This window comes from Leguminivora glycinivorella, unplaced genomic scaffold (genome assembly GCF_023078275.1).
Source record: "Leguminivora glycinivorella isolate SPB_JAAS2020 unplaced genomic scaffold, LegGlyc_1.1 Scaffold12, whole genome shotgun sequence".
In the NCBI taxonomy this organism is placed as follows: Eukaryota; Metazoa; Arthropoda; class Insecta; order Lepidoptera; family Tortricidae; genus Leguminivora; species Leguminivora glycinivorella.
This window is the reverse complement of record NW_025952837.1, coordinates 63,858-608,174: the sequence shown is the minus strand read 5'-3', so window position 1 is coordinate 608,174 and position 544,317 is coordinate 63,858. Positions and strand designations below refer to the sequence as shown.

At 36.9% G+C, this 544,317-nt stretch overlaps 16 protein-coding genes and 1 long non-coding RNA gene across 18 annotated transcripts in view; 9 read left to right on the top strand and 8 right to left on the bottom strand.

Annotated features, from left to right (window-relative positions):
- Nucleotides 1-2,439: 2,439 nt before the first annotated feature.
- On the top strand, nt 2,440-6,579 carry LOC125242204 (pyruvate kinase-like). The gene is made up of 9 exons (XM_048150921.1): nt 2,440-2,527; nt 2,856-2,988; nt 3,294-3,517; nt 3,841-4,170; nt 4,469-4,615; nt 4,699-4,800; nt 5,232-5,477; nt 5,597-5,819; nt 6,240-6,579. The coding sequence occupies exons 1-9, from the start codon at nt 2,489-2,491 to the stop codon at nt 6,413-6,415; spliced, it is 1,620 nt and encodes a 539-aa protein (XP_048006878.1). The 5' UTR covers nt 2,440-2,488; the 3' UTR covers nt 6,416-6,579.
- Nucleotides 6,580-41,131: 34,552 nt separating this feature from the next.
- Nucleotides 41,132-44,089, bottom strand: LOC125242195 (dynactin subunit 6-like). Its single transcript, XM_048150911.1, has 4 exons — nt 44,039-44,089; nt 43,783-43,953; nt 43,116-43,288; nt 41,132-42,417 (listed from the first exon to the last, which is right to left on the bottom strand). The coding sequence occupies exons 1-4, from the start codon at nt 44,047-44,049 to the stop codon at nt 42,194-42,196; spliced, it is 579 nt and encodes a 192-aa protein (XP_048006868.1). The 5' UTR covers nt 44,050-44,089; the 3' UTR covers nt 41,132-42,193.
- A 573-nt stretch (nt 44,090-44,662) lies between these two features.
- Nucleotides 44,663-50,116, top strand: LOC125242194. The gene is made up of 6 exons (XM_048150909.1): nt 44,663-44,789; nt 45,058-45,183; nt 45,390-47,315; nt 47,510-47,679; nt 48,118-48,309; nt 49,387-50,116. Exons 2-6 carry the CDS (start codon nt 45,093-45,095, stop codon nt 49,630-49,632), a joined length of 2,625 nt encoding a protein of 874 aa, XP_048006866.1. The 5' UTR covers nt 44,663-44,789; nt 45,058-45,092; the 3' UTR covers nt 49,633-50,116.
- A 1,728-nt stretch (nt 50,117-51,844) lies between these two features.
- LOC125242192 (ATP-dependent DNA helicase DDX11-like) lies at nt 51,845-65,893 on the top strand. The gene is made up of 15 exons (XM_048150907.1): nt 51,845-52,137; nt 52,213-52,333; nt 52,764-53,080; nt 54,371-54,537; nt 55,722-55,962; nt 56,760-56,908; nt 57,536-57,654; nt 58,957-59,264; nt 60,453-60,632; nt 61,347-61,541; nt 62,178-62,366; nt 64,267-64,373; nt 64,714-64,871; nt 65,453-65,553; nt 65,761-65,893. The coding sequence occupies exons 1-15, from the start codon at nt 52,018-52,020 to the stop codon at nt 65,842-65,844; spliced, it is 2,556 nt and encodes an 851-aa protein (XP_048006864.1). The 5' UTR covers nt 51,845-52,017; the 3' UTR covers nt 65,845-65,893.
- Nucleotides 65,894-66,395: 502 nt separating this feature from the next.
- Nucleotides 66,396-70,625, bottom strand: LOC125242193 (NAD-dependent protein deacylase sirtuin-5, mitochondrial-like). Its single transcript, XM_048150908.1, has 4 exons — nt 70,279-70,625; nt 69,368-69,559; nt 68,524-68,683; nt 66,396-66,947 (listed from the first exon to the last, which is right to left on the bottom strand). Exons 1-4 carry the CDS (start codon nt 70,591-70,593, stop codon nt 66,742-66,744), a joined length of 873 nt encoding a protein of 290 aa, XP_048006865.1. The 5' UTR covers nt 70,594-70,625; the 3' UTR covers nt 66,396-66,741.
- Nucleotides 70,626-77,193: 6,568 nt separating this feature from the next.
- LOC125242197 lies at nt 77,194-78,097 on the top strand. Its single transcript, XM_048150914.1, has 2 exons — nt 77,194-77,855; nt 78,037-78,097. The coding sequence occupies exons 1-2, from the start codon at nt 77,538-77,540 to the stop codon at nt 78,067-78,069; spliced, it is 351 nt and encodes a 116-aa protein (XP_048006871.1). The 5' UTR covers nt 77,194-77,537; the 3' UTR covers nt 78,070-78,097.
- A 4,561-nt stretch (nt 78,098-82,658) lies between these two features.
- LOC125242188 lies at nt 82,659-87,205 on the bottom strand. The gene is made up of 2 exons (XM_048150905.1): nt 84,237-87,205; nt 82,659-82,758 (listed from the first exon to the last, which is right to left on the bottom strand). Exons 1-2 carry the CDS (start codon nt 87,203-87,205, stop codon nt 82,659-82,661), a joined length of 3,069 nt encoding a protein of 1,022 aa, XP_048006862.1.
- A 17,864-nt stretch (nt 87,206-105,069) lies between these two features.
- LOC125242201 lies at nt 105,070-324,197 on the top strand. Its single transcript, XM_048150917.1, has 14 exons — nt 105,070-105,190; nt 148,418-148,504; nt 224,087-224,109; nt 244,558-244,594; nt 251,582-251,632; nt 256,953-257,158; nt 257,594-257,710; nt 261,825-261,950; nt 263,608-263,754; nt 297,085-297,268; nt 319,750-319,883; nt 320,401-320,530; nt 320,648-320,738; nt 322,279-324,197. The coding sequence occupies exons 2-14, from the start codon at nt 148,423-148,425 to the stop codon at nt 322,400-322,402; spliced, it is 1,452 nt and encodes a 483-aa protein (XP_048006874.1). The 5' UTR covers nt 105,070-105,190; nt 148,418-148,422; the 3' UTR covers nt 322,403-324,197.
- Nucleotides 125,783-130,137, bottom strand: LOC125242187. The gene is made up of 3 exons (XM_048150904.1): nt 129,618-130,137; nt 127,577-128,073; nt 125,783-125,803 (listed from the first exon to the last, which is right to left on the bottom strand). The coding sequence occupies exons 1-3, from the start codon at nt 130,135-130,137 to the stop codon at nt 125,783-125,785; spliced, it is 1,038 nt and encodes a 345-aa protein (XP_048006861.1).
- Nucleotides 153,893-154,773, bottom strand: LOC125242203. Its single transcript, XM_048150919.1, has 2 exons — nt 154,753-154,773; nt 153,893-154,446 (listed from the first exon to the last, which is right to left on the bottom strand). The coding sequence occupies exon 2, from the start codon at nt 154,345-154,347 to the stop codon at nt 153,928-153,930; it is 420 nt and encodes a 139-aa protein (XP_048006876.1). The 5' UTR covers nt 154,348-154,446; nt 154,753-154,773; the 3' UTR covers nt 153,893-153,927.
- Nucleotides 324,198-326,466, bottom strand: LOC125242202 (PCI domain-containing protein 2 homolog). The gene is made up of 3 exons (XM_048150918.1): nt 326,147-326,466; nt 325,542-325,710; nt 324,198-325,069 (listed from the first exon to the last, which is right to left on the bottom strand). Exons 1-3 carry the CDS (start codon nt 326,360-326,362, stop codon nt 324,261-324,263), a joined length of 1,194 nt encoding a protein of 397 aa, XP_048006875.1. The 5' UTR covers nt 326,363-326,466; the 3' UTR covers nt 324,198-324,260.
- Nucleotides 326,467-327,516: 1,050 nt separating this feature from the next.
- Nucleotides 327,517-337,516, top strand: LOC125242186 (MKI67 FHA domain-interacting nucleolar phosphoprotein-like). The gene is made up of 8 exons (XM_048150903.1): nt 327,517-327,696; nt 327,779-327,913; nt 328,202-328,447; nt 333,092-333,153; nt 333,344-333,527; nt 333,733-334,064; nt 335,247-335,491; nt 337,380-337,516. Exons 1-8 carry the CDS (start codon nt 327,616-327,618, stop codon nt 337,457-337,459), a joined length of 1,365 nt encoding a protein of 454 aa, XP_048006860.1. The 5' UTR covers nt 327,517-327,615; the 3' UTR covers nt 337,460-337,516.
- LOC125242196 (protein AAR2 homolog) lies at nt 337,512-342,876 on the bottom strand. 2 transcript variants are annotated; one of them, XM_048150913.1, is made up of 6 exons: nt 342,855-342,876; nt 342,535-342,749; nt 341,881-342,083; nt 340,441-340,689; nt 339,682-339,808; nt 337,512-339,330 (listed from the first exon to the last, which is right to left on the bottom strand). In XM_048150913.1, the coding sequence occupies exons 2-6, from the start codon at nt 342,735-342,737 to the stop codon at nt 338,907-338,909; spliced, it is 1,206 nt and encodes a 401-aa protein (XP_048006870.1). In that variant the 5' UTR covers nt 342,738-342,749; nt 342,855-342,876; the 3' UTR covers nt 337,512-338,906. The 2 variants fall into 2 exon arrangements, with proteins under 2 accessions (XP_048006870.1, XP_048006869.1); XM_048150912.1 differs by lacking the exon at nt 342,855-342,876 and having other exon boundaries at nt 342,535-342,837.
- A 2,471-nt stretch (nt 342,877-345,347) lies between these two features.
- LOC125242199 (bolA-like protein DDB_G0274169) lies at nt 345,348-346,934 on the bottom strand. Its single transcript, XM_048150916.1, has 3 exons — nt 346,798-346,934; nt 346,522-346,715; nt 345,348-345,578 (listed from the first exon to the last, which is right to left on the bottom strand). Exons 1-3 carry the CDS (start codon nt 346,847-346,849, stop codon nt 345,429-345,431), a joined length of 396 nt encoding a protein of 131 aa, XP_048006873.1. The 5' UTR covers nt 346,850-346,934; the 3' UTR covers nt 345,348-345,428.
- Nucleotides 346,935-399,994: 53,060 nt separating this feature from the next.
- On the top strand, nt 399,995-408,903 carry LOC125242190. The gene is made up of 3 exons (XR_007178837.1): nt 399,995-400,116; nt 408,462-408,596; nt 408,748-408,903. It is a non-coding gene; the product is annotated as an uncharacterized LOC125242190 (long non-coding RNA).
- A 96,949-nt stretch (nt 408,904-505,852) lies between these two features.
- On the top strand, nt 505,853-509,122 carry LOC125242185 (centrosomal protein 20-like). Its single transcript, XM_048150902.1, has 3 exons — nt 505,853-505,948; nt 507,792-507,945; nt 508,941-509,122. Exons 1-3 carry the CDS (start codon nt 505,853-505,855, stop codon nt 509,120-509,122), a joined length of 432 nt encoding a protein of 143 aa, XP_048006859.1.
- An 11,599-nt stretch (nt 509,123-520,721) lies between these two features.
- The window catches only part of LOC125242198 (sphingomyelinase phosphodiesterase C-like), a gene marked incomplete at its 3' end in the record, with an annotated part of 80,945 nt that continues 57,349 nt past the window's right edge, over nt 520,722-544,317 (top strand). The window contains exon 1 of the mRNA XM_048150915.1: nt 520,722-520,843. The remainder of the gene's footprint in view (nt 520,844-544,317) is intronic.

The following is a 544,317-nucleotide window of genomic DNA, read 5'->3' as shown; positions in this document are numbered from 1 at the left end:
TGTTGAAGTACTTTCGAGTGTCTTAGGTGCTACAAATCGTAAGATATTTACATTTTTAACTTTCTCAAAACGTGTGGACTGAGTGAGCACTTACAAAAATTTATTATAAAAAAACCTGACACGTTAGTGGTTCGTTTTGTATTTTACAAATTCCCATTTCACTTTTACTAAACTATACACATATAATAGCGGTCTAAATCTTATGTTTTTCATCAAAATTCGGCTTTTCAAAAGTGTGTGGATTGAGTGAGCATAAGAAACTATTTGTAAAAAATTTAATACGTCACTAGGTGATCTAATATTTATAGAGGTAGGTTGGCCTATTTTTTACTAAATGTTAGTATATAAATATTATATGTTAAATGAATATATTCACTGTTTTCGTTGGTAGTTTGTGAGAACTGAGTGAGCACCTGTTAATGGCTGTATCTTTTGATTTATCTTTTTACAAATTCAGAGATTCGTTTTACAATTGTTTTAGAACTTTTACTAAATGATCAGCATATTTTTTTTTATTTTCGGAAGGTGCTCACTCAATCCACACACACACGATAAAGATTGGCATTACGTGACGCCCCATTACTATTGTGAAACGCTTCCCAACATTTTTCGTAGGTAATAGCCTTGTATAGGTAAGATCACAGAATAGCAGTATGCCGAACGATATTAGTCGGCCAAATTGGTTACCTGTGAGCCCTGTTACAAACTTCAAGGTTTCCCTTTTTAAGTATATTTAATTGGTTACTTCGCGTTGGTCGACTGTTAGAAAACCAATCGTAACAGCAGGCCTGCATGACTCCGACCGCAGGTCGTTGGGGAATACAATTGAAACTGAGATATTTTATCAGAATTTTTTGAAATCTGATTATATTTTCACGAAAAGAAATATTTGTTGCCGACAAGTCGACAACCATACCCCAGCGGGCTTCAAAATAATATTCATTGCTACTAGCCTAATTCAAGCGTACATAGTTTGGATAAAATAAAATCAAATCACGCATTATTGTAAACATAACAACATAGAATTTACTATCAGCTGGAAAAGTCCATGGAGAAATTATGAATGAATTCATCCGCAGCTGATAGTACCACCCCTCACATTTGAGATACTAAAAGCTTTTTTACAAAGCTGTAAAGTTTACAATTTACAAAAAACAGAGCGAGACAGTTAGGTAAGCATGTTTGTTCGCAAATCAAAACACTGCTACTTTTGAATTAAATATTGCATCGTTAGCTTGCCCTCATCCCAGTAATTTGGGGTCAGCTTACCATGTTTTTCTCTTCCATACCTCTCTATCACCTGTGATCTCATTAAGCATTTGCTTTCGTTTAGTATAATATTTTCCCACATAATCCATCCACCATTTCCTTACTTTTCCTCTCCCGTTACTTAATATGCAATACATTTAAAACGGTGTCGTATCTCAATTCCAAAATTTAACACAAGACTCTTCTCCCCAGCGTCCCATTTTCATTTTCATCTCTCGCGAACTCTGACGCGAACGTCGTTTTGATCCCCCAATGGTTTTCCCACAAATAAGGCTTGTCCTTGTTTATTTTGGGCTGTATTTATTTTTCTTGCGTTGTTACCGACAGCTTTACTGTTTAGAAGTAAAACGACGTAAATAACATGAGTTTCTGGTGTTATTTCAGCCTTTCAGTTCAGAGTTTCATCTTTGTTTATCGCCCCGCTTACCTGAAGACCGGGATTCTTTGGTACGCGCTAATTTACCACTGACTTCTCTAAACAGAAACGGTTTATCCGCTTAAACCGAAGGCCAACAAAGGTTTTTTTTTACAATTTCCGAATTGATGAGTGTACAGTGTACACGTTTTTATCTTTTTCAATTTTCTATCGAGTACAAGTACTTCTTTATGGGACGACAGGATTAATTCACCAGCTCATACGGTCGGTCCACGTTTTGAGTTAGGGCTATTTTTCTTATAAATTTTAGTTTAGCAAAGAGATTATAGATATTATAGATATTATTATAGGATCGAGTATTATAGAGAGTTACTGTCAAAGTAAAAATTGTGTATTCACAGTGCATAGACTGCCATCGCTCGACACAAGCTTAGAACTTTTGAACCTCAGTTTTGACAATTTGGCCTATACCTATTCTTAGCTTGATATGTATTAAAATGTCAAATATTAATTTATTAACGCCATCTAGCCGAGCGTTCCCCAAAGGTGTAACGCCATCTAGGCCACCGTACCTTTTTCTGTATGGCTTTGAGATACGTTTTTTTCTTAGACTTTATCCGTCTATACGGAGTTACATTATGTCTTTGGTTACAAAGAGTAGGTACGTTTGAAAGTTTTGATAATGGTATACATCCTTATTTCAAAAACGAACACACGTCATAAGCTGTCATAAGTCATAACACTGTTGACATGCTTTTGGCAGTTGACAAGTTAATTTCATAAGAATATACGAATACATATAATTATTTTTGAATATAATTTATTTTGAATAGTGTTAGCAACATGGTGTGGCCTACAATCCATGACGTTGCGTTAAGCGAAGTAAGTAAAATATATAAATAATGAATGGGCAATAAGTTAAATCTGAAATGGCAATACAAAGTTCATTCTACTTAAGTAAACTGATAGGTCATAAAATAAGTTTCATGTATTTTTGGTATATAAAGTAACTTCGGTTCAGACGTTAGGTTTTCTACTTAGATTTGGGTTGATATTTTATTTTTTATTTTGACCAGCAGTGATCCAATCGCTGATGTAAAATTCATAAGTAGGATTCTCACTATCTTCTAAGACAAATTGTCATCCTAGTAAAATATTCAAGTTAATCGAGAATTATTAGCATAAATTGATCTAATTTTTTTAAATGTAGTATGATGCTATGGAGCTGCCGGGACAGCAGTTGCTTTCAGCGAATGCAACTACGCCGCTAGACCACCAACTGAACCTCGACGTCAAGGCACCTCCTGGATGCCAGCGTCTCACTGGAATCATCGCCTCTATGGGTAACTAAACTAGAGTCTATATATATATAGGAGTATTCCATTCCTCATTCCTCCACGACTCTTCTCTTTCCGAACAGACAATTGTAAACTGCATCAAATTACTCCGACGTTTTCATATGTCTAATCTCGTTAAGCTCAAGCATGGTATGGAGTTGGACTATCATATGGATTTCATCTATTAGTTAGTGTTTCTTAAGATCGGTCTGTGAAACCCATGCTTATCCAGATATTTCATCCGCTTTTTCTTTTCTACCGGTCTTATTAAGATTGCCGTGTTTTAATGTTTAGTTATTATTGGTTTTCAGGTAAATCCACAACCGATGTTGAAGTTGTAGAACAAATGATAGCAGCCGGGATGAACATAGCCTTGCTAAACTTTTCATTTGGTAGTGTCGAAGAGCACATTGAAATGATCAAAACTATAAGACAGGCTGCCAAGAACTACAGTGTCAAAGTGGAGAAACTGTATCCACTCGCTATTGCTGGTCGTCTGACCGGTAAAAAAATTAGAACTGGACGGATAGCTGACGTAAGATTACACATAGACTTTTTTTTGTTTGGATACTTTTGGACCAAAATTAATCTTAGAAATATTAATTATCTAACCCATATAGGGTTAGATTACCCATATCTGACCCCTACTGAAGGTTTTTTGTATAAGATATGGTGCGATGTTTTCCCGCTGTAGAACGCCAAGCTGATCCGTTGTGTGAATAACGATGAAACAGCTTGTTCATTAAATCTGATCATTCTTGTTTATTAAAACTTTGATGACGATTCAATCTTCTGACAATTCATATCACAGAGGCTTTTTGTATAAATATTGTTACTACACAATTATTATTCTTCTAGACTTATGGCGATACCGTTGACCTAAAAACTGGTGAAACAGTAAGACTAACGTCTGACGAAACATATAAAGATAGATGTTCCACTTACACCATCTTTGTAGACTTTATGTACTTGGCAGATCAAGTTAAAAAAGGGAATAACATCTTGTTAGACAACGAAAAAATTTCTTTGATAGTAGAAGTCATCTCTTCTACAACAATAACGTGCAAGATTGATCGGGGCGGCCTTTTAGGTTCATATAAAGATGTTTTTATACCTAATGTGCTGTTAAATATGCCGAATTTTTCTGAAAAAGACAGGATGGACATCGAAATGGCTAAGTCCCATCAGGTAAATACAAACACTATTAGTAATAGTTAATGTGCATATAAGAGGATGTGGAAGTCTTCACTCAAAACACTTAGTTTAAGCAGTTGGAACATGTAGATTCTATTCACTTTTGGATTATTTATGTTTGAGCTTTCTTTTAGCGGTACATCAGGATCACTTGTCTTGATCTACTTTATCTTGCATACAATGCAGGGGGGGTCTACTTTTCTCTGCAGCTGACTGTACTTGCATCAACTAATTGTGGTATGAATAACAACTATTACTCGTAGTTGAACACAAAATTTGTTTTTTTTTTCAGTTGGATATATTAATCGCTCCTTTTGTAAGCAGTGCCGAGGCCGTTAGAGAGTTAAAACAGATTTTGGGCGAAAAGGGTAAAAAGATTGCAATCGTATCTCAAATCCAAACTATCCAAGGATATTACAACTTTGATGATATACTCGCTGTAAGATCACACTATAGTTATGTTTCATCCTGTACATATCCTAAATATACATTACAAACGAAATTTTATATACACTATTACAGGTGACTAATGGAATAATAATTTCGAGACAAGAATTGGGTTCAGACATTACTCCTAAAAAGTTGATATTAGTTCAAAAGAACATGGTAGCTCGTGCTAATAAGGTAATATGAATTTATTGTCATCGGCACTACAGAAAATATTCTCATACATTTCAGTTACAAAAGGCATCATATTTTTCTGTACGGTAAAAGCTGCAAAGTCTAAACCATTACCTATTGCTTGATCACAACTCATAGATTATCTACCTATATGACTATTTGCCCTCAGTAAGGTAGAATCATCATCAAGAATAACGTTTAGATGGCGCCACGCCGTTGGTAGGAAGTTTGATACGTACTCGGTTAGATATGGCAAAATGATTAAATTTAACAATTTTGATATATTTTTAGTTAATGTATATCGGTCAAATTGTCAAAACTGAGGTTCTAAAATTTTTAATCCAGTATCGAGAGATGGCAGTAAGTGCACTGTGACCACAAAATTTAATTTATTATGACAATAAGCTTCTCCGATCTAGTTGTTTTGTTTCAAGTCTAACATCCCAATCGGCATCAGTACCCAACTCCTAAGCAGTATGAGGTACCACTCACAGCCGCTAAGGTCCGAGCTGCTAGACGTAGCGAACTGCGTGTTAGACGGAGCTGACGCGCTGGTGCTGACCGCTGAGACGGCTGTTGGCCAGTTCCCGGCGGAGACCATCGCCTGCCTGGCCAAGACCTGCAAGGAGGCGGAGGCCTGCGTGTGGACGAGGCAGCTGTTCATGGATATGATTACTTCGGTATGTACAAGATCCGTTATAAATTAAAATTCTAAATCTGTGCAAAACTTACGCTAAGATCCTGCTGGACATAGTAAACTGCGAACGTGCTAAACATATGTCACATTTTCTGTCTTCAGAGCCTATGCCCTTGCAGCAAAGCCGTTGCCATCGGCCTGGCAACGGTCCTAGCGGCACAGCGAACCCTCGCTGCAGCTATAATCGTGGTCACGTCGACTGGACACTCGGCCCATATTGTGTCCGGCTTCAAACCTCGCTGTCCCATCGTGGCTGTTACAAGATACCCGATTATCGCCAAGCAGCTTCATATGTGGAGGGGCATTATACCATTGGTGTACGAAGGTGCGGATTTGTCTTTATACTTATCACAGCTAAAATCGACAACTTCCGAATTCGATTCGGTGGCAAAGGTTTTCGCTTGGTGACCAACTTGTGCTTCCCTCATTTCTCCCTCGTAAGGCGTAATCTTGAGTAAACCTAGTTCCAACTGCCGCCTCTAGCAAATGTTTGACAATCAGCACTACCCCTTCACGCGTGTTCCAATAGCATTATCATATAGTTTCCTGTAAATCCTATATTAGTTAGGATAACAATGATTAGGACGATTTTTCTGGCCACTCCTTACAAAGCAGAAGAAAAAAAGAAGCTAATAAAGAATCCATAAAGAATAAGACGATATATTTTACATAATCTAACAACATGACGCTTTGTTAAGAGTGGCCAATATCTATGGCAAGACCAATGACTATATCAATATTTTAGACCAGCCCGACCCTGATTGGTTGGTGGACGTGAACCAGCGTGTCGGCTTCGCGCGCAAGTTCGTGATGGAGCGCGCGTTCGTCAGAGTTGGAGACCCTTTGGTGATAGTGACGGGCTGGCGTGAGGGTTCCGAGTTCACGGAGACTATGCGGGTCGTGTATGCTACTGCTGATTGAACTTACCTGGTAAATAGATGTAACAGAAATATTTATTTTTATTGCGTATTTACTTCTTCTAATTAAAATGAATCTGTGACTCACACTTACCCATTTGTGCAAATGAAAGAGACCGCGCGTTCAATATCTTCTCGTGCTGTTGAGGGTCGGCGTGAGAGTCAAGAGTTCAGGGAGACTATGTGAATCATGGTAAATATATGTTTTATAACATTTTATTGCGCACTTTTTTCTTTTTAAATCTCATCTACACATTTGTGCAAGTGGGTGTTCGTCTGACCCTATCGTGGTAATGGGCTAGCGCAAGTGATCAGGCGTTCACGCAAGCTTTGCGAGTAGTGTAGGTACGAGTATGCTAAAGCTAAACTCTGATCAAACTTTTTTATAATTAAGTAAAGCTAAGATTTGCATAGTATCAGTATCATATCAGAGTGATTCCCAAATGTTCCATAGGACAGTGACGTCATAGAACTAAGTGATGATTTTATTTGCAATTGTTCCATAGAATATATAGGATTGCCAAATATCATTTGTTCTATAGAACTATAATACGATGGAATAAACTGATATGGCAGAATTGCAAGGTTGTTCCATAGAACACATGGCAAACGTGATTTTTGAAATTGTTCCATGGAACTGACACAACTAAATAGCAAATAAAATTCTTTACGATTATTCTAATAAAGACTCTTTACCTTATCACCACTCATTGGCCACTTGATAAAACAGTGGCATTTGTTGATTAGTCTTTGTGACTCTAAGAACAAATTAAATTACTTTCATAGAAAATATTTTAACTTGTTATTTTTAAGTAGTAACACTACTACGCCGAGTGGTTCTGGCATTCGCCCGGTAAGCGGAGTACGCTGGTTCGTTTCCAGCTCGGAGCACTGGAGGCTTTGGTCACTTTTTCTTTGTATATGACATTTATTTAATGTTTAGTCTTTGTGATTTTGATTAGTCTGGAACATGACACGTGGTAGTCAGTAGTCAAATAATCATTTTGCAAAATGGACTCGCAACAAGAAGAACCAATTCTCAATTATGAGGAGATAGTTATAGAAAAAATTAAATCCTTTAAAAAGTGTGAGCTAGTGAGTTGAAATAAAATAATTTGAATCCTGGTTATTGTAAACAAATGTACAAAATATGTACTTAATTTGTACTTAGGTACTTAAAAAAAGTACTCTTAAGGCTTTGGAGATTTTGAAAAAAATTAGTGGCGTGGGCAGAAAGTGTGGTTCCTTGGCACGCCACCTAAAATAGGGCAGTAGGACTGCTGATAATTAATAGAATAAGAATAATAAAATAATAAAAAAAAAAATTATGGTGGTAAATAATTGTACGAAAATTGTACTTTCTAAAAATAAACAATCCGCCGTCCTACCGTCCGTCCGTTTGTCACCACTCTGTATCTCATAAACGGTAATAGCTAGAGAGTTGAAACTTAGTGTGGTACTATACAGTACGACCACGGAGGGTTATGAATTTATTATTGCAGTACATATTCACGAAAATAAATGTACTTTTGTCTTATTCATTTTAAAAATTGTACTTCTGTTTTGTGTTTGTTTTGACGGTACGGTTATACGGCTCGTCGTCGTGACCATACTATACAAGCGACTCTAAGCATAATTTAGATGGTAAATAATACGTCAAATAATTGTACTTAATTTGTACAGCACGAAGCAGACAACACTAAAATACAGTAATCAATAAAAGTGACTAATGGCAGTGTTTGAAACGTATTACTGCGTTTGGTAATAATTGACCGCATACTAAGCGTAACAAGTAAACAACCATAGCTGGGCATTAACTCGTTAATCGTTAATTAACGAAGTTAACATTTCGATTAACGGATTAACTTTTAAGTTAACTTGAAAAAATGTTAACGGACTCGTTAACTTCCGTTAAATTTCTCCGAGTCCGTTAATCGTTAATCTAGTAGGGCACAGGCGCCATCTGCGCTGCGAAAAACACGTTCTGAACGCTACTATAAAAGCCCGAAGTACGGCAAATCCTATGATTTGCCGGTAAATCCTAGGTTTTACCGATGTCGATTGCTAAAAGTCCGAAATATTACCTAAAAAAGTATTCTTCACGTGAATTTGCTTTTATTAACTATGATTCGGTGAATCCTAAGCTTTACCATGGCGACTGTTGTAGTGGAAGGGCAGCAAATTCGAGCCCTATTTACGACCACATTCGCTTCCCTAGCCTCTACCGCCCAAAGTGCCACAACAGTCCCGTCACCGCCAGCATCTCTCCTGACACAGCTCTTGGCAGTAGCTCAGGCGATCACTGCCTTCCACGTGCAGCCTAGAGTTCAATAGGCTAGCTGTACTTCGGCCTTTTACAGAAATATAATACGTTATAGTGGATACTGATGCAACTAAATATTTAAAGAAAAGCTCTTTTTTTTTCACGTGTTAACGGATTAACGATTAACTTTAACTTACGTTAAATTTGTCGAAATGTATCGCTTTATCGATTAACGAAGTTAACTTTTTTAGTAACGGATTAGCGATTAACGAAGTTAACTATTTGATTAACGGTGCCCAGCTATGTAAACAACAGAGATATACCTATACTTTGTACCTATACCTTACCTGTGTTCACGAATAAACGTTTATTCTATTCTATTCTATTCTATTCTATTCTATATTATACTATCTCGTACTACCTTTAAAAAAGTGTACCTTACTTAAAGTTATCCTAACGAAATCATATTTTACCCGTCACTCTGACAGTCAGACATCATTGAATAAATTTGTACCCAAATTGTACTGTACAGTACTACTACTATTAAACGGGTACTGTACTAAACAGTACAATTTGGGTAGAAATTCGTGGAGTACTTTTTCAACCTATTCAATGATGTCTGACTGTCAGAGTGACAGGTAAAACATGATTTCTTTAGGTCAGGTGGCGTTTCAAAGTCGAAAGAAACAACGTGAATTTTCGCCATTTTCATCGCTACTACTATAGTACTAAGACTTCGCTGTCTGTCTGTCCGTATGCACTGTTTGCCAAGTATTGGCTAAAAATTGAGTATCTACCAAAACTACCACTCATATAGTTCTATGGGACAACTAGGAAATGTAATTACTATTTTTTCCCATGATGGGACAAAGTAACAAAAAACAGTTTTATTTTGTTCTATTACGTCACTGACAAGAAAACCAGAATAAAAAGCTAGTATGTAGTTCCATGGAACATAATGGGACAAAAAATGCCGTTTTATACCATGACGTCACTGTCCTATGGAACATTTGGGAATCACTCTCATATCATTAATATTAGCCTCATGCTTGACACTGTGAAATGGCGATCAATTTAAAAATAAATTGAAAAATACCTACCCAGAGAAATAAAATTTAAACTGTCGAGTAATTGCGTAAACCGCCTTCGATATTACGTAGCCGTACTGTAACATCCTATCTATCCCCGCTTCCTAGAATATATCTCTATCCAACTACGTCACACAGTCGAAAACTAATGGGATAGATCTCCCGTCAAATCCCGAAACCACGATGCATTTACGGTCCCGATCGTCACGCGTCCCGTCAAAGAGCGCCCGCGCTGGTCGCGCCAATTTGCGCCACTCTGAGGTGCCCGAATTGAATTTATGTAACCTAGGATTTGGCGCTCATGGTCTTTGAGGGTTGCCAACTATGGCGTGGCGCTCTTAGTTAAGCAGTAACTTTTGTAGCTTTCAATTGAAAACATTGTAATAATCTACTTATATAAAAACGAAAAACCAGAAAGGGATAAAAAACGAGGGAAGAAACGAGATGGCGCCTTACAAATTTTAAGAACTTTTGGACCACGTTTCTCGGATACAACGCAAGTATCGTAATAGAAAACTATTTAAATCTATTGTCTAAATATAGGAATAGAAAATGTATATGAAAACTGCCGCTTACGCTGCGTATTTATTTTACAATTAGCTAACGAAAATTTCATAAACTTCACCATTTCAAGACTTCGGCTATATTCGGGATCCAATCGGCACTTACTCGGTCTTTCGTTTCGCGAGTACCTAAGTTCAAGTGGTTCAAGTTGATGAAAGTTTATTATGAAATGAAATGAAATGAATGAAATGAAATGAAATGAAATATTTATTTTCCAAGTAGGCATATTACAATGCGCTTATGAACGTCAAATAAAACTACGCCGGCTCTAACCCTACGCCTCAGCCTCGAGAAGATTTCAGTCCCCCCTCAGTTGGAGGAGGGTATCCACTATGGGACCGGCAAGAAACTCGGCGGGCCACTTCTTTTCAAAACATTACATCTTATATTTAACATGCATTAAAAAAAAACAAGATACAATTTAATAAGCAAAAGTATTCATAAAAAAAATATTAACACAAGAAATTATACAAAGTACAAAGCTATTATGATTATTAATAAGAGATGTTAGAGATGTATAGAGTCTCTAAGTGTCAAAGTACATCTAAAAAAATTATACATGAAGAAAAAAACCGAATAACTAAAATAACTTTAGAGTTGTAAAAGACTCTTGTTGTCTTAAGCAAAGGAAAAAAAAATATATGTATACTTAATCTACTTTTTTCCTTGGAGATGTATATGGTCTCCAAGAGTCAGAAAGAAAAATAAACAAACAAGGACCGAACAGAGTGCCTCAACGTAATCTCATTCAAAATTAATGTTACATAGAATAGCATAGCCCCTATTAGCTGAAACAGACCGGTCTTCACAAACAGCACCCGTTCACGAATATGGCGCGCATCTCAGCCATCGCCTCCTCAACCTTCATTCGGGAAGGTGGCGACCCGATCAACGACGTCACCGTAAGCAAAGACTTTTTAGCGAGCATGACATGTTCAAGCTGTCCGGGCTGTATTAAATATTCCAATAATAAGTGAATACGGTATACCTAGATGTAAGACACAACATTCCGTGCTTGTATGTTACATAGTTTAAATTGACTTAATTGAAAACAAGATCTTGGGAGATGTAAAAGGTCCCCACAGTCAATTATAATTAATAGGATATAATAAAAAATAAAAATTTGGAGGTGTAAAGGTTCTCCAAGTGTCAAAAGAACTAGAAATAGAAAAAAAAATGCGTATGAAATACAAATTTCACGTCAAGAGACTGTTAAGCTAGCAATCTCCAACTAATTCTACAGAATACATAACTAGTATGTACTCAACAAGTCAATATATATATATACCAAATTATAATTATACAATAATAAGGATCAATAATTTAAACAGCCAGTAGCAACAGCGCCTTAAGCATGACACAATGTCTCCCCGGGACACTGCTAGCAAAACTATGACAGATTTTGAGCCTGGATAGTCGGCCATGGTGTAGTATCTCCCAGGTAATCATCAATTTTGTAGTACCCCTTTTTGAGAAGTGCACTTTTTATGTACTTCTTGAATGAAGTAAAGGGCAGATCCCATGCCTCTAAGGGTACCTTATTATAAAATGTTACACAGTTTCCCAGGAACGATTTCTTCACTTTCTGTAGACGAAACTTGGAAACCGCTAGCTTATGTTTGTTCCGTGTATTATAACTATGAATATCTGACAGTTTCTTAAAGGACTCTATATTCTTATGAGTATACATTATCACATCTAGTATGTATTGTGAAGCTACTGTAAGGATGTCTATCTCCTTAAAGCGTTCCTTCAGTGAGTCACGTGACGCCATGTTGTAGATAGATCGTATTGCCCGTTTCTGGAGAACGAAGATGGTTTGAATATCTGCTGCTTTTCCCCATTATGTTTTGTGAGTTTGTTATGTTGGTACACCTGCAGTAGTATAGCTGTTTATTTTGTTCGAAGTGACAGGAAATAAAAGGCCTATTTTGTTCTGTCGTGTCGTTACTGTCAAGTCAAGTGTCAACTGTGGAATAAACCCGTGGAATAAACATGGCTATAAAGCTGCAAATTTATGTGACGAATTTTGGTTTAGCGATGCCTAGAATTATAAGTAGATAAATCACGTTCACGGTTCTTAACTGAAAAGTGTACCCTAATACTGTTATGGGTAAAATAGGCATTGAAATTAGGGCATGTAAACAGGTAATAATTGTATGGGAATTACCGAGACACCGGTAAATAACAAGTTATTTTCGTACAAACTATTTACCGATTGCATTCCCTAATTGAAATTGAGGATAATCGTGATTCCACATTGGGTGCAAGGACAGTGAAAGTGTTAGGCCCTGGTTTCTCTGACCACCCGCCGCCGGCGGCCGGCAACCGACGCGGGTAGGCGACCGACGACGTTCGAATGTATTGTTCGGAAATGTTTGAGGGTGGTTTCTCTGAAACGTCGCCGGCGGCGGGTAGGTCGACGGGCGAAGGTCACACGCCGCACGCGACGGTCTGTATTCGATTTGTAGAATAGCAACGGACGGTAGGTGGCGTCTTGATATGGAAAATGAAATAATTTCACTAAAGATAATAATGAATTGTACTTTTGTGAAGTGTTTTCGACATAATCGAATATAAGTACGATGTAAATTTTTTTTACTGCACTGCAAGTGTTTAAGCACCAAGTTAAAAAATTGCACATTCTTTCTGCCGATTTTATACAAATATCGTTCGACTGTCTCTTTTTTTGGATAATATCAATAGGTACTTACGTACCTATTTCATGAACAATGAACATCTTCTAAGAATGTAAGTATTTTTGTATTCATTTTGCTCAGAGCACAACACAACAGTTCAAAAAGCAGTCTACCAGAGCTTCTGAGTTCCGTCGCCGGCGACGGGTAACTAAGGCTCAGAAAACCCACGCATTCGCGACCGACAGCATGTGGCACAGCGTGCGGCGCACATCCAGACGCCGCCGGTCGCGTGTGACGGTGACGGGCCAGAGAAACCAGGGCCTTATTAGGAAATCGATGACTTGCGCGAGCGAAGCCGCGCGGGCACGTCTAGTATATTATATAAAATAACTGTTCATGCATCGGAACTTAGGGTTGGTTCTCTTTTAACAGATTAAATAAGTAGTTTGAAATACTACATACTTATAAGTGGCCACAGCTGTGGCTGTAAGTGGTCGGAAACCAAAATATAACTCTAAAAAAATTCTCACTTTAAGTCAGCTGACTTTTTATTTCCATTTTAGCTGCTCGCTGTATGTGCCTTAGTATAGTCACTAGGGACCGTAATGTGTAGGAAATTCACGTCACCAGGGTGAACAACATGATGATTTGTTTTATGTTCCAATCGCCAGTACAGTGTGTATAAAGTGTGATCCGAGAGAAACGGCCAATATTGGCACACGTAGGTTGTGGCCGATAGCCTTCGCTCACGGCTTTGCTTGCGAATTCTCTTTGCGATCATGTTTTTTAAATTTTCAATTTGGAAATACAGCTCTTGCTCGCTTAAGCGATTGGACATTAAGGTCGATTGAAACGCTTGCTCGCTGAAAGTATATCGTCGTTGTCGAGCATGGATCAGAATATTAAAATTGCTTGGATTTTTTAAACAGTTTGTTAACTTTTCTGTCTAGGAGAAAAGGGCAACCTAACTACCCTTAGACTATCGAGAACCTCTAAATATTCAATAGATAACTTTTATGTTTCTTTGTTAAGCATTGTATCGCCTGTTCATAAATAAAACGTTATTACGTTTTTTATCATGTCTATATCATTTGATCTTATGAAGATTAGCAATTTTTTTTTACTCAAAGCATACTGGATGCAGCCGATTTATTTATAAAATACATGTATATTTATAAGGTGTAACTCTCGAGATCACTTGCGTTAAATAATTTCAACTACGTATTTCACGGGCAGTAACATTTAGTTTGGTGGTGGATGCACCATTGCCGTTTAGGCCAAAAGGTTCTTGGGCGGTGTCCGGATATTTCATGAACTATTTTGTATTAGAAAACCGAAAATGTACAATTGTACACGTTACCTGATAATTCTTGTGGGTATCATTAATCCGATAAGCGAGAACTATTGTGTGAGCAGCACAATATCTCGAAAGTACGGCTTTAGACCGGATCAAGTCCCACATCGATAGCGTCCCGCCGGTCGCAAATTGCCGTGTTCCTTCACTTTGACGGCGTTGTCCGGTAATTGCATCCTGCAGGCTGCGTTATCATTTATACGAAGGTATTGAAGGTGTTAGACAATCGTTTTTAACCTTTGCTAGGTTCAATCTGGCCTAAAATTTTGAAAATGTGACATTTTTATCCTTTGTTTTAGTATTCTGTAGCATACTTAGTTTCGCCATGTCCGTCTATGACTTTGCTCCGCGATATTTACATCAAAAGACGTATCAATACTATCAATTACGCCGAGAAAATGGTAAAATAAAAAGCCTATGACGTCGGGTATCGGTGAACTTGCAAAAGGTGTTCGAAAACTATTTCTCATCCCGTCTGTCGAAAATTACCGTGTTCCTCCACTTTGACGGCGCTGTCCGGTAATTGCATCCGCTGCAGACTGTTCCGTTATCATTTACATGAAGGTGCTAAGAGACAATCGTGTTTAAAAACCTTTCCTAGGCGCAAGATAAAGAAAAACGTAGCCATTTGCTACATTTACATAGGTACACGTAGATCTGAAGTGTAATATAAACAAAGTGTAGAAATGCTGTTTTAAGATCGATTGATGTATGTAAAAATTATAGTTCCGGCATGACTTTACTCCTCGATCTTTAAGTCTAAAATACTGCTCTTAGGCAACTGATATGTACGTCAGTTATTCCGAGAAAATCGTAAAATAAAAACCCTACTACATAACCTGTCTTTGGTCTTTCAAAAAGTTTTCAAAAAATATTTTTCTCCTCTTTGACGGCGCTGTCCGGTAATTGCATCCTGCAGACTCTCTCGCTATCATTTACATGCAAGAGCTAGAGTAGAATTCTGTGTGTCTCTATACTAGGTGCAATCAGGGCCGAAATTGAAAAATATGACGAGCTTGTCAATTCCTGTTAGGATCTGTATTCAACTGAACTCTATTTAATGGTGCTCCCACACTGTTTGTTATAACATGGTGTGACATTTATACAGGGTGTTACAATGAACGTAATACAAAATCAGCGATTCCGGCTTTATTAACGATGAAGAATATATTGCGCGTATTCAGGTCTTAAAATTTTACTGGATTAAATTTTGCTAATTTTCTATGTATAATATAACATTTATAACAGCCTAGTGTGGGAGCACTATAAGTACAGATCTACAGAATAGTGCGAAAGTAGTGTGGTTTCTTTCGGAAACGTTCTTATTTGTCATGTTAGTTCAGTTAATATCAGTAGATCTTGTACTGACACTGACTGAAATAGCATGACACGTTCGTACGTTTCCGTAACAATACGAAGGCAAATCTTTTCGCACTACATATGTACCACTTATACACCCGTGTGCGTAGCCGAATGCACAAACGCTCACGAAACGCTCACTATAATATCGCTTTCGTAGCTATCTATCTCTATCGCTCTTGCATATTGGCGCGATAGAGCTAGATTACCTTTCTGTTTCTGCGGCGTTTCGATTTCGTTTCGCGTTGCAGAAATGCCATTCGGTTACGAGGCCAGGGTGGCTAGCCGAATGGCACAATCGCTCACGAAACGCTCACGAAACGAAGCGCTAGTAGATATCTATCTCTATCGCGCTTGCGTATTGGCGCGACAGAGCCAGCGGCGTATCGCTTTCGTTTGGCGTCGGAGAAATGCCATTCGGTTACGGGGCCTGTAATGCTTGTCATTTTCCAAGTTGTTCGTCCATTTTCATTACATGCCTAATGAAATACTAGGCGTTTATAAAAACGCTGAAACAAATACAACTAAAAACATTAGTATTACTAACCGATTAAAGTATAAAATCATTGCAAGTAGATTTTCAACGAGAGCCTAAAATAATAAAGTTGGAAAAAAGATATTGACATTTACCTAATGGAATACCTAAGCAACTTACCTTTCTCCCATTTAAATTTATAAACTTTAGTCTTTATATTACAAACAAGAAAAAGTTAGGCATTTGATTAAAATTCAGTGAAAGGGATCACCTTGGATTAGAAACAAAGTTTTTTAAAATTTGCATATTTGTAACTGAATATTCAGTAAAGGACAGGTGTTACAAAGTCAGTTTAAAGTTTACTTAAAAACTAAAAACTTTTAAGATGCTGTTTGACTTTCCAACATTTCATTTAGCTTAAAGGAAAGCGAGATAAAACTTTCATAAAGTCTGTCTCAAATAATAATAAGTACATAAAGGTCTCTATTTCGCAGTAGAAGGTGTGAGGCGTAGCAACATATGTAGTTTATACGAACACAGCATCTACCTGTATTCTCGGTCCGTCTGACAACTGCCGTACGAGATCTTGCAACAGAAACAGATAAACATTTTGCATCGGACATTATTAATGTATTATGTATTGTCCTCTTTATCCAAGAACCATTTTATCAGAATTTATATTTCTGGTAAGGTACAGCGGGGCAAATCTCGACTGGGGGACAAATGTAACTGGTCCATTTTTTCCATGTTTGCATTATTAAATAGAGTGTCCACCGGTTATATATAGGCGTGTTAAGTGGACACAAGTAGAACTCAACATCATAGTAATAATAGAAAAAATGGATCAGTTACAATTGCCCCCCAGTCGAGATTTGCCCCGCTGTACCTTACAGCAAGAATTTTTGTCATGTACGGAATCTACGGGAACCCTTGGACCACGAATCTCACTCGCACTAGACCAGTTTTTGTTCTAATCTATACTTTGGGTTTTGGCGGAATCTTTCTCAAAGAATAGGGATGACGACTACATAAAAAAATGGCATTCTGTTTAGTCGGTCACTTAGATCGTCCAAAAATACTGAATACATATTTTTCGCTTTTTCTAATTTATGAAAAAATACAAAGATATTGAGCATCAAAGTTCCGGAGTGGGGGCTTGTGGCGTCACTTCTAAGTAAAAATTGTACCTAGGCGTGACGTCACGCGAAACTTCAACGCACCGTCGTCATTTTTCGTTTACGAGAAAAAGGAAAAAATACGTGTCTAAAATTCTTTGATAATCTAACTGACGGACTGATTAGTTTTTTTTAGTCGTCTCGCCTATTGGAAAGTGAGAGGGCAGGCATTTGTCGAACAGTGGGACATACAATAAGTCTCCTAAAAACGAAATTGGGTGCAAGTCCACCATTCTCCATTAAAGCATCATACCTTAGATACCACGTTCGAACGTTGATATCACTGACAAAACAAATAGAGACTCGAATGTAAAACCACATGGGAAATTAGGATGTAAATTTCCATTCGCCGCTCACGCGAACCTATATTCACGGATTCTTTGTTTTCATCGAAAATTTAAGGATGCGAAGTCTCAAAGGACGTACAGCTTCCAGCAAAATATGCCATGGAAAAAAATTCTGTGTTCAAATTGAGAACAACATTCAATACAGAGACAGTCAAGTGTAAAAATATAGGCGTACAAAAGTTACCTATTCAAAAATATGTCTCATAACTCTTCGTCGACATAAAAGCTATGGGACATATTTTTGAGCACGTACTTAAATATCCAAATGATGAAATGATTATTTCCAAAAGTAGGTACATATTTAATTTTAGTGTCAGTACGGAAAGAGAGAAACATATCGTCACTACATTTAAAAAAAAACTTGTATCTTCGTCTGTCAATGAAAAGAAAATTGTAGTAAATAAGTATGTATGGAATGCATATAGACTTACTGCGTTTTAACTTTGAGGAGCAGCGTGAGATACGAGATTTTTTCAAAGTAGTGACGATATCTAGGTTCTATTTTTGACAACCATGAAGTTACTACTGTGCGTTTTCACATTATCTGATCCGATATCAGATGTAGGACCGATATCCCATCATTACAGGCGCAATCTTAGATTTTTTCCATTGAAATCCTTCCGACATCCGATATCGGATCGGATAATGTGAAAACGGACTAATCACTGTCAAACTTCGGATTTCTTCGGACTTCTTCGAACTGTAGGAAGTGTCTTGTACGATATTATCTACTTATTATTGATTTTATTACATCATCTAAAAAAACCTATCTAAAATGGCACCCGACATCACAACCACAGTCCTAACCTAAGACCACTGCCCTAACGAGGCCATACTTTAACTTTTTCAGTCCTCTCAAAGACCAAGCCGCAAAAAATACCCAATTAGTGCTTCACAAACGTTCTTACTAATTAACTTGATCAAGTTTCTTTATTTCAGTCCCTTTACATTCGCTTCGCGTATATTGTCTGCCGCTGTGGCCTTAAACAAGCAAAACGTTTAGAAAACTTTAAACAGGTACCTACACTGTTTATAGTTTTTTTTTTTTATAAAAAAAATACTTTGCGTCACGCATCGCAGGAGGAATCGAAATGATAGGTATTCGATGGATTCGAAACATTTTAATTTGTTTACATACTTTAAATGAAATATTTCTAAAGCTCGACCGTGTTCTGTCCTTTTAACCCACTCCTACGCACTCAATGATCACTGAGCCTTCACTTGTTTCAAATGTGATTCAGAGCACTTTCGGTTGTACCTAGTGTGCAAATCTGAGACAATTTGGAAATTTTAATGTCCACTTTACCCAAGGAACCCATATTAACACGTATAAAATCTTACAACATAATGATATTTAGTAATTTACGTAGGTACCTACTTTCATATCTATATCATACAGAACACAAATCTAATTGTAAGTCGGCAGAGTGGGCAGACTAAGGACGGAATAAGAGTTAATCGATCTAAAATCCTTTAGAACCGCGGACGCGTTCCGTCCTTAACCTACTCCCTGTGTAAGGTAGGTACTCTAGGTACTCAATGATCACTAAATGAGTACTACCCTGAAGTAACCCCCTCCCTGCGCACTCAATGATCACCGAGCCTTCACTTGTTTCGAATGTGTTACAAAGCGAACACCCGCTTTCGGTTGTAGTGTGCAAATCTAAAACAGAATTGGAAAACGGAATGTTTGTTTTTGGGTTGGATCCCGGCCGCATGCAATCGCGGTTCGCGGGCAGATTCAATTTTCTCGCACCGATAACAGGAACAATAACCGGTGCCGATGTAGGATTACGGACAAGGAAGACGACGGAGGAATCTAGAAATTTATATCTGGAAATGTTGTACCACTTTCTTGTGAAATTTGTAATCGGTTATGGATAAAACAAGGATGATTCGAACCAGCTTTCCTCAAAATTTTGAAGTGTGTTGATGTTATTATCACATAAGAACATTTAAGTACTTCATTTAACTTTAAAATGTCTATGGAACTTGTAGATACAGGTCACCTCAACTTCTAGACGGAGCATTCAAGCCAACTCCAAGTCACCAGTTTCACCACACATCAGTTCTCCCTTAGTACGAAGCGCTTTGCTTCTTCTTTTCTTATGCGCACTGCCAAATAGTGGAATTCCTTGCCGGCGACTATATTTCCGAGCTCACCCGGCAACCTTCAAATCAAGGGTGAACTGAACAGGCATCTTCTGGGCGAGCTCACTCCATCGTAGGCCACGTCTTTGCTTTCGCTTGTCTGTGGTCAAGAGGAGAGAGCCCGTTCATAATTTTTCTCAAACACGGTATGAAATATTGATGTTATGTGCCTTATAATTGGCAGCGAAGTATGACGTTGCAGGTGCGGCTAGGACGATTGATAGATAATGGAATTTCATACAAACCTTGCAGGCCAAGGCCGGCAAAGTCTTCTTTTTTAATTTCCAAACACAGATAATTGTGACATAACATCCAGGTATTTAGCCAATTAAAAAAAAAACTATAAGGGCTTTATAGACGTGCCGACTGCAACTGGTACGGGCCCTAGACAATATTTGATTTTGGGTGCGTTTTCCATTGAGTAAGTATTACTTCGTATAATTACTCAAAGGCGTTTTCATACAAAGAAACTTTTTTTCGTTTTTTTTTAATTTTTTGTTTTTTTATAGGCGTATACGGGGTATTAAAGGGGAAGGAAAATTCGATTATTTTTGCGCTACGACGCACCGTTTAGGATATACAGCCATCCAAAGTTACTATTTTCAGTAGACTTTATTTATTTCATACCATGTTTGAGAAAAGCACTATACATACATCGGCGGGAAATGGGGTTGCCGGCCGAAGACATATAGACGGCCGAGCGAAGCGAGCGATTTTTCCCGGCCTCTGTAGTAATGTACTATAAAAAAAAGTAATTTAGAACGCAACTGCTTTATCCAGCTGTGTCAAAATATATGACCAGCACTCAACAAATTAGTTTTAATTTTGAAATTGGGCTGGTACGTTGTGTAATGGGGTAAGATGCTCAATTCCTATTATTGGTATTTTTTTCTGTGAAATATGTCTGGTGACCACGCGCTCTTTCGGTTTGTACCTACTTAAACGCTTCATAATGCGGTGTCTATGCTAGTAGCACTTGTAGCGGTCTGTTTTGCATACTCCATTTATTCTTTCTTTTTATCTCCTTAACTTAAAGCGAAACTCGGAGACTATCAAAATGGCCGCTCTCGCGCGTAAATGGTTTACTGCGGGCAACGCGGGCTCTTAGCAAGTTTTAATTACTTCAAGTCTACAGGAGTGGAGGTCCGTGGGCACGTGCCGGGGTGTATTCGTGATGTACTGCATTTGCGGACAATACCTCTTGAAGAACTTAAAATAACTGTACGTCCACAGCTTAGCGGGACGTTTTGGAACAAGTTTCCATAATAACCTAACCACAAAATAAAATTTTGAAAAAACCCCCGACCGCGACATAGTGGACCGATTTTCATGAAACATGGCTAAGAACACACCCGACTAATTCAGCTTTCAAACAAAAAAGAACTAAATCTACATCGGTTCATCCGTTCGAGAGCCACAGACAGACACACACACAGACAGACAGACAGACAAACAGACAGACACGTCAAACTTTTAACACCCCGTCGTTTTTGCGTCGGGGGTTAAAAATAAAAAGAAATAAAATATTATGGTATGTACATCCCATCCCATCCACTCGACAGTAACTCTCAAAATTTCAGCACACCAATCAAATATCCCGATGTATCGTATGCTTGTTCTCGCACCGTGTAAACGGCCCTTAAATGAGCCTTAAACCAAATGTTTTGAGAGCAGTCGAAAAACTCGGAATACGCCCGTTGTCTGATTATATAGACTTGGAAATTAATTAACTTCAGTTAGTGGTTTTACTTTGATTGCGGTTTCAAGGCTCTCCGAAGTGCGAAATTAAATTATGTGGCAAATAAACAAAGGGAACTATTAAATAATTAACACTGTTGTACTTTGAGAACTAATAATGTATTGTTTGGCGGTTTAATTCATTAATTTTCGCGGTTATCTTTATAATTACTTCTTTGAAGTTTGGTGTTTAAACATGTAATTAAGTTTGTTTTTATTATTTTACAACACGTCCGTAGCACTAGCACCCCAGAACATTGTCCGTCTAACCTTAACACTTTCGAAACCGGGCTCTACGCGGCGCTACGACATTTTCGCTACATACGGGGAAACCCATGTAATCGGCTACGCTTCTACGAGCGGTGTGCCCGACAGTCGGGTTCTTGGTAGCGAAAGTGTTAAGCCTTCGCCGTAGCCTATGAACGCTTGCAAGTTGCAACACCAGCATGCGTAGCCGAATGCACAAACGCTCACGAAACGAATCGCTCGTAGAAGTCGTAGGTATCGATCTCTATCGCTCTTGCGTATTGGCGCGACAGAGTTAGACTACCTTTCGCGGCGTTTCATTTTTGTTTAGCTTCATAGAAATGCCATTCGGCTACGGGGCCAAAGTGTTGCCTGATGCGTGATGCCGACCATATTAATGGAAAAATATATACCATTCAAATAAAAGCTAATTAAGCCGTCCTACAATTTTTCGCTTAGCTTAGCTAATTTCATCATTTCCCTGTGAAGAGAAAACGTTTAAATACATTTGTATTTCAGCATTAGCCGTATAAGTACAGCACTCAGAATTCATTCTAGCGAAAATAATCGTATCATATTGTCGCTATTGGGAATTGGCGTAAAAGTACTCATATTGTATAGGATTAGCCGTATTACAGCATAATCTCGGGAAATAACATTCATTATATGGAAAAGAGAACAGCGGCCCGGAATTTCCGTTGAAAACTTATTGTAGATTTGGGTACCTAATTTAAAGTGACATTCACCCCTTGTAGCAACTACTGTTTCTCTAGGAGCAATTACAATAGACGTATAACTCCCTCAGTTACGTACAGCCTAGCCGAAGTGACAACCGTTGACGCTACGTAGCTATCGAAACACAGTCTGGCTCTGTCGCACCACTAAGAAGACACAGAAGAGCAATAAGGAGATCTAACTACGAAGCGCAAGCGATTGTGACGTGAACTAGAAACTCTGACGAACACCGAACTTGCGTCAGCAGAGTTGGGCAAACTTTTAATAGCGTTCCCTCCCGACGACACACACTGTCCAACTTATTACACGTACAACACAAACACTTACCTGGGGACGTGAAATTAATAGGGCTTGAGAGCACTAACTTCCTCGGAGTTGCAGTTCCGAAGATGTATTGAGTACCTTTCAATAAGTATTGGCTCTCTTACGTGAAGTTACAGGCAGGTATTTCCGATAGGAAGCCACTAAAACTACGTGCATGTTTGATTTTTGAGCAACTCCTAAAATACTGTATACCTAACCTATGTAAATGGTGGTGGAGCGTAACGAAAGATTTGAGTAACAGTGCCGCATAATATTTATATTTATTGACATGTTATTGTTGCCGAAAGATTCGTAATTATATTACATTCTGGAACGCATCAATTCATTTACATCCTTAAAATAAAGTTAATATCATTGAAATATAGCTAAAGTAGGTATGCTGAACATGAAATGTTTCTTGACGAAGTATCTTTTGAAAAGAAAATAATACACTATTCTAAGATTTCTAAGGTAGGTAGGTAGTTAAATAATAAGAAATCAGCTTGCATGCTCAAGCTTGTACCTATTTTCATAAGAAAATACAGAGTTTAATAAACATTTGTTGAAAAACCGAAGAGTGACTCTTTACTTCTTTCAAAGTCTATGCTTAAATTATCTTTTGATATATTTCCACTAAAAATACAATCTCCAGCAGGGTTAGCACATGATTGCCGCGAGAGTATGTGGCCGCGAGAAAGACTACCCGTCCTTATATCATTAATACAGTTAGAAGAAGACATGTGTCATCTATCTCGCTGCGACATACTCTCGCAGCAATCATGTGCTAGGCCTACTCAGTGTATTCTATTATGCGGTAAATTTATTTCCATTGAAATAAACTTGCACACATCTTCCAAATATTCGCTGTTTATTATATTTAACCCCTTACAAATATTACATAATATTTACAAAAGCGAATATAATAATGTAAGCATAATTTTCCACTTTTCTTTACCTACATTCCTAAACTTGCTCCTAAGTAAAGAGTTTTTTTTAACTACTTATAACATATAAAATCTGTGGCACTTAATGAATCTTATTCCTTCGTACTACAGTCATAGTTCTTAAGGGTGCATTTTTCCAAGTACAGTCAGCAGCAAAAGTTTCCAGCAGCAGTGATTTGTATTATAAAGAAGCAAGAGTGTGTATAAGATTGGTTAACGTAGCAACGTTATATGATGACTGTCAGCTTAGCCAAAATGACAATCATTGACGCTACACGTGGCGAACGAAACTCAGTCTGGTTCTGTCGTGCCACTACAAAAGAGCTAGGGAGAGCTAGTAACGATACGCTTACGAAGCCTAAGAGATTGTGACGTTGGCTAGACCCTGTTCGCGCTGACTAACGACCGCAGGTTCCGATGCGAGGAATGAATGTTCCATATAACGCGCCTCATTAGGCGGGCTCGATTCACGCACGATACAAAAAAATAAGGCAAAAGCTTTACTTACCACTAAAACAATATGTAGATAATAGTAATAAATAAACTAATAATATTTTTTTCCCCTCACTAGCTCGGAAACCCGTGTTTTGTCCTTTAATACCAGCGGGTAAAAACGCATTTTATCCACTAGTGGGTAAAGTCATTTGACCTTGAATAAAGTCAAAATAACTGCTTTAAAATTGATAAAAGTAGGTGAATCTAGTAATAAAGATGATTTACCACCTGTGGAACTACTGGAAGCAGTGATAAACGCATTTTTTGCGTTGTAGTTTCCTCGCTACAGTGAGGGGAAAAGTTTTGTTTTACATTTACACTCGGGTGCAAATGTATTTTACTTCTCGTGTGTTGAAAAACTCGCAAGTTCAGGATTCTATTCTCGAACCGCTCGCTTCGCTCGTGGTTCAACTACAGAATCCTTTCACTTGCTCGTTTTTCAATTCCACACTCCGCGTTAAAATACAACTTTGCCCCCTTGTATAACAAATAACTATTTTCTGCTTTGCTTTAAGATACAAATGCGTAAAGGGAATTAGAAAGGAGTGGCATAAATTAAAACGCGACCGAATTTCTTCTTTTCACGTGGATCTTGTAATGTACCTACTTGCTGCTTTTCGAAAAACCATATGTACTGTGAAATATAATTTTCTTAATACCATGGGCAACACTGTTAGCTGTACATTTGTAATCCCTATTACAATGTCATAGTCGCAAACGATGGTCAGTTAAGAGTGTTCGCTGTTTCTACCACTGACTTCATGAATTCACCGTTCCTACCCCCACCATTTTTGCGCTTATCATCTGTCTTGAGATCACACGATGTGAGTTTTACATACATACATAGAGACGATATGGCAGACTTTCAGATGTACTCTCTGAGTAATCACTGGTCAAACTATATACAGATATACAGACTTTATTGGTAAATATAAAATATACATATTACACGTCATAGCCTTAAGAGGGCTTTCGTGTTAAAAATAGTGAAATCGCAACCGAGCGCTCGATCATACCGTGTGTGGTATTAAATTAAAGGGCTTTGCGAGCAGTTTATAAATATATATCACATTATAGGACTTTTTCTACTTGGTCTAACAAAATATGAGAAAATGTCCAAAAGTGGTAATAATTGTACCGGTGAAGGCTCGTTTTCAAAAAATTGGCAAAAATCAATAATAGCAATTTATAATCAGTAAAGCATAACAGCAATTTAAGTAAACGTTGCAGATTAATTTAGTACAAAACTTACTTCGATGTGATGTAGATTTTCAAAGAAATTGTCACTTAATTTTAGGTAATTTCTGAAAAAATTGAATTCGCCTTAGGCTAGTTTACTCTAGATTTTTCAAAAACTTAAAATAAAAATCTAGTCTGAAATGATTGTGGTACAGGATATACGAATTATAAATTTACCCGTTTTAATATTCAAAATTGTCCAAATTTTACAAATAAGATCGACTGATTCAGCTCTATACGTGCGTTTTTCTAAACGTGCATTAGAGAAAAATTCATAATTAATTTAGTGAGTTAGTTTTCAAAAATCCAGTCTTATAAAAATCAAGACAATAAGATGCTCTAACTGGAACTTAAATTAAATAAATCTATTGGATAACGGAAAGTGTAGTATTTCACCGACTAAAACTATAAATTTTACATTCTTTTGACGTTTTTTTTGAAAGCAGCCTTAAAACTAGTTAAAACTATTACACTGAATTCGTCCATTTTAAATGAATTAAAACAAATTTAGGACATTATACATTAGGTTCACAGAACTAAATTATTTATAAATAAACCTGGGAAAAGTGTAGGTAGTTACTAGAAAAAATATACAATGTGAAAGCAACTATTAGAGAACATCGATTTCTAGAAGATTTCTACTCAAGCTTATTCCTAAAGTCAAGGACTTATATGTTCATTCAAACCCCAAACGTAAAATAAACATTACGCTTATATTATGACTGAAACTAAACGCACACATTCGTTTTTCATTAGTTTAATCCGTGCGCCGCGCCGGTGTGACTGCATCTTTAATACTCTCTCGCCTCACACAAATAAATTTTGCGCTTTTCGCAGCGAAAATTAGATGTGGTTTTCTCACTAAAAACAACGTTGGTTTTTAATTTTCTCGGTTTTGGTAACAATAGAGAAGTAGTTATTTTCGCCGGCAGCTGAGCTGGATTAGTTCATGCTATTAATTGTAATATTGAGAAACCTCAACATTCGTGTTAATTTGTTCTACTTATAATTACCCTCACTTATAATTAACCCCCGACGCAAAAACGAAGGGGTGTCATAAGTTTGACGTGTCTTTCTGTGTGTGTGTGTGTGTGTGTGCGTGTGCGTGTGCGTGTGCGTGTGCGTGTGTGTGTGTGTGTGTGTGTGTCTGTCTGTCTGTGGCATCGTAGCTCCCGAACGGATGAACCGATTTGGATTTACTTTTTTTTTGTCTGAAAGCTGAGTACCTAAGTCGGGAGTGTTCTTAGCCATGTTTCATGAAAATCGGCCTACTATGTCGCGGTCGGGGGTTTTTTCAAAATTTTTATTTGTGGTTATTCATAGCCAATAATGTACGTGTATATGTTACTGTAATACGGTAAAACTTACCGGTAAATCCTAGGGTTTACCGGTGCCGATTGGTAAAAGCGCTAAGCGAGAAATATTTTTTGTTTACTTCGGGCTTTTATCGACGGTTTGATAAAACCTAGGTCTTACCACGTCGGTCGGTATGTTGTTTCAGCCAGAAGTTTTGTTGAAGTTCTATGACAAACTTGTGCCGTTTTAACAAAACAAAAAAAATATACAAACGAGTCGCCAAAGATGCACCTGAAACCGTAAGACTTAAGAAAATCCCAATATGCAGAAACTGTACGAAATGCTCAGCTTCGCACGAGAGCCCTTGAGCGGCGATGATAGGGCACATCCCTCTGTGGCGCGCTTACTTCACTCGTTATTCCCTTTTGTGCCTTTAGCACCTGCGGTATGTTCAAGCGTCTAACTTCAGGGCGCTTTCGAGTGACATAATGCAAATTATATACGCCTTTTTTAAAGTTTGCCGACCCGAGATGGTTCTCGAGGTTCAAAAATTATTGTTTTAGATAGGGATAAATTTAGAATATTAGAGTCATAAGTAGGTACCATACAAAGCTATGGGGACAGTGTTTTGACAGCCCCACCGGTGGATGTATCTCAGTATTATTTTAATCATTACTTAAACCATTAAGTTTCGGTACTTAGGCGAGAATCGCTGTCAACTTAGTGTGACTAAGTATTGCTTAATTGCTATAATTCATGTGCTACGAGAATGTGACTTCATATCACCACCACACATACAAACTTTACCTATAGGTGCCAAGATTTCCATTTTTGCGATTGAAGCTTACTTCAGTAGGTATCGGAAGAGCGCTTTACAGACAGCTAATCTTCGATGCAAGCTCTCTACTCTACTCACTTAACACATCAAAAGGCCCGATCTGTGCATAATGCCGGGTCTAGTTCTGACAGACAAAGGTGCCAAATGTACCACTGGGGAGCTCGATATCATTCCTCGTTTAGTATTAGATTTAGATGTAAGCCAATTCCATCGGGGCTACTTGTACGCTTAGATAATTTTCAACTGGTACTACTTCACATATGAAAATTTTAAAACTTTAAATTTGTTAAAAATGAATGTTTTGAATTGATTTTCACCCCATTCATTATAAAACACTGGCTCAACTAAAGGTATAATTCTTAACACGTTACTAGATTATAATTACAAACATAACGGAAAATGTTATTCAACATCGGTGAACATACATACATACATACAATCACGCCTGTGTCCCATGAAGGGGTAGGCAGTGCACATGAAACTACTCAGGTTTCAGTGCCACTCTTGGCAAATAAGGGGTTGAAAGAAAACGAAACTGTGACATTGCAGTGACAGGTTGCCAGCCTCTCGCCTACGCCACAATTTAACCCAATCGGTGAACAAGCCCCAAAAACTCATGGTGCCTACGATTTTGACAGTGATATATTCGTTAGCGGCGTTTGCGTTAGTTATATCATGGTTTTAAAAGCCTTTTATAGTATTTTATACAATCGTGATATAATACAAAGCTTTTCAGTCGAGTACCATGTTTAGGCCACGAAGCTTGCTGAGTGGCCTAATAGTACGGTACAAGAGTGAAAAGCTTAATTATTTATCACTATCGTATACAGTACTTTTTCTACGAGTCATCATCTTCATCATGGGTGCGTATTGATCGATATAACTTTTTTTGATATATTTTTAGTCGTTATAACGATCATTTGATATAATTATTGAATCATATAACAACAAATAATATACTAACAAATTGTATAATTCTTATTTAATATAATGATCATTTTTTCGAATAACATTTATTATAACATACTTTGTGTATAGGTAATGCTTATTTCCGATAATAAATAAATTGTATAACACAAATTCTTTCTAAAGCACAGTTAAAATAAAAAACAATTGTACAATAAATTAGAGCCATCATTTACTCTGGTAAGTAGATTACGTTAGAACTGTGACCCCTACACACAACGCGCTGCTACCAGAAAAATAGGTTAGGTTAGGTTAGAACTTTGACCCTTAAACATATGTACTGCTATCAGAAAAGTAGGTTAGGTTAGAACTGTGATCCCTTCAAAAAAAGAATAAAATTAATTCATGAAATGTTTTATACTGTTGGCTAGTTATATTATACTAGTCGTATATCAATAGATAGTTATACCATATAACGGTTATTATAAATAAGTGTTATACGAAATAATGATTATACAAAATACAAGTAGATATTTTGTGGTTATACCAAATGTTAATTATGTCAAATGAGTGATTATATCCTTTAAATATATACGAAATGTTGTTATATCAAATGTATTTTGTATAAATATGTATGTTATATAAATACCAAAAAAAGTTATACCAATCATTACACACCCCTTCATCATCAATGGACGGAAATATCATCATTCATGCAAGTTAAAATGTTAATAGAGTCGTACACCGTTGTATCAACATCGAATTCCCTAGCAACCAATTGTTTGTAATAACCGTCTCTGAATGGCCGATAACGCGACTGATAAAAAAAAATGGGTTTCAGATGCAGGAAAATTTGCCAGGTATCGCAAATTAGTATAGAAATTGTATGAAGTTCTATTTTTGAAATCTTATTATAATTGAGTCGAAACTGCCATAGAGTATCCAACACTGAAAAGTTAGCACTTATAGTTTAGTCTGTGGTGGCCTAATTGACAGATTACAGTCGACAAGTAGAAAAAAGTATTTACGACTACGACAAGTAGTGTAATTATTTCTAAAATACCTGAAACCTGCCTAACAAAATTCCAAACCGCCGAAGGTTCGACATTGTAAAAGTCTACTTTACCCCAATTATCTACGTCTCGCTTTTGAGGCTAATTAATTTAACAAAGCCGTTCAAAGGACGCGTTTCATTTCAACCTACATTTCATTATTAATAGCAGGGAATTTTGACAAACCTGAACTTTTGAAAAGGAATGTATTTTTAGCAAAAGACACGTATTTTTACCCCAGTCTTTAAATAATTGAGACTATACACCCCCACAGGCTTCTTCTCATGCACGAGAGGGCTTAGGCTATAGTCCCCACTCTAGCCCAATGCGCGGATTGGAGAACTCACATAGGTATATACATCTTTGAATTTCCTCTCTGATATACATGAACGATTTCGTTACGAAGTGGTACCTAGAGGTAAATATTAAGGTATAATTTTACATAACTTCTAATAAACTCATTGGTTTACGCCGGGCGTCATCCATTCGTCTACCACCGCTTACATACGCGGCCACAAATCAATATTTAAATTTAAAGTTCGATTGCGCCTCCAGAAAAGTTGAAACCTGCTAAAACTTTTATCCAAACGCGGCACTAAACGAGCACCGCGCAAACAAAAAACGGACGAAATAAAAATTCGCAGGAGAAAGCAAATGGCACTTTTGGAAACATCAAGTCGCAATGGGCGCCTAAATTGTAATGTTTACAAGTTAAATTAGGTGAGGCGGTAGAAGTTATTCATAATGGGGGAAACTCACCTTTTTGCGGCACCAGGTTATTACGCACAATTTGAGCATGGTTATTCAAAAATTTCACTTCAATTACCAGCATATTTCTGATCTCTGACTAAGGGTAGTTGTCACGAAACTATGGGCCAGATTATACCAGGCAGGATCTCTGTCGAATACAGTATAACATTGAATAGGTAGACGGATACTCTGCCGTGTCATACCTATGTCATGTAACTTGAGTTACATGATATACGCGTAACAAGTTTAATTCGTGTTTTTATGAAAGTCTTTACCTACCAAGTGAAAAAAAAATCATAAATCTCTTACCAATTCCTCATACGAGCTTGTCACTAAACTCGTGTAACTCCGTTTTTGCCCTAGTGAGCTGTGGCTATCTCCCGTAACTAACAGTTACAGTAGATAGCCACGACACGCCTTTTACGCATCGAGCAATTTGGAACTCAGTTACAGTACTTAGGCACGACAGACTTAGTCTTATATTATAGGCAGTCATAGAAGACTTTGCCTTATATTATAGGCAGACATAGAAGTTTTTGTGGCAAAATAAAGTGATTGAAAAAATTAAATATTGACAAATATATTATCGATATGATAAGAAGCTAGCTACCGTAAACGGCACGCGGTCTTAGTCTCAGTGTAGTTAATAATCTAACCACAAAATTAAAATTTTGAAAAACCCCCGACCGCGACCTAGTGGACCGATTTTCATGAAACATGGCTAAGAACACTCCCGACTAACTCAGCTTTCAGACAAAAAAAAAAAACTAAATCAAAATCGGTTCATCCGTTCGAGCGCTACGATGCCACAGACAGACACACACACAGACAAACAGACAGACAGACAGACAGACAGACAGACATACATTAGTTTTTGCGTCGGGGGTTAAAAAGCAACTATCATGATAGTAATAAGGTTCAAATCCATAAAAAGTCATTTCGGAGATAACACGTTTTGTCATCATCTTCGAAAAAAGTTACCTGCATACTGCGAACTGTTCCATAAATTTGAACCTTATTGCTATACGGTAGTTTTTTTTTAACTACACTGAGACTTTAGCGCCTGCCGTTTAAAAGGGACTTAGCCACGTGAATAATAGAAACAAAGGCTTTTGTTTAACAGATTACGGCAAAAACCAAAACAGCATCTCAAAAAAAATCATACTATACCAGAACATGCAAACAAAAACTGGAACAGGACAAAAAACGCAACAGCTTACAAGTCATTGCTCCTTTCTTTATTATCTATCCATCCCATTGTATTGTTGAATGTGGGTTACTAGGCCAGTAGTAATAAGGAGGTCACTGACCCATATTTCACTAAACAATAGTACGGATAGATAACAAAAGATTTGGGTCAACCTGCTAACAAAAAAGGTGCATTGTTTATCTACAATTTAGTTCAGTAGTACAATCCCTTGTCAAGTTTATGCCGTAATTTATAAGAACGTAATAAATATAAATTTAACATCATATTAAGGCTAGATCTAGATGTGATCTAGATTACATACCTATATAGTTATCTGATCAAACATTCAAATACAATATACAACGTGCTTTTATTGAATTCCGACAACTTTAAGGGAAGGTTTGTTTATTAGGTCAAATACATTTTTTTAAGAAACAGCTGTGTTAAACTCTTATTAAAAAAGAAAAAAATACTGAACACACGTGGTTCAACATTTACCACTTTCTAATGTTATTTGTTTTGACATGTGCCGTCAGACAATTAACACGAATTAATTAATTTATTATGTATGAAAACGAAAAAGAATTTATTTTTTTATATACTGCGTGTTTTCTGTTAATGGGCCTAACTATGTGTTGAATTTAACGGGAAACGAAAAAAACACGATGTATAATTATTAATTGATTGAATCACAACATTACTACAACAATAAACTTGTATCTAAGCCAACTGAGAAAAATATTTTAGTTAACGTGTCGTGCCCAACTACTGTAACTTGAGTTACAAGACGTCGCAAAACAGACTTTGTATGGGGACCCTGTCGTGCCTAACTACTATATAGCCTATAATTTTAAATATATCCAAAAAATATGTTTTTTTTGTGCATCTACATCAGCATTACACTTACTACAATGTAACTGTGTAGTTTTTTCTTTATATTTCCACACCAGTATTGAATGCAGATCGAATTACCAAAAAAAACTTTAAACTGATTTTACTCAAAACTATGTTTTTCGAGTTACATGAGATAGGCGTGACACGGCAGTACTCAGGCTAACGCGGCCGTAGGCCTATTTTGTTGTATTTAATTTGATTTGCGCCTCTAGACGCCGCGGCGTGGAATAATTGCCAATTTTGCGTAAATTTCTTCATCCAACTCAAAAATCGGAGTGCAAAGTAAAGATACTTAAACAAAAATACACCTAATTCCCCGCTCTTGGATTTGTGGACCGAGAGTCCATTGACATTGCGTTTTTATATATCATGAGAAATTTTAAAAGGCCTCATTGAAGTTATGTTAAAGTTTCCAGCTTATTATGATTCCAAATAGCAGCTACAAACTCCTAGTATCTAATACGGCCAGATTGTTAGGAAGCTCATCGTCTTAGAATAGTAATTGAGTTGGTCTTAGTTCCCACATACCTACTCAAAAGCTTGGTCGTGTATTCCTATTGCTTTAGCAGATGCGGGTAAATCAAGTTTTTAGGCAAGTCAGGAGAACTTGAATTTCATTTTTTTTAGATATATCAGGACATAATAGTACCATCTATAAAATGTATAATGTTGAACACCGGACTGAGACAGTTATTTTAATCAATTACGACAGTTACCTACCTACTAATATTCGAACAAAACCTCAAAATCCTTTCTGTCCAAGAAACGTTTTCAATAATAGCAATTGGCTTAAATGGGTTGGATTCGCTTAGCCTCCAATTACGAAATTCATCCTAACCGTTATCAGAACAACCCAGTCTACCTACTGCCAATTTATTAAAGGATCTGCGGGCTAATAAATTAATGATTCTTCTTAATGTTTCTCAGAAACGAAGCAAGTTATTACGTATTTCATATAAGCTTAATAATAATTAAGACGTGAGTAATGAGTATGTTTAATTATTACTGAGAACTGTTTGTCTTGTGTTTCTAAATAAAGAACACATTCATTAAGTACAAGCAAATATCTAGATTAGTAGATTGTATCACAAGGTAACCTTCATATCAAGAGTGAACAGGAACGGGCATCTTCTGGGCGAGCTCACTCCATCGTAGGCCACGTGGTCTATTTGTATGGCCAACCAGAGGTGGGCATTAACTCGTTAATCCGTTATAATCGTTAATTAACGATGTTAACATTTCGATTAACGGATTAACTTTTAAGTTAACTTTAAAAAATGTTAACGGATTCGTTAACTTCCGTTAATTTTTTCCGAGTCCGTTTATTCGTTAATCCAGCATCATGACCCCCATGACACAACCCCCCCTGGGTCGCGCATGTTGTCTATGTGAGGTGTGCAATAAAGAGTATTGTATTGTAGGTAGTTTGTATATAGGTAGGTAATTCATATTTATGTAGCAGAAAAACAATAGTATAAACAAATATTTTATTTTCAGTACCTAGTTATGAATAATTTTTGTAGCTCATTTCTTTTTAAAGTGGCCATAAAAAGAGATAACAAAACCACCTACTCTGACCCATATTTTATGAAACGCAAACTTTGCAAAACGTTCTTATTGCGAATTTATGAATAAGGTTGCATAACATTTTATTTAAAATGCAAACTCTAATAAATTAAGTATTTATAAACTAATGGCACTGTGCTATTAAAATATTATTTTTCAAGGATTTAGAGAAAGTGTAATAATAATGAAAGTAGAACCAGGGGCGGCTCACTCCGCGATTCTATCGTTGCCCTACAAGTACATGCGCCGGCCGCGAGTTCGCGGCCCATTCAGTGGTGACGACCTTCGCGCGGCGCATTAGAATTCAATGTCGAGTGCACGCGTGCGGCCCGTTTGTTAATGTAAGTAAGAATTTAGAATAGCTGCATTTTGTGAACATCAAAGGAGTGAGCCTTCTGTACTCTGTGCTATTATATATTCTGTGCTGGTAGAACCTAAACTACGTACTTACACTAGTACCTACCAGTGGCGGGGCGTAAAAATTTTCGTTGGTAAAGCCGGAGGGGTTTTTGGAATCTGTTTTGTATGGACTTCTACCGATACTAGAGAATTTTAGGGAACCCGTTGGGAATCGCGTTGTATCGACGCTCCGCCACTGGTACCTACAGTCATCACCAAACTTATTCTGACAACGAAAGTTACATTCTTACGGTACCAACATTTTGATTAAGATATATTTAGCGCTTTGGCTGTCACAGTATATTTAGTCGAAGCTAAGCTTGCCTCAAAACCTAACCACAAAATTAAAATTTAGAAAAAACCCCCGACCGCGACATAGTAGACCGATTTTCATGAAACACGGCTAAGAACACTCCCGACTTACTCAGCTTTCAGACAAAAAAAACTAAATCCAAATCGTTCACCCATTCGGGAGCTACGATGCCACAGACAGACACACACACAGACAGACACGTCAAACTTATAACACCCCGTCGTTTTATGCGTCGGGGGTTAAAAACACAAACATTGTTTCCCAAAAATCATTGTTTTTTAAAACTTTTACTGTAAGTATTTTCACCAAATCGTCACAGGTAACTAATTAAGGACTGTATCGTTAATTATAGGGACAAAACAATCCTCGTCTAAATGTTGACATGTGCATAATTTTGTATTATTATGGTCCGAGAGTATGATCTGAAGGTATTGGTAGGTACTTTTTGATATAAGAAGGTCTGATATTTTTTTTATTTTAGGGACTTTATGGTACTTTCATTGAGGTCTAGCAAATAAATTTCGGACAACCCCTAATCTGGCTTAATTTGAGAATATCTCAAAGAGTCTTTGTACGATTTCGACAAACAAAGGTTAATATGCTGCCAAAATATATTTTTTAAGAGTCCTCTTCATGGTTGTTCAATTGGGTACTTGCAGAATAAATGCGGTGAATTTATAATTTAAAAAAAAAAACGCATTTTTGAGCAACGTTCCGGGTTGCCGTAAATTTTTGATACAAGCAGGATGAGAGAAATAGATAAAAAAATTAGGCATAGGCCATGTCTAATAGACATTCATGGTGTTTGAACAGTGCCTAAACCAGATCGATATAAACAGTGTATGATAGTTAAATTCGACATCAAAGTCGGAGTTAGCGTAAGCGCCATGCCACATTTTCTAAATGGCCGCCATACACAGATAATGAACTTTATTCTTGACGTTGAGGTTCGCACTGTGCAATTTTTTTTCGCAATTGTGTCGTCTTGTACGCACTTTGTGAATTTTCTAGTAGCATTTGTCCGAAATCGTAATTGGTACTCGGGAGGATTAAGTCAATGCTGTCTAAACCACATGCTTTACGTCGAGTTTCTAGGACAAAATGCGTACCTTATTATGTGCCTTATTAAGCCCATGTCTTGTTATAAGAACAAAATATAATAGCAAATAAATACGGCTACTCAAAGTTGTCTCCATATTTAACGATACAGTCTTTAGCGTGTAACATTATCAAGGCATTACAAAGCCGCTTGATAGTTAAGTGCAAAGTGCAGTTAAAGAAGAATCCAATTTTGCATCTACTCGAGTCTCTCTTTCTTCCAAGCTATGAATCCCACATGATGGTGGGGTCAGCTTTCTTCTTCGGTCACTTTGCACTCAGCCATATCTTTCTATCGTTAACTCTCTTTATCGCCTCATAGTTTTCTCTCTCTATCGCTCGTATTTATCGGCTTGACAGAGCCATTTGGAAATGTGACAAGAGCCCTGCTCTTAAATTGAATTAAGAAAGGATTCTACAAATTAACCACGAGCAAAGCCAGTGGTTCTAGAATAGAATCCTGAACTTAGCGAGTTTTTCAACCCACGAGAAGTAAAATACATTTGCACCCGTGTGTAACACAAAACTTTTCCCCTCACTACAGCGAGGAAAGTACAAGCAAAAAACGCGTTTGTCACTGCTTCCAGTCGTTCCACAGCAGGGGGCCGATTTTTGAGTCTCACGGCGTTCGAATTCAGAAAATTGTCACTGAAAATAATAGGCAATTCACCATTTTCAACCGGTATTTTAGTGACAGTGAGACTCAAAAATCGGCCCCCAGGTGGTAAATATTCTTCATCACTAGATTCACCCACTTTTCTCAATTTTAAAGCAAACAATTTTACTATATTCAAGGACAAACTAATACTTTATCCACTAGTGGATAGAAGGCGTTTTTACCCCCTGCTATTGAAGGATAAAACACGTGTTTTCGAGCTAGTGAGGGGAACAATCATTTTTACCCATAACAGAAACTAAGCAGATAGAATGAACTTCTTTAGAACTCTAAGCAGACTGTACCAAATAATACGAGTAGGTACATGCTTAGATTGTACCTATTTTGCGTTGAACGAAAATGGCTTAGGTCAATTTCAGCCACATTTAAGGTAGGTATTTTAGGTGGTAGAACGGCGTACGCCTAAAATATAATAATGCTTGCTCCTAAATTCTGTATCTAGAGCGGAACAGAGTTCGTACCTATCCGGAAAGTTTTTCGACCGATTTGCAAGCAAAAAGGGGGCTTTACTATGAACTTAGAATTTTGAAATTCTCTGTCTGTAATTCCAATGATGCACGACTCACTGAATGAAGAATATCTACCTATTGCATTGCAATAGGTCGCAAGTTGTTAGGTAGAAGTAGGAAGGAAGTAAAAACATTTATTGATTGAGTAGGGTTTCGCGTAAATTAGTCTAAAATTTTCCCCAACATGTTAGGTATATTTGATTGTATTTGTTTTGACTACTTTTTTATCGAGAATATGTTAAGTACATTAGCAATAGCATAATTACTACAAAGGTACTTACACCTACCTGTGATGCCATAGGTAAATTAGGTAGTTACTACTTATGCAGTTGGTGTCGGACTATATGACCACAAATCACAAGGAGCCACCTAAACATCAACTTTAGTGTGAACCACTTTGTGAATCGATGAGTAGCTGACACTGGTATATTCCATGGATTTCAGTTCTTAGATTTCTGATGAGAACTTCGTTTGGTATTTCTATCGGATATTGGGCATTGAAAACGGGTTACCTGCAAAGTAATAATGTAATTTAAACCAGAGGCTAATTTAGAGCAGGGACTTTATACTTAACAAAGTAAGTAGAGTTCATTCACATCTACCTACACACTTACACTAATAAAAATATCTGGGGCCCATTTCTCAAAACTGAAAGTTACAAGCGGACATATCTTTCCAGCTTGTCATATTAGATATTGACAACCACTTGGAAATTGTAACTTGTAGCTTCGAGAAATAGGTCATTGATCGCAACTCTAGTACTTACCTATTTAATTACAAGCGACCCGCCCCGGCTTCGCACGGGTACTATACCTACATTTAAACCTTCCTATACAATCACTCTATCTAGTAAAAAAAAACGCATCAAATCCGTTGCGTAGTTTTAAAGATTTAAGCATACATAGGGACAGAGAAAGCGACTTTGTTTTATACTATGTAGTGATAAGAATGCTCTGATTTTTTATTCAGCAAAGTGATTAGATGACGTAGATATAAGTAGATACTTATATGAATTCGACTGTACAAATAAACTGCCCATGAAAAATTATCTGACTCTAAAGAAGTAGCAACATCAGCGGTTATTTTTTACAGAATTGCGCTCCTAACTAACCTAATGTAGTGTCAATATCTGTAGCTTAATTTCTCTCAGCAGAGTGGCGCCGAAATCCTATTCAGAAACGTGCGATGCTAAATGCTCTCCATTATCCGCTAGTGCCATAATCACACTAGAGCACAATCCTCCAGACGGCATACAGCAGTTTATAGTTGTATTCAGAGCCCACTAATTGCGAGCGACAGCTAAACTAAAGCTACCGCGATTGCCGACGCCTAGTGGTGCTCGAGACGGGGAATTCGTCACCTGTTGAAAAATAATTAGGCAAAAAAATCTGTGCTAAAACAAAAATTCAGGTGCGGCTCAACCTCCTGTGTACCCCACTTGACTCGAGCGTGGAGTTTTTAGACGGATTCTGGCGGGAATATTCGAACTATTTCGAAATCCGAACGAGAGCTCGCCTGACGAATTCGCGAGTGGAAAACAAACCCCTTCAGCTCGTCGGTTTTTCTATCGAGTTATGTGGCGTCGACCTTTGCGGAGTGAAAAGTTTGATCGTTTGTAGTTTACCTATGCATTGATTACATTATCTATTACATAATTTGGTAATAAACTGCCGATTACCTACTCGTAACTTACCTACACTTGTTCTGAGAAAATCGTACAATAACGCGAGCTATTTAGGTACATAAATAGATAAATACCTACTACCTAAGTTGCTAATAATTCACAGATCTATGTAACTACCTATATCTGCTGTATGCTAAAATGCTCTAAAAACGGTTTATCGATAGATTTCGTCTCCTACAAGTATTTACTGCTTTTCGTTAGTTAGACGTTTGTATTTACTTATTAGTCACAGTTTTACACTTTTACACTTTGTCACTGCAAAGTCAGATCTAGATTTTTAGTACTCACACTCTTTGTGAGGTAACATTTCAGATGGTTTCAGTCAGAAAAATCCGAACACGCAAATATTTGATCGGCCACGTCGAAATGCCCAAGTAAACATCCGGCTAAAGAACGGATGGCTACGCCATGCATGGCTGCCTCAAACTGTTCGAAAGAGGCAACGGAAAATACAAATAAATGACGGTCAAATGTCGTATTGCCGTAGATATGGGCAGAAAAACTCAGAGGGGATGAAGGACCCAATACATTTTGGCACTTTCCGTAATAAAAGCTCTAAATGCGTGTGTGATTCCACACATTCGTTATTAAGTCGTTGAGCCCAGCCCTACAGGTCCGTTGCGTCTCGTCGTTTGTAAAATAGGTACCTCGACGCTGCAACATGTCAGATGTAACAACTCAAACAATGCGACGCAATGCAACATATATGGACCTGGGTACGTACTACCAAAGACATATTTAACTCCGTATAGACAGATAAAGTCTAAGAAAATAACGTACCTCAGTACCATACAGAAAAAGGTACGGTGGCCTAGATGGCGTTACACCGTTGGGGTACGCTCGGCTAGATGACGTTAATATTAATATTTGACATTTTTACACATATCAAGCTAAGAATATGGGCCAAATTGTCAAAACTGAGGTTCAAAAGTTTTAAGCCTGTCTCAAGAGATAGCAGTCTATGCACTGTGATTACACATTTTACCTCGACAGTAACTCTCTATAATACTCGATCCTCTTTGGTACTACGTAACCAAATGCACAAACACTCACTATAATCACAGAATATATAATAGTACAAGTACAGAAGGCTCACTGCTTTGATGTTCACGACATGACGCCTTTATAAATGCCTACAACATTCTTACAAAGAAACGAGCCGCACGTGCGCGGCGTCCGGCGATAGGGTTGTCTATGTTGATTAAAACGAATTAATACTCAGATAAAATGTTATACTATAATATTCAGGTCTTGAGTACTTTCTAGGTAATATATAATATCTGGGCAACCGAGCTTCGCTCGGTTCTGTTTCGTATCCTTGACATGTGTCGCCATCTAGTTCAAAAATGAATAGTACCTACATCGAGCGAAAGAATTCTCAGCCTTAACAACACAACTACTCCACACGAGATGGCGCGCATTTCGCCACAAAAACTCAAATAGTGTATTTTCTATTCGTTTTAGCCTTGACCTGTGTCGCCATCTAGTGTTTGCAATAAATAGTACTTACATCGACCGAAAGAATTCTGTCTTAACAGTACAACTACTGCACACGAGATGGCGCGCGAAGAAAAACGCATGAAAACTCGAAAATTCGCGTTTTCCGGGACCTAAGGATAAGTTAGACCGATTTTTCACCCCCAAAAACCCCCACATAACAAATTTCTGCGAAATCGTTAGAGCGGTTTCCGAGATCGTCAGTGTAAATAAATATATATATAAATAAATAAATAAATATACAAGAATTGCTCGTTTAAAAGTATAAGATATAGTATTTATACATTTTTGTTTAAATTCCAACATCACAAGACTTATTGAACCTTTCCGGGGGACTTAATCAATAGTAGATCTGTGTAAAAATGTCCATGGTATATATATTATTCATGATATTCATTTAACTAAACATTATTAGCCATTACACACGCGGACACTAACCTTAAAAAAACTCGCGACGTAAAGTAACAATAGAAAGTGCGAACGTGCGTTCCGTGAGAATGCGCGCTACCCCTGATTAGGCCGCGAACTCGCGGCCGCCGGCATGTACTTGTAGCGCGTCGATAGAATCGCGGAGTGAGCCGCCCCTGCTATAATATCTGTCTAGAAACTATCTATCTCTTTCGCTCTTGCGTATTGGCGCGACAGAGCCAAACTGCTGTTCTGTCGGCGTCTGGCGTCGACGATTGCCATTCGGCTACGCCAGACGGGCCATTGTATTGCTACAGTCAACCAATTGGAACCCTAGGCCACACACCATGTCTACAACCATGTCAAAATGACAAGCAGTAAGCGATTTCTTACAATCTGATTTAAAACGTCACTGTGACATAGTTCTACAGTGGCCTAGGGTTCAAATTGGTTGACTGTAGGTACATGTCCTAAAAGTGGAACCTTTATCGATATTAGGACTGGGGAGTAATTGTGATCAAAAGCCATAAATTTTGTGATAATTTATAAATATTTTTAAGCATTAAATATACCTATAAATATAAATATAGCTTAATTATTTTTTGTTAAACATAATTTAACTCTTTTCTTACATATAGGTCACTCTATAACGGTACCAATGAACAGGGACATCTAAAGAACACAGGGCTTCGTAACAAGTCATGCCCACAGCCATGGCCTTGACAACTATAGACGGTCCAGCAAAAGGGCGTGAAATTCAAATTTTATATGGAACAATGAACATTCGCCCATACATTTTTCAATATTTTTCAATATTTGTTCCTGAGTCATGGATGTTTTCAATGTATATAAGTATTTGTATATTATATACGAGCCATCTTGAGCTTAATGTGGGACTCAGTCAATCTGTGTAAGAATGTCCTATATTTATTTATAAGTAGGAGTTAGTTTCTATCTATCTATCTATCTATTTAGCCTTTTCTTCTGAACGTGGTCTAGTGTTTTTGATTGTTTGTTTAGATGAAGTCGCGTAGTTCAGTGTGCCTGTTGGCATAGGCCTCCTCCAGCTCTTTCCAGTATTTCCTCTGCCTGGCCAGTCTAGTCCAGAAAGGCCCTACAGTGGTTATAATTTCGTCCTCCCATCGTTTGAGTGGTGGGCGTTGAGCTCTTGAACCATCTCTGGGGTGCCACATGACGACTTTTTGGCTCCATTTTTCGGTCTTACATCTTACAGTGTGGCCGGCCCACCTCCATTTTTGCATGTCTATGTGTGTGAGGATGTCTCTAACTTTGGTTCTTTCCCTTATGTCGATGTCCTTCAGTTTTACACCCAACATAAAGCATTCAAATGGTAATTGTAAACCCGTAATTGAGCGCGTAGTGACCCTGCCTGCTACGCCGCGGTCCCGGGTTCGAATCCCGGTAAGGGCATTTATTTGTGTTGAGCACATATATTTGGAGTCATGGATGTTTTCAATGTATATAAGTATTTGTATATTATATACGAGCCATCTTGAGCTTAATGTGGGACTCAGTCAATCTGTGTAAGAATGTCGTATATTTATTTATAAGTAGTAATTAGTTTACCATACATTATAGTTTAGGCGAAGTCTCCTGTGATTGCCTAGAAGACGGTGCCCGCTTATGAATGTTAGGTTTCCTCAGCCTGTGGTAGTTCGGCATCACTTTCCCTAGGAAGTCTAGTTGTAATAGTTGAGACGGCTGCTTTTCTAGTGCTTCTCTGATGTGGTGCTCGGAGCCCCAGATCACTGTATTGTCTGCTAGTGTTTGTGGTGCTGTCAGTTGACATGCTGCTCCTGGATAATAAAAAACCTTATTTGAACTTATTGTTTTTATAGTTGAAAATGTTCAACATAAATCTATTTACTATATAGCACTAATTATCAGTGTTTTTTTTTAATGTTTGTGAGTTTTGCGGAACTTATGTGCGAAATGTAATTTGATATTTGCCAGTCGCTTTTCGGTGAAGGAAAACATCGTGAGGAAACAGGACTAATCCCAATAAGGCCAAGTTACCCTTTGGATTGGAAGGTCAGATGGCAGTCGCTTTTGTAAAAACTAGTGCCTGCGCCAAATCTTGGGATTAGTTGTCACAGCGGACCAGTGGCGGGGCGTGAACATTTTCGTTGGTAAAGCCGGAGGGGTGCTTGGAATCTCTGTTTTGTATGGACTTCTACAGATACTACAAAACTTTAGGGAACCCGTTGGGAATCGAGTTGTATCGATGCTCCGCCACTGCAGCGGACCCCAGGCTTCCATGAGCCGTGGCGTATGCTGGGATAATGCAAAGAACATGATGACTAATTATCAGTTTTACACATCTCCTAGGTCCACTATGCCATTCTTAAATGAAATATGCTGTCTAATGCTGGAAATCTTGTATGGTTGATAAAAAGTTGAGTTGAGACTTCTTTTCATTCTGTGGTATCTGCTTCGCATCATTATTAGGACATACCCTGGTTTGCTAATATGATGTTATGAAAAAATACATTACCTATGACACAACCGCTGCCAACTTTAACGTCCACTCCCACAAAGGACTTGCATTCAAACACATTGCTCTCGCCAACATGCCCACAATAGGACTCCAGTTTGCAGCCAACTTCAAAAGCGTTGTGGGCGCCGATGAAGAGAGGTTTTGGTGGATCCTCTTGATTGTCGCTTTTTCTGGAATTTGAATCAAGATTTTAAAGGGTGTTGTGCATACATATTAAAATATTATTGTAATTAAAAGAAAATAGAGAGACATATGGACATATGGTCGCCGACCTCCTGGACGGAGATGGCACATGAAGAAGAAGAAGAATTAAAAGATGTAACTAACAAATTTTATGGGCCCATGGCCTGAAATAAATGTATATTTAATTAGTGGCATGTGATTTCCTTCTAGATTTCTTAAACCTAGAAAACGAACCAATTATGTCAATGGAAAAAATAAGACCAAATTTTTAGCAACATTGAGATAAATACATAATGTTTTTTTTTTAAGATGGAGAAACAAACAGACACACACTTTCCCATTTATAATATTAGTATGGATTTTTGTATTGTCTCTAAATACAAGTTGACAGAGAAATTGTTTCTTTCAAGTCATTATCAAAAGCCCAAAAATAATCGTCAATTATTCTGAAATTATGGCAAAATACCAAACAAAATCTTACTTGTGTATGATGGTGGTATACTCCTCAATGATACAGTATTCAGCTATTATAATGGGGCCGCCTTCAGCAATGATGGTGACTCTCGGGTGGATGACGGTACCTCCGCCGATGGTGATGTCACCCTCCAGTGTGCAGTCCTCGCATACCGTGGCTCCAGGGAGTATCTTAACGCTAGAACATAAATTCATGTTACCATTGGAATTATTCATTGATACTAGACAAGTTTAATGGATTACCAGTGACAGGGTAAACTTACTTATTGGACATATTAATAAGTGTAATATTGAAAGTATTTATATACTTTAAATCAATTTTTAAATCAATACAAATTTCTCTACAGTTTGACAACTTTGACATAAGTTTGACAATGACAGTTCTTAATGTTGCAAGCAGATAAGAAAAAATCTACCCAAAACTTTGTTTAGAATTATGTTTAGCTATTATTTTCTCAATATGGCAGACGAAACAAACACTACGCTATCACAAACAACTAATTGAATATTGGACAGTGTCTTGTGGTGCATACAATTTTAATTTTTGCCAAGTTTCATCATGAATTTTTAGTTTCACTTCCCGAGAAGGATGGAGAAATATTAAGGACTATATGGCAATAAAATGAACTATGGGTCCTAATCGGACCAAGTTCTTCTAATGTAAAAGTAGTATTTCAAAACGAATATTTCTGGTAAACATTTTACGCTTCTGTATTAAAACTCTACTATTATTATTTTTAACCATATATTATACAAATGTACTTACTTCTTGATACTTTAATAAGTTTATTTAAAATACGCAAATGAAAAAATGATTTTAAGACACAAATAATTTGCACTTACAATTCGGAAACAACTGGATAATGAACTTCACTTCTAGTACTTCATTGATGGCAGAAGAGAATACATTGAATACATGTGGATTAACAAAATTTTTGAAAAATTGATACATAAAAGTTAGTAAATCCGGTATTTGATACCATACATTGCTTGAGTCAAGTTCTGTTACTAATTGTAAGTAACCACTTTCAATATTTTTGGGTGAGAACTTTCTATCTAAAAAAAGTAAAACGCAGTTATTGCCGGCAACTGTGATTAAACAATAATATTTCTATCACTATCCAAAGTAGTCATTGTCGCTATTGTTTTGTAATTTGATCTAATATGAAAATAACATTTTTGTTTATTACAGATATTTGAAGTGGAGGATAGTTTTCTACTCTAAATAGGTAACATATATTTTAGTGATTCTATGTATTGCTAACATCTATTTATTTTGCAGGCTGATGTTGAACTTAATATACATGTAGACAGACCATGGACCATATTCAAGACCTATCAGCCTTCCAAGGGGCGATTTTATCAGCAGATAATTTCCATTCCTTTTCAAAGTTGATTTCAAGAGGAGGTAAGACTTTCTTTATACTCTTAATTTAGATGATTGTTCTTACTGAAGATAAATTATTTTCATTTCAGAACTTATGACCCCCACAATACCATTAAATTGTATTGCCTCATTGCAATCTATTATTGAAATCCCTAAACAAACATGTTTCCATTATTATATTCAAAGTCACAAAATATGTTATAATATAAAGTTATTACATGTTTTAGGTAATGAAGAAAAAGTAAAATATGTTCTTGAGAAACTTTCCAAATTCTTGAATGAGAAAAACTATATCAATGAAAATGGAGTGGTCCAAGAAAGACTGGATGAATATAGGAAACTGGCATTGTACATTGCTTTAAATGCCGACCTGCCCATTCTTGAAGAGATGACAGAAATGGAAGGCATGCAGATGGTTATTTGGATGATCCCCACTGTGCCCAAGTATCTTTTATATGAGATATTCTTTAATCTCCACATGCAGCAATTTCTGTATGAGATAATATCATTTTGCAACCCTCATCTGGCCTTGCAAGTAGCAGATGCATTTATTGTCAACATGAAATACTTGAATCCCGTGGATCAACTTGATAGGGTCCGTATAGTAGCAGCGGCTCTGTACAGGCTGATCTGTAGACTGCACTTTTACCATGACGGTAGTGATGGAGAATTGCTGACAGATGCCTTAAATAACTTCCAGCTGTGTATCAATAAGTTTACAAACCCTCCTAATGCAGATAAGGTTCTGAACTTGCCCAAAGATGATCAATACAAGTACCTAGGAAGAAGCCTTAGTATCATGCTAAACTTGATTGAGGAATGTATGCTGCACTTCACAAGTACGCAAGAGTTTGTGACTGAAGGGTTTAATGAGATTTATTTGGGCACACACAATCCTGAAAGTATTTCAACAAAAACATTGAACTTCAAAATCTGTGATAGTCCAAATGATGCAATACTGCAGTGTCTAAATAAATGCCACATGTTATTGCTGGATGACTGCACCACTCAAGTTATGAGCGTCAGTGTTGATATTTTCTGTGCTTGGAGTGAATATGAAGAGAACGGGAAAAGCATACAGCAGAGTATTGGAGAGCTCTGCTTTAAACTCCGCTCAATACTTCAGGGCATTCCTGACATTTGTGAACACACTCTTGTTGGTATGCTAAAACAGATATCCAGAGAACCTTTGAATCACAAAGACATTATCAATGAAACAGATATTGAAGTTATTGTAGAGAAAATCAATGCTCACAATGAAGAAAGCCCTTCATGGCTCAGTGCCTTGCTGCATAAAGATGATTTGTGTCAAAATTTAACACTGCTGCTTCTTCTTGAATCAAACATAGCACTGTTAAAACAGGAACAAAGTCACACATTATTTGAAAAGATCATTGATCATTTGCATGATGACCAGGAAAACAGTGAATATTTGAAAGTTCTAGCTATAAAAGCATTCCATCAGTGCAATAATGCTGTTAAAGACGAAATCATCACAAACCAATTCAGTGACAACCTCCATGATAAAATGGAAAATGGTGATTACACAACCATGATGACAGAGATATTCAACAAGCTCACTGTCTCTGATGATGCTGATCCGTCAGATATCTTGACAGTGTTCCTTCAGAATCCTAAGCAAACATTTATGAAAACATTTAAATTAGCAGCAGAAAATGAGAAACAGACTGATATTATGCTAAGAGTTATGGAAAGCTTAGAGAAGTATAGCAATTTTTACTACAGGCAAGACACAGAACCATGTATCATTAAAGTCTGTAATATTGTATTGGAGAGTTCTTTAGACACGGATGTAAAGCAGAGTAATTTTGTAAATTTTATCAGTAAGCTCAAACAGCGGAATATTATTCCAGGGAATAAGTTATTAATGTTAATAATAATGCCAAATTTGCACAAAGGGTTAATAAACAAGAATGTTATTGGTGTGAATGTCCAAATTAAATTATTGATGGCAGCTTATACTATTGAGGAGTTACTGGAATTCAGAGCACCAATGTTGGCGATGTTGGCTCAAGTCTTAGAAATAGTGAGGTGGAAGTTCACTTCCTTCGAAGCAGCAATGCCGCCTACATTGGAGTTGGCTTTGAAGTTGCAGCAAGAGATATTTAATACTTATGAAGCTGAAATACCTGGTAAGTATTACTTAATATACTATCCAGAAAATTGTGGGTCACAACACAACTGGAACAGGACCGGGAAAAGTGGCATACTAGAAGAGTGGCCTGTACTCAGTAGTTGGGTTGGCTTTTTTGTAATTAAATAAGTACTTAACCCAATGTTCTTGTAGAATTGTTTTTATCCACTCCAATTTTTTTTTTTTTTTCAGAAAAAGAACTGAAATGGCTAAAAAGCAAACTGAAGAATCTGCAGCCTCTGAATATGTACTACTATCGCAAGCTCTGGGACCCTCCTGGCAGCACTTTCATTGAGGTCATCACTGGACTTCGCATCCGGAAGGAGATGGATGTAGATCAAATCACATCCATGTTGTTACAAGTATGTGCATTCTATTAATATAAAAGGGTTCATTGCACGATTATTTTCGACAACAACATAAGTATAAAAGTAGTAAAACTACTGATTTCACTGACTTGGGTGAAATTTGAACTCATGACTTTTGGATTGCTAGCCCAGTGCTCTACATTCTGAGCTATCAAGACCTCAAATAGGCCTAAAGGCAGAATCTGAACTGAAAATAAATCTATTCTTTATAAAACTAACTTTAACACATTTTTATCTGTTTGTACTTAATTTAAATCAACATAGATTCATTGAAGTTGCTTCTTTAGCCTGAAGTATTTTAGGTCCCGGTCTAATGTTTTATGCTACTCTAAAATTATTGCACACTGAGGACTCTATAGGATTTGAGTCTATAGACTGAGGCAAAGAGGAACCAAGACTCATAGAAATTTCATGAACTAACCTATGTTTCAGGTATTATGCTCCATGACCTATCAGGAGATGTCAGAAATATATGACGGCTTGTCAGAATTCGGTGATGACACCACCCTGGAAATTCTGCAAGATGCTGTGTTGCTTGTCACAGTTGCAGAGAAGTCAAACAGGACGGATATTTCATGGGCTTGTCTGCTCAATTGCTATAGGAACTTCATTATTACTATAAAGGTTGGTATACAAGGCATAGGGATCTATAAGATCTTAAGTTGTCCCAAGCCTATGGGACATGAAGGGAAAGTACCTTTATATATCGTAGATAGGATATTTTGCTGAAAGAAGACTTTCTGCATTCAAAATCAAAATAATTTATTCAGCAAATAGGCTACAGGGGCACTTTTACACGTCACATGTACATATTTAGAAAATATTTAAAAATGAGTTGAAATTACAATTGATACTATTATATACTAATTCTAAGTTCTAACTAAAGTTAACTCTATACAATTAATTAGAGATGTAGAAGGTCTCTAAATGTCGAATTACAACCAAGAATTACACTAAATATAAAAAGTACAAATACAAAAAAAAAAGTCTAAAATTACTTTAGAGGTGCAAATGACTCTAAATGTCACAACTAAAGATAAAATGTATATCTGGGTGAATCAACTTTTTCTTGCCTGTTATTGCCATGGTTACGGTCCCCTGAGTCACGCTGGTTTTATGCAAAATTATGCTACTTAAACGATGCAAACATATATTTAAAATATTCACTAAAAGAAAGGAAACAAACGACAACCGAACAAAGTGTCCTAATTTAATAAAAATTATAATTAAAGTTACTAAGTTATAACAGCCCCAGTAAGCTTAAACAGACCGGTCTTCACAGACGGCACCCGTTCACGAGTATGACGCGTATCTCAGCTTTTCAGCATTCAAAGATTTTCTAAGAATACTTAGTTGACTTCTGCAGTTTCAAAGTGTTATATGGAACTACCCCGTTTCACTGTGGTCATAGTTTAACTTTACATACAACTTTAAGCGCTTATTTTGTATCTTACTCACAAGTTTAGTATACAGTACCAAACGAAAATACTACAGTGCTTACTTGGCAAAAAAGAGTAGAAACTAAAAAGCATCAACATCGTATAGTGTCCATTTGTCGGTTGTTCTCGTCCATTGAAATGTTGCCACTTTTTAATTTCTTATTATTTTTACCACAATTTTTACAAATAAACCATAACACTGTTGTGTAAAAATTAAGTATAAGTTGTCCCGCCTTTTTTTAACATATTCCATTTTTTCCAGAACAAATATTTCAAGGAACCTCTCGCCAACGACCAAGTAATGAACGTCGTGCGAAAACTAGTGAGGATCGTCAATATAGTCGAGGAAAAATATGTTAACGAATTCGCTGCTATATTAATGCCACTGCTGTCATACATTGCTGAGAAAAGAAGTGATTACTCCACAGAAATTGCCAATTACATACAAGAGAAAGTGAAAAAGACACAGTTTTCTACAATACTCAATCAAGTTTTCAACACTGCATAATGTTTACGCAAATTCTTGGGTCAGCCATTGTCAACCTTAGGGGCTATGAAGATGGTATTTTGATCGATCCCTGAAGCGCAAAGGCGAAGTTGGCAAGGTTATTATTATCTATATCAAAACCAAGAAACAGAAACGCCCATTGGGCCGAAATTAAGTATCGCTGCCTTAGGCTAAGTTGATGATTGTTCTCTGATCTATGATATGTTACTCATTTTCATTTTTACGCTTTGTTTATTTGAAAGAACAAGTCTTAAAAATGTGTTATGTTTTGTTAAGTTTGATTCTTGTTTAGAAGTGAAAACTTTATGCTTGAGTGCATAGTATATATACTATGTTATGTGTATAATTCACTTTAGATTGTATTTCTATGTAGACAAGACAAAGTTTTTTTTTTGTTTTTATACCTTTCGTAAAATTTGGAAAACATTGTATTGCCGAAATGCCTAGAATCTCAGATACTATTCAAACTATTCATACCTTGTGATTTGACTTACACATATGTATATATACCACTCATTATTGATGAGCCGGGTCCACACAGCGCGGTTCGTCGCGAGGCCATATGCTCGCGCGGCAAACGTCCAATGCAGACGTGCCTCAGCCTAGACAAGTTGCTCGGCCGAGCAAAACGCGCACACTGCCTCGGTCGTGGCACGCCTGCGGCAATTATCTCGCTATGTGTGGACCCCCTCTAGCACAACTTGCCTTGTCGCGCGCGAGTCCTTACTTAAAGTCGCGCTTGATGTATGGGCTCGCGTGTGACAAGGCAAGTTGTGCTAAAGAGTTGGATGGCTAATAGGAGACATTAATTTAAGAGCGACATGTGTATTGAACAGGAAAGAACCCTATAGATTAGTATATATAAATAATATTAGTCTAATAGTCAAGTCGAGGACCCCTGATATGATGAGTATGTCCTTTTTGTATGCGCCAGCATAGAGGAATAAGTAAGGGGAGAGTTGTAACCATACATCAGTAAAGGTTATTTGTAGTGACATCTAGCGACAATCACGCGTCAAATAGCGTAAATTATTAGTACCACTACTCGATACTAGGTGTCAACAATGTCTCATCTGCCAAAAATTAATATTAGAACAGTTTACAACTTATATTACAAGCAGAAGGAATTGAACACAGAATACTGATTAATACTATTGTAATATTAGCTAAAAATTGGTGAGCATTAGACTCTTCGTTTGTCGCGACATCTATTGACAAGTAGCAGTACTGATAATTTACGCTATTTGACGCGTGATTGTCGCTAGATGTCACTACAAATAACCCGCATTTACTGATGTGTTGAGTCACAACTCTTCCCTTACTTATTCCTCTATGACGCCAGTCAAAATTTTGTCATTTATTTATCAATGGTAAAGTTGAAACCATATGAAGCAGATTTGCTACTAAGCACACGAGAGAGGTTAAAATGATTAGATGTGAATAAATCTTGAAAAAAAAAAATTTTATTCAATCACTTAGTACCTTCCCTATTTTATATTTATCAATCTAAACGTCCAATAGGCTTGCGTGGGTAAGCTTGATTGATAACCTGTAACTCACCTGTAACAATTCCTAACCAGATTTTGGCGGACACCAAAAAGAAGAATGCTTCCTATACATACATACAAATACATATAACGATTATAAATTATAGCCCATCAAAAAACTTGCAGCCCCGAAGTATACCTACTACTCTAATATACAAAATTTGGCAGGAACCGAAAGGGCTAAACAGAATAATAATAAAATATAATACTTACTAAACGTCCTGTTCTGTTTTTTTGGGATGATGAAGTTTTTCAAATTGTGTCTGACATGATTGTAGTATGGTATGATTATAACTTTATAAGTGATAACCCTGATAACCGGTCAAGCAACTTTGTCACTACAAATCAAAGAATATAATCTACAAATACAAAATGGCGCAAAGATAAAATTTTAAATGACATGATTAAAATTTGCGCTCACATTTTTATTTATATCTTTTCTGCTTTGCCCAAAGGTTGCCTGGTAGAGAATGCCTCATGGCATCAAGTTCGCCTTTTATATATACAATCATGGAATAAGTAATAAAATGGCTTGACAGATCTTTGTATAAATCAAATATAAATTCTGTTGATTGATAATATATACAGCTTAAAGAGCTTGCATCCGGGCCATAGTTGTAAAAAAATGTTCCTGACCTGACATTGACAGTTAATGCACTGCTTCAACTGCTTGCATTTGTTGACGTTTTCCGGCGGGAAATGGAACAATTATTGTTATTTTGTTAATTCATCACATCTATCTATCAATTCGCTATAAATTTGTGTATCTTTCGTGCTAGTTATTAGTTTTTAAAACATCCATATTTATTAGTGGCAGCGAGACAAGTGATTATTGAAAATGGGTGTTCAATTTCCATTTCCTTTTGAACCATACGAAATTCAAAGGAAATTTATGCGGGAATTGTATTTCACTATTGAAAAAAACAATCTTGGCATATTTGAAAGTCCTACAGGAACCGTAAGTCATTTTAATGAATACAATTTCCGAGTAACATGGTTAAAAACACAGGTTATGTTAATAAACTTGTTTCAGGGCAAATCGTTAAGTATTTGCTGTGGAGCGCTGCAATGGCAGAAAGATAGTTATAAAAAATGTCTAGAATCCTTACAGACGGAGATATCTGAATTAAAACAAAAAATGTCAAGTATAGAAAGTAAGTATGATCCACGGTTTTGTATCTGTATTTACTTAAAGATATAACAATACTTATAATAGTGAGTGATTTATTTTGCTGATATTTGAAATTTGGTGTTACTGATCCAGTTTCCATCCAGTGCTTGTTTGTGTCCAGGTGGTGAAATTTTATACAATGTACACTTATTGGAATCCTTATTTTAAGAAAATATCTATTTACTTAAAAATAATATTTTTCAAGTAGCATTTTACAAATTTAACAAATTATTTGCTATTTTATATGTGGACGAAAACTAGCATATGAGGGAGGGAGGGGACAAGCATAGCTACCATATGTGTATCAAGGGGTTCTATTCACTTGTAATAGAGTATGTAACAGGATCTAGCATTCTTATTGAATATGATATTATTCCTCTTGAACAAAATGAACATTACAATTCAATTTGCAGCTACTGACAATTGGCTAGAAGAGAAATTTGAAGAAATAACAATAAAAAGAAGTCTCATAGCATTAGAGTTAAAACTAGCAAACCATAAAAAGAGGATAGACTCATTCAATGAAATGAAACAAAGAGTGAAGAAGAAAGAGAAACATGATGTTAAGAAAGCTATAGATTATAAAAATAAGAATACAGACGATCTGGAAATAGATAATAAGGAAAATGAAGCAGATAAAGATGTGGATTTAATTTTGGAAGAATGTGAAAAAGACAGTGAATCTGAAGATGAAGTTGAAACTGAGGAAAATGAAAATAATGATAGTAAGGTAAGCTCTGGATATTTTTTTAAATTTTTTTTATGCTACGTCGGTGGCAAACAAGTATACGGCCCGCCTGATGTAAAGCGGTCACCGTAACCTATGGACGCCTGCAACTCAAACAGTGTCACATGCGCGTTGCCACCCCATTAGAAACTTGTACATTCCCTTTTGCTGTGTTAAGTACACAGCAAAAAGGAGTGTACAAGTTCCAAGGAGGGTTCGGGTTGCCGACGACTCAAAGGACAATAAACGGAACAAGTTAGTTCCGTAAGTCCTCCTGTCATCAGCACACCGCACCCTCGTTGAGCTCCGGCAACCTTACTCACCGACAGGAACACAACACTATGACAGGGTCTAGTGCTATTTGACTGCGGTCTTCTGTAAGGCGGAGGTACTACCCCAGTTGGGCTCTGCTCTAGATTCGAACGAGACGATATCCGCTGTGCTGTGCCCTACCACACAAAGCGGAATATCATTCGCTATGCCCTACCTCCTACAGGCTTAATATAGTAAACTTGGAACACTTACCAACCAAATGACAAAGTCAAGACTCAGGACAATGGTATACTCTTTTGTTGGAGGCCTTTTTATTTCTGTTATGCGACTTTCCAATTTCAACTAAGGCAATGAGATGGATTGAAACTAAGGCTTGGAAATAAGGCTATGTGCCATGACAATGTGTGCAGAAAAGAAGGCAAATTAAAAAAAATAGTACTTCTTTTTCCTCATGACAAACCAGGTTTGCCAGAGCATATTATTTCCACACATTAAATGCTCCAATAAAACTTAAAATTACAATATTTCTTGTTAACATTAAAGTCAAAATCAACAGTATTATAAGATTATATCTATGAGTACTGTCACCAACAATAACATGATACTTTTCGAAGACCACAAAACTATGTGATGTGACACACTCTTAAGACCCTATAGGTACATTAGATATTTTATAGGTGTTCAAATAGTATCATGTTATTTCTGCTGATTGTACTAATTAACACACTAAGGGCCACTTGCACCAACGAAAATGGAGGGTTAACCCGACGGTTAACCCACCATTTTATATGGAATTTGACAGATGACAGCCCACTAACCCTGAGTTAAGTGGTTGGTGCAAGTGGGCCTAAGGGGCACTTGCACCAACGACAATGGAGGGTTAACCCACCATTTTATATGGAATTTGACAGTTGACAGCCCACTAACCCTGAGTTAAGTGGTTGGCGCAAGTGGGCCTAAGAAATGTAGGTACACCAGTATCAGTGGTCCATGGGTCATAAGCTTCCTTGTCCTTTGCAGATATACATTAGCAGTAGGACTCACAGTCAGCTGTCCCAGTTCATTGGTGAAATAAAGAGGACAGTGTTCAGAGAAGACACGAGAGTCGTCACCCTGGCTTCCAGGCAACACTACTGTATCAATAGCGAGGTGGCTAAGCTGAAAAATGTTAATTTAATTAATGAAAGGTTAGTATTGTACACACATGTATGTATGTAGACACAAACACACACACACACATACACACACACAGAATCGAACCCGGAGTCGCCAGAAGTGGGACACACTAGACTCATATACATAAATAAATGGCTCCTCAACAACTGCATAATATTCATTTTTGGCCTACGTAAATACGATCATATTTCCTTTTACCGTCGACAGCTCAATTGGCTCTCCATTCGCCGTCGTAGGACCCTTCGGATACTCTGCACACTATTCTCCATCCTGTTTGAGCCTTCTGCTCCTATATATCTCACAAGCGCGGATCCAGTCCAGCTTCGTGCCCAGGGGGGGGTCACGTGGTAAAGGCCTGGGGCCCCAGGGGGGGTCACGTGGTCTATTTGTATGGCCAACTTAGGCTCCATGACCCCCATGCCCCCCCCCCCCCCCTGGATCCGCGCGTGATATCTCAAAAATAAATTTCTTTTTGACACCCTTCGGCCAGGCGGTGAGCTGCGTACATCTCGTATTCTTAAGCTCTATCCCTGCTCACCGCACTGGGTTTATGACTAACTCTTTTGCCGTCTCTGGAATTCGCTCCCTCTCAGTATTAGACAAGCCCCAAGCAAGTTAGCTTTCAAGCGGGTACTACATCAGTATCTGCTGATACAAGAGTTCGAGTAGTAGCATCCATCAATATATATATCAATTATATAGTAAGTATATTTATTTATAATTATGTATTATACATATTAGGGATGTTACGAATATTTGCATTCGCATATGCGAAAGATTCGTATTCTTTTAAACATTTGCATTGACATTCGCATTCGCTTCAAACGATGCGAATGTTTTGCGAATGCGAATATGTGCAAGTCGCAGTTTGTTCCTCGCCCGCGCCGGCCGCTCCAATTGCTACTTGTCGACTGTCGACTCGCGCATGCGCAGATAGCTCAAATTCGTACGGCGTGAAGTTCGTACTCGGCATTTTGACCAATAGTAAGCATTTTTACCTAGCGGGTTGTTGGTGATTGTTTGGTTTTTATTTTGGTTTTTTATGAAATTCAGCGATATTCGCATTCGCACATTCACATTCTGAATATTCGCATTCGCATTCGCATACGCGAATGTGACACATGCGACATTCGTGACATCCCATCCATAAATAAATAGTACAACAATATAAATTACAAGTTTTCTATCATTTCAGATGCCTAGACATGCAGAAATCCAAAAACAAATCAACATCAGTAGACGAAGACGGGAAAGTCCTCAAGAAAACTAAAACGAAATCCTGCACTTCCTGTCCTTATTACAACCATAGCAACATAGCGCGGTTGAAAGAGACGATGCTAGTCGAAATGATGGACATTGAGGATTTGGTCAAATGCGGGAAAACGCTTAAGGCTTGTCCGTACTACGCGTCGAGGATGGCGCTTGAAGATGCTGAGGTGAGAATAATAAGAAAATACACAAATCACTCAATCTTCTTCTTCTTCCTCGGTTCCTCATGGCTCAGGGTCGCGACCACATGAGGTCGTTATTTTTCGCACCAAAGCCCTCCACTCCGCACGGTCTTCTGCAGTCCTCGTAATAGGCGCCTGTGTTAATCCCTGGCAGGCCTTCTTAACGCTGTCCACCCAGCGGGTCGGTGGATGGCCACTTCCCCGTCCTCCATCCACCATCAATAAAGGCCTATAATCACTCAATAAAGGCCTATAATTGAAGGCCTACCTTGGTAACTCGAGCGTTGCGAGGGTTCAAGGCACGAAGGTTAAACAAACTTTGCCACCGAGTGAAACACAAAATTTTTCACTACACCAACACGAACAAAATCCTAACTATAAAACGTCAAATTAAATCTAATCCATCAATTTATTCAATATTTAAGATTCAAAATCATCATTTATAGGTAAATTCTACCAGCTAGCTTAAGACATCAAGTTAGTTTGTATGAAATTACTTTGCACTCTTGTGGATAAAATGCAATTTTGCTATCTGTTTTCGACTTCGAATAGCAAAGTACGCCTTTAACAGTTGGTGTGGTGAAAAATTATTTCCACCTTGACGTCAACACTTGAATCCTTCACTACGCTAAGGATTCCCTCGCTGCGCTCAGGGTTCAATAGAATCCTTAGTTTCGTTCAGGATTCAATTTACGCCCTCGCTGAAAATATGTAATTTTGCACCCTTGTAACACAATCTACTATTTATGATGACGTAAAACAACAATCTCTTTTCATTTCAGGTGGTGTTAGTAAGCCATGCAGGCATGGTTAGCGCTGGAGCCCGATCCGGGTTTTCTCTCAAACTACATAATAATGTGTTGATACTAGATGAAGCGCACGGTCTTACAACTGCTTTGGAGAGTGCGCATTCAGCCCCTGTCTCGACCAAGTAAGTGACTTCAGTCCTTCGTTTTAGGCTGCAAATGCGTAACATTTTGTACACAAGATGCTTACATGCAAGATGCAAGGTACTTACGTGGTTACATAGCAAAAATACCATTATATTGCTGGGTCCACACTGACCGCGCAGCCTCCCGGGCAAAAGCCTCACCCGCTCAGACCGACATCCCTCTATGTAGAGGATGCCTGTCGGCCGAAGAAACGGTCGCCCACGTCATCCTGGAATGCGAGGGAGTGAACACACAACGGGCTCTAATCCTCAAAACGACGAGGTCACTCCGAGAAGCCTGTGGAGACACGGAGGATCCTGCGTTTCTGGGCGGAGTCTGGCTAGACCCCTAGCCGGCAAACACAGCACGCACAATGGCCTCTCTCTATGAGGCTAAGTGCAGAAATCGGAGCCCATAAACATAACCATAAGCCTCACCCGAGCCAATTTGCCTGGCAAGATGGCGGCCCTCAGTCACCTGCTCAAAATAGTATACAGTCAGCTGTTCAAATCAGTTTGATTGCAGTCGTATTGGCCTTAAGCTATCTTATTATATGGGGTCAGTTCCCCTATTCTACCTTTTCCGTTGTCTATCTAATAAAATAATTATTATTCCTATATTCGCAGGCAACTGACAGCGGTGAAAACCTTCCTGAAGTTCTACATTGACAAGTATAGAGCTAGATTGAGCAGTAAGAACCTGTTGACCCTGAACCAAATGAATTTCGTTGTCGGGAAGCTTGTTGGTAAGTTTATGAACGAGATTTTCATTTATTGGCAGACCTATGTCTACGAAGGTTTTTCCATTATGATACAACCGGCTGACGATTGTTTTTGTTCATATAATATCTTCTAAACTATTGTCTGACGAAGTACGAAACGTAGGGGGCCGTATTTTTTAATTTTCCTTCGAAATTATTATTTTTTCTTCAAAAAAAATTATAAAAAATAGTTTTGACATGGAAAATTTGAGCTTTTTCTAAAAATGAATGAAAATTAAAGGTCCTGTGTTTTAAAAATATTATTTTCGGACTCGTCCGGTGAAAAGATGCGATTACGCCAAATGTCCGGGTTTTTTAAATCTTTGTCCGGGTTTGACAAAATTCGAGATGGCAGCCCTACCCCTGACTGACCCGTCATCAAATGTACAATGACGCCTTTCAATACAAATAGTATTTTATGCAACTGGTGGTTAAAAGAGGTCAAAAAAGGTGAGTGGCGTGGGTAACAATTTGAGGCGAAGCCGAAAATTGTTAATAAAGACGCCACGAGCATTTTTTGACTCAGTTAAACACCGTTGCATACAATACTTTTTCTACGACCAAGCACTTATTTTGAAAGAAAATTATAAATCAACAAATACCTACTTTCAGTCATCTTAGTTATCTAGTGGACCGCCTACCATTTTGAATATGCAGTTTGAGTGCAAACATGAAAATAAAACTGTCTATGGTATGGTTCTTTGAAGCCTGGCCACTAAGACGAATCGAGCCGAGTTGAATCGAGTTCTCATACATTTGAATGCGATTCGACGCGTCGCCAATGAACGCAGCAGAAAACGAAGGAGTCTCGACTCTGCGAATTGGTTTGTTAAGTTGGTAGCAATGTATTTACTGAACTGTAACAGCTATATCGTGCTACTTCTACTAAATGTTTTCAGGGTATAGACTAGATAGACTTGTCCTGACATCTTTTATGTAGGGTTTTTAAGTTCTATGCACGACCTTGTAACTCACGAATAACAGTACGGGAGTAGAAAAACACTTTTTAACATGTGTAGGTACATTCTTAACTAATCGTAGTAGCGTAGGTAAGTATCAAAGTTTCAATTGAAATAAAAATGACTAAATTTACATTTTCTTTACTTGTTTCCGTGGCTGTCATTCTTGGACCGACCGACGAAATGGCAGCTGACTTTCACGAAGGTTCAATATTCATGGCGGTCAACAATTCTACGCAGTATCGCACGGATGATCATCACCCATATTTTTGCCTGGCCCGCTGTCTATTTGTTTGCGAAAAATGTACCTTATTTTACTCTATTTTAGGTATGATAAAACCCAAATCTACAGCTGAAAAACAAGAAGACACAACGATAATGACACTTGAAGACTTCGTTATAAAGGCTGAAATCGATCACATGAATTTAAGGCCTTTAGTAGAATTCTGCAGAAAAACTCGCCTGGCTCCTAAACTACACGGGTTTTCTATGCGGTACAGTCAGCAAGCATTGGAGGAGGAAAATAAACGTACAGTCGAGAAAAAAAGTTCGTTTAAAGATTTCTTGAGCAATATTTCTAAGAAGAAAACTGAGGTTGAAGAAACCGTGAAAGAAGAAGTAAAACCGGCGATACAGGTACTTATATTTCATCTTGTTTCAAATTATAAAGTGTCTCAAGGCATTGTGTTTAAGTTCAGTATCGTATAAGCAAGGGATCCGGTACAGGTGTGCAGTGCAGGGGTCACCAATTGGCGGTACAGATTCGGCTCCAGAAACAACTCATTCGAAATTGCTGATCCCCGGTATTATGTATGCATATTTGCTTAAATAGAAGTACATTTTCTCTTGTTTAAGCCAGTCAGTAAATTGTTAGGTACTTAAAAAACTTTTTTTCCTTGTTCTTCGTCGAACCTGATTTTTACAAGCTTTTATTCAACTTGCCTTGTATGTATGTTAGTGTGCGTCAAAACCTAGAAGCTAAATTTGACCCACTTCCCGGTTTCCGATTGAGCTGAATTTTTTTCACACATATATAAATCACGTGACAATGCAATATTATGGTATCATGGAGCTTATCTGATGATGAAGCAGGAAGGTGGTCATAGGAACTCTGTCATGAAACCGTATCCCCATCGAGTAAGGGGTTTTTAGAAACGTCTCGGAGAGCAGTAGATGACTGTTGAAAGAAAGGTACAGTCGGCGATAAAAGCTTGTGCCAAAAATGACATTTTTGCAAAAAAGTTATTGTTAAGTCAAATAGTAAATAAGAAGACGAATCTTTCCTAAGGCATTTAAAACGCCTCACACTAAGTTATCGCACTCTGTGTTCTCATCAAGCAAAATATAACCTGGGGCCTATTGCATAAAAAGTTACAACTCATATTACAAGCGGTAGTCCCCCTCCAATTCATTTTATAAGAAAGAGAGTTCCACTTGTAATACAAGTTGTAAATTGTTATGCAATAGGCCCCTGGTTGCAAATACTACTCGCATTATTATAAAAAACACTTTTTCTCAAACATGCAATGAAATATTGTCTTTACGTTCCTTAAAATGGGCTGGGAAGTATCGCTTTTTGGGCGCAACAACTCGAGAGGACTGTAAAGGGATTTCATATTATTTTTTAGGCCTAGGCCTGCAAAGTAACTTTTTTTTATAAAATATTGTCCTTTAGAGCATTTATTTTATTTTATTGTATGTTTGAGAAAAGCACTATACATGCCTCGGCGTGAAAACGGATTCCCGGCCTCGTATCCCTATCCCCACTTGGCCGGAAATCCTCATTTTCCCGGCCTCTGATGTAATGTACTATTCCTTTTGCAGGCTCCCACGGAGACCTCAGCCGGCAGCGGTCTCTACGCCATCCTGGACTTTCTGGACAGACTCTGCGATCGCAGCGTGAACGGGCGAATCCTAGTGCAAAGCGGCGAGAGTGGTCTATTGAAATACTTGCTGTTGAACCCCGCGGACCACTTCTCTGATGTCGTCAAACAGTGTCGCTCTGTGAGTGTTTTCTTTAAAGGATCAATAGACTGGCGTACCAGACCTCCTCCCATCTAACTTGGTCCGGATAGCATTATAATTTGCACATAACTTTATTCTCAATAGGCATTTGGTGAATCTTCCAAGGTCTCAGACCGTACATAAGTAGCGGTAAGCGTGATTAAGGATAGGGTGGTCCAGTCTTCGTGAAAATGTAAATTATTATCTATAGTTTTCTAAGATATACGGTTTTCGGTTTATTAATAAATATAAATAACAAGCTAAAAGGAACTAGATAAATAAACTATAAAGCCTCCGCCACACATGAGCGTTTTGAGAGCGTGGCGTGAGCGGGGCGCGATGAGAGCGTACCGCCAGCGCCGCGCCCCGCTCACGCCACGCTCTCAAAACGCTCATGTGTGGCGGAGGCTTAAAGTAAATGACGTGACACCCTTTTTGAATTCCTTTTGTCTCCTGATAAACCTGAAAGTAAACAAAACCTGCTTGAATGCTTTCGTAGTGAGCTATATTGAGATATAGACTTTATCGCTGACGTGAATTAAGAGTTGGATACAAGATTTTTTCTTTGCAAATTAAATTTGAAAAAGAGGCGGCATCTGCTGGCCTCGGCTGGGCGGAGCTGGAGGAATGGAAGTCCCTTCTGAGAGCCCTATCTCCCTGATGAGGGATAACAGGATATCATCATCATCATCATCAAACTAAAATTATTTTCAGGTGATTCTAGCAGGAGGAACTATGGAGCCTATCAGCGAATTCAAAGACCTACTAAAGAGCGATGGCAAGGAGGTTAACGTGGTAAAATGCGGCCATGTGGTGCCTCCGGACAATGTACTGGGAGTGTGCCTGTCTAAGGGACCATCTAACGTTAGTCTTAACTTCTCGTATGAGAACAGGATGAGTAAAGAATTGGTAAGTTTTGTAAAGTAACGTAGTCAGTGTCCATTGAAAGGTAAAACCGTCGCAGTGTGCATCAGTTCAAACTGTGCAGTGTGCATTTCTCCAGGCTATCTTTCTGACTCAGCATATTACGGAATGATGATAGACCATGCCATAATAATTTGCGGTGCTTCCGGACCTATACGCCCTTCAAGAAGAGCGTGTTCCCGCCTTAAATACTGGCAACACACTAACAACACTCCTCGGATACTGGCGATCAAACATGAAGGAGGCGCGTTCCTAACACACAGTCTAAGCTCGTGTAGGTGAACGCGTACTATGCTTGTATGAGTGAGATATGACAGGTCGACTGTTCGCGTTTTTGACAGGCGGTAACTGTGAGGTAACCGAGAGGGGGTGGGCGGCACTTTCAGCGGGGAGCGGGAGTAGCCATACTGTACGATAGTACCTACTCTTTATTATGCTGTGCTAACAACTCCTCTGATGGTAGTCGGTAATCGCTACTATTACCTAACAAATAGCCTAATGGTTGAGGCGTTTCGTCTGCTCCTAGCATTAATAAAACTGGTCCGCAATAATAGTAGTTGCGTAGCGTAGGAGAATGTCAAAAGTATTCGTACCATTTTCTAACAGCTAATTTTTTTGCAGTTGAAAGAAGTAAGCAGTATCTTACGAAACGTCTGCAGCATCGTACCAGGCGGCGTGGTCTGTTTCCTACCATCGTATTCTTACGAAAAAACTGTATACGAACACTTACATGCGAACAAAGTCATCGAAAATATCTGTAAAAAGAAATCCGTCTTCCGCGAACCGAAATCTTCAGCAGAAGTTGATCAGGTAATATATATATATATATATAACGGCCGAAAGGAGGACTATATAATATACGGTTAATTTATTCTTAAACTAGCTTTTACCCGCGGCTTCGCCCGCGTAATAAAAGTATTCATTAAGATTTTCATTTGGATCCGTAGGGACCGTAGGTTTCTCTGTAGGTATATTTATCTGCGATTATTTCGATTGCACATAATACTTTTGCTTGCAATGATTGTAGAAATATTACACATCGACCACAGCGTAGGTAATTCTATATACGCTGGGGAAACCTTTATGGAAACCTTTATTCGGTGGGTAAAAAGTACTTTTTTCTATTATCCCTTACAATTTTTTACATTTTGCTTATACTTATCGCAAACGTAATCTTCAAGCAAGCAAACAACGATCGTCTTAGAGCACATTGATTGTAAGAGACCGCCGACCGATTATCCGTATCCCGCTAACGATACCCATATTATCCGTATCCGTATCGCTATCGCTATCGCTATCCCTATCGCTATCCCTATCGCTATCCCTATCGCTTTCCCTATCGCTATCCCTATCGATATCCCTATCCCTATCCCTTATCAAGATGTTTAATGATATAACACTTTAAGTTCTCGCGCTTTGTACACATATTTAAAGTCACATACAGGTCGAACGCGATTAATTAACATTATTTTTACCTTTTTTCCCAACGTTTCGGCCAGGTTGCACTGGCCGTGGTCGCGGAAGACTGACGTCCCAGCAAAATGTCACCGGAGATGTAAACAACACAAAACTACCCGATATTAATTTATATAAATGTTCGGGGTAGACAAATAAATATAATCTACCCGCTTTTAGTTAATGTTTATTTCCCACCATGTTTATTTTAAAGGTAAAAATAATGTTAATTAATCGCGTTCGACCTGTATGTGACTTTAAATATATGTTTAATGATTTCTTATCAAGTGCTAAAATATAAAGTTTCATGGTTTTATCATTTAAAATTAAGAAATCCCATACAAACTTTCAACCTCTTTTTCAACCCCTTCATCCCTTTTTTTCGAAATAAAAAGTAGCCTATGTTCTGTCTCAGGGTCTAAAGATTGTCTGTTCCAAATTTCATCAAAATCGGTTGCGTGGTTTAAGCGGGAAAGCGTAACAGACAGACAGACAGACAGACAGACAGACAGACAGAGTTACTTTCGCATTTGGTAACTATTATAATATACAGGATGTAACATTAATGCTGGTGATCCATTTAAGAGCATAACCGGTATCGAATAGCGGTTACGAATACCACTTCCTTTTTTTAAAATAAACACCATGAAAATTAAAGGTACTATAGAAGGTAATGTATAAGCCGTAGGATTTATCTTCGGCAATTATGTTACATAGTGTATTACGCATTTAAAGGTATTGGTGGCTGTATATGCTACTATGTGATACCCAGTGTGCTAACATATTTTGTCACTTTCCTTTTGAATTGTACTGATGTATCGTTAAATATATCAACTCCCGCTGAGCTTCGGATATGGTTATATAATTTAGCCATTCTTAAAAGAGCAGAATTGCGACTCAAGTTTGTTTTTCCAAATGGAATGCTAAATGTTTTGGACCGATATGACTTCTGAAGGCCGGCAACGGCTCCAACCCTTTAACTGTTTCTGCTTGTCGCGCGCGAGTCCATACATCAAGCGCGACTCTAAGTATGGACTCGCGCGCGACAAGGCAAGTTGTGCTAGAGGGGCTGGTGTCCCAGGGCGGCGGTGATAACATACAGTGCGGGGCAAACCTTTAGACCATTAGGCGCGGTGGTGGGGACAAGTTCGCGCATCGTACACATACGAGCAAAAAACTAATAAGGAAAATCGCTTCTGCTTTATTGTAATGTGATCAAGTTGATTATCATTCAGGTTCATCATTTTGGTTACAGGTTTTGAATAAGTTTGCTGCAGCTGTAAAAAGTAAAGAAGGAAATCGAAATGGTGCGTTGATGTTAAGTGTTGTTGGTGGGAAACTAAGCGAAGGACTGAATTTTAGGTATGCATTCTGAACGTAATGTACATTTTGTAAAAAAATGTAAAGTTTTCGGAAAACTGACACGGTCCTGGCAGATGGCAGACTCATTTGTTGTAAATATGTAGTATTAGTGCAGTGTTCTGCCACCAGAGTGCAGCACTAGTACATATCAGAGTAACTTAGGTATATCTTGTGCTGTCTTGTACATAATTTAACACGTTCGCTGTCCCGCTGTGAATGTAACAAGGCTGGCTGTGACCCATACAAAGTATATGGATAACTGTTTGATGTTTAAATTTTACGTTTTCTACTTTCTTCATAGTGGCAGAAAGATTAACTGAACTTTTAACGTTTTTTGCAGTGACGACCTAGGCCGCTGCATCATTGTAGTCGGTATGCCGTACCCTAATGTAAAGTCCCCCGAACTGCAAGAGAAAATGAACTACCTCAACCGAACTAATGGCTCAGGGAGTGCGTACTATGAGAACCTTTGTATGAAGGCGGTCAACCAATGCATAGGTAAGGAAGCAGCCAATGATATATCTATACCCATAACAAAGTCGCCCGCCGAATGTCTGTGTGTGTGTTCGCGATAAATTCAAAAACGATTGAACGGATTCTCATGCGGTTTTCTCCTGTTGTTATTTATTTATTTATTCTTAATTTGTTTTTAAATTGATTGTAATATGACGATATTGTTTATTCAAGTAGCTAAAAATGGAGCTACTCAAGGGCTTTATTCGAATATGCTGCCCGATTGAGATAAAATATAACAACGTAAGGTGGAATTGTACCTCTTATCATATTCATGTCATACTCGTCAATAATTGGCTTCAGGTTATCCCGGCATTTTACCACGGGCTCATGGGAACCTGGCCCCGTAGCCGAATGGCATTTCTGCGACGTGAAACGCTGCAGAAATGTAGTCTTGCTCTGTCGCGCCAATACGCAAGAGCGATAGATAGCTACGAAAGAGATATTATCGTATCGATTCGTGGGCTTTTGTGCATTCGGCTACGCATACTGAGGTCTACTTTGGCAAGTAATCCCAAGATTCGAGAGATCACAATAAGATTGTATTATTTGTTTTATATTTCTAGGACGCGCTGTTCGTCATGCTAACGACTACGCGTGCGTACTTCTGGTCGATGATAGATATTCGAGGCCCCACACTATGGCGGCTCTGCCTTCTTTTGTACAAGTAAGTTGTTCATTTCTAATGATAGTTTTTCGGAAGTGTTCAGATTTACAGTTGTAGTGCGAAATGTTTTTCTTTCGTATTTTCACGGAAACTATCGAATTTGTCGGTCTCAGTACAAAAAGTGTTTTCTGAAACTTTCCTTCTTAAAAAATGCAGTTTATTTATGAATTTTAATGTAAGTAAACAAAAGTTTTTCTTTTGTTCCAGAAATCTTTGATGTCTAACTGCAATTTTGGTCCAACCGTTGGGAGCATGGCGAAATTTTTTGCAAAGCATAAAAACTCGTCTTAAAAATACTTATTTATTCCTGAAAATTAAATAAATGATTAGCACAAATTTATTCACAGATTTCACGCTTATTTACTAGACTTAAATCATTTTAGAATATCACAAAATACCTGAAATCGGTATAGGTCAATTCAAGAGCTGGCACGAATGGAACGAATGAGATAATGACTACCAGTCCTATGTCTATGTGTGTGACAGATTAACCAATAAAATAATGGCTCTTGACAGTTACGACTGTATACCGATGCAGGCAGGCAATTGCGCATTTTCGCGAAAAAAGATTTAAAAACTTATTTTTCTAAAACAGGTGTTTTTCCTACTCAGAATTGTGAGCCCTTTCCATCCTACTAGGCGGAAAAAAGCGTCCCAAATTAAATTTCTCCACTTCGTTACTATTTTTCGAATATTTTGTACAGCGGTTACAAAGTGGAAAGTATGCAAAATAAAAATAAAAATTAGGACCAGGTTTTTGTCCTAGATCGAAAGGGCTCGTGATTCTGATTAGGAAAAACATAAAATGTACCTACCTTAGAAAATATATTTTTGGTGATTCTTCTCGCGAAAATGCCCAATTATGGTCGCGCGATAGATGATAAAATATCTGGCAAACAGATGTTTTATCATTTATCGCGTGACCATAATTGCCTGCCAGGTGTAACTTACACAATAAAAGTTTCGTTCATTCCATTCATGCCAGCTTTCGTAAATCGATCTATATAATGGTGTAAACTCATCTGTGGCTGCCCCAGGCACAAAATATTAATGGGAATAATTCATCGTTCCTGACTGAAGCACGTCACTGTAACAGCCTTGATCCAAACACTATATACTGTGTCGTTTATCCTTGGCCCTTGGCTATCATTTTAGCATATACTTTTGTCATACAAAGTTGTAAGGTCGTTAATCAGCCAAAGCTGTAGGTAGCGTCTCCCCACACGGTCCCTGGAAGTAGTAGCTAAAGGCGTGAGTAGCAGGCGTCGGCTCCAGGTTGAATTCTGCCACCGTGGCGCCGCGCGCCGCCGCGGCCGGCGCGAACATCGCCGCCGGGTACACTACAGACGATGTGCCTACTACTAGGCACACGTCGCAGGACGCCATTGCTGACTCTGGAATACGTTTAATAATAACCGTAAAACGGCGTATCTTCGACTAGGATACAGATTACACAGATACACATATGTAAACTGACATGTGTTACTAACTGTTACTAGTAATACCACAATTTGAGCAGCGCAGTGTCACTAGGTCTAGTAAAATAATCAAACTGTTTCAACCAACGGCAAAGAATTACTATGGACGAAGAACAAAAAGATATTTGATTCCTAAAATTTATAATGATTACCCACTTTTACTCGAATCACCAAAACTCGGTATAGGCAGCTTGAAAACCAAATTTAAGCGGCTGTTACTGAAAAAAAAACCTTGTAAAGCCTGCTGATCATTCGTGAACCTTATTGAAATGCGATAGCATTCACGAATGGTCAGTTGAGCCTATTGCTGTAGTATAAACCTACCAACTATAACGGGTTTTAAGCCCCATGTTGTACACTCAATAATTTATCTACCTTCATAAAAAAGTTTCTGTTATCGTAGACTGACAATTGCTATATACTTACTTCAATGTTGTTATCTTAATCTTAGTGTAAAGTACCTAATCTAATGTAGTTTAAAGTTTAATTGAGCGCTACGCCAACAAACTGTCTCACAGTTTGGCGAAAATTTAATTTAAGGTACTATGTAACTGTGTTTTTTTCTTTAAATAAATTAAAAAAAAAAAAAAGTTGAGTAGAATCTACAACAACTTTCGTCTAATAGTTGAGGTGGTCTGTGGCCTAAGATAAATACTCGAATCATTGCTCGGTTTGATAAAAGCTGGAAACTCCTGTCTAGTTTTTATTAGTGCAATTTTTATAAAAAAAACTACAAAAAACTAGGTAGTCATTTCAGCTGTTACAAGTAGGCGAAGAGACGGGATTTTACGGTACATATTCAATTTATATACATGAGCAAGTCGCTGAAAAGGGTCTCGAAAATTGCACTTTAATTTTCGAGAACCTTAATTCTTTGAATATTTTATATCCTATGTAAAAACGTAAGAAGTTTCAAAGATTATTACAAGTGGTAATTTCGCAATTTTGAATAAGTTGATCATACTTTATTATAACAGTACTGGCATTGGTACATATTAGAGATGGGCCGAATATTCGGTAAATATTCGGTATTCGGCATATTCGGCAAGTTTTTCAATGTTCGTATTCGGCCGAATAATTCGGTTGCATTGCCGAATATTTACCGAATAAACAAAGTAAAGAACTAATGAAGATCTTACGTATTCCATTGAATAATAAGTTCCTATTTTAGTAGCTTTCTAAGGAACTACTAAAAATGCGTCAAAATATAAACACAATTGTTTTGTAAAAAAGTTAAAAAACCGTAGTTTTAGAGTTGAGAAGAGTTCAGAGTTGTTTTAACTAAGTTTTAGTTATCCACTAAATCATAAGAACATAGTTGTAGTGTGTATAACAATTATAAATCATTTCATAGTTTTAATCTTAACATTCGGTTTAAAAATATGGCGTAACCGAATGTTCGGCCGAATATTCGTATTCGGCAAAGTCCATATTCGGCCCATCTCTAGTACATATATCAACTTGTCCATAATCTATGGGACAATATATTTACCTGTCTTCTCAAGTACAGCGGGTTCTAGATTTTCCCCAAACCACACAATGTGGGGCCGAAGCAGTCCTTTGCACTCTGGTTTCTTACAGTGTGGCAGGTCTCTTACTGGGATGTCAGACCCTACTTGATGTACTTCAGGTGCTCCTCGGTTTTCTAAAGCCTATAAATACAATAAGTACTGTAAGAATAAGTGAGATTAAAGCTAGGAACATACTACGCGGACGTCCGTCGTAAATCGACCGCGACCGCGACCGATCAGTGTGCACGGAACAAAACATCCAGCGAGCCAGATTTCGATCGGACGTCCATGCGCTCAAGGCCACGTCCACGTCCGTCGACCGATAGTTTGCACGGTTATGTGTAATTTCATTGTCCAGATTCCCGTCCGCGGTCGATTTACGACGGACGTCCGCGTAGTATGTTCCTAGCTTAATACACCCCGATATAGACCAAAAACAGAGTTACAGTATGTGTTAAATTAGGTATACACTTCATCATCCTCCTTGCGTTATCTCGGCATTTGCCACGGCTCATGGGAGCCTGGGGTCCGCTTTGACAACTAATCATAAGATTTGGCGTAGGCACTTTACGAAAGCAACTGCCATCTGACCTTCCGACCCGAAGGGTAACTAGGCCTTATTGGAGTTAGTCCGGTTTTCTCACGATGTTCTCCTTCACCAAAAAGCGACTGGCAAATGTCAAATGATATTTCTCATATAAGTTCAGACAAACTCATAGGGCACCAGAGCTCAATCATCGATCTGTGTTTAATTAGGTATACACTTGTACAGTATAATAACTACTGATAATATTAAACCTAAATGACTAACTACAAATAAAATACCTTACAAATTGGGCTGTCAGTGTTGACCAACACTTCCTTGCACTTGGTACACCGAGTCTTGTACAAGCTGCCATGGAGTTCCAGTAAGGTCTTTGTTCCCGCTCTAGCATGTAGTCCATCCACATTCTGTGTGATCACTGTCACTGACTTTTCTGGGTGTCTTGCTTCATACTGTGCTATGGCTAAGTGACCCTGTGAAAAAGAAGAGTAATCGATGGAATCAGGCATTACTGGAAATCCATGTTAATCGTAAACTAGAACATTCCTTTGCTAATCCGCGAATTAAATAATTAATTATAATTTAATTTGCGGATTAGCAAAGGAATGTTCTAGTTTACGATTAAAAAGAGGAGTATAAATATAAATTGAAACTAGAGTTAATGTGGAATATAATAGAATAGATTGAAATTTAAATTGGGAAGCCATGGCTATACCAGAGATAAACAAAGATAAATATGATGTGCCTTTCATTTGCGTTTCCACTATTAAATTGATCTCATCCATCCAGGGTTAAAACATTTATAATATGGGGTTAAATCAAAATCATTAACAAATTTTAATTATCTGAAGTGGAAGAAAAGATCAAAGGAACTGAGAATCAAGTAAGCTGGTCTTCTACATCTACTTTGTAGTCCAATGTATGTAGTAAACTCTTGTTGAATGTATTATTTTCTCAAAACTCAATCAGTTTTAATGTGACTATATAAGTAACCTTTTTTTTTTTTATAAAATGTGCTTACTCTTGGCCACAGACTAGCCAAAGGCAAAGACGTGGCCTACGATGGAGTGAGCTCGCCCAGAAGATGCCTGTTCACTCTTAACTGTGTTGCATCCTTCAGCAGTTGTGAACTCAGCCCCTATGAATAATGTACCTACTCCTGCCTACAATTTAGATCTGATTTGTCCATTACCGCATTAGGTTGAGCTTTAGCCGCCACCTCTCGTCTGTAATGATAGAACTCCCACACCAACGCCGGCGTGGTCCCAAACGCCTCGGGCGTCGCCAGACTCGCCGACTGGTACTTCCTCCACATACCACCAGCCCCACGAAACGTTGGTATACCAGATTCCGCACTTATTCCAGCCCCGGACAGAAACACTATGTTCTTAGCGGATTTCAAAGTTTCCTTGAACTTTGCCATGTCACTGGATTGTCGTGCAGCCATGATTGCAGGAGCGTGAGTAAGTAGTTTCCTTTTGACTGTGGTTAACAAATTTATGCACATATTTTGTTAATGTGTTTGTTTTGCAGTGTCGATTTATTACAACACTGATAGTAAATGTCAATGTCACTGTCAGCTGATTCCATCAACTGTCAGTGTCATCGATTTTTTTATTCAGTTTACCACTCACAAATGCAAACCCCTTCAGGTGGCGAAATCCGGGAGCCGACCGCACGTAAAGTGGCAGGTAACCGGGAGCCGGACTTGAAATAAAAAGCTGTTAAGTGGCAAGGATACCGCTAAAATGACAGAAAAAGTTTACCCTTGAGTGGCGGGGCCCTCACGGGTGGTCATCGCGAATGTTACTTTACTTATGTTACAAAAATTATAATTACTCAAAAAATGTAGGGATGTTGTGCATAAACCATATATCACTGGATTCATTATGAAACGGCTAAAATCAAGAATATTATATACCATGGATATTGCTTGCCGAACATTACGTTGAAGCCAGAAAATTTGACCTTGAATTACGTCACGCCGGTCTTGCATCTCTTTCTTTAGGGTGTCCATGATTAAGCATACATTAGGGATATCCCGCGGAATTTGACGTATTACGTTTATACGACTGATTAATTTTGTAACTTATTAAATTCAAATCCGATCAATCGTTTTATCACGAAAGTGAACATCCATCCTCACAAACTCAAAAAGTAAGGTACATTAGGGCAATTCCGAAAGTCGTCTAATTAGGAAAGTCGCATAGAAATCACCATTATTTCCGTCATATTAAGATTCCCCTTTCGGAATTATCTGAACATTTCTGTCATTCGGAATTACTCTAATGCACCTTACTAATTTGTCAACCGCCAATAAGGTCCATTTCTATACCACTCTGCAGTTACTTTGCCTTACGCCACAAAATACGGTACAGTTTTTACCAGTGGTAAACTACTGGGATTTTTTTTTCAGAACCGTTCCAGAATAAGAGCGTGGTGAGTGTTGCAACACGAGGCTTAAAATATAACTTTTCTTTTACTGACACCTGTATTTATTAAAAAATGTTTCAGTCACTTTAAACTATCACAATAATATTTTGGTAGTAACTACTGGGAAAACTAATCCCAGTAGCTATCAACCCCGGTGTGGTAATTAACAATGTGGGGAAAATCCCAGTAGTTAGGACAGGTAAAAACTTGGTGGTAACTAGTGGGAATAGCCACAAAAATATAAGGGAAGTATTTGTCAATGGGGAAATAATGAAATACTAGGACGTTTTAAAACAGTATCTTTATTTTTAAGCGCCGCCCCAAATCTCAAGGAAGGTGGTTCTCAATTCGTACGTATTTCAATTCTCTTCGCATATATATATATATATATATATGTATCTCAATTTAATGTTTATGCCACGATATCTCCGTCGTTACTGGACCGATTTTTAAAATTTCTTTCTGTGTCATAATCTTCAGGCTTAAAGTGCAAATCTGCAAATTGTCGAACGATCTGAAACATTTCCTTTTATCGGTACAATCGACAGCCAACGCTGCCTCCTTCCTTCATCTTTTGGAACACTGAAAAGTTTAATATTATTCATGTTAATTGTAAAGACATAAACAATAAAGTTGGTATTATTATACTGTGATATGAACTATGAACATAGAAACCGTACCAAGTTGATAGATTTAGCTCCATTCAATAAGAGTAAATACCATGCAAGAAAAAAGATTGGTCACCCTAGTCGTAAAACCACACATAGCATTATTTTTCTTTAAAGGTCATATTTATCGTTCTAAACCTATTCGTGGGAATTTTGATATAATTTGAGACAATGAAACCAATATAATGATAAGAACTAACCAAGATTACAAGCAAAATAGCAGAAAATTTATTGCCAGCGAGGTTTATGAACATTTTGGTAAAATAAGTACTTACTTGTGAAATTTTACGTCGGATTTCGGTTTCCATTTACTTCCACAATGGTTCACTATGCAATACATAGCGCAGAACTTAAGTAAATCGTCGAAAAACGTTTATTTCGCAAAATAAATATCTGAATCGGTGAATGACTTTTGACAATTCTGACATATCGGGCATATTTTTTTATTATTAGTGTTCCCATAGTACGCAGGAGGTAAATACCGGAGAAATAAGGTTTTTGATTGAGTTTTTTTTCGTATAATACAAAGAAAAGTAAGTCAATTTGATTGAAGAATGTTTTATACGTTTTTTTTAGTAACTAATCTGGCAATACATCACAGTGTCGGAAAGAGATAGAACATAGGAGTAAAGGTGAATGAACCTGGCTTCAACTCATTGGTCGGCACGCAAAATCCATGGTATATAATATTCTTGGCTAAAATCATTCCATAGAAAAAAAATACATTCCATTTATGTAAATTTTGCTAGACTCGATCAGATATTAGATGGCTACATTTTCCACTTCCATTTATTAAAGTAACTTTATTTAGGCAAAAAAACAGTAAATTGGAGAAAAAAGTAATTCAGGGACTTAAATATACATTTATTTACACGTATATCTCTTTTTTTAATATATTACAGTACAATTTTTGCGAAAAAGACGGTTTTTAAACACGTGTCTCAAACATGGCAGGCGGATGGTCCAATCAAATTGGGTCATATTTCAAGTTGTTTTGAAGTTGAAGGTGTTGAACCTTTACTGAATGCCGTCCTTGTTTAGTGACGAATGGTTCGTGCAAGTATGAGGAAGCTAGATATAGTTTTAGATGGTTTTATTTATATATTTAGGTATATCGTCGCACGGGGTCCGGGAGCCGGTCCCTGCCACTTAACAGCTTGTTTTTCCCAGAGTCCGGCTCCCGGCGCCTGCCACTTAACGGAATGTTTTATAAAATGACCGCGCCACTTCACCCCTATGCAACTTGTAGCTCTGCCACCTGAGGGGGTATATTTGCCGAAGAATGGTTTTCGGCAAAGATTTTTTTTTTACTACTTATATGACCTTACCTATGTTATTCCTATTTAGGTACGTCACCTTTTTGCCAGTTGACGTGAGTTGACGTTGCAATTACTGACTTAAAGTATAGAATTTGATCAAAAATAAGTTGCTAGAGTGTGGCTAATGAAATATTGCCCCAACTTTTGGCGGGAAATTCAAAAAATCTAGGGCTGGCCACACTTGGTATAGTAGGAGATATAGTTTTGATACTAGAAAATATTTTTGTTTTCTGTGCACACTTATATTGAAAATCAATAGAAATTGCTAATATATGTACAGAAATTTGACAAAATCTGTTAGCATTTGACGTATTAACCTAAAAGTTTTACGATGGTTATTGGCATTTAAATATTAATAATTACAAGCAGTAATGGGGAATGCACTATCGACATTTTTGCCGCTCATGTATAGACATGTTTCACCAAGATAGTTTTATATATATTTTATATTTTTATTGCCATATAAGCAGTGGTGGCCGAGTGGATATGACGCCCGACTTTCAATCCGGAGGTCGCGGGTTCAAATCCTGGCTCGTACCAATGAGTTTTTGGGAACTTACGTACGAAATATCATTTAATATGTACCACTAGCTTTACGGTGAAGGAAAACATCGTGAAATTCAAAGATTTATGTGACTCCAACCCGCATTGGGCTAGCGTGGAGACTATATAGCCCGAACCGTCTCAGACATGAGAGGAGGCCTGTGCCCAGCAGTGGAACGTATATAGGCTAAATTATATTATTTATTTTATTTTTTATATTTTTATATCAAATTACTACTGACCAGTCACTTCACTGATTTCTTCTAAATATTGGTTTTTCGTAAGTCGTTACGTTCCAATATTTTTATTTTATTAATGCTTTCCAGAGCTTCGAGTTTCTCCTTGTCTTTACACTCTTTTCCTGTTTATGAGATTTAAGTTTTATTATATTCACATACTTAATCAAAGTTATAGGCAAATGTTAGAACTAGTACTTAAAGTATCAAAATAATAATAGAGCACCAACCTACTATATTGTTTACGACTTGTAAACATTGCGGTTTTTCATTATATGCCGCTTCACGTCGACTTCGCTCTTGGTTGTAATTATTTATTAGCTTAAACAGCAAATTGCGGACCTCGCTTGGTATCGTCATTGTTATAATATTTAAGATTTACCCTTAATAACCCGCGAACAATTTGAATAAGTGACATAAATTGACAGCAGACTTTTAGCCTTTTTTTTAAACCATAGACAATTGGTGATACCACAAGGAAATATCTGTCAACAATATTTGGCTAGCCAGACTCTATTTAGCAGAAGCCTATTTTCACATTGATTTTCACAAATAAAGTCGCTGTTTCCCGTAATAACACTATTTCAATGTTATTCCACTGGAAAAGAAACTGTGGGCCATGGTGTGATGAGTCTATATAGACAAGATCAGGACAAGTAAGCTTGTATTCTATTAAAAAAGCTACCTCAATTCTACTTGTCGGGAGAGCAGGTTAAACATAATAGGTGCTATTCGACGTTCCAACTCAGTATTAATAATTGGAATTTTTTCCTATTTTTTTATGGCGTAGGCAGCTAACGAGCAGACGAGCTGCCCGATGGGAAGCAGTCATCGCCGTCCATGGACATAAGCAATATCAAGGGTTGTTTCAAACTCTGGGGAATAAGTTTGGAACAAAGAGAATTAAACATTGCCTGAATTCATCTCCAAAGGTTATATCTGCTATAAGACTATTATTATGAATCTCTCGGTATGAACGTCAGTCAAGTAAACGATTGATTCATACCTGTGTTTGGCAGTAGCTACACGGCATATGTGGAGAGCTGTCAGAGCCCTCCTCTAACCGTTGTCTCCGCTGATGATACGCCAGGTCAGCGTTGTTGATATGTCAAGTCCTGTATAAAAAGGGTAACTATGACTTACAAGTCACTAAGATATCTCTTCACTATAACATCTAGTATTGTTTAAGAATTATTACAAGTTTAATCTCATGCTGTATTCTTTCTAATACAGGGTTTCAAACTCAACTCATATGTTCAGAGCAGATTATTGATATGAACATAATTCTATATTCTCCTTTTTACCCTCATCATATTCGTTCCTTTTACATTATATAAATATTATATTAAATAGGCATGTCAAGTATCTCAAGGATACTACTTCATAATATATCTTCATATTGGGATGAATAGTAACATTAGTAACTCATCACATCAGTGATTACTCTCATAAGGAGAAGAAGACGAGAGGGCGCTAGTAGTAGCCGAGTAAACATTGACTCCGTGAAGAATATTTAATTAAAAAAAGAAAGTGTTACTAATAATCGAACTAAGTGCTATTAAAGATAGTTACAATTATGTTTGTCGTGCACAAGTGGTATCCGCTCAAGATTCGGACTACGTAAGCGAATATCAATAAATAAAAATCTACCCATAATCTACTCATAATCATTCGCGTACGAGGCAAAAACTTAGTGAAAAGTGATCTTGTGGTACGGAATCATAGTGAAATCAACCATTTAGTGATAAAAACAATATCTCCAGTTATCAAACTCTGTGTAACATCAAACTATAAATAATATATTTTGAGATCAAAATTGCAACTCATCGATATACTGAGTATTGAGACCAGCGCCATCTGTTATCATAGTGACGAACCAACAACTAAGTAAGCGCATTAACCTCAAGTAGTCTCATCCTAGTTCTGAACAAAACCGCAAGATGGCGCTAATATGTGAAGGTTGTCGTGTGGAAATAGGAGAGAAGAGATACCTAACGTGCTCATCTTGTCGCTTGTGCTATGATCTGGACTGTGTCAGGGTCCCAGTTAAATTATTCGATAACGTCATGTCTCCTGAACGGAAACGAAATTGGAAATGTCCACAATGCCGATCGAAGGAGCCTAAGGGAAATAACGCAAATACTCCAGTGCGAATGAACTTACAGCAGAACGAGTTCTCTTCAACATACGCCGACGAACCTGCTATAGCAGATAACTCTAACGTTACTATAAGGAAAAGACCGGTCCCCCAAAATAAACCAGAATCTCTAAGCGACAGTGACTCTACTCTGTCCCCCCAGGGGCATACATTCCGGCAGGAATCTCTACAAGGTTCCAAATACTCATATACATTGACACCCTCCAGCGAAGATAAGCAACCTGATGACCAAATATCACTAACAAAATTTAGACTTATGATGGAGGAAAACAATAAACACCTCGTATCAATATTACAGACGTCTATACGAACACAAATGCAAATTGCCATATCTGATATAAAATCAAACTTTGAGTTGAACTTTAAAAAGATATCTACGGAACAGACAGAACTTAAACAAAATATAATCGACATAAATTGTAAAATTGAAACACTGAACCAAAAATGTTATGCGCTACAAACTGAAAATGAAACCCTACGAACCCAGATTCAGGAATTAAACAAAATTACAAGTAATGAGAAAACTATGAACTCATCTGAAAAGGTGTTAGTCTTACACGGCCTAGCAGAAAACTACTGGGAAAGCGAAAATGACATCATAGAAAAAATTTCCAACATTTGCTACGACCTCTTATACTTTAACGTAGCGGGATATATAGATACAATATAATTTATCGGCAAAAAAGGAAGAACTAGACCAGTCAAAATTGAATTTATATGTAAAAGGGTAAAAAAATATATATTGGAAAACAGTGAAACCTTCAAAGAAGCGGGCCTTAGCGTAACTGAATTCCTCAGCCCTGCGGACCTGAAGAAAAAGCAGGAACTACGACGAATCCTACAAAAAGCAAGAAGAGAAGGCTGTCACGCAACAATTAGAAATGACCGTTTATTTATAAATGGAAAACCGTACATTGAAGAAACCGGAAGCACCCACGTCATGAAGCAACCCGCCGAGGACACCGTAACCTGCTCACAAGTGCACAAAATGAACGACCGACAAAAAGTACCCGAGCTACAGTCGCTACAGACAATACCTACTCACTCATCGGCTCCGCTGGCATCGACGTCAAGTACGACAACTCAACCTCCAAATGAAGACGCTACAAGAAAAACATTTTTTCGAGCCTAACTTCGGCATTTTGTACCAAAATATGCAAAGCGTATGGAATAAAATTCATATATTAGAGGCATTTACAGAAGATTATCCACAAACCCACGTCATATGTGTTTCTGAGTCATGGTTAAATAAAATAAAAAAAGACTTAGTAAACATTACTAACTATAACATATGCTCGTTCTTTTGCCGCGAACATCATGAAGGCGGCGGTGTATTCATAATGTTAAAGCGTGGTATTGAATATTTTGAGAGGCCTGATATTACATCATTATCTTTAGAAATGATTTTCGAGGTGTGTGCAGTTGAATTGCCAAAACACAATCTGCTAATAATTAATATTTACTGGCCAAATTGTAAACGGGAAACAGAAACTTTCTTTACTCGCCTAAATCAATTATTAAGTATAATTGCATGTAAAGACAAGAAAAAACGTGTAATAATTGGAGGTGACCTAAATATAAATTTTCTTTCAGATAGTAGTGAAAAACATAGAATATGTAACTTGATGCTATCGCATAATTTCCACCAAAGAGTTCAGGATCCCACAAGGGTAACGCATTCAAGCTCTACTTGTATAGATTTATTGTTTACAAATTTTAAAACTACGGGCTGGAAAGTGAATGTAAACGAATTAGGCTTCTCAGACCACAAGGGTGTCTTGATAAGTACACCAACAGTTTCATTAAGTACACAACCTTGGGTTATACGGAAAAGATTATTTAATGATAAAAATATAAGTAATTTTAAAAACGAACTTCAACAAATTAAATGGGATACAATTATTAATATAAATAAAACCGTAAATGATAATTATAATTCATTCGAAAACACTTTGAAAGATCTCCTTGATAAATGCATTCCAAAAATTGTCATAACATTAAAACCAAAAAAATCTTATCTAACACCGGGATTAAAAATATCTTGCCGTAACAAAAGGCTACTAAAAAAACTAGTACAACAGTCAGAAAATACTATATTAAGAAATTACTATAAATTATATTGCAAAATACTGAAAAAAGCAATACATAAATCAAAAAAACTGCACAACAAGAGCCAGTTCTATAACTCCCAAAATAAAACTAAAACTATGTGGCACATAATAAATAATGAGACAAATAAAAACACATCACAAAATCAAATAAACTTTAAAATCAAAACACCTGACCAAAACTCAATTAACGATCCCCAAAAAATAGCCAACATATTTAATGGTTTTTTCTCCTCCATTGGAAACGATTGCTCTACCCCAGTAAACAGGCAACCTCTAATAAACTCAATAAACAACTCATTCTTCCTCCGGCCTGCTCAACCTGAAGAAGTATTCAAAATTCTAAAAAATCTCAAAAATAAATCGACCTTCGGCATAGATGAGATCCCCCCAGTTCTATTAAAATCATGCGCAGAATCTTTATGCAGCCCCTACACTTTTCTATTAAATCAATCCTTTTCTCAAGGTATTTTTCCCGATGCGTTAAAAATCTCATTAATAAAACCCATCCACAAAAAGGGAGATACCTCAGAGATAAACAACTACCGACCAATCTCTCTATTACCCACGTCGTCGAAAATTTTTGAAACCGCTATGGTAAAGCGCCTTTACGCCTTTTGTGAAAAATTCAAAATCTTTAGTGAAAACCAAAATGGCTTTAGGAAAAATCATTCGACGACCTTAGCAATCTATAAATATGCCTTAGAGATATTTAATATTATAAATGATAAACAATACGCTGTGGGTCTCTTACTCGACATGAGTAAGGCTTACGATAGAGTCCGTTATGAAATCCTTTTAGATAAATTATATAACATAGGTGTTAGAGGTATTGCGCTGGACTGGTTTAAGTCTTATTTGAGTAATCGTTCCCAGTATGTAGAAATAGAGTATAGGGACTTCGATAGAGCAACAATACAACACATCAGATCTGATAAAGTCCCCGTTAGAGGGTCTATCCCTCAAGGCAGCGTCTTAGGTTGTATTCTATTTATCATCTACATAAATGATCTTCCTAAGATACTGGACCAACATAGCACGCTTTTCGCAGATGATATGTCTATAATGTTCTCATGTGCTACTACTATAGAAGTTGAGAATAAATTACAGTCAACCTTAGATAAAATTACAAATTGGCTACATTCCCATAACCTAGAGCTCAATATAAATAAAACAAAAATCATCGAATTTAAACCTCATCAAAAATCATCACTGGCAATAGACTTTCAATATAAAAATTCTAAATTAGATACAGTGAGCTCTGCCACCCTATTAGGAATAGAATTAGACTCTAATATGAGCTGGAAAGAACATATTATAAAATTGTCAAAAAAATTATCATCCTTTATATTCGCTCTTCAGCATCTAAAGCGAGTCTCGGATCTACAGACATCCCTTGCAGCATATTACGCATATGCATATTCACGTATATCGTATGGCCTGGTTCTTTGGGGAAATAGCTGCGATATTGAAAAAGTATTCATTCTGCAAAAAAAATGCATCAGAACTCTAGTAAACATAGATCAGATGGAATCATGTAAACCTTATTTTATTAAACTTGAAATATTGACCGTTGCGTGTATGTATATATTCGAATCATGTAAATTCGTTAGGAAACACCTAGATTTGTACTCATACCAAGATACAACCCAAATTAAAAGAAATAACCGTAATGTTAACCAACTAAAATTGCCTTTTTCTAAACTAAAACTTGTCACAAGTAGCCCACATTTTATGACTATAAAAATCTACAATCACCTTCCGAACTCTATTAAAGAACTGCAAAACATTAATCAATTTAAAAAACATCTGAAACAGTTTTTAGTTAACGAGTGTTTCTATAATATGAACGAATATTTTAGTCAGTAAGTGAAAATACAATAGTGCTTTATTTTTTGTAAGGAAATAATGTAATAGTATTAGTAAGACCAAATGATAATTATTGAATGTATGTTAATGTAACGAAATGTGTAAAATAATGTATATAATCATATTTTAATCTAAGTAATTACCTACTTGTAGCCCTCTATATTGCTGTGCCCTTACAGGGTGTCACATGTATACCTATATGTTCCACTCCACCCAATGCCTGTAATGTGATATGCAATAAATAATTCTAATTCTAATTCTAATTCATAAACATGACTTTAGTTAACATATTAAACTCATAGGGAAATAAGGTAATTCTTTCATCAAGTATATAACCATATTCAACTTTGATAAATCATACATTTCTTAGTCATAATATACAATTTTAAAACTATACATATACACAGCGTCACAACGCTCCACACCAGTGGCTAACGTTTGACAAATAATTGTTGGACCCAAAATGTGTATGAAGGTTCGTCAACCTTCCAGAAAAGCGCTAATCTGTACACATGCCCGACAGCCCTTACAGGGTTCACCATCTTGGGGGGTCCTCCCAGAGGATGCGCGAACCCCTGGCCGACAGGCGTCAGCGACCGGATCCTCACAAAACCACCGGCACTTACCAAGGCTGGGGGCATACGTCCATCCCCAGCCAACTTGTAATTTTCTCATATTAAATCAACAGCATAATTACCAAGGCTGGACCACGCCCCCAGCCTCTGGTTGCGGTCATACCAGCATCAGAGTTACCCGATGCCTGGTCCCAAACTCATTGGGGCCGCGCTGACTTAAAAACGCCATGATTGCCTTTTATACGCATTCAACATACGCCATTTTGTGTTGCAATCACGCTAAGTAAATTATCTTTCATAAACATGTAATAAACTCCATTCCACACTCAATTCAATATGTGATCAACAAAGAAACACCATCATCATAAACTTCGTAATAATGCATGGCAATAATATTTAATAATGAAAGGTTAATTTTTAGGTTAGATGAACGAGAAAAGTTTGGGAGAATAACTCCTCTTTTAACACAGAGATATAAAACACCACTTAGCTTTCCCTGATGACTCAGCCTTCGATGAGCACTGACTCAAATATTATTTACATAATTAAATTCAACACGCCATAAAGTGACTTAAGTGACAAACAGATTCTTACCGCGTTTCAAACGGAAGTAGATCCGTTTAGTTGGTAGTGTTGCCAGGTAACTCGCGAACGTCGCGACACACCCGGCGAAGGAAGTTCAATGAAGAGAAGTTAGTGTGAGCAACAGGTGGCGAGACCATTGTTTGATCTTCTCCATCGCTTGGACCGCTGCTGCTCTCTTTTGTCTCTCGTCACCAGGTATCTCCGACACCATGCCATCTTCTGTATTCTGTACTTCCTTATTGATGTCACCTTGTGCTTGTGCTGGTAATAACTCAGACATTTCTTCCGAGGTATCCATGATTTCTATTTCCTTAGAACCTTCTACTTCTAAACCCATATCCACATTATCCCGTATCTGACCATTTAATATATTATTATTCACTATTTCTTCCGTCGATCTATCTTCTCTTTGTTTCATATTTTCTCTATGAACAGGTATATTTACATCTACATATATCGAGATCCATCGCTTCTTCGTCCTTGGAACATTGACCAATTAATATATCCTTTGCTGGATCCACTGACACCGTGGAATCTTCTGCCTCTAAAGGATACAAATGTGCGAGAGATCTTATAAAGATAGTGTTGCCTACTTTTACCTTAGCCACTCTACACTGCCCATCTATTCCTTTTATTAATTCTGATATTCGACCTACTTTCCAAGTACCTCTATTCTTTTGATCTCCCTTTATTTGAACTATGTCCCCAACCCGTGGCGCATCTTTAGCTTGAACTCTCGCTTGTTTAGGAGATTGCTTATATCGCTCTCTCAAGCTCAATAAGTATTGATTGACGAACATGTCTTTATATTCCTTTAATATCATCTCTCCTCTTTTCCAACCCTCTATTAATATCTGTTTGGTGGAAGTACTAGATGATGAAATGTTATCAGTAATATTGTCAATATTGATACATTTTCCGGGAGACAAAAAATCTGCAGGCTTTAAGACATGTTCTAAATCATTTCCCACATACGTCAAAGGCCTAGTGTTAACAATAGCTGTGACTTCTCTTATTACTGTTATCAATTGATTATCTCCTAGTAGGTGTTTCTCGAGAGTTCGTTTAAGACAATGCTTTACCACAGCCACCAGTCTTTCGTAAACGCCTCCGTGCCAGGGGTGCAAGCTGAGGTATAAATTTCCATTGTATGGGTAAGTTTCCTTCCTTTATCACTTCTGAAAGTAATTTGAACTGAAGAGCATTATCTGATATGATTAACGAAGGCGTACCTCTATCCGCTATAAATCTTCGAAAAGCAAGAGCGCATTCTTCAGTGGACATATCTTTCACTACCTCTAGGTGTATCGCTCGAACCACTAAACAGGTGAGTAAACAGATCCATCTCTTTTCTTTATTATTTCCCATTTTTACAAACATTGGTCCAAAATAGTCCACTCCAACATAGGTAAAGGGTGTTTCATAATTTATTCTCTCTGGAGGTAACGCAGGAGTCTTTGGTAAGGTGTATGGTCCACCTCCGTATTTAACACATTGTGGACATTTATTAATAATTTTTTGAACTTGAGCTCTACCTTGCGGAATCCAAAATTTTTGTCTTATTTTGCTTAATGTGTGTGGAACTCCCACATGGTAATTTTCTTCATGTGTCTGTTTTATTATTCTATTAGTAAATTCACAATTCTTAGGTAAGAGGATTGGGTGTTTCGTTTCATATGATAAGTCTGTATGGGACAATCTTCCTTCAGATCTGATCACCCCGTCCACATCAGTAAATAATCTTAAGTTATGACCCAAGTGAGTTTTCTTCCCATTGTACTCTTCTGGAAAATGTTGTTTTTGAAGTCTTATTATTTCTTGAATTTCTGATTCTATTCTATTATCTGCTCCTGAAGACTTTATTTGTGACTGGTCGTTATCTGAAATCTCTTTATGTATATTATTTTTACTTATAGTAACTTGCTCTTGTTCATCAATTATATTATCTGGGCCTCTCTCTGCGTTACTCGAGAGACCCTCCCGCGCTAAAAAAGAACTGTCATTGATCTGTTTACTTGGCCATTTGGTTGGACTTTGTAGTAGGAACTCCGGACCGTTTAGCCAAAAATGTAACTCTTCCTTATCTTTTAATGGTCTTGTTGCCATATCAGCCGGATTTAATTCAGAGGGTATATATCGCAAGTCCAAGTCTTTATTCTTTTTTATTTCTTCTATTCTCCTCGCAACAAATGGTGCTAGTAATTTATTTGACTGCCACCAGTGGATAACTATCTGACTATCGCACCATAATGTTTGTTTAGTCACTTTAATTGGGAGGTATCTTATTACATATTGTATCAGTCTGTTTCCTATTATGGCACCTAACAATTCTAAACGGGCTATTTTTAAGTTGTCTTGATCTTTTATGGGAGTCAATCTTGTTTTTCCTATGATAAATTTCAAGTTATTCTTTTGCAATATATATACCACCGCAGAATATGCTTTGACTGATGCATCCGTGAAACAATGTATTTGACACGTTTCTTCATTAGATATGTTTCTCGGTACACATATTTCTTTTATTACTTCTAAATCCTTTAATATATTTGTCCAGTCTGTAATAATTTCTTTTGATAAGGGAGAGTCCCATTTAACATTTTTTATCCATAAGGATTGTAAGAGCAATTTAGCTGGCAAAACGACAGGCGCTGCCAACCCACACGGATCATAAATAGAAGCTATGGCTTTCAGTATTCCTCTTTTGGTAAAAGTATTGTTTGCTGGTTTTGTTCTTAATTTAAGTGTATCTTCACACAAGTTCCAGTCCAATCCCAATGTTTTTACTGTTCCTTTGTTGTTTATTTCTGGTATGGCCTTTCCTAATTCTTTACAGTTTGAATTCCATTCCCGTATATTCATGGAGATTTGCTTAAATGTCGTTTTACAATCATTATATAGTTGAGTGGCTTCTTTGATGTTGTTTACTCCCGTTAACAAATTATCTACATATATGTCGTTGGCTAGATTCTTGATCTGTTCGGATGTGGATCTGGATAGATGGTGTTTTATTGTAGCGTTGAGCAAATAAGGCGAAGAAATGATACCAAATGGTACTCGTGTGAACCTATATGCAATTAAATTATCCATAGAAACCGGTTTGTTGATGTCCTTCAACCATAAAAATCTAGTCACGTCCCTGTCGTTTTCATTTAGTCCAATTTGTAAGAAAGCCTTTTCTACGTCAGCTGTTAAAGCTATTTGGTGACATCTGAACTTGATCAAGAGTCCAGTGAGATCTTCTAGCATTATAGGACCTCGATATAAACACTCATTCAGGCTTTTACTTTCTTTTCCCTTCGCAGACGCGTCATATACAATTCTCATAGCCTTTTCACTAGATGAAATCCCATGGTGAGCCAAGAAATGCACTGGATGGTCTACCTGTCTGTCATTTGGAACGACCTCTATAATCTCTTTGTCCAATTGGTCTTGTAAGGTTCGTTCGTAAAGGAGTAGTGCGTCTCTTTCTAGCCTTTTCACTAGACTCACTAGGCGACCATAGGCTAAACCGAAATTTGTAGGTAACTTTGGAGGGTATTCGTTCCATGGCCAACTAACTACATAACGGTTGTCCATAATGGTGGTGGTTTCGTTGAATTTCTTAATAGCTTCTTCATCTCTGTCGGTATTAGGAGCATCTGTGATACCAATGGATTCGAGTTCCCATAAAACCTTTACATTTCCTACATCTAGAGGAGGGTCAGGATTTGTTAATTTATTCTCACAAGAAGTCTGAAAGTAGGTCAAAACCGTCAGGTCATTTTCAGTTACATGATCAGGTTTCCCTGATAAGATCCAGCCGAACTCTGACTCGACCAGATATAAATTTTCTTGAAGTTCAATTTTCTTAGTATTCATAAAAGAATAATAATAATCGTTCCCTATAAGTATGTCAATACGGTCTGATAACGAATTGTCGTCTGCTAGAATGAGATTTTTATCATAATCGTTCACATATCTAAGTAGTTCTTCCTTGGGACATGATACCCCTTGAGTGATGACTGGTACTACATTAGCATATAATAATTTTAATTTATCTTCTTTGGTCTTCAAACAAATTCTAACAAGATTACTTTTAATTTCTTTTGGTTGTTCAGTTCCAAATGTGAAAACAAATAGGTGATTTTCTTCCTCTGTGCTCAAATTTAATTCCTTTTCTATCCTTTGTGTCACGTAACTTCTTTGGGAACCACTGTCCATCAATAAGCGACATTTCTTAACAATTCCATTTCTTCCTATGGCTGATATTACAGCTGTTTGTAAAACAGTGGTTCCTTCTCCATGTACATGTAGGGTGTTGACAGGTTTTATTTTACTGTCTGAAGGTAGTAACTTTGGGCACAAGGCTCTGTTATGTGTTCCTACGGCATTGCAGTGAGCGCATTTAATCTGTCGACGACAATCCATAGCTTTATGTCCTATCCTAAGACAGATAAAGCAAGTATTTGTTAATTTTCTTTTACGATTTACTAATGTCTTATAAGTAGGACAGCGATCATTAAAGTGGCCTCCTCCACAGAATATACAAGATAATTTCTTCATTTTCTGTTCAGGTTGATAGTCTATATTTTCCTGTTTGGTATCATAGGGTCTCTTACGGTTTACAAAGGTATTAGTAAAGGTGGTCATGCTAACTTTAGGTTTTAAGAACCTTCTATTAGTATGAGAGAATTTATTCTTCTTGACTGTCTTTACTTTTCTCTCATCTCTGGTATGTAGAACTTCGGTGCTAAATGGCACTTCCTCCGTTGTGTTGAATTCCCTATGACCCTTTGCTTCTTCTCTCGCGTTAATAATAATGTCCAGCTGTGTTCTGAGCTCCTGTATGGATTCAGATTTGCTCTTAAGTTTTACCTCGTATATTACATCCTCTGGAAACTTTTCAGTAATGATAAACCTTAAATGGTGATGATCAATATTCTCCCCCAGCGAATGCAAAACTCTAAGATGTCTTTCAATTTCGTCTAAAGTCCTACGGCATTCTTCGAACTTAGTTGCCCTTTTTATCTTATATAAGGTGGCATAATGCCTATCTATTATCTGTTCGGGTTTTCCATACCTATTCCTAAGTACATCAACGGCAATTTGATAACTGAGGTTGGTTGTCTCCAGACCATCTATTAAATTTTTAGGTTCCCCTTCTAAAGAGGCTTTTAAATAGAGTAGTTTATCAACATCACATAGATCCCGCTGACCAATGCTGGACTGAAACTGGTCCCAGAAGGGGTACCAGTCAAGTACTGTTCCTTTAAATTTATGGAGAGTTAGTTCAGGTAATTTGCTTCGCTTATTGAAATGTTGTCCATTCTGTTGTTCGTTAGGTGTCTGTTTGTTAAACTGTTGAATGAGGGTATTTAATTCTGCTAATGCTTCTTCCCCTTCAAGCTGTGAGGTAGTTAACTTGGAAATATCATCTGCACTTGGTTCTTTAACTAATTTGAAATACTGATAAAGGTCAGTATTGAACCGGTTTATTACGGTATGTAATTTAGCTGAAGTGATGGCACTCTGTTCCGACTTGGTTTTGTCCCATGGTATTTGCGTGCATAGTAACTTGGCGTCAATGGTCAGTTTCTCTATATTGTTAACAAACGTGGATAATCGGGTAAGTAGAATTTCGTCCATATTGCTATAAAATGGTAGATTCCAATAAGAAATACTTTGATGGCGTTAATTATGTAGTTATTTTTCAGAGTACTGATTATTCTTGGATATCTCCTATCCTAAGAAATGATAAAGAAAATGAACATGTAATTAAATTGTAAATGATGAATCATATCAGTATTTTGATTTTATATGACGTCAACCAGAGCGATTCATGATAATAACGTATAGTGATGTGTATCCTTAATTCGTAGAGATAATTTCGAGATGGACATATTCGTGCAATACGAATTTTCGTGAGATTGTATTATTTGTTAAAAGACTCAAACCAAACATGTACAAGACGCCATTAACCTATCCCCTCGATTTCTTGCTTAAACGTAGTTAAAAGCTTTTGTACACACTCACCGAGTTTCGTTGACAATTTCCACACAATATTTTTACGTAATTAACAAGAGATTTCACTATTTCGTTGATATAAACACACGTTTTGCCGGTCGCTTGTAAATATTTCCGACGTCATAGACACAGAGAAGATATATGTGACGTAGTCTAGAAGTTTCGAAATCGATTGTTTTCTATACTCGTTTATCGATTGAATCGATTTTATCATTTTGTTTTTTAAGAACGAATAATTGCATACAGCAATTATTTGTCCCTTTTATTTTGTATTTTGTTTATTTTATTAATGTTTAATGTATTTATTAATTCTATTATGTTATATATATTTTTTCCTTTTCAGAAAAGAACGATGTGCTAACAAACCTCGTAAACTTGTACCGACGGTACCAACCTTTAATGTCTCATGATGTGTCATTGCTTTATCGAACAACTTCTTTTTATTATATTTCATATACATTCACACATTGGTATTAAAGGGAATCACAATAAATAGAGTATACCATTTACACTTGAATAAAAGAACGATATCTCTTTATTATAACACATATGACACAAATGTGTAAGCCCACCTCTTGGGCCTCGTGCTGGGGATCTCAGGTGTTGTTCACAATACAAACTCGTTGATCTTCTCACAGGTTTTAATTAATAAAACGATAATTGTTTTACAACAGAGCTTCCTCGCTTACGATAATAATGACCGAGCTAAAAATAGAACTTGGCCACAGATAACATATGAATGCCTTTCCCGCCAAAATGGCGGCTTTACACGAACTATCATTATTGTTAGGTTGGTATGATTGATCAATCATACAATTTTATGGCCAATGAGATTATGATTAAGGTGTTACAAATCAAACCCAGGTTCTATACAGAATAAAGACGGACCAGAGAAATACGGAAAATATAAAAGCTAACACTCGGCTAATCCTGACATGAAACGCGACTCTGCGTTTCCAGGGTATTAAATAGAAACACAACATCTACATTATACATAGTAAGTACTTAACAAGAAATGGATCACTTTTTTTTTTTTTTTTACTTAATTGACTACATACTACATCGCTCCAGGCATGACTCCACTGCCTGCAACGACTCGCTCTTACAAACTACATCAATGCATGTGCCCACATACATTGACTCACTATTACTTATAAACTACATCATTGCAGCTATTCGCGTACAATGACTCACTGTTACTTATGGACTACATCATTGCAACTCTTCTACAATGACTCACTGTGTTCAGTGTATGTAACATTTTACATAACTCGCTCTTATTTTCATCATTACATTACTTCTGTAATGACTCACTGTTTTTTAAGTTTATGAAATAATCAAGTACTCTTTAGCATTCACTTAAACTTAAAAAGATAATAATTATAATTTCTTTATCACTAAATTCTCTGATTCATCACTACATGACTTATGTAATGATTCACTGTTTCAAATTTATCAAATACTCTTTATATATTCACTTAACCTTTTAAGTTACAACAATTCTAGTATACTTTTCACTATAAATTCTCTGGTTCATCACTACATTTGTGATAACTCTCTATGTATATGTAATATCAAATAATCAAATACTCTCAATTTCACAGTTATATGAACAACAGGCTTATGTATTACAATTTCTGTTTTCACTAAATTCTCTGGGTCAGTCATCTTACTTTTATAATTGCTCACTCTTCCATATCAAATAAAAGTAATAAACATCCAAAAACAAATTCTTCAATATTCACTTCACTTAAACTTCTTTGTTACAAAAAATTATACCATACTTTTTATTTTAAATTTACTGGTTCACATTATTATATTTTTAACATTTTTCTCACTAGGTTAGTATCACAATTTGCTTGCTAACGACTACTTAAATCTATAGCAATAATGAATTTGGTTCACCATCTGAACCTATTTATGACATTTTTCTCTAATCAATCACATTACTCAAAAGTAATAATTGAATAAAGTTATTAACAGTACAAATTACAACTTTTATATCAGTCTCATGTCTCATTATCACATATTTATATTTAAGTTACAATCTTTACAAAACTATTAACATTTTCACATGTATCATTTTTCTCTATTATTTGTCACATCTGTTATCAATCTCTGTATGTTAGTTTTATTTGCCTTCACTCTGAATCACTAGAAATTACGTCGTTACTAAATACTAACCAAGGGTGCAACTTATCTACCGCATAAGTTCCCTTGTACGCCTTAGTACCTTCTTTACGTGTGATAGGAGTATCTTCCACTTCGTATCGGTCGTTACCCAATACCTTACAAATTCTATACGGACCAGCACATTTTTGGACTAACTTTTTACTTTGTCCTGGTTCACCACGGGCTTCTCTCTCTACGCGTACTAAATCGCCTACTTTATAAATTTCAGGGTCTTTCCGGGACTTATCAAAGCGCTCTTTTTGCTGCCTTTGACTTTTCTCTATATTTTGGGTGACTTCTTCTCTTATCTTGTCGATATCTTGGGGCTGCTCAAACTCTGCCACTACCGTATTCATAACTCCATCTGAACACCCAGTAGGTCTCAAACTAAATAGCACTTCAGCAGGCGTGCGACCCGTCGTCTCGTCTTATTAACAGTATTGTTTATTGCCCATTGGACTTGAGGTACAGCTAAATCCCACAAATTATCCGGTTTATCATGATTAACTGCTGTTAACGCGTCTACAATTGTTCTATTATACCTCTCTATTTGTCCATTCGCGCGAGGACTAGCGACGGCATTTAACACATGCTCCACGACACCTCTTTGTTTCAAAAACTCTGCAAATTTTTTACTAGTAAAGCTAGTTCCTCGGTCTGAGACAATTCGTCGTGGTACGGCATACAGATAAAAATATTCATTGAATACCTTTATGGTAGTACTGGTCTTAACGTCTTTCACCGCCTTAATGTAAATAAACTTAGTGAATGCGTCGATTATACATAGAATGTAACAATTTTTGGATTTGCTCATGGGGAATGGGCCACAGTGGTCAGTATGTAAAGTATCGAACGGTTTATTCACCTTGGGTATCGGATGAAGATACCCTTCTTTAGGCCCAGCTGGTACCTTATTATGAGCACAGTTGAGACACGCCTTGCAATATTTCTTGATAAACCGTCTCATTTTTGGGAACCAATACACGCGATTAACCCTTTCAAACGTTTTGTCAAACCCAACATGTCCTAAATCATCGTGGTTCATACGAACTATTTGCCATCTTACTGTTTTTGGGACTACCCATTTAAGACTTATTTCTTCGTTCTTATTTATTATTCGGTATAAGCGTCCGTTTTTCAAAGTAAAATTTTTATGAACTTCGACAATATCTTTAGTATCTGGGTCGCTCAATATATTTATTATACGTTGTAATTCCGAGTCCTGCTGTTGAACTGTCTGAAGCCATGCGTCATCATCAATTGATAAAATATCTACTATATCCGTAGTGTCTTGTGATAGTTGTGTTTCAGACTGTATTGGATTGCGCGATAAAGCGTCTACGTGTAGCATTTTAGTACCCTCCCTATGCTCTATAACCAGATCGTATTCTTGCATAAGGATATACCACCGCGCCACTCTCGGTATCAAATCACGTTTGGTCATAGTACTGCGAATGGCAATACAGTCTGTAATTACCTTAAAAGTCTTACCGAGTACATAAACTCTAAACCGTTCCAAAGCACAGACTACAGCGAGTGTTTCAAGTTCATAGGAATGTAACTTACTCTCATCAGGAGTCGTCTGGCGACTATAATACGAGATAGGTTGCAAACCAGCTGTAGGATGCTTTTGCATGAGTATGGCTCCAATTCCTAACTTACTAGCGTCTGTATGAATTTCTAATTCAGCATTTTGGTCATACAATGCTAATACTGGACGACTTGTCAACTTCTGTTTAAGCTCCGCAAATGCATTCATTTGTGATTCACCAAAATTCCATTCCGTGTCTTTTCTTGTAAGGGACGTCAATGGCCTGGCTATGACTGAAAAGTTTTTAATAAAGCGCCGGAAATAACTAGTTAGCCCAATGAATTGGCGAACCTCGTGTACATTTGTCGGTACTGGAAAGTCGTGTACAACTTTGATTTTACCTAAACCCGGTCGTATTCCCTCTGAGCTAATCTCGTATCCCAGATAGTCAATACTGGTCTGAAAAAAATGGCACTTATTCAGATTCAAAGTGAGTTTAGCAGATCGTATCAATTGAAACACTTTTTCCAACTTATCTAAGCCTTCACTTATCGTCCTGGACGCAACTAGTAAGTCATCCATATAGGCCAAGGCCAAATTTTGACCAAAACCTCTCAGCATAGCATTAATGGTCCTCTGGAATACACTCGGGGCGTTCGCTAACCCGAACGGCATCCTATTAAACTCGTATAATCCGTCTGGGGTAACGAACGCTGTGAGATGTCTACTCTCTTCATCCACTGGGACTTGATAATACCCCGACGCTAAGTCGAGACTACAGAAATAGGCGTTACCTCCTAATCTGTCTAACTGGTCCTCGATTCGAGGTAGCGGGTATTTGTCCTTCAAAGTTTTCCTATTTAAGGCTCTGTAGTCGATACACAGACGTTTCTCGCCATTTTTCTTTTTCACCAATATTACAGGGCTTGAATAGGATGATGTACTTTCCCGTATAATGTCGTTTGATAACAGGTCTTCAATTATCTTTGACAACTGTTCACGTTCAAGTTGTGACATTCTGTATGGATTATGTACAACAGGTACATTGTCATTTAGAGTTATGTGCATTTCTGTTAAGTCAGTCCTGCCTAGCTCCTTTAGATTCAATGCGAAACAATCCCTATATTTTTCTAGTAAACGATAGAATGCACACTTATCAGTTTCCGTCAAGTCTGTACCTAATTTCACTTGGTCTGTTGGCAACGGCAGGTAATCTCCAGTTTGACTTGTGGTACACATGCCTACATATTCACTGGCGACTTCTTTATACCGATATCCTCTAGTGAGCAGCTCATCAACTTTAAAATTTAAAGTACTATTTGACAAGTTACTTATCATCACATACCCTTTACCTTTTTCAAATTGATATACTCCTGGAAGCACCATGTAGTCACATTTACCTACTTTTTGTCGATGACTATAATGTATGAACAGTCCACCTGTATAGTCACCTTCCACTTTGACATCCATTGGGGAGGTAGAATGTGGCAAGACAGTGTTATTGTTTTGACTGAATAACCGCAATTTTTCATTGCCTCCTACAACTTCAGGTTTTTGTAAAAATATCAACTCATCATTTGTTTTAAAGGCCATGACATGAGGCTGTTCAGTAAACGTCTGTCCGACTAATATAGGTGCTAACAAATACTGATCAGGTACAATCAGAATTTTTACCTCCCCTCTCACATTGTCTATATCTAAAGTCACTGCTTTTCTGCCTAAAGGCTTCACTAGCGAATCTCCAAATCCCTTCAATAAAGGTAAGTCACTATGGTCCCAATCCATAAGCAATTTTTGAGCATTAGTTTCTCTCATCAAAGTGCAACGGCTACCAAAATCAACATATGCCTCACATTGTACCCCATTGACATAAATGGGTTTAAAATATTTGTCATTTCCATCTGAAGAGTTATCAAAATTATCAATGCACAATACTGTTTTTTCTATGTTTGAATTCTGCCTGTCTTTATCACTGCTACTACTTGCACCAGCCTTTTTACGACAGTCTTTTGTTTCATGGCCTAACTTAAAACAGTAAGTACACTTTCTCAGCGGTTTAGTACACTTAATGCTAATGTGCCCTACTTCATTACAATTAAAGCATCTTAGAGACTGTGCATTTGAATCATTGGATTTATTTTGACTATGTGTAGTTTTATTCAATTGCATGTTCTTATTGCGCAAAAGATTGTTTGTGTCATTTAAAGAAACTGTACGCAGATAATTTAGTAACTGTTCAGGTTTCTCAAACATACATGCACCGGCACTCATCCGGACAAATTTGTCATCAATGCCATGAATTACACATCCAACTGCCTTCAGGTCAGATATCTCACATTTATTAACTAGCGCCATTTTGTCATAATAATAATTTTCTAATGGCTGTCCAATTTTGCAACGAAGTTTTAACATATTTGTCAAAAGGTCCCCATAATTTTCATTAATTAGAAAAGCTGTTTTTAATTTTTCGGTCCATTCAGCCCATGTAAATAGCACTGACGGCAGACCTTGATACCACTTTTTGGCTAAGCCACTTAACTTTGGAATGGCATAATGACAAATTTGACGATCATCCCAACGATATATTTGTGCACATTCATTCACTTTAGTCAACCAGGTAAGTATAGTTTGGCTATTGTCACTAGGATCAAATTCAGGCACAACACTATGCGAGACTGGAAAATTATTAGAACCGAAGGAGAATGGTATTGGTGGTGTTCTGGTTTTATTTCGGTTTGACTCCCAGCTCCAATAATTTGGCGTTTCATTATAACTGTGTGAGCGAGAGCGAGACCGCTGACCATGGCGACGCTCTCTATTCTTACGTTTACGCTTGTGAGACCTATCATGTGACCTACTCATACTTCTATAGTATGACTCTGTACTAGTACTTGACTTCCTTTTACCTCTTCGACCCCGCTTTTTGCTTCTACTACGAGACCTTCCCATTTTACACGTTTACCGTTAGAGTTACACAATAGACATCAAGAAAACAATTAAAATTGAGTGTTAATGTGTAGTAATTCAGAGTGAAGCCCAAAGCAAACAATTATAATTAAACTGAAAGGTTCCAAAAATAATGAAATAAATCACTATATGACTATCTGTGATAAATGAACTAAAACAACAATTTTCTTATCCCTTGTAGCCAAATATTTTCAAAATTAAATTAAAACAGTCAATTCACCGACAAGATGCGCACTAAACACTATTAAACACTTGTTATTATTCACTGGCAATGTTTCAGCTATTGTAGTTACTGTAGGCACCCAGATTTCAAACAAAACAAAAAAAAATGCACTTGCCGACACTCCAAACACCATAAAACATGCTATTTTCAGTCTGTTGACGGCACAAAACAGACACCAATGTCGTATTATATGAGAAATAGCATGAAAACTCATTTAGGATAGTGTAAATATAGGTTAGTTTTCTTCAGTCAAACATCCCTTGATCATCTCAGAGTTCAGTTAGTAAAGCAGTTGCTCTGTTAATCGTCACAACACCGTGATATATAGATGCAAATAAATGGAATTTTCTGACCTTAAGATCCGATTTACGGCAATCTCTCACTTCACAGCTTGACGGGCGTTGGTTACCAGAAACAAGTTGCTCCGGTTCATCCCGGCTTCTGATTTGTAAGCCCACCTCTTGGGCCTCGTGCTGGGGATCTCAGGTGTTGTTCACAATACAAACTCGTTGATCTTCTCACAGGTTTTAATTAATAAAACGATAATTGTTTTACAACAGAGCTTCCTCGCTTACGATAATAATGACCGAGCTAAAAATAGAACTTGGCCACAGATAACATATGAATGCCTTTCCCGCCAAAATGGCGGCTTTACACGAACTATCATTATTGTTAGGTTGGTATGATTGATCAATCATACAATTTTATGGCCAATGAGATTATGATTAAGGTGTTACAAATCAAACCCAGGTTCTATACAGAATAAAGACGGACCAGAGAAATACGGAAAATATAAAAGCTAACAAATGCAGCGCTGTTCTTTCGGTGTCCAACTCGCTGTCTTGCTCGTTCAACTCGACCTTGTATTTTCATATTTACCTCTACTCGACGCTAGATGCCACTAGTTGTTTCGAATCAGCTCCGCTGAGTACCTAATATGTTTATTTTTCTTCATGAAATTTATGAATTTAGAACGTAAATAGATAACAATCATTATTTATTAATTATTTTAAAGTGATATGAACCACGCATTCCCTGAACTGACGTCTTCGTTATATTATGCAATTTCTCAAATACCATAATAGAATTTTAACAAATGAAATGTACTTTTAATTTTATTCTTTCTGTGATTTTAGCAGCGTCTCCCCAGCCACTACCAAATATCCCAGACTAACTCAACCAATTTTGTTTCAAACTCTGGGGAATAAGTTTGGAACAAAGAGAATTAAACATTGCCTGAATTCATCTCCAAAGGTTATATCTGCTATAAGACTATTATTATGAATCTCTCGGTATGAACGTCAGTCAAGTAAACGATTGATTCATACCTGTGTTTGGCAGTAGCTACACGGCATATGTGGAGAGCTGTCAGAGCCCTCCTCTAACCGTTGTCTCCGCTGATGATACGCCAGGTCAGCGTTGTTGATATGTCAAGTCCTGTATAAAAAGGGTAACTATGACTTACAAGTCACTAAGATATCTCTTCACTATAACATCTAGTATTGTTTAAGAATTATTACAAGTTTAATCTCATGCTGTATTCTTTCTAATACAGGGTTTCAAACTCAACTCATATGTTCAGAGCAGATTATTGATATGAACATAATTCTATATTCTCCTTTTTACCCTCATCATATTCGTTCCTTTTACATTATATAAATATTATATTAAATAGGCATGTCAAGTATCTCAAGGATACTACTTCATAATATATCTTCATATTGGGATGAATAGTAACATTAGTAACTCATCACATCAGTGATTACTCTCATAAACATGACTTTAGTTAACATATTAAACTCATAGGGAAATAAGGTAATTCTTTCATCAAGTATATAACCATATTCAACTTTGATAAATCATACATTTCTTAGTCATAATATACAATTTTAAAACTATACATATACACAGCGTCACAACGCTCCACACCAGTGGCTAACGTTTGACAAATAATTGTTGGACCCAAAATGTGTATGAAGGTTCGTCAACCTTCCAGAAAAGCGCTAATCTGTACACATGCCCGACAGCCCTTACAGGGTTCACCATCTTGGGGGTCCTCCCAGAGGATGCGCGAACCCCTGGCCGACAGGCGTCAGCGACCGGATCCTCACAAAACCACCGGCACTTACCAAGGCTGGGGGCATACGTCCATCCCCAGCCAACTTGTAATTTTCTCATATTAAATCAACAGCATAATTACCAAGGCTGGACCACGCCCCCAGCCTCTGGTTGCGGTCATACCAGCATCAGAGTTACCCGATGCCTGGTCCCAAACTCATTGGGGCCGCGCTGACTTAAAAACGCCATGATTGCCTTTTATACGCATTCAACATACGCCATTTTGTGTTGCAATCACGCTAAGTAAATTATCTTTCATAAACATGTAATAAACTCCATTCCACACTCAATTCAATATGTGATCAACAAAGAAACACCATCATCATAAACTTCGTAATAATGCATGGCAATAATATTTAATAATGAAAGGTTAATTTTTAGGTTAGATGAACGAGAAAAGTTTGGGAGAATAACTCCTCTTTTAACACAGAGATATAAAACACCACTTAGCTTTCCCTGATGACTCAGCCTTCGATGAGCACTGACTCAAATATTATTTACATAATTAAATTCAACACGCCATAAAGTGACTTAAGTGACAAACAGATTCTTACCGCGTTTCAAACGGAAGTAGATCCGTTTAGTTGGTAGTGTTGCCAGGTAACTCGCGTGTTTAGTTTTTAATACCATAAGTAGTTTCGGAACGCATCCTAAATTGTTTACATTTATCATGTCTCGCTCTCACATCATTTTATCATATATATTTATCTCGTATGGGGAAATTACGGGCATGCGCAAAAGGCGTTATCTTTAGAACAAGATTTAAACAATATGACATGAAAGAAGAAAAAGAATATGTCAGAAGATGAAAAAAAAAATTGTTGACGTTCACGGCGGTGGTGAACTGCGGAAAGAAATCTTGTGAAATCACGTTACGGCGAGCGGAAAAGCCGTGGATTTCTAAACCAATAGATATAACAATAAGCGGCCAAAGGCCTACACGTCAAAGCGCGGGTGAGTGTAGGGCTTTATTTTATCTATTTTTCTTTTAAGTTCTCCCCATTTGTTCGCATTCCGAAAACGGGTGGAATCTTCCCAAGGCGTCGATTTCCGGACTGAACCAGCGCCCTTTTGTCCAAGAACCCAAACTCACGCCAATCGGGTGGCGGGGAGGCTCTTGGTACATTTGGTCTTCGAGCCGGATTTGCGGAAATTCGAGCTCGATTCTTTCGGCGCCTTGGAATATTTTCACCCGTTTCATTTCATCATAATTATATTTCGAGCGGTCGAAATATAATACTCATTTCATACAATTGGGGGGACATTTGTTTTTGAGTTCTCATTTTTTAATATTTTTATGTTTTGACTGGGGATTTTATTTATTACATTCTTCGTTCATATCTCACATTTACAATTTCGTCTTTTGGATTTACATTTGCGGCTACCTACTAGGGTATTTTTTGGAAACTAATGTTTCAACATTGAAATTTATTACATAAATTCATTATAAATTCAATTTCTGTTAAATTTATTTTATCGTTGACATTTCAAATTAAAACAGTTTGGTTGCTAGGTTACCATATACTCCATATAGGAAACTATAGGATTATTTCGGCTAGGTAACCTAGTGCTTGATTAGCCTTGCGGTTCTAAGAGTGGTTTTAGAAGCTGAAGGTTGGAGGTTCGAACCTCAGCTCAGGTGTGGCTTTTTGTGTTTTTCTAAACATTTATATTTCTTACAAAAGTGGTATAGAGCATTATTTATCGGTATTTGATGCTATTTCGATACAAAATAAAATTTCAGGGGTCTTAAACATTTTCTTAAAAGTTTAAAAAATAAACATTTTATAATATATTAAGGTTAGCGGTAAAATCTTAATGTATTATTTGCGGCTTGCGGGTTATATTTAACTTAAAATTTCAAGATTTATTGCGGTGATTTACTAGTGCGGAACTTTTAATTAAAAATAATGTGTAATTGTTACGTGTAGTTTTCATGTTGTGGTTTGTGTTAGGGTTTGGGATTCTATTGATTATATTGATTTGGGTTACGTATTCAAATACTACCAACGGAAAGATGGCGGCAGCTAGGCGGATACAGTTGTTGCAAATGAAACATCATACAGCGTGTCGTAGTATTGACGTATTGGATGCGTTGGCTCGGAATCCTGAATTGTCTCCAGAACAAGAAAGTGATTTCATAGTGCGGTTTCAAGACTTAGAAAAGGTTTATGAGACATTTACGGAAATGTTTTATGAACTTCAGCTCTCTGCTGCGGATATAGAGAGCTTTGATTTGGAAAGTCATCTTCAGGAGTATGACGCGTATAACAAAAAATACTATTTTATTAAACAACGGCATTTAGGGTTGACAAATTTAAACGCTTCAGCTAATGCGGATAATAGCTGTAGCAGCGGTAACAATAATGACAATCCTAAGAGCGCGCGGAATAGGGCAGTTCTCCCTAAAGTGAAACTTCCTACCTTTGCGGGACAGGTGGAAGAGTTTGTTCCTTTTATGGAATTATTCCAGTCGTTGGTGGGCAATGATGCCACCTTATCGGATACTGAGAAGATGTATTATTTAGCGGGGTCGCTTTTAGGCGAACCAAAGACTTTGACTCAGCATCTATCAGTCACAGGAGATAATTTTTCGGTCGCGATTGATTTATTGAATGCGCGGTATAACAACAAAAGGTTGTTAGCGGATCGTTTGTTGCACAACTTATTGAGTGCACCTCATGTAACCTCTAAGGGGGTAACTGGTTTAAAAATGTTTTTGAACACATTAATTGAAAACACAAAAGCGTTGGAAAAGATGGAATTTCCGGTGGATTCGTGGTGTTATTTGCTATTCTACATCAACTTCCAAAAGTTAGACGGTAACTTGAAAAAACACTTTGAAGACAAGCACGCCGATAAAGAATTACCCACATTCGCGGACCTCATTAAGTTTTTGGAAACTGAAATACGGATTTTGGAATCCAGTGCGGAACCACAGGCCAGTACGTCGGCGGGAAGGCGTATTGGTGGTGGGCAGAGCCAGGCGGTAAAGGCTCATGCGGCATTTCAAGGTGCGGGTTCGGCGTCGGCGTCGTCGTGTCGGTTATGCGGAAAAAGCGGACACTTTATTGCGAAGTGTGAGAAATTCCTGGAGATGAAGCCTGCAGCTAGGAAGCGTCAGGTCGTTTCACTTAGATTGTGCTTCAAGTGTTTGAACGGTCACAACATTGATAAATGCACTTATAACAAGAATTGTTACAAGTGTAATTCGGCTAAACACCATTATTTATTGCATTTTGATATTCCGGCAAGTGGTTCAGATCGTGAACAACGTTTGACGTCAAACGTGGCTACAAATGGGAAATCTCACAATGCTGCCTCGTCCTCTTCAAGTGTTCCTGTTGTCAGTGCGCCCTTAACCAGCGGCAATCCAGAAGGTGCGGTTCCTGGAGTCTCTGGATTGATGGCATCACAGGCAAAGAAACCAAAGGTGTTACTTGCGACGGCAATAATAAGAGTTCTGGATAGCAGCGGACGCTACCAGGAGGCGCGGGCCTTACTGGACGGAGGGAGCGAGAGCACATTCATATCGGAGTCTTGTGTGCAGAGGTTAGGCTTAGAGCGGTTTAAGCCTGACGACCCAATCACAGGACTGGGCTGTACTCCTATAACCGGTTGTAGGGGAGCAGTTAATCTGACCATGACACCTAGGCTGACGGATCAGCCAGTGCTGGTGACCACGGCTAATGTCTTAAATAAAATCAGTTATAACCTGCCTGGATATTCGTTGCCGGCTCAGTTGGCGGATAATTATCGGGGACTGGATCTTGCGGATGAACAGTTCTTTGTGAGTCGAGAGATTGATATTTTATTAGGTGAGGATTTACTTTGTGACATTGTACTCAGCGGACGCATCAAAATCCATGATAACATTCCACGGGTGACAAAAACGGTGTTCGGACACGTTTTGTCAGGTCCTGTCAATATTGGAGTTTCCCTTCGAGTTCCTTGTGCGTCTCAGGCCTTTTTCTGTAGCACAAGCACAGATCGGATCTTAGAACGGTTCTGGGAGGTTGAAGACATCCCGTTTAAGGCGGAAAACCCTAAAGATCTTGAATGCGAGACCATTTTTAGAGATACCCATTCACGGACTGAAGAGGGTAGATACTCAGCACGGTTGCCTTTTATATCGGACGCCCCTGAACTCGGTAACACTGTACCCATAGCTATGAAGCGGTTTTTAGCCATGGAGAGGCGGCTCCTTGCAAAAGGCAACGAGGTCTTCAGGGAGAAATACACGGAGTTTATGCGGGAGTACGCCGAAACAGGACATATGTCACTGTGTGAAGGGGAACCAAACGACTACGCCAGTGGTAGTTACATTATACCTCATCATGGAATTTTTAAAAAGGATTGTGATAAGATTCGCGTAGTTTTTGACGCTAGTTGCGCATCTACTAATGGTGTTGCGCTAAATGATTGTTTGCATGCGGGTCCAAAACTACAGCGGGATATCGCGGAAATTATATGTAGGTTTAGGCTACATCGTTACGTGTTTACAACGGACATCAGGATGATGTTTAGACAGATTTTGATTGCTGAGGAGGATCGGCGTTTCCAGCTCATTTTCTGGCGGGAGTCCCCAGACTTACCTTTGCGTGTGTATCGGCTAAATACCGTAACATACGGAATGAAGTCAAGCCCATACCTTGCGATTCGGACGCTAAGGCAGTTGGCAGATGACGAAGAGATGCAGTTTCCTGCTGCGGCACAACTTCTGCGGTCTTCGGTGTATATGGATGACATTTTAGGTGGAGCCGATTCCATAGAAGACGCAAGCAAGTTGAAGCAGGAACTGACGGATTTACTACGCTCTGGCGGTTTTGAGCTTAGTAAATGGACGTCAAGCAGTAAGGAAGTCTTACAGGACATAGCAGAGGAGCATTTAGAAAAACCTCGCAAAATATTTGACAATGCGGATGGGCCTAGTTTCTATAAAATCCTAGGCGTTCAATGGGATTCTAGCAGTGACTGTTTCTCATATCGTACGAAGCTGGATGACACTAGCGGATGTACTAAACGGTCAATCTTGTCAACTTTAGCTAGGGCATTTGATCCTTTGGGGTGGATCTGCCCAGTAATCTTTCAGGGCAAGGTCCTCATGCAGCAACTCTGGCTGAAAAATATGTCATGGGATGCGAAAGCTCCTGATGACGTAGTTGCGGAATGGCAAGGCATTTTAAAAGATATGCCTCTTATTTCAAATCTGCGGTTGGAACGCTTTGTCTTATTAGACGTCAAATCGTGTTCTCTGCATGGTTTCTCAGATGCATCAGAACTTGGGTATGGTGCAGCGGTTTATCTGAGGACTGTGGGACATGACGGAAGGGTCAAGGTTAGTTTGATGATGGCAAAATCGCGAGTCTCGCCGGTTAAATCGAAACTAACTATACCGAAACTTGAATTAAGCGGTGCGGCGTTGCTAGTCAGACTTTTGAAATACGTTGTTGCTGCAATCAGTGATGACCTGACGATAGACGGAATCTTCGGATGGTGTGACAGCACTATCGTTCTCTCGTGGTTGAAGACATCGCCACATTTGTTGCAGACTTTTGAGGGAAATCGAGTTTCTCAGATTCTAAATTGCGGTTTAAACATAGCCTGGAGACACTTACCTTCAGAAATGAACCCTGCTGATGTCGCGAGTCGCGGTTGTCGCGCGTCAGTACTATTGGAGCATCCTTTATGGTGGGGACCTCCTTGGTTATCAGGTGATGCGGAGACCTGGCCCAGGAATATAATGGACAAAGCGGAAGATCCATTACCTGGATTGCGGAAAGTGAAGGTAAATGTTCAGGCCCTGGTCGGGATTGTTGACAAAGATAATATTTTTACGCGGTTTAGTTGTTTAAATATGCTATTGACGGTCGTAGCATATTGTTTCCGGTTTGTCAACAATGCCAGGCCTTTGTCCGAGAAACTTAGGGGGGTATTATCAGTCCCAGAGCGACGGTTCGCTTTGCAGCGGTTAATCAAATTGGTTCAGCAGGAGGAGTTTGCGGATGATATCCACTGCTTAGACCAGAATAAACAATGTTCCAAGCGGCTACGTCGGCTTTTGCCGTTTATTGCGGATGACGGTTTATTGCGCGTTGGAGGTCGTCTGGAGCATTCAAGTTTGTCTTTTCCACGAAAGCATCCGGTGATTTTACCAAAATCACATGCTCTAACGGTTTTGATCGTGGATCATTTTCATGTGACCTATTGCCACGCGGGGGCAACGGTTTTGATGTCGGTATTACAGCGGCAATTTTGGATTCTTTCTGCGGGACAAGTGATTCGTACACGAATTTTCAAGTGTATGAAATGTTTTAAAACCAAAGCCAGACCAACAGCGCCGATTATGTCAGCGCTGCCATGGGATCGAGTTAATGCGACTGGTGTGTTTCACACAGTGCAAACTGATTTTGCTGGTCCATTCAGCATTAAGCAGTCTCGTTTGCGGAACGCAAAAATCCTAAAGGCATATCTTTGCGTATTTATCTGCTCTGCATCCAAAGGGGTTCATTTGGAGTGTGTCACTGACCTTTCGACAGAAGGGTTTCTTGCGGCTTTGACACGGTTCACATCTCGACGCGGCATGCCGAGTGTGATACGTTCAGATTGCGGAACCAATTATACAGGTGCCAACAGATACTTGGATGATGTGCGGAAATATTTGGCTTCTGAGGAAGCACAACAAGGGCTTAGCGACGGCGCGGCCAAACAGTCTATAACGTGGCGGTTTAATTCGCCAGCGGCGCCACATTTCGGTGGTCTTTTTGAGGCGACCGTAAAGTCGGCTAAGACACTATTGCGGCGCGTCATAGGTGAACAGGTTTTAACGTTTGACGAATTGGTAACGGTATTTACCAGGGTGGAGGCAGTCCTTAATTGTCGTCCTCTATGCCCATTGACCCAAGATCCTAATGAATTGGAGGTTTTGACGCCTGCTCATTTACTTATTGGAAGACCTTTGCTTTCGGTTCCGGAGTACAATTTCGAGGACATTCCGAACTCACGGTTGAATCGGTTTAATTTAATTCAAGCTATGTCTCAACGGTTGTGGAGAAAATGGAGTGAACAATACCTCCATTCTCTTCAAATGCGTAGAAAATGGACATCTCCAACTGATCCGCCTCAGCTGGGTGATCTTGTCCTGATAAAGGAGGAGAATTTACCTCCTCTAAAATGGAAGTTAGGTAGGATAGAAGAACTGCTACCCGGCAAAGACGGTGTTGTTAGGGTAGTACGTCTTAAAACTTCTACAGGTAGCCTCACGCGGCCTGTTGTTAAAATTTGTAGGCTTCCTTTGGACGACTAAGCGGAGTTAGCGTTACCAAATTGTTTTAATTTAGTGTTTTATTTTCTTTGTTTATTGTTGATAAAGGCTTTAGCCTTTCTCGGGCGGGGGAATGTTTAGTTTTTAATACCATAAGTAGTTTCGGAACGCATCCTAAATTGTTTACATTTATCATGTCTCGCTCTCACATCATTTTATCATATATATTTATCTCGTATGGGGAAATTACGGGCATGCGCAAAAGGCGTTATCTTTAGAACAAGATTTAAACAATATGACATGAAAGAAGAAAAAGAATATGTCAGAAGATGAAAAAGAAAATCGTTGACGTTCACGGCGGTGGTGAACTGCGGAAAGAAATCTTGTGAAATCACGTTACGGCGAGCGGAAAAGCCGTGGATTTCTAAACCAATAGATATAACAATAAGCGGCCAAAGGCCTACACGTCAAAGCGCGGGTGAGTGTAGGGCTTTATTTTATCTATTTTTCTTTTAAGTTCTCCCCATTTGTTCGCATTCCGAAAACGGGTGGAATCTTCCCAAGGCGTCGATTTCCGGACTGAACCAGCGCCCTTTTGTCCAAGAACCCAAACTCACGCCAATCGGGTGGCGGGGAGGCTCTTGGTACAGTATATGAAAACGCACTAACCTAAAATAACATTGTAACTATTTAAATCGTTTAGGCGTGCCAAACAGTTTTATTCATACAGCCTACATTTAAAGCTTATCCTTCTCCACATTATCCTGTAAACCGATATTGAACTATGGAATTCAATAGAATATTCCTGATAAAGCTTAATGCATAACAAAACACACACCGATAACTCGTTGGACACTTATTTAAAGCTTTTGATCGCTTATGAAAAAGTGAATACAATCTAATGTAAACACCGCATTACGGCTAAGCAGATAAAGTCATATCTATACACGCGTCAAAGATAAGCATAAGAGTGTGTTCACAACTCCAACTTCGCTGCAGGCTTACGGCTGCGGTGTCTCTCATAATATAATAAACACCTGTATGCTTTGTGAACGAGCCATTGACGTCAGCACCTCGTCCTGATTTAAAAACCTCGTAAGCCAACCGCCTACACTCTCAAAAACATACCTAAACGCAATTGAGTAAAGTTGGTACTGAATTTATGTTATCTGTGGTTTTAGGTCTTTTCTTATTGGTCGACACGCCGAAGGGTTGCACATGCGTGGTAGAGGACGACGCCAGTGATTGTCAGAACGCGGTACTCTGTCACAGAGGGTGGTCGTGTTACGCGTCGCTCGCGAACTTAGCATCGCGCGGAAATCGTATTAACCGGTAAGTGAGACATTTAAATAATTATCTATTTGTGCAATTACAGGGCGTCGCGTGGAATTCTATTTGGAATTTCTTTTATATTATTGGATGGCGCGAGGAAAGCGGTAAATTGTTTTTTTGCTTGTTATTTACGCCGATTGAAAGAAACATTGAGACTGTTTTATTTAAGAATTAGTTATGGGTTCTTTGAAGTTGTATGTAGCAAGTCTCTAATATTTTTGTTTTTTGTAACTTGTGTGTATAGTTCACACTAAGAACCACCATAGTGTTGGAAGGGATTCCAAGGAATCCAATTAGCTTTAAGCGGAACATACGCACGTCTGGAAAACTTTTTCCTTTTTTTAGATAGAATCTTTGAATAAAATATCATTTAGACAAAATACGTATACGATTATGTCGACTATTTACATTTTTTTACACAAATAATCACTATACTAGTTGTTTAGTTGTGTGGTTTATTCACTCGCTGATTCGAACTAGGTACCTATATCAAACATACTTGACTAAATTAAATTAATAACTTGCTGTTACATACCTGCTCCGTTTTTAATAGCGTGCACTGACATTGGAACGGTATTTAAACAAATTTAAGTATGTATTAAGTTATCGTGTGTCTTCCCTGCGCCAACGCGCGAAATGCATAATATAGGTAGGTACCTATGAATAAGATGTACCTATATTGTCTTTGAATTGGTATTACACATAGTGATTTGACGTTCCAAAACTAAATGCATAAGTAGGTATGCATACAGGTAATCCTATAATTGAAATCCACATAATTAATTATGTTTAAATTAAAGCGAAGCTTGCTACGCGTCTACGCTTGCTACGGCGTAGCATTATGTGCGTAGAACAATAGCCAAAGGGGGCTACGAGCTACGTGATTTCGTACGTAGCAGGCCTACGTCATTCGCTCGCGGTCGCGCGTTAAGTACCTACCCGCTAGCAGTTGCCTCGAGGTAACAAGTGGCCGACAGGCGCCACGTGCCCGCCTGTGTAGTCGCGTGGCACGTATACCTACCTACTATTTATTCTTCTGAGTTTTACGTAGTAAGTTATTAGTATTAGTGAAATAAAGCGTAGTTATTTGTCGTTTTGCAGGAAGTGGAAGGGCAGTGAAGGATCTGTTACATTAGTAACTTATTAATAAACTACGACGCGTTAGGTTCGTAGGCAAACAGGTTGTTCTGATTTGTAGCGAAAACCGCCTATAATCAGAAAAACCTCCAAGCAGAAACAGTTCGCCGATAGAACGAATTTAAAATATAATTTGGGTTTCATGAAAAAAAATAAATGACTGTTTAGCGCAATGAACTACTACTACTCATGAAAATAAAATTATGTACAGATGTAGTGCAAAAAGGATTTCTTTCGTATTTTTACAGAAACGTTCGTATTTGTCATGCTAGTTCAGATAGTGTCAGTACGTCTTGTCCTGAGCGTGACTATAAATGGCAAGAAAAATCGGGATGTCTTATATGACTGTATATTTATATAGAGCGACTTTTTTTTCTTTAAATAACTGTTTTATTATTAAACGATATGTGTATACACCGGATCTACCTCACTGGATCCTAAACAAGATAATGTTAAACAAGGTAAGTTAATGTTTACTAGTATAAATATTATGATCATAAAAGCTTGTACGTACAGTAAGATATTACACAGCATGTAAATTAACGAAAACCATAATTTACTGAAAGAATATATTTAGGTTACACTGAGCAACTTTTGTTATGGTATCAATCCTGAAAATTTAATCTCCCAGTAGCAAATACCAACTAAGCCTCCGCCACACGGGCGCGTTTCGAGAGCGTTGCGTCAGCTTAGCGGCGCGCGAGCTGAACGCGCGCTGTTTCTGCGCGTTGGCAGAGCGCTCCGCCGGCGTCGCGCCGGCGCATCGCGAGCGGTCCGCCCTCGGAACGCTTGTGCAGTCACACATAACACAGCGCGCGTTGCGATCGGACGGATTTGCGGCATCATGAATTCGAACGTAGAAAGATAAATGCGAAAGTAACTCTGTCTGTCTGTCTGTTTGTCTGTCTGTCTGTCTGTCTGTCTGTCTGTCTGTCTGTTACACTTTCCCGCTTAAACCACGCAACCGATTTTGATGAAATTTGGAACAATCTTTAGACCCTGAGACAGAACATAGGCTAATTTTTATTTCGGAAAAAAGGGATGAAGGGGTTGAAAAAGAGAGATAGGGATAGCGATAGGGATAGCGATAGCGATAGCGATAGCGATAGCGATAGCGATAGCGCACAGTGTGGGATCAGACCTCATTTTTGACCATGGTCTTTTTATTGTAAAAACCGGTAGTCTAGACTAAAACAATGCTACGACTAAAACTCCCGAATGTCAAATATGACTAGTTTACGAGAAATTATTTTTTGAAATTTAGGGCAAATGTACCCGAAAATTGACTAAAACTCAAAATATCCTGAGAACGGTATCGATTATCAAAAAACACTTTTAAGAGAACTTATAGAACTACCAATATACTATCGTATGAAATAATCAGCACGGTCCTAACATCATTCATATCGGTATTAGAACCAAATTAGTTATTTTCTATTTTGATTTTTTTTCTCGAAAGTTCCTGTATATTAGCATTTCTTTTATTTTTTTACTGAAAGGTGATTAGCTTCCCTATATGCTATAATTTTTGCATTAAGCAATTCCATAGGATCTAGAAATTATGGTGTGTTTAAACGTCCCATATAAAATCCCCATAGAGTAATTAAGCACACCATAATTTCTAGATCCTATGGAATTGCTTAGTGCAAAAATTATAGCATATAGGGAAGCTAATCACCTTTCAGTAAAAAAATAAAAGAAATGCTAATATACAGGAACTTTCGAGAAAAAAAATCAAAATCGAAAATTAATAATTTGGTTCTAATACCGATATGAATGATGCTATCACCGTGCTGATTATTCCATACGATAGTATATTGGTAGTTCTATAAGTTTTCTTAAAAGTGTTTTTTGATAATCGATACCGTTCTCAGGATATTTTGAGTTTTAGTCAATTTTCGGGTACATTTACCCTAAATTTCAAAAAATAATTTCTCGTTAACTAGTCATATTTGACATTCTATCGCTATCGCTGTCGCTGTCGCTGTCGCTGTCGCTGTCGCTATCGCTGTCGCTGTCGCTGTCGCTGTCGCTGTCGCTGTCGCTGTCGCTGTCGCTGTCGCTGTCGCTGTCGCTGTCGCTGTCGCTGTCGCTGTCGCTATCGCTATCGCTATCGCTATCCCTATCGCTCAGATCATGAGCGGATTGCGCGCGCATCGCGCGCTTCCCGCCAGCGTCCGGCGGGCGACACGCCGGCCGCCTGCCGGCGTCACGCCGGCCGCCTGCGGGCGTCACACCGGCGTGTCGCTCCGCTGACGCGACGCCGACGCTCTCGAAATGCGCCCGTGTGGCGGAGGCTTTAACTAGCTCTGAAAGTGTCAGATATTTTCGGGATTTCGTTGTTGATTCTATAGTAAAAGTTGCTTAATACACTAAGCGGTTACAATAGGAAAGCGGTTTTCGTTCATTTACATACTGTAAAAATATTTCAAAACGACTCTCTTCAAACATTTTTTCCCCTCACTAGCTCGGAAACACGTGTTTTGTCCTTTAATACCAGCGGGTAAAAACGCATTTTATCCAATAGTGGGTAAAGTAATTTGACCTTGAATAAAGTCAAATTAACTGCTTTAAAATTTATAAAAGTTGGTGAATCTAGTAATAAAGATGATTTACCACCTGTGGAACTACTGGAAGCAGTGATAAACACATTTTTTGCGTTGTAGTTTCCTCGCTATAGTGAGGGGAAAAGTTTTGTGTTACACTCGGGTGCAAATGTATTTTACTTCTCGTGTGTTATAAAACTTATAAAACTCACAAGTTCAGGATTCTATTCTCGAACCACTCGCTTCGCTCGTGGTTCAACTATAGAATCCTTTCACTTGCTCGTTTTTCAATTCCACACTCGGCGTTAAAATACAACTTTGCCCCCTTGTATAACAAATAACTATTCTTCGCTTAAAAGTGTAGAGGTGGCTGAACTGAACGAACGATGAAAATTCCGAAAATACGCGCAAATAATGTACATAATTTTGTCAAGTTAAACAATGACATTAACTCGTCGTGACTTCGCCTAAAAGCGTAACCGCAACGTTCCGTTAAAATAATGTAAAATAAAATAGCATTTGCCTTCACATTAAATGCCTTCAGGTGAGGGGAAATTGAAAACGTATTTTTTTTTGTATGCCACATAATTTAGAAGATTTAAGAACTCTTTAGAAAAAAAAATGCCTTAGGAAATTATATACCATGGAGGAAAAGTAACGTCGAATTTATTAGTAGGTAATAAGGTATTTATAGGTAATATTTAAGTTTCACTTCACATCAAGATTCGTTTCGGTTTTCATTAAGATTTTACTTTATACTCCGATCGGCTAGAGAGGTCCTAGATATACATTTTAAATCGACGAAAGCTGCCAAAACCTGCAGAAACCACTAAAAATTCAGACGACTAAAGCGTAGGTATTCAACGAGGATTCTAATTTGTGCTACGTTACCAATGGGTCGGAAAAAATACAGATGCATGATATATGAACAATTGAACAGATTTTTAATATTGGTAGGTAGTAGGAGGTGGTAAGCAAAACATTCTTAGAAATAAGAATATGAAAGTTCATTTAGAAAAACTTATAAAGGCAGTGAAATTGTTTTTTTTTTGCATTTAGGTACTGCAATTCATCAAAGAAGCCAATTAGTCTAATTACGAATTTACAACTGCTTTAAATTAAAGAAAGTTGAAAAACTTTTGAAGTGACTTTAGAAAAAGGCTAATTAAAAGTTATTGGGTAATTTTTCATGTATATATTTTATTAATTTTAAATGTAAAATATAGTTATACGTTATAACTTAAATTAAACCTGTAAGCGGTGTAAGCTATTACCTACTTTTTTGTCATTCTGAAACATAGGTGTTCCAGAGATTTGGTATGAATGCACATGCGACGGCCGCCATTTTAAAAATTGAAACTTATGACATCGGCACTACGCAACGCACGGCGTGAAAATGTAAGATACTGGGTGCGTAGCCGAATGGTACAAACGCTCACGAAACGCTCACGAAACGAAACGCTAGTAGATATCTATCTCTATCGCGCTTGCGTATTGGCGCGACAGAGCCAGCGGCGTTTCGCTTTCGTTTTGCGTCGGAGAAATGCCATTCGGCTACGGGGCCTGTTCTGCCGGTCGAGGTTTGTTTCGCGATGCGGATTTTAACCTAATTAAAATTGTGAAGTCCCTTAAAACTTAGAAGGTTAACGAGTGACAGTTGACCTTTTGACAGTAAATTCCATTCCTATTCGGACGGAATTGCACTAAAAAAAAAAACACAAATATGAAAAAATATTTAAATATATAAAAGAAGAAAGTCACTGACTGACTCACTGACTGACATATCAACCCACAGCCGAAACCGCTGGTCGTAGAGATTCCAAATCTGGCACGTAGGTTCCTTATAAGGTGTAGAGTTAAAACCGTAACCTATTACGAAACACGATTGAGTATTTTTATTTTTGAAGCTTATTGTGAATAATATAAAATAGACGGTTACGTGATGAGTAGTTGTACTTACTTTGTCTGAAAGCATTTCGGTTTGGTAACAGTTCTAAATTGAACAATATCCAAGTCTATTATAAGATAAAAGAGATGTTATCCATTGAGATAGAAGTTGTCGGTTCCTTAAAGGAGACTAATTTGAATTCTAAAGCAAAAGGTTGGATTGATTGGAATTTCTTCACATTAAATAATTCATAAAAGTATGCATTCGTATAGATAGAGGTATATCAATGATTTTAATAAGCATTTTAAACAATAACCGAAACATAATCAAATATCCATACTAATATTATAAATGGGAAAGTGTGTGTGTCTGTTTGTTTGTCCGTCTTTCATAGGAAAACGGAGCGATTAATTTACTTGATTTTTAGGTGGAGAGAGTTGAAGGGATGGAGAGTGACACAGGCTACATTTTGTCTCTTTCTAACGCGAGCGAAGCCGCGGGCAAAAGCTAGTTTAAACATATAGGCGGATGGGCAGTGCACGGAGTCTAACTGCCCGCGAGCACTCATGCCTGATAATGGGTTTGTATATGACTCGAAACATATCGGCAATCGCAATATATTAACGTGAGTGAGAACATCTGTATATATAAATATTTAAAATAACTCTTGTATCGGCGCTATCGGCGGGGCTGTCAATATCGCTTCCAACGTCTCTTGGTATGATTCCACCATTTATTTGATTTTAATACACGTGAATGGAAAGTACTCGTACTCGTTGTAGCATTTATATTGAATTCTAAACGTTTATCTAAAAATAGATCCTTTTGTCTGCAGACAACTGGGAATTTACTTCCATCTTAAGATTCTTTAGCGAAACACTGAGTGTTCCTTTTAATTATACTTTTACCGTTTTATTAAGATGGAAAACTTCATTAAGATAAGAAAAATAATTTCTACTAACGACGTTCTTTCATCATAAAATTAAAAAGTTAAGTTAGTATGTTAGTGGGGTTTTCAGTGAAATAAAACATTTAAATGTTTTATTTCTCCAATAACGTAATTCAATTTTTCAGTGGTGTCCAACAAGTACACAATTTGTATATAACATATCCACCCATAACATATTAAGTAATCGTCTGGGGGCACTTTCTCCATACAATGATTTCATTTTATTTATTTATTTAATCTGTATTGCACAACAAAATAAGGTAAAAATGGCGGACTTAATGCCTCAAGGCATTCTCTACCAGTCAACCAATGGGCTTAACCAGAAAGATAAGGTAGGTGCTGTGTCTTAATAAAAAGACACTTAAACACACTTTTAGTGTATTTTCCGTGACGTTTACGTTCAAAACGTCGAAAACTCAAGCCTATACGGCTCTATACGTATAGCAGATAAGTTAACCAAGCGCGGGTACTCAAACTGGATTCAATTTACGCCGAGATTTGAAAGGCAAATCACCGGCAGTCCGGCATCGATGCCAAGATTTCCACAATAAGGTTTCAAGGCTTTTGGAGTTTATGTTTTGGTCCTTCCGGGCTTTGGAACGGCTTCTATACTACACTGAGAGAAATTTGCATTATGTATTTAACAAGTTCGACTTGTTGCGGGTTTATCCGATTGAAAAAAAAAGTATTTTAGTAAGCAGAATAAAGCACAATATTGATGATATAAGTCGAATTTGTTCGAACAACAAGGTCAAAATTGTTAAAAGATATTTGATTGAATCAGCCAAACATAATTATGTTTAAAAGAATATGTGTCATGTTGCTTTTATAAAATGGACTTGTTGATTCAAATATATTTTTGATTCAATTGACGAGCTACTTGTAGAATGTATTAGGTACACTTAACAAAATCTAACTTGTTGTTTGAACCAAAGAGCACATAGGCGCTATTTTAACCAAAAAACTTGTTGAACGAACATGAAAACTGGATGTTTTTTCTCTCAGTGTAGGTATATAACACTTTAAATTCTAGCGTTTTTTACACATTTTTTAATTCACGTGTCGAACGCGATATATTTAAGCGAAAAAAGGTAAAATAATTTTATTTCACCGCGTTTGATCTGTGACTGACTTTATAAATAACTGACTAAGTATGTTGATGATACATTTGCCAAAATGCCGCTTCCATACAATAGAACATTTTAGAATGGCCATGTTAGTAAACATAAAAAGGGGGGCAGATTTCGGAGTATTCGTTTAAATGACTTTATCCAACAAATACTTATTTAAGAAGACATTCTTCAAAATCCTCTTTAATACAAAAAGCTGGTTAGATCTCATTCAGCTACGTCCTACAACTTCTAGTCATTCATCTGGAAAATTGATGTACTCAAACTGTTGAGAGTTGCTCAGGAGCGTCTACTTTGAAATAACTTCGCAGTTGCCTTATATTCGTGAGTTTGCCCTCGACGTCTCAAAGTTTCACTTCGAGACAAGGACGACATTTTACTGTTATTATAACCAATTTTATTTACACTTAAGACTATTTTGGTAGGTAACTGTTATATGGTGCAGTTATTTGTAATTGTTATACGATATTTTATTGATTGCAATTGATGGAAAACTCACCTGCCACACACTAAGATTAGGAACTTGTGTAAAATTAAAAATTAAATTTAAGGTACAGCGGTTCAAATCTCGACTGGGGGGGAAATTATAACTAATCCATTTTTTCCATTATTAAACTATGATGTTGAGTTCTACATGTATCCACTGAACACGCCTACCATATATTTATGTATAACCGGTGGACACTCTGTTTAATAATGCAAACATTGTAAAACATGGAAAAAATGGACCAGTTACATTTGACCCCCAGTCGAGATTTGCCCTGCTGTACCTTAGCTTTATTTAAAATGCATCGAATCTATAAGTAAATTACTATCATTTAATAATGCATAATATTTAATCATTTACCAACCATATGGTGTACCCATATAATAGTTATTTGTTATACAAGGGGGCAAAGTTGTATTTTAACGCCGAGTGTGGAATTGAAAAACGAGAAAGTGAAAGGATTCTATAGTTGAACCACGAGCGAAGCGAGTGGTTCGAGAATAGAATCCTGAACTTGCGAGTTTTTTAACACACGAGAAGTAAAATACATTTGCACCCGAGTGTAACACAAAACTTTTCCCCTCACTATAGCGAGGAAACTACAACGCAAAAAATGCGTTTATCACTGCTTCCAGTAGTTCTACAGGTGGTAAATCATCTTTATTACTAGATTCACCTACTTTTATCAATTTCAAAGCAGTTAATTTGACTTTATTCAAGGTCAAATTACTTTACCCACTAGTGGATAAAATGCGTTTTTACCCGCTGGTATTAAAGGACAAAACACGTGTTTCCGAGCTGGTGAGGGGAAAAGTAATTTACAGTAGGTACGTTTTCGATTTTTAATAACTTTTAGGTAATACCTACTTATGTAACGTATATAAGTACCGTAACTAATCGAACATGATACATTATGGACCCGTGTACATATAACTTTCATAATATCAGTTAAAGCGAAGTTATTATATTTGATAACAACAAAATTACCTCTTGAAACCGTGAATAAAACCAGCTCCGCGTGAAATTCGTGCCCATACAATAGAGAGCAAGGTTCGACAACATTTTCGTGAATTATTTTCTTATTTTCCGCCTTCATTCTTTTGAAACCTTCGGCGCGCGTGAACTGATCGTCTAAAATTCCATTAGTTTCATAGATAATTTTCCTTGTGGATTCCCTTAGGAATACTTAAATAAACATGCTGTTGTGTTATTAAATAACATGAACTTGTATCTACACCGTGTTTTATTGTTTACCGTTAAATTTGACATGTCGTTAGGTTCGTTATCAGGAAGCACCCTGTATGTTACTTAAACAACCTGTATAAAAAAAAATCATCGTTGTCATACAAAATAAATGAATTAATTAGTGTGAGAGACCCTTAAGAATAATATTCAAGTTAGTGTCAAGTGATTGACGGCACATGTCAAAACAAATAACATAGGGAAGTGGTAAAGGTTGTCACACACGTATTCAGTAATTATTTTTATTTTTTTAATAACTCGGACACCGTAACAGTTAAGACGCTAGTTTCTTAGAGAAATTAATTGTATTTGATCTAAAGAACCATCCTGCATCCCTTAAAGTTAACGGAATTCAATAAAAACAGGGTATATAAATAGACTATAAGATTTCGTTTCACTTCGACCTATTCGACAGCTTGACCCGCGTCTTGTCTACGAGAAATCCTATTTATATATTTCTTTAGACATAAAACTATTTTCCGAAGTGACAAAATTTCATCTAAATTATACATTCGGGCAATTTCAGAATTTGGGACCCCCCAATTAGCGTAAGTTGTTAACAAAAATAACTCACTGTCAGTTTTGTGACAATAATTAAGCGTGAAATTTCAATAAAAATATTGTTGTTGTGTTAATTACATAAACTGTAAGCGATAATCTACATTCAGAATGTGAAAAAAGTAAATTTTTAGACAGATTTTATGCTTAATTGTCGTCACAAAACTGACAGCGAGTTAATTTTTGTTAACAACTTACGCTAATTGTGGGGACCCAAATTCTGAAAATGCCCATTTGCATTTAAAATGAGAAGTAAACTTTCACGTACAGTGGATTCGTACAGATAAACTGTCATTATTGTAATTCATGAACATAGAAAGAAATATAGATTGAAAGTATTAAGCAGGAACTAAAAAACCTTATGTAATGCTACTAATGCTTACACCGATGAAGTTTAATCATATTATGTATCGGTACTGCAAGAGGTAGAAATAGCAACTCTACTTGATCTTTAATCAGCGCTGTGTTATCGCTTTTTCTCAACTTTATAAAAATATGAATATTTGGTGGGCCTCTGGCTATCAATTAATATTATCATAAAAGTGGTGCCATGATGATATCACAAAACCGTGGTCTAGGGGTTTCTATAGGTATAATCTATATTTTTTATTCCACATGAACGGTTTTGTACACTTTAAATAACTATCTCGTCTGAATTCAAATTTATCTTGACAAATTGCTGTCTCGCTAGATGTAATGTAAGTGGTGAGCGTCGTTGGGTGCAATGCCATTTGTAACTCAATTACGAGGAGGAAGAGGCCAATGAGTCTCAATAACATAGTCTAGGTCATTTGTAACACCTATCACGTGAATAATTGAATGTATTATTCGAGTAAAAATAGGAACTAGGCCTAGTAGAGTGTAGAAAGAAAAGAAGAAACATTTTTTATGTATGAGAAGTGCACATATTAAACTATAAATAAGTGGCGCTGCAAACCCCTCGTGGGATAATTTCAAATCCCTGACAGTATATTTCACTCCGTCAATAACGTCTATCATTTCCTTGGTGCCATCGCATCGGAAAGATATATGGAACTACAACTTAAAGCTGACAGCTGAACACTTTTGCGACTATTCTCTCTTTATTTCTACACTTCATAGCCAAGCAGTAGTTAAGTTGCCTGAAAAACAGATCTTATAAATATTTGAAACAAAGCCTGTAACTTATGAAAATAAATAAATATTGGGGACACCTTACACGGATCAACTTAGCCCCAAACCAAGCAAAGCTTGTACTATGGGTGCTAAGCGACGATATACATACTTAAATAGATAAATACATACTTAAATACATAGAAAACATCCATGACTCAGGAAAAAATATCTGTGTTCATCACACAAATAAATGCCCTTACCGGGATTCGAACCCAGGACCGCAGCTTAGCAGGCAGCGTCACTACCGACTGAGCCAGACCGGTCGTCAAATAATAAGCCAGATTAAATTACGCTCGTGCGAGTATAATGTTAAACACGATATTATTAAAGGAAAACAACAACAGGAAACTCTCTTTTGTTGACTTAAGTCGAACAGTCAAGGAAAATTGGATAAATCGGTATTTATACGTTCAGCCACTGGTTCAGCGATAACTTATTTATAAACTGAAATGGATATCAGATACGGAAGAAAAAGTGACTAAGTCCCACTGGGAGGGCAAGCCGCTTAGGTAAGCTGAAGACCCAGGTTCGATCCTCGGTCGGATATGTATGAATTGTATGATATTAATTTCAGTTTGTAATATAAGATATACTAGCTTTTGCCCGCGTCTTCGCTCGCGTTAAATTCGAAAATTGCGGCTCGGGAGGTGGGGGGATTAGAAACAGACAAAAAGTAGCCTATGTCACTCTCCATCCCTTGAACTATCTCCACTTAAGAAATCACGTCAAGTCGTTCCTCCGTTTTGCCGTGAAAGACGGAAAAACAAACAGACACACACACTTTCTCATTTATAATATTAGTATCGATTAGTATGGATATATAGTATAGTAAGTAATGAGACTGCATGAAAACAAGAAATCAAAAAATATTTTTTAAAATAATTTGATTTGCTTCCTAGTTGGACATTCCTATTTGGGCATTTTTGTTAAAGTATGATTCCACTTTATGTTATTCGGAAAAAGAGCAAATATTTGCCTAAATATGGCCAAAGGATAAGCGGACAATACTTTTGTTGTCCTCTAGGTTGTCCTTAGCTAAGTTGACTCACTTGTAGTATACCTAGTGTTTGCAAAATAAACTATGTTTACCTCGGGTAACGCTGTATCTTCTTTATACTGACGTTTTAGGGTCGTGGCCTCCACAGAAAGTGTTAAACGATACCTTGAACATATTAAAGGGTTAGAGGTAAAACCCGATAAACAGAGATTAATTTTCATTGAAATAAGAACGTTGTGGAAATTGCATATAAATTTCAAAAACGATTTTGTTTAACTTATCGGGTTTGACCGCTAATCCCTTGCCGATTCTGTTATTGACGAAGTTGTGTTGCATGAGTTGCAGAATGTTAGCTTGACTTTTATCCATGAAATAAAACGATGGAAACGGATTATATCGCGTATAATGAATTTACAATTTATCCCGACGTTTCGAACACTTTGCAGCGTTCGTGGTCAACGGGTGACTGAGGAAAAATTACAATGTGTTAAAATTACCCACATACAAGAAATATTAATAAACCATAAGTAATATAGATTTTAAAGGTGGTTCACACACTGTTAATACAGATAGTTATACAATATTCAAAACATTTTACATTTATTATGTTTAAAAACAATTAATTAATTAATCTACACAAAATTGACAAAACCAAACTGCAAATGTCCAACACCATACAACACAAATGCCTCACAGTCTTCGGCGTGCTTGTTCCATTATCACTTTTATTCTTATTAATCGATGGAATCAAGCGTTGCTTTGTGAAAATCCATGTCAGTCAACATCTAAAAGTCTAGAACATTGCTTTGTTAATCCGCGGAGAGATAATAACGTGCCGCATAACCATTTAAGTCAATCAAAAATTGGTCTGAAATACAGAAAGTAGGCTGTTACATCGTAATCGTAATGTCGTTGCATGACGTGAAATGATCCAAGGAAATCGTTCATTTTGGATGATGGAAGAAATTTGACTTTTTGTTATCACCCGTTAGTTACTTGTTAATAATGACATGTACTAACAAGACATTGGCCCCTGCACCAATATAAATACGTATCCCTATAAACAAAGTTCTCGAACTCATCATCAAAGTCATAATAATCAATATGTCGAGTCCGTCGGAGATCGTGCTTGGAATAAATCATCTGACAACGCCAGGCTGCGTTGCAAACTTATCTCATCTTAGGTTGGCAAAGTCGATCTATAAGATGATTTTATTTTTTATGCCCCAGTTTCATGGTCTGTTAAGAAGTGATTTTAATTATAAAAATAAATAACAGGTTTGTGATATTTCATACACGAAACCGCAGACATACCTACAGTGTTGAGTTTTCCAAATTTCCACCCATACAAAACAATAAGTTACAGCGGGGCAAATCTCGACTGGGGGACAAAAATATAACTGGTCCATTTTTTCCATGTTTTACAATGTTTGCAATATTAAATAGAGTGTCCACCGGTTATATATGGTAGGCGTGTTCAGTGGATACATGTAGAACTCAACATCATAGTGTAATAATGGGATAAATTGATTAGTTACATTTGACCCCAGTCGAGATTTGCCCCGCTGTACCTTATTTCGGAAATTTGTTCGTGTAACAAGACAATGAAAGAAAACTTTTCATTTATTTAACGTGTCCTTGTACAATTTACAATTTGTGACAAAATTCCCCGCTGGGGCAAATTTGGGCCCTTAAACCCTTTGTTTTACAGTTATCATTAACTTTTGCGACGGGGTAACTTCTCAGCGGTAAATGTAGAAGATGACAAAAACTTTTGAAATACTTTCTTAAATTTAATTAAACCTTGTTCGAGGCCCTTGCTCTACCTTGGTTTCGATTCGAGAAAATTAGAACAATGCTTCTAAAGAAAGTATTTCTGTTCTTTTTCTGCAAGTATTTAATATATACACGGTGTAACATGAGGAAACCGAAAGATTTTAAGTACGCATTTCTGAGGGCAATATAAAGATAAAAGGTTATTTATGACGTCAAGCAAATTTCGCCAAAGAACATTTTTTTTGTGTATTTTTTTTAGTTTTTTTGGATGTATTTTCACATAGTAAATGTTATTCGTAAAACTGGCACTTAAAATAAAAATTTACAATTTTTTTCTAAAAAAATACTTTTTTGCAACGAACCACTAGCTACTTTTTGATATCTAACAACGAGGATAGTTAGATTATGTCCGATAATGGCGTCATCGCCATCAAAACAGCGTTTTGTTCTGAGAAATAAATAGTTGTTAGTTTTTTAAATGCTTATATCTCTGAAAGTAGGTGAAATCCGGAAAAGTTTATATGACATTTTACTCTTCTAATATGATGAGGAATACGCTGTTAAAATTATTCAGTTTCCTCATGATACACCGTGTATAATCGTGGGTTTTGCCGACAGCATCTTATGACCCATTCGACCTCAAGAAAAGAACGTAACTCGCACCTTAAAGGCCAGCAATGCACCTACAACCAATCTGATGTTTCCTGTGTCCAGCCCCGCTAGCACAACTTGCCTTGTCGCGCGCGAGTCCATACTTGAAGTCGCGCTTGAAGTATGGACTCGCGCGCGACAAGGCAAGTTGTGCTAAAGGGTCAGGTGGTACAGGGTGACGGCAATAGCGTACTACCAGGCAATCCGTTTGCTCGTTTGCCTCCCATTTAATAAATAAACTCAGATTGCAGTGTTGGTTTTGTAACCTACTATTCTAAGTTTATTAAAATTTGAAATGATTTTATTCTTTTTAATGGAACTCAGGACTTAGGAGAGGATAGGCATAGTTATATAGTACCGTTTTAAAAGAGTAGGAGGTTATTTATGGTAATGACTGTAGTCAGGTAAGAATAAGACAGTTGACCTTTCCCTGTCATTAAATTTTATACCACTAACATCGGCTAATAGCTATGTACTAAAAGGTCATAGGGTCATTGAGATTTAAGTACTTCCATATAGCCTAGTTGTGGTCCTTATTATCAAACATGTATGCGATTTTAAGCAATATGTATAATTTTATATAATATTTTAAATATTTTATTTAATAGGAGATAAATCGCCTTCCCAGAATAAATAAAGGTTAAATTTTCATTCGGGACCGTATTCGTTAACTATATTAATATTCAACCAGCTTAAAATGTTAATATAATTTGCAATGTGCTCTCGATTCAGATTTTATCCAAAAATACCAACATTGAGGTAAATTATTTGCGCATGTTCGTCTGATTGCGATATTTGGGTCACCTATTTCGGTATAGATTTACCCACTTACTCATAAACGTTTATTAATAGTTATTTGTTATACAAGGGGGCAAAGTTGTATTTTAACGCCGAGTGTGGAATTGAAAAACGAGCAAGTGAAAGGATTCTATAGTTGAACCACGAGCGAAGCGAGTGGTTCGAGAATAGAATCCTGAACTTGCGAGTTTTTTAACACACGAGAAGTAAAATACATTTGCACCCGAGTGTAACACAAAACTTTTCCCCTGACTATAGCGAGGAAACTACAACGCACAAAATGCGTTTATCACTGCTTCCAGTAGTTCCACAGGTGGTAAATCATCTTTATTTCTAGATTCACCTACTTTTATCAATTTTAAAGCAGTAAATTTGACTTTATTCAAGGTCAAATTACTTTACCACACCTGTGGATAAAATGCGTTTTTACCCGCTGGTATTAAAGGACAAAACACGTGTTTCCGAGCTAGTGAGGGGAAAAGTTAATAAACCGCTTATGATCGTTTGTCCCTTTCCGATGTGTTGCTATGACGGAAGAAGACAAACGCATTATTAAAGGCTTGTCGACTTAAGTAAACGTTTATGATTTAGTGGGTTAATTTGTACTTAGGCTTATTTGAGGTTGTTAACGGTAGCACACCTCGGATACTGGCGATCAAATATATGAAGGAGGCGCGTTCCTAGCACACATTCGATGCTCGTGTAGGTAAACGCGTACCATGCTTGTATGAGTGAGATATGACAGGTCAACTGTTCGCGTTTTTGACAGGCGGTAACTGTGAGGTAACCGAGAGGGGGTGGGAGTCCCTTTCAGCGGGGAGCGCGAATGGCCATACTGTACGAAAGTACTCTTTATTAATATACTGTGACGGTAGTCTGGACCCGGTTAAATCGGTCTAACATGTCATTTATTTTTTGATTTACCACTTTCATAACGCTTGCCTTAAAACTGTCAAGGATTAACTCCAATTCCTCTTTCATCGATGCCCCCACGCAGGCCACGTCAACTGGGTCCGGCTTGCTCTCGCTGGTATTGAACTTTTTTCTAAACTTAATGTTGGCGGGGCTTGAGCTGTCACCCTGAGTGTAAAAATAGAGAGAACTGGACATGTTTCTGATGGGAGTGTTACTGTTGTCCGTCTTGGGTTGCTCGCTGAGGCAAGTAGGGCAAGTCCATGTCGATTTAAATATTTCACTCAGCTCCTCGAAGGGTGTCACAGTCTTGATGACAGTTATGCAGTTGTAGTGAAAGTTTCTGTGGCACGTTTGACATAACAAAATATCGGTAGCCTCTGTTTGACTGGGGCAGCATCCATAGTCAAAAGACAACGTCATTCTATTGTTCTGTTACACCAAATAACAAATTCACAAACTCTGAATATTAAATAATCACTGTCAATTATTAACACTGACGTACAGTGGGTAGATTCGACACTCGCGAATGTAGTCCGCACTTATTTCGCTTGTAAGGCACTTGAAATCTTTATATAAGTAACATGCCCCAATAACAATGTCCAAGACTAGTTATGGATAACTCTCTATAAATAATAATAAATGACCACTGACTCTTAACAGCCACTGGGCAGAAAGCGGTGTACACCTCTCGACACCCTTGAGTTCTCACACCGGGGTTGCCCTTGAGCCATCTTGGATGTCGCTTTTTGTGGGGGCCCATCTTGTGGGGACGAGTCACCGTCTGCCGGAAATAAAATTGGATACCGTTTTATTAGGCAGGCGTCCGGTTTTTTATCCATAGCCCAGTATTTAGTCCATCACTTTCATCAAAATAGACCAGTTCATTTTAGATTCCATTAACTCTCAAATAGTCCTTACACCCTGGCGGGTGTTGCCGCTGCGTGTGTCCCATGATACGGGCAAGGGCAACATCCGCTCGGTGTACCCCTTACATTTCATTAAAGTGTCGAAAGGGCCTCTACGTGTTGGCTTCGGCCCCGCGCACGCCTCCCAAAGGTCCGGAATACCATTGTTCCGTGATGGGAAAGACATACAAATGACCACTTAAATATTTCAATCTAAATTAATAGACGGCGTAAATTCGGCACTCAATGTTTACGCCGCGCCCGCCTACCCGCAATGAGGTATATTTGATATCAAACTGAACAACAACAACTGGTTAATAATTTAATGTTCTTGCTTCAGCAATTTTTCGTAGCCGGAACAAACTTTGAGAAACACAAGAAAGGTATTTTGGTATATCAAAGTAATGAAAGTCCCAATAGGTACTTGAGCACCCTAGAAAGTATTTTAAGAAATTACAAAACATGCTAAAGTTGATTGCGAAACTTCTTCGAATAAGGCTTTTGTATAGAATGGAACAAAAAGTACAAAGTTTCTGTAACCGATGCCAAGTAATTGGAAATAAGTCTTCATGGTTAAATATTTACAAACTACGAAACAAGCTCTCTCAATCTGTAATATACATACATATATCGACAGAAGCCTGTATTTTCATAAGGGGTAGACAGAGCACATGAAACTGCTCAAGTTTCAGAGCCACTCTTAGCAATTAAGGGGTTGAACCAATATCCCACGGCCGCATTCTACGAGGGGGTGGTGACATTCTTATCCCGTCACCACATACACCGTACACCGTAATCTCAAATATCGTCACTACTTTTAAAAAACTTGTATCTGCGGCTGTCAATGAAAAGAAAATTGTAGTAAGTATGTATGGAATACATATAGACTTACTGCGTTTTAACTTTGAGGAGCAGCGTGAGATACGAGATTTTTTCAAAGTAGTGACGATATGTCTTTATTATATTTGAATCGGATTCCAATTCATACAAAATCCAATTCGTTCACAGGTTCTGTCAACTACCTAATCCTTTCCAAATTGGTTTGGCACACAATCTGCCGCTGCGCACTCAATTTGATTTATTATATTTTCGCAAACAATGACATATAAGCATGAGCTGCACCAACACAGTAGTCCTTTTGTAGATCTTTTATTAAATATTTTGGTCTGGCGTTTAACGTGTTAATTACAATATTTGATCGAATATAGTTGAATCAACTTGAATAGTAATATTGGTGATTAGTTTCCGTTAAATTGGAACTGACAAATAATGAATGGTTTTGATTTATTTATTAGTACATTACGAATATTTTAGGCAAGAACATTCGAGTACTCAGTTGCTTAAATTACTAAAGAAATAATAATTAAAATAATGCAGGGTTATTTAAGTTTATCAATTGATCTTGGTAAGACGTATTCATAACCACAATCACACTGAGAGAAAAAAACAACTAGATTTCATGTTCGTTAAACTTTTTTTTTGGTGCGCCTACGTGCTCTTTGGTTCAAACTACAAGTTCGATTTTGTTAAGTGTAAGTAGTACATTCTACAAGTTTTATTTTATTTGATTCAACAAGTCGATTTTATAAAAGCAACATGCCACATATTGTTTTAAACATATGTTTGGCTGATTCAATCAAATATCTTTTAACAAGTTTGACCTTGTTGATTGTACAAATTCGACTTGTAACATTGTGATTTATTCCGTTTACTAAAATACTTTTGTTTCAAACGGATAAACACGCAACAAGTCAAACTTATTAAATTCACAAGCCTAATTTTTCTCAGTGCAGGTTCCTGACTAAAGAACTTTTTTATCATTAAAGAAACTGAAAGAAATTGGAAACGGAAGACGAAACTGAACCAATTTGTGGACCACGTGTTGTCTCTACTTTTATTTCCCCCATTCCGTATCCCTTATCCCACACATTTATTATGCGTATGCCGGTTATCGATGTCGATCGCCATCTTGGCTATCCCACCAAGACGCAAGTACTCAACTCGGGACTAATTAAAGTAACCCGATTTGAGCCGGCAGCGAGCACTATCCCCGGGTGCAGCGGGTCGTAGGCCCAAAACTAGGTCACCGGGCCAGTTACCTACTAACACGGATACGGTTAAAATCTATAACCAGCGACTCAACAGGTTATCTGACGGTTGAGGGTTTGTTTATGTTGATTCACGTGGCCGTTTGAAAGATGGGTATTAGCAAGGATAAATCCTACGAAAAAAATGTACCTCGGAACCATCAAGATATTTGCATTCAGCTGTACCCAAGTCATGCTATTCCAAAAAATGTGGTCGTAATGGCCCCAAGAATATTCAATAAAATACCACAAAATATTCAATTATTACATCTTAACAAGTTTAAAAATGCCTTAAAATTGTTGTTAGCCCAAAAGAGTTACTACTCTATAAAATAATTCTTAGATGATAAAGATTTGTGAATATTTAGAATATAATTATGTAGGTAATTATTAATTTATATTTTGACATGCATGCTCTCAAATTTGTATGCCGTAAGGCGACACATAGTGAAACTGAACTGAAATGTAATGTAACAACTTGTGTACCTACACCTATGTTGGACAAATAAATGATTCTGTATTCTGTAAGAGAAATGTATGGTGGCATAGCATAGATGGTGTTACACCCGTCTGTTATCGAAATTAGTGTTCGTTAATTTCTTTGTATGCGAATTTGCATAAGACTGCTGCTTGACGTTGATGCAACTGGCCGTGGCCCTAACTTTTTACCTGAATAAATCTGTCTGTGAAGCCGATGGCTCTGGCACACCTCGGACACTGGCGATCAAATATATGAAAGAGGCGCGTTCCTAGCACACAGTCTCAGCTCGTGTAGGTGAACGCGTACTATGCTTGTATGAGTGAAATATGACCGGCCGACTGTTCGCGTGTTTGACAGTTGGTAACTGTGAGGTAACCGAGAGGGGGTGGGCGGCACTTCTAGCGGGGAGAGGGAGTGGCCATATTGTACGATAGTACTCTTTATTATGCTGTGGCTCTGGGTTCGAATCCAGCTTTATTAGTGTGTTGAACACAAATAGTCAAATACACAGAAAAAAATGGTTTTTTGAAACAAGAACCAGATGTGTTTCACCTAATATTTCTTGATCTCAAATATATATATCTTGAAATAAGATAATCTCACTAACGTTTCAAAAATTTAAAATTCTTCATATTCAAGATCGAAAATCTTGGATGAAAGCAAATATTATTTGAGTCAAAATTTATATCTCAAATCAAAACTAATTTATTTCTCACCTTAAGAATGATTAAGCAGAATTGATTTAAGAATTAATTCTTGTGCCAATATAGAGTCAAACTTAGCTCAAGATTACATTCAAATCTCAAATGAACAACTGAAAAGTATTCAAGCAAGTAATATGTTACTTGATAGGAGATATTATTTAGTTCACCCAAGAATTATTGAAATATTCAGCCAAGAATGTAGACATTCTAAAAGCAAGTAATATATTTCTTGGTAAAAGATATTACTAGTTTCATTCAAGATCTAGTTAAATTTACAATCAAGAATTTAAAAAATCTTAAAGCAAGTAATATATTTCTCGGTAAAAGATATTACTAGTTTCATTCAAGATTCTGTTAAATTAACAATCAAGAATTAAGACAATCTAAAAGCAAGTAATATATTTCTTGGTAAAAGATATTACTAGTTTCATTCAAGATCCAGTTAAATTTACATTCAAGAATTTAAAAAATCTTAAAGCAAGTAATATATTTCTCGGTAAAAGATATTACTAGTTTCATTCAAGATTCGGTTAAATTAACAATCAAGAATTAAGACAATCTAAAAGCAAGTAATATATTTCTCGGTAGAAGATATTACTAGTTTCATTCAAGATTCAGTTAAATTAATAACCAAGAATTAAGACAATCTAAAAGAAAGTAATATATTTCTCGGTATTAAAAGATATTACTAATTTCATTCAAGATTCAATTAAATTAACAAACAAGAATTTAGACATTCTAAAAGCAAGTAATATATTTCTCGGTAGAAGATATTACTAGTTTTATTCAAGATTCACTTAAATTAACAATCAAGAATTAAGACAATCTCAAAACAAATAATATACTTCTCGGTAAAAGATATTACTAGTTTTATTCAAGATTCAGTTAAATTAACAATCAAGAATTTAGACATTTTAAAAGGAAATAATAAATTTCTCGGTGGAAGATATTACTATTTCAATCAAGATTTGGCTAAATTAACAATCAAGAATCAGAAATCCTAAAAGCAAGTACCTAATATATTTCTCGGTAGAAGATATTACTAGTTTCACTCAAGATTCAGTTAAATTAACAATGAAGAATGTAATAATATATAATATGACTAAGGACTATAAATACTACTATAGACAACAACACCCACACTACAATATTACTATAGACTATAAATTTGTATGATAAGAAGCAAGCAAAGCATTTGTCACGGGTTTTAGTAATGTTTGCTGGAAAAACAATTAGTACCTAGGTACTGAAAAGTATCGAAGTAGCGGGAATTCCCGGTACGACGCAGGTACCGGAAATTTTAGTCTGGTACTGAAGATTGTACCGGCACCGCAATCTATATACCTAAATATTGGCTTATATGCGTTGTACAAACCATAGCGAGGATTAAATACTTCGTTTGTTTGCATGTAATTGTATTGTATACCTATATATACTTACCTATGTTACGGAAAAAATCGTTTTTGTCTCAAGACAGTCGAAATATTTGAATCTTAAATCAAGACCTTCGAAAGCAAAAGCATTATTGCTCCAAGATATTATTTCTTGCTAGCTCTTGCAACAAAATTTACAAATCTTGTCTCAAGAAGTTGCATTTTTTGCTATGAGCAGTGTTGCTGTATTCATTTTTTACCCGATAATCTTGGAGAATGGTTTAGCGAACAATCTTCACACAATCTACCACGCTTTTGATATGTTTTTGAAATAATTGTTTTTTTTTTTTTTTTACTAGCCTATAATTGTGTCCCACTGCTGGGCAAAGGCCTCCCCTTTCTTCCGCCACTCATCCCGATTTGCCGCCTGCTCCGGCCAGTCGCCGCAAAATGCGTCGAGGTCATCCCGCCATCTTTTCTTTGGCCTACCTCTGCCCCGGCTAATCTGTGGTGTCCAGTCGGTAGCCAATTTGGCCCACCGATCTGGATGCATTCGGCAGACATGTCCTGCCCAATCCCACTTGAGCCTTGCAGACTTAACACCCACATCTACAATACCAGTTTTGGAGCGCAGTTCGGTGTTCCTAACCCGATCGGTTCTGCGGACTCCGAGTATGCTGCGCTCCATTGCTCGCTGGCAAATCTTGAGTCGGGACTTTTGGGCTTCCGTCAATGACCAAGTTTGGGCGCCGTATGTTAGGATAGGCAGGATACACATGTCGACGAGTTTGCGCTTTAGTGTCAGTGGAAGGTTGCCCTTCATTAGCGTCTTCATGGACCAGAAGCTCTTCCAGGCGTTCTCGATGCGTCGATCGATTTCTTTGCACTGCCTGTTTTCGAAGGATGCTATCTGGCCCAAATAGATGTATTCGTCGACATATTGGATATCCTGTCCATCAACCGTGACCGTATCTTTCCCCCTGTTGGTCATCAACTTGGTTTTGGCCATGTTCATTGTGAGTCCGACTTCAAGACTTGCCGTGCTAAGGTCTTGTAGCATTTGTTGTAGATGGGGTGCAGTGTGGGAGAACAAAACGATGTCGTCTGCAAATCGCAAGTTAGTTAGTTTCTTGTTGCCGATATCAATGCCCATTGTTTCCCACTTAGTCGCAAACTTTTGGAAAATATGCTGTAGGCTTGAGGTGAATAATTTTGGGGACAGCGGGTCGCCTTGCTTGACTCCCTTTTCTATGCGAAATTTAGGGCCAGGATCGTGCAATTTAATGCTTGCGGTGCTTTGCTGATAAATGTTTCCAACGAGTTCAATATAAGCATTTTCTATATTTTGTTCACGCATTGCGGAGAATACAGCAGAATGTTTGACACTGTCAAACGCTTTGCTGTAATCTACGAACGCTAGGTATAGTGGTATTTTAAACTCGTTGGATTTTTCCATTATTTGGTTGATACTGTGAAGGTGATCTGTAGTGGAGAAGCTTGGACGGAAGCCGGCTTGTTCGGGGGCTGGTGTTTGTCGAGCAGAGGGGCTATTCTATTTTCTACGACTTTAATAAATAGTTTATAAATGTGAGATATTAAACTGATTGGTCTATAATTTCCGATATCTGTCTTGTCGCCTTTTTTGTGAAGAAGAATTATATTTGAGTGACAGAAATTTTGGGGCAATTTACCAGAGCGCAAGATGGAGTTGAACAGGCTCGTTAAGTGAGGCAACAAGGTAGTTTTTCCTGCTTTCAGGGCTTCCGTCGTCACCCCATCTTCCCCAGGACTTTTCTGGTATTTCATGCTTTTTATTGCGGTATTGACCTCTTGACATGTAATAGGAGAGATGGTGTCGGGACAGGGAGAATTATAGGTAATAGAAGACGCGGACGGGTCCGAATATAGGGATGAATAGAACCTCGTGCAAATGTCGGTTATTTTATCTCGATTGCTATATTTCTTTCCATCCGCGTCTCGCAAGCTCGTAATCCATGCCTTTTCTTGTTTAGCTCCTTGTTTTGCTGCCCTGAGAGAAGTGTGTGTCTTTATAGCTATTTCTATTAGTTTGGTGTTGAAGTTCCTAATGTCGCGTCGTATTGCACGTTTTACTTTTTTATCTATAATCGAATATTGCTCTCTGTTGTGTTTGATTTGGCTTCTATGTTCTATTAAATTTATTGTATTTAGCGTTAGTTTGTTGGTGTTTGGTTTTTGCTGTTTAATTTTGCTGCTTGCTATTTTAATGCTATTAGTTATACTGTTGAACTGTGTCTGAACATCTGGACATACGTCCAGACTGAGAAGGCTAAATTGGTTTCTTAATTCTAAGTTAAATTGATCATGGTTCATTATTAAGGTATCCTTGTTGAGGCGCTTAATTTTCCTTGCAAAAACTAGCTGTCTATGAATCTTTATGTTGAATTTAAGTTTTGCTCTTAATGGTCTGTGGTCGGAGTTAAAATTAATTCGGTTCAGTGCAGATACGTCTTTTACTATATATTTGTCGGATGATAGGATATAGTCTATTTCATTTTTGATATTACCACCAGGTGAGTTCCAAGTCCAACGGCGATGTTGTTTTTTGTAAAATAATGTATTCGAAATACTAAGGGTTTGACCAAAAGCAAACTGGATAAGGCGAGTACCTCGCTCGTTTCGGATACCAAGTCCATGTGGTCCAATTACGTCGCAGTTATCCAGTTCTGCCCTAATGCCAACCTTTGCGTTGAAATCGCCAAGGACGATGTTCCATGTTCCTCGATTTTCTTCACAAGCTTTGTTGAGGAGATCGTAAAAACGTTCTACCTCGTCATCGCTATGTGAAGATGTGGGGGCGTAAACTTGGATGATGGTTAGTGTGTGTTTCTTATCTATGAGAAATTTTAACACCGCTATTCTCTCAGAGTAGCCTGTGAATTCGATAATGTTGCTTTTCCACTTCTTATGTACTAGGAAACCAACTCCATACAGCCCGCCTGCTGTTCCGAAGTGGTAAAAGACATTATCGATTCTCTCGACGGTCTGCTCTCCCTCCCTGCGTACTTCTGATAAACCAATCACGTCCCATTTAATATCCTTAAGAGCGTGTTCCAGTTCAATGAGACGTTCTTCTTGCATCAATGTGCGGACGTTGTATGTTAAAACGTTTAGCAAATCGGTGTCCATTTTCTTAGCCTGAGTCTGAGTTGTATTTTGGGAAGTCGCCGCCCGGGGATTCTTAGCACCCCTTAAGCCGGGCACTCGGGGCCGTGACGGGGAGTTGCTCATTCATGGAAGGGGGTTTGGACCTTAAGCCCACCACGCTGGTCCAGTGCGGGTTGGTGGGTCGCCAGAGCCTCGTTCGTTGTTCAGCAGGGTATACCACGAGCAGGAGAGGTTGACTTGGAGCCCGAAAGGTGTTAGTTGGGCCCCCATTATACCCCATTATACCCCATTATACCCCATATATAAATAATTGTAAAAGGCATAAAAAAATAAACCGTTTCATAAAACAACAAAGGCATAGAGCTACTTAGCGTGTTGCTACTTAGTTTTGCATAGGTACTTATACATTTCGAAAATTCCTTTCTAGTGTTTATCAAAATAATGAAATACGCATTATTTTTAAGTTTGATTAAAATCATGCACCAGTTACTTTTAGAAGTTTTTTTATTATTGTTTAATAGGAGGCAAACGAGATGTAAATAAAAAAATGTTTATTTCTTAGTATAGACAGTCAAGCAAAAAGTGAGAATAAAAAATGGCGGCAAATTTGAAAACTGCAAGGGCGCGGGTTTTACGTCCCATGGAAAATTTTAATTTCGCTTGTTTTTTTACTCTCACGATTTGCTTGATCGTCTATAATTTATTGTATTTTTCGCATAATTTAAAACATACAGTTTTAAAAATAACCATACAACGAACAATTGACATTTAGATATAAAAAAGTTAAGCCTTAACGCGTGGCATTTTCAAGTGTAGGTATGTACCTACCAAGAAAGACACGTTACAAACCATACAAGTGCAATCACATAGATTACATACTGATTATATATCATGAAGTTACGTATGTTTACTCATAAAACGTACTATTTCTAAATTAAACGTTTTTGGAATTTGCTTACAGGTTAAAAATGTCGTTTTTTTTATAGAAATGTCGATCATTTGTCGTACCTGCACTTTATTACTTAAGAAGAAAAATATTTTTTTCAATGATCTTTGCCTTCCTTAAAAATAGGCCCCCCTCCAGAAGTAACTGGTGCATGATTTTATACTTTTGACAAGTAGGAAAATAAAGCCCAATAGGTTAGAAGGCGGGATCGCCCAAGATTTTCTTGAAATAAGGTACCTATTTTATGGTTGCATATAAAACAAAAACAGATTTTATTAAATTTTGCCTCAAATACGCATTATTTTGAAAAATACTACATGACAACTTTTATTTCTTACATAATTTGCCGTCGGGTAGCATTTTTAAAAATAGTTTATCCAAAAAACACCGAATGTTCCCCGTTTCGATCCACTGTGCGACGTATCGCGCCGTGCAATAGCATTAAGACGGAAAGAGACTAAACTTCGGGCCTCTTTCCCATGTGACAGCTTGGCAAAAAAGAGTAGAAATTGAACTATTTTTTTTATCATGGCTACACTTACTGTTTTCATACAAAAGAGACGTCAAAGTGATTCAATAGTTGCCATATGCAAGACGTTTTACATAGACAGTGGTGCCCCTATTATTTTCTACTCTTTTTTGCCAGACTGTATATAGACGGTCAAGCAAATCGTGAGAACAAAATTCAAATTTTCTATGGGACGACAATGTATGAGCACATTATTCAAATTTGCCGCCATTTTTTACTCTCATGCTTTGCTTAACCATCTATAGTTACATTATCTAGGTTGGACTTGTGATTACTGGTGTATTTATTGGGTAAAAAAAAACTGATACTGGCAACATTCTCAAGTTGTCATCCAACAAACCAAGCTAACGGCCGAATGTGATCTGCTCGTGTACTGTTCTGTGCTCTTTTCGCTCGTTTTTTTGCGTCGTTGTCATTGCTGTGAAAGTGTTATGGTGGTAAAATTAACTTGGTGATTGCAATCGCAAGTATACCTACTAAAATAATGGAAGAAGACACAGAAAACAAATTGGTATCCTGGGATTTGCCGTCAGTAGTCGTCGAGAACTTTAAAAGTAAGTTGTGTATTTTCTAGAATATCGCTGGCAGATCAAAAGGTATGGCAGATAAAATAGTTTCTCTTTAAAGCGTAAAGTAAGCATTTTTGTTTTACCAAGATACATATTAAATGTTAGGTTAAACAAAATTACCTAAGTACATCATTTACATTTTTACTCATTTGCTAGATATATTTGTATGTTACTAAACTATTAAGAACTTAAGTATTATCTTATCAAAACGAGACAATGGGCATTTTGACACGTGGATGTAAATAAAACAAGTTATATTAATACTCGAAGTCCCATTTTGTTCAAATAATGTGTGAAAATCGTGAAATTTTAAATCAAAATAACGAAAGCTTCTTAATCATTTATTTTGCAACTGCCATACATCTCCGGGGTCGATCAAGATGTTCATTTGTCTTCTGAAGTTTTTAAATTTCAAATATATTTTGTCACCATGTCGCAGTGGAAGACTTTGATCCAGCCTGTCTCCAACCGCAAGACTTAATGATATTGTGGTTTTGTGCTATTTTTAGTTATTACAGATATTTATTCGTTTTTGATCCACATATTTCGTTCATTTCCCATTTCAATATACATAGGAGAGTTCCGCGATAGCTATCAAATATGCTTCAATATAAGATATTCATCATTGATATCCAATTATTTAAGTTATTTTTTTTTACAGAAAATGATATAAGCAAGGAACAGTTCAAATATTTGGTTTTAAATGATACTTGAAAGAGCTTTGCAAACACATTGTGCACCGAATTAAACTAAAAAGTAAACTACAAGATTACTTAGACTCAGTTACTGATACTGAAACTGCATACTTCTTCAATGAAGATTTAATGGTTATTAAAGCGAAAACAAACTGTATAGAAGTGATGCAAGTTGATCAAGATCAGTCAGTTATTCTGATAGACATTACTTTGGATTTGGATTCCTACTTAAGTGTACCAAGTAGGCTTTCACTGCCATAATTTGAATTGAAGAGTATCCGCCAATGTACTCCACAAGTAAATAGTGTTCTAAATTATTATCAAAAATACAAACAATTGAACTCGCAAAAAAGAAGCATCATTGTTGATGTTTTGGTGAAATATCACTACACATTTATTGTTAACAAGTAAGTACTTAGCTAATGGATTATAGGAGACCAGACAGCAGTAGTTTCAGGCTTGGTACAGTCACCTGCAATAATGTCTTACACAACGAAGGCCTCAAAAATATCTTACACACTCTTACAATGTCTCATAAGGTATTAGTGGCAGATATTTTTGCAGCCTTTATTGCGTAAGATATTATTACAGGTTATACAGGTGACTGTACTTGCATGTCAATCCAGATGGATTGACGACTAGTGCGAGTTAGATATTCTTTCACAAGGGAGCAAAATTATGCATTTACGTCAAGGGTAGTTGTGATGGTTTTCTGTCTGGTTTCTATAATAAAATTAGTATTAATACTTAAATATGAATGAAGATTATTCAAAATATTTTTTTCCTCAGCAACATCAAACCAGAAGAATTCAATTTGCTAGCTGCAAAAATAGTTTCACTTTTCCCAACTGAAAGTATATATACCTACTATATGAAAGCTGTGCCAACATGCAAATCTGCTTCAAGAAAATATGTGCCCGCCAAAGGCAAATTAGTGGACAAGGTTCGAAATCTCCTGTACATATCAGGAGAAAAGTGCAGGGGCTTAAACCCACTTGCTCTAATAGGGATTCGGATACAGATGTAGAGTCTGTGGAAAATAATCAAGGTAAAATCCATACTTATATTCGTACCTACTAATAATATAAATGCAATAGTAACTCTGTCTGTCTGTTGTCTTTTTTCCTTTTGATTTCACAAAGTATAGCGAAGTTTCGATAATTTTTTTTTTGTTTTATTTCAGGGACTGCTTCAAATGACGACGCTATTTGGCTGAAATATAATGAGCTATGGGACCAAGTTTGTGAAAGGTGGAATAACACCTTTGAATTAAGACACAAACAATTGAAACTGTACATGATTTTCTTGAAACCTGGGCCATTTGAAAAGACAGCAAAGTAGATACTCTGGTAAGACATTCCTCAAAATAACTAGCCACCTCAATTCTATTTATATATGTATACAATTTATATTAATGCTTTTTATGACATCTCAGAATATTATAATAATAATGCAATTTAATGTTCAATACGATCACATACTATTATTATTATTTTTTGTAATTATTGTTCAACATCTATTTCTTTTTTAAATTAATTATTGAATTTATTTGAGAGTATTTTCTATTTTTAAAATGTAATATTGTATTGTACTGCCTGTGTGGTGACGGATTAAGAATTTCACCACCCCCTTTCTTCCCGTGGGTGTCGTAGAAGGCGACTGTGGGATATGGGTTAAATTGTGGCGTAGGCGAGAGGCTGGCAACCTGTCACTGCAATGTCAGTTTCGTTTTCTTTCAACCCCTTATTTGCCAAGAGTGGCACTGAAGCTTTAGTAGTTTCATGTGTTCTGCCTACCCCTATATGGGATACAGGCGTGATTGTATGTATGTATGTATATTGTATTGTACCCTAATTATGATAATTTAACTTTAACTTTGACATGTAAAATTGTTAATTTTATGAATAAATGAATATGAATATATGAATATGAATATTACAGATAAATTCCATACATATATAAATAGAATTGATTTTAGCATAAGATTTTTATTACTGGCCATGTTATACTAAAATGAATTCTGTGACCTATGAACAAAGCTTATTTCATAGGTCACAGAACTTATTACACCAAAAATGATTTTGGTGTAAGGTGGCCAGTTACTACACTAAATACATTAAAAATAAACGCCATATTTCCTTTAGAACACTTCTCTTAATCAGAGCGTCTTATATTTATTTTAGTAGGTATACTTGCCATCGCAATCACCAATTTATTTTTCACAGCAATGACAACGACGCAAAAAAACGAACGAAAAGAAAAAGAGCACACAAGCAGATCACATTCAGCCATTAGCATTCAGTTTGTTGGATGACAACTTGAAAATGTTCAAATTCAAATGGGATTCAAGTTCAACCCAGGACCTTGTACTTCATAGGCAGAGTCACTACCCACGAAGAAAGATACAGAGGCCGTTAAAACGTAATTAATTACAATGCATTCATAATTGATCATTTTATGAAAATATGTGTGAGTCTAATGTCTCATATAATTTTTTTTTAATTTCAGACAAAATAATTCCGGTGCAGATTTACCTGCTATATTTTTTAATACCACCCAAAGGCCGGAAATCTAGGAAAGTCAAATTCTCAACCACTGAATCAATCCAGGGCTTATTAGTTCAGATAGATGTAAGTATTAGATGCATCCAATCCAAATTTAAGGGTTTTATTCTATTTATTTTATTATTAATATACATTTATATTATTAACTATAAAAGTTGTGTAACTGTTCAGTTAATGTTTTACTATTTTACTCTTCGAGTCAAGCGAGTTCAATATATTTCATTTTGGTAAATATGTTCCCAGAACATAATAAAGTAGTATTCCATTTAATATTTCCCACTCATTTTTTATGAAAATCATTACTAGTGAGTGTGCACGGGACAACGTCCCACTTTGTCGATTGCTATAAAGCCGCTTTGTCAGTTTATTCATATAAAGATACAAGTAAACCTCGCCTTACGGCCTAGCCACGACAATGGTCTAAGGCGTCTTGCGGCAGCGGCAAGCGGTAAGTCACAAAAACAAAAACGCAGCGCGCGCGAGGCATGCCACGACCTTGCCGCTGTTCGAAATCGCGCGCGGGTTTTTACGGGCCTACCCGCGGGAGCGGCGCGCGGGGCGGCGCGCGACTCAAACAACTGTAACGCGCCGCGCGGGCGGTGCCACGACATTACAGCGGCGCGACCGGCCTAGGCGGCTAGATGGGGCTAGCGATTCCGCGCGAAACAAAACATTTTGTTTTTATTATGAGCGTCTTGAACCCGAAACCTTTATTTAATGAAAATTGAATTGTACTTTCGCGTATGTAGTATGTAATAATGTTTTCAAACATATTTTTGTATAGTATTTATTCGTATTTACTCTTAATTTTTTTCTAAGTGTTTATTTATATTAAGTATCATTTAACTAGCCATAAAATAAATTCCATGTACTTAGTCATCACACATATTCTCTTGTACAAGATGTAATTGACTAATTAAAGCATTCTATGCACTTTAGAGTCATATTCGACAGTAAAAAACATGTTTTTAAATATGAAAACGTTCTGGCCGCTCCTAGGCCCTGCCGCCGCTTCTAAAAGTACGTGGCATGGCTAGCGCCCGCGCGCGTTTCCCGCGCAGCCCAGCCGCCCCGCTCGCCGCCTTAGACCATTGTCGTGGCTAGGCCGTTAATGGTAACCGACAAAGTGGGACGTTTTACTAAACACACTCTACGTGTGTAAACTGTAAGGCATGCAAAGTTGCCATAGAGCCACCATAATGAAGTCATATTTTACTTACCATGTTTTGGTATTTGTTACTTCTTTATTTAATTACAATAATTAAGGGAAAAATTAAAAACTTTTCACCACACCAACTGGTAAAGGCTTACTTTGCTATTCAAAAACAGATAGCAAAATTGCATTTTATCACAAAATTTCACTTCATATCTTTAATTTTAGCTTCCTGGTGGAAATTACCGAAATATATATGACTATTTTGAATCATAATTATTGAATAAATTGATAGTTTTGATTTAGTTTGATGTTTTATAGTCAGTGTTTTCTTCGTGTTGGTGTGGTGAACATTTTTGTGTTTCACTCGGCGGCAAAGTTTGTTTAACCTTCGTCCCTTGAAACCCTCGCAAGTCTCGCAACGCACAAGATTCCACTTTTCGAACCACTCGCTACGCTCGCGAGTGGTTCAATATTGGAATCTTTCGGTTGCTCAGGTTTCAATATTGGCACGTGCGGTTAAACAACAACTTTGCCCCCTTGTAAAACAACTAACTATTGTGTACCTTAAAATTCCATTTTCTATATGACTAAGTCTCTGCTGTACATATTTTAATGAAGAAAAAAGAACTTATATTTTTGTAGTGGAGCCTCTGCTGAGCAGTGGGATATTCCTGGGAACTATGGCATTACTTTTAAATTATGTTTTTAATGCAGGACGCCGGAGATATCGACAGCGTAATCGCAGCCCAGAAAGCTAAGGCTGCAGCCCGGAAGGATACCGTGCAACCCTCCGTGCTCATACAACGACCGCTACAAAACTTCGCCCAGATATACATCGTTATTCATGATATCAAATACCACGTGCATTCAGCTGCAAAGGCGTTCGACTTGTTGTTTAAGATTTACCACGTTTTTCACGCCAAGTATCCCCAAGTGTGTGAGCACCTCCGCGTAATTATTCAAAAAAAGTGTATCAAATCCATACGGCGTATGATACAGTAGGTACCACCGTATATAGTTGACGTTTTAAACTTAGACGTTTTAATTTTATTATAGTATAGGATCCGTACTAAGCTCGATCTTCACCAACGTGTTAACCAGATGAAAATAAGTTTCTGAACATGTCTCCTCAATAAAAATGAATGGTCAAGATTATTTTTTAAAAATCTTTGAATTTTTTTTTTATGTAATCTTGACCATTTTTATTGAGGTTACCATAGTAAGACATGTTCAGAAACTTATTTTACTTAATAAAATATTATTTTCACCTGGTTAACACGTCGGTGAAGATCGAGCTTGGTACGGATCTTAGACTATAAAGTTCTTGAAATGTAAAAATATACTAAGCTACAGAAATTGTATCTATGACATTTTGGTCTTATGTACCTACTTAAGTATTTGCACCATCTATTTACAATTGACGTGATTTATTCTAAGTTTGACTTGTAGAGAATCTTGGTACTTTGTAGCTCTAATCAATCTTGGTAGCTCATACATTTATGTACCTATATGCTTACCTATAAGTCAAAATGTTTTCCGTTCTAAATTCAATTTTAATACTGTATAGTGATACTGATAGGTTCTGAATTTGTAATTACTTTCTTTAACTGATGCATAAAATAAATGAGAAACTTACATTTCACTTTCATTCCATTATTTCCGAATAGGTATAAATGTGTTTCAAAACTAATTTGGCTTGTATAAATTATACTGGAATACTGTCAAAACTCATTCATACTTAAAACGGCACAAGTCTTTTTGTAAAAAGTTAAAGCTTGAGTTGATTAGCACTTCTGTGGGTTAAGATAATTCTTCTTGTAACATGTTCATTCTAGTTGTAAAATAGAACGTATTCTAATTACATACTTACATTAAGCTTTTCTTTTAAGTTTGTATTTCTGGTTCTTGTTGTAAAGGGACACGCACTCCATCAAAATTTAAACCTCTTCTTTAAAAGTGGAAATTTGTGTATTTATCCTAGTTACAAAATATACCATTTTATTATTGTTTTATTAAGGTAGGTAATTTAATCAAGTCATAATTGTCGCAAAGTCTATAGTGATGAAATGACCATAATTATTATAAAGGTAGGCAAACAAAACTAAAGATGTTAAATAGGTAAAAAAATACATCATAAGTATTTCATTTGAGACATTAAAATGATAAGAATAAAACAAAAATAAAATGGTAAATTTTGTAAACGCGCCAAATACACAAACGTCCGTATGAAAAGTGTTGTAGCTCATGTTGTGCCGTTCTCGAGAATGTTCTCCATTTTGTATAGGAAACGTTCTCGCTCAAAGCCCATAGTAAACGGAGAACATTCTCGAGAACGGCACACCTTATAGTCGTGATTAAGAAGAGATTTACCTAATTTGAATGGAATACGTTCCATTTTACGACAAGAATGACACTTTTTATAAAAATAATTAAACACTCTTAAAATAAGAGCTTTACTTCATTTGATTGGAATACGTTCCATTTTACGACAAGAATGACACTTTCTATAAGAAGAATTAAACACTCTTAAAAGAAGAGCTTCACTTCATTTGATTGGAATACGTTCCATTTTACGACAAGAATGACACTTTTTATAAGAAGAATTAAACACTCTTAAAAGAAGAGCTTTACTTCATTTGATTGGAATACGTTCCATTTTACGACAAGAATGACACTTTTTATAAGAAGAATTAAACACTCTTAAAAGAAGAGCTTTACTTCATTTGATTGGAATACGTTCCATTTTACGACAAGAATGACACTTTTTATAAGAAGAATTAAACACTCTTAAAAGAAGAGCTTTACCTCATTTGATTCGAATAAGTTCCATTTTACAACAAGAAAAGAACTATTTTGCAAGAACAATTAATGCTTTTGAGTAAATTATCTCGGTTACTTAGAACAAGATATTTTCGTTCTTGGGTCAAACAATTTAGCTTTTAAAAAAAGAGCTTTACATCATTTGACCGGAATATGGGCCATTTGACAACAAGAACAAAACGCTCTTGAGTAAATTAATCAGCTATTTAGATCAAGATATTTTCGTTCTTGGGTCAAACAATTTAGCTTTTAAAAAAAGAGCCTTACATCATTTGAAGAGAATGATGTACGGCTCTTTTTAAAAGCTAAATTGTTTGACCCAAGAACGAAAATATCTTGTTTTAAATATTTTCGTTCTTGGGTTAAACAATTTAGCTTTTGAAAAAAGAGCCTTACATCATTTGAAGAGAATATGTGCTATTTTACAATAAGAACTAACGCTTTTGAGCCAATTTTTAATACTATTATAAACAAAATACATTCAATCTTCGTTAAAGAGCCTTTCAATGTTAAATTAAGAAAAGGAATAATTATGTCAAAATGCTTTCTCTCTTGAAACAACAGTTATTAGCTTTTAGTGGAAGAGATATTTCAAATGTTGATACAAAAAAGTAGTTCTTGGTCTAAGAACTATAATGCGAAACATTTTATATCTCAATCTAAGTAATTCTCCATTTTCCTTATATCGAAATCCCAAAAGATCTTGACTCAAATAATATTACTTGCTTCAAGTAATTTTTTTTTTCTGTGTACCTACATGTTTTTTAGTCTTATGTGTTTTTTTTGTATATGTATGTAAACATGAATACATTTTCACGAATATTTTAATGAGTATTCGAATGTTTTATTCCTATCTTATATTAGATACCTACAATTATGATTATAACTCTATTTAAACTAAATTAAAACTATAATAACTCTAAAAACCTAATTATTTTGTTGTGTCTAAAATGTAAAATTAATTCCATTTGGTAGTGACACTATTTCCAAAAGAACACAATGAGACATTTAGCCGAAAAAATGAGAAACATATTAAACGAAATTCATTGTTTTAATACTTTTTTATGCTTCTCCTGAGTCTGGTTTAATGGAAGATTTTATTGTAATTGGAACAACATTTTACGGTTGCATTCTCTTTGAAGATTCTTGGAGACGTTATAGTTAAAGTTAGATTACAAGATTGGGCTATAAATTTTACCAAAAAAGAAAAGTAATGAAAGTAATATTATTTTCTTCAAAGCTATGAATCCTCCTACCTTTCGCATATTAGTGGTTTACATTCTTTCTGCAAATTGATCAGAGTGTAAAATGTATTTGTGTAATGTAGCGATTTTGAATAATTAATTTATTAGCTATAAACTGTCCTCAAATATAAAAGAATATCCTCTTATGTTTAGTAATAATTAATGTACCTATTAAAGTACTTAAAATTAATTTTAATAACGATTTAGATAGTTGTACCTAATGTATTCTTATCAATCATAAACGTTTTGCTAAATAATTTAACAAAGATTTCTTACAATGAAACATTTTTTTACAAAAATGTTAAGTTTTAAGTGTCATAAATAAGGGGAGTCTGTAAGCATCGCGGTATTTCAAAAGCAATTTGCTTTCACGCGTTACCAAAGCGGGATGATCCGTAAAAGTAATCACTTAATCAGCTTTACGGTGGTCTTATACGTACACGTAGGTGGCTACATGTCTGAATCCTGAGAGTTTAACCAATCCTAAAATAATTGCCTTTAGGGTGTTATATTTTGGCGCAGTATGCAGGATTTTTTAAAATATTTTTTTCAACGAGATATCGGAAATTTAACGCAGTACTGCAGTACGCAGTATTAACATCAGTTAACGATTCGGGTTTTATATCTATGTTGCTTGCACTCAAGCGATCCCGATAAGAGCCGAACCCGAAGGGTAAAATTCGAGTCGTTAACTAATTGTAATCGCACTGTATTTATTTTTACCTTGTAACTATTACTTTCTGAAATATATATTTAAAAACTTTACGGAACTTCAATCCCCTGTTATAATTGACTCGATCGAAGCTAAGCCTTAGGTTTTTTTTCTAACACCACCTTCATGTGAAGAGGCAAAAATAAATGCAAATTAGAAATTAAATCGCTGTAAGTATCAGACTTAATATTATTCTAATTAATTCGGCGTTGATACTTCCATGAACTCTGCTTGAGCTAAAAACTCGTATAGTCCTTGTTACTTTTAGCACTTAGAGCTGACTTAGACGGTATTAGAACTCTGACGCGAGTTTCACTACAATGTGGCGCTTGACCGGCCGGCTGAATTGAATCTTACAATCGGCGAGTATGTTTTTTTTTTATTGTTTTAATCAAAATTTTCAATTTAATGTGGGTCCCTTAAATTAATGTTTCTCCAAATTGCGGAGCAGTTTGTTGGCGTTGCTAGCTAGGTAGGTACACTATTTGTCCACCTTATGTTAAGTAATGACATATTGTAATTATTACATTTAAAATATGCTTTCATATCTTAAAAAAATATAAATCTAATGTAAAATTACGTGTGAGTTCGAGAGTTCGCACGCCATATAAACTAAATGAGCCTTTCGTCGTATTACTTGTTTCTTTTCTATATTTAATTTACCTAGCCTGCTAAGTATGGGATAGGTTTATTTGCTGGTGTTAAGATAATGAGAGGCAATTGTTTATTCTTTACTCGTACTAGGGTACAATTTATTTTCAAACTACATTAAAACTAATCGAAAAAAACTTAAAAATAACTATACAAAACTAAAATATAACTAATTGAACTAACTTAAAAAAAAACTTATAATAAATAAAAATATATACTAAAGGTTAAATAATAGGTACTAAAAAGAAGAGAAAAAAAAGCATACTACTTGAAGTACCTATTTTAATCGTAGCCTCTCAATTAGATTTTTTGAATTAGTATATAAGGTGCATTAGGGTAATTCCGAATGACTGAAATGCTCTCGAAATTCCGAATGGGGAATCTTGATATGATGGAAATAAAGGCGATTTTTATGCAATTTTCGTAATAAGACGACTTTCGGAATTACCCTAATGCACCTTACTCGTAGCATTTGAAATATGTATGATTTTTTACTGCGAGTATAATTAAAGTACAAACTGTGTATAAATATTTTCAATTAAGTATATCCAGTGGGAAAAACTAAGACTAACGTTTGTAAGAAATACCGGTTTCGTTAAATCATAAATTAAATATAACAAGATCATACCATCCCATACATTAAAATGCGACCGGCTAAGACCGCGCTTACACTCCACCACACATAGATGGCGCCACAAAAAAAATGACTTGTAGCTTTCGATTATACATGTAGATGGCGTTAAGTGTCACTTTTGACATAGATTTACGGCTCGGAATTGACACTTTATGCCAATCTACAAATAATCGGTGGCAACAAGGCATTTTTTTGTGGCGCCATCTATGTGTGGTGGAGTGTAAGCGCGTTCGTAGGTGGTCGCATTTTAATGTATGGGATGGTATGATCTTGTTATATTTAATTTATGGTTAAATTGACAAATTCATAATTATCATAATGTGATAAATGTGATAATGAGCCTAAAAAGTTCGTGCAGACTGTTAATGTTTGTTCTTCAGTTTGTCTTGATTAAAGTATGTACGAGTTTAAAGCAAAAGTAATTTTAACAATTTATTCGAAACATATAAATCTTGGTTAAAAGCAAAAATTTTAAATACGATACCTACCTGATGGAAATGTTACTCTCTCTCTTACTTTATAATTATGCAAAATATTCTTACATCGCCGTCATCAGTTTAATTAGTTAGAAAGGAAATGTTATGTTTTGAAGATTCCCAATCACTATCACATAGGTGATAGAAATATGGATCGTTTTCATCTTCTAATTTCAGGCCTCATCGGTGATTTTTTTTATATATCCTAAACCTGAAAAATAGAAATAACAGCTACGAACGAAAGGTAATCCTTGTAAGTACTGAAGGTACATTATATACTTTGAGCTGGTTCTACGATGAAACTGATATGTTATTTATTTTAGGTGTAGATGACTAAACTATACCAACTAACATTGCCACAAGATCTGAGAAGTTTATCTGCAATTCTACACTATCGATCTAAATACCTGCTTAAAAAAAGCAGTTGTGCAGTTGCGGTGCAATTACCCAGCCTCGCCACAACAGAACATATTCGAGTATAACAGCTCTCCAGCCATTAGAAACTGTATATAGGTACAAAGCGAAGGCAGCAGTTGCGACCAGCACGGGAAGCATGGTCGCATGATAGACGATAAAATACCAGGCCGTCCCTATCGCACTTACAAATAGTGCGATAGGGACGGCCTGCTATTTTATCGTGTATCGCGCGACCATGCTTCCCGTGCAGTGCAGGTCCTACAGACAGGCCAGTTAAATGTATATAAACTGACGTTATCGTGCGTCTCGCTCGCGCCAATACAGAAAGAAAGAAAGAAAATATTTTTATTCAGGACGTTAACAATATTCCTTACGTCTATGATACACATTAATAGGCATTATATTAACGTCACTGAAAAGGTCTCCCCTCAGCATTTTGTCAAGTTACACTGGTCTTCCGTGGAGACCTGTCCAAGCGATCGCGTCAGTACATATTTATAACAAAGATTAAACTTACGAGATCTGGAAAGAGAATATAAATATTAAAACTAGATTATATGACCTATACATTAACATTGAGCATTAATTTATTTTTTTAATATAACCTATGTCTGAGACTAATTTTGAGTGCGCTTAGGAAGTTTAGTAAAACGTCCGCGAGACAAGCATAAGCGAAATGTACGATATTTGAATGATAATCCTTTAGATTTCATAATGATATCATTGTAGGTTCGAATTGGCCAGTCAGTCGCTACTCGGATCGCGCTAAAATTTTAATCCTGCCTGACCTTCGCTGCTGTGCGTTCAAATTGTCAATCAACTTCCAAATTAACTTTATGTTGGAATCCAGCGATGTGCGTGGCGTAGATACATGTATAAGTATATATAACAATATATGTATTTATATTGAGATCGTCTTGAGCAAACATGGTATTTTATTTGTTATGTCGTATTTTATTACAGAGGTAACCAATCAGGGTAATGTTGAATACATATATGTCAATAAAAGGCTGATATCTGTTACAAAGGGATTCAGGTTTTATTATTGCGGTAGCTTTGTGACTTGAATTACGATATCACAATCTGTACTTTCTATACTTTTACATATACCTATTAATGATTTCTAAGCGTTTATCAGGCTCAGGTTTCACTGGGCGTGGTCATGTCAAACTTTAGTTTTCGTTATACAAATTATAAGTTTGTCATAATTTCGCTACTGACCCACTTTCTCATGTGGTGGTGTTTATTTTCAACCCCTTAATTACGTTAAGAGTAGCACTGTAACTTGAGTAGTTTTATGTGCTCTGCCTACCCCTTTATAAAGACCCGCTTTAAGCTTTGATTTTAGATAGATAGAATACTCTTTATTGGCACACCTCAGCAAACGGTACAGAAAAAAGATACAGTAGAGACAAAAGAAAATGATTATAAATAGAGGCAGACAACAGGCGGTCTTATCGCTAAAGAGCGATATCTACAAGACTACCTTTGGGTAGCGGAAATAAAAAAAAACATTTTTTTTTTATACTACGTCGGTGGCAAACAAGCTTACGGCCCGCCTGATGTAAAGCGGTCACCGTAACCTATGGACGCCTGCAACTCAAACAGTGTCACATGCGCGTTGCCACCCCATTAGAAACTTGTACATTCCCTTTTGCTGTGTTAAGTACACAGCAAAAAGGAGTGTACAGTTCCAAGGAGGGTTCGGGTTGCCGACGACTCAAAGGACAATTAATAGACGGAACAAGTTAGTTCCGTAAGTCCTCCTGTCATCAGCACACCGCACCCTCGTTGAGCTCTGGCAGCCTTACTCACCGACAGGAACACAACACTATGAGTAGGGTCTAGTGCTATTTGGCTGCGGTCTTCTGTAAGACGGAGGTACTACCCCAGTTGGGCTCTGCTCTAGATTCGAGCGACATAATCAAAATATACATATTTTATTCCAAATTGTTAATATACTAAGTTATACAACGCTTTTGTTTATATAAGTAAACCGAGAGCAGAGGCGAGATCAAATATCAGCGCAAGCCACGTGATCCGATCACTCGGCCAATCAAAGTTATGCTCGTTTCTCAGTTATTGTTGCCTAACGAGCGAATAACCAACAAAACAAAAACGGTGATGATAAATGTGTAGCACAAGTCTTCAGCATTTTTATTATAGATTAAAATAAACAATTAAGGAAAAGTACCAGTACCACAGTACCAGTACTCTACATGCTTATGCCCATCGATGACACAGAAAGTGACGTCTACTGATACACAGTCGATAACTGGTACATTTACCGTATTCTATATAGACCGTACCTACTTATACCTGAAGCAGTTTACCTTCGAAACAATAAAATTCTGTTTAGCAACAAACCTCAAGAAAGCGCTTTATAAGAATCGATACAAGAGCACTTCCCTGCACTTACACGGTTTCGCTCTGATTCCGTCAGGGTTGTCACTTCTTATTGTTTATATAATAGGGAACTTGACCATGCACGAAATAAAGCATAAAGATAAATATAAAAAAGCATGGATAGAAGTTATTTTTAAATTCTATTTCTATTTAACAAGTCAGGTATAAATATATAAAGTAACTGAGTTGACTGTGACGTCACTCAATTCGATTTCATATTAATTCCATATTAGCAAGGACGTTTCCCTTCTATTAATATTTTACAATTTTATCACATATCAAGTTAAGAATATATGCCAAATTGTCGTCCAAAATCCTCAATAGACCAAAGCTGAGGTTCAAAAGTTTTAATCCTGTGTCGAGAGAGCCTATGTACTGTGATTTTACTTTGACAGTAATTTTATATTATGTATATTGAATTAAGCGAGAACATGTCACTCGATTTAGGTTCAGTTCTAAAATAAATATGTATACGCGGTGAAATTTAATCGGTAATCAGGAGTTGAAAAAATAATAATTATTAACATAAATAGAGTTAAATGCTTGAGCTCTCATGCAATTTACTTCACCATCTAATTAAATAAAGTTAATTTATCATTAAAATTAATAGCCACTGAATAAGATGGATACCCTACATTTATTAAAGGGAATTAGTGTATGTCAAGAGCCATCGCGTTGGCGGTGAATTTGACAGACCAAGTTACGTAGCCAAATGCACAAACGCTTACGATAATATTGCTATCTCTATCACTTTTCTGTATTGACGCGACAGAGCCAGACTGCGTTTGGATCGGCGCGGGGTTTTGCGTCAACGATTCTCATTTCGGCTAGGCCGACGTGTCAGCTTTATGAAGTTGACAATGACAAATTGACAGCTTATTTCCATTAGTCTATGGAATTTTTAGCTATGGTTTACTTGTGAAAGAGGTTTTGAACTCTTTAAAACTACACCACTGGTAGGGTGACAATAAGTTTAATACATATTTTTAAAATATGTATAATAAAAACTTAATTCCTTATAAGTACCACATAGATATTGATCGCCATCGATTACTGGAGAAGAAACATTGATTCCTGCTTACCGATTTTCCACCGCTTAGAGTAGGTATACACGGTGTAGGTATATATTCTCTTTGATATGAGTCATTAATTTACTTCGTACCTGAATTACCTGAAAAACAACCGTATGCCTACTACTACTAGAACTAACTAAATGTTGATTCCTACACTACGTATTGTGTGAAATGAAACTTTGCGTTATTCACTGATGTCAAGGTGAATTTACACGCATGGGTAGTTCTCTTACTCCCACGTGAATTGTAATTTAGACAATGTTTCAAGCTAATATTATAATGGTTATAAATTGGCCACGTTTTGAATATACCATAAATAATTGGTATATTTACCTAATTGTAAATGATGTCATTTGAAATTGTGTTTGTAATTTGGCGCCATTTTAAAATTCCGAGTTGGCTTTGTTGTGATATGGAAGATCCGAGTTATCACACACAATAAAATACTTATATTTTTATTAGGAGACTTTTTGTATCAATATTCTAAATTCAAGGCGTACCTACTCCAAGTTTTATACGTTTATACGTTGCTACAAAATCACAAAATAGTACATTACGATACAAGTGCGGAAAAAAGGAAGTTCGAAACGAGTGACGATAAATTAAAAAACCGGCCAAGAGCGTGTCGGGCCACGCTCAGTGTAGGGTTCCGTAGTTTTTCGTATTTTTCTCAAAAACTACTAAACCCATCAAGTTCAAAACAATTTTCCTAGAAAGTCTTTATAAAGTTCTACTTTTGTGATTTTTTTCATATTTTTTAAACATATGGTTCAAAAGTTAGAGGGGGGGGGACGCACTTTTTTTTCCTTTAGGAGCGATTATTTCCGAAAATATTAATATCATCAAAAAACGATCTTAGTAAACCCTTATTCATTTTTCAATACCTATCCAACAATATATCACACGTTGGGGTTGGAATTTAAAAAAATATCAGCCCCCACTTTACATGTAGGGGGGGTACCCTAATAAAACATTTTTTTCCATTTTTTATTTTTGCACTTTGTTGGCGTGATTGATGTACATATTGGTACCAAATTTCAGCTTTCTAGTGCTAACGGTTACTGAGATTATCCGCGGACGGACGGACGGACGGACGGACGGACAGACAGACATGGCGAAACTATAAGGGTTCCTAGTTGACTACGGAACCCTAAAAACGACCGAAGGGAGTGCACTTGTATCGTACGACGTTTTTCAGTACAGATGGCCCTCCGAAGTTTCGACCTGGCATATAATGAACCACTTCTGGCACTGCGTAAAAAAACACCAGCTTAATAAATAAAATTAAAATTAAAATACGCCACTGCGGCTATTATTTAAGTTAACTCGCAATTAAGATTTTTGTATTTTACTTATTTTACTATGATCTTAAAACTCATCATTATTAATGTCACTTTTGTTTTTGACAGGTAAAATGGCGGCGTCGTGGATTTTAGCTGTGGCGCTGCTAGCCATAACTTCACCGGCGATGTCGGCTCCCGCTGCTCAACACGCAGGTTGGTTCTGTTTATTGAATTGTCCGTCGCCTGCGTAGGTTGATCGCAGGTTGACAGGCACGGGGACGCTTGCCATGCGTTACAAAAGCGGTCCCTGAAAGGTCAACCGTACTGGATACGGTCCAATAGTACAGGAGGCTATGAAGGGCCTCCGGAGGTGGTGCTCTGCAAAGCGGACTAGTGCTTGCTGGTGGTGCTGTACAATAACCCAAAGCGCGAACATCGCCTGCAGCCCATGCACATCTACGGCACAAAGACGGCAGGCGGGTGGGTTGTTTAGGGTAGTGAATTGTACGGTCATTTTATACTGGACCAGTCTTAGGTTAACTACCTATGGTTAACTATGAAATGTCTAGTATAAAATGAGCTAGCAGTGGATCAACAATCAAAGTCCGTGACTGTACATGTATCATGAGCTGCACGAGTTTCTAATACGTTACTCGATATCGTAAAAGTTGCGAAAAATAACTAAGTATCACTGTCTAGAGAAAGTGAGCGATATTCCCAAACGGTTACATACCAAATATTACATATATTTTCCCCTTGTTCCTCGTAGATAACCAAATTTGATAACTGGCTTTGTATGAGGAAAAAATATTCTTCTTTGCTTACCCGGTTTGGAAACAAGAATTTATTTTTCCTCGTGGAAAACCTTTATTTTTTGCAGTTTTCTACGAAGAATTTATTTTCTTCTTTGCTTACCCGGTTTGGAAACAAGAATTTATTTTTCCTCGTAGAAAACCATTATTTTATGTAGTTTTCTATGGATTTTTTTTTCTTCTTAGCTTACCCGGTTATTAAATGGGATTTTTTTTTCCTCATACAAAACTATTATTGTACGAAGAATTTTTTTTCTTCTTAGCTTACCTGGTTATGGAATGGATGGGTTTATTTTTCCTCATTGATAACCACTACCTACATATTTCATGCAGTTTTCTAAAGAGAAAATTCTTTTTCACCACACCGACTTGGTTATCTACGAGGAACAAGGGACATTTTCCGTGACGCTTAGGCTATCGAGCAGCTTATTCTAAAGTAGCTAACAAACGATCGCACTGAGTCCTTGGATTTTTTTAAGTGTGAGCGAGAAAGAGTATTTTTTCTCGCTCACACTCGCATGAAGAAAATCCAAGGACGCTGTGCGGTACGGTCATGTGTTAGCTACATATAACGTCAAAAACTCTTGTAGAAGTTCATATCGCTGATTATAAAGGTTTACCGAAGTTCTTTTAAGTTAAGTATAAGGTACAGCGTGGCAAATCCCGACTGGGGGACAAATGTAACTGATCCATTTTTTCCATGTTTTGCAATGTTTGCATTATTAAATAGAGTGTCCACCGGTTATATATGGTAGGCGTGTTTAGTGGATACATGTAGAACTCAACATCATAGTGTAATAATGGAAAAAATGGATCAGTTACAATTGCCCCCCAGTCGAGATTTGCTCGCTGTACCTTAGATAAACGCAACGTTGAAGGCATACGTGTGATCTCACACTTACTTTAATTTAGAAAATTAAACAATACGAGATTAACAACTTTGAAAATTGACAAAGCATGATCCAAGAATTCAAACCCCATGAGTTTTAAGTTTTGATTGGTTTAAGATCCTAGTTGACGATTCTGTTGTAGCGATTTCAAATCTCCCGGTTTACAGAGACAACGTTGTTGACATTTGAGAAACGTGACCAGACTTCTAATGTTATTATATTTATTTATAGGCTTAGTTCCGAGTTCTAGTTAGTTCAGTAAATCTGTCTATGCATAATTGATGAGATGTCACTATGATTTTAATATGCTCTGTTTAGTTATTTAGCTAGTTAATTCTGAAGAGTTATTTCATCCTGTCGCTTCCTGTCATTAAACTAGGTGAAGTGTGGGGTGCTTCGGGTGTAATGATAACTCAAAAGTCAAGTCAATACTCTTTATTTATTCAATAAAAATCGTGCTTATATACTATCCTGGTCACGGTCAATAGTCATTCCCATCTGTTTTTAACATTACATTTTATTGTATATTTTATGACCAATAATCATTACTTTAATTATACCATAAACTTTATGATTATTTATAATTACATCGTAAAACTCTATGATCCATAACACACAGCTGCATGAGCATAGGGTTGTCACTCTGTATGAGATGAGTTATATATCATCAGGGTTGTCACACTACACTACAGCTTTCCCCTTTTTTTTGAGTCAAAAATAGTTGGATTATACATGACAACTGTTTTTGGCTTTTTACTTCTTCTTTTTTTTTTTTTTTTTTTTTACTTATTTCTACTGGGATACATTAGTTGGTCCTTATGTGGTAAAGGATATAAATTGTTCTTATTGCTAAATAATCTAGATGCTATCTTGTGCAATTGGAGATTGTTTTTTTTTTTTTAGCAATTCCTTACTTGGATGGTGTCATCCGATCATAATATGTTTCAATTTTACTAATGACATTATTCATAAACACTTTACAATCTTCCATTAGATCTGTTTGCCTGTCATATTGACTTCTGTATTTATTTGAAAAGGGATAAAAACAATTTTAACCTTATTTTTGTGTGCAGACTAAATGCATCACAAACGGTAAGGGTACACAACGCATTTTCATTTATGGCTATTACTCAGCTCAATAGTTCAATACATATTTATTTGCTCAGGATACAAGAAAAAAAAATTATCGCTCACACTGGCAATTACAACATACTCGTATTATATAATATTTCATATATTGTGGCATCACTTTTAAAGCATCACACAATTTCACTAATAATTTCGTGTTTGTTTCGCGTTATGCTTTAGGTATTTTTTTGAAGTATTTTCTATTCATTTTTTTTTGTCTAACTGCGTTGTGTTTGTGATTTTAGTTTTACTACTACACGCTATAAAAGAAAGGATGTAGTTGCGTAAAATTACACTTTCGGTTTTGGGTATTTATATTGTGGTGAAAATAGTTCGACTTCTAATTTTTTTTTTTTTGAATTTTTGATACCGATTAATTTGAAATTTATTGTTGGCTGCTTTTTACTTGTATTAAGTTGGTTGTTTTTTTTGTTAACGTGTTTGTACGTGAGTTGTACTCGAGTTATGTATATTTTTGTCATTTTATTTTAGTAAGGTCTGATTATTTGTGGTATTTTTATAGATGATTTAAACTATTTTGTATAGCGTAATCACGCTATAGTATTTTTTTTTAACAAGAAAATGCCAAGAGATGTTAATTTATTTGGTAGTTCAGATTTTTTTTTTTTTTTTTTTTGCTCGAGATAAAATATAATAAATTAGTTTATTTGAACTTTCTAATTTTGAGGTTATAATATATATTATATGATATTTGTATTCTAGTTACTTTTGTGAGTTGTGTATGCAGTAATTCTGACTTGTGATTTGAGTTAAAAAAAAAATTGTTGTACGTATAGCGATTGATGTAGTGAGTATTGTGGTTATTTTTATTTTTCATATTCTTATCCCCTCTTTTTTTTTTAAGGTGTTTTTTTTTTTTAGATTTGTATTTCTATTTTAATAAATTTTTATACCTATGTCGTTTTGTGATATCAATTTTGTTTGGGGTAAAAGTATTTGTTTTTAGTACCTACACCTCTTTTCCGCAGATAAAACCTGCTTACTAAACTTGTTAGAGGAGTTTTTTTTTTTTTTTTTTACTACTGGGGATTACAATTATACTTTTAGTATTGTTCATACATTCAGGCATTGCTTTTAAGCATCACACTATTTTGTGTGTCCAAGAGTCTCCACGATTGATTCTCGATCGAATCATGGTCAGCCGTCAAGGATTTCATACCTGCTTGTATTACATAGAAATCAATTCCCATGAGCCATAGTACCTTAATGTCTGCATTGGGAAATAATGTAAGCTTCTTCGTGATACATGAAGTTCACTTTTCTTTTAAAGAGTACACTGCGCATTTTAGCGCATCCGGTCGGCCGACCCTACATTACAATACATAAATATTAAAGATACAAAAAATATATTTATTATAGCGCGCTGATACATACTCAATAAATGTAGTATGTTTTTCCAGACATATGCTTTCACACATTAGAACGCAATAGCTTTGCGTGTGCCCAAGGACCTTCACAATTGAGAGCTCGCTCGAATTGGTTTTGGTTTCAAGGGGTCTGTGTCTGGTTTGTATCCTGGTGTACTCTGCTTACATTATAATTTACTAGCTATACCCAGTATTGTTAATAATGTCGGTTTGAAAACATAAAAGCATTTAAGAGTCACAATAACTTTTAGGTTATCAGGCTAATCGTTGGTTGCGACACTTAACTGATTTTGCTTTCCCGACAAGACGTTTTTCTTATGTTTTTTTTTTCCTGTTACTTGTAAACATACTTATGTAATTATTTAATTTTTTATTTTTTTATTTAAGTTTATACAATTTATATTATCCTCTTTTTACTGTCATTAAATAATATTAATTTTACATATCAGCAGTTTAAAATTCGTTTTTTTATATATATATATACTTGTCCTTAGTACCTTACAGCCTGAGATCTGTCCGGTCTCGCTACTACTGAGAGAGAGAAAATAAATTATATCTATACATCACTTTTTTATTTTACGAATATTAAGTGATTACTGGATTTAGGCTATGTCAGTTTTTTTTTTAACTGCCTGCCTGATTATTAAATAATAATAAATACGTTTGATAAGGTGTTTTTTTTTTTTCTATTAATATTTACGACCGGAAACGTACAATAAATTGGAAAGAATAAGATTAATTATATTTGATAAAAATCAGTCAATTTCAATAGCACGACTTTTATTTTGTATTCGATTACTTTAATTTTTATTATAGTACATATAGTACAACAACAAAACAGAATTATAGAAAAAAAAAAGAAGTTTTTTTTTTTTCATACCAATGGCATGGGACCATTTCTCGATTTTCGAATTTCTTTTGGGTCCCATATAAGCTTTTGATCTTGTACAGTAATGGGATATTTGAATGCAACAAGTTGTATGTTGAATAGATACTTTATATCTATATATATATATTTTTTTTATCATGGAACATGAGTTCTGATTAATTTATTATAAGATGTCCTGACAGAGTTGTTTCACCTTTTATAGGTAGTTATTAATTATGTAAAACTTGATAGTTTCGTATGAATTTTCCGCGATCTACTATTTAACTTTTAGAAATTTTTATTTGTTTATTGAGTCTGTTTGTCTTTTCTTTTGTTATTTTGAAGTATTGTAATTTATGAACTAATCGATTTCTGGAGTCTGATAGACTCAAATAGTGTTAAAAAAAAATCTGGTGCTTTTTATAACTCTCTATAAACATTTTTTTTTTATACCTACAAGAACTTTAATATACTTATTTTTATATATATAAAAAAAATTAAAACTTATTATGGAAACATAATAGCGATTAGTGTGAATATGTAATGGATTTTATATTTTACCCTGTTCCGCTGTTTGTGCGCTGGGCTGGGGCGGGTGTGGCACGCGGTGCCACCAAGTGCGTCGTGGTGCTGCGGTGCGAACCTGTGGCGTTGCGGAGGGACCGCGGTGCTGCGAAGGGGCCGTGGCGCTGCGGTGCGGAGTAGCTGGTGGACGATGTTGCGCTGGGCTGGCTCCGACGGCGCTCGGCTTACTCATGGCCACTTCAATATATTGCCGCTCGATCTTCTTATTGTCCATCTTTGTGGTGGTAGTGGTTGTGATGGTTATTTTTAGATTTTTGAACGCGTCTTCGCATTGTTCAGTCCAATTGAATGGCGACGATGACGGTTGCGGCTGGTAATTACATGCGCGGTTGTGGCGAGGACGTGCTTGGCTGTGGCGATGGTTTCTGTGGTGGTGGTGGTCCATACTTGGCTATAGCGATGGTGGTCGTGGTGTTGGCGGCGTTGGTGTTCGCGGTGGGTCACACATAGGTTGCGTCGAGCTGCCCAACTGGTAAGGTGACGACTGAGTTGATGTGAGCGACAAAAGCGGCGCGGATTAGTTACGGCGGCGGAGGGTCGCACTCGGGCTGCCTCGAGTAGCACGACTGGCTAGGGTCGCCATGAAGTGTGGGGTGCTTCGGGTGTAATGATAACTCAAAAGTCAAGTCAATACTCTTTATTTATTCAATAAAAATCGTGCTTATATACTATCCTGGTCACGGTCAATAGTCATTCCCATCTGTTTTTAACATTACATTTTATTGTATATTTTATGACCAATAATCATTACTTTAATTATACCATAAACTTTATGATTATTTATAATTACATCGTAAAACTCTATGATCCATAACACACAGCTGCATGAGCATAGGGTTGTCACTCTGTATGAGATGAGTTATATATCATCAGGGTTGTCACACTACACTACAAGGGAACAAATCAAATTTTATTGAATGTTTTTTGATTTGTTCTTTTTCAATAACAAGAGATAACATTCACTAGAGAAGTAAGCGTAAGCTGAAGACTTGGGTTCGATTCCCGGCTCGGCCACCAGTGGGCCTTGTCGTTTTTTCTTTCGTGTATGACATCTATTTCAATTTATGACACTGTCATTGTTAAGTTTGGATTTGGACTTTCTTTGTAAGTACGGAAAAGCGATGTTAACTAATCTAAATCCGAATTGATCTGTGGGGCACAAACCCAGCGAACAATAGGCTACTTGACCCTTTTTAGGGTTCCGTAGTCAACTAGGAACCCTTATAGTTTCGCCATGTCTGTCTGTCCGTCCGTCCGTCCGTCCGTCCGCGGATAATCTCAGTAACCGTTAGCACTAGAAAGCTGAAATTTGGTACCAATATGTATTTCAATCACGCCGACAAAGTGCAAAAATAAAAAATGGAAAAAAATGTTTTATTAGGGTACCCCCCCCTATATGTAAAGTGGGGGCTGATATTTTTTTTTCATTCCAACCCCAACGTGTGATATATTGTTGGATAGGTATTAAAAAATGAATAAGGGTTTACTAAGATGGTTTTTTGATAATATTAGTATTTTCGAAAATAATCGCTCCTAAAGGAAAAAAAAGTGCGTCCCCCCCCTCTAACTTTTGAACCGTATGTTTAAAAAATATGAAAAAAATCACAAAAGTAGAACTTTATAAAGACTTTCTAGGAAAATTGTTTTGAACTTTATAGGTTCAGTAGTTTTTGAGAAAAATACGGAAAACTACGGAACCCTACACTGAGCGTGGCCCGACACTAGGGTTGCCAACTTTTTTTTAGGGAAATATAGTATTTTAGAAAATTCCATCAAAAAAATATAGTACACCGAAATAAAATATAGTACGGTACACATAATCGATAACCAAGTCGTAGAGATCGTTCTTTCTGTCCACTCTAAGGGGCTCCATTCAGTTTTCATCGATTTTTGACAAGTTTTGTGTTGCATTGGTTCTCTTATTTAAGTATCGTCGAAAGTTGTGTGGCCGAATATCACTTCCCAACTCACGTTTCGCGCAATTTTATTCCGCCGAATGTTCATTTCCCAACTTATTGTTTTATTTGCCAAGCTCACATTTACCAACTTAACATTTGACCTTTTTTAAAAAAGCAAACTTTCATGTTGTCGAATGTTTTACTTAGCGTAATATATAACTAGTTCATTTATTGTATACTGTAATGTACCAAATGTTTTATTGAACACCAATGTATATGGCGTATTTCGAAAAATATGCAATATTGAGTCTTCTATCACTTTCTAAATGTATTGACAGGTGTGCAATTTTTACTTACGTACCTATTAATATTCTTTTAATTTCAATAGTGACCTACTTACTTTTTTTACAAGACCCATATTTAAAAAAAATACCCATATTATAAGTACTTATATTTTTTATAAAATTTGACATTGTTTTAAAAACATTTTTACTTCAATGAAATCTAGACTTTTATAAAAATGCAAAAGCGATTTTAATTTTAAACTAATTAAGGCAAAAATTTTGACCAAAGAACCAGTTTCGGTCCTAAAATAGTTCAACTTTGATGCTAAATATCACAGAATCAATGAGCTGTGAAGTAGGTACCTTATTATGGGATGCTAGTTTGTTTAAAGACGATTCTGTTAATATGATATGCTTTAGAATAATATTCATAATACCAATGGATTCAAATCGAAGCTCATCGGAGTAGAGAATCCCCTTAAGAAATGTCGTTATTTAATATAATCATGGAAAAAATACAAATGTTTGCAAACAACGGTGGCTTTATACGTAACTGCAATATTTGCAGGACAGAACGAAGTAATGAAATGTACAGTGAAGGTTAAATATGAATAAAAGCGCGAGCGGAGCGAGCGCGAAATTTTTTCATTATCAAAACGCCGCTCCTGGCGGTTTGACCCTAGTGTAAATTCGCCACTGGCATGGACCCCAAAAATATAGTACTTTTGCGTACTATATATGCTTCATATAGAATATAGTACGCTGGGCCAAAATATAGTACAGTACTATATTATATAGTACGGTTGGCAACCCTACCCGACACGCTCTTGGCCGGTTTTTTTAAGTCAATTTTATATTATTGATTACTGTCCAATTAACCGAAAAAAATACTACCATATTTTATTACGACTTGAAAACCACAAAAAAACATTTATAAAGTTTACTTTAACTCAATTAGGCAAAAACATCATTAGCCATGTTAATCTGTAGATTTTTTGCGCATGACGTAAATCGAATTGAACTCAAAATTTTCTGACATTTAAGTTATGAGGCATAAAGTTCATCATGTCAGTGATTGACTCGACATTAAGTTAAGTTAGGTTCTATGACGTCACTACACGTCTGACAGCGTTTTCGGTGGCCAAAGTTAAAAAAATATTACACACATTTTTAATCGAAAATACGTAGCCACCATACACTTTTAATACCCAAAATTTATACCGCTGTTGCGCTTTAAGACCGCCTGTTGTTTACCTTTGTTCGTGTTTCTTCCTTGTTTTGTATTGTTGTAATTTATCAAGGTGTGCAATAAAGAGTATTGTATTGTATTGTATTTATAAAAATTGGTTTCTTATGTCAAATACTACAGGAAACAATAATTTCTTGTGCCAAATTCGATAAGAGTCTAAAAGCCTATTAAAAGCGTATGAAAATAAGAACCAACCGAATTATGAGAACTTATCTTTCAAACAAATCAACTTTGTGACGATTACGATTGTCTTGCGTGGGATGCAGAAGAGTAGAAGATTAACTACCTACGTATTGGAACTAGGTCAATTAGTTTCTGAAACTGACTGGAAAATGACTGGAGTTAATTTGCTCCTTCTGAAGTTGAAGAAGGTTTAACTTTTACAATTAATGTCCCTTTAGCGGTATTTTTAGAAAAGCCTTAAGTATTCTATGAACATATTTTATAAAGATTAAGTTATAAGACTTATATTAAGTGTTATAACAATGTAACGTTCAATTAGGCAACAATATTCTATTTGTGTGTAACTATTTTTTGGCGGTCGAGTGGTCTAGTGGCACAGAATAATAAAAAGTACTATCATAGAGTATGGCCACTCCCACTCCGCGCTGAAAGTGCCGTCCACCCCCTCTCGGTTACCTCACAGTTACCGCCTATCAAAAACGCGAACAGTCGACCTGTCATATCTGACTCATACAAGCATGGTACGCGTTCACCTACACGAGCTTGGAATGTGTGCTAATGGTGTGCTAGGAACGCGCCTCTTTCATATATTTGATCACCAGTGTCCAAGATGTGCTAGTGGTTAGGACTAGCTAGACTATAATTATTACGAGATAAATATTTTTCTATCATTTAATGCTTAACAGGAATGAACCTACTTAGTATAACTTTTTAAGATTAATCATAGAAAAGATCACAAAATCATGGCACCCACATATACGTATAGGAAGTAGTATTTCTACATACTCGTAAGTGTGAGTGTGCACGGGAAAACGTTCGACTTTGTCGATTGCTATAAAACCACTTTCTAGGGCGTTAATATAAAAATACAAGAAAATCGCGCCTTAATGGTAACCGACGTTTTACTAAACACAATCACATATTTATGCTCTGAGGTAGCACCAATAGTCATGGTTTAATTTCGTCTCGTGTGAGATGATACACCATCGTTTATAATAATTATTATTCCTAGGTTTCATTACTGATTTGCTGTATTTGTATAACAGAATATTGCATAACTAAATAACCATTCAATAGATCTTGTAAAATGTAAATGTTATTATAAGTGTTATTGACGTTGCGTAAACCGCGACGCAATTTTTTCCCCTCGTTCTGCTCTTGACATTGGAATCTTTTTTATTTTCAAGTTTATTTTATTCAAGTAAATTTTCGAAACTTTTTTTCTTAATTTTTTTTTAAACTCGCATAGTGACGCAGGGGAAAAGACCGCCAGGCTGAAGTGGGACTGGGCAGATCATGTCTGCCGCATGCATCAGGATAGGTGGGCTAATATAACCACCAAGTGGATGACAACAAAGAGACGGGGACGTGGCAGGCCTAGGCGAAGATGGCGGGACGACTTGGACACTTTTATGAGTGACTGGCCGCACCAGAGGGAGTTGTAGAAATCAAGGGGAGAGGTCTTTGTCCAGCTGTGGGACACTAACACGGGCTAATAAAAAAAAAACAATACAGAAAGTTGTGTAGAGCTTTCATATGTAATTATTTTTCTCTGATTTCTCTGCGAAATATCGTTAGATTAGTGAGTGAGTGAAGATATGAGTAGGTATATTTATACATAATTATGTGCTTATTGAAGATTCCCTATTAAAAAGTATAGAACTTTGACTGGCCAATGTTATTCAGTAAATTGTGCTCCAGAGGTATAAAACAAAAACTTTCACATGTACCTTTCTGGACCAAATCAAAGGTTCAGGCACTTTCAAGACCAACTGTCGATACCTAAGCTGATTTGTGTGGCTACTATCGACCTGCGGCCGTATTCAGAGTATTTGGCAAAAATATACAATAGAAGCATTGTATATTTTTGCCAAATACTGCAGCATTGTATATTATACTGTTGCTTATAATTTAAGGACAGACTGCTCCGGACATAGTTTTAGGACATACTAGACTTCATTTATTTTTGACAAAGGTATTTAAAAAAAAAAAATAAGGCCTTAACTTCTCAAATGTGCGAAATGTAGTCTGCTCCACAGAGATTTGATCTCGTTGCTTCCACTTTGCTGGCTCACTGGAGCTGTTATTGTGACCTCAGTAAGCTTTATTGGCATCACATGTGAAAATTAAACGAAACCTTATAGATATACAGACAGGGAGTGGAAGAATCCATTTATACGAGTACCTACGTTATTAAATTTGAAATAAGTACTTCGTACTTTATATAAAACATCATCATGACCACCCCTTTTCCTTCCGTGGGTGTAGTAGAAGTCGACTGTGGGATATGGGTTCAATTGCGCTGTTGGCGATGAACTAGCAACCTGTCACTGCAATATCGCAATTTCATTTTTTTTGCTTGCTATATTGCTAAGAGTGTCACTGAAACATGAGTAGTGTACCCCTCTTCGGAAATATAGGCATGAGTTATGTATTTATATATGCCCAACTTGACTTTTATTGACACATCGACCAGAACTTAATATGTGCCACATAAAAGTTCGTATATAAAATGTACCTATCAATAGCTGAGCTGTGTATCACATTTCGTATTACTTTTTACCCATTAAAGTAAAAGAATACACATATTACATTTACTCTGCTATAGAAACATAATTGCCGCTCTTTCCAAGTCTAACGAGATGCCTTTGACATGTAATATGAAAAGAAAACTCAAAGGGTTTAAACATTTCGAGTTTCAAGTACTTAAATAAAGTAGGGCAAAGTAGAAGTCAGTTTTGCTCAAATACAAAAGCTGTGCCACTTTTGAAGTTATAGAATACCTACTTTACTCGATACTATCTACTAAATAATTGATTGGTGGAGCTTTTCACTTCCTCTATACAATGATTTTCATTTTTGATATTTTAGTAAATATTGAATAATTTGTATTATGTATAAACTCACGGTAAACTACACTCACATACAGAGTTTTGTATTAATGTGTTCTGCAATATACTTGTATATTTACACATGTCAAAATATGATAGCTATATCAAAACTGTTAAATTATAGCGTCTTACAGAATATCCGCTAAGAAAGGGTAAACAAAATTAGGTTAAAGCACCATCTCAATCCTCAAATTGAGCGTTAATTGGGAACAAGAAAGATTACCTCAATTAAGGTAATGTTTCAAGAGTATCCTGTAGTGTTTGCAGATATCATTGACCTCTTAAGGTTGTTACCCTGCATGGACCCTCTCAACTCGATGGGATACCGCCAGGATGGCTGAAAAAGTAACTTGATAAATGAGCGGGTTTTCACGGCTATTTCTGTCATGTTATGGGCTTTCATCAAATGGGGTTGGGCAAAAATAAACTGAGGATTTCCTTCCTTTCTTTTATATTTTGATAAACGAGGCGTACTTTATTCAGTAAAGTTATTGTAATATGAAAATAAACGAGTAGGTAATAGGTATACTTAAAATACAGACTGTATTGAAATGTTACAAGTTTGTCGTAGTAGTAGTAAAACACTTTATTGTATTTAAGTACTATAGAAAATAATACAACACACAAGAAAAAGAGCTTATCATTAGTAGAAAGGCGAACTTATCCCTTGAAGGGATCTCTTCCAGTTAACCTTTGAGCAATTATAAACTAACGGTTTTTACAATTTGATGGTGACAATTGCAAAGCTGCAAGAATAATACATATACCGGTCTGGCTCAGTCGGTAGTGACCCTGCCTGCTAAGCCACGGTCCTGTGTTCGAATCTCGGTAAAGACATTTATTTGTGTGATGAGCACAGATATTTGTTCCTGGGCCATGGACGTTTTCTATGTTATAAGTATTTGTCTATTATATATATCGTTGTCTGAGTACCCACAATACAAGCCTTCTTGAGCTTACCGTGGGGCTCAGTCAATCTGTGTAAGAATGTCCTATAATATTTATTTTTCTACTCCCGTACTGTTATTCGTGAGTTACAAGGTCGTGCATAGAACTTTAAAACCCTACATAAAAGATGTCAGGACAAGTCTATCTAGTCTATACCCTGAAAACATTTAGTAGCAGTCGCACGATATAGCTGTTTTACAGTTCAGTAAATACATTGGTACCAACTTAACAAACCAATTCGCAGAGTCGAGACTCCTTCGTTTTCTGCTGCGTTCATTGACGACGCGTCGAATCGCATTCAAATGTATAGAACTCGATTCAACTCGGCTCGATTCGTCTTAGTGGCCAGGCTTCAAAGAACCATACCATAGACAGTTTTACTTTCATGTTTGCACTCAAACTGCATATTCAAAATGGTAGGCGGTCCACCTAGATAACTAAGATGACTGAAAGTAGGTATTTGTTGAATTTATAATTTTCTTTCAAAATAAGTGCTTGGTCGTAGAAAAAGTATTGTATGCAACGGTGTTTAACTGAGTCAAAAAATGCTCGTGGCGTCTTTATTAACAATTTTCGGCTTCGCCTCAAATTGTTACCCACGCCACTCACCTTTTTTGACCTCTTTTAACCACCAGTTGCATAAAATACTATTATTTTATTTATTGCTGACAACGTTATATCTAAACTCTATAAATACAATACAATATCATTATAGCGTAACTTAATCGTAAATAGTTAATAGTTAATACTTGCATGATATAATAAATAATTGTAACCTTGTATTAGTGACAGTAAATGACTTTTTATTTTTAACCGCCTTCCAAATCTCAAGTGAAGGGGTTCTCAATTCGTCTGTTTTTTTTTAATGTTTGTTCCTCGATATCTCCGTCGTTACTGGACCGATCTTGAAAATTTTTTTTTGATTGTATGTTATATGAATACAGATTGGTCCCATTTTTCTCAGAACCCAGTTCTGATGATGGGATCCTGGAGAAATCGAGGGAACTCCTCAAATCTGAAAGGCATACATATGGTGATTTTTGTGTTTTTAAAGGAACAGCATGCATTTACGTACGGAACAGTGACATTTGGTGCAGTGGAACTCCTGATGATGGTCAGAATGGAACTCCTCAAATCTGAACGGCACACTTATAGTGACTTTGGTATTTTTATAAGAACAGCATACACTTACGTCCAGAACAGTGACATTTGGTGCAGTGGAACTGCTGATGATGGTCAGAACGGAACTCCTCAAATCTGAACGGCACACTTATAGTGACTTTGGTATTTTTATAAGAACAGCATGCACTTACGTCCAGAACAGCGACATTTGGTAAAGTGGAACTGCTGATGAAGAGTGAGCCGCCCCTGGTTAGAGTTCCGTTCTGATAATCATTCTCATCTGTAAGTACTTCAGAATCATCCAAATTTCAAAATTGGTTCAGAAATGACGAAGATATCGAATAACGAACATTAAAAAATATACAGACGAATTGATAACATAATCCAACATTTGAAACCCCAAAGGAAGGCGGTTTTTTTTTTCTTAAAAAATATTTATTATACTACCTACTATGTCTCACAGTTAGTTTTGATTGGATGATTGCTTTAGAAATTCAGCTTTAAATTTCCTGGACCTTTAGTAAGCAGTGGATGCTTACCTCTAAAAAGGTTTTAAATCAGCTGAGTTGTGGTTAAATTTCAACCGTAGGCATCTAAATGTGGCTGAAACTCCTTTGTGAATTGTCTGAGTAGTAAAACTGTGGTTAGTGCACAAAAACATTGGCTGTCAGTCCATTGAGTCCATTACATGGAAGAGCACTTCTCACGAAGTGGATATACCTTGTTGCTTGTGGAATTTATTCACTGTTAAGATTACCACAGACAAAATAAAACACACCTTAAACTTGTTTTATTATAGACACTCCTATACTCCTAGTAATTATGAAACAATTTTTAAATTTCTTTGTTGTAAAAAATTGCGAATCTGCGAATGGAAATAAAAACAAATTTAAATATGTTTCATTGAATTTCTTGCATTTTCAATATTATCGTAGATTAAAATATAAGAAGACTAGCTTTTGCCCGCTGCTTTGCTTGCGTTAGAAAGAGACAAAAAGTAGCCTATGTCACTCTCCATCCCTTCAACTATCTCCACTTAAAAATCACGTCAATTCGTTGCTCCGTTTAGCCGTGAAAGACGGACAAACAAACAGACACACAAACTTTCCCATTTATCATTTATGATATTAGTATGGATTATACCATCCCATGCATTAAAATGCGACCGCCTAAGAACGCGCACACACTTCACCACACACAGATGGCGCCACAAAAAATGCTTTGTTGCCATCGATTATACGCACAAATTTATGTCAAAAGTGACACTTAACGCCATCTACAAGTATAATCGAAAGTTACAAGACATTTTTTTGTGGCGCCGTCTTCTATGTGTAGTGTAGTGTATGCGCGTTCTTAGGGACCGGCCACACTTAAGAGACGCATGTCCTGGGTGGCTAGCCGAATGGCACAATCGCTCACGAAACGCTCACGAAACGAAGCGCTAGTAGATATCTATCTCTATCGCGCTTGCGTATTGGCGCGACAGAGCCAGCGGCGTATCGCTTTCGTTTGGCGTCGGAGAAATGCCATGGGCCTGAGGTGCGGAACGGACGTCCGCGCTACGCCGCCTGAATGTAATTCAAAAAACGTCGCGCTACGCCGCCGCCACGCCACCTGGGGCGCGTCTTACGTCCTTCCTATACAAAATGTACTGAGAAGACGTTTTTTGAATTTACATTCAGGCGGCGTGGCGGAGACGTCCGTTGAGCGCCGCAAGACACGCGACGCCTAAGTGGGGTCGGTCCCTTAGGTGGTCGCATTTTAATAAAATAAAATAAATAAAATAAAATAAAATAAAATAAAATTCATTTATTTCGGACAATTAAAATCCATATCGTATTACATTAAATATTAAATAAAATTAAATTTACAATTAACAATTAACAATTTACAATACATTACATTATATAATATTAAATAATGTACCTGTGAGGTGGTTTGATCTTCTTATATTTAATCTATGATAGTATTAATCATTAAAGACAAGCGGTAACTGATATGGAATTTACTGATAACTGGATGCTGATACGCTATAATGTGTTATCCCACATGCATTTTGCAATAAAATGTCAACTTTAATCGTCAAATTTTTCAATTGACATCGTAAACATTAAATAAATGTCATATACAAAGAAAAAGTGACCAAGGCCTCCAGTGCTCCGAGCTGGAATCGAACCAGCGTACTCCGCTTACCGGGCGAATGCCTGAACCACTCGGCTATCAGTGCACGAAGGCAAGGGTCGAAATTTCCAAGTATATGACATTCCCGAAGGCTCGTGGCGCCCTCAGTGTTACTACTTAAAAATACAAGTTAAAATATTTTCTATGAAAATAATTTAATTTGTTCTTAGAATTGACATCGTATTGCAAAATGCATGAGGGATGACACATTATTGCGTATCAGCATCCCTAGCGTTCAGAAATAGGTTAATTTCGTAGATAACTACTCCCTTTTCTTTACCGCTTATAACTATTATTATACGCTTGCTAGGAAGCGTTTAGATATGTTAAAACCCATTACGATGTGTTAATGCCTGATGTTCTAAACTAATTTAAATGTCAGTTGGTGTGAAACCCCATTAGGCCCTTCATTAACTTTATGAGCACCAGTGTGCGTAGGCGAATGCACAAACGTTCACAAAACGCTCACGATAAAATCTCTTTCAGTTCAGTTCAGTTCAGTTTCTTTATTGGTAAAAATTAAACATTTTAAACTTTCGTAGCTATCTATCTCTATCGCTCTTGCGTATTGGCGCGACAAAGCCAGACTACCGTTCGCGGCGTTTCGTTTTCGTTTCGCGTCGTAGAAATCAATCTATCTCTATCGCTCTTGCGTGTTGGCGCGACAGAGCCAGACTGCATTTCTGCGGCGTTTGGCTGAAAATAAATACCATTCACCTACGGGGCCAGGGCGGGTGTGTAATGATTGGTATAACTTTTTTTGGTATAGTAACATTTGATATAACAACATTTGTTATATATTTAAAGGCTATAATCACTCATGACATAATTAACATTTGGTATAACCACAAAATATCTACTTTTATTCTGTATAATCATTATTTCGCATAACGCTAATTTATAATAACCGTTATATGGTATAACTATCTATTGATATACGACTAGTATAATATAACTAACAAACAGTATAAAACATTTCATGAATTCATTTTATTATTTTTTGAAGGGATCATAGTTCTAACCTAACCTAACCTACTTTTCTGATAGCAGTACGTATGTTTAAGGGTCACAGTTCTAACCTGACCTAACCTATTTTTCTGGTAGCAACGCGTTATGTGTAGGGGTCACAGTTCTAACCTAATCTACTTTTCTGGTATATGATGGATCTAATTTATTGTACATTTTTTTTTCATTCTAACTGTGCTTTAGAAAGAATTTGTGTTATACAATTTATTTATTATCGGAAATAAGCATTATACTCAAAGTATGTTATAATAAATGTTATTCGAAAAAATGATCATTATACTAAATAAGAATTATACAATTTGTTAGTATATTATTTGTTGTTATATAATTCAATAATTATATCAAATGATCGTTATAACGACTAAATTTATATCAAAATAAAACCGGTCAAGTGCGAGTCGGACTCGCTCACCGAGGGTTCCGTACCTACAAACTTTCATAGAACTCTACAGATTTTACTAAATCCCTCAAGACTCAATTTCCCACATAACAAGTAATATTTTAATATACAATTTTATTGGAAGACAACGTCGAAATAAAATCAAGACTATTAGGCTTCAATAGTTTACGACTTACGACATGTCGCAACGACGCTCCTGAACCGACCTCATTATATCAGAAAAAACGCGATGTAGGAAATGAGCGTTCAACGTACAGCGACATCTATCGGCAAATTGAGTAAACTAATGCGCGCGAGCTAGTATGGAAGATGATTTTTATGGAATAATTGTTTATTGCGTGAACCGATTTTAACCATTTTGCCTCTATTTGAAAGCAGGTAATTTCATTGTTATTTTGTTAAAAAATACAGGTACAATAAACACCCGCAAGGGTGTTGAAATTGAAAATGTAAATCTGAAAGGTTTTTTATAAATAAATAAAAAAGTTTTCAAGATACGTGTACGATTTTATTTTTCCTGTAATATTCATTATAATACCCATGTTTGGTGAAAATTTCATACATTTATGTTGGTAAACTTCGGAGATAAGGGGGGAACGGTATTTTTTTTTACATTTTCCTTCAAAAAACATTTTTTTTTCCACAACCAAAAAATTATAAAAAATAGTTTTGATATGTACAATTTGAGCTCTTTCTAACGATACCCCACTTGACCTAGTTACTTGAAATTTTCAGTTTGCCCCCCTTTCATTTTGGCCATTTTCTATCATTTATATTAATTAATTAAAAAAAATATACTTTCAACTTGTAGAGGTTCACAATGTTTATAACTATTCCAAATTTCATATCGATAGCATAAGTAGTTCTCGAGATATTTAACAATGTGACAGACGGACAGACAGACGGACAGAGTCGCACCATAAGGGTTCCTGTTGTACCTTTTTGGTACGGAACCCTAAAAAGTTATATCGATCGATACGCACCCGGCCAGGGCACAGCCAAGCGCACAATCGTTGACGTAATTATCTTTCTTAATCGTTTTTCCGTACTAGGTAGATGTAGATGTAGTGTAGGGACGCCCGGCCGGAAGTAGGCGTGTTCATTCAGCCCAGTTCCCTGGAGTTGGAGCTTCAGGTTACTGGTTCCGGAACAGAACCGCTAAGTGTTCCGGATAAAGAGTACTATCGTACAGTATGGCCACTCCCGCTCCCCGCTGAAAATGCAACCCACCCCCTCTCGGTTACCTCAGTTACCGCCTGTCAAAAACGCGAACAGTCGATCTGTCATATCTCACTCATACAAGCATGGTACGCGTTCAACTATAGGAGCTTAGAATGTGTGCTAGGAACGCGCCTCTTTCATATATTTGATCGCCAGTGTCCGAGATGTGGTTCCGGCAGCATTGCCACACTTCCCTCTTCGAATCTTCTTGTTTTCTTGCAGAAGGACATCTTTTCCGTACTGGGTCAACGTCACAATCGCTATTATCGTTTTTATAGCTCTCTCTATCGCTCTTCTTAGAGCTATGTCGTGGTACTCTTGGTGATAGAAACGCAATCTGGCCCTGTCGCTTAACTTCGGGAGCAATAGGGAGAGCTGAAAGAAAGAAGAAAGAAAGAAACGTTTATTAAAATAACAAAGTGTTACATGTTATTCTGGTCCCCACACTAGGCACAGCCTGTCCTGTGGTGGACATTAAACATAAACAGAGTTTATAATTGAAAAAAAAAAACAAGATTCTTACAGGTAAAAATAAAGAAAGAACAGAAACAATTAAGTGTTTTGCGTAGATAAATAAACGAAATTGTAAGTAATTCAGATTCAGCTAGTTACAATACGTTTTTTTTCTTTATTGGGGAAAACAGACATAGAAAGGTCATAGAGATAAGAAGATATTGAAATACACAATAATAGGTACAACCTACATCCTGAGACAATTCCCACTAAGATTTATAGACAGGGGGGGTTGAGTGGCATTGTCATAGGGCGATGGTATACAATGATAGATCTTAATAGGCACTAAACTAAGATACACTAACAATATGATACTTAATGTTACTCAAAGATAATGTTAATACGAGCATAGTAAAAGTTGAGTTAATACTCACAGTTAAAAGACGAGGCAACGAAGGATAAGCGATTGATATGTTGGCTAGGTACCCTGATGTGAGCGTTAACGATAGTACCCTTGGCTACAGGCCCAGAGATGTAAAGAGAAATACATAATTTATCTCTCATTCCGTAACCTGCGAGGTGTCAGCAAGTATAATTGCTTACACTTGTGACGTAATATCATATTAATAGGTTTGTCTGTGACTAACATTCAGTTAAGAGACAATAATAAGGATATCACTGCAGTTGAGTAGGTATTTATCGGCAGATATATAAATTATAAATTCATTCATTGGTAGAATTAGTACATTACGATACCAGGGTGGCTAGCCGAATGGCACAATCGCTCACGAAACGCTCACGAAACGAAGCGCTAGTAGATATCTATCTCTATCGCGCTTGCGTATTGGCGCGACAGAGCCAGCGGCGTATCGCTTTCGTTTGGCGTCGGAGAAATGCCATTCGGCTACGGGGCCAGGTGCCGAAGTCGAATGGCATTTCTGCGAACGAAAACGAAAGCGAAAGAAAGTCTGGCTCAACAACTCTGGCGCCAAAGCGATAAAGCTCTTTAATAAAGATTAAAAAAAAAAAACTCTGGCGCCACTACGCAAGAGCGATAGAGATATCTACGAGCATTTCGTTTTGTCACAAAATATACAATAGTACAAGTGTTTTGTGAGCGTTTGTACCCAGTGCGGTAAATGAGAAATTCGAAAGGAGTGGCGATAAACTAAAGCACGATCGAAGGGAGTCTCGATTTTCCTCTTCGCACGTGTATTGAACGAACGTTTTACAGTACAACATACGGGTCTTTGAAGTTAGAAATAGGCACATAAAGTAGGTAGGTACTACATATTTACGCACTGCGAAAAAGTAGAAGGTATTTGTATATCTATTACGATAGAAAAGTGCACTTTTATCGTAATAGATATACAAATACCAAAAGATGAAGCGAATTCTTTCTTCGTTCGTGTATCGTACCGTACGACGTTTTATACGGCATTTTAAAGTTTTGACATGCACAGAGAGAAATTTGCATAGTGAATTTAACAAGTTCGACTTGTTGCGGGTTTATCCGTTTGAAACAAAAGTATTTTAGTAAACGGATAAATCCCAATATTGATGATACAAGTCGAATTTGTTCGAACAACAAGGTCAAACTTGTGAAAAGATATTTGATTGATTGAATCAGCCAAACATATGTTTAAAACAATGTGTGTCATGTTGCTTTTATAAAATCGACTTGTTGATTCAAATTTATTGTTGATTCAAATGACGAGTAACTTGTAGAATGTACTAGTTACACTTAACAAAATCTAACTTGTTGTTTGAACCAAAGAGCACGTAGGCGTTATTTTAACCAAAAAACTTGTTGGACGAACACGAGACCTGGTTGTTTTTTCTCTTAGTCTGAGGCACATACTACTTTGTGCACTAGTGTGATCAAATAGCTCCATGTGTAAAAAAACATGTATGTATATCCTTTCTTTGTCCGCTTGTCGATAGGTATATTTGTAGCCGAACAAAATGAGGATGAATGCTCCTCGTTTCGCGTAGGCGTACCATCAATAATGTAGCTTCAGGTCGCCTAGCCAACGTCACGATCGCTTACGCTTCATAGCTAACCCTCCCTATCTCTTCTCAAGTGGCGCGACAGAGCCAAACTGAGTTTCGATCGCCACATAACGTCAGTTGACAATCAGTTCGGCTAGGCAGGCATGGCGCCAAACCGCAAACCAGAAGGTAACATAACCCATTCTTGGAAAACACAGGGTTATCAACACAACGCCCCGAATCATTATGGTTTAAGCACGTAGCAAAGTCGCGAATTCGTGGGCGTCCGTAGACGCCTACGCTATTATGAGGACGGTATAATTTAGTTAGAAATGCATTTTTTTCGGCAACTGTTAATTGGAGATACGGTGGAACTTAATTTATATTGTCTATCTTGTTTAATATAAATTCAAAGGGACTAAATTTAGCTTAAATATTTAGGTGTGTGGGTACAGTTAGGAGCAGAAGTCGCTAAGTGACTATCATGCTTAATATGAATTTAAAGTCACAAAATTTGGCTTCAACATTTAAATAGAGGTGTTCAAAATGTTGTTTTGCGAAAGTGGCTTTCCATTATAGAACGGTTGTCACGGTCACGTGCAAAAACGAATTCTTTTTCAGAATTTCTGGATTCATTCACATGAGTCATAAGAACCTCCTACACGTATATGTCGGTAAACCACAATTTTCAGTTAATTTTACGAATACGGTGGTGTTCGTTTTTCAAACCTAATTTTACTAAGGATTACGAGATTGCTGTTATAAAAAATAAATATTGACGAAACTTTGGACCCAGAAGCTCCTCCAGCGCTCAGTTTATTTTCTTTTTTCAATTTGTTTAATACAGCCGGGGCCGGTTGAAAAACTTCCTCTTTCATTTCAAATCCAGATGTGAAATTATCAGCATGAAATGAAAGAGCCCGATAAAGCGAGCTATTCACTCGCAGCAGTCTAGTGATGTGTTGTGTTACCAATCATTTTACGATATTGCTGGAATTTTCGCCATTTGGGATCGGTTTTTCGTTTACATTTAGCTAAATTTGTTAAATAATATTTTAGAATAAATAAAAGATAATTAAAAAATAAAAGCTAGGAGCGAAGTTCATGTTCCAAATGCCAAAGGAAGACGGTTACGAAAAATGAATGAACCGAAATCAGAAAAAGACAAACGAAACAAAATTAGAAAAAACAACAAAATAGTGACGAAAGCAGAATACGATGAACATGACAAAAAACGAATGGGACGATCGAAGACGATATTAAATATACCTAATTTTAGGCTAGCAATATTGCCTAAAACTTTTTGGCTGACGTTGCCGTTTTTAGTTATATTGCAAAAATGTTACAGGAACAGTCACAACACTAGACACAACGAGCTTCACAAAAGTACTTACCTCTATAGAGGAAGGTCGAAGGGAGTCCATAATAGGGCTCTGGATACACGTGATTCACGCCGAACCGTAGCTACGTGATCTTAACACCGGCGGTACTAAGATCACGAATTTCACGAACACGGCAAGGTACGTACCTCGTACGCACGTACGTACGTACTTGCCTTAGCGCCCGGATTCACGTGACACGCCGCGGGCCGTGACACGCCGCCGTCCGAACTACGTTCGTGTGCAGAGCTTCGGGTGGCGGTTCCGTTGGGTACTTATCGTACGTTTTGTAGATTCAACGCGCCCGGGAGAAAACCAAATCATGACTATTATTGAATTATCACTTAATACTGGACGAAAGTTTTTTTTAACATATGAATTAAACTTATATTTATGTTTTGCTTCAATTTTTAGGGTTCCGTACCTCAAAGAGGAAAAACGGAACCCTTATAGGATCACTCGCGTGTCTGTCTGTCCCTCTGTCACAGCCGATTTCTCCGAAACTACTGAACCGATTTACTTGAAATTTGGCACACGTATGTAAACCTGTGGCCCAAAGACGGACATGTAATTTAATGAAATGAAATTTAATCACAGGGGTCACTTTTGGGGGGTAAAATTGAAAATTAAAAATAAAAAGTTATTAAAACTATATTGTGTTACATATAAAATGAAAGAGCATTTTATTAGCACCTGAAATATATTTTTTTTATATTTTTTATTTTGGTAATTTAGAAGTAATTTAAGAAAATAAGCAAAAAATGACCATTCCCCCCCTTATCTCCGAAACTACTTAGCGTAAAATTTTCAAAAAAATACACGAGATAGCCCTCTACCTGTAGATTACAGGAAAACCTATTAGAAATCTACAGTCAAGCGTAAGTCGGACTTAAGAGAAAAAAACTCAGATTACGAATTTCACTCACTGCCGCTGCAAGTAGTTACTAAACGTCTTAAAATTGTGTAAGGGCGTTGGACAGGTATAAAGAAATCAATTTTTGTTTCGTTTTGCTTTAGAAATTGTTAAAAAAAAAATCATTTTCCAAAATGACTTAAGTTCCTATTAAAAAGGAGGCACTTAAGACCGTTTAGAACTTCACTGACCATAATATTGCCCACATAGGTCCAAAAAAAGGTGTATATATACGAAAACAAAAAAATTGTGCCACCGACAACCAAAATCTGAAGTCTATTTGCTCTATCTCTTATAGTTTTCAAAATATACGCAAAATCTTTAAAGTACGAAATTTAGTGTACGTTGCCATTACATTTCGTCAGGCGCTCATGACCTTTTTGTATGGAAATGTCGAAATCCGACTCGCACTTGACCAATTTTCTTAGAAAGTTGTGTTTTATTATAGTTTTGAAGGAGGTTTCTTGTTTTTAACCACCAACGCAAAAACGACGAAGTGTTATAATAATAATAGGTTTGACGCTTGACATGTCTGTATGTCTGTGGCTATGAAGCTCCCGAACGAATCAATCGATTTTGATTTAGTTTTTAATGTTTAAGGTGAATTCGTCGAGAGTTTTTTTTGTACCACGTAGGTGGCAAACAGGCATACGGTCCGCCTGATGGAAAGCGGTCACTGTAACCTATGGACGCCTCCCACTCAAGGAGTGGCACATATGCGTTGCCGACTCGACTCATTAGAAACTTGTACAAATATGTACTTAGAAGGGGCCTGGGTGCCGACGACTCAAAGGACAATCTATTGTCCTAATTACTTCCGTTGTCAGCATACCGCACCCTCGTTGAGCTCTGGCTGCCTTACTCACCGGCAGGAACACAACAATGAGTAAGGTCTAGTGCTACTTGACTGCGGTCTTTTGTAAAGCGGAGGTATACTTCCCCAGTTAGACTCTGCTCTACCTTAGGCCGTTTTCACATTATCCGATCCGATATCGGATGTAGGAAGGACGTAAAATGTAAGATTTATGCGCTTCCAGGTCTTCATTTATGTATTTAATACATCATTATTACTAAAAAACGATATAAAACGCAAAAATTGCGGATTTAATGCCGATGGCACTCTCCTACAACAGTTTTTGTCCGAAGCACCATCGAACTGCCGATATCGGCAGGACGCTTCCAACTATTTTTGGCATGCCGGACCCCCCGCCAGTTGTCGGCCGATAATATTTGTTTGTGTGCGTCATTGAGGTATAATGTACTAGAGAGGACACGGCGAACAAAAAGTTTGCGCCACGAACATAAGTCCAGTGGACTTATGTTGCCTCAGTCAGTCTCTGCGCGTGGTGGGAGGAGGTTGTATCTGACTACACACAAATAAAATGAAAAAATGCCTTCCTGTGCTATAAGATACTGTTGCAGCTATACGAGAAAATCTAATAACAGTGACGGTGTCACATTTCATCGGTTAGTAGACAAGTTATTTTGATCTGACTTAATTTAAGTAATTATTATAATGAAGGGACGGGCTCCTTAAACGCGGTGCTATGGCCGCCATTTTGACAACTGGAATCATAGATGAATCGCGCAGACATGACATGTTACCTAAGGTATAATAATTGTGATCATATTCTGTGTTCAATATATAATATAAAAATATTTATTTCAATTTATAGTTTTGAATATTACTCGGTTCTAATACAAATTTTAGTCGATAATATTATACAATAAGCATGATTTTGAATTATTTCTGAATTATAATTCTCATTATTGACGAAAAATAGTGACACCAAAACTGAAATAGTATTTAATGCAACCGGTGTTTAAGGGAGGTAAAACAAGGTGAATGGCGCGATTATTATTCTGAGCGACAGAAACTTACAAAACTAATTTTATTCAAAGGAAATTAAAATTTATGAAAAAAACAATTACTTATTTTTATTTCACTGAGTGGAAATTAAATATAACACAATGTATAATAGTGCTAAAAGTAAACTACTTAGTATTTCACACACAAAGTATAAAACAAAGGTCTACACTAAAAGTGTCGCGTCTAGGTGGTCAAGTCTTACTCTATGACACGGTTCGCTTCACGCGCATGCGCCTCGCGCTGCCGCCGCTGCTGGTCGGCGCACAGAATATGTTCGAGTTGTCATTTCTAGTACGTAGTACATAGTAGTTCAATGGTGTGCGTATATAATGTAGGTATACGTATGTAGTAGTGTGCGTGACAAAAATGGCGTCTATTAAACAGCTGTTAATTGATCGAAATTCAAATTAGTTGACAATTTCCATTGAAAAAAAAAAGGTTGTAATGCATCGGTCCGAATTGCGGATACTAGTTTTTTCATCTTTTAGTAGATATATTTACTTATTTATTTATTTAAACTTTATTGCACAATTGGAAAAAAGTACAAATGGCGGACTTAATGCCTTAAGGCATTCTCTACCAGTCAACCATAGGGCCAAACAGAAATTCGCGAATGTGGGTGCAGTGAGAAAAATAAATTTAGAAAGCATGACAACTATTGACAAGTATAGCAATATTATTTACAATATATAATATTGAATATATATATAACAATATATATATTTATATAGTTGAATGTAAAATTATTTATTTTGCCTGACACTCTGTAGGATGTCGGTTCGACATCCGATATCGGATCGGATAATGTGAAAACGGCCTTAGAGTATATTCAATTTAGTATTAGAGTTATGTCAGTGTACATGTCAGCGGCCGCGAGTTCGCGGCCCATTCATTAGCGACGACCTTCGCGCGGCGCAATAAAATTCAATGTTGGCTGCTCGCGTGCGGTCCGTTTGTTAATGTAGGTAAGAATTTAGAATGGCGGCATTTTGTGAACATCAAAGGAGTGAGCCTTCTGTACTTGTACTATTATATATTCTGTGACAAAACGAACAACATGTGCCGTCTATTTAATTAGTTATTTGTTATACAAGGGTGCAAAGTTGTATTTTAACGGCGAGTGTGGAATTGGAAAACGATCAAGTGAAAGGATTCTATAGTTGAATCACGAGCGAAGCGAGTGGTTCGAGAATAGAATCCTGAATTATTTTTAAATCGGGACTTAATCGCGTATAACTACATATTAAACTGACCTCCAACGTTTCAAGGACGGCGTTGTCCCCGTGGTCTCGGAGAAGACTGGCTTGAAATGACATCAACACCTTCTGACAGCCGCGCGAGTTTTCAATCGGGACGAAGGTTTTAGGATCTCATCCACATGGAATCCTGTCATTAATAAGTGTAAGCCGAAAATAATATCGACAGTCGTTAAATCGAATATCGTCAGTGTTGTATGTCGACAGAGTAACATCCCTAGTGCGCAAACAGTTCAAGTTGATAATCAAAACCATGTGCGGGACAACGCCGTCCTTGAAACGTTGGAGGTCAGTTTAATATGTAGTTATACGCGATTAAGTCCCGATTTAAAAATAATTATGTGTAATAATCGTGAAAGTTTAAATCAGTGTAGAATCCTGAACTTGCGAGTTTTTTAACACACGAGAAGTAAAATACATTTGCACCCGAGTGTAACACAAAACTTTTCCCCTCACTATAGCGAGGAAAGTACAACGCAAAAAGCGCGTTTATCACTGCTTCCAGTAGTTCCACGGGTGGTAAATCATCGTCATCACTAGATTCACTCACTTTTATTAATTTTAAAGCATAAAAAAATGACTATATTCAAGGTCTAATTACTTTATCCACTAGTGGATGAAATGCGTTTTTACCCGCTGGTATTGAAGGACAAAACACGTGTTTCCGAGCTAGTGAGGGGAAAAATAAATTGCCGCAATATGTGGTTGAAGCGCCTAGTGTGTCGAACTTTAAGTATCGCTTAAAAATTGGGCTGGTCGAGCACCCGTTCTACACTTATGACAATTTTTTTATTACCTAATTAGAAAAATATTTTTGTGCATTTGTTATGTGAATATTGCCTAACTTTTTGTAATTTCAATCTTCTGTCTATTTATTCTCTAAGTATTATTTTTGTATGAATAATATAATTATTTTTTTAAATCAAATCTTGACGTGTAAAATGGCGTTACAAATAAATGAATATGAGTGTGAGTAATAATTATTTTTACAATTGAAAGTTTGTACGGAACCCTCGGTGGGCGAGTCCGACTCGCTCTTGGCCGGTTTTTATACAATACATATAACTAGCGGCCCTCCCCGGCTACGCACGGGGATTATGATAAAAATTGTTATAATAAGTTATCCGTAAAAGATAGACATACGCCATCGCGGACTTTTTAGTAGACCTATTAGAGATACACAATTTTTCAGTACATTATTTTAATACAGCTCAAACGGTTTCGGCAGCGTTTTCGATTAAAGCTCTCAGCCAGCGGGATTTTGTCCAACTCGATTAGAAAATATCGTCATATTTCAACCAATTCAAACAAAACTTTAACAAATTATATACCTAAACTTTCCTCAAGAATTACTCTATTCATAAGTGAAAACCATATGAAAACCCGTTCAGTAGTTTTTGAGTTTATCACGAACACACAGACAGACGCGGCTGGGAAGTTTATTTTATAAGAGAAGATTAAGTGATTTATGGCGTTATTCTGTTTCCGATTTTATTGAAATTAAAACTAGCAAACTGTCCGATGCCTTACACTATATACCTGTATGGTAAATGTCAACCTGTGTTACGTTACGTCCTAATATTGTTTATTTTTTGACATGTGCCGTCAGAATCCTCAAATACTCGACACTAACTTAAAACTGTATGTGGTGACAGTTTAGTATAGTATGGAGTAAATATTGTCCCGGAGGTGTAAGAAGTGTAAGAACCTCTTTTTCACACATGACAGCGTCCACAAAACCTAAAATCCTGTAATAATGGTTAAAAAAATCAAGTACTTAAAATAGTATTTTATACAATCGCGATATAATACAAAGCTTTTCAGTCGAGTACCATGTTTAGGCCACGAAGCTTTGCTGTGGCCTAATAGTACGGTACGAGAGTGAAAAGTTTAATTATATCACTATTGTATACAATACTTTTTCTACGAGTCATCATCTTCATCATCAATGGACGGAAATATCATCATTCTTGCAAGTTTAAATTAATGTTAATAGCGTCGTTCACCGTTGTATCAACATCGAATTACCTATCAACCAATTGTTTGTAACAACCGTCTCTGATTGGCCGATAACGCGACAAATAAAAAAATGTATTTCAGATGCAGAAAAATTTGCCAGGTATCGCAAATTAGTATATAAATTGTATGATCTTTTATTTTTGAAATTATTACAGTTAACTTAAAGTCAACTATAATGAGATTACATATATTATTATAATTGAGTCGGAACTGCCATAGAGTATCCAACACTGAAAAGTTAGCACTTATAAGTTTAGTCTGTGGTGTCCTAATTGATAGATTACAGTCGACGAGTAGAAAAATAATATTTCGCTTACTTTAAACCAAAAAGCATTGAATCACTACGTTTTACTTTAAACATAATCTAAAACATGTTACATTTTTGCGGATCTTCGTTAGTAATTATTTTACGATATTAATTTATAACGCAAGATGAAAAACAAGAGTTAGTAAACAAGACAAACAGCAGTGTAGGTGAACAAAAGAGCAAGTTTATGATGACTATTATACTCCAGGCAAAAAAATATGCACACACATGTGCGCGGGGCCACGGCTAAGACAAAAAAAACGACAGCTGCAGTTCTTATCAGTTTCGGTACATTCAATAATACTTTTAGATAGTATATTCCTTTAAAGCACTGTATTGTTTGACGAACGAGCTCAGCTATCTTACTGTGGTGATATTTTGTAAATAATAAGTGCAGTTCCACCACGTGGTAATAAAGACAGTAAAATTTACGAGCAGCCCTTTGTACGTGAAGCTGAGTGAAGTGAGCGATGTGTTATTTTTACATTTTAGGATTTTTTTTATTTTAATCTGGATGGGGCAGTTTAGCATTTTAGTTTATTTCAATTAGTCACTTGTAAGATCCCAGTTGATCAACACTTGAAGGCCTTGACATTTTACTTTAGCGGTGAATTTCAAAGTTATTGTCGTTGTTGTTTTGTTAAGTTTTTGTATTGTTACTGTTAATGTTTGAAACTCTTAACAACGAAGAAAAGTTTGGTGTGGAGATGGAGATATGCCACCAGAGTCGGAGATTCAACTTTATGTAGTCTCTGCAAGGATCGGACAAACAATGAGTTTCCGTGTCGTCATGGTACTACAGGATCTATCGCGAGGCATTTGACGTCAGTTCATTTGAAATCTGCTGTTACTGTTACGACATCAAACGAGTAAGTTAAATAAAAATATTTTTTAAATAGGTGTAATCCATAATAAGTAAATGAAAGCAGCAAAGGTCTAAGTTTAAATACCATGAAAAAATAATTTTAAAGTTATTGCATGTAAATAGTATAACGAAGCTCACTTTATTAAGCAATGCCTATTAAGCAATCAGTAATAAATGGCTTAGTTATTATATTAATTATTATTTTTGAAACAATATATCAGTCATAAAATAGTGTTTACATTTTAATAAAATGATAATCCTGCGCCTTGAACACTCTTAAAGTAGACTTTTTTACTACCATCAATCTTATTACTATATAACGTAATTACCTAATTAAATAGTGGCTATAACAGTTAAGTAAGTTGGCGTAAAATGTATAACATAATTATTAACTAGGTATGTGTTAAAATTACGTTTCCGTGGATGTCATCCTATCGTCACATTCTTAATTTTTATACTAAATTGACAAATTTCTTACTCCGTGCATCAATAATTGAATGGTACCGTGGATACTTATCTACCTATTAAATCTTATTAATCAGAGGGTAACTAGAGAGTTTTTGTCAACGAATATTGCAGACACATAATAAGCAGATTCAAGGGTATCACGGTGCACGGTTAAGCCCATCCCATATTACCACGTTAACGCATGGTATTTTTCAGCCACAACCACTCAACAGATAAGCTTAACAAAGGATAAGGTATAGTCATGGTATAGTGCCATTTTACTAAACATAAAATAAAAGTAATATTTTAGTGAAAGTATAAGCATTTTTTGAATTTGTACTCGAAGCGTCGGTTGTAGCGTAGAGACAATGCTAACAGTGGTTATTCAATAATAAGTCGAATTTAGAATTACAACTGTTGAAAACCTTTGGATAGAGTAAAAAACTCAAATGACTGGAAGGAAACTTTATCTGAAACGGTTACCAAATCTAGCAGTTACCCTTACAAAAGGTTACCTACCCATATCGTTGGTATTTTAATAACCACTTCTAAATTAAGCCTATCGGAAACCCCGGATCGTTTATTTGGTTAAATTTATTTATTACTTACATATTAATATTTGAAAAACCAGTAGTGAATATAAATTTTAATTCAAAAGTAATTAATATATAACCTCACGATACCTACATTTTTATTCATAACTTATAGAGACTGCATCCGATCTTATCTTCTCTCATGAAACGCCGCTGGCGATGGCGGACCGAACGGGCGTGTCACGTGAATTCGTACGTACGTACGTACGGATCTACGAACGTACGTACTCTAATTTCACGTGATTTATTTTCACGTGACGAACGAACCAGAAATCCGTTGCCGTGTATCACGGCAACGTGCGTACGGCTACGTGTTCACGATACACGGTCACGACCGGGAGCCCTAGTCCATAATTACGCTTCATTGTTTTCTTTAATCGTTACAGAGGACTCTATTATTTAAACAATAGCGTTCACCAGATAAGGCAACGACAAAAACATCAGGCATCATCCCTTTCGCACTATTTGTAAGTGCGATAGGGACGGCCGGATGTTGTATCGTTTATCGCGCGACCATGCTATCGATGCAGATCTAAAGGTTACTTAGATTTGGGTGATGATCGTTTGCGCTCCGACATCGAAACGCTTTGTCTCTAGAGTCAGGCCAAGATAGGTTTAGATTGACAACAATTTTGATAGACCGCCAACGGTTGAGCGAACGCTAGTCCTAGGCTGTCATAATTGTTGCACACTTATTTCGGACTGACTATAGATTCTATTCCATATTAGTGTGATGTCTGATATCGCACTATTTAATACTCATCGTTCACTACGAATCGATTCATTCAAGGACTCGCGGGGAAAAGCAGTTAAAATACAAGAAAGCTAATTTTAGCTTTGAACTTCATCTATTTCTGGATCCCACCATTGATATTGATTTCAAATGAACCTCATGACAGTGAGTAGTTGGTATAATTATAGTAGACTACCTAAACTAAATTACAAGAAATAGTTGACACGAAATAAGTAAGGAAACAATACTATTTCTAAAGACCGTTTAGGTAAGTACCTGTGTAGCAGTACATTTCGTTTATTATTACGAAATTGATTACGTTATTGAAAAGGAAACTGTTAGCTACTTTTATAACAAAATTGATGTTAAGATAGGTTACGCAAGCTAAAGGAAAATTAAAGTCATTGTTAGGCATTCTATTATAAAATGGAGAATTTCTCAAGTAAACATCTGTTATAGATTGGTTTCAATAATTGATATTCCGACATAGTAAACCTATTACAACTTGTCCGATTTCGATGTCGGTCGAACTGACCTTTGACTTAATCAAAGTTTGCGTCAATAAAGCTTTTGTATTACTTTGTCTGGGTACTAAGCCAAATGCAAAAACGCTTCCGATAATATTGTTATCCTGCTCTGACGGCATTGAGGCCACAGAGCCAAAATGCGTTTCGAGCGGCGGCGACTAGCTTCAATGATTGGCATTTACGCTAGGCCGGCTGATAAGCAGAAATATATTTTTTTAATTTTGTTTTTGATGACAAGAGCTACTATGAATTTTTGACGTTTCTAATCTAAATAATAATATAATTTAGTAAATAATTAGTGTAGGTATAATTGCCATACCTACCGGGGTGCCATGCGACCGACTTTGTATTGTAACATCTGTAAATGTACCATGGTTTGCAATAAACGATTGATTGATAGTGTTATCTCTGAAAACGTGATACATACATGTACCTATAGGAAATTCTACGTATAAATAAGGTTTAAGGGCAAACAACTTTATTCTCTCTACAAAGTAGCGGGCAGGGCTTAGTGGATAAATAATTTCCTCTCAGCGTGAGCGTTAATAGTGTTATTAATTAGATCAGACCACGGCAGGCTGGTGAGCCGTCCGTTCGGACGTAACACACTTTGATCTCCACTCTCACTTACAAAGGTCCCTACCCGACGGGTCTTGCGTTATCTTAGGTTTAAGGTATCATTTACCACACAGGTGGGTATACCTATGCGTTGATGTAGCGTTCACATTACTAGCTTAGTTTAATTTTATTTGAATAGACAAGCGATTTTGTCAGGCTTATAAAACCCGATTTACAACATATTTTTTCCTATGACAGAATTCCGATTTCGAGGCTTATTTATTTGCTGTACAATATTTCCAGGAGAACATAATGATAAATTAAAACTTACTTTTTTAATTTAAATATTCTAAAACTATTTAAAAAATGTTTGAGTAACATACATAGAATATGAGTAAATTGGGTAAGTACGTAAAACTTACTTTTACTCAGAAGCAAACGGATATCAATCGCGCTGAATTCCATCACACGTTTGATAAATTCTTCCAAACGTTTCATAAAAGCTTTTGGTATTAGCTCTTAGGAAAATAAAATATTAGATTTTTCGCCAGTCTTACAATTCGACATTTTTGTCGAAGTAATATAAATTATCGTGATTGCCAAATAATGAACGATCGACGGCAACAATTATTGAAGGTCAAATACAGTATTAGGAACTTATTTCACTAGAAATAGATATTGTTAATGTAGAATATATCTATTAGACATTATAAAAAATAAATTAACTTAAACGTGTGGTGACGGGTTAAGAATTTCACCACCCCCTTTCTTCCCGTGGGTGTCGTAGAAGTCGACTGAGGGATATGGGTTAAATTGTGGCGTAGGCGAGAGGCTGGCAACCTGTCACTGCAATGTCACAATTTCGTTTTTTTCAACCCCTTTTTGCCAAGAGTGGCACTGAAACTTGAGTAGTTCAAGTGCTCTGCCTACCCCTTTATGGAATACAGGCGTGATTGTATGTATGTATGTAAATTAACTTAAAGTTAATTTTCCTACTGTGCACCTACTGAAACTGTAATGCTTCATGTTCAAATATGTTATTTTGTATGAAAAAATAAACTTAAAAAATGTTAAAAGAAAGAATGTAGAAATCTTTAAAAGGGAAGTAGACGGGTAAGCTCGTTTTCCCTAAAATTTCCGAACCAGAGACGTTATCCCATCATTTACGTAACATTTATGTTTCGAAGTGAGGTTTCCTCCAAGTAAAAAAATTGAGGTTTAATTAAAAGTCATGTGACAAATAATAATATATTTCAGTTGAAGTCCCACGAGAAACACACGCTTCTTGCGTGAGAAGCATTTCGCAACTTTGATCGACTACATAATAGTTATTTGTTATACAAGGGGGCAAAGTTGTATTTTAACGCCGAGTGTGGAATTGAAAAACGAGCAAGTGTAAGGATTCTATAGTTGAACCACGAGCGAAGCGAGTGGTTCCAGAACAGAATCCTGAACTTGCGAGTTTTTTAACACACGAGAAGTAAAATACATTTGCACCCGAGTGTAACACAAAACTTTTCCCCTCACTATAGCGAGGAAACTACAACGCAAAAAATGCGTTTATCACTGCTATCAGTAGTTCCACAGGTGGTAAATCATCTTTATTACTAGATTCACATACTTTTATCAATTTTAAAGCAGGTAATTTGACTTTATTCAAGGTCAAATTACTTTACCCACTAGTGGATAAAATGCGTTTTTACCCGCTGCTATTAAAGGACAAAACACGTGTTTCCGAGCTAGTGAGGGGAAAAATATTAATTTGTGGCCAGTATTTGTTTGCTTTAAATTAATGCAATAACAAACCTTTTTTTAGAAATACGGTTACAAAATACTTACCCAAATGTCTCAAACAGTTATTTTTAATAAGCAAATCCTCAAATGATTTGAACACTTAGGTAGAGTTTTCTGCTAAGAAAAGCTGTAGAAATATGTTTGGTGCATGAAAAACACTAAAAATGTTGTTTTGAATTTACGACCAATGCAATCCGAAACTACTCGTTGAAAGTTATTAAACCGAGACAGCAGGAAAATACTTGTGTTGACTGAGTTGGATGGAAATATGAGGATGGAATAATTTTCCAAGTTCAAATTTATATTAGTTATAAAACTTTGTACATATAACTCCATCATTTCTGTAGTACTGATATTCACAGTTAGAAAACATGAGTTTTGAAGTATTTGACACTGGTAAAGTAATCGTTTGGGATCGCAGTTCTCTTTCTCCATATAACAATTTTCATTGACGTTTCCCATATCTAATAACGTTTGAAAAACTCATGGTACACAATCACAACTGGAGATGTAACCTAAATGCTCGCATTTTTTTATGTACAACTGCACAATAAACTAAACGAGCTCAATTTATTATTCGTTTGCATTTCATCTGCATTTTTCTCTTTGTACTTTTTGTTCTCGGTGTAGGTTGTAAGGCTAACCCGACCTCATTCAATTTACCATTTCCCGGATTATTATCTGGAAGTTTTTCAATTTTCTTCTTCTAATTATTTTATAATTGGATAATCGATGGAAAGAGGCGTTACTTTCCGGTATGATCCATGATAATGAAAACCTAGAAAATTACTTTTCACCACACCAACTGTTAAAGGCTTACTTTGCTATTCTTTTATACTACGTCGGTGGCAAACAAGTATACGGCCCGCCTGATGTAAAGCGGTCACCGTAACCTATGGACGCCTGCAACTCAAACAGTGTCACATGCGCGTTGCCACCCCATTAGAAAACATTCAATACACAATATTCGAAAACAGATAGCAAAATTGCATTTTATCCACAAGAGTGCAAAGTAATTTCATACAAATTTTAACTTGATGTCTTAAGCTGGCTGGTAGAATTAACCTATAAATGATGATTATGAATCATAAATATTAAATAAATTGATGGATTTGATTTAATTTGATGTTTTATAGTTAGTATTTTGTTCGGGTTGGTGTGGTGAAAAATTTTATGTTTCACTCGGTGGCAAAGTTTGTTTAACCTTCGTGCCTTGAAACCCTCGCAACGCTCAAGATTTCACTTTTTTGAACCACTCGCTACGCTCGCGGTTCAATATTGGAATCTTTCGCTTGCTCGGGTATCAATATTGGCACGTGCGGCTAAACAATTACTTTGCCCCCTTGTAAAACAAATAACTATTTCTAATCCGCTAATACATAGATAACGTATTAGTCAATCAGTGCTAACCCGTTATACAGAACATTCACACTAATGATAATGCAGACGTGTAAACGATACTACTTCACTTTGTGGGCTGTACCGTAGCTAAAAATAGCAACCGTCTTCCTCGCAACATATCACGGCTCAAAGCTTTACGAGTTCTGCGGTTGCGTCATACAATATGTATGTAATACACCCCTGTTCGGATTGCAGGATAAATATTTTGATATGACCCCGCCTAGACGACGCCGGCTTTGCCATGTGTCAGTGTTGAGTGATAACATTCAAATATCCCAACTAAACATACTTCAGTTAATCCCCTTAAATACTTTATTACATAATAATTTCAAGGGACCATTCAGAAATGGTTACTAATGTTGTTGAAATAGTCATAATATGGTGGTTGTTAGGCCTATAATATGTTATGCGTAGTTATGAGGTGTTATTACGAGTTACTAGTTGTATTTACAACTGTACTTAAAACCCCAGGCTTTTGTCTCTGCTAAGAGTATAAAGACGGCCATGTTCATAAATGGCCTCTTACAAGCTCTGTAAGATATGACGATTTTTTTTATGAAATAGGCAGCAAACGAGCAGACGAGCCGCCTGATGGTAAGCAGTCATCGCCGCCCATGGACATAAGCAACATCAGGGGAGCCACTTATGCGTTGCCGACCTTTGAGAACCCTAAATACCTGCTTCTTGAAGAACCCCATGTCATAGCGCAAGGGAAACACCTCAGAAGGTAGCTCATTCCACAACTTGCACGTTCTGGGCAAAAACGAGCGGGAGGCCCGTTTGCTCTTGGTTTGCCATGGTGTGTTTAATTTGACAGACGTTTATGAAATGCCGTGACAGGATAACATAAGTATCAAGAACTGATTACAAATGTCTACCATGATTGGATTGCAGGGACTGGAACGTTTGGTACCTTACAGAAAACAAGAGCCAAATAATAATCTAACCACAAAATTTAAATAAAAAAAAAAAACAGACATAGTGAACCGATTTTCATGAAACATGGCTAAGAACACTCCCGACTAATTCAGCTTTCAAACAAAACAAAAACTAAATAAAAATCGGTTCATCCGTTCGCGAGCTACGATGCCACAGACAAACAGACAGACACGTCAAACTTATAACACCCCGTCGTTTTTGCGTCGGGGGTTAAAAATAGATTTTGCACATAACGTGTCAGCTAGCGGTTAAGGCCATTAAGGCCAGAGTTAAACTAAAGTGGTGGGTTTTTGTGTATTAAGATCGGCAACGCGCGTGAAACACCTTTGTGGGCCTAGCCGAAGTGAGACTGACAGCTAGTTATGTCGGGCCAACACGGATAGGAAGAGCGATAGAGAAAGCTAGCTACGATTCAGCAAACAGTGACTGTTTTAATTAAACAAGCCGACAATTTAGTATTTTTGTAAAGCTCGTGACATTTATTTGTAAAGAGTTAAGTCCCCCAGCTTATCGAGATCGTAACCTCTTGATTAATAAGATCAGCAATGCGCGCAACAGGTAGGAGTCGTTAAGTTCTATTAACTCATAGTGATTGAGTGAATGGGGCAGGCGTGAACCAGCCTTGTTACTTTTATGTAAGAAAAGAACTGAACTTTGGTGGGTGTAATAATGAAAGTCATCAATTAATTCGTAGGTTGCGAGTGAAATAACTGTGTAATGAAAATACACATTCCTTCCGTCAAATAGAAAATAACAATGGGTAGAAAGGAATTAAGTCGGTTTTTCCGCTGTCATGCATTTCAAACAAAGCGTCAAAAGAATCAAAGATTAAACACCTTTAAAATATTTATTTTACTTCCTACTGGACTTTTAATGCGTCAGGATCTGGAAGCCAAACCAAATTGGTGTTAATTTACGTTTCCAACTTACACGAAGGGTCAGCACGAAGGACAGAATCACTTTATTTTGTGGGTTAACAATGTTAACATATTACGAGTATGAACAAGCAATGATATTTCATTACCTACACATTTCCCTAAAAGCCTTCCCAGGTCCATATACCGAGTGGCGCGACTATTAGGCATACCACTCGTAACTATAGAAGAGTGTGAACACTTCCCTAAATGGAACGCAGCGTAGGGTTGTCACGGTCAAATTGTTTGATTGATTATTTTCATATTAGGTATATCGGTCATATTTATAAAAATAGCATGTTAAAATAGTATCTTTTATCTTTGTGTGTGACATTCCTTTAATAATCGATTTGTATTTTGATTTGTAAGTATTTACATACTTATGTTAATTTGAATTTGTATTATTATTAATTTGTTTTTATTGTAAAATTTTGTAAAATGACGATCCTTATTGGGTGACACAATATGATGATTTATAATATTATTCCTGTTATCCCTAAGTTTTTAATTTTATGAGGATCATGATGGGAATTCTTATATTTTTGTACAGAAACGCAAACTTATATTGTATTTTTTTTCCTGAAATAAATTATCTAATCTAATCTAAACGTTATAATTTTCATTCAAACGGTTTAGCAAACGATTTTCTCGCTCAGTAGCTTTCTTAGCCGGAGTTTTTGGTCCCATACAAGTTTTTAATAGGAATGATGACCTTTTCCTTCCACAGCACGCTGCATGTTTATTACCCAAAATATATTCGTCAGTCTTCATTAATTTAAAATCGAGGGAATGCCTTCTAAGACCGATCTGGTAGTGGCCTCACTGATCCACTTTTCTTTTAATATTAAATTAAGATACTTAGTACTAAGACATGCTTTTTGTAGAAATGAAAAAACATCGAATAATCTAATGATATTCTTTTTGTTATAGGTACGTCATGCGTCCTGATGGATACTTGTCCCGATATCATGTAACCATAAGCAATAATGTAAAGGTATGGAAAAAGCCCTTGTACTAAATATGTTTGCAGTGAAAAGTAAATATTTGATATTTTCCGCAACCCTACACTAACCAAACGTTTGGGCAACCTGTGGACTTTTACGCAGTGGCTTATCTATCAAGTACAGGACACGTGTCAAAAATGACGTGGGTCTCGTGACGACGCATTTCGCGAATGAGACACAGATCGGTGTGACACGGTTATCAAAAGTGCTGTTGTGGAAAAAATAATACCTAATAGTAATAATAATACATGATGTTTCTGGTCGAAAGAATATTTTTAGTTCTCCGGTAACGGCCTGTCAATTATAATTAAAAAGTGACAGCACCGAATAACAGACAGGCCGGCCGTTACCGTACGAACCACAGACATCTAATTTCCCTTATGCTGAAGTGTGCGAAAGAGAAACTGTCTCGTATGTGAAGATCCCATGAGTGCAAAAGAGGCAAACTACAAATCAGAAAACGTGACCATTTATGAGCTCAATAGCGGCCGCTTGCGTCCATCTAAATGTAAGTTTAACAGATCATCTGACTTTTCAGTACAAAATGTTTCATTTAGATAGTTGATGACAGTTGATGTTGCTGTATGTTGTACAGTAAGTAGGTGATTTACATTTCAATTAATCAGAAAAACAAACTATTCACGTAATCTTAAATAAATTCTGAATTTTAGTATAATTTTGTCATGTAGTATGTATAATCTTAATAACTTTTGTGGAAGAGCGGTCTCTTAATACATTCTTGTATACTTAGTTTGCAAAGAGTAGCCAGCATGTTTATGTAAAATATGTTATATTTAGTTATTTACTATTTTTTTTTAGTATTCTCAATGACACTTGAAATAGTTCAAGGTTTGGTCGCACTTATGATATTTGATAGTAGTAGTTCCTCTTTGAGTTCCTTCTTCTATGGTCTGAATTGATAGTCAACGGGCCCCTTTAGAATCAGAATACGCTTCCCGACCGATCCGTATATAAATTAATATTTATCGTAAGAGAGGTAATCCTCTCTTATTTTTTAGTGAATTTCCTCATTAGGGTTCCGTAGTCAACTAGGAACCCTTATAGTTTAGCCATGTCTGTCCGTCCGTCCGCGGATAATCTCAGTGACCGTTAGCACTAGAAAGCTGAAATTAGGTACCAATATGTATATCAATCACGCCGACAAAATGGTAAAATAAAACGTGTGATATATTGTTGGATAGGTATTTAAAAATGAATAATATTTTTGGAAATAATCGCTCCTAAAGGAAAAAAAAGTGTGCCCCCCCCCTCTAACTATTGAACCATATGTTTAAAAAATATGAAAATCACGAAAGTAGAACTTTATAAAAAAATTCTAGGAAAATTGTTTTGAACTTGATAGGTTCAGTGGTTTTTGAGAAAAATACGGGAAACTACGGAACCCTACACCGAGCGTGGCCCGACAAGCTCTTGGCCGGTTTTTTTAAGTCAATTTTATATTATTGATTACTGTCCAATTAACCGAAAAAATAAGTATCTTTTTTTTTAAATAAGTATCTTCTCTTTGCATTAAACTCTAATAAAAGTTGGAATTCAAAATGAATTACAAAGATTCAATCGCAGCACTTTGCTTTTTTGATAAATATTTGTATTGAAAGCGTGTGACCTAGATAATACGAGTACCCGTATTTTTATTACTGTCGTGAATTTTATCACTCACGTTGGTCTATCCACGTGTTAAAAATCAATTACTATAATGCGACTGCATAGTTAAGTAGCGTTCATATTTTAAAATGTTATTTCAGATAGTCACATAATTGTTACAAAGGAGCTCTTATGCCAAAATGGAAAAACCATAGAAAGAAATAACTACGATAAGCTACAGTGCATGAACGATTGAACTCGTGGCTATGGAAGTTCCACCAGGGTACGTAAACAATACACAAACGAATAATAAAACTATCGTGAGACACTGACATATTAAACATGTAAAATTGGGTAACTCACGTAAAATTGTCGAAGGTCGCTCGACATGTTACAGAGCGAAACATGTCGAGCGACCTTCGACAATATTACGTGAGTTACCCGATTTTACATGTTTAATACACAAACTCTTACGATAATATCGTCGTAGCTATCTCTATTGCAGTTGCGTTTTGGTGCGACAGAGCTAGACTGCGTTTCAAGTCTTCGCGTTTCATCTAGGCCGGCAGTTAGCAAAAGTAGAGTTTTCGCGCGAGTCACCCGAAACTCACAAGTATTAGGTAGGTTGCATCAAAGTCATCAAACCGTCTGTCACCGTAAAGAGGGCTTTCATGTGAAAAATAGTGAAATCGCAAACGAGCGCTTAGTATTATAAATTTACCTGTTTCAGTATTCAAAATTGTCCAAATTTTACAAATAAGATCGACTAATTCAACGCTATACGCGGGTTTTCCTAAACGTGCATCAGAAAAAAAATCATAAATAATTTAGTGAGTTAGTTTTCGAAAATCCCGTCTGATAAGAATCAAGATAATAAGATTCTCTAATTGAAACTTTAATTAAATATGTCTTATTAGATAACGGAAAGTGTAGTATTTCACCGACTAAAACTATCAATTTTACATCATTTTGACGTTTTTCTTGAAAGCAGCCTTAAATTTTATTGTATAGGAAGTTCCGTAGACATCTGCTGCGTGACGATGTGTCTGTCAAATGTGGTTGATGCAGCTGGCCCTTAGTCTAATAAACTATTCTCCAATCTATTGTCAACACTTTTTACAACTCTTTAGTCAACTAGGAACCCTTTCATTTATATAACTGTAAAACGAATTTATGATTCTGCTCCAATGATTAGTGACGAGAATCTCGCGCGCTCGCGACCTATTTTTCTAACGATATGCCCTACTTTCCTAAGCTGACTGCACTAAAACATCCTACTCTATTAAGTCTATTAGGACAAAGGTCGTATAACCACGCACGTGGTCCTTAACGAGCAATCCGTGGCTTATCCCTAGCTTATGCGCTTGACCGAACCATCACAATCCACACTGATTCTGTGTAGGAAACACGCGGGAATTAATAGTTTCAAATAGGTAGTTGAGTCAGCATGGGGAGTATGGAAATACTATTTTTTTTTTATTGTGGACTGATCGGCGATTGACCCTAGTCACACCCTGATGGAAACTTAAGACAGAGTCTAAGATGGAGCTCACCATTCAGTAATAGCCTATTCACTCTATAATATTATCTAACGTAACGTCTGACACCGGCAGGATTCGTATATATGTATGTACAGTCAACCAATTAGAATACTAGGCCACTCTAGAACCCTGTCGTATTGACACCGTGGTTTATTTTGCTGCATAAGTCAATTTGAATCTTATTGTGTAAGGGTTCTACAGTGGCCTAGGATTCAGATGAGTTGAATATACAACCTTCCTTTTGGGAATACAGGTGTGAGGTTATGTATGTACATTTATTTGCATGATATTAGAATATAATAATAGTGGACTAATTGAACAACGACGCAATTTAGGATTAAAGGAGATTTAAATCTCAATGAAAGGGTACCTAGTACCCGGCACAAATTGCTTTTAGTGAACAACACTGCGCAAACACTATATTGTTCTCACATATTACGAACTAAAGTTGACATGGTAAAATGAAATTTGAATAAATATTAACAACAATTTAAACATTGTTAAACAAAGTATGTAAATTAAACTTTATTTGAAACATCTCTCAATCCTGGTATTTTGTAAATATAGCACGAGTAGGTATCTACTAAATAATATTAATTGTTTACATCGATTAAAATTTGTCAAAGTTGTGTTTGTATTCTAACATTTCTAACACAAAGCGTAACATTGACGTAAATATCGAAACAAAAAAAGAGCTAAAAACATGTAAACAACTAAAGATGTTTGGCATTTTGTTCCTATCGGTATTCAACACCTGTGTAGCTGCCACGAGTTCTTTCTTAATAAATATCGAGAACCTCACGAAAAATGACATTTATTGTACAGTCAACCAATCTCAATCCTAGGCCACTGTAGAACCCTTTCACAGTAAAAGTCAAACTGACTTCTACAGAAAATAAAGCAAGGTGTCAATACGACGGGGTTCTATAGTGACCTAGGATTCTAATTAGTTGACTGTACATAAAGAGAAATTGGAGAAAGTGAACTGCGCCCCCAAAAAGTGTCTTATCAAAAAATAGTACATTACATCAGAGGCCGGGAAAATGAGGATTTCCGGCCAAGTGGGTATATACGGCCGAGCGAGCGTGCGAGCGAGGCCAGATAGGGATACGAGGCCGGGAATCCGTTTTCTCGCCGAGGCATGTATAGTGCTTTTCTTAAACATACAATGAAATAAAAAAAAATGCTCTAAAGGACAATATTTTATAAAAAAAAAGTTACTTTGCAGGCCTAGGCCTAAAAAATAATATGAAATCCCTTTACAGTCCTCTCGAGTTGTTGCGCCCAAAAAGCGATACTTCCCAGCCCATTTTAAGGAACGTAAAGACAATATTTAAGTCTGTAAGTGTTATGTTACAATGCGAATGTATGATTAACCCATTCGCTGACACTACGTCGACAGCCGGACTACTGCCGCAGAAAGGACATACCCGTATTTATGTATTTTCAGTGACAGTACGTCACCAGGCGGAGAACTGTCAGCGAAAGGGTTAACGATATAAAAAACGAAAGATACTAAAGTGGCCATATTCTCATGTTGCAATACCAAATTGATGTTTACACAACACTTTCAGGCCTCTCTCCGTTAAAAACGAACTCAGTTGCTGACCTAAATAAGTAATGAGACGAGTGACACTTTTCGCCAGTCGCCTCGTATCTGTCTCTCGAACTCAAATATAATTACAAATGTCTCCGGAGTATAGCAAGATTCGCGATTCCCGGAAAAATTTATTTCAGCAGTTAATTTTTCTCTGATGTTAATATTTATTAAAATATAAGTAACGATTTGACAGTATTAGGCCCACTTGCACCATTTAACTCGGGATTAGTGGGCTGTCATCTGTCAAATTCCATATAAAATGATGGGTTAACCCTCGAGTTAATCTTCCATTTTCGTTGGTGCAAGTGGCCCTTAGTGATATATTTCATGGAGTCTGGTAGCATAGCGTAGGTACTCTGTCTAATTAAAATGAGTCAATTTTAACTCTCGAGTTACTAGGTACCTACATACATAACACTTTTGCCTCGTCAATTTTTTTGCGTCAAAATTAACATCATTTTCCGTGACATTTACGCTACAGAGTTTAAATTGTTATAATCTTATTTCTATTTACTAAAACTTTTGTACTTTGTACAGCAACGTCCACCAATATCACGAACTTTACATAATGGAATGCATAAATTGTAGTTGTAGGTAAACGACAGCTTTATATGTTAAAGTACCTACTTATTTAAAAAAACATGTCATAAATATTTGCTGCAAACTGGTTGTTTGGTTCAGCTCTCCCTTGTAGCTATCTATCCCAGTTTAGTCCACAATCCCGGACACGAATCAAATAACTGACTTCAACCGCAAACCGCATGCATTCAAACGTTTACGAGTATACGTTCCGAAATGTATTGTGTATTGCATACCCTGACCCAATTCATGGATGATCCAAATATTTGCTGCAATAATAACAGGCAATGGAGTTACCATTGAACAGCAGCTTGTTTAATGTTAACATCAGCAATAATTTAATGTGAATAAAAAGCGCTCACTGTTTTTTTTTTAAATAGGTACCAAACGATAAACGACCCGCCTGGTGGTAAGCAGTCACTATAGTCTATGGTGCTGCAAAAGTGGGTGACAGGGTTAAAAAGGGGATGAAAGTTTGTTTGTTTGTTCAAGAAAATGCATGGCCTTCTATAACTAAAACTTAATGAATTAATAATGAATGATAATATTTATAATATATTAGAAGCAAATTTCATAGGTTAATTGTTTAGTTATATTGTTTCTGTAAATTTGTTATTTATTTATTTGACGATTTGAAAGAGGTTGTAAAATCCTACTTGAATAAACGATATCTTATCTAATGGTGATCAATTTTTATTGATTTTTCTAATTACATACAGGGAAAGTAATTCATTCTGGGAAATAAATCCACGGGATTGAAGTCAGCAACAGCTATGCCTATGTTTCTGATTTATACTATTGTCATTTACTTTGTTCCAATCCTCTTTAGTGTAGATGAAGTATTGTCACATTTGGGAATAGCCGCCACCCGCCTTTCAGTTGTTTTCCCTAGATAATTCTGAGAGACTGAAGCGACTTTCACCGGCATATATTCGGGAAAGAAAATTACGGGTGTATATTGCTCTTATGTTTTTATTTACTTCGGTACAGTTATCAAAAATAAAATGTCTTCAAACTGATCAGTGTAATAGCTACACTAGCTACCGATAGCGTACGTCACGAAAAATTTGAACTAGAATTAAACTAAAGAACAGTCTAATACGGTTACGTTCTAGAACCATCGAGTAACGTATTCTGTGTCATGGTATCCACACAAAATGTATGCCTAGCCAAGATCCCACATGTTTATGCTCCGTAGCCGTAGCCGGCAGCCGTAAACAAATATTAAAATGATCCGTGAGCAGTGAACGATTGGTATGTTGGCTATGACAACAGATTTTTCTCAGGAGTCATAATAAATTAATTGGAAGGGCAAATTATAAATGTCACCAACAAATGTCCATGATTCTTTTTCGTTGCTATGAAACAAGTCTGACTTCTACGATGAGTTATTTTAAGTTCCAGTGTTTGCATTGTATAATGCCGCAGACGCTCAAATTATGTGTAACTTTAATTTATGTTTTAGATAGCGTCTTCTCGTGTAATTTAAATTTATGTTAGACAGGTTGAACGCAATACGCAGGTAAGATGATATTAGAAATAAACGAAATAAATAAAGTTTATAAACTGTACACAGAGCATGTAATATACGGCCTGATTCACGTATTTTAATATAATAGTCGGCTAATAAGTTCTGTCATAATATTTATGACTAATAAAATAGAATGCAATAGTTTTACAATACAATACAAACATACTTATCTAAAAATAAATGGGGTTTTGACTACTTTTGACGCAACGATATTAATACGTTTTAAGTTTTTAAGACGCAGATTGAAATGAGTACCTACGCCGAACTTTCAAACTTACTCTAAAACATGAATAGATGTAAACAAACGTTTTTATCTCTCTTTTTGCGTTAAACTATCAGATGGTCATAGTTTTCTGTGACAAAACAAATGGATCCTTTAAACGACAAACCTCCATTTAGATTAATGGAATAATTTGTCTAAAAGGGTCGTCTCAGTCCTGTTTTGTGTTCTTACCGACATACCTAAGTAACGAGGAATTTTCGTCAGGTTTAACTATTTATAGAAACCCTCAGGCCAATTTTAACTTACACTTAGATCGTTAGAACATTCTGAAGGATATCATTCGAATATCGCGTATTCCGCTCGCGCTTGCCCGTACCTGTATTGGCGCGAACGAGATGCATGATGGCTGAATGATGTCTTTCGGATTACATTTGGCTGTCGGTATCCACGTTTGAATTGACCTATTTGTGAACTCCCACGCTGCAGCCTGAATGGTACTTAAATAATAAATAAATAAATAATTAAATATTGATGACACCTTACACAGATCAACTTAGTCCCAAACTAAGCAAAGCTAGTTACTTACGAGTGTCTTATGGAAAAATGTGACGCATTCCGTACGAATTGAGCTCTCAAGATAAAATTACACCTATCGTAAAGAGTTGCGATGAACGCGGAAAATATTGAATCCTAACAGTTAAACAAAATATTATGCTCGTCGCATAAATAAATGCCCTCTGAATTCGAACACAGCATCGGATTAGAAGGCAGGGTACTACCCACTATGCCAGGTAACTGCCTGCAGTATTAAGTAGACCTACTCGTCATCAGGAGATCGTCAGGCTAATACTCATTACAATAAAAAGGCAAAAGGCTTCCACTTTTACAAATAAATAGGTAATACATGGGAGCGCTAAAAATAATAATGCGCTGTGTTGAAAGTGTTGAAACCCATAAAACCCCGTATTCAGATATGGTTGAAGTAAGTTCGCCGCGCTATTGTACAAAATGGTCGTGTATTGCCGTCTAGACCGCTCTCTGGTGTCCTAAATCCTAAATGGAATACGCTCAGACGGTTGCAATCTTTAGCACCAGTAGTGTTTATACACTCGCGAATACGAGTATGCTGTTTAGATCCAATGGGACTTGTGAAACAGTTTATCCTGTGATAATACTCGTAAAATTAAACAAAGATATTTTCCGTTAGAGTAAACTTCAGGATGATTGAAAACGTAAGAAACAAAAGACTTCAAAACAGTCTAAATTAACTGAAATACGCTTATAAGCATTAACTGAAAAACAAATAGATGAATCTTGAAATGATACGACTCCTTGTTAACGTTAAAGAGGTTAAGTATCTCTAACTAATGATTTGCAAATTGCGTTAACTTTCCAAAAATAAATTAATAGTTCTTGAAATTTTTTGCAAGAAATTAAATTTATGCATCGGAAAATTTATAGAAGTTTTCCTTAAAAATGTCATAATTTTGAAAATTTTCGCGCCGTCGGCACATCATCAGTGTCTCTCACCATCATAAAAGACCCATAAATAACAGATATAACAATGTGTTTATATTCTAAAAGATAAATTAAATGAGTTATGTTAAGTAAACTAAACGGAAGATGATCAAAACGCAAATTCGTGATTCCATTAACGAGAGAATCTACGATTCTTGAATTAAACATACGAATACACGATTAAACTTCCGTACCTACATACATAAGTTTAAGTAACCTAACTCTGACGGAAATGAAGAAACATGAAGAAGTTTTGAGTAGATACGAGATAAGTTTAAGTACCAGTGCAGTGTCCCAGTAGATACACTGTCACTTTCAATGTTCAGTCATTGCCAATCAATGCGACAGAAGGTTGTCATTTACTGGGCATTGACGTGTCGAACACAAATACATGTGATCGTGAGGTTATGGGTTGTTAGCGACTATATTCCCCTAGGATGTATTGTATCCTAAGACTGTCGATGTTCAGTGCACAGTGAACCGAGGCAAGAACTCTCTGGGAGTTTGCAGAAACGTGAACGTCGTGAACTGAAATTGAATGAGTTCCGGCCCACAGGCTCGTAAGTGATGGATGCTGTTAGCAACTCGTGCGAGTTCGGCAACAAATGAGCATACGTGCTGCTGGCTGTGAATAAATTGGCACTCTCCTACGTTTGGTACTTTCACTTTGTGTTACAGCCATGAGTTTTTAATACGTTCATGTCCACCGTACTTTGTTTACTACCCTTATTCATAGAAGTACCATCAGCATCATGTATTGTCAGCTCTTTATCGCCCACTGCTGAGCATAGGCCTCTCTTCTTTTCTAGTAGTACTTCTCCCGGTCTTGGGCTAGCCTCATCCAGTTGTGACCCGCAATTTTCGGGATGTCGTCGAGCCAAAGGATGACATAAAAGTACCTATACAATACAAGCCTGAAATAGGAGGGGTTATTTATGAGAACCAAAGTATATATATTATATTTTCAGTGGCGTGTACGCTATCGAGTATAATATTTACGTATTCAATATAGCCAAGCATGCAAGTAGAAAAGTGGGAAACTGCTATCAAATTAGTTGTTAAATATTTGATCACTTATGCAAGCAAAAGTCTTATATTGTGTCTACCTATTTAGGTACTATTTTATGCTGACTGGCAAGAACGCTAGATTAAAACTCACAGAGAATTCAATTTCTAGTTCTTTAAACTCAAAGCGCTCCACGTGAACTCCTGACGGCGTCCAATATTAGCCAGCACTTATCTTAGTGCAAACAGCTCTTATGTACACTCAAATCATAATGCTACCTGCTTCACCTCAAGCTCTAGAGCCGTCGTGCTAGGTAATGTGTTATTAATGCTTACACAGCGCGGGAGCGTTGAAATTTACAGTATAAAAATCCAGTAGAAATGTGACCTTGATGTCCATTTGTCCATAGTAATCATGTGCTATTAATGCTATTATATAAGGTCCTAATTTATTAGTTGCAGATATTTTAACACAAATGATACTTTACATTAAAATAATTAACTTTAAATATAAATTAAGAAATCTTTTCATGTAACTTTTTTGATTTAATTTTCCTAACAAAAAAAATAATTATAATTTCATCTAAAAAAAATCATCATGTGCATTATCACATGTCACAATAACACTGTCTGTCATGTCAACAATTGTTTGTTGTAAATGTCGTAAAGGTTCGGCGGGAAAACTGCACATGTCATTGAAGTGGCCAGTTACAGTTAAGTGGTACGTAAAAGAGGTACTAGAATCTGTTCAATGAGTTTTCATTTAATAATCACATAAACAGGGTGTTTTTACGTAGCAAATTTGTCTTTCCGTTTTCTCCAAAAAAACATCGTAAAAGCTATAATGTTTCACGGTTTAATATACTCCAGAGACCGAGTACTATCAGCTGTAAAAATATCAGCATCTAATAAATTAGGACCTTATATATATTATGTACATATACAGAGATTGCCAAATAATGAACGATCGACGGCTACAATTATTGAAATGAAATGAAATGAAACATTGCACAAAAAGACTGTAAAATATTTCTGCGGCCTCCGTTTTATGCCATGTTATTGCCGGTGTCCAGTCATATTTTTATATGCATAATCGTTAACGTTCACTAAAGAACTAACTGCATCTTTCGCACCATTGCGAGCGAGCGATAGAGAGAGGTAACTACGATATGTTATGGATGAACGATTTGCTACTGTGTACGCACCCTGTCCTGTAAGCGATGGGATTACATTCCTGCACAATATTGCCTTGCGAGTTTAGAAAGGGTATAAGCGTAGTTCTCATTATGGGTTGCCAACGTCATCTAGTTTCAATGCTCAGTTTGAAAGCTTTTAAGCTCTCGTGTCGCAGCGCGATATATCACGCCAGTCATATCCGGCTCGAAGGACCGTTACTTTGAAAAGGGTTGTGGTAATTTAGGAAGAGAGAGGCGTTAGATACAACAGACAGTGGTTACGGTGAGTTTTTATTTTGGTCTTTTAAAGCTTATCAGTGTAATTTTATGCGTGATTAAGGTACTAGTCCACATAATCAATTGTTTGTTTTTCGGCAAATCGTTGCTTGTTTTTTTACAATCCTAAAGAGTCGAAAGGGATAGTTCGATTTGTAGGAAGTGTTCTCCCTGTACGGTGTATTGCGTTTTTTTGTGATTATGTTCACGACTAACTGAGAATAGCATCTGCTGCAGGATTAGCACATGATTGCCGCGAGAGTATGTTGCCGCGAGATAGACTATCCGTCCTTATGTCATTAATACAGTTAGGAGAAGATGTGTCATCTATCTCGCGGCGACATACTCTCGCGGCAATCATGTGCTAGGCCTGCTGAACCTATACTTAATGGTTAAAAACCCAGCGGTCCCAGCCACATTCACAACGATTATTGGTTAACCACCAAAATGTTTCACTACTTTCAACTTTGATCACATATTTCTTCATATAAATTCGCATGTAAGTACCCATTCGTAGCGTTTTACGATCTTTATGCCTCCCAAGGGGCTGGCGGAGGTAAGCCGGTGAACGGCATGGGATCGTGTGAAACTGTTAATGAGGCACGTGCTTTATTTCATTCATTTAAATATCCGAGAGTAAGGTAAAATAATCAGTTCTCGACAGTGTCGTAGTAAATGCTACTAGCAATCTTAAGTAATTGTCAATAAATGTGACAGAAGGGTATCATTTATTGGACAGTAGCATGTTAGGCGTTGGTAGGTACTTTTATCTTACACTGTAGATGTTGATTTTTTTTGATATAAGTATTGTTGATAATATAAACAACCAAAATGAAATAGATCATTTTTTACCATTGTTTTGTAAAATAATAAAATAAAATTGGGTATTATTAGAGATATGTATATCGCCAAAAAATAGGGATGCAATCAATAAAAAAAAAACATTCAGTCGAATTGAGAACCTCCTCCTTTTTTTTGAAGTCGGTTAAAAATAGGTACCCAAATGCAAGTTTTGCGCAGTATAGGTACATCATATATTATGTTCTTTTCTTTTTTAGGGTTCCGTACCTCAAAGAGGAAAAACGGAACCCTTATAGGATCACTCACGTGTCTGTCTGTCCCTCTGTCACAGCCGATTTCTCCGAAACTACTGGACCGATTTACTTGAAATTTGGCACACGTATGTAAACCTGTGGCCCAAAGACGGATATGTAATTTAATTAAATGAAATTTAATCACAGGGGTCACTTTTGGGGGGTAAAATTGAAAATTAAAAATCAAAGTTATTAAAACTATATTGTGTTACATATCAAATGAAAGAGCATTTTATCAGCATCTGAAATATATATTTTTTATATTTTTTGTTTTGGTAATTTAGAAGTAATTTAAGAAAATAAGCAAAAAATGACCATTCCCCCCCCTTATCTCCGAAACTACTTAGCGTAAAATTTTCAAAAAAATACACGAGATAGCCCTCTCCCTGTAGATTACAGGAAAACCTATTAGAAATCCACAGTCAAGCGTAAGTCGGACTTAAGAGAAAAAAACTCAGATTACGAATTTCACTCACTGCCGCTGCAAGTAGTTACTAAACGTCTTAAAATTGTGTAAGCGCGTTGGACAGGTATAAAGAAATTCATTTCTGTCTTTTTCTTTTTAGAACTTGTTCAATTTTTTTTTCATTTGTACAAAATGACTTAAGTTCCTACTAAAAAGGAGGCGCTTAAGACTATTTATAAATTGGCTGAGCAAAATTTTATTCAAATCGGTCCAAAAAAAGGTCTCTGTTGACGAAAACATAGAATTTGTGCCACCGAAAGCCCAAATCTGAAGTCCATTTTGCTCTATCTCTTATCGTTTCCGAGATATATACGTAAAGTCTTGAAAGTGCGAAACGTTAACTTTGCCATCATAGTCGTTCAGGCGCTCATGAGTTCTTTGTATGGAAAAGTCGAAAACCGACTCGCACTTGACCAATGTTCATAGAACGTTGTGGTTTTTTTTTATTAGCAAAAATGACTTAAGCGCCTTCAGAAGTGCAGGTGCTTAAGACCGTTTGTAAGTTAAAGTTAGCTGTGATGGCTCAACGAAGAAAAGATTTCAATATCCTACTTATACATATTTCATTAATTTAACTATACAGTTTTTATTACTCAAGCCAAGCGTTACGTTAGCTATTGCTATTGAAAGGAAAACTTGTGTAGGTATAAAGCTTGAAACAAATTATGGGACGCGTCTGACGGACGCGGCTGACGACCGCGACTGATAAGCCGATGGCTTGCGTGGGCGACGGTCGCGCGATGGTCGCGCGACGGCGATGCGGCGCATACGAAATCAAACCTTATCGATATGAAAGTAGACGATGCGATGAGACGTGACGGCGACGGTCGCGCGCGACCACGCAAGACACGGCGTAAGTGTGCACAGTCTTAAAACATTCAGCGCCTCAGATTGCGGTACACAGACCAACCCCAAAGGAGGTTCTCTGTGTTTCTAAAGTACATAATGGTTTCAATGGAATTTTAACTCTCATGTAAACAAATAAAATATTATTTCTTTTGTTTCTAAAATTTTTCGAATAACTGAAATTGAATTCAATCTCAAGTACAATAAGAATCAAAATTCCCTAGCAAAAATTTTGTACGGTGGGCGCCACGAGGCTATAGGGAAGTTTAAATCGATGTTATCGCATCGATCTACTGAGGGGGGCGGTGCCTACAGCAGTTGTAGTTGTATGCATACCTAGCTCACGCACACAGACGCGTCCACTGGCGCCGCGCCGGTGTCCGCGTGCGCTCTCTGCAATGTCTCTGCAAATTCTATGCACAGCGCAGAATATGCAGAAACCACATGGTGGTCTGTGGCAGAAACTCAATAGACATTTTTACGTGAAGTAACATGGTAAATTAAAAATTATCATTAGATACTTATTTGCGGAGGTGTAAACAATTTCCTTCGTTTTGCCATATATCAATAATTACCTATCTATTGGTACTACAAGGTCCAAGGCAAAATACAACAATAGATAATGTATTCTAAATAATATTTATTTAGTAATTTCCCGCTAGAAACTTGCGTTATACTACTTGTACTATTATATATTCTGTGGTTATACATACGTATACTTTTTCAGCTACCATAACCAAATTTGGATTAGATTAAAAAAACCTTTAAGTAAAACTTAGAACCTTTCAGATTGTTTTACTCACCCTTTTTTGATGTTTACCATACTTACTTACCCCGTTATTCATAAACGTACACTAAAGTTATCAAGCCGATAAATTTCGTTTGTCCCTTTCCGACGTATTGGTGTGATAGAAAGGGACAAACGAACTTTATCGGCTGGATACTTTAGTGTACGTTTATGAATAAGGGTGTTAAAATTTATAGCTACGAAATTTTACATAAAAAACCTACTTTAAAATAAAATAAAAAATGTTGAATTTGGTTAACATTATAAAAGACCTCACGCAAGCTGTGCTAATTAGTTCGCGAATTCGTCGAGAGGTGACGCTAAACACAATTATGCTCATTAGAGAACCTATACTTCTAGCCTAGCCCAGTCTTTAGAATTATGTGAGTAACGTAAAAGTTTTGTAGGTACGGAACCCTCGGTGGGCGAGTCCGACTCGCACTTGGCCGGTTTTTCTAATTTATCTACTTTTGAATTCGAATGGACCTCCTCGACCAAGTTTCAATAAGCGTCCGATATTGCGTAGTCATCCATTTCATATGCCGCATCTGGCTCGACCTTTTTCTTTCCTAAATGTTTCCAGGAAACTTTGGATATGAAATATTTTCGTCATCTAAATATAGATTTGTTTGTGACATATATCACAGGAATTTACACGTGTAGATTGTTTGAGTAAAGCTATATGATTCTTCAGTTCGAGGAATACCCACTGAAATAATATAAAATCTGTAGATTTTTGCTACCGGTAGAAATTATGTTTTAGGGAAGACCCACATATTTGAGATGCGAAATTCCCATTTTTTGTATTAAGGTGCACAATAATATTGAAATCATATAAGTATTCTTTTTCCGAAAAAATTTAAATAAAAACGATCAAGCTTTTGGTAAAAGCTGCCCATTTTTAACCGCCGCCCTTAAATCTCAAGGAAGGTAGTTCTCAATTCGTCTGTATTTTTTTTATGTTCGTTCCACGATATCTCCGCCGTTACTGGACATATTTTGAAATTTTTTTTTTATTGAATGTATTATGCATACAGATTGGTCCCATTTTTATCAGAACCCAGTTCTGATGATGGGATCCTGGAGAAATCGAGGGAACTCCTCAAATCTGAAAGGCATACATATAGTGCAATGGAACAGCAGGCATTTACATCCGGAACAGTGACTTTGGTATTTTTATAAGAACAGCATTCACTTACGTCCGGAACAGTGACATTTGGTGCAGTGGAACTGCTGATGATGGTCAGAACGGAACTCCTCAAATCTGAACGGCACACTAATAGTGACTTTGGTATTTTTATAAGAACAGCATGCACTTTCGCCCAGAACAGTGACATTTGGTGCAGTGGAACTGCTGATGAAGATCAAAACGGAACTCCTCAAATCTGAACGGCACACTTATAGGGACTTTGGTATTTTTATAAGAACAGCATGCACTTACGTCCAGAACAGTGACATTTGGTGCAGTGGAACTGCTCATGAAGATCAGAACGGAACTCTTTAAATCTGAACGGCGCGCTTATAATGACTTTGGTATTTTTATAAGAACAGCTTTCGTTTACGTTCAGAACAGTGACATTTGGTGCAGTGGAACTTCTGATGATGATCAGAACGGAACTCCTCAAATCTGAACGGCACACTTATAGTGACTTTCGTATTTTTATAGGAACAGCATGCATTTAAGTTCAGAACAGTCACATTTATTTGTTAGGGGATTTGTCTCTTTGTTATGCTTACATATTGAGTTTTCAAATTTTGTCAAGCTCAATTTCTTATAATCGGATATCGGATTCATGAGGAATTGAGGAAACTCTTCAAACCTTAACGGTATACATATATTCATTTGTGTTTTCATGAAATAATCAAAGATTTACATTAAAAGCAGTTTTAAAAAATACCTACTCATTTCTACATAATCCAACATTCGCAAACTAGTACCTTTCACCAGAACCCCAAAAGCGGCAGTTTTTTTTTTCTTAAAAATTATCTTTGAAATGTTCTACTTAGTACGTAGTTATTTCTGAAAGGTAGTCAAACACGCAGCTAAAATAAAGCTAATCTTGTCACTCGCATGACGAAAAGAAAGAGCTTGCAATCAGCTTATCGTGTCCCGCGGGATCTCATAACCGTATTATTTTGACATATTTACGCTCCATACTTTTTGTTATTTCTATTTTCTTCACATTGTCCTGTATTCAGAGGCCTTATTTGACATGTACAACTTTCAGATTTCACATCCACGTCAGATAAACACTCGATTTAATCTAATGTTGATTCTATTAAATATAAGAATATTTAATAGAATCAGTTGATAAGAATCAACTGTTGATTTCGTACAACCAAAACTCATCAACTAAGTTTTATTACTAATATTCGATTTATAACAGCTCTGAATTTGGTTCGGTTTGATTTGTTTATCTCCTAACTTTAATTGTTGATCCACTCCTAGCTCATTTTATCCCGGACACGTCATAGAAGTGTGAGTGTCCTTGACTGTACAGTGTAAATTTCAGCAGCTGGTTTGTTCATAGTTTTTATTAATAGCAGTTCAAAGGTTTTTATGATCATTTTAAGGTAGAAAGCTTCGTTAAATCGTTTTGCACCGTTCAACCCTTTCAGAGTTCACTCGACTATAATATTCTCTTAGACGGCCGGATGGTACACTTGACAACAATAAAACGCACGTTTTACGATATTTTTATACACTGAGGTCGGTATCACTAGAAATAGGGATTGCTAAGTATAGAGAGAGAGACTCGAATTGTACTGAATTTTTCAATTTTCTGATAAAGCAACGTCTTTATGCAGCCCCACAGGTACTGAGACACTAATTTACATTTATTTTGAGACAAATATACAGTATTTGAGTATATGTATTACGTTGGAGTTCTTAATACGTTGCTCAATTGCGTATTTAAAAGTCACAAAAGATGTATGTGAATTTTGGTACTACTAGTAAGCGTTCGAGGCGCTGGCCCCGTAGCCGAATGGCATTTCTACGACGCGACACGAAACACCGCGAAAGGTAGTCTGCCTCTGTCACGCCAATACGCAAGAGCGATAGAGATAGATATCTACGAGCGTTTCGTTTCGTGAGCGTTTTGTGAGCGTTTGTGCCATTCGGCTACGTACCCTGTTTAGAGTCTACTTTCTCGATATTATTAATGTAATTTTCCGCGTCTTTTAGGTACAGTCGCCATCAAATAAGTATATCGGAGCTGCCAAAACACTCACAAGTATCGTCACTCTAACGTCTTGAGGCTTGTTCCGATATTTTTCGAAAGTTCGATTATATTGTATTTTTATTAATTGTACTTTTATGTAATTATTTTAAATATCATTTAATTATAATTGTATCGCCTATTAGTATCAATCTATTATTTTATTACCATTACTGAGTAACGCGCTAAAAAGTCATGGTATCCGTAATTGAGGATTGTAAAGTTTTATGAATAAAAAGGTTAAGGTAGATATAGTACGGTTGACGTGGACTCGTAAAAGGTTCTGATTGTCATATAAAAGTAATTGAATTACTTAAATACAATTTTCTTTGCTTTTCCCCCGGAGGGGCGATGGAAAGGACTATTACATTTTCTCGACGCATTTTGAAACAATGACTGTCAGATTTCTTAGATACGTTTATTTCAATTTCGATTTCAATACGTTTTACAATAAATCTGATTTTAGATAATAAAGTGATAGCTGATAAATTAAATAAGACAGTTATATAAAAGTTCTTAAAGTAATTTTATAAATCGTTTTTTTTTTGCAATGACAATTTTTGAACTATCTCGACAAAGAAAAAAATCGTGCCGGTTTTTTTATTTTCTTTCTAATAAAATGGATAAGTTGAAGTTGAAATATTGTCAGTTGTTTCGGAAAATTTTAGGCATTCACAAAACTCCTACCCCTATAGGGTATTGATGCAAAAGTAATTAAAGTAAAAAAATACTAATCTCATATTGTGCATACCTACGTTAGGAGTGTACAAGTTTCTACGGGTTGGCAACGCGCATGTGACACTCCTTGAGTTGCAGGCGTCCATAGGTTACGGTGACCGCTTTCCATCAGGCGGACCGTGTGCTTGTTTGCCACCGACGTAGTCATCATCTTCCTTGCGTTATCCCAACATTTTCCACGGCTCATGGGGGCCTGGGGTCCGCTTTGACAACTAATCCCAAGATTTGGCACTAGTTTTACGAAAGCGACTGCCATCTGACCTTCCAACCCGAAGGGTAACTAGGCCTTATTGGAATTAGTCCGGTTAGTTTCCTCACTATGTTTTCCTTCACCGAAAAGCGACTGGCAAATGTCAAATGGCATTTCGCACTTAAGTTCAGAAAAGCTCATTGGTACGAGCCGGGTTCGCGACCTCCGGATCGAAAGTCGCACGTTCTTACGGCTATAGGCCACCAGCGACGTAGTATAAAAAGAAATTGGGCGTCACGTTCGTGGCCCTATTATTTCTAAATGTACACTGCCATTACTTTTGATGACTTTTTAACCGACTTCAAAAAAGGAGGAGGTTCTCAATTCGACTGAATGTTTTTTTTTTGTATGTATGTTACTCGATATCTCCGAGAATCGTGGACCGATTTTCAAAATTTTTTTTTTGATCGAACGGGTATAACCCCGGGATGGTCCCATTGGCACCAAGGAAGAACTCTTCAAATGTTATAGGCACATGTAAGGTTTTTAGTGTATTTTTCAAAGGTACACCAGTATTTACGCCTGACGGTAGTAATTTTATGTGGCTGAGCTGATGTTGGAAGGTCAACTCCTCAATGGTTAGGAGTTAAAGGATAATTCTTTCACTACTGTACATATATTCAGACTGATACATATAATATCACTAGGAACCACTAAAAATCAACAAATAAATAAACTTTTTAACAAAAAATAAAACCGCCTTCAAAAATAAGCGCGTCACAAAACACGGAGAAACTAAAAAGCCAAAAATAATAAACCTTTGAATTCAGATTTCTTATCGTATTGCAATAATCTTAACATCCAAATTATAAATAAATCAATTATTTTTGAAGGCGGGGCCAGCCTGCGCATGGTTGGGAGGGGCAAACAGGTCTGGTACCGACTTCAAAAATAATTGATTTGTTTATAATTTGGATGTTAAGATTATTGCAATACGATAAGAAATCTGAATTCAAAGGTTTATTATTTTTGGCTTTTTAGTTTCTCCGTGTTTTGTGACGCGCTTATTTTTGAAGGCGGTTTTATTTTTTGTTAATGTGGCTGAGCTGATGATGGAAGGTCAACTCCTCAACGGTTAGGAGTTAAAGGATAATTCTTTCACTACTGTACATATATTCGGACTGATACATATAATATCACTAGGAACCACTAAAAATCAACAAATAAATTAACTTTTTAACAAAAAATAAAACCGCCTTCAAAAAAAGCGTGTTACAAAACACGGAGAAACTAAAAAGCCAAAAATAATAAACCTTCGAATTCAGATTTCTTATCGGATTGCAATAATCTGAACATCCAAATTATAAACAAATCAATTATTTTTGGAGTCGGGGCCAGTCTGCGTATGGTTGGGTGGGGCAAACAGGAAATAGCAAGGCGACGAACAGGTCTGGAACCGACTACAAAAATAATTGATTATAAAAATTTGGATGTTCAGATTATTGCAATCCGATAAGAAATCTGAATTCGAAGGTTTATTATTTTTGGCTTTTTAGTTTCTCCGTGTTTTGTAACACGCTTTTTTTGAAGGCGGTTTTATTGCTACTCAATACCGAGTAATCTCCATTTTCCCTGAAACCTTTTCCATCCATCAGACTCCTTATTTCAAATCAAAAAATGTATTGCTCATTTTACGTATAAGTAAAAGTAATTGATAAACCTGATGAATTGATCATCTACATGGAAAACCGAACGCAATAATAGATATCCGAGTTCTTTGTTCTTGCGGATGGATGGATACAAGCTGATACGAAATACCTCGGTAGGTAGGTATTGTATAATATTACAAAATGGTAACCAAGAGTATTCGCGCAAGACTAGTGCTGCCCTCATTTTGTGGGCTTTTCCATATTGAGGGGACTTCCACCATGAGATTTTGAATAGGTGCCGTTACTCGAGAGTGAACTGGGAAAGAAATCGAACAGGTCCTCCAAACTGTTATTTACTATGTACTTAAGTATAACCAACGATTTACGTACATTACCTGTCATATTTACGCTTTCGATTAGTTTTCTAAAACGTCAAATACTCATGGCAGAGGCTATTAGATGGTGATCGGTTTTAGGTATCACAAGTGTTCTCTTGATCTCTTCTTCTTCTTCCTCGTTCCCTCAATGCTGAGAATCGTGACCACAAGTAGCGTGTCTCCACTGAATGCGGTCATAACCACTCGATTTGTGTACCTTTTCACAATCACATCTTGTTTGAAATGTCATACGAAGTTGTCAAATGATTAAAAGTGACAAGGTGCTGAAATCATCACTTATTTTTGCCGGCAACTGTACCTACAGGCCGCACACATATGTTGTTGACCTTCAAAAAAACTGCATTATTTTTATTCATCTCTTATACATCATCAAATATAATTTTTAAGAAAAAAAAACCGTCGCCTTTCGGGTTCTGGTGAAAGTTACTTGCGAATGTTGGATTATGTAGAAATGTGTAGGTATTTTTTAAAACTGCTTTTAATGCTTTAATTATTAGATGGCAACATAAATGAATATACGTATAACGTTAAGGTTTGAGGAGTTTCCTCAATTCCTCATGAATCCGATATTATATTATAAGAAATCGAAGCTTGACAAACTTTGACTTGAAAACTCAATATGCTTAACAAACATAACTAAATAAATAAATGTCACTGTTCTGAACTTAAATGCATGCTTTTCTTGCAAAAATACCAAAGTCACTTATGAGTGTGCCGTTCAGATTTGAGGAGTACGGTTTTGACTATCATCAGCAGTTCCACTGCACCAAAAGTCACTGTTCTGGACGCAAGTGCATGCTGTTCTTATAAAAATACCAAAGTCACTATAAGCGTGCCGTTCAGATTTGAGGAGTTCGGTTCTGACCATCAGCAGTTCCACTGTACCAAATGTCACTGTTCTAGACGCAAGCGCATGCTGTTCTTATAAAAATGGCAAAGTCACTATAAGCGTGCCGTTCAGATTTGAGGAGTTCGGTTCTGACCATCATCAGCAATTCCGCTGCACCAAATGTCACTGTTCTGGATGAAAGTGCATGCTGTTGAAGAGTTCTATTCTGGCCATCATCAGCAGTTCCACTGCACCAAATGTCACTGTTCCGTACCTAAATGCATGATGTTCCTTTAAAAACACAAAAATCACTATATGTATGCCTTTCAGATTCGAGGAGTTCCCTCGATTTCTCCAGGATCCCATCATCAGAACTGGGTTCTGAGAAAAATGGGACCAATCTGTATGCATATACATTCAATTAAAAAAAAAATTTCAAAATCGGTCCAGTAACGACGGAGATATCGAGGAACAAACATTAAAAAAAATAAAAAAAAAAACATACAGACGACTTGATAACCGTCCTTCTTGAGATATGAGGTGACGGTTAATAAAAGAAAGAAGAAGGAGGAAGTACAAAAGCCGAACTTATCCCTAAGCACACATTGTCAATAATATTACAGCATAGTAGATAAGTAAAAGTTACCAACATTGTTAAATTTAGCTAATGAACATCATACTGCATTCCCCTGGGAAAACTACTGCGGTTGGGTTGCCAGAATAAAAGTGGCGAGTAAATTACCTCGCTGTCATACATAACTCAGAATACTGTCGCCTTACGTTCATAAAGGACGAACAGAAAACCAACGAAATATAATAGAAAAGCTACAATTATGTTATTTATAAATGCATTAAAAGCTGCTACTTTTAGTAGGTAATCGTTTCTTTTACTTAGTCTGTCATTTGGTTCATTGTTTTTTTTAGAAACTGCTAAAACATTATTAATTGAGGCTATTAAAGTAATTTTTTATAAAGGTTGATTGAAGATATGACGTATGATATAACTATGGTATGACTATGTTATGGCGGCGCACTATAAACGTAAACGTACGTAAATTTTCAGGATTCCGTACCTCCAAATGAAAAACAGAACCTTTACAGGATAACTGTTTGTCCGTCCGCCTCTCCTCCTATCTATAACTATACAATTTTTGTGAAATAATATCTTCTTTTACTACACAAACAGGAAGACATCTAAGGGTCCGCCACATCTAGCGTCTCGCGAGCGTCGCGTCGGGCCAACTGTATGGGCAAAGCCTGACGCCGCGTCGACGCGGCGTCTTTTTCCATACAGTTGGCCCGAGGCGACGCTCGCGAGACGCTAGATGTGGGGGGACCCTAATACTATAATTTTTGAAAAATATAACCAATAAAAACAGTCTTTATACAGAACTCTCGGCGTGCGAGTCCGACTCGCAATTGGCAGATTTTCCTTAAATTGAATGCGCAGCGACGTCACAACAACATGACAGTAATTTCCTCCTTCGACACACAGCCGATGGTAAACCGGAAGTCCTTTCCCTTGCCACGCCGGAAATGGCAGGCGAATGGCTGTCGGCTGATTACCGAGCTCACTTCCGGCGCGAGCTTTGCTCATTACAAACTCGACGTTTTTGGTGATGTCGGTATGTGGCGTTCTGGTCCTAATGCTTCTAAGGCCTGTACCGAAAAGTTTTTTTACATACCGTAATTATGATATTAATGAAACTATGATGACCAGCAAAGATATTTTATTTTAGTTATATTATGGATAGTGTCTATTTACAAAAAATATATACATTTTATATTTTTTGAGTTTTGCGGCTGAATAAGCGGATTTTTCTCTTCAAGCCTGCCATTAAGTTTTGCACGGTGGTTTCGGTGACTTTCTTGGCGTGTTTTTTCCACTTCTTTTTAAAATCTGCTTCTGATGTTGCTGGTGAACAGTTCTTACGCAGCTCTGCTTTTACTAATGCCCAATAACGCTCGATGGGCCGTAGTTGGGGGCAGTTCGGGGGTTCATATCTTTGGCCACACATTGCACGTTATTTGAAGCCAGACACTCTTGTGTGGCTCGGGCATAGTGTGCAGTAGCCAGGTCGGGCCAAAACAACACATCCCCTTCATGTTGCCGTATAAATGGTAAAATAAATCTTTTTATACATTTCTGGACATAAATATCTGCATTTATCGTACCTTTTGTAATAAATGACCCAGTGCGTTTCCCGCAGGAGCATATTGCTTGCCATATTAAATATTTTTCTCCAAACTTCTCCATAAAAATATATTTATTTTGATCGCTGATATTCGCCTTAGATTCGGTTGTAAAGAATTGATCACCTGGCAAAGTCGAAAAATCTTTTTTCACATACGTCTCATCGTCCATGAGCACGCATGCTCCGTTCAAATCGCAAAGCAGCTTGTACAATTTTCTCGATCTTGTAACGGAACTATTGAATTGTGTTATCGACTGTTTTGGGGCTTTTACTTTTTTATAAGACTTTAAATTTTGACGTACTTTCGCTCTCTGGACCATAGAAGTACTAGTTTTTAATTTTTTTGCCACGTCCCGCACCGATAAACTACAATTTTTCTTATAAGCAGTCACTATTTTCTTTTCTAAAATTTTATTTGACGGACCTATGGGGCGTCCACTTCGAGCTTTGTCTTGAATTCTGTATTCATTGAAGTAACGATTAACTATATTTCGCACCGTTGCACGACTTACATTTACCATTTTTCCGACCGCCGCAAAAGATGAACCGGGATTTTCCAGATACGTTCGCAAAACATTTTCTCTCCGAGTTAATTTATCGTCTTGCATTTTGAATAAAAACAATGCCCAGCCTAAATTAACAATGTCAATTGATACATTAAAATGACATAAGCTGAAAACTATAAACAGAAAAAAAAAACTTTTACCAGCCAGTATTTTAGTAATATGCAAACTTTGTAAAAAAACTTTTCGGTACGGGCCTTACATACATACAATCACGCCGGTATCCCATAAAGGGGTAGGCAGAGCACATGAAACTACTTCAGTTTCAGTGCCATTCTTGGCAAATAAGGGGTTGAATGAAAACAAAGCTGTGACATTGCTGTGACTAATGCTTTTAGAAGTGTAAAAATATATTACAAGATTTGCTCAGAAAAAAATATCTGCCACAGATCTTATGAGGAGGAAATGAGCTATGTATGGGACATATTGTTGAGCAACATTTGTACACCCTTTTTTAATTATTGTGAACTTGACTATGCCGAGGACATTTATCTGAAATTCCAACAGTAAATCGTCCTTTCTTCGTATAAACGGGCCCTTTGGGCATAGAATAACACATACTTATGTCAGTCAGTGTTTAAGATATAAAGGAAATGCAAAGAGTATGCAGGCGTATGCTTTGCTCTGGAATCACTTAAATTGATATTTCATTGTAAACAAACGTTACTATAACAATATGTATATGCGATAATATAATCTTTAAAGATACATATTTTGTTGCTAAGTAAACTATAAACTAAGTATATTAGTAAGTAAACTGTAAAGTAAATGTACTTAATAAGAATATTTGCAGGGTACTTCTTTCAAATTTTAAATGTTGCTTTGAACATTTTCAAAGAGAAAATATGCGCTTAACTATGGAGGAAAATCAAAGTTTACGATAGTTTCCTTCCTGCGAGATCTTTGCTCTTGTTTGCACCTCAAGAATATTAAATAAGAGTTTGCTGTTTTCTTTCGTATAAGTTAGACTCGAACTATAATGTACTGAATAGCAAACTTTTGCTTTAAGAGCTACAATTTTAGAAAACCATCGAAGTGAAAACAGCTTTGCAAAGCACCTTGGATGTATTTAAAACAGTATACGCTTGACTTAGTTCCAATCAGGATGCTATTGCAAGATCGACGTCTTAGAAGAAAACTTTAAAATTCAAATCGCACTCTCAAGAGTCCTCAGTTTGTATAAGTTGTTGTAAGCCAAATATTGTCAATAATTCTCACTCGGTAGGTGTATCGTCGATCAATCGATCATATATTATGTGCAATGTGCATACAGTCAGTCATTTAGATAATAGGCGAGACGACTAAAAAAAACTAATTATTCCGTCAGATTTTCAAACAATTTTTGACACGTATTTTTTCTTTTTTCTCGTAAACGAAAAATGACGACGGTACAGTACGTTGAAGTTTCGCGTGACGGTACAATTTTTACTTAGACGTGACGTCGCAATCTCCCACTCCGGAACTTTAAATAAATAAATAAATAAATATTATAGGACATTGTTACACAGATTGACTGAGTCCCACGGTAAGCCCAAGAAGGCTTGTGTTGCGGGTAGGTACTCAGACCACGATACATATAATATACAATGTAAATACTTATATACATAGAAAACATCCATGACTCAGGAACAAATATCTGCGCTCATCACACAAATAAATACCCTTACCGGGATTCGAACCCAGGACCGCGGCTTAGCAGGCAGGGTCACTACGCGTTAGGCCAGCCCGGTCGTCTTTGATGCTCTATATCTTTGTATTGCGAAAAATATTTGTTTAGTATTTTTGGACGATCTAACTGACGGACTGCCATTTTTAGGGTTCCGTAGTCAACTAGGAACCCTTATAGTTTCGCCATGTCTGTCTGTCTGTCCGTCCGTCCGTCCGTCCGTCCGTCCGTCCGTCCGTCCGTCCGTCCGTCCGTCCGTCCGTCCGTCCGTCCGTCCGCGGATAATCTCAGTAACCGTAAGCACTACAAAGCTGAAATTTGGTACCAATATGCATATCAATCACGCCAACAAATTGCAAAAATAAAAAATGGAAAAAAATGTTTTATTAGGGTACCCCCCCTACATGTAAAGTGGGGGCTGATATTTTTTTTCATTTCAACCCCAACGTATGATATATTGTTGGATAGGTATTAAAAAATGAATAAGGGTTTGATAAGATCGTTTTTTGATAATATTAATATTTTCGGAAATAATCGCTCCTAAAGGAAAAAAAGTGCGTCCCCCCCCCCTCTAACTTTTGAACCATATGTTTAAAAAATATGAAAAAAATCACAAAAGTAGAACTTTATAAAGACTTTCTAGGAAAATTGTTTTGAACTTGATAGGTTTAGTAGTTTTTGAGAAAAATAAGGAAAACTACGGAACCCTACACTGAGCGTGGCCCGACACGCTCTTGGCCGGTTTTTTATGTAGTCGTCATCCCTATTACAGTCGTTGACGCTAGATGCCGATCGAAATACAATCTGGCTCTGTAACGCCAATATTTAAGAGCGAGAGATAGCTAGCGATAACGATATTATCGTAAGCTTTGTGCATTTGTTTATGTGTCGTGTGTACAGTCAACCAATTGGAACCCTAGACCACTCTACAACCATGTCAAAATGACAAACAGTAAGAGAGTTCTTACAATCTGATTTATAAAGTCACTATGACATAGTTCTACAGTGGCCTAATAGGGTTCCAATTGGTTGACTGTACAGTAGGTAACTAAAATACATCACATGAATTGCATTTCTGCTTAGCATTTCTCCACAAATGCTCTAAGTTCTTAAATTTCAGTCCCAGAATTTCCATTTTATGCAAACATGCTGTCACAAGGATTCCTCGGATGAATTGTTTCACGTGTTTAAATTTCCAATGGGATGTTTTTTAAATACTTTGTTTTGCTTGCGGATGAAAAAACTTCATACTGCACAGTAAAGTCACGTAACGTGGGCTGAGCTATTAAAAATTGTACTTAGTTTTTGTGAAATAGACGACGTAACAAAGAGTGAAAAATATTTCGAGCTAAAAGGTTGTACAGTATGTTGGTTGTAAAGGATGTACATTGTACAGTCAGCATCAAAAGTACCATTCTGTAACCGCTAAACAAAAAGAGATGTGTGTCTAAACGTCGAAATAATATTTAAGTTTTAATAATTCTGACCGCGAATTGTACAGATTTATCTACATTTAGAAAAGTTATTCATGATGTGAAATACTTCTGATGCATTGTTATATTCACAACTATTGATCCTGACTGTATACTCCGTTTCTGTTAAGATTAGAATTATCTGTCAAACGGGTAAACGAAGAAGCAGTGGTCGTAAACCTTTCTTCTTCGATTTCGGTTCGGCCGATACCACTGATTTCTCGGAACTTATGTAGATAGTGTAGCTAGTGTGTAGATAGTGACAGTGATGTTTAAAATACATAGATTATAGTGTGAGAACTCTGCCTCTTAAGGTGTTTTAATGTAGGTACAACCTTTCCATGAAAAATTGCAAACACAATTTATTAAAATTCTTAGCTTTTCATCTTAGAATATATTTAAATTAAGCAAAGTTATGTTTCTTATCAGGGTGGCTAGCCGAATGGCACAATCGCTCACGAAACGCTCACGAAACGAAGCGCTAGTAGATATCTATCTCTATCGCGCTTGCGTATTGGCGCGACAGAGCCAGCGGCGTATCGCTTTCGTTTGGCGTCGGAGAAATGCCATTCGGCTACGGGGCCTGTTCACAACGATATTTATTAACTCGTATTCACTGTTCGATCCGCAGAATGTGCTCGATAACAAACCTTATATCTCGTTCTTGACAGGTCTCTCTAATAAGAGTTTTGAATGATTCACGGTTATTTTCATTAGACTTATATTGACCCACCCGCCTTCGTCAGTTTTCCGTGATCATGATGCATGCAACTGCGTCGAAATATCGGGAGCTCGACAAAAATCAAAAAGGTAATCACGGTCTATATCCCGGTCAATATAAGTCTAAGGTCTCTCTAATGCTAAAAAAAAACGAAGTATAGTAAAAATCTAATAATGTAAATAAAAAAACCGGCCAAGAGCGTGTCGGGCCACGCTCAGTGTAGGGTTCCGTAGTTTTCCGTATTTTTCTCAAAAACTACTGAACCTATCAAGTTCAAAACAATTTTCCTAGAAAGTCTTTATAAAGTTCTACTTTTGTGATTTTTTTCATATTTTTTAAACATATGGTTCAAAAGTTAGAGGGGGGGGGACGCACTTTTTTTCCTTTAGAAGCGATTATTTCCGAAAATATTAATATTATCAAAAAATGATCTTAATAAACCCTTATTAATTTTTAAATACCTATCCAACAATATATCACACGTTAGGTTTGGAATGAAAAAAAAATATCAGCCCCCACTTTACATGTAGGAGGGGTACCCTAATAAAACATTTTGTTCCATTTTTTATTTTTGCAATTTGTTGGCGTGATTGGTATACATATTGGTACTAAATTTCAGCTTTGTAGTGCTTACGGTTACTGAGATTATCCGCGGACGGACGGACGGACGGACGGACGGACGGACGGACGGACGGACGGACGGACGGACGGATGGACGGATGGACGGACGGACAGACAGACAGACATGGCGAAACTATAAGGGTTCCTAGTTGACTACGGAACCCTAAAAATCATTACATGTTCCACAATTATGATTAACGCCTATAAATAATCTTGACGTCAAAACAAGTCTAAAAGTAATCAAACACGAAATTATCCTCTAAGAAGTATAGCGTAAAATCCCTCGTTGACATTTATTGTCTTGTCATAATTTGTACCATAATTCTTCGAGGCGCTGCCGCTGTTTGGAGACACGTGCCTGCCATTCATAACAAAAATTATGGAACTATCTTACTGTAATAAAAAGTGGATCAAATACATACTATACATACTAATATTATAAATGGGAAAGTATGTGTGTCTGTTTGTTTGACCGTCTTTCACGGCAAAACGGAGCGACGAATTGACGTGATTTTTTAAGTGGATATAGTTGAAGGGATGGAAAGTGACATAGGATACTATTTGTCTCTTTCTAACCCCCCACTTGCTTGAAATGGGGGGTGGAAGTTTGTATGGAGCATTCCGCGATTTTCGAATTTAACGCGAGCGAAGCCGCGGGAAAAAGCTAGTATATTATATTTATAGAAATGGTTAAGTACGTGATGTTAGTATATAGAATATGTGGCTTTTTTTAGTTAAGGGTTCTTATAAACATTGTACACCACACAAGACACAAGCTACTTGAATGTCCAACACCTAGAATCAAATTAGAAGCTTATTGTGTATAAAATGTTAAAGTTACTTATATATTTTCTTAGGATTGTTCCAATCGATAATATTGGCTAAATAAATTATATACCCACAACGTGTATAGAATACCACTAATCTATTAATTTTCATGTTAAATTAAAAATATCATTAAAATTTTTCATTGTAGAATAATTTAATTAAGCACGCTATGTGTTACTCATCCTCGTACTTTGTTGTTTAAGCTTGAATTAACATTTTTTTATGCAGTGTCACTGTGCTTCATACATTAGCCTACCGGTCGATAATTATGTTTTCTCAAACATGCAATGAAATATTGTCTTTACGTTCCTTAAAATGGGCTGCGAAGTATCGCTTTTTGGGTGCAACAACTCGAGAGGACTGTAAAGGGATTTCATATTATATTTCAGGCCTTTTTTTATAAAATATTGTCCTTTAGAGCATTTTTTTTTATTTCATTGTATGTTTGAGAAAAGCACTATACATGCCTCGGCGTGAAAACGGATTCCCGGCCTCGTATCCCTATCTGGCCTCGCTCGCACGCTCGCTCGGCCGTATATACCCACTTGGCCGGAAATCCTCATTTTCCCGGCCTCTGATGTAATGTACTATTCTTTCACACTTTTTCACTTTTTACAACAGCCTTTTTCGGCCCAGGTACTTGAAATGTCTCATTTTAATTTGCGGTTCTATCAATGGTTTGTCTTACAAGGGGGCAAAGTTGTTGTTTTACCGCACGTGTCAATATTTATACCGAGATACCCGAGCAAGCGAAAGATTACAATATTGAACCACAAGCGTAGCGAGGAAAAAACTGACTATAAAACATCAAACTACTTAAATCAAATCCATCAATCTATTCAATCGAAATAATCATTCATAGGTTAATTCTACAAGCCAGCTTAAGACATCAAGTTAAAAATTTTGTATGAAATTACTTTGCACTCTTGTGGATAAAATATAATTTTGCTGTCTCTTTTCGAGTAAGCCTTTAACAGTCGGTGCGGTACTATAAGTACCTACCAAACAATATAATAACATGCTAATCCATCTTAGTTCTAAAAATAAACTTTCTGGACGTATTTCGAGTTGTTAAGTAAGTATCTAATCCATTTGAAAATACTTTGTTATTAAATACTTTGTCTTACAAAATCATGTTCTTAATTAATCAGACTTAATATAACGTCAAGAAATCCCTTAGGGACTTAGTTGTTCGTCAAAATAATTTGATTTCAGTTCGTAATTCGATTTCTATTTTATCGAATCACCAATTTAAGGGGGAAGACTCTTCAGTGATATTTCTCGACACCAATATTTCGATTGCGAAAAAGTAAAGGAATTTATTTATGTCGGCGATTTTTGAGCAAATTTTAGGATCTGCGAGTGTCATTTGGTGGTAATTGAATTAGCTGTGGTATGGATAGATAACTATTGCAGGCTGTTTTTGCGGAAATTCAATAATCATTGGAGCATAATGTATATAGTGCGTAAATTCTTGACGTAAGTTTTGTCGATGTCTGACTTATCAGTATTTATGGGTATTAATACTAGTATTCTAATGAATTAAGTAGGTGGATAGTTATTGAAGCCTTAAGTTACGTAATTCTAAGAATACTTAATCAACAACCTGTATGTACTTTAGCCGTTGGAGTATTTGTGTGTATTGCACATTTTGATTGTTTATAATAACATTTAGTTATTTTAATTCTTACAAAATGTAATTTAATGGATGACTGTTATTGGCCTTCTTATACGTAAGCAGTAGTATACATGTCTTAGTTATATTTACGGCTGTTGTTATCCTGAATACCAATAACATAAAAAATAAATAAATACATGTACATCAAGTCCATCAATTAATAAAATTCTAAAAATGATAAGTGTAGAAGAAGTTAAAGTGGCAATATTGTAGACTCGTAATGTTTTCTTAGGACCTTAGGCAGCAGAATATGGAAATTCCCATGCCAAAATGTTAAGAACACTAAATTCGGTAACGCCCGGACGGTTTGGTGCAACCGACCCTAACTCGCTTCGCTTTTACCCACCTCATTACACATGCAAATCTCGTGCCCTCGTTGCTGCATCAATTTCAACGCAAACACGTCAGTTTGCCAAAATTAGTTTTCACCGAATATATAGCATAGTGTGAGGCTTTGTGTCGCTGACAGTGGCTAGATTTTGGCTGGCGTGACCCGCATACTCACGTACTCCCACGCAAAGATTTATTGAAAAATTCCGTTCGGCGTCCGTGCTGTGATCTCACGCTTGGCAGGGTCCACTTTTAGACGCTTTTTAGCTACACTATTCGAAATTGCAGAGAACTTGATATAATAAATTTTAGTGTGTAATTTTTTAGCTTTTTCGATTTTATTAATTTTACATACCTAAAACAATTATTGTGAAGAAAATACATATTGCTTATAAAATAATTTTGTTTCAAGGTCACACATTGAAATAAGATACAGTACACTTCAGAGCTTTCATGAATTTTATTACAATTATTGACCACACTACGTAAGGAATTATAATATTATCAAGAACATCTAGAAACTTTGAAACTATGTATACGTGTCCATTTTAGAGTACGCAGGGTACTCAAATACACAAACGCTTACGAGAATCGTTATGGATGTATCTCTACACTGAGAGAAAATACAACAACCAGTTTTCATGTTCATTCAACAAGTTTTTTGGTTAAAATAGCGCCTACGTGCTCTTTGGTTCAAACAACAAGCTACTTGTCATTTGAATCGGCAATATATTTGAATCAACAAGTCGATTTTATAAAAACAACCTGACACATATTGTTTTAAACATACGTTTGGCTGATTCAAACGGATAAACCGCAACAAGTCGAACTTGTTAAATTCACAATGCAAATTTCTCTCAGTGTATCGCTCTTCTGTATTGGCGCGATTCGATTGCGACTGCGAATTGCATTTCGATTGGCGTCTAGCGTCAACGAATGTCATTTCGATAATGCCGGCAGATACGTGTACTTATTACCATCTGTTACCTATTACAACTTACCTACACGTATAAGACAAAGTTCCCTGTCGCATCTAACCGTCTGTATTATTCGCGCACCTGTTGCACAGTCACCGGCATAAATAAGTGATGATTTTTGTACCTTGTCATTTTAACGTCGTGTCTGAAATGTCATACGCAACTGTCAAACGATTTAAAGCGACAAAGTACAAAAATCATCACTTATTTATGCCGGTGTCTGCACTGCACCTCCTCATGAATTACATAATTAGGAGACCGGATCATAATCTGAACATCCTCTTATTCTCCAGTCGAGTACTGACGACCTTTCCTGCCGCGTTCTATTTAACTTTTTCCATAATCCATTCATTACTCCGAAGCGTGGGCTCTGAGCAATTATACTTTACAGGGAAAATATGTTCTACAAAGAACTTGTTATGCGAGGTTAGTGCTATATTTTTTGCGTGTTGGCTAGAGTATAATTACGTTTTTCCTGTAAAGCAATTACCTTGTTATAAACGTGGTTTACAATGTTACAATGAAAATCTTTAACATTGTTTATTTATACTGAATTTTGCGCAAACCAACCCCAAATTTCTATATGTTAAGTAAATTCACTCCATTTATTCAATCGTCTGAGATATAAATATAATACATTGCCCTCAAAAGCAATGTTCTCGATAGAAAAACTGAATTGAAACCACAAATCGGATTAACATTTATCCTGCTTTCCAACAAAATATTTTCTACGCAAAAAGAAAAAACGTGTTATTGAAATTGAAACTTTTTGTCCTCTGTGGACAACAGATTTCGGACTTGAATTTATATGGCCTTGTACAAAGGACGCAATCCCCCAGTTTTCCTCTAATCAACTCTGTGTCCTGCGTATGCAAATAGCTCGTTATTCCAAACACAGAGAGAGTACAGGCGAGAGTTTGATCGTACAGGACCACCATAAATAGAACCTCAAAAATAAAACAGAAGCGAGTGAACAGTTGTTGGTTGGACTAAGGATATGGAACTAACGAGCCTGTCCTGTCCTCCGCCTACACAAGCCTGGTTAATAAAACCGAATCAAAAATAAGTAAATTTATTAAAATATATAAAGTAAGGATTTGGTGACTGTTCTGGCCTAGTGGGTCGACCCTGCCTGCAAAGCCGATGGTCTTGGTTCGAATCTCGGCATCATTTAAGTACTCGTATATGTGTGAGGTGATGAGCACAAATATTTTGTTCTTGAATTATGGATGTATATAGTTGTCTAGGTAACCACAACATAAATATTATGAGCAATTCTAGAGCTTACCGTGACTAGTTAATTAACATAATAATGTCCCTATGATGTTTTTGGTCAATTTGAAGTAGCACTAGAAGATTGGAAAAAGAGGGGGAAGCCTTTGCACATCAGCGGAACACAGAAGGCTCTGAATAATGATAATAATAATCATCTTGGACACAGCGCGGATAGTCCGGCGGTTCCTCTCTCTGCAGCCCTAACCACCGGCAGCTTGTGCCCTGCCCCGCTGCTGGCGGCATCCTAGGTTAGGTTTTTTATAGTGTGTTTATATGTTTTTTATATTGTTTTGTATGTGTTTTTTGCATTTTACTTTTATATTAATATTATAGACAACCTAACTTAAGACTTAAAATAAATAAAGGAAATAATAATTGGTTTAAATTACCATGAAAAGAGTATTCGGAATAGGGGCGTATTATGTTCATAATCTAACGGGCTGCAGTACCTCATTCCGCTCTCTGTTAGTAACGAAACAAGATATAGGTACTACGCCATACACGCGGGTCACTAATTAAATGATCTCGTGGCTCACCGCGAACTTTAGTGCGTTTTCAGTTTCACATTATCCGATCCGATATCGGATGTCGGAAGGATTTCAAAGGTAAAAATCAAAGATGGCGGCTTAAATGAATGGGATATATCGGTCCTACATTCGACGTCGGATCGTATAATGTGAAAACGCACTTACTCTCAAGGACGAAATGAAACACTGACTAAATAAATATGCAGAATTTAAAGTATATCTTACTTCAAGTTTGAAAATCGAACAAAACAAAACAAATGCAAATCTGTTCCAATTTGATATGATTTAAATTTTATCGAATTAGGCCATAGAAGGATAAGTCCGGTAGTCTCAAACTGTATCATTATAGTTTTGTATACATTGTTCTCTAAGTTATTTTCATTATTTTATTTAGTAACAAAACCCACTTTAAAAGTCTGAGCTTGATCCGCTCGGGTGCTGTTAGTTCATTTTATCATCAAGTCGTAAAAGTACTAAATTAAATTCGCTACTTTATTAGTCCAGTAAATTGCTTCCACCCTTTATTCCGCTATTTCAAGTGAGGGAGTAACTTGCCATATAAATGGGTTAATCTATTTGTTCTCGTCTCCTGTTGCTATGACTAAGCTTTCACGGACAACTTTTGAAACAGGCTGGTTTTAATGTCACGCAGACCGGCCGCTCGGAGCGATCCGCACCGGACCAATATGTAAAGTGCAGGGAGCGTTTTAAGCTAGGAACATACTACGCGGACGTCCGCCGTCGCGCGACCGCGGACGCGGATCTAGACAATGAATATACACTTAACCGCACGTCCGAGCGCACGTCCGTCTGATCGAAATCTGGCTCGCTGGATGTTTTGGTCAGCCGAAGTCACGTCCCGAAGACCGTGCACACTGATCGGTCGCGGTCGCGGATGCGCGACCGCGGACGTCCGCGTAGTATGTTCCTAGCTTTAGGGTGGCGCGGACGACAACATAAACTTCATACCAATTGGTCGTGCGGATCGGTCCGCGCGGACGGTCCGTGTGACACTGAAATCAGCCATGTACGTAATGTCGGCTTTTGATATCCAAGGGAAATGATAAACAGGTCAATCACAAGTTACAGTGTTATCAGTATTCTTAAGGAAGTAATTCGGCTTTTGTGCAGTTCGCTCTTGCTTGCTGTATTTGTGCGAGAGAGACACGCGATGATTGAATGAAACCATACGGATATCTTTATGACGTCAGTACACATGTACGTTCACCGGCATAAATAAGTGATGATTTCTGTACCTTGTCACTTTAACGTCGTGTCTGAAATGTCATACGAAACTGTCAAACGATTTAAAGCGACAAAGTACAAAAATCATCACTTACTTGACTGTACGTTTGAGTTGGTCTGAAAGACGGCGATAATGTGTGCGATTGTGTGTGTGTGGGTGGGGTTGTGAAGCATTAAAGCGTCAGCTGACTTGTGCCGGTTAACTTTGTAATTTCTACATCTGGTGCCGTAGCCAAATTTCTGCGACGCGAAACGAAAACGAAACACCGCGAAAGGTAGTCTGGCTCTGTCGCGCCAATACGTAAGAGCGATAGAGATAGATATCTACGAGCGTTTCGTTTCGTGGGCGGTTCATGAGCGTTTGTGCCATTCGGCTACGTACCGTCTGACTGTACGTTCTATTAAAATAACCCTCTTTCTCACTCAGACGGGAAAAATTAAAAGCTTTTGTTATACAATACGTCCGTCTTTTCAACCTTAACTAAAAGCTAATTAATACCTTCAAGTAATAATTAAAAAAAGTAAATTAGCTTAAACCCAAGGGATCCTTCAATCTCTTTAAGATTTTTGACACGGGTCCTTATTTTTAGAAAGCTCAAATGGTAAATGAATTTGTACTATGTTTTTCATTTTACGTACCTACCTATACTTGTTCTCTTACCACACAATTAAAGCACCTAAACCGCAACTGAAAATTTGTTCTGAAAATGTACTTGACTTTTTTTTAAGGACACACGGATTAGTTAATGCGCGCGCCTTCGGGAATTACAGGATCCACAACTGTTATTCGCGCGGGAATTCATCATAATAATTATAAGTACAAAGAAGTCAGTTTGGAAGGAACGAAGAATTCGAACTAATTCGACTGATTTGAAATTTTATACGTCAAATATGGTAGCTCTACGAATGATATCTTAGACAGAAGTCAGTGTCATCAAATTAAGTTTTTTTTTATTTCAATCAAAAATGCCCAGGATTATGTTTGATGTACCTACTTATAAACGTTCAAATCGTGCGTTTGTATAATTTATCATCCTAGGGAAATATTTGTAGTACGTGCCGCTACGCCGTAGGCCTCCCAGTAGCCGCTACGCTGCGGGCGTTCGTAGCATTCAATACGAGCATCCTAGCCGTTTCAATCGTAGCCTCATTCGTAGCGTTTCATATAAGCAAGCACTTCAAGAATGTATGTATATATAAACATATTTTAATTAATGCTATGTGGAACGGTCAAACTACTATTTAAATTATAGATCTAAATAAATGTACCTAACAAACAAAGGAAAAAAAATACAACTACAATTGACCTGTGGGGATAGAATGTATTTATTTATTCTCTGAAATGTATTTCATTTCTAACCATTAATAAGGTTTATTGTTTGTTTCAGATGGTGCGCGGGAAATGAAGCCGGTGAGTTACAGACCTCGTTTCATGCTAATTAAGGAAATAACAAGTAATTATATATAATTACATTTTATTTCTTTAATTACCTAGTCATTACGAATGTTAGTACAATAAAGGCCAAATTTAGAAAACCATATGGTGGTTTTCTAAATTTTAGTTACATTGCGGACTGTCGAGTTGAAGTTGTCGCCGACTTCTACTTCTCCCTCTTAGACTCTCTTTGTCAACCTTCTTTCAGTAATTCTTTCCAAGATCCCAAGTCACTTCAAACTATCTCAACATATCTTTTTCTATCTTTAAAACTATGGAAACGGATTTTATTTCATGAGTAACTATCGCGGTTTCTCTATCTTTGTCTTTCTCCTTTCTCTTATTTCTTTCTGTAAGAATCTACATTCTATTTTTTTAAATTCTTTCTTTTATTAAGGTAATAAAACTTAAATAACAAATAAATAATAAGCTAGCTCTAAAATAATAAAACAACTTAAAATTAAATTAAAAACGAATCTAAACTAAAATACACCTAAATAGGGCATTGTGGCAAAGGTACTGGCAGCATTCCCTCGCTGAATAGCAATGCTTATGCGTTGCGAGAGAAAGCTGCCAGCTCTCTGGTCACCGGCAGTTTCTATGAGCTTTGCGCTCAGCTCTTTAAAAATTACATGGGCGCTTGGACCCCATGGCCCAAGGGCCCAAGGTGGCCCATGGTCTCGACGCCAACTGTCATAAAGTGGTATTGGGGTCCGAGACCCCGATATTTTGCCTTTCTCTTTGAATATTTATTTTAACTACTTATGAATCTATGCCACAAATGTATTTCTAAATACCTTTATTAGACAGACACAAAAATCGCATAACATCTTTGATCTGTATACATAATGTATTCGTAACGTATCCCATTGAAAGATCGCTAATAGCAAAGCAAATAGGCGTGAAATTCATAGAGAGAGTTTCTAAGCCCACCCACGCATATTCGCGAACAAATATTATTTCTAAATCGAACTGATATATAATAAAACTAGCCTTTTTATAAGACCAATGCTAACAAAGAACAATTGCTAATTTTATGTGAAAAAAAAACAAAACATTTAAGTGCTTACTGTTTCGTAGCTTTTGTTAAGAATACAATATATGACATTTAGTGGCACTGAAACTTGAGTAGTTCATGTGCTCTGCCTACCCCTTTATGGGATACAGGCGTGATTGTATGTATGTATATCATTTTGTAATTTATGCGTGCATGCGTATGCTTTGATTTTACTTTATTTCTCGGACCAGGATAAATTTTACGTTTGTCACCATTCATAAAATATACTTACACAAAAATATAAAATAACACATTCGATATCGACAACAAATAAAATCCTTACAAATTTAACAGTATACATATAGGTACATACGAGTATACTATATTACTACTTACAGTATAAGAAGAAGAGTAATAAAATTTACGAGCATAACCAAGAAGTTTCGTTTACAGCTAATTGACCTAATTCTCACTAAACTAATAAATCTACGTAATACATACCTACGCCGGAACTAATCCGCTAACTTTACTGCCAAGTAAATATTGGTTACGTCCATGGTGAAACCAGTGAACGTGATCAAAGGATAACGGCGCTATTCCAACTTTGTACTCGTAATATACATATACTTCAAATATTAAATTTGATTGGCCAAGCAGAAATGTCTACAATCGGTGCCACTAAGCTTAGAATACATTTAAAAGTGGTAAATACTGCCCTGGGTGTGACTTCAACTCATGGCGTAGCGATATCTATGGTAAGAGCATTATACCTACCTTTTATTTTGGCAAACAGAGTTCGAAGTCATATTGGTAAAGTTTCAAATTTATAATAAATCGAGATATGATTTTGACGGGATATGTCAGTGTCAGAAATTACGTTTTCGTTTGAAGAAACTTCACTTTTGACACAACGGGACCCTTTTGGCACTGGATATCTAAATATAGGTCTACCTTTGAATAAAACAGCAGTGGGTCTGTTGCAATCTTCTGATGTTAAATCCTTTTACGATACGTCTTCAGCCCTAAATGTCTTGAACAGTTTATGTTAAAGATAGTTTTCATATCGATTTTCTTACGGGATTCATATAATTTTATTGTGATCCAGATCGAACAGTTGGGCGTCATTTGTATGACGTTTTCGGAATAATGAACCTTAAGTTGACGCCCAGTTGTCCTATCCCTGATTGTGATAGATTTTTTTGGACACAGGGATCTCGGTCAGACACACTTATACACGGTGTAACATGCAGAAACCGAAAAATTTTAACTACGCATTTCTGAAGCAAAATAAAGATAAAATGACGTCTTGCAAATTTCGCCAAAAAAAAATTTTTTTTTTAGTTTTTTTATGTATTTTCACATAAAAAGTAAATGATATTCGTAAAACTGGCACTTAAAATAAAAAATTACAATATTTTTCTAAAAAAATACTGTTTTGAAATGAGTCACTGGTTACCTTTTGATATCTATCAACGAGGATAGTTAGATTATGTCCGATAACGGCACCATCGCCATCAAAACAGTGTTTTGTTCTGAAAAATAATAATTGTTATTTTTTTTAATGCTTATAAGTCTAAAAATGGATAAACGAGATCCAAAAAACCGCAGGCAGAGACTGGATAGACAAGGCCCAAAATAGAGAAGACTGGAGAAAGCTGGAGGAGGCCTTTACCCAATAAGGGGCCACGGCTTATTTTTATACCTTTATTTTTAGATTTAATTATTTTCTTGTTTTTTAAGCTATGGAATAAAGGCTATTTATTTATTATTTATTAAGTCTGAAAATAGGCGAAATCAAAAATTTTACTCTTCTAATAAGATGAGGAATGCGCTGTTAAAATTATTTGGTTTCTACATGTTACACCGTGTATACATGTCATAACTCATTAGGTTTTCTGCAATCTAATAGTACACCTCGGACACTGGCGATCAAATATATGAAAGAGGCACGTTCCTAGCACACATTCTAAGCTCGTGTAGGTGAACACGTAACCTGCCTGTATGAGTAAAATATGACAGGTCGACTGTTCGCATTTTTGACAGGCGGTAACTGTGAGGTAACCGAGAGGGGGTGGGCGGCAGTTTCAGCGGGGAGCGGGAGTGGCCATACTGTACGATAGTACTCTTTATTATACTGTGCTAATAGCGTGCAATAAAGAAAATCATAACAATCTCTATAGCTCTATGTGTGCTCCTGTTTATACCTTGTACATACAGTATATGTATCCTGTCATAATCGCGGTCACGATACCCTGGTTTGATGAAGGTCATGGTTCGCCCTCGCTCGACGGTAATAATAATATACGACCTGTTGCCAACATTCCTGTCTAATATAGCTTCAATATAAGTTTCAGAAACTGCCAAACTCTGTGAGTTTACGACTTACGTCCAACTTTTTATTATAGTGGTTGTGTTGAACATATGTTAACCGTTATTTAACTTCAAAACTCCCTTAAAAAGTAATCTTCTTCCGTAAAAACATTGATTGTTTAACAAATAAGCAAAATTTGTTGAATTATACTTTTAATATCTGGGCAAGTTTCGTATCCTTGACATGTGTCGCCATCTAGTTCAAAAATGAATAGTACCTACATCGAGCGAAAGAATTCTCAGCCTTAACAACACAACTACTTCACACGAGATGGCGCGCATTTCGCCACAAAAACTCAAATAGTGTATTTTTCTATTCGTTTTAGCCTTGACCTGTGTCGCCATCTAGTGTTTGCAATAAATAGTACTTACATCGACCGAAAGAATTCTGTCTTAACAGTACAACTACTGCACACGAGATGGCGCGCGAAGAAAAACGCATGAAAACTCGAAAATTCGCGTTTTCCGGGACCTAAGGATAAGTTAGACCGATTTTTCACCCCCAAAAACCCCCACATAACAAATTTCAGCGAAATCGTTTGAGCGGTTTCCGAGATCGTCAGTGTAAATAAATATATAAATAAATAAATAAATAAATATACAAGAATTGCTCGTTTAAAAGTATAAGATTTCATAAAATGAACTGCATATTTTTTTGCCATAGAAATTTTCATTCAACGCTTTCAAATTGAATTTATAATCAAGCACTTGCATGGCAGAGGCAGCTGTTCAACTATTATCCAAGCACTTTACAGTGACTAAATAAACATTTATTAGAGAGTAAAAACATTTTAAATAATCGCGCAAGCCAACGTCAAAGTAATAGAATTTGCATATTTAGCGCTTCTGATCCACCACCTGAATACAAAGAACTTAAACAGTGAAGGCATATTCAGGAATTGAAATTAGATAAATGAATTTTAGTGTCTGACATTTATTTCTACTTAAACTTACTTTCCATACACCTGACGACCGGTCTGGCGCAGTTGGTAGTGACCCTGCCTGCTAAGCCGCGGTCCCAGGTTCGAATCCCGGTAAGGGCATTTATTTGTGTGACGAATACAGATATTTGTTCCTGAGTCATGGATGTTTTCTATGTATACAGAGTGGGGCCTGTAACCAAGGTGAAGAATTGAACTGTAGGCTATTCTCCTTATACTGATCAACATTTGTTCAGTGACTTTTAAAAATTATGAAGTCTTTAAATTTTTAATTTTTCATACAAAATAAATATTAGTTTCAATGTACGCCATTATTGTTGTCATTGACGTTGTCTGTCACACTTTAGACTTAACAGAATTCGCAATACATTACCTCTTAGAAAAAACTTTCAAGGGTAATAAAAATCAAAATACAAGTTATTTTTAAAAGTCGCCGAACAAATGTTGATCAGTATAAGGAGAATAGCCTACAGTTCAATTCTTCACCTTGGTTACAGGCCCCACTCTGTATAAGTATGTATATCGTCGCCTAGCACCCATAATACAAGCTTTGCTTAGTTTGGGGCTAGGTTGATTTGTGTAAGGTATCCCCCAATATTTATTATTTATTATATCTGGCTCGCAGGCCTGAGTGAACACTCGCGGCTCAACCACGACATTGGTCTAAGCGCGACAGCGGTGAGCGGCGGCCATACATTGGAGCGAGACACAGCGATGGGACTTTTCATTCGCACGTATGGCTGCCGCTCACCGCTGTCGCGCTTAGACCAATGTCGTGGCTGGGCCTTCGGAGCGGACCGTTCGGCGTGGCGTGCAGCGGGGCGGGCGACCGTGCGCATTGACTTGACTTATGACACTTGTATGAGTTGTATGAGCTGCAATTGTTTGACGTGCACGCCGCACGCCCAATATAAGCGTACATAGGGTTAAAAAAAAACGGTTTTTTTTTTCTGGCTTGAAAAAAAAACAGTTTTTTTTCTGGAGTATGTTTTTTTTCTAATGTACGAAATCTCAAAATTTGCAAAGCTGTTAATACTTTTATATGGTTTTTTTAGACTTAATGTTAACTATTAAACGAATTTAATCAAATAACTTTAATTGCAGGCCCCGTAGCCGAATGGCATTTCTCCGACGCCAAACGAAAGCGATACGCCGCTGGCTCTGTCGCGCCAATACGCAAGCGCGATAGAGATAGATATCTACTAGCGCTTCGTTTCGTGAGCGTTTCGTGAGCGATTGTACCATTCGGCTAGCCACCCTGGTCTTATAAAAGTAACATTTACGAAATCTGTAGTTGGTAGTTATCACTATTTACTGTTGGCAACACCACCACCTCTCCACGCTGCACGCCGCATCGGGAATTCCCCAATAAACGTTTGTATACTGAATGTTACACGTAATCAAATTAAAATGTACGTTATTGTTTTTGAAACACGTTACAACTCACGAAAAACCGTTTGTTCCGTCGAGGAACAGAGATTTTTAGTTTTAATTTCTTTTCTTGATATAGTTAAATAGTTATTTCATTTTCATACATACAAGGCAACACAATTTTGAAAGAATACTTTTTTCCATGTATATGTAGCACAGTTTTTTGGAGCTGGCAATTACAGAAGTCCCAAAGCGACTTTCCGGTGCGCCTACCACGCCACCTGGCGGATATATAAAAAAAAACTCTCTCTTCGACCGTGCGAGCGCCATGATCTGCGCTCCCGTTATTACGAATTAAAAAATAGTTATCGGTGCACCGGCGCGACATAAACGTGAAAATTGACATTCAAGTGATATCAAAACCCAGTGACCTAAGCTTCCGTTTATATGTGACAATCGTTTTAGTGTGAGGATTTTCCCAAAGTGTTTCCACGTGGCCCCACAAGCGCCTCTGGACAAATGTAAGTAGCCTCACCAATTAAACGCCGCTACATATAGTTTTTTGATCCGTTCGATCCGGATTTTTCTTTCTCACGTTATGTTGCCCGTGTATTTTGCGGTATTACGTACCCATCATTCCAATTACATACGTTTGTAGTTCAATTTTTCATTGTAATTTCCGCCATCTTTGCTCACGGCAAAATGGTACCGAATCCTACAGACGGTGTCGAAACCGACACATCGTGTATGACACAAGATTTATTCCAGCGAGATCTAATTCTCGACGAATTAAAACGAACATTACAGTTCGCAGCAACGAATATAGAACAATTTCGTTCAAGAACTTCCGATTTAACAGCGCACCAGCGAAAGTTTACCAAAATTCAAACTAAGATCGAAAAAGCATTAATTAAGTCTAATAGCTTCAACAAAGAAGCCAACATTAAGATTCGAAATGATTTCAACGATTTATATTACGCGATAGTTACACATTTAAATAACCTAAAGGAGGTAGATGTAGAAAAGCGGCGAGCGAGCCGCATTCCTGTGCCTAGCCAACACGACACGTTTATGAACGACCGTCGAAACTTGCCTAAATTGTCGCTTCCTGAATTTCACGGTGAACCTACTGGCTGGCCCGCTTTTTTCGACTTATTTCAATCGTTGGTCCACAACAACAATGCCTACACTGACGCGGAAAAGTTTAGGTATTTACTACTTTCGGTTAAAAACGAACCATTTAATTTAATTAAATCAATTCCCATAACGGAAAGTAATTATTCAATTGCGATCGATGTTCTAAAATCCCGTTATGACAACAAACGCATTATTGCGTCACAACATCTAGATAAATTATTCGATATCGATTCTTGTTCCGCGCGCTCATCAGCTGTTGCTATGCGAAATTTGCTTAATGTTTACCACGAAAATATTAAAGCACTTGAAGTTTTGGAGTTTCCGGTTAAAGAATGGGACTTCGTTCTGTTAAATTTATTATTACGTAAAATTCCCGTTAATACGCGAAAAGAATATGAACGTTCTTTAACCAACCCAAGTGAAATACCTAAAGTCCAAACCTTAATAACATTCTTAGAGCGCGAACTTACGGCGGAACAGATGATTACAGTTTCCCATATACAGTCCACAAAAAATAATTCCTTAAGTACAACAAATAAAAATAATTTAAATTCAAATCAAATTACACCTAAACGGGTTTTAATCACGAATACTTCGCCAGACCAAACTCGACCGTATGTCGATACGAATAAGGTTCGATCTTGCGTGAAGTGCAAAGGCTTCCATTCACTTCACAAATGTTTAGAATTTTTAAATTTGTCTACTAAAGATAGATTCACATTTGTTCAAACAAATAACATTTGTTATAATTGTTTATGTTCCGGACATGACTTACGTAATTGTAAATCAAGTTTTAAGTGTCGTAAGTGCAATAAGAAGCACCACACCTTAATTCATTTAGATTCGGACCTTACGCGTACGCGACCCTTCCCGGCGAACAATGAAGCCGCGGAACTAGTTGCCGTCTCGCTCGCTCTAACGGAGCAGTCGCAGCCCGGCGCGGGCGCTGTCCCGAGCCCATCAGCTGTTCACGGCGTGAATCAAAATAATCTAGGTTTAGGTATTGAGCCTCATACGGTGTTACTGTCAACTGCGTTGGTTGACCTTTATTACGAAGGTAATAAAATTGCTACAATTCGTTGTATGTTAGACGGGGGCTCACAAGCAGCTCTTATTACTGAATCGTGTATGCAACGATTAAATTTACCGCGACGAAATGTCAGCGAGCCGTTGGTAGGTGTCGGTGATTTACCGCTCAACCCTAGGGGTACCTTGTGTGCTCAATTTCGCCCAAGGGCAAACAAAGTCCAAGTATTCCTTTGGAGGCTACTATTTTGTCAAAATTAACCCGTCAAATGCCTAGTGTACCACTAGCACCGTACGGGGAATGGCCTCATTTGCAAGGGCTCGCTCTAGCCGACCCTGAATTTCATAAACCTCAGCCGGTTGACATGATACTTGGCGAGGACATTTTCATGGATGTCATTCGCGAGGGTATAGTCAGGGGTAAACCTGGCACACCCACAGCAATCAATAGTGTATTTGGTTATTTACTAGGGGTAAAGTCAACTTTACTTCTAATATTTCGACTCCACGCCATACTTGTTTTACGTCGTTCGACAACGACAATCTCGAGAAGTTTTGGGAGCTGGAGTCAGTTCCAGAGATGCGGAGTTACACTCCCGAAGAAAAGCTATGCGAATCCTTTTTCCAAAAGACGCATACGCGCGATGAGACAGGGCGATACATAGTTGCTCTGCCATTCAAGCCCGATGCACCGCCCCTCGGCGAGTCTCGGCAAATTGCTCTAGCACGTTTCCACAAACTGGAATACCGTCTAGAACGAAACCCCCAGCTGAAGGCGGAGTATCACGCGTGCCTCCAGGAGTATGTGGATCTTAACCACATGGAGCTCGCGGACGATAACCCCCCCGCTGGCGCGAGTTATTACATCCCGCACCACTCGGTGTCGGTAGGTACCGTTACTTTCGGTATCAGTAGTTCCCCTTATCTCGCCTTGCGCACAATTAAACAGCTCGCGCATGACGAAGCCGAGCGTTTCCCGCTCGCCTCGCCAGTCCTCCTAAATGACATGTTCGTCGACGATGTGGTGACCGGCGCAGATACCTTAGCCGAAGCCCTCAATCTGCAGCAGGAGCTGATAGGTATTTGTGCCACGGCCGGGTTCGAATTGCGAAAGTGGCAAAGTAACTCGCCAGCCATTCTCGCTGCCACGCGACCGACAGAGTTTCATGGTGAGCGGCGCGAAAATGTTCATTTTGCCGAAATGGAAAATGACAAAGGGGTCAAGGTCCTTGGACTTCAATGGAATCCAAGATCTGACGCATTTAGTTTCAAAGTTCAAAGTTCTTCGCAGGCCTGTACAAAGCGGGCGATTCTTTCCGAAATTGCAAAAATTTACGACCCCCTCGGGTTATTATCTCCGGTGACATTGTTTGCCAAACATTTAATTCAATTGCTATGGTCAGCCAAAATTTCCTGGGACTCAGAACCCCTATCGATATTATTAACTCATGGACGAGTTTTATTAACGAGCTACCGCTCCTATCGCAAATTTCTTTTCCTCGTCATATTTTCAATACTGACGACTTCGATTCAATCGAAATTCACGGATTTGCCGACGCAAGCAAAATTGCATACGCAGCATGTGTTTATATACGTCTGACGGACAACACCGGGCGAGTTCAAACCTATTTAGTCATGGCTAAAAGTCGCGTTGCACCTCTTCGGGTATGCCTTACTATACCTAGAATGGAATTGATGGGTTGTGTAATCCTATCAAAATTAATTGAAAGAGTTATGCATCTTTACGGTGGTCACATTCACCCCGATCAAGTGTACGCATGGTCTGACAGTTCCGTCGTGCTCGCGTGGCTTCAGTCACCCCCGCACGAATGGAAAACGTTTGTCTCGAACCGCACTAGTGAGATTTTGTCCCGTGTCCCGGCGCGCTGTTGGCGTCACGTCCCGTCAGCTGATAACAGCGCTGACCCGGCGTCTCGCGGTCTGCTCCCCGCCGCGCTCGTACAAAATGACTTGTGGTTCCATGGTCCTACATGGCTCCAACAAAGTCGCGACTCCTGGCCTATACCAAAACCGGTGGTAAACACGAACGAGGAAAAACGCAATACACATGACTCGGCAAGTCTTAGTTATGCATGTGTGTCCACATTGCCTCCTTCCCCGGACGACGACACTCTTATAACGCGATTTTCGTCGCTAGGTAAATTAGTTCGCGTCACGGCAGTCATATTTCGTTTCTACAATAAATGCAGGAAACATAAACAAACATTCCCAAAGTACGTCACCGTACCAGAGTACAATTTTGCATTAAATCGACTAATATTGATTACACAACAAAAAGTGTTCGAAGACGACATTAAAAGGATTTCGTCAAATAAACTTCCGTCAATTCGTTTGCGGCGTCTCACGCCCATGTTAGATAGGGATGGTTTGTTACGCGTCGGCGGACGTATTCACAAATCACTTTTACCTTTTGAATCAAAACATCAATTGATTTTACCTAAAAGACATCCTCTTACAAATCTTATTATTGACGATGCGCATATAAAGGAACTACATGCCGGTTCGCAGTGCGTGCAAAACTCGCTCTTACAGCGATACTGGATTATCTCTGGTCGTGATATTGTTCGCCTCCGCGTACATCGTTGTATCAAATGCTTCCGCGCTCGACCGACTCGCTGCCAGCCGCGCATGGGAATGTTACCCTCGGTTCGGCTGCGCCCCGCGCGTGTGTTTAGTAAAACGTCTTGTGACTTTTGTGGGCCATTCTACGTACGCGCTAATAAGGTTCGTAATGCAAAAATAATAAAATGTTACGTTGCAGTTTTCGTATGTATGAGCGTTAAAGCTGTACATCTTGAGTTAGTTTCCGAACTTTCCACGGAAGGTTTTTTAGCCGCGTTGCGACGTTTCACGTCCCGTCGAGGATATTGTACGGATATATATACCGATTGCGGACGTAACTTTGTTGGTTGTAATAATTACCTTCAAGAGTTATATACTTTTTTACGTAATGATTCGGTCATGAGTGCCCTTAATCAACAAACTTCAAAACAAGGATTAACTTGGCATTTTCAACCACCTTATGCTAGTCATTTCGGTGGATTATTTGAAGCGGCTGTTAAGAGTTTCAAAGCTCATTTACATCGCGTAATAGGTACACAAACGCAAACATATGATTGTATGCACACTTTGACGTGTCAAATCGAAGCTGTATTAAACAGTCGTCCGCTCTGCGTTCTAAGTTCGGACTCCGCGGATCCTTTACCTCTTACGCCGGCCCATTTCTTAATCGGTGAGCCCTTAACGGCCCTACCGGACGTTTCTCTGATAGACGAGAACCCTAATCGTCTTACACGTTGGCGCTGGATACAGCAAGCTGTCCAGCATTTCAGGCGTCGATGGAGTCGTGAATATCTCCATCAACTGCAACAAAGTACAAAGTGGCTTCAAGACCGCGGTCCCGCCGTTCGTGAAGGTACTGTTGTTGTGGTATGCGACGACCACCTGCCGCCGCTGCAGTGGAAACTCGCGCGCGTTCATGCTGTCCATCCGGGCAGCGATCAAGTTATTCGCGTCGTAACATTGAAAAGCGGGAACACGTTGTTCAAACGACCTGTTGTGAAGGTCTGTCCCTTACCTTTAGAATAAACTTATACAATCGTTACGACTCTTAATGTTAAGTTAAATATAAGTTTCATAAAATATTTTGGTATACTTTCGTATAGTTTTTTTTTATTTCTTTTAAAAGTCACTCCGTGTCTTTTAAGGTGAGCGGCATGTTCCGTCGAGGAACAGAGATTTTTAGTTTTAATTTCTTTTCTTGATATAGTTAAATAGTTATTTCATTTTCATACATACAAGGCAACACAATTTTGAAAGAATACTTTTTTCCATGTATATGTAGCACAGTTTTTTGGAGCTGGCAATTACAGAAGTCCCAAAGCGACTTTCCGGTGCGCCTACCACGCCACCTGGCGGATATATAAAAAAAAACTCTCTCTTCGACCGTGCGAGCGCCATGATCTGCGCTCCCGTTATTACGAATTAAAAAATAGTTATCGGTGCACCGGCGCGACATAAACGTGAAAATTGACATTCAAGTGATATCAAAACCCAGTGACCTAAGCTTCCGTTTATATGTGACAATCGTTTTAGTGTGAGGATTTTCCCAAAGTGTTTCCACGTGGCCCCACAAGCGCCTCTGGACAAATGTAAGTAGCCTCACCAATTAAACGCCGCTACACCGTTATTGTCTAATTATTTGTTCATCTGAAAAAAAAAACATATTTAGAAAAAAAACCATGGTAGGTACTCGGTTTTTTTTTCATAATTCTGAAAAAAAAACATTTGGTTTTTTTTCTATTTGCAACCCTAAGCGTACACTCATGCCACATCTCGGACACTGGCGATCAAATATATGAAAGAGGCGCGTTCCTAGCACACAGTCTAAGCTCGTGTAGGTGAACGCGTACCATGCTTGTATGAGTGAGATATGACAGGTCGACTGTTCGCGTTTTTGACAGGCGGTAAATGTGAGGTAACCGAGCGGGGGTGGGCGGCACTTTCGGCGGAGAGCGGGAGTGGCCATACTGTACGATAGTACTCTTTATTATATATACTGTGCTCATGCCTTACACTTCTTCTCAGCATATTTGCGTCCACTGCTGAACATATGCCTCTTTCATGGATTTCCATTCTGTTCTGTAAGCGGCGGTTCTGTGCCAGGTCGGCCCTGCCGTCTTTTTGATATCGTCCGACCATCTGGCTCGTGGTTTCCCGTCACCTCGGCTTCCCAGTCTTGGTCTCCACAGCAATACTTGCCGGCCCCATCGATCGTCATCCCTGCGACAAATATGACCGGCCCATTCCCACTTGAGTTGCGCAATCCTCTTAGCCATGTCGGTAACTTTCGTGCGTTGGCGAATATCCTCATTTCTGATTCTGTCTCGCTTTGTGACTTTGTATAAGCTTGTTCAGCATAACGTTCACTGGTTATAATGCTCAAAATCGATAAAAGCAAATCATATAATTTCGAAGTGGATAATGTTTATTCTCTATAATATCAGTGTATATAAAGATTAATGTGTAACCCACTTTCTTAGCAACAGTTTTGTGTGCGGGTCGCAGTTCTAACCTAACCTAAACCTACTTTCTTAGCAACAGTTTTGTGTGAGGGTCGCAGTTGTAACCTAACCTAAACCTACTCTCTTAGCAACAGTTTTGTATGGGGGTCGCAGTTCTAACCTAACCTAAACCTACTTTCTTAGCAACAGTTTTGTGTGGGGGTCGCAGTTCTAACCTAACCTAAACCTACTCTATTAGCAACAGTTTTGTGTGGGGGTCGCAGTTCTAACCTAACCTAAACCTACTTTCTTAGCAACAGTTTTGTGTGGAGGTCGCAGTTCTAACCTAACCTAAACCTACTTTCTTAGCAACAGTTTTGTGTGAGGGTCGCAGTTGTAACCTAACCTAAACCTACTCTCTTAGCAACAGTTTTGTATGGGGGTCGCAGTTCTAACCTAACCTAAACCTACTTTCTTAGCAACAGTTTTGTGTGGGGGTCGCAGTTCTAACCTAACCTAAACCTACTCTATTAGCAACAGTTTTGTGTGGGGGTCGCAGTTCTAACCTAACCTAAACCTACTTTCTTAGCAACAGTTTTGTGTGGGGGTCGCAGTTCTAACCTAACCTAAACCTACTTTCTTAGCAACAGTTTTGTGTGGGGGTCGCAGTTCTAACCTAACCTAAACCTACTTTCTTAGCAACAGTTTTGTGTGGGGGTCGCAGTTCTAACCTAACTTAAACCTACTTTCTTAGCAACAGTTTTGTGTGGGGGTCGCAGTTCTAATCTAACCTAAGCCTACTTTCTTAGCAACAGTTTTGTGTGGGGTCGCAGTTCTAACTTAACCTAAACCTACTATCTTAGCAACAATTTTGTGTGGAGGTCGCAGTTCTAACCTAACTAAACCTACTTTCTTAGCAACAGTTTTGTGTGGGGGTCGCAGTTCTAACCTAACCTAAACCTACTCTCTTAGCAACAGTTTTGTATGGGGGTCGCAGTTCTAACCTAGCCTAAACCTACTTTCTTAGCAATAGTTTTGTGTGGGGGTCGCAGTTCTAACCTGACAAACCTACTTTCTTAGCAACAGTTTTGTGTGGGGGTCGCAGTTCTAACCTAACCTAAACCTACTTTCTTAGCAACAGTTAAATGTTATATATGGAGAACGGTATGGTATATAAATTGATATTAAGCTAATATAATCGTTATATTAAGTAATGTTATTTATGGTGGACGGTATACTTAGTGTATGGTATATAAACTGAAATTAGCTAATTTAAACATTATATTAAGAAATGTTATGCATGGTGAACGGTATACGTAGTGTATGGTATATAAACTGAAATTAAGTAACGTAAACGATATATTAAAAAACGTTATGTAAAACTAATATTATGGCAATTAAGCGTTATTTCTTACAAAAGTATTGATGTTGGTGTTATATCTAACGTTCATTATTGCTGCTGAACGTTAGTAACATGAAATTATATATATTAACGTTATATCTCGTGGGACGCACCCCGCAATGAAATATCGAGCATCGCGCGCTCCATCGCTCTTTGCGCAACTCTTAATTGGCGAATTCGTCCAGCAGTTAGCGTAAACTAATACGCAAGTACTAGTGAGAAGCATCGAAAGTAAATTCCGCACACGCCCGCGTTTGTGTCAGTGAAAAACTGAGCATCTACCATGGCTCTAGTCTAGTCGTGCCAAGTCTAAGGTTCCTTACTGCGATTTGTTTATTATTATAGTAAATATTGTTGTGACTTGCCGTTGAAGGGTACACAACCAGGTGTTCCATGACACCATTGCACCAATCCTTCAACGACCAAGTCACACAACATTAACTATAATAATAAAGAAATCGCAGTAAGGAATCTTAGACTTGGCACGAATTTGTCTAGATTTCATTACTTTTTAGAGACAAACAATAACCAGCTCCATCGAGACTTGGCTAGTTTTTTACGGAATGTTTTTGGTGGGATGTCATTTTCCGTGACAATTATGCTATGGAGTATCGTATTTAACAAACATGGTAGTCACACCTATTTCATACCAGTCAGTTTCCCGGAGTTTGGGTAAAAACTCGAGTTAATTCGTTACCTATTTCATTGTACAACTCTCAACTAATCAAATGTTTTAGCAAACCAGAATTTTACATAAGCTTATTATAATTTTAATTCCCCAGACCAATGTCCCACGAGAAATTAACTGGATACTTTTTATGTAAATTGGCTAACTCGATACCTACATTATATATTAAAATTATTTACAATTAAAATGAAAATATAATTATTGGCGCGATACATGTTTTAATTTATGCTAATTGATATCTGTAGGTACGGTGAACAAAGAAGATTAATTGGAATCTGAATAAATTAAGCGACAGGTAAAGTGGGTATTTTTCCTGTATTCACGGGAGGAATATAATGTTATTAAGGAAAATTTTCAATTGAATCATTATGCTAGGCATTGTGAAAATACTGACAGGCATATTGTAATTTTTAACCGCCGCCTCAAATATCTCAAGAAAGGTGGTTTTCAAGTCGTCTGTATGTTTTTATTTTTTTATTTTTTTTTTATGTTTGTTCCACGATATCTCCGTCGTTACTGGACCGATTTTGAAAATTTATTTTTGATTGAATGTTTATACATACAGATGGTCCCATTTTTCTCAGAACCCAGTTCTGATGATGGGATCCTGGAGAAATCGAGGGAACTCCTCAAATCTGAAAGGCATACATATGGTGATTTTTGTGTTTTTAAGGAACAGTATGAATTTACGTACGGAACAGTGACTTTTGGTGCAGTGGAACTGCTGATGATGGTCAGAACGGAACTCCTCAAATCTGAACAGCACGCTCATAGTGACTTTGGTATTTTTATAAGAACAGCATGCACTTCCGTCCAGAAAGGTGATATTTGGTGCAGTGGAACTGCTGATGATGGTCAGAACCGAACTCCTCAAATCTGAACGGCACACTTATAGTGACTTTGATATTTTTATAAGAACAGCATGCACTTACGTCCAAAACAGTGACATTTGGTGCAGCGGAACTGCTGACGAAGATCAGATCGGAAATCTGAACGGCACACTTATAGTGACTTTGGTATTACAATAAAATACCAACACATTTCAGACGACCGGTCTGGCGCAGTCGGTAGTGACCCTGCCTGCTGCGCCGCGGTCCCGGGTTCGAATCCCGGTAAGGGCATTTATTTGTGTGATGAGCACAGATATTTGTTCCTGAGTCATGGATGTTTTCTATGTATATAAGTATTTGTATATTATATATATCGTTGTCTGTGTACCCACAACACAAGCCTTCTTGAGCTTACCGTGGGCCTCAGTCAATCTGTGTAAGAATGTCCTGTAATATTTATTTATTTATTATAAATATTCGCAGTAGCTTTCACCAGAACCCCATTTAAATTAGTATTATTAGTTATTTTTTACGTGCCTATTCTATAGTATTCGTAATACAACATTGTGTATATCGCATTGCTAGAGGTTGTTTACCTTTTTCAGTATTTAGGGGTATTAATACTGGCTGGTTACTTGGACGATTTTTTTTTCCGCTACGAGTTTTACGTTGTTTGTCCGTTTAATCTTAATATTTATCATAAATCATAACAAATTGAACTCGTACCTAATTACAACCTTGTCATTTTGAATATTGGGTTTAAATTTGCTTACTGCGATTACCTGTCCAATTCGAAGTTCACTGTGACAAAGCTTTAAAGTGTTTTACAGTGACATCTTAGCTGTCTATTGGTAAACCTTATGTCGTTGCAGTAACGTACACAAATAAATAGTTTTATGGTTTATGATGGTAGTTAGCAATTATTTTATTGAGTATAGAGCTAAAAGTCAAGTAGAGCTGTACAGAAAATTAAAAATTCAATTTAAAAAAAGTAATCATCGGATTAAAAGATGAATACTCTAGATGAGTTTAAAAAAATAAAAATCAGTTGGGGTGTCTGAGGTTTTGAGTGATACCGGAAACACGTTGTATATTTAGTAAAAACTGATTTTTAAATTTATAATTTATTAAATGTATATTAAAAAGTGTCAATGTCCATTTAACTTGAATGTATTGCAATATGATAAACTGAAGCTGCATGTCATTAGTAATTTGGCCAAATTAATATAAATGTCGGCGGTTTATTCATGAGTTCTAAAACGAGGATAATTTATTCATGGAATTATACAGTACAATCAGCGAAGCAGTATTCGTTCGTAAGCATGAATTACGAATTACGATCCTCATTAATTTACCGGGACGAGAGCATAGGTCTACCGTTCAACTCGATTTGCTTCGTATGTCCGGACCTCATCAACGTACTCATCCTCTACGTGTAGGTCAGGAAATGAACGGACAAAACCCCCCTCTCCCCGCGTCTTCAGGGGTAGGCCGAGGACTTTGGATTAATATGTTGAGCTCCTAACTAACCAAGACAAAGTTACAAAGTCAAAAGTTTTGTTCCGTTCCGTGATATTCGTGCTTGGACTAATGTCACAATTTTCAACAGATTCTCGTGACATCTCGTAAACAGACTTTACGAGTATGATTGCTTTTTTCTTTTGATTGACTTTATGGAAAAAAATCAATTGGAAGACCAGCGCTGGAAGTCGCCAGCAATATGCTGAGGTGAGGCCATTTCGTGGCTCTTCATATTTTATCTGTATGTCTCGAAAATTGTTTATTGTCTGTGTGCCTACGAATAAACCATTATTCTATTCTATTCTAATTTGTAGAAATTTTCATAAAGGACTTAAGCACCTATAGAGTACCTATATGTCACTTTAGATGATTGTGACTTGACTGATAATTGCCATGGATAATAGCTTTCTACGAGTATCTATGTAGGTACTGTTTTTGTATTTCATGACGAACTTCTAAAACATTACTAAATGTAAAGAAGCCTTGATATCCTCTGCGCCTAAAAATATACAAGGCGAACTTTGTGAGCCGCTATAATTCTTGCCCGCAACTTTATTGGGATTTGTTTGGTTTCCCATAAGTATTGTACAAGATTTATTTTTGATTAATTGTAAAGAAATCATGCTGAAAGTTTCATTGTGTACAGTCAACGTCAGAGTTAAATAATTATACTAAGTGCAGCTTGCTTACTGTACCTACCTATTTACTTATTAAACAAAGACAGCTGCACGTAACCTTACAAACTTTATAATTAAAGGAAAAATGTAACGCAAATAAGTTCAGAACCTGCCCGGAGCGGAGCGATATAATTTTTCGTATAATTTAAGATAAATTATTTTTTTACTTAATTTGAGAATATTATACGGACATATTAAACATATAAACTAGGTCACTCACGTGTAATTAGTCGAAACTACGTGTTAATAGACTAATTTCAATGGCCACCCGGTACCTTTCTTTGAACCACAAATTTTTCTTTCACATTTTTGACATTTGTTTTGAAGTATGTTGCGATGTGGCTAAGACGTATCGTTTGCCAAATCTAACGATTAATTTCGAATTGGTTGAATCGATTAGGCCCTATGTACAAGGAGGCGCTTAAACAAATATACGATTTCTATCAACTTACTGAAATGTCATTTGAATCAAAATGACAGACTGCCACAGCACTAGTCTAAAAATAAAAATGAATGATAAATGACATAATAAGTAAATCCTGCGTGATAAATTAATATCGTAAAATACTCACTAACGAAGATCCGCAAAAATGTAACATGTGTAAGATTATTTTTAAAGTAAGCGAGATATTGTTTTTTAGTACCTACTTGATTTTTTTAAATATTATTACAGGATTTTATTTAAAATTTCATTAGGTTGCGCGAGTTTACGTTTTGTGGACGCTGTCATGTGTCAAAAAGAGGTTCTTACAGCTCTGGGACAATAGTGGCAATGATTTGTTAGACCTGTACCCCAAAAGCATAAAATTGTTGTAGTAATTCACCGAATCGCATTTCACCTTGAATGAAAAAGATATCACTAGATTTTTTTACTTGACGCACTTTTTCGTGTAGCTTTTGACATTAGTAGAATTAAATTATAGTATTACATTTTTTGTATCTAGTATGTTACCGTAGACGCATTTCGCCGTGATCGACTTTTTCGCGTAGCTTTTGACATTAGTATAATTAAATTGTAGAATTAAATTTTTTATGTAGTATGTTACCGTAGACGCATTTCGCCGCGATCGATGTTTGTTTGGTACTCTAATTAAATTGATACGTTAATTTACGTTCAATACGTTTTCTGTTGTGTTTTAGTTTAAGTAGTAACAAAGCAGATTTGTATTAGTTTAAGAAGATAATTAGGTTTCTTTTAAGGAGTAATAAAGCAGCTTTGTGTCTTAGATCATTTGTTTTGCTTTCTTTAACGCCAAGTATCCGAAATTAAGAATTACACCCAAGTCTACAGAATCATCAATCTACTCAATCTTCATACTGTTGCGTTGAATCACGTCGCCAATACAATACACGATCGAGGTGAAATGCGACTAAAGTAATTAACGATTGAGTCATAACGCGAAAGTTAAATGCACGGTCGAGGTGAAATGCGACTAAAACTAATAACGACTAAAATAATAAACGATTGAGTCACAACGCGATATTTAAATGCACGATCGAGGTGAAATGCGACTAAAACTTACAGCCACTTGAAAAAAAAACTATTAAGACACAATGCGAAAATTAAATACGAGATCGAGGTGAAATGCGATTCGGTGAATTACTACAACAATTTTATGCTTTTGGGGTACAGGTCTAACAAATCCTAGATTGCTTAAGGGCTCCTGGGTGGCTAGCCGAATGGCACAATCGCTCACGAAACGCTCACGAAACGAAGCGCTAGTAGATATCTATCTCTATCGCGCTTGCGTATTGGCGCGACAGAGCCAGCGGCGTATCGCTTTCGTTTGGCGTCGGAGAAATGCCATTCGGCTACGGGGCCTGAACTTTCGACGAACGCAGCAGCTGTTCTGTCCTGGCTTCATGTGAGGGCGGGAAATCGTCTTGACCCGGTTTATATGTTTAAAACTTAATGTCACTGTCTCACGGTTCACGGTAGTTTCCTATTTGTAGATATTTACGTACTAACCGGTGACTCATTTTAGTTTCTTCGTAATCAATCATTCAAAAAAAGAAGCGTCTCTGTAGAGGTAGTATTTATAGGTATAGCATAAATGTCTTACAGTCGAGTTCCGCAGTATTCCGCACAGTCGGAAACTTTCGACACGATAAGAAGATGAAGTATACAGTTTCATGTAACAGAAGCAATGAATTAAACTGCAGCTTATATACTTTTCCCCTGATCAACATTGTTTCGGAGACTTTTAAATAATTACTTGTATTTCGGTTTTTACCACCCTTTCAAGTTTTTTCTTTTGCGAATTTTGTCATGTCGAAAACGTCAATTACAACGATGACGGATCGGAGTACATTGAAGCTAATATTTAATTTGTGTGAAAAATTAAAAGTTAACCTTTAACCTGTTGCAAGAGATACCAGGGTTACGAGAACATAAAAGTATGTACAATATAAAGTAACATACATAACTGTTTTGTTTCAGGATGTGCCTGTGGAAGAACTAGAAAAATTAAAGGCTGGTGAGTTTTTCTTTTTTAATATTTATCATCTTAATTTCAACAGGTACTTGAAGTAAACAGACCCCGTAGTCGAATGGCCGCCGCAGAAATTTAGTCTGGCTCTCTCGCGCAAGAGCGATAGAGATAGATAGCTACGAAAGAGATATTATCATGAGCGTTTCGTGAGTGTTTGTGCATTCGGGTACGCACACGGTAATGTGACACGGTTATACTTATAACACTTCTGAGTTCGATGTATTAGTGCACGATCAGCACGATGTACAAAAGGAAACCGAAAGTTTTTAAATAATCTGTACAATCAAACAACAATGTCGTGTACATTCACATAAAATATGCATAAAAATGATATCATAGTTTACGACACTAAACATTTTTAAAAATCTATGTCTGGAGATCTATATCAAATGCTACGTTTTCTCTCAAAAGAGCAAAATAACTCTTTTATTCAAAATATCAGATATTACTTTACTTATAAACTGACTCCAGCATCCTTAAATACCTGTTCAAATTTGCCTCTGGAACTCAAGACAAACTCGTTTTGCAACAGCCCCGCAGTAAATATTTACAGCTTAGCCTGTTTGAACAGGCCTGGTAATTTACCAACTTACCAATGCAGACGGAAAACAACTTTTTGGATACAGTTAACAGTGAAGCAAAGTTGCTGCTAAGTTTGTACACGAGAATAACTCGGGGTCTGCTGAAATAGACAACTTTGTACCTATTTGTCTCAGGTAACTTTAGAGAATTTCATTGAAAATGTAGGGTATCTGACAAATGTGCTAAAGAATAACGATGGATATTAATGAAAAAGCTAAGTCATAAAATAATATACTGAGTAAAATTTAAATTAAGGCTAAGACATCGTAAATTCTAAGTCGGAGTGATAAAATGAGAATACGAGAATTTGACACGATGTCTCTAAGTCCCTACGTAATTAGATATTGGTAAACTTCAGTGGATCTATTAGTCCATTAAAGTTCGTAACCTTGAACTGCAGTTCAAGCACCTATTATAAGACAAGTCGTAAGTTTGTCCAAGGTGTCCCATTTACATAATTTTCTGGACAACTGGGTACTTCAAGGGGAATGTGCACGGGTTGTTTACCATACAAGTGCTTTTGAGATTTTATAGAGTACACGCTTGGTCTCTTTTTTATATATTTTTTTGCCCATAAAGCTTTGATAGTGTGTCATAAATGTCATAAGTAATTATTGGGATTTGGGATATGAAAATTGTTTTGTAGTCTTAAAACATTCCGATATTTTGTATAAAATTTACCAGGACTGAACCATCTGAAGTTGTCGCAAAGGAAGTAGGTATCAAAACATTTTATACAGTTCTTTTCATCGAAACCTGAAAACAAGTTCATTATTGTAAATCTTACTGGATTTTATAACCATAATAAAAATCCTTACTTGTAACGTTAAGTTATAATTAAATTAATCTAAATATATAAAAGAAGAAGCTGACTGACTGACTGACATATCAACGCACAGCCGAAACCGCTGGTCCTAGAGATCTCAAATTTGGCACGTAGGTTCCTTATATAGTGTAGAGGAGCACTAAGAAAGGATTTTCCAAAATTCACCTCCTAAGGGGGTCAAATGGGGGTTCAAAGTTTGTATGGGGAAACAAGATTAGTTTGACTATTTTATTCGAAACTTCACAGGAAGATTCCTTAAGACATATGACTGAATACGTGTTTCAGGTTTTTTGAAAATTTAACCCCTAAAAGAGTGAAAATGGGGGTGATAAAGTCAAAAAATCAATATGGGTATCGTTTTTATGGTTTATCGGGTCGCTGATCACGTTAAATACAACGTTTTTAAAATCTAACGAGGCGGAAGTGAAATACCTTTTCCCCTGTTGTGGTGCAATGGGGTTTAAATATCAAAAAAATATATAAAAGAAGATATTGACTGACTGACTGACATATCAACGCACAGCCGAAACCGCTGGTCCTAGAGATGTCAAATTTGGCACGTAGGTTCCTTATATAGTGTAGAGGAGCACTAAGAAAGGATTTTTCAAAATTCGCCTCCGAAGGGGGTTAAATGGGGGTTCCAAGTTTGTATGGGGAAACAATGTTAGTTTCACTGGTTTATTCGAAACTTCACAAGAGGGATCCTAAAAACATATGACTAAAGACGTGTTTAAGGTTTTTTGAAAATTTAACCCCTAAAAGGGTGAAAAGGTGGTGGTAAAGTAAAAAAACTAATATGGGTATCATTTTTAGGGTTTATTGGGTCGCTGATCACGATAAATACAACGTTTTTAAAATCTAACGAGGCGGAAGTGAAATACCTTCTCCCCTGTTGTGGTGCAATGGGGTTTAAATATCAAAAAAATATATAAAAGAAGAAACTGACTGACTGACTGACTGACATATCAACGCACAGCCGAAACTGCTGGTCCTAGAGATTTCAAATTTGGCACATATGTTCCTCATATAGTGTAGAGGAGCATTAAGAAAGGATTTTTCAAAATTCCTCTCCTAAGGGGATGAAATGGGGGTTCAAATTTTGTATGTGGAAACAAGATTAGTTTGATTATCTTATTCGAAACTTCACAGGAAGATTCCCAAAGACATAGACTAAATACATGTTTCAGGATTATTGAAAGTTTAATCCCTAAAAGGGTGAAAAGGGGGTGATAAAGTCAAAAAAACAATATGGGTATCGTTTTTATGATTAATCGGGTCGCTGATCACGATAAATACAACGCTTTTAAAATCTAACGAGGCGGAAGTGAAATACCTTCTCCCCTGTTGTAGTGCAATGGGGTTTAAATATCAAAAAATATATAAAAGAAGAAACTGACTGACTGACTAACTGACATATCAATACACAGCCGAAACCGCTGGTCCTAGAGATTTCAAATTTGGCACATAGGTTCCTTATATGGCGTAGAGGAGCACTAAGAAAGGATTTTTCAAAATTCTCCTCTTAAAAGGGTGAAATGGGGGTTCAAAGTTTGTATCGGGAAACAAGTTTAGTTTGACTATTTTATTCGAAACTTCACAGGAGGATTCCTAAAGACATGTTTCAGGTTTTTTGAAAATTTGACCCCTAAAGGGGTGCAAATGGGGTAAAGTCAAAAACACAATATGGGTATCGTTTTTATGGTTTATCGGGTCGCTGATCACGATAAATATTTAAAATCGAATGAGGTGGAAAAGAAATTTTCTCCCCTGTTGTTGTGCAATGGGGTTAAAATATCCAAAATAGCCATAAGTATAGGTTTAGTTTTTATCTTTACTTCTGGTTCAAGAGATTTCAAATTGACACGGAAGTTCCTTAGAGGAGCACTAAGAAAGGATTTTTCAAAGTTCACCTCCTAGCATGATAATTTGACAGGGGCAAGGACAGGGACAGGAACAGGGACAGGGACAGGGACAGGGTCAGGGACAGGAACGGGATAGGGTTAGGGTTAGGGTTAGGGATAGGGAAGGGATAGGGGTAGGGGTAGGGGGTAGGGGGTAGGGGTAGGGGTAGGGAAGGGGTAGGGATAGGGATAGGGATAGGGATAGGGATAGGGATAGGGATAGGGATAGGGATAGGGATAGGGATAGGGATGCGGATGCGGATGCGGATAGGGATAGGGATAGGGATAGGGGACGGGGATAGGGATAGGGGAGGGACAGGGGCAGGGACGGGACGGGGACGGGGACGGGGACAAGGATAGAGATAGGGACGGGGATAAGAATAGGGATTGGGGTCGGAATAATCGGTCGGCAATCGATATCTAGGCAGTGTAAAATGCAGGTGGCTCAGTGGGAAGGGATTAGTAAGTATGCATCGGCGAGTATCCTGCATCCGTAATAACTATTACATTCAATGTGCTGTAAGAAGATCGTTGTTTGCTTGCCTTTTATATGTTTACGTTTGCAATAAGTATAAGCAAAATGGAAAAAATTGTAAGCGATAATGCAAGGAAGTACTTTTTACCCTACCGACCATAGCGTCGAGATACTGGCTATGTGGGTTGTATGAAGTTTCCCCAGTATAAATATTTATTTAGGTAAAATACATACATATTCGTACCTACTACCTACGCTGTGGTCGCTGTGTAACAATTCTACAATCATTGCAAGAATTTCTTTTAAAACAATAGTAATATGTGTAAGGTACAGTCAGCCAAAAAAGTGGTTTACCACTTTTTGATCAATAGAGTCGAAAAGTGGGAAACCACTTTCATGGCTGACCGTACAGCAAATAGATCAGTTAAAATGGCCCCCCCAGTCGAGAATTGCCCCGCTTTACCTTAATCGAAATAATCGCAGACAGATGTACCTACAAAGAAACCTACGGATCCAAATGAAAATCTTATTTTTTGTAAACGTTTCAATAAGAATACTTTTATTACGCGGGCGAAGCCGCGGGTAAAAGCTAGTATTCTTATGTAAGTAATGTTCCACATTTTACAAGAAACGAAACAAGAACAAAATATTTATCTTCAATATCTGACTAAAACAACCACGCGTTCGCATTGTTAAACAACACGAGTAAATCAACAATAGTTATTTGTTATACAAGGGGGCAAAGTTGTATTTTAACGCCGAGTGTGGAATTGAAAAACGAGCAAGTGAAAGGATTCTATAGTTGAACCACGAGCTAAGCGAGTGGTTCGAGAATAGAATCCTGAACTTGCGAGTTTTTTAACACACGAGAAGTAAAATACATTTGCACCCGAGTGTAACACAAAACTTTTCCCCTCACTATAGCGAGGAAACTACAACGCAAAAAATGCGTTTTCCCCTCACTAGCTCGGAAACACGTGTTTTGTCCTTTAATACCAGCGGGTAAAAACGTATTTTATCCACTAGTGGGTAAAGTAATTTGACCTTGAATAAAGTCAAATTAACTGCTTTAAAATTGATAAAAGTAGGTGAATCTGGTAATAAAGATGATTTACCACCTGTGGAACTACTGGAAGCAGTGATAAACGCATTTTTTGCGTTGTAGTTTCCTCGCTATAGTGAGGGGAAAAGTTTTGTGTTACACTCGGGTGCAAATGTATTTTACTTCTCGTGTGTTAAAAAACTCGCAAGTTCAGGATTCTATTCTCGAACCACTCGCTTCGCTCGTGGTTCAACTATAGAATCCTTTCACTTGCTCGTTTTTCAATTCCACACTCGGCGTTAAAATACAACTTTGCCCCCTTGTATAACAAATAACTATTATCACTGCTTCCAGTAGTTCCGCAGCAAATCATCTTTATTACTATATTCACCTACTTTTATAAATTTTAAAGCAGTTAATTTGACTTTATTCAAGGTCAAATTACTTTACCCACTAGTGGATAAAATGCGTTTTTACCCGCTGGTATTAAAGGACAAAACACGTGTTTCCGAGCTAGTGAGGGGAAAACAATTTTAATTATAATTAGGTACTTATGTTGTTAGAAGATCTCAAACTACCTGTGTAAGTTTCAGCGCAATTTTAATTAGATAATTTATAACCTATATCGTCACTACTTTTAAAAAATCTCGTATCTCACGCTGTTCCTCAAAGTTAAAACGCAGTAAGTCTATATGCATTCCATACATACTTACTACAATTTTCTTTTCATTGACAGACGAAGATACAAGTTTTTTTAAAAGTAGTGACGATATATACATTCATAAATACATACATACATACATACATACATACATACATACATACATACATATGCAATCAGACAATCACACTAACTTGGTAATTAAAGGGTTGAAGGAAGACGCAATTGTGACATTGCAGTGACAGGTTGCCAATGCCAACCTCTCGTCTACGCCACAATTTCTACTTATGTAATGGAAAATCATCTGCAAGTGACTACTTGAGCCTTTATACAGATATGATAACTTGAAGAGTAGTTGAGTAAACAATATTTCAGAGGCTCAGGTCCATGGACCTGACAACAGAGGGTTGTAATTGTTGTAAATACGCTATCGATCATTATCATGGGAGGACGCTCTTTTCTTGACGATAGGTACGAGGGTTGCTCCGAAAGTTGTTAGCTGCTCAGGCTCTACTCATGCGATTTCAATAAATGTTATACTATTATGTAGAATATTTCAATATTATAAAATAAATAAATATTATAGGACATTCTTACACAGATTGACTGAGGCCCACTGTAAGCTCAAGAAGGCTTGTTTTGTGGGTACTCAGACAACGATATATATAATATATAAATACTTATATACACAGAAAACATCCATGACTCAGGAACAAATATCTGTGTTCATCACACAAATAAATGCACTAAATGCCAATCTTGGTGAGTACCATAGAGATTAAATTGCGGCAGCGTGGCCAGCGTTTTATTAACTTGTAATCGTATTAGTATAGTAGGTAGAGAAGTTTTATCACCGTACTTATTACGAACAACGTAATATTATCTTACGTTGAGTATGAACTTGGAATTTGTACAATTTTCATTTAACTCGATGTATTCGGATTGTTACAATGTTGTTTCAATTTTATTCCGATGTGATGTGTCAAAAGTGACCTATATAGGAAAGCAAAAAACGTCACTTTTGTCTGCGATATACCTAGTTATATTCGGATAAGTATTTAGCTAATTGAATACGCCTGTATATAATTACTAGATTTTGACTGCGGCTTCGCTCGCGTCATAAAGAGACAAAAAGTAGCCTATGTCACTTTCCATCCCTTCAACTATCTCCACTTAAAAAATCACGTCAATTCGTAGCTCCGTTTTGCCGTGAAAGACGGACAAACAAACAGACACACACACTTTCCCATTTATAATATTAGCATGGATGTCATCACATTAATTACCTAAACCTTCTCAGCTTAAGAATTTTGTTCTAATATTTTAAAAATGTATGTAAATAAAACCATCATTCTATTATAACGTTGGTGCAAGTGAATGATTCTTTACAATCCTTAATATTTTCTTATTTTTCCAAGATGGTATCGGAATTGGCTTGGTACTCGTTTAGTCTAATTTACTACTTAAATCTTTCTTCTTTTACAGCTGAACACGGCAAGGTGGAACAATCTTCGCATATTGAATATCACAGTCTTGGTAAGTAACAAATCTCTCCTAATAACATTTTGATTCAAACATATTGGAAACTAATTTAAGCAATTGAATAGCCGTGTGACAAATCCAAATTGGCCTCCTTTACAGTAATTGCGGCGTAAAAACGACCTTTACTCATTATGTACTTATTTTACAAATTATATTTGTTATATGAGCAGTTCCCGACAACTTTGTACATAGCCACGTTAGCAAATTTTAATTGATCCTATTTTGTTACCAACATTTTAGTAATATAAGTCGACTTTCCTAAGATATAAAGACTGTATCGTTAAGTATGAAGACAACTTTGAGTAGCCGTATTTATTTGCTATTATATTTTTTTCTTATAACAAGCCATGGGCTTAATAAGGCACATAATAAGGTACACATTTTGTCCTAGAAACTCGACGTAAAGCATATGGTTTAGACAGTATTGACTTAATCCTCCCGAGTACCAATTACGATTCCGGACAAATGCTACTAGAAAATTCACAAAGTGCGTAAAAGACGATACGATTGCGAAAAAAAATTGTATGGTGCGAACCTCAACGACACATGATCCACAAAGCAGAATATCTGGAATTAGTCCAGCCCCTGTTATTTTAAAAAAATATAGTTCAGGATCTGTGTATGGCGGCCATTTAGATAATGTGGCATGGTGCTTACTCTAACTCCGACTTTGATGTCGAATTTGACTATCATACATTGTTTATATCGATCTGGTTTAAGCACTGTTCAAACACCATGAATGTCAATTAGACTTTGGCCTATGGCTAATTTTTTTATCTGTTTCTCTCATCCTGCTAGCATCAAAAATTTACGGCAATCCGGAACGTTGCTCAAAATTGCGTTTTTTTAAATTATATAAATTCGCCGCATTTATTCTACAAGTACCCAATTGGAAAAACCATGAAGAGGACTCTTATAGAATATATTTTGGCAGCATATTAACCTTTGTTTGTTGAAATCGTACAAAGAGTCATTGAAATATTCTCAAATTAAGCCAGATAGGGGTTGTCCGAAATTTATTTGCTAGACCTTAATGAAAGTACCATAAAGTCCCTAAAATAAAAAAAATATCAGACCTTCTTATATCAAATAGTACTTACCAATACCTTAAGATCATACTCTCGGAACATAATAGTTCAAAATTATGCACATGTCAACATTTAGACGAGGTTTGTTTTGTCCTTATACTTAACGATACAGTCCTTATACAGGATAATGGTTGTAATTCAGAAAATATAGATACTAGAAAACCTTAATGACGTAATAGAACTTACTAAAATCTCAATTCATCAAAAAAATCTTGGGAACAAAATAGGAATAATAAAAACAAATTTAACTTTTTCCTTAATTTTTGTACAAACTTTTCGAGAACTGCTGATATACCTATTGGCTATGCAGTGAAGACCAAAACTATATTAAATTAAGGTAAAGTATTATCAATTTATCCCAGCTTCATCCAGATCTCGCTCAAAATCATCGAACAATAATTTTACTTATAGTTAAAAGCCGCAACAAATCGGTTTAGTCGCAAACATATATAGCCAGCGCTAAATATTATATTGCATTCCTAAATCACATACAGGGCTAATAGTATATATAGGTAAATAAGTTTTTTGCAAGAATTTCATTTTTGGTACAAGCTTTTATCGCCGGCTGTACCTTTCTTTCAACGGTCATCTACTTCTCTCCGAGACGTTTCTAAGAACCCCTTACTCGGTGGGGATACGAAGTTTCATAACAGAGTTCCTATGATCACCTTTCTGCTCCATCATCGGATCAGCTCCATGATACCATAATATTGCATTGTCACGTTATTGACATTATGTGTGCAAAATTTCAGCTCAATCGGAAACCGGGAAGTGTGTCAAATTTAGCTTATACGTTTTGACCCAAACTAACATACTTACTAACAAGGCAAGTTGAATAAAAGCTTGTAAAAGTGCAATTCCCGTTAAGTTTGTACATTTGGATCACGTCTCCGATTTCGATAAAAATTGGTAGGCTGATAAGAGTTCATGATGCTGAGCAAGATCCACTAGATTTCCCAAAATGTCCTATGTAGTTTGTATGAAACCTTCCTTTTCTGTTACCAGATTTCTATACATTTTCGGTAACAAAAAAGGAAAGTTTCATACAATCAACCTAGGACATTTTAGGAAACCTAGTGGATTTGGCTCAGCATCATAGACTCTATCAGCCTACCAATTTTTATCCAAAACGGAGACGTGATCCAAATGTACAAACTTAACGGGAATTGTTTAAATACGATTTTTACCCGAGTTGAAACACTCAGTATACTCGCAAACTACTCGCACGTACACTCATTTATTTTAGCACGAAATTAATGTGTGCTCAGGCATCCACGTCGTTACGAATAGCGTTCGGAAACTTCGCCTCAAGTTTTAATCTCTTCATTTTGCTTGAGCATTCTGAAGTTATAGTGGAGTTTGAAGTGAATTAAACATGTTGCTTTAAATTACTTGTTACATAAGTTATTTCACCAGTACGATACACTACAGGGGGCAATCTCGACTGGACATGTTTATATTGTACTTATATACGGTACGCGTTTTTAGTGGACACAATTGGAACTGTAGTTAATGATGTAAGACATGCAAAATATTTCTATTTATTACCATGTTGAAATTACCCGCACATCGAGATTGCTGCTATTTGCTGATAGTTTTTCCGGCAACGCCGAACACTGGTAACGTGGAAAGGTTATCGGTTTCGTATAAATAAATCTTCTTATACTCGCCTGGCTTTATAAAAGTCGAAATACCGGCACGCCATTTTCAGCTTCTACAGAGCCAGGCGAGGTTAATGCAAACTATTTAAGCAATAAGATGAGATCTTACGGTAACCGATAACCGATGTCATACAAATGTAAGTTCATAATAATATTATGTGGTCACTTTCACTTTTAGCCTCAAAATACTTAACTGAGAAGTAGTGCATAAAGACTAACCGGGAATATATGAGCATTGGTGAAAAGCTTTCGCACAATAAGGCTCCGCCATTCGCAAGGCAATATCGGGGTCAATCAGAAACTCGAATTTCATAAATAGTATACCTGCCTATTTTACTTACAGTACAGTTATAGATTTATGTAACATTGCCCCTGACGAGTTTTTAACATCGTCTACCCGTGCTTCCAATTTTATATCTATCAGAGAAAAACAAGTTACGCAACTTATTGAAACAGGGCGAACACTTAGCCCCTAGTCAAGTGTACAATCATTGCCGGTCCGTAACGTCGTATCGTAGTCATGTCTCTCTAGCACTCTTCCTTATTGGTGCGACCATCGCGTATCGTTTGCCATGGAGCGACAACGATTGTCCTCTTGGCTAGCGGCTTTGATCGAGGATTGATAATGTCACATTATAGCGAGGTTGTTATGCTAACACTGATAATGGCTTTGCATGTGTTAGGACGCCCACGGGCTACTATGTTAACATTGGGTTTACAGGTATAATAGGTATGTACGGTCTAATAAGGCATATGTAAGTAATGTGGGTGAAAACTGTTATGTAGAGTCAATAGTCAGATTTATCGATTTTATTAACTCTTCGGTTTACTCTTGCAACAACAATATTTTCAAATAATTAGACCCCACAAACTTACAATAACAAATATTTTGCTTTTATGCAGTTTAAAGTTATGCAGTTTAATTTTAACATTGTTACATTGTGATATTAAATAAAGCCATTCTATGTCTATGTCTATACAGGTTATAATTTAACATCTTGGATGCAATAAATAGATATGATATGATATTATATGATAATTTCACAGCAGTAGGTGTGGCTAACAGCTCATTATGAAAATTCTAAGTAGCACCTCAACTTGCTAACAAATGACAATGCGAACTGAACAGATTATATTATGTCTTGTTAAATAACTGTGCCAATGCCATTTCAAACTTGGTTGGTCCAATCTTCATACGTCTTGGGTTCCAGATGGGTTCTACATATGCCGTTACGAATTTAAAGATATTGACTATATTATAAGTATGTATATATATATGATTGAGATTGATTTCCGATTTTATTGCTTTAAAAGCTATGGAAAATAGCAGTCCTATTTTTGAAATACGATACGAGGTACAGAATCCAGCGGCATTTTTATGCATTCGGTCTGGTCTGAAATCCCAACGGTAGAAATATTGTTTTCCCCTCACTAGCTCGGAAACACGTGTTTTGCCCTTTAATACCAGCGGGTAAAAACGCATTTTATCCACTAGTGGGTAAAGTAATTTGAATAAAGTCAAATTAACTGTTTTAAAATTGATAAAAGTAGGTGAATCTAGTAATAAAGATGATTTACCACCTGTGGAACTACTGGAAGCAGTGATAAACGCATTTTTTGCGTTGCAGTTTCCTCGCTATAGTGAGGGGAAAAGTTTTGTGTTACACTCGGGTGCAAATGTATTTTACTTCTCGTGTGTTAAAAAACTCGCAAGTTCAGGATTCTATTCTCGAACCACTCGCTTCGCTCGTGATTCAACTATAGAATCCTTTCACTTGCTCGTTTTTCAATTCCACACTCGGCGTTAAAATACAACTTTGCCCCCTTGTATAACAAATAACTATTATATCGAGAATAAAATACTGTGGTAACTCAAGTTATTTGTTTTAATTCCTAAAGTGATATGAAAACATTTAACTTCTTCGATTATAATTTATTTAAATCACTCTAAGTCGTATTGTACAGCATACAATTATCATAGCATATTTTTATCTAAAATTTGCTTGTCAATAAATGAAGCCAAACTTTTCTTCGAAAAATACTTTGTTACCAGTTAGTTTTCTTTTGAAATCGTCTTCAAAAAAGTCGTCGTAAATTTTGTTTGAGTATTTTTAGCTAAGATAGCAAATAAGTTTCCTCTGACATTCTTTTTAGAACGCGCCTTGTTAGAAGTCACGTTTTGAAAGTTTTAAACGCTTAAAGCCCTTAAAGGCAGTCTTTCATTCTATTTAAATCGTATTATATCAGAGTAAGTCCATTTATAATAAAAAATAAACTCTTTATATCACAAACTGTATCCTACCGGCACTTTTGTACTTTACACAATAAGTCATTCTCAGATATATACCCACGTAAAGCAAAACTTAATAAATTCAACAAATTTGTTAGGATATTTTATATGATATGATAAATATTAATAGACATTTCTCCGAGCCTTAATTTCTAGAAATCAGAGACTTCTGCTTTAAATAGACAAAGTTGCCAACTTGCCGAAGTCAAAGCATTTGAAACGCTCAAAAAATAGACTGAATACGTCTAAGTACGCAAACATTATTTCTTTTTTAGATGCAGTAAAAGCCAACGGCGAACTGATCTCTCGACTAGAGCAACACGCCTCGGCAGACGCGGCGCCGGGTGAGAAGCCCGTCGTCCACGCTCAGGCGAAACTGGACGTCCCGTCCGAAGGCGTTCACCGCACCATGTTGCAAGAGGGTTCGCATGTCAGCGTGGTTGACGCAACTACGCCCGCTGGGGAGGAAGTCACCACTAAGGTAGCGCGCGCGCGCGCTTTAGATTCAGTCATAAGATTACTACATACTACATAGTCAAATACGCGCTTGGGCGAAACTGGACGTGCCGTCCGAAGGCGTCCATCGCACCATGGTTCAAGAGAGCTCGCATGTCAGTGTGGTTGACGCGACTACGCCTGCTGGAGAAGAGGTTACTACCAAGGTTAGTCGAGAGGTAAAGTTAGATCCACGTTCAGGCGAAACTGGATGTGCCGTCTGAAAACGTCAACCGCAGCATGGTTCAAGAAGGCTCGTATATCAGTATGGTTGACGAGACTACGCCTGCTGGCGAAGAAGTCACCACAACTCGCTCGCACTAATATGTCTGTATGAGCGAGATCCATAAGTTCATAGTCAAAGTTTGTTAAAGATATAGCATCACATTCTCCAAAGTGTTAACTGTCATGTCTTCCCCAGGTGTTCCACGGAGCGGCTCGCCTAGTACAGCCGGGTACCGCCACCAACCAGAAGGACGGCCACACCGCCATCAGGCGTGCCTTCAACGCCGACATCACAAAGGAAACTAAGAACAATGTAAGCTGACTTGTCTTGTTCCAAGCCTATTCGAGTGTCTCACTGTTGTGCAAGGACTTCTCTTCCCTTGATTTCTTGATTGTTGTTTTTTTTAAAGTAACAGCATGCATTTACGAACGGAACAGTGACATTTGGTGCAGTGGAACTCCTGATGATGGTCAGAACGGAACTCCTCTAATCTGAACGGCACACTTACAGTGACTTTGGTCTTTTTATAAGAACAGCATGCACTTACGTCCAGAACAGTGACATTTGGTGCAGTGGAACTGCTGATGATGGTCAGAACCGAACTCCTCAAAACTGAAAACGGAACTCCTCAAATCTGAACGGCACACTTATAGTGACTTTGGTATTTTTATAAGAACAGCATGCATTTGAGTTCAGAACAGTGACATTTATTTGTTATAAGATTTATTTACCTACATTCTACATAATCCAAAATTCGCAAGTAGCTTTCACCAGAACCCCAAAGGCGGCGGTTTTTTTTTTCTTAAAAATTATCTACATCAGTTCACAGTATGCGGGACGACTGTAGTTTGAACAAAACCGATTTTTACTTTGTGATACGTAAAGTATTAATTAGCTCTAGATAAAATAAATAATATGTCGATGTCAAAAATTACATTTCTTCAAACATGTGCACTACATACATACATTTATGTGCATGACGTTATGCACATAAAAACGTGTGAAAATGGAGACTTACGCATGAGTTTTATCTGAAAACTGTCATTAATTTATTTATTAGGAGAACAAACAGAGTTAAATGTACATGCTTTTGTATAAAAACTAAATTATATGGTAAACATGCATTTACCTCCACATCAGTTCTCACCGAGACATACATTGATACATTGAGTTTACGTCTAAAATTATACGCATTAACTAATGTTATATTTAAACAATTATGTTATTGTTTGGCAAGTAACAGAATAGTAAACACTATGTGACATACAGCATAATATAGATGATATGATGCGGGTTCAAGTCCCGCCGGAAGCGTAATTTTTTCCATGTTTTCCTTTAATATAAAAATGTTTAGAATCGTTAGCAGACGTTTCTGCTTGTTAAAAATAAATTTAGCATAATATAGGTATATAACTGTACACGTAAAGAAAAGGAAAAAGCTAGGGCTTAGAGAATAACATTAATGTCGATCGAGTGAATGTAATAGTACATTACATCAGAGGCCGGGAAAATGAGGATTTCCGGCCAAGTGGGTATATACCGGATAGGGATACGAGGGAGAAAAATTATATGAAATCCCTTTACAGTCCTCTCGAGTTGTTGCGCCCAAAAAGCGATACTTCCCAGCCCATTTTAAGGAACGTAAAGACAATATTTCATTGCATGTTTGAGAAAAATAAATAAACAAACCATTAAATTACGTATGCGATATTTTATGACAGTTGCAAGTAAAAATACAAGTCAATAATATAATATCGGCAGCAATATCAAGCGTAAAGCAATATCACAAACACTTAATTAGATAATTTATAGCCGTTCCGTGGCGTGTATCAGAACGTGTTGGAATTCAAGGAAAACCCAAAAATTGCTCAACATTAATCAGGATTATCCTCCCTTAAGGATTAGAGTAATACTTAATAAGGACCTTGTTATTTGTGTCAAAGTCGCCACGGCATCAATAGTAGGTCAAACACGGCGATTAAGAGGCTGTCAGCTTCCAGTGTCCTTGAAATTAATGTCACTTAAGCATTTTAAACCGAAAAACTATTGGTTTAAGTAAAATAAAATGAAATATGTTGGTTAATTATTATTATATTTCACCGTGACCGTACTTGCAAAGTCGCATTACATAATTGGACGAAATCGGCTCGAAAAATAGAAAATATAGCAGAGATTTGTTTTTAGTTTTCCATTAAACGATTATTTGAGTTATGGGTCTGTCACAAGGGTGTAATCACAAGTTCCACAAGCATCTGGGAAATTTTCGTAAGTCGCCCCCGTGACCAGATGGCCAAGCGGTGTAAGTCCGGCAAACGAAAGACGCTTGGAGGAATGGACGTCTTGGTTTTTTAGGGTTCCGTACCAAAAAGATACAAAAGGAACCCTTATGGCGCCGCTCTGTCTGTCTGTCTGTCTGTCTGTCTGTCTGTCTGTCTGTCTGTCTGTCACATTATTAAATATCTCGAGAACTACTTATGCTATCGCTTTGAAATTTTGAATACTTATGAACATTGTTAACCTCTACAAAATGAAAGTATTTTTTTAATTTATTAATATTAATTGCAAAAATGGCCAAAATGAAAGGGGGCAAACTGAAAATTTCAAGTAACTAGGTCAAGTGGGGTATCGTTAAATAGAGCTCAAACTGTACATATCAAAACTATTTTTTATAATTTTTTGGTCGTGGAAAAAAATGTTTTTTGAAGGAAAATGTAAAAAAAAATACCGCCCCCCCCCCCTTATCTCCGAAGTTTACCAACATAAATTTATGGAATTTTTACTTAATTTGCCGATAGATGTCGCTGTACGTTGAACGCTCATTTCCTACATCGCGTTTTCCTGATACAATGAGGTCGGTTCAGGAGCGTCCTTGCGACACGTCGTAAGTCGTAAACAATTGAAGTCGAATAGTCTTGATTTTATTTGGACGTTGTCTAACAATAAAATTGTATATTAAAATATTACTTTTTATGTGGAAAATTGAGTATTGAGGGATTTAGTCAAATCTGTAGAGTTCTATGAATAACATTTTGATGATTCAACTATTGAAAGTTTGTACGGAACCCTCGGTGAGCAAGTCCGACTCGCACTTGACCAGTTTTTTTTTTCTTTATATATGACATTGCTTTCAGTTTAAAAGTGCCTAGGTTTAAATTTGTAAGTTCAGACATGAAAATAATAATGGAATCATAATGTATGTAAGTGTGTTAGTGCACGTTTCATTTGGCATGTAGGTGACATTTTGCGACAGTTAAATTGGCTGTTCGAGTTCAGTAAGCGTTTAATTTAAACTTGATAGGGTTATTTGACACTCGAGCTTAGACGAAGACCTATAAGTGGATAAAGGGGCTGCCAATGCCAGGAAAATGCTTTCATTAATTTACTATTTATCTCCTTCTTTAGCATTTTTCCTTTTCCTAATGGGAATATAAATAATAAGAATATCCTACAATCTAGTAGTACTTACAGAACCTTACCTACTATAATAAATTCAGTGTATTGGTGTAATTTCGTGGCTTTCATAATTTCATTGCTCATTGAATAGAAAAAAATGATCAAAGTCGGAGCAACTCATAACTGCGGTTTCTATCTACATAGATTAGATGCCTACGCGTTGCAGTTCAAATGCTTTGCGAGTTCATGACATTGAGAGGACACGTAGGTGAGCAAATAAACATGACTTGGTGCTTGGAGACTTAATTGAGTTGGGCTAATATTAAATTATACTATTAATGGCCAAGTGCGAATCGGACTTGTGCAATAGGTACATAAGGTTAGGATCAAGGTTAAGGTTACAGTTACTATATGTCTATACTAATAGTTAAAATCGGCAAAACAAATCATGTACCTATGTTCTATGGAAGCCCCACAAAAATATTTATTTTGTTACGTTTTTAGTTTTTTTATTACAAATGGGCTTATTAATCTTACTACTCTTAGCCACAGACTAGCCAAAGGCAAAGGCATTTGTTGCAATAGTGACAAATAGAAATACATCATCTGTGAAAATTCCAAATGTCTGACGTCTGACTACACTAAACTTATGGGTACGGATATGATAACAGACGGATAGACAGCGGAGTGTTCGTGACAGGGTCTCGTTTTATTCTTTAGGTACAGAACCCTAAATGGAATATACATACATAGACATCAAAGTAATTTTTGTTAATGATTTATTAAATAAACCCAATTTAAATAATTAGGGACTTTAAAAATGCTCCTGCTGGTCAAACACTTTTCTTCTTGATTCTGAAAGTCATGAAAAATTACAATTCGGTGGAAGCCACTTTTCATTGAAGACGTCAAAAGACGGACCTGATAATTTGTGTTTATAATATTAATCAAAGGCAATTTTAATCTTTCTAATCTTTATATACTCATTGTATAAACATTGCCTCCTTTTTGACGAGATCATCTTGTTTTCTAGATTGACCATTACGCTTCGTACGCCGGTGTTCAGTACTCTCCTCTCGACATGGCAGAGTACGTGTTCTGGACTGGTGACGAGCGCGGAGTCACCGCGGCCATCGAGGAGTTCCTACAGGAGGGAATGGTAATTCTAAGAGCGCATTCATACAGCTTGAACCTAAACAAACACGAGCGTGTGGAGAGTTGTTTGACTTTTCTGTTTGGTGCTTCTAGTGATCGGCATCGATGTCGGTTTTTTAGGGTTCCGTAGTCAACTAGGAACCCTTATAGTTTCGCCATGTCTGTCTGTCCGTCCGTCCGTCCGTCCGTCCGCGGATAATCTCAGTAACCGTTAGCACTAGAAAGCTGAAATTTGGTACCAATATGTATATCAATCACGCCAACAAAGTGCAAAAATAAAAAATGGAAAAAAATGTTTTATTAGGCTACCCCCCCTACATGTAAAGTGGGGGCTGATATTTTTTTTCATTCCAACCCCAACAAGTGATATATTGTTGGATAGGTATTTAAAAATGAATAAGGGTTTACTAAGATCGTTTTTTGATAATATTAATATTTTCGGAAATATTCGCTCCTAAAGGAAAAAAAAGTGCGTCCCCCCCCCCTCTAACTTTTGAACCATATGTTTAAAAAATAATATGAAAAAAATCACATAAGTAGAGCTTTATAAAGACTTTCTAGGAAAATTGTTTTGAATTTGATAGGTTCCGTAGTTTTTGAGAAAACTACGGAAAACTACGGAACCCTACACTGAGCGTGGCTCGACACGCTCTTGGCCGGTTTTTACTCAAATCAAAGGCATGTCCGACAAGGCACGTTCGCAAAGCGTGGTGATACCGTGTTCGGGTTCGGTGATATTCGGCATGTGCTTGGTTGGTGTTTGTGGCAAACACCAAACGTAACCACTGTAACGGCTCTGCCAAGACATTTGCGCGGCTGGCGGAGGTAACGCCTGTGGTAACAAGTGGGAACTATTAGTCCCACATCTGGTAGAAATTACAAAAATAGCTCAAATTAGCACGCCACAAAATATTTGCACTAGCGATCAACAGTACGTGCCTCTCGGGCCGATAACTAGATTTCATGATTTCTATGCAAATGAAACTTATAGTGGTTGATCAGAGTTGAAGAGCAATGGTGAAATTATTATTGGCTTTTAAAGTTGATGATGCTGATGTTGCTGGTGATGCTGGATCACTTATACATTGTATACCTACACCACGGAAGTAAATAGATCAGAAAGGATTAAACATCCTCACGTTCGTGAAAACATTTTTGAGATATTTATTGTTACGGATGTAGTCACCGGCATAAATAAGTGATGATTTCTGTACCTTGTCACATTAACATCTTGTTTGAAATGTCATAGGAAGTTGTCAAATGATTAAAAGCGACAAGGTACAGAAATCATCACCTATTTTTGTCGGTGACTGTACCTCTAAATAATTTAAATACTCATAACGTTTATCGAAAATAATAAGTACGGGATTCTTAGAGAAAACCCGCCAAAGTCAATAGTAGGTAGATTGTAATCAGTTTGGTACGTTTGAAAACAAAACTAACAATTTTTATATTAAAGGAAAAAATGGAAAAATTTACGCTTCCGGCGGGACTTGAACCCGCATCATTTGCAATCCGTGCAAGGCTCTTAACTAATTGAGCTACGGAAGCCGCGGAAGCCGCGCGGTTTCCATTTTTTCCTTTAATATAAAAATGTTTAGAATCGTTAGCAGACGTTTCTGCTTGTTAAAAATAAAACTAACAATGTTTTATTTATCCAGATGTCGAAGGAAGAAGCTATCGCGTTCCTTCAGGAGATCAAATTCAATATCGATTATCTTCGAGCACACTACTCCCAGAACATCCGGGCCGAGGAAACAGCCCAGCAGGAGAAGCTTAGGAGTCTGCTAATGGAACAAGCTAACAAGGTAACTCAACTGTTGGTAATCGTAAACTAGAACTTTCCTTTGCTAATCCGCGAATAGATAAGTGCAAGTCAATCAGTGCTAACCTGTTATAATTACTTGCGTATTTTTTACATGCAATTAATTTTCCCACCCTCCCACCGCAAAAATAAAAATAAATACGCAAATAAATATAACAACCCACCACCAAAAAATACAAAACTCCAAACTGATTAACACGGATTTCCGCAAAGTAACGCCTGATTCCATCGATCAACTGTTGGTGGTGATCATCTCTCTGGGTTCCTCATGACTGACCGTCGCGGCCACATTCACACGCTGTCCACCCCCATTTCATGGTATTGATATAAACTATACACTCTGTTTTTATTGAATTCCGTTAACTTTAAGGGAAGATTCATTACATAAAATACAATTAATTTCTCTAAGAAACTAGAGTCTTAACTCTTGCGGTTATCAAGTTATTAAAAAATAAAGATAATTGCAGCACACGTGTGTCACAGCCTTTACCAATTTATAATGTTATTTGTTTTGACATGTGCCGTCAATGACATGACAGTAACTTGAATGTTATTCTTAAGGGTCTCTCACACGAATAAATTCATTTATTGTGTATGAAAATAATAAAAAAAAATTGTTGCAAACTAAAAATGATAATATAAGGTGGTCCCTGATATTTAACCTAACGACGTGTCGAATTTAACGGAAAACAAAAAAGTGTATATGCATAGGTATATTAATATAGATATTTTGGAATAGTTATTTGTTATACAAGGGGGCAAAGTTGTATTTTAACGCCGAGTGTGGAATTGAAAAACGAGCAATTGAAAGGATTCTATAGTTGAACCACGAGCGAAGCGAGTGGTTCGAGAATAGAATCCTGAACTTGCGAGTTTTTTAACACACGAGAAGTAAAATACATTTGCACGCGAGTGTAACACAAAACTTTTCCCCTCACTATAGCGAGGAAACTACAACGTAAAAAATGCGTTAATCACTGCTTCCAGTAGTTCCATAGGTGGTAAATCATCTTTATTACTAGATTCACCTACTTTTATTAATTTTAAAGTAGTTAATTTGACTTTATTCAAGGTCAAATTACTTTACCCACTAGTGAATAAAATGCGTTTTTACCCGCTGGTATTAAAGGACAAAACTCGTGTTTCCGAGCTAGTGAGGGGAAATAGTTATTTGTTATACAAGGGGGCAAAGTTGTATTTTAACGCCGAGTGTGGAATTGAAAAACGAGCAAGTGAAAGAATTCTATAGTTGAACCACGAGCGAAGCGAGTGGTTCGAGAATAGAATCCTGAACTTGCGAGTTTTTTAACACACGAGAAGTAAAATACATTTGCACCCGAGTGTAACACAAAACTTTTCCCCTCACTATAGCGAGGAAACTACAACGCAAAAAATGCGTTTATCACTGCTTCCAGTAGTTCCACAGGTGGTAAATCATCTTTATTACTAGATTCACCTACTTTTATCAATTTATAGCAGTTAATTTGACTTTATTCAAGGTCAAATTACTTTACCCACTAGTGGATAAAATGCGTTTTTACCCGCTGGTATTAAAGGACAAAACACGTGTTTCCGAGCTAGTGAGGGGAAAAATAAATTTTAATGTCATCCTCTCAGCGAAATAGGAATCGAAATCAGTCTGCACAATTCAAATTAGATACAGTGTCATTAAAATTAGATACGGTAGGTAGACGATATGCATACTTATAGATTAACGCTGTTTTCAGATAAATACACATGTAAGCTGTTTATAGATCGTGTAAGCTGTTTACGACAACGTGCGGCATGCTTAGTATTATAGGTTAAATCTGACAAATCTCCACACTATCGTGGATGATACGAAGTTTGTTACGCCACAAGGAAGGAAGAAGGAAGGAAGGACCATAGAAAGGATCAAGATTGTTTTGTCCATTATTGTAGTGCGAGCGAGTGGAAAGACGTGCTAGAAAGGGTCGGCATATTGGGCTCGCGCGGCTGGTAAAATACCTAATTTCGCCCGACGCCGAAATGTAATAACGCTCTGAATATCTTCATCACTTTAATAGGTATAGTCCATTTCAAATACGAAGGCCCGATGACACTCGAAACTTAACAATAGGGCTCATAATGTTAGCCTTTTGTTATCTAATTAGGCCCACTTCAAATTGGCACGCGTCGGTGCAATCTTTTTGTCGGTGCAATCAGGTATCTTTTGTTATCACTAATCCTATTGTTAACGCTAATTGACCGTCTCAAGTGCCATCGGGCCTTCGTATTTGAAATGGACTATAACAGTCTGTGCAAACGCGTCTGTGTAAGCTTCTGGATAAACATCCAGAAGTTTCCTTACCTGCACAGCTAAACTATGGAAAGAACTATCGCCTGCCGTAATTCCGGACATATTGAAATGAAAGCACCGCACTTCAACCCTTCTGGAAAGGTACCTAGTCTGGCTTTGTTGCGCCAATGCGCAAGAGCGATAAAGATAGATAGCTACGAGAGAAGAGATGTTATCGAGAGCGTTTCGTGAGCGTTTGTGCATTCGGCTAAACACACTGGTGTGCGGTATGGGAGGAGGTGATCGCTTACCATCAGGCAATCTGTCTACTCGTTTGGCTCCTATCTCAAAAAAATATATAGATCTACCCTGTTCTTAATATCCTAAAAGTAAAATTTGTAAGATCTAACTCAGTTAATGCATTCATTAAGCAACTCGTATTAACAATATAAAATTAACACCTCCCGTAGATAAAACACCTAATATCTACTCGTAGGTACTTCACTTTTTTGAACCCAGTCAGTCTGGCAACAGATATCGTACTCGTATTTACTTTATGGTCTGACGTAGTTCCCAGACGGTCTGGTCTATTTATAAATGCAAACAGACTACCGAATATTAATTTATTATAATAACTCATTACTAAGCTTTGTCCGTCGCAAACAACTTTATCTTCAATGTAAATTTGTTTTCATCAGCGTTCGTGATCGATCCCGCTGTTTACTTACATTATAGGGTAAAGCTTGTCAAGGAAACGCCAAATTAAAGGCTTTTCGTCGGATGTAAAGGGTAGATTTGTACCCTTGATCAAAATCGTAACATAATTTCAATAAAAACACATTACTCACGCCTATTTAATATTCAAATAACACAGTGACAGACAGACAGACGGACGGAGTCGCACCATAAGGGTTCCTTTTGTACCTTTTTGGTACGTAACCCTAAAAAGGGAAATCAGAGCACGTTATATATCTGCTGCCCACTCCACTCATACCCCGGGCCTGCTGAAGATCTGAACATCGTGACACCGGATCTGGTTGCCTGGCTTAGCAACCTCAAGGCTACACTTTGATTGCTTTTAGATATAATCTGCCATACGATTAAATTAAATAAATAATAAATAAATATTATAGGACATTCTTACACAGATTGACTGAGGCCCACGGTAAGCTCAAGAAGGCTTGTGTTGTGGGTACTCAGACAACGATATATATAATATATAAATACTTATATACATAGAAAACATCCATGACTCAGGAACAAATATCTGTGCTCATCACACTAATAAATGCCCTTACCGGGATTCGAACCCGGGACCGCGGCGCAGCAGGCAGGGTCACTACCGACTGCGCCAGACCGGTCGTCAAATAACTAAGAGCACATTGAAGTTCTCAAGTTTCAGTGCTGCTCTTAGCAACTAACGGAGTAAAAACAAAACTGTGACATTGCAGTAAGTTTGCCAGCCTCTCGCCTACGCCACAATACAACCCATATCCCACAGTCGACTTCTACGACACCCACGAAAGGAAAGGGGGTGATATAATTCTTAACCCGCCGCCATACTGGCAATCACAAATTTATATCAAAATATTTACCACGATCGCTTGTTTTGATAGTTCATCAGACATGTGACCTACCTAGGCATGAGCCATGATTATATGCTGAAGTAATCGTTTGTTCTCTCTGTTGTGTATCTGTTTTGTTTATGAGATAAAAGGAAAATTTTATTACAAGGAATACAGGGTTGGTATAGTCCATTTCAAATACGAAGGCCCGATGGCACTTGAGACGGTCAATTAGCGTTAACAATAGGATTAGTGATAACAAAAGATACCTGATTGCACCGACAAAAAGATTGCACCGACGCGTGCCAATTTGAAGTGGGCCTAATTAGATAACAAAAGGCAAACATTATGAGCCCTATTGTTAAGTTTCGAGTGCCATCGGGCCTTCGTATTTGAAATGGACTATACCATACGCAAGTATCTACATATGCCACGTGCATTTTCGTTAAAGGACAACAATTGAAAGGACTATTGTTATGCGCGTCCCACTTTCTTTATTCGACGACCTACTTTACCTGCTTGTATTTAGTTGGTATCTGTAGCTAATGTCCTTCAGGACAATCCGATTGTCGACTGGAATAGCTAAGCAAAATGGTTAAGTGTTTATGTGCTTTATTTTACCCATTTATTTAATTGGCGTAACGTATTTTGAAACTTAAGTAGGTGATTGCTATAATTAATTCACCGACACCATAGATAGATAGATAGATAGAATACTCTTTATTGGCACACCTCAGCAAGAGATACAGAAAAAAGATACAGCGGAGACAAAACAAATGATTATAAATAGAGGCAGACAACAGGCGGTCTTATCGCTAAAGAGCGATCTCTACCAGACAACCTTTGGGTAGCGGAAATAAAAAACATAATCAGAAAGAGTAGGTGCTTCGAAATGAAAAATCATACTTATTCTAATTTCCAACACACAAATTGAATAAACATACACATATAAGAGAATATAAATAGACTTACATAAACATACTTAAATAGTAATATACAGCAAGACAGATATATAGTAACAAACCAACAATATACAGCAATCATACCAACCACAGAGTAAAAATAGCAATACGATCACTAAGGGAGAGATAAATAATGTTCTTTAAGCATTTTTTTAAAAACAGAAATAGATTGAGCCCGTCTAATGCCCGGAGGTAGAGAGTTCCAGAGTCGAACAGCTTTGAAAGTAAAAGAGGAGTTGTAAAATTTTGAAGAAGAAGATGGGACAGACAAAAGTAGACTGCGGGACAACCTTACAGAATTAAGGTAACTAAAACGCGCCTTGAGATACTGGGGAGTTGTAGGAAGAAATAAAATGCAATACAAGAGGGATACCATAGTTATTGTCCAGGGGGCCGATTTTTGAGTCTCACGGCGTTCGAATTCAGAATATTGTCACTGAAAATAATAGGCAATTCACCGTTTTCAACCGGTATTTAAGTGACAGTGAGACTCAAAAATCGGCCCCCTGTTCATACTTAGGCAAAAATATTCAATGCAATAGACCTTTATTGTAAATAGACTACGTACTTACCTAGTATGTACCTACTAGTTGTAGACTTAAGGTAAAATCATAGCAAAGCTATATGACATACTCGACCTTACTCGTATGTATTATTTAATTGTGTAGACGTTGAAAACACACACTTTGTTGTTGATTTTCTGTATATTGAATTTCAGGAAGACATTTCTCCGCTCCTACTTTTATCCGATTTAATTCCCAGTCCAAATAGAATGATGAAATTAGACGGTATCTTATCCCAGGCGTGACAGATTTTTTGAATGTGATATTTAGGATAGGGCCGTTAAGGTGGCTCGCCTAGGTTACCCGAAGCTCAGGCTGCGTTAGATGGCGTTAATCTGCAAATTACCGGTCTTATTTTTTTTGTGGAGTCGTACAGGCATTTATATACTTTCAATTATGCTTTGCGAACATTTAATATTAAAATTGACGTATTACAACATACATTCAACTTCTCATTGTAACGTTAATCCCCTTAATGTACTAAATTTACTATTTTACACTATTTTTAAGTACCACTCACACATACAAACAGTGTTTTTGTATTCCTTCTAGTCGATAATTTCACGCGGCGACAGCTTGTTTAAATAGCCTTGCGGTAAATACGTGTTATCGCATGATTTGCATGGAAGTACTGGGTTCGAATCCAGGACTTTTTCTCTTTTTTTTTTTTTAATACTACGTCGGTGGCAAACAAGCATACGGTCCGCCTGATGGAAAGCGGTCACCGTAACCTATGGACGCCTGCAACTCAAAGAGTGTCGCATGCGCGTTGCCGCCCCATTAGAAACTTGTACACTCCCCTTTGCTGTGTGTGCACAGCAAAAAGGAGTGTACAAGTTCAAAGGACAATAGACGGAACAAATTAGTTCCGTAACTTCCGTAAGTCCTCCGGTCGTCAGCACCCTGCACCCTCGTTGAGCTCTGGCAGCCTTACTCACCGGCAGGAACACAACACTATGAGACACTATTTTTTGTTTTATTATTATACATAAATGTATATGTACTCGTACAGTAGTTACTGAGCGTTTTCCACAAAAAAGATTAAAAACCTATTCTCTTACATGGTAATAATTTTTGGGTTCGTCGAACTCAGAATTTCTAACATAATTATCATAATCTGATATTTTAAAAAATTCCAAAAAGTATAGATACATTTTAGTTTCTAAAGTACGATTAGAATGATTTTTTTTTCTAATTGTTTATTTTCGATGGAGCAAGGGTATTCAAATCGCTTTTGAAATCTTAAATTAGTAAATGAAAATGCAATAGTTAACTGAGTATCGTAGTGCTTGCTTTAAAAACTCAAGTGGACTTTTTTTTATCTAAGGAGTAATTTCGAGAATATATTATATTTAGCGAGGGTATTAAAAGTTATGTTTTATATCTCAACTTAATAAATAGAAAATCAAAATGACAATAAAAAAATCAATATGTTCTCTAAGATAAAATTGATACCTTTGGCTCTCCATTCTTGCTCGGTCAATAAAAAATACGAAATTTATATCCAAAAAAATACAAAAAGTTTATAGAATCCCGGGATTCGAACGCAGTTTCACGGTGTGACAGGCGACTGTTCACCAACGACGCCATTACATAACACGCTGTTACCGACGAAATTAGGCTATACGTATATAATTATTTATTTAGGTGTCCGTGCCTTCGCTTGAACCACTAATGAGATTAACACCTTCATAACTCGGCCCTAATCGAGTGAATTCCTCGACTAGTAGCGCCATCTGGCGCGCCAGTCAAGTACTGGTGTCGCCCGGTTACCAGCGCTCGGCTGCTTTTTCCTCAGTACGCTTTTGTAACTCGGCCGAGCAACACGTTTACAAAAGCAAGTCTTAAAAAGTTCGAGAAATTTAAAACATCGAAAAGATTATGATTACTTCTAACTTCGTGATATTCCGCTCGGTGCCTTTGGCCCAGCGACGAGACGCAGTGACCTCCTGTAGGCACTGTCATAAATACGCGGATACATATGCCTCACTCACGTGAGACTGACATGGCGTCGTCCCGTGAGACGACAGACGTCGTCCTATGAGACGATAGACGTTGTCCCATGAGACGACAGACGTCGTCCTGTGAGACGACAGACGTCGTCCCGTGAGACGAAAGATGTCGTCCCGTAAGACTATAGACGTTGTCCTGTGAGACGACAGACGTCGTCCTGTGAGACGACAGATGTCGTCCCGTGAGACAACAGACGTCGTCCCGTGAGACGACAGGCGTCGTCCCGTGAGACGACATGACGTCGTCCAGTGAGATGACATGGCGTAGTCCCGTGAGACAATAAGCGTCGTCCCGTGAGACGACAGGTGTCGTCCAGTTAGACGACATGGCGTCGTGCCGTGACACGACAGGCGTCGTCCAATGAGACGACATTGCATTGTCCCGCGAGACGACAGGGTTGTTCCTGTATGGTGGCATGGAGACGATGAAGAAAATTGACAGCGATGGGACGCAGTGTAATCCTATGCACCGTCATAAAGAATATAAGGGACAAATGCCACGTAAGACGAGACAGAGCGACGTCCCGTGAGACGACATAGGTTCGTCCCTTGAAAAGTCATAGCTTCGCCTCGTGAGGTGACAGGACACAAGAGATGTCTTGAAACGACAGATGAGGTCCCATTAGATAACCTGGCCTATGAAAAGATAGGGCCACGATCCGATAGGGCATCGCCTCGTGATATGACAAAGGAGATCATTCATTGTGCAGACATGATTCGTCATTAGAGACAACATGAGTAAAGTTGTGCTGTGCGAAAAAGTACACTGTCATATAAATTGACAAACGTCGCCCCGTAAAAGATTAAACTTTACAGCGACTTGGAATTTGGATTTCGTTGCCCTATGCGATGATTTACGACATCATGTGAGAACCCATTGGGTTATTACATGCTATGCACTAATTCACCTTTCGTGTCATGAGACGAGCGTTATGATCACGAGGCAAAATGTTGTATTTGTACTCGAATCTCAATGAGATTATGTCGCTTTAACATTTACTTTGCGGTAATTAGCACAACTCTTAACTAAACATACTTTGTATAAGGTATTTCTAAACATATGTACTTCGTAGAAAGTCTTTCGAATCAGAACCACAGCGTACGTGTTAACCTGAGACATACACAATTACACAGTTTAGTCATTGTCTTATTAGACAAAAATCATCACGTGATGGGTTCCCATAAGTGGGGTCGTTTTAGACAGGTAAAGTGAACGACATCGGCGTCGTCTCAATTGCCTAATTAGCTAATACATAATCAGCGTGGTCACCTGACCAACAGATGAATGATTGTGAGGAAGTCCAAATTTATCTCACTCGTGAATATCTGAACGGCCATAATGATGACGAATGTGTGATCCAATTACTGTAAAGCAACGCCGTTATTGCCAACCTAATTTGTCATGTCAACTTTTAGAATGCTCGTCATGATAGAGGTTTTTTAGCAGGTTTGACGTTGTGAAAATCCACTTCCACATCTAAAAACGTGTGGGTGGAGCTTCGGTAGCAATTAAGTAGCACTTTGTTGTCAGATACTAAGCGAATTAAGAAATATACATAATAGTGATGCTTAACAGAATGAAAAACCACTTTATATTACAAAGCCCTTCTTGCCCAATCAGAAAGGGAGAGGGGGCGGCGAAGATACCAATGGGAAAAAGAAAATCCATTACATAATTTATGCCACTGTTTTACGCTATTCCTAGAGTGCAGATTCTTTTAAATGAATGATTAGAGCTCTAGTCTCATCAACTCAGGGGCGTCAATAATTGACGCATGGTCTTGGGTCTTGATACGGACTTTAGAAATGCAGAAGAACCACTCAGGTACTTAGCAAATGTTGACTATTAGCTACAAAATAACTTACCGCAAAGGAAAATTCTTGTACTAGGCTCATTACTCTGTGAAACCTGGATATTCGTCTGTATTTCAGCAAACTTATAGCTGTCCGGCTGAAACATCCAGTTGGACTAATGGCGGATAATGTTCCAGTATATGTTGTTCAGTATACCGAACTGACAAAAGTATTACTTCTATAACAATCGACCCAGTAGAGACTTCTGAACCAATTCATTTAGAAATAAAAAGCTACAGCTCGGAAAGTTTTCTAAGTACGATATATACATATATGTACTACAAATTGACCTCAAACTGCCGTTAATCGACCAACGGTTAGAATACTCAATCATGCATTATTACTAATGTTATCTAGACCAAGGTTACAGACAATCCTTGAAGAGGTTAATTACAAAGACAACAAACTCGTACCGGAAATCTGACTCCCAAATATATACGATATTTTGTGGATAGTTTGGCAAAATGACTTAAAGGATATGTTATTTAGTACAATAGCATTTTAGTATGCCTTGTTGCATTGTTACTCAGGACGGACTCTTGTCGTAAAAGGATTTGTCGGTTGCCCAGTTCGATGGCGTAATGTTACGAATCCTATGTTTCTATAAATAACTAACGAATTAGATTAAAGAGATGACCGAACAATATTCTCAAACTATTTACAGCGAAGAACTATGGCTTACATCTCTTGACCGAAGTAAATGAAGTTGGTCCTAAACTTAAACAACTACACAAAACAAAGCAAAAAACCGTGTAGGTAAATTGTATTCAAAGTGCTTATTTGTTGTATGAGTATGATATATCGAAAACACTTTAAGCTCATTAAAACCAATAGGGCAATACATTTTCCGAGAGAAGCCGATTTTCACAATTTGCTAAGGCACTCTTATGGATAAAATGTTGAAAGGTAGTCAGTGAATGTGGAGGCCTGTTTCTGAAATAATAAATTAAACGGAAATTGAAGGATGAATCTCTTTCGATTTTAGACCACAGTTTCCTCTTACAAATAAAGAGGCGCTCGCATCCTAAAATTATCGCCCGCTACTGCGGTATTACTAACAGAAAGTTCCCGTTTATTTCATTTGACAAATGTTTTCCGAATAGGTTTCTGGGGCCTAGAGAGATTAACAGAAGTTGTATATTTACAATTAACTTTTGGAATCCATTAGCGCGTTGTAGGATCGATAAACATTTCCGCAGTTGCTTACTAAGCGCCATTTATTAGAATTTTGCGGCGCGACTATTTGTCAGTAACAGAGGAGACGCCACAACTTATTCAAAAACGGTTCGTAAGGTCAGAGGACGAGTCCCAGTCCCAATTGAATTCAGTGTAAGGAACTAGAAATATGATGTTTATAACATTGCTGTGCTTATGACTTAATTTAGAAGACTTCGGACTCCTAATATACCTGACATACAAGAATTTGTTAGGACACTTATAAAAGGGAGCGCAGATTCTAGGCAGAATGGGTTTCTAGTGGTAACAGAAAACTTAAAATTATTGCCGTTTAAATAGATATTGATGAACTATATTTATCAGAAGTAAGGTCTTGACACCTAAATGAAAAATAAAAGCTCAGCGCTTAATGTACGCAGTACTTATAGCTACGATATTTTGACCTATTGGTCTCGGATGACAGGCAAGTGTAAATACCATTGTCATCGTCCGTGGCGCTACATGCTACAGCCGTGCGCACGTACGACTTTTAAGAAAATTCTAATTACATGCCATACGATAAATAAATAATTGTCATCTCGATATAATTGTACAATCAGGCCCCGTAGCCGAATGGCATTTCTCCGACGCCAAACGAAAGCGATACGCCGCTGGCTCTGTCGCACCAATACGCAAGCGCGATAGAGATAGATATCTACTAGCGCTTCGTTTCGTGAGCGTTTCGTGAGCGATTGTGCCATTCGGCTAGCCACCCAGGTATTACCCTACATAACAGTTGCATCTTGTTTGTGGGACGTCCCGCTGCATATGGATTTTGGGAAATAAGCAAGAATGCAGTAAATATTAACCCGTATGTTTATGTGTATACATCAGTTTATAAAGAACGTGAGACATTTATATTATTCGCACAAAAGAGCAATATAGAATATATTGCTTTGCAATTTGGTGATAAATTACGAAAGTTCTGAAAAGAAAACTATTTACTATCTTAAGCTGATGACTGAATTTTAATTATAAATGGGTAATCGTACATCATTAACCCTTATTTGAAGAGTTATCTGTCGTCTTACATTCTTATTAGAATATCGAAATGGGCTAAAGAGCCATAAGTCGTAATGTTTTAGAATTACTAGCTCACGAATCGTACAATTTTGCCTTTATAAATTCGGCTAGTCAGCACATAAGTCATAAAAATGATAAGCCTAAAAATATATGCATCACATATTCATAATTATTCAAACACAAATTAAATATTTCAAATATCGAAAAAAGCATACTAGCTAGACATAGTAAAAGTGTAAAGGAGGAGCGTTGATGGAAACAACTTGTTGGTTGAATGTATGATATATTACTGAAATATGAACCTTAAGCTACGGAATATATAGAGAGATTACGTGAAGGTGTGTGTAACGTACAGTGCACACTACACCTCCCCCCTTTAAAAAAGAAAAAACAAAGTTTACATGTTTTTTTTTTTACTGTAATACATTTTTTTGAAAACATTAAATTTTCCATTTTATATTTTTCATTTCTAAACAACAATACATTTATCAAAATACCATTTTTTTTTAATATTAATTCAGTATTGTTACATGTAAAACTTGACATAGAAAGGTAAGCCAATAGTCATAATAATATCTGTGTACGTAATAAGTAAAATTTACATACTATTGAATATTATTTTTATATAGGCATATTTCTTAGTGAATAACATAGGTAGGCACACATTGATGCTATAAAATTAAGACAAAATCTAACTCTACATAAAAAATTACACACTTTTTTTTTTATTACACAAAAAGTAAGCATTAAAAATTGGAATACAAATAAAACACTAAAACTACACAAGATGCATTGAATTAAATTTTAAAAAACAATAATAAGTACTTATTAGGTACTTTTTTTTTTCATATTCGTAGTGTACTCGTCAATACACTACGGTTTATTCGTCCTTTTAAGGGTCACTGTATTTTCATTAGTCATTATCATTAGGTACCTGTCATTTATCATTTGCATTATACATTATTAATTAGGCACTTGCAAGCTTTTTTTTTTTCATTTATTTAAGTACATAGTACATTTATTTCATTATGACGTCATTCCTTATTATTTATTTATTTATATCTTTCACAAACATATAGACTGTATATTTATATAAGATCAAGGTAAGACCAAGGGTACGCAACGCTTTTACACACGTGGTCGGCCGACCTTACAATATTTTTTTTTTATTTGCTCAGGGTACAAGGATTTTTTTTTAAGCGCGCACACATACTATATATTTCTCATACAGGCAGTTCTTTTAACACTTCCTTACATAATAACCTTCCATGTGTCCAAGGAGTCTTCACGATTGGTACTCGACCGAATCATGATCAGATCTCCAAGGATTCCCTACCTGTCTTGTACCCTGGCGTACCCTTGCTAATCGCTGCCTCTTGGGCCAACGATTTGCGATAGTCACATAATTATATTTGTTATCAATTAATTACTTTCACTCATCTTTCACAAAATAAAACAACACTCAAAAATGCAATCACTAATCTCACACTCCATGAAAACTTTAACATGTAGGAAATCCGGCAACCCTCAGTTGATCAGGCCAAGAGTCCTTCGAAAAACTTACGTGTTTAAATTTTCCCATAAATAAATTCTGTCTACAATCATTTCACTTCTTTCACATTCATTGCCTCACTGAACTTTTCCCACAGATCAATACAACAAGATGGCCCTTACAGGGCGACTCGCGGTCACCAAGCATACGACAAATCAGGTTTATAAAAGTTTGAACGCGTGCGACACCGATCAGTAGCGCCCAAGTATACGACCCGCTAACAGTGTCCGTGTCCGCTCGGGAAAAAATCTTAAATAATCAATTTTGGTTGCAAACAATGGTCTCTTACAGCATAAAGTGGTGTGGCAAGTCTTCTAACACTTCTACATGTAAAAAAGATGGAACAACATTCCACAGTTAAGTCAAATTAATTATTTTGTTGAATATTGTTTATTGTCCGCGGAGTTCATTTATACTGGTCAATATGGTTGTGCTGAGCGGCGCCGAGGCGCGTCCATCCCTCTTTACCGAGTTAACAATGTGATATGCTATCCCTTTCACGTAAACGACTAGGCATGGGGCCATGTTAGTTTATGTCTGTTGCGGGAACTTCGTACTGCCGTTCGTACCATGTGCTACCATTTTATGAAATATAAAAGAAAGCAGATTTGTAATAGTGAATAATTATCTAGAATCTGTAGAGTCTGTAGTGGTATTTAGTTCATTGATTAGTTTAGAATATTTAGTTGGTTATTTAACTTAGTAAACGTAAGTAAAAATGCACAGTTTAGTTATTAGTTACTAGAATGATTTTTATTGAGATGCTATCACAATTATCATCCTCCTTGCGTTATCCCGGCATCAGCATTCGCCACGGCTCATGGGAGCCTGGGGTCCGCTTTGGAAACTACTACCAAGATTTGGCGTAGGCACTAGTTTTATGAAAGCGACTGCCATCTGACCTTCCAACCCGAAGGGTAACTAGGCCTTATTATAATTTAATTATAATATTATAATTTGTTGCAAAACAAATTCACCACAGTACTGGTACCGGTACCATTGTCTATAATAGACATGTCCCATTCCCATCCCTACTGCTAATCATACAGGTGCGCCATTATTTGAAACGACCAATGGCAGCACAGTGCGCGCCCGCCTCACCCCGCAAGGATTGGTGATTTGCGTCTCGAACAATATCGCTTGCATTTGGCTTCTAGTGGGGTGTTCTGTGACTTTTCCACAAGCATTCGATGACCAATCATTTTACGAAACAAACATTCCTTTAAATCATACTATAAAACTTTACAAAAACAAACCTTACCTTCAAAACTATTATCATTTACAATAAATTTAAAAAGTCATATCCGTTATTACAATACTTCGTCAATCCTTTGTTTATTAAATAAGTCAGATCCATGAATTAATTAGAAAGTCTCGTCCGACACAATTTTACTTCGTCATAATTAAAAATAAAACATAATATCTAATAAAAAGTAACGTTACAACTCTAGAAATCTAATTAGTTACATTAAACACACATATATGGCTAAAATTCGGTAATTTTTGATGTAATTTTAATGTTTTAAAGTAAAAATCGTAATAAGTATTTAAAGTGTTAACAGTTATTGAAATTTAATTTCATCATTATAATATTCAACTGATCTAATGAGTGCACGAACTGTGAAATTGGAGATGAAATAGCAGACGACACATGCCAATCCCTATAAGGAGTACACGCGCCGCCGTCATGTGCCATATTTGCTAGGTATAAAAGTATGCTGAGTAACTATTATATGAAATGTAGTACTTAATATGAAATTATCAAATGTATGTTAGAAAATAATAAGAAATGAATAAAATGAATCAGCGTTTTTATGCAATAAAATTAACTGGTGTAGTCATAACAATTTTTTTCGCGTCACAGATTAAAGACCAACTTTTGAACCATATAAGTTTTTTTTTTCTTCAAACGGCATTTATAACATTAATAGAAGTAAATGAACTTAATAAACTAAACGAAAAATAAAGAAAACTACTTCACTAAGAACGAGAAAAAAAGTTTGTATAACAATAATAATTCGTGTACACTTTTTCAAACCGCACATTCACTTTTGTTTTATTACAACCACTACCGTCACTTTCTTCTGCTGCTGTCCTTGGACCTCCAGACGCCATGCTCGACCAAGGACACCAACAACTCCCTGCTGCTCCATATTCTTAAAAACTTTGCTCTCGGCAGTTGGTATTTAAATTTTAAGATGAAAATGATGAAATTTAGTCCATTTTAAAATCACTTTTTATATACGTTTCGAGTGTCCGCTGTTGTAAAATTTGTGACCTTCACTGTTACTTCACGTTCCAAGTCCTGACAAAACTGTTCGTTTGTTATTTTTCCGCTCCACACAGTGTCACTTACTCGCATATTTATTAATGTCCGAAATGTTTTATTTAAAATAACTTATATTTCACTTCACAACCTTGACTGGCAAGCGCAGCGCGCTGCCAGTGCAGCACAAGGCCGCACTGGCAGGATCGCCATGTAAAGGAGGAGCGTTGATGGAAACAACTTGTTGGTTGAATGTATGATATATTACTGAAATATGAACCTTAAGCTACGGAATATATAGAGAGATTACGTGAAGGTGTGTGTAACGTACAGTGCACACTACAAAAGACTAAATAAAGTTGACGCGTATAGTGTAAAGAGGATTCCCGCATTAACATTCATGTATATTCATGGAAGTATCAAAGTCAATTTAATTAGAAATAATTGCCTTCATTTGATCTTCGCCTAAGTATGTGTGACTCATTAGATCATTGATTCGTTTCAATCGCTTGTATCCTAAAGCTTTTTGCTCAGTTGACCCATTTTAATTTAATAGGAAAAATTTGCATAGTTTCTGTTCTCGTAAAGACTTTGAGTAGGAGCTTACCTTTTAATATATGGATCCTAAGCTAATCGTGGCCATGGTATTGTCAATTCAGTCAGAAGCCGAAAATGTATTATCATCTTATTTGCAGTTTTGCTACCAGTCCAGCAGTAACGCATACATTATCGTGATGTGGGTATACATTACAAATTAACATATGATAGCGTACAATTTGTTCCAACTCAAGCGTCCATTTCAATTGTTTTGGCAAATGTATATATCATATACAGAATTCATAACACATTATGCTATGGGAAATGTTGACATTTGGCAGTGGGCTATGTAAGACAATGTTTAAACTATGTCAATATTGCTTATTACTCAGTATACTAACAATAGTATGTGCATATTACATATACATATAGGCGCATTACTTATGGTACAGTAATCAATTTACATGAAAAATAAAAATTTAAACATAATGTCATAATGCTCATGGCAGTGCTATGATATAATTGTGTATTATAGTTACATGATATAATTATAGTTATCTTAAGCAGAAGAAAACTAGTATCTTGGTGAATTTATAACACAAAAAACATGTATATGATCTTGTTCTGACTAGGGACTGTTGTAAGGGAAACGTGTGACAAATTTAGCCGACGTTGATGTAACACCCATTGAGGAAGGGGAAGTTCTTCAGAGTTTGGGTTGCTACAGAAAATTTTCTCACAAAAATGTTATTGAAATAACAGGTTTTATTTCCGTAAATATTGTAATACTGATCTATTAACTACTGGCTTCCTGTCGGTTTTATGTTATACATAAATTAAGTAATTCACCACCATCATAGAGTCATAATGGATAACTGTGCTGTGCTGTGTGGAGTCAGTTTCAACTCATGAACCTTAGTGACTAAATTTTGAAGCATCCCTTTGTATACCTTCCTATTTCTTATTATAATATTTCTGTATAAATAAAATATATCAGTCATAGTACGCCCTAACCAGCGCCGGCAGAGGTTTAAACACGTCTCATTAGTGGTTCAAGCGAAGGCACGGACACCTAAATAGAACCGTTTTTCCCCCGAAGGGTAAAAAACGGATATTTAGGTTCCTGCCGAAGCTTGAACCACCCTTAAGGGCCTTGCCGGCTAAAGGTACTGAGGAAAAAGCAGCCGAGCGCTGGTAACCGGGCGACACCAGTACTTGACTGGCGCGCCAGATGGCGCTACTAGTCGAGGAATTCACTCGATTAGGGCCGAGTTATGAAGGTGTTAATCTCATTAGTGGTTCAAGCTTCGGCAGGAACCTAAATATCCGTTTTTTACCCTTCGGGGGAAAAACGGTTCTAAATATAAATAAATGTCAAATCCATACTAAAATTACAAATAAGAAAGGGTGTGTGTCTGTTTGTTTGTCCGTATTTCACGGCAAAACCGGAGCGACGAATTGACATGATTATTTAAGGGGATTTAGTTGAAGGGATGGAGAGTGACATAGGCTACCTTTTGTCTCTTTCTTACACGAGCGAAGCCGCGGTCAAAACCTAGTTTATTATAAATGGGAAAAGCTGGTTACTCTATAATCTGAAGTGGAAGAATTCGTTGTTTCATCTAAGATAATGTGTGTTTGTTTGTTTGTTTGTCCGTCTTTCACGGCCAAACGGAGCGACGGATTGACATGTTTTTAAGTGGAGATAGTTGAAGGGATGGAGAGTGACATATGCTACTTTTGTCTCTTTCTAACGCAAGCGAAGCCGCGGGCAAAAGCTAGTACAGCACGGGTAGCATGGTCGCGCGATAGACGATAAAATATCAGGCTGTCCCTGTCGCACTATTAGCAAGTGCGATTATAGGGACGGCCAGATGTTTTATCATTTATCGCGCGACCATAATTGCCTGCCTGGACCAGATTATATTGATGATAATTATTATTTGTAACCATTTAGTTAATATTGTCTTCAGTTACCGCGATAGTTACTCATGAAAGTCATGAAATAAAAACTATGAAAACGGATTAAATCGTGTATAATGAATTTACAATTCATCCCGACGTTTCGAACACTACAGCATTCGTGGTCTCTGAGCTCAACGGGTGACTGAGGAAAAATTACAATGTGCAAAAGCTACCCACATACCTACATACATTCATATATATAACTATTTAGTTGTTGAAGAAAAACATTCACACAACAATAACATAGGTCAACTAGCTCAGTATAAATGTAAGGAAGTCAGCACATTACTAATACTATGCCCACACTATGACCTATGTACCTGACCTGGGTGCGTAGCCGAATGGCACAAACGCTCACGAAACGCTCACGAAACGAAACGCTAGTAGATATCTATCCCTATCGCTCTTGCGTATTGGCGCGACAGAGCCGGATTACGTTCCGTTTTCGTTTGGCGTCGGAGAAATGCCATTCGGCTACGGGGCCTGACGTGTAATATTTTATTTTATCAACAAAGGCATAATAAAGATTGTATTGTATTTTTGTATGAAAATAAAAAATAGGAAAGAAATATAGTAAGAGTCTTTTTTAATAGAATATTTATTCTATTAAAAATATTAAAAAAACTTAATAAATCCAAAAAAAGTTCAAATGATTAAAAAAGACTCCGGAATGGAGCTCGAGATCTCCTGCTTAAAGCTAGGAACACACTACGCGGACGTCCGTCGTAAATCGACCGCGGACGGGAATCTGGACAATGGAAATACACATAACCGTGCAAACTATCGGTCGACGGACGCGGACGTGGCCTTGAGCGCACGGACGTCCGATCGAAATCTGGCTCTCTGGATGTTTTGTTCCGTGCACACTGATAGGTCGCGGTCGCGGTCGTTTTACGACGGACGTCCGCGTAGTATGTTCCTAGCTTCATAGTCAATGCGTTTGACCGAGACGCCATTTCGATTTACACTAGCAGTGTCGAAATACACGATATGTATCTTTATTGACAAAATGCGTCATTATTTCTGTCTGCTTGAGTTAAGTAAACCAATATCTTTAAATAATTACTTGTCAAGAGCCAAGTGTCACTGATGACAATGTCAACTAAAAATGCGCGAAATATGACGGCTCTGTGTCTGTACACAAAATTTGGCACGCACATTTTCGTAAAATTAATAAAAAATTCACATGGATTTGTCCATGATTTCTGTATGAAACAATGTATTTCGTTCAATACTGCGACGATGGATAATGTATAGTAGATGTATGCGCATATTTTTATTTAGTTGTAGTGTGCGGTGACTAAATAAATGGTAGATGTTTTTTGTATGGAAAGCGAGCCACCTTAATATACATAATTGTCTTTTATAAGCGATTTATCCGGGAACTTTTAAAATTAATATTACAGCATTATGATATTGGGGACGTAATGTTAATGGATTAGGTACCTACCTATACGAGGGGTGATCCAAAAGTAATGATAATCAGTATGAAAGACACATAAAATGTTTAATAAAATAATTTATTTTTCTACGTAATCTCCTTCCAAGTCTACACACTTGGACCATCGTTTCTCCAGACTACGAATTCCTTTAAAAAAAAAATCTTTTCTTGACCCTCCAAAAATGCCTCCACAGCGGCCATTACCTCGCCATCATTCAAAAATTTGTTGCCTCTAAGATCTTCCTTCAGCCGTGGAAAGAGATAAAAGTCGCTGGGGGCTAGGTCTGGCGAATATGGGGGTGTTCCAGCAATTCGAACCCTGAATCACGGATGGCAGCCATCGCAACACCGGCCTTGTGGGGCGGTGCGTTGTCCTGGTGAAACAGGATGCCAGCTCGAAGTTTACCCCGCCGCTTTTCTTTGATTGCCTCTCTCAATCTGCGTATTTGGTCAGCGTAGTAGGAGCCCGTAATAGTGGTTCCCTTTTCCAGGTATTCGATCATTATGACTCCCTCAGCATCCCAAAACACTGAAGCCATGACCTTACCAGCGGAGCTTGCTACCTTGAATTTCTTCGGTGTAGGGGACGACGCTCGCTTCCAGGTCATGGATTGCTGTTTGGTCTCAGGATCGAAATGATGGATCCAAGACTCGTCCATGGTTACAAACCGACGCAAAAATGTTTCGGGATCAGTTTGAAATTTTTCAAGATTAGACTTCGAAATCTCACAACGTATTTTCTTTTGTTCAGCCGTTAACATTCTAGGCACCCAACGAGCGGAGACTTTTTTCATATGTAATTCATCAGTTAAGATTCTTTGAATGCTGCCATACGAGATGCCTGTGAGCTCAACTAGATGCCTGATAGTCATCCTTCTATCTGTTAAAACGAGATCATTAATTTTTTTACGTTTTCTCCAGTAAGGGCGACAGATGGACGGCCTTCGCGGTGTTCATCTTGAGTGGATGTTCTTCCCAAGTTAAACTCCTTTGACCAGCGTGCCACTGTAGAATACGGCGGAGCGGACTCCCCAGTGTTCCCACTAATTCAGCGTATATATCTTTAGTACACATTTTTTTCAAACAGAAGTATTTAATAACCGCTCTCACCTCAGTTTTCTCCATTTTTGCGATATTGTTCCGACTGCTCGTGAAAAAACAAATGCAACTCTCTGACAGATACATATTTTTTATTTTTATTTTTTTTTATTTACTAAGGAGTCTTTGTGGACAGTAACGGCATACCTATTTATTTTAATCCGATGCAAAAAGTATTCAGTTATCATTACTTTTGGATCACCCCTCGTACCTACGAGCACATTAGGGATGTCACTGCCTCGTCAAGATTGGCCCAGTTGATGCAATATGACCCGAATAGGTAACATAAAGGTTTAATCTACGTTTATGACTGGGGTGTGATAAAAATAGAGTGCCGTGGTTAGCAGCCCTCGTAACCGTTAACTGGCAGTTACGCTACGTTTTCACTTAGCTGGATTTTCGATCGTCCGAGTTAATTAAGCGTGTTATTGGGCAATACTGTTAATGCGTATTATGTCACTGTTTTCAGTATTTTAATGGTCTATCATTGGCGGGTTTGACAATTGATTAGTTCAAACTTGTTGGACCAAATTCAGTAGGGACTATTACGAGTAAGTACAGGACTTCCGGTGCGAACGGCATCTTAGCGGCTTGGTGTCGTGAATAATTTATTTTTCTTTTACTCATGAATATTGTTTAAAGTGTAATATCGATAGCTTATTATGCAGTAAACTAATGTTGTAGAATTAATTAATCTCGAAACGCGTTTAGCCTCTTTTTTGTCGTCATCGGCCGGTAGTCCACGTGTTCTTGTCTAGCTATCAATTTACAAGTGCTAACTTACCGTACACTGTCGTACTTACCGTACAAAAATTATGAATAATTAGCTCATATCACCTTGACACTGGCGAAATAGTCCCAATGGACTGAAGCCATTTAATTTTAAAAACTGAACTGAGTAGGTACAGTCGGCTAAAAAGTGGTTTACCACTTTTCAACCTTATGTGTTTAGACATAGAGTCGAAAAGTGGTAAACCACTTTCTTGGCTGACCGTACTTAGTAGGTAGAGGAAGTTGTTCGTGCAATTTTTTGTACAGTCGACTACAAAGAGATGTATCCATTTTTTCACCATATTACAATGCAATAAGGTGAAAAAGTGGATACATCTCTTTGTAGTCGACTGTACGTATACTTTTTTCTCGTAATAAGTAAAATTACCCTGATTAAAAATATACTTTTATGTATCACGCCTATAACGAATCCGCGGCAAAGCATCAGCTTTATTATTTTATTGCTAGTAGATAACATTATTTAAGTAACTGATGGTGCATAATTATAATTACGCATTAAAACGAGAATCTCAATTAGGTACATTTCAATAAGCAGCAGTAGCACAAATAACTTAAAAATAAATAAGTACATAGTCATATTTTCTTCGTACGTACTTAATACTTTTCCTAAGATTGTATTTATTCTAAAAAAACAACTACCTACCCATAAGAAAGGAACTTTCAGCTTAAGTGGCTTTCTGATTTCCAATAACTCCAGACTTAACTTCGTTTTCTCAGAACTGCAGTCGATATTTGCACTCCATGAGGCAAATCATATTATCTATCTAGGGCAGACCATTATCAATGAAAATTGATTATTATAGAGACTTACTATCAAAGTAAAATTTGTATTAGCAAGGGCAATTAAATACTGGATCAGACAAAGCCCATACAAAAAAGTGTAGCCTACCCCTGAAATGTGGTTACCTATCAAAAAGTCGAAAATTGTAATGTCGATTATTAGTAGCCCGAAAACGCTTCCCATTTTATTAATTGGCCTACGTATTGTTTGCCCGAAAGTACTTTTCCCCTATTATTATTTTCCCGATTCTTATTTCGCTGTAATTTTGTTTCGCTTATGATTCGAATCAACACTTATTAAAATTTCTAAGAATCATTTGACAACTACTTTTTGTCGCGTAATGTTTTTATTCCGAAATATTATTTAACCGCTATATCAAAAGTTCGAAATTCGAATAAACACTTATTAAAATTCCTAAGTATCATTTGACAGCAATTTTGTATGGCGTATAGTTTTATAATTCGAAATATTATTAAGCCGCTATATCAAAAGTTCAATAAATCCTTAATTTTCTAACAAAATTTTGTTCCCGACCCTCACGGTCGCAGTTCTTACTTGACCTATGAGTGCTTGCCATGAGAGTTTGTGGCAAAGGTTTATTTCTGTAGGGTCGCAGTTCTAACCTCACCTAACCCACTTTCCAAGGACGTATATAAGGGGGGGGTTCAGGGGGTTCAAACCCCCCCCTTAGGCAGGGCCGGATTAAGGGTAGAGCGAGTGGACCGGCCGCTCTAGGCGCCACATGGTAAGGGGGCGCCAAAATCAAGAATGTGGAAAAATCCATACAAAAAATTATACGTAAATAGCGTGGCGCGCACATATCACAAAATGGCGAGAGGATTCGGAAATTAATCCACCTATTGAAAATCTAGATTTGTAATTCGGATTAAGTGGAAAGTTGCACCATATTGCCTTTCATAAGGGCGCTGTTGCTGGGGCGCCGTAAAAGGAGGATTTTAGCCCTTGACGAACCACATTGTGCGGCGAACGGCAAAGTTACGTCGCTATCCAAATGCAAAAATATGAGTCTACCCGATAGTCCAAAGCGGAGTTCCTCATAAAGCCAAAGACGCAAAACGACTCAGAGAGGCGCAATTTTGTGAGTCGCAGCAGATGGTGAGCGAATTTCAAAGCACTCAGATCACGTGGCAAAATACCGAAATGGGCGTCCCGACGGTGAATGAAAATGAAATGAAATGAAATGAAAATGAAAATGAAATGAAAATGAAATATTTATTTTTCAAGTAGGCATATTACAATGCGCATATGAACGTCAAATAAAGCTACGCCGGCTCTAACCCTACGCCTCAGCCTCGAGAAGATTTCAGTCCCCCCTCAGTTGGGAGGGGGGTATCCACTATGGGACCGGCAAGAAACTCGGCGGGCAACTTCTTTTCAAAACATTACATCTTATAATTAACATGCATTAAATAACAACATACAATTTAACATGCAAAAGTATTCATCAAAGAATATGAATAGACTAGGTACTCTATGGAAATCAATTTCAATAAATTATATTATTGCTTAATAATACGTCGTTCTTCTTCAGAGAAAACATATCAAATTGTTATAGAAGAAAAAGATAATATGAATCTCAATATCATTAAATATGTAATTTACCTACACAACATAAAATATAAAATATTTGATATGCTTTCTTATCTGAACTGTGTCCTCTATACATAATACAATTATTTTAATTGCTATTCGTTTTTTGTAGTTTCTGGTTCGGGCCATGCATGTTTGTCTGTCAAATAGTCCTCGACTCTGTAATAAGCCTTTAACATCAATGATTTTTTTAAGTAGTTCTTAAGAGCTGGGAGGGGTAATCTCAAAGCAGTGTCAGGTAACTTATTATAAAAATGAATGCATTGCCCAACAAATGACTTCTGTACTTTACGGACACGAAACTTCTTTATGGCAAGCTTATTTTTGTTTCTAGTGTTATAATTATGGATATCAGAATTCTTAGTGAAACAGTCTAAATTCTTAACAACATAAATTATACTATCATAAATGTATTGGGAAGCTACAGTTAAGATATTAATTTCTTTGAAGAGTTCTCTTACTGATTCACGTGTTCCTAAGTTGTAAATAGAACGAATGGCTCTCTTTTGTAATACAAAGATAGTCTGTATGTCAGCTGCTTTGCCCCAAACCAGAATACCGTATGACATTACACTGTGAAAATAACTATGATACACTAGGCGAGCTGTCTCAACATTAGTCAGTTGCCTGATTCTCCTAACGGCGTATGCGGCTGAACTTAATTTGCTTGCTAGTTTCTTTATATGAGGACTCCATTGTAGATTTTTGTCCAATGTTAAACCAAGAAACAGTGTTGTATCTACCATCTCTAAGCATTCATCATTCAAAAGTATTTTTGTATCGATTGGTTTAACATTCGGCAGAGAAAATCGAATACATTTGGTTTTCTTAGAATTAAGAAGTAAATTGTTGACAGTAAACCACTGCAGTACATCAGCTAACGTGCTATTAATTACATTGTAATCCGTAGATTTTCGGTCAACATTAAAAAGCAGTGATGTATCATCAGCAAAAAGTACTATTTCACAAAAGTTTTTCACTATACATGGCAAATCATTTATATAAACCAAAAACAGGAATGGACCTAAAATTGAGCCTTGTGGCACTCCTAATTGGACTACAGTCCCGCTAGAGCGAGTTTTGTTAACAACTACTGTTTGTGTTCTATTGCTAAGGTAAGAAGACATAAAGTTTAGGGCATTTATAGACAAACCATAGTGTTCTAATTTCAAAATGAGCGTTCCATGATCCACACAATCAAAGGCTTTTGAAAGATCACAAAATATGCCAATTGCATCACAAGAATTTTCCCAAAAATTATATATATGTTTAATGAGTACCGAAGCAGCATCGGTCGTGGAACGGCCCCTTGTGAAACCGAACTGTTTGCTTGTAAGTAATCTATGTCTGTTGAAGTGTCCCAGTAGATCATTTAACATTAGCTTCTCAAAGACTTTACTTAGTACAGGAAGTATTGATATGGGACGGAAATTGGTTATATCACTCGAATCACCCGATTTAAAAAGCGGTATGACTTTGCTACATTTCATAAGATCTGGAAAGGTGCCTTGTGAAATTGAAATATTATATATTACGGCCAAGTAAGGTGCTATTATATCTATGACATGACTAATTACTTTAACTGATGTTCCCCATAAGTCTTCCGTTTTCTTTAAATTGAGTGACTTGAATGTTTTAACAATATTTACAGAGTCTACGAGGTGCAGTCCAAATGTCTCCGGCCCGACAAATATGGCGGAAGAGTTTAAAAAAAGTATGGATATCATTGTGTTCGTCATTTATTCCACTTTTTTGGTGTATAGTTTTTTTAGGTGTCTGTTGGCTGTAGGCTTTTTTACGGTGTTTAGTTCTAGGTTAGTGCCCAAACTTTTATCGTGCTTACAGCGAGATGAGTGAAAAACCGTGAGTTCATGAAACCTGAGACCAGCATAGACACCGCGTAGCGAGTTTTATGAATGCAATTGCTACTGTAGATGAAACCATGGTTATGTAAGACGATACTCTATACAAAAGAAAATTAATGGAGTGACAAAGTCATGGTTAAAAGGCGCCTAGAACAACCTCGGTCACAAAATGCACGAAAAAAGATAAAGGCTACGGTATTCTAGGGTTGTCACGAAATTCTAACGATTTAAATAAAAGAAGGGTAGACTACGGTAAATAGCAGGTACTACGCAATATTTATTGTCCAGTTACGATAGCAGATTATGCAGAATAGTCTTTAAAAACTTAGCAGAGGCACAAAGGCATCTCCGCAACAATTTCCCCGTTCACGCTGCTTCATTTTACAAGGTTGCTATGACAAAATGTGTCTTCAAAAAAATTCGGCACCTACCTTATATTCGAAACGTGACCCCAAGTGATTATTATTTGTTCTAAAAACTTTAGGTAGACTGAAGTAGAAAAAAAAAATCTTCGGTTGACGAAGTGACCCGTGCGGTTTAGGCCGATTTTGAGGATAAAAATCTTTATTATTTTTATTAGGTGATGGAGAAGCTTTTAAAGAGATTTGAAAAGTGCTTTGTGACAGAGGAAGACTATATTAAAAAATAAAAATAAAATTGTAAAGATATGTAAGCCCTTTCTTTGTTAGGCCGGAAACTTTTGGACCGCACCTCGTACTTGACTAAATTCAAATGAATTATTACATTTCTTAACATTAGCACAAAGTAATGAATGGGCTTGAGCCGCAGAAGAATGTAAACATTTTGTGGTGTTAACGGCTATATTTGAGAAATAATCTTCGAATGCCGAGGCAACATCGCTGTTCGACACTATTTGTTGATTATCTGATACAATGTTGACTTGACAATCGCGTGATTTACATTTACCAGCTTCTTTATTTATAATACTCCAAGTTGTTTTCACTTTGTTGTCCGACACTTTCAATTTAGAACTAATAAAGTTTTTCTTGGCAGTTAAACACACTTTCTTGAAGATTCTTGAGTAGTTTCTTACATAGTCCAGGAATTCTGAATTCTTGTTCAGCTCTCTCTCACCATAAAGTTCATAAAGTCTTTTTCTACTTTTGTGAATACCTACAGTAGCCCATTCACTAAACTTTGTTTTAACTTTTGACCCACTAATAGATTTCACTTTGAAATTGTTATTAAATTGATTAAGAATTACATTGAAAACATCTTGATACAAATGATTACAGTCATAATGCGAAAATGGTATTATAGACAAACTATGTAGAATTTCATTTTTGAATGATTCCAAGCGAGATCCAGTAATGGGTCTATATGTTATTGTTTGTGGAGTATCATGAATAACGTTTAAGAAAGCTGCCCTTTGGCCACTGTGATCGGAATGAAAACAGTTAAATAATTTCTTATCTATACATTCACAGTTACAAAAAATATTATCTAGGCATGTTGCACTAGTCACACCTACCCGGGTAGGTTCAAGAAATAAATTAAATAAATTAAATGATTTAAACAAACAGAACATTTTAACAGTATTTACTAGATGACTCGAGCAAGTTAACATTAAAATCTCCACATACAATAACATGTTTTTGGCCCTTGCATACTAAATTCAGAACATTTTCCATTGTAGATTCAAATATGCTGAAGTCAGCTGATGGTGGTCTATAAACACATACAATAATATATCTGTCTAATTCAACACATGAAATTTCTATAGTTTTTTCTATGGAATATTTTACAACATCTTTGCGCTCTTTACACTTCATACAATTTTTAACAATAATAAGGGAGCCACCATGAGCAGCAGATTTTCTGGCAAAAAAACTAGCTAATTTGTGACGATTTGGTGACGATCGAGTCCGCAGTTAATCTCTTAATTAACTCTTAAGCATTATTATAAAAATAATAGTGATAACGAAATATAAGGCCTAAAAGTCGGGAACATAGGCGCCCTGTGAAGTCAAAATACCACAAAATATGTTAAAGACCGCAGCTCTGCAGAGTGCAGACGATAAAAGCTTGAAAGTTCGCGGATTCGCTGCTGGCGGGTTGTCTTAATTAATCGAGTCAATAGGAAAAAAATCGCGCTTACTATTTATAATTATCTGCTCTTTTAGTTAGGACAAATTCCGAATCTGCTTTCCTGACTTAGCCAGTGCCCCATTTTGTTTGTTATTTTATGGACATGATATTCACGTTCAGCCACACGTAACTATACTAGGGTGCGACTACGAAAGTTCAACCATTTGTCCCTTTCGCACTCTGTATGATGAAATCCATAAATTTTGTATTGCGTTAATCTTCAAATTACGGCATTACTAATATGAAAAAAATTTCGCGCTCGCTACGCTCGCGATTTAATTTCCTACAACTGGTCGCCAAACCCATCGCAATAATGTTCCAGGGGAAACTGCGGAGATATACTACCGGCGAAACGTATATTATCCTTTCTTGGAACATTTGATATCCGAGTTAGATCCGAGTCATTTGTCAACCTTGGAGCCTGAAAAAAAACCTAGACTGCTATTGGGGCCATCGACTAGTGTGATCCAAATTTCTTTCCTTCGATCAGAAAGTTGCTATTCATACTGGCCACTTTGCCAGTATCAACAGCAACTGCTGAAAGAAGTTATTCAACTTTAAAAAGGTTAAAAACATTTTTGCGTAATAGGACGGGATAAGAGCGCCTCACGGGGCTAGCCCTTATGTCTATCCATAGGGAAATAGCTGCCGTAATAATAGACGCTAATGATATTTTTATATTAAAGGAAAAAATGGAAAAATTTACGCTTCCGGCGGGACTTGAACCCGCATCATTTGCAATCCGTGCAAGGCTCTTAACCAATTGAGCTACGGAAGCCACGCCGGACATCGCAAATCTTTCCATGCCTTTCCTTATGTACACACGTCTTGAGGTGACGTCTAGCGCCATCTACCGACAGACTATAATATTGTCAATCAACTAATTTTAAGAAGAAAACGATTAATAGTTATTTGTTATACAAGGGGGCAAAGTTGTATTTTAACGCCGAGTGTGGAATTGAAAAACGAGCAAGTGAAAGGATTCTATAGTTGAACCACGAGCGGAGCGAGTTTTTTAACCCTTAAATGCATGATTTTTTTCTTTTAACTAGAAATTAATAATGTGATAGACAATGGTTTTCTCACTCTAGGAAAAATAATAAAAAAATATTTAACATCGATTTTAATACTAAATCAGTGTTAGAAGTAAAATAGGCTAAATCTTACTTATATAATTATATAATTACTAGTAAAATTTATAAGAAAACTTTTACTACTATTAAAAAGGTACACTATTTGAGAAACCCCTATGATAAAATGATTAAACATAAAATAGTTACTAACTCTGAAAAAATCTGCCTGAATCATGTACTAAAAATCACCATCATCCAGTTTTTTCACACTTTTCCTTCATTTTTTCTTAAATAAAAACATTATTTCCAACCATTTAAGACAAAATGGCGGAAAAGTGTGAAAAAACTGGATGATGATCCTACAGATCTAAGAAAAATAAATAAAAAAGTCCAGCTTATATTTTGGCTAGTTTATTAAAAAATACATGCATTGTAGCCAAATGGCAACAATATGCATTTAAGGGTTAACACACGAGAAGTAAAATACATTTGCACCCGAGTGTAACACAAAACTTTTCCCCTCACTATAGCGAGGAAAATACAACGCAAAAAGCGCGTTTATCACTGCTTCCAGTAGTTTCACAGGTGATAAATCATCTTTATTACTAGATTCACCTACTTTTATCAATTTTAAAGCAGTTAATTTGACTTTATTCAAGGTCAACTTACTTTACCCACTAGTGGATAAAATGCGTTTTTACCCCCTGGTGTTTCATGTTTCCGAGCTAGTGAGGGGAAAATATAGTTTTATAACGAAGTAGTGTCTTTTATTTTGCATCATTATTAATTCGAGTCCTTTCGAGACCTTTTTTTATCCGGTTGAGTTCATGACCCGGACCCCCCCCTTAGACTTTCTATATATACGTGCTTGCCACTTTCTTACAAATGTTTGTTTCTGTGAGGGTCGCAGTTCTAACCTAACCTAACCCAGATTTCTAGCACAAGTTTGTTTCTGTAGGGTCGCAGTTCTAACCTAACCTAACCCACTTTTCTTACAAATGTTTGTTTCCGTGAGGGTCGCAGTTCTAACCTAACCTAACTCACTTTTTTTAGAAATGTTTGTTTCTGTGAGGGTCGCAGTTCTAACCTAACCTAACCCACTTTTCTAGAACAAGTTTGTTTCTGTATGGTCGCAGTTCTAACCTAACCTAACCCACTTTTCTAGCACAAGTTTGTGTCTGAATGGTCGCAGTTCTAACCTAACCTAACCCACTTTTCTTGCTAATGTTTGTTTTTGTGAGGGTCGCAGTTCTAACCTAACCTAACCCACTTCTCTAGTACAAGTTTGTTTCTGTATGGTCGCAGTTCTAACCTAACCTAACCCACTTTTCTTAGCAAGTTTGTTTCCGTGGGGGTCGCATTTCTAACCTAAACTATTTTTTTTGTAATGTTTCTATAAAATTATATTAGGAAACATGACATTTCGATGTCGCGTAGCATCGAATTTATGAAAAGGTGGTTAACGAAACGGTTGTCAAATGATAAGATTGGCAACCGTTCTTCTGGTTATTGAGTTTTTATAAAATGATATTGGGGAAAATGACATTTCGATGTCGCGTAGCATCGGATTTATGAAAAGGTGGTTAACAAATTGGTTGTCAAATGATAAAGTTGGCAACCGTTCTTCTGGTTATAGAGTTTCGGGAAAACGATAATGTGGCATAGCAAAATAGCGTCATTTTAAAAATATGGTAAACAATGTATTTGGATTATAAAAATTCTGTCAACCGTTTTCGGACAAGTGATAATCGGACAAAGGATTTTCGAAACATCGATAGGTTACCCTGAAATGTATATTCCTTTTAGGCTAAAACTAGATGGCGCTGTTTCGCAGCCTGGAAGTGGCCAAAATCATATTTTCCCCAAATATTTTTGCGTGTTTTTATTTTTTATGCTTTAATATCATGACATCACGTCAATACACAATTACACATTAAAAAAAATTGTATTATTTTTTGTTGTTTATTGTAGTTATTTTTTTTTTTGATAAGTGACGCTAAAATCTTGGGGTATTACGATTCGTTGTATGAAAATTTTAAATCCATGTTCATTTACAACCATTTTTTGACACAGGATCAAAATGTAAGTAGAACCTTGGTTGGCAACTCATCAGTATCGCCATTGAACCGAGTATCAACCAAAGTTGTGATGCCATGTAAACATGCATGCAACGAGCACGAATTTTCTTGATTTTACGGAGGAATGTTTTTCTAATATGTTATTTATCAATTAGGTAAAGAGTTACAAGCTATATACAACCTATATAGACAAAGTGGGACGTTTTCCCGTGCACACTCACATATCTTCGCCATTATAGAACGTTGAGAGTTAATTGATTAGATAAAAGCTCCATACTGCCGATCCAGCAGTGAACGAGATTTATTTCGTTTAATTCTACCATGAAAAGTAAACGAGATTAGGGCGACCACACATCCCTTTTTCGAGTAAGTATAGGTAAGAGTTTTGAATGATTCACGGTTATTTTCATTAGACTTATATTGACCGGGATATAGACCGTGATTACCTTTTTGATTTTTATCGAGCTCCCGATATTTCGACGCAGTTGCATGCATCATGATCACGGAAAACGGTTCACAGTTTTCCGTGATCATGATGCATGCAACTGCGTCGAAATATCGGGAGCTCGACAAAAATCAAAAAGGTAATCACGGTCTATATCCCGGTCAATATAAGTCTAAGTATAGGTAATTTGTTTAGCGAATAGCCGTACGAGCTTTCCTCGCATAAATTGTTCTAAATTGATGCGCTTGTTTGAATCTTTGAAGCATGAAAAACTATAGGAGTGTCATCGCGACTGTCTACATGTATAATAAATGATAATATACGGGGTGGCCCATTCAAATCGGTCAATATGGGAAAGTCTGAAACTGTAAGACATACGAAGATTTGTTCTTAGGAACCATGTCACCGATTTTGATAAAAAGAAAAACTGCATTCATACAATTAAAAAAAAAGTGTACCCAGCTGGGGAATCGAACCCGGTTGTTTTGAAAAAATAAACTTACACTATTTCTATTCAGATATCGTTTGTGTAGGTCTTAAGCAGTAAATATCTCTAAGAAACATAATGTCTAAAATGAATAAAATGCATTTTTTTCACATACTTTAATTTATCATAGTAGGTGTTAAAAGTGACCACCGTTACAATATTTAGCAAGTTCACTTCATCTTTACTACAGTGTACAAAAATAGCTATAACACCGTTGAAGACCTAAAAGTAGCCATAGAGTCAACTTTAACGCAGATTCACCACATGAAGTTTCTAATGGGGTGGCAACGCGCATGTGACACTGTTTGAGTTGCAGGCGTCCATAGGTTACGGTGACCGCTTTACATCAGGCGGGCCGTATACTTGTTTGCCACCGACGTAGTATAAAAAAAAAATGGAGATACAAAATGCAATAGTAAGATCGTTACCTAGACGTGTTGAATATTGTATTGAAAAAGACGGTGGTCACTTTGAACACCTACTATGATAAATTAAAGTATGTGAAAAAAATGCATTTTATTCATTTTAGACATTATGTTTCTTAGACATATTTACTGCTTAAGACCTACACAAACGATATCTGAATAGAAATAGTGTAAGTTTATTTTTTCAAAACAACCGGGTTCGATTCCCCAGCTGGGTACACTTTTTTTTTTAATTGTATGAATGCAGTTTTTCTTTTTATCAAAATCGGTGACATGGTTCCTAAGAACAAATCTTCGTATGTCTTATAGTTTCAGACTTTCCCATACTGACCGATTTGAATGGGCCACCCTGTATATCGCAACCTCTTTTTTTAAACGAGGGGAAATGTTTTACGCTTACAATCCCAGGCGCAGGGACCGGCCTGGGATGATTATGTGTGACTCCCGTATAGGCTAATGAGACCCATGGTTTACCCACTAAAACCCCTCGATTGCCACCTCAGGGCTATAGGACGAGGTCGCAGGCACGTTTCGGCACTCCTCCGCAACATATTATTAATATTATTATATATCGCAACCTAAACTAGCATATGAATAGAATTCAGATATCTAATCGTGAATAATGTAGGTACAACTAAGTAATCGCGAAGGCTCTTTAGTCGTATATCACGTTGTCGAAACTAATATTATTCGAAGTAAAAGAGCCCCGAAGTCAGATGTCGAACAATGCGCGGAAAACTTCGACAATACCTGTTTCTATTGTTCTTAAAATACTTCGCTCGGGATCAGATGTACGTATTATGTGGTATTATGATGTATTCAAGCGAAAACGTTGTTCTATTTGTACAAATTGCGGCAACATTATGAACAGTTGCTTTTGTTGTGAATTACAAATTAACTGGAGTTGCTCATTTTTCTTTGACTATAGAAATGTTTTGAGTCTGGGGGCCGATTTTTGAATCTCGAGTGCACGATTTCGACATTCAAAAGTCTACGGAAAGCGGTGAAATAGATTTTTTTAAAAACGAGCGCTGTAAAAACGAAACTGTTGTGTTGCCATCAAATAATTAAAGTATTAAAAGCAGTTTAAAAAAATACCTACACATTTCGGATCTACATAATCCAACATTCGCAAGTAGCTTTCACCAGAACCCCAAAGAGGCGGCGGTTTTTTTTTCTTAAAAATTATACTATACAAAATTAATGGTAGGTTATTAGTCAATTTTCTTGAGGCAAAGGGACAAAAATTAGGATCAAATATTAAAAGTCCTCGAAAGGCTAGGTTTTCATCTCTAGGATTAAAAGAAATGATTAAGCTCATTTACCTTTATTTCCAGGACTACCAATACCGGCCAATGTCCCTCCAGTCGTTCCCGTTCGGGAACAGCCCGGATATCGTCCGCTCCATCGCGAGCAAGAACTGGGAGCTCAACAACAACCTGTCACCCATCGCGCTGCCTGCCGAACTTAGGCCTGACCCCGTCAAGCGGTTCGATCCTATGCTGCAGACTAACATCATCGGTAAGTGTTTCATTACCTATAATATGACCAATCGTTTCCGTTTGAAGACAATTTGGATATCGTCCGCTCCATCGCGAGCAAGATTTGGGAGCACAACAACCTGTCACCCATCGCGTTGACTGCCGAGCTGAGGCCTGACCCCGTCAAGCGGTTCGATCCTATGCTGCGGACTAACATCATTGGTAAGTGTTTCATGACGACAAGACAGCCGAGAGAGCAGAGAGTATACATCCTAGATATCGTCCCGTCCGGTTCATTGAGTACAAGAATTCACTCAATAGGTAAATAGCAACGTGTTGCCCACCTACCTACCTACCTAAACTACCTAGGACATTTTGGGAAACTTACACTACCTTTATTTTTATCCCCGTCATCCATTCGATTTCGTGAATGTCGTTCAATAATATATGTAATACTAACGATTAAATTCAGTAATTAACCTGGGGAACTGTTCATTTTTTCCGTACAATGTCATTTTCTCTACATATTTTTTCCTCTTTCAAGTAACGTAAGTAGCTATTCTAAATCATCTAACATTCGTGATAGGGGCAAGTTACGTTACATTTAATTTAGTTAGGCTGTTTAAAATGTACCCCCGTGCATTATACTGTGCCCGTGCCGTCCTTTGCCTTTTTTGACCTACCTGTAATGTGTACGCTTTATTATCTATCTAATACTTAAGCACAGTATAATAAATAGTACTATCGTACAGTATGGCTACTCCCGCTCCCCGCTGAAAGTGCCGGGGTGGGCGGCTCTCGGTTACCTCACTGTTACCGCCTGTCAAAAACGCGAACAGTCGACCTGTCATATCTCACTCATACAAGCATAGTACCCGTTCACCTACACGAGCTTAGACCTTGTGCTAGGAACGCGCCTCTTTTGTATATTTGATCGCCAGTGTCCGAGGTGTGACCTAAGTATGTATCTATTTTCAAAGATGTTTTCGCGAAATTGGTACCGCACCACTACCGAATGATATAGATTCCTAGTGCCAATTAAACTAGTATACAGCGAAACGGTTACCCGGCAAATCAACTTTTATGGCATCAGCACTAAACTTCATGGAGTTAAATGTGTTGTTTTATACCTAAAAGGATCTTATGCAAAGAGCGTACGGACCCTTTTTCTATGGAGAAGCACGAATTGTACAAAATGGGAAGTGGTTTGTGAAAGACGTACACATTTAGCTTTTATTATTATAACCGTCTGTATTTTATATCTCGGATCATTTCGTTTTGTAGTTGGTCAGAATAATATTTGTAGCATTGAAAATGAAATATTTATTTTTCAAGTAGGCATATTACAATGCGCATATGAACGTCAAATAAAGCATTTGACGTCTGATGACAGTTTAGGAATTTGTTTTGTTTTCAAATAGGTACCTAGGATAAATAATAACTGGTTTAAATAGACGACACTACGATGTTGTTACTTTACTTTCTAATATTTTATTTTTGCAAATAAGATTATGTCAGACTAGCTTTTGCCCACGGCTTCGCTCGCGTTAGAAAGAGACAAAAAGTAGCCTATGTCACTCTCCATCCCTTCAACTATCTACACCTAAAAAATTACGTCAATTCGTCGCTCCGTTTTGCCGTGAAAGACGGACAAACAAACAGACACACACACTTTCCCATTTATAATATTAGTATGGATTAGTATGGATATTTGGCGGTAAACCTATTGTATGTACCTATGCCATTTTATTGTGACTATCGTAGCCATGTACATTCTGAATCAGAATAGTTAGGTAATTAGTTAATTATATATACTAACGACGTTATTCTGAGACTATTTAACTTAATTAAACCTCAGGGCGATGCTGAATCCTCAATTTAAAATTTGTTTAATTTAATGAATTTGTAAATTGAATCTTAGGGAATATCTTACTACTTATTTTATTAAATAAAAATGTCTTCAAGCGTCATAATGCAGCAGACCAGCTTGTTTTGCCTGATTTACTTGGACAAAATTAATATTTTTGTGTAGTGAAGTTATCATTACACATTGAAAGGGAATCTGAAATTTAGGTACCTATAGGTACTCGTACTTAATACATAACCTAACCACAAAATTAAAATTTTTAAAAAACTCTCGACCGCGACCGATTTTCATGAAACAGTGCTAAGAACACTCCCGACTAACTCAGCTTTCAGACAAAAAAAACTAAATCTAAATCGGTTCATCCGTTCGGGACCTACGATGGCACAGACAGACAGACACGTCAAACTTATAACACCCCGTCGTTATTGCATTGGGGGTTAATTATTGCGCCGGGGGTTAAAAAGTAGGTAACAAATAGGACACTTTAGGCGCTTTAAGTGGCAATTTTCCTTCTTAGTTTGTGAGAGTTTTAAAAATAAAAAAGGTACGGTTGTTACTGAACGATTCCTCCACAAACAACGGTTTATATCCCGGTCACTTTAAAGTCTTAGTTTGTGAGGTTTCAGATTTCAGAGTTGTTTAATCTTTGGGTAGGTAGGTACTTACCGGAACATATTAAAAGCAAAACACTTTAGTTTAAGAAAAGAGCGTATAGGTACACCCATCTTACAGGCCGGCAACGCACCTCCAACCCTTTAGTGTTTCGAGTGCAGTGGTCGCTTACCATCATATGACCTGTCTGTTCGTTTGCCTCATATCGCATAAAAAAAAACTAAAAAGCAATCAAAGAACGTTGATCTCTCATAGACAATACTGGAGCTTCTCCGAAATAATAACGTCACATAACTTTACTTTACCACCGGCTTGGGATCCAGTAGTACATCTGATAATGGAACAAGCACGACGAAGGCTGTGAGGCATTTGTGTTGTATTTGTATGGTGTTGGACATTTGCAGTTTGTTTTTTGTAAATTTTTTGTGTAGATTAATTTTATTGATTAATTGTTTTTTAACATAGTAATGGTAAATTTTTTGAATATTGTATAACTAGCTTTATTAATAGTGTGTGAATCTGCCTTAAAAATCTATATTATTTGTGGTCATGGTTTATTAATATTTCTTGTATGGCCGGCAACAGACAGTCTTAAATTTCATAATCTTAAGAAATCAGATCGAGTGCACGAATTCCCATACAATTTCGCAACTGTCCACACAGTCTTAGGCTTCCCACAGACAGTCTTAAAAATTCAGTTCAGTTCAGTTTTTAAAATTAAATGGCTTCATGTGGGCTTCACATTGGGACTATTTCGCCAGTGTCAAGGTGATATGAGCTAATATTAGTAATTTTTGTACGGTAAGTACGACATTGTACGGTGACTTAGCACTTGTAAATTGATAGCTAGATTTTACAAGAGCACGTGGACTACCGGCCGTTTACGACAAAAAAGAGGCTAAACGCGTTTCGAGAACAATTCTTCATCAGCTTCTCACTACACCATTAGTTTACTGCATAATACGCTATCAATATTACACTTTAAGGGGCTACTAAAGGAGCGACTGACAGCTCATAGGCCACGCTTGTCAATTACCTCAGCCCCCGCAAGCACGCACACATAGAAGCGCCGAAATGCGTTCCGCGGAGCAATAGCCCAGCTAAAGCTCCATCTAGCTTCATAAATGTAAACTACAACTATCGGCAGTCAGCCAAAGAAAAATATTTCGGCAAAATGACATTGACAATTTCACGCTTCACAGATGGCGTTGTAACTAATATTGTATTCAATTCATTCGCCCAATGTCAAATAACAAAACGAATGGTTCTTAATGTTTCTATCAAAGCTACTATACGTTACTATAGCTTATGGAGTTTTTTCTACACTCCATATTATGCGCCTTAGGAGATTTATAGAGACAGCTATAATATCTATATTAACAAATTATTCTTGGGTATAGGTTTAAGTAGTTTATTTAACCCCTCTTACAAATTTAATAACATTTCCTTGCTACCTAGGTATCTAAATCGCGTTGTATTTTTTTTATTGTTTTGCAATACTTACTTTACTTACCCTTTGGAATATACCATACGTTCTGCAACACTGCTAGCCCCGTGATGTAGGTAAGTGCGTTTTCACATTATCCTATCCGATATCACATGTAGGACCGATATCCCATATATTTACGCCGTCATCTTTAAATTTTTCCTTGTACTTCTTTCCTACATATATCCGATGTCAGATTGGATAATGTGAAAACGCACTACGTACCTGTAGGTAGCGAGTCACTAGCCCCGCAATTCCCGTTTAGTTTGTACATTTGGATCACGTCTCTGATTTGGATAAAAATTGGTAGGCTGATAGTCCATGATGCTGAGCAAGATTCACTAGGTTTCCCAAAATGTCCTAGATTTATTGTATGAAACTTTCCTTTTTTGTTACCGAAAATGCATAGAAATCTGGTAACAACAAAGGAAGGTTCTTGCTCAGCATCATGGACTCTATCAGCCTACCAATTTTTATCCAAATCGGAGACGTGATCCAACTGTACAAACTTAATGGGAATTGCACAGCCGGCCTCTTCACCATTTTTTAGTTCTATTTTTCACACCCGTGGCGCAGCAGCTACCAGATCTTGCTATGCCACTATGCGAATACAGGTGATGCTATACGGAAACGGTCTAAGGAAACCTCTAGATTTGAAATTAATGAAAATTGGCGTAATTTACAGATTTTGCAAGAAAAAAACACTTCATTTTAATAACTGTCAAAATTAATTTTCTGAACTTTTTGCTGATACGGAATTAAGATGAAATTGAGTCTCACTCAATTGTTCTAAAATGATCAATGGACTCTATTGTCAAATTAAAGGTGACAGCTAGTAACTAGAGTTGCCAAAAGCAACTGAGTAGCTACTGACGCCACGGCCAACTCATTTATTTACTTTACATATGTATTTTTATCAGACTTAATAAAATTTTAATTCAAAATGTTCATGTTTCTCGAACAGTTGTCCCTTATGTTTTATTTCTGAATGGTATATAGTACCTACATTACGATACAAGTGCAGAAACTCGTGTCGATTTTTTGACAGCTTGTTTAGGATTTCCTCTTCGCACGTGTATCGTACGATGTTTTTCAGTGCCTACCCTACATATGACCCTTTGAAATTTCGACCTGACAGAAATAGCCTGGTATGCGATACTTGTTCTGAAAAACACCACACAGTACATTATTAACATTTGGCATTTTCGCGAGAATAATCACCAAAAATATTTTTTCTAAGGTAGGTAAAATTTATGGTTTTCCTACTCAGAATCACGAGCCCTTCCGATCTGGGGCAAAAAACAAGAGATAAAAAAACGGTCCCGAAATTTTCTATTATTTCGCATACTTTTCACTTTGTAACCGCAGCACAAAGTGTTTGAAAAATGGTAACGAAGTGGAAAAAAATTAAGTTTTTTTGGCAATTTCAACAAGCTGCAAATTCCACTTCATGCCAATTGAAATTTAAGAAAATTCATCTTTAGGTATGCAAATTCGTCATTTTAACACAACATGCTGCAAATACTTTTTTTTTGCAAATGCAACATTTCAGAAATTCAACTTCTGGCTGGACACCACCTCAACTCACTGGCACCTCAGATACTACGCGAAGACCAATCAACATAGACTTACATTAGATTATAATTATATTGTCTTCGGTTAGGACGATAGTTATTTTATTACTCATGAAATAAAACTAGCTTTTAATGTCGTCGTCGGAAAACATCAGGATATATTTATAAGTAAATTAATTATACGCGATTTAATCTCTTTTCATTCTTAGAAAGAACGTTGAGTTTGCGGTCCCTTCATTGTTACACGGATCCGAATTAGGGTGTGCTACTCTGCGGCGGCGCCACCATAATGAAATTCAACTAATTATATGTTAAAATGATGTTCGTAAGACGTACAGTATGTACGTATAATTTTATGACTGTACCTATAGCGGGCAACGAAATAATGGGCTTTTATTGTGGCGCCGCTGCAGAGGATGCTCTGCAGCGGCGCCACTCAGTTCTCATAGATAGATATGACATCATCTACTTTTTCTCATGGAAATTGATGTACCAATGCTGTTTATTATGTACGTATTGAAAAAATCACTATAACTTAGTAAATTTATGTACTTTCAGTAATTCCGCATTCCGCCTGAACGGTATGAGCTAGTATGTAAGGAGGTGTACTTACGGGTAAGCGAGAGGGAGATATGTTCCTTCCCGCTCGCTCCCGCGCTCGGCGCGTTTCGTTCTAGGTTTCAATAATTATTATTAAATTTATGCCCCTGTTGTACACTTTGCTTTTTACTTCGATTGCGAAGAATTAATTATATTTTTCTCGGCAATTTACACCACGAAATTGTCGTAAAGCGAAAGAACATAATAGGTACATAAGATAACTTACTTTTTTTTCAACATGTGATCAGAGTTTCAGACGCTTGGTTTTTTGCCAAGTCAAAAATTTTTTAAACGATAAGTAATCGAATCCTATTTTATTTAATTTACTTAATTTAATGACAGAAAATACGGAATTCTAATAAATTATAGCAAAAATAAAATAACCTATCAAAGTTTTGTCACCTACACAATTTTGTTGCTCAATAAAATTGTGCAATATGTTTTAACTGTTTGTCTCTTGAGACCGATTACCTTAGTCTTAGGCCGGCACGGCAACAGACAGTCTTAAAATTCATAATCTTAAAAAACAAGAGTGTGTGTGGACTAGGGCTTCCAAATACCGGACCTTATCCAATACCGGTATTCATTCCGGTATTGGCGATTTCAATTCCGGGATCCCGGTACTGAAATCGGGAAAATATAAAAACCAAGTAATTTGCTTAAAATAACAAATTTTATTCAAAATCTCGTTACTTTTCATGCGTGTTATATACTACAGCGGAATCTTGCCAATCCGACTTAGTGAGGTGTCAAATCGATTACATTTCCAACTTCATAAGTTTCGATTTCAACCCAAACGGTTCGCAAACTTATGTGGCCAAGTCCGTTCAACTTCTATTGTTTTTAAGTATACATAGTTCAAAGGGCTACGCCCTGTGCTCTTTATTTTTGTTATGAGTCCTCAGTCCCAAGTACGCAGTATAAAAGCAAACGGGAAAGAGCGCCAGATCTCTACTCAGGTGATTCTGTAAGTTAGATATCGCCGCCATATCGGACATTTCACAAGAAGACGCGGCTATAGCAAACCATGTTTTCTGCCAAATCGATCTCTTTAAGCTCGTGCGGAATAGAACCTTTTACATTTTAATAATAACAAGCCTTTGCATATATAACCAGATGGTTCAAACGGCATCCTTGCGACACTTACGTTTGTGGCTGTACAGCCCAATTCGATAGAGGATCCCTCGTCCGCACACACGGCAGGTGTATGCTCCCCCAGATGAGCGGGGTTTAGAGGCTTGCTCGTGACGCCTCATGCGTTTATCATTCAAGGAGGAGAACCAGGCATTGTCGTGCTTGGATTGAACGTCATGGACAACACGGCGCCACGTGGTTCGGTCTTCGGCCAGTCGTTGCCACGGGTCGCATGGAATATCAAATGTGACCATGTCACGTTTCACGCAATCTTTAAAGCGCAGCGTTGGCCGTCCGACCGGTCTTTTTGCATCTACAACATCTCTTAGCGTGGCAAACGAGTCCGCTCCATTCGATACACATACCCGAGCCACCTCAATCGCCTCTTCTTTAGTATGGCTGTGATACTAGGAAGCTGCTGTGGCTCATTCATGCTGTGTTACATTTTATAGTCAGTGTTAATGGTGTAGTTGTGCTGTAGGTTTAACTATAATATCACTTTATTAAATAACAAGCATTAAGAAGCATTTCTCGATTATAGTTTCATCATTGACTTTTGAAATTAGAACATGAGATGATTTTTTTAGAAACACATTGTAATCAATATCTGTGGTACAATTTAGTGGTATTTTTGTATTTCGTGGCGCTAGAGGCGCTAATGCACTAATAAAATAAATCCGCCAAATCATTGAACAATTAGCCAAAAAAGCTGAATTGTCCGACATAGATTATCAAAAATCACATTAAGAAATAATCTATGGAATCACACATTACTTTGCGGAAATCCATGATAATCAAAATCAAAAAGATTATCCGCGGAATAGGAACACTTAATTTACGGATTAGAAAAGTATTTTTCTTGATTTTGATAGTTAAGGAGTGATTTCCCAATTTCGGTACTAAGTATAGGGAATGTTATGTACGGCAAAGTTTTGAGCTAGATAGAGTTCAACACACTAACGCACACGCATAGTAAAAATAGAGTAGCTACGGTATACGTTAGTTCGTATGCATTAACCAATTTTTTGAAAAGTTATATCTATGATATAGATGCATCAAGGCGATTTGTTTACAGAGGATTTGTGTCCTGTTGCAACTACGTTTGATGTGTTGCTCCTCTGTCACACTTACGTGCGAATTCACAAGTGCGACAAATGTGTCAAAAAATGTTCGCGGCCGACCCTCCTCAATGAATGCTTTTGACACGTATCTTTAATTCTTTATCTAGCTAATCATCGAAAAAACAATCATTTTCATACAAATATTGCAAAAACACCAAACAGAGAATGTGTCAAATCGAAAAACGAGAGCAAGAAGAAGATTTACGCGTGTAGTAACCATCGTGATGCAGAAATTTAACGTTTTTGATGAGTGATTTACGTTCATTTGGTAGTTACTAAAAATACCGGGATCCCGGTATTACTAAATTAAATACAGGTATTGAAATGTGCCCAAAAAAGGCGGGATCCCGGGATCCCGTGATACCGGGATCCCGGTTTTGGAAGCCCTAGTGGACGGTCGCGAAATTGTATGGAACTCCGTGCACTCGATCTGATTTTTGTACTGATTATGGCTTCCCACAGACAGTCTTAAAAATTCATAATCTTAAAAAAAAATTGTATGCAAATTGACACTGACAGATCTGTCAGTGTCTTGTCAGTGTCAGTTTGAACTGTCAGATTGCATACAAGTTTTTTTTAAGATTATGAATTTTTAAGACTGTCTGTGGGAAGCCTATGACTTTATCAAATTATGAATTTTAAGACTGTCTGTTGCCGTACCGGCCTAAGACTAAGGTAATCGGTCTCAAGAGACAAACAGTTAAAACATATTGCACAATTTTATTGAGCAATAAAATTGTGTAGATGACAAAACTTTGATAGGTTATTTTATTTTTGCTATAATTTATTAGAATTCCGTATTTTCTGTCATTAAATTAAGTAAATTAAATAAAATAGGATTCGATTACTTATCGTTTAAAAAATTTTTGACTTGGCAAAAAACCAAGCGTCTGAAACTCTGATCACATGTTGAAAAAAAAGTTGGCGGGAATTGGTTATCTTATATACCTATTATGTTCTTTCGCTTTACGACAATTTCGTGGTGTAAATTGCCGAGAAAAATATAATTAATTCCTCGCAATCTAAGTAAAAAGCAAAGTGTACAACAGGGGCATAAATTTAATAATAATTATTGAAACCTAGAACGAAACGCGCCGAGCGCGGGAGCGAGCGGGAAGAAACATATCTCCCTCTCGCTTACCCGTAAGTACACCTCCTTACATACTAGCTCATACCGTTCAGGCGGAATGCGGAATTACTGAAAGTACATAAATTTACTAAGTTATAGTGATTTTTTCAATACGTACATAATAAACAGCATTGGTACATCAATTTCCATGAGAAAAAAGTAGATGATGTCATATCTATCTATGAGAACAGAGTGGCGCCGCTGCAGAGCATCCTCTGCAGCGGCGCCACAATAAAAGCCCATTATTTCGTTTCCCGCTATAGGTACAGTCATAAAATTATACGTACATACTGTACGTCTTACGAACATCATTTTAACATATAATTAGTTGAATTTCATTATGGTGGCGCCGCCGCAGAGTAGCACACGAATTAGGGTCCATGTAATGAACGTCCGTGTACCCGTGTTACGTCGTATGTCCAAATTCATGGAATTTAATTTTGAAATGAATATTGCTAATCACAACAATAAATTGCTGTAATATTAAAAAAAAAAAGATGATAATTGCTTATTATTAACAATAAATATGGCAGGGATGGAACTTGGCAGGAAGAAGAAGTAATAGCTTGTATAATTAATTAATTATGCAATCATGCGCTTATTGTTATGATTTTTAATGTAAGGTACAGCGGGGCAAATCTCGACTGGGGGCAAATGTAACTGGTCCATTTTTTTCATGTTTTACAATGCTTGAATTATTAATTAGAGTGTCCACTGGGGGCGATACTGGATTTTGTCACTAAAATACCGGTTGAAAATAAGAATTTTCTGAATTCGAACGCGTGAGACTCAAAAGCCGGCCCGCTGCTTATATATGGTAGGCGTGTGCAGTGGATCTATGTAGAACTCATCATCATGTATGTAATAAATAAACGTTTCTTAGAAATAAACAGATTTTTTTTTATCATAATATAAAATGGATCAGTTACAATTTCCCCCCAGTCAAGATTTGCCTCTCTGTACCTTACCTGGTACTATGATTATAACAGATATACCCATTTTAGACTAGCGGTCCCGTATGGTATCACTTAAATTCATTTGATGAATTGATTGAAGTTTGTGTGTCTTGTAATTCTATAAAAGCTACTAACATTACGTACACTTTGTTTTATTGTAAATTATTAATTTTCTGTATTTACATTACAATTAGGGAACAAATCAAATTATTTTATTGAATATTTTTCGATTTTTTTTTTTAAGTACTCACACTAATTCACACTACTATATATAAATTATAAATTTAAATAGATATCATACACGAAAGAAAAAATGACAGGGCCCACCAGGGGCCACTGGTGGCTGAGCCGGGAATCGAACCTGGGTCTTCAGCTTACGCGGCTAACGTCCTTACCACTAGACCACTCGCCCGCCCCCGGGTGGCACCCCCGGCTATATTTAAATTTTATTTAAATTTATAATTTCTTTATTTACATTAATTATCGCCTAGCCAACTTACTCCGAAGATGGGGTAGGTTAACTAAGAGTCTGGATTTTAGAAAATCGAATAGATACGTGTTATAATTGCAAATAAATACTTGCGTCAAAAATAAAGGGTTTAGAGACCCGAATAGTTCTTCTATCTGTAACAACAATTATTTTCATTAAATTGATTCAAACATCAAAGATATATGAGCTGAAGCCAAAAGTTAGTCAACTATCCCCGGTCTCCCCTAACCTACTTTTTAGGGTTCCGTAGTCAACTAGGAACCCTTATAGTTTCGCCATGTCTGTCTGTCCGTCCGTCCGTCCGTCCGTCCGTCCGCGGATAATCTCAGTAACCGTTAGCACTAGAAAGCTGAAATTTGGTACCAATATGTATATCAATCACGCCAACAAAGTGCAAAAATAAAAAATGGAAAAAAAATGTTTTATTAGGGTACCCCCCCTACATGTAAAGTGGGGGCTGATATTTTTTTTCATTCCAACCCCAACGTGTGATATATTGTTGGATAGGTATTTAAAAATAAATTAGGGTTTGCTAAGATCGTTTTTTGATAATATTAATATTTTCGGAAATAATCGCTCCTAAAGGAAAAAAAAGTGCGTCCCTCCCCTCTAACTTTTGAACCATATGTTTAAAAAATATGAAAAAAATCACAAAAGTACAACTTTATAAAGACTTTCTAGGAAAATTGTTTTGAACTTGATAGGTTCAGTAGTTTTTGAGAAAAATACGAAAAACTACGGAACCCTACACTGAGCGTGGCCCGACACGCTCTTGGCCGGTTTTTATTAAATGTAGTCTATCATGTCTACCTATTACATATTATTATGTTGAAAAGGTCTGTTTGTTAATAAATAATTATAACAGGTTTTTATAGTATTTTCTTACTTTTACCAGGGGCGGCTCACTCCGCGCTTTTATCGCCGCGCTACAAGTACATGTCGGCGGCCGCGAATTCGCGGCCCATTCAGTGGTGACGACTTTCGCGCCGCGCAATAAAATTCAATGTCGCCTGCTCGCGTGCGGTCCGTTTGTTAATGTAGGTAAAAAATTAGAATGGCGGCATTTTGTGGACATCAAAGGAGTGAGCCTTCTGTACTTGTACTATTATATATTCTGTGCTTTTACCTCTGTGCGAGGCTAGCGGTCTCATATGGTATCAGCAATCATTCCAAAAACCGAAGGTCACACATTTTTTTACTCAAATATTGTTACCTTTAGTCAAATAAACCATAGACATATTTAAAGAACTACAAACATTGGATTTAACAAAAAACACTCACTCAATGGGGCTAAGTATCTTGATTGTGTACACTTATGAGGAATACTTCCCGATTCGCCGGATTCCTGTTTTGCCGGATTCTTGTTTCGTCAGATTCTTGTTTAGTCAGATTCTTGTTTCGTCGGAAATATTAATATACAATAAAATCACCCAGGTAAAGGAAACCTACACTGAGCGTGGCCCGACACGCTCTTGGCCGGTTTTTTTTTATATCGAAAGACATGATATAACAAAATAGAACCGAGCGAAGCTCGGTCGCCCAGATATTTTTTATTAATGTAACGAAGTGTCTGCATTTTATTTAATAGATAGGTAAAGCCGCGATATTTCTATAGTATTTCTTAATCAAAAAAACCTGGCGAAATAAGAATCCGACAAAACAAGAATCCGGCAAAACAGGAATCCGGCGAATCGGGAAGTATTCCTTATGAGGACACCGTGAATCAATATACATTTTAAATAAAGAATAACGATTAAATGGCGGTATGGTCTCAGTCGTTGGAGGTATACATACAGTACCTGTACAAGATAAAATATACTACTGTGTATAATGTATAATACAAACTATGCCAAGCATAACCAAATAAGGATGTAATTCTGAAAATAAGTGATTGAAATAAACAATTTGGTAGTTATGTTGTTTTATTTTATATGTATTCAAGGAGATGAAGAATACAGGTATGCTATGTGCAAATTTCTTTTTTGATGATTTTTAATTGCAAGAATCCATTTGACCTCAATGGTCTGGATTCCAATTAAAATCGTAGGCAAGCTCGGGTGCCAAGTAAATGATATTATAAGATTAGGAATAATAGGAATGCATCCTTAAAATTAACGTAACTAAGAAAACACCGTGTAGAATATTCATATGTCTCGAGAGAATCTGTATCTCTCTCAGTTTTTCTCACTCAGAAGGTGGATCTTCAACACGTCTTGGGTAGTCCGGCGGTTCCTCTTTCTGCAGCCAAGATGAAAACGAAACCTTGTCCTGATTGTTGACATTTAACTGAAAGTTTAAAGAAATTTAGTAGGTAGTAAAATCACGTTTTTAAAACAAAGATGTCAAATCAGGTAAACAGCTGAACATAAAAAAATCTCTTTAATCGAACTGAAAGAGAGAGAGGCTTTATAACAACAAAAATAGGGTGTGAAATTATTGAGGAATTCGATACGACTGGACGATAATTTCAAGAACAGAGGATTGAGGCCCAAATTAATAAGTAGTTATGACTTATGAATGCTAATTGTTACCAGAACCGGTTTCAGACAATACGTATGTTGTCCCATAAACATAGTAAAAAATCTAGGTATTAGGAACCCTTTTACTCAAAAACTGTCCGTAGTTGAAGCTGTAGACAGATCCTTAGTCATTAACATATTATCTTCATCAATTTTCACAGCTAGGTAGTACCTATCTAGTACGTATAGAGTACCTATCTCTGCTGACATTAGAATCCCCTTAGTCAAAGTTCAATCCATCAGAAAGGTATTAATTTTATTTATTATTTTAAGCCAAGCTCAGTTTAGTCAAGACTAATTTAAAACTGTAAATTAAACATAAACGCACTGGCTAGCTCAAACTAACGTACAAGGTAAATCAACTGATGATTATTTTATTTTACATTTTGTCAGAGTTTCGTTTCCTTTCAACCCCTTATTTGCCAAGTCTGGCATAGAAACATGAGTAGTTTCATGCGCTCTGCCTACCTCTTTATGGGATACAGGCTGATTGTATGTATATTTGTAAATATTATTTTATGTAAACTTTATTGCACAATTCATTAAAAAAGTACAAAATTCGAACTTATTTACTGACAAGTTTTATGTGATAGATCAGTAAAAAACCTGAAGCTGTAAAAACAACCTAACAAAACCATCATATTTAGAATAAAACTGATGTAATATAAAACAAAATTAAAGTTTTTGAAATATAGAACGTTAACTAAGGTTTTTTTAGCAAAGTTATTTTTTAATCTTTAGTATAGTATGATTTAGGGGAATGTACAAGTTTGTAATGGGGTGGCAACGCGCATGTGACACTCTTTGAGTTGCAGGCGTCCATAGGTTACGGTAACCGCTTTCCATCAGGCGGGCCGTATGCTTGTTTGCCACCGACATAGTATAAAAAAATAAATAAAAAAAACCTAAATTATTTAGTTAAATTGATAACCAAGGTACAAATTTTGTTTAGTTTTTTTTTTTTATATTGTGAAATGTGTATCATAACCTAGAGGAACTACACTGTTCAATTTTATAAATAGTGGCTAAAAATTAGTGGAAATTAATATATGAAATAAAAGTTTATCATAATACAAACTTAGGTATATACCTACGCTTACTTTGTACCTTATGCTCGTTTAGCATGTCGTGTACTGGATATAATGAACTAATAAATATTATGCATTATTTGTATAAAATCCTTTAACTGATGGTATCTGAAATAAAAACTTAGGTACACAGTAAATATAGACTAACTTAAAAATAACCAAATAATCCACCAAAATGAATTCCCACGGGAAGTACGAGTAATTAGTCAACTATGCCTATTACATCAATATTACTCGCTAAATTCTTTGGCCAAGGAATGGACCAAGCCTAGGGTTTCCTAGTACTATCGAAGAGGACCTTCTTTATATATTATCTGAAGTAACTCTCTAACTTCACCATACCAGTCCAGTCTACTACATATTAGTAATGATCAATCCTTCTAAGTAGTACTAGTACCTATCAAATACCAGAAGCGATGTTATGCCTTATCGTATACTCCTTATGCTAAGAAATGATGATGGTTACACGTCGTCCTGTAGAAACAAACCCATTCGTTGTTTGTGAAATTTCTTAAAAATATTTATTAACATGTAAATATTTGTCTCTTAACTATTTAAAAACGCACTATAGAATAAATAGCTTTTTGGTTTTTCACCGGGCAAGTTGCCCAGAGATTCCTTGTACTTACTTACTTACTTTTACAGACATGATTTATGTTTTAGTTATGAAGATGACGGTTAATGCAGTACAAAGATATTTTCCATACCATCTTCGATTCCTATTTCTATATACCTCTATATAGAAAAAAATGGAGTAGGTATATATAATTGGTCGCTTATCTACCTAACAAATAAATAAAAAGTGGTAACGGTTCGGGAATCAGCAGATATCACATACGTCAGTATACCACAAGTCGATATTCAAGTCTCTACACTTTTTATTGCATTTTTCTAAACACTCTCTCATCCGTCACTATCCGATGACATCACGGCGCTTTTTAGTGGCAAGGACGAACCTGTTTAGTCGGACCTGATTACAGTCTTCTAATCACATGTAAAAGCTACCACATAAGTACCATTCTTTAACACAATATGAGCTTCTTCTACTCCATGCTTTTAACATTGTGCTTAAAACTATAAACTTAAAACTATACATACATACATACAACATACATACAATCACGCCTGTATCCCATGAAGGGGTAGGCAGAGCACATAAAACTACTCAACTCCTCTACTTAAAACTATGTGTATATTAAAAGACGTAGTACCTTGAAGTTTCTGGGCCTTATAGTATTGTTCGAAAATAAATGAATATTCTATTTCGGAACACCTGAACCTTGCAAAAAAAATTTACCGGATTATCAAATGAAAGTAAGAAAACTAATTAACGTTTGCCTCCTAGATAGTTATGATTACCAAGACCTGTTCTCTGTCAAAAGATAAAGGTACCCGTTCTAAATGTCTGCTTGTATATTCGTGTAGTCCCGGCAGTGCTAAGTTGCCGAGGTACCGAACCCGTCCTTTACAGAATGATTTACATTCCTCACTGTTATAAAATTAAAAACGCATCCATTCTACTGTACGTAGAAAGCAAAATGGACTTTACTTAGAATCCGTGAATCCGGACATATTAAACTTGGGTACCCGGACCTTGATAACACGGACCTAGCCACAAATCCGGATTTATATAACACTACATAAAAGCGAGCCAGGCACCTCATACACGAAACGCACATGCGACTGCGATCGATACTGAAGAAATAATAAACTTTAATGTTTAGAGACACATGAAATGATGACGACCGGTCTGGCCTAGCGCGTAGTGACCCTGCTACGCCGCGGTCCCGGGTTCGAATCCCGATAAGGGCATTTATTTGTGTAATGAACACAGATATTTGTTCCTGAGTCATGGATGTTTTCTATGTATATATTTATATAATTAAGTATATCGTCGTCGCCTAGCACCCATAGTACAAGCTTTGCTTAGTTTGGGGCCAGGTTGATCTGTGTAAGGTATCCCCCAATATTTATTATTTATTTATTTATTTACATACAAACGCATAAATTAGCAAATCCCTAACATGAGCTATGTGTCACTGAAGGGCTCCTAATCGGATCATCATCAGCAGTTCTTTTATCAATCTCTTAACACGAGCTATGCGTTTTTGAGGAGTTCCGTTCTGATCATCATCAGTTCCACTTCGTCAAATGTAAGTCCTTGTGCTTTTTCATAATCCAAAACATTAGAGAGACTTTGGTGATAATACAAAAGTCACTACAAGTGTGCCGTTCAAATTTGAGAAGTTCCCTTGATCTTTCATGGATTGGTATCCAAAAGAGATCACCAAAACTCCAGCATGATCGAAATCTGACTTGAAACCTCAAAGTGCTTAAAAAACTTAACTCGTTAAATTCGTCGTTGAAGAGTTCCGCTCTGATCATCATAAACTGTTCCACTTCACCATATGTGACTGTTCTGAATGGAAATGCATGATGTTCTAATAAAACACAAAAATCACTATATATTATGCGCCTTTCAGACTTTAGGAGTTTTCTCGATTTCTCCAGAATCCAATTAACAGAACTGGCTTTCAATAATATGTACATACACTAAAAAAAAATCGAAACCTGTCTACTTAGTAACAAACATCAAACATTACACACGAATTGATAAATGATAACCTCCTCGAAATTTGGAAGTTGGTTAAAAACACAAGTTTTTAAAATTGATAATTAAAACTAGGTACCTTATATTATTTAAATTACCTTTTACAATTTTTTTTATACCACGTCGGCGGCAGGTAAGAGGAAAAGAGGTCACCGGAAACTATGGACACCTGCAACTCAAGGGGTGTCACATGCGCGTTGCCGACCCATTAGAAACTAAGTACACTCCTCTTTTGAAGAATCCATACTGTAGTTCATCGGAAATACCAAAACTATGCTTTATTTCGTGCTACCCTAATAAGGAATTCTGGTAGTGATCGCATACATCGATAAGACCGCCTGTTGCTGCCTTTATTTTCAATGTAATTCTGTTATTAAATTTGTAAACCTGGTATCTTTGTGGGGCAATAAAGAAGATTAACTTATTTACTTACTTAAAAAGTAAAGTAGTGTGTAAGTGCGTTTTCACATTATCCGATCCGATATCGGATGTAGGAAAGATTTCAAAATAAAAAAATCAAAGATGGTGACGTAAATATACGGGACATGGGATGGGTCCGACATCCGATATCGGAACGGATGATGTGAAAACGCACTAAGAGAAACTATGTAAGAGACATAGAGTCATCGAGTATTTTGCCGAACACGCAGAAAATAGACGGGCCGAACCGCACCAGAAAGGTTCCTTTTGTGCCTATGTTTGGTATGAAACCCTAAAAAAGAGAAAGCCAATTCTTAGGTTTATTTTACAGTTCTGGATTAAGCTTGAGTTTAGCTATATATAAACAATAATAATAACATTTGTCGGACACTATCCCGGTGATTCACTCGGGCACATTGCACAGACATGACCTCATAACTAGGATAATTCACCAGCAGTTAGTATTTTCCATACAATCTTGTGGACCGCGAAGTACCGTACTACAAGTAGGTACTTACCTGCGCCAGTTCTCGAAAATGGTCGAGATACTTGGTTGATTCGACGATCATCGTCGTTTCGGCGAACGATCTCATAGGCAAAAGTGAGCGACACTCGCTAGGGGTGAGATGCAGAAGGCGGTACTCCTGTACACGGCGCGTAGGTCGGTCACCTTGGGCCCTGCCTGCCCCGCTGCTGGATGTATTTAAAAAATAACCATGTACCTGGAGTCTGTCTTTTCCCTTTCTTATACCATTGTTTTTGTATCTTTTGTATTTTTAGCATAAGCTACAGAAAATATTTTGACATACCAACGTCAACGAGTTTTAATCACAGACAACCGCAGAAAAGAAAGATCACTGCACAGACCATACAGGTTGTTTGATAGCGAAGTACGTACTAAGTAGAAAATATCAAAGAATTATAGCAGAGAACGACATAATTACTTATGTTTAGCCAAGCCGAAACGGCAGATTTAACATTTTAAAATTGTACTGAAACACATCCAACTTATCAGTACGTATAAAACCAAGAGTCGTTTATGTAAATGGCCTTGGAGATGATGAAATGAGAAAATGAGCGAAATAAATATCTGTAAGTACTCCTCACACTAATAAATACCCTTGGCGGGATTCGAACAAGGGACATCAGCTTTAGCAGGCCGGCAGGGCCAGTCCAATCCAATATGTACAAGGATTTCACTCCAGAGTTGTGGGTTCAAATCCCGTTGCGTGGCCAACCAACTTAAACATTGTAATTTTTTTTATTGCAATATCTATTCTTATATTTCAATGAATGTATTTTTTTATTTTTGTTTTATTTTATTTCACTTATAATTGTGTAAATTATGTACAACACACAAAACAACATTGTATACATTAGGTTAGGCTCCCTCAGAAAAGGTTTTCTTCTTTAGAAGATGAATTAATATTAATTTCTTTATTTTATAATTTATTTGGTATAATAAGAAAGAAAAAAAAACAAAAAGTAGAAATTTCGAAATAAAATGGAAAAAAATCACCTAGAAGTTAGCATATTTAGCTGATGGCTGGTACCACAGGGCCACGGACACATTATCGTTCCTGTCGAAATTTCATAGCATCTTGTAACTCAAATAGTATAGAGTTTGACGTAGCTTTGGCAATACGCACACATGCGTATATATAATAAATATACAAAATGAACGTAGTTTATGGAAAAGGATCTAACCCACAAACATTGCCAATAGAATTTAAACTTTCTGACAATAACAATAGTCATTCATTTCAATGGCAATTTTATGGAGATAAATCCTTTTCGCTAAACTACGTCCAAATTTTCGTAATTATAAATTGTCAAAAACGCTGCGCGATTTGACATAGGTCTTGCCTCCTCGAGGCCCGCCGGCCGTCTGACATTTTTGACAATAAGGACACATGTATACGATTGACGTATGAAAGAAAGAGAAACGAAACCGCATAAAATGGCCGTTTTCTGTTGAATTCATGATATCGTAAATGATGATAAATCTTTGTATATACGATAATAAAAAATATTTCCTTCTACGAGAGACTAGATAATTTGGAAACCTTCACTTTAAAGTAGGTTAGACTGATTAAAGTTGCATATTTTTCTCACAATGTTAGTTAAACGAAAAATTAAGGCCTTACTTTGGATTAAATTTCTATCGAGAAAATTGTAAGCATTCGTGTTTCGAGCTGTACAAAAATTTCAATCATATAGTCAAGATATACATATCCAAAAATCAGATCTCTAGGTTTCCGGGGCTAAGCACACCAGTGAATCTAAAATCCTAATATTTATCGATGCATGGCCTTAAACAACATTAATGAGTAAAAGAAAAATAAATTATTCACGACACGAAACCGCTATGATGGCGTCCCAACCGGAAGTCCACCTTAAAAATTCATAATCTTAAAAAAAAATTGTATGCAAATTGACAATGACAGATCTGTCAGTGTCTTGTCAGTGTCAATTTGCATACAATTTTTTTTTAAGATTATGAATTTTTAAGACTGTCTGTTGCAAGCCTTATTTTTTAAGATTATGATTTTTTTCAGATTGATCTGACAGATTGCGAATAATTTGAATTTTAAGAATGTGTGTGGCGTGTGTGTGGCAAGGCAGTCAATCTTATTTTATAAGATTATGAAAATTAAGACTGTCTGTTGCCGGCCTATGTGGGTAGCTTTTGCACATTGTAATTTTTCCTCAGTCACCTGTTGACCACGAATGCTATAAAGTGTTCGAAACGTCGGAATGAATTATAAATTCATTATACGCGATTTAATCCGTTTCCATAGTTTTATTTCAGGACTAAACATCATATTCACGCAACCTTCATCCTAAATCAATCAACTCTGCGTGCGTTTAATTAAAACTTCCAATTTACGAAGTAATAACGACACTTATACTGTTACAGTGGTGTGCCTGGAATAGCGAAACACACCCACGCATTTTATTCTCCTCCACTTGGCACTAGCGAGCTTTTGCCTATCACCATCCACTATAAAGTACTGATGCGCATGTTGCGGAAACTTTCCAAAAACATCGAAATTTTCTTGGAAAATTCATGAGTTTCACAAGAAATATAGGAAATTAAAATTTGTGCAATACAAAAAAGGAAAGTTTAGTCGTCGGACTCGTCGGCACATCAATATTTTCAATTGCCTACTATAAAGTGTGACGGCGACCTGAGTTAGGCCGGCAACAGACAGTCTTAAAAATTCATAATCTTAAAAAAAATTTGTATGCAAATTGACAGTTCAAACTGACACTGACAGATCTGTCAGTGTCAGTTTGCATACAATTTTTTTTTAAGATTATGAAAATTAAGACTCGTCTGTTGCCGGCCTTAATCTTGAGATTGGAGATAATGGTTAAAATACTACCTACCTACTTCTCCAAGTAGCAACGGGGCATTATTCTTATGACAATCACTAAAGACGCTGTTAGACGGACTAGGTACACAATTGCCAGCAATTCACATATCATTGCCGCGTTTGCTCCATAGTTAGTTGGTGCGTATTGAACAAACGTGCCAATGGTATGTGAATTGCTGGCAATTGTGTTGCCCGTGTAACAGCACCGTTAGTAGATAGCCCAGGATACTGAAGTTCATTTATATCAAACAATATAAAGGCGATATCTAATATCACAAAGTTATTACAAACTCGACATTATAAACGTTTTATTGGTTTTTAGGGTTCCGTAGTCAACTAGGAACCCTTATAGTTTCGCCATGTCTGTCTGTCCGTCCGTCCGTCCGTCCGTCCGTCCGTCCGTCCGTCCGTCCGTCCGTCCGTCCGTCCGTCCGTCCGTCCGTCCGTCCGCGGATAATCTCAGTAACCGTTAGCACTAGAAAGCTGAAATTTGGTACCAATATGTATATCAATCACGCCAACAAAGTGCAAAAATAAAAAATTGAAAAAAAATGTTTATTAGGGTACCCCCCCCCCTACATGTAAAGTGGGGGCTGATATTTTTTTTCATTCCAACCCCAACATGTGATATATTGTTGGATAGGTATTAAAAAATGAATAAGGGTTTGCTAAGATCGTTTTTTGATAATATTAATATATTCGGAAATAATCGCTCCTAAAGGAAAAAAAAATGCGTCCCCCCCCTCTAACTTTTGAACCATATGTTTAAAAAATATGAAAAAAATCACATAAGTAGAACTTTATAAATACTTTCTAGGAAAATTGTTTTGAACTTGATAGGTTCAGTAGTTTTTGAGAAAAATACGGAAAACTACGGAACCCTACACTGAGCGTGGCCCGACACGCTCTTGGCCGGTTTTATCTAAAACGAGCGCTCGCTCGCGGTAGCAATGATCAATCTCTATTTGCCTTGCTAATGCTCCCAAACGCGGTGTGAATATTAAAGGTGACCTAATCTATTTTTAGGCTGCTTCCCTAGTTGAGTTACTGTTCTTGTTAACTTGCTCCCTTGATGTGGCGGCTGAAAGGTTGGGTATTACACAGTTTCCGATGTATTTTGCCTTGTTAATATGAAACTGGGAACTCGCTTATACACCATGTTATTTTTACATCGTGTCAAAGGATCAAACGAAGGCAAATGAGGTCCTTAGGTAATAGGCTATGACCTCACGTTTAGCGAAAATTAATTAAAACATACCCAGTAGCACTAAAGCATTCCTATTTGGTCATAAATATTCTAGTATGAATTACAGAGAATCCGTCTGAGGGTTAAGAAATTCAAAGCATTCTCTAGTATTCCTACAGGAATGTACCTACCCTTAATAGCCTAAGGTTAATTATGAACATCTTACATCAGTTTCGGAAAGGAACGATTTCAACTAATCGTAGTGGGGACACTTGCAACAAAATATTCTACCATGCCTATTAGGAAAGAGAGCCTGAGACTAAACTGCAAAACTGTTATTATCTTCAGGCACATCTGACTACGACCGCGATGGGCCTGTCATCACCGAGGAGGAATACGAGGAGATGATGGACAAACTGAAAGCGGCAGACACTCTTTACACCGAGTACACACTTGAGGAAATCATCTACCAGCTCGCCAAGGTGAGTTTGAGAGAAATAAATAGAAATATTTTGTTCGTGAGCATAAACATAAAATAATAAGTTTTTTTCGTAAAAAAAACATTTTTGGCACAAGCTTCTATCGCCAACTGTACTTTTTTTCCAACAGTCATCTAAAGCTCTCCGAGACGTTTCTAAAATAAAAACCCCTTACTTGATGGGGATAAGACATTTCATCACAGAGTTCCTATGGCCACCTTTCGACTCCAACTCCTTCAAAATTGAGTCGCACGATTTCACCCGAACATATATATTTACATACACAGTGCAAGATAAATAAAATACCTAAATAATCATACGAAACAGCGAGCCAAGATATTTTCCGATAAGACCATGCATAGTGAAGCAATCACGACAGATGCTCTGTCTATGATTGGCACTTTTTAGACTTCACGGATCGGTGATCAGGATCGTGGGGGATTACGTCCATGGAGAATTTAGGATTACTCTGCGGAGATTACGTGCCAGGGTCTATATCAAAATGATATTCCTATTACAGATGATGTTCTCCCAATCGCTGTCCCGCGACCCAGCGACGGCCCGCGCCGCCACGCAGCGCTTCATGGCGTTCCTCGAACGAGAAGCTGAGCGAGGCCAACTCTCGAGGACTATTGAGAAGAAAGTGCTCGGTATGAACCATGTGTCTATCAGCTGTCTATCTAGGACATAAGTCGTAGGTCATGCATGTAGTAGGAATAGTAGTCACTATAGTAGGAATGTTAGTAAATTACATACATTATTTCCAGACGTGATGATCGCCGCGCTGACTGATACCATCGGAGACCACCCCGAGCTGATGCAGGCGCGGGACAACCTCGGCATCAACCCCGCTAACCGGTAAATTAAATTTATATAGACATAGACCAAGCATTAGGTATATATTGAGGGTTCCCTCTATTTGGCATAACTTTAATTGTCTGAAACGATTTTCGCTTAACAGACTTCGCATAATCGATTTTCGACGAATGTTAATTTGGCAGAAAACTTATTTGTTATGATCTAAAATAATACGAATATTACTTTGACCAAAAATAAGTTCGCATAATTATGTTTACGCTGATTGTTTTTATGAATAAAAATAATTCGCATAATTGTATTAGGCATATTTCTGAATATCAGAATATCCACCCATACTAAATGCTGTCAAGAGAGTCGGTTTGGTTAGGTTAGGACTGCGACCTCAACAAATACAAAGTTTTGTCAAGAATTTCAGTTAGGTTAGGTTTGAACTGCAACATTAATATAGTAATATTACCTATGAGGAAAATTCTGCGTGGTAAATTTCGACTAAACCATGTTATGCAGAAATAATGTATGCATAAAATTCATTCGGCGAATAACCTTTATGCATGAAATATATTCGGACAAACAAAAATATGCCTAGATAAATTAGGCGTAACTATACCATAACAGATTATGCGATAGGTGAATTATGCCAATATAGATTATGCCAAAAAGAATTCTTGATTGTAAAATTATGCTAAAACAAGGGGAATCTCAATATATGGTTGGTTGTATATAGTCACGGAGCGAATATAGATGTGCTACAACGTTCAACTATGTTTATTCTCCGATAAAGATCTAACGTAGTAACTATATGTAAACATAGGGGAGACATCGCAAGGCAATGTGCTGGCGCGGCTAATATTCAAGCGGGCCTCGGCCGAGGTAGGGCTGCTCAGCCAAACGTGCGTGCTAAACATCTACAGTACAAGTAAGAGTTTTGAATGATTCACGGTTATTTTCATTAGAGTCTAATGATTAGACTATATCCCGGTCAATATAAGTCTACAGTACAAGTGATGTCTGACCGACGGAAAGTTTCCAAAATTCTGAAATTTTCACATAGGAAAACTTCGGAAACTTTCCATACTTTGTATGGACAATTATATGGATGGAAACTTTCCATTTTATAAATTTAAATTCCCTTTATTTTTCGTGAAAGTTTCGTGAATTTTTCAAGAAATTTAAGATTTTTTTGGAAAGTTTCCGCAACTTACACATCATTAATCTACACTGAACGTTTACCGCGCGCACATTGCCTCGCTCTGTGTGGACACGTCTAATTGGATTGTTATGAACGTAGGTACAGTCAACCAATTGGAGCCCTAGGCCACTTTACAACCAAGTCAAAATGACAAGCAGCAAGAGATTTCTTACAATCTGATTTATAACCGCACTATTTGCTATGACATAGTTATACAGTGGCCCAGGGTTCCTTGGTCCATTGGTTGATTGTACTACAAATAATTTTATTTGCAATTTGAATAGGAAGATACTACAGAAGATTCTTTTTATATCACCGATGGTTGTTTTTTTTTTTTATTTGAAAACGATTGTAGTACAAGGCAACAGACTTACCCATGTTTTTCCTCAGGCTGATGCGGCAGTTCCTGGAGGCGAGCTCCGCGGAGCCGAGCATGTCGCGCGCCATCCTGGCCGCCTACAAGGACGAGCTGCTGAAGGGCCCTCCGCACAAGTTGGGCTTCCCCGCTAACTAAACCCCACAGGCGCCACAACAAACCCGTGCTGACGACTGTACAGTTTACTTTTTTGGGTTGTATGAGTTGTATCATCTGATTAGTTCTGGCTTTTCAGGATGTTTGAAAAGTTTTTTTTAACATGTTCTGTATTGTTCTAGTTTTTAAGTATCTAATTTGGGTATCGTATTAGATTATTTTAAGTCAATTTTAAACGTGTTTAAAACACTTTGATTTTTATTGTTACAATTTTCAGTTAGTGTCCTATCCTATGAAATTGAGATTGTTACATATTAATTTAACTTTTTTTTTAAATATTCGTAACGTTAAGGGTAATATATTACAAAATATATTATAGATGGGCATTAAATTAACCAAATTAGCTATTTATTACTATATCTGACTTACTGTCTGAAATACATATATATATACCAATATATTTTAATCGTTACATTTCTCAAGAAATCAATATTTCGGCAGCCAAATGCTCAAAGTAATTATTAACTAAATAAATGTTATGCTTGCTGTCTATGGATCTATGGAATATATGACAACCTATAATATTAAAAAAATATCAAATACATCAATTTATTTCCATACCCAATCCACTTGTATTGATGTAATTGTAAATATTTCACCGCTATAAATGTACTGATATAATGATTTCATTTAATAATTTGAACAAACATAAGGATAAGAGAATCAATGACATATAATATTATGTACCAAAGAAATACCAAATATAAGATTTGAGCTAAAGGAAGAGATTTTATTAAAATATAATAAAATTGTTAATGTTTACGACGCGCGTAATAAATGTTTAAGTAAATACGTTTTTGTATTAAAAGATAAATAGTATTATTTAGACGTAGCTTTCAGTGTTTTAGTAGTGGATATCCTTGTTTAGCTTTATTTTACTGAAAAAAATATCTAGTTTATAATTTAATTTAAGTACTATTGTAGCATAAGGAGATATGGTATAATATAATTAGCTAGTCAAATATTCTTCATATTTTTCTACAGCATACAACTTTTAGAGATGTGCAATTGATTCAGATTACATATTTAAATATTTAAAAAGGTCTTCCCTTATAGATTAGATAAAATTGTAACTATGCCCGTCGAATAGAATAACGAAATCTCAAAGATTTAAATATATTTACTGTAGTATTTAAATTGAGTAATGGTTCTATATAGAAGATTTTAATCGCTTGAGTCCCTGTAGTGAAATGCATAAATGTAAAAAAAATACAAAAACTCTAATTCACGTTGATAGAATAGTGAATTGGAATCCAAAAACTAGCCAATATGTATTATTTCATTCAACTACGCGTTTTATAAGCAAACGGGGTTATCCCCTAAAAAGTTATCAAAACTTTCTTGCTTTTGCCCCAACACAATAGCTTTTTCTACCATACCTATCTTCGGCATATCAAAATGAAAGAAACATATCCCTAGATTGAATTTATTTTTAATAACAAATCATTTTTACGCAGCAAAGCGAATTAATCCTATATTAGGCAAAAACATTATTAATGTATTTGAAGGAATTGCACATCACTAATATCTCTCTCTCCTTCAACATACATAAAACTTATGTACTTCATAAAGAACATATTTTGTAAAAATAGATTAGAACCATGTCTTTCTATTAGAATCACAAAATACACTATTTACCTACCTACTTACGGTAAGACTTGAAATATATTAATCTGCATTGTTGAAAATAATGCTATGTTAGTGATCGGCAAAATTTATTATATTTATATTATTCTTTGAAATATATTGTGGATTTAATAAAAAAGTTTAAATGTCATTAGTGTTTCATTTGAGATTTATTCTTAAAAAAACAGTCATAAATATACATTGCGTAAACACATTAGTACAGACTAGAAAGCGGAGGGAACGCATTTGCCTTACTCACCACCACTTTCTTGTGTTGGTATGAAATATAACCTTTAATCTTCCCATCGTATATTAAATTGGCTACTATACACTGCGTCTCATCGGCATCGACGTCATGCTGGCCCATCAACTGTAAAGCAGCTTGGAAGCTCGCTATATCAATCTGATGCGTACCCTCTGCCAAAAAAACTTTTCTAAACAAATTCCTGTACGCTGTAATCTTCAACTTCTCTACAATCAAGTAAATGCCAGCTCTGATAAAGAATATCTCGTGCTCCTCCATTACCTTGTCAATTCCTCGCAGATCTCCATTTTTGACAGCTGATACTAAATCCCAAAACTGCATTAAGTCATACTTCTGAAGCAGATCTCTGGCTGGCATGAAGCCTAGGAGCATCTTCACGGGTACTAAGTAAGTTAGTATCAGTCTTTTGTTTTTGTTGCTTTTGTAGTGGCACTTTTGAAATGCGAATGACAAGAATTCGTCAGCTGAGCGGTAGTCAGAGTCAAACATTGCTTTACGGCCTACAAAATACCTGTATGTGATCTGCTGAGCGAGTGGAAACTGGTCTTTGAATGGTGACGAATCTATTGCCCTAATCAGCGGTTTGCATAAGTGCAACTTGTTTATTCTAAAATAGACCTTAAGGAGTTGGTTCACAAGGTTCAACATGCCCAGCCTCTTGGTGTCTTCGTCAGAAGATCTGTTGTCTGCAGCACATACTCTGAAGCATGCTAATAAGCTCTCTGCTGCTTTTTCCATGATTTTTCCATTACTTTGCACTAAAAAGATAATAAAATACTATTAATCTTAAATTGGAACAATAGAGCTGAAATTATATGGTTTTGTTACACATACTAATATTATAAATGGGAAAGTGTGTGTGTCTGTTTGTTTGTCCGTCTTTCACGGCAAAACGGAGCGACGAATTGTCGTGATTTTTCAAGTGGAGATACTTGAAGCGATGAAGAGTGACATAGGCTACTTTTTGTCTCTTTCTAATGCGAACGAAGCCGCCGGCAAAAGCGCGGAACGTGTCATGCTATTTCTGTCAGTCTCAGTACAAGAAGTACGGAAATTGACTGAACTAGCATGACAAATACAAATGTTTCAGGAAAAATACGAAGGAAACCCTTTTCACACATCTGTATATTGATCTGAAAAGGACAAAACTACATTTTTGCCACTTAATTTGTTTTCTTTTTTTACCAAGCTTTCTAATCACAATTATCAAAATTATTCTTGATAACTTACTATTAGCACCTTCAGCCTTCTGAGCCACTAGACGCAGGTCCAAGCAGACAGTGTACATAAGCGGAAGACTCCAGTTCTCCTCCTTCTGGTTCTGCAGCAGACGCACCACAGATGACACACAGGAGCTCTGGTAGTTGAATGCCTCCATGTAGTCCTTCATGAAAAGTGCCTGTAAGTTTTAATTTATAGATTAAGATACTTTATAGTTTGCAAGAAAATTATAAATGATCTTGGCAATCATGTAAATAAATACCAACAGCTACCTATTATAAGAATAGTATAAGAATAAATTAATGTAGGTCTAAGTGAATAAGTTATAAATATACAAATAAAAAATACCCTAACCTAAAATCATAACCAGGGTCACTACAAACTAGGCAAAAGAGGGAAATTATTTATTGATAACTTCTCAAAAAATCGAGGCTTCTACACTTTGGTTCTCAGTTAAATAGTAACCCTTCGCCTCGCTCAAGCCGCAGAAGCCTGTACATTTTGCCTGTTTTTCCCCTATTCCTACACTATTTGGTTTTCGGATTTCGGATCTCAACTCAAGTATCAATGTAAGAATTATGTACTGTAGAATGTTTAACTCTAGAACTACTTACTCTGACACACAACAAGTGAGCTATGACAATATCGTCCAGCGGCGCCACACAGTTCCCATCCACCAGGGTCGCGATGTCGCTTGACCGCAGACTCCTGTTCCCTACATGATCGTCTCGCAGAGAGAACAGTCTAGCCAGGAGTTCCCCCTGTGCAGTTCTGTATGCTCGTTCTACGTACTGGATGTACTGATTTAGGGTATTGATAGTTAGCGACATGTTTATGCCTTTTTACATTGATTTCTTAACTCATAAAGTTTATAGCCAAAATATTGATATGTTGGATAGAAGTTTACAAGTATACTGCAAGTAAATCTGACACTTTTCTCATATGCATATGGATATTCAAAATAATTATGTTTAAAAGCCGGCAATGTTATTTTTATTTCTTTCGGAAAACATAAAACGCAAACGCTTAAACTTAACCAATGTACAACTGTCAATGTCAGGAAAGGAATGGACGGACGTCAAAATGAAGAAGGATCGTTCCGAATTTTATAAGGAAATAGTTATTAAATAAAATATTACAGCAATGTGTCTTTATTGTGTCATATAAGTTTCACTTTGCTACTTAATTAAAAGTTATAAAATATCCGCCATTTAAAAAAAATATTTGGCCCTAATTTTGCTGTAGAGTAGTTACTTTCCTATCATCTACATTTAATTTGCTTAATGTGTTTTGGAGTTGGTCTAAAATCATGGGCTAGTTCCAAAACTAAAGAAACATATTTAAGCTCGGAACACACTACGCGGACGTCCGTCGTAAAACGACCGCGACCGCGACCTATCAGTGTGCACGGAACAAAAGATCCAGCGAGCCAGATTTCGATCGGACGTCCGTGCGCTCAAGGCCACGTCCGCGTCCGTCGACCGATAGTTTGCACGGTTATGTGTAATGTCATTGTCCAGATTCCCGTCCGCGGTCGATTCACGACGGACGTCCGCGTAGTGTGTTCCTAGCTTTAAGCTCGGAACACACTACGCGGACGTCCGTCGTAAAACGACCGCGACCGCGACCTATCAGTGTGCACGGAACAAAACATCCAGAGAGCCAGATTTCGATCGGACGTCCGTGCGCTCAAGGCCACGTCCGCGTCCGTCGACCGATAGTTTGCACGGTTATGTGTATTTCCATTGTCCAGATTCCCGTCCGCGGTCGATTTACGACGGACGTCCGCGTAGTGTGTTCCTAGCTTTATACCTTTCACACGCCGATTTAATCCATAGTGACACGTAAAATACAAAGATTTATTTATGAAATTGTGAAAATAAAAGATTATGAATTTTAGGACTGTCTGTTGCCGGCCTAGGAAAAGGAAATAAATTCGGAACGTGCATAACAATGACAGTGACATTGACACATTTGACACACGCATGTCTCGGCTCGGCACTCTCGGCGGAGTCCGTCTTGCTGATTTGCAGCGTGCAGTGCAGTGATTTTGTTTAACATTATTTAACTTATAGCATTTACTATGGAGGAAAACGTAGCTTTAGACTCCACAAAGCAGAGGAAATTCAACAAATCTATTAAAGGAATTAAAAAGCTTTTAAAGGTACAAAGAGCCTACATTATCGGTTTTCAGAGGTTATGTTTTGAAAACGCATTTTTTACTCCTACTTTATATTTAATTGCAGAAAAATGAAGATAAACCCCATACGCCCGCGGTACTGGCCCCAAAGGATGATGAAAATAAGATACAAAAAGCGAAGAAAAAGCGCCCAGAAAGAGGATTGGTGTATTTATCTCATATCCCGCACGGATTTTATGAGGTTGGTTGACAGTTAAATTACCATGCTACACCTGTGATTTTATATTTTGAGGTTTTCTAGCCATAACGATAAAATACAACCTTAAACATTGATATTTACAAGTTTTACTGTCCTCTAATTTCGTTACCTACAACTTTTTTTATTAATAACGTATTATGACTTGTTTATTCGAGTGATTTGTTTGTAGTTTGCACTTGAAGTCGATAGTGCATTTATTAAAGCACCGGTAGCTCTTAATAGGAACAGGAACTTTCACAAAAATAGTAAACTACTTTCAATGTGTTTCAGCATGAAATGACACAGTATTTCAAGCAGTTTGGCATGGTGACCAAGGTGCGTGTGATTAGATCCCCGCGAACCGGCCGCTCCAAAGGCTATGCGTTTGTGGAATTCCGAGAGCCCGCTGTCGCTGAGATTGTGGCTGAGACTATGAACAACTATCTCATGGGGAAGAGACTGATCAAAGGTATATTTATAACCCTCTGCCCGCATTCAGAGACCTTCACTACGGGTCACCTGTCATGTCATTGCCGGGTGTGTAATGATTGGTATAACTTTTTTTGGTATAGTAACATTTGATATAACAACATTTGGTATAAATTTAAAGGATATAATCACTCATTTGACATAATTAACATTTGGTATAACCACAAAATATCTACTTTTATTTTGTATAATCATTATTTCGTATAACACTTATTTATAATAACCGTTATATGGTATAACTATCTATTAGGGATGTACCGACTAGTCGCCGACTAGTCGGGAAAGCCGACTATCCGGCCACATTTGTAGTCGGCGAGTAGTCGGCGACTAGTCGGCAAAAAGGGCCGATTAGTCGGCACTTCATTAGTGATAGAAAAACAGTACAAAATTAAATTATCAGCTGAAAATTATGGTTGTATTATGTAGCTATTAGTAATTCCTTTTTTTCTCAATACAACAAATATCTGTTATCACCACAGAAATAAATTTCCTACCTAGGATTATCGACTTCATAGGCAGGATCACTACCCACTAAGCCAAACCAGTTGTTAAAAATGGAAAATGTATATAAATATTGTCATGAACCTTTGCACATCTGTAAAAAATCATGAAAAGCGCGAAGGAAGGACCAAAAATGACATTCAAAATGTGAATTTATCGAAAATTATGTTCTGGCCGACTAGCCGAACTAGCTTTTACCCGCGGCTTCGCCCGCGTAATAAAAGTATTCTTATTGAAATGTTTACAAAAAATAAGATTTTCATTTGGATCCGTAGGTTTCTTTGTAGGTACATCTGTCCGCGATTATTTCGATTAAGGTAAAGCGGGGCAATTCTCGACTGGGGGGGGGGGGGGTAAAGCGGGGCAATTCTCGACTGGGGGGGGGGGGGGGGGCATTGTAACTGATCTATTTGTTGTACGGTTAGCCAAGAAAGTGGTTTACCACTTTTCGACTCTATTGATTGAAAAGTGGTAAACCACTTTTTTGGCTGACTGTACCTTACACATATTACTATTGTTTTAAAAGAAATTCTTGCAATGATTGTAGAATTGTTACACAGCGACCACAGCGTAGGTAGTAGGTACGAATATGTATGTATTTTACCTATATAAATATTTATACTGGGGAAACTTCATACAACCCACATAGCCAGTATCTCGACGCTATGGTCGTTAGGGTAAAAAGTACTTCCTTGCATTATCGCTTACAATTTTTTCCATTTTGCTTATACTTATTGCAAACGTAAACATATAAACCGGCCAAGATCGTGTCGGGCCACGCTCAGTGTAGGGTTCCGTAGTTTTCCGTATTTTTCTCAAAAACTACGGAACCTATCAAGTTCAAAACAATTTTCCTAGAAAGTCTTTATAAAGTTCTACTTTTGTGATTTTTTTCATATTTTTTAAACATATGGTTCAAAAGTTAGAGGGGGGGGGGACGCACTTTTTTTTCCTTTAGGAGCGATTATTTCCGAAAATTTCATATTTATTTATTCCAATCAATCGGCACTGACAGATTAACCTTACGTGCAAATCGGCGAAAATATTAATATTATCAAAAAACGATCTTAGTAAACCCTTATTCATTTTTAAATACCTATCCAACAATATATCACACGTTGGGGTTGGAATGAAAAAAAAAAATATCAGCCCCCACTTTACATGTAGGGAGGGTACCATACTAAAACATTTTTTCCCATTTTTTATTTTTGCACTTTGTCGGCGTGATTGATATACATATTATACATATTGGTACCAAATTTCAGCTTTCTAGTGCTAAGTTACTGAGATTATCCGCGGACGGACGGACAGACAGACATGGCGAAACTATAAGGGTTCCTAGTTGACTACGGAACCCTAAAAAGGCAAGCAAACAACGATCTTCTTACAGCACATTGAATTTAATAGTTATTACGGATGCAGGATACTCGCCGATGCCTACTTAATCCCTTCCCACTGAGCCACCTGCATTTTACACTGCCTAGATATCGATTGCCGACCGATTATTCCGACCCCAATCCCTATTCTTATCCCCGTCCCTATCTCTATCCTTGTCCCCGTCCCCGTCCCCTTCCCGTCCCTGTCCCCGTCCCTCCCCTATCCTTATTCCCGTCCCCGTCCCCTATTCCTATCCCTATTTCTATCCCTATCCCTATCTATCCCTATCCCTATCCCCATCCCTACCCCTACCCTATCCCTATCCCTATCCCGATCCCTATCCTATCCCTATCCCTAACCCTGACACTATCCCGTTCCTGTCCCTGTCCCTGTCCCTGTCCCTAACCCTGTCCCTGTCCCTGTCCCTGTCCCTGTCCCTGTCCTTGCCCCTGTCAAATTATCATGCTAGGAGGTGAACTTTGAAAAATCCTTTCTTAGTGCTCCTCTAAGGAACTTCCGTGTCATTTGAAATCTCTTGAACCAGAAGTAAAGATAAAAACTAAATCTATACTTATGGCTATTTTGGATATTTTAACCCCATTGCACAACAACAGGGGAGAAAATTCCTTTTGCACCTCAGTAGATTTTAAAATCGTTCTATTTATCGTGATCAGCGACCCGATAAACCATAAAAACGATACCCATATTGTGTTTTTGACTTTACCCCCTTTGCACCCCTTTAGGGGTCACATTTTCAAAAAAACCTGAAACATGTATTTAGTCATATGTCTTTAGGAATCCTCCTGTGAAGTTTCGAATAAAATAGTCAAACTAATCTTGTTTCCCCATACAAAGTTTGAACCCCCCATTTCACCCTTTAAAAGGAGAATTTTGAAAAATCCTTTCTTAGTGCTCCTCTACGCCATATAAGGAACCTATGTGCCAAATTTGAATCTCTAGGACCAGCGGTTTCGGCTGTGTGTTGATATGTCAGTTAGTCAGTCAGTCAGTTTCTTCTTTTATATATTTTTTGATATTTAAACCCCATTGCACTACAACAGGGGAGAAGGTATTTCACTTCCGCCTCGTTAGATTTTAAAAGCGTTGTATTTATCGTGATCAGCGACCCGATTAGTCATAAAAACGATACCCATATTGTTTTTTTGACTTTATCACCCCCTTTCACCCTTTTAGGGGTTAAATTTTCAAAAAACCTGAAACACGTCTTTAGTCATATGTTTTTAGGATCCCTCCTGTGAAGTTTCGAATAAAACAGTGAAACTAACATTGTTTCCCCATACAAACATTGAACCCCCATTTGACCCCCTCAGGAGGCGAATTTTGAAAAATCCTTTCTTAGTGCTCCTCTACACTATATAAGGAACCTACGTGCCAAATTTGACATCTCTAGGACCAGCGGTTTCGGCTGTGCGTTGATATGTCAGTCAGTCAGTCAATATCTTCTTTTATATATTTTTTTGATATTTAAACCCCATTGCACCACAACAGGGGAGAAGGTATTTCACTTCCGCCTCGTTAGCTTTTAAAAACGTTGTATTTATCGTGATCAGCGACCCGATAAACCATAAAAACGATACCCATATTGATTTTTTGACTTTATCACCCCCTTTTCACCCTTTTGGGGGTTAAATTTTCAAAAAACCTGAAACACGTATTCAGTCATATGTCTTAAGGAATCTTCCTGTGAAGTTTCTAATAAAATAGTCAAACTAATCTTGTTTCCCCATACAAACTTTGAACCCCCATTTGACCCCCTTAGGAGGTGAATTTTGGAAAATCCTTTCTTAGTGCTCCTCTACACTATATAAGGAACCTACGTACCAAATTTGAAATCTCTAGGACCAGCGGTTTCGGCTGTGCGTTGATATGTCAGTCAGTCAGTCAGTCAGTCAGTCAGTCAGTCAGTCAGTCAGCTTCTTCTTTTATATATTTAGACAATTTAACCTACATCCCACAGTCGCCTTCTACAACACCCACGGGAAGAAAGGGGGTGGTGAAATTCTTAACCCGTCACACGGGCCCATTGAACATCAAACTTAGGATATTTTTGTATCTACTAAATTACAATTATTTATCTTATGTGGGTACTTCAGAAAAATAATTGTTTTCCGAAACTCTTGTTGATCACTGATTTAAACTTTCACGATTATTACTAGAGATGGGCCGAATACGGACTTTGCCGAATACGAATATTCGGCCGAACATTCGGTTCAGCTGTTACCGAACCGAACATTCGGCCGAATATTCGGTTGAGCCATATTTTAAATTCTGGCTTACAGTTAAAACGTTTCAATGATTGGTAATGGGTATACATTTATTTTACTAAGGCTCTTAATGTTCCTATAATTTAGTGCATAAGAAAATTTGGGTGTTTGTTTCTTAAGATACGTTATTTTTACTTTTTTACAAAATTATTGTATTTTATATTTTAACGCATTTTTAACTCCCTTTGGTAGTTGCTTAGAATGCTGAAATAGGATCTCATTATCCGATGAATTACGAAACAACTTACGTTATTTATTTACTTTGTTTATTCGGTAAATATTCGGCATTGTAAGCGAACTATTCGGCCGAATACGAACATTGAAAAATTTGCCGAATATTTACCGAATATTCGGCCCATCTCTAATTATTACACATCATTATTTTTTAAATCGAGACTTAATCGCGTATGACTACATTATATTAAACTGACCTCCAGCGTTTCAGAGACGGCAGGCATTGTCCTCTGTGGTCTCGGAGACTTGTTGATTGATGATAATGATACTAAATAAAAAAATATTAAATTTCTAGGCTCACAATGCTGATAAGACTGATGCAGAGCATATAAAGAAGGCTAAAAAAATGCTTTTAAAGTAAGTACCTTGATAATAACTTAGTAATATATTATGTTTAGTTTAATACATACTAAATTCCTTGTGATTTTTACATTACCCACTTTAATAGAAGTCAGCATATTTTCTAGATATCATTTTTTAAGACAGTTCTCACATATTTTTTTATAAGATAGCCTACAAATTAACAATACATAATTTAAATTTTCAGTCTTCAGAAAACTAAGAAGAAGCTCATTGATCTAGGCATAAACTATGATTTCTTCAAACCCGTTGATGTTCCCGCAGCACTCTTAGAAAATGTTAAATCCGAGTCAGGAGATAAAGCAGTTAAAGTAAAGAAAGAGAAAGTGGAAAAGCAGAACAAAAAGAAGCAAACCAATGCTACAGAAAAGGTTCGTACAATAAACATGTTACGTTTTTAACCCCCGACGCAAAAACGACGGGGTGTTATAAGTTTGACTTGTCTGTCTGTTTGTCTGTCTGTCTGTGGCATCGTAGCTCCGGATCGGATGAACCGATTTTGATTTAGTTTTTTTTTAGCTACACTAGCTGTAAGTATTAATTTTGATCATGTTTATAAATTTTTATATACTTCAGCAGACAAAAGAAAAGAAACCAGAAATCAAACAACAAAAGTTACTTGAAGGAAAAAACAAGAAAGAGGTCAAGAAACCTCAAGAAAGTGATAAGGCAAAACAGAACGAGAAACAAAAGAAGATGCAAGCAGCTGGTGTGAATCTTCCAGAAAACTTCATCAAAGTCGCGGAGGAGGAAGAAGACAGTGACAGTTCTTTAGACTTTGACTCTGATGAGTATGAGAAAATGCTGGAGAATGATTCTGATGCGTCTTCCGGTGATGAAAGTGACGAGGAAGAAGATGAGGATGGGGAAAGTGATGATGAAGAGGGAGAAAGCGATGATGAAGAAAGGTTTTTAGCTACATATTTTTATTTACAATTTTAACAACAGAACAGAAATTTGCCTGTGTAGCTGATAGTCCTGGGTGTAAAATCTATACCTTGTACTTTTAGGTATTCATAAAAGTGTAAACAAACCCAAGCTGTCAAATTTGAGGGTTTTATATCAGGTAACGTCCTGTAAATTTTTCACCATTAAAAAAATAATTGAGCTCACTACTTTTTTCCATATCATTCCACTAACGTGTAATTTCGCTTAATTTGACGAAATATTCTGAATACCAACATACATTTATTACATTTAATGAATATTATTATTTTCTTCAGCAAAAATCAACAAAAAGTTTTGCAGAGGTTTAAAACTCATGGTTGCATTTTAATCTGGATGTAACACTATTAAAATATGAAGGTACTATACCTTACGCGATTTTTAATTTTATCTGTTTGACATTCGCCATTGGTTGTTATCAATCATCATCATCTGATCCGGGTGCGATATTTGTGTTTTCGAGCTTCTGTTTCTCGTTATTTTCCGTTATATGTAGGTATGGTATGTGGTTCAGAAATTAGTAAGTACCACACCAAATTTTGACGAAAGAGAGGAATAGAGGAAGAAACAAGAAAGAGAGAGAGGAATAGGTAAGGCAAAAATACCAATGCTCGACATGCGTATGCCCAATAAATGACACCCTGCAGGCACATTTATTGACAATGACTTAAGGTTGAAAGTATATTAAGTCATTGTAACACCTAATAGGTTAATGTCTAGCATTGTCACTTTTACCTTATTTACCATTTATTCATTCATAATCATTAAAATTGGTTCACTATGAATAAAAAGTACCAAGTAAGTGAAGTAAGTAGCCACCTATAATTGTTTTTCACTCTGGCCATAATAGGTTCACTACCCCTGGATCTGTCAAATTCGATTGCTCCGGTTTGTTCAACACTTTTTTAAATAAGTACCTAAAAGTACAAGGTATAATCCAGACATTTATTTGTGTGATGAGCACAAGTATTTGTTCCTGGGCCATGGATGTTTTATGCGTATTTATTATACGTTACGTGTTTTTATATACGTACTTGAATATTGTTTGTTATATTATCTGAATACCCACAATACAAGTTTGTCAGACGTTTTAGTCAATCTATGTAAGAATGTTACTGTAATATTTATTTGTTGACAATTTTCAGTGAGGAAGAAGTACCACAATTGGTACCAATCAAGCAGAAAAAGGGCAAAAAGCCTCTTGTAGCTTTGCCTCCCCCTAAGCAAAGTAAAGTACCTCAGCCACCTCAGCCCATGAAAGCTCAGAAACCTCAACCCAAAAAAGCGCAGAAGCCTCAACCGCCTCAGCATAAAGGGCCAAAATCGGCTAATATTGCAGAAGCCAAGAAAGCATCTCCATCCCAGCAGGGCGTGAAAAGGAAAAACCTCCGTAAGTCAATTGTTTTAAGGGTATTTTTTACTGTGCTCTTGTGGCTCTTTAACCGTTAGGGTATATTTGATGGTTAACCTGTACAGTCAGCTGCAGAGAAAAGTAGACCCCCTTGCATACAAATTTGTATGCGGGGTGGTCTACTTTTCTCTGCAGCTGACTGTACATACCCACCACCATACTTATAAATATGTGTGGTATGGTTTTTTTATACTACGTCAGTGGCAAACAAGAATACGGTCCGCCTGATGGAAAGCGGTCACCGTAAGCTATGTACGCCTGCAAGTCCTGCAACTCAGGGAGTGTCAGTGTCACATTAGGGTGGGTCATTTTTACTTTTTTTTATTACCTTAGGGGGCGCAGTCACAAAAGGATGCCATTTTGTAATTAATTAGTGCACTATTTTTTTTGAAATTTTTGCGTTTCATTTTTTGCCTCCGAATTTCAGTTGAAGTTTTTGTATGGAGTAGGGTGTAAAAAAGGTTCCAATTTTTGAGGGTTTTTTTGTTCATTTATTTACTTTGAACCTTTAGCATATTACGATGCCAATAATGATATATCTTTATAGTAAAAATTCAAATTAGAAGACAATACGAAGATATAAGGCCTGACTCGTAACGGATTTGTCAAATTCAAAACTGTTTTAACGGTACCAGAGCCGGCCGAATCAAAGTATGTTTTTCTATAATGTGTTTAAAATGTATTTAAAATTTATTATTTATTAGTAAATTCATCATTCTCCATTTCTCCTCGCTCATGTTGTAAGTTTTGTTGTACGCCCTCCATCGTACATCCGACAGTGTTTTTCGACACATTCTTAGTTTTAGTCCTATCAAGGACTATCTTTTTTTAAATATTTTGGTGGCTTATGGTTGGTGTCATTTAAATGAATGAATTTCTTAGACACTCCATCCTATTCCGGTTAATAGGTGAATACTATGAGACTTCGTTAAATTAAGTTTTTTACCCGATTTGAAGAGCGTTGGCTTTAGCAGGCTGCTGGCTTCATAGCTGTGGTGGATGATATACAGCTATTGTCAGAATAAAGTTGAAAGATCATATTATTAAATAAAATCTGCGAACAGCTTCGTTCAGCAGTTTTTGTTGTAGATTTTTTATCGAAAAGTGGTTACTTTGCTTTAAATGCTTAGTAACGGACACTGCATCGACTGAATTCCTAGTAAAGTGGATATTTGGAGACTCATCTACATTATCATTGTTTCATAGGAATCGTAAAGAAATTGCCTTTCAGATAAGGTATAATGTTGGTTGCCTGGTAGTGTTGAAAATGATTTAAATGCAAGTTTCGTCAACAGGAATCAAGTTTTTGACAGCAATTTGTCGCCGAATTATTTTCAGCGATCACTTTAATTTTATCTATCTAGTTAGTTGAGAATTGCTTTTAAACATGATTCTAACATAATAATTTTGTGAATCTGGCAATTTGAATGGTGTAATGTATATATAAAGTAAGCTAGAAATTATACAAGAAAAAGCACTCTGAATTTGACAAATCCGTTACGAATCAGGCCTTAGGTACTCCGCACACCACGCAAAATGTACTAACAAATATATGAAAACTTCAAAGTGGATCCGGAGGCAGAAGATGAATTCCAATTGCAAAATAATTTGAAATACTGTTTATTTGCATCAGTTGGCAAGTTTATGTAACTGCCCAATGAAAAATATAATACTTTTTTTTATCCATACAACAGTGACCCACCCTAGTGTCACATGCGCGTTGCCAATCCATTAGAAACTTGTACACTCCCTTTTGCTGTGTTAAGTTCACAGCAAAAATTTTACGAACTGTCATTCAGTTGAATAAGTCGAAAGACTGTTTTTGTTTTCTTAAGGCTTGATCTACATCTATTTATATTTTTTACAGAACCCGACGTGTCACCCAAAAAGCCCAAGTTTGAAAAGAAACCCAGAAATAAACAATTTAAAAAGAAAAATAAAGTATAAGTGATTGTTAATATATAGCGGTATTTTATTTTTCTATTAAAAACGAAAGACATTTGACAGGTACATTTTATTTATTATATTAATGTACTTAAAATTGAAATAGAATTCACAAATGAACCGAAAATAACGTCTATTTATTGCACTAAAGCTAATATTGATCAAAAACATCTAGTCTAGTTTAAAATTGACATTGGTATATTATTGGGGCAGGGGTCACAAAAGGATTGTCTACTATTAATTTTATCTGGATCTTAGGGATGTACACAGTACACAAATCTACAGTTCTAAACTGTACTACTTATGAGAAGGATTCATTATGCTTAAATCATTATAACAAAATAGCCTGATCATCGAGCTGTGATGGTAATAAGTATATCTAAGATTTTGCCTAAACATAGCAAGTATAAAGTGATACCAAAATAGTTTACAGTCGCTAACGAATTATTGTTAAAAAGAAACTAACAAGACTGAGAGTTAAAGTTTCACATACACATAAAACACATCTTATTAAACTCCTTTGTTGTTGGAAACCTTTAGTGTATTTATCACAAAATATCTTCGTTACTACTACTAATAATACCATTCTGACGAAATAAGTCCTCAATTGAAATTTATTTTAAAACCATCTTAGTAAAGAGATAGCTAAATAGAAGTGAAAATATTAGTGCTAGATAAAACGGTATTTGTACTAAAACATTTAGAGATATGATTAAGTAAATGTAGCTAAGTCTACCAGCCTTACTAGGCACACTATAGTTCCACTTGGCACCACCTATAACTGGAGTAACCCAGAGAGTTCTCCTGGTTTCACTGTTATTAAATACTAGCTTTTGCCCGCGACTTCGCTCGCGTTAGAAAGAGACAAAAATAGCCTATGTCACTCTCTGTCCCTTATCTCCATTTAAAAAATCACGACAATTCGTCGCTCTGTTTTGCCGTGAAGGACGGACAAACAAACAGACACACACACTTTCCCATTTATAATATTAGTAGTAAGTATGGATATCGGAATTTTAATATGTCACGTCTAAACTATGTCACAACTCACAACCTATGCTAACATACATAGTTTGGTTTTAAAAATAAACATTAATAACATATTAACGCACAAAAGGCTACATTACATTCCGATAAAATCAATGCTAATGGTATGTAAAAAAAATGCATCAGATATGAATAAGAAGCTAATACACCTAACATTGAAACTATTAGAAATGTAATTATAATTTACACGAACATAATACAATTTAAGTATTTCTTTGACGAAACTCTTAATATTTTAATGGATTTTGTTTATCTCAAATAATTCATTTCAATACAATGAAGTTGGGTACAAATAGGCATTTGACCTTGTGATTTGTTGGTGTTTCATCTCCAGGACTTTGAATTCCAATTCAGGACTATATTTTGAATATTCCAAATCTTCCATTACAATCAAGTCCAATATCTACTCTGTTAATTCTGTATCATCCAATTTAACAATAACCGGCCTCTCATCTTCATCATCAGCATCCAATCCCGTGAAATCCCACTGCAATTTTTCCGTTAAATTCTCCTTGAATCGTTCAATCATTGTTAGAAGTCGTCCATCAACTTTGCTCACATAAGCTGTTCTGAAGAACTCTCTCAACTTCTTATATACTAGGTTTTTGTTCATGACAATATCGGCTAGGAAGTCTTCGGGCATTTCCTCGATTTGTATCTCAAGTGTTCTGATGAAATGGAAGAATACGCTCCTGTATTTGTGGATGGCGTCGTCGCAAGAGCAGAGAAGAATGACGAGACTCTTCCAATGCTCGAAGCATTCAAGCGAGTGGCCGATTAGGAAGCAAAGATAAGCTAATTGGAGTTCACCGATGATATGCAGGGGCCTGAAATTAAAAAAAAAAGATAGTGTGTGATTTTGAAAATAAGCGCGGCGAGCGGTAGCTTACTGCCGGTAGGTCGCTTGACTTGATTATAATCGGATAAACTTCGACGAATTTTTTGGGCTGCAGCGCCGCCCCGCCAAAGCGTGATGCGAGATTTACCTACGTCCTACTATAAAGTCGGTTTGCTGGCGAGATTTAAGGGGCTGAAAAATCTGGGCCGAGGAGTCGTCGTCCAAACTGTCTGAAGATATGTTTTCGGCAGGCACCAGCGCCGTAGTTTAGGCGTCACAAAATAGGCTTCGTCTAAATCAACCATTAAACATTTTAAAAACCCTGGATAAGTATACTCACTCATCATGTTGTGCAATCATCAGTTCTAAGGAGTACGACTGGTCTAAGTAATGCTTGGTGATCTCTTCTGGAGTGGATCCTGGAGGGTATTTGTCTTGCGGTATTTCTGTGAACCTCATTGAAGCACCTGCAATGGGACAATAACATGTCATTACATAAATATCCTTGTCATTTTTAAGACTAAGTTCTCAGGCGTGATTTTTTCTCATACTCCCAAGAAAGGTGGACGCCGTGTGAACCTAAATGGTTTCTCACGTGTTACTAGGGGATGTGCAAGATAGATGGAATGTAATGATTTATCCATGCATCAAGAACGAATTTAGACTCGACTAGCGTTTTATACGATAGTGCAAGCACGTATTTATCTGGAAAATAACTCTCTCATAACACGGAAATTACCGTATAAGAGCGTAAAAATACACTTGTCCGAACCCTTACTTTTGAATTTACTCCCTAAGAATTTCTAAATGCCAGGCTTATTATGAAAATTAATTCTTAAAGAATAACTAACCTAACCACAAAATTAAAATTTTTAAAAACCCCCGACCGCGACCTAGTGGACCGATTTTCATGAAACATGGCTAAGAACACTCCCGACTAACACAGCTTTCAAATGAAAAAAACTAAATTGAAATTGGTTCATCCGTTCGGGAGCTACGATGCCACAGACAGACACACACACAGACAGACAGACAGACACGTCAAACTTATAACACCCCGTCGTTTTTGCGTTGGGGGTTAAAAGCCATAAGATATTACCTGGTACAGGTTTTAAGTCAGGTAACATAGCATTCTCTTTCTCAGCCCTAGTGACTCTCTTGGCCCTCTTAGCGTCAGATTGACCCGGCGTCTCTTCAGCACCATCCTCTGTCGGTGTCCCTGGTTCCTCTTGGCTTTCCATTGACTCAGACTTAATGCCTCTCGGCCGGTCTTCATCTGTCATAGAGAGGAGTTCCACTGATGCTCGGATGATTCCTTTCTCTGGAGAAAGTTTTGTTGCCAGTTCAGCTGAAATTATAGATAAACAAACTATAATTTTAGAACAAAACGGGACTTAATCGCGTAAACACTTACATTTATATTAGGCCCGACGTTTCGAACATCACATTATCTCAAAAACCGCCAAATTAATAAGTCTGCGGTAGCTGAACATCTGCTACAGTCGGGACCAAACCACTGGATCGAGCTCCATAGTCCCAAAATTCTATCAACGGAACGTCTGTTCTACAGCAGAAAAGTACGTGAAGCGATTGAAATTAGGAAGCATCGAAATTTCAACCAAAATGAGGGACAGGGAATTTCTTCTTCGTGGAATCCAGTGATTAGCAAATGTAAGCGTGAAAAAACACCGAGGGACACACCGGCTGATGTCGTGAGTGTTGTGTGTAGGCAAAGTGACAACCCTAGCGCAAAAGTGAATAATAAAGAACAAGTGCGGGTAGTTCGAGAAACTCGCGCGGCTAGAAGATGTTGATGCAATTCCTCGCCAGTCTACCCGTGACCACGAACATAATGTGATGTTCGAAACGTCGGTCCTAATATAAATGTAAGTGTTTACGCGATTAAGTCCCGTTTTGTTCTAAAATTATGAGTGCAAATCGTGTTAGTCTAAATCAATATAAACAAACTATAGTTTTTTATTACAGTCATCTAAAAGGTTTAGGTTATAAGTGCAACTTAAGCTGGGCTTGAACCTTCTGCCTTTGAGTATCTTTAATTTGAATTATATACCCCATACATAATGTTATATATTGACATGTGGGTAGATTATGATCTGCGGGTACCCCCAGTTCGATTCTAGCCAGCAAGCCAGCACACGTACGTAACATTCTGGCGACAGGATTTAATTAAAAAATAGGCTAAAAGTGCTTTAAACATATGTATGTTCTGTGAGTAGGACAAATGTAAGACCAATTAGTGAAATTCATAATAATTACTCATATGATTGCAACTAGTTGTGCAATAATCATTTAAAGAATTTAGTGTAACAACTCATGATGTTGATACATGTAGAAGGGGGTGGGGCTGATCGTAAGTAGTCACAGCAAGCTATTCTACAGCTAGAACATGTTACATGTGTCACAATTCAGTTCCAAAGGCAATTTGTTTAAAGGTTGAAAAATTCACTCACTTCACTCACTCACTTCACTTGAAAAATTTGTAAATATAATTACTTTTGTAAATTAAATAAATATTTACCTGTAATTTGTGATGTAAGCAGCTTCCATTTCTGCCATATCTCGTAAGGATACGGAGCCAAGTGCCGGTCCAAGTTGAACAGGTTGTCCTTGAGCCGCTGAATGCTCTCCTCGCTTATTTCCTCTGTGCTGATGTCTTCAGTCTTCTTATCCCACATCTTTACGAGAAACTCTTTCTTGTGGAAATAGTGCATGAATCCAGACCTACAATTAAAGTGTTAATAATTATTTATATGTCACCTGAATACACCTTTAAGCATATTATAGACCCTGCTATAAAACGGTTTTTAAGTTGTCATGAGTATCCAATTGAACTAATTTTTACATTGATAATTAGATAAAGTAAGGCACACTTTATTTAATAAAGTTATCAATGCAAATTGATAAACAGATAAAGTGCATAGGCTTGCCTTCTGAAGTCAATGACTAAATAGTAAGTACACAAATTAATAGAATATTGTGCTTTCTACACTCAGTTTCACCCCACCTCAGGATAGAAATCCTAAAATTCTGAAATTATTATTAGTAGCCAAAAGTTTTGCTTCATTTTTAGGAGTTTAATAGGGCTTCAAATTTAGTTCTAAAAGCGTCCCAAAAGGATCCCAGGTTTAAAACAGTCGATACATATGAGAACCATAAAAACATATTCGCTCACCTTGGGCACACGTCCCCCGTACTCTTGCTGACTGCGGAGTAATGCACGTAGTGCAAACCCGGTGGAATCATCTTAATTCCACGGAAATCTTCATCAGTGTTCCAGCATTGCATGTCAATGCCAAACTGCGTTTCCTCAGGTACTCCGAGGAACACAAATGTCCCGCCCTCGACGAGCAGCTTCTTCGCGGTCTCCTGGTCCATTTTGTAATGAACCTTTGCCGCAAGTCAATAAAATGAGTTAAAAATACAACAAATCAATATGTTTACATTTGTTGAGAATGTCAGAGGTATAGCTAGTGTTGTGACATGACAGCTAACCTTTTGGTTGTACCGAATGTACCGATATGTCGATAGAAAAGTGGACACTTTAAAAAATAACTCGCAATTTCTTGTTAGTTAATTAATTGTTATTTATTGTTTACTTAAGCTTTATTAATATATTTGTATTATTTTTTATAGGTTATTATACTGAAACAAACCCAAATACTCAGTAGAAAAAGGCGCGAAATTAAATTTTCTACAGAAATACAATTCTTTGGATTAAGCAACGAAATAACAAATTTGAAGTTATATTTCTAGACTAGAGGGTACCTCGAACTATATTCCACGTATTGCCTCATCTCTCAGGCAGTCAAGCTTTTAAATTTATACGTAGGTAGCAAGGCTCGTAACCGGTTTATTTTTTACCGGTTAAAACCGGTTTATTCGATTTTACTCCGAACTTTCTAAACGTTATAAGAACTTTATTTTAACCGAAATAACTAAGGTCAATCACTGGCCAGTTTATAAAAAAAACCGGTTTATTCGACGAGCGACAAGACGCACCGGCGCCGCGTAAATACCTACGTTCGACCTACGTATCGACTTTTTTTGTTTGGTTAGAACAGTATTACCTATCTCACCTATCTTACTGCGGAATAAACCGGTTTATTTTGTTCTAAAGTTCTAAACCGTTTAATCGAACGTAACCTTTATGAAAGCGTTCAGCTAAAAACCGGTTTAAAAATAGCGGTTTTGCCGCAAGTAATTACATGATAACGGTTTGAAAAATTTACCGGTATCCGTGCCCGTAGGTGGTGCAGGTTCGCGGTAGGCAAAACCCTCTGAGGTCCAAACGGTGCAATGTAGAATAGAGTTATGTGACTAGTATGCAGTAGTCCTAGAAATTCTATTAAATAGTATTTTTCTGTATAATTACATTTATAAATCACAGTCAATCGTCACGATTTACAAAATAGAATTTAAAAAATTGCTATTATATTAGAGCTATATGTCATGCTTGGTGTGTTAGCAGGGGCGGCTCACTCCGCGATTCTATCGCTGCGCTACAAGTACATGCTGGCGGCCGCGAGTTCGCGGCCTAATCAGGGGTGGCGCGCGTTCTCACGGAACGCACGTTCGCACTTTCTATTGTTACTTTACGTCGCGAGTTTTTTATAAGGTTTATATGCGATGTCCGCGTGTGAATGACTAATAATGCTTAGTTAAAAATAGACATCATGAATAAAATAGGACAATCTTACACAGATTTACTATAGATTAAGTCCCACGGAAAAGTTCAATAAGGCTTGTGATGTTGGGACTTAAACAAAAATATATAAATACTGTGTATATAACTAGAAAGTACCCACGACTGGAATATAATAGTATAACATTTTATCTGAGCATTAATTCGTTTTAATCTATGTAGGCAACCCTATCGTCCGACGCTGAACACGTGCGGCTCGTTTCTTTGTTAGAATTTTGTAGGCATTTAAAAGGCGGCATTTCGTGAACATCAAAGCAGTGGGCCTTCTGTACTTGTACTATTATATATTCTGTGGTGTTAGTATAATATAGGTACCTTGTAAACATAGAAAAGTAAAGTATTACGTATTACCTTTCCACAATGTAAGTTACCGGTACCGGTACCGGATCTAGACAATGAATCTTATACTATTAAACGAGCAATTCTTGTATATTTATTTATTTATTTATTTATTTATATATACCGACGATCTTGGAAACCGCTCTAACGATTTCGCTGAAATTTGTTTTGTGGGGGTTTTCGGGGTGAAAAATCGATCTAGCGTAGCCTTAGATCCCGGAAAACGCGAATTTTCGAGTTTTCATGAGTTTTTCTTTCGCATTTGTAAACGTAAAATATGGTCCTTAATTTCGCCGCGCGCGCATCGATTCCGCTTAGCTCAGTCGCACGAGGTCGGTCTAATGTACGCAGATAGATCGTAGGTGTCAGGGTTTCGAATCCCGGTCAGAAATTAAGTTTTTGTTTTTTGTCTTTTTTTTTGTTTTTGTATTTATAAGAGTTTTTTTTTTATCTAAAGACGTGATATATTAAAATAGAACCGAGCGAAGCTCGGTCGCCCAGATATTATACACTTAACCGTGCAAACTATCGGTCGTCGGTCGTGGCCTTGAGCGCACGGACGTCCGATCGAAATCTGGCTCGCTGGATGTTTTGGTCAGCCGAAGCCACGTCTCGAAGACCGTGCACACTGATCGGTCACCGGTTGCGCGACCGCGGAAATCCGCGTAGTATGTTCCTAGCTCTATCATCTCTTTTGATAGCTGCGTTTACGGGGCATGCTTCTACTTAATACCTGGTTGCCCCGTATTCCACCCTCAAGTGCCCTTCCTGCAGTCCTCCTAATTCGTTGTTTCGCACTTCAACACAAAATGCGGTGACATTGTGAAAACCGCTTATCAGTGATGCAAATCAAATTTAATATGAAGCCTGCACCCTGAACTCTATTGTCAGCTGCCAGGGTCTGAATGTGGACATGTTAGCAGGGTTAAAAAATAACAATTAGCAATATTTACAGACTTTTTAATTTATAAAGAACTACATATTATTTTAACAAAAATTATGACAATATTATAGGAAGACTAAGTTTATTTTCCAAATCCTCCTCTGCAGTTAGGACTGCTCTCAACCACCTTGTCGCTGTTGTCCCATTGCTCTGGAGTTTTCGCTACTATGGACAGCGCATGGACACCAGTCTGCAGCTCCTCCTTCAGTATTTCATTCACTAGTCTATGGCGCTGAAAAAAATAAATTGTTTATTTTCAAACAAAATGGCTGGGGTCTCGGAAACATAACATATTCTGACACAATCTTTGGCAGTTCGTTGGCCACACTACTATAAAGACTGTGAATGTGTGAATGATGTTAATGTAGTTAATGTGTCTCCTGTTATCATGGTAATCTTCTGTAAACAGTGTGCCTACCAAGCAAGTTCCTGGCATTTAATGTCTTAATAGGTAATCAGTACATCAGCTTATCTCACAACATTAAGCATCTGTAGGGGCACGGCGGTGACGCATGCATTAGAGTCAGCAAATATGAACTTATTACTTTGGAGCTTTAGCTAACAGTCAGTCAGTCACTGAGCGCGAGGCATACAGCGCGCACACAAACTAGTAGTCGTACCGCGGCACCGCCTGGCCCTCACATAGTTTTGTGTACTTATAATTGTAACCTTCTGATCATATAAAGTCGGATTAAATACAGAGTTAATATCGGACATTTAAAGTTTAATTTATCTCCAGTAAAGGTTACCCATAGACTCTTTAAAGTTCGCCACAGTGAATCATTATAGTGACTATTTAACGTTTGGCAATAAACGTTAAATGTATTAATTGTGTTCTATAAATAGTGAAAAGTATATTTTAATAAGAACAGGTTTGTCTACAAAGCAAGAGTTCTCAAAATAAAACATTGGTAAGAGCATTAATTAGTGTGTTAATTTATTTGTTTATTGCATGGCATGTATTGTTTCTCGACTTTTAAATGTGTAAAAAATCCAACTGCAGATATTCTATTGCAGTCATCGACAGGTGTTAATCACAAATATTTGATGTATAATGTAATTTCTATACATTTAGCAAATTATGTGTCTTCATAGTCATAGTGGCTACTTTAAGCTGGCTGATTACTTTAAGATTTTTACCTAATATTTATTATCATTATTTATGAAACAAATACCTTTATCAAAGGCAGTCCATCGAATTTATCAGAAACCACAACAACTTTAAAATGCGTCTCCGCGCCTTTAGGTACATTATGCATGTATGACTCGTTGATTATTTCGAGGTGCTTGGTTCCTAAAGATGTTTGTAGCTTGTTTCGGATCGTATTTTCCACAATTCCGGACATATTTCTAGCTATAATGCGAGTGCCTGAAAAGCAAAAACGCAATTAAAAAGGTGGACTTAATATTTTAATTCCACATGTTTCGTTTATTGTAATTATTCATACAACCTGAAAACGTAGCTGTTCGAAATGTTTTGAACAAAAGGCTGTTCACAATCATATGTATATTTTTTAGTTTTACTAAGTTTTTCACAATATTTTGATATTCTTCAGATATTAAGATAGTTTGTCAGTCTACTGTCATATGTCAGAAAGAATTGTCAGATCAACTGACATTGACGTACTCGTTTAGGAATGAAATCATAGTCCATTCACTGAATCACTTAATTTGATTGTTATAGAGCCTAATGACGTTCTTCTCCTAGTGAGTATTACATTCTTTGACCAAGATCCTGGCCACTAGGCCCCGGCCGGCTAGTTTCCTGGCCAGCGCGGAATTAAAAAAAATCTAGCTAGGTATTTGAATATCAGAAGACGCTCGCTATTCTCTTGCTAATCGCTCGCCATTGCTTGATTGTTTTTATTATAACGCTTTTTTCTGTGTCTTAACGTAATTACGCTATGTTTCTGGTTCTTAAATGTGACATGTATCAACGTGATGTAGTTGTTGTATTGAAGAAAACTGAACTGGTCTTCATAATTTGCCGCTACTGCGACCCTGCGACCAGAGTCCTCGCCGAGTTTTGACCTAGAGGCGCGTAGCAACGGATGGGTACGTATTTTGACAAAAAACTTCCTACTTATTTTGTATAATATACTTTTATAGACGGTCAACCAAAACGTGGCACTAAAAAAGGCGGCGAATTTGAATAATGTAGGACTCACCGGCCAATAGGCGAGACGACTAAAAAAACTATTTAGTCCGTCACGTCAGTTAGGTTACCTACTTATCAAAAAATTTGGACACATATTTTTTCTTTTTCTCGTATACGAAAAATGTACAGTGCGTTGAAGTTACGCGCGACGTCACGCCTAGGTACAATTTTTACTTAAAAGTGACTTCACAAGCCCTCACTCCAGAACTTTGATGTTCTGTTATCTTTCTATTTTTTCATTAATTAGATAAAACGAAAAATATGTGTTCAGTATTTTTGGACGATCTAACTGGCGGACTAAACATAATTCCATTTTTTATGTAGTGTCAACCCTATTCTCTACATAAAGCAGCGTGCCTTTCTTCTAACCCTTGACATTGCCGGAATAGTCGACTCGACGAGCCATAACAATTAAAAATTGATTGAAAATGTAGGGCGAAGGCTTCTGTTATGCTGCCGTCCTAAGGTAAAAGGCAGCTATTCGACATTTTGCCGAAATTGACTTATTGTAATATTCGTAATGTACAGGTTAAGCTGCATCGACCACTTTTTTCCGTTTTTCGATATGTTGCCTAGTTTCCGAGAAAATTTCTCTAAAAAGGCAGTATTTGCACTAATTTTCCAAGATTTCCTAGCCAAAAAAGCAGCTATTTAACAAAACTAAGCTAAATCAACGTATATGCAGATATACGTTTTTTTACGCTCTGGTTAGGTTGACATGTTATCCAGTATTACTAGCCTAAAAGTACGTAAAAGTGAAAAACTAGGCTAAAAATACGTACAAGACGTTATACGTAGTTTTAGCGTAGGATTTTGATCAATTTTTAAACTGATACTAGTCTAAAAAAGCGTATATACATTTTTTCTGTAAAAAATGTCAAATACGTCATTTAAGCCTAGTATCGCTCGATTGTTTTACAACACAATATTAGTCTATAAAAACGAATAAGTGTTATACGTTCTTCTTATTTTGTATGGGTGTCATATTAAACGTAAAAAAACTTTTAAAATGAGTAAAAGTGCTGCAAACTAGCCTATAAAACAGTATATGCTCCAACCTTTGTCAATCCACCCGCCAGCCGAAAGATACTTTATGCTATGGAAAAGCCATCAGTGACGAGCTGCGAGCACCGGCGCAGCTTGTGGCTGACAGTACGAGAGCGCAGCTGGCTTTTTCGCGCGAAATATTGATCGAAACCAAACGAAGTTAGGAAAAATACTGAATGATTGCATTTTTGATACGTTTTAACAATAATAACTATTGTTTACATTTCCTACATCATTTCTATTGTCATTTTTATTCGAGATACAAACATTTAACTCGATTTTCAGATATTATTGCTCGAAAGCAAATACGTCTTTTTAGCGTAGTTTGCGGTGGGAAAGTTGTTCGTATATAGTTTTTTTTGCAGCAAACACTATATGAGGTATATTAATATTCCACGGTTTAAGTATTTAACGTTATCCTTTTTGGTTTAATTTACAGTAAAACAAGTAAATAATTTGCAATTAATGAATGAGAACGTTAGAGATGAATGTTGATATAGAGAGGGAGGGGTAAATCCAAACAACGATGAATGGATTATGTGAAATAGGATATTAGAGAGCAAGATATGAGTGTTGAGATGACGAAAGAGGAGAATGAAAGAGGAAGACCTGTTCTACCTACCCCACATAAAATGAGATAAGGGTATGAGGAATAAGAAGGAGAAGTATTGGCAGTAGTCTACATTTTCAACTGTTTTATTTTACAAACATGGAATATTAATATGAATATAATAGGAAATTGAATATGAAAATAACCATATTTTTGATAACCAGTATCAAAAAGCATAGGCATGTTCGTGTGAAAGTTAGGCCTATATAATAAACTTACGGGGTCATCTGCCACTGTTTCCAGAAAATCCATTAAATGACTATTTTGTTGTAGTCGAATTCAATTTATAACTAATTATTTTGATTGACTTTGATTTTGATACTCTCTATAAACTTTTGGATCGCAATTTTTGTATTGTAACATTGTTGAAGATTTTTATGGTTACTAATCCAGTCATTTCTGAATAGCTCGATGTTATCTGTTTCTTAGCTTTTTTTTTTTAATGGGATAGGAGGCAAACGAGCAGACAGGTCGCCTGATGGTAAGCGATCACCGCCGCCCATGGACACCCGAAACACCAGAGGTGTTGGAGGTGCGTTGCTTAATTCATTTCAGGGTAGTTCGACGGATTTTATGTTTTTGCAACAAACTCGACATCATTCTCTTGATACCAGACCGGTACTTGGCGAGCGTAGTGAAAAGCAGCTTAATCGGACCAGAAGAATATTTGATCCCTGTACTTTCATATACTTAAGCAGAACCTGCTTATGAAGGCATTCCTTCTTGTAAATCTAGGAATGTAAGTTTCCTTAAACAAAAAACGAATGGACAAATTGCTTGCCAAACCACTTTTTGCCCAAATTTTTCGCAAAAAATCATTTTATCGTAGGTATTTGAACCCTATCAGAGGTTGAGGTACCTCTTGGTCGTTTAACTTCCGAGCTCGAGTTTTGACGGGAGATTCCTGAGTTTGGATGCGTTTTGGATGTATTTGTTTCATGTATATGTCGCAGTAAGATAGATAAAGCCGTTATATAGTTATAACCCTAGGAATATAATTATACGTCGTAACATAGTTAAACGAAAGCGATTAATTGCTATCTTACTAGGAATATAACTATAATACTAAACTAGTTTAGTTATATAGTTATATGACTGGATTCAGTTTAGTGAAATGATTGTAGACAGGAGTGCAGCGGTGCGGCGGAGGTATAGTTATAACCCTAGGGATATAAGGGAGCGATTCAGAACCATCTTACTAGGAATATAATTATAATACGGTATTTAAAATTACAAACGGGACTTAATCGCGTATTACTATGTATTAAGTCCCGTTTGCAATTTTATATATGTGTAAAAATCGTGAAAGTTTAAATCAGTGTTTTATAATACGTATAGCGGGACGATTTGGAATAACAACACCGTCACTGACGTTAGAACAAAGTTTATTTTGTATCGAACATAGTACACAAGGTTTGGTTACTAAACAAACGAATCCAAGCTATATTAGTTAAAACGTAACAGTTAGGGCATGCTCCCGGTATTTCCCGGTTCTTGATTTCCCGGGAAATCCCGGTAATTTTATGGTGGCGAAAAAACCGGGACAAAAATTTAGGAACCGGTGCTCCCGGTTCTTTTCAAAATATCCGATTTATTCATTTTTTGAATTGTATCTGCATTTGGAGTTGTGCGATGGCAGTTTTCATTTAATCTGACAAGATAAACATGATATTTATCGCAAATAGTGTAATTTGCAACATTGCTTGAAACCATGGTACTATTGTATTTCCTTATATAACGTAAACAAACCACAGTGAAGAATTGTTTAGGGCAAGAATTTGTTAATTATTTTCAATTCAATGTGCATATTCTCTCAAAACACACAGACGGACGGACAGAGTCGCGACATAACGGTGTTTTTGAGTTTTTTTGGTATACTTAGAACTATAAAAATAGTTCGAAAATAGCACGTAAACGCAACCGTGACATGAACGACAACAGCTGATGCCGAACGACTGCCTTGTGGTAGCGGATAAGCCCCCGCCCCCGTCTCCACTGCACCCCCGCACTACACTGCTACAATTATACTACTGAACTTAATCCAGTTATATAACTATATTACTTAACTAGAGACGTATTATAATTATATCCCTAGACTAAGTTTAATCCAGTGATATAATTATATAACTAAACTAGTAACGTATTATAATTATATTCCTAGTAAGATGGTAAGGAATCGATTTCATTTAGCTATGTTACGGCATATAATTATATCCCTAGGGTTATAACTATACCTCCGCCGCACCGCCGCACTCCTGCCTACAATCATTTCACTAAACTGAATCCAGTCATATGACTATATGACTAAACTAGTTTAGTATTATAGTTATATTCCTAGTAAGATAGCAATTAATCGCATTCGTTTAACTATGTTACGACGTATAATTATATTCCTAGGGTTATAACTATATAACGGCTTTATCTATCTTACTGCGACATATATAACCAGCCGCAGTGAATGACGCTCTTTAGCTTACTGAACTATTGCTACGTATTCACACAATCTCTAATAGAAATTGGTAAAATTGTTTTTTGTTTGCAAACTGTTCGTCACATAATAATTATATTATCTTTTTCTCTAAATTTTTTTATAGAAAAGAGCCAGGTTTTTGGAGCGACCATGAAATTCTTCTAAACTGTATGTATAATTCATGCGAAACCATTTGGTAGTAGGTAGTGTAAACTGCTTTCTAACTCACATCTTGTGCGGCCAATTTCATAGTCATCCAAATCCTTTGCAGATAGATTGGTCACAATTAAAACCCGTTGTTGTTCTACCTCTCATCTTGGCATTAAAATTACATAATTATAATTTATTTTGCCTCCAATTCTCAGAAGTGACGCGATAGATTAACATATGACATATGATATAAAAATTGACCTTTTTTTCAAAGCAAAATAACAAATTGACCTTTTTATCATTACTTACTAACTTGTTTCCATTAGCAACGTAAGAAAGTTTCCACAAAACTCCGAATTAGTACACGTATGTTTAGTATACAGACGGCACTCTTATCATCTAGGCTTTGAGGAAAAATGACGATTAGATACTAATAATTGACTACTTACTGACTAATTTAAAAGAGCAGGTATTATTGTGTACTGTAAAAGTTTATTATATTATATTTATCACTATCCAAAAAGAATCGATAGATCTAGTTTTTTTTAAGTAAATAGGGACAGAATGGCGTTTTCTTGTTTCTTTAATACATACGTTTTTAAACGACGTATTTGCATTTTGTTCCAATTTCTTCCAAATATACTAATCTATAAAGCCGTATATACGATTTTTTTGATAGTATGCGTTCTTTTAGACTAGCAGTACAGTCGAAAATCTGGAAAACTCACTAGGATACTAATTAAAAAGGCCGAATAACTACGATACTGCCTTTAACTTAGAATCTCGAGTGCTAGATGGGCATTGTTGCTAAGCAATAAGAGAGTATGTGATTATATACGGCGTTATAGCCTAGTTTAAGAGAAAATCCTAGATTAGAACACCGTATAAAGCATGTTTTACCGCTTTCTTGACTAGTAATATCTACCATTTTTGAAGCTTAATACTATGCAAAAAGGCTTTTATCGAATTAAAAAAAAACCAGTCGCTGTACAAACACACAAATAATGTCTAAAATAAGTAAACACTTATACCTACTATATACAAAAAGAAATAATGAAAAAAGTTAATCTGTTTTGTAGAAATTCAAAAAAGAAGGTTTTTTGCGATTATCTCAAAACTAGCTTTTGTCGAATAGCTGCCTTTTACCTTAGGACGGCAGTATGGGCTCTTATGTAGCTGGCCAGGCCGAACTTGGTCTTAAAGACTCTTGATAATACTTCTACGTAAGTAGCCTAACCTACATAAAAATAAGATAATAAGTAGAAGATAAGTGAGTATACAAATTCCTGATATAAAATGGCTTGAGTTTATAGATCAGTCAATGAATGCTCAAAAGGGGGGTCTAGGTGGAATGGCCGAAAGCAGAAAGTTTCACTACGGGATGTTATTAGGGATAGACAGGAGACATACATACTAAAAGTCCTCTGACTTTGGACGTGAGCTCGAAGAGGGGGGATGAAAAAGGTCCCATTTTTTGGTTTTTTGCTCATATTTCAAAAACTATGCGTCATACGAAATTTTGGTTTACTACACTTTGAAAGCTTATAAAATTCTCTACAACTTTGATCTAGAAACTTTTTTTCTATTCTTAACCATTACCTAGGTATGAGCTCCTGAAAACTGTTAATTTTTTAAAAATCGTCCCCCCCCCCCACTTTTTACTTCATAAATTGCTCCATATCTTGAAAAATATTTATCTTAGACAAAAGTTTTCTTATAAAATCTTGTAGATCATTCAAATATCTTTCATAATATGTGTACATATGCTTCTGTGTCATGTACCGTTGAATAATTATACGACTTTAAAACGAAATGAAACAACAAATGTATGTGATAAACGTGTAAAATATGTATTTCATGAACATGATTGTATTACGATTTTACGATGCTGTATAAATGCATTCACACAACAGGTAACAATACAATTAGCTGTACATAAAGGCCTTCTCACACCCACATCTACCACTACTACCATCTGTGGTGCACCGGCAAAATATTAACTTCAGTATTTCTTCCGGAGCAGGTGGTACTTTTTTTTGCACAGGAATCAGTAAGTTACTTTCGTTCCGTGCCATCGCTCATGGGAGCCTGGGGTCCACTTTGACAACTAATCCCAAGATTTGGCGTAGGCACTAGTTTTACGAAAGCGACTGCCATCTTGTAGTGTAGTGTGACAACCCTGATGATATATAACTCATCTCATACAGAGTGACAACCCTATGCTCATGCAGCTGTGTGTTATGGATCATAGAGTTTTACGATGTAATTATAAGTAATCATAAAGTTTATGGTATAATTAAAGTAATGATTATTGGTCATAAAATATACAATAAAATGTAATGTTAAAACAGATGGGAATGACTATTGACCGTGACCAGGATAGTATATAAGCACGATTTTTATTGAATAAAAATAGAGTATTGACTTGACTTTTGAGTTATCATTACACCCGAAGCACCCCACACTTCATGGCGACCCTAGCCAGTCGTGCTACTCGAGGCAGCCCGAGTGCGACCCTCCGCCGCCGTAACTAATCCGCGCCGCTTTTGTCTCTCACATCAACTCAGTCGTCACCTTACCAGTTGGGCAGCTCGACGCAACCTATGTGTGACCCACCGCGAACACCAACGCCGCCAACACCACGACCACCATCGCTATAGCCAAGTATGGACCACCACCACCACAGAAACCATCGCCACAGCCAAGCACGTCCTCGCCACAACCGCGCATGTAATTACCAGCCGCAACCGTCATCGTCGCCATTCAATTGGACTGAACAATGCGAAGACGCGTTCAAAAATCTAAAAATAACCATCACAACCACTACCACCACAAAGATGGACAATAAGAAGATCGAGCAGCAATATATTGAAGTGGCCATGCGTAAGCCGAGCGCCGTCGGAGCCAGCCCAGCGCAACATCGTCCACCAGCTACTCCGCACCGCAGCGCCACGGCCCCTTCGCAGCACCGCGGTCCCTCCGCAACGCCACAGGTTCGCACCGCAACACCACGACGCACTTGTAGTCGGGTAGCGATAGCTTTTGAGGTTTCGATAATATTCACGTTGCTTCTTTTTTGCATATAGTTTTTAGACTATTGATCAAATATAAAAATAATATTTTGGGTCGTCCTAGGTACCTGCTTAGCTCGAAATTTAGGTATTTCTATTTTTAAGCAGTGTTCAGTCAAAGAAATATTCGAGAAGAAATTATTTGTATCTATATAAAAACAACGTGGTTGCCGATGTACATATGCATTTTGGGTCATTTTCATCCATGGGTTTAATGATATTTCAAAAATGTCTAATATTGGCCCTAAAACACCTAACAAAATATTAGAGTTGGTAAGTGAAGTCTTATACCATTCAGGACATTATTATATATATATTTTCTTAAAGTGTGTCACATTTTATCCATTGCTTATATATAAAAAATTTTTTTTTTTAATAAGAACCCTGTCAAAGCCTGAAAAAAAATTTCATGTTAATAAGTTGACGTCTATATTATTATAAAATGATATCAAGTCATCATTTTTAATTTGGGTCACTTTCATCCATGGGTTTTCAATATTTGGCAGAATAAAACGCAACGCAATAGAGTAGTATTTTAAATGTTTGCGCTGTGTGGCGCGCAACCGATAGCCAATCAGGTTGGCGCATGCCGCTGGCGCGACGCCGCGCTGTGACACGAGGCGTAGGTACCTACTTCTCGTGCGCAGTCATACATAATTTAAGATTGCCAGAGGGTCGGGCTTTGGCGGGATTCTCCCGATTTCTTTGTAAGTCTTCCCAATTAAAACTTATACATAGTAGGTAACCTTAAGAACTTAATTACATTAGTAACGAAAACAGACCAATTATAAATGTCGAAAACACGTAAAGGTCTAAAATAAACGAAGTAAACTAGCTAAACTATCGTAAATTTTTATTATGGTGCATTAGGGTAATTCCGAATGACAAAAATGCTCTGGTAATTCCGAAGAGGGAATCTTGATATGATGGAAATAATGGTGATTTTTATGTGACTTTCGTAATTAGACGACTTTCGGAATTACCCTAATGCACTATTATTTTACATTTCCCTACGAAATCCTCGAAACTCCAGAACCTTTTGTCCCGATATTGAAGTACCTAATTCGATCCGGCGCTCCTATTCATACACCGTGATTATATTATTGTAACTATTGATTTCAGTTTTTAGTTCCACAATACAGGGTGTAATTTTTATGACGGGAAATATTTATGGATGCAAATGGATACAAAACCCAAAAACAATAAATTGTAACTTGAATATTATTTCCTATATTTTCCTTAATTTTCATTTATAATGGACACGAAGCGCACGGCGGCATAATATATCTGTACACCTTATAAAACAAAGTCCCCCGCCGCGTGTGTCTGTGTGCGCGCGCGTGTGTGCAAACACAGGTGGTGAGACTGCGGTAGCCATTATTGTAATTATTCTCATTATATGGCATTAGTATCCTTTTTACATATTTTCGACATTACCTCAATTGGTTTCGAATTTAACCCTACCTTAGAAAAATGGTAATCAAAATACGTATGTATTTTTTTTACTTACATTTATTTATTTATTTATTTATTTAATCTTTATTGCACAAAAGAAAATCTTGCAGTACAAAAGGCGGACTTAATGCTTTAAGGCATTCTCTACCAGTCAACCTCAAGGCTAAGCAGAGAGACTGTGAGCGGTGCTACAATTTCAACAGTAGAATCAAAACAAAGGAAATAAAAGAAAGCATACTAAATAAACTAAACATAAGTACACATATAATTTACAAATACAAGCTTATAGCTAGCTTAAGCTTAATTTATCTATCCATACTAATATTATAAATGCGAAAGTATGTCTGTTTGTTTCTCCATCTTTCACGGAAAAACGGAGCGACGAATTGACGTGATTTTTTAAAGTGGAGATAGTTGAAAGGATGGAGAGTGACATAGGCTACTTTTTGTCTCTTTCTAACGCGAGCGACGCCGCGTGCAAAAGCTAGTGTAATATAAAGCTGCAACACGACTGACATTTTTCAAAAAACAGCCAGAAGGAGGTTCCGCCGGTGGCAGTGTTTGGTGTGGCCGTATAGAGGTTTGTCCTGCAACCCTGTAAAAATCCGACCGTCGGTCTACCTGTTCCAGGTAAAAAAATGTTGGACGGCCTGACCAAACGGCGGGAGATAGCCAAGGGGTGTTCGACCAAATGTCATAGGGGACCCTGGGTTGTTTTTGACGCTGCCATTTTTTTTTCAAAATGACCGTCTTTTTTAGACGATTTTTCAAGTTTGTCGTAGAGCACTCTAATTTTGGCCGTAGAATCTCCAAGCAGCCTTGATTAGAATTAAATAAAAAAAAATTGAAAAATGCGACAAATGTGAGAAAACTGGCTACTTTTGTTTTGTATGGCAACTTTTAAATCGTAAGAGATAGCCGGGGGTGCTCGACCAAATGTCATACAGATCTCGGAGTAGAAAAAAGTTGTATTAAAAAAATTCAAAATGGCCGACTTTTTTTAAATTTCAAAATGGTCCTAGCGCGCTGAGATTTGGCACACGAGTGGACGGCCGACGGATTAGTATTCAAAAAGAATATTATTGAAAAATTTCAAATGGCGGCCTTTGTGGGCAAATTGAAATTTGTATGGAAGATTTTTTTTAATAACCATATCTCCGTAACGGTAGGAAAAAGGTCAAAAAAGCTTGAACTACACAATTTCAAAATGACCGACTTTGATTTTGGGAAATTTGACTTTGTCCCCTCTCGACGCCGTTTTTGACTTTTCCAAAAAAAAAAATTCTCATTCCTATTTTTGCCCCCGTTTTTACCACGTGCCAAATTTTACCGCGCTCGGACCGAAGATAAAAAAAAATAATTCAAAGTCGGCCAAATTTTGAAATTTTGTAAATGCTATTCGATGGATGGATGGATATTGGATGGATGGCTATTGGATGGATGCTATTGGATAACTGTACAACATTAGTTCAAGCACTTTAACCTTTTTCCTACCGTTACGGAGCTATGGCGATTAAAAAAACCTCCATACAAATTTCAATTGGCGTTCAAAGGCAGCCATTTTGAATTTTTAGAAATTTTCTTTTTGTATACTAATCTTGGGGCGGCTATCCACCCGTGTTGCGACGTACAGACTTGCAATTTTGAGTTTTAAGTATGTTATTATAGCTTACTAGACGACGAAAATTTCTGCGTTCCTGTCTTATCCAGAGGTTCTCAAATAGGGGCCTGAAAATGCGGCGAAATGGTTCCAGTAAAGGATGGTACGGCAGTGTTGGCTTCGTGCTCGACTTGGCGGGGGTACTGCCGTGCCCCCAGATTAAATTATAAGATAGTTAAGTTTAATGAAAAGGTTTATCTATTTGTATTCTTTTGCAGCAGCGTCTCAGCGAATCACAATGAGTTGTCTTGCCTTCGGCCGACCAATCGTATTAGTCTCTCGTATCTAAGTAATATTTAACGAGAGCTGTGATAGGCCTGTTTAAAATTATGAATATATATTAAAATCATAGTTCAAAACGATGGTTTTTGCCATACCTTTAACAGGCTTTAACACTGGCGTGTTTATTTCTGATAGGGGATGATTTTATTATTTCATAGTATAATTCCTCAATAAGGAAATGATGTATCTATTATTTTCGAGATACCTACAGTATCAACCATTTCAAAAGCTTTAACTGTTGTTTTGTGAAAACTTTTTATATAGTACTTTGGAGACTAGTTTCGAAGTCGTGACAGTTTTCAGACGTCCGTGACTGGTATCGCCTCGGCCATTTTGTACAACCGCGTTAAGAGCAAACGTCACCCAGCGTAAAAATCAACAAAACAAATCATGCAGTGATATCATAAAGAGATACCCAAAAACGCTGGCTACGCTAACAGGACTCAGGGTTCAGCATGAGCTAAAGCTTAGGTACTACTTTCCCAAGCGCTTATCATGATGAGTCGTACCAAAACAGCGTGTCTTTATATAATCTCTATATTGTACCAAACCTGAGTTCTACTAGGTACAGCCGAGCCAGTGTCAGCTCAGTGTCAGCTCTATCTTGGATACTGCTCACCCACGAACTCACCGTGACGATTTCTTTAATTACGATGATAGTTTGTTTGTTATTTTTCGAAATACATTAACTTTAATGACAATTGGCGTTCATTCAATTTTTAATGGTTAATGACAATTAACCTTTTGACTGTGTAATTTTTGTTAATTACCGTTCGGCCAATACTCCTAGGCATTTCTTGCAGCCAATCAATAAATAATATCCTAAAACATCTGGACGACCGAGCTTCGCTCGGTTCTATTTTATTATATCACGTCTTTAGAAAAAAAAACTTATAAATACAAGAACAAAAAAAAACGAAACAAAAAATTAAAACTTAATTTCTGGCCGGGATTCGAAACCCTGAGACCTGCAATCTGTCTGCGAACATTAGACCGACCTCGTACGACTGAGCTAAGCGCAGCCGATGTGCGCGGGGCGAAATTAACGACCATATTTAACGTTTATTAACGCGAAAGAAAAACTCATTAAAACTCCATAATTCGCCGTTTTCCGGGACCTAAGGCTACGCTAGATCGATTTTCCAACCCCGAGAACCCCTACATAACAAATTTCAGCGAAGCTTATCTTCGGGTGGCCGTCCACCCGTGTGACAAATCTCAGCGCGCTAGGACCATTTTGAAATTTTTCAAAAAAAAAAGTCAGCCATATTGATTTTTTTTTAATGAAACTTTTTTCTACTTAAAACCCTGTATGACATTTGGTCGAGCAGCCCCGGCTATCTCTTACCGTTTAAAAGTTGCCATACAAAACAAAAGTGGCCAGTTTTCTCACATTTGTAGTATTTTTCAATTTTTTTATTTCATTCCAATCAAGGCCTCTTGGAGATTCTACAACAAAAATTTGAGCACTCTACGACAAACTTGAAAACTCTTCAAAAAAAGTCAGCCATTTTGAAAAAAAAAAAAATGGCGGCGTCAAAAACTGCCCAGGGTCCTCTATGACATTTTGGTCGAGCACCCCCCGGCTATCTCCTGCCGTTTGGCCAGACCGTTCAACATTTTTTTACCCGGAACCGGTAGACCGACGGTCGGATTTTTCCGGGGTCGCAAGATCAACCTCTATACTACCACAGCCACACCAAATACTGCCACCTGCAAAATCTCCTGGCTATTTTTGGAAAAATGTCAGTCGGGTTGCAGCTTTATATTATATAGAAAAATAGAATAGAATATAGAATTGATAAATAAATGAATATACAAGAATTGCTCATTTAAAAGTATATGATATTCTTAAAGAAAATATATAAGTTATATTTAACCAAATTAACATGCAAAGAATTAAGTTATTTTATTTCATCTTTGTTTTAACGACAGGTAGGATAGGATAAGATTGGCTTAATAGTAATTTGAGGAAAGATTTCGTTTATTTTTATCTAAAAAACCGGCCAAGAGCGTGTCGGGCCACGCTCAGTGTAGGGTTCCGTAGTTTTTCGTGTTTTTTTCAAAAACTACTGAACCTATCAAGTTCAAAACAATTTTCCTAGAAAGTCTTTATAATTTTTTTTTTTCATATTTTTTAAACATATGGTTCAAAAGTTAGAGGGGGGGGACGCACGTTTTTTTCCTTTAGGAGCGATTATTTCCGAAAATATTAATATTATCAAAAAACGATCTTAGTAAACCCTTATTCATTTTTAAATACCTATCCAACAATATATCACACGTTGGGGTTGGAATGAAAAAAAAATATCAGCCCCCACTTTACATGTAGGGGGGGTACCCTAACAAAACATTTTTTTCCATTTTTTATTTTTGCACTTTGTTGGCGTGATTGATATACATATTGGTACCAAATTTCATCTTTCTAGTGCTTACGGTTACTGAGATTATCCGCGGACGGACGGACGGACGGACGGACGGACGGACGGACGGACGGACAGACAGACATGGCGAAACTATAAGGGTTCCTAGTTGACTACGGAACCCTAAAAACACTACGTGACGTCACGCGAGGCAAGTCCATTGGGCGTTTAGTGTTTTGTATTCGATATCAGTTATATGACTTCACCACGTTAAATATTGTCGGTTATAAAAAGTACATCCTATATTTTGCTTTATAATCCTGTATTTTCTACATATAAATTCCTCACCATTTTACGATATAATATGATCTCGTACCAACGTCGATCCCCACGAAGGCTTCATTGGCAATGAAAACGCTGATGAACTTGCCAAGGCCGGATCTGAAGACAACTTCATAGGTCCGGAACCTTATGTGGGCCTTTCACAAGGAACCATCAGAATGGCTATGAAAGACCAAACAAAGGCTAGTCACCAAAAAGAGTGGGATGCCCTGGTTGGTCTGAAGCATTCAAAGCTCTTTATGCAGAGGGTAGACTCTGGATGGAGCAAAAAGCTAGGGAAGCTAGGCAAAAGACAACTCCAAATTATAACGGGGGTGTTCACAGGCCATTACGGGGTCAAAGGAATTTTGGCCAAGATGGGACACGCCGACAACACTGATTGTCGCATGTGTGGCGAAGAGGAAGAGACCGTCAGACATTTAATGTGTGAATGTCACGCCCTCGCCAGACAAAGAATGAAGAACTTTGGAGCAGGCTACCTGGCACCGAAGGACTTCAGAGAGCTACCCATGAGCCTCATCATCCGATACGTGGAGATGGTCGAGAAGCTCCTGAATAGCTGAAGGATCTTAGGATCGTAGGGGGTAATTGCACAAAAGATCCCGATGGGTCGAAGTGTATCCGTAAGGGCCCCCGCAGATTTAAGATAAGATAAGATAAGATAACGTCGATCCCCACATGTACTTCAAAATAAAATATGAATAATCGGCGGCGCGTGTGTTAGCTCATTGAATTATATATATTTTATGTATGTGGATTCATATTGAAAGATAAGCGCTCAGCTACCTGCATAGTGAGTGACACGCTTAAATATGTCTAAAGTACTTAGATGATAAATCGCATTATTTTATTTGGCAGCAGTAGTAGTAGATTCTACGATGTATATACTAAATTTATTATTTATAAATTAAATTATTTACTGACGCATGTGTAAAATAGGTATATTAAGTTAAAATTGTTACTCTAGTAGTCTTATCAAATACAACCCTTTCAGGCTTAGCATTAAATAGCGTGATGCGCACAGTTGAAATAAATTTTGGCGTTTTGTACACAACATGCGGTTTGTCGAATGTCGAGAGAGGTCATTGCCCTTCCCCGCTGCCGCGCCACGGCCGCGCGGTCGGTATCATAATACCTACACTACCCGCGTCACTGCGCTCGCTTGACTAGATCGAACGCAAATATTAATACCGTATTATTTTTCGAAGCATTCTATTAAACTTACCCAAATTCACGTATCTTATTTATCTTGTCTTTTTAGTTAATAAGATAAGAACTCTAGTAACTTTAATATTTTTTGGAATGGTAAAAACCTATTTTTGCTAAATTATCGCAAATTTTATCAAGCACTGGAGTAGGAAAACACAATTTCAGTTTATTGATATATTTAAAGGAGGCAATGCGACGTTTCTTATTTTTTTTAACATGAATATTTTTTTTGTGTCTGTTTCGCTAGGTATGACAAATTGTCATATAGCACTCGAGTAAATTGACCCAAACTACGTATACACGCTAAAAATATCATTCTAAATGCAATACAGTTACATTTTTTCTCTCGAATATTTTTTTTACCACATTAGGTCAAATTAAAAATTATAACCACAAATTACCAAATTACTAAAAAAGCACCTTAGGAATGTGACCCAAAACGAAATGTTAAATTTATATGTTATCAATGTATTTATAAACGAAAACAAAATCGACTTTAATATTTTTTTAACTTAGGGCCCAAAATATAGCCAGCGCCGCAGGACTATTGGTGGCACCGCGTGCCACACCCGCCCCAGCCCAGCGCACAAACAGCGGAACAGGGTAAAATATAAAATCCATTACATATTCACACTAATCGCTATTATGTTTCCATAATAAGTTTTAATTTTTTTATCCATCCATCCATTCCATACTATTCCATACTATTCCATACTAATATTATAAATGCGAAAGTAACTCTGTCTGTCTGTCTGTCTGTCTGTCTGTCTGTCTGTCTGTCTGTCTGTCTGTCTGTCTGTTACGCTTTCCCGCTTAAACCACGCAACCGATTTTGATGAAATTTGGAACAGACAATCTTTAGACCCTGAGACAGAACATAGGCTACTTTTTATTTCGAAAAAAAGGGATGAAGGGGTTGAAAAAGAGGTTGAAATTTTGTATGGGATTTCTTAATTTTAAATGATAAAACCATGAAACTTTATATTTTAGCACTTGATAAGAAATCATTAAACATATATTTAAAGTCACATACAGGTCGAACGCGATTAATTAACATTATTTTTAAAATAAACATGGTGGGAAATAAACATTAACTAAAAGCGGGTAGATTATATTTATTTGTCTACCCCGAACATTTATATAAATTAATATCGGGTAGTTTTGTGTTGTTTACATCTCCGGTGACATTTTGCTGGGACGTCAGTCTTCCGCGACCACGGCCAGTGCAACCTGGCCGAAACGTTGGGAAAAAAGGTAAAAATAATGTTAATTAATCGCGTTCGACCTGTATGTGACTTTAAATATGTGTACAAAGCGCGAGAACTTAAAGTGTTATACCATTAAACATCTTGATAAGGGATAGGGATAGGGATAGGGATAGGGATAGGGATAGGGATAGGGATAGGGATAGGGATAGCGATAGGGATAGCGATAGGGAAAGCGATAGGGATAGCGATAGGGATAGCGATAGGGATAGCGATAGCGATAGCGATAGCGATAGCGATAGAGATAGCGATAGCGATAGCGATAGCGATAGCGATAGCGATAGCGACAGCGATAGCGACAGCGACAGCGATAGCGATAGCGTTAGCGATAGCGATAGCGATACGGATACGGATACGGATACCGATACGGATAATATGGGTATCGTTAGAGGGATACGGATAATCGGTCGGCGGTCTCTTACAATCAATGTGCTCTAAGACGATTGTAGTTGCAAGCAAAAGTATTATGTGCAATCGAAATAATCGCAGATAAATATACCTACAGAGAAACCTACGGTCCCTACGGATCCAAATGAAAATCTTAATGAATACTTTTATTACGCGGGCGAAGCCGCGGGTAAAAGCTAGTATATATATATAAAAATAAGTATATTAAAGTTCTTGTAGGTATAAAAAAAAATGTTTATAGAGAGTTATAAAAAGCACCAGATTTTTTTTTTAACACTATTTGAGTCTATCAGACTCCAGAAATCGATTAGTTCATAAATTACAATACTTCAAAATAACAAAAGAAAAGACAAACAGACTCAATAAACAAATCATAATAAAAATTTCTAAAAGTTAAATAGTAGATCGCGGAAAATTCATACGAAACTATCAAGTTTTACATAATTAATAACTACCTATAAAAGGTGAAACAACTCTGTCAGGACATCTTATAATAAATTAATCAGAACTCATGTTCCATGATAAAAAAAAAAATATATATATATATATAGATATAAAGTATCTATTCAACATACAACTTGTTGCATTCAAATATCCCATTACTGTACAAGATCAAAAGCTTATATGGGACCCAAAAGAAATTCGAAAATCGAGAAATGGTCCCATGCCATTGGTATGAAAAAAAAAAAAACTTCTTTTTTTTTCTATAATTCTGTTTTGTTGATGTACTATATGTACTATAATAAAAATTAAAGTAATCGAATACAAAATAAAAGTCGTGCTATTGAAATTGACTGATTTTTATCAAATATAATTAATCTTATTCTTTCCAATTTATTGTACGTTTCCGGTCGTAAATATTAATAGAAAAAAAAAACACCTTATCAAACGTATTTATTATTATTTAATAATCAGGCAGGCAGTTAAAAAAAAACTGACATAGCCTAAATCCAGTAATCACTTAATATTCGTAAAATAAAAAAGTGATGTATAGATATAATTTATTTTCTCTCTCTCAGTAGTAGCGAGACCGGACAGATCTCAGGCTGTAAGGTACTAAGGACAAGTATATATATATAAAAAAAAGAATTTTAAACTGCTGATATGTAAAATTAATATTATTTAATGACAGTAAAAAGAGGATAATATAAATTGTATAAACTTAAATAAAAAAATAAAAAATTAAATAATTACATAAGTATGTTTACAAGTAACAGGAAAAAAAAAACATAAGAAAAACGTCTTGTCGGGAAAGCAAAATCAGTTAAGTGTCGCAACCAACGATTAGCCTGATCACCTAAAAGTTATTGTGACTCTTAAATGCTTTTATGTTTTCAAACCGACATTATTAACAATAACAATACTGGGTATAGCTAGTAAATTATAATGTAAGCAGAGTACACCAGGATACAAACCAGACACAGACCCCTTGAAACCAAAACCAATTCGAGCGAGCTCTCAATTGTGAAGGTCCTTGGGCACACGCAAAGCTATTGCGTTCTAATGTGTGAAAGCATATGTCTGGAAAAACATACTACATTTATTGAGTATGTATCAGCGCGCTATAATAAATATATTTTTTGTATCCTTAATATTTATGTATTGTAATGTAGGGTCGGCCGACCGGATGCGCTAAAATGCGCAGTGTACTCTTTAAAAGAAAAGTGAACTTCATGTATCACGAAGAAGCTTACATTATTTCCCAATGCAGACATTAAGGTACTATGGCTCATGGGAATTGATTTCTATGTAATACAAGCAGGTATGAAATCCTTGACGGCTGACCATGATTCGATCGAGAATCAATCGTGGAGACTCTTGGACACACAAAATAGTGTGATGCTTAAAAGCAATGCCTGAATGTATGAACAATACTAAAAGTATAATTGTAATCGCCAGTAGTAAAAAAAAAAAAAAAAAACTCCTCTAACAAGTTTAGTAAGCAGGTTTTATCTGCGGAAAAGAGGTGTAGGTGCTAAAAACAAATACTTTTACCCCAAACAAAATTGATATCACAAAACGACATAGGTATAAAAATTTATTAAAATAGGAATACAAATCTAAAAAAAAACACCTTAAAAAAAAGAGGGGATAAGAATATGAAAAATAAAAATAACCACAATACTCACTACATCAATCGCTATACGTACAACAAATTTTTTTTTTAACTCAAATCACAAGTCAGAATTACTGCATACACAACTCACAAAAGTAACTAGAATACAAATATCATATAATATATATTATAACCTCAAAATTAGAAAGTTCAAATAAACTAATTTATTATATTTTACCTCGAGCAAAAAAAAAAAAAATCTGAACTACCAAATAAATTAACATCTCTTGGCATTTTCTTGTTAAAAAAAATACTATAGCGTGATTACGCTATACAAAATAGTTTAAATCATCTATAAAAATACCACAAATAATCAGACCTTACTAAAATAAAATGACAAAAATATACATAACTCGAGTACAACTCACGTACAAACACGTTAACAAAAAAAAACAACCAACTTAATACAAGTAAAAAGCAGCCAAGAATAAATTTCAAATTAATCGGTATCAAAAATTCAAAAAAAAAAAAATTAGAAGTCGAACTATTTTCACCACAATATAAATACCCAAAACCGAAAGTGTAATTTTACGCAACTACATCCTTTCTTTTATAGCGTGCAGTAGTAAAACTAAAATCACAAACACAACGCAGTTAGACAAAAAAAAATGAATAGAAAATACTTCAAAAAAATACCTAAAGCATAACGCGAAACAAACACGAAATTATTAGTGAAATTGTGTGATGCTTTAAAATTGATGCCACAATATATTAAATATTATATAATATGTTGTAATTGCCAGTGTGAGCGATAATTTTTTTTTCTTGTATCCTGAGCAAATAAATATGTATTGAACTATTGAGCTGAGTAATAGCCATAAATGAAAATGCGTTGTGTACCCTTACCGTTTGTGATGCATTTCGTCTGCACACAAAAATAAGGTTAAAATTGTTTTTATCCCTTTCAAATAAATACAGAAGTCAATATGACAGGCAAAGACAACAGATCTAATGGAAGATTGTAAAGTGTTTATGAATAATGTCATTAGTAAAATCAGGGCCGGATTAAGGGTAGAGCGAGTGGAGCGGCCGCTCTAGGCGCCGAATGGTAAGGGGGCGCCAAAATCGTAATTGCGTGGGCGCACAAATAGCCCAGAATGGCGAGAGGAGCCGGAAATTAATTTTATTCAGCTATTAGATTTCTGATTGTGATTCAGATTATCTGAAAAGTAGCACCATGTACAGCATTCATAAGGTGGGAGCTGTTGCTAGGGCGCCGTGAAAGATGTTTCTAGCTCTAGGCGAACCACATTGTTGCGAGGCCGAACTACAAACTCAAAGTTACGGCGCTATCCAAACGCTTAGTGTTTATCTACAATCCAAAACGGAGTTCCTCTTAAAGTCAAAGACGCAAAACATCTCAGAGAGGCGCAATTTTGTACGAGCCAAAGGAGCGTAAGCGTGATGATGAACGAACTTCTAAGCACTATGAAACTGAAGGGCACGTAATGGCAAACCACCGATACCCATCCAGAAGCTGACGAAAGAGTTCTGTGCGTATGTGTGGCCTAATGAATATTAAAATGATTGATGTTGAAGGAAATCGTCAAAGCTGTACAAGATAAGCACGTTGCGACCTCTTCAAAGTCTACATCGTTTACCCTCAAAGAAATCGCACGGATCGGATTTGTTTTCAAGTTGGAACTGTCACAGGTCCCAGCTGAGAGCGCGCGCCCGCTGTATCGACCGCCTGGAGCGTAAGGTGGCGCTCATCCTTGTCGATATAATCGACTCTTCATATTTTAAGTCAAGGTGGACATCACTGGACTAATAATAATGGAATGACATTTTACCTATAATGAGATTTTTTATAAAATATACTACTCAAAAGAAAATAAGTGTTTTGAATGCTACATGAAAAGCGTAACGTAAAAACAGGATCTCTGGTGCCTCGTTTGCCAAATTTAAATATCAGATAGGTTGTTGACTACATTTCTGATGTGAAAAAAAATGTACTAGCAAAAAAAAAAATTGGGCTTTTGAAACTTAATTTTGGTAAGTGCTTAACCTACCTACCTTACTTAATACTTTAAGAGTACCATTTATATCTTGAATTAAGAAAAAGTAAAAACCCTAAGATCTATATTTTTACTGTAATGTGAATAAGAGTCGTTCTTTAGTGCGTTTCAGTATTAATTTTACAAATCTGTAGACACCAAAATTTTTTGTGGCCGGAAAAGGTAGCAACTTCCCAATATTCTGTAACATTAATAAGCTGACGAAAGAGTTCTGTGCGTATGTGTGGCCTAATTAACTCTGAGTGTTATAAAAATAAAACTGATGACGAAATAAAAGGCCCAGAAGTCGAGAAACGTAAGCACCCTGTGAAATCTAAATACCCCAAAATATGCCAAATTTCTGCAATTAGAGTCGAACTTCTAGACTTCTCAATATCTGTCCAAGTTGGCCATTGCTTTTCTCTTCCATGCCTTGCCTTGGCCCTGAACTGAAGCTCAAATCCGACTGTTCTTGGTCTGCCAGAGCTTGCTCTTTAGCCTCTTTTGTTTCATCGCAGTCATTTGTTCTTGTTCTAGTGGACTCCTCAATGAATACGCTGCGCAGGAAAGCTTTAACCTCGCATATACGTTTTGCCTATGAAAGACAAGGGCTTATATAGATCCCCCCTCCTTCTCCCCCATAAATAATAGGAAAAAATTTCGCGCTCGCTTCGCTCGCGTTCACTATTTCTATCTGCTACGTATACATGTCATATACTAGTTAAATACTTAGCCAAATGGTTGTGAGGTGTCAGACGGATACAGCGAATCTATAAGGATGGCATTTTGGCTTCGGACCCCAAAAAATTTTAAACAAGGGGGCGCCAAAACTGTATCTCGCTCTACCCTGATCGAGTGCGCGGGCCGGCGCTGAGTAAAATTAAAACATATTATGATCAGATGACACCATCCAAGTAAGGAATTGCTAAAAAAAAAACACTCATTGGCACACATATACACACCTATAGACTATACACATATAGCTATCTTAAACTTATAATGATTTTTTTTTGCATAACCAACTAGCAATAAGATTTTTTATTATATTCAGATCTTAATTAAGAATCTATAATCAATTAAAAATGTATCCCAGTAGAAATAAGTAAAAAAAAAAAAAAAAAGTCAAAAGCCAAAAACAGTTGTCATGTATAATCCAACTATTTTTGACTCAAAAAAAAAGGGGAAAGCTGTAGTGTAGTGTGACAACCCTGATGATATATAACTCATCTCATACAGAGTGACAACCCTATGCTCATGCAGCTGTGTGTTATGGATCATAGAGTTTTACGATGTAATTATAAGTAATCATAAAGTTTATGGTATAATTAAAGTAATGATTATTGGTCATAAAATATACAATAAAATGTAATGTTAAAACAGATGGGAATGACTATTGACCGTGACCAGGATAGTATATAAGCACGATTTTTATTGAATAAAAATAGAGTATTGACTTGACTTTTGAGTTATCATTACACCCGAAGCACCCCACACTTCAATCTGACTTTCCAACCCGAAGGTTAACTAATAGGACTTATTGGAATTAGTCCGGTTTCCTCACGATGTTTTCCTTCACCGAAAAGCGACTGGCAAATATCGAATGACATTTTTTTCTCACATAAGTTCGGGGGGGACGATTTTTAAAAAATTAACAGTTTTTAGGAGCTCATACCTAGATAATGGTTAAGAATAGAAAAAAAGTTTCTAGATTAAAGTTGTAGAGGATTTTATAAGCTTTCAAAGTGTAGTAAACCAAAATTTTGTATGACGCATAGTTTTTGAAATATGAGCAAAAAACCAAAAAATGGGACCTTTTTCATCCCCCCCCTCTTCGAGCTCACGTCCAAAGTCCGAGGACTTTTAGTATGTATGTCTCCTGACTATCCCTAACAACATCCCGTAGTGAAACTTTCTGCTTTCGGCCATTCCATCTAGAATCGTTCGTTGACCAAGCTATTAACAATCCAGCCACATCACCCACACCAGCGAGCCCATGAACGGCAAATTTGCATATCAAGCATTACTTACTGGAATTGTATCAAAAACATTGTCGCGCTGAGTCAACCGAACAAGCGGTCATGACCTGCATGACTGCAGTCGCTTCCAAAATAAAGTTAAGGCCTATTTAGTCGGCGCGCAAACTCGCATGCAATTTTAATTACATTGCATATTATTATTTATACCGTTAAGGTTATACAATTAAGCACACCAATCGAATAGGTATGCAGGTTGATTTTAGTAAGTATTTAGTTTTTGTTTTTTGCGTGCCCGGCCCATCAGTATCAAACTGGTTACTTCTTCAAATGACTCGGAAACCTATTACTTACAGTAATTTCACATTCTATTGAGTTTGACGGATAGAATTTCCATTCAGTATTCGATTGCGCGCCAACAATGCCAACATTGTTTCCCGGCTTTCCTGTATGATACATCGCTCGATCAAATAATATTATATCGCCATTGATTCAGACATTTTTCCTTTCTTAGTGTATATGAGCACCCCGTATACTATACCTATCACGATATGTAGTTATTTTGAGGTCAGGGACCTCGATTAATTGATTATTATATAAAATTTTTGTAGGAGATATAGCTACGGATTTTGTGCTCTTACATTAATAAGCCGTTATAGAACTTAGTACAGGTATTACTGAGTAAAATATTTTGATACTGGATATGGATAGGATGAGTGGTACCAAGTGGTACCAAAAAAGTTTCGTCATAAATTTCCTTTTCCTCCCACCCTGTATTAGTTATCCAAAATAACGCCGATATTCATACGAATTACGAACCCTTATGTCACTGTTGCACTAATAATTTCTACTCTAACGTATCGTTTGTCACCAATTAGCAAACTATTATAGTAGAGCGGCGAGAGGGTCTCGGAAAAAGTTGATGTGACTGGAGAGTATACTGCTGACAAGTGGTATCGTTGTGATCGATAGACTTTACTGAGTACGAAATAATGACTTGTCGCATTCTCAGACTGTGGGGGGGGTTAACTATGACGTCACAAAAATCGCGGTCCCGGGTTTCAATTTTTTGCCAATTTGTCTAGAACCCCTTATCCAATTTTGAAAAATGAGGTGTCGATTGAAATCGTACAACATGCTGATTAAGATTTCTTATATGTGAAAAGTATAGTTTTGTTAGTTATTTAAGCGGTACTCCCCGCCTACAGGTATGTGGTTGTAGTTTGCTTATTTATTATCCGATCGTAGAAATTTAAAAAGCAACAGATAGCTTAATAATGTAGTTAAATGATTAATATAACATATTTTTTAGCTAAGTGGCCGTTTTCATTGCCTTTTTGAGTCACAAAAATCAAAAAAGAGAGTAAAAAAAAAGTATTTTTTGCATTATTGTTAATTAAAAAATAACTAACAAAACTATACTTTTCACATATAAGAAATCTTAATCAGCATGTTATACGCTTTCAATCGACACCTCATTTTTCAAAATTGGATAAGGGGTTCTAGACAAATTGGCAAAAAATTGAAACCCGGGACCGCGATTTTTGTGACGTCATAGTTAACCCCCCCACAGTCTGAGAATGCGACAAGTCATTATTTCGTACTCAGTAAAGCCTACCGATCACAACGATACCACTTGTCAGCAGTATACTCTCCAGTCACATCAACTTCAAAACTAGACGACTTTTTTCAATTCCGCCGCCTTACTATTAGCAAATTAGGTAGATTTATCTTGCCAAATCCTCAATTACTTTTCAACTTCGTTCAAAAGTCAATTTTAATTCGATAAGATAATGCCCTTTATGGAAAACATGCATGTGACCTGTGAATTTACTGACACGGATGGTAAGAACAAAATCTAACGATTTAATTTTATTGCCATTTTAGAAATGAAAACCCAGAAGCAGCGATTGTGGCAATGAAGCTTAATATAAGATAAGAAACCTTAACCTAAACAATATTCATTAAACGTCTCTCGTTACAAAGTTGATAAATTTTGTTAACGAGAATATAAATCCACGGCGCACCCAAGGGTTAATTATACCTCAGCGCAAGTATACGTAATTATTAATTCCAAAATAATTCCCTAGCAGTGAACCCTCGCTATCACAGCTTAGCGAAATTAAAATAATAAACATCAAAGCCAGCATTAGTAGATACAGAGACTGGTGATTAATAATGAATGTCAATTTCCCATTATGAAGGTCTTCGAGGTTGTAGTTGTCAATAAGTCGGGGCCGACTCGAAATACACAGTTTTGCCGATTGCCACGCTGTGCGTTATCAGGCAGGCAAGTATGGTCGCGCGATAAATGTACTATATATCTATCGCACTTACAAATGGTGCAATAGGGACGGCCTGATGTTTTATCATTTATCACGCGACCATGTTTGCCTGCCAGTAGGCCTACCACATGATTGCCGAGAGAGTATGTCGCCGCGAAATAGATCACACGTCTTCTTCTAACTGTATTAATGACATAAGGACGGGTAGTCTATCTCGCGGCGACATACTCCCGCGGCAGTCATGTGCTAACCCTGCAGGTAACATAACGAAGACGTCGAAAGAAGTTTAACTTATGTTTTATGTAGTAAAGTGAGCCCACTTACTCGAGCATCATTATCTAATACTCAGTCCTACTAGTCCTTTAGCACATCACTTTCCATCAAGGTTCATCAAAAATTGGATCGTTTCGCTTGGATCCACGTAGGTAATAGGATTTCAACACCACCCAGCACTAAAGAGAACGAACTAAGAAGGAAGATTCTTTATTTTTTACTCGTCTTTGGTAGCAGACGCATACGCCCGTAATAAATTTGATTGGACCCTTTGTGTAAGTTAATTAATTTAAACACACCTAGGACAATAGCCAACGGCGGGTTGGCTATTATAGGTATCTTTCTTATGTCTTCTTTGAAGAGAGTTACAGAGGTGTAGTTATTTCAAAGACAAAATTTAATTATAACTTAATCCACACTTGCTTTCATATTACACAATAAATGATCTTAAACAATTGCATGGTAAAGACTTAAAAGATAATAACATGGGAGCCAGAACAAAATACAGTGTTGTCTAATTTAATTGTAAATTAAAAGAAAAAGTAAAAAAAAAAACATAATCTCATCTGGCCTAGCCGAAATAAATAAATAAAATAAATAAATAAATATTGGGGGGGACCTTACACAGATCAACTTAGCCCCAAACTAAGCAAAGCTTGTACTATGGGTGCTAAGCGCCGATATACATACTTAAATAGATAAATACATACTTATATACATAGAAAACATCAATGACTCAAGAACAAATATCTGTGCTCATCACACAAATAAATGCCCTTACCGGGATTCGAACCTGGGACCGCGGCTCAGCAGGCAGGGTCACTACCGACTGAGCCAGACCGGTCGTCGTAAAATAAATGACAATCGCTAGATGCCGATCGAAACACTCGATATGATAGAGCGATAGAGATAGCTACGATAACGATATTATCGTAAGCGTCTGTGTATTTCGCTACGTACCCTGGCCCCGTAGGCGAATGGCATTTCTCCGACGCCAAACGAAAGCGATACGCCGCTGGCTCTGTCGCGCCAATACGCAAGCGCGATAGAGATAGATATCTACTAGCGCTTCGTTTCGTGAGCGTTTCGTGAGCGATTGTGCCATTCGGCTAGCCACCCTGGAGAGATATTAGCTTGCGATATTCAGGAACACGGCAACCCATCGCGGCTACGATTTTAAGGTTGCCATGTCTTCTTTATTTATTTATTTCTTTGTACGACCTTAGGTTAAATACCAGCAGCGGCTGGTCCATAGAAGCCGTTTCCCACCGGCTTGCCTAAAATTGATTACTTAGTAAAGTACCTAATGTTGAAGGTAGGTTTATTTTTGCTTTGATGTTGCCTAGCAGAAATTTTCACCAGCCGCCACTGTTAAATACTGGTAAGTATTTAACAGTGGCGGCCCTTAATCATAAACGTATTCTAAAGTTATCAAGTTTATAAAGTTAGTTTGTCCTTTTCTATCACACCAACCTACGTCGGAAAGGGATAATAGTTATTTGTTATACAAGGGGGCAAAGTTGTGCGAGTGGTTCGAGAATAGAATCCTGAACTTGCGAGTTTTTTAACACACGAGAAGTAAAATACATTTGCACCCGAGTGTAACACAAAACTTTTCCCCTCACTATAGCGAGGAAACTACAACGCAAAAAATGTGCTTATTACTGCTTCCAGTAATTCCACAGGTGGTAAATCATCTTTATTACTAGATTCACCTACTTTTATCAATTTTAGAGCTGTTAATTTGACTTTATTCAAGGTCAAATTACTTTACCCACTAGTGGATAAAATGCGTTTTTACCCGCTGGTATTGAAGGACAAAACACATGTTTCCGAGCTAGTGAGGGGAAAACGAACTTTATCGGCTTGATAACTTTAGACTACGTTTATGAATAAGGGGGTTACTATTTTTTAATAGATGTGTTGGCATGATCAATGACGATTTTTTTGCACTTTTAGGGTTCCGTACCTAAAACGCAACGTACTATGCCGCAACTTTGTTCATCTGCCTGTCTGGCACAAATTCAATTATGTCGAAATAGTACTAAAGCTATTTATTTAGAAATATACCTACATTTCAATTATGATAAAGGCTTAACCCGAACGTAAGGAAATTTACTATTAAAAATACTCAATATTAGTGAAGGTCAAAATCTAATTGTAATCAATCACTCAAATCAAATTAAATGGTTAAATAGACGTTATTGGAATGATGTTGAAATCAACGTTCTAAAACGATTTTTATAGTGGAAAATGGAGTTTTGAAGAAAAATGTAAGAAATACCTAAAAATAACTCCGGATCCTATATTTCTTCGAAGTTTGCCAAAGAAAAAAATATCATTGTTCTTCATAATAATATGAATTTTTATTTTTTATTTTATTGATATCTATCATTTCTCTATTTATCTTTCAACTCTGTGGGCACTAGAGTAAAATTAACATTCATACTAAATTGAGCAACCCTAGTTCCTTATAAAGTCATTTAATGGATGTTTTACCCCTAAAACGATAAAAGCGCTCTTTTGCATACGAAGTTCGTTAAGTTTAATTAGTGAACCCCACGGACATGTCCATAGTCCTGGCTGTTCCTTGGAGGCGTGCCAGGAAGGTATTCTCTCGAAATGATTATAATTGGCTTTGCAGCCCTTTTCACATAAGTGGACCATATTTGAATCCGTAGAAGGGTTCTGAACACGACTAACCTGAAGTGCTAACGTAATAAATAAAAGAGCTTCAGTAAAAACTACTTCTAACATCATCATATCAGCCCTTTATCGCCCACGGCCTCTCTTCTAGTACGCCACTTCTCCCGGTCCTGGGCTAATTTCATCCAGTTGTGGCAATTTTCCGGATGTCGTCGACCCAACGAGCCAACGGATGCCAGGCACTTCTTACATTTGTTAGCGGCCACCATATATAATTATATTTTATCTGAAGTGGGTCTCAACTTAAATTCGAATGCAATACAAACTTCTACAACCTTTGAGACAACTTTGATATTCGTTTTTTAAATAAAATACCACCTTTAGATCTTCTATAAAATATCAAAGCTATACTTATATCGTCAATAGACGGGGTGTATTGTACTTGTTTCAAATTGGATTGTATGGCTTTCCTTAGGGACATTCATATACTTCTAGCAAAAAAGTTATTTTGCGAGATAAAAGGCTTTGCTGTTCAAGGGCGTATTTATTTCTAAAGCAATATAATATTGCCGAGTAAAAACGCATGCCGCAAACATATCACTAGGATTTCGCGTACAAATGAAACAAACAAATTTCAATATAGGAGTATATTGAGAATACTTGAAGAAATCTTAAGGATAGGTAATATCATGTGTTATTTTTGTCACAAAATAAGAGTAGATACTAATAATAGTATAGAATCCTTAGCTAATTTGGCGAAAGGTTGACTAAGGGAACAACACCGATAGTACGCAAAACATTCTCTTTACCTCACGTCACATTTTCTATGGGAGTGTAGGATCGTTTTCCGGTTTTCTGAATTCTCCTGTAAGCGTACTATTCGCTAAATGGTCAAAATCACTATTCGGGGAATTTCTAATATACATGTGTTTTGTCAAAAATGGAGGTCACCAATTAATATTATTATTAAATCTTTATTCATTTTAACTCTTAGGCTAGGTTATTTTATAATATAATATGATTATAAAAGTAAAATACAAAACCACTTACAAAACAATACAAAATATATAAACACATTAAAAAAAACCTAACCTAGGGTGCCGCCAGCAGCGGGGCAGGGCCCAAGCTGCCGGTGGTTAGGGCTGCAGAGAGAGGAACCGTCGGACTATCCATGCCGTGTCCAAGATCACCGCCTTCTGCATCTGGACCTTGATCCAGCCACCTAGCGAGAGTCTCTTAAGATGTTGGTCGAGACTCTTCGCTATGAGACCGTTCGCTGAAACGACTATCGGAACAATGATCGTTGAATCAACATCCCACATAGCGGTTATCTCGTGAGCCAAGTTTAGGTACTTACTGGATTTGTCCTTCTTATTTTTATCATGGGGGATGGTGATGTCAACGAGCAGGACCCAGCGTTGCGGTCGATCTATTATCTATCACAATGTCAGGCTTATTGGCTACAACAGTCCTGTCAGTGATAATAGATCGATCCCAATAGAGCGTGGCATGACCATTTTCGAGAACTGGCGCAGGTTAGTACTTGTAGTATAGTACTTCGCGGTCCACAAGGCAGTATTGAAGAACAAGCTGCTGGTGAACAATCCTGGCTACGAGATTTTGTCTGTGCAAGTACTCACCGTTAGCAAGATGAGAACAACCGGAGATGATAGGTATGCCTGAGTGAATCACCGGGACGGCGGCATGCCCGACAAATGTCGACCGTACCGTCCTTCAGGATATATTTCCGGTAGTTCTCCGTCATCATAATGTCGTCCGCAATTGCACAGGCAAAACCCTTAAATTATTATTATATGGTTAGGATTGAAACAGTAAGTTATTAGCTAGTTTCATAATATAAGATAACACGAGTGTTATCATACCCAATAATGTACAGTTGCATACATAACTTTATTTATATCCATGTAATAAGTTTTCTACAATATGTACAGATATAACCTAAATTCGTGTGCTACTCTGCAGTGGCGCCACCATAATGAAATTCAACTAATTATATAGTAAAATGATGTACGTATAACGTACATTATGTACGTATGATATTTATGACTGTACCTATAGCGGGAAACGAAATAATGGGCTTTGATTGTGGCACCGCTGGGGAGCATGCTCTGCAGCGGCGCCACTCAGTACTCATAGATAGAAATTACATTATCTACTTTTTTCTTATGGAAATTGATGTACCAATGCCGTTTATTATGTACGTATTGAAAAAAACATTATAGCTTAGTAAATTTATGTACTTTCAGTAATTTCGCATTCCGCCTGAAAGGTATGAGCTATGTAAGGAGGTGTACGGGTAGGTAAGTGAATGAGGTAGGTACATCTAGGGCAAATTATTATGTAAGTATATCATTTTTTAATACTTTAAGGACGAGTAATTCATTTTTAAGACACTGCTAACCTTTTGATACTAAATCCGGATAAGAGAATGCACTAAATACCCATTGGATTTAATTTTTTAGTATCGACTGACGACAAAATACGATCAAACATCAAAGGCATCAGAAATATTTATTTAAATAGTATCTCAATTACATTGTTATTCAAAAAGCTAAGTTAAAGGGAGGAAACAGAATTGAATTTTGAATTGCTGTTGACGGGGAGATGTGAGGTTGTAAAAGTTAGCCTTAGATAGCGTGAAGGTTGTGAAGCTTTAACTGTCCGGCTGTTGGACGGACGCATACGGACGGTAATTCTGTTTGTGAGCAAACGGACTGCCTTCAATTATTTATCGTCAATGCATACATGTATACAGGATATGCCCGTTCCCTGAGGTTAAAACCTGTGTTTTTTTAATAATAAATCGGTGACAAACAATCATAATATGACCCACCTGCGCAGCGGGTAAACAGTAATCGTTCCTAGTAGACGCCTGCAACTCATGTGTCGGCGATTATATACTATACAGTATGTAAACTAACGAAAACCATTTACTGTAACCCGTAGATGTCCAGGTGATACTGAAAAACTTTTACTATGGGATCAACCCCGAAATCACGAAAATATCTTCTGACAGTTTCATAGGTAGTTTTTTTTTATAGCAAGTATTTCCAATGGGAGAGTAAATTTTTATTTCGCGTTTTGGGTGTTGGTCCCATAGTAAAAGTTGCTCTGTGTAACTTAAATATTAACAGGCTTCAGTAAATGGCTTTCGTTGGTTTACATACTGTATACATCTCCACAACCTCATAGAGCTCTGTCAACGTGAATAACCGACAGGAACATAACATTATTTGGAACTTCGCGATCGCTGTCGTGGGCGGTCGTGTCATTTAATATTCTGAACTTATTTAATTAATAACAAAAATTGAGTAAACTGTGTCAAGTCTGAATCAGCACTTTTCAATACATAATTGTGAGTGTGGCACGTTTTAGCTATCTAAAAGTGAACCTAATGGGGACGAGTTTACGGAAATATGGGAGACGCATTTAACAGAAGTTCGCGCACTGTAAGGACTCCTCCTCCTGAAAAAGGACCTGCGAATATGGACCACACTTCAGCACAGCCCTCTCCAGCACAGTCAGCACAACCTTCGCCAGCACAGTCATCGCAGCCCGCACCGCTTGATGTGGTGTCCACCAGTGGAATCCAAAGTTGGTTATCCTCAATTGAACAATGTTTGAGTGAAATATGTAATATTTCGACTGAAGGGAAACTGAACTCGGACCAAAAAATAAGGATTAACAAACTGAGCAGGAATATATCAAGTGGGGTGTCCCAGCTTGCAGTGCAGTACCAGGCGGTTAAGCAGCAAGTGTTGGTCAACAGTGCCTATCAAAAAGCTGTATCTGAACAAAATAACATCGTAGAACAAATCTAAGAGCTCCAAAATAGCTTACAAGTTGCCCCCAAAATAGAACCGACTGTATCCTTCGCCGACAAAGTGAGAACAGGTAACAACTCATCTATAGTACCTACCAAGACCAACTCTATAGTAATTTACCCTAAGGAGAAGGACAAATCAAGTGAAGATACCAAAAAACTTGTACAGGACCTGATAAAACCAGAAGCTCTCAAGCTACATGTTCGTGGAATGAGAAAAACGAAAAACGGAGGCGTTATTATAAATACCGATCGCAAGGACGACCTAGAAAAACTAAGAGCATCCCAGCAGCTTAAAAAATCAGGACTGAAATTAGAAGAAACTACCAAAAGAAGACCTAAAATCATCTTGTTGGGCGTGCCTTCAAATATAACAGAGAACGAAGTTTTCGACTGCATTTATGAACAAAATATTGTAGATCAACAGCCAATTATTTCTAAGGACACATTTATGAGCTCTATAAACCTAAGTCATAAATCTGGCAAGAAGGACCAAGCCACATGCAATTATATATTAGAGTGCTCTGGCGACATATGAAAATGAAAATGAAATGAAAATGAAAATGAAATATTTATTTTTCAAGTAGGCATATTACAATGCGCATATGAACGTCAAATAAAGCTACGCCGGCTCTAACCCTACGCCTCAGCCTCGAGAAGATTTCAGTCCCCCCTCAGTTGGGAGGGGGGTATCCACTATGGGACCGGCAAGAAACTCGGCGGGCAACTTCTTTTCAAAACATTACATCTTATAACTAACATGCATTAAATAACAAGATACAATTTAACATGCAAAAGTATTCATCAAAGAATATGAACAGACTAGGTACTCTATGGAAATTAATTTCAATAAATTATATTATTGCTTAATAATACGTCGTTCTTCTTCAGAGAAAACATATCAAATTGTCACAGAAGAAAAAGATAATATGAATCTCAATATCATTAAATATGTAATTTACCTACACAACATAAAATATAAAATATTTGATGTGCTTTCTTATCTGAACTGTGTCCTCTATACATAATACAATTATTTTAATTGCTATTCGTTTTTTGTAGTTTCTGGTTCGGGCCATGCATGTTTGTCTGTCAAATAGTCCTCGACTCTGTAATAAGCCTTTAACATCAATGATTTTTTTAAGTAGTTCTTAAGAGCTGGGAGGGGTAATCTCAAAGCAGTGTCAGGTAACTTATTATAAAAATGAATGCATTGCCCAACAAATGACTTCTGTACTTTACGGACACGAAACTTCTTTATGGCAAGCTCATTTTTGTTTCTAGTATTATAATTATGGATATCAGAATTCTTAGTGAAACAGTCTAAATTCTTAACAACATAAATTATACTATCATAAATGTATTGGGAAGCTACAGTTAAGATATTAATTTCTTTGAAGAGTTCTCTTACTGATTCACGTGTTCCTAAGTTGTAAATAGAACGAATGGCTCTCTTTTGTAATACAAAGATAGACTGTATGTCAGCTGCTTTGCCCCAAACCAGAATACCGTATGACATTACACTGTGAAAATAACTATGATACACTAGGCGAGCTGTCTCAACATTAGTCAGTTGCCTGATTCTCCTAACGGCGTATGCGGCTGAACTTAATTTGCTTGCTAGTTTCCTTATATGAGGACTCCATTGTAGATTTTTGTCCAATGTTAAACCAAGGAACAGTGTTGTATCTACCATCTCTAAGCATTCATCATTCAAAAGTATTTTTGTATCGATTGGTTTAACATTCGGCAGAGAGAATCGAATATATTTGGTTTTCTTAGAATTAAGAAGTAAATTGTTGACAGTAAACCACTGCAGTACATCAGCTAACGTGCTATTAATTACATTGTAATCCGTAGATTTTCGGTCAACATTAAAAAGCAGTGATGTATCATCAGCAAAAAGTACTATTTCACAAAAGTTTTTTACTATACATGGCAAATCATTTATATAAACCAAAAACAGGAATGGACCTAAAATTGAGCCTTGTGGCACTCCTAATTGGACAACAGTCCCGCTAGAGCGAGTTTTGTTAACAACTACTGTTTGTGTTCTATTGCTAAGGTAAGAAGACATAAAGTTTAGGGCATTTATAGACAAACCATAGTGTTCTAATTTCAAAATGAGCGTTCCATGATCCACACAATCAAAGGCTTTTGAAAGATCACAAAATATGCCAATTGCATCACAAGAATTTTCCCAAAAATTATATATATGTTTAATGAGTACCGAAGCAGCATCGGTCGTGGAACGGCCCCTTGTGAAACCGAACTGTTTCCTTGTAAGTATTCTATGTCTGTTGAAGTGTCCCAGTAGATCATTTAACATTAGCTTCTCAAAGACTTTACTTAGAACAGGAAGTATTGATATGGGACGGAAATTGGTTATATCACTCGAATCACCCGATTTAAAAAGCGGTATGACTTTGCTACATTTCATAAGATCTGGAAAGGTGCCTTGTGAAATTGAAATATTATATATTACGGCCAAGTAAGGTGCTATTATATCTATGACATGACTAATTACTTTAACTGATGTTCCCCATAAGTCTTCCGTTTTCTTTAAATTGAGTGACTTGAATGTTTTAACAATATTTACAGAGTCTACTTGACTAAATTCAAATGAATTATTACATTTCTTAACATTAGCACAAAGTAATGAATGGGCTTGAGCCGCAGAAGAATGTAAACATTTTGTGGTGTTAACGGCTATGTTTGAGAAATAATCTTCGAATGCCGAGGCAACATCGCTGTTCGACACTATTTGTTGATTATCTGATACAATGTTGACTTGACAATCGCGTGATTTACATTTACCAGCTTCTTTATTTATAATACTCCAAGTTGTTTTCACTTTGTTGTCCGACACTTTCAATTTAGAACTAATAAAGTTTTTCTTGGCAGTTAAACACACTTTCTTGAAGATTCTTGAGTAGTTTCTTACATAGTCCAGGAATTCTGAATTCTTGTTCAGCTCTCTCTCACCATAAAGTTCATAAAGTCTTTTTCTACTTTTGTGAATACCTACAGTAGCCCATTCACTAAACTTTGTTTTAACTTTTGACCCACTAATAGATTTCACTTTGAAATTGTTATTAAATTGATTCAGAATTACATTGAAAACTTCTTGATACAAATGATTACAGTCATAATGCGAAAATGGTATTATAGACAAACTATGTTGAATTTCATTTTTGAATGATTCCAAGCGAGATCCAGTAATGGGTCTATATGTTATTGTTTGTGGAGTATCATGAATAACGTTTAAGAAAGCTGCCCTTTGGCCGCTGTGATCGGAATGAAAACAGTTAAATAATTTCTTATCTATACATTCACAGTCACAAAAAATATTATCTAGGCATGTTGCACTAGTCACACCTACCCGGGTAGGTTCAAGAAATAAATTAAATAAATTAAATGATTTAAACAAACAGAGCATTTTAACAGTATTACTAGATGACTCGAGCAAGTTAACATTAAAATCTCCACATACAATAACATGTTTTTGGCCCTTGCACACTAACTTCAGAACATTTTCCATTGTAGATTCAAATATGCTGAAGTCAGCTGATGGTGGTCTATAAACACATACAATAATATATCTGTCTAATTCAACACATGAAATTTCTATAGTTCTTTCTATGGAATATTTTACAACATCTTTGCGCTCTTTACACTTCATACAATTTTTAACAATAATAAGGGAGCCACCATGAACAGCAGATTTTCTGGCAAAAAAACTAGCTAATTTAAAATTAACATAATCAAATATCAACTGTTCTTGTTTCAACCAATGTTCAGTAATACATACATAAGACATAAGACATAAGACGGATACTCATTCAGCAACAACGCGTTTTTATCAATTGGACTTCCTGCCCAGCACGAGATTATACTATGTTAACGAGATACTACAAATGTCAGCAATATTGTCATTCTGCTAAATACTGCAGAGAAGCTGAATCCACATGCAGCCACTGCGGATTATCGGGACACACCAACAAAGAATGCCCCAAGATACTAGAACTACCAAAATGCGCTACATGTATGCGATTCAAAAAACCAGCTGACCACCAAACTGGAGATGATTCGTGCCCAGGAAAGAAAAGTGCCCTTATAAGGTATTTAAATACCATAGATTATGACGGCACCTGCTAAAACCCTACCCTGTTATTTATACTATGTCTAAGGAGAAACGTTTTATTATCACTTATTTAAGTTAATGTAAACCTACTTACTTACAATTTATAACCCTTATTGTTTTGCTCAATAAGCACCTAACTACATTATACTGACCTACTAACACGAAATGCCTAAGATACAAGTATTAAGTTACTTAGTTTAGGTATTGGCGTAAAATAATATTATGTTGACCTGCTTAAAATTTTTGCATACAAGACTTTTTTGTTATTTATGTCTTTCTAAACCATGTTTGTACCTATATTTATAGTTTTTAAGCATTATTTAAGAGAATTGTGATTGTTTTAATTTTAGATATTTTTCTATGAAATAAATTTTATCTTATCTTTTCTATGAAATAAATTTTATCTTATTATATATATTGATTGTAAATGGGCTTACTCTTGGACACAGACTAGCCAAAGGCGAAGACGTGGTCTACGATGGAGTGAGCTCGCCCAAAAGATGCCTGTTCACCCTAGATTTGAAGGTTGCTTGGCTATATTATGAGCTCGGATATACAGCCGCCGGCAAGATATTCCCCTCCTTGAAAAGAAGAAACAAAACGCTTTGTTTCAATAAGGAGCAATGTGCAGTGTTATTTGGCTGCGCTGCGGTAACAAAATAATTCGCTAATACACCGAAAGTGAGATAATTTATGCATCGCCTGTTAATGGATGAAATTTTTTTGATCATATTGAACTATTTGCTTTAATTTGTTATCAGGCGCTATCCTAATTACTTATTTCATGCAGATTACGACGTGGGTAGCAGCTTGTTTATTATAATTGACACGATGTGTAAGAATTATTATTTATTACGTTAAATCGTAAACGGCCTGTATAAATTTAATAGAATACGGCTGAAGTAGCATTAACCCAACACCCGCGTTCGTACACGTTGGGCCAATTCCGTGTAATCACCGCCAATATCTACCGTCAGTACACGTCAGTGCCCAGTGATTGACATAGCATAAATACAGGTTTTCTTTTAGAGGAAAATAGCCTAATAATTAACAACTTCAATGTTGAATGGATTTTAGCCAACGCATTGCAACTTACCGAGAATATTCGCGAAATTTAATTAGCGTAATACGAGATAATGGAAAGGCTTATTAAGAATTTGGACAGATGTTTGATCAAAATTAAAAATAACTCGAGAATCTTAGGTACCTACCAGTGGCGGCTGGTGAAAATTTCTGCTTGGCAAGACAACACTGAGGATAATTTTTAAGAAAAAAAACCGCCGCCTTTGGGGTTCTGGTGAAAGCTACTTGCGAATGTTGGATTATGTAGAAATGTGTAGGTATTTTTTTGAAACTGGCCCCGTAGCCGAATGCCATTTCTCCGACGCCAAACGAAAACGAAACATAGTCCGGCTCTGTCGCGCCAATACGCATGAGCGATAGGGATAGATATTATTCGTTTCGTTTCGTGAGTGTTTCGTGAGCGTTTGTGCCATTCGGCTACGCACCCTGCTTTTAATACTTTCACTATTTGATGGCAACACAAATGAATATATGTATACCGTTAAGGTTTGAGTTTCCTCAACAATTCCTCATGAATCGATTATAGAGAAATCGAAGCTTGACAAAATTTGACTTAAAAACTCAATATTCTTAACAAACATAACTAAATAAATGTCACTGCTCTGAACTTAAATGCATGCTATTCTTATAAAAATACCAAAGTTACGATAAGTGTGCCGTTCAGATTTGTGGAGTTCGGTTCTGACCATCATCAGCAGTTCAACTGCACCAAATGTCACTGTTCTGGACGTAAGTGCATGCTGTTCTTATAAAAATACCAAAGTAACTGTAAGTGTGCCGTTCAGATTTGTGGAGTTCGGTTCTGACTATCATCAGCACGTGCGTGCGTGCGTGCGTGAGTGCGTGCGTGCGTGCGTGCGTGCGTGCGTGCGTGCGTGCGTGCGTGCGTGCGTGCGTGCGTGCGTGCGTGCGTGCGTGCGTGCGTGCGTGCGTGCGTGCGTGCGTGCGTGCGTGCGTGCGTGCGTGCGTGCGTGCGTGCGTGCGTGCGTGCGTGCGTGCGTGCGTGCGTGTGTGTGTGTGTGTGTGTGTGTGCGTGCGTGCGTGTGCGTGTGTGTGTCTGTGTGTCTGTGTGTGTATATGTCTGTCTGTTTGTTGGTTATACATATATATTAGTTCTGTCAGATTAAAAATAAAAATAAAATAAAATAAAGATTTAGTACTCTGGATTTGAATTTTTTCCGTTTCCTCGTATGATTTCAGTTTTAACCATTCAGTCAGGACTAATTTGCACTGTTTTTGTGACTTTGAGTGGATGTCTAATTCTTTGTTTATTTTGTTATATAAATATGCAGATTTTGCATTAAACTGCATCCGTGCAAAGTGCGTTCTCGGACATGTGTACTTAGCTACGTGAATAATACGTAGACTGTTTTTGTAGTTAGGATTAAATGGTATTTGTTTATGTGTTTTTAGTGTTGTTTGTAGTATATATAATTTCCTGGTCGAAAGAAGACCACTGGACCGAAACAATAAGTCAGTTTGGAATCTATTTTTTTTTGAACAGCATTACTTTTATCAGTGCTCGTTGTGCTCGTTCTAGGTCAATAAGACGACTTTTTGCAGCGCCGCCCCATACGGGTATACAATACATGATGATAGATAGAACTAAGGAACTATAAATTTCGTTTAAAACATTTCGAGATTTGCAAGAGGCTGCTCCCGATTTTTTTGGAACAATGTACCTAAGTGTCTTAAAGATCCAGATCATTTTTCTTACTCTGCTGGTGATTTGGTCGACGTGAGAATACCAGTTTAAGTGTTGGTCTAAAATTACACCTAGATATTTATGTTCAGTTACGTTTTCTATTATGGGACAATTGCAGACAGGAGAATTTGTTTGTTGACACGAGTGTATTTTAAGGTCCAGAGCAGGTGTTGGTTGCGTCGAATTTGTGATACTAAAGGAAATATATTTTGTTTTACTCGTGTTGAGTGTTAACAAATTTGTTTTTAGCCATTTAGAAATTTTGGCCATACCTCTTTCAGCATTAACCTTCACCTCGTCCCACGAACCTCCAGAAAAGATAACAGCTGTGTCGTCAGCATAAGAGAATATGTTAGCTTTAGGGATGGACATTTCACAGAGGTCGTTTATGTAAACTAAAAATAAGGTCGGACCCAAGACGCTTCCCTGTGGCACGCCAAACAGTACGTCCGCGTTTGCACTGATATGTTCACCCAGCTTAACCCGTTGTTGCCTGCCGTATGGGTAGTCTGTCATGAGTGCGAGGGGTGTACCCCTGATTCCTTTTTTTTCCAGCTTTTTGACAAGAATGGGAAGAGAGACTGTGTCAAAAGCCTTCTTTAGGTCTAAGAAGACCGTCAAACACTTGTTTCTATTGTCAAGGTGATCTACAACGTTGAAGTAGTAATAGACTACAAATTATCTACAAATCAAATCTCAACTGTCAATTGTCACTACCGTATTTCAGGTAATAAGAGCTATTTCTATTATAATTTGTTTCAAACTATCGCCTTATTGACTTTTGTTCTGGCCTAGTTTGTATGGAAGTTATTTGACATCATTATTATGTCATTTTCTTAAGAGGGCTTTCGTGTGAAAAACATTGAAATCGCAAAAGAGCGCTTGATCATACCGTGTGTGGTATCAGATTAAAGGGCTTTGCGAGTAGTTTACAAATATATATCACATTATACGACTTTTTCTACTTGGTCAAACAAAATATAAGAAAATGTCCAAAAGTGGTAATAATTGTACCGGTGAAGACTTGTTTTCAAAAAATTGCCAAAAAGAAATAATAGCAATTTATAATCACTGAGGCATATCAGCAATTTAAGTAAACGTTGAAGATTCATTAAATACAAACATTATTTCGATGTGATGTAGATTTTCAAAGAAATTGTCACTTAATTTTAGGTAATTTCTGAAAAAAATTGATTTCGACTTAGCCTCGTTTACTCTTTTTTAAAACCTTATAATAAAAATGTAGTCTGAAAAGATTGTAGTACAGGGTATACGAATTATTTATTAATTTACCAGTTTAATTATCAAAATTGTCCAAATTTTACAAATAAGATCGACTAATTCAGCTCTGTGCGTGAATTTTTCTAAACGTGCTTTAAGTCCCATTTAGATGGTACGAGTTTCTCGCCTCGAACGTACGATTATCGAAGTACGAGAAAAAATAACGCATCATGTAAACTATGCGTACGATATTGCACGGGAGGAGGCGATAATCGCCTCGCCTTTGATGTTTGTATGTCTCTGTGTAAACAAAACACGTAAGGTAAAATACCCCATAATGGACGGTGATGCCATTATGGACAAAAAAACACAAATCCTTAAAAATAAGTATCTAAAATACGTTTCTAAAAACTGACGGCTATGTACCATAAACTAGAGTTGTAGAGCTGTTTAATTTTGAAGTTTCAATTAATTCGGTTATTTCTGAAGGATTTGGAGACAAGATAAAATTCACCAGTTTACTGAAAAAAATATCAAGACGAATTCTTAGTAATGTTGCTAAGAGAGATGAGTTCATGTATAAAAAAATAACGCACGGTGTAATCTTGAATGCGTTTTACTTACTGCATTAAGCATGAGATAAGGTATAAAACATACTAGTTTGTTGCTCCAAAGATATAAAGAAATGATGTTATTTTGCAAGTGTTCATTACTGGACCCGAAAAACTGCCTACCTCCTATGATGGAAAAGGAACAATTTACAAAACCAAAATTTACAAGAAACAATCCTATGTTAAAATAACCCAAACTAATTGTATTTATGGTGTATAAAATTGACTCATTGCGTATCAGTTGGCTTTAAAAGTAAAATTTTAAACTTATTTCACTGTCCATAATGGGGGATCCATTACTGGAGAACTGCCGTCCATAATTGGAGAAAAAACACCTAGTTTTAATTTGTTAACTATGAAGAAACCAATAGGAGTATCTATTCTGCAATACGCTTGAAATGTAGAAGAAGGATAGGACATTCAAGATTTAACACGCTTGGCGGTAGAATTTTTACATTTATCAGTGAAATATCAAAAACTGGCGAATTTTTTTCTTAAACTGTCCATGATTGGGTTCGTCACCTTATGCGAGAATCGTATACGAGTTTATGCGCTACTCAGTCGAAATGAATTCTCTTTACTTACCTAGAAACAGAAATCATGTAAATCATGGTATTTTTATATTTATAGCTAACTCTCAGTAACTGCTAAAACCAAAAATAAATTAGGGTTATCATTATCAACATTATATTAATGTTTACTGGCATTTTACCCCATATGGAGTATAATGCTATCATTTAAAATAAATTTTATCTATATTCTATGCTCAATTATATCCTAAACCTAATCGCAAGTATCGCAACTAAGATTTTATTAGCTAAGTAGGTAACGCTAAGGTCGAATTCATTATTTTCCCTATTATATAATTATTATTTAGACCGTCATAAATAATTTATAGTGTTTTTAATGTTATTGGGTACTATTCAACTTAAATTCAAATAAATCCAAAGTAAATTATATCCAATATTATAAAAAAGCACACAATATAGTTTATAATTAATTAATTAGCAACTAAGCATGCAAGTTGACAGGTAAAATTCGCATGAAAATCGGTTCGCTCCGATTCGTGCGATAATCCCACGTTCGAGAAGAAATGTCATACGAGAACCGGTTTAGACGAGTCGAGAAATGTTATGGAATTATTTCCCAAAAATTCAACTCTCCGTCTAAACTATTTCGCCTGGCGATAATCGCCTGGCGAGTATCGCATACGATACTCGTATGCGAGTTTTTATTTCTCGCACGAATGTAAACGTTTTCGTACGATAATCGCCAGGCGATAATCGCATACGATAATGTCATACGAGTTTCTCGACCAAAACGGGCGAGAAACTCGTACCATCTAAATGGGGCTTTAGAGAAAAAATAATAATTTATTTAGTGACTTGGTTTTCAAAAATCCAGTCTTATAAAAATCAAGATAATAAGATGCTCTAACTGAAATTTGAATTAAATAAATCTATTGGATAACGGAAAGTGTATTATTTCACCGACTAAAACTACCAATTTTACATTATTTTGACGTTTTTTTTGAAAGCAGCCTTAAAGGACTCGAGTCTTTTTCACAAAGGACTATATTGAAAAATGACTGATGGAACTAGCCTAGGAACATAAGGACGAGAGGAAGCATTAACTGTTCGGTATGTTCCTACTTCATTTTTTTCTTATTGAATAAATATATACATTCTAAAATAAATATATAAATAAAAATTAATATATAAATTCTAAAATTAATATACCTAATATATATGCCAAGTTTTGTGTTTCCTGCCGCATAGATCTATAGCTAAAGTTTAGAAAATAGTCATACTAGTTATGAAAAAAAGCTGCACTTTTAGATGGAAGCAAGCCGCTTTGCATGGTGATAGTAGAAGTCTTAGTAAACGATTTTGTCCGAGGATATCGAAATTTCATCCCTTAGGAAGCCGAGCGTAGCGAGGTGTTTTATGAAAATGAAAAAAATTCTATCTTTTTATTGTATCGTCCGATTTTGACAAAACGTATCTAAAATGAAAGGTATTGCTTTATGTAATTAAAAAAAAATTATTTAAAAAAAAAGTAAGAAAAAAATTAAAAATAGTAAATTTACGTCTCGCACTGAATAACTTCAAAGAATGACAGACAAAATGTACAATGTCGATATATGAGTTTTTTTTTAAATCAAAAACAGATAAATTCATAGTTGAAAACTAAAGACCGAATCGAAATCGGATTAGCATTTTTAGGGTTCCGTAGTCAACTAGGAACCCTTATAGTTTCGCCATGTCTGTCTGTCCGTCCGTCCGTCCGTACGCGGATAATCTCAGTAACCGTAAGCACTAGAAAGCTGAAATTTGGTACCAATATGTATATCAATCACGCCAACAAAGTGCAAAAAGAAAAAATGGAAAAAAATGTTTTATTAGGGTACCCCATGTAAAGTGGGGGCTGATATTTTTTTTCATTCCAACCCCAACGTGTGATATATTGTTGGATAGGTATTTAAAAATGAATAAGGGTTTACTGAGATCGTTTTTTGATATTATTAATATTTTCGGAAATAATCGCTCCTAAAGGAAAAAAAAGTGCGTCCCCCTCCTCTAACTTTTGAACCATATGTTTAAAAAATATGAAAAAAATCACAAAAGTAGAACTTTATAAAGACTTTCTAGGAAAATTGTTTTGAACTTGATAGGTTCAGTAGTTTTTGAGAAAAATACGGAAAACTACGGAACCCTACACTGAGCGTGGCCCGACACGCTCTTGGCCGGTTTTTTTAAGATACAAGTTGCCAAAGTTGGGAAAATTTGCTTTATATGGCCACTTTGAAATTCCTTTGCCAGAAAGTCAGAAATAATATATTTTTCTTACACAGAAAAGTACATAGTGACAGTACAACTCAAAATAAAATAAAAAATTCCGAGGATATCATAATTTCATCCCTTAGGACGACGAGCGTAGCGAGGTCTGTTACAAAAACCGAAAAAAAAATCAAATTTTTTTGTACGTCGTCCGATTTTGACAAAACATATTTCAATTGAAAGGTATCGCTTTATGTAACTTAAAAAAATATTGAAAAAAATTGGAAAAAAATGTAAGATTAAAAAAAAAATACTTAAATTTTCGTATCACACTGAATAACTGCAAAAAACGGTAGACACGATGTATAATATCGATATATGAATTTTTAAAATTAAAGACAAATAGATTCATGATTATAAACTAAAAACCGAATCGACATCGGATCAGTAGTTTTTAAGATACGAGTTGTCAAAGTTGGCTTAGTTTGTTTATATGGTCGCTTATAAATTCCTTAGCTCGAATTTAGAAAGTCAGAAACATTATATTTTTCTTACAGTTATAAAAATGCATTGGTAATAGATATCATAATAAACGATTATTTCCAAGGATATAAAAATTTCATCCCTTAGAAACCATTAGAGAGACGATCCATAAAAAAAAAACTGTTTTTTTTTGTTTTTCGTAACAGACCTCGGTGCGCTCGGCTTTCTAAGAGACGAAATTTTTATATCCTCGTAAAAAATTGTTTATTATGATGTCTATTACCAATGCATACTTCTAACTGTAAGAAAAATATAATGTTTCTTGGCTTTCTGGCTAAGGAATTTATAAGCGACCATATAAACAAACTAAGCCAACTTTGACAACTCGTATCTTAAAAACTACTGATCCGATTTCGATTCGGTTTTTAGTTTATAATCATGAATCTATTTGTCTTTAACTTTAAAAATTCATATATCGATATTATACATTGTGTCTACCGTTTTTTGCAGTTATTCAGTGTGATACGAAAATTGAAGTTTTTTTTTTAAATCTTACATTTTTTCCAATTTTTTTCAATATTTTTTTTTTAAGTTACATAAAGCAATACCTTTTAATTGAAATATGTTTTGTCAAAATCGGACGACGTACAAAAAAATTAGATTTTTTTTTCGGTTTTCGTAACAGACCTCGCTACGCTCGTCGTCCTAAGGGATGAAATTATGATATCCTCGGAATTTTTTATTTTATTTTGAGTCGTACTGTCACTATGTACTTTTCTGTGTAAGAAAAATATATTATTTCTGACTTTCTGGCAAAGAAATTTCAAAGTGGCCATAAAAAGCAAATTTTCCCAACTTTGGCAACTTGTATCATAAAAAATGCTAATCCGATTTCGATGCGGTCTTTAGTTTTCAACTATGAATTTATCTGTCTTTGATTTAAAAAACTCATATATCGACATTGTACATTTTGTCTGTCATTCTTTGAAGTTATTCAGTGCGAGACGTAAATTTACTTTTTTTTTAATTTTTTCTTACTTTTTTAAAAATAATTTTTGTTTCAAATTTTTTTTTCATTACATAAAGCAATACCTTTCATTTGAGATACGTTTTGTCAAAATCGGACGATACAATAAAAAGATAGAATTTTTTTTCATTTTCATAAAACACCTTGCTACGCTCGGTTTCCTAAGAGATGAAATTTCGATATCCTCGGAAAAAATCGTTTACTATGATGTCTACTATCACCATGCAAAGCGGCTTGCTTCCATCCAAAAGTGCAGCTTTTGGCCAAAAATTCTCCATAACAAGTATGACTAAAAGGGGACTTATTACCATATTTTGCAATCAAGGAGCCCCTATTTAAATTCCGTCCACTCGATTGTGTATTTTGTTTTTGTACTATAATATCTCCACTACTACATGTTCTAATAATAGGTAAAATTTAAAAGAACTGGTCAGCAACCACTGGATTCCCATATCGATACCTCTGGGTTCAATTGGCGTAAAGGACATTTTGGCGAAAATGAGTTATATATACAGTTTTGTTCAGAATTTCAAGCGCTATCGATCTGTGTAGTTAAAATTTCGATATCTCTTAAAAAGTTGCCTTTACGACCAAGATTTTCTACTATGGACTTGCAAAAATAGCTTTTCTGAAGGGGCGTAAATATCAAGTCATTAATTATAAATTATTATTTGTGTCGTAAAGGAAATCTACAAATAAAAATATAGTCGTAAGTCACCTTATCTGTAAAATATCTTTGGGTTCAATTGTCGTAAAGGACATATAATGCAGGTTTCCAAGACAAAGATAAACCACTTTTTTTTGTTTTTTTGACCTATATTTGTGACGTGTATAAGAAAAATATGCAGATTACGAGTATCTTTAACCTAGTGTAGCAACCGTAGTGATAAACTAAACGATTTAGAAGATAGATGGTTGTAAAGGACACGTCAAAATGTTATAACGTCCTTTACACCCATGATTTGATAGGGTCGTAAATGACGGTCTTAGATGATTTTTATACAAAGTCGGGGCGTAATTGTAACCGAAATGGTACAAATGTTGTGCTACGTTTACAATTAAAAACTGGAAAAATGTATCAAAACGTACTTAATATGGCATAGAATAGCTACATTAGTTTAATGCAGTGTATTATTTATCTAAGCTATCTTAGCAACAAAAAAGAACATGACTAATATTTTATATCCAGTTTTGTAACAAAGAAACAATATTTGCTTAAAAACTATCTAATACTTTGGCAACAAATTCAAAGTTATTTTTTTAGTATTCGCCGCTGTCTGAATAGTCAGTAGGTTACGCATTCAGTCTTTAATTCTAGCAGGGAAACGCTTTCGTAGTATTATTATACTGCGGCGAGATGTAGGTAATTAAAAAAAACATTATGGTTATCAGGGTACGTGCCCAAATGCACAAACGCTCACGATAATATCTATTTCGTAGCTAAGTATATATCTTTATCGCTCTTGCGTATTGCACCAGACTGCATTTTTGTCGGCGTCTGGCGTCGACGATTGCCATTCAGCTACGCCGGCAGTAAACTTTAACAGTAGACTATACTAACATTTAGTGCGACAATAACAGGTGCGTTTCGCTAGCGAATGAGCGTTAGCGTTTGTTGACTTGGCTATGTACCCAGGTACTTAAAGCATTGACTGTAATATTTCTAGGATTGAACTCATGATTAAGATTATTCTTATTTAACAGGTTTAAGACTAAATAACAATCTTCTGTTTTAAAATTATCAAAAATATGAATCAACATAGTAGGTAGTCTTGACTACAGTTTGTATACGCGTCCTAACTTGCGTTTATAAATAAGTACTTAACTCTTAGTTATTCTTAGAACTTCTTTCTACTTTAGACTTAAAATTACTGTCGTATTAATATAGTCTACTATTCACAGTTGCTGATTAAAGATTTACGTGATTACCATTAGTGTTTTTATATTTACTTAAACTACGAAAGCGTTTCCCTGCTAGAATTAAATACTGAATGCGTAACTTATTGAGACAGCCGAGCGGCGAGTAGGTACTAAAATAATAACTTTCCAAAATATTAGATAGTTTTTAAGCAAATGTTGTTTCTTTATTGCAAATCTGGATATAAAATAGTCTTGTTCTTTGTCTCTGTTAAATATTTAGATAAATATATACTGTAAAACTAATGTGGCTATTCTATGCCATATTAACTACGTTTTGATACATTTTTCAAGTTTCTCAATTGTAAACTAAGCTAAAAACAGTTGCCATTTGTACCATTCCGGTTACATTTACGCCCCGAATTTGTATAAAAATCATCTAAGACCGTCATTTACGACCCTATCGACTCTAATTGTTCAAAAAAATCGTGGGTGTAAAGGACGTCCATAGCATTTTGACGTGTCCTTTACAACCATCTAACTTCTAAACCGTTTAGTTTATCACTACGGTTGCTACACTAGGTGAAGGATACTAAAAATCTACATATTTTTCTATATACGTCACAAATATAGGTCAAAAAACAAAAAAGATATAAACATTTTTCTAAAAAAAAAGTTGTTTTTTGCTTCTCCTGAAAACCTGCATTTTGTCCTTTACGCCAATTGAACCCAAAGGTATCGATATATTGCTCGGATTTCAAAAATAGTAATCTCGCCGATTTCCACAGCTTTCGAGTGGAGTGACAAAATCGAGCGCTCGAAACTTATTCGGCTTTCTTCTCGTATTTTATAGCTGGGCTATTAAAGTTCGATGATTTTTAACTGCTTTTACGAACGATAAAGGAAAAATTCAAATTAATAAAGTGAGTTTGTGACAATGACAACATAGCTAAGGTTCCTAAACTTTTCTCCCGTACCTTTAGAGAAGTAACTATTAGATATAAGTACATGTATATATGAATTACGAAGTGTAGTCTTCAAGTGTTTTCAAAATTATTTGACAGCTTTAGTTTTTATGTGCTCATCTAAAATTTTAGATCGTTTCCGTTTTAATCACGTGTCTTTGTAAAATTTAGACGGTACAAGGAAACTCAATAAAGTTAATTGTTTGGGCAGAATTTGCCCTCCGCGAAGAGTATCCCTTTTAATTAACCTTTGAATAATTTGTAATGAATACGGGCAAGCCAGGAGCGAGCAATTTTAATATTGTTTTAGGACGGTGCTAGTAAACGTGAGACTGTCCTCAGAGATCCTAAATTGGGCAATAGAGTACGGACCGAGCATAGTTGCCTAAATTAAGGAAATATGAAGTTTATTACAAAATAGGTAGGTAAATACTTGTTTATTTTATGTCATGCTGGCAGTTAATTAAAAATATATTGAAGTGGATTTCAATATAAATAACTAATAATGTAAACAATTAAATTTAACTTAATTATATGGTTAAAAGGAAATTTTGCAATGGCAATTTAGTAATATACCCACATTTCCCTTCGAACAGTAAAACCAAATACTAAAGACGTTGTAATAGAGGCACGTAATTTTCCCAAGTACTTTTAAAACACGAGCGTACCGAGTCTATTTTCGCATAGTTTCTCGCATGCTAATGTATATATTCAATTTATGGGGCCTATTAAAGACATTGCATCGGCAAGCAGCGCTGTTGGCAGGCCACGCACGTCGGCCCGGCGTCAGCCCGGCCCGGACTCCGAATACTAACATACCCCCCTAATATTACACTAACTCGACCCTGACTTCCGAATCCTCCATCCCTTATCTCCCCTCTTGTAAGACAAAGACGAAAAAGCTAAGATTCCTGAAAATAGCATATGATACGCTGGTTCAGCAGTTTGCTTTAGAAAACTGCCTTTTAGCAGACACTGAAAAATAAAATCGCATTTCATCTGTTCAGGTTTTGTTGGTACCGGAATCCGGTATCTATGTTTTGCATAGTAAAAGGAAATTTGTAGAAAAGGTGTGCTCGATCTTTATTGTATAAGGTAGTGGATCTGTGAACCACCACAGTTACACGGTATACCTACGACTTTCAAATACAAATGATGGCTTACAGGGCAAGTTAAATTTAAAGTCGCTTATTCATTCAAGTTACTGGAAACCTAGCACGTACACTGTACAGCTCCAAAGGCTCAAAATATAATGAATACTTCAATAAATACGCAACGACTGTAAAATTGTATTATTTCATTGTTGATATAAATTATCCAGTTTATTATGCGGAAATCATTTAACTGACACAGGAAAGCGTCTGGCAAAGTGGCGAAGTCGGTAGGATATTTCATTTATTTACAACATTATTAATGTCAACTGAAAATATAATGAGCTTTTAATTTTTTCGAGTGCCTACTGAATTGATCGAGCACTTTACGATGCGTGTCATTAAAATTCAGTTAATATTGAAACAACAATGTTTGGATGCGGGTCCGACGCAAAGTGAATTAAAAGAGAGGTAGAATGGAAAATCTCAGATCTGAAAGGTAAATTATTTTTTCTCAAACATGCAATGAAATATTGTCTTTACGTTCCTTAAAATGAGCTGGGAAGTATCGCTTTTTGGGCGCAACAATTCGAGAGGACTGTAAAGGGATTTCATATTATTTTTTAGGCCTAGGCCTGCAAAGTAACTTTTTTTTATAAAATATTGTCCTTTAGAGCATTTTTTATTTATTTCATTGTATGTTTGAGAAAAGCACTATACATGCCTCGGCGTGAAAACGGATTCCCGGCCTCGTATCCCTATCCGGCCTCGCTCGCACGCTCGCTCGGCCGTATATACCCACTTGGCCGGAAATCCTCATTTTCCCGGCCTCTGATGTAATGTACTATTTCTCAAACATGCAATGAAATATTGTCTTTAAGTTCCTTAAAATGGGCTGGGAAGTATCGCTTTTTGGGCGCAACAACTCGAGAGGACTGTAAAGGGATTTCATATTATTTTTTAGGCCTAGGCCTGCAAAGTAACTTTTTTTTATAAAGTATTGTCCTTTAGAGCATTTTTTTTTATTTCATTGTATGTTTGAGAAAAGCACTATACATGCCTCGGCGTGAAAACGGATTCCCGGCCTCGTATCCCTATCCGTATATACCCACTATATATCCACTTGGCCGGAAATCCTCATTTTCCCGGCCTCTGATGTAATGTACTATTGCCTGAAGTAGGATAGATAGGAAATTTGATACGTAGATAAGTAACTTTTTAAGACTCTTTGAAGCCTGTTTTGAAAGTGAGGCCATTTTGAAACAATCAAACCGCATCTTAATCTGTTATCTGCCTATTAGGCATAAAAATGAACATTATCTTGTTTTTCATTCGTGGGACCTTTCGTGTTTCTTCACTTCAAATCAAAGGTAAGAAAAAGCTCATTTAGATGGCGCCACAACTTTGGTTTATACTCGGTAACATATGGCGAAATTCGCTTACGCCGTGGCTTGCGTGGGCGACGGTCGCGCGACGGCGATGCGACGCATACGAAATCAAACCTTATCGATATGAAAGTAGACGATGCGATGGCGACGCTTGCATGTACCAGTGGCATATTTAAGCATTAATACGGTGTATTTCCAGCGCTCTTCCTACCACCAGGAATTCATACATGTACGTGTAAATACACCTATAAATATTAACCATAAAACAAGGAACGAAAACGAACATTCACGTGTGAATAATATTGAAGAGAATGTTATTTGTGTAGTTATGTTCATCAATTTACATATTAGTGCCATTTGATGTTCATCCTGGGTTTTCCGTAACGTTGGTCTGACAATACATCCGGTCGATTTCAGGAAATCTACTGCATCATGTCATTTACGATTTTAGGATTAGCCTTTAAATATCATACATACCATGAACTCACGCCTGTATTCCCAAAGAGGTAGGCAGAGCAAATTAAACCGCTCAAGTTTCAGTAAATCATTCAACTTTAAATAATATTTTATAGTATGGTGATGCTGAATATACTGATGTGGACGCAGCTCGACTTCTTTATGCATTCCAGTTATTTAGTTTCAAGCGAATACAATACAATGACTTAACAATTCACAGGAACAAACTCGGCGTCCGGGCTTTATGTATTTATTGTCAAAACAACGGACGCAGTAATTTTTGAAGACGGGTGCAGGTCAGGGTATGTAGCCAACGTCACAATCGCCAGCACGCTTCGTAAGCATGGAGCTAGTTCTCCCTATCGCTCTTCTGTAGAGAGCAAGACTGGGTTTCGATTGCCACATAGATTTAACGATTGTCGCCTCGGCTAGACCGCCTGGCAATTGTTTTACCTCCTTTGTGCCCAAACAGTGCGCGCACTCTAATTAATTTATAAGCAGTGCTTTGAATTCGCAGGCAAGAGATTTTGTTCATTCCGGAGAGACATCAAAGGTTTATGGGTAAAATGCGTGGAAGTATTTACTGGATAATTTCGAGTTCATCGCGTTAATATACCTATTTAGCCTTTGTTGATATCGATTTCTATTGTGATGTAATGTCTATGAGAGAAGTAAAATTTGTGTTGGTGAAAACCCACGAATAGTTAATGAGTTCATGGGCTCAATTCGGCATGGCGAATTTGACGTTTCACGTTGACTCTCAAATGATAGTGGATTGGATCACGGGTTGTCGAATACGTGCAGCTGTCATCTGGATTGGTACTAGGTTGGGACTAGTCCCAGCTCAGGCAATGTACCGGATAAAATTTTTGTAACATTTATTTTTGATGGAGTATTTTTTAAGTTTTGAGTATTTTAAAAGAACGGACTTCTATCTTTGAAATAAATAACATATGACATTTTTATCACCTCGTATCTCCATTTTCACTGTTACTTGAAGTAAAATGTTTTTTTGCTAATAGACGGTCGTCGTCGTGCCAGCTACACCAAAAAATATTTAAAAAAAAAATTGCTTAAAAATATGTTAGTTGATTAATCTCTTTGACTCAAAACTTCGCGATACGTCCGAGCCTTTCTAACAAAAAGATAAAATATTCACAAATAACACCTATTTGTAGAAATCCTAAGCACGGCAAACGATTAAATTCCCTTTTTTGGGTCAAACTACTACTAATACTGGCAATACTTTTGGTACACACTTTTGGTCTGCATTTTGCTAACGTGTCACGACTCTAGTATTGATTCTACTTTGATTTTACTCTTGTGTCAAAGTGACAGAATGAGATTACAATTCGAATCATCATATCATTACAAAGATATGAATTGCGTAATTTTACACGAATTTAATCTCTCATGGCCTGACAATACGAACCAAGGCATGCGTTCTCCTGAATGGCACAGTATATAGACTTTTTTGTCGATGGGTATGGCCGCCATGTTTGGTTTATGACACTTAGACGGGGATTTTGTCGTACCAAAGAGTAAATTGCAAGTTTTTTTCGGCACAACTTGGTTCCTCTACTCGTCGCAAGATGGCGTTGGCATTATTAAAATAAACAAGAATGACGTGCATTTGCGTCGGTGTAGACCCATCATGAAAACGTAGATATGATAATTTTATATTTAAAAAAAAGCTAACGTGACATAAATTTGACAAATGTCTAAAAGAAATATAGTATCTTCTGTGTAATAATTATCTTCTTCCGTGCACGTGTGATTTATTGTTTAGTCAATTTAAATATCACTCTAAGTAAGAACTGTTAGACAAAACACTTTATCTCGTAGCATAATTGTATATTTCAATATATCACAGCCATACATTTTTATATTCTTTCAGGTGATTCAGCTTACCCACAGAGGCAAACACTACTGATGGATGCACTGACTTTTGGATGCACCTGTAGGATCTCCAGAAGCTTTACAAGTTCGAGCCCGCAACTGTATAGAGCGGTGTTTTGGGCGACTAAAAATCAGTTGGCAGTGTTTGTCGCCAATGGAGAAACTGCACTACAAGCCAGCAGAGGCAGCTAAGATCGTTAACACGTGTTGTGTGCTTGACAATATAGCTAACAAAGCGAATTGTGAACTGCCTCCGCTGAACCGACACGAAGAACAGGAGCAGCAGCAGGAGCAGAGATAAGCGGCGGAGTTTGACGCCCGTCAGCAGAATGCTGATATTTATTTGGCAATGGCTCCTGACAGGTGTTGGCTAAACAAAGAGCTGCAGCTGGGTCGAGCTGCTCGTCAAGCGCTTGTACGGCAGTTAGCAAATTATGTAAGTAGTTATGGTAGGTCTATTTCAGTTTATAGTTAAGGTGAGCCAAAAAAGCTATATTTTAAGTTCACATCTTCACCATTAGTATAATTATCATTCATTTCATTACAGAACCCATTTTTTCCTAACTTTTGTGTCGTCATGGGAGTGTCGTAAATTAGGTTTCGGGGCTGCTGATTTCAAAATTAATGTTCAATTTGGAATCTGACATTTGACACAAATTCGTCATGGGTATTGCTATATTATATTAGTATAATCAAGAACCATTTAATACTGGACTGACATAGCCCATACAAAAAAGCGTACCCCTGAAAAAAACTCAATTTTTGGTTCAAAACTAGATGGCATTGTTTTGCAACCCGGGAGTTGAAAAAAACATAATTTCACCTATATTTTTACTTGTTTTTAGGGTTCCGTAGTCAACTAGGAACCCTTATAGTTTCGCCATGTCTTTCTGTCCGTCGGTCCGTCCGTCCGTCCGCGGATAGTAACTCAGTAACCGTTATAGCACTAGAAAGCTGAAATTTGGTACCAATATGTATATCAATATTATCATTCACGCCAGCAAAGTAAAAAAATAAAAAATGGAAAAAAATATTTTATTAGTTTGCCCCCCCTACATGTAAAGTGGGGGTTGATATATTTTTTCATTCCAACCCTAACGTGTGATATATTGTTGGGCAGGTATTTAAAAATGAATAAGGGTTTACTAAGATCATTTTTTGATAATGTTAATATTTTCGGAAATAATCGCTCCTAAAGGAAAAAAATGTGCGTCCCCCTCTAACTTTTGAACCATAAGTTTAAAAAATATGAAAAAAATCACTAAAGTAGAAATTTATAAGGACTTTCTAGGAAAATTATTTTGAACTTGATAGGTTCAGTAGTTTTTGAGAAAAATACGGAAAACTACGGAACCCTACACTGAGCGTGGCCCGACACGCTCTTGGCCGGTTTTTCCATTTAAATCCTTCCGACATCCGATATCGGATCGGATAAAAACGGACTAAGACAATAGATACTTTGTTAGTGTTATGTATGTATCCCAACGAAGTAAGATAAACATGGAAGCCGCTTTTAAGAACATTACCGTTCAAATTCTTGGCACCGTTTAGCACACATACACAATTACGCCTACATTTACACAAGACAATACGTTTACAGGCCCTGTAATCAAAACTGGTAAACAAAACAATAGTCATCTCTTTTATTTATACTAATGCACACAGATAAGTGTAGCTGAAATGCATATAATGTCACTAACTTACCAATCAGCGATTTTATTCGGCTAAAAACCTTCTTGCTGTACGTACTGGCAGCTAAGAATTCGCGGTTCATATTTGACTAAAATTTGACACAAAAAGGGATGGGTTTATGTCATACATTAAAGAACCAAGCAGAAATAATTTTAATTTTATGCATATTATAATATAACTACATAATTAAATTGTTGTTATGAAGTAACATCCTTCATATGAAAATAATAATTATGTCGTACACGTATTCCGCTATAATAAGTATTTTTATGCCTAGATAAATTCAATTTATATCTGTATAACAATGTACAGTCACGTTCAGATTGTTGTCAGTTGCCATCTATTGTTAACAGGTGTTAAACGTAGGCTTTCATTTTATAAATTTTACCTTTTCAGGGCTGGTTTTTAGTACAGTACAGGTCAGATAAATGTCAGCTGTCACTGTAATTTATACGTGTGATGAAAAGGATAGTGATAACTTTATCTGGTAGATATATTTATCTGGCGACTGAAAAACCGGCCCTTAAATATGTAATTACTTAGATGTCGCCACCGAAAGATAATAACATAGAACACTTCTTTCAAACAAAATGCCAGCCGAAAAGTGGTTCCAAGATCATAATACGCCTTACTGACACCGGACCATAGGTCACGTCTATTTCTATTCTACAAGCTTCTAAATTAACACGTTTAAGGACGCTTGGTGACGTCATCTGTCATAGACCAAAGGAAACAAATGACTACGCGTATGCTATACCATACTAGGGCTCCCGGTCGCATCCGTGTTTCGTGTACCCGTTGCCGGGTATCCGTTCCCGTGATACACGAATCCGGATTTCTGGCCCGTTTGGAACGGGTAATTAGGGACCGTGTAATTAAGGTCCGGGTACCCGTGTAGTCCGTGTGTCCGGATCGACGGACTCTAAAAACCCGCGGGTCCGATCCGTTCTCGACGTATAGTGATGCTTGATGATTGTTCGCGTTCTTGGTTCAAGCGAATATGAAAATCAGTTTAAAGAACCAAAAATGATAAAACCTTAATAACTAAAACGAGAAAGGGACAGCGGAGCAATTGTGACTGGGGGACAAATTTTAACTACTCGATTTTTTTCCATGTTTTACATTTTAGGTATTATTATATAGGGCACGCGTTTTCAGTGGCCTAAATTATTATGATGTCAGGAAGCATGAAACTTGGTATGCACATAGCTTTGATGTTCATAAGAATAAATAGAAGTAGAAACACGCCGAGGAGTCAATCTTTTCCCCCCACTATTATATCCCATTTTTAGCGTTTTAAAATTTTCACGAAAACTATTAAAGGTTTTGATAAGTTGATAAGTAAATATTACGAGTAGGTACTTTTTAGGGATGTACCGACTATTGATTTGGCCGACTAGGCCGACTACCGACTAGTCGGCGCTTGGGTGGCCGATTAGTCGGCCGACTAGTCGGCTAGTCGGCCAGAACATAATTTTCGATAAATTCACATTTTGAATGTCATTTTTGGTCCTTCGTTCGCGCTTTTCATGATTTTTTACAGATGTTCAAAGGTTCATGACAATATTTATATACATTTTCCATTTTTAACAACCGGCTTGGCTTAGTGGGTAGAGTAGTGATCCTGCCTATGAAGTCGATTCCTAGGTAGGAAATTTATTTCTGTGGTGATAACAGATATTTATTGTTTTGACAAAAAAAGGAATTACTAATAGCTACATAATACAACCATAATTTTCAGCTGGTAATTTAACTTTGTACTGTTTTTCTATCACTAATGAAGTGCCGACTAATCGGCCCTTTTTGCCGACTAGTCGCCGACTAATCGCCGACTACAAATGTGGCCGGATAGTCGGCTTTCCCGACTAGTCGGCGACTAGTCGGTACATCCCTAGTACTTTTCCTAAATATCGTGATTATAGCTTTCACGGTTTTCATGACAATATAAAAAAACTGATGATAATGATATAAAAATGAGGGAAAAGAGGGGAAACATTGACACTTCGGCGTCTGCGTACTTTTATTTTTTTCTGTTAAGTGTTTGTAAGTTATCTATATACATGTCAAGTCTCATGCTTTTTGTCACACCCTATCCGACTAGCTCAAGTTAAGAACCAGGACTATGGATACACATTCACTTCAAAGTGGTTCCCTCCAAAATAATAAAAAAAATACCATTCTTAACTAGGTATTTGTAAAACAGCGCGGCTACATCTAGAACTTTTCAAACAAAAGGTTTGTCCATGTCAAAGGGAAGCCGAGTGTGAGGTTTGAGTGTCATTATTATCAGTAAAAATCACCACGGTTATTGGTTATTGTGCCGCCCACAAGTCATTATTATTACCTTTGTCTTAACGTTAATTCTACTAACTTCTTAGATAAAAACTAATAACTCGATAGTTCAAATACATTTCCTTAATTTGAAAGATATTTATGAAATAAAACTGTGGAAACTGAGTGTCACCAAGGACGCTGTAAAGTGTTCGAAACGTCGGGATGAATAGTAAATTCAGGATACGCGATATAATCCGTTTCCATAGTTATGTATTTATCTATTTAAGTAATACTTAAATAGATAAATAAAAATAAAAAATACCACCTATAGTATATACATACTATGTATATACTATAGGTGGTATACCCTATAGTAAGGCACCATGAACATTATAAAACAATCAAGTAATACATACATACATACATACAATCACGCCTGTATCCCACAAAAGGGGTAGGCAGAACACATGAAACTACTAAAGCTTCAGTGCCAATCAAGTAATATAACTAATATAGTATTTTTCACACAAACCAATACCCTGTTTAGACTTCTATTAGTTAACCTAGAGACAAATAAAGTCCATTAAACTCTACTTTTCGCAATTGTCTTAAGCAACTTTATTGAAAAAAAAACCAGTAGACTAGTGTGCGGAGTGTGCCTGGCGAATTATGGACCTACATATAGGAATAGGAATACATTTGTAATATTTGTATTGAATATCACCATATTATCTGATCTATACGAGTAGCCTACAACGTAACGGGAACAAGTACATAAAATATAGTTAACACGTTATTGATCAAAATAAAACGAGTATGTATAAAACCAATTCGTATTCGTTCGCTAAATTAATATAAATTTTAGATTTCACCTATTTTTTAAATACAAACCGGCACGGCAATAAGTCGATCGGTCCGCCGGCCGCCTCGTGTGTTCAATACCCGAACGGAGCCGAAGTCCGTGCCTCCGGCCGTCCGGCCCCGAACGCCGATTCGGCACTACACGCGCGAACGGCACTACACGGGAACGGACTTCGGCGGGTTCGGGTAGTTCGGACGCTTAGCACCGCCGGGGCTAAGGGGCAGGGCGCACGGATCGGCGGGTAGTAACGAATATCCAGAGCCCTATACCATACGTGTCCACGAATGTGTTCAGATTGGCCATTTAAACCACTATGCCGGTGACACAAGGTCTGTGATCAAAATAATCGAACTCCTATGCCACTGACACGTACGCGTGTTTAAACAAGTTTACTGGTCTATGTCGGCCGCACAGCAGGCAGGCAAACATGATCGCACGATATTAATAAAATTATACAAAAATGAAAGTTTTTAAATATCAATTATGGCTATTAAAAATATTGCATAACATCATCCCCATACAAAAGTAGTTCGTACAAAATAAATCGAAATAATTATGATCATCGCCAAATTACACATGAAACTTAATCCCATATTTTTCTACGTATTTGTTGGAACGACTAGCACATGATATTACAAAACAGTACGGCATTTTCTTTTTGTAAACATATATTCTAAATATGCCGTACTACGACTGTTCCGACTGGCCGCCATTAGCGCACTGACAAGCTCCGTGGCACAATTTTGAGGCCCCGCCTACCGTGGCACAATATTCGTGGGGTCATTTTTGAGAGCTCTTTAGACATCTAGGTATATTAACAATCGCTGATGTATCCCATCAAAAACAAAACTTGTAAAAACACCAAGTCTTCGCAACTCAGTTTGTTCGCGCCCTTTTCATTCATTATCATTTATATCGACCATCCCGTTCGCTCTTCCTTATGATAGGTTCAACCTCATTTTTATTTGTCATGTCACCCGCCTTTTTGCCGACCTTCTTAAAAAATATAAGAAAATACGTCAATCTGCTAAACTAAAAGACATTCGATGTCAATGTGAAAAAATATCCGCAACGACGAATAAAGTTATAATTATTAATTAAATAAATAACGATTCGCGAGTGTACACAAGAAAGAGTGAACCAAGTAAATATTCGAAAGGGTGGCCGCCCGCTGAACTGTCGAGAAAACAACAGCAGTAAGTTCGGCACGCATCAATTACCATAATTTTATTTTTCCGTTTTATTTTATTTTATATTACAATAGTTCGTCAGGAACTACGTACTCGCTGGTCCTTCAAAACAGTTCTTCTGGCGTAAAAAGAGTTGAGATCCCTGTAATACCAAGTCGGTTAATTTATTCAGTCCTTAATACTTAAAGGACCTTCTGCCATAAATTATTACGTAGTTTACTTATAGCTACTAATAGCTATACTTTCGTAATTTTGCATTTCTAATGATGCGTCGAATAGCATTCAAATGTATAAGATAAAAACTCGACTCGACGCCGCTCGATTCCGCATATGTGGAAGCCAGGCTTTATGGAAAAAGTAGGTTTTTGTGACAACTACCAATAAGATTTTGCCAGGGAGACTAGAGATAAGGAGGAAAGTCTGTCGAAGTAGAACAGTCGCAAAAATGACCGGCTGAGCCTTTATAATTGCAGTTACAAATATCTCCGCTTGGAGCGCATGTCTCGCTCAATGATTCTGACAGCGATCTTTCTGCTTTTTGTTTTTTTTTTATACATTAATTTTTTTTATACTACGTCGGTGGCAAACAAGTATACGGCCCGCCTGATGTAAAGCGGTCACCGTAACCTATGGACGCCTGCAACTCAAACAGTGTCACATGCGCGTTGCCACCCCATTAGAAACTTGTACATTCCCTTTGTAATTTTGTAATTTTCTTTTTGTGTATTTTATTTGTGTTTATTTATTGTTTTATTCATACAAATGCTAACTTAAGCCCTTTTACATTGTTTGCCCCATCTTAGGATTCTTCGGTAATGTTGTAAGTCTTGCAAATGAAATTTAAAAAAGTTGTAACAAAACAAAAAAATATTTTTGGACATAAAAAAAATAAAATAATTCAAGAAAAATATTAGTAGAAAAAAATAATAAAGGTCTCACCAGGATTTGAACCAGGGACCTCTTGCTCCGTAGGCGGGGTCACTCACTACCGAGAAGGCAAAGAGATTGTCAAACCCTTATGCACCTGCGATTGCAGCGCCACCTATCTTTTCTTTTATATGTGCACTTCTGATACTTAAAGAGGTTGCTCCTTTATCTCTATTCTTCATGGATTTTGCACATTCAAAAATCTTCAAATAATACTCAACTGTTTCGGTCGCACTCGTACAAATATAGGATTGGTGCGAGCGAGACGGAGATTGATTGTCAACATGATATCTATCATAATCATAAACACTATTCGAAATGGCCTCATTTAAAATATAAATTTGAAATATATTGAAAGTAATATTACTAATCATTGACGTCACGCTCAAAATGAAAGAGATATTACATATACAGTATGGTAAAATCAAAATAAGAACGATGCCGATGGCTTGCGTGCGTTGTAAACAGGGACTGAAACATGACACGGGCCCCTAGCGTCATCTATATACTTTTTACTGTATCATTTGTAATGCCGTTGAACTACCGCGTGCGTATTTTTTTTTAAATAACGACATTTTTATTCAAATGACACTCGACATCTAGCGACATAGATTGACGGCTGCCAATGGGGTACGGTATTTAGTATGGACTCTGCTGGTCCTGTATTAAATGGTTCTTGGTATAATGTAAAATACCCTATAATGGACGGTGATACCATTATGGACAAATCCTTAAAAATAATAATTTGAAATTAGTTCCTAAAAATTGACGGCATTGTACCATAAACAAGAGTAATAGAGCTGCTTAATTTTGACGTTTCATTTAATTCGGTTATTTCTGAAGGATTTGGCGGCTAGATAAAAGTCATCAGTTTACTGAAAAAAAAATATTAGTAACAATTCTCATTAAATAAGGTTGCTAAGAGAGTAGAGTTCATGTATAAATTAATAAAAAAATAATACTCGGTGTAAACTTGAATGAGTTTTACTTACTGTATGAACCATGAGATAAGGTATAAAACATACTAGTTTGTTACTCCAAAGATATAAAGAAATTGTGTTATTTTGCGAGTGTCCATAACTGGACCCGGAAAACTGCGTACCTCCGTTCCGTGGACAAGGATCAATTTACAAAAACCAAAATTTACAAGAAACAATCCTATGTTAAAATAACCCAAACTAATTTTATTTGGGGTATATAAAATTGTCTCATTGAGTATTAGTTTGCTTTAAATGTAGATTTTTAAACTTATTTCACCGTTCATAATGGGGGATCCATTACTGGAGAACTGCCGTCCATGATTGGAGAAAAAGCACCTTGTTTTAATTTGTTAATTATGAAGAAACCAATAGGAGTATCTATTCTGCAATGCGCTGGAAATGTAAAAGAAAGATAAGACATTCAAGTTTTAACACGTTTAGCGGTAGAATTTTTACATGTTTCAGTGAAATATCGAAAATAGGCAAAATTTCATCTTAAACTGTCCATGATTGGGCCCGTTACCTTATAGTCGTTGGATAAGTTCGGTTCGGTACAAAACTTTTTTCTCTACACTTAAATAGGTTTGTAAAAAAGTTTTCGAATAAAAGTGACGTTATTCTAAAACAAATTTAAAAATGATATTGCGCTACCTCTTTCTTCGTTTGCCCCTTCTATTCGGGCCCCGTAACGCCTAGGGTTCTGTTGCCTACGTATTGACTTATTGAGGTGGCGTTCTTTTGTGACATGTCGAAACCTGCGCTGTTCTGATGTTGGAATCCATGAAGAGTTGAGGGATTTTTTAGCAACTCAAGCATTTTCTCTTGTAAATTAACACATTTATTTTTTATGTTACAGTGATTCTTCATCGGACCAAGGCCGATTTGTCCAGGACCAATTTTCGGATCTCCTGGGCTTCCTGGAACAAGGACTAGTGATTGTTTCGAGGAGCTGTCATGGTGTTGGCTCTTGATATTTTATCGTGAAACGCAGGTATCCTTTCAATTGCTAGTTTTTCAATTCCACATTCGGCGTTAAAGTACAACTTTGCCCCCTTGTATAACAAATAACTATTAGTGCCAAGCCCTTTGCACACGCCAATGGTTGGAAACTTCTGATTTATTCGTGATCATTATTATTGCAGATTTAATGATGACGGCGCGTCGGAACCCAAACGTCAAGAATCGCCGACGTTCACGGAAGCAGCTACAATGAGCGGAGAATCTGAGAGCCAGGTAATAAGTTTAACAAAATTGAAAATATCTGTGTATCTACAATGCCAACAATAGAGGAAAAACGACTTAACCCTTTAATGTACAGCGATGTATATATGCATCATCTATTTTTGACTGCCTGTGTGGTGACGGGTTAAGAATTTCACCACCCCCTTTCTTCCCGCGGGTGTCGTAGAAGGCGACTATGGGATATGGGTTAAATTGTGGCGGAGGCGAGAGGCTGGCAACCTGTCACTGCAATGTCACAGTTTCGTTTTCTTTCAACCCCTTATTTGCCAAGAGTGGCACTGAAGCTTTAGTAGTTTCATGTGTTCTGCCTACCCCTTTATGGGATACAGGCGTGATTGTATGTATGTATGTATGTATTTTTGACTGTAATGACAGCATGTCAAAATACAAATTTGAATTAATCTTTGTCAAGGTCATGCATTTAAGGGTTAAATTTATAAAAATAAAAGCTTGAATTCGTAAAAAATACTGAACTGATTAGTTGAAAAGAGTTATGCCCCTTTTTAACAGACTTTTTTTATCGAAAATAAAGGAGGTTATATAATTATTAGGGTTCATGTTTTTCTTTAACTTTACCGCCGCTCCAAATCTCAAGGAAGGGGGTTCTCAATTCGTCTGTATTTTTTTTGGTTTTAGGGTTCCGTACTAAAAAGGTACAAAAGGAACCTTTATGTTCCCACTCTGTCCGTATGTCTGTCTGTCTGTCATATTTCTAAATATCTCGAGAACTAGGTACTATTGCTATCGATTTGAAATTTGGAACAGGTATGAACATTTTTAACTTCTAATGGCAAACTGTAAATCATGTCAAGCTACTACTGTGACGATCCGATAATCTCGTTTCGTACAAATCTATGCATGCATAAATATAATATTATTTTCATTCCAAATAGAAACATCATTCAAAACATCGGTAGCAAAAGTTCTAGGAAACAGGTCGAAACTCGACTTGGCGTCAGGCGATGGTGCGCAGCCAATCACGATCGAGATGAGCGCGTCGGCGCTGGAGGGTGCGCGTCGGATGCCCATATATGGTAATACAAGCGAGCAGGGTCGTCGGGGCGCCGCGGGGGACGCTTGCGTGGCAGGTTCGGGCGGGGCCGTCACCCGAGCGGGCTATATAAGTCAGTACACGGGGCGCAGGAAACATTCAGGAACGAGTCGCGGGTCAAGGCAGCCACGGGGAGATCTCTCCAAAGATAAGAAGGAGTCATGTGAGTTCTTTAATATTTATCACTGTTTTTCTTTGTGATTTCATTATGATGTTCTATTGTGCTTTGTTATATGACTATTTTGTGGTACTTTGAAACATAACTGATTTATTAAGGGTTTTTTATTATACACTTTGAATAATTCTCTGAAATTCTGGAGCATATTATATTACAATGCTTATCTGCATATTTTATGTGTATGAGATCCAAGGGTCTTCCATTAATTCCAATGAATGCTGAAGCAAACTAAATTATTTTATATGAGAACTTATTACAATGTTAATTATATGGTTATCTGTACAAGCTTTTGCTTTAATTGGACTAAGGTTCTAAACAACTTCAGAAAAACAATGCTTAACTGCATGCTTTTGTGTTTGAGATCCAAGGGTCTTACTTTAAGTCCAAGGAGTTCTGAAGCAAACTAAATGATATTTTATGTGTTAATTATATGGTTATTCTGTACAAGCTTTTGCTTTTAAACGAACTAAGGTTCTTAATCAACTTCAGAAAATGCTGAAGCCAATTATATTTTATTTATTCTTCAGAAATAAAAGATTATTTTTATTTCTTTATACGTGATATTATATTTTTATTATTTATTATATCTGTAGAATGAGCTGCTAATGGGGACTATATCTTTGGAGGTTTAATTGCTGAAGTATATGGGATAGCTGGGTTTTGAGAAGCTTAGGGACTAGGTTCTGTCGGGAATGCCAGTTTGAATTAAGTATTTTTATTTCGGATTTGTTTTTGATAAATTAAAGAGACTCAGGTCTTTTCTCTTGCTACTTGGCATTGGAGTTATGATGCTTGTTTGGGCAGGAGGTCCAGGCTTGAGTATATCAGCTAAGCGTAACGTGACAGTTGAGGCAAGTCTTGTATAGCAATGCGTACGAGCTTACCACATACAATGATGGCCATTAAATGGAATTGTCTTGTTCAAATATAGTGATTGTAATTTTCATTTGTCGATATGTTGGAGGAGAGTCTGGGGTTCTATGGTTTATAAAGTTCAAAATTTTTAAGAGAACCGGTTGATAGGTTCACATTCCAGAAAAGATGATTCTAAGAAAGGATCCAAGGCCTGGTATTTTAGATGACAGAATAGGCGACCTTACCTCATGCGCAAACCAGGGGGTATTTGCCTAAATAAAGCCCTAAATACAAAATAAAACAAAGGGTTCTTGGAATTCTTGAATTGCTGAGAGTTTTCCTTTAATTATCTTTGAATAGTATTAATAGAGAAGTTGTATTCTCATTTTCGCTGATTCTCACTGATAATTTAAAATAGAAACAATAGAAATAGAGTTCCAATTTTATATTCGATTCAAAGAAAGAATTGAAACTGGCAAATAGCTCTACGTTGATGGTCAGAGCTTAGTATGTATTACCGACTATGTATTGTAATTCATACTAAGACGCGTTGGGGATAAAACACCTTTAAAAATAAAATTCCTAAAAATTTGACAAATAAATTGAATGTTTCACCTTAATTATTGTATTTTATTTCTTTCTACTTCACAAAGTGTATATTTGACTATGAGAATTGAAAGAATATGTTGGTTGTAATTGCTCTATAAAATAAATTATGTATCGGTACTCATCTATAGGGAATATCAGAATAGCGGAAACTATTTTTACCTAGGAGGTAGAATTTCTAAATGTTAGGGGAATATCTAGTGTGTTGAAACTTCCTACACTTGAGAAAAGGATTTGTGGTTACTTCGTACAACTTAGGCGTCCTTCCTCTACTAAACGATCACATTTTATTATTTTTCTTATGGCCAATCGTTTTAAATGCAGAACAAAACAAACAAAATAAATTGGGATTAAATTTAGGGGTAGTTCTTAAGCTTAATGGGTTCTTGGGTTGTTAAATATATGGGGTGCTTATGGTAGAGTATAGGCTAGGGTAGGTAGGTCACCTTTTGACTGTTACAATTTGGTGCCGCGACCAGCACGGGCATTTGTATGCCATGTTGTGGTTGTTTGCCACATTAGAATGTTGTTAGCTTCATTTGTTTACATTTGTTCATGTTTTTGTTATACTTAAGAGTGTGTTTGTTTTGTCTTGAAAGTGACATGTTTTAATGTCACAATTTGTTGCAGTGATTCACTGCCAGTGAAAAAGGACTCAAGTTGTAGTTTCAACTCATTGTATTCAGTTTGAGTAGTTTTGATTATGCGCATCTTATTTATATACAGTGTAACTATAAATTGATTACTAACCTTACAGCATTCAACGGGTTTGAAGACAATAAATGGTGATTGACCATTTTCTTTCCACATATCACTTAACACTAGTTCACAATTCACTTACACAACATGTGGTAGTTACTGAATAATGAATATCTAACACATTACATATTTTAACTAGATTTGTTATATTTCGTTTCACAGTAAATGATGAATTTCACTGATAGGTTACGTTGTTTTGCCGGCTTCAATAGTCGTGGAATTGCGGTTAAATTATCACTTATTTTTGTACGGGGGGTTTACCTCATTGATTGTTATGTATGCGAATATATTTCCACTTGATAATAGAATAAATATTACGTTAAAAACTTGATAAACAAGTGAAAATACGGAGAAAGTTGTTTGTTTTTTTGACAAACTATGGGACTATTGTTACTAGTGAGGAAAAGTGCCATCTGTCAGTAAACTTTAGCGGGCAACACTGACAGAGCGAGTATAGTCTGGTGGGTTACGTGGTTACTAGACGGTGCGCTCAGGTTGAAAATATACGAGGGAATCAAAATTTCATTACAACAAAACGGATTTTGATTTTGAGAGGGTTATTTGTCTTTTTTCGACAGTTGTTTAATTAACTATAAACAGGGGATTGGTAGGTTAATTTAGTATTGTATTGTGACTAGGATTAAATAAATAATAATAGATACCTAGTTATTTATTTTACAAGGGGGCAAAGTTGTTAAACCGTATTTGTTAATGTTGATATTCGCGTAAGCGAGAGATTCTAGTATTGAACCGCGAGCGTAGCGAGTGGTTTGTTGTTTGATCGGCCGTGCCAATGTTGATATTTGAGTACTTAAGCGAGGGATTCTTGTATTGAACCGCGAGCGTAGCGAGTGGTTTGTTGTTTGACCGGTCATGCCAAAGTTGATAGTAGGGTATTGAACCACGAGCGTAGCGAGTAAAAACGACGCGCTACGGAGTGCTATAAGTCTGTCTGTCTGTCTGTCTGTATGTATGTATGCATGTCTGACTGTCTGTCTGTACGTCTGTATGTATGTATGTCTGACTGTCTGTCTATACGTCTGTCTGTCTGTTCGACTGTCCGTGTGTCTGTCTGTCTGTCTGTATGTATGTATGTATGTCTGACTGTCTGTCTGTACGTCTGTCTGTCTGTTCGACTGTCCGTGTGTCTGTCTGTCTGTCTGTACGTATGTCTGTCTGTCTGTATGTAAGTATGTCTGTCTGTCTGTTCGACTGTCTGTCTGTCTTGTGTGTGTGTTTGTCTGTGCTATCGTAGCTCCCGAACGCAGGAACCAACTTAGATTATTTTTTGTTTGAAAACTGAATTAGTCGGGAGTGTTCTTAGTCATGTTTCATAAGAAAGCGTTGGAAAGTTAGTTTTAGTGTTTAGTAATGTTAGCGAGCTAAACTTAAGCTAAAATCTTTTATAGGTAAAATTGATCAAAGCTTTAGGGATTGTGGGGTTTTCAAACTATGTCACACGGGAGGATAGTGGTCAACAAATTCGTACTTACGTTAACAACGTCAGTGGCTCAGCGGTAGTACGTCGGACGTGTGATCCGAGGGACCGAAGTTCGAATCTTCGATGGGACAATCAACTTTTTCTGTTTTTTACTTTTTCTGTTTTTTTAGAATATTTGGGTTACTTATATAGTTGTGTTTTATGATTTTGATTATTTATAGAAATTTTGAATATACTGTTATGCTATTGTTTGTAAAGTTGTCGCCGATTTATTGTTACACCTACGTTTCGATACGTAATGAGTGATTCAGTTTAAAGTTCTAACGACCATTATAGATTTTGTTGTTGGATCAGCGAGAAAGAAAAATCTACTTAAGTAGAATAAAAAGGGAGATTCCAAAAAGGAAACATCACAATTTGTATTCACATATTTCTAGGTAGCTTAAGTTTCTTGTTTTAAGTTTTATTTTTAGTTTAAGTATTATTTTTAGGTAGTTTTAGTTTATTTCTGTAAGTTTTACTTTATAAGTACCTACATAGGTGCCATAGGTTAGTTTTCAATATCTTCAACATACCTATAACTTATTTAGCATTTATTAAGTAATTACGTGTTGTAAGATCAGACAGTAGTCGCTTTCGTAAAACTAGTGCCTACGCCAAATCTTGAGATTCCAACGAGAAGAGGGACGGCCGGGCTCGCACCCGCGCCGCCGCCTCGTCGCCTACCGCCGCCGCCTCACCTCACCGTGTCGTCACGCGCCACGCGTTTGTCAGCCTTCGCCGCCGCCGCCTCATGCACCGCCTCGCCTAGTCATGCTCCATGGGCTAGTCAGACCGCTTACCGTCGCCGCCTTGCCTGCCGACGCCACCTTGCCTGCCGACGCCACCTTGCCTGCCGTCGCCGCCTTGCCTGCCGTCACCGCCTTGCCTACCGTCGCCGCCGCCTCGCCGCCGCCGCCTCGCCGCCGCCGCCTCGCCGCCGCCGCCCGCCGTCGCCGACTAGTCCCAACTGGTTGACGACTACTTCAGATAGAGAGCTCTAGAAAACCTTGGAGCAGGACTTTATCCTACAGAATAGGGGTTCTCACTTAAAACTTAACATGTTCTTAACTTACCTTTACTTAACTTACTTTTATCTTTACTTAATCTTAGTGTTGATATGTATAGGTCTATTGTATGGTTATCAACATTAGAGTAGGAAGTTCTATAATTTGATAGATGGTCAAAATAGAATAGATTTGTGTTTACCAACGGCAAACAGGATAGTCTAGTGAGTTGGATTTTGTTAGTTAGTATGGCACAAACTTAACGCCTGTCATTTTGTAATAGCAATTCTACGTAGTGAACGATTGTCGTCCTCAACATTTAGGATATCATTGTTTATATACACGGCTAGTGTAAAGTTTCATGTAGTCTTTATTTTAATATTTAACAAATATTAGTTCTTATTTAGTCTCAAAGCTCGTTTTAATCCTTCAGATTTTGTGAAGAGCATATTATAGTTTATAAGATGTTCATATGACGTCAGGTTTTAGTGTTAGCAACTAAAGCAAAGATTACTTCAGCTTTCTTCGTATGAATAGTGGCACTGAACCTTGATAGTTCATGTGCTCTGCCTACCTCTTTATGGGATATAGCCGTGATTATATATATGTATGAGTAGAAATATGAAAGGGTTTAAAGAACAACACTGAAGGAACGTTTTTGTAGGGATTGTTATAAGGAACTAACACTTTAAGTACATATCATTAAACATCATCACTTAATATTAAGTAAGTAAGTATGTAAACCTACTTTATTGCACCATATTACACATTACATTTATGTATACATAATGTTGAGTGAGAGTATATAAATAGGTAGAAATAGGCAGTTTTATCACTAAAACGCAAAAAAAATATAGTCCATGTCAGCGACTTTTACAACTTTCTTTTATGAATATGTATAAGTATGGCTCGCAAAGCCAAACCTGGTTTTAAATGTCTTCGATTGTTATGTCTGGGCAAACTATAGAAGGAATCGTCATCGGCGTTATTTCTGGACCGGACCGATACTACTTTGAAATCTTCAAAAAAAAAAAGTGTGCACCTATCTTAAGGGCCGGCAACGCACCTCCAACACTTTTGGTGTTTCTGGTGTCCATGGGTGGCAGTGATCGCTTGCCAGTAGGCGACTTGTCTGCTTGTTTGCCTCCTACCCCATAAAAAGTTATATGTTTTACCAAACATAGTCACATAATGTGTAGATATTATGTAAGTATTACGTTTAGGATGAAACTTCTGTTGAAGGCGGGTTTTTGTAAAGTTTTCCTTTACGCCTTTCAGTAAAGTTCGAAATCAGCATAAAAATTAGATGAGAGTTGCATAATTTTTATTTGTCTTATAACATTGTGTTTTTATATTTTTAGGTCTACACTACTTATCTTGTTCTTGTATAATGGTGGGTCAAGACTTTACTATAAAGGGGGGCACGTGAAGATGCAGGAAGTTCGAAGTTGGAAGAAACCAAGATTTACAAGTTAACGGGTCATATTTAAGATGTTTATTTACTCTTTGTTGTTTTTACTAACCTTATTTACTTTTGTTATGTTCTGTTATGTTTTTCTATTGTTTGTTTTTCCCAGTTTTTCCCATTTGTAGCTTAGGAAACTTAAGAAGTAAGCAAGATTGAAGGAATGAAGATTCACAAGTTAACGAGATATATTTGAGATGTTTATCTACCCTTTTATTATTTTATACTAATCCTATTTACTTTTGTTATGTACTGTTATGTTTTTCCATTGTTTTGTTTCCCTATTTATAGCTTAGGAAACTTAGAAGTTTATGTGAATTGACTCAAGGCACAGTGGAGTAAATATCAGCCAGAAGATATTAAAAGGTTTCAAAAATTGTTGCGGGGACCGCTTTCCATCAGACGGGCCGTATAAATAACTGTTTGTCACCGACGTGGTAGGAGAAATTGGTAAAATGGTAAATGAAGTCAGACTAGTTAGAGTCAGTTAGCAGTTTCATATTATGTCAAGGTAAGTGAGCATGTCTGAATTATTATAATCTTCGTGTTTTACTTATGTAACTTTATAGATTCGGCGAGATAGATCTACAATATAATGCATTCGATTAAATTCGAATCTTCTTGTGATTAGGTAGGTAGGTACTTTATTGGTTCGAACCATGTCGCAACAGTAGCGATATAACAACGTGAGTGCAACCGTAGTTTCATTGAGTTTTATTGTAGATTATGTTGCTCCGTAATTGTCAGTTTTAACATTACTCCGTTTATTTAAAATTAGAAAGGATTTTCATGTTATTCTTTTATATTTCCTTGAACAAAACTAGAGACGTAGTATATTAAACGTTTTAGTCCTTAAATTAACCAGTCTTTTAAATTTTTGATAAGCACTCATATCAGTAAACTTTCAGATTAACATTAGAGTCAAGTAAGGTCAAATAGAGTCAAGTAGTATTATGAAATGTTTCACTCTTAACTTTAATTAGTTTCTTAAACCAAGGTAACTGGTAAGTACTTGTTTTACTAGATATATTAGTAGATTACCATTATCGTCGAGTATTCATAATATTGCTTTCGTCAACGTCGAGCTCACGGAAGTCTACCTCCACTCTATCGTATCACGGCGTTCTCCCATTCTCTCAAGGTGAATGTGAGGTAATGACACCGCTCAAGACCGAACGAAACGGCGTGTTCTTGTGTTGAAGGACGAAACTCATTTTGGGTTATCGTGCCAGCCAAATAAGTAGTAAGTAATAGGTATAAGTACCAAGTAAGTAGTAAGTATTTGTTCTATTATATATTCTGTGGAAGTAGGTATGTAAGTAGGTATTCATAATATTGCATGTCAAAGGAAAATTATTTTTCATACCTACTCAGTAAAACCTGTGTCTATTATATTCAATTGTTTAAATCCAATTTTACATTCCAATTCTATAGCATCGAATCAGTAAATAAGGGATAGTTCATTACGTTTTTCATAAACGTAGGTATTTATACTTTCTAGCTACTTATTTGATTTTGAAAATATACCTACATGTGACTTACTTAGAAATAGGAAAATTTTTGTTAGTCAAATGTCAACTCAATGTAACTGTCAGCAGAGGGTAAGAGTATATACCAACTATTGTATTGTATTGTATTAGTATGGGCGATTGTCCGCAACCGATTTCTTGCGCGTATTTTGCGTGATGTATAAACTAACTATTATCAATAGGTATTCTAATTATAAGCAGATTAACGAAATAAGACGTAGTTTGTCATTACCATCATTATACATAGATAAACTTACATTAAGAGGTTAAAGGTGCACCCTACTTAGGGAGTTTTCGCATCCGATATCGGTCGGATCGGATAGTGTGAGAACACAAAGACAAATTTAAATTTTCATAGTTGTGTGTTTTCTGAATGTAATGTATAGTTGTGTTTGAATGTATGTATGTATAGTTGTGTTTTTGAATGTAGGTATGTAATGTTTGTATGTTAAAAGACTATTTAGAAGTCATTTATTTTCTATTAAGGGCTATTCATCTATTAATTCCTTTTGAAATCGTTGACGTAATGAAGCTTAAAGTCAGAATAGTAAACTCAGCTTATTAATCATTATTAATTTTGTATAGTTCACCAATACCTAAATCATAGAATTTTTGTCTGTAATTTGTGATAGATGAAGAAAAGTTAATTTCGCAAAGAGGACCTGAAGTAGGCCAACAAGTATGTAAAGGAACACTTTTGTATTTTAAATGTAATTGGAGGTATGTGTGTGTATGTTATTTTAGTATTCGCTTGTTTCAACTGATACGGTAATGCTTGTGGTTGAAACATGATGTTTTAGCATAACATCACATTACATGATCCTAATAACGCCATCTAGTTTCAATTTGTTGTCTTTAGAGGGCAACGGGTAGATTGGTGACAACATACATTTTTTTATTTTAAAAAGTAGGGTGTCGCGAAAAAAATGAAGATGGACCGTCAAGAAGAAGAAGATGAGAGGTCAATGAGAAATTACGTCATTTTAGAAATGTAAACTGTGGGGTTTAATTGTTTTATGTACGTGAATGGGACGGTGTATGCCGTAATCGTATGTATAAGCGGTACGTGCGAGTGTGTTATTGTCGCGGGGTAAGTGTTATGCAGCTGATCGTGTATTACAGGACTGTGTTTAGTGTCCGTTTATGTTTATCGTGCGACATTTTGTCCGTAACTTTTGGTAACGCACTTGTTCCTACGGTGGTAAAATAATCAGAAAAGATAAATGAAAGAAAATTAAACATCAAGGCAATCTGTCATGGTCGATATACATTGCCTATTTCACCACAGTCGCCGTAGTACTTAGTTTAGTAGATAGTGTATTGGGCTACGAAGCGGCACGTTGCGGGTTCGAAACCCGGCAATGAAATATTTTTGTGTATTTTATTGTTTGAGTTTTTTCCTTTTAATTTGTTTTAGTTTAGTTTTAAGGTTCTTCCTCTATATTTATTTTAGTTTTGTTTTTAATCTTATTGTTCAAGGTTATCCATTTGTGATTAAACTTTGGTCAATTGTTTCCTTTATTTAGCTTCTCACAATTTGAACCCTTTAGAATACGCTAAATTTTAGTTATCACGGGGGCATGTATGCCAGCGAGTAAAGAGAGTTGTAATTATTACGACATGTGTTAAAGATGACTTTTGTTGTGAGTTATTCCCGGGTCTGGTTATCACAACTGATTAAGTAAAAGTTTAGTTCGCAGGGGGGCACGTGTGCCAGCATGTAAAATTTTAATTAGTTTGAGTAAGCAACAGATGAATCACATTGTAAGTGTATGTGTATGTTACTTTTGTTTCCGATTAACTTAATTAATAATTGAGGGTGCTCGTCATCATAATTCGGCAAAGGTTAGAAGCCAGTATCTAACAGTTTTACATTTACAGTGTTAGTCAATAGCATAAAACTTGCAATGACATGGGGGCAAGTTTCATAAGTAACATGCGTTAAATTTAGTGTTAGGATATCTAGTTATGGTGGCGTAGTAGTATCTATTTACGCATCGCTACATGACAATATTGTTCTTTAAAGCATGTTTCTTATCATGTGGATGGGAAATGAATAGAAATATTTTATTCAAGGACCTAGCAACAATGAACTACAATGTAATGACTATGTGCGAGTCTCGCTATTTGGAAAGTTGTACGAGAACCTATTAATTAGACCTTAGCTTGATGAACCAATTAGCTACTTACACTAAAATTTATTATTTTGTTTATCAGGCATAGATTTTGTCATGTTTTTCTATTCCCAAGTAAAACTGATTGTAAATAAGGGACATCCGTCTATAAGCCGTCATTTTATCCTCCACCTAGCTAAAAATATCGTGTAACTGTAACAGTAATAATTTTTCAATTTTGTGTTGGGGAAACTAAAAATAAAGGTTAATCCAAGGTTCATATTTTGTTTGTAATTACGCTAACTCGACGCGTTTCGTGCTTCGAGCTTTTGAGTTACAGAGCTAGCAGCAGTACTACGGGCCAGTAGTTGCAGTAGGAAATTTACGATTTGAAGTGGCTGTCTTCGCCTGAAGCCCTTCCAAGAACATATTTGTGCAGTCAGCATCTACTACTTCAGCAGAATAAACAAGTTCAAAAACATCTGAAGAGGATCTGGATAGTGAAGAATGAGACGTGGGTAATCGTTTGGTTCAGGATATTTGTGGCTGGTCAAATGTAAGATGAACATGTTACCATTTTGTAGTTAGAATACCTAAGTTAAGTGGCATAGCGCGTAGTAATTTTGATTAAAGCAATTGGCGTAACTAATTTAGCGTAAATTAAAATACATTTTGCGTAAATTTAATTGCAATTTAGCGTAAATAATTAAGCGTAATTTTTAGAGCATATAAGGCGTAACCTAGCGTAATTTTTAGAGCATATAAGGCGTAACTTTTATGGTTGAAGTGATGTGGGATTGGTTTTTGGTGGTTGTGGGTGGCCAGTGCATGTGCGGGGCTATGGCTTTTTGTTGAACAGCAAGTCATGGTTTCGTATGTGTAAGGGTTTATTCATGACTATCAGGAATTAATTCTAACGTTGCTCTGACTATATTTATTTTTAGCGTAATTTGTCTCAACCAATTACGTTAACATTAAGCGTAAGCGTAAACTTTAATTATAAGGTTGTAGTATAGTGTAAATTGTAAATTACCTATTTCAATATAAAGCACAATGCAATATATATTTTATGGGATTAACTTTTTTACTGTCAATATTTTGATTGTTTGCAACTTTGTATTAAACTGTATGAAAGAGCGAGTGAGGAAGAATAAAAGATGATTGAATGGAACATGTATGATATGTGTGTACGACTCAGATGATGTATGTTATGTGTAGATGTAAGAGAGGATGGATGAAAGAATTGATGTATGATTTTGTATGAGAGAGTTTATTAAGAGTTGTTTATCATCAAATATTGACAACAGTTATTGTTATTTGCAAACGGGGAAAAGGGGAACAAAGATGTGTTATCAAGAGAATATTGGTGTTAGGTTAAGGTCATACCTTTTATAGGTAAATTCTTTTTGATAACACAATACTCTACAAGAAGCTATCACTATTCGTCCGTCACACTCTCTATGAACGAGTGGGTTTGCAGAAGGAGTGTTTTGATTTAGTTTGCTTAACCTATCTTAGGGGATCCGGGGTACCGGGCTGCACAGCAAGCACGTGGAAAAAAAAAAAAAAAAAAAAAAAAAAAAAAAAAGAACCATGTGTTTGAACTGCAGTGACGTGGCGGTCCTACCTTTGGAGAGAAATGTGTGCCTCTGATAGACAGTTTTGGTTATTGCTATTTAACTGAAAAGCTTTCTATAGAAATGATTTTTTTGAAATCAATTGCTTTGTAGATTAGTATGGCATTTTGCAGCCGATATACATCCAGATATGTATAATTTTTATAGTAATTTTTCATCATAAGTAGGATTATGATAATAATAACTTCCACAAAATAAAATAAAGTTATTATTAATGTAATAGCAAGGCTGAGGCTGTCCAGGAGTTCCTTCCTGTCCATTTGTATTACCAGTAACTCGGTCGAGACTTTCAAATACTTTTAAGGATGTCTTCCACATTCTTAACTGACCATTTGGCTGACTCCTGAGCTTACGTGATGTGGGGTGGTCAAGCATGTGAATTAAATCACATGTTTGAATTACTTCGTGTCCATCTATCCTGACGCTAACCTCAGATAAGGAATCTAGAGTTCGTTTGGGTTCCACACGAATAAAAAAAAAAAAAAAAAATCGAGTGGAAATCATTTGAGCCATAACGTAATATATATGAATTCAAAATACTTCTAGCTTTCTTGCTTGGAAATAGAGTACTACATCACGCCAAGAAAGAAAGGAACCGGTTGTCCTGTGTGGGTTATTGACTGGAGTTATTGCCACTGGGAAAAAGTGTTGGAGGTTACCGCAAAGGTTTTTCCATTCTTTATGGGGAGGTTTTCGTTGTTTCTGGACATCTGGGCAATGTAGGTGGTGGAATCTCAATGGCTACGGTCGTAGATTCCGGATGAAATGCGAGGACTTTGCTACATAGGGCTCACTTGCCTCACAACCAAGTGTCGCATGGAGGGTGGAAATTCTGTCTGAAAGCAATTGGACTCATGGGTCATAATTCTGTGGGTTTATAATTTCATGCCGGATAATTTGTTTCCTTTCTAGTATTGGTCACTTTACACACCACATTTACATCAAAGGGTTAAATAACAATATCTGATTTAGAGTGGGAACATTTGTGCTCCGAGTCAAGGGTTACCAAACCTTTCCTCTGTGACAAATGTTGGGGGCAATTGTGACGATCCGATAATCTCGTTTCGTACAAATCTATGCATGCATAAATATAATATTATTTTCATTCCAAATAGAAACATCATTCAAAACATCGGTAGCAAAAGTTCTAGGAAACAGGTCGAAACTCGACTTGGCGTCAGGCGATGGTGCGCAGCCAATCACGATCGAGATGAGCGCGTCGGCGCTGGAGGGTGCGCGTCGGATGCCCATATATGGTAATACAAGCGAGCAGGGTCGTCGGGGCGCCGCGGGGGACGCTTGCGTGGCAGGTTCGGGCGGGGCCGTCACCCGAGCGGGCTATATAAGTCAGTACACGGGGCGCAGGAAACATTCAGGAACGAGTCGCGGGTCAAGGCAGCCACGGGGAGATCTCTCCAAAGATAAGAAGGAGTCATGTGAGTTCTTTAATATTTATCACTGTTTTTCTTTGTGATTTCATTATGATGTTCTATTGTGCTTTGTTATATGACTATTTTGTGGTACTTTGAAACATAACTGATTTATTAAGGGTTTTTTATTATACACTTTGAATAATTCTCTGAAATTCTGGAGCATATTATATTACAATGCTTATCTGCATATTTTATGTGTATGAGATCCAAGGGTCTTCCATTAATTCCAATGAATGCTGAAGCAAACTAAATTATTTTATATGAGAACTTATTACAATGTTAATTATATGGTTATCTGTACAAGCTTTTGCTTTAATTGGACTAAGGTTCTAAACAACTTCAGAAAAACAATGCTTAACTGCATGCTTTTGTGTTTGAGATCCAAGGGTCTTACTTTAAGTCCAAGGAGTTCTGAAGCAAACTAAATGATATTTTATGTGTTAATTATATGGTTATTCTGTACAAGCTTTTGCTTTTAAACGAACTAAGGTTCTTAATCAACTTCAGAAAATGCTGAAGCCAATTATATTTTATTTATTCTTCAGAAATAAAAGATTATTTTTATTTCTTTATACGTGATATTATATTTTTATTATTTATTATATCTGTAGAATGAGCTGCTAATGGGGACTATATCTTTGGAGGTTTAATTGCTGAAGTATATGGGATAGCTGGGTTTTGAGAAGCTTAGGGACTAGGTTCTGTCGGGAATGCCAGTTTGAATTAAGTATTTTTATTTCGGATTTGTTTTTGATAAATTAAAGAGACTCAGGTCTTTTCTCTTGCTACTTGGCATTGGAGTTATGATGCTTGTTTGGGCAGGAGGTCCAGGCTTGAGTATATCAGCTAAGCGTAACGTGACAGTTGAGGCAAGTCTTGTATAGCAATGCGTACGAGCTTACCACATACAATGATGGCCATTAAATGGAATTGTCTTGTTCAAATATAGTGATTGTAATTTTCATTTGTCGATATGTTGGAGGAGAGTCTGGGGTTCTATGGTTTATAAAGTTCAAAATTTTTAAGAGAACCGGTTGATAGGTTCACATTCCAGAAAAGATGATTCTAAGAAAGGATCCAAGGCCTGGTATTTTAGATGACAGAATAGGCGACCTTACCTCATGCGCAAACCAGGGGTATTTGCCTAAATAAAGCCCTAAATACAAAATAAAACAAAGGGTTCTTGGAATTCTTGAATTGCTGAGAGTTTTCCTTTAATTATCTTTGAATAGTATTAATAGAGAAGTTGTATTCTCATTTTCGCTGATTCTCACTGATAATTTAAAATAGAAACAATAGAAATAGAGTTCCAATTTTATATTCGATTCAAAGAAAGAATTGAAACTGGCAAATAGCTCTACGTTGATGGTCAGAGCTTAGTATGTATTACCGACTATGTATTGTAATTCATACTAAGACGCGTTGGGGATAAAACACCTTTAAAAATAAAATTCCTAAAAATTTGACAAATAAATTGAATGTTTCACCTTAATTATTGTATTTTATTTCTTTCTACTTCACAAAGTGTATATTTGACTATGAGAATTGAAAGAATATGTTGGTTGTAATTGCTCTATAAAATAAATTATGTATCGGTACTCATCTATAGGGAATATCAGAATAGCGGAAACTATTTTTACCTAGGAGGTAGAATTTCTAAATGTTAGGGGAATATCTAGTGTGTTGAAACTTCCTACACTTGAGAAAAGGATTTGTGGTTACTTCGTACAACTTAGGCGTCCTTCCTCTACTAAACGATCACATTTTATTATTTTTCTTATGGCCAATCGTTTTAAATGCAGAACAAAACAAACAAAATAAATTGGGATTAAATTTAGGGGTAGTTCTTAAGCTTAATGGGTTCTTGGGTTGTTAAATATATGGGGTGCTTATGGTAGAGTATAGGCTAGGGTAGGTAGGTCACCTTTTGACTGTTACACGTCAAGTGGGGTATCATATGAAAAAGCTCAAATTGTACATATAAAACTATTTTTAACCGCCGCCTCAAATCTGTCAAGGAAGGAAGGTTCTAGGGATGGTCAGAGGGCGCTGCGAGTCCTTGTATAGATTACTCATATGAGAGATAATTTCGACCTCAGCAGCTCTGACCTGGGTGGCCGAGCGGATATAGGCATCTGCCGCGATTGCAGGGTACGTTGGTTCGATTCCAGCCTCAGGCACTGGAGGCCTTGGTCACTTTTTCTTTCATATGTGTAATTTATTTCGGTTTTAAAAACTAATCAGATTTAAAATTCAATTTAACCACCCTTGCGGATTTTATCGAACAGATCGAACTACAAATGAATACGAGATTATACGTAAAAAAATCTCTTCTAAATAAAGATTAAACTATGCAAATGAGTTAACATTAAGAAAGAATTATCCCTGAAAAACTAACATACTAAACAGGTCGCGCAAATTAGTTAGCGAATTCACCGATACCTATAGGTAATTATAGTAAAATCTTTAAAGTTATAGGTACATATGAGATACATGAGATTATTTTAACTTTTGTAAGTTTGTACGGATACGGAACCCTCGGTGGGCCAGTCCGACTCGCACTTGACCGGTTTCTTTATGTTGTCAATTTCTCCGTTGTTACTGGACCGATTTAATTTTTTTTTTGATTGAATGTATATATGTATACAGATTTGAGATTAGTCCTATTTTTATCAAAACTCAGTTCTGATGATGGGATCCTGGAGAAATCAAGGCAACTCCTCGAATCTTGAAGGCATACATGTGGTGATTTTTGTGTTTTTATAAGAACAGCATGTATATACGTACGGAACAGTGACATTTGGTGCAGTGGAACTGCTGATGATGGTCAGAACGGAACTCCTCAAGTCTGAAAGGCACACTCATAGTGACTTTGGTATTTTTATAAGAACAGCATGCATTTATGTTCAGAACAGTGGAACTCGGTGCAATGGAACTGATGATGATGAAAATGGATCAGAATGGAACTCCTCAAATCTGCACGGCACACTTATAATGAATTTGGTATTTATATGAGAATAGCTTTAATTTAAGTACATTCATAACAGTGACATTTGGTGCAGTGGAACTGCTGATGATGGTCATAAAGTATTAACTCCTCAAATCTGGACGACACACTTATAGTGACTTAATTTGGTATTATTATAAGAACAGTATGCATTTACGTTCAGAACAGTGGTCGCGTTAGAGCTCGCGGGTTCGAACCCCGGATCGCACTAATGAGGTTTTCGGAATTTATGTGCGAAATGTCATTTGATATTTGCCAGTAGCTTTTCGCTGAAGGACAGCATCGTGAGGAAACCGGGCAATCCTAATAAAGCCCTAATTACCCATCGGGTTGGAAGGTCAGATGGAAGTCGCTTTCGTTAAACTAGTGCCTACGCCAAATCTTGGGATTGATTGTCAAAGCAGACCCCAGGCTCCCAAAGACCATAACTTTAATTTATTCAGGTATACATATATTGGTTTTTGTGTTATTATAAGAACAGCATGCGTTTACGTACGGTCGACTACAAAGAGATGTATACACTTTTTCAGCTTATTGCATCGTAATAAGGTGAAAAAATGGATACATCTCTTTGTAGTCGACTGTACCGAACAGTGACATTTAGTGCAGTGGAACTGCTGATGATGATCAGAACGGAACTCCTCAAATTTGAACGAGACACTTATTATGACTTTGGTTTTTAGGATTCCGTACCTCAAAAAGGAAAAACGGAACCCTCATAGGATCACTCGTGCGCCTGTCTGTCCGTCTGTCACAGCCTATTTTCTCCAAAATTACTTGAGTTTGGGGTTGGTGCAGTGGAACTGCTTATGATGATCAGAACGAAACTTCTCAAAGACGACACAAAGGGATATTATCTTTGTTTGCTAAGCATATTGAGTTTTTAACTCAAATTTTGTCAAACTCGATTTCTTATAGGTAGTCGGATATTGGATTCATGACGAATTGAGGGAACTCCTTAAACCTTAATGGTAGGTATACGTTATTGATGTATTCATTTGTATTTCCATCAAATAACCAGACATTGAAAGCAGTTTTAAAAAATACACATTTCTACACAACATGGAACTTGACTGTACTTAAAATAAAATATTTAATACCATGCATGAAATAAAGCATCAGATAAATATAAGGAAAACATGGATAGAAGTTATTTTTAAATACAAATTCTATTTAATTCGTCAGGTAGAAATATATAAAGTAAATGAGTTGAACGTGACGTCACTCAATTCGATTTCATATTAGCAAAACGTTAAAATTCGTTTTGACAGTTCTTAAAGGGAAGCTGATTTGACTAGGAGGCAAGTACCTTAATCAACATTCGTAAGTACCTTTCACCAGAACTCCAAAAGCGGCGGTTTTTTAGGGTTTCGTACCAAAAAGGTACAAAAGGAACCTTTATGGTGCCGTTCCGTCCGTCTTGTGTGTCCGTCCGTCTGTCACATAACTTAATATCTCGAGAACTACTTATATTATGGCTTTTTAACCGGAGCTACAGTCCGGTCTGGGAGAAAGCGAAAGCGAAACTTGGCATGTATTAAGTGCAAAATAGCAATAGAGTGCGATGAAAAAACATTTTTCCCCTCACTAGCTTAGAAACACGTGTTTTGTCCTTTAATACCAGCGGGTAAAAACGCATTTTATCCACTAGTGGGTAAAGTAATTTGACCTTGAATAAAGTCAAATTAACTGCTTTAAAATTGATAAATGTAGGTGAATCTAGTAATAAAGATGATTTACCACCTGTGGAACTACTGGAAGCAGTGATAAACGCATTTTTTGCGTTTAGTTTCCTCGCTATAGTGAGGGGAAAAGTTTTGTGTTACACTCGGGTGCAAATGTATTTTACTTCTCGTGTTTTAAAACACGCAAGTTTAGGATTCTATTCTCGAACCACTCGCTTCGCTCGTGGTTCAACTATAGAATCCTTTCACTTTTCAATTCCACACTCGGCGTTAAAATACAACTTTGCCCCCTAGTATAACAAATAACTGTTAATTAATGTTCATTGACTTAATCACCATTATCACAGGAATGCGGAGCACCTAGCCACTACTAAAATGGAGGACCCGGACCTGTTAGCGACATGGAACTGACCAGGACCGTCGTGGGCTCCTCATGTGCCACCCCCGGATACCTTTTCTGATTGTGGTGTTTACAGTACAGTGTACATATTCATGAAAAAAAAAATTGTAGGTACTTTTTTACATTTTTAAAAAACGCACTCTGCATGGTTTTGGAGTTTCGACATGGGTTGTGGTCGTGCTAGATAAAAACCCCCAGGCAAGAGCAAACAATTTTTTTTCCTAGCCTATATTTGTGACCCACTGCAAAGGCCTCTCTTTTCTTCCGCCACCAATCACGTTTTGCCGCCTGCTTCGGCTAGCCGCTGCAAAATACGTCGAGGTCATCTCGCCTCGTGTTTTTTGGTCTACCTCTGCCCCGACTAGTCGGTGGTGTCCAGTTAGCAAACTATACACCCTGTTTTTATTTTAAATTATATGTGTTGTATTCTTTTCTTGTACAATAAAGTGTTTACTTACTTACTTTTTTGAATTCTGTTAACTTTAAGGGAAGGTTCTTTAGATTAAATACGATTAATTTCTCAAAAAAGCTAGCGTCTTGACTGTTACGTTTACCGAGTTTGAAAAAATAATAGTTATTTGTTTTACAAGGGGGCAAAGTAGTTGTTTAACTGGACGTGCCAATATTGATACCTAGCAAGGGAAAGATTTCAATATTGAACCGCGAGCGTAGCGAGTGGTTCAAAAAGTGGAATCTTGAGCGTTGCGAGGGTATCGAGGCACGAAGGTAAAAGGAACTTTGCCACCGACTATATATATAGAGCAGCGAAGTGGTCCAATGATAGCAACCTTCCCCTATAACTCTTTCATTAGATTTTTATAATATTAGGTAAAAGACATGGAGACAGCCAATTTTTGGCTTCACTTTTTAACGTGCTAATTCTATAGAGCCAGGTTTCTGGGCTCTCTGGTGATTCTGTGTTTCAAACACATCTTTAGAATAAAAGCTTTACCTTATGTCAAAAAAGTATTTTATTTGAATAAAGGTATTTTGAAGATACCTATTTTGCATTTTGTATTTCAAATACCTTTTTCTAAAACTATTTTGTGTGTCCCGTGTGGTGACGGGTTAAGAATTTCACCACCCCCTTTCTTCCCGTGGGTGTCGTAGAAGGCGACTGTGGGATTGGGTTAAATTGTGGCGTAGGCGAGAGGCTGGCAACCTGTCACTGCAATGTCACAATTTCGTTTTCTGTCAACCCCTTATTTGCCAAGAGTGGCACTGAAACTTGAGTAGTTTCATGTGCTCTGCCTACCCCTTCATGGGATACAGGCGTGATTGTATGTATGTATGTATTTTGTATTTTTATTTGAAATAGGTAAAAAACCAAAGTATTTGCATTTTGTATTTAAATACATTGCTGGAGAGCATCACTTTGTTTTTCTGTCAATGAAAAATAGTAACTATGTATGAAGTCCATGTAGAGGCACTGCGTTTCAATATTAAGTATCAGTGTGAGATAAGATTTTTCAAAATAATAGTCACGATATTTGTTTAATTTGATAGTCACGTGTATTTAAATTGTAGTAAGTATCTACATTAGTTCAGAGTTTATTGCTGGGTGTGGCCATACTGTAGATAGAGCTCTTTCTTGTACTGTGCCCTTAGGTTCCCCCTTTGTAATGATTGCAGTGGTTCTTCAAATCATACATGCGGTAAATAATGCGGTCGTGGCACGGAATATCTACTAGCTGAAGAAGAGTTACTGTCAAAGTAAAATGTGTAATCACAGTGCCTATACTGCTATCTCTCGACACAGGCTTAAAACTTTTGAACCACAGTTTTGAAAATTTGACCCATATTCTTAGCTTGATATGAGTTAAAGTGTAAAATACTAATATTGGCGCCATCTAGCCGAGCACCCCCCAAAGGTGTAAAGCCATCTAAGCCACCGTACCTTTTTCTTTATAGTTCTGAGTTTGGCCGTTTTCTTCCTATCTGTCTATCTATACGGAGTTATATAATTGTCTTCCCCTGTTGTAAATAGCAATAGTAACAATAGTTGTGGAGTATACAGATGTATGCGACTAAATAAATGTACAAATGTGTTCTGTGACACAAACATTTAAGACATCAAATAAAGTTTAACGAAGCTTGTTCAGTTGTTTTATTGGGCATATTTTATTATATTTACGATCGAATGCAAAAGTATCTCCAAATGTGGTGTTACCATAGGTACAATATTTTTTGTGTTGTAGAATTAATTTGCCAGTGTAAAATACTAACGCAACAAAGAGTTTGCACATTTTTGTCAATATTTTTGTAGGTAAGTGCGTACTATACTTTGTCAAACAAGTGTGTCAGTAAACAAGAACAAAGAAAACTATATGCATCCTTTTCTTTAGGGTGCTATAAAAATACAACTGTATTTGTATATCGGCAGCAATATTGTGGGCATGGCAATCACATTGAATTTTAAGCGTAGCGAGGGATTTCGATAATAGTAGGTATTGAAATGTTAACACGTTCGCGGACGCTCAGTCACCCCTCTGGGACACCAATATTTTGTATGGGAATTTTTCGACTGCTATAGCATACCTGTCCTTAGACAGCTTATATTAGGGTTATTATGTGACGAGGAACGCTATAGCATTCGGATGCTATAGCATACCTGACAAAATACAGAGGTAAAATGTGATCTTATGTGACACCGTATGCTATAGCATACGATGCTATAGCATACCGTGACACAATACTGAGTCAAAATGTGATCTTATATGACACCGTATGCTATAGCATATGATCCATAGATGGTGATACAGCAGATTCATTCTGTAGAATCATATCAAATAAAACATTTAGTGTTTCTGGCTGCGGGGATGATGCCCACAAATAAAAGTATAAAGATTGTTCACGAATAGAGAGTTTTTTGGTACAAGAAGAATTGTCTAAATGTGTATCTCCTACAGACTCTTTTGGAGTACCTAACTTTCGTCAGAACTGTAGTCACCCGTTTCGTCATTGAGACTAGAATAATGTTTGTTCAAACCTGCTGTTGTATATAGGTGCTAAAGGCCTTCGTTTGGTGCGATGATTTCTGGGTAGAACTTATCCACTACCTCTCACTACGCGATGATTCGCCCAGCTTTATATACTATTTTACAAGCATCTAAACCAAGTTCAAGTAGTTAAACACCAACAAAATTCACTCAAAAAGACATAATTTAACGTAAACAGTCAGTATCAACCAGAAATAGGGTTTATTCACAATTATATGAGCAAAGCAATGACTAAGTACGAAGAAAATTACTCAAATAATAGGTATAAACATGCCTCGGTTTTCTTAATTTATCGTAACCAAAATCACGGTCTATTATTATAAAACGACAGTGGACATGTTTGTTAACAAAACCGCAACACAAAAATATATATAAACTGTAAAAATAATTACTTATGATTTTTTAAACAATCCGTAAAATTGCGTTTGCGCTCGAAATTTGGCCACATTTCACGGGCCAACTCCCGGTGACACTCGCGGGGCTACTGCGCAAATTTCCATACAAAGAGGTATTCTATAGCATACGCGTCACAAAAAGGTGAACTCGATCTGTGACGCCACAGCATATTTTTTAACTGCGATAAAACTATGTAATGTTGCAGTATGCATACTATGATTCTAGTGAATGGTAGAGGAAATGTTGGTGAATAATATTATACTGTGAACAAGCAGATTACTAAGCAAACAGACGCAGAAATTCAAACCAAATAACGTATTCTATAGCATACGCGTCACCAGAAGGAGTACAAAAACGTATGCTATAGAATACGCGTCCGCGAACGTGTTAACGCCCAAGATGTAAATTATTATGTGACAGACATTTAAAGGTATGCAAACTCGTTGCGTTAATATTCTGTACTGACAACAAAGTTCTCGAACAGAAAATTGTCAGTTTGCTCCCTCGTAGAAAAAAAACAGTCCCTTTTTGTGTGGGTGAGGTAAAAAACTAATTTCCGCCTTATACAAATCATTATTATTATCATAATACAAATCATTTATTCTTGATAAATATAAACAATACAAACACATATTTAATAGTTGTGTTTGTATGTCATTGAAATGAAAACATTGGCACAAAAAAGATAGGAATTTCAATTGCAGTTTAATGGATTTAACATGTTCAAGCTATTTTGTCAATGTGAATGAGGAGACACACTGACATGTTATCCCGCCGGGCACTGACATTTTAGGCGGCGCCTGTACGTAAGTGTAATAATGGGCATGTCATTGTCGTTCATATGTGTGAGAGAGAGAAAATATATCTTCTTCTCACTCTCACGTATTAAATTCTTTGTCTGTGCAATGGACTTATAAGGTGGCGCCATCTGTCACAAGCTTCGAGTGTGCCTCCTCATTGAATTTCAATGCAAACCCCTTGTATACTAGTGTCTGTACAGAAAGTGAGGAGTCGTGAGTCGTGGAATGTATTAGACCCCATACATTTCACGACTCTTCACTTTCCGGTCAGACTCTATGAATGGCGGCTCTGTAGGAGAAAAAAATTCAATTTAAGTATTTTGTAAAATGTGTGAATGTACTTACGACTTGATCCGTAAGCGTGGTTTAGAAGCAACTTGAGATTGGGTGACGTGTATATACCTCCTATAATTTGTGGCGTTTATTTCATAATGTGTGGAGCTAGCATTATGTGACGTGTAGATGTCGGTTTCACAAAAATAACGCTTGTCAATAAAGCTTCATTGCTGCTAAAATTCGTTTAATAATAGTCTTTATCGACCATCACCAGTGTAACCTCTTTTTGATAGCCGGTAAATGACATGTTTAGTTCCGCTACTCGCCACCGCATCGTGCACAGCGTTTCCATAGACAAAAAAGTCTAGCGACCAAATCCACATGTACCAAAAGCTGTCAACGGTAAAAAGGACACATGAATCATGTACCGTTTTGTTTAATGTAAAAAACTATAAGCCCTATTGTACTAAGATAAAGTTGATTTTAGATTCATATTTTTTTTCAATTAATGCGTTTTGGTTGGCTCAAAACCAACTTGCGATCCGATCTCACATGCGACCATTATCCACAGTTGATTTTGAAATGATACCACTTGACAGTTAGATAACGGTTCGAATAGGGCCCATTGTTTCTATACCTAATTAATTCATAATTTGTGCTTTTTAGGGCTATCGACTTGAAATTTGGAATAGTTATGAACATTGTTAACCTCTACAAAATTAAAGGATTATTTTTTTTATTTATTAATTTTAACTATACAAAATGGCCAATATGAAAGGGGGGCAAATTGTAAATGTCAAGTAACTAGGTCAATTGGGGTATCGTTAGAAAGAGCTCAAATTGTACATATCAAAACTATTTTTTATAATTTCTTTGTTGTAAATAAAATCGTACACGTATAAATTTATTAAAAATTTATAAAAAACCTTTCAGATTTACATTTTCAATTTCAACACCCTTGCGGGTGTTTATTGTACTTGTATTTTTTAACAAAAAAACAATAAAATTATCTGGTTTCAAATAGAGGCAAAATGGTAAAAATAGGTTCACGCAATAATCAATTATTCCATAATAATCATCCTCCACACTAGCTCGCGCCCATTAGTTTACTCAATTTGCCGATAGATGTCGCTGTACGTTGAACGCTCATTTCCTACATCGCGTTTTTCCTGATATAATGAGGTCGGTTCAGGAGCGTCCTTGCGACATGTCGTAAGTCGTAAACTATTAAAGTCGAACAGTCTTGATTTTATTTGGACGTTGTTTAACAATAAAATTGTATATTAAAATATTACTTGTTTTGTGGGAAATTGAGTCTTTATATTTACCTATAGTCAAATCTGTAGAGTTCTATGAATAACATTTTGATGATTCAACTATTGAAAGTTTGTACGGAACCCTGGGTGAGCGAGTCCGACTCGCACTTGACCGTTTTTAGGGTTCCGTAGTCAACTAGGAACCCTTATAGTTTCGCCATGTCTGTCTGTCCGTCCGTCCGTCCGTCCGTCCGTCCGCGGATAATCTCAGTAACCGTAAGCACTAGAAAGCTGAAATTTGGTACCAATATGTATATCAATCACGCCAACAAAGTGCAAAAATAAAAAATGGAAAAAAATGTTTTATTAGGGTACCCCCCCTCAGTGCCGGCCCGTGCACTCGATCAGGGTAGAGCGAGTTTGAGTTTGGGCGCCCTTGGCAGGAAGTTTTACAACGGAGAGATTTTTTTTTTTCATATTTAGTAATGCCATAATGTGAAGATTAGCGCAATACAAAATTTATGGATTTCATCACACAGAGTAGGAAAGGGACAATATGTGCGCGCCTTCGCAATGTATAATTTTTTGTATGGATTTTTCCACATTCTCGATTTTGGCGCCCCCCTACCATGTGGCGCCTAGAGCGGCCGCTCCACTCGCTCTACCCTTAATCCGGCCCTGCCCCCCCTACATGTAAAGTGGGGGCTGATATTTTATTTCATTCCAACCCCAACGTGTGATATATTGTTGGATAGGTATTTAAAAATGAATAAGGGTTTACTAAGATCATCTTTTGATAATGTTAATATTTTCGGAAATAATCGCTCCTAAAGGAAAAAAAAGTGCGTCCCCCCCCCTCTAACTTTTGAACCATATGTTTAAAAAATATGAAAAAATCACAAAAGTAGAACTTTACAAAGACTTTCTAGGAAAATTGTTTTGAACTTGATAGGTTCAGTAGTGTTTAAGAAAAATACGGAAAACTACGGAACCCTACACTGAGCGTGGCCCGACACGCTCTTGGCCGGTTTTTTAAGATAGTTAAGATGGCCTGCTTCTTGAGTTTTCCCTCTTTAAAAAAAAACTTTGTTATTAACATTACCATAAACGAAACTGCAGGTTTGTATTATATACGAGAAAAAAATAATAATGAGCCATCTTAGGCACCTTAGATGTAACTACCATGGTAATAGCTAGAACTTATCCTGTCACGTAGGTATGTAGTTAGTAATTAAATAATTACCTAATACTATATTATGAGTCAATTTATGACCTTAGGTTTAGGTACGTTACCTAATACATACGTGTACTTTTATTAAATCATAGGGTTTATATTTAGCTTACCTGTGTAACATATTGTTGTTCATCTCAACATGACACACGGCATCATTCAAGTTAATGCCAATTATATAAAAGTACATTTGACAAATTGTAGAAATTGGAAACCTTCGAAGCGAGCAAAATATCAAGTAGCAGCCGAATTACTTTTCAGAGCACGAATCAATAAAACATGACTTTACGTTGAAATGATCTACCATACGGCCTTAACTTTTTATTCGAGAAATCGCGAAAACAGATCTTAATTCCGATGAACTTTCGTTTAATATTCCATCTATAGAGGAGTCACCAGAATTCAATTACCTACATTTTGTACAACCGTCTATTGAATATTGAAATTAGCATTCGGCGTAATGCTGGGAAACGAGAATGAACTACGCGATCGGCAACACCTTATGTAGTATAAAATAGAGACTTGAATCCCTTGACTGGGTTAATAAATTCGTAGGTAAGGTTATATATATCTGATGTAATCCTTGCTGTCGCCCGTTCAGTTGAACGTAGAGTTAATTGCTGAATTTCTTTATCGAATTGGAAGTGGCAGGAGAAACGCAAGCCGAATGGTGATTGAACCACTTACAGAAAGATGCACGCACAAGTCATATTATAAATTGTCTAATATTTTGGGACTTTTGATTAAAAAAACTTTCAATCTAATATTAATTTTGGGATTGGTAGATACCTCATAAGTACATTAATATTCCCTAGAGACAGAATTTAATAGGTAAGTAAGTACACAACGAAAACTTTAAGGATTTCTAAGAACATGATAAATATTTATTCTACAAATTATTGAGCAAGCGGGCAAATGTTTACTTCGCCAGCAAGCTGCTAAAACAATGATTGGTATCCGAGCCACAATCGCGAACCGGTCCGGCAGAACACATTTCAATTTCTTCTCCAAACCCGGCCACACATAATTCAAAACACGGGGGATTACTGGATTGATGAGAACGAGGCTCGATTCCGATTGTTTATAAAAGTGAAAACGTACGTGCTGGGGAGAACGAAGAGAATTGGATCACTGGGCGAAAAATTGTAGTGTATTTACATTGTCAAAAAAATGGAGACCTATCAAATGATATTTCTTATTAGGGATCCGATTCATTCTGTGACTAAATAGTTTCGACTACCAAGATAGCCTACTTTACTGTTTCAGACGCGGCAGTATCAGTAGTAAGTATCCTAAACCTATTATTTATTAGTCTTACTGGTTATGGAGCTTTTATTCAATCACTAAGCTGCATCTTGAGATGAAAGCAATTCACCTTAAACGACTTTTAATGCAACAAAATAATTTAAGTTAAAAATAAAATCGACTTTTTCCTATTATTTATGATTTATTTTTGGAATTAATGACAAACAGCTGTTTTAAATAATAGGTGATTATTTTAGGTATTTATTTTTAAAATATTTTAATTAACATGTTATCTACCTTTATTGTGGGTTTTCTACGGAATAACAATGTGGTTTGTTTTAGCAACGATACTCGTTTTCATCCAACTTTTTTAGTTCTTAAATTAATGCAACAACCGAACTGATTTTACAAAGGAGGGGCTTATCAATTAGAGTTCACAAGTTCTGTTTTGCGCTAGTAAGCCGCAGATAACGAGCTCACAGCACTTTTAAACTTTGCTTTATTTCCTTTTAAACTTACCTTCAGTTTAAACTTAAGGCCGTTGAAGGCCTTATTCAGAAACATCGACTTAGTTGATATTTATTATTAACTTTTCAATAACACAGGGTAATTTACGTCTAATTTGACGATTTATGCACATAGTTGAAATTATGAACGGGACTCAATGGCAATAATTAAGCTTTAAAATTGACTTCCGACGTTTTATGTCCCGTGTATTAAGTATGGTCTACTTCCGTCCGATAATGCTGACTATCAAAATAGTAGATTGTACAACAAGGGCATAAAGTGACCCATTTTTATCCCGAGGCAATTTTTTTGTACAAAATAGTAGACGAGGGTAAAAATGGATATTTATGCACTCCGCTTTTCACTTCGATTGCGAGGAAAATAATTATTATTTTCACGGCATTTCACACCATGAAATTATCGTAAAGCTAAAGAACATAATACATAACCAATTCCCGCCTACTAATTTTTTTTTTCAACATGTGATCAGAGTTTTAGACGTTTGGTTTTCTGCCAAGTGATAGATACGAGGATTATGGGAGCGAGACAAGTGAAACAGCTGCAGGCTGCTTGCTGTTAGCGTACTGACGTGTATTCGTAAAGGTGGGTCCACACTTGTGACAGTTTACCGAACATTATCCCGTGACCGTATCACGAACACGTGTCAGTACCGTTATGTGGACGTCTTTTGCTATATTGTTTTGTTATTGTTTGTTTTGTTATATTATTTTTCTTTTTTGCTTCGACCGGTCTCTGCTTCGATCGCTTGGACAGGTCTCCACGGAAGACCAGCGTCAAATTACCTGACCTTTTAGCACAAGTTGCCTTGTCGCGCGCGAGTCCATACATCAAGCGCGACTTCAAGTATGAACTCGCGCGCGACAAGGCAAGTTGTGCTAGAGGGGCTGGTAGGTAACTTGACAAAATGCTGAGGGGAGACCTTTTCAGTGACGTTAATATAATACTTATTAATGTGTATCATGGACGTAAGGAATATTGTTAACGTCCTGAATATTTTTTTTTCTTCTTTCTTTTTTTCAATGTGGACGCTGATCTGTGATACTGTCACGCATTAAAGTTACATGTTTCGAGCCGATCCATCGAAAGTCGGTTTTTTCAAAGGATGTTCGCTGTTGTGAGGAGTGGTAGGCACGGGATTGTTCTCCGTAGGTATACGTCAGAGTATCGAGTCTCGGGTTCGGTGTCCGGACCAATGAGGAGTGAAAATTCTTTTACTATGGAACCAACCCTGAAGACTAAAATATATTTATTCCTAGAACACATTTCAATGTGATTCCCCGGAAAAGCAGTTCTTAATTTTTAAAATATTTACATGGTCATGTAAACTTGTAAACAAATTACAATATCACGCCGCGTCTTGCGTGAGCGACGAACCCGCGACGGCGACGCGATGTGATGCGATGCGACGAAATCAAACCTTCTATCTCTATGGACTTGTCTTAGGTGGGCGACGGAACGCGACGGCGATGCGACGCGACGAACTAGCGATGAACATACGCGATGTTAAGCGACACGATGCGACGCGATGCGATCAAACCGCTGTGTTCATATTGGGAGTGTCTTGCGTAAGCGACGGCCCGCGACGGCCCGCGACGGCGATGCGACGCGATGCGATGGCGATGGGCGCGCGATCAAGCTATTTGATTTTTAGAAGCAAATTCAATACGTAGAGAGGTCGGACTAGAGAAATAACGATTGATTACTAGTCTCACATTTCATTCTTTATATTTTCTTATAATAAAAATTTAAAATATTCAAATTAACATAAGTTGACCAAAGGAGTAATGTGCCTAAAAAATAAGGAAATTACAACTTTTGTAACTTGTATTGACAGCCTTTGATTATGTGCACGGTGATACGAGATTGTCTGCGTAAAATATTAAAATTTAAGTGTGAACTAAAAATGTGTCGCTTAACTTCAAAACTGGGTAAATCCATTCTGCTATAAGGTTGATTATCTTTCAGATAATATTATATTTTTTACATATTCAACTTTAAAGCAGAATGGATTTACCCAGGTTTGAAGTTAAGCGACACAAATATGAAACACTAGTGCGATGACCTTACGATATATGTACTAGGGTGGAGCGAAAAAACACTTTTCTGGAATTAGCAAATCTAATAGTTATCAATCAATGCCCCTTAGTCTATGAAGCCTTTGTGCAAATTTTCAGCTTTTTAAATCAACATCTTCAGCCTCCGCATTAGGTTTGAAATTTTGAAAAACTCATACAAACCTGAAAATTCAACTTTCAGATCAGGACGCCGCGCCAGCGGTGTGAGTTCGAACCTCGGCTGAGGCGTGCTTTTGCAGTTTTATTTTTGTTTCTTTTATTTTCTATTATTTGATTTGTTTACTTTTTTCTTTCTATAAGAATCTACATTCTTATTTTTATTTTATTTTTAATAACTCCGGCTTTTATACTAACAAGGAAAGGTACCCATACAAAAAAAATATAATTATACTACTCTTTAAGGGGCGTTCATTGTAATTCCTGCGATCCCTGCATTTATTGTAACTCTTAAATAATAATATTATCCTAAACCAGAACTTCTTGTTGCCATATAAAAAAAAACATACATATAAGACTTACCTTTGTGTCGATAGATATTTTTCAGTACAGATGGTGTTTTTTTTTACGCACTAGTGCGATAAGTGGTTCATTATATGCCAGGTCGAAACTTCGGAGGCTCATTTGTACTGAAAACCGTCGTACGATACACGTGCGAAAAGGAAATTCGTAACTCGTGTCGATTTAAAGCACTCCCTTCGGTCGTGTTTTAATTTATCGCCACTCGTTTCGAACTTCCTTTTTTACGCACTTGTATCGTAGGGTCGTTGATTTTTGAGCATACTTGAAAATCGCATGCCCATTATTAGCAATGTTTCGACACACATGCTACTAAGTAGCAATTGCTCAATAGTGGCATGCTTTCGTGCTAGTAATAAGCATGTGTAACAGTAGCTTCTTGTACTATTTTAAAGCACATAAAATTCGAATAAAATACACTGCTGACACGGGCCCGCTCACTGCTCAGTTCAGTCTGCGCCCAGCGCTCATAGACAGCGGTCGTTCGATCGTCCGGCGCACCGTGCTCTCGTAAGCATAAGAAGCTAGATAGTTCTGAGAAGTGCTGTATAGGTACTGCGACTAAACAAATCTTGATCCTGTTGGTGGCAAACAGGCATACGGTCCGCCTGATTTTTACACATGCAATTTTATCCAAGAAATTTTACTTGAAATCTGATGCGAGTTTGAATTATTATTATATTTCGGGACCAGGGGAGGGGACCGATTTTTGAGTCTCACGCGTTCGAATTCAGAAAATTGTCACTGAAAATATTAAGCAATTCACTGTTTTCAACCGGTATTTTAGTGACAAATCCCATATGTGAGATTCAAAAATCGGACCCCAGGATGAGGTTCTGTTTCTCATGGTGGAGTCAGGATAATTATGGTCAACAAAACTGCTATTTTACTCATAATAACTCCACTATGTTTGGGCTTATTACATTTGGGCTAATGAGCAGCGTCGATCTCGATTATGTCCAAGGTCACATGATCGAGTCAGGAAATGAATAACAGAACTGCTATTCTACTTATCGTAACTCGACCATGTTTGATCTCATTAGCCGGGCCAATAACACATGTAATTTTTTGCACACAGCTCAGCTCTTTGAAACTGTTTATTTTAAGTTACTTACAACTAGTAGGTACCATTTAATAATAATATATTCTTATCTCTTGTAAACTTTACAAAAAAGTTAACACATGAAACCAAAAGAATTGTTACTAGCAATTAAATTCAAAACTATCAAGATCATTCTTGCCTGTGTGTTGCGTTACCGGTGGCTCGCGTACCGAGCGCCAACGCCATCTATCAATGGCTATTTCACGAAATTGATGAACGCTCTAAGGAATAAGGGCTCTTAGTGTAGTGGTTATGCCAGTAGACACTAGATGGCAGCATTAAAAAACACTGGGTTACACTGTATGACATTTTTTCATTTCAACATTAAGTAAATAGCATTCGTTATAAGTAAATAGTATACGTTAATTCGTCGCTCAGTTTTGCCGTGAAGGACGGACAAATAAATAGACACACACACACTTTCCCGTTTATAATATTAGTATGGATTAAAATAAACATTAAGTTAATAAAAACAAAATGCAGTATTATTGTGTGCTACTTAAAACTTTCCTTGTTAGTATAAAACCCGGAGTTCTTAAAAAAAAAATAAGAAAGTAGAATCTTAGAGAAAGAAATAAGCAGGTAAACAAAATCAAATAATCCATATTGATTAAACTGGAAAGTGTGTGTGTGTCTGTTTGTTTGTCCGTCTTTCAAGAGAAGCCGCGGGCAAAAGCTAGTAGAACATAAAAGAAAAAAAGTAAATAAAAATGCAAAAAGATTGCGTGAGCCGAGATACGAACTCACGACACTCATGGGCCTCATGGCGCAAACGATTCCACCTAGAAGTCAAACCCGCTAGACCATTTGCACATTGTGAAAGACGGCGAATCTTGTGATTCTAATCACCAAATGTTAGTGCCGAAGTTTCGCGCGATGGATACGCGATGACCTTGAGCCATCGCCGTCGCATCGCGTCGCATCGCGTCGCGTCGCGTCGCGTCGCCCGTCTCTCACGCAAGACAGAGCGTAACTCTATAACGTGTTGCGCTTGTTATATACATCCGCATCATCATCATCATACTATTAAAGTAGATAATGTCATGTTATGTAGGACGCTAGATTTTATTTGTTGCATAGATTTTAGGGTTCCGTACCAAAAAGGTACAAAAGGAACCCTTATGGCGCCGCTCTGTCCCTCTGTCTTTCTGTCTGTCCGTCTGTCACATTACTAAATATCTCGAGAACTAAGTAGTTCTCGAGATATTTAGTATCATAAGTATGCTATCGGTATGAAATTAGGAATAGTTATGAACTTTGTTAACCTCTACAAATTGAAGGTACTATTTATTTATTAATATTAATTACAGAAAATGGCCAAAATCAAAGGGGGACAAACTGTACATTTCAAGTTACTAGGTCAAGTGGGGTATCGTTAGAAAGAGCTCAAACTGTACATATCAAAACCAGTACCAAAAAGTTACAACAGGAACCCTTATGGTGCGACTCTGTCCGTCTGTCACATTGCTAAATATCTCGAGAACTGCTAATGCTATCAACTTGAAATTTGGAATAGTTGTGGTCATTGTAAACCTCTACAAATAGAAAGTATATTTTTTAATTTATTAATTTTAAATGTAGAAAACGGCCAAAATGAAAGGGGGGCAAACTGTAAATTTCAAGTTACTAGGTCAAGTGGGGTATCGTTAGAAAGAGCGCAAATTGAACGTAAATTAACTATTAAAAAAATACCGTCCCCCCCTTATCTCCGAAGTTTACCAACATAAATTTATGAAATTTTTAACGAACATGGTTATTATAACGAATATTACAGGAAAAATAAAATCGTACACTTTCTTGAAAACTTTTTTTAATTTATAAAAGACCTTTGAGATTTGCATTTTCAATTTCAACACCTTCGCGGGTGTTTACTGTACTTGTGTTTTTTACAGAATAACAATGAAAGTACCTGCTTTCAAATAGAGGAAAAATGGTTAAAATCGGTTCACGCAATAAACAATTATCCCGTAAAAATCATCTTCTGTCCTAGCTCGTGCACATTAGTTTACTTAATTTGCTGATAGATGTTGTACGTTGAACGCTCATTTTATACATCGCGTTTTTCCTGATATAATGAGGTCGGTTCAGGAGCGTCCTTACGACATGTAAACTATTGAAGTCGAACAGTCTTGATTTTCTTTGGATGATATCTAACAATAAAATTGTAGGTATATTAAAATATTACTTGTTATGTGAGAAATTGAGTCTTGAGGGATTTAGTCAAAGTTCAAAGTTTTTATTGTATGTAAGAATCAAATTACATTGCAGGTCGAAATATACAATTACACATTCAGTTACACTGAGACTTAACCTTTTCAGGCATACATACAGTCAATTCTGTAGAGTTATATTATATGAATAACATTTGATGATTCAACTATTAAGTTTGTACGGAATCCTCGGTGGTCGAGTCCGACTCGCACTTAGCCGGTTTTTTTTATTATAGGTGTAAATTAATCCATCGACATCATTAAAAAGATACCCACTTTTAATCTACAAGAAATGCAAAATTAAAGAAAAAGGGTCTATTTGTTAAACCAGTGGCGCACGAAATTGAATGAAATACCTTTTCGGCCGCGATTCCAAATATGCATTCAAATACCATCTCAAGGTTTCTGGTCGCAGAAAGGCATTATTATTAAAATCAGGGCAAACCTTTTACGTTTACCTACTGCTATAAATAAGGCGCTTTCAGATCGAACAGCAATGGCTTTTAGGCGGCTACTGATAAACCTTGGCTTGGCAGGATTGACTCCGAGGCGTTGCCCCACACAATTTTATTGATCTTGTAAACAATTGCTTAGTTATGTTCTGCAAAGGTTCAAATTACACGCCGCTGTTAAGTTGTATACCTGATCATTTCTATTCTTGTGATTTTTTAATGGGAACTAAATGATCAGTGGTGAATTGACCTCTTGTGAATCCTGTCAACTCTACATTTCCATAAATGACTCTAAAACAACCAAGGACGTGTTGGGTCGGGCCTTGTCCAGTGCAGAGCTGTAGAATTCCGTAGTAACACATCTGCCACTATTTAGACCCATTGGCCCCATTGCGCACAATACCTATATTTATCAACTCTTCTACCTAACTGCTGCATCCTGTCAGGAGAAGTCATATAATTTGTTTTATCTCTTTGTGGGCGTTATTGATAAGTATCATCATCATCATCATAATGCCAGTCTTTTACCACCCACTACTGAGCATAGGCCTCTCTATAGACTTATAAATATACATATGTCAAATATCAGCGTTTTAAATAACATGATACTAACATGCTCCTCGACAAACGGACAATAGAGCTACTATAGCGATCCCTAATAAAGGAAAATGCCTCGTAATATCTTGGGGCAAGCGCTAATGGGTTCGGAAAGTTATTTTTAACTCGGTAGACCAAGTTTAATGCTAACTTTGGCTGTGTGGGTTCTAGATTTACCGTAACTGGTAGTTCGCACACTCAGTTTTCCGAGTACCCACCACAGTTGACCGTACGTCAGTCCTCTACTCTATATAATTATCTGACTATGATCACGCTTACTTTCTTGGAAAAGAGTTCACCAATGTTGCAATATCCCTAGAGGGGCGATCCACTAATTACGTCACACCAAATTTCTAGTTTTTGGACACCCCTATGTCACGCTTTTTTATATAGCTTTAACATGGATTGTCACATTTTGTATGATCCTCCTTCCCCCGTAATATATGGATGGCGCCAGAGTATTACATTTCAAAATAAACGATTTCACACCAAGCGTGAAGAAGAAAAAGCGCCCCAGAAGATTAATAGAAACACATGGAAATCAGTTACATTCAGACACTGTTTGTATTTTATAAATCGTATAGAGCAAATAGAAAGTTGGTAACTTGACGTCGGTACTGAACGTCAAGTTACCAACGTCGTTGTGACGTCATTGTGTTATGTTTTGATAGTTCGAAAGAAGTGATTAGATCAGTAGTTCAAATATCACTATTATTCATGACATGAAATTTCTTATACTAGAAAATTAGAAATAAGTACAAGATCATAAAAATGAAAATTTCATAAATTTTAACACTTTAAGTTCTCGCGCTTTGTACACATATTTAAAGTCACACACAGGTCGAACGCGATTAAAAAAAGGTAAAAATAATGTTAATTAATCGCGTTCGACCTGTGTGTGACTTTAAATATTCATAAATTTTCTCCATGTCTCCATATATCAAATATCAGCATGGCCGCATTATGTGGTCGGCGGGTGCGCCGCCTGAACAGGCCTGTGATCGCATCGCGTAAGCTGCGAGTTAAGACTTTTGTCGGGGGATTGGATTTATTACCGCACCGGGCGACCTCGGTACAGGGTACTGTGTAACAGATGCGAGCTCTTAGTAATTAAATCTTCATTTTATACGATTATAGTCTTTCCAAAAGAGTAGAAATTAAAAAGTGGCAACATCGTCGTACTCGTTCTCTTAGGTACATATTTCTACTCATTTTCGCCAGGCTGTCGAGCAGTAGTAACAAATAAAATTATTCAAAGCAGACGTGAAAGCAGATTGTTTGTGTAAGTTGCGTTAGAAACCACATTTGTGATTTGGAACTACAATAATCAAGCAAGTTGGTCTACACTCACCTTTGCTAATACATTATACTTACGAGTACGCTTGAAACAGATGAAGCTAGTTTTTTAGGCCCACTGGCACCAATCACTTAACTCAGGGTTAGTGGGCTGTCACCGGTCAAATTCCATATAAAATGGTGGGTTAACCCTCGGATCAACCCAATTTACGTAGGTGCAAGTGGCCATTAGTGTTTTAATGTTTTATGGCTAATGTAAACACTTGTCATCCATCACACCATAATGGGACCTAACGGTCAGCTTCTACGACACCCACGGTCGAAAAGAGGGTGGTGAAATTCTAATACTACTTTGTGTCACAAAAATAAACGCAGTCTCCGTATACTCGCGTAATCTGTACACCCTGCGCCCCGCGCAGTACGCATTGCCTGCAAATCCGCTTAATCTATCGTCGCCCATTGTGTGGCCGCTCGCGCCGACCTGATACTTTATTACGTGCTTATGTGCTATACAGGCTTTGTATGCCTACACGTGGGTATAATACACCTGTGGGTTAGGCTGCGATGACATTATGAGCCTTCACAAGTAGGGTGATTGAAAATGTACTTGTACATATTAGTTGAATAATAATTCTTAGTGTAATAAGTTAATAACTATAGTGTAATCTATACAATTCAATTTATATAGTGACATCTACAAGGATCGTCGGATAGTCCAAAACGAAACATAAACATGAATTTAAAATTAGCTTCGGGGTTATATTTTATCTATAATATAAATATGGGAATGGACTAATAATCGCGTAGCAGCTAACAAAATCTCGTAGGCGTTTCGCGTCGTAGCTCGTAGATTATCTACGCTGTAGCGGTGAAAATGGCGTAGCCCTTTGACGAATTCTGTCCGCAACGGCATTACTTGTCGATTCTAATTTTAAAAATTAAATAAATATAGACATATAACGTCAATACGTCACGAGTAAATACGTCAATAAGTTATGTCGGTGATAAAATATTACATTATTGTTTGAAGCAACATCACTTTTGACAAGGATATTACATCGCAGTGTCATCTTACATATTAGAAGAATTGTTCGAATCAGGTCTTAAAGCTATTATTATTTGCGGCGCGGCCATTCGGCGTCGAGACCCTGGATCTGTGGGGTTCGGGCGCCCTGAGTCTCTTTGGAGAACTTTCAAAGAGACTCAGGGATACAACTGGCGACCGTGGAGCTGGCAGTTACCTCGCTCAACGAATCAGTTTGGCAGTCCAGCGAGGTAATGCAGCCAGCATCTGCGACACCTTACCGCTTACTTTTTTAAAATTTAGTTTAGTTTCAGTTTTTATAAGAATTTTTGTATTTGGAAATACATATAAATAAATAAACAAGTTTAAAAATATATATTTGTTATCTAATGACGTAAAAAGTTATCTCAACCCTTTGCCGTTCTACAGTGGTGGAGAATTTGGTACAGGTAGTACATTGTTATAGGTCTTCATTTTGTGCCTTATATTTCTGTCTGTACGCATGTAACTGTCTGTGTAAGAATTTAGCATAAATTAATTAAGACAATACATACCTTACGTGGCTTAAAAATACTCCTATTACTGCAGCATATTCCGGTCAGACATAAAACAAACTAATTTTACATGAAACTCTTATTTTCCCACGTTCCACCCACAGGCTACAAAAACACGTAGGTGCTCGTAATGTGCTCGCAAACTCGTGGCTTCAAATTCATAGGGCCAGCGAATTAGCATTTTATCCAATGAACGAGTTAGTTAGTCGTGGCATACTGGCAACATTCCTATGGATCCTTGACTGCAAGGAGTTGTACATGCAAAGAATCCACCCAAGGATACTTTGAAATCTTTTCTGCATAATTATTTACTAATTGTATTATTTTAATAAGAAGTCCAGCGGGACTTCTATTCAGCGGAATACGCAGTCAATTTACTACGCAGACTTTATCTTACCAGGCGGGCGATTATGCTTCCAATTTTATCACTTATCAACGTGGATAAGACACCTATCTCTCTCACAGTGACACACTTGCCAGAATATGGCAGATGCTTTATTCACGTAATTAGGTGATAGAATTGGAAGCATTGGAGGCAAAACGTGTGTCCAAGATAGAGCGACATGAAGATGATAGTGATGAATTTACATGTTAATATTAATATTACAAAAGTGTGTGTGTGGATTGAGTGAGCACCTTCCGAAAATAAAAAAAAATATGCTGATCATTTAGTAAAAGTTCTAAAACAATTGTAAAACGAATCTCTGAATTTGTAAAAAGATAAATCAAAAGATACAGCCATTAACATGTGCTCACTCAGTTCTCACAAACTACCAACGAAAACAGTGAATATATTCATTTAACATATAATATTTATATACTAACATTTAGTAAAAAATAGGCCAACCTACCTCTATAAATATTAGATCACCTAGTGACGTATTAAATTTTTTACAAATCTTATACTTTTAAACGAGCAATTCTTGTATATTTATTTATTTATTTATATATTTATTTATTTACACTGACGATCTCGGAAACCGCTCTAACGATTTCGCAGAAATTTGTTATGTGGGGGTTTTTGGGGGTGAAAAATCGGTCTAACTTATCCTTAGGTCCCGGAAAACGCGAATTTTCGAGTTTTCATGCGTTTTTCTTCGCGCGCCATCTCGTGTGCAGTAGTTGTACTGTTAAGACAGAATTCTTTCGGTCGATGTAAGTACAATTTATTGCAAACACTAGATGGCGACACAGGTCAAGGCTAAAACGAATAGAAAATACACTATTTGAGTTTTTGTGGTGAAATGCGCGCCATCTCGTGTGGAGTAGTTGTGTTGTTAAGGCTGAGAATTCTTTCGCTCGATGTAGGTACTATTCATTTTTGAACTAGATGGCGACACATGTCAAGGATACGAAACAGAACCGAGCGAAGCTCGGTTGCCCAGATATTAGTTTCTTATGCTCACTCAATCCACACACTTTTGAAAAGCCGAATTTTGATGAAAAACATAAGATTTAGACCGCTATTATATGTGTATAGTTTAGTAAAAGTGAAATGGGAATTTGTAAAATACAAAACGAACCACTAACGTGTCAGGTTTTTTTATAATAAATTTTTGTAAGTGCTCACTCAGTCCACACGTTTTGAGAAAGTTAAAAATGTAAATATCTTACGATTTGTAGCACCTAAGACACTCGAAAGTACTTCAACATTTAGTAAAAATTTTTACTAAATATCCACCATCTAATATTTTATATTCGTTGTCTGGTTTTAAAGATATTCAGACATAACTTTTCTCATACAAATGTATCAAGTAGGGTGACCACACTATGTCGGCTCCTGATTTTCCCCACCTTCCCATTGTCATATTGAAATTGGGGAGTTTCGTTCAATTTTGATAATAGTTCACCGGATTTGTAAGTGGGAGCGAGAAAAGAATAACTATTTCTCGCTCCCACTTACAAATCCGGTACGCTCATCTGTTAGCGCGATTAGATTACCAGGTTCTGGTTTCTTACTAGTGAAGTATTATATTCTTTGTTTCTTACCAATTATCATTCATGTCCTTTTTAATGCTTGCATGTCGATATGGTTATTATCCTGACGTCGATAAAAATTACACACTACACATCATCACTAGGCCAAGAACATAACCTAAAAACAGTTTGCAGATGGATAATTAATATGGTATTAGTTTAATATTATCAAAATTGAACGAACGAAACTCCCCAATCTCAATATAACAATGGGAAGGTGGGGAAAATCAGGAGCCGACATAGTGTAGTCACCCTACTTGATACATTTGTATGAGAAAAGTTATGTCTGAATATCTTTAAAACCAGACAACGAATATAAAATATTAGATGGTGGATATTTAGTAAAAATTTTTACTAAATGTTGAAGTACTTTCGAGTGTCTTAGGTGCTACAAATCGTAAGATATTTACATTTTTAACTTTCTCAAAACGTGTGGACTGAGTGAGCACTTACAAAAATTTATTATAAAAAAACCTGACACGTTAGTGGTTCGTTTTGTATTTTACAAATTCCCATTTCACTTTTACTAAACTATACACATATAATAGCGGTCTAAATCTTATGTTTTTCATCAAAATTCGGCTTTTCAAAAGTGTGTGGATTGAGTGAGCATAAGAAACTATTTGTAAAAAATTTAATACGTCACTAGGTGATCTAATATTTATAGAGGTAGGTTGGCCTATTTTTTACTAAATGTTAGTATATAAATATTATATGTTAAATGAATATATTCACTGTTTTCGTTGGTAGTTTGTGAGAACTGAGTGAGCACATGTTAATGGCTGTATCTTTTGATTTATCTTTTTACAAATTCAGAGATTCGTTTTACAATTGTTTTAGAACTTTTACTAAATGATCAGCATATTTTTTTTTATTTTCGGAAGGTGCTCATTCAATCCACACACACACTTACAAAATAGTATCTCGGTGCGACATAGACTCTCGTTCTTATGTTACTAATGCAATTAGAAAAATACATGTGATATGCCAGATACTGACCCGCCAAACGTTTTGCTAGCCCTGATTGCCCGGCTACATTGCCAGATCTTTGAACTTTTTAAAATTATGAATGGGCTGTCTCTTGATGACAGACCAGCCAAAGGCAAAGACGTGGACTACGATGGAAGGAGCTCGCCCAGAAGATGCCTGTTTATTCTTAATTTGAAGGTTGCCCGATTATATGAGTTAGAACATATAGCCGCCGGCAATATAACTTCACAAAATCGACTCGTTTGAGCTTGTAAAGTCGTTGGAATAACACTTTGGCAGACACGCCCTGCATGCAGGATGAACTTCATTACTGTTATTATGTTATATTTACAATCTGTAAACATGTACAAATGCAAAATAACATTTTTATTGACTGTACGTGTTTATTTTGATAATTGTGAATATGATTTGATTTGACTTGTTTAGATTTGAAAGAGGTTTATTTAGTAGATATTGAAAGACAATTTTTACTTTTACCTACGTGCTTTCACCCACTAAGTGAGCATTCGAACACTGCGAATACAGTACTTTTAGTGCCACTAAGACAGAAAATGTAAGATAATGTATAGCATACAGACGTACAGTCAAACAATTGGAACCCTAGGCCACTCTACAACCATGTCAAAGTGACAAGCAGTAAGAGATTTCTTACAATCTTATTTATACTCGTAACGTCAGTATGACATAGTTCTACAGTGGCCTAGGTTTCCAATTGGTTGACTGTACATCTGCTTATTAACTGCTTCCAAGATCAAAGTGACGTCAGTGTCAAAGGTGACATTTATTAAAAAAGTAACATTTGACACTTTAACGTCCTGTATATGTATATTGTATCTAAATCTATAATTTTACGGCTAAGTTTGAACCGGGCTGTTAATCTTGGCAAGTTATAGTCAGATTGCTAAAATAATTCATCACTTTCTTGCAGCGGAGTCACTGCGTTAACATATACTTACAGAATAGATGTAACACAACAAACGAAAGCTTTCATACATCCGAGGGTTGAGTCATATCGTACGATTGGAAAATGTAGCAGAATCAAAATTCTCCATGTTTATTTCCGTGACCCAAGCCATTTGTATGTAAAATCGAGATTGTTTCGAAAGGAACAACTGAATCGTGCCAGCGAACGTGTATAGAACACTTGCATGGTTGATTTCCTGTAACAACTTTACGTTGCAACTACAGGGAATCTTAAATGAAGTTTCTATATTGGACTATCATAATCTACTTATGGGATTTTTGCATAATGTTTTAGATATAAAAATTATGCAAGATTTAGCTATAAGACTTAATTTATATTATAAATGAAATTGGAAATACTTGCCTCCTGAATAGCAGGCAATTACGAGCAAATCTTGAAATATGTAACAAAATTTTTACACTGGGTCTTATAAGTTTTTTTATTATGCGTTCTTACTGCTTATTTTTCTGAGTCAGTTATGTCACAAGTTCGTTGAAGAAAAAATTGGGTGTTTGGGTTGCATGCAGATGAATTTCATAGGTATGTGAGTCACATCCAGAGAGCAAACATACCAGCGCTATTCCTATCGATTATTAGCACACACGAATGGATCTCTCAAACCATATACAATAATTTAGTAATGTGTTTATGTGACTGTTTGGTTTCTGATTAATCCAAAAAAAATACAGGGTTTTACCTTTACAGGGTAAAACCCTGTATTTTTTTTAGATTATTATTGTTGTAGAGTAAATCTGTTTTTCAGGGTTTGACCCATACCATAAGTACCTAAAAATTGCTCAGTATGACATATAGTTAACGTTTTGTTGTCAAGGTCAGCCCTCAGGATGTCATCATTATACATGTTATATATTATATATAGCATTAAGTCCGCCTTTTAGTACTGCAAGATTTTTCTTTTGTGCAATAAAGATTAAATAAATGTATTGTATATTATGTATAATATACGAAATATATAATATAATATTAATATCCATAGTCCATAGTATATAATATTATAAATGGGAAAGTGTGTGTGTCTGTTTGTTTGTCCTTCTTTCACGGCAAAACAGAGCAACGAATTGACGTTATTTTTTAAGTGGAGATAGTTGAAGGGTTGGAGAGTGACATATACAGGGTGATCAATTCATGAGTCGTGAGCAGGAGTGAACAGGGTACTGGGGAGGGTCACGAGCAACTTTCATAATGGGGCAACACTAAATTGTGATATTTTTTTCTTCTTAACTATGACTTAATTGATAGTTAATCATCAATTAAGTCATAATTAGAACGTAATTGATAATTAGCTATCAATTAAGTACTTATCAATTAAGTCATAGTTAAGAAAAATAATCACAATTCAGTGTTGCCCCATTATGAAAGTTGCTCAGCGTGACCCTCCCCAGTACCCTGTTCACTCCTGCTCACGACTCATGAATCATCCTGTATAGGTCACTTTTTATTTCTTTCTAACTCTCTTACTCTAAATTCCATATTTTTCGGAGTTAACGCGAGTGAAACCGCGGGCAAAAGCTAGTCTCTTATAAATTGAGCGTTTTCATTTAAACAAAACATGGAAGCAACTTGAAATAAAACTATACCAAATATATTGTGCATAATACATTTATAATAGGTTCTTTCCAACGTGTCCAACCCTTTGTCATATCTCGGTAAGCATTTGGAATTGAGCGCCAGGTACGCTGATTGCAACTGTTTGCTATGGTACTAACGAATTGATTGGCGACACAATGTTTTCTTACTGTCATACACTTATAGCCCATACAATTCTTATGAAATAAACCCCTTTCAGGAAAAAAATGTGAGTCTATGGAACTATAAACTGAAATAGATACCATACACTAAAGAAAAAGCGATCAAGCCCACTGGTGGCGAAGCCGGGAATCGAACCTGGGTCTCCAGCTAACGCGGCTGACGTGATAAACCGCTACACCACCCCGACCGCCGAGGTACCCGTCGAAATTTCTCTAGTGTATTTTATCTCTGAAGGCTAGGCGCCTTTAACCAACTCTTAGGGCGAGCAATTTGTGCTTGCATCTCCTATGTGAATCCTTTTGCAGGATTTCGATATAGCGAGAGAGATGGTGCTGCCATCTATCGATGTAGGGAACAAATCAATTTTTTTTTATCTACATACACTACTATAAAATAAATATCAATTATAAACTGAAATAGATACCATACACTAAAGAAAAAGCGATCAAGCCCACTGATGGCGAAGCCGGGAATCGAACCCGGGTCTCCAGCTAACGCGGCTGACGTGATAAACCGCTACACCACCCCGGCCGCCGAGGTACCCGTCGAAATTTCTCTAGTGTAAGTTATAAACTATGGAACTAGTTCCAGAATATAAATATGAGAGGGATTACCTATACTAAGTCTGATAATGGTCTTCTATGATCCTACTTACGACTTTGAATTTTCAGATACAGGCGCCTAAGATTACCCGTTGTCATTTCATACTTTCGTAATTGCCGTAACGTACACGTTCGTTATCATAAATAAAACTTTGTTTTTATTAAAGATTAGAAAAATAAAAACAACGATGGGTCTTTTAGGCGCCGGTATCTTATTCTAAATTAGCTGTTATCGTGGATTAAGGCACTGGTCCCAACGCGAGCTAGTAAGCTATGAGCTATCGGCTATAAAAACGAACAAAAGATAAGCACTCCCGTGCAAATAAAAGAGACACGGCGATATTGATAGCTCACCGCTGGGCGAGTAACTATAAACATCGCCGTGTCTCTTTTATTTACGCGGGAGTGATTATCTTTTGTTCGTTTTTATAGCCGGTAGCTCATAGTTTACTAGCTCGCGGTGGGACCAGTGCCTTATTTCTCTATAAAAATGACTTACAGACATCTTGAAGTTTCTCTGCAGAATTAATCCGCCACTGGCGGGCAAAACTAGTATAACTTGAACCTAAATAAACTAAATCAATATTCACCTGCCCGCATATTGAAGTGTTAATTGTGAATTACAATTTAACGCCTTCACCATAACAGTTTCACCTGGATTATTCCTCCCGGAAACCTCCGATACATCTGGCTCCGAGCCAACGGCGTATTTACCCAAACGTATCACGCATATTGATTCGTAGCGCCAGCTTAATTAATTACCACGGAAAAGACTGGCTGATCACAGAATGACGTAAAACTCGAGAACGAATTACTGTGATAAGTCTTTTTAAGAGTAAATGGAGCAGAATACGCCCCGCTGCCATCGGCTCATTTGCGTAAACGACTGGTAAAATATTCACATTGAGCAGCTATTTGTAGAGGATGAGGGTGGGTGTGGCGAGTTGTGTAATGTGCGCAAGGAGCCTTTGGATTTGTACGGAATATCTTTTCATCATTTAACCACACCACAGATCAAATAATACTAGTACAGATACCTAATCCCATACTAAAAATGGGCGCCGTCCTAAGTATTCTAGACCTGTAGGCTAAATTTAATCCACATTCAAAGAGCTAGATGGCGCTAGTAGCCACGCGTGGCCAACAAAACTCTTATCAGTATCCTACGTCGAAATAGTCATCAAACTGCAACATCTTGCGACATCTGTTTTAGCTATCACGCACTAAACCTATAACGTCACATGGACGTTTAAAGTCGAACATTACTAGATGGCGTTGCCGTGCGGCTTGTATGTGTGCTCGCCGCGTACGTATAATCACAGATCAAATAATACTAGTACAGATACCTAATCCCATACTAAAAATGGGCGCCGTCCTAAGTATTCTAGACCTGTAGGCTAAATTTAATCCACATTCAAAGAGCTAGATGGCGCTAGTAGCCACGCGTGGCCAACAAAACTCTTATCAGTATCCTACGTCGAAATAGTCATCAAACTGCAACATCTTGCGACATCTGTTTTAGCTATCACGCACTAAACCTATAACGTCACATGGACGTTTAAAGTCGAACATTACTAGATGGCGTTGCCGTGCGGCTTGTATGTGTGCTCGCCGCGTACGTATAATATACTCGCTCTGTCCGCAACACATGCAAGCGGAATTGAATGAACGAGATCCGCGGCGCCCCACCCCGCACCCCACGCCCCGCGCCCCGCGACCACGGCGCCGCGCGCCGGCGACCTTGAGTTGAGAGGCCCCAGCCCCCGACCAAAGGATGCATTGATTTGTTAAAATTTAAAGCACTCGAAAGCAGGCGCGTAGTTACTTAGAAATATAGAAATGAATATTATTACATTTCATCCTTAAGACGATACAGGAGGAGTTAATTCTCCATACAAACGCTCTTGACTATTTATAAGTACCTAGGTAGTACTTAGTTGCTGACGGCGTCGCGTCGAGGTCTTGGCCCACTCCGCCGCAGATCGGCGACCGAGCGCGCATTCGTGTGCGTTCGGAAATCCTAGCCAGTCGGCAATCGTCGCGTCTCATACTTCCATATCGATAAGGTTTGATTTCGCATGCATCGCATCGGTCGTGCATGTGGCAAATGTCGGAAGGATTTCAAAGGCAAAAATCAAAGATGGCGGCTTCAGTGTATGGGATATCGGTCCTACATCCGATATCGGATCGGATAATGTGAAAACGCACTAACGGTGAATGCTTAGGCCATTTTCACATTATCCGATCCGATATCGGGTGTCAGATCGACATCCTACATCCGATAAACGCTTCCGATAGTGTCGGATGTAGGTCCGATAAAAAGCGTTGTTCCAAATCTATGAAGTATGATTTTGTATCAAAAAGTATTTAAAAAATGTTTTATATTTAATAATTATAAAGCACTATATTCCAAATATTATATTGTAAAATTAAAATAACGGCATAAAAAAATACTCAAGAGTGTCAGGCAAAATAAATAATTTTACATTCAATTATATCTACTAAAAGATGATAAAACTAGTATCCGCAATTCGGACCGATGCATTACAAACTTTTTTTTTTCAATGGAAATTGTTCAACTAATTTGAATTTCGATCATTGGCAGCTGTTTAATAGACGACATTTTTGTCACGCACACTACTACAAACGTATACCTACATTATTAACGCACACAAACAAATATTATCGGCCGACACGACAGCTGAATATTCTACGAACACGCGAGCGGGAGCGAGGCTTCCGCGATTTTGGTGACGCAATCATAGACTAAAAAGTTAACCACGCAGATGTGCCATTTTCATTGTTCCTACTAATGTGTTTCACCTCTAATAGATTTGCGAAATATATTTATTTCAATTTGGAAAATTATTAGGTAACTACTTACTACTTTATGAATTATGTTACTATAATATAAAAAAAAGTTAATTTGTTTATTGATTGTTAATAGTTATTGAGTAAAATTGTATTTTTAGCACGCTCACTTTTTGCTGTTTTCTTTGGCCTGGTCATGAAAAAAGAGAACAATGGGTACGCTTTGTCCAAAAAAACTGACCGCACTATATATATATTATTATATATATAAGTATATATTTGTATTTTAAAGAAGAAGATAAATCTTCAAGAAAAGAGCGTACACCCATCTTAAAGGCCGGCAACGCACCTCCAACACCCCTGGTGTTTCGGGTGTCCATGGGCGGCAGTGATCGCTTACTTTGTATTTTTTAAGTTGTAAATAAATAAATAAATAATTTTGACAGGCGGAATATAATAATGTGTCACATCTGATGGTGGACTTACTACTCTACGCGTAAATTACCGCTTCGCGCACTCCGCGCATCTGTCAGCTTGTGCAGAGTTTCCGTCTGGCAACGTCGCCTATAGTACGTAGTACATATAACTCAATGAACGGAACGCACACAATCGCACCGTTTCGTTGGCAGTATACTGTAGATAGTGGCAGCTCCATCTAGTGACAATATGCAATAAAATTTAGGTAGCTCGATACTGTCGCGCGCAGGTTGTTCACGTTGTTGCGTCATAGTCAGTAGCAATATATTACGTGATATTATTTCTTTGAAAATTTCTAAAATAATGCATTAAATTTGTGTTGTCATCGATGTTTGTATTTAATTTATAATGTACTTAATTTATGACGCTTCAAATACCTTTAAATCTAGTTGATAAAAAAATAATAATCGTCAATCGTGACACTTAGCGCCATCTATGACTTCTATTTGGAAATAATTTTGCACTGTTCCGGATGAGACCCCATGGTATAATATACTCGCTCTGTCCGCAACACATGCAAGCGGAATTGAATGAACGAGATCCGCGGCGCCCCACCCCGCACCCCACGCCCCGCGCCCCGCGACCACGGCGCCGCGCGCCGGCGACCTTGAGTTGAGAGGCCCCAGCCCCCGACCAAAGGATGCATTGATTTGTTAAAATTTAAAGCACTCGAAAGCAGGCGCGTAGTTACTTAGAAATATAGAAATGAATATTATTACATTTCATCCTTAAGACGATACAGGAGGAGTTAATTCTCCATACAAACGCTCTTGACTATTTATAAGTACCTAGGTAGTACTTAGTTGCTGACGGCGTCGCGTCGAGGTCTTGGCCCACTCCGCCGCAGATCGGCGACCGAGCGCGCATTCGTGTGCGTTCGGAAATCCTAGCCAGTCGGCAATCGTCGCGTCTCATACTTCCATATCGATAAGGTTTGATTTCGCATGCATCGCATCGGTCGTGCATGTGGCAAATGTCGGAAGGATTTCAAAGGCAAAAATCAAAGATGGCGGCTTCAGTGTATGGGATATCGGTCCTACATCCGATATCGGATCGGATAATGTGAAAACGCACTAACGGTGAATGCTTAGGCCATTTTCACATTATCCGATCCGATATCGGGTGTCAGATCGACATCCTACATCCGATAAACGCTTCCGATAGTGTCGGATGTAGGTCCGATAAAAAGCGTTGTTCCAAATCTATGAAGTATGATTTTGTATCAAAAAGTATTTAAAAAATGTTTTATATTTAATAATTATAAAGCACTATATTCCAAATATTATATTGTAAAATTAAAATAACGGCATAAAAAAATACTCAAGAGTGTCAGGCAAAATAAATAATTTTACATTCAATTATATCTACTAAAAGATGATAAAACTAGTATCCGCAATTCGGACCGATGCATTACAAACTTTTTTTTTTCAATGGAAATTGTTCAACTAATTTGAATTTCGATCATTGGCAGCTGTTTAATAGACGACATTTTTGTCACGCACACTACTACAAACGTATACCTACATTATTAACGCACACAAACAAATATTATCGGCCGACACGACAGCTGAATATTCTACGAACACGCGAGCGGGAGCGAGGCTTCCGCGATTTTGGTGACGCAATCATAGACTAAAAAGTTAACCACGCAGATGTGCCATTTTCATTGTTCCTACTAATGTGTTTCACCTCTAATAGATTTGCGAAATATATTTATTTCAATTTGGAAAATTATTAGGTAACTACTTACTACTTTATGAATTATGTTACTATAATATAAAAAAAAGTTAATTTGTTTATTGATTGTTAATAGTTATTGAGTAAAATTGTATTTTTAGCACGCTCACTTTTTGCTGTTTTCTTTGGCCTGGTCATGAAAAAAGAGAACAATGGGTACGCTTTGTCCAAAAAAACTGACCGCACTATATATATATTATTATATATATAAGTATATATTTGTATTTTAAAGAAGAAGATAAATCTTCAAGAAAAGAGCGTACACCCATCTTAAAGGCCGGCAACGCACCTCCAACACCCCTGGTGTTTCGGGTGTCCATGGGCGGCAGTGATCGCTTACTTTGTATTTTTTAAGTTGTAAATAAATAAATAAATAATTTTGACAGGCGGAATATAATAATGTGTCACATCTGATGGTGGACTTACTACTCTACGCGTAAATTACCGCTTCGCGCACTCCGCGCATCTGTCAGCTTGTGCAGAGTTTCCGTCTGGCAACGTCGCCTATAGTACGTAGTACATATAACTCAATGAACGGAACGCACACAATCGCACCGTTTCGTTGGCAGTATACTGTAGATAGTGGCAGCTCCATCTAGTGACAATATGCAATAAAATTTAGGTAGCTCGATACTGTCGCGCGCAGGTTGTTCACGTTGTTGCGTCATAGTCAGTAGCAATATATTACGTGATATTATTTCTTTGAAAATTTCTAAAATAATGCATTAAATTTGTGTTGTCATCGATGTTTGTATTTAATTTATAATGTACTTAATTTATGACGCTTCAAATACCTTTAAATCTAGTTGATAAAAAAATAATAATCGTCAATCGTGACACTTAGCGCCATCTATGACTTCTATTTGGAAATAATTTTGCACTGTTCCGGATGAGACCCCATGACCACACCAACTGGTCAAGATCAATTTTGCTATTCAAAAACGGATAGGAAAATTGCATTTTTAACCGCCTTCCAAATCTCAAGGGAAGGTTCTCAATTCGTCTGTATATTTTTTTTTAAATGTTTGTTCCTCGATCTCTCCGTCGTTACTGGACCGATTTTGAAAAAAATTTTTTTGATTGAATGTATATGTATACAGATTGGTCCCATTTTTCTCAGAACCCAGTTCTGATGATGGGATCCTGGAGAAATCGAGGGAACTCCTCAAATCTGAAAGGCATACATATGATGATTTTTGCGTTTTTAAATGAACAGCATGCATTTACGTACGGAACAGTGACATTTGGTGCAGTGGAACTCCTGATGATGGTCAGAATGGAACTCCTCAACCGCTGATGTTGCTCAGAATGGAACTCCTCAATTCTGAACGGCACTCCTCAAATCTGAACGGCACACTTATAGTGACTTTGGTATTTTTATAAGAACAGCATACACTTACGTCCAGAACAGTGATATTTGGTGCAGTGGAACTGCTGATGATGGTCAGAACGGAACTCCTCAAATCTGAACGGCACACTTATAGTGACTTTGGTATTTTTATAAGAACAGCATGCACTTACGTCCAGAACAGTGACATAATGCTGTGGAACTTCTGATGAAGAGTGAGCCGCCCCTGGTTAGAGTTCCGTTCTGATAATCATTCTCATCTGTAAGTACTTCATCATCATCCAAATTTCAAAATTGGTTCAGAAATGACGGAAATATCGAATAACAAACATTAAAAAATATACAGACGAATTGATAACATAATCCAACATTTGAAAGTATTTATCACCAAAACCCCAAAGGAAAACGGTTTTTTTTTCTTAAAAATTATATCCACAAGAGTGCAAAGTAATTTCATACAAATTTTGATTAATGATGATTTTGAATCATAATTGTTTAATACGTTGATGGATTTGATTTAGTTTGATGTTTTAAACATAGTATTTTATACGTGTTGGTGTGGTGAAAAATTTTATGTTTCACTCAGTGGCAATAGTTATTTGTTTTATTAGGGGGCAACCCTACGTGCCTTGAAACCCTCGCAACGCTCAAGCTTCCACTTCTCGAACGACTCGCTATGCTCGCGGTTCAATATTGGAATCTTTCGCTTGCTCGGGTATCAATATTGGCACGTGCGGTTAAACAACTTTGCCCCCTTGTAAAACAAATATTCATATTCATATGAAATCGCAGTCTCTCACTGGGTGTTTGATGAAATGTAAGTGGAGTAAATTATTACATAAACAGGGAATTAATCGTTAATTATTTCCTATAAATATGTAGTCTTACTTAATAACGTAGGTACAACATAACTAGGTGCGATGCTGCGGATCTATAGCTACTTTGCATTTCTTCTTTCTTCTTAATTTTTCATCTTTTCCTCAATCCGAATATGCGTTTGGCAATGTTATATGTTCATTGATTTTTCCCTGACCTGTGTGGTGACGGGTTAAGAATTTCACTACCCCCTTTCTATCGTGGGTGTCGTAGAAGGCGACTGTGGGATATGGGTTAAATTGTGGCGTAGGCGAGAGGATGGCAACCTGCCACTACGATGTCACAGTTTCGTTTTCTTTCAACCCCTTATTTGCCAAGAGTGGCACTATAACTTTAGCAGTTTCATGTGCTCTGCCTACCCCTTTCTGGGATAAAGGCGTGATTGTATGTATGTATGTATGATTTTTCCCATTATCAAACGGACACATTATTCTGGACTAAACTTAATTAAAACAATCCTAAACTTTCTGAATCTTAAATACTTATACATATTATGTCTATATATTTCAATCGTACTTGATTGAAATATTCTTATCTGCTTATATTTCCTTTCTGGAACCTAATACGTTTCTAAACAAAAGAAATGCCGGAGCTAAAATGTAATAATAATATCAATCGCTCACTCAAAAACAATCCAATTACACGTCAAGGGTGAAACCAAGCAGCTCTTCAGCTGACAAAATAAGGCGAAAAATGAAGACGGATTACATGGGAGCAAAAACAAGTGAGCGGTGGAACGAGGGCAAAACGGGGCAAGAATCATTTGTATGTATTTGCACAGTTGGAGGTCTTTATTATCCATAGATAAGGTTATGTTGGCAAGGTAATGTATGCCATTTTAAATTAATTCAATATATATGATTCAAAACATCATTTATATAATAGCATCATGTATTTTTCTACCAGCCAGCTTATTAAGACATCGTTTTCATTTATTTAACATTAAAATTTGTATGTAATGACTTTTCACTATTGTGGATAAAATGCAATTTTGCTATCTGTTTTCGAATAACAAAGTAAGCCTTTACCAGTTGGTGTAGTGAAAAAACATTTTTGATTCGAAATAAATACTGTTGTTTTTAAAGATTGTTTCTCAAAATTTGTATCAATTATTACAATTAAGTATTGCATTGTTCAGAAGTCGTGTGCATCGAAAATGAAATTTGAATTTATTTTACTGACCTACCTAACTTTTGAGAAAATAAAACATAGAATTTGCTCGTATTTGCTATGTTCGCTTCAAGATTACTCTCATTATACCAAGCGTGGGAGTCGAATTTAATTGAGGAAGGAGGATGATCTGGAAATCAGAAGAGATACCTATTCAATATTCAGGTAATCTTATTAAACATGTGTCGTCACTTCAAATATCTCCGGGACAACTTGTAAAAAAATTTGATGAATACAAACGTCTTCCAAAGATAATCTATTTAGGGAGAAAAACACGTCTAGACCCGTCCCTAGGCGCCCAGCGTGTCGCAACGCGGTGTGGTGCAATTTCACGCCACGCCACGGCTTGGGAGGAAACTTTTCCATCTTGACACTACTCACCTGTCAACGCTGTAGTGGCTTAGATTAGTTTTTTGCGCCCCTTTATGGTAGTTATTTTTTAGAAGGTAGTAAGTTTCTTAAAAGTTTTGGCTGTATTATGTGGAAATGAGAGGATTGTGTTGATATATTCGCTATATCTTTATGTACATACAAAATATTTTATAAAATAATATGTGACTTTGAAAAACTGATTTGCAATGCCATTCATCCTCAGACATTTATTTATTTATTTATTTAATCAAAAAGTAACACAGCATTACAGTTTACACCAAGGCACTGTGAAACTACAAAAATACAAAACAAGACTTACAAAAAAAAATACAAAAGACATACAAAAAATAAACAAATTAAACATTAGATTTGGGCGACGACGTAACAGCGTAGACATAGAGTTATATAATTCCTCAGGCTATCAATTTCTGGTTTTAATAAGTAGTAGGCAATTTTTACCCGACTACGGCAACGCAAAAGGAGGGTTATGATTTTCACCGGTATGTATGTGGGTATGTATGTATGTATGTATGTTCATCTGTTCCCTCATAACTTCTAAAGTACTCATTAGAATTTGACAAACGATATGTCATTCGAATCGTCTTAATCGTCCGCTGGTTATAGGCTATATGACGTCACCGCAAACGAAACATGGCGCCCTCTAGAGGTCATAAAGTAACGAAGCAAAAAAATAAAATGAAGTTAGGATGACATGTTGTATATCATTTGAAAGGGCTTAATTAGCACATTTCAAATATGTACATATTGTTAGCTTTTATTTCCAGCTTTACTTGATTACACCGGATAATTCACTAATTTCTCGGAAAAATTGACGATTTGCAAATCCGCAAGCGCTCTGCCATAGTTCCACGCGTTATCCGACTGCGGTTACACAAGAAGGCTTTTGCCAAAGGAACTAATTTGGCTGCTTTATATAATTATTTTATTAAAGAAGAAGTTCAATTTCGTACAGAAAATTGTCATAATAACAACTAGATGTAGTTTGACACTGTTTGACATTCTGACGTGTATCATAGATTGTAAAAAACCCTAGATGAAGGGTATGTTACGTCATCATGCCATAATGACTTTCCACTACGACAATATATTATTGAAAGCCAGTTAATCATCTAAAATTAATATACTTTTCATAAAGAGAGAGAAATGCGGTATCACGATACTGCACCGATAGCTTGGTCGCGCGATAAACGATAAAACATCAGGCCGTCCCTATCGCACTTATAAATTGTGCGAAAAGGACGGCCTGATGTTATATCATTTATCGCGCGACCATGTTTGCGTGCCTGATTGTCAGCTATACCTGTCTCTTTCAGTATACGTTATGCTTCATGAGCACGCGGTCCTAAGCCGGGCGCCGAAGGCGCCCTCAAATTTAAAGTGTCGGGCGATGCCCGACGCACGCGTTACTAAGCCGGGCTCCCTCTAACTCCTATAGTAGTCGGGTTTTAGTTTCTTAACTTATTTTTTATTATATATCGATATCAATTAATAAAATTATTCAAAATCGTAGGTACTTTTTCTATGCAACCGTTGTTTTAAAAAGGTCAAAAAGACGAGTGGCGTGGCTAAATTTGACGCGAAGTTAATACAATTCTTTTTTACGACTATACACTTTCTTTTTAAATAGTTTTATACAATAATTTTCTAGAAAATATACACTGTTTACTGGATTTTGACATGAAGTTCCCATATAGACAGCTAAAAAATAACGTCTAAGGTTCACCTATTTGTCAGAGATGTAATTTTTAGGGTTCCGTGGTCAACTAGGAACCCTTATAGTTTCGCTATGTCTGTTTGTCCGTCCGTCCGTCCATCCGCGAATAATCTCAGTGACCGTTAGCACTAGAAAGCTGAAATTTGGTACCAATATGTATATCAATCACACCGACACAGTGGTAAAATAAAAAGTGAAAAAAAAAATGTTTTGTTAGGGTACCCCCCGTACATGTAAAGTGGGGACTGATTTTTTTTTTCATTCCAACCCCAATGTGTGATATATTGTTGGATAGGTATTTAAAAATGAGTAAGGGTTTACTTAAATCGTTTTTTGATAATATTAATATTTTCGGAAATAATCGCTCCTAAAGGAAAAAAAGTGTGTCCCCCCCCCTCTAAAACTTTTGAACCATATGTTTAAAAAATATGAAAAAAAATCACAAAAGTAGAACTTTATAAAGACTTTCTAGGAAAATTGTTTTGAACTTGATAGGTTTAGTAGTTTTTGAGAAAAATACGGAAAACTACGGAACCCTACACTGAGCGTGGCCCGACACGCTCTTGGCCGGTTTTTTTCTATTTGAATAGCTGTTTGTTAAGTTTGTAGCAATGCCATGTGCTACTTTTTTAGATGCCAAAAAGATACTGCGTGTAATGCACAACTGCGTTTTTGGGGAAAATACTCTTAGACTTATTGTCTTGACATGAGCTAGTGTTTAAAAGATGTGTGTAGGATCCTGTAAATGGCAAAAAAGTACGAGAGTAGAAAAAAAGTACCTAATTAAACAAATAGGTGGAATGGTTTTCGGTCATACAATGTCACTTTGACATACAATAAGTAATTGAATAAAAATACTAACGAAATGAATCCATCAAATAACTCTTAATCTAGTTTTGTTTATCACAGATTTCTTGTGAGTCAATTTAATATTTTATTCACAAGGTTGTTGACTATTTTATGAGACATTTATTCGTACATATTTATTGCGCTTAATGTAAGTCTATATTACATTGGAACAATAAATACTGCATTTTGTACACCTTAATTTTATACACCGTGTTTCCGGTATCACTCAAAACCTCAGACACCCCAACTGATTTTTATTTTTTTAAACCTATCTAGAATATTCATTTTTGAATTTGATGATTATTATTTTTTTAAATTGAATATTTAATTTTCTGTGCAGTTCTACTCGACTTTTAACTCTACACTCAATAAAATAATTGCTAGCTACCATCGTAAACCTTAAAACTGATTAATTGTGTACGTTACTGCAACGACATAAGGTTTACCAATAGACAGCTATGTCACTGTAAAGCACGTTAAACTGTGTCACAGTAAACTTCAAATTGGACAGGTGACGCAGTAAGCAAATTTAAACCTAACGTTCAAAATGACAAGGTTGTAATTAGGTAAGAGTTCAATTTGTTATGACTTATGATAAACTTTAAAATTAAAGTGACGCACAACGTCAAACTCGTAGCGGAAAAAATAATCGTCCAAGTAACCAGCCAGTATTAATACCCCTAAATACTGAAAAAGGTATACACTAGTGGCTCTGGGAGCTGTAGACCTTCGCGAAATGCTTAGAGAACGCAAAACTGAAAGCTTATTAGTGATTATCGCAGTCAAGTCATGACCTCATGACAGCAACAGTTTCAAGCGACATATACTCGTACGCTATAGGCACTCAACTCATGCCCTTAACGGCAATTTCTGCATTTAACATATAAAAACTGTGGGGGCTATCATGCTTGCACTTTTATCACTTATCAATGTGGATAAGACATGACATATGTCTTATCCACACTGACTAATTTGCCACAACGTGATAAGTGATAAAATGGCAAGCATCATAGTCCTGCCCTTGGTTTTGTTATCAACTTATGTTTTGTAATCGTGTCGACGCTAGCCCGCAAAGTGGGTTGCCTATTTTCGCTTTTCAGGGTCACAAGAACACCTAACCTTACTTAGTTTGGATACTTAATTGGTGTTTCTATTTTGCGGGGGGCTGCGCCCCCGAGCCCCCCCCTTATTTTCGATCTTAAACTTCGCAAGTAAACCCTAACCTAACTTATTTTCAATACGTACTACGTGGTATTTCTTTTTGGAGCCCCTCTTGTGGGTGCTTCTCCCCTCGTCGTCCATTTTGGTTTTGTTATCAATTTTCGATTTGTAAGGGTGTCGACGCTAGCCCGCGAAGTGGGCTGCCTATTTTCGCTTTTCAGGGTCACAAGAAAACCCTAACCTTACTTAGTTTGGATACTTAATCGGTATTTCTATTTTGCGGGGGGCTGCGCCCCCGAGCCCCCCCCTTATTTTCCCTCTTAAGGGTCGCAAGAAAACTTTAACCTTACTTAGTTTGGATACTATATTGATCTTTCTTTTTTGCGGGGGCTGCGCCCCCCGAGCCCCCCTTGTCTTCGCTCTTAAGCGTCGTAAAAAGACCCTAACCTAACTTATTTTCAATACCTACTACGTTGGTATTTCTTTTTGACTGGGGGCTTCGCCCCCTAGCCCCCCTTGTGGATGCTTCACCCCTCGTGGTCCATTTTGTTTTTCTTATCAATTTTGGATTTGTAAGCGTGTCGACGCCAGCCCGCGAAGTGGGTTGCCTATTTTCGCTTTTCAGGGTCACAAGAAAACCCTAACCTAAGCCCCCCCTTATTTTCGATCTTAAACTACGCAAGGAAACCCTAACCTAACTTATTTTCAATACGTACTACGTGGTATTTATTTTTGGCGGGGGGCTTCACCCCGAGCCCCCCTTGTGGATGCTTCGCCCCTCGTGGTCCATTTTGTTTTTCTTATCAATTTTGGATTTGTAAGCGTGTCGACGCTAGCCCGCGAAGTGGGTTGCCTATTTTCGCTTTTCAAGGTCACAAGAAAACCCTAACCTTACTTAGTTTGGATCGGTATCGGTATTTCTATTTTGCGGGGGGCTGCGCCCCCGAGCCCCCCTTATTTTCCCTCTTAAGGGTCGCAAGAAAACTTTAACCTTACTTAGTTTGGATACTTAATTGATCTTTCTTTTTTGCGGGGGGCTGCGCCCCCCGAGCCCCCCCTGTTCTCCGTCTTAAGCGTCGTAAAAAAGACGTTATGTGTGCAAACGTCGACTAATAAAGTGTCGTTAAAAGTCATTCTGACAGTGACATTGACAGCCACAAATTCGTACACATTTTGTTACCGTAACGAGTGCACACGACGACTACATTTTGTTATTGTATCAATACGGTCGCATTGTTTGCACGACGTTACCACGCGTTATGTCACATTTGACAGTTAGTTACTGATTTGAAGATTTTGCGACTGAAATGGTTGTATGGGTCTCCTAACCTAATTTATAACTCGCGTAATTTGTACGTCAGATTTTATACGAATAATGAAATTATGTCACATCAGACCGGTTAGATCCGTAGGACCCTTCCTGATTCTGACCTTGATCTGTAATAACCACAAAATTAAAATTTAACAAACCCCGACATAATGGACCGATTTTCACAAAACATGGCTACTAACAGTCCCGACTAATTCAGCTTTCAAACAAAAAAAAAACGAAAACTAAATCGGTTCATCCGTTCGGGAGCTACGATACCACAGACAGACAGACACGCCAAACTTATAACACCCCGTCGTTTTTGCGTAAGGGGTTAAGAAAAAATCGCAACAGCAATATATTTAGTCAAAATGTAATGCCAACTGACAAAAATAAGTAAATAAAGTGACTAAATAATAAAATGAGTCAATACAAAGCAGCCTTCTGTGCTCACGTCTACGTAGCGTCAAGGATTACTGTAATTACAATTTGTTGTAAATTTTCTGCTCCAAATATAAACAACGTATTGTCGCAACACACTGGAATCTGGAATTATTCGCAAATTGCTAAAAGCTTTTGTTAGTTGACGCTTCACGAGTTTATGCTTCCTCATTTAGTTCCCGTTGGAAAAGGAATACCTATTTTCATATTTTATTTGAGAACTTCTTGTGTTGAGTCCTCGCTTCGCGAATTCAAACGTTTGCGGTTGGTTACCCCGGAACTGTGACAAAAATGTCCATCGTCACTCTGTTGTATTCAGATTTGTATACAGTCAAGGAAATTAGGTGTAGATAAGGAAATAACAACCGGACCAAATGCGAGTAACACTGACTTTCCGTACTAATCAACTTATTTTTTAAATGTACTGTTTAAAGTTTTATATGGGAAGTATAAGAAGATATAATTGGCAAAATTGTATATTTCTAGGTCAGCGGGAAATTCATAAATTTTGATTCACGTGAAGTTTTTTGCAGCATATACCTAACTAATGTATTTTTTGTGTTATTGTAGAAAATTCGGTAATGTGTTAATGTGGAGTAATTACACATAATTATGATTTCTCAATATGATATCTCCACGCGTTTACGAGAGGAAGAGTCTTGATAGACAGATGTACGGACGGACAACAAAGTGATCCTATGAAGCTTCCGCCTTTTTTGAGGTATGGAACCCTAAAAACAAACAAAACTCTTGGATGAAATAATGTTATATAGGTACTAAGAAAAACTGGCCAAGGCCTCCAAGTGTCCCAAGCTGGAATTATTGAACAAGCGTCCTCCATTTACCGGACCGATGCCTAAACCACCGGCCATCGAATCACGAAGGAAACGGTCGAAAAATCCGTATATGATTTTTAGGGCTCCGTAGTCAACTAGGAACCCTTATAGTTTCGCCATGTCTGTCTGTCCGTCCGTCCGTCCGTCCGTCCGTCCGTCCGTCCGCGGATAATCTCAGTAACCGTTAGCACTAGAAAGCTGAAATTTGGTACCAATATGTATATTAATCACGCCAACAAAGTGCAAAAATAAAAAATGGAAAAAACGTTTTATTAGGGTACCCCCCCTACATGTAAAGTAGGGGCTGATATTTTTTTTTATTCCAACCCCAACGTGTGATATATTTTTGGATAGGTAGGCTTTATGTAACTTAAAAAAAATATTGAAAAAAAAAATTGGAAAAAAATAATTTTTGTTTCATTTTTTTTTTAATTATATAAAGCAATATATTTCATTTGAGATACGTTTTGTCAAAATCGGACGATACAATAAAAAGATAGAATTTTTTTTATTTTCATAAAACACCTCACTACGCTCGGTTTCCTAAGGGATGAAATTTCGATATCCTCGGAAAAAATCGTTTACTATGATGTCTACTATCACCATGCAAAGCGGCTTGCTTCCATCCAAAAGTGCAGCTTTTGGCCAAAAATTCTCCATAACAAGTATGACTAATATAATAAGTTTACTTGTCATAATTTAAAAACAGATGAGACAGACATATCCAATGACAATAAGTCTACACCGTTTTCATGAACTGTCAAATCACCTCATACAACTTACGGCTGTAAGGCAACTAAGTAGGGTTTGTTATTGCAAATTAATTACATATTAATGATTTCTAGCCCGTAAGATATATATTTGCTTTAATAATGGATAGATATTTATGCGGATAAGAGTGTAATTTAGGTTTTTATAAGGAATCAAATCAAAAAATTTTAAGCGACCCGATCAGATATTTATCCGGATAAGGACCCTCTCACATCTACCGTCTTGCGATCGTAGCGTCGGGCCAACTGTATGACTAAGCCGGGATGACGCGGCGGCTTTTTCCATACAGTTGGCCCGACGCTACGCTCGCGAGACGCTAGAAAGAGAGACGATGTTTTTGACGGTCACGGAGCATCACCAATTTTTGCCGGGAACATGTCGTCATATACTTATGGCCCCCTATAGAAAATCAGATATTTTTGCACGGCCGTTCATAGTCATTTTATGCTGGTCACCAGCTGGTATTCCATGAATATTTGGTCTAGTTGAGTGGAGAAGTGCCATTCAAAACAAGCGCTTTCTAAACAACGATGTATTTAGGTACTTTATAATTTATTATTGTTTTCAACTTACGGTTACGTGTTCGCGGTATGCACAGAGTAAATCTTTAATGAAATTGAGACATTGTTTTATATATACAATTAAATTTGAACCAGAAGCACTATACCTATACCCGTTCGCATTCCCTTTTTTCTATTCTAAGTAAGAATCGATTAATAAGTATCTAAATATGTATGGATAAATTAAATTGTAATTGTTTACATACAACCTGTGAAGTTTGGTTGACAAAATTTGACATAGGTGCTGTCATATATATTTTTAAAATGACGTACTGTTAATACCAGCGTAATGAAAATGTATTCCAATGAGTAAAAGAAAACATGAAACTTTTTTCAATTTAACCGAACTAGAATGAAATAATTTATACTCATTCGGTTGTGTTCGTTATTTTCTTTAATAATGTGATATATTTTTATTTATTTTTTATGCACAAGCCATGCACCTTTAAACTTTAAATGAGATTGGATCTCCACCTGACATATTTGATTTACCCTATTTATTTTGAGCACAGTTTTACACTGGTATGGTTTTTCGTGTACGTACACTATTTTCTGTCAAAATATTTGTCAAATTTAATTGTCAACACGGAGCGACCGGCGACACGTCTGCCTCCGATGAGCCGCTCACGGCGTCTAATCGAAAGGAGAATTCTGACAGCAATGGCGAATGTATGGAAATTTTACGATAGTTTATATTTAAGGTAAAATTTCTGTGTTGCCTTTGAGAGGAAAAATATAAAAAACCTCAAAACTTCTAGTCCATTTATCTGGCTTTTAGAATCACGTAATGTTATAACTAAAGTATTGAATTTTTTTAACAAAGTTTACTAAACGGTGACATACGTTTTTCTCATTTTGGGTCAACTTTGCGTGGGTTTATTTATTATACCCTTAATAATTAGAGATTCTGAATAGTCAAAAGTTGTAGACACACTCTTTAAGATAATAACTACATTTATTTTATTCCATTTTATTGAGAAATGTGAGCAGCATTTGTTAAACGCCGAATGCTCTTTTCGAGGATTTCGTACGACCCCCTCTATGGTTTTACATATAAGTAGGCACCTAAACCTATCCGTCGTACCCATAAAATACACTTCCGTATTCACCAGTTTCTCCACTAAACGTTAATGAGAGCGCTACTACAGTTTTCGTAAAAGAACTTGTTTCCCTATATTAAGTATTCCGTAAAACCTTTACACTGCTGCAATGGAACGATTGTTCTCCTCACCCACTGCAGTAACGGACGGTGCTAAATAAATAACAAGCACAAAAGAACCGCTCAAAGCGAGTTCTTAGCTAGCTATTACGAATTCGCAGCGTCCAGTGAACGAGCGACATTAAAAGCATACCTTTCCATATCGTGTAAACCTCTTGCAAATTTATTCAGGACACTCATTCGCAACTCGTCAAAATAATATCTCGGCGCTACCGTGCTGGTTGGAATAAATACCTTACTTCAGCGCATGAAGGTCTTCGTTACTGTTATCCGCAAAACATTTCAATTTAAGTATTATTCACTTAATTTGCATTGCAGTGGTCGTTGTAGTGGGGTACTAGACTGACTGGTGTGTCCTCTGGATTTGGTATAATCAAGTATTTTGCATCAAGCCTCGCGCTTCCATTTAGATGGCTATGTAAACTGTTTTCTCGGCTTAGTGGTATTATTTGTAAAGCCACGGTTAGACCTACATTCATTAGTAGATGAATATTTATGTATTTTTACTCCTTTTTAAAGCGTATGCGAAACAAAGGCAAGGTTAATTAAGCGGATTATTAGATATTCTTTTATTTCATTGTCATTATCCTTAATGGCCATCATTCAAATCAAACAAATCCTGATAACAATCATTAACGAATGACATGAAACGTATTTCTTGGTCAAATTTCGGTCACACCTCGTATTAATTGTAGGTAAACGGCAGGAAGCCAGCCTGTCACGGTTCATAATATTATTCAGTTTACCAATTTATGTAAAACAAGGTATCCATCGAATAACGAAGCGAAGGTCGGCCGTTTCCGGTCATCGCATCGGGCACGGACAAAGGGACTTCACCTCTATTAAGTTACTACCTTAATCTTCTTACTCAGATAAAAACCTTAAAGTAACAAGAGTAGAAGAGCCTCAGTGTAGCAAAGAGACTCCAGTCCGTTTTCAATTGGATCCTGTAAATTTTATTTTTGTTGGATTGGAGGTCGACGTCCGATTAGGGATTAGGATAGCGCTCGCAGTTATTGATTATTTAACGTCGGATAAGAGAATCACTGAGAACAAACGCGTGGATCATTGTCCGACCCCACTAAGCCTAATGTGATTTGTTTTATACCTTTCACGTGTGGTAGATTAACCTATAGTAAATGGGTATTTATGTACGTACTGATCCTCTACCTTAGTTTCTGTGACGTTTTTGAACACGTTACTGGATCGCGTAACAAGTAATTTTTGCTTTTGAAGCGCTATCTACATTCTCTGTAAGTACGAACGAAGAACGTCATTGTCTGTGAAATTTTATCAAGTAGAGTAAGTATTTAAAAACGTGCAAAATACAAACATGTAATGTACCTATCTACACCCGGATGACACTTAGAAAATATGCTGCTACTTTACCGTTGTATGTAAATATTAATGGGGTGCGAAGTGAAGTGAATGTTTATTAAGAATAATTATTCCTCTTTTATGCTTCATTCGGTTTTGCTTACATTACCTTGCTTAAATACCTGCTTTTAATTTGGACGTTGATACGAAGCTGCCAAAATAAAACGCGTTATGTTTATCCATCATAAAATTACAGTCGAGTATTGATGACGTGAATGTCCATGACGTCATTTTTACTGTAAAATCGTACTCAGCTCGAGTAGGGTTACCAAATACCAATTTCAAAAACCCTAACAAAATCTGATATTGAAATAAATTTACTAACATGAGTTAAAAAAGAGTTATCCTACTATTTTCTATTTATCTCTCTCAGTTGCTTAAAAGCTAAGTAGACGAAATCCTTTAACGAGATTCTCCTTTCTACACACTCAATACTCAGTGTATTATCTTTATTTCACTGTGGTTATTTTGTGCAAAAAAATTTACTAGAACGAAACAGTAACATAACTCTTTGAATCATTTACTTTTTCAACTGTTTAGCTAAGAAATTTAAGTTTAGGGCCACTTCGCACTTCGCACTATTGTCTTTTGAGCGTCGGTTTTCTACTCGTCTATTCGGCGTTATTGAAAGTGGCGCAGGAGCCGCTCCGCAGTTGCACCCACGTCGCATCCCAGCTGCAAAGACGCTTAGCTCTTTTCACTTATCAAGTTATCCTTCGCTCTGTTACCTTATTCTCGCATATCAAATAACTGTATTTGCCAGTGGCGGCTGGTGAAAATTTCTGCTAGACAACACTGAGCAAAAAGAAACCTACCTTAACATTAAGGTAGGTACTTTACTAGTAATCAATTTTAGGCAAGCCGGTGGGAATTGGCTTGTATCTTGTATGGACCAGCCGCTGCTGGTATTTGGTTAGGTTAAACAATTACTATGATTTTTATGTGTTACTTTGCTGCGTCGTGTTCAGATCAGATCTCTTCAGTCCTACAGTTTTCAGAGTGTTGGATGACAAATCTATGAGTAAGTACGCTCTAATAAAATTGTGGTGCTAAAAAATTTGCATGGCATTTTGTCAATTTTTTTGATGGCGAAAGTCTATAATTAAGTCGCGAAATACCAGGCTTCTAACACTTCTAATAACTTTTCGTGGAAACGCTCGTTGAGTGCACGTCATATCATGGTACTGGGATCGACTATGTTTAGAACATAGATTTGTGTATGTATTAAATATTCTTATTACACTGATACACTATAATAATATGTACGATTCATTCTAAAAAAGTATCCATGTAATGTACGTACTAACTTTTGCTCGCGACTTCGTCTGCGTGGAATTTGTAATTTAGAAGGCGCCTGACAAAAAATAAAGGCAATTATAATTCCATCCATCCATATCATACTCCAGATACATCAATTAACAGGCGCTGCCTTAGTGCTTTCGCTTTCAGGGAGGAAGTAAATTTTTACCCTCGTTAGTGATGATTTCCGGGACTCAAAACATCTCTGTTACGTATTTGAACTTAAGGGTTTGTAATAAGCAGACAGACACACTATCACATCTAAAATATTAGTATGGATGTAGGTGAGAAAGTGCTGAAAAAACATCGTGGTTTCTGGTAACCCTAGGCCCGAATAACGAATAATTATCGTGTTGACGTATAATTTACTGAATATGTTCAGTAAAGGTGAGTTTTAATTTTTATATTTCTGCGACACGCGATCAATTATCACTACAGTTTAATTTTGAACTGGGAAAAAAATTGTCTGAATTTTATGTAACCTGTCATAACATAGGTAAGTAGGTAATTGTCATTAGTTTATTACTTATTTACACTTATAAAATCTAGACACTGTAAAGAATATTAACTTCTACACATTTTGTATAATACGAGAATAAAGCGTTCGAGTGAATATTTTACTACCTATCTAAATTATTAAATTTGTCGTTAATAACAAGTATACTTTTACTCTAAAAGTCAGTGCCGTGTGGTGACGGGTTAAGAATTTCACCACCCCCTTTCTTCCCGTGGGTGTCGTAGAAGGCGACTATGGGATATGGGGTAAATTGTGGCGTAGGCGAGAGGCTGGCAACCTGTCACTGCAATGCCACAGTTTCGTTTTTTTTTAACCCCTTATTTGCCAAGAGTGGCACTGTAACTTAAGCAGTTTCATGTGCTCTGCCTACCCCTTTATGGGATACAGGCGTGATTTTATGTATGTTTTATGTATGTATGTAAAAGTCAGTATACTAATACAGGGTGTATTTTTATAGCGGGTCAGTAAGAGCAGCTATGAGTTCCCGTGGTCCGACGTGAAAATGGTCTAAGGAAACCTTCCCTCTATTTCAAATTGATGAAAATTGGCATTTACAGAATTTGGAAAAAACATACAGGTTGCGAGAAAAAGGGTATTTTTGACACCAATCGATCCCATTTCTATCCAGGATCAAAAGGTTGTATGAGGCCAAAAAAAAACCCGGCTAGAAAAGTCACAAATCGCGAAAAACTTTTCCTATACAATTAGTATGAAAAAAAATAACTTTTTTTCACATGGTGTTTTTCTGATGCCAATCGATTCCATTCCTATTCAGTATCGATAGTTGCTTTAGGCTCACATAGCATGCATGGCAAGGAAGCGAAGTGGGCACACGTTGGGCAGACAGAATAACGTCTGTGACAAATACACCATTGCAGGCTAGCATGCACCGGGCCCAGGATCGAGTGGTGTGGAGACAACTGGGGAAGAGTGTCCACATTCGTCACGTCCCTGTGAGAATACGACAAAGAAGAAGATGAAAATACACCCTGTATACATATCCATGTGCAATTATAAATTGGAACTTAATGGACTATTGGGTGTAAACACGGGGAAATTACATTTGCCGAGATAATGTTTGTAATATTTATGAGATAATGATCGATGAAATCGGGATTTTATTGCCACGCGATTTAATGCATTGGATGTACTTATTGTATGATAAAGGTTACTTAATAAATTATTTCTATCGCTTTTGTGAGCAGTTAGACTATTTAAGTAAATATACATAGATGTTGACATTGTTGACAGTAGGAGTTATTATCGCTAAAAATCAATCCCCTCTAGACTAACTTTGTGTAGGTAGCATAAACAGATTAATAAATCGAAAAAGTACGAGTTCTTTCAAACACATGACTTACCGTAAATAAATATACACGTAGCATACTTACGGTGCACAGACTTGGTCTTTGACGGAAGCTCAGAAGTCCAAACTCGGGATTTGCCAGAGAGCAATGGAGCGCAGCATATTAGGTGTGAAACTAAGGGATCGAATCCGAAACACCACGCTGCGCTCCAAAACTCGGATAATCGGATGTAGCTCGAAAAGCGGTCAAGTTAAAGTGGGACTGGGCTGGACATGTCTGCCTTATGCCGAATGACCTGTGGGCCAAGATAGCCACGCAGTGGGAGCCCCATCAGCCGAACAGAGGATCCGGCAGTCCTCACCGGCGATGGCGGGATAACTTGGACTCCTTTTTGACAGACTGGCCAGTTGTAGTTCAAGATCGAGAAGAGTGGAGGAAGAAGGGGGAGGCCTTTGCCCAGCAGTAGGATGCAATAGGCTCATAATAATAAACATACTTACACGTAATAGTTGCATACGTGCCGCACTGTATTATATTTATAATTGTAAAGGTATGTTATTATCCACGTCACTACCCAGCTATTATCCACTATACTCAATCAACACAATGCATGCTAGTTAATAACCAAAGCCAGTATCGGCGAACATGCTACATGTAGACATAATTATATGCAGTTGGTCGTGAAATATACACGTTTCATTGACATCGCAGTTTCGTATGGCTGGCAAACAGAGATAGTTCCATTTGTTTTCGGAAGAGCTTGTGACTTCACGACTTGAAGACAATCGTTGTGTGGCTAAGCGATCGACCTACATATCTGCGTGCGTAGCCGAATGCACAAACGCTCACGAAACGCTCACGAAACGAAACGCTCGTAGATATCTATCTTGCGTATTGGCGCGACAGAGCCAGACTATCTTTCGCGGCGTTTCGTTTTCGTTTCGCGTCGTAGAAAAGCCATTCGGCTACGGGGCCTGGAACCTTTGTTTGGCGTAATTGTTGAAAGCCTTAATGTACCTAACGATCAGCAGTCATAATTTTAAAAACGTATTATTTCAGATTTTTCTTCAATGCTATCCAGAGAAAAGAAGTTGCACGTGTCCTAAATAAATAATGAACTAACTACTGCAAATACGCGCAAACAATTAATTATGAGTATGACTAATGATTTATCTAACAATAATTACTATGACCCCTTTTTATCGAATCACTATTTTATGATTAAATTTAACGAAATATACGTGATGTCATCACTTATCAAAACCAAAGTCGAATCACGGCCCTAGACTTTTACTGCTGACAACACCCGTTTTATGGTGTCAGTGATGTTTATGACTTATCTAACTCTTTTCAACGACAAGCGTCGAATTTAAAGCGTATAAAATGTACCACGTTCGTCAAAGAGTCAATTTACCTCTGTTTTTAGCAATAACACATTCGGTGGGTAATTAATTGAAGAAAAATAATTTAATTAATTTCTGTTGAAGTCCCATCTAAGTAACAAGTCGTTTTTAAAAAGTTTGTAACTCAATGGAATTCTAATGCGACATTACTACCTTGCATTACTTTTGTCAATTTTGGAGAAAAAAAGTTTAAATACCTAAAATTTCGAGTTTACAACTTACCATTCGGGGCGGCGGTCGGCGCTGCTCGCTTCACGGATTCACTGGAGGTGGTCTACGTTGCTCTAGCCAGCCTGCCATAGAATTTTAATACTCTCTTTTAGTACCTATATGATCATGCATGCCATACTGTACTCCGTCTCCCCGCCAAAGCTCTGTGGAACGACATGTTCGTGCCATTGCGCTTTTAGCGATACGCTATCTGTGCGATCTTCACCTGTAACTGCCTGCGGGCGGAAATAATAGCTTTACACCCGCAACGCGACTGCACAAAACGTGTAGTAAAAATGTACTTACTAGCTATTAAGTACTTGCATTGAATCTTTAAGCCTAGCAGAAAAAAAATATAGGGACAATGTCGGTTTCGAAATAACCATTAAAATGCTAATATTTTATTAACCATGCCAGTTATTTTTAAGTCTTAAGCCACGTTTTCTCCTCTTTGTACTTATTAAGTAGAAAAGGATTAGCAGTATTTTTCCCACAGTGATTAATAAATGTAATCTTAATGTAAACACTTTTTTTACTATGAGCAAATAATGATGGCCTGCTGAATGAGAATATGAACCTGTGTCCATGAAAATTGGTTGGAATTTTGCATTTTTTTTGTGTAGATTTGTAACGTAAACAACAAACAATGTCGGACATCCTGTTCAATGCTGTAGCTGTAGGCTACCTCATATCATATTTTGGCTATCGATATTAATATAAAATGGTAAGTAAATATTTTATTAACAAACTGAACGCTGACCGCTGAACCTAGGAAAAGTAATTTAAACTTGCTGATTTTTTTATGTGAAACACTTTTTTAACCAATATCAAAATTTCATGTTCTATAAAAAGTATACGCGGCCAGCATTTTCAATAACTCGTTAAAAATTTTAACGACCATCGTCATTATATTTCGAGTGCTTCATCCTCTTGATAAGACCTAGGAACGAAAATGTATGCTTTGTAATCGAATATTACATAGATACATGTGCGAATAGAGCGAATTTATAAACGAGTGGCGATAAATTAAAACATGACCCAAGGGAGTTGCGAATTTCCTGTATTACACAGGGACAACGTTTTTAGTACACATGGATCTTTAAAGCTTCAACGTAAAGTAGCGCCATAGGTACAGTAAAATATTATATTTAAAAATAAAACAAGGTATTGTTTGACTTTAGTTTAAAAAAATATATAAAAGACTTTTGAAACAATGCTCTAAAATGTCATACGAAGTGAAGCGTAAGTAATAAACTTTCCAAAGAACTTGTGGATATACAAGATACTTCCGATAAAATACAATTACTACATATCTTTACCCTATAAATCAAAGAATCAAACGTCTGCAGTCCAATCAGGACCTCTAATCAAATAACTCGTATTGCGACTCAAGGAAAAATGAAAGGTTACGCAATGACAGCAACATAAAAATCTACACATCTTATTACTTTATACTGTTGGCAATAGAGTCTAAAAACGTTTAGATATTTTAGGAGCTATTCGTCGAGATATACTGTTCTCTACTCGAGTTTTAGGTGTAGTTGATTAAAATACGATCCATTTGTCTCAGTCGGGGCCAGCTAATAAGGCAGTGGTCCGCTAATGGCCGCAATCGGAGGCGATAAATAAGAAAATTGGCGACCCGGGTTAAGGGGCCGATTAATTAGACATGTGCCGGTGACACCGAGAGTTATATGAGTTCTTGCCGCAGAAATACCTTTGGAAAATAATAGCGAGGAAAGTGGGACTCTTGAGCGGAATTCATACTTTGGATATTTTTTTATCACCTGTGGTGTGATGTAACACCGCTTGCCAAAAAGATACTTTTTACAAATGTGCAATAAGCATTTCTGAGTTACAAAATGAGCATTAAATAATATATATTTGTCTGAAACTTGCAATGAAATGATGTCATTACATACCTACTTCAAATTAAGTCGGGAAGTAGGTAATAAGTACTACGTATCTGGTTCGTTGAGTGAGGATGACATGTAATGGAATTTCATAGTAATTTCCCCACCTACGCCAGCAATGCTCGAGTCATTTGTTTCTAAACGTCAGCATAAATAATACTTATGACATTTCTTTATGAAATATGAAATTTCTTTTTCAGAGGCACTTTTTATTATGGTCGTGTCATCAGCAAAACGAAGGTTATTGATTTTTTGCCCACCAATCTGGATACCACCTTCCCAGCCCTCCAAAACTCTTCTCATTATAATATGTTCACCGATGAGGTTGAACAGCTGCGGCGACAAGATGCAGCCTTGCCGCACTCCTTGTTCAGCTTTGAAGCGTTGTGATACAGTGTCCTCTATTCGCACTTTAGACACGCTACTTAAGTACAAGTTTTGCACAAGAAAGATTAGGTGTTGCGGTATCCCCAGTTCGCCCATTACGCCGTGAATTTTACTCCAGTTGATGCAATCGAAAGCCTTTGCGTAGTCAATAAAGCACATAGCCATATAGACGTCGTGCCCTCTGCATTTCTCTATTAACTGCCTCACATTGAGTATTTGCTCGCGAGTTCCTCGACCTCTCACAAATCCCGCCTGTTCTCGTGGTATTTGTTTGGCAATGTAGTTATCTAGTCGCTTGTTCAGGATTCGTAAGAAGACTTTACTAGCATGGGATATGAGCGATATGGTACGGTAGTTTTCGCATTTGCGAGTAGATCCCTTACCCTTACGCCGTGGCTTGCGTCTGCGACGGTCGCGCGATGGTCGCGCGACGGCGATGCGACGCATACGAAGTCAAGCCTTATCGATACGGAAGTATGAGATGCGACGGCGATGGTCGCGCGACGGTCGCGCGACCGTCGCCCACGCAAGACACGGCGTTAGCCTTTTTAGCATACTCACCCTGTAAGCCCTTCTTTCCCGGCATCTGACGTAATGTACTAATTATTAGGGAAATTAGAATACGTGCCGCAGAGCAATTCTTTTTTTTGCCATTAATTTATTTTGATTTTTTTAGGGAATTTTAGGTCAATTGTACTCAGAATCACGAGTACTTTCAATCTCACTGGGAGACAAAAAGTATCCCAGAATTTCCATACATTTTTGTTACTTTCCTCTTTTGTTACCACACACAACATGTACGGAAAATGGTAAAAAAATAAGAAAAAATCGTACCTATGGGACAATTTTTTTAACTACTAGGATTGAAAAAGCTAGTGATTCTGAGTAGAAATTGCATATTTTTTTTCAAAAATATCACATTTCATAAAAGTGGCGAAAAAAAAGAAATGCTCCGCAGTGCTTCAAAGCTCGATTGAACTTCACTAGGCCGTGATCGTGAATGTCTATGTAAGTAGCAGTTAAAGCACAGACGTAATCAATCCGGCACTAATATATAATTGTCCTCAGCCTAATAAGATAATCTTGAAAGGGCGCACTCACGTCTTGTCTACTTAATTGATATATTGTCCAAAAATAATTACAACTAGGATTAATTAATAATGAAGGTTTACATTTCGTGGTTATAAGTTGTTTAAATAGATAAATTAAGAATAACTTTCGATAAAAGCAACGTCTTTTTTCCTGACAACATCGTCATATTTCAAGCAATTTACACAAAACTTCAACAAATTAATTATGTTCTTAATCCTTCCCCAACAAACTCTCTATTGACAGATGGGAATGCTGAGAAAATCTATTCAGTAGTTTATGAGTTTAAGTAGATTCATTTTATAAGATGTAATGAATCGACGTTTTCTGCAAGAAGTGCGTGCGACAGTAATGCATGTACCGAATAGATAATACAGCGGTGTGGTACTGTGCTTAGTCTATTATTCCAATAACACGAGTATGATTAAGACGATACAGGAGGGGTCAATTCTCCATACACACGCTCTCGACTATTTCCTCCCTGGTTTTTGAAGATGCCAATGATTTTTTCAACAAAAATTATTATTATTTTTATCTGTGTCGGACCGTTTTGATTTTTTTGATAGTTTTATTTTTAAAGACGCTAGAGCCAATCAAAATTTTCTAAAAACGGCTTTTTTCATTATGGCGCAAAAAAAGGTGTGATACTCAAGATTGGTAACAATTAGCCAAAAAAACTAAACGGTCCAACAAAGATTATTTCATTGTTATTCAGATTCTCAAATTTCGTTCCGATTGATTAAGTTTTGAAGGAGGAAACAGTCGAGAGCGGAACCTCAATTTTAAAGATTTTTTCGCAATATCTTTTAACTGAGTTGTTCTTAATGGTAATTTTTTTTTTCGATAAATCTAGTTAATAACATTAGTATACACCGTGTTTCACTTAACACTAAAAACCTGAAAACTGTTTGTTCAGAATCGAGAGTAGAATCGATTGAGCTATATCTTGATGGGGGTAATATTTTTTGTTTTAATTTGTATTATTAGTTATTGTTTACGTCCCCATTCTACAAATTCGTAATACAACATTGTGCATATCATATTGTTAGAGGTTGTATACCTTTTTCAGTATTTAAGGGTATTAATACTGGCTGGTTACTTGGACGATTATTTTTTCCGCTACGAGATAGACGTGCGTCAGTTTAATTTTAAAGTTTATCATAAGTCATAACAAATTGAACTCGTACCTAATTACAACCTTGTCATTTTGAATGTTAGGTTTAAATTTGCTTACTGCGTCACCTGTCCAATTTAAAGTTTACTGTGACACAGGTTAAAGTGCTTTACAGTGACATAGCTGTCTATTGGTAAACCTTATGTCGTTGCAGTAACATACACAATTAAACAGTTTGAAGGTTTATGATGGTAGCTAGCAATTATTTTATTGAGTGTAGAGTTAAAAGCCGAGTAGAGCTGCACAGAAAATTAAAAATTCAATTTAAAAAAATAATAATCATCAGATTAAAAAATGAACATTGTAGATACGTTTAAAAAAATAAAAATCAGTTAGGGTGTCTGAGGTTTTGAGTGATACCGGAAACACGGTGTATTTAACTAAAATTCCCAAATAGAAAGGGGGGCTCCTTTCCATTTTAGCATTTTCGCTCCTGTATCGTCTTAATGCTGTGAATTTAATATTTTTTACAATTGCTTATTGTGCATGCGCATATCTCCGTAAGTGCAAGCTTCATGATCAAAATTACAAACAACATAGACGTCACAAGAACAAAGAGCCAGCAACACAAATTGGCGGAGTAACAACAATAAAACAAACTCAATGTTAGTGCACTACTCTTACGTGTATTCCTATTGCGTCGAACATTATCCTCAATTGACCAATATGTTTTAGATTTTGCCGCCAGGCATGGTGTAGAGAAATCTAAGACCGCTGTATAGAAATGCTGCTATGTCCTTTATAGGAATAGACAAATGTTCACTGAAAATTATAGAGATAATACACTAAAAAAAAAGAAGCGAGAAAAAAAGGAGAACAAAACCTTTATAACAGAAACATTTTCAAATAAATCAGCAGCAATTCAACCATTAAATTGTCATAGCATCTTGTACATTCATATTTTAAGTAGCAACATTGATACAGCTACCTTCTGACTAATAAATTATTGCTTGAAATGCATACTCGTCTAAATTTTTGACAAATAATATTAGCGTCCAAGCAAAGGCGACGTAGGTGTTCTCCTTAATTCAACTACCGTTTCATTAACCCTTAAATGCATGGTGATGTATATATGCATCATATGTTTGATGGCCTGTGGCTCAATATGTAGCTATCCAAAATCGCATTTATAGCTTAATTATTATTCAGTCATAATTAAAAAAATATATATATAATGATTTACTATTTATTATTTAAGGATAAAGATGAAATGGCGGAAAAGTGTGAAAAAACAGGAAAATGTTGATTTTTAGTATGTGATTTAGGCAGATTTTTTCGGAGTTAGTAATTAGTTTATGTTTAAACATTTTATCATGGGGGTTTTACAAATAGTGTACCTTTCTAATAGTAGTAAAACTTTACAAATAAAAATTACCAATAATTATATATTTATATAAATAAGTTTTGGCCTATTTAACTTCTAACACTGATTTAGTATTAAAATCGGTATTAAATATTTTTTTTATTATTTTTTCCAGAGTCAGAAAACCGTTGTCTATCACATATATTAATATATCGTTAAAATAAAAATTCATGCATTTAAGGGTTAAATTGTCCAAGTTTGCCCAAAGTTTTGGGTAGGTATTAAGAACTATTAACAAGTACTGGTTTACACGAGACAAATGCACGTATACGCTGGGCTTGCACGGGAACAGCAAGCTCTATATTCGGTGTTGTGACAGCCACTAGACTTCAAAACTTGCTCGTATCGGAATTGTACTAGAAGGAGACCGCCTGAAATATAGCCACAATATCCGAAAAGCAAACTATCGAGTTAGTTCGATAGTAATGAAAAGAGAAGTATGTCTAAAGTTTGACTCATGCTAGTTTGAGCCGAGTTCGCGCCACTTACGCTAAGTAAATAAACCATACTTATAGGTATATAACGGGTTAGAGAACCCCGGCTCGTATCAATGACTTTTTCGGAACTTATGTGCATAATGTCATTTGATATTTGCCAGTCGCTTTTCGGCGAAGGAAAACATCACGAGGAAACCGGACTAATTCCCATAAGGTATACTTACTCTTCAGCTTGAAAGGCCTGATGGCAGTCGCTTTCGTTAAACTAGTGCCTACACCAAATCTATCAACACTTGTATATCGCTGTATGCTTTTTTATCTTACGAGTATGTTGTGTGTGGTTTTAAGAATAAATACACTTCAAACAACTGACCTACGCGTCAGCGTCTACTTCTAGTTCCGTTTTGCTTTCAGTATTCTCGCCTAAATACGAGTATACTGCCTATATTATTCGACAGTTATAGATCTAGAGATTGGTACTTACCTACTTTATTAGTAAATATCAACGTCTGTCTGCGCAGTTGTTGGTCAATATGGAATATTGTTATTGACATCTTTTTGCTGGCTCTCTGAGCCTGTTTGAGGGATTTTTATTAAATGCTAATAGGTAAATCAGTACATATATTCCTAGATAGTTGTAATAAATAGAAAAATCTAATTTAATGTTATTTATGCTCTTGCCAAAATTCAATAAATATGGATTCTCTTTCTGGTTGGCACTACTCATATGGTCAAATTTTTAACACTTTCAATCATATTTCGAACCCGTTTTACATATGCGTTATGCTGTCATAAAATAGTTCCTTACGGAGTGCTGGAGTCATCTTCCCGGCCAGAACTAGCCACAGACAGGCAACGGATATTGAAACGTCCACACGCTCCGACGGCGGACAACTCGATTCAGGCCTCAACATACTAGTCGCCGGTCGAGCAAACTGGGTTATGCGTTCGTTAGTTCCAGTTAGAATAGTGCTATTTTAACTTCTGGTACGAGTACATACATGTATTATTAAAGGCTTTCGGTGGTGCGTTTGTAGTATAAATAAAATACTGGAGTGGTGGCTGCTTTCGACGGGGTTGGGTGGACGACGGGTATTCGGAAGACGGTCACTTTAGGAGATCAGCTCAGGAACACACATAATAGTAAATGATTGTCTAAAAAAAAATGCTCTTACGAAACAGATAACGTTAGCGGTAAATAGGTCCTCTTACCCCCAGAGACTTACACTTAGGTATCACTTGTATTTAGGTTCGGGTAACAGCGTAAGCGTAATACAAATTTGAGGATTAAATTACAGTACAGTTTATGACTGTCGCCCCTGCATTTTAAAGCCACCCTGTTTTATGGTAGGTACCTACGACTGTTTTTTTTTTTCAGAAATGGTTGTGCTGTGTAATCAATTATCGTAATTATGAAGAACAAATCTGCTCAACCAGATATTAATTCTATTCATTGAGCGCTCGCTTGTTGATTGATTGATTGCTGTGACACACCACTAAACGCTCTCAAGTACTTACTTGCTACATTTAACGTTATATGCTAAAATTGCTAAGCCAAAGAGCTTTCTGATTCACCGTGTAGTAACCGTTTAGAGTCGGGCAGCTTTGATCCTCGCAAATTGATTCGACGGACCACGACGCGACGCTAACGCATGTGACACAGGCTAGCTCGACGGACGACAAGTACGTAGGAGTGCAGGCCTGCTAGCCGAATGGTATTTCTGCGACGCGTTATCGTGAGCGTTTGTGCATTCGGCTACGCACACAGTCTGCTGTAGAGAATGTGACTCTTCCTACATAGGAGTTTGTACGCAAACGTGGTAAGTGATAGTATTGCTTGCTGACTGTAAGTACAAAAATAATTTGTAATTGAATATCGTCTAGTAAAAACGGTACCGTTTCATCAGTTTTTGAGATAGTTGAGGTAAACCTCATCCTATTTATATGTACCATCGGACACGCATGGCCGGTTTCCACCCACATTTCGTACATATTCCACCAATTCGCACGAAGCGCTTTGCTTTCCTGTTCCTATACGCACTGCCAAGGCGTGAAATTTCTTGCCGGCGTCTGTTGCTCTGCTTTTCCCAGCTCATATAACCCAGCAATCTTCAAATCAAGAGCGAACAGGAACCTTCTGGGTGAGCTCGCTTCAATGTAGAGCCACGTCTTTGCCTGAGTTTGAGCCCGTTTATAATAATAATACAAAAAAACCGCCCAAGAGCGTGTCGGGCCACGCTCAGTGTAGGGTTCCGTAGTTTTCCGTATTTTTCTCAAAAACTACTAAACCTGTCAAGTTGAAAACAATTTTCCTAGAAAGTCTTTATAAAGTTCTACTTTTGTGATTTTTTTCATATTTTTTAAACATATGGTTCAAAAGTAAGAGGGGAAGGGGGGGGGGGACACACACCTTTTTTTCCTTTAGGAGCGATTATTTCCGAAAATATTAATATTATCAAAAAACGATTTTAGTAAACCCTTATTCATTTTTAAATACCTATCCAACAATATATCACACGTTGGGGTTGGAATGAAAAAAAAAAACAGTCCCCACTTTACATGTAGGGGGGGTACCCTAACAAAACATTTTTTTTTACTTTTTATTTTACCACTTTGTCGGTGTGATTGATATACATATTAGTACCAAATTTCAGCTTTCTAGTGCTAACGGTCACTGAGATTATCCGCGGACGGACGGACGGACGGACGGACGGACGGACGGACAGACAGACATGGCGAAACTATAAGGGTTCCTAGATGACTACGGAACCCTAAAAAGAAATGCTAGTGTAATTTCAAATGGGTTTGGCTGTAGTGTCTACATGAAGTAAATAAAAAGCTTACATTTCAACGACAATAATCTTTCTTTGACGGGAATGCACATAAGGAGGACTTCACAACTCACCCATATTCCTACAACCACTCGGTCAGGTGTGTCCGACTGAGGCAGCGCTTTCATAGTTATACAAAGCAAGATAAATACGTTGAATAAGTGAAGTCTAGGATATACGTACCTACTGGACACTATACTATTTTCATCTTTGATGAGTTCGGTGACACTTCCAGAAATTCTGAATTACGCATACAATGTTCGCTAAATATTCTTGCGAACTACATTATACTTTGCGTAATAGTATTTTATGCAACTGGTGGTTAAAAGAGGTCAAAAAAGGTGAGTGGCGTGGGTAACAATTTGAGGCGAAGCCGAAAATTGTTAATAAAGACGCCACGAGCATTTTTTGACTCAGTTAAACACCGTTGCATACAATACTTTTTCTACGACCAAGCACTTATATTGAAAGAAAATTATAAATCAACAAATACCTACTTTCAGTCATCTTAGTTATCTAGTGGACCGCCTACCATTTTGAATATGCAGTTTGAGTGCAAACATGAAAATAAAACTGTCTATGGCATGGTTCTTTGAAGCCTGGCCACTAAGACGAATCGAGCCGAGTTGAATCGAGTTCTCATACATTTGAATGCGATTCGACGCGTCGCCAATGAACGCAGCAGAAAACGAAGGAGTCTCGACTCTGCGAATTGGTTTGTTAAGTTGGTAGCAATGTATTTACTGAACTGTAACAGCTATATCGTGCTACTTCTACTAAATGTTTTCAGGGTATAGACTAGATAGACTTGTCCTGACATCTTTTATGTAGGGTTTTTAAGTTCTATGCACGACCTTGTAACTCACGAATAACAGTACGGGAGTAGAAAAAATACAGAAAAGTACCTATTATATATAAAAACTGTACTTTTTTAAATATATATTGCATAATCAAGATCTATTAACTAAAATCTAGCTAAAATGAGAGAGAAATAAAATTATTTTTAAATAACGCAATGCATGAAACGGAAAATACTAGGGGCGGATGTTCCGTTTCAAATACATTGTTAATTTAAAAGTAACATTATTTTTCTCTCGTATTTGATGGGATATATTTAATAACCAAGCACTGATAATGCAATATATTCAAAAAAGTAGGTTTTTAAATATTTTTCATTATGGCTTGTCAAAGTAAGTATAAATTTTAAAAACGAGATTTTTTCTAAAATTGGGTTTTTTCAAAATTTTAATCTTGTGGTTATTACAATAATGTAAAATATTGATTGAAAAATAAATCTACAAGAGAGCGCAACTTTCATAAGAGAAGTTATTAGATAGGTAGTACCTAACTACAGTATTACGAACAAATTACCTACTTTCTCCTTCGAATCACAGAATATATAATAGTACAAAGTACAGAAGGCCCACTGCTTTGATGTTCACGAAATGCCGCCTTTTAAATGCCTACCAAATTCTAACAAAGAAATGAGCCGCACGTGCGCAGCGTCGGAGGATAGGGTTGCCTATGGTTTAAAACGCATTAATTCTCAGATAAATAGTTATACTATATATTCAAGTCTTGGGTACTTTCTAGGTATATATGCAGTATTTTTTATATTTTTGTTACAGCCTCCAGCATCACAAGCCTTATTGAACTTTTCCGTTGGACTTAATCAATAAGATCAGTGTAAGATTGTCCTATTTTATTCATGATGTCTATTTAACTAAGCATTATTAGCCATTCTACACGTGGACATCGCATATAAACCTTGAAAAAAACTCGCTACGTAATGTAACAATAGAATGTGCGAACGTGCGTTTCGTGAGAACGCGCGCCACCCCTGATTAGGCCGCGAACTCGCGGCCGCCAGCATGTACTTGTAGCGCGGCGATAGAATCGCGGAGTGAGCCGCCCCTGCTTCGAATCAAAAAAGAATAAAAATCCACTATTATAACAATAAGATACAATACGAGTAGGCACATACCACCTACCTACTCATATATTTATAAGTCCAGTCCAGTCTGAAGTATAGTGCCAAAGATGCTGGCAACATTGCCTTAATTTGTTCTATAAATATACAATATAGACGCTTTCTTGCGGATTTCATTACCTTAGTATAATATTTATAGATAGTCGTATTTAATAACCTAACCACAAAATTAAAATTTTGAAAAAACCCCCGACCGCGACCTAGTGGACCGATTTCATGAAACATGGCTAAGAACACTCCCGACTAACACAGCTTTCAAATGAAAAAAAACTAAATCGAAATCGGTTCATCCGTTCGGGAGCTACGATGCCACAGACAGACACACACACAGACAGACAAACAGACAGACAGACAGACAGACAGACAGACAGACAGACAGACAGCCCATCGTTTTTGCGTCGGGGGTTAAAAAAAGGACACGTGTTCTTTTCAAGCAAACAATTTTTGATATAAAATTATATTCATATAACTTTGCTACCTATTTGAATAAATCTCGGCATCTCAAATATTTATTTTAACAAAAGAAACTTGAGATCATTAAAAAACTGAAGCGATAAAATCAAGTGATCCATTCCGGCGCTCCGTGAATCTCTGCAATAGGCTATGAACATCCCATTGTAAGGGCCGTATTTTCGCTTCTATTACCTGTAGTAATCAGTTAAAGGGGACACAATGGCTCTTTCATCCCATTCAATAGAACAGATTTTACAAGATAAATGTTCTCTTCGCTACGCGTCATTGTCGGTGATCGGTGATCGCCTCAAGTGGTCATTTCAAAAATGGTGGATCGGTATTAAGCTAATTCTGAACGTTCTAGACGGAAATTGAGCTTGCTGATTGAATAGTAATGTAATGCTCGAATAGATTCGAGCGTAATAAAAGGGTTTTGGATTGGTTTTGCGTATGTGTGGGGTACGTTCATGTTTGTGTGGCCATAGTAGTGTAGCAGCCTGTTATCAAGGAATACAAATAGGCAGTAATATTATTTGCTATTCGTTATAAATTATGGTTTACACGTGAAACTGATTCGCCGGTGCAGATTGAGTTTAGTATAGGTGAAAAAGTTTAAGTTTGCCTAGATTTATACCTGTGTCACAAATCATAAAGCCAGCGTAGCTTTATTTGACGTTCATATGCGCATTGTGATATGCCTACTTGGAAAATAAATATTTCATTTCATTTCATAAAGATCAATTTATCCGATTCATGAGTGTTGTATCTAACCTAAGCTAAAACCTAAGCTAACGTTCGATAAAAAATAGAAGAGAGAAAGATCTGCAGCTTATAGTTAGTCTTAAAATAGTCTCCACAAAATTGCTACTTAATCGGATTACAAAGAATGGATTTAAAAATCTGTTGCACATTATTCAAATTTCGCTAAATGAATTTGTCTGAACCCGTTCGCTGCAGTCGCTGTTAATTACGCCAGTAGCATCTGCTAATGTGTTGACTGGATTAGCTATACCTACATGTACTGCGAGTGCCTGGACGCAAGCTGACGTGAGGGCTCTGTGAATTACCTGCCATTGCTACGTAGCGTTGCTAAATATTTCCTTTATAATACTTGCTATCATTACTTAAACTTGCATTTGCAGAGTAAACTACTGGTCACGTAGTTTCTTATGGCTCAATCTGAACTTTAAGACACTGCACATAATAGTTCTGGCTACATTTTGACAAACTTGGCTTTTTTCGACCCAGTTGTTTCACTTTTGTCACTGACTTGTTCGAGCTAAGTAAATGAACTTGGACGAGTCGTTCCGCCGTTACGATGCATTTTCGCTACTTGTGGACTTCGACCGTAGGTGAGCGTTGAATGTGTCAAAAATAAAGGGAAGTCTAATCATTGCTCTAAAGTCCAAATGAACCTGTCTGAACCTGTTGGCTGTAGTGGCTGTTAATTACGCTAGTGGCATCTGCTAATGTGTTTAATGGATTAGCCATACTTACTGCGAGTCCCCGGGGCTCGGCTGACGCGAGGGCAGTTACCTGCCATGGCTACGTAGGAAAATGTATATGTTGACAAATATTACAAATTTAATACTAGCTATCATTTTCCTTTGGAGTGTAAATTACTGGTTATAAACATAGTTACTTTATAATGACATAATGAGGCTAATCTTAATGAGATTTTCAGTTTCGTACAGTTTGTGCTCTGTTATTTCTCACAAAAGCAACTGGTAAAGGCTCTCTTAATACTTACAAAAAACCGACCAACTGCGAGTCCGACTCGCCCACCGAGGGTTCCGTATACGTACAAATTTTCAATAGTTAAAATAATCTCATGTTTCTCAATATAACTTTAAAGAATTTACTAGAAGTCTAGGTATAGCGCTATCTCCCGGTGAATTTGCTGACTAATTTGCGCGACCTGTATAGTATGTTGATTTTTCAGGGATTTCTTTATAATGGTAACTGATTTCGATAGTTTTTACTTTATTTAATACAGAATATTTTACGTAAAATCTCGTATTCATTTGAAGTACGATAGATATCTGCAAGGGTGATTAAATGGAAAGTTAAAATCTGAAAAGTTTTTTTTATATTAAAAAAAAGTTTTCAATATAGACACGATTTTATTTTTCCTGTAATATTTAGCATATTTAAATGTCATAAAATTTTCGTTGGTAAACTTCGGAGATAGGGGGCAATATTTTTTTACATTTTCCTTCATATTTTTTTCCACTACAAAAAATATATAAAAAAATAGGTTTGATAAATACAATTTGAGTTCTTTCTTTCTAAGTGGGGACTTGACCTAGTGACTTGACAATTACAGTTTGCCCCCCTTTCATTTTGTCCATTTTCTTTAATTGATATTAGTAAATAAAAAAAAAACAATACACGTTAATCTCTTTATTTACACGAACATATTTACATAATTATATAAGAAACTAAGACTAAACTTAAAAGCTAGCTAATGTCTAAAATAGGCCCTTGAGGCATTGTACCAAGGATACTGGCGACATTTCCTCGCTGTATAGCAATGCTGATACGTTGTGCGAGGAAGTCGCCAGCTTTTCGGTCACCAGTTACCTCAACCAGACGCTTCGCGAATTCTGTGAAAAATAAATACACTTTTAATTTGTAGAGGTTAACAATGTTCATACCTATTCCAAATTTCAAGTAGATAGCATAAGTAGTTCTCGAGATATTTGGAAATGTGATAGACAGACAGACGGACAGAGCGGCGCCATAAGGGTTCCTTTTGTACCTTTTTGGTACGAAACCCTAAAAACGAATGGCAAAGTTGCATTTTATCTGCCACAGTCCACAGTGCAAAGTTACTTCATACTTTTAACCTGATATCCAAAGTGGGCTGCTAGAATTGACGTTTATGATAATAAAAAAAAATGATTTCTTTTATCTACATTGCTATATTAAGATATTACTTGTTATGTGGGAAATTGAGTCTTGAGGGATTTAGTCAAATCTGTAGAATTCTATGAATAACATTTTGATGATTCAACTATTGAAAGTTTGTGCGGAACCCTCGGTGAGCGAGTCCGACTCGCACTTGATCGGTTTTTGAAGTATCAAGAGTCTTTATCAGTTGGTGTGGTGAAAATAACTAAGTATATCCAACTGATCGATCAGCTCGTGAGCCGTATAAATAAAAATAAAATAAATAGGTATTGACAGAGTAAAAATATGATACAAAAAGTTTTCACTTTTGAACATTGTCTTAAATACAGAGAAGGGTTGATTTTTTTACTATGTTTGTGTGAATAATGCTGCCCTAGTTACTTTAGTATTAATGAATTAGGTACATAAGTATTAGCAAATTAGGTATGTGTATTGAATATGTTAGGTATGTAAATTTAACTTATTCAGTCAAAAAACGTCCGATGAAAATTGAAAGGCTTAATCTGGATCAAACTATAAATATACCTACTTATTTTCCTGGAAGTACATATTTATAAATGGGGTTAATGTATTGAGGCTACGTTGTATCATAATTCTAATAGATGCCATTAGTATGGATATCCAAGCACTTATCCGCAGCGGACAGGTGATCGATGCCCAGGGAATTATTCCACGCTGAAGGAAGTAGACTGAACTCGGATAAGTCAGTATACTTACACCCTCATTCTTTGAATTGTGTTTAAGGATTCAGAGGTCTTCTTACATTAGTGTCGACTTGACTAAGTAAAATATACAGCGGCCAGACTATTCTCTATTCGGCCGCTAGACAAGGCTGTACATTCACAGACTCCGTATTTGCAATGTGCGTGATGGGGTAGCGCTGATTGGCACAAAATTTGTCGCACACGTCATCTTATCGACGTCCAACATTAATGCTAGTGGCGGCCATTAATTCGTCACATATGAGAGCAGCACCAGTCGTGCACAATAGGGAATAATGTAACATGTTATGTTCATGGGATCAGACATCCGAACGACGCCAGTGACATGTGACGACGGTACAAATCATCAAATTTTGTCTACGAGTGCAAGATAGAGACATTCATCGTTCGATTTTAGCGTACTTAATTATTAATTTACGCTTTAAAATTCTAGTAGCGCATTTTCCGATTACACCGATGAAAATCACAAAAGAAAACACACCGTAGGTCCGGCAGGACCTACACGTGGCAATAGAATGCAATAAGGAACTCCCTACCTCTCTAAGGGTCAGTTGCATCAACCACATTTGACAGACACATCATCGTCACGCAGCAGACGTCTATGGAACTTCCCATACAATCAAATTTAACGAACGCTTTAACGGTGACAGATAGTTGCAACTGGCCCTAAGTTGTACAATTTTCTTGGGTAACGCAGATTATTTGTATAGAAGCGTGTAGAAGTGAGTAGCACAGCGACCGTGGGTTGTTTTATTTATTCTATCTTTTTTTCTTTTGCAAACAAGCATACGGTCCGCCTGATGGAAAGCGGTCACCGTAACCTATGAACGCATGCAACGCAAACAGTGTCACTTGCGCGTTGCCACCCCATTAGAAACTTGTACATTCCCTTTTGCTGTGTTAAGTACACAGCAAAAAGGAGTGTACAAGTTCCAAGGAGGGTTCGGGTTGCCGACGACTCTAAAGGACAATATACGGAACAAGTTAGTTCCGTAAGTCCTCCCGTCATCAGGACCGCACCCTCGTTGAGCTCTGGCAGCCTTACTCACCGGCAGGAACACAACACTATGAGTAGGGTCTAGTGCTATTTGGCTGCGGTCTTCTGTAAGGCGGAGGTACTACCCCAGTTGGGCTCTGCTCTAGATTCGAGCGAGACGATATCCGCTGTGCTGTGCCCTACCACACAAAGCGGAATATCATTCGCTATGCCCTACCTCCTACAATCTAGTATCTAGTAGTAAAGTGATCTGCGAGACATCACTAAGTGTAAGTGATTTATTATCTATTAGTCGATTATTCACCGCGTGTAAAGGTGTAATCAGTCTTCGGAAAATATTGTTTCGGCTATTTATGGGTGAGGAATGATACTTTTAGTATTAAGTAAAGTAAGTAAGTATAAATTACTTTTGTTTACTATGCGTTTTATCATCGTTATTTGGGTCTTAGTCTCATTTTTATAGCTTTGTCAATATTGGTGCGTTGTAGGCCGTATAATGAACTTGTTGTACATTTACAAATGTTAGGGATTTATTGTATGCTTGTATAAGTATATGCAAAGTAACATTCTAACCTCACTCGTTTTCATCACATTATTTAACATGTCCTCGTATTTAAGTCTCATCTCATTCTCTCTCCAACTCAAATTTCAACCAACCATTCCACCATTCAAAACCATTTTGGGCGTTCTGTTCTGTCATTAACTGACTGAATAAGTGAATGAATGAAATGAGTGAGTCGCGTTGAGACACAATGTTACGCGCTGACAGATTGTTACGCGCTGAGTGAGCGGCATTCCACGCAAAGTAACAATGACTGAGTGTTACCCGCTGTCAGTTGGAAGTCGCATTAGAAGTTTCACTTCAATAATCAAGACCAAGTGCGGGTAGTTCGGAAAAGTCGCACGGCTGTCAGAAGGTGCTGATGTCATTTCAAGCCAGTCTTCTCCGAGATTACGGGGACATAACGCCGTCCCTGAAACGTTGGAGGTTAGTTTTAATATGTAGTCATTCGCGATGAAGTCCCGATTTAAAACTAATTACTTATGTCTATGATTGACCGATAACGCGACAGATAAAAAAATGTGTACCAGATGCAGAAGGTCACTGTATCCTATGGACGCGGTATCGCAAATCAGTATTATAGAACTTGTATGAAGTTCTATTTTTGAAATCATCATAGTTGTCAAGTGACATAGACTATCCAACACTGAAAAGTTAGCACTTATAGTTTAATCTGTGGTGTCTTCATTTGAAAAATTAAAGTCGACGAGTAGAAAAAGGTCAAGTAGGTAATACCTAAGAATAGGAGGAATTTCGGCGTCGTCGTCCCTTAAACCATAATAGCTTTTAGTATAATTATAATTTTTCTAAATTCATTGTTCATCCATATTGACAATAAATTAATTTTGGGAAATAAATCCACGCGAACGAAATCGTGTGCAACGGCTAGTTTGAGTATAAATGAGTTCCGATTGAAAACATACCTATGCTCTTTTCCATAGAATAGTTGTATCAGACTTAAGCCCAAAATGTATTATCATTTATACTCGTAGTCTGTCACTGCTGTCACTAGATGTGCTAACAATTACGCATAAACCAAAGAGGATGGAGTATTATAGAGAGTTACCGTCGAAGTAAAATGTGTAATCATAGTGCATAGACTGCCATCTTTTGACACAGACTTAATACTTTTGAACCTCAGTTTTGTCAATTTCGCCCATATTCTTAGCTCGATATGTGTTAAAATGTCAAATATTAATATTAGCGCCATCTAGCTGAGCGTACCCCAAAGGTGTAATGCCATCTAGGTCACCGTGCCTTTTTCAGTATGGTTACTGAGGTACGTTTTTTTCTTAGACTTTATCTGCCTATACGGAGTTATATATGTCTTTGGCATAAACAAAGAGGCAACACGTCAAACGTAGTTTGCGGTAAGTCCCGAGGCATATTCAATTAATATGCTTTCACTGTTAAGCGCTCTGAATAGGCGATATCCTAGGTGAGATTTCTCTAAACTCGATTTGTCCACGTACCTGCCCTGCAGCATCGTAATATTCGTAATCCTCTTCCACACAAAGCACATAATAGTGTTTCGCTACTCCAAGCATCACTCTATACATATTTTACGAAATTCTGCAGTTTATGATTTAATTCAATTTACTTTTAAGCCGAATATGCTCCTAGCGTCAACTTAAAAGTGTTGCCACTTGTATGCTAAGAGTTAGTGTATTTTATATAAATACTAGCTTTCGGCCTTTTGCCCGCGGCTTCGCTCGCGTTAGAAAGAGACAAAAAGTAGCCTATGTCACCCTCCATTTCATCAAGTATCTCCATTTAAAAAATCACGACAATTCGTCGCTCCGTTTTGCCGTGAAAGACGGACAAACAAACAGACACACACACTTTTCCATTCATAATATTAGTATGGAGTATGGATTTTAGGAAAACGATGTCATGATAAACTAGGTGAAATTCTTCATTATATTTGCTTCTGTCGGAAAAATATAAATAAGTATGTGAAATGATATATCACAAAATAAGATCCTAATTTTTTGATAGGAGCCACAATCATAAAAAGATTTAGTTACCACGGTTGCTATAGGAAAATAAGGATACATATTTTACACTGAATTGTTAGGCCTCTTGCCGTCAACCCTGGCCAGTCCATTGGGTTCGAGGACGGCCGGCACTTTTGCACTAACAAGGGCCCTCCGGATGACATCGTTGAGGCTGGCGTGGCGAGGAATTCTCCCAGCACTTCGGCTGCATGAAAGGCCGTGGTGGCCAAGATTATCCACCATAACTCCGCACTGACACCGATGGGGCACATTTGTTGATGCCCCTATTCTGAGGCAGGTAGCCAACCGGAATGTGGTATTGTCCAGCAATGTACCTATTGTGATGGATGGTAGTGTCTGCAGCCACAGACCCGACTCCCATTCCGCAGTAGCGAGGAGGCGAGCCCGATCTGTCGAATCAAGAGCCGTCTCTAGAAGGCGGTCCCTTGTTAGACGACAGAGAGGTTCGTCCCATTGCCTCTGCGAACATGGGTTGACAGGCGGGTCTGTGTTGGGGCATGTTAGCTGCCAAACATTCTTGGCCTCGGTACAGTGCGCAGCCTCCAGGACCCCAATGGAAGGGGCTAAAATTTTCCCGATGAGGATTTGAGCACCGTGTACCGAAGCCAAGAAAGCAGGCAGCGCCACACTAGAAATTTTTCGGATGCCCAAGCCGCCCAACCTGATGGGTAGGCTAGCCTGGGTCCATGTTCTTTCGCCAAAGGATATATTGAAGATGGTGGTGAGAGTTTCCAAAACTAAGTTATCCAAATTTGAGATCAAAGAAGGGTGTTTCCAGAGGTGTGAACCACGGAGGATGTATGTAAATTTTGGTACAAATAAACAGTGTTTTATGATGCAATATGCCGAATGTATGTTAATTTGAGCCAGACGATGTGTAGATGCTTTAAAATTTTCGATTTTTGTGTCTATGAAATTATTAAATGATTGGTCCATGATGGGGCAACCAAGGAGGTGAAGCGTTTCTTTGTTAATAGTTTTTATTCCAGGAGCTACTTGTTCGAACTGTTCAAATACTTGCTCTTTGTTTGGACAAGTCTCTGAAACAAAGAGTTCGCATTTCGAAAAGTTGAGGGATAAGCCAATGTTTTTTAAGTCAGTTTTTAATTTTTCTAAATCATCAAGAACTGAAATTGCTTCACCACCGAGGGTGCCGTCATCTAGGTACCATATGTTCAATTTAGAATTTAGATTTTTAATTATGGGATGAATGGCGAGACTGAATATTGCTGGACCGAGAGGGTCGCCTTGTTGACAACCTACGGAAGAAAACAAAGGGTCAGTTTGGTAGAACAATTTAGAGGGGGAACTGTAGCACTGCCAGAGAAAGTTATAAGTAGATGGAATTTTATCCTTTATTTGTGTCAACAAGGCGCCCCTGTCTACTGAATTAAAAGCATTGGAGACATCCACCTTCAGAATAACATCTCCTGCTTGGCGCTCTATATATGTCCGTACAGCGTGGACAGCAGCTTCGCAGCCGCTCTTGGAGCCGAAACCGAGCTGTATAGGCTGCAGTTCGGAGGCAAGGTCCTTAAGTATAGCGCGGCATGCTATCTTGGCTGCGAGTCGACGCAGAGTGGAGCCAACCGCAATGGGCCGAATGCCGCCGTCTTTTTTAGTCAAGGCGCATAGGTTGGCGCCATAAAGGATGTCTGTAATCTCTGGAGGGACTTGACCAGCCAACATGATGTTTACAAGGGCCGTCAAGTCCTTCAAGAGATTTTCCTTTGTGTCACCGCAACCACAGTACAGGAGGTCTTTGAGATGCTGTGGAGACAAACCGTCAAGGCCTCCTGCAGAGCCATTGGGAAATGATAGTATGGCTCCGAGAACATCCTCGGCGGAGGCGGTCAGAGCGGGATGGTTGGCTTGAGGGGGATCTGGAAGATGAAGGTTCGGGTCTGAAGGTGGATGTTTAGCGGCGAGAGCTGCGAGGGTTTCCGAATTGGCCGGTGCTACTGCATCATCAGAAAACAAGAGGCGGGCGGCTCCTTTAATGTCACCATCAGAGATTTTAGTTTCAACTTTTTTGAATAAATTATTACTAAGACGTTTATAACTATCGCCAGCAGGGCAAAGTGAAACATCGCGGCAACAATTTTGTTTGATTATTTTTGTAAGCGATTTAGAATGTGTACTTTCATCAGGTTTGATGTGGAGCACTTTAAAGGTAAAAGTTAAAATATTTTCCCAACTGTGAATGGAATTGGTTGAAATAATTAATTTGATAGTCTCACTAAGAAATTTAGCTACCGACACACGCGCTCCACGCGGTACGCGTTTTAAAACAGGGCAAGTGTTTTTAAATTAGTTAGGGTTTTCCAAAATGGTATATTTGAGTTAGGAGCCTGGAGATCCGGGATGGGTTCGACGTTGGGCTGAGATGACGTAGGTCTAGGTGTTGGTTGACTAGCTGATTTTCTATGTTTTTTAGTTATATGAATATTCAGACCTCTAGAGCCTTTAAAAAACTTGGGCTCTGTACATTCGGGACAACGGATGATTTCTGAAGATGCAGTGGATGGAGCGGAGTTAGGAAGGATAGAAATAGGCATCAGCAAACTAGTCTTAAAAAGAAAAATAAACTATTTAAAATTAAAATACATAAAAAACTACACAATACTTATAACTAAAGGCTTAAAAGGACAAATAATGTATAAAAACAAAAAATAAAGATTCCCCGTCGCGGGCCCAGGCTAAGAGAACGGAGAATAGGGCCTGGGCCGCCCGCTGTGTGCTGCGCTGCTGCTGCAAGGGTTCTTTGAGGTAAGAGAACCGCTTGTGAAGTTCTGTTGATTCTGTTGATTCCAAGGAAGGTTGTATAAACTCGGAACACGTGCAAACTATATATATCACAAGCACGCCCCTTGAATGCTAAATGCACTTTATAAACACGATATCCAGATATAATATTACTCAGTAAGTATTATTATTTGTTGTTATTTTCTTGTCTGACGTCTGTCATCTCAAGCGGGGCGCGTTGCTTCCTCGTTTGCAACGATTATTTCTGCATGTATCTGCAATTATGATTAATAACTATGCTCGTCGTACTTTTTACTAATATGCGCGCACTTTCTATTATAAAATGATAGGAGAAAAATACATAAAATGATAATTTTCTGGGATCGTTTTCAAGAGTTGACGTTGTCAAATTCATAATTCATTAAGTATCACTGAATTGTTGAAACGTATTTTTCAGCCAAGGTTCCCGACACTTCGCTTTCAACATCATCGGCGTCCATAGGTTACGGTAACCGCTTTCCATCAGGCGAGCCGTATACCTGTTTGCCACCGATGTGGTATAAAAAAACGTGAAATTTTCTATAGAAAATGAGGCCCTAGTTTATATCTATTGTAAAATTCAGTCGAAAACGCTATGTTTCGTTTTCAAATTATTTTGTAATAAGCTGTGATTCTAAAATGGCCTTTTTGGCTCGCTGTTCAAAATTCCGTACCAAATATTATCAGAATTAGTATTTTTTACGCTACGCTAATTGAAAGAGTAGAATTACAATGATTGTATGGAGAAAGTGAACAGCGCCTCCGAAGCGTAAACAAGCCATTTTTACATTAAATGAAACTGTGCATATTTTAAGATTATTGAACTAAAATAAATAAATAAAATTTAATAAGAACTACACAATTTTTGTGTGACCTTTACGCATCGACGAGTAACATACCTCGTATGTAAATTGTACAGTCACCGGCATAAATAATTATGTGATGATTTCTATACCTTGTCACAGTAACGTCTGCTGGTGACTGTACAGTCAACCAATTGGAACCACTGTAGAACTATGCCATAGTGACGTTATAAATCAGATTGTAAGAAATCTCTTACTGCTTTTCATTTTGACATGGTTGTAGAGTGGCCTAGGGTTCCAATTGGTTGACTGTACCTGCGCTTGGCTTGATACCCTTATTTGACGGATGTCTCGCTCCAGCCAAAACAGTGATTAATTCAATCCAATTCTAGGTGCGAGAATTTGGCCAACGGGCAAATTAAATTAACGGCACGTTCACGTTCCCGCACAGTATCGTAATAAATGATGTCCCTTTGTACCTTAATGGACGGAGTGAGCTAAACCACTGTGATGCTGAAGGATTTGGTTATTCGCATGTATGTAATCTAAGTTTATTGTGTACAACGTTGAATGTAAGTTTCACTTCAGATAGATAGAATTAACTGGTGACCGAAGAGCTGGCGACTTCCTCGCACAACGTATCAGCATTGCGATACAGCGAGGAAATGTCGCCAGTATCCTTGGTACAATGCCTCAAGGGCCTATTTTAGACATTAGCTAGCTTTTAAGTTTAGTCTTAGTTTATTATATAATTATGTAAATATGTTCATGTAAATAAAGAGATATTATATCAAAAAAAATAGAAACCACTTACAATAAATGTTCTTGCGATTTTGGTATTTAGAGAAATTAGTGTTATAACTATTGTAATTTTATTCATCTGTTGACGATTTTAATGACTCCTTTAAATTAGAACTTTAATGGACCGATAATAACTTCAAGATATCTCAAAAATAGTTTTAGTTTCGACCAAGGACGATATAATACGGGACAGACAAAAGACAAAGCCCATACAAAAAAGCGTCCCCCTGAAATGTATATGGACCTTTTAGGCTTAAAATTAGATGGCGCTGTTTCGCAGCCTGGAAGTGGCCAAAATCATATTTTCCCCAAATATATTTGCGTGTTTTTTTGATTTTTTTTTTGAGAACAAATGACATGCTTCTTTATTTCAATATCATGATATCAATACATATATCATGATATTAAAAAAAAAATACATTTGTAGACATCATCAGTGCAGTTATGATAGTATTTTTGGATAACGGCCGGTAGCGATAGGGCTAGCACTGACCAGAAGGCCCAGTCGTCCCCAAAAAGTCGACGTAAGACTGCCCCACAAGGATGGGGCGCGACCAGATGCAGCCCTCACAGCGCCCAGCGCGGAAGGGGCCACTCACAACCCAGCAGGGGTGTCGAACGACATCACAGCAGCATCAAATGAGTTAGCTATAGTGACTGCCTTAGCGATAGGTTCTCCGACTGTCCTTTGGCGAGTCTCGTTGGCTCGGAAGGTCGATAGCCACCTGCAGTCTTCTCCCGATCCACCCTAGGTCGTAGCTAGTGCCTTGGCGATAGGTTCACAGACTGTCCCTTGGCTTTTTGCACCTATAGTGGATGAGCTCAACCTTGCCGGCCACTGTACGGTTTTCCGTAGCTAGGAAGTACCTACCAGTTTGAATGACCTGCTATGTATGAAATGTACCTATATCTTTAATAAATATACACGTTGACATTGGCGTTTTGTCTTACCTCCTGGTCGCCTACCTTACACATTTAGATTATTCGGGATCGCTCTTTGGACACTGGACGGTAGTTTATGGTTTCAAAGCTTGTTGGCAGAAATACTACAAACAAACTGCGAGCTAAAGTCTATCAGAGCGAGTTCATGGTTCTCTTTGAAATAACAGACGGTAAATTTTCACTTGCGCTCGAGTCGAGGGTGCTACTTACCTGATTTAGCTGTAAACGAAAATTTTGGATCGCTAGTTACTATTACAAAAGTGAAATCGTCGCGGTCATTCGAACGTGTTTTGTTGGCTCTCAGTCATATTTTGTGGACATTAAATTTAGAGCCCTGCATTTATTATTCGAGAGCAACACTGGATTCATACAATATTAGTATTATTAGTAGGTAGTTATGTGCATACTAACGCTATAGTCAGATAATAACCTGAAAAAAGAAGTTTTAAACTACGTATAATAGTAATTTATACAATATACAACCGGTGTTTAAGAGAGGTCAAAAATGTGAGTGACTATTTGAGCCGAGTATTTTCTGACTGAGTTGCATACAATAGTTTTTCTACAACCTTTCACGTAAGTGCATGCTGTAAGTGTGTGTATTTACAAGTATTTCTAAATATTTTTTAGAACATGAGCAATCCTTTAAAACGCCTATATCTCCTCCACTCCAGGCGTTAAGCACCTTGGTTCATGTAGGCCAAACGTACCACACTCGGCCTGAATGGCCCCTCGAGCCGGTTCACGCAATCAATTTCACCCTTGTCGGTGCTTAATTTACCTTCATCCAGCCCCGAAGTTGGCACATTTGCGTAATACTCTTGTGTTCGATTTCAACGTACTGTCAGAATTAATAGTAGCGTAAGAAGCAACGCCTCAAAAGTAACAGTCATCCTGAATAAGTTATCTAAATATAACACAGCACACACATAACATATGTGCAGTTCAGTCTGGTCAAGAGTCAAGTTTCTTTTCGCATCTCTTTTTGTTAAGCGCTATAATTAAATTGTAGTTAGATACTTCTGATATTACTAACTGTAGAGTCTGTTCGGAAAGTTAAGAGTCATGAAATGTATGGGGTCCAATTGAATGACCTTTGGTCGAACGTTTGGTCCAATACATTCCACAACTCTTCACTTTCCCAACAGACTCTACCTATTGAATGGAGGATATTAGACGTAAGATCAGCCCGTCGTCACTCCATAGTATGATAATATCATCAAGCAATGATTCCCAACATTACGACACAAAAAAAATGCTATCAAATCAAAATGACATCTATTATTAATAGTACTATAGTCCATTATATTTTGGTAGCAAAAATACATAGATAATAGAGTTTCATATTTCCTTAAGTCTATGGCCTGACCTACGTGTTTTTTTTTTCAAAACGTCAAGTCGTCAACGTCAAATCTGTCGTAACTTGTTTGAATTTTGTAAGTTAAGTAAATAATAAAATAACTAAAGTTATTATTGAAATTTCGGGCAAACAAATAAGAAAGTGTGAAATTTGTGATGGTGGCTTGTTTTTGCCTAGCTTTGCACTGGATATATGCAGGTCGGTAACTAGTATTTTATTATATTTTCGTTTCGAGTTGCTAACAATTACCTACTCATTTAATCAATTCAAAGTAGTACTTATCATGTACAGTCTACGATTTAAGCGAAAACATTATGTAAATAAGTTTTTTCGTAAACAAACAAATAACCTAAAATACCAATAGAGTGTGACCAATTTATCGATAATCTCTTTATTTCAGATGACGATTATGGGTAATTTTAACAGGTAACGAAGAATCGGCATATTTATCCATCTCCTGTATGAAGATAATGTTGGGCAAAGGTTTTCAAGGCTTTTTGCAGTAAATATTAACTTTCCCTGGTAAACATGCAAGAAACACGAAGATTGAAGCAACAAATACTGGCTTATAACAAAACTCTCAATTAGGAGGCAGTGCCAAATATGAACGTCAGGCACAGTAAATCATAGGAATTTTCTGCAAACGCCTCAAAATTAGTTCAACTGAGAAGTGCTGTAAAGTAGTTGAAAAATTACTTCATGTAAAAGAAAAGTGATAGTATATTTTGCTTTTGTTTTATTCATTTTATACAGGGGCGTATTAAAGGCGGCAGGCTCTTTTTAGAATAGCGAAGCAGCGTTTCTTAAATTTCATACTTTATCGTCACTTAACGGGGCGGTAATCCTGACTGGCTCAGGATGCCAACGCCAAATCCTTGAAATACGCCTCTGACAGCCATCCCAGACATTTTTTTAAATATGTATAAATACTATAAATTTACTGTTAAGTCGCCATACTGCAAAATATCGCAAATTTATCGATATCGATAAATATTAGGGACTGGGTTGGTCGAGCCCTAGCGATTTTTTCTTTGTGTTGGTAGCAGTGACATGACCTCACGACCGTCGAAAAAACGCTTGCATAAATCGGTTCGAGGGTTGTTAGAGAGTGCCGACTCTTAAAACGTAGTGATTCAATGCTCTTTGCGTAAGATGTGTTTGTAATTTTGTAGATTATGACAAAGAGCATTGAATCACTACGTTTTAAGAGTCGGCACTCTCTAACAACCCTCGAACCAGCAGGCGTTTTTTCGACGGTCGTGAGGTCATGTCACTGCTACCAACACAAAGAAAAAATCGCTAGGGCTCGACCAACCCAGTCCCTAATATTTATCGATATCGATAAATTTGCGATATTTTGCAGTATGGTGACTTAACAGTAAATTTATAGTATTTATACATATTTAAAAAAATGTCTGGGATGGCTGTCAGTGGCGTATTTCAAGGATTTGGCGTTGGCATCCTGAGCCAGTCAGGATTACCGCCCCGTTAAGTGACGATAAAGTATGAAATTTAAGAAACGCTGCTTCGCTATTCTAAAAAGAGCCTGCCGCCTTTAATACGCCCCTGTATAAAATGAATAAAACAAAAGCAAAATATACTATCACTTTTCTTTTACATGAAGTAATTTTTCAACTACTTTACAGCACTTCTCAGTTGAACTAATTTTGAGGCGTTTGCAGAAAATTCCTATGATTTACTGTGCCTGACGTTCATATTTGGCACTGCCTCCTAATTAAGAGTTTTGTTATAAGCCAGTATTTGTTGCTTCAATCTTCGTGTTTCTTGCAAGGTTACCAGGGAAAGTTAATATTTACTGCAAAAAGCCTTGAAAACCTTTGCCCAACATTATCTTCATACAGGAGATGGATAAATATGCCGATTCTTCGTTACCTGTTAAAATTACCCATAATCGTCATCTGAAATAAAGAGATTATCGATAAGTTGGTCACACTCTATTGGTATTTTAGGTTATTTGGTTGTTTACGAAAAAACTTATTTACAGAATGTTTTCGCTTAAATCGTAGACTGTACATGATAAGTACTACTTTGAATTGATTAAATGAGTAGGTAATTGTTAGCAACTCGAAACGAAAATATAATAAAATACTAGTTACCGACCTGCATATATCCAGTGCAAAGCTAGGCAAAAACAAGCCACCATCACAAATTTCACACTTTCTTATTTGTTTGCCCGAAATTTCAATAATAACTTTAGTTATTTTATTATTTACTTAACTTACAAAATTCAAACAAGTTACGACAGATTTGACGTTGACGACTTGACGTTTTGAAAAAAAAAAAACACGTAGGTCAGGCCATAGGTAGACTAAGGAAATATGAAACTCTATTATCTATGTATTTTTGCTACCAAAATATAATGGACTTTAGTACTATTAATAATAGATGTCATTTTGATTTGATAGCATTTTTTTTGTGTCGTAATGTTGGGAATCATTGCTTGATGATATTATCCTACTATGGAGTGACGACGGGCTGGATTATGAGTTCCAATGTATTTTTTTTTTCGATGATATTTTAGTTTGATGTAGGCAACTAGGCAAGTAATTAAAAATAACAAGTAATATTTTAATATACAATTTTATTGTTAGACAACGTCCAAATAAAATCAAGACTTTAATAGTTTACGACTTACGACATGTCGCACGGACGCTCCTGAACCGACCTCATTATATCAGGAAAAACGCGATGTAGGAAATTAGCGTTCAACGTACAACGACATCTATCGGCAAATTGAGTAAACTAATGCGCGCGAGCTAGTATGGAAGATGATTTTTATGGAATAATTGTTTATTGTGTGAACCGATTTTAAAACCATTTTGCCTCTATTTGAAAGCAGGTAATTTTATTGTTATTTAGTTTAAAAAATACAGGTACAATAAACACCCGCAAGGGTGTTGAAATTGAAAATGTAAATCTGAAAGGTTTTTTATAAATAAAAAAAAAGTTTTCAAGATACGTGTACGGTTTTATTTTTCCTGTAATATTCATTATAATAGCCATGTTTGGTGAAAATTTCATAAATTTATGTTGGTAAACTTCGGAGATAAGGGAGGGGGGAACGGTATTTTTTTTACATTTACCTTCAAAAAATATTTTTTTTCCACAACCAAAAAATTATAAAAAATAGTTTTGATATGTACAATTTGAGCCCTTTCTAACGATACCCCACTTGACCTAGTTACTTGAAATTTTCAGTTTGCCCCCCTTTCATTTTGGCCATTTTCTATCATTTATATTAATTAATATAAAAAAATACTTTAAACTTGTAGAGGTTCTATTCCAAATTTAATATCGATAGCATAAGTAGTTCTCGAGATATTTAACAATGTGACAGACGGACAGACAGACGGACAGAGTCGCACCATAAGGGTTCCTGTTGTACCTTTTTGGTACGGAACCCTAAAAGACGACCAGACTAAATACTAACCAAAAGTGTTACTTTTGCTTGAACATTTGCCAAACTCAAAAGTGACAAACTTTTTACTTCAACCTATATTATGATTAAAATTATGTCAATGTCAGATAAGGGACATGCCTGTCAAATTTTTATTACTTAAGCTGTGAATTATTTGATTATAACGTTTTTTCGTAATGAATTTAAAGCATGAGACTTCAGAGCAAGATCTTCTAGGTGCAATAAAAAAATTGTTGAAAAAGAGTGGACACCTTGATAAAATACAAGCAGAGGTAACTTATTTTCAAAGCACTTTAATAACAACATAGTCACAATTATTATAAAATTTACAATATTTACATCCATACATAAGCGACCGCTTGAAAACCGCAGCTCTTACCGCTAGGCCACCAGCGCCCCCTTATCTGTGAGTATGTAATTATATTATATTTAAAGTCACACACAGGTCGAACGCGATCAATTAACATTATTTTTACCTTTTTTCCCAACCAACCACCACGCCACCAAGACCACGGCCAGTGCAACCTGGCCGAAACGTTGGGAAAAAAGGTAAAAATAATGTTAATTAATCGCGTTCGACCTGTGTTTGACTTTAAATATGTGTACAAAGCGCGAGATATATGTAATTATATTGTTTAGACCTTCGTATAATTTGACTGTAGAAATTTAATGTACAATTTGTATACTCAAGTAACTGGTAAATCTTTTCCACGTGGAAATTAATATGATTAAAGCCAACCCAATTCCTTTTTCCTTATATAAAACACTTCAACTGCCGTGGTTTACGTTTCAGACACGTTTTATTTATTAATCATTTTTGGTTTGGTTTTGGATATTCATTTTAAAGTAAAATATTACTTAAAGACTTACAAAACTTTTTGATTCGTATACAATTAAAATATCGTATAGAGTATTCCAGTAGCTCGCGATTAGGGTGACGATAGGTACACAACCGATGTACTTAGTGTCCAAGATTACCAGTTAGCCGACTTGCAAACTTGATAGCCTACACCTAGGCGATCGACAGTTTGGGAAATGCTGCCTTAATGCCTCATCACCCTAGGATTATATATTCTGTGCACTAGGTCATACTGGGCTATAGGGCAAATATAATTATATACATAGATTTATTGTAGACCTTCATTCATTTATTCATTCTTTTGTGCGACTTGCAATCATTTCTGATCTATTGTGATAGCCACCTACTTCCTACAAAATATTGTCTTCGGTTACCGCGATAGTTACTCATGCAATAAAACTATGGAAACGGATTAAATCGCGTATAATGAATTTACAATTCATCCCGACGTTTCGAACACTTTACAGCGTTCGTGGTCAACGGGTGACTGAGGAAAAATTACAATGTGCAAAAGCTACCCACATACAAGAAATATTAACGAACCATGACCATAAATAATATAGATTTCTAAGGCAGGTTCACACACTATTAATAAAGCTAGTCATACAATATTCAAAAAATGTACCATTATTATGTTAAAAAACAATTAATCAATTAATCTATACAAAATTGACAATTCCTGAGGTCGATGAAATGTTTTTGAACTCGAGATACCTCACATCATCGTCTCGCCTATGATACCTGATACAAAAGCGGGTCAATTTGAGCAGTATCAATTTGAATTAGGGTGTAACCACGTGGGAATAGTTTTATATTGAATTAATTTGTTTTATAAGGGGGCAAAGTTGTTGTTTAGCCGCACGTGTCAATATTGATACTCGAGCAAGCAAAATATTCCTATATTGAACCGTGAGCGTAGCGAGTGGTTCAAAAAGTGGAATCTTGAGCGTTGCGAGGGTTTAAAGGCACGAAGGTTAAAAAAACTTTGCCACCGAGTGAAACACAAATTTTTTCACCACGCCAACACGAACAAAATACTGACTATGAAACATCAAACTAAATCAAATTCATCAATTTATTCAATATTTATGATTCAAAATCATCATTTATAGCCTTATAGGTAAATTCTATTACTAATATTGGAATCTTTCGCTTGCTCGGGTATCAATATTGGCAAGTGCGGTTAAATAACAACTTTGCCCCCTTGTAAAAAAAAATAACTATTTTCCTAGGTATTTATAATGCGTAATTTTCAGACTCGTGCAAAAGTGACGGAGATTCTGCAGGAAAGGCAAGAATACTTGGACACTGGTACGCAGCGGCCGAGCGCGCCTGCGCCGACCGACGCTGTGCTGCTCACGAACGAACTCGTGCTTGAGTACCTGCAGTGGAACGGGTATTTGTATACAGGTAACTTTTCTTTTATCATTTTAATGTTTTGAAATAAGTACGATACTTATTTTACTGTGGAGGGCAATCTGACACTGCAATATCACAATTTTATTAACTTTCAAACACTTAATTGCCAAGAGTGACACTGTGATTTGAACAGTATGTGCTCTGCCTACTTTAAGGAATACAGGCCCGTACACAGGAACAGGCGTTTCAAGTACAAAATTAACCCAATAGCTGGAAAAACTGCGCTTTTGCGAAACAGCATACTAGGTATGGCCTCTAAAGTATATAACCACTTACCAGAGCAGTTGAAAGAGTTACACCTTAATCTATTCAAAAGAAAATTAAAGGCTAAGCTCATTAATAAAACATATTACAGATAGATACTTTTTTCAGCGATACTTTGTTAATGTAATTTTATTTAAGATAGTAAGTAATGAATAATGTAGGTAATACTAGGACAAGGAAACTGCTCTTTAATAAAAATGATTGAATGACATAATAATTATAAGTATCAATAGTAATATAATATACGCATGCACTAGAATAAGCAGGCTACGCATACACAAATTTTCACATGCCTAACGGTCGAATGTATTAAGGCTCTGTATCTTCATTTGTAACATCTTATGTGCTATATATTCTTGTGAATAAATGAAATCTAAATCTAAATCTATAGGTACCCGTTTCCCTGTAACTAAGGGTCATGACTGCATAATTTTACAACATAGCTCTCCAGTCCGTAAGATTTTCGTCTTCCGGTTAGACGTATGTCTTTAGTATACCTTCTTTAACAGGTAATATGTTATAATCACGGTTATTGGATGCTTTCAATTCCTCACGTTCTATGTCATTTTAGGTTATTGTATACATATATCTTTATTTCTTTTAAAACTTAGTTTTCAAACCAGACCAGATCTATCACCATACCTACACAGATAGTCAGATCTCGAGTTCCTCATTATATGGACTTACAACACTATGCACTTTTTATCTTCTCTTTTTTTCAGCTTCAGTAATGGTATCTGAAGCCGCCATGCCAGTGGAGCGTCGCAAGCGCACCGAGCTCTGCGCCGAGGTGGGAGTGAGAGACGACGAGAAGTCCCTCTCGCTCCCTCTACTGTCCAACATTGTGGCCGCGTACATTGAGCGCATCAAACGCAAGATCAACAAGAGTAAGAGAGATGGGTAGATTAGATGGTTAATAAACATTATTTTAACTTTGAATTGTATCAGTAATTTATAATTTTACAACACATAATTTAAATACGAGGATTTATTTTTACCCGACTACGGCAACGCAAAAGGAGGGTTATGATTTTGACCGGTATGTATGTGGGTATGTATGTATGTATGTATGTATGTATGTATGTATGTATGTATGTATGTATGTATGTATGTTCATCTGTTCCCTCATAACTTCTAAAGAACTCGTTAGAATTTGACAAACGATATGTCATTCGAATCGTCTTAATCGTCCGCTGGTTATAGGCTATATAACGTCACCGCAAACGCAACATGGCGCCCTCTAGAGGTCATAAAGTAACGAAGCAAAAAAATTAAATGAAGTTAGGATGACATGTTGTATAAATGTATATCATTTTAAAGGGCTTAATTAGCACATTTCAAATATGTACATATTGTTAGCTTTTATTTCCAGCATTACTTGATTACACCGGATAATTCATTAATTTCTCGGAAAAATTGACTATTGGGTCATTCCATTGTGACGGGTGGGATATTTATACTCTTTTTTGCCTACATTTTGCTTTATTTCTGCCAAACGGCAACAATTAGCGTATTAAATATGACATTATCAATTACTTGAATAATCAATGCGTACTATACCATCAAAAAAATATGAAAATGTCATTATTATTATGAGAAATTGATGGTATAAGAAGTGTGACGGGTGGGACTTCAAAGTGCCTCTCCTCTCCGACTTGACTTACACAATTCGCAATTGGTAAGAAACTACGAAACTTTTGTGAAACAACCATTTTTTATTTAATTCCTGATATTATACAGATTAGGTATTAGTATAATTTACGCAAATAACTCGTAAAACAAAAATAATTTTGCTTCTCAATGCTTGTGACGGGTGGGACAGCGCTTTGTGACGGGTGGGACGAGTAACATTTGAGTATACAAATATATGAAAAATATAAAGACAGTTCGTTTGTATTAACTTTAAATCAGCTCTTTTATTAATTATTTAATGTTACAAGTAATAATTTCAGTAGTTTTCTTAGAGCATTAAACCAAAAAAAATATTTTTTCAACTTGAATTTTTAAAGGTTCAGAAAATTGTCAAACCTTGTCAAACAGTCTATTACCACATACTTTTATCAGTGGGTCAGAAATAATGTCAAAAATTTTACCAGTTTTAATGAAAAAGACTTCTTCCTGACTCATAGGCCTCATTGCATTCATTGTGTTCTAAAAAGTAATACCACAACCGAATTAAGCAATATTAGACATATAATTTGCTTTAATATAACCCAGTTAGGTTAGGTTAGGATTTTATACTCATTAACTCAAGTTTTATCAGATAACCCATTTTGCTCACCCGTCACTGTGACGGGTGGGACCTACTTTGAAAAGCGTTAAAAGTATACTTTTATTCACAAAGGCAACGCGTTTTTAGCTAAAATAACCAACCTCAACCTAATTGTTACTTTCACAAAGTAAGACATCAAGAGTTTAGATACTTTTAGGGTAAACAAGAAAAAACTTTGTTTTATTGTGACGGGCGGGACGTGAGTTACGCATTGTGTAGACGCCCAATAAATCCTAACCATGAAACTTAATTTAAATTTACTTGCCACTGGTTTAAACAGCTTTAAATATATTTTCTTTTACACATATCACTTTCTCCATAATGTTTATTAAAAGCGCGAAATAGCGCTGCCAACTTAGGGTATATATATGCCACCTTAGACAACTGGTGCTAGGGGTACGTTTGGACACATATAAAATGCAAAAAAATGTCATAAAAAGGAAAAACTCATTGATTCATAAAATTAGGCATAATGTTCTATTCTCTAGATGTAGATTTAAATGTAAATTAAGCTATTTAATTTTTATGCCTGTGGTGTCGGTTTCGCTGGAATGACCCTATTTGCAAATCCGCAAGCGCTCTGCCATAGTTCCATGCATTATCCGACTGGGGTTACACAAGAAGGCTTTTGCCAAAGGAACTAATTTGGCTGCTTTATATAATTATTTTATTAAAGACTTGCAATATTTTTTCGACCTAAAGTTCAATTTCGTACAGCAAATTGTCATAATACCAACTAGATGTAGTTTGACACTGTTTTAACATTCTGACGTGTATCATAGATTGTAGGACACCCTAGATGAAGGGTATGTTACGTCATCATGGCATAATGAGTTTCCACTACGGCAATATATTATTGAAAGCCAGTTAATCATCTAAAATTAATATAATTTTCATAAAGAGAGAGAAATGCGGTATCACGATACTGATGGTCAGCTATACCTGTCTCTTTCAGTATACGGTATGCTTCATGAGAGTGTATATACATACCGTAGACACGGTCCTAAACCTACTTAAAGACTCACGCGGTAAGGCGCCCTCTAACTTAAATCCCGACGCACGCGGTACTAAGCCGGGCGCCTCCGGCGCCCTCTAACTGAAATTGTCGAGTAACGCCCGACGCACGCGGTACTAAGCCGGGCGCCTTCGGCGCCCTCAAACTTACAGTGTCGGGCGAAGTCTGACGCACGCGGTTCTAAGCCAGGCGCCTTCGGCGCCCTTTAACTTAAAATGTCTTCTAACTTAAAATGCCTCTAACTTAAAGTGTCGGGCGAAGCCCGACACACGCGGTTCTAAGCCGGGCGCCTTTGGCGCCCTTTAACTTAAAATGTCGGGCGAAGCCCGACGCACGCGGTACTAAACCGGGCGCCTTCGACGCCCTCAAACTGAAATTGTCGAGCAACGTCCGACGCACGCGGTACTAAGCCGGGCGCCTTCGGCGCCCTCAGACTTACAGTGTCGGGTGAAGCCTGACGCACGTGGTTCTAAGCCGGGCGCCTTCGGCGCCCTCTAACTTAAAATGTCGGGCGAAGCCCGACACACGCAGTAATAAGCCCGGCGCCTTCGGCCCCCCTCTAAATTAAAGTGTCGGGCGAAGCCCGATGCACGCGGTCCTAAGCCGGGCGCCTTCGGCGACCTTTAAGGTGTCGGGCGAAGCCCGACGCAGGCTTTCCTAAGCCTTTCATATTTAATAAATAAAATAGTAACCCCAAAGTAAGTTAAATAAAAAATAAGTTCAAAAACTAAAACCCGACTACTATAAAATGTGCTCTTAAAAGTATGAAACAAGATAGAATTGTTTTATGAAATTATCATGCATGAAATTCACAGCTGTGTATTCTTTTCAATACATAAACTCAATGTTATAATAAGTTTGTAAATTTTATAAATACTTGCAGAGATTCAGAAGATAGCCGTGGTCGTATGCCACTTATGTACTTACCTTAAAGTTTATAATTGTGGCATACGACCACGGTTATCTTCGGAATTCTGCAAGTATTTATAAAATTTACAAACTTATTATAACATTGAGTTTATGGATATGAAAATAATACACAACTGTGAATTTCATGCATGATAATTTCATAAAACAATTCTATCTTGTTTCATACTTTTAAGAGCACATTTTATAGTAGTCGGGTTTTAGTTTTTGAACTTATTTTTTATTTAGCCTCTTATTGGCGTCCGAGCTAAAGTACTTTTTTCTTTCACATACGAACCGTTATTAAAGGCTGAAGTGAGGATGGAAACTACCGGTAAGTTTGGCATAAACATTATGTATTATTATATAGGTATCGTCTTAGATAAGCCCTTTCGTTTTTCGTCAAGTTCTTAAATTCGTCACATTCTGCTTTGGTCACCCATTCTTTATTAGTTACTTTCGTTGGTAGTCTTTGTGGTTTACCTTTTTCTTATTTCGACACACTCGGTATTCGTCATCATCTTCATTGGCCATGTTCACTATTTGACCTATGTGTTTCTAAATTATAGTTCTAGTTCATAGGATAAATAACGAAATTATCTGAGTAAGAAAAGCAAACAAAAATATGATCAAAGACTAGAAAGACTACCTAACCACAGTATAATAAAGAAAACTATCGTACAGTATGGCCACTCCCGCTCTCCGCTGAAAGTGCCGCCCGCCCCCTCTCGGTTACCTCACAGTTACCGCCGGTCAAAAACGCGAACCGTCGACCTGTCATATTTCACTCATACAAGCATGGTACGCGTTCACCTACACGAGCTCTGAATGTGTGCTAACAACGCGCCTCTTTTCATATACATAATATTTGATCGCCAGTGTCCGAGATGTGACCTAACGAAAGTGACAAAATGAACAATGAGTGACGAAACTGCTTTCACCACTAGGCATACGAGTAAATTTGACAAATAATGATCGGTATGATCCCGGGAAATACCGTACAATAAATACTATAAAAAGTACCGACGGCACGCGGCAGTGAACCAAAACGTAATAAAATCAACCGAACAATATTCTCATCATAAAATAATACTAATATGGCTTTCAACTTAAACTATTACTACAGTTTGATGATACACAAGACAAGAGTTATTGACAATAACTAAAGTTTCTATTTGATCCCATGGTTGACTGGTAGAGAATGTCTTTAGGCATCAAGTCAGCCATTTGTACCATTTTATGTCGTGCAATAAAGTTTAAATAAATAAGAGCAACTGAAAATAGTAATAATGTATGTGACTAGCCTGATGTAATAAAAATGTATTATACTTACAATACTTACATATTATAATATAACCCTTTTACTACCGCTGAATGATTAATCCGGCTTTATAATCCTTTCATCATGGTTGGCGACTGAATAGGGCAGTTACCTACAATAAGTGACGAAGCACAACAACCACAGATGCATTTGAACTCAAACCTTAAGTGATTCGATTTTAGTAATAGAAGTTTAAATTGAGAGAAAATTTCGCAAAGGGCAGGGAGCTCGCGTGTCTCAAACGACTCTCTTCCAAATTCGACAAGCAATTGCCTGTATTTCCCGTTTGATTTCCCTTTTTATCTAAAAACAAACTTTTCCTTTATACTAAGAAAGTCGAAATCAGAACCAAAGGTACAGTGATTACCGAGTTTGTGAAAAATAACGCGAATTGCAGTCGTAACAAGCAATATTTCAAAATCAAATCACTTCTTAAAATGGGGTGATTTAAAGTAATAAATTGGGCGATCGAAATGGCGGGTGGTTTCGGGAAGAATCAAAGGTAAATTGGCCTCAAAATCATCACGTATTAAACAATTTATGACAGATATTATTTAAGTGCAAAAGTGACTAAGCTAAAGTAAGTTGTACAGGTACAATATCCAATAAGGATCACTATGTTATAATGTTTCTTGCGTTATCACGGCATGTCGTACATATTATATTCCGAAAACTTATTGGTAGTTGCGAGCCGGGGTGAGAACCTCGACCTCCGGATTATAAGTCCACGTTCCTATCGTTAAGCCACCAGCGCTTTTCTAAGGAAATTGCTCAACAAAAAAACACATGAACATGACTACAATCTACAATTGAAAAAGCCTGTTTACAACTTCCTTACTTGTCAAAAGATACAAATCCTCCCGTAGCGGAAATCGCCCCAGTTTGGTATGTCTTATCCAAACAATGCAGATCCTCAATTGGAAGGAAATTCTGCGACGAATAGCGATTCAGCTCTAATCCTTGGCTTACGGGAACATCCGCTCTTTTATTACTGAGACTTACCGAACATCTATTCGGGGACTAAATGCCTTCTGAAATCCTCGAAGGACGTATAATATTGGAGTTATAATTGTCTCAGGTTTTTGCTTCAGTTGTATGCAACTCAAACACCAATATTTTGGACTTTTTATTTGTGTATTTTTAACAATAACGTCAATAATAAATAGCTTTTAGGACATTAAAATTGGAATGTGCACATACTTCAAACCGATCAAAATGACATTTTAATTTAGCCGTGTGCGGGATTCTTGGTCGCACTAAATACATGCGCGTAGTAATCTGAGCAAAACGAAAATTACGTACGATTGAGAATTTACTGATAAAATTACATTAATTTTTAATACCTATAAGTTTTATGCCATGCTCCGGTCTGCTAGGCTCCAATCGAAGCTTAATTAGGTGAACTCACTAAGTTCAGTTATTGCATTAGTGATGAATTGATGATACATTCAACTAAAATGTTCTAATTATTGACTTTAATTCCAATAATTAGTGAATCGAGTTTACACTAAACTTAGTGTTTGATTGCGTTTTCTGGTGTAGTTAGATAATATTGATGCAATAATATAATATTTAGATTAGTGCTGATTTAAAACGTTATCTCCACTCTCAAGGGAATTAGAATTAATAGGTATGGTACTTCCTACTGAACCACGAAGGAATTATGGTAATAACATTGGGTTTTACTACACGTACCATGGACAACACCGATAGCTGTACCTACATTTCGTCCCTACTTTAAAAAAAAACTTGTATCTTCGTCTGTCAATTAAAAGAAAATTGTAGTAAGTATGTATGGAATGCACATAGACTTACTGCGTTTTAACTTTGAGGAGCAGCGTGAGATACGAAATTTTTTCAAAGTAGTGACGATTTGTAATTAATCCTTATTATAAGAACACAAAGTCTACCGATGGTTAGTTAAGGGTGTTGCTGTTTGTACACGAATAAAAATATTATACTTAATAAAAAATGTATAATAAGAAAATATTATTCTGAAAGTACGACTCGGGTGGAGTCCTACTCGCACTTGACCGGTTATAAGACTTAGGTAAAATTATATGCTAACTTGGTAACTATTCTAGGTATAGTCCAATTTTACGAGACGAAGGTTTAGAGACTATTTACCTTTATACTGAAATCAGTTTTCCTTTCCCGCTTGTTTATAATAACTTTCCAAGCACAGAAATCCTTACGAAAAAAATAAAGTAACCCCGAAGGCTTACTTAGGTACCTAGTTCAACAAGCAGTATGTATTTAGTAAAAACTTTAACGGTGACGCTTTTGTTTAAAAAGGAATCTCCGTCAGTTTGAAAATTATTATTTTTCCTGTGGTAATAATTTTGTGTCTCATCTGTCAGCATCATACAGTCAGATATATCGGAGCTGTAGAAGCTCTCACAAATATTGGTCCACGCACTATAAAATTCTTGACAATAGAGGTGAGTTCCGATATTTGTGAGAGCTATTATGGTAGCTCTAATATGTATATCCGGTTAAATTGAAACAAAAAGCCAGTGCAACTGACAACAAAACAAATATGTGATAACTAATGACGTCATGGTGATTATAAAAAATAACGTTCTAATTTGCTGGTCTGTATTTTAAATTATACTGCAGTGGCCTGTCCCTGTTACCCTGACATACCTATATTCAAAACGTTACTAACCGCCTACATAATGTGCAAACTCAACCGGAAAATATAGCGAGGAATGAGCCAATATAAACCTAACTGGGTTTATGTCTGCTTTATTTTCCGGCGCGCTAAATGACTCTAGCGATTTTGACAAATGACAAATGATGTGCCAAATGATTCGGCGTATCTCGGGTCGAAAATATTTTTTTCTTCCAACGGAGTTGTGTGAACCTTGATGTGTTTATTTTGAAATATCAAAGGGCTTCGCAGACTGAAATATTATAATACATGTGAAGGTAATTTAAGCCTTGAAATGGAAAGCGTATTTGATGTATGCGTTTATTAGATCTAGAAAAAATGTCACTGCTGACTGAATTTGCTGTTTATTGATTGTGTTTATTTTAGACACGCATTTCCACATTAAATGCCAGCTATCTGCTGGGCGGGTTCTTTGTCCGTAGGCGTGTTTGACTTCTTACTGTTTACATATGAAATTTTAATAAGTACCGAGTAAATAAAGCAGACAGGTCACTGACAATAGAAGTGTCACTCACTTGAAATTAAAATTAAATACTAAATTAAATATCTTGCCTTTTTTGACGGAGTGGGAACCTACATACCTTGCCTGTTCAAAATAGTAAGTGACTCGATTAGATTGTTAATCAGCGTAGTGAGTGTTCTACAATTCTGGTGTTTCGGGTATCCCTGATGGGGTGGGCGGCAGTGATGGCGGGCGATCTGTCTTGCTCGTTTGCCTTCTTATTTTCAAAAATTTGTTACTCTGTTTTTCGTAGAACCATTTTTAGCTTCGTAGAACATAAAGTTTGTAGTGTACTTATAATATGCGCAGTCTATTAAGATGTTATCAAGGAGTGGAAGGGGTTAATGACTTACCTATCTTATGATAAATTTAACGAGTTTATGTAAGTAATACGTATGTAAAGAAATCGTGTACAGGTTGCCTGGCATTTATAAATAAATCGTACCAATTACGTTGCTCTTACAATTTCTGTTTTACACATAAGAGAAATTGTAAACGATTATAACTTTAATGGCTGGGAGTATCTCCAACAGAAATACAAACTACAAAAAGTCCACTTCAAACTAAACGAACATAGGGTAAGTCAATTCAGTCTCTTCTGGATCGATGCAACTGCCTTTGCGAGAGGTAATCGAGCGTTGTAAGCAGCGGACCCTCTGTTCTCTAGGTTTTGTCCTGAGAGAGCGCAGTCATTTCTGTTTTACACATAAGAGAAATTGTAAACGATTATAACTTTAATGGCTGGGAGTATCTCCAACAGAAATACAAACTACAAAAAGTCCACTTCAAACTAAACGAACATAGGGTAAGTCAATTCAGTCTCTTCTGGATCGATGCAACTGCCTTTGCGAGAGGTAATCGAGCGTTGTAAGCAGCGGACCCTCTGTTCTCTAGGTTTTGTCCTGATAGAGCGCAGTCTCGTAATGCAGTCAGTTACAAATGTGTGGGTATTAAGTATTGCGGGCGCGTTTAGCTTTCAAATATTTATTAGTTACTTGAATCTAGACGTATTTGTTACTGGTTGAGGAATTAGTTAGTTTTACCGAGGATGAAGATGGTGTTCTAGAACTGTTATTTGTAGATAAGGTTTCCATTAAGTAGATTGTACAATTATTTTAAATTGATTTCCATAGCTATTTGTGACACGGCAGGGCAGACACCCACGCAAAATTAAGTGAAATACTGAAATACTTTACTGCGTCGGAATTATAGACGCGTGTTATTTCAAGCGCCGCAACAAGCTACTCGGATATTAAATTCAGTTTTCTTTGAAAATACTAGCTGGAGTGTTTCCACTGTCTATTGTTGTCAGTACTAACCGATATTACAATGATATTGACATAATCAGTTAGTCATTATTTCGCTCAAAAATATCGATTTTATGTAAGAATTTTTATAACAAAAGTTCCGTGAGAGCAGAATGTTAATTACTGCTAATTACACTTTAATAAAAATTATGAAAAAATAGTACATTACAATACAAGTGCGTAAAAAAGGAAGTTCGAAACGAGTGGCGATAAATTAAAACACGACCGAAGGGAGTGTTTTAAATCGACACGAGTTACGAATTTCCTTTTCGCACGTGTATCGTACGACGTTTTTCAGTACAGATGAGCCTCTGAAGTTTCGACCTAACATATAATGAACCACTTCTCGCACTAGTGCGTAAAAAAAACAACATCTGTACTGAAAAAGTTATTTTCGTATTTAGATATTTTATAACTCCATAGAGAGAAAGCTTTTTTTACAACTCCCGCTACACCGCAATAACATACTTACTATTCAAGTATGATAAAAATAATTAATAATAATTATATTATATGTGCAAGTAAGCGAGAGTTGTGTCAACCCTTTAAACATTTGACATTTAATGTAATTGGAATAATTGGCATATAGAAATTTAATGTAATTGATATGTGTATATTGTGTATACCCAATTTCAAAATTGTACTTTGCATAGCGCTCTGACAGAATTTTGTACCAACATTGTCAGCTATGTTTACAAATATTCGTTTGAATTTGAATTTGACAATAATGTCGAAATGGGGATATTTCGTTTCGCTAGGTTAGTCTCCTCTGCCATACAGCCCATAGGTTATGTGTATAGGTCTGATTTCTGTTAAATGTTAACATATTAAATAGTGCATACCTGTTTTTCTGTCCTTTCCTCACTATCAAATGTAATGTAAATGTTCGTGTGCTATCATAGTTGTGATTAGTTTGTGTCTTCTGTGCCACATTTGAGGTTATGTTTCTATCCTGTAATTGTCTTCAAAGCTGTGTTTTGTTCTCTTTATACCTTCCGTAGTGTGCATTATTTTAAACTCGATATGATCACCACTTAATTTTTTTACTTAAACTTTCACAAGGTACATATTTATAAAAGTACATATAAAGTCTCCATGGTACGTTGTGTTGTTTACAAACCATATATTTTCTAATACCAAATTTTATTGTACTGTTTTTTAATCACTTGTTTAACACCAATATTTATAGTTGAACTATTTATGCCATAGCGTAATGTAATAATTTATTATTGTTGTGCTGTGCGATATGGCCATATTGCAAGTAATGCAAACTTATTAGTCTGTGCAAATGTCAATTTATACCTCTAGAATAGACAATAGACAAAATGGCGCCTTCAGTAAGGACGCGTTCAACTTACGGTAGGGCCGTACCGCGCGGCTGCGTTCGTGTCTCGCAAATGGTCTCGTCGGAAGATCAGCGCTGTCCTCCGGGTCGGCATTATGCTGAGACGGGACTATTTCGTGATAAACTTGTCCATCCCTTATACTTTTGTAGTTCTTAGCCATTTTATGCATAATGTGTAGTTTATTACGAATAAATGTTTTGATTGATTGATTGATTGATTGTATTGCGGAGGTGTCATTTATGCATGCTGAAATCAAAGGTGTTTTGGTATTCATTCTATTTTAGGTACTCGTAAAAATTCTATGATGTTTATTAGTTGAGAAAATGGAAACGCGCACGAGAAATCACTGTGTCCGTTCTGGAGGTTACTTATATGTACACTGAAGTGCTCAGAGACGTCTGACTCCAAGAAGGCCAAATCGAACTTGCACTGTAGTATAGTTATTATAATTTATAGAAAACATTTACTAAAGGACACAACATATATTTCCTAGCGACTTCGTTGCGTTCTCGCGGCGAAATCGCTTTTAACAGACCAAATATGATAATAGTGTAACGGCTTTTTTTCAGACGAGTTTTGTCATTTTTGTTTTCATAATATCGAAACTAATCTACATACAATACGTAATATGGTTAGACATCCGCCACTGACTTCTCTTATTTTATAGTTGTAAGTACCTACGTGTAAGTAACCGATATGAGATAGTCTAAACAAAATTGGATACTTGTCAGGACTCTCTGCGATCTCTACTTGTAGCTAAATCGAGATAACATTTATAATAGATGAGTTCGTCTCTATTGCAACAAAGCCAGAATTATACTGAGCTTAAAGGGCCTTACAGTTCAATTTCAATTGAACTTTTCTACATGATACGAGGTTTCAGGAGATATTGCTTAGCTACCGTTTTACATGTAGCTACGTATTTTAAGACGGTTGCACGAGTCTTATTTATTCCCTGCCAGTGGAATGAAGAACGATTCTCTTCAGATTTACGAGTGCTTTCACCCATCGCCGGTCCTGCAAATACTTGAGTTGCAACACCAAAATACAGAATAACGCTGCACCCGATCTTCAGCGGAAACTGCCGAACGGTTTTCAAACTTGGAACATTAGCTGAAGTCGGAGCTCAGTTTGCCGCGACCTGTCGAGGAAGACGCACGTCGCTTGCGCTCGCACCTTCGTCCCGCGATATTTACGTTAAGTGAGAGTGATATTTTCAAGTGTTGTCTGAGGTGATGACACCTTACATGAGTGACTTAATTACTTTGTAGGACGTTGTGAGGTCAGTATTAAATATATTCATTTCTGAATATTCATATGCTAATTTGACCTTTTGACTGTTTCAATAAATCAACGTTTTGTTTATTCAACTTTTTGCATTTCGCCACGCTTAATTTGGGGCCTCTGTTTACATTCATTCTTTACCCTGGTTTTGCTAACACCTGGTTCACGAGAGTATTTTCCTTGGGCTCGCCAGTGTTTTTTCTGCATAATTAGGTAAATCTGATTTAGAGCCTTCGTTAGTACGACTAAGCTCGGACGCTTCGAACCCAAAAGTTTGATTGGTCAAACGGATAATCTGATTTTACAGGGATTGGAAAATTTGCTCTATTAATCCAATTAATCGGTTCGGCTGACTTAACGTGAAAGTTTTCCTCAGCCTTTTCTACGTGTAATATACGTCAAATTTTAGCACTACTTTTTTTAAAGTCCATCCATATTGTATTCGGAGCTAATTTTAGATGTTTATGATATTTTAAAAGGAGTTCACAAATGTAGCGAAGTTCAGCTGATGATTTGCTTAGCTTACTCGTAAGCTGCATTTAGGCCCCCGTATGGTAACGAGTTAAGAATTTCACCACGCGTTTTCCCCCCGTAGGTGTCGTAGAAGTCGATTGCGGGATGTGGGTCTAATGTTATTGTTGGCGATGGGTCAGCAGCAACGTGTCCCTGTAATATCACAAATTCACTATTCTTCAACCCCTTAATTGTGAAATATGGCACTGGAATTTGACAAGTTTCACGTGTTCTGCTTACCCCTTTTGAGAATACAGGCGCGAGCTTACGTAGGTACGTGTTTATGTATTTATGCTGCTTTTAGTTTCGCAACATCGCCGTATGAGCTACGGCGTAGCAATATATTCGTAGCCTCGTAGCACGTAGAAACCTCGCACTCTTACATTTTTTATGGCTGATTGAACACTTGTAGTATCTATTACATAGTTTAGATTATATATGCACTTTGGGGCACACTATACTTTAAATTGCAGTATCAATGTGCTATCTTCAGAATTTGTATGTGTTTAATTAAATAGACACAGTTACAGTAAATAGTATACGAATCTTATCGTTCTGTAGCATATCCGTAAGTCTCTATTTTAATAAAACTGAATAACAAACCCAAACTAAATGATACCAACACATTCAAAATTTGATGGGCCTTTCATTAAACAAAAGTGTAGGTAAAGATATTATTAAACTTTGAAACTTATTTCTGATTTTAGTGGTGCATGGAAAAATATTGCATTTCTGATAAAAATATTGGATCCTCAGGAAAATTAAAATCTACTGATATTCATCATCATTTGCTTGCCCTTATCCCATTTACTTAGAGTCGGCGAAGCATTTCTTTTTATTCTCTATCTCTCTATCGGACGTCCGCGTCGTCTCATCATTCTGTTGCACTCGTATCATCTCTCACACGGTCTATTCACCTGTTCTTCGGTTCGTACTGACATTATTTTCAAGAAACTGTCAAGTAGTCAACTGCAGTGCTGCGTGCGTAGCCGAATGGCACAAACGCTCACGTAACGAAACGCTGGTAGATATCTATCTCTATCGCTCGTGCGTATTGGCGCGACAGAGCCAGACTACCTTTCGCGGCGTTTCGTTTTCGTTTCGCGTCGTAGAAATGCCATTCGGCTACGGGGCCAGGACATACGTTTCGAAAGTCTATCCATTACCAGTGATCGGGGTTTATGTTGCAACGTCGCGGTACATCAAATTGAAGACATAGTAATACTGCTGCATTGATACAATGTCAAGCCCGTGTTGCATTTGAAACTGTTAGAAAGTAATTTTATTTAAGTGTGGGTAATATCTTTGTGTAATAAACTACAATAAAATTAAATTTAGGTAGGCAATTTTGATTACAGGTCATTATACTCATTATTGCATTACTAGGACCTACTATTTTTCAATAAAAATCATATTACGCAGAGTCACGAGTAGATTGATTTGATACAACCCACACAATGCCCGCGTGCACCGATTTACTAAAATTACAGGTTATTTAAACACGCGTATTATTAAAAGTTGTAAGGCTCATGTTTGCGTGACCGAGAAAGTAAACACGACTTCGTTGCCCTAATGGTAGACGGGGCCGTTATAATTTGCGTCTGCGATTAAAATGATAAATCGCGCGATTAACTGTCTTTGTTACTTGGATATTCAATTGTTTATTTATGTCGATCGATATGTATCTCTTTGAAGTTGTCATTGCCATACCATGCAATTAATACTTCAAAATGATATTATATTAAAGAAAGATTTCTGGCTAACATAATTATAAATTGGTAAAGGTAATGTCGGGTTCATAAATATGTGTAAATTTCTTCACCATAAATCGTATTAGCAGTATGGTCAAAAAATGTACACATAGTTATGCACTCGACTGTACAAGGAATTAAAGTTCCATAAAGTACCTATCATTTAATTAATGTCTTCGTGAGCTCAAAATAAAACCTCGTTTAGCCCCATAGTGATTATTGCTACGTTCTTTTGAATAAAATACCAACGAGCTTTTACTATTTTGAAAATATTTATTAAGAAAAATTGTTCACTCTTTTCAGTTTGCTACTTGTGAAACTTCGGGGACATAATAGTTATCTTATTGTATTTGTTATCAATGAACCTGATTATGAACACGACATAATTTCAAAATGAAAATTTTAACCCACTAAGAATACATATAATTTTGGAGTCATGGCGTTAAGTGGGCCGAGACTGTTCTCAGTCAGACTTCGTCGCTCAGCATGTCTGGGTGTCTGGCCAAGTAGACAGTCAATGCCTGCACTAAATTAGATTTTGTTACAACAGAAGTAAATTATTCTACTACTCTTCTGTCTTAGTGCAACAGTGACGTTTCGTACTATACGGAGCGTAACGTTTGATACTTTGGCTACGCACCTTGGCAACACCACGCTACTTACAGAAGTAGTGCGAAAAGTTTTTCCTTCGTATTTTCCCGGAAACGTTCGTATTTATCACGCTAGTTAAGATAGTGTCAGTATTAGTGCGTCTTGTACTGAGACTGACTGAAGTGGCACGACCCGTTCGTACGTTTCCGTAAACATATGAAGGAAATTCTTTCATCTGTATATGTTGCGAGATCTCAAGTACTTACCTACAACGACGTGCGAAACATCTCGACTTCAATTGAATCCTCACCGACACAAGTCGACGGATATTTGTATATCCCTCGCTTTCAGTGTTGGGTGCTACCCTCATTTTGTAGACTATGTTATGTAGTCAAAAATTAGTTCAATCGGCTGCCGCTAGAATTTATGTTCAACGTCCCCTTTATTAAAATAATAATAATTTAATGATTATCGGATAAGAAATGTAATCATATATTAAGAAGAAAAAAGCCAACTGTAAAATGAATAAGTAGAGAGTTTCTATAACTTTTCGCGCTCGTTCAAATAAATTGCTTAGAGTTAAAAAAGAAGATCAATATTGCATAATTCTTACTAAATGATTTTCTTGGAATAAGTTGTTTGCAAATTCATAATCCACACTAATATTATAAATGGGAAAGTGTGTGTGTCTGTTTGTCCGTCTTTCACGGCAAAATGAAGTCACGAATTGACGAGATTTTTTAAGTGGAGATAGTTGAAGGGATGGAAAGTGACATAGGCTACCTTTTTGTCTCGTTCTAACCCCCCCACTTCCATAAAATTGGGGGTGGAAGTTTGTATGAAGCATTCCGCAATTTTCGAATTTATTCGCTCGCGTTAAGAGCGAAGCCGAGGGCAAAAGCTAGTTTCTATTTAAAAATTAACACAGCAAGATAATAGGTACGGCAAAAAATTGCATTTTATTTGCTCTCACTGTTTTCTAATAACGGTACGTTTATCTTATTAATTATCCATTATTACTACAACTCCCACAACTGATTCAATAACTATTATCACTAAGAAAAGTTTCGCCTATTATTAGAACTATTGGTAAAGACCGGTTACACTCTACTTAACTGTATCCAAAAGTTCTAATCGAAACCCAGGATAAGCGTGAAATAAGTAGTTGGACGAAAAGTTTCTTATATTGTTTCATACACGCAGTTACGCTAAGTTTTTCGGTAATACTGGGCTCAGATTATATTTTTTGCTATTAGCGATTGATTTGCGAGTATTATGGACCATACGTCACAAAAGTAAAAATAGTAGGTACATTACGATACAAGTGCGTAAAAAAGGATGTTCGAAACGAGTGGCGATAAATTAAAACACGACCAAAGAGAGTGTTTTAAATCGACACGAGTTACGAATTTCGTTTTCGCACGTGTATCGTACGACGTTTTTCAGTACAGATGAGCCTCCGAAGTTTCGACCTGGCATAAAATGAACCACTTCCCGCACTGGTGCGAAAAAAAAACACCATCTGTACTGAAAAATGTTAAACAGTGCCAGTAATCTTTTACAATGTACAAGTCGTGTCCCTATTCAACCCTTTTTTGCATGGTGATAGAAATTTCCAGCACAACATTGTCATATAAATTAACGGTAGTTTTGCCGATTTATTATGAAATTTTTAAGTGTAGTTATTTAAGAAATTTAACGCCGAAATAGTCGCTTATCAAAAGGAAGTTACACCTGTTTGAAAACAACGCGGCAGTAATTTGCCTAAATTGCTGACATTTTACTTCCGAAGATTGATATTTTTTTCATGAGTTTTTTAAATGGTGTTTTAGCGAATTATGTATAATTTTATTATCAATGTCAGTTATCAAACACCATAAACATTGAGAAATAGTAGATTAGAAAAAAATAGATGATTAAATAAGCAATTGTCGAGTTTTTCAATATGCTAGTAAAAAAACCTTCACTTAATTGTGAGCGTCAGAATGGCGGGTGTAGTACATCAAGCAATCCTGGCGTGGTATACGTCAGGAGTTAGTGCTAGCAATGTGCCAAATGTGCGCCAAAATTCGAGCAATGTGCTCTTGGAACTCCAGAGATATTTAAGAAATTAATGACACCCGCCATTCTGACGTCAGGTTGGCGGGTGCACTTCCAGTTCTAGCTAATGGCTGCCTACTCAAGGGTGAAAGTACTGCCTAAGGTTAGTGCTCGCAATGTGCTTCCACATGTATGAAACACAAACTAATTCAGAAAGCCGTTGAAGAGTAATATGGGATTGAATAAATATATCTATAAGTATCACTTTTTGTGAAAAGTGCCTGCATGTTAATGCTGCATTGCAGGCAATGAACATTGCTATTTTATTTCAGCAGGCGTTATAGATATTAGAGATTATTTATTCAATCCCATATTACTCTTCAACGGCTCTCTGAATTAGTGTGTGTTTCATACATGTGGAAGCACATTGCGAGCACTAACCTTAGGCAGTACTTTCACCCTTGAGTAAGTAGCCATTAGCTAGAACTGGAAGTGCACTCGCCAACCTGACGTCAGAATGGTGGGTGTCATTAATTTCTTAAATATCTCTGGAGTTCAAAGAGCACATTGCTCGAATTTTGGCGCACATTTGGTATATGTAATGTAATTTAGTATATGTAAATTACATGAATAACATATTTCAGGATGCCTCTGTATACCAATTTGCGGATGACACTTGCCTAATCACAGCCAATACTAATATAAAGATTGCAGAGTATCAAATGCAAATTGAATTTGATAAGCTGTGTAAATGGGCACACGACGTAAGACTATCCCTGAACTATAAAAAAACCAAAATTATGTATGTTCACTCACCATATATTAAGATTACATCCACTCCTAGAATAATAGCTCACGAACATTCTTGCATGCACTCTCGTCCATTACAATGTCAATGTGATTCGTTAGAAGTAGTTGATACCCATACCTACATTGGCCTAAAAATTGACAGTAAATTCAACTGGGGACCACATATTGACCAGATTTGCAACAGACTTAGAGGAATCCTCAGCAACTTAAGTATACTCAAACATAAAATGCCGTACGCTACTCTCCGCTTGCTCTATATGGCCCTTGCAGACTCTATAATCAACTACGGGGTATCCAGCTACCGACGAACATACAATACTTATCTACACAGAATTTACAATTTACAAATAAGAAATTTAAAAACAATAGTTCCCCTAAAAATAAAACATAAATATAAGCACAATTATAATAGACTGTTTCAACATTGTAGAGTACTAAGTATATTTAACAAAGTAAAACTGGCTGTGATCTTAGAATATAAAGACGTATTAGGAAAGCTGGCTAGATACAATAGACCGACCAATCTCCGCCATTTGCCAAATGAACCTTACTTTAAAGTCCCAAAAACAAACAACGTATATGGCAATAGAGTCTGGACTTCATATCTACCAAATTCTTTAAACAGCTTTCCTAATCAAGTAGTAATAGATAAGAAGCCTATTCAAATAAAATTATAAAACATATCATAAAAAAATTTATGCTAAAAAATAACGATGAAGAAGCACTGATATAGATTAATTATAATAATTAATATAGTATGTATTACCTAGTTACTACAATCATAGATTTTAAAGATTATTACTAGATTTAAGAAACTGTAACATTAATAATTTGAAATAAACAATTTAAAGTTTTTAACCTGACGTCAGAATGGCGGGTGTCATTAATTTCTTAAATATCTCTGGAGTTCAAAGAGCACATTGCTCGAATGTTGGCGCACATTTGGCACATTGCTAGCACTAACTCCTGACGTATACCACACCAGGATTAATTGATGTACATCCGCCATTCTGACGCTCACTTTTAATTGACTATTTCATATGAAAAAAAACTCCAGTGCTCAGCTTACTACCAGGTATCATAATTATATCTATGAATTGTTAATAAAGAAAAAAATCATGCAAGTAAGGGTAAAATGCCTTTATATAGGCACTGCTTGTTTGCTGCCTATTTATATCATGAAAAAAAAAAACAGTTCATGTAGGTTAGGCTATAATCTTCATGAACGTACATACAACCAGTCTCTTATATAGAGAAACGGAACGACATCTGCCCCTCCTAAAGATCAAACAGAAAAAGGACACGACGAAGCTAAGGTTTCACAGTTCAACTTCCATCTTTGACCGAATATTTTCCGTTTGACTGCATCATTTTGTCTTTGCATCTTTCGGGCGATACGTGCTAGAACAATAAAGTTATAGCGTAAAACTGTGTTTCAGTTATCTTTGTAACGTAATTATAAATGGTTCTCTAAGCCAATTAATAATAATTTACCAATGAAATAAATACCTACTTATCCGAGAAGAAATTTTTAGTAGCCATATTTTTTGATTTTAAAAAAGCATTCGATACGCTCGAGACTTGCACACTTTTAAGAGCCATGGAGGAGTGCGGAGTGGGGCGGCCATTGAACCAGTGGTTCAGTGACTACCTCACGGTGCGATCCTTCCGCGTGAAGGTCGGCGCTGGCTTAAGCGACGAACAGGCCGTCTCCTGCGGCGTGCCACAGGGCTCGGGCTGCGGGCCCGTATGCTACCTGATGCACGTAAACAGCCTGTGCGGCGTGCTGCGACACTGTTCCCCGCATATCGATACCTCTGGGTTCAATTGGCGTAAAGGACATTTTGGCGAAAATGAGTTATATATACAGTTTTGTTCAGAATTTCAAGCGCTATCGATCTGTGTAGTTAAAATTTCGATATCTCTTAAAAAGTTGCCTTTACGACCAAGATTTTCTACTATGGACTTGCAAAAATAGCTTTTCTGAAGGGGCGTAAATATCAAGTCATTAATTATAAATTATTATTTGTGTCGTAAAGGAAATCTACAAATAAAAATATAGTCGCAAGTCACCTTGTTATATATTGTTGCCCTTTAAGCCCTTACTTTCTAAGGATCACTTTCTATAGTAGTGTGATAAAGTTGGGCGTAAAGGACAAGTTTTTTTGTTCTTCGTCCTTTACGACCAGCACTAAAAATATTTTATCCGCAACTGTAATCGATATCTTTGGGTTCAATTGTCGTAAAGGACATGTAATGCAGGTTTCCAAGAGAAAGATAAACCCACTTTTTGTTTTTTTTTACCTATATTTGTGACGTGTATAAGAAAAATATGTAGATTACGAGTATCTTTAACCTAGTGTAGCATTAGTGTATTATTTTCCGGTACAATAAAGTGTTTTACTACTACTACTACTAGCAACCGTAGTGATAAACTAAACGATTTAGAAGATAGATGGTTGTAAAGGACACGTCAAAATGTTATAACGTCCTTTACACCCATGATTTGATAGGGTCGTAAATGACGGTCGTAGATGATTTTTATACAAAGTCGGGGCGTAATTGTAACCGAAATGGTACAAATGTTGTTCTAAGTTTACAATTAAAAACTGGAAAAATGTATCAAAACGTACTTAATATGGCATAGAATAGCTCTACATCAGTTTAATGCAGTGTATTATTTATCTAAGCTATCTTAGCAACAAAAAAGAACAAGACTGATATTTTATATCCAGTTTTGTAATAAAGAAACAATATTTGCTTAAAAACTATCTAATACTTTGGCAACAAATTCAAAGTTATTTTTTTAGTATTCGCCGCTGTCTGAATAGTCTGTAGGTTACGCATTCAGTCTTTAATTCTAGCAGGGAAACGCTTTCGTAGTATTATTATACTGCGGCGAGATGTACCTAGGTAATTAAAAAAAACATTATGGTAATCAGGGTACGTACCCAAATACACAAACGCTCACGATAATATGTATTTCGTAGCTATATATCTTTATCGCTCTTGCGTATTGCATCAGACTGCATTTTTGTCGGCGTCTGTCGTCGACGATTGCCATTCAGCTACGCCGGCAGTAAACTTTAACAGTAGACTATACTAACATTTAGTGCGACTGCGACAATAACAGGTGCGTTTCGCTAGCGAATGAGCGTTAGCGTTTGGTGACTTGGCTATGTACCCAGGTACTTAAAGCATTGACTATAATATTTCTAGGATTGAACTCATAATTAAAATTATTCTTATTTAACAGGTTTAAGACTAAATAACAATCTTCTGTTTTAAAATTATCAAAAATATGAATCTACATAGTAGGTAGTCTTGACTACATAACAGTTTGTATACGCGTCCTAACTTGCGTTTATAAATAAGTACTTAACTCTTAGTTATTCTTAAAACTTCTTTCTACTTTAGACTTAAAATTACTGTCGTATTAATATAGTCTACTATTCACAGTTGCTGATTAAAGTTTACGTGATTACAATTAGTGTTTTACTTAAACTACGAAAGCGTTTCCCTGCGTTAGAATTAAATACTGAATGCGTAACTTATTGAGACAGCCGAGCGGCGAGTACTAAAATAATAACTTTCCAAAATATTAGATAGTTTTTAAGCAAATGTTGTTTCTTTATTGCAAAACTGGATATAAAATAGTCTTGTTCTTTGTCTCTGCTAAATATTTAGATAAATATACACTGTAACACTAATGTGGCTATTCTATGCCATATTAACTACGTTTTGATACATTTTTCAAGTTTCTCAATTGTAAACTAAGCTAAAAACAGTTGCCATTTGTACCATTCTGGTTACATTTACGCCCCGAATTTGTATAAAAATCATCTAAGACCGCCATTTACGACCCTATCAACTCTAATTGTTCAAAAAAATCGTGGGTGTAAAGGACGTCCATAGCATTTTGACGTGTCCTTTACAACTATCTAACTTCTAAACCATTTAGTTTATCACTACGGTTGCTACACTAAGTGAAGGATACTAAAAATCTACATATTTTTCTATATACGTCACAAATATAGGTCAAAAAACAAAAAAGATATAAACATTTTTCTAAAAAAAAAGTTGTTTTTTGCTTCTCCTGAAAACCTGCATTTTGTCCTTTACGCCAATTGAACCCAAAGGTATCGATATGTTCGCGGACGACCTGTGCGCGCTGCGCTCCGGCACCGACCTTAATGAAACATGTCGGATGGTTCAGGAGGATGTTGATGCCGTAGTCAAGTGGTCACATGATAATGGAATAGGCTAGTTTCCTACTAGTCAAATCAGCTTCTTTTTATGAACTGTCAAAACGATTTGCTAATATGGAATTACTATGAAATACTGAGGAGTGACGTCACGGTCAATTCATTTACTTTATATCTTTCTCTTTGACTTATTAAACAGAAATTGTGTTTAAAAATAACTACTGTCCATATATTTCTTCTAATTATGTGGTGCTTTATTTCGTGCACTGCATAAAATATTTTATTTTAAGTATAGGAAACTAGCCTATTGTTCTGAACGCTGAAAAGACCAAACTTATGATAATCCATTCTCCCTACCTGGTACCTACTAAATGTCACTCCATCCATTTTCACTCACAGTTTTCATTGCTTACATATGAATAATAATAACTTAGTAAATTGCAACTGTCAGCCCATAGAAACAGTTAAAAGTGTTATGTATCTTGGCATGAAAATAGATCAACACTTCTCCTGGACCAGCCATGTAGACTTTATATGTAGTAAGCTTAGGATTGTATTAAGTAAATTCTATCATCTAAGTTTTAAAGTTCCTATCCGTACGCTAAAATGTATATACAATTCTCTAATAGACTCTATTATCAGCTATGGTCTTGACTGCTATGGCCTCACTTTTAAAATTAATATACACGGTGTTTCCGGTATCACTCAAAACCTCAGACACCCCAACTGATTTTTATTTTTTTAAACTCATCTAGAGTATTCATCTTTCAATCTGATCGTTACTTTTTTTTTAATTGAATTTTTAATTTTCTGTACAGCTCTACTTGACTTTTAGCTCTACACTCAATAAAATAATTGCTAACTACCATCATAAACCATAAGACTATTTATTTGTGAACGTTACTGCAACGACATAAGGTTTACCAATAGACAGCTAAGATGTCACTGTAAAACACTTTAAAGCTTTGTCACAGTAAACTTCAAATTGGACAGGTAATCGCAGTAAGCAAATAAACTCAATATTCAAAATGACAAGGTTGTAATTAGGTAGGAGTTCAATTTGTTATGACTTATGATAAACATTAAGATTAAACTGACAAACAACATCAAACTAGTAGCGGAAAAAATAATCGTCCAAGTAACCGGCCAGTATTAATACCCCTAAATACTGAAAAAAGGTAAACAACCTCTCGCAATGCGATATACACAATGTTGTATTACGAGTACAATAGAATGGGCACGTAAAAAATAACTAATAATACTAATTTAAATAAAAATATTACCCCCATCAAGATATAGCTCAATCGATTCTACTCTCGATTCTGAACAAAGTGTTTTCAGGTTTTTAGTGTTAAGTGAAACACGGTGTAGATAAGCTAGAAAATTTACAAACCCGTTTTTTAAAATTGCTAGTCAGTAAAAAAGTTAAAAACAGTTGCAATAAAGACTACAAACAATTATTTCAAATATGTAAAATTCTACCCATATCATCCAAACTTAAATATATGTTGGCCTTGAAAAACCATGGCAGACAGGACCATCTTGAACTAGTCAACCATAGCCACAACACCAGGACGATATCCGCGGGCAAATATGTAGTACCCAGAGTGTCAAATTATTATGGCGACAGATCGCTTCAAAAACGAATACCTTATCTCTTGAACTCTTTGCCCGGGGATATAGTACTGGAATCCAAAAAAAGTACTTTTAAAAGGCTCTTAAAAAAACATCTCTTGGATACTCTATAATAAGCGATCCTGCCTACTTCAAACTAAGTACATAACACATTTAGAAGTTATATATATTAATTTGTATATTTAACTATATTTAATAAGAAAACTGTATAAAAGAGACTGAAACGACTCCACAGTCAAACTAATTGTAGTTTTGTGGAGCATTGTATTTAAGTTATGTTTTGTAATTCTGAGTATAATAAATAAATAAATAAATAATAAAAGCGCCCAAAATAAAAGTCATTACTTCGTAAAAATTGTTATTTACTTAATGATTTTACAAGGTAACAAAATTTGATGTCCTTTCCCACGACTTGTTTTTCTTCGGCGATATTTTTTGTAGCGACACGCCCTGGATTTGCATGGGTATTATAGTTGAATAATTATTAAAAAAAACCTTCCCCTTAAAATCCGTTGCGTAGTTTTAAAGATATGTATAAGGTTTTATACATAGGGATAGACAGATGGACAAAGCGAGAAGCGACTTCGTTTATTATTATGTAATGTAGTGAATAGTGATGTACCTATGCCATTTTCACTAAAACGATTATTGTCGGTTGTCAACAAGCTTCACGTTACGCGTTATAACCTTATCGACAACCGACAAGTTGAAAACGTCACACATATTAATTTTGTAGTCGCAGCGAAGTAAATAAATATGAAATAAAGAGTTTTAAGCCTGTATTATACGGGCATTATCCTTAATTGGCATAAACAGATGTGTGTCGGCTGTTACCGTTGTGGGGAATGAAACATTTTGGTCGAAATTGAATCATGCGGTCGCATCTCGCTTCAATGATCTGGAATAAAAATACGATACTGATAATGACAAATTTTCGGTATAGCCACGGACAAATTACAACATTATTAATTAATTGACTTAAACAAGGTTTAGCAAACTGGTTATTTCTATATAATTATAATTTAAAAATACTACGGGGTACCTAGCCAACGTCACAATCGTTTGGGCTCGTATTGACTATACTTCACTGAGAAGAGGTTACATTGTCTATGAAGCTTTAAAACACAGATAATAGTCGACGAATAGAAAAAAAAATATATTGATATTTGTACGAAAAGCTACACATCATTGGTCACTGGCTATCAAAATATATCTCCCTCTATCTCGAGACCCAGTTACTTCGCGTTTAGAATTAAGTATTAGATTACAATGATATACATTTTGTAAAAGGGATCCAATAGTAATTACATTGTGCAACAAGGGAGGTAAGCGGGACATTAAAGACGCGTGTTGTTGCACGACTGCCGCAGGCAGGAGTGAATAATAGACACAACTATATCTTTTATAGCTTAATAGTCAAATTTTGGTTGTGCAATAAAAATCCTTGGCAGATTGAAACATCCTTTGCCTGAAGTATTGAACGGATTGTATTAATTTTTAAAACTAAATCCATTATTCCCTTGGGAATAAAATAGTACATTATGCTTCAGTACAAGTAACCGCAATGCACAATGATACCTTTAAACAGCAAATGTGATGAAAAAGCTATTTATATCTCCTTCATTAAATAATAAAAACAATCTACTATCACCTTAAACCCAAAGATGCATTAACCTTTCGTATGTCTAAGCACTGATCAGTGCGTGGGAATTTTAATCTATTATTTTAAATGTCAAGGTCACTTTTTCAATAATAAAAATTGACAGGCGACATCAGAAGGGTTAAAATGACTGACAGCTTGGCGCTAAAAAAGCCTGGTTCCATTAAAAGTTTAAAAATGTCGTCGGACGATCACTTTATTAAATCGCGCGTCATTACGCGGGCGCCGTGATCGGCAAACTTTGATGTTTTCCTAATGCACCCGCATTTGTCAGCTCACGAAAATCGGAATCCGGAGCTTAATGTTTTGTGAAATTTAGAACAGAGGTTGGATCTATGTTGGACTATCTATATCAGAACCTTACCTAAAATGTTTTACTAATAGGGGATATTACGTAAAATTTATATTTTACGGGGAGATCGGGTAAGGAATGTCGAGATCCGTCGTCGCACCAAGGTGCAAGACGTTGGTTTCGTCATTACCAAACTAAAATGGAGTTGGGCGGGACATGTTGCTAGGCAGAGTGATGGTAGGTGGACTAAAATGTTAACGGAATGGTGGCCGCTTACAGATGTAAGAAGCGCTTGGCATCCGTTAGCTCGTTGGGTGGACGACATCCGCAAGGTCACAACTGGATGAGACTAGCTCAGGACCGGGATACATGGCGTACTAGAAGAGAGGCCTATGCTCAGCAGTGGGCGATAAAGGGCTAACATGATGATGATGACGTAAAATTTTGTACAGGCGCCCTTTGCCACATAAAAAGGGCCTATCGCGAACTATGTCCGAGTGGTATCTGATGTCGGCCCCTTTGTCGTCCGTACGTGTAACAGGGAAGGAATGAGTCGAATGTGGTTCGCGGTAGGTCACCTGTGGAAAACCACCTTGATGCTCTTGCATCGATTACTCTTGTAACATAGTAAAAAAAATCGGTTGAAGGCATAATATGTAAGTTATTCTATAACTATGAGGGACAGTGCTGCACTATGGCGACAAAATGTTGCTTTAATATTCGGTTTCAAAATTCAATTTGATCTAATTCCTTATTTAGCGACAATACTCGTATGCATTTTACGTATCTTGAGACCAGTGTTCGCGTAGCCGAACGCACAAACGATCACAAAACGCTCACGATAATATCTCTTTCGTAGCTATCTATCTCTATCGCTCTTGCGTATTGGCGCGACAGAGTCAGACTACCTTTCTGCGGCGTTTCGATTTCGTTTCGCGTCGCAGAAATTCCATTCAGCTACAGCCGCTACAGGGGACGAATCTAACTGGGGGAACTCAATTCGAAATAATTTACAAGTTTTACATTATCAATTATAGTGACTTGTAGTTAAAATTGTAAACGGGCTTTAATCGCTTATAACTAAGTTTTTAAACTAACCTCCTTCTCCTTCCACGGGACAATGCCGTCCTTGAAACATCGGAGGTAAGTTTAAAACTTAGTTATGAGTTAACTACAACATAACTACAGCTACAGTAACACATTAGGAATTCCGTCCATACAGTAAAATATGTTTCACTATGACAAAATATAAATAATGTAATTTAAAAACATAACGACGCTTAGCGACTAACTCCGACTTTGTATTTGCTTTTCTGTTTAAAGTTCTAATTGAGTCCGAGACGCAGCATTCATAATAAAGTTGGGCATCCAGCCAAAGAACCAAAAAATATAAAAACCCTAGCATCTGAACTGAACTATTAGACGGAAGAAAATTGCAGTACTAAATTAGGAGCTATTTCATCTGTTTTCGGAGTAAAAGTTTTAAAGCATTGTTGATATTATCAATTTATCAATGTTTTAGCGCAATATCTACCGATCTAGCCTAAGTAGGTAGGTAATTGACAATCGTTGACGCTAAGTGGCGAACAAAACGCAGTTTGCCTCTGTCGCGAGGCGAGCCATAAGAGCTATAAGACGCATAAGAGCGATAGGGAGAGCTAGCTACGATGTGCTTTTCAAGCGTAAGCGATTGTGACGTTAGGTACCCAGGCCCCGTAGCCGAATGGCATTTCTCCGACGCCAAACGAAAGCGATACGCCGCTGGCTCTGTCGCGCCAATACGCAAGCGCGATAGAGATAGATATCTACTAGCGCTTCGTTTCGTGAGCGTTTCGTGAGCGATTGTGCCATTCGGCTAGCCACCCTGGCCCCGTAGCCGAATGGCATTTCTCCGACGCGAAACGAAAACGAAACGTAGTCTGGCTCTGTCGCGCCAATACGCAAGAGCGATAGGGATAGATATCTACTAGCGTTTCGTTTCGTGAGCGTTTCGTGAGCGTTTGTGCCATTCGGCTACGCACCCTGGTATCAGAGTATATTATTACAAAGTTTGTAAAATTGACAAGTGATTTATTTTTACACTCGTACTTTTGCACTGTAATAAGAGGAATGAGTGAAGGTATAACTGTACCAATAAATAAGTAGGTAGCATTTAATATCTGACGTTGTACGAACATTTTTTCATCATCGTGTTCACCTTAGTAAAGGTATCCAGCCTAAATTGCCTATTAGAAGAGTAAGTAAGTAACCACACACTGAAATATCTAAATATACAGTTAGTACCCAGTGTTCACTTTATGAACATATTCGCAGCAAATAAATTTGAGCTAAATATAAGAATTTTAACAGCTGCTGTGTGATCCATTGTATAAATAATGGTTCGCTCAATACAATAAATACAGCATTTTTACTGCCACTGATAATAGTTTAAAAAAAATGTCTCATTACATTACATACAATTAGATCGTAATCGATTTACGGGTACCAAGGCTCCGGTTTGTTTACACTTTTTTTTTAAAACCGAAAAATACAAGGATGATATAGATATTTTGTTTTATGCCGACGGTACTAATTACAAAAATTCTTTAAGATATCAAAAATTAGTAACGAAACGCAGTGATATTTAATCAGGCGCTGCAGATGGTTTTCTACAGAAACTTCTATACTATAATTTATATGTAAACCCAGCCTGCCAGGCCTGCCAGCCAGCCAGGTAAGGCTTTAATTAAAAACCTGAGGCCGCGGCGCCGAATCGCACGAGGCACAAGTTTTGGTCGTCCGATTAATTTCCAATGAAATTTCACTTCATCCTGCAATCGCTCGCTTGGGTAATGGGGAAATTCTTCCTAGCAGGTGCTGTTTGTCTTTGCTGTCGAATAAGTTATCGTAAGCCTGTGATAAAATCGCGAATTTTATGCGAGAAATTCAGCGTCACATCAGACAATGCATTTGCCACACACTCATTTTTAATCGGGTACCTATATTATACATGCCTTATTCGGTGAAACAACCAAAAATCGTCTTTCGGAACAGTGCTTCAAAGCTTGTATAACCGAATTAGGCGTGTCACCGAATGAGGCGAGTTTACCCTAACAAACGTATGCCCGTTTTCCCAAAAGTGCAGATTATGCGGTTGAAAAAAAAAAATGAAAATTGTGGTATTGCAGTTACAGGTTGATAGTCCATTACCGACACCATAATTGAACCCATATCCCACAGACGACATCAAAAACACCAATGATCGTACTCGTATATTGTTTTGTTTAAACTCAGTGGTAATGTCATTCCAATATCAACGTATCTGCAAATGAGCCTGTGCCTGTAAGTTTAAGTTGTCTTCTAAAGTTAACTCACACACATTTTCCAACTAATACAGCGCGTAAACCTAATAAGGGCGATAAATGAAACCAGGCATATAATTCAATATTGTTATCATTAATTAAGAGGTGTTTTTGAGTTACTTTCAATTTTCACCCCATAATGAATTTTTGAAAAATTTCCCAGCAGCAATGTACTGTAAACGTGGTTGCGATGACAATCAATGACAACTGTCAACGAGCGGTTAACGCGAGTGTGTTTGCATTACGTTGCGGGCCGAATTATTTTGTATGGATAAAAAAAATGTTTCAATTTTAAGTAAAAGTTATCTAATTCCATGTTTTATGTCCTATACTCACCACCGTTAAGAGCTTCGCCCGTATTAGGTTTACACCCTGTATAATGCCAAACTTTACATAATGCAGCTAAAAATACAAGATATTCTTAATAAATTTTTAAATTCAGTATAGAATCTGAATTAACGAGGTAAATCTCTGCCTGAGATCTAATCCCGGAATAGATGGCCTCTCCACTTTTTGCATACAAATGTAAGGAGGAATTTGTGTCTTATCGCAACCCGTGCATAAAAAGTGGACATTATTAAATACAGGGAACGGCAAGACAAGCGGTAAATGCTTCCTTTAAGGTTGGCTACTTTAAAATGTGCTTGCTTATACCCTAGGTAGCTTTTTAGGAGTTACATATCGTCACTATTTTGAAAAAAACTCGTATGTTCGTCTGTCAATGAAAAGAAAATTGTAGTAAGTATGTATGGAATGCATGTTGGATATAGACACTGCGTTTTAACTTTGAGGAGAAGCATGAGATACGAGATTTTTTTCAAAGTAGTGACAATATGTTAGAAAGGTTTTGTTTTTTTTTGGAATGGATTTTATTTTGAGTCGGGCGATTAAACGCCCTTTACTCGTTACAGGACGGGGCTCCTATACACCCGAGTGTATAGGGCTAAAGTTAGAAAGGTCTACGTATTCTTTCTTTATGAACGCTATTATGCTGATAATTGGACCTGCAGGGCTTGTACATGAATTGGCGCGATAATATCTCACATGGACCACATGTCATTAATACAATTAGAAAGAGACGTGGGACATTTTTATGCCACGTCGGTGGCAAACTGGTATACGGTCCGCCTGATGGAAAGCGGTCACCGTAACCTATGGACGCCTGCATCTCAAGGGGTGTCACGTGCGTGTTGCCGACCTATTAGAAACTTGTCCCAAGGATTATTTACATAGGATTTATATACTTCATACAAAGAATCGTACCTCAATTTTTTAGCACCACACTGTCTATTAAATACTATCATAAGTGATGATGACTACAAATTTATTTATTTTCAAAATGTATGTTGACGTGATATTATGATTTTAAAATAAAGAAATATGTCATTTGTTCAACACAAATAATAGGTAAACATATGATCTTATATGCTCCTTTATTGATTTTAATTCTTAAGCTAGGTAATTTATAATTTTATTATAAATATAAAAGTATTTGTTGCGTAATGTTATTATGCTGTGTTAAATATAAATAAATAAATTCTTTATTTTAAAAGCTATTTTTGTAAATATAATCTGTACTTATGCATTGGATGAAACCAGTTTCAATTATCAATAACGAAAAATCATATTTTCACTTCAAAATATAATTATTTCCTCGCAATCGAAGTGAAAAGCAGAGTGTACAACAAGGGCATAAATGTCCATTTTTACCCTCGTCTACTATTTATAATAATACTCGTTATAAATAATTGCCTCGGGTAAAAAATGGGTCACTTTATGCCCTTGTACAATCTACTATTTACGAATATGCATTTTCCATCTTCTAAAACAGAACAAACAGCCAGATCCCTCTATTTATGAACGGATGAATCCAATTTTCCGTGTAAAAATCCAGGCTGGCTTGGGTGAATCGAATAACCTACGTATTGACCGGCGTTTTACATAATATTGCCGTACAAAGGAAACGATTGTTGGGGTTCTTTCGGAAATACACAAAACAAGCTTCTTCTTGGAATTTGGTCAGTTGAACGACGATTGTTCTCCTCTATAGTTTTTTAAGGCAACACCGCAGACGGATTAACTAGGCATATATTTACCACGAAATAATATAGAATTCGGTTTTGACACTTCGGTGGCGTGGCGTCTGAGCGACAGTTTTTAGGGTTCCGTAGTCAACAACTAGGAACCCTTATAGTTTCGCCATGTCTGTCTGTCCGTCCGTCCGTCCGTCCGTCCGTCCGCGGATAATCTCAGTAACCGTTAGCACTAGAAAGCTGAAATTATGTACCAATATGTATATCAATCACGCCAACAAAGTGCAAAAATAAAAAATGGAAAGAAATGTTTTATTAGGGTACCCCCCCTACATGTAAAGTGGAGGCTGATATTTTTTTTCATTCCAACCCCAACATGTGATATATTGTTGGATAGGTATTTAAAAATGAATAAGGGTTTACTCAGATCGTTTTTTGATAATATTAATATTTTCCTAAAGGAAAAAAAAGTGCGTCCCCCCCCTCTAACTTTTGAACCATATGTTTAAAAAATATGAAAAAAATCACAAAAGTAGAACTTTATAAAGACTTTCTAGGAAAATTATTTTGAACTTGATAGGTTCAGTAGTTTTTGAGAAAAATACGGAAAACTACGGAACCCTACACTGAGCGTGGCCCGACACGCTCTTGGCCGGTTTTATGTTTACACGGTGACTAAAATAATACTCGTACTAGTAGTGCGGGTCCTCTTCGCACGTGTTTCGTACGACGTTTTACAGAAGGTACTTATGGTCCTATGAAGTGCCGACATCGTAAGCACCCGGCACTTAGAATAGGCTACTTGACCCTTTTTCAAAGTATGTCTTATATTATTAATTACTGTCTAATTAAACCAAAAAAAAATAGTACCATAGTTTATTACGACTTAAAAACCCGCAAAAAAATTATTTTAAGTTTACTTTTACGTGATCAGGCAAAAACAACATCAGCCATATTAATCTATAGAATATCTATGACATGACGTCAGTATATTTAGAAAAAAATATTTCACATTGTCACACCCGTCAACGACTATGAATTTTAATACAATAGAGGTTGCTTCTATGGAGATCAGATTACTACCTCTAATTTCCATAGTTGATCTGAATTATGTGACGTCACTCCATTGGCCAGCACCGTTTTCGGAGTCCATAATTTAAAAAAAACATACACACATCTTTAATTAAAAATACGCAGTCATTACGCACTTTTAATGCCCGCAAGCTATAAATATTGATTTCTTAAGTCAAATACTACAGAAAACAATAACTTGATGTGCTAAATTCGATACGAGTCTAGTAGCCTATACTAGTTTCCGCGCTAGTGTGTCATTTATTTTTATTACATACCTACTAAACAAAAACTGACGCTTTATTTGTTCAAAATTGGTGACAAAACATTGGACAGGTACATCGACTGCGCGCATGCGCTACGGAAGGCCTATATGTCATGTATGTGTCAGTCACCTTTTCACAAATCATCTTGTAATATGAAGAAATTATGATAAACCACGAGCCATCGGGCAACTTCAAAAATGCGGCAGGGCCGACCTAGCACAGAACCACCGCATATATGTAGAACAGAATGGAGATATCTCCAATATTGGAGATCCAAGAGAGGCATATGTTCAGAAATTGACAAAAATATGACAAGAACAAAATGGAATGTCGAAAATGTTAGTCGTGAAATAAATGTACTAATGATGACTGTGTACTTACATAAAAATATGTCCTCGTATGCTAGAATTGGCTTATTCATGATATTTGCAGCTACAATACACACATAGTTTACACACCTCACATAGTTTACAAGTAATGCACAAGAAACAAAAACAAATTTAAACAGAGATAATAACAGGCGGTCTTATCGCTTAAGAGCGATCCCTTCCAGACAACTAAGTACAGAATAATATGTATCAGAATATATGGTAGGCTCTAATATGAGAAGTAGAATTTAAATACAACCAAACAACACAGAACACTCATGCAAATACACATACATAAATAAGTACCTATAACATAACCATAAACATAACACATAAATACATACATAAAAAGGTATAATATTAATAAAGAAACAAACAACAGTGTCATTCATAAAATCTAAGGGAAAGATAGTATTCTTTAAGGTTTGATTTAAAAAGAAGTCTTAACTCAACTACTACTACTACTCTCTACTAGTTTTGTTTCGCTGAAAGCAAGGTACGGGTACGTTTAAATGTAATGGTATTTTTTTTTTTATTATTATAAACTGGCCAGTGATTGACCTTAGTCGCACCTGATGGAAAGTGACGACAAGGCCGAGGTTGTAGCTCACTGGTTCAGTAATAGCCTATTCACTCTTGACTTGAATTCACCCAGATTGTAGATAAAACGCGCCAAATATGAAGGCCAGACACACTTCACCGCATGACACACTTACCCTGATGTTTAGACAGACATGAGTGACGTCATTGACGGAACCATTTCCCCGAACCACTCTTTCCTGCAGCCAATGTTTGCACGCCGGCATGAAGCAGCGATAAACATTGTGTGCATGTAGCTACCCGACTACCCGTGTTTGCGTTAGAACACTGTTGTGCCCGGTATTTGAATATCTTGCTGGAGCTTTATTCGACATGCCAAATTGAACGTTTCGTGGTTACTTGACGTTGATGTGGATAAAATAGCAAGGCGAATTGGTCTCAAACCTTACATTTGAAATCTATAGAATTAAATGACAAGTCTGATTAGAGTCAATATCATTTGTCATAAAGTTATACTCATAATACTCATATTATATTTTTTGTGCGCATTTTCATTAGTCATAATTTGGTTTTTCTCAGAAAAGCGTAACTATTTAGGATTGTTATAAACAGAAACCTAATTTAACGATGACCGATCTATCGATGACATACATACAACATACATACAATCACGCCTGTATCCCATAAAGGGGTAGGCAGAACACATAAAACTAGTAAAGCTTCAGTGCCACTTTTGGCAAATAAGGGGTTGAAAGAAAACGAAACTGTGACATTATCTATCGATGACCTTCACAAAAACCCTGGAAGTTAACGGTTTCAGACTTGTGATTAATATGTGATAGTCAGATTATTGGAAGTCATATTGTCATTAAAATATTATGACTTACAATAATTATGTTCAACAATGAGATCCGGTGAGATAACCAAACCAGACTAAATATTATAAACGGTATAATAGTAACAAAACAAAGTAGTTTATCGAATCACGGCGTGATTGAATCAACATACGTTATTTACTGTTTTAAAATGATGCAACTTTGACAGTTAATGTGAGTCGAATAAAGCCCCTGGATTGCCGCTACACTTTTATGAGGTTACGCGCGAATGGTTTTGCAAAAGCCTTGTTCGGAGCGATCTTTCTACTGCATGTTATAAGATTACTTTAGACATCAGAATATGTACCTACATAGTTTATAGCGGGTCTACTCCTGCTTGAGTTTGTTGTATCGAAATCCGCGTAGACGATGCGAGAGTATAAATAGTGGTAGGATACACAGTAGGACGATTCCGGTGACATACGTAGCATTAGATTTAAGGTCGAAACAGGGGAAATGAAAGTGGCGATAAATTAAAACACAATTTGGGTCCCCCCAATTAGCATAAGTTGTTAACAAAAGTTAACTCTGTCTAAAATTTACTTTTTTCACATTCTGAATGTAGATTATGGCTTAAAATTTATGTAATTAACACAAAAACAATATTTTTATTAAAATTTCATGCTTAATTATCGTCACAAAACTGACAGTGAGTTAATTTTTGTTAACAACTTACGCTAATTGGGGGTCCCAAATTCTAAAAACTTCATTTTAAGATTCACTTAGCATTTAATACAATATAAACATCTAAACACAAGGAAAGCTCCAACTTAGTGTCTGGATAAGTAGGCATCAAGTGAAATCCACTTGTGATAATATAAGCCCGACTAAGCCTTTGTAGACGCCGCATTCGCGAGAGCATATTTAGTTATAGTTCGAGTTTAGCTTATATTATGTACAGTCAACAACACAGTTGTGAATACAGACAAAGTGCCAGTAATATGTATACATGCCGTAATGTACAGGCAATAAATTTCTGTATACATATATTTGTTTGCATTCACAGCTGTGTTGTTGACTGTACATATTTTTGACGACCGCTCTCTCCTAGTGGTTAGTGACCCTGCCTGCTCAGCCGCGGTCCTGGGTTCGAATCCAGGTAAGGGCATTTATTATCACGGAGATATCGTTTAGATTGTGCGTTTGTTTGTGAAAAGGAATGTTACTGATCTCCTAAACTACTAGACCGATTTTAATGCGATTTTCAGTAATGGGTTTGTGGTTGATTGGTGCATGTTCTAAGATAGATGTTACGGGGGTAGCTCACTAGGGGGCGCTGCAGTAAACATTTGTTATATTGCAGTACCACTCATATTTGGCGAGCACATCGAGTTTCATTTGATATTAAATTTTCTATTTAATCTGTAAGATCTATAATTTAATGGAAAAAACAGTGATTGCTAAAATTTGATATATTTTCTGATTTAAGCATAAATTTTAAATTTGAGAGGCAAGCCTCTTTGATGTTTAATATTAAGATT

What these genes read in the sequence shown, in the direction of transcription:
- LOC125242185 (XM_048150902.1), top strand. Translation starts at nt 505,853, where the DNA reads ATGAATTTAAAGCATGAGACTTCAGAGCAAGATCTTCTAGGTGCAATA. An exon ending in TTGATAAAATACAAGCAGAG is followed by an intron (nt 505,949 to 507,791) that starts GTAACTTATTTT and finishes CGTAATTTTCAG; the next exon opens with ACTCGTGCAAAAGTGACGGA. An exon ending in GAACGGGTATTTGTATACAG is followed by an intron (nt 507,946 to 508,940) that starts GTAACTTTTCTT and finishes TCTTTTTTTCAG; the next exon opens with CTTCAGTAATGGTATCTGAA.
- LOC125242196 (XM_048150913.1), bottom strand. Translation starts at nt 342,737, where the DNA reads ATGGACCAGGAGACCGCGAAGAAGCTGCTCGTCGAGGGCGGGACATTT. An exon ending in ACGGGGGACGTGTGCCCAAG is followed by an intron (nt 342,084 to 342,534) that starts GTGAGCGAATAT and finishes CTTTAATTGTAG; the next exon opens with GTCTGGATTCATGCACTATT. An exon ending in ATGATTGCACAACATGATGA is followed by an intron (nt 339,331 to 339,681) that starts GTGAGTATACTT and finishes TTTTAATTTCAG; the next exon opens with GCCCCTGCATATCATCGGTG.
- LOC125242202 (XM_048150918.1), bottom strand. Translation starts at nt 326,362, where the DNA reads ATGTCGCTAACTATCAATACCCTAAATCAGTACATCCAGTACGTAGAA. An exon ending in CTCACTTGTTGTGTGTCAGA is followed by an intron (nt 325,711 to 326,146) that starts GTAAGTAGTTCT and finishes TAAAACTTACAG; the next exon opens with GCACTTTTCATGAAGGACTA. An exon ending in GAAGGCTGAAGGTGCTAATA is followed by an intron (nt 325,070 to 325,541) that starts GTAAGTTATCAA and finishes TTATCTTTTTAG; the next exon opens with TGCAAAGTAATGGAAAAATC.
- LOC125242194 (XM_048150909.1), top strand. Translation starts at nt 45,093, where the DNA reads ATGGACCATATTCAAGACCTATCAGCCTTCCAAGGGGCGATTTTATCA. An exon ending in TTATGAAGCTGAAATACCTG is followed by an intron (nt 47,316 to 47,509) that starts GTAAGTATTACT and finishes TTTTTTTTTCAG; the next exon opens with AAAAAGAACTGAAATGGCTA. An exon ending in ACTTCATTATTACTATAAAG is followed by an intron (nt 48,310 to 49,386) that starts GTTGGTATACAA and finishes CATTTTTTCCAG; the next exon opens with AACAAATATTTCAAGGAACC.
- LOC125242193 (XM_048150908.1), bottom strand. Translation starts at nt 70,593, where the DNA reads ATGTGCATAAATTTGTTAACCACAGTCAAAAGGAAACTACTTACTCAC. An exon ending in CTAAAGCTCAACCTAATGCG is followed by an intron (nt 69,560 to 70,278) that starts GTAATGGACAAA and finishes TCTTTTTCACAG; the next exon opens with GGTCACTTAGCCATAGCACA. An exon ending in CGCTGTACTTGAGAAGACAG is followed by an intron (nt 66,948 to 68,523) that starts GTAAATATATTG and finishes AACGTATTCCAG; the next exon opens with AGTCAGCAATGGCGTCCTGC.
- LOC125242204 (XM_048150921.1), top strand. Translation starts at nt 2,489, where the DNA reads ATGGTGTGGCCTACAATCCATGACGTTGCGTTAAGCGAA. An exon ending in GAACTGGACGGATAGCTGAC is followed by an intron (nt 3,518 to 3,840) that starts GTAAGATTACAC and finishes TTATTCTTCTAG; the next exon opens with ACTTATGGCGATACCGTTGA. An exon ending in TGGTAGCTCGTGCTAATAAG is followed by an intron (nt 4,801 to 5,231) that starts GTAATATGAATT and finishes TTTTGTTTCAAG; the next exon opens with TCTAACATCCCAATCGGCAT.
- LOC125242201 (XM_048150917.1), top strand. Translation starts at nt 148,423, where the DNA reads ATGGCGGCGTCGTGGATTTTAGCTGTGGCGCTGCTAGCCATAACTTCA. An exon ending in TATTGAATATCACAGTCTTG is followed by an intron (nt 251,633 to 256,952) that starts GTAAGTAACAAA and finishes TTTCTTTTTTAG; the next exon opens with ATGCAGTAAAAGCCAACGGC. An exon ending in CAAAGGAAACTAAGAACAAT is followed by an intron (nt 257,711 to 261,824) that starts GTAAGCTGACTT and finishes CTTGTTTTCTAG; the next exon opens with ATTGACCATTACGCTTCGTA.
- LOC125242187 (XM_048150904.1), bottom strand. Translation starts at nt 130,137, where the DNA reads ATGGACACCGATTTGCTAAACGTTTTAACATACAACGTCCGCACATTG. An exon ending in TGGTATCCGAAACGAGCGAG is followed by an intron (nt 128,074 to 129,617) that starts GTACTCGCCTTA and finishes TGCGATTTGCAG; the next exon opens with ACGACATCGTTTTGTTCTCC. An exon ending in CCAAAACTGGTATTGTAGAT is followed by an intron (nt 125,804 to 127,576) that starts GTGGGTGTTAAG and finishes ACTTGCTTTTAG; the next exon opens with AATGTCTACATTCTTGGCTG.
- LOC125242203 (XM_048150919.1), bottom strand. Translation starts at nt 154,347, where the DNA reads ATGGACCACCACCACCACAGAAACCATCGCCACAGCCAAGCACGTCCT.
- LOC125242197 (XM_048150914.1), top strand. Translation starts at nt 77,538, where the DNA reads ATGAAGACGCTACAAGAAAAACATTTTTTCGAGCCTAACTTCGGCATT. An exon ending in CTTTAGAAATGATTTTCGAG is followed by an intron (nt 77,856 to 78,036) that starts GTGTGTGCAGTT and finishes ATTTTCTTTCAG; the next exon opens with ATAGTAGTGAAAAACATAGA.
- LOC125242199 (XM_048150916.1), bottom strand. Translation starts at nt 346,849, where the DNA reads ATGATTGTGAACAGCCTTTTGTTCAAAACATTTCGAACAGCTACGTTT. An exon ending in TCGAACAGCTACGTTTTCAG is followed by an intron (nt 346,716 to 346,797) that starts GTTGTATGAATA and finishes TTTGCTTTTCAG; the next exon opens with GCACTCGCATTATAGCTAGA. An exon ending in ATGGACTGCCTTTGATAAAG is followed by an intron (nt 345,579 to 346,521) that starts GTATTTGTTTCA and finishes TATTTTTTTCAG; the next exon opens with CGCCATAGACTAGTGAATGA.
- LOC125242186 (XM_048150903.1), top strand. Translation starts at nt 327,616, where the DNA reads ATGGAGGAAAACGTAGCTTTAGACTCCACAAAGCAGAGGAAATTCAAC. An exon ending in GCTAAAAAAATGCTTTTAAA is followed by an intron (nt 333,154 to 333,343) that starts GTAAGTACCTTG and finishes TTAAATTTTCAG; the next exon opens with TCTTCAGAAAACTAAGAAGA. An exon ending in GAAAGCGATGATGAAGAAAG is followed by an intron (nt 334,065 to 335,246) that starts GTTTTTAGCTAC and finishes GACAATTTTCAG; the next exon opens with TGAGGAAGAAGTACCACAAT.
- LOC125242195 (XM_048150911.1), bottom strand. An exon ending in TATACCACCATCATACACAA is followed by an intron (nt 43,289 to 43,782) that starts GTAAGATTTTGT and finishes TTCAAATTCCAG; the next exon opens with AAAAAGCGACAATCAAGAGG. An exon ending in TGGCAGCGGTTGTGTCATAG is followed by an intron (nt 42,418 to 43,115) that starts GTAATGTATTTT and finishes TTTATTATCCAG; the next exon opens with GAGCAGCATGTCAACTGACA.
- LOC125242188 (XM_048150905.1), bottom strand. Translation starts at nt 87,205, where the DNA reads ATGGACGAAATTCTACTTACCCGATTATCCACGTTTGTTAACAATATA. An exon ending in TCTATTTATGATCCGTGTGG is followed by an intron (nt 82,759 to 84,236) that starts GTTGGCAGCGCC and finishes AATTACTTTCAG; the next exon opens with AAGTGATAAAGGAAGGAAAC.
- LOC125242192 (XM_048150907.1), top strand. Translation starts at nt 52,018, where the DNA reads ATGGGTGTTCAATTTCCATTTCCTTTTGAACCATACGAAATTCAAAGG. An exon ending in ATGAAAATAATGATAGTAAG is followed by an intron (nt 53,081 to 54,370) that starts GTAAGCTCTGGA and finishes TGTCCTTTGCAG; the next exon opens with ATATACATTAGCAGTAGGAC. An exon ending in GGCGGTCAACCAATGCATAG is followed by an intron (nt 64,872 to 65,452) that starts GTAAGGAAGCAG and finishes TTATATTTCTAG; the next exon opens with GACGCGCTGTTCGTCATGCT.